This window comes from Ursus arctos, unplaced genomic scaffold, assembly GCF_023065955.2.
Source record: "Ursus arctos isolate Adak ecotype North America unplaced genomic scaffold, UrsArc2.0 scaffold_20, whole genome shotgun sequence".
In the NCBI taxonomy this organism is placed as follows: domain Eukaryota; kingdom Metazoa; phylum Chordata; class Mammalia; order Carnivora; family Ursidae; genus Ursus; species Ursus arctos.
In genome coordinates, this window is record NW_026622875.1 from 35423490 (window position 1) to 35974032 (window position 550543).

Here is a 550543-nt window from a genome sequence, read left to right on the forward strand (position 1 = left end):
GTTAGATCCCAGACATAGACTTTCAAAGACTTGAATTCATTATATAATTGAATTTGTATCCTAGAACCCTGAAGATGACGTTCTTCTTTCTCTGACTCCTTTGAGCCACACATTTCCTAAACTAGGAGGTAAGTGAAGAATCAAGCAATTGAAGTTTCCACTGGGCTGACAGGCAATGGGTGGAAATGTCTGAGGAAGGGAGAGAAATCCCATGTGTTTCTGATTCACTCCAAAGAAAAGCATTGGAAAACCAAAAGCAGCATGTTGAATTTGGATTAACAGAAAAGGGAGCATGTGGGGAGAGAAAACAAGGAGATGAGGATAGGCAGACAAGTATAACAAAAGAAATAAAGGTTACAGGGTTGACTTCATTTCAGTTTCTAATTCACTAGTGTTTTTCCTTCCCTTGGCACTTAAAAAGTCAATTGTATTTCCAATGTAAAATTGCCTTACAGTTTTAAAACACTGTAATGCTTTAAACTATTGCTGTTAAATTTCTTGGAATTCAAAGACTTCTGGAAAATATGTAAATCACATTATCCAAATTTGACTATATAATATACCAATACACCCAACAGATTAGAGAATCTCTATACCTTTCCTTAAATTGGCCTCAGTTAAGGACTTAACAAAATGCTCAGGGAAGTTCCTCTCTGCCTCTGATGAACGACTAATGAATGTTCTCCCCTCCTCCAGAAACAGCAAGGGCAATGGCCCATTTTCTCTCCAGTCCCAAGATGCTCTAAGGGCATCCCCTTGAATCCAGCCTCATAGACTTCTTCAGTTTTTATTCAGGTCTTTACATCTTAAAACACATTTGGGATTGCTGACAATAAAAACAGAGGCAGAATAAGATCAAAGATGATTAAAATAGGACCAAAGACAGAAGCTGTAGAATTATTAATCAAAAATTTTGCTCTGAGTTTCTAACAGAGAAATAGGGGAATAGGTTATATTACCTTTCATTATTTTTTAATGTTTCCTTATTATTAGAAGAAAATACAGGGGTCCCTGGGTGGCTCAGTTGGTTAAATGTCTGCCTTTGACTCAGGTCATGATTCGAGTCCTGGGATCCAGCCCCACCGCAGGCTCTCTGCTCAGCAGGGAGCCTGCTTCTCCCCTCCCTCTGCCCCCGCCCCCTGGTGCTCACCCAGCTTGCTCTCTGTCTCTCTCTCTCTCAAATGAATAAATAAAATCTTTTTAAAAGAGAAAGAAAACACAGCAATTTATTTCAAAGTTTCAACCCTTTGTTCACCCTAAGTTTTGAAATGAATTTTATTAGTAACAACATGGATTTATTTATCAAGATCTACATCTGTACCTCCCTGTTAGGCAATAGGGAAACAAAGGTAAATAGGAAGTATTTCCTGCCCTCCAGGTCTTCATAGTATAGTGAGGGAAACGGATATCTAAATAAACTACTAATATTGATTAAGATTCCTAATGGAACTATACACAAGATGCTACAGTATACAAAGATGAAGGCAACTAACTTTGTCTGTGGTTGGCTAGCAAAACTTCCTGGAGAAAGGGAAATTTGAAAGATGAGCATAAGTTCATCAAATGGATAAAAAGAAACAAGTATTTCAAACAGAAGCAAGAGCAAACATGCAGGTGTAGGAATTAATGGCTTCTTCAAAGAAATGCAAAGAGAAATGCAAGAAAAATACAAGCCTTCTATAGGGCAGGGTATAGGGGTGGGAGGTGGTGAAGCCAAATAAGGAACAAGAGTCAATTTATAGATTTATAAATTATGTACACAATAGGAGATTTTCAAGAAATGCCTAAGGTTTTTAATAAAAGTATATTGTTTTCAAATCATCTAGAAAGTTTCAAAGGGCACTTCTATTAGGAATCCTACATGATATATAACTTGAGCATTTAGCTCTCCAGACAGGTAACTGATCCATATGCACCTATTATACTTCTTACAGAAAGTTTTGGCTTCACCCTCACTATTAAAATGGAACTCAGCACTCAGTAAGAAAATCATAAGAAATTAGATTATACTGAAAAGTTGTAAATAGAGGAGGAGAGATTTATATTATTTACATACTACCATAATTCTCATGGAAACTTGGAATTCAAAAAAACAATGGACTAAAATAACCTTTAAATTTTTCCCAGCCAACGAAAGCCTAGAAATGCTACATAAAATATAACCACCTCTGATTTGGGTTTTATTTTGTTTTCTTAAGCTCACAGGAAATAAAGGGAAATCCCCAGGTACTACAAAGGAAAAAGAAGCTAAATATTATGGTAGTAAGGATTTGCGCTGATATTAGATTTTCCTGGAGGACTGATGTGGATTTTGGTAATTAAATGCCTTAAGTTTGCTCTGTTTTGTTTTGGTTTGGTTTAATCAACATTACTGATTAATAATTTACATACAATAAAATGCACCTATTTTAAGTGTACAGTTCAATGAGTTTTGAAAAATTATACACATGTATAAGCTTATAACTACAATGATTGAAACATAGAATATTTCCATCACTCCAGAAGTTTCCTTGTGTCCATTTGCAGTCAAGCTTTCTGAACCCCCAGCCCCAGATAAGCATTTTTCTGCTTTCTGCCACTGCCAGATGAGATTTTCCCTTTTTTAACAATTTCTTGTAAATGGAATCATACACCATGTGACTGTTGGGGATAAAACTTCTTTCCTTTTAAAGCTTTTGTGACTCATCCATGTTGTTGCATATATCAGTAGTCCATTCCTTTTTATTGTGTAGTAATATTCCATTGTATGGATATATCACAGTTCCTTTGTGCATTCACCTGTTGATGGACATTTGGGTTTCCTCCAGTTTGGGGCTAACATGCATAAAACCACTATGAACATTTGTGTGCATTTGTTTGGACATGTATTTTCTTTTCCCCCTGTAAATACCTAGAAGTGGAATTGCTGTGTCATATGTTTAACATTATAAGAAACTACCAAACTGTCTTCCAAAGAAGACTGTGCCATCTTACACTCCCAATAGCAGTGTATGTGTGTTCCACATCCTCTCCATCATTTAGTATTGGTAGTACTTTCCTTTTAATCTTAGCCATTCTAGTAGGCATGCAAAGCAATCTTACTGTGTCTTTAATTTGTATATTTTTGTGCTAACAAATGATGTTTAGCATCTTTCATGCACTTATTTGCATTTAAATATCTTCTTTGTAAGGTGTCTATACAAATATTTTACCCATTTTTATTGGATTATTTAGCTTCTTATTATCAAGTTATAGAATTTACTGTATATTCTGGACAGAAGTCCTGTGTGAGATATCTGTATTGTTAGTGGTTTGCATCTCCATTTTTGTCAGCTCAGACTGTTAGATCAGGTTAAACTAAAAGGAGCTACTGCAATTATCTGATGACCTATGGATTCCATGTTTCTAAAGTCTCAAGGAGACTAGAGTCAACTGAGACATTATATGTATGGAACAATAAATATGAGGTTACTTTCTTAAAGTCCTATTAAGAGCTAGACAACTACGCTTCTTTGGGTTTTCTTGTACACTGCTTCCCAAGCTTAACTGTATATAGAATCATCTAGAGATGTGCACAGCATACAGATTCTGATTCAACAGTTCTGAAGTAGAGGTTCAACTTCTACATTTCTAACAAGCTCCCAGATGATGCTGATGTTTATCCAGAGGCCACACTTTAAGTAACAAGGCTCGAGTAGGGACAGAACAGTTTAAAAAAAAAAAAATGAGGATTCATTCCCCAATTTATACCTAAATGTTCCAGGACCAACCATAAAACTGTTGAGTCTGTCCTATCAGCATCATTACCAGCATGCATTCTAAACACCTCAACCCACATCATGCCACAAACTGGAATTCATTAGAGAACAAAGTTGCCTCTGAAGTTGGTATGAAAGGAGAGGCAGGGGAGAGCAGAAAGAAATGACTAGGGCCCATAAAATGTTCCATTCAAGTTGAATTGCCATGTTAAATAAACAGTCAACTTTTCATATTTTTCCATCTACAAATGAATATTTTTAATGATGATAAATTGGCCAACTTAGGACATAATATAAGCACCACTTTAGAAGCACCAGGGAGCCCAAAAAGGCTCTATTCCATCAACTCACATTTAAGAAGACTGAACACCTTAAATGTTTTCTAAAACAGGGCCATTTACTTTAGATATTTTAGTTTTTACTTTTGCAGTTATTCAGCAACTTATTAGACACAAAGATTCTGAGAACATTTTAAGGGAAGACTGGAAATGCTTTATTTTGTGAACTAATACTTTAAGTCCTAAAAGAGTTTGGTTGTCTCACATGTTTCAGTTAATGTTCTGCTAAAGAAATTTCTCATGTCAAGAAAGAAAAAAAAAAACACAATGATTAAAGAGCATAAAATGACTGGGCAAGAATGTTTGACAACAGCTGGTATCAAAGGTTCATCTTCAATGAGTAGCACTGATAAATTCCTATTTATATATTTTTAAGATTTATTTTTTTTATTTTAGAAAGACAGAGAGAGTGCATGAGAGAGAGAGAGCAAGTGGGGGGAGGGGCAGAGGGAGAGAATCTTCAAGGAGACTCCCTGCTGAGCATGGAGTCTGAGGTGGCTCTATCCCACAACCCATGAGATCATGACTTGACCCAAAACCAAGAGTCAGATACTTAGCCAACTGAGCAACCCAGGTGCCCCTGATAAATTCCTACTAAATAAACTCAAATGGGGGTGCCTGGGTGGCGCTGTTGTTAAGCGTCTGCCTTTGGCTCAGGGCGTGATCCCTGCGTTATGGGATCGAGCCCCACATCGGGCTCCTCCGCTATGAGCCTGCTTCTTCCTCTCCCACTCCCCCTGCTTGTGTTCCCTCTCTTGCTGGCTGTCTCTATCTCTGCCAAATAAATAAATAAAATCTTTTAAAAATAAATAATAAATAAACTCAAATGGCTCAGAAAGTCATTCATGTCTGCTATTGTTTTAACACTTAGCAAAGCAAAACTCCTTGCATCTGTGCTTTGGAATCCACAACTAACTGAAGAGACACATGGGCAACTGTCAAGTAATGTATTTCTGAGATTCATAAAAAAAGAGATGGGCATTATGTTGTGTCAGCTACCTCTAACTGGAATACAGATTTTTCAGGACTAAAGAAACTCTTCTCAGTATTAAAATGTGTAAAACCTCAGATTTGTGAAAGCAGCTTAGCCACATTAAGTCATTGATGAACAATAGATACCAAAGATTTTCTGGACCCTGCCCCCCAAAACTTATTTTCTGTCCTGTCAATTCCAGTATTGCCATTACCAGTAGAGACTGCCAGTTGTCTCACAAAATCCATTCTCCTGCTCCTCCACAGTAATAGAGTTTAAGCAATAGTTGCCCAGTTAATGCTGTATTGCCTAATCACCCTTAAAGCTCAGTATAGCCATATAACTCTTATCATCAATTTAACATAAGCAGAAGTAAGGTGTGCAACTTATGTTTCACTTACTTATGAGAAAAGATTATTTGCCCTAAATATCCACTCCTCCCCATCTGGTGTGCCTAAGATTTAGCTTGACCATATAGATGAAGACAAAACCCCAGAATATAGAGGAACCCATGAGATGAAAGAAACCTGTGTCCTTAAGTGACTGTGTAGCGCTGAGCTGTCCTCACCTGGACGACTCACCTCAAAACTCCTTTGTGAGACTTGAATAAACCACATTCTTCTGTAAATCACCGTGACGATCCACAGTTCCCCATGTTATAACAGCTTTACCTATATGTATCTTCTGCCACAGCCTTCTAAAGAAGCTGTCAAAAACTGAATTTCACTAAATTAATCTAATAAAGCAATTTCAAACCTTCCTAGGAAAACCATACCAACCATCCATTAGAAATGTTTGTGTGTTCAATAATAAAATTGATGTATTTATGGGCAACAATATTTTTAAAAGATTGGAGAAGTTAGCTGTTTATGTCACTGTTAAACCACTGTGCTTTAAATAATAAGAGAAATATATTTAAAGAAATTGAACATAGCCATTTATATGACTATCAGTCATTTTTATTTCCTGTTATTCAGCAAAAGATGATATGTGGTATAAAAAGGGGGAAATGATTTGTATAAATTATCAACACCAACCCTCGTTCCAAAATCAAAGTGAAAACGGATTCATCCTACCCCTCCTGATATATAGCTCATGCACTGAAGAGTATATTAATGGCATATTTCATTAGGCAGGGTTTCCTAATATATTCTCCTCTTTCTATGGCCCTATGGATTAAGGGGAACAACTTTCATTATAAAATCAACCTCCATTTGAACATTGGATTTATCTGTTCATTCATTTAGCACTAGGGATACAAAGATAGATATAGTTCTGTCACTACACTCAAGGAACTCACAGCCCAGAGTGGGAGAGAGACATCTAAAAAGATTATTACATATAGAAAGATATACAATGGCGTATCTGCTTCAAGAGAAGCCAAAAGGGAAGCTCATCCATTTACAGAGGTCAGAGACTTTGTCTTCTTCTACCATTGTACCCCAGTTTCCTCTCAATATATTCTGATCAAACTGAAGTGAATTTAATTTAGACATAAGCTACATCTACAGGAATCCTGTAACCTTAAATGAGATGCTTCTTTAAGTTACTCTTTCCTTGCCAGTAAAATGAAGAAACTAATATTTACCTCATAAGATTGTTTTGAGAAGTAAATGAAATAAAATATATAAAGTGCCTACACATAGTAAGGACTGAATATATTAAGGTTCCCTTCCCTTCTCTCTCCCTTCCAACAATGACACCACTACTATATTTTAGCCTTGAAGCTAGAAATATTAATGTTTTATTAACATTATATAATATAACATAATATATTAGTTTTATTAACAATTTTCCCACTTTCACTGATTTGAATAAATACTCTACCATGTATTTCTAGTTCCAGTCTATAAAACTCTAGTGGATAATATGTTCTAGTAGTTTATTACCTTCTATAAGTAATAGTATTTCCATATAATGGGTCTAAATTTGCTTTATCAAGTGTCTTTTTTTAACATATGGTGATTTATTGTACAATGCTGTTCACATGATCCAGACTATAATTTTATCAACTAAGCCCAGACACAAGGAAAACAGCCTATCTTCACTGACATCAGAAAATCTCAACCCACTAGCCCAAAACTGCAGCATATTTTAGTCACCCACCTCGAGCCATGAGTGGAGACAATAACCTGAAAGAAATCAGATCTTGTACTATGCATAGGTGAGAATCAAATGTGGAGCAGGAATCATGTAATCACAGAAACCAATATGAAAACTGATACAAAAATGGACTTCCAACCAAAACAAAAGTGAAATTGCCCTGCAGAGAGGCCTCCACTAATAAAAACATACACAGGACACACATATACACACAAAACACATATAAATACATATGGAAGATAACTTCCTTTAAAGAACTCATAGAAATTATAAAATATAGGACATATTCATGTTGTTATAAAATTCTGATGCCAAAAAATACATAACAGATAATGCATTCATGATATATAATTGATACAATGTGATTTGATAGAATAGCATGTGGAAAAACAACTTCTCTTCCAAGAATAACTAGAAAAATTGAATACAATACCAAAACAAAACCTATTTAAAGGCTAAGAGAGCCACCAAGGCAATTCAGACTTGAGAAGCCAGGATGTCAGAAAGGTAACTCAGGTAAGCCACTTTTACCTTCAAAGCATTTGCAAATACTTTGCATGGTATCAGAATTTGGAAAAAGAACTATAAAGTAGAACTTCTGACAAACTCATCAGTGTAAAGAGACAAAAATTAGAACTTGGGCCTCTAAGGTACCCAATAATTGAGCACCCAAGCCCCTAAAGAGAAAGAGAAGGGAGAGAAGTTGAGCACATCATGGTATTCCACCCAAGCATTTGTTGGATGCTTACTTACCCTGCATAGGGCAAAAATCAAGAAGCTAAATATAAAGATGGTGAAAAGAAAATAAGAATTTTTGGCAGGCTCAAGTGCTAAGGAAGCAAAAATAAGAATTTAAGAACTGAAAAGTCTAGGGCCTTAGTAAACACTGCATCTGGACTCTCAACTGGACTCTTAAAATGGCTATATCCCAGGGATAGGGACAAACCAATGTTTGTCCTCCTTAAAGGAGCATATCCTGAATTTGTGAGCACAGTTCCTAAGTTGATGAAATCTGCACCCATCCTATCCACCTACCAGACAATGGTGTGAAGCCTCTTCAGATAAAGATAGCATCATCAAGAGCCTCTATAATTTCTCAGATGTAATACTCATCATTAAATTGCAAATGACCAGGAATGCCTAGAAATAAAAATAGAGGGGCACCTGGGTGGCTTGGTCAGTTAAGCATCCAACTCTTGGTTTCTGCTCAGGTCATGTTCTTGAGGTTGTAAGATCCAGCCCCACCTCGGACTTCCTGCTCAAGGAGTCTTCTTGGGATTCTTCCCCTCTTCCTCTCTCTTCCACTCTGCCCCTCCCTGAACACACACACACACACTCTCTCTCTCACTCGCTCTCTCTAAAATAAGTAAATAAATCTTAAAGAAAAATAGACCCACAGAGGAGCCACTTACAGGAGCTATCTAACACAGATTAAAATAAATGTGATTAATGTGTTTAAGAAAATAGATGACAAAATGGAGAATACTGAAGAACTGGAATTTATGAAAAACAATTAAATGGAACTTTTAAAACTGAAAAATGCAGTAATTCAAATTAAGAATTTGGCATCTATATTTAAAAGCAGAACAGGGGTGTCTGGGTAGCTAACTTGGTTAAGCATTCAACTCTTAGTTTCAGCTCAGGTCATGATCTCACGGGTCATGAGACTGAGCCCCAGGTAGAGCCCCTTGGGTGGCTCCATGCTCAGCAGGGAGTCTGCTTGAAGATTCTCTCCCCCTGCCCCTCTCCCCACTTGTGTACGCATGCTCTTTCTCTTTCTCTCTAAAATAAATTTTAAAATCTTTAAAATATAAATTAATAAAAGCAAAAGAAATTGTGAATTATAAGGTGGGTCAGGGTAAAGCACAAAGGAAAAAAAAATAATAATAGGGAAATGACTGCAAAATATATCTGAAACATAATAAAATATTTAATTTATATGTCACTAGAGTCCCAAGGAGGGAGAAGAATGAGATCACGACAGTAGAAATATTTGAAAAGCCAATGACTGAGAATTTTATAAAACAGATGAACGACATCAAGCCATAGACTGAAGACATATTACAAACATCAAAAAAGATAAATATATAGAAACCCATATATAGACCCATCATAGTTAAAACTGCTGAAAACCAAAGATAAAGAAAAATATTAAGTCAGACAAAATCCAAATGCTCTACAACATACTCGGTTGATGAGGCTGTGGGAAAACAGCACTCTCATACACTTCTAGTTAGAATTTAAAATGGTACAATGCCAATGGAGGGGAATCAGACAATATCTAGGAAAAGTACATGTGCCCCTAAGAATCTAACCCAAAGATATAGTGGACAAAACATGAAAAGACATATACCCTGTGTTATTCATTGCAAAAATACTTGAAACAGCAAAAAACTAGATACAAATGTGCATCAATAATAGAGTGGTTGAATCAACTGTGGTACATTCATACAATGGAGTACCCTGAAGCTATAAAAGTGAATGGGGAATATCTCTCATAGAGTAATCACAAGAATATATTGACTGGAAAAAGAAGGATTTGTACAGTGTGTTACTGATTATCTAAGAAATGAGAGATGTGAAAAATATTATTTTAATTAATTTTTAAATGAAAAAGAAAACCATAAAAATACAAATAATCATCTACAGGGGAAGAAACGAAATGGGTGGAGGGCAGAGGGATATAAGCTAGATTTTGTCAAATATAGCATATTGTGTAGCTTTGATTTTGGAGCCATGTAATTATTTTACAAGGTAATGACACAAGGGTTGTGTGAAAATGGCTCAGGGAGTAACTTTAAAAACCTGCCCATGGGCAAATATGGCATACTTTGAGGGTCAGTACAAATTATAGGTACATTTGTGTGAAATTATAACTAAAAAAAGTGACTACCATACAGGGAAATGAGTAAAGCACTAAATTATTTTGAAAACTGGTAAGTAAAGGGAAAGAATCAAGCATTTATTTGCATTTACTATATAAACTGTATCACTGAGTTACCATATAGTAGATAGAATTCCAACTAAAAAAAAAAGAAAAATAATAGAATTTCACATTTTGGCAACCTCTAATTAATTATATGCTCTCTATCCATTGAGCACCAATGGATGCTAACATCACAAAGAGACCACCATATATTATGTAACTCCTAATGAAAGAACTTAACTCCACCAATGGAGTATTCTTGCACAAAAACATAAAGCCTGAATCTGCATCCAATCACCATATTACAGGAAACACAGATAACTGTGGAACTGTTACAGAAACCACAGGGAAAGGAATGCCTAGATGGCTCAGTCGGTTAAGCATCTGCCTTTGGCTTCGGTCACGATCCCAGGGTCCTGGGATTGAGTCCTGCATCGGCCTCCCTGCTCAGCGGAGAGACTGCTTCTCTCTCTGCCTGCCACTCCCCCTGCTTGTGCGCGCTCTCTCTGACAAATAAATAAATAAAATCTTTAAAAAAAAGAAAGAAAGAAAAGAGAAGAAACAACAAGGATGCACTCAGCAAAGTACAGACTGTATAAAACTACACACACACACCCCCCAACGATCCCATTTCTTAAACAAACTGCACAAGATGAAAGAAATAAATAAGGAAGGAGAGAGAGAGAGAGAGAGAAAGGCAGGAAAATATCTATTTAAAAACCTTAAAAATATCTCGAGCAATCCCAACAATAAATCTTCCTGATTCAAACCAAAAGAATGTTAAACATACACACATATTCACGTATGTTAAATATATGTTAAGAATGTATGTGTAGATTTCATATACATATGTATAAGTAGGTATGTATTTCCTATATTTTCAAGTAATGTGAAGTAGTTATTTGGTCATACTAAGGTACTATTATTTTCAGGCATGATAATGGTATTGGGGTTATGTGTTTTTAAATAAACCCTTAGCTTTAGAGATACATACCAAACTATATACAAATTAAATAAGTTGATAAGTTGATATTTTGACATTGATTCAAAATAATAAGAAAAAAATTGGTGGAACTAGAGATTAAAGAAGATTAGCCACAAGGTGTTAATTATCAAACCTGAATGATGGAGAAATGGGGTTCATTATAACATTCTGTAAAATTCTGTAGTTGCTTGAAATTTCCCACAATAAAAAAGCTTTGGATAAAAGCAACCAGAAAAAGGTGGGGTAAGATATTATCTTCAGAAGAGCTAGTAAAACTATAAGCTAGAGGGGCACCTGGGTGGCTCAGTCATTAAGCCTCTGCCTTCGGCTCAGGGCGTGATCCTGGCATTCTGGGATCGAGCCCCGTGTCAGGCTCCTCCGCTGAGAGCCTGCTTCTCCCTCTCCCACTCCCTCTGCTTGTGTTCCCTCTCTCACTGGCTGTCTCTCTCTCTGTCAAATAAATAAATAAAATCTTAAAAAAAAAAAAAAAGGACTGGAAGCTAGAAAACAATCACAAGATCCTTTTTTTTTAAGTTTTTATTTAAATCCCAGTTGGTTAACATACAGTGTAATATTAGTTTTAGGTGTACAATATAATGGTTCAACACTTCCGTACATTACCAGGTACTCATCACAAGTGCACTCCTTAATGAGTGAAATCATATAGTATTTGTCTTTCTCTGACTGACTTGTTTTGTACAGCATTATACTCTCTAGCTCCATCCATGTCATTGAAAATGGCAAGATTTCATTCTTTTTGATCACTAAGCAATATTCCATTGTGTATATATACCACTTCTTTATCCATTCATCAATCTATGGACACTTGGGCTCTTTCTATAATTTGGCTATTGTAAATAATGCTGCTATAAACATTGGGGTGCATGTATCCCTTTGAATTAGTATTTTTGTATTCTTTGGGTAAATACCTAGTAGTGTAGACAATCACAAAATCTTTAATGTGATAAATAAATTAAAAAAAAAAAATAACTGCCAACACAGAATTCTAAGCCCAGTGAAATATTCTTCAAATGTGAAGATATTTCTAGGCACCAAAATTAGAAAATCTGTGGTTAGAAAAAAACATCTGTTGTTAACATATTAATACTAAAATGTTTTTTAGACAGAAAGAAAATGACCTCAGATAAAAATATGAAAATAGAAGAATAAAGAATAAACTAAGAAATAAAATGTTAGTAAAAATGAATACTGATTGAACAAAATAATAATGATAACCTGTTTGTGGGAATTAAAACACATGTAAATTTAAAATCTATGACAAGAGTAACACAAAGGGCAAGTGAAGTTATAGTATTTTTAAGTATTAACATTGCCATTTTAGTGATAAAAGTACCAATATATATTAAATATCAATAAGTTAAGGAGGTATGTTGTAATTTCTAGGATATTTGATAAAATAGTAAAATAAGGTTTGACTAACAAGCCAGTAGAAAAAATGAAATATAAAAATAAATGCTAGATTAAGTCAAAAGAAAAAACAAAGGAACAAAAGTAACATAACACAGGAGCAAAAATTAAAAATAAATTGTAAAAAGATAGGTATATATAGATATAGATATACAGATAGTAGTTACATCAAATAAAAACAGACCAAATACTCCAATTATAAGGCAAAGATTATCAAAATGGAAAAATCAAAGATCTTACTACATGTTGTTTCAAGAGAGTCATTTTAAATATAAAGACACAGAAAAGTAGATTTCAGAACAAGCAATATGATCAGAGGTGAAGATGAGCATTATATAATGATAAAGGGATCAATACACCAAAAAGACATTAAAAGGTTAGAAGTATATGTACTTAACAACAAAATTTCAAATACAAAAAGCAAAATTCGTATAACTGAAGGAAGAAATAAATCCACAATTATATTGGAGACTTTGGCACTACTGTCTCAGTAATTATAGAATAAATGGATCAAAAAAATAGCAAATTTATAGAAAATCCTGAACAGCATTACCAACCAACTTGACATAATTGACATTTATGGAACATTCCACCCAGCAAAACAGAATTCATTTTCTTTTCAAGAGCACATATAGCATTCTGCCAGACAGACCATATTCTGGGCCATAAGACAAATAAAATTATACAATATATCAGACCACAATAGAATTGAACTAGAAATCAATTACTAAAAGATATCTGAAAAATTCCCAAATATTTGGAAATTGAACACATGCCTAACAAACTCATGTGTCAAAGAAGTCTCAGTGGAAATTAGAATACAAAACAAGCCAATCAGAGAAAGACAATACCATATGATTTCACTCAAATATGAAAGTTAAAAACAAAACAAAAGAGCAAAGGGAAAAAGAAAAAAAGGAGAGAAAGAAGCAAACCAAGAAACAACTCTTAACTATAGAGAACAAACTGATGGTTACCAGAGGGGAGGTGGGTGAGGGGATGGGTGAAACAGGTGATGGGGATTAAGGAGTGCACAGGGTGATGTATGGAAGTGTTGAGTGACTATTTTGTACCTGAAATTAACACTGTATGTTAACTAACTGGAATTACAATAAAAACTTAAAAAAAAAAAGAAAAACAAAGAAAAAAAGAAAATTAGAATATGTTTTTAATTGAAAAAAATGGACACAGCTAAAGCAAAGCTTAGAAAGACATTTATAGCATTAAATACTTATACTAAAAAGGAAGAAAGGTCTCAAACCAAATGATCTAACTTGAGATATAAAAAAAGAGAGAAAATTACCTCTAAATCAAATCAAGTAGAAGGAAAGAAATGATAAAGATAAAAGCCAAAAATCAATAAAGTTGAAAACATAAAGCAAATAGAGAAAATCAATGAAACCAAAATCTGGCTCTTTGAAAAACCCCAAAATATTGATAAAGCTTTAGCCAGTTTGATCAAGAAAGAAAGAGAGAAGACATAAAATCAATACTGGGAATTAAATGGAAGTCTATCAAAACAGATACACTAATATCAAAAGTTTAATAAAGAAAATGTATGGGAGTGCCTGGGTGGCTCAGTCAGTTAAGCATCTGCCTTTGGCTCAGGTCATGATCCCAGGGTCCTGGGATCAAGCCCCGCATCAGGCTCTCTGCTCAGCGGGGAGCCTGCTTCTCCCTCTCCCTCTGCCTGTCACTCTGCCTAATTGTGATCTCTCTCTCTCTCTTTCTCTGTCAAATAAATAAATAAAATTTTCTTTCTCTCCCTCTGCTTGCTGCTCTGCCTACTTGTGATCTCTCCCTCTGTCAAATAAATAAATTCTTTTAAAAAATATTTTTAAAGAAAATGTATAGATATATTATTTGCCAATAAATTCAACCTCTTAGATACAATGAACAAATTCCTTGAATAACATAAATTAGCCTCTAGCTTTTAAGCCATCCCAGCTGATACCACATGAACCAAGACAAACTGTCCTCACTGAGATCTGCCCAAATTGCAGATTTCAGTGCAAAACAAATGATAGTTTTAAGTCACTAATGTTTGGGATGGCTTGCAATACAGCAACAAGAAAACAGAACAAATGCTGTACTCAAACATGAGAGAAATATTTGAGTGAAATAAAATATTTACTCAAATGAACAAAAAGCTAGTTCATAAAGCAAGTCAACAAATTTCAAAGAATTAACATCATTCAGAGTATATCTATAAAATTAATCTGTAAATCAATAAAACATAATTAGAAAATCTCAAAATATTTGTAAATGTAGCATTACTTTTCTAAATAACACCTGCACAAGAGAAAAATTATAATGAAAATTATAAAATATATTTAACAGAATGATAATGAGAATATGACATATTAAAACATGAAATGCAGCTAATGCTGTGCTGGGTAAAATCTATAATTTCAAATGCATCCCTTAGAAAAAAAGAAAGGCTAAAAATCAATTAAAGTATCTTCATGAAATTTTTTTAAAAAGGCAGAAAATTAGGCTGAGAATAGAAGAATGATGAGTATAGGAGCATAATCAAGGACACAGAAGATATCCATATAACAGAAAAAATAAACAAATCCAAAACGTTGGTTCTTTGAAAAGATTAGTGAAATTGATTAATCTCTAAGAAGATTAATCAAGAAAAAAATGGAAAAGTTACAAATTACTACTGTCAGGAATGAAAGACACAGACTTCAAAATTGAACAGAGTATTATGAACAAATTGAAGCAAATAATTTTAAAATTTAAATAAAACAATCAAATTTCTAGAAAACACAACTTACCAAAATTGACATAAGAAGAAAGAGAATATCTTAATAGTCTACATCTATGCTGATTTGAATGACTTTTACTTCTTTCTGTAGTCTGATTGTTGAGGCTAGGACTTCCAGTACTATGTTGAACAACAGCGGTGAGAGTGGACATCCCTGCGTGTTCCTAACGTTAGGAGAAAAGCTCTCAGTTTTTCCCCATTGAGGATAATATTCACTCTGGGTTTTTTTGTATATGGCTTTTATGATATTGAGGTATGTTCCTTCTATCCCTACACTGCAGAGAGTTTTTATCAAGAAAGGATGCTGCATTTTGTCAAATGCTTTTTCTGCATCTATTGAGAGGATCATATGGTTCTTGTCCTTTATTTTATTAATGTGGTATATCACATTGATTGATTTGTAGATGTTGAACCATACTCTCACTCTTCACAGATGGCATGATACTCTATGTAGAAAACCCAAAAGCCTCCAACCAAAAATTGCTATAACTGATACAGGAATTCAGCAAAGTTGTAGGATATAAAATCAATGCACAGAAATCAGTTTCATTTCTATATACCAACAATGAAGCAGAGGAAAGAGAAATCAAGGAATCAATCCCATGTACAATTGCACCAAAAACCATAAGATACCTAGGAATAAACCTAACCAAAGATGTAAAGGATCTTTACTCTGAAAACTATAGAATACTCATGAAAGAAATTGAGGATGACACAAAGAAAAGGAGTAACATTCCGTGCTTATGGACTGGAAGAACAAACAATGTTAAAATGTCTATGCTACCCAAAGCAATTTACACATTCAATGTAATCCCTATCAAAATACCATGAATATTTTTCACAGAGCTGGAACAAACAATCCTAAAATTTGTATGGAAACACAAAAGATTCTGACTAGCCAGAAGAATGTTGAAAAAGGAAACCAAAGCTGGAGGCATCACAATTCCAAACTTCAAGCTGTATTATAAAACTGTAATCATCAAGACAGTATGGTACCGGCAAAAAAAAAAAAAAAAAAAAAAAACCAGACATAGATCAATGGAACTGAATAGTGAACCCAGAAATGGACCCACAACTCTATTGTCAACTAATCTTTGACAAAGCAGGAAAGAATATTCAAATCAAAACCACATTGAGATACCACCTTATGCCAGTTAGAATGGCAGAAACTGACAAGGCAGGAAACAACAAATGTTGGAGAGGATGGGGAAAAAGGGGATCCCTCTTACATTGTTGGTGGGAATGCAAGTTGGTACAGCCACCCTGGAAAACAGTGTGGAGGTCCCTTAAAAAGTTAAAAATTGAGCTACCCTATGATCCAACAATTGCACTACTGGGTATTTACCCCAAAGATACAGATATAGTGAAGAGAAAGGCCATATGCACCCCATGTTCATAGCAGCATTGTCCACAATAACTAAATCGTGGAAGGAGCTGAGATGCCCTTCAACAGATGACTGGATTAAGAAGATGTGGTCCATATAGACAATGGAATATTACTGAGCCACCAAAAAGAGCGATATCTCAACATTTGCTGCAACATGGATGGGACTGGAGGAGATAATGCTAAGTGAAATAAGTCAAGCAGAGAAAGACAATTATCATATGGTTTCACTCATTTATGGAACATAAGAAATAGGAAGATCGGTAGGAGAAGAAAGGAAAGAAGAAAGGGGGGGTAAACAGAAGGGGGAATGAACTATGAGAGACTATGGACTCTGGGAAACAAACTGAGGGCTTCAGAGGGGAGGGGTGGGGGAATGGGATAGGCTGATGATGGGTATTAAGGAGGGTACATATTGCATGGTGCACTGGGTGTTATATGCAAGTAATGAATCATGGAACTTTACATCAAAAACTAGGGATGTACTGTATGGTGACTAACATAATATAATAAAAAAATATTATTAAAAAAAAGAATATCCAATGGGAAAAAAGACACCATTTGTTGAAATATCCATTTCAACAAATGGTGTTAGGAAAATTGGACAGCCACATGCAGAAGAATGAAACTGGACCACCTTCTTGCACCATATACAAAAATAAACTCAAAATGAGTGAAAGACCTAAATGTGAGACAGGAATCCATCAAAATCCTAGAGGAGAATGCAGGCAGAAATTGCTATGACCTCAGCTGCAGCAACCTCTTGCTAGACACATTTTCAAAGGCAAAAGAAATAAAAACAAAAATGAACTATTGGGACCTCATCAAAATAAAAAGCTTTTGCACAGCAAAGAAAACAGTTAACAAAACTAAAAGGCAGCCTACAGAATGGGAGAAGATATTTGCAAATGACATATCAGATAAAGGGCTAGTGTCCAAGATCTATAAAGAACTTATCAAACTCAACACCTAAAAAACAAAAAATCCATTAGGAAATGGGCAGAAGACATGAACAGACATTTCTCTAAGGAAGACATACACATGACTAATAGACACATTTAAAAATGTTCCACATCACTGGGCATCAGGGAAATACAAATCAAAACCACAATGAGATACCACCTTACACCAATCAGAATGACTAAAATTAATAAGTCAGGAAACAACAGATGTTGGCAAGGATGCGGAGAGAGAGGAACCCTCTCATACTGTTGGTATGGGAATGCTATACTGGAGCAGCCACTCCCGCAAACATATGGAGGTTCCTCAAAAAAGTTAAAAATAGAGCTACTATGACCCAGCAACTACAGTTGCTGACCCAATCTCCAGCAACTGCACTACTAGGTATTTACTCCAAAGATACAAATATAGTGATTCAAAGGGGCATCTGCACCCCAATGTTTATAGTAGCAATGTCCACAATAGCCAAACTATGGAAAGAGCCCAGATGTCCATCTACAGATGAACGGATAAAGAAATGGTATATATCTACAATGGAACATTACTCAGCCACCAACAAGAATGAAGTCTTGTGATTTGCAATGACATGGGTGGAACTAGAGTCTATTATGCTAGGCGAAGTAAGTCAGAGAAAGACAAATACCATATGATTTTACTCATATGTGGAATTTAAGAAACAAAACAAATGAACACAGGGGAAGGGAAGAAAAAATAAAAAGGATGAAAATTGAGAGGGAGGCAAACCATAAGTGACACTGAATTTTAGGAAATGAACTGAGGATTGCTTGAGGGGGGGTAGGTGGGGGATAGCTGGGTGATGGGCATTAAGGAGGGCACTTGATGTAATGGGCACTGGGTGTTATAGGCAACTGATGAATCACTAAATTCTACCTCTGAAACTAATTCTAAAAAGCATTAAAAATATAGTCTATATCTATAAAAGAAATTAAATCTATTAATAAATACATTCCCACAATGAAATCTCCAGGCCCAGATATCTTCACTGGTGAATTCTGCCAAATATTTAAGAAAGAAATAGTAAAAATTTTACAAAAACATACCTATACCCTAAGAAAAGAGAGGTCCATTTCTTTCAGGTCAGCATAACCTTAATACCAAACCTGGCAGAATTCTAACTTAAAAAATTGTAAAATAATAAATTTATGGCGTGTAAAGCCACTAAATTTGGGGCACCTGGGTGGCTCAGTCAGTTAAACATCCAACTCTTGATCTCAGCTCAGGTCTTGATCTCAGGGTCATGAGTTCAGGCCCCCACACTGGGAGAGGAGCCTACAGAAAGAAAAGAAAAGAAAAAAGAAAAAAGAAAAGAAAAGAAAAGAAAAGAAAAGAGAAAAACCCTAAATGAAACAAGAAGGATAATAAATTTTAAAAATGAACAAAATCCATGGAGACTACATTTAGATGCTCCATATTACATCTAATCAGAATTCCAGAGGGAGAGATTAGAGAGAATAGGGAAGAAGTAATGGCTGTTTCCATTATTCTGAGATTTTTGAAGAGCAGAAGAAAGATTTGATTCCTTAGATGAAAAGGCGTACTGGGTCCCACGCAGTACAAATACAGGTAAATTCATGACAAAATATTTAAGGAGGGGCACCTGAGTGGCTCAGTCAGTTAAGGACTCTTGATCTTAGCTCTGTTCATGCTCTCAGGGTCATGAGATCAAGCCCCCGTTGGGCTCCAAGCTGGGCATGGAGTCTGCTTGAGATTCTCTGTCCCTTTTCCTCTACCCTTCCCTCACTCTCAAATAAATAAATAAATTATATATATATATATATATATATATATATATATATATATATATATAATTTAAAACTGCAGAACATCAATAGTAAAAGAAAGCCTTAAAAGCTCCCAGAGAGAAAGATTACCTAGAATAGAAAGATAATCATACTGACATAAATTCTATTCAACAACATTAGAAGTTACGGCATGCTGGAGCTGTCCTGCACCAGCTCAAAATTCTGGTTGCCAAAATTTCAGGAATCTTATGAGCCACTCATTAAAATGTCAGTAGCTTGAAATAACCATGTTGGGAATATTTATACCACAGAAACTGACAAATGCTACAAATCAGGATCCTTTCTTCAACCTCCAGAAATCATTTACCAAAACATTACTGAATAACTGTCAGAGATAATAAAAATCTCCCAAATACTGATGGAACATGGATCTTAATATCCTATACTACTTCAAACCATCATTTGAGACAGAGGGGGAAAAGAAAGCATTTCCAACCTAACTCAGACTAAAAAACTCTTTTACCCACAGATCTGTGCCAAAAGAAATACTAAAAGCTATACTCGGGTAGGAAATAAATAAAGGCAGAGGTAAGGAATAAAGAAATTAGCAAACTATATTCTTAAATGCAAACAAGTATTAATGATAAAAGAGTATAAATAATTAAATTTATATTTAAAAACAATGTGGAATCAAAATTGTATGCAATAACATGGAAGAAAACGGTAACAGTAATCGAGGGGATATTTAATCGAGGGATGTTTAATAGGTTAAAACTTTGTTGTTGTTGTTGTTAAGGAAGAGGATAAAGCAATTGATTAATTTTTAGACTTTGTTATAAAAACAGTTTAGTATGTTTAAGAATGCACTGGAGATGCTTAACACATAGTACATGATTAATACATATTTGCCGCATCTACCACCAAAGAAATGAAATCTTTCTTATTTTTCTTGAGTTTAGAAAACAGCAGACAATAAGGATTGAACACACCATATTCTGTACAAGTACAAAATGACATTAAGACTTGCTCTTCGTTATAGCCAAAAGAGATATGGACCTAACATTTAACATCGTAACCATCTGGACACGAAATATGATAACATGCAATCTTGGTCATTTGTATTCAGTTTCAACTTGTCCTAATGCTCTGCCATGTCTACATCTCTGAGATGGACTACAAAGAGCCTGCTATGCTCTCAAAACAAAATAGCTCTCGGGACATCATGGATCCAAGTATTTTCTTTACCAACCATATTTTAAGTAGTTCTCTACAGAATGAGAATTTTTGGCATTGCTGATCTATTCCCATTCAAGATGTACAGAAATATAATCGTCTCTGTACCAGACTCTGATAGCATGAATTCTCCTAGTCAATTATTCTTTCCTGGAATTATACATTTAGTAATGCTGAGATTAAAATGGGATCTAGAGAAAAAACTAGTTGGGGAGTAGGATACAGAGGCAGAAAGTGCTTTTGAGTGGATTTGATTAATTCCCCTCTAACTTGGGGTTTTTTTAACCTTCATACAAAAGATAAATTTGCTACGGGATATACCATACCAACAAAGAAATGCAGGGTAATAGAAAATATTGCCCTGCAGTTATTCTGAATTCTGATTTCCTCTTATTAGCTTTCTCATCTGCTTTATAATGCCTTTAATTTAAAGCATATTTAATAACATTTAATATGAATAGACTCTGCAAAGTTCTCATTGAAAGCATCAGCTATTGCCCTGTCCTTGCCCCATCCAGCAGTTCCTTACAACCAGGGCGACCCACTTTCCTGGGATATTCCCAGCATATGACTCTTAACTGGCATACGTATTAATAATGCCTCATTGCACACTCAGAAGTGTCCTCGTTTAGACAATAAATTTTATGGTCACCCTCCTTATGAGCACACAGTTATGCCTCTCCCAGATCAAGTGTAGAGAGAAGCAGATTAATATTACTGAGTGCTTGCTTTGATGAAGTAAAGTAGTCACTGGATTAGACACTGTGTAAGTTATTTCAGTTACATCTCAGCACTACCATAGGAGGTGAGTAACATTTATTACTAACTTAGAGATGAGGAAAGTAATGTTCACAGAGACTGAAGTGGCCACAAAGCTATGTATCTTACGAATGGCTAAGTAAAGATCAGAATCCAGGTCTGAAGTCAAACCAGTGCTCTCCCTCCTGTACCACCTTCCCAATGAAAGGAAAATGGATCAGAATGTCAAAATTTACCCCTGTGAAATTTGGAAACTCTGTTAGTGCTCCCTACCAGAAGGCAGAGGCACCAGGCATTCATTGGAATTCAATTTTGGGTGGCTATCTGTGGAAGATAATGTGCAAAGATTTCCACAAACAATTTCTCTGGTCCCATGCCATACCTCTTATCCAGAAGTGGAATCTGTTGCCCCTCCCTTAAATCTGGGCTGGTGCCGTGACTGGCTTTGACCAATAGGATGTAGGAAACTTGATACTGCCAGTTCCAAGCCTAAGTCTTAAGACTGGAAATTTCCCTTTTGCTTTCTTGCTACCTTAAGCCAACATGTAAAGAACTCCAGGCTATCCTGATGGAAGAAGAGACCACATGAAGAGAAAGGCCAGTGAAGGGAAACCAAAACAATCCAGCTGACAGGCATCACCAAGGCTCCCAACATGTGAGTGGGCCATGTTGGACTTATAGCTTCTCCCAGCCCCAGGTGAACACTGCTGCATGAGTGAACTTGACCATCTCTGCCAAGTCCTGCCAGGATTTCCTGACCCATAGAATTGTCAGCAATAAATGGGTATTGCTTTAAGATACTGAGATTTGGGGAGGTTTGTAATGCAGCAATAGATACCTGATAAACCATGTCTTTCCCCACTTCCTTATCTCTATTACTCAACTGCACACCAGATCTCACCTTTCTGTGTCTTTTAGGAAGCCAGGAAATGATGCCCAGGTAGGAAAGGCTGGCCTGGAACCAAAATGGACCAGTAGGCTTATCTCCTGTCAACATTTCCCAAGCCAGCCTTGTTCCACTTCTTTTTTCTTTTGCCTCAGATAAAATTCTAAGAATTTCCCCTTTTCTGCTTTATTTTGCTATGCCTTTACCTCATAATCTAAGCCATTATTATATCTCGTTTGGTTCTTCCCTCAAGGACCCTAAAACTACAATTTTCATATGGCTATTTTTTAGCCTAAGGAAGATCTGTAAATGTGTGTGTATATATATCTGTGTGCATGTAGTTTTCATTTATATTCCCAACTGAGTCAAAATTACATTTAATTCTATATATCGTTGACTCATACAACATAAATGTCTAATCTTTTTATATGTCTCCCAGTGCCAACTAATAACGTGTCAATTTCCAATAAGAAGCCCCTTTTATTTCTCTGTAAAAAATTCTTTAATCCAATTTGATTCATTCAGTAGTCACAATATGAATATGGTACATTGACCTGAAGAGCTTATTCAGTAATTTTAAGAGATCTCAACTGTTACCAATGGCAACCAGAGAATCAGCTTGACATCTCAGACTATTAACACCTTACAGTCCATCTATATGATGAGCCCAGCAGAGAACTGGGAGGTTTATGACATTATAATCATTGATAATTTTGGTTGTTGCTGATGAGAAGACTTTTTAAATGCGAGGAACTTGGAAAGGGATCCAAGGAGAGTTGCCAAGATAATTAAGACAGCCTTGTAAATGGGTTTGGAGAATATGCCAGGCTATCAAAATGACTATCAGTCTATCTGACCCTCCCCTCCCTGGCCACCCCATCTATTCATCAGATGTCCTCAGCCTTAATTGAAATTGACAACACAATGATGACAAAAATGCTCTATGGTTCATGCAGCATATACTACTTCATAATCCCATAGAGAATGTGACAATAAATCATGAGATAGATCATTTATACCCTGCCAACTTCTAAAAGTTTAAGGTAGCTTATGTTAAAAATGCAGTGAGAATAATGCACAAAATTAATACAAGGCAATAGCCAGGCTTGGACATTTTTAAATGCAAAAGAGAGGAAGTAAAAGAGTAGAAATTAAAACCCCCCAAAAATGTTAGATAAAGAAACACAGGCTATACAGATATAAATATAGCGTGACTATATAGCATGGAGGAGAGGTGGTGGGAAGAGAAAGGAAAAATACCCTCAAGTGAAATGTCATGGAGACATGGGAGGAAGGGAAAGTGAAGGCAGAGTACCAAAATACACTGGGTCTCAGTCTCCATAAAGTGCATTGTTCTAAAACTTTCAAGAGTCTCATTTAATCTTCACAGGAATTGATTTAAAAAAAAAAAAGTTGATTCCCAGAGCCCTAGTGACTTACCCAGAGTCTTAAAACCAGAAAGTATCCAACCTATATGCCCAACCTAAAGCCATATGACTCCAAAGCCAATATTCCTTCTTCCCAAACATTCTCAATCAACAAGGCATTCATTCTAGGGCACTAAGCAGTAGGATAAATAGTTTTATGCAAAGCAATTCTTTCACCCATGCAAAGGTGTTCCTTATGGGTCTGTTTTCAGAGGACAAGTATGCTCCAGTGGTAAGACATTTGTATACAGTGATTAGGGGAACAGGATACAGAGTAGGCAAAGAAAATTTGAATCCCAGTGGCATCACTTTCTAGCTATGTGACCTTTAGCAATTTACTACACCTCTTGGAGCTTTTCTGTCAGAAAAGTGAGAACGATTATGCCTAGTTGATTGAATGGTGAAAGGATGACATAAAATAACATGATGAAAATTGCCTGGCATAGAGTTCTGAACACAGTAGAACATAATAAATGTACACTATAATAATCTATTTTATTTTCACCACAATATCTATGATTATTAAGTTAAGATGGCCAATGATTTTATTGAAGTATATACAGGTAAAATGACATGCTCTCTGGGATTTGCTTCAAAATACTTTAGCTTAAATAGGGAAGTGAGGGTAGCATTGTGTGAGAATAAAGAAAACAAAACCAACATATGTTGATGACTGTTGAAATTAGATGAAACTTGTACGGTGAGTTCATTATACTATTCTCTTTACTTTTGTGTGTATTTACATTTTTCCACAATAAAAAGTTTTGAAAAGTGTTCATGGTTAGTATCTAAAGGACACATATCTTGGTTGAAATTGCCAGGACTAAAGACTAAGAAAAAGATAAGACTGAATTCAATGGAAGCCTGGCCTCTTCTCAGAAGGCCTCGTGGATCTTCATCAGGCCTGGAATGAGTACACTCTTAAATCCAAGCTGTGCAGCATGATATTGGAAAGGAATGACATTATCCTTCAGAAGTCTGAAGATAGAAGTTACCAGAAAATCTCCAGAGCTGAAGTTAATTATTTTTCCAAAACCATCATCTTGGTTTACCTTCTCCCCATTTGCAACCATTGGTATCATCCAGCATTTTTATCCTTTCTGTGCCTAACTATGGACCCCTCCACCCAACAGACACAGCTTCCCTGTCCCTATAAACATCCTTCTACCTGCCCAGGATCACAGCCAAAGCTTCTAATGCTGGTCTTCCCTAAAACTCCTGCAAATGATCTTTTCTCAATGGCTTTGAATATTTGCAATGCATTTCCTGAGTTAAACAAAATAGCATTTTTTAAAGGCATATGTGCTTTTAAGAAGGAAAACACATTGTTACCCATTTGTATAAATTAATTGATCATAAATTCAGCAACATGAGAGCCCAGAGTGTGGAGACTGTCGAAAGGAGAATGTGTTCAGAAAGAGGAGGTCATACTGAGAGGCAAATTTCACAGTTTAGTTCAACTATGCTTCCCAAAAACCTGTCTTATATCTATAACCTGCACTCCTGCTCCTTAGCAAGACTTACCTGTGCGTTGTCACATAATAGTCCACTTTCTGTTTTCTAAGCTAGATCATAATGACCAACTTATAGTTGGTAAGGTAAAAATGGCTAACACAAGTATACATGCCAAGACAGGAACCTCCTAGGGAGACATTGGGTCCGTGGATTAAAAACATAGACCTTAGGGGGCGCCTGGGTGGCACAGCGGTTAGGCGCCTGCCTTCGGCTCGGGGCGTGATCCCGGCATTGTGGGATTGAGGCCCACATCAGGCTCTTCCGCTATGAGCCTGCTTCTTCCTCTCCCACTCCCCCTGCTTGTGTTCCCTCTCTCGCTGGCTGTCTCTATCTCTGTCGAATACATAAAATCTTTAAAAAAACAAAAAAACAAAAAACATAGACCTTAGAATCATAGTACCTAAGAAAAGATAGAAAACAACCAGTCCTCTATTTCATTCATCAGCGGCATAAGATAAGATGCTAGACTTTTATTTATGCTATTAAAAATTATCTGTGCATTTGTTTTCTGAAATTAGATTGGACTATGAAGGTGCAGCCCTTCACCAGCTAAATTTTACCTCTTCGTTTCACCATGTCGATGTGTCACTATACAGCCACATGGGAACTCATCTTAACAAAGTAGAATTTAATGTATCCAGTTCCCTTTAGCATTTTCTCACAAGCATGAGTAGTGACAGGACTAGTATGTCTAGAACCTCTGTAATGAGTTGCAGCCAATAGAACAGTATCATTATTTCGGTTTCATCCAAATTTTGCAATTTATTCAATTGTTGTCTCTGGCTCTTTGCATAAGTAGATTGAAGATATTTGTCTCCAGTTAAATTCTTTTATGAAACTTGAAATTACTTTCAGCATTAGTGATATCTTACTTTGGGAAATCAACAGCTAAATAACAAAGAAATAATTTAGCTAAACTTCATCTTACTTAGAGATTTCAGCCACAAAAAAAGTTTATTTATTACCAAATCAACCCACCCAATCTCTATTCGTTTTTTCTTTTTTTAATTTAAATTCAATTAGCCAACACACAGTACAGCATTAGTTTCAGATGTAGTGTTCAACAATTTAGCAGTTGTGTATAACACCCAGTGCATATCACATCTCTATCCCCTTTTTAGATAGAAGACATAAAAGGTCAAATCAAAGCATTGTATTAAGAAACAAGGGAGCTTGGACTTAGAGCACACATGGCCAGAGACACTGCCAACCAAGGTCTTGGAGCAGATTGGAGGGAGTGAATAATAGATCTTCAAGTCGGCAATAAGAAATGGCATCCAACAAACCAAAAAGCAGACTCTTAACTATAGAGAACAAACTGATGGCTAAAGAGTATACTTAAACTTGATGAGCACTGAGTAATATATGGAATTGTGGAGTCACTATATTGTACACCTGAAACAAATATAACACTGTATATTAACTATACTGGAATTAAATTTTTTTTTTAATGTCATCCAATGGGGACACCAGGTGGGCTCATCGGTTAAGCATCTGCCTTTGGCTTAGATCATCATCTCAGAGTCCTGGGGTCAATTACCGCATCTGACTCCTTGCTCAGCAGGGACCCTGCTTCTCCCTCTGCCTGCTGCTCCCCCTGCTTGTGCTTGCACTCTCTAGTGTGCTCTCTCTCTCTCTCTGACAAATAAATAAATAAGATCTTTTAAAAATAAAAAAAAAATTAAATGGCATCCAATTAAACTACATTGCAAAAAATGGGAGAGAAACAGAATAGAAAGAGTAAAAAATGGAAGAGGCAGAATCTGAAGAATCTTGGTGGAAAAAGTACTGGACAGACAGCTAGTGAATGGGAAAGTGGAGTATTTCCTGAAGTGGAAGGGACTTACTGACAATGCCGACAATACCTGTGAACCTGAAGAAAATTTAGATTGTCCAGAGTTAATTGAAGCATTTATTAATTCTCTAAAAGCTGATACAAAAAGAAAACCTTTATCTGACAGTGAATGTAATAATAGCAAATCAAAAAAAAGAGATGCTGCTGATAAACCAAAAGGCTTTGCTGGAGGTCTTGATCCTGAACAATTAGTGCCACAGACAGCAGTGGTGAATTAATGTTTGTCATGACATGGAAAGATTCAGATAAGGCAGAGCTGGTCCTGGCAAAAGAGGCAGATATGAAGTGTACTCAAATTGTAATTGCTTTTTATGAAGAGAGACTAACTTGGCATTCTTATGTGGAAGACAAAGTTCAATAATTATTTCTATGGCTATATATTCATAGCACTATATATAATCTGGGTCTTGGCTTTTTATATTTATTAGTGTGAAGATACAACAACATTGTAATGAAAATCAAGTTTTATATGTTTGTTTTGAAGTATTTTGGGGGAGTCATGGGGGGCTTTTTTGCATCTATAGCACTGATTGTGGATTTTGGGGGGTTTTCTGTAACCTGCTTTTTTTTCAAGTTTTTATTTAAATTCCAATTAGTTAATATACACTATAATGTTAGTTTCAGGTGTAGAATTTAGTGATTCATCAATACCCAGTGCTCATCACAAGTGCCCCCTTTAAGCCCCATCCTCTACTTCACCCACCCCCCACCCCTCCGATAACCCTCAGTTTGTTCTCTGTAGTTAAGAGTCTGTTTCTTAGTTTGCTTCTTTCTTTTTTCTTTTTCCCTTTGCTCTTTTGTTTTGTTTCTTAAATTCCACATTGAGTGAAATCATACAGTACTTGTCTGTCTCAGACTGACCTACTTCACTTAGCACAACACCCTCTAGTTCCATCCACATTGCTGCAATGGCAAGACTTCATTCTTTTTGGTAGCTGAGTAATATTCCACTGTGCCTATGTACCACTTCTTCATCCATTCATCAGTCAATGGACATTTGGCCTCTTTCCATGATTTGGCTATTGTTGATAATGATGCTATAAACATCAGGGTGCATGTGCCCCTTCCAATCTGTATTCTAGTATCCTTTGGGTAAATACCTAGCAGTACAATTGCTGGATCATAGGGAAGTTCTATTTTTAACATTTTGAGGAAACTCCATAATGTTTTCCAGAGTGGCTGTACCAGTTTGCATTCCCACCAACAGTGTAAGAGGGTTCCCCTTTCTCCACATCCTCCCCAACATCTGTTGTTTCTTGTATTGTTAATTTTAGCCATTCTGACTGCTGTGAGGTGATATCTCTTTGTAGTTTTGATTCATGTTTCCCTGATGGTGAGTGATATTGAGCATCTTTTCACGTGTCTGTTAGCCATCTGGATGTCTTCTTTGGAAAAATGTCTCCATGTCTTCTACCCATTTCTTAACTGGATTATTTGTTTTGGGGGGTGTCGCATTTGATAAGTTCTTTATGATTTTAAATACTAACCCTTTATCAGATATGTCATTTGCAAATATCTTCTCCCATTCTGTAGGCTGCCTTTCAGTTTTGTTGATTGTTTCCTTTACTGTGCAGAAGCTTTTTATCTTGATGAAGTCCCAATAGTTCATTTTTGTTTTTGTTTCCTTTGCCTCAGGAGATGTATCTAGTAAGAAGTTGCTATGGCCAATGTCAAAGAGGTTATTGACTGTGTTCTTCTCTAGGATTTTGACAGATTCCTGTCTCACATTTACGTCTTTCATCCATTTTGAATCTGTTTTTGTGTATGGTGTAAGAAAGTGGTCCAGTTTCATTCTTCCGCATGTTGCTCTCCAGTTTTCTCAGCACCATTTGTTCATTTCTGGGTTTTCTGCTCTGTTCCACTGATCTACGTGTCTGTTTTTATGCCAGTACCATACCATCTTGATCACTAATATAACTTGAAGTCCAGAATTATGATGCTTCCAGCTTAGCATTCCTTTCTCAAGATTGCTTTGGCTATTTGGGGTCTTTTATGGTTCCATACAAATTTTAGGATGGCTTTTTCTAACTTTGTGGAAAATGCTGATGGTATTTTGATAGGGATTGCATGAAATGTGTAGATTGGTTTGGGTAGTATAGACATTTTAACAATATTTATTCTTCCAATCCATGAGCATAGAATATTTTTCCATTTCTTTGTGTCATCTTCAATTTCTTTCATCAGTGTTTTATAGTTTTCAGAGTACAGGTCTTTTACCTCTTTGGTTAGGTTTATTCCTAGGTATCTCATGGTTTTGGTGCAATTGTAAATGGGATCAATTCCTTGATTTCTCTTTCCACTGCTTCATTATTGGTCAATAGAAATGCAACAGATTTCTCTATGTTGATTTTGTATCCTGTGACTTAACTGAATTTGTGTATCAGTTCTAGCAATCTTTTTGGTGGAGTTTTTTGGGTTTTCTATACAGAGTATCATGCCATCTGCAAATAGCGAAAGTTTGACTTCTTCCTTGCTGATTTGGATGACTTTCTTTTTCATTGTCTGATTGCTGAGGCAAGGACTTCCAGTAGTATGCTAAGTAACAGTGGTAAGAGTGGACATCCTGTCTTGTTCCTGACCATAGAGGAAAAGCTCTCAGTTTTTCTTCATTGAGGATGATGTTAGCTGTGGGTTTTTCATATATGGCCTTCATTATGTTGAGGTATGTTCCCTCTATCTCTACTTTGTTAAGGATTTTTATCATGAATGGATGTTGTACTTTGTCAAATGCTTTTTCTGTATCTGTTAAAAGGATCATATGGTTCTTATTCTTTCTTTTATTAATGTGATGTATCACATTGATTGATTCATGAATATTGAACCACCCTTATAGCCCAGGAATAAATCCCACTTGATTTCGGTGAATGATTCTTTTAATGAGCTGTTGGATTCGATTTGCTAGCATTTGTTAAGAAATTTTGCATTCATGTTCATCACGGATATTTGACTATAGTTCTCTTTCTTAGTGGAGTCTTTGTCCAGTTTTGGAATCAGGGTAATGCTGGCCTCATAGAATGAGTTTGGAAGTTTTCCTTCTATTTCTATTTTTTGGAATAGTTCGTGAAGAATAAGTGTTAACTCTTCTTTAAATGTTTGGTAGAATTCCCCTGGGAAGCCCTCTGGCCCTGGACTTTTGTTTGTTGGGAGATTTTTGATTACTGATTCAATTTTTTTGCTGGTTATATTGTAGTTGACTTCATATTTTCTAGCATTGTGGTCAGAAAATGTGCATGGTATGGTCTCAATCTTTTTGTGTTTGTTGTGGTCTGATTTGTGACCTAGTATGTGCACATGAAAAGAACATGTATTCTGCTGCTTGAGGATGAAATAGTCTGAGTGTGTCTGTTAAGTCTATCTGGTCCAGTATGTCATTCAAACCATTGTTTCCTTGTTGATTTTATGCTTAGATGATCTGTCCATTGGTGTGAGTGGAGTGTTAAATTCCCCTCTGATTATTATATTATTATCAATGAATTCCTTTATGTTTATTAATATTTGTTTCATGTAGTTGGGTGCTCCCATGTTGGAGGCATAAATATTTATAGTTCTCGTCATTCATAGTTCTTCTTTCTCTCTTTTTTCAGCTTCATTATTTTCCATTATTCTATCTTCTATATCACTTATTCACCCCTCTATTTATATTCTTCTACTTCTTACATCCGTGTGATCATTACATCCAGTCAGTTTCAAATCTCGCCTATCACAGTTTTCATGTCTGCCTGATTGTTTTTTAGTTCTTTTACCTCTGTAGTAAGAGTCTCCCTGATATCTTCCATGCTTTTCTCAAGCCCAGCAAGTAGCTTTATGATTCTTCCTTTATATTCTCCATCAGGCATATTACTTAAATCTGTTTCAATTAGATCTCTGGCAATGAGCTTCTCTTATCCTTTTTGGAGGATAAATTCCTCCATTTTGGCATTTTGTCTAGGTCTCTGTCTTCTTCAGTGTGTTAGAAAAGCCTGTTATATTTTCTGCTCCTTAGAGTAATGGCTTTATGAAGAAGAGGTCATACATTGTCCGGGGCCTGTTGCTTCAGGGAGTATCTCTGCTGTATGCTGTGTGCACTCTGCTGCTGTGTTTTGGCTGCTTTATCCCTCAGGTCAGTCATCTTCAGAGGCTCTCCTTCCCTACGATGGGTAGTGTTTGGACCTTGGCCAGAGTGTGGGGAGTTTTAACTAGGCATGCTCTGATCTGCTTGTTAAATGAGACCTGATGTTACTACCACTAGAACTGAAGCCTTGCTGAACTTTATAGTCAATAGACATGGTGCATGTAGATGTTCTGCTGGTCTTCTGGGGAGGATGCCTGCTGCACTGGTCCTCAGGCACACGTACCCACAAAGCAGTACCAGTAGAGCACAGGGGTATGGGACTAGGTGTAAGCAGGTCAGGCAGCCATTGTTGGCATTGTGCTGTTTACTGAAGTTGTTTTATGCTGAGGGGCAGGGGAGTGAAATGGTGCCAGCCAGCTACTTTGTCCCCAGAGAGGGGCCTCCATGCTTGCTGCTCTCAGGGAAGCACTCCCAGAAGAGCAAATACATTCCCCTCTTGCATCCCAGGCATTTTTCAGATTGCTATTTTCACACTGTCTGCCTCCAGGTTGCTTGCCTGTCTAGAGTAGTGCAGTGCATTTTGAGCTCTAACCCGCTGAGCCTGCTGACTTTAAAAACTCCAAACTTTAGAGATGTGCTATAGCGAGGGTTTGCGCTGGTCTTCTGGGGGAGGGTCTCACTGTGAGGGGACTGATACACGTTTGACCAAGAAGGGTAGTCAAACCAAAGTGCAGGGGCATGGAATTTGGAGCAAGACAAGCTAAACAGTCAGTGTCTGGGTTAGCCGCCCTCCGCAGGTGTCTCTGGGCTTACGCTGAGGGGTTGGGGAGGGAATTGGAACCCTCCAGCTCTTTTGTCACTGAGGGAGTGCCACCTCTTACAGATGTGTTCCAAGAAGAATGAATAGTCTCTCCGCTGTGCCTTAGGTGATCATCAGATCACACCATCTACCCTGGGGATTGCTTAGTGCCTTCTCTCCAGGAGTAGAACAGTGCCCTCAGGGTTCTATCCCAGCCAAGCCCTCCTACCTCCACCTCTAAAACTCGTCTTTGAGCCCCGCTGACTGTAAAAGCTCATGAAAATCAGCCCCTCTCTTTCTCCCAGCCCATGGCTTTGGGGAATTCTCCTTGTGCAGATCCTGTGTGCTCCACTCTTTCTTGCCTTTCTCTGCAATGAGGGCTCCCTATCCTCTGCAGCACCTGTATACATTTCTCCCCAAAATCATGTCCCCACACTTCCTACCTTCCTCTGTGTGCACCCTTCTCTCCCTCTATTTGTGCAATCTGTTCTGTCAGTCCTCAGATTGATGTCTTGGCTGTTCAGAATGATTTGATATTTGGCTAGCTGTGTTCCAGGGATGAGGCAAGCTTAGGGTCCACTTAGCTCTCTGTCTAGCACTGGTTACTTTGAATAAATAAAAACTTTCTTAGTTGCTTTCTTTATCAGAAAAGAATTTTTGAGGGGCGCCTGGGTGGCTCAGTCGTTAAGCATCTGCCTTCAGCTCAGGGCGTGATCCCAGGACTCCCGCATGGGGCTCCCTGCTCCACTGGGAGCCTGCTTCTTCCTCTCCCACTCCCCCTGCTTGTGTTCCCTCTCTCACTGTGTCTCTCTCTGTCAAATAAATAAATTTTTTTAAAAAATCTTTAAAAAAAGAAAAAAAAAGAATATTTGAGACCATATATTATTTTGACCAATATATTATTATTTGAAACCATATATTATTAACTTTGCACTAGAGAACACCTTTTCTAAATATCAGGGAAAATCTCCATAGTAATTACTCAGTCAGAATCTATATTTAACTCCTATATGCCTATGGACCATTCTGGGTTTTTTGTTATTTGGGGGTTTTTTGTCTGTGTATATATAAAACACACACATAAGTGGCTTCCTTTTCTTTCTTTCCTTCTTTCTCTCTTTCTTTCGTTCATTCGTTTGTTCATTCTTTTTAACATTCACCAACACAAAACAGCATTTCATAACCATGGATAGCCCATGTTTCTGGGATGTCATCATTTTGAGGAACCCAAGAAATAAATCACTTCAAGTTAAGTTGAAATTTTTCCTAAAGCTCTAACCTTTCAAATCAAATAGATGATTTTTTAATAAATTGAACAATTTAAATATAAGTGATTTAAATTAGACAACTTAAAAGCAGTCATAACAGAATCCATATCCATATCTACAGTTATATAAATGCAAGTTTATTTGCAAAACCCCTTAAAGGAAAATTTTATCACTACCAATAACTTCTCCACCCAAATGAGAAAACTAGAGAAGTTCTGGTGTGTTTAATTAGGTAAGAAAACTAGTTACATGGACATTTACAAGTTTCTTCTAGTGAACCATTCCTTTACAAGTTGAAATCCCTAAAAGAGACTGACTAAATGGGACGAAATGGGACTAAAAGGTCATGATTCATGGAATGCCTCAGACTTCATTCATGGAAACCTAATCATAATCAGATGGCTGGAGATATTGGCAATTGAGGACCTGCTGGAATAAATGGGTGAAAAGACTTTTGTAGTCCAAATTCTTGACCTACTTGTGTTTTCTTTATCCCAACTCATGTTTACATGTAGGCTCAATCATCTCAGTATTTGGGTTACTGGTTCAGCAGAAGCCAGAAAAAAACAATAACTTGGTAGTAATCAGAATGTTATCTAACTCTATATTGCTTACTTTATTGTAAACAGTAGTCAATAAACAATTCTATATTCAAAAGGAAAAAGAAAAAAGAAACAATGTATTCTTTCCTAAAAATTCTAGATAAATTCTTTGGTCTTTCTCTTTTTTTCCTCACAGATATAACTGAATCCCAGAGATATTTAGATCTATTCCCTTAGTCTGCAATTACCTTCATGGCTTGCTTGTGATTGAAAGCTTTCCCAAAACCATTTGTGTCTCCAGTGACCACATGTTAACCTAAGTAACTAGACTGCAGGTAATGTACCTCACACGTGTGTTTCTGGCTGCCACTCTTTCATTCCCACACGGTATTACTAAGGCAATTCAAAGAACTGTATTCTGGAAAAAAATAATAAACAAAGTTCATGTTTTTTTTCCCCCTCTAGATTTCTCACTTCAGTTGAATGGGACACTCGTACAGCCCCAACCAGACTGATTACCCCCTTGTGCTACTCCATCTGTATATGTGTAGACTCTATTGTTCCATTGAGCAGGCTTTGAACTCAGTTGTTCACTAACCTGTCTATTGTCCCTTCCAGACAAGGAGTTTCTTTAAAGCAAGAATCATCTCTCTTTGTCTCTATATCCCTGGCACAATACCTGGCACACAGGAAACACTCAAAAGTTAGTGTTGACGAGAGACTATGGACTCTGGGAAACAAACTGAGGGCTTCAGAGGGGAGGGGGGTGGAAGATTGGGTTAGCCCAGTGATGAGTATTAAGGAGGATACGTATTGCATGGAGCACTGGGTGTTATATGCAAACAATGGATCATGGAACACTACATCAAAAACTAATGATGTACTACTGTATGGTGACTAACATAACATAATTTTTTTAAAAAAGTTAGTGTTGAATGAACATATGACCCATACAACATACTGTCCTGTGAGGTAAAACCATGTCTGACACAGAGGAATTTTCATATCAATTTTGGTAGTCTTTTCTTTATCTTTATCTTTTTCTTTTTTTTTTTTTTTAGGTAGGCTCCATGCCCAACATGGGGCTTGAACTCATGACTCTGAGATTAAGAGTCACATGCTCTGCTGACTGAGCCAGACTGGCACCCAATATTCTTAACTTTGACTGCTATGTGTCTAAATATGTGTATAGTTCTGTTGGCCCTTTCCATCGGTCTTCCATTCTAGGAAATTTCCTTCATTTCTCAGAATATATCCTTCACTCCATTTCTCATTCCAAAAAACTAGATTTTCTCCTAAAACTCCTACTAATCAAATGTTACAATTTCTGTATCTGTTCTCTCTTAACTCCATATTCATACATTTTTCCATTTTTCCATTTATTTATTTCTTTATCTCTTTGTGCTGTGTCTTAAGAGAAATTTCTTTAGCTTGAGTCCTCAGCTGTATCCATTGGTTCATCCATTAAATTTTTTCCCAATACTATATTTCTACTGAAGTAATTTACGTACTGTGACATGTACAGGTTTTAAGTATAAAGTTCAATGAGTTTTAGCAAATACATAAAGCCATCTTTCATGAAAAAACTCAATTTATTGTTACCCACAAATCCATGCTGAAAAAATGAGTAATTGAACTTCAGGAAAAAGAAAATGAAGCTCAGAGGAATAAGTAGGTGTATGAAATATTACAAAAATTTATTCTTCAACCTAAATAATTGTTTGTTAAAATACTCAAAATAATCTGAAACTAAATTCCAGTTGAAATCAACACAGAAAATGAGGAAATGAGAGAAGCAGAAGACAGAAAAGCATACTACATTTTTCATATTGTTTTAATGGAAGGCTATATAGATACTAATTAGCTCAACACATTAGAACAATACAGCTAATGGTTTGTGTTAAAACTTAAGAATAATCACAGAAGAGTAACAAAAAAGTGGATGATCCAGTAAAGTATTTTGGTAAGACCATTGTGAGAAGGTAGTATTTGAAGTGAGACCCAAAGGGTGAGAGGACCTTACTATGCAAAGTGGGGAAAGTATTTCAGACAGAGGAAATAGCATGTGCAAAGGTTCAGAGGCAGCAAAGGGACTGGCGTGTTTGAGGAACAGGGAAGAGGCCAGTACAGCTGGAGCTCTGAGAAGAGTGAGAAAGAAGCAGTTAGCTCTGACAAGTTGCAAAGAGCCACCATGCAAGGCCTTTAGACAATGTCAAAGGTATGGATTTTATTCTAAGTTCTGAGGGAAGCCTTTGAATGTTTTAAGCAACGATTGGGGTTGTCTGATTTATGTTTTTATGAAATCACTACTATGGAGAACAAGTTACAGAGGAAGAAAAATGGAATTCAAGAAACTAGGTCAGAGATGATGGGGACTGGGTTAGGAGATGGCATTGAAGACAGAGAGAAGTAGAGGGACTGGGGAAATATTTTAGAGGGAACACTGGCAGTCCCCACCAATGAACTGGATATGAGGGGAGACAGAGGGAAGAAAACTAAAGATGTCTCCCGGGTTTCTGGTTTTCACAATTGGTGAATGTGTTCTGTTAGCAGGTGAATGGTTTGCATAACTGGGTGGCCCTCACTGAGCTGGGAAAGGACTGCACCTGAGAAGAGAACAGGTAGTGGGATGGAAAACCACAGGCCTATGTCAAACTGTGAATATGCAGACGCCCTGGTAGATGTCTAAGTGCAGGTGTCTGTGCACAAAGGATACACAAACCTGGCATTCCTAGCAGTTCAGTGGTCCTCAAAAACAAGGGACTGGTGAGATGATCTAGGGAATAGCGTGGATGGACAAGGCCCAGGGTGGAGAGCCCACACTCTCCAACTGTTAGTTAAGTGAAAGAGAAAAGGAGAGGCACAAAGGAGGCTGAGAAGCAGCTGCCAGAAAAAGAAGGTAAACCTCTATGGATCAAATGATCATTTAACAAGTAAGGTATTTCTTTCAGCTCCAATTAATATTTAAGAATTATGTTCCATCCAAAGGATTAAAAAAGCCTAATATGTACTGGGATTTTAGTTACGTGACTCAGTTCCTTCCACAACCCTGGCTCCCAACTAAAAATTGCCCTTTGGGAACTTTGACTCAATGATTGCTACCCTCCTTTTCCAAAATCTACCTCTTAGAGAATGTTCCCATCCAACTTCCAGGTTTGTTAAAAGTTCTAGAAATAAAACACATAAATACTTGGCACAAAGCAGCATCAATGGATAATAGCCATGTAATAACATTTTTAAGGCCTCTCTGAAAAGACCTAAAAATCTTACCTTCATTGTAATTTAAGAACCTCTCTGCAGATTCACTAAAATATTCTGGCAATATAGGACCAGGGACTGGCATCAGAGATTTGAAGAATAGAAAGAGGAATAAAATATGCTCTATGGCTTCACAGGGCTTTACCATCTGATACAATGATTCTGAAATTTAGAGACACATTACATCTGGGGGACCTTGGGGGAAAAATACAGATACTAGGCACAACACTGTTAAACTTTGAATCAGTAAATGTGAAGTAAATTCCAATAATCCAATTCTACCATTCCTGCCTATGTACAATGACTCTGATGGACATCAAAATTTAAAAGCCACTAATTGCATAAATGAGAACTCTTAGCAGGATTTCATTGTCCATGGTCCAGCATCACAGCATGGTAGGGAAGGGAAATAAAATGTTAGGATGCTGACCATGAAGGTACTTTTCAACACTCATTCCCTCCACATGGATTATAATTCAAGAATTATATTCCATACAGCAACATAGCTCAGGGGGAAACGAGGCATGTTACCAGGAAGATGTGATAGGAAATAACCCACCATAACTTTTAAGAAAGTGCAGAATCTTCACTATGGCTCTAAAGTCATAAACTAAAAGAGATCATAGAAATTGTTCTGGAATGATGTCACCAAAAGTAAAGTAGCCCCAGCCTAGGTGCCTGACAAAGATCAACATTAGACAGCTATCCACAAACAAAAGAAGCCCCAACAGAGGTCAGGAGTCCAGTCAAAAAGCTTCAGCAACACAACAGAACAAAAAACCTAAGAATAACCACACAAAAAGGGAAGGAAAAACAGCTTCATTTTGTCCGCATCATTCCATCCCGCAGGCTGGTACTACTCAGCACAAGAGGGAACTCCCCAGCTAGAAAAAGTTCTCCCCAGAAAAGAGACATCAGAGTGCTGCCTTTCAAGACCGCTTTGGTTTTACTGCACCCAGAGACTGACAAAGCAGAGGAAGATAGAATTTGCTAGGAACAAGGATGAAGAGCAAGAGCTACCAGCATTGGCCATGGGCAGAAGTGAGATGGTTCCTGGTACCCTGCTTTGCAGAGCACCCAGCTACTCTCACCACTGAAGAAACCAATGATCACTATAGCTATGGACCCCTCTACAGGTGCACGAATGCAAGGTATAGCCTAGACACTCACAGATGACCCACACCACCATGTGCGCACTTGGGGCTAGCCCATCCAGCTGAGTACTTGCATGCCACAAGTCTGACTCTCGTGACCAGCCTCTACTACTGTGTGCATGCCCATGGTGAGATCTTGCAGCCATAGAAGTACATACAGACAGACAAGGCCCCACAGCTGCTTGTGGATCTGGATTCAGCCCTACCTCCAGTTGGTATCCTGCACCACAGCATGCACTTACAGCAAGCCCCCCAGCAGTGCACCTGCATGCCTCCTGCCCAACCCTTAACACCAGCCTCCACTGCTTTGTGCATGCTGTTGGGAGACCCTGTAGCTGCAGGAATGCACACCAACAGCCAGGGCCACCACAGCTACCACTGCAGCTGATCCAAGCCTTTGCTACAGGCCCTACCCCCACCACTATATGTATGCCTGCAACTAGTCTTTCCCATTATACAAGCAGCTGTAACTGGCCACCACAGTTGAGTGTGTGTACACAACCAGCTCTGGCCACCACCATCAGTCATCGCTGAGGACCCCAAAGCCCTTGCAAGCCACTGTGGAGCCCCACAACACTTGACAAGGACCATGAGCTTGTCAATGTTGTGGACCCAAGCAGCCTAACATTATACCACCCTGGACCAAAAGTCCCCACATATCCCTGTACTTAGTATTCTGCATGACTAGACCCAGGGTCACAGCACATTCCAGTAAGCCCCCACCTGGAGATGAAGGCCTTTCTTTATGGAAGCCAGTCCATAAAATCTTGAAGAGGTGACTGCTTCTCCAAATAAAATGAAAAACAAAAATCATATGATCATCTCAATAAATGCAGAAAAAGCATTTTATAAAATACAATATCCTTTCATTAAAAATGTTCAACAAATTGGGTATAGAGGGAATACACAGCAAATAACAAAGCCATTTATGACAAGCCCACAGCTAGCCTCATACTAATGGTGAAATGTTGAAAGCTTTTCCTCTAAAATCAGTAACAAGACAAGGGTGGCCACACTCACCACTTCTTTTAAACAAAGTGCTGGAACAATTAGACAAGAAAAAGAAATAAAAGACATCCAAATCAGAAAGGAAAGAATCAAATTGTCTTTTATTGCAAATGATATGATCTTATATAGAGAAAATCCTAAAGACTCCACCCAAAAACTGTTAAAACTACTCAGCAACTTCAGTAAAATTTCAGAACACAAAATCAACATATAGAAATCAGTTATATTTGTATACACTAACAAATAATATCTGAAAAAAAATTTAAAAACCAATATCATTTACAATAACATCATAAGCAGTAAAACACTTAGGAATAAGTGCAACCAAGGAGATAAGAGATATATACACCAAAAACTAGAAGATTTAGTGAAAGAAATGCAGGATGACACAAAAAAAATAGAAAGAAATCTCATATTTATGGATTAGAAGAATTAATAATGTTAAAATGTCCATAGATCGCTATCCAAAGCTATCTGGATTCAATGCAATCCCCATCAAATTTCCAATGGTATTTTTCAAAGTAATAGAAAAAACAATCTTAAAATTTGTATGGAACCACAAAATACCCTGAACAGCCAAAATAATCCTGAGATAGAACAAAGTTGGAAGTATCACACTTCCTGATTTCAAACTGTATTATAAAGCTATAGTAGCCGAAACAGTACAGTACTGGAATACAGATATATAGACCAATGGAACAGAATTGAGAGCCCAGAAATAAACCCTCGATTATAGTCAACTAATATCTGACAAAGGAATCAAGAATACTCAATGAGGTAAGGACTGTCTTTTCAACAAATAGTGTTGGGAAGAATGGATAACCACAGGCAGAACAATGAAATTAGACCTCTATTTTACATCACTCAAAAATGAATTTGAAATGATTAAAGACTTAAATTTAAGGTCTAAAATCATAAAATTCCTTGGAAAAAAAACTTTGGGATATAGCTCCTTGACATCAGTCTTGGCCGTTATTTTTTGGATGTGGCAACAAAACCAAACACCAAGTGAGATGACATCAAATTATGAAGCTTCTGCACAGTAAAGAGAACCACCAACAAAATGAAAAGGCAACCTACAGAATGGAGGAAATATCTGCAAACCATATATATGATAAGGGACTGGGATCTAAAATATAAAGCAACTTCTACAACTCAATAGCAAGAAAACAATCTAATTAAAATTGGGCAGAGGAGTTGAATAGACATTTCTCTAAAAAAAAAAAAATGCATACAAACGGCCAACATGTACATGAAAAGATGTTCAACATCACTAATCATTAGGGAAATGCAAACCAAAACTACAATGAGATATCACTTTACACCTGTTAAAATGGCCATTATCAAAAGCAGAAAAATAACAAATGAGTATGTAGAGAAAAAGGAATCCTGATGCACTGTTGCTGGGAATGTAAATTGGTGTAGCCGCTATGGAAAACAGTATGAAGATTCCTCAAAAAATCAAAAGCAGAATTACCATATGATCCAGCAATCTCATTTCTAGATATATATCCAAAGGAAATGAAATTGCTATCTTCAGATATCTGCAATCCCACATTGATGGCAGCATTATTCACAATAGCGAAGATATAGAAACAACCTGAGTGTCCATCTAGGGATGAACAAAGAAAATGTGGCATATATAATATATGTAGCATATATGTAGCATATATTATATGTATATATAATATTCAGCTATGAGAAAGAGCAAAATCCTGCCATTTGTAACAATGTGGATGGTCCCTTGAGGGCATAATGTGTAGTGCAATAAGTCAGACAGAGAAAAATAAATACCGTATGATCTCACTTACATGGAATTTAAAAATATCAAACTCATAGAAACAGAGAGAAGAACGATGATTGCCAAGGCCTGAGGGGAGGGAGAAATGGGGAGATGTTGGTCAAAGTGTACAAATTTTCAGCTATGAGATGTCCTGGAGTATGTTCTAAAGATCTAAGGTACAGCATGGTAACTATGGCTAGCAATACCATATTGTATACCCGAAAGTTGCTGTGATATTGGAGCTTTAATACTCTCACCTTATCAACAACAATAAAATGGTAATTATGTAAAGTGAAGGATGCGTTAACATTATTGTGGTAAACATTTCTTAATATATACATGTACTGAATCATCACATTGTACACCTTAAACTTACACAATGTTACATGTCAATTATATATCAATAAAGCTGGAGAAAAAAGGAGAGGAATCAATCTGTCCAGTGTAACTCTAATCATAGTCTATGGCCCACTACTGGGTCCTCCTAGAGACAAACACTGATGCTATGTTCCCAGGAGAAAGTAATGTGGAATTATACATACTTTTTTATATGGTTTAATAACATAGTAATTCATAGTTATTATGAATTTATAAAAACTTGGCATTCATAAATTAAAATTATGACACTACTAGGATGTACTGAGGTCTCCAAATTCAGTGAGAATTCCTCAAACAAGTCTGCCATGCACCATTTGGCAGACGTGCAAAGCTCTTCTCTGGCATGTGGGCATGCAGACAGACAGCACTCCCATGATTTTCAGAAAGATGTTGTTTCAGTGCCTCAACAATGTTGCCCTGAGCCAACTGTGGTATGCTGCCTTTGCTATCTTAGTTAATATATATTTAGAATTAATTTAATGTTTTACTTTTATGAATTATTTTGTTTTCATGTTCTTAGCATTCTGATTATAACTTTGTTCCTTTTTTCAGATTTTGATACATTCTTCTTTTTTTTTTTAATACCCGTATTAGTTTCCTATTGCCTTAGTAACAAATCACCAGAAATTTAGTGGCTTAAAACAGCACAAGGTTATCTCTTACAGTTCTGGAGACCAGAAGTCCAAGATTAGGGCCACAGTCACTATGTCATAAGGCTGGCTCCTTCTATAGGCTCTGAGAGAAAGATCTATTTCATTGATTTTTTTTTTCCAGCTTCTAGTGGCCACCTGTATTCCTTGGCTTGTGCCCCGTCCTCCACTTTCAAACCACATCACTCCATCTTCTGTCCCATCATCACATCACCTTCTTCTCTCCTGTGGTCAAATTTCTCTGTACTTCCCCTTTATAAGAATGCTTGTGATTACATTTAGGGCCCACCCAGTCATCTCCCATTTCAAAGTACTTAATCATATCTGCAAAGTGCCTTTGGCATATAAAATAACATCCATGGGTTCCAGAGATCAAGGGCAGGGGAAGAAGAATAATTCAGCCTCCCATAATAGCTATTGCTTTTTATTTTTGCTTTCTTGCCCTTTTACAAGCTTGTCTGATTCCATATCACATTTCTATCCATGTAACACCTATATTTGAGTGCCTATTAGGTAATAGGCATGGTGCTAAAAGCCAGATATCAAAGTAAACCAGACACAGTGTTTACAATGTAGCAAGACAGCTGTCTTTGAACAAGTTGTTACATGTATAATAATAAGTGTTGCAGAAGGGTGCTGTGAGTATGACTGATCAGGCAGCTACTCTAAGCTGTGGTGTCACAGAAGACTTCCCTAAGACTGATATTTGAGCTGGGACATGAAAGATGAATAGGACTAGATAGGTGGAGGGGTTGAGGTGGGTTGGGAAAGTTCCTTTTTAATTTCTCACTGGCAAAGAGAATGACTAAGATAAAAGGGCTTTGAAATTTTTGTGCTATCTACCTAAATAGGTGAATAAACCAAGGTCCACAAAATTCAAGTTACTTCCTAAAGGTCCATTATTTCGACTAAACCTTAAAAGTCCTTTGGGAATTGGAAAGAGTGATAAGAAGATAGTGTTAAACCAAGAAACTTGGGAACATTCAAATCCTGCCCAGACCAGCTACTTCTCCCCATCATAGTATCTTAGGAAAATACATGCACCGAGGGAAACCCATGGTTATTATTAGGCTTTGGCCCCAATACCCAGTGCAGAACTCTTTTGGCTTATGCTGGAAGGGAGCCATAAACCTAACACCAAAGTTGAACAAGCCCATAGTCTCCAAATGTCTCCCACAAGATACTAATTACAAAAAACTTTTCAGTACAGAAACCTGCAAGATACTACTTTAACCAAGTGATCAAAGTTAATACCACCAATGATAAAACATATCAATATCCTATACTTCCCAGCATGACACACTAAGAAAGACACATCATTTCTATGGTCTTGTCAGAAATGTATAATCTCAATCAAATCATGAGAAAATATCAGACAAACACCAAGAGATATTCTATGACATAATTGGCCAGGAATCCTAAAAAGTGTCGTCAAGGTTACAAAAGACAATCACACACGCACACACACATGTTGTCACAGACTGGAGACAAGGGAAACAAAACAACTAAATGCAATGTGGGGTCCTGGATGACATCCTAGACCAGAAAAAGGTCTGTACTATATAAATTATGCCTATGTTAATTTCCTGGTTTAGATAATGGCATTATTATTATTATTATTATTATTATTATTATTACATAATCTGTTATCATTAGGAAAACCTCCGTGAAGGGTAGAGGGGGCTCTTTGAACTATTACTATAACTTTTTTTTTTTTAAGATTTTATTTATTTATTTGACAGAGAAAGACAGCCAGCAAGATAGGGAACACAAGCAGGGAGAGTGGGAGAGGAAGAAGCAGGCTCCTAACGGAGAAGCCTGATGTGGGGCTGGATCCCAGATCACCGGGATCACGCCCTGAGCCAAAGGCAGATGCTTAATGACTGCGCCACCCAGGCGCCCCTATTACTATAACTTTTTTGATGTCTCAAATTACTTGAAAATAAAAAGTTATAAAAAGAAACACTCTAAGCAAATTAGAGCCTCAAATTTGGACTTTATAAATGTTTACAAATAATAAAAGCAGGTTAAGTCTCCATGACAAAGTAAAAGCAGGAGAGTCAGGTCTTTCATTAGACTTCCCAAGGTTGGAGACTGCCTCATCTAACAATCTATACAAACTGACTGAAAAGTACACTGATCCCTGTTACCTAGACCTTTGTTACCTAAATATCTCCAACCAGAACACAAGGGTCCAAAATATGTCCTGAACCTTGTAGCCTTAAGGTGAAAATGTCAGATGGGAATGGGCAGGCATGGGTGCGATGGCAAGAAGTGATCAAATGCTTCACTCAGCATTACGCAATTTCATGTTTCCCCCACTGCTAGATTCTTTTTCAAAACTTAAAATATCATCCATTAACTTTTAACCCTACGTTGATTTTCCAACATGAAACAGGTAGACCTTAGTTGCTTTGGAAACTGGTAAAGCTATGCATGAATGTCAGCATCAAGTAGGGGGAAATGAGCTTTAGGATAAAGACAACTAGGATTCAGACCATGACTCAGCTCAAATTATATTCTAGTTCTGTGACAATGAGCAAAAATTATTTCTATAAAATCCTTCTTCTGCAAATTGGCAATGATAAAAAAGAGTTGTTATGCAGATCAGATATGATGTGTATGAGAAGCTAACAGAGTTGATGAGTTCACAGAGAGCATTCAATAAAGGACTGCCCAGTTACATGAAAGAGGTTTTATTTTGTTGTTGATATATGTTTGGGTTTTTTTAGCATATAATGTATTGTTTCAGGAGGACAGGTCTGTGATTCATCAGTCTTACATAACACCCAGCGCTCATCATAACACATTACATGAAAAAGTTTTTAAGAAGAGTTGGTGTTCTAAAGTTTAGAAAAGGGTTATTTTTCTTTTTTACCATTCACTTCCATCCTCAGCTACCACTTAATTCTACCTAAGGTAGAAATGTTTAACCTCCAGGAACTCTAGACTCTGCTGAGTTCCATGCTGGGCATATTCTCTCTGTAGGGGCCTACAGTGGAGGTGTGGAGAGCTCAAAGTCTGACAAAAAATTTCCAGATAATTGCCTATCTATTCAACGACCTTTTTTAGAACAAATAGAAGAATCAGTATAGATGGAAAAAGCCAACACATTTGAAGTTTAAGAATGACTTTAGCAGATTTTCAAATGTTGGCTTATATTCACTGATAAAGTATCTTTACATACATATTTCAATTAAGCTGATAAACTTAGATTACCAAAATAAACATGACTAAGGGCAGCTATATAGAGATGCTTGTATATACTGGGAATATTTGTGGGAGGCTGCAAAAGAAACCAGTCACCAAAAAAAAATAAAAATAAAAATAATAAATAAATAAATAAAAATTAAAAAAGAAACTAGTCATCATGATTGTCCAAAAGAAAAAAGATAGGTACAAAGGTCAAGAGCTGGAAGGAGAGTAATTTTTCATTGGACACACTCATACTGTGTGATTTCTTTTAAACCATATTCATATATTACTTGTTAAACACATTATTAAATATACAATTTGAAAGTAAGAAAAATGTTTCCATAAACACTAATGACTTCATTAAGCAGCTAGGCAGGTAGAAAATAGGAAGGGGGGTCATTGCTAAATTCCCATGACATGTAAGGGAAGAATTCCAGTTTCTACATAAATAAATGCAGCTACTGTCTTGTCTCCTCCAGATAACAGACTTGGCGAACAAAACATCTGGACCAATACTCAGGATACGTTTCTGCAACATCCTTTCTGTCTTGTGCCCATGAGATGATGCTGCCTTCCAAACCAGCCAGTTCAAACTTCTGTGAAGGGTCTGCTGTGCAGAGACAGGTGCATTTCATCCGAATGCCCATTTGTAAGTAGAAATAAGTGAAAACCCCCACAATAATGTCACTAAAGGTGAAAACAGCAGAATAAAAATAGAAGGTTGAGCGCTGAACCTGGCTTCCAGGGTGGTAAAAAAGTGTTTGCCTTTGGGAGGCCATTAAGCAGGCAATGACTGTCTGCTATTCTGCCTGCAGCCCCTGCAGGTGTGGCTCTTACGAAGGTGGCTATGAAAGTCTAGATGAGATGTCACAGAGGGGCACCATGAAAGATTTAGCAAATGAACAGAAATGGCAGGACTTCCAATGGAGAACTAGTTCTGTTACATCAATGTGTTCTTCCCACCTGAGCCACAACCTGTAAATCCCATTTCCCTGACGTACTGAGGGGAAACTGTTGCAACGGTCCCAGGGATTCTCCTCACTCGTTGATACTCATTGAGTACTTACTATAAATCACTTTGCATGGCTCTTAGTCCTATTTCAAGCATTAACTCTACTCTTCCATTTTGATGTTCTAATCCAATGATCACTACTTTCTATGAATGACTATTTCAGATGAGATACATTCATAAAGAAGATTCAGGATATAAACTGACTAGTTGCTCTGGGGAGCTTAAAGCGTAAGGCTTTATCCTCAGAAGCTGACTATAACATTAATTGTCAGCCACAACCCTGACAAAAAAACCTCTAAAAAAAAAAACCCTTAAATTCCAAGATACATAAAGTATACAGTTTTAAGTTTACAACTGATGCTTTTTTACATATTATCCACCTCTATAACCACATCCCAGATAAAGTTCTGACTTCTGTGATCAAAGAATACACCCTGCATGAATGCAAATTGGTGCAGCCACTCTGGAAAACAGTATCCTCAGAAAGTTGAAAATAGAGCTACCCTATGGCCCAGCAATTGCACTACTAGGGATTTACCCCAAAGATACAAATGTAGTGATGAAGGGGCACCTGCACCCTAATATTTATAGCAGCAATGTCCACTATAGCCAAACTATGGAAAGAGCCCAGAGATCCATCAACAGATGAATGGGTAAAGAAAATGCGGTATATATATATATACAATGGAATACCACCCAGCCATCAAAAAATGAAATCTTACCATTTGCAATTAGAGGGTATTATGCTAAGTGAAATAAGTCGATCAGAGAAAGACAATTATCATATGATCTCAATGATACGTAGAATTTAAGAAACAAAACAGAGGACCATAGGGGAAGAGAGAAAAAAATAAAGCAAGACGAGACCAGAGAGGGAGACAAACCGTAAGAAACTCTTAATCATAGGAAACAAACTGAGGGTTGCTGGACAGGAGGGGGATGGGGGATGGGGTAACTGAGTGATGGACATTAAGGAGGGCATGTGATATAACGAACACTGGGTATTATATAAGACTGATGAATCACGGAACTCTACCTCTGAAACCAATAGTACAATATATGTTAATTAACTGAATTTAAATTTTTAAAAAACTTAAAAAAAAGAAAAGAAAACAGTATGGAAGTTCCTCAAAAAGATAAAAACAGAAATACCCTACGATCCAGCAATTGCAGTATGAGGAGAGCTAGGTCTTGTCTCAGGAGTCCAAGAGTGAAACTCGTGGACAAAGGAGAATGAGTAAAATGAGAGAGTTTTATTAAGTGAGGATACAGAAAAAGCCCTCAGGAGTGAGAGGGGTCGGGACAGGGTTGTCACTGCAGGCTTTAAGGGTTGGTCTTTTATAGAAAGCTAACCAGGGAATTTAAATCTTTTTAACATCTCTATTGATAGCACCATTGAGTTAGGACTAGTGATAACACCTTCAATGGCTTACTTCCTTTTTAGGGTCTGGTAATTCTTTGTTGGCTGCAAATAGCTGTTGTAACAAGACCCCACCTTTGACCCCTGGGACAGGATGGTCTGAGCTGTTTCCTTATCTCTGGTTTCCTTACACCTCCACATTTTTGGGAATTTTGTGAGCCTGATCCCATAGCTCCCTCTCTATCTCTCCCTACCTAGCCCTGCCTGTCTCTTACTCAGAAGTATTTACCCAACGGATACAAACATACTGATTCAAAGGGGCACATGCACCTGGATGTTTATAGCAGCATTATCAACAATAGCCAAATTATGGAAAGAGCCCAAATGTCCATCAACTGATGAGTGGGTAAAGAAGAGGTGGTGTATATATACAATGGAATATGACTCAACTGTCAAAAAAGAATGAAATCTTACCATTTGCAACAACATGGATGGAGCTACAGTAATAATGGTAAGTGAAATAAGTCAGTCAGCGAGAGACAAATGCCATACGATTAAACTCGTGTGGAATTTAAGAAGCAAAACAAATGAACTTAGGGGAAGGGGGAACAAAGAGAGGGAGGCAAACCATAAGAGACTCTTAACAATAGAGAACAAACTAAGAGCTGCTGGTGGGGAGGATAGGCTAAATGAGTGATAGGGATTAAGGATGGCACTTGTTGAGATGAGCAGTGGGTGTTATATGTAAGTGATGAATCACTAAATTCTACCCCTGAAATCAATATTACTCTATATGCTAACTACTACAATGTAAATAAAAAATTGATATCAAAAATAAGAAATATTGGGGGGGGAATACAACCTACAAGATTCCATTTAAATTATGTGAAAGAACAGGCTACATTAATATACTTGTATGTCTACCACCCAGATCAAAATAGAGAACATTTCAACACCTGAAATGATTCCCTCTTGCCTGTTCTCAGGCAATACCATCTCTACTAGAATGAACTGCAATTCTTACACCATGGATTACTTTTGCGTATTATTGAAATTTATCTAAATGGAATCCCACAGCATGGACTCTTTGTGTTAGTGACTCACCCAGATTGCTGCATGCCTCAGTATTTCTTCTTATGCAGAAAAGAATTCCACTGCTTGAATATACTATATTTTGTTTATCCATTTTCCTATTGATAGACATTTAGGCTGATACAAGTACTTACAGTGTCGAATAAAACTTCTGTGATCATCCTTGTATATCTTTGTGTAGACATGTATACTAATTTCTCTGCTGGATAGGATTGGAATTACTGGATCATCGCGTGGGCATTTGTTTAATTTTAGCAGATGTGACCAAATAGTGTAAACTCTTTTATGAAAGTTCACAGAATTTAGAGAACTATTTCAAAGAAGTCAAAGTGAATGTGAATTAAGAAAAAAAGTCATGAGAGTAGGAAGGATGAAGAAACCAAGAATGGCAATATGGTGATGACTGTTGCAGCTGGCTGATGAATATACGGAAGTTCATTATACTAATTTCATTACTTTTGTATATTTTTGAAATTTTCCGTAATGAAAAGTTTTGAGGCATAAACTTTAGTCACTTTAAAATTTTGATAACTTTTGAAAGAATAGTTTCATTCTTCAGAGTAGTTGTCTAAGAAGCATTTTCACAAGGGCATAGACCATGAGAAAGGAGCAATGCAGATTCTCTTTTAAAGGTTTGCCAAGGGGGCACCTGGATGGCTCAGTTGGTTAGCCTATGACTCTTGATTTTAGCTCAGGTCATGATCTCAGGATCGTGGGATTGAAACCCAAGTCAAGCCCCAAGTTGAGCCCCAACTTGAGCCATGTGCCTAGCACAGAATCTGCTTTTCCTTCTCTTTCTGCCCCTCCCCACTGAAAATATCAGCTCATTCCACATGGTAAAGGTCAGTGTTGTTTCATGAAGTCTGCAACATTTATGAGAGTTTATGTGTACTAGCTCTCAATATAAAACCCAATATTTATTGGGTACCATAATCACAAAAGTTTGAAAGCCATTGCTTAAAGCAGAGTTGTCGGGCTTCTCCAGTGACCAAGCAAAAGGATCTATGACTAAAACATCAAGTGGGTGATTTGAGGCCAAGTCTTCTTACAATACAGTCAAAGGATGTGAAGGGCTCACTCACTCCCTCAGATGGAAATGAAATTGAGTTGCCCTACCCAGAAGATATCATCACTCTGTTCACCACTATCATCAACTTTTTGACTGACAGAACAAACATGCCTCTTTCATCAAGGATGGAATCTGAGCCTCCCAGAGTGGCATTTTTTTTTTTTTTTAGCCTTTTGTACAATTTTATTTTCTCCCTTTAACCATAATAATATGATATCCAAATTTTATCTTAACCGGAGGGTCTGTAAACACAGGTTTAGCCAGCCCACTCACAAGCAAGGCAAACGCTTCTTCTTGAAATGGTCCCGCCATGGAATCTCTGGTCATCCAACCCAAGTGTCCCCTTGGCTGGCTTTATCTTCACAACACTGTGCTGCCACTTCATTGAATCTCATTCCAGACTTTAACTTTTCCATGGCTTCCATAATTTTCCCATGTTTTTCTCACTGAATGTGTCTGACCTTTACTCCATTGCCACCCTGTGGGACCGTGAGTCTTCTTGTCAGAACTGTCACTCCTGGAGGCTGCTCCCCCTCTCTTCCCTTCCCTGGAATTGCTTTTTCCCTTGGCCAGCATCTGTGAAACTTGCAGTTGAACTCTCAACTCCAGTGTGGCATTTTTTTTTTTTAATGTGTGATATAAAGGCACTGACATCTTCAGATTTTTTCAAAGTATATGGAAAACATTTACAGTCAATGAGAATTCAGTATGTCTGTCTCTCTTTTGTACTTGAAATTAATTTTACCAATATTTTTTCAGGACTTTTTTTCTTCCTTTACTTCATTTTTTTTTCAAATCTATTCTTTTTTTTTTTTTTTAAGTAAACTCTACCCCCAACATGGGGCTCAAACTCATGACCCCAAGATCAAGAGTCACATACTCTACCATCTGAGCCAGCCAGGTGCCCTGTATTTCATATTATTTTAAACCAATCTTGCAGCCCAGAGTCAAGTTAACATGATGTGGAGGTCCCACTATGTCCCATTATAGGATGTTCTTTGTGGTAGCATATAAGCTCCCTATACCCTTTGCAATTCCTATTTGTTCCTGTACCAGTATGGTAAACATAAACCTTGATTTCCCTGAATACTGAACTATATTCTAATGAGCTTTGAACATACAGAACACAAGATACTTTGTTCATTTAGCAGAAATGGAATTCCTCAACCAAAAGGTGTTATCTTAACCTGGGGGTTGGTGCACAAACCTGATACAAAAAAATTACACTTTCTTTTCACATCAAACTAAAATTTAGCACTTCCTTCAATTACAAATGTAGGCAACAAACCTCAATATTATTTGCAGTACCTATGGTTGTGTTACAGATATTTTCATGTCACATCAGAGATGTTACAAATATCTTAAAATATCATTCATACTCATCATTACTTCGAAATATGACAGTTAATTGACCTAACACTACATCTATTTAATGTGTTAAGTATTGTACGTATTGATATTTTTAAGATTTGATAACTTTAGGGGCGCCTGGGTGGCACAGCAGTTAAGCGTCTGCCTTCGGCTCAGGGCGTGATCCCGGCGTTATGGGATCGAGCCCCACATCAGGCTCCTCCGCTATGAGCTTGCTTCTTCCTCTCCCACTCCCCTGCTTGTGTTCCCTCTCTCGCTGGCTGTCTCTATCTCTGTCAAATAAATAAATAAAATCTTTAAAAAAAAAAAAGATTTGATAACTTTATTTTAATATAATCAATTTATTTTATAATCCTATATATTTTATGTTATGCATTTTAAAAATTATTGTGAGAAAAAGCCATGGGGTTCACCAGATTCCTAAAGTGTGTCAAGTGCTTAGAATATGCCCAGCTCATATCAGCACAACATAAGTTTTATTTAAACAACAAAAATAAATTTAATAGGTTACTAGTGGGGAGTGGCACAGAGTCACGGTCTGGCAAGGCTAGGTGATGGAGGGAAGAAAGTTAAAAAGAAAATGGGAAAAAAATAATTTCTAAATAAAACCCCACTATGTACCACATGATCCGTTAATGCATGTTTATATAATTTTATGCTTATTTATAAAGCAAATCTTAAAAACAGAAGAGCAAATTTAAATCTCTTATAGGTGTTTGAAGTCACTTTTTTCTGACACTATATTTAGAGCTTAAAGATAAAATACTCTTCACAAAAAGCCGGAGACAGGGCATCTGCAAAAAGACCAACTACAGCAAAATCAACTACTGAGACCACACCCTGTGTTTCTTGGTGTAGAACAAGCTCCAGTTATTGAACTACAGCAGAGTTTTATTAAAAAATAAGACAGATGAGATTTAAGAAAAGCATTATCATCTGCACTGTGAAAATCCTTTAACTGTATGGCTTTGGGGCAGCTCACTTAGGGACCAAAAAAAAAAAAAAAAAAAATGGCAAGTAATGTGTTATAAGATATATTATGAGAAAGCCAAACCACCACCTTTAGACTCTACCAGGTCCTTCCCCAGGACACCACCCATCAGCTACAGACCTCCTGGTATGGTGACACTCTCTAAACTTGCCATGTCTGAGGATTATTCTCTTCCAGACAATAAAGTCCAAAGTGGGCCTCAGTCAGTTATCTTTTCTGCAAAGTAAAAAGTCCCATCTCAAGGTTAGAGTATGAGCACCACCACTAGGCTTCTATTCACCCTCAATATATTTTCCTTACTGTAGCTAAAACCATTGTTTCTAAACTCATATGTGATCCTCTCAATCTCTCCTTTCAAAAAACCTTTTAGGTTCCCCATTTCTCTTAAGATCTGGACAAAAGTCCTTCATGTGGCTTCCACAGGCCTGCACGGCCTCACCTGAGCCTTGCCCTCCAGCCTTGCCCACCACCACATTCCCCTCTTCACTGCTCCAGCATCCCAGGCCTCTCCAGTTCCGTGTATTCTCTGTACCTCCCCCCTTCTGCAGGCCCTTTGCATGTGCTCATGCCTCCAACTAGAATGTTCTTCCCACCCTCTTCCCCAAGGTAAAGCTTTTGCATCCTTCAGATCTCAATGTCAGTCCAAGCATCAGTGTATCAGAAAAGCCATCCACACCTCCCTGATTACCATGTTTCATCAAGTCAGTGATGCATGTTTCTTTCCCCTTAAGCATGAGAGTGTGTCCTATAAGTAAATGGAGTCTCCCAATCACTGCTGGCCCAGATTAAAGTCAAATTCTTCCAGCAAGATTTGTACTTGCTTCTACCAGTCATCTCAGGGAACTACCAACCTGAAATCCCTTTAAATTCTCTGCTTGAGTTTTTTGGACACAGTATCGACGTGAATTCACATTGAAAAACCTTTAGTACTGACTTGGCATTGGAATTCTTAGGGGAGTTTTATTTTCCTCCTACCACCCCGTGCTAAGGTTGAGACCAGCAAGTTTCCTTGCTGTGCCTTACTGTGAGATCATTTTTTCCTCATTTACCCTTTTATTGAGTAGCACAGCCCTTGGTACCCAAGCTAAAGGTGGCATTCCCTTTTAGGGTTCCATTGTGTGATTTTTTTTTATTAGTGGTATACAGAATAATCATGCATTATATAAAGATTGTCTCTAAATTTTAAAGAAATACTGAGGTTTAAATTCCAGCTTTCTTACTTGCCACAGCTGTAGTTTCAGCTTTGTTCCTATTATGTGACTAAATCTACCTCCCTTACTACGCTATAAGCTCCATGGGGACTGGGACATGAGACCTCATTTTTTTCATCATTGCAACCCTAGTGACCTACACAGAGCTTGATTTCAATATTAGGTGCTCATTTAATGTTAACTGAATAAATGAATGAGTTGACAGAGGAAAGGATGAATTAAGGAGATAATTAATACACATACTGTCAAGCCCATTTGACTTACCACCTTTCCAAATCAACCAGACCTGTGATCCTTTAGATTTAGTGCCATGAGAACTAGAAATCCATACCTGAGGAGCAACACACACCTGCCAGCCCATCCAGATCCTTTAGACCTCTACTCCATTCCTCTTTTACCTCTCAGACCACTCCCTGCCTTTCCCCTCTGCCTGATTCTCCACCCTTGACGCTTTGACGCATGGTAGAGCCCTGCCATGAACAAGAGATGTGCCTCAGTGCTGATCTGACTGGACTTGACTCACCAGCCACATCCTCTGGTTTTTCCTATCAAGATACCATTATTTATTCGGGGGGGGTGGGGAGGAAGCCAAGAGTCCTGTGCTGGATACCCAAGTGAGCAGTAGCCCTTGACTCTTCAGAGCCAAGTGAGATTCAGGTTTCTTAGTCTCCATTTCTATCATCCCTCGGCAAACCAATCCCACTATAGTTTTCTTAACTGTGAGCATATTTTTCTCCAGATTCTAAACTCTTTGTGCCAGGGACCATAATACAAGGAATTATGGTTAAGAACCCTGATTTGGAGTCAGACAAACTGTATTTGAATCCTTGCTCTGCCACTCTGTGGTTGAGCAAATTCCTTAACCTCTCTATGGCTTTTTCCACATTAATAAAATGAGGATAATGGCTGCCTCATGGTGTGTAAAGTGTAGGAAAGCAGATTCCCAATAATACTGCCTTTGAGGCCATCATCCTCTAGCTCTGAGCCCCTGGGTTTTTTACTGTGTTTCTGATGTATTCTGTTCTGAGTTCCAGTGTCCACCCTAAACTCTGAGATTGGGGACCTGTCTGGAGACTATGCTACCTGCTGCCAGATGCTCTTGATACCTGTTGTTTTTCTGCCTTCCTGGTGTCCAGGTATCACCAGTTCTCAGACTCCCCCATTATCTTCTCTACCCACACACACCAGCATCCTCACAGCTCATGAAATCTTCGTGCCTAAACACCGTTCTCACTTGAAGAGGTTCTCACCTCTGATAGCCTACCTACCTGGCTGGCAGGGTAATCTACCCATGAACATCACCCTCTCCCTGTTTTACTAGTTAGTTCCCAGGATTCAATCCTATCCTGTCTGGCCAGTACTACAACCTTCAGAACTCAAGTTCTATCACCAGGAAAGTCACTTCTGATTTAAAAGGCATAGATAGAATACAGTAAATGGTCTCTACCAAGGCTGACTTCAGACCAAGTTTCCAAAGTCAGTAAAGACTGTCATGCCCCCACATTTTAGCCTCTATCCTACATGAGTCCTCATGCTGCCATGAGTGCATGATTCTTGGTTTAAAAAACAAAAACAGCCATAAAGTACATATTGCAATAATTATAGAAATTTGAATATAGAATGTATATTAAGTAATGATATCTAATTAATTTACCTAAATTACTTTTCTTGAGTGTGATAACTGTATTGTGTTTATACAAGGATGTTATGCTAAAATATTTAGAGGTAAAGTGTTATGCTGTGTGAAACTTATTCCTATATATAGAGAGACAGACAGACAGACACACACACACATATATACTCAGAGACAGACAGAAGAGAGTCGAAAATATGGCAAAAGATTAACTGGTGACCTAGATAAAAGGTATAAGGTGTTCACTACAATTTTTTTCAACTTTTCGCTAAGTTTGACATTTTTCAATATAAAATGCCAAGGGAAAAAGTATAAAAGAATGAAGCTGTTTCTTTTGATATTTAGGGAAGAAGGAGGTTGAGAAAGAATTTGTAACAGTAAAAAACATAGCAAGAAGCATGGTATTTCAGATGGAAACACCCTACCTTCCAAGAGCTTCTCGAAGAAAAGTGATGCTGGTCCCTTATTTGTACTGAAAGTCCCTCCTTTTCTTGGAGCAAGCACGTGCTGAATGGTGAGATGTATACAGTGCTTCATAGCACCTCACATACATTATGCATTCGACGCTGATGACCAATCTGAGAAGGAGGCAGGACAGGCACTGTTACATTCATCTCACAAATAAGGAATCAGAACCCCAGAGAGGTTGTATTTGGCTCCAGTAACTACAGCTTAATACATGGCAGAAGTAGGTCTTAATCCCCAAATCCCCTTCCATCCTCAGTCAGTATTTTTTCTCCACAAAAACTGCTGTTCACAATACCATGACTATTCATTCATTTAATTGACTAGGGGGCGCCTGGCTGGCTGGATCAGTAGAACATGTGACTCTTAATCTCAGGGTCATGAGTTCAAGCCCCACCTTGGGCATAGAGATTACTTTTAAAATGAATGAATGAATGAATGAATGAATGAATAAAACCACATTATTAAAAAAAGAGATGACTATCATTTCATTGACTAATATTTATTATGTGCTAACCATATGTTCAGGACAATGGATATAAAAAGCTGAATAAAATATTTGTTCAACAATATTCATAGAGCATATATTCATTCAAAAAATTCTTATTAGGCTCTAAATGCCAGGTTGGGTGTGGGGATACCACGCTAAATGAGACCTTCTAGGGGAGCAAAACCAAGAAGGGAGACTGAAGCTTCAGACACAATGTGAAGAATGCCATCGGAGTAAAAAACACAAATGTTCTGGCCAAATGAAAAACACTACGACCCCCTCCCTTACCATGATGATAATCCCACTTTATTGGAATTACTTGTCTTAATATTCACCTTCCCCTACTAGAGCATCTTCCCGCTACAACAGTCCCCGTTTATCCACTGAGGGACACCTTCCAAGATCCCAAGTGGATACCTGAAACCGCAAATAGTGCCGGAACCCTGTATTTACTGTTTTTTTCCTGTACACACGTTTTTCCCCTACATACATACGTATGATGTTTAATTTAAAATGAGGCATAGTAAGAGATTGACCGCAAAAACTAATAATAAAATAGAACACTTAAAAAAATACACTGTAAGAAAAGTTATGTGAATATGGTCTCTCACTCTCTCTCAAAATATCTTACTGCACTGCACTTACCCTTCATGGGACTCTGTGAGATGATAAAAAGCCTACGTGATGAGATGACGTGAGGGGAATGTCGCAGGCGTTGTGACGTCAGAAGGAGGCTGACCCGCTTTCCCTGCGGGATTAGCGGCGGGAACGGAAACCGCGGAGAGCCAAGCCGCTAATAAAGGAGAACTACTTTATACCCCAAGCCCCAAGCAACAGTGTCAGAAACAGAGGAGGTGCTGAGTAAATATGTGGAAAATAAAGAAGGAAGGAGGGAGGGAAGGGAGGAGGGAGGAAGGAAAGAAAGGAGGGAGGGAGGGGGGATGGAAGCAATATCTTACTCCGAAATCCAATCTAACCAGTTAGGTTAGGGTATTTATAGCACCTCCTTTTCTTACAACCCACTTGCCAACCAGCAGTGGCCCATGTCTCATTGTCTTTGATGCAACATCTCCGGAGAAGTGAGGAAGAAGGCACTGTGGGTGAGGCACGCCCACAAAATCAGCAAATCTCATCCTTGAGCCCACAAATGCTCCTGAGGGCAAAGCTTCATGAATCGCTTTAGGTATATCCAGGGATGTTTTAGGAAGTTCACAGAAGAGCCCTCTCAGTCACTCCCCCGGGCTTTATGCTCTGCTAAGAGCTACACTTTTTGTCAGTGCTGTGCTGTTATGAATGGAATTGAAGAGTTGTAAGGAAAGAATTAAGGCATCAGAGCCATAATGTGTGTGTGTGTGTGTGTGTGTGTGTGTGTGTGTGTGTGTTCATCAATCACCTGTATCTTCAAGTAGAGACCCTGAAGAAAACCCAGCATGAGGTCCCAAATTCAAAGCTCCACAGGCCTGCCACAGATATCTGACCTGTGCCAAATTTTCAATATTTCAGCAGACGAGGAAGAATATGATGCTGAAGAGTCTCTCAAATATTCTTCCAGCTTATACCTACTTTGAACTACTTGATGCAGTTCTGTGATTAGAATTATCATTGTCATTCTAAAGAGTAAGGGTATAATTCAAATGCACAGGGTGTCACAGGACAATACATACCATATCCTCAAGTGCTCAAACTTGAGGATATGAATTGACAAGATCAGGAAGTTAAAGCAAAGCAGAGCTGTGGCAAAATCCAAACCCAAACTGGGGCCACGATTTCCATGTTCTTGGTACATAGAGGCTTTCTATTTTCTGCAAATTAGAACTTCCCAAAGTTTCCCAAAGTGGCAAGGATTTACTCTTCACTCCTCAAACCTGAATCCCTCGAAAGCAGAGCTCTCTGCTTTGTCAATTACACCCTCATGTGTTATTCCAAAAAGGAAAAGTTGAGCCCAGTTCTTCCTCCCTGCTTCCCCTTCCCCTGATAAAACTAAGCATATTCAGATATTTCACAGACTCCTTCAGATATCATATAATAAGGTAATGCTTGTGGGTATAAAAATTATTTAATACAATAATACATTTTCTCAAGGTCAACATTTTACTAAAATCTTTAATTTCCCAAAGCATGGAGTGAAAAGGAAGGATGAAGTTAGTTAATACTAAGAAGGAATACTGGTTTTTGCCTCTTAGGAAGCCAAGATGACCACTATTTTCTTTCAAATAAAGAAAAGCAAATGGGTTTTCTAAGACAGAGTTGATGATCCAGAAATCGTCTAGGATTATAAAAAGAATATTTTGTTTAAGGCTTACTATATAAGATATATGCTATTATGCCTGTTAATAAATGGAGAAATCATAATTTGGAATGGTTAATATTGCCCCCAAGGTCATAAACCTACCAAGTGATGGAACTAAAGGTAAAATCCAGATAGTCAGATGCTCTCAGTGAAGGAATAAATTTCAAGGCAGAAAATAATGACTAGTTTCTCACTGCAATGAGGTATGTTTCCATTAAACCTTGAAATAATTCATCTGTCCATAAATATAGGTAATTAGAATATACCTTGGGAGGATGTGGCCTTAAAACATAGCCCCTAGCTCCGTTTCTATGCTGGAAAATTTGGTTGTCAGTATTGAATATTCAGAAGTTATTTCCCTCACAGGCCAAAACCATTTTAAATCTTCTGAAAAAGATAAACAGCAAATTCTAAAGTAAGATCCTTTATTTACTAGTGATTGTGCACATTTTCTTGCCATTTGTAGTCTTTTTCCTGGGCTCTTTACTTTTCTTATTGATCAGCACATAGCAGACATTAAATGCTGCATTGAATGAATGAATGAATGAATGAATGAATGAATGAATGAATATCACTGCCACTCTATCTTGGGCAACTGTTTAAGACCTAGTGACTGGTGGTTCTGATCCTTGGCTATTTCAGTTACCTTTTGCTGCCTAACAGGTTACCCAAAACTTAGTTGGTTAAAACAATAACAATTCATTATTTCTCATGTTTCTACAGGTTGATGTATTCAGCTGGGCAGTTTTTCTGCTCTGCATGGTATTGCCTGTATCACTTATGTGGCTACATTCAGTAAGGAGCTGGACTGGGGTACCTCAGTGTTCTTCCACATGGGCTATCTCTATCTAATCTTCTAGGAATTCTACACATGGCCTCTCCATGCAGCAGAGTATCCTCGACTTCCATGCAGCAGCTGGGTTCTAGAAGAAAGTATTCCAAGAAGACCAGCCTCAAAATGCAAACATTTACCAGGTACTCATATGGTTGAACCCAGACTCAATGTGGGAGGGGACAATAGCATGAATCTAGGAGGTGTGATTCATTTAAGCCACCGGTATAATAGTCTAGTCCATAGGCCAACTTGTTTCCACTTCCCATCTCTTTGGTATGAATTGGTCTGGAATAGTAGAATTCTAACTGTCAGGATCCTTTTAGTTAGAAGTAACAAAAATTCAACTCAGACAAACTAAAGCCAAAACCAAAATATACGGACTCATGTAATTATAAACGCAGGCATAGTTGGACCCAGGTGCTCCAATATTGTGTTTGGGACTCCCTTTCCCTCCATGTCTTGGCTCTGCTTGAGTCCATGTTAGCTTTATTTTCTGAAAAACAATTGCCACGTGATGAAAAAAAAATCAACAATCCATGTTTGAATGGTTTTCATAGCCCACAATCTCAGGAGCGAGCCCTTATGACTTTTGATTTCTTCAAAGAAACTATTTCCAGTGAGCCAGTGGAAAGGGTGTTTTAGTCCATTTTTTACTGAAAGAATGGTGGCACCAGTTGCTATTGCTGTATAACAAATTGTTATAAAACTTAAGTGGCTTAAACTCATATAAATAAACATAAAATAAATTCATTTTATTATCTCATGGTCCATGTGGGTCAGAAATTGGATACTGGTTCTATTGGGCAGTTCTGGCTCAAGATCTCGAGTGGTGATAGTCATACAGTGATTGGAGCTAGAAGTGAGGTAGGGGTGTGGGGTCAGCAGGAGCAGATGGGAGCGGGCCAGGTATCTCCCTCTATGTATAGTTTCAGGGCTTCTCCACGTGGTCTCTCCATATGGGATAATTTGAGCTTCCTCACAGCATGATGGCCTGAGGGTAGGTGGACAGCTTACGTGGCTGCGCAGACCTCCAGCATGAGTGTTCTAACAATTGAAGTGAAAGATGCATCATCTTTTGTGTCCTAGACCCAGAAGTCATGCAGCATCACTTCTGCATTCTGTTGGTTATAAGTGAGACATAAGAGATTCAAGAGAAGAGGAATTAGACTCCACCTTTTGTCAGTGGGGCAAGTATCTGTAAGAACACGTGGACTGAGAAATATTCTTTCGGCCATCTTTGGAAAATATAATCTGCCACAGCAGCCTTGCTAGGGCTCTGGCTTGATGCAGGAGCTTCAGTTCCAATGTATACCTTACGTGGGCCCAGCTTATCATGATGTCATGCTACAAACAGGTTTCTCCGATTTCAAATTACCTCTTTGTTTCAAGTATCCAAGGATTTCCATTTCTTTTTTTAGAGATATGATTTAGTTGTGTTTCTGTTCTCATATTTTATCCATCAGGCCCATGTGTTAGTAGTGGGAGGAGAAACAGTGTTAGCCCAGTTCATATGCCCAAAACTGGATTTCAACTCTGTTCCTTGTCTCCGGAAACTTCAGTACCATTTGGCAAAGATTGCCACCAAATTTAAATTAAGTTTATTCTCAAGTTTTAAATTGAGAGAATAAAGCACATGAACCTTTTTAGTTCTCTTGTCATGAACCTCTTTAGTTCTCTCTTAAACCCAAATATAAGAAGTACAATGAGTCTTGAGCAAAATAGAGTCATACATATATGGCAGTGAACTACAGAACATAAAAAATTTGAAAAAGTCTTGAAAACAAGAAGAGAGAAAAGATATATGACTTACAGAAAAACAATTAGTCAGAAATCAGTTATTTCAAAAGTAACAAGGTGAACTAAAATACAGCGAATATTGCCAACATGTTGACCAACAATAATTATCGATTAAAATTCTATACTGAGCTAAAACATCACATGACTGAAAATGAAAACAAAACAGACAGATTGAATTAATAATCGTTAAGCCATGGCAGAAAGAACTACTGAAAAGGAAAGGAAGGAAATTAAATCCAAGTGAGCAAGTGAGTTGTAAGAAGCAATGATAAGCATAGAAATCATAAACATATGGAGCATAAATCAGTTCATTCAGAAGTTCTTTCAAGTCATTAAGGTACAAACTAAAAGGTAGAATGGCCCTGATACATTTCTGATACATTCCTGATACATTCCTTTCAGCATTTATCTGATCTACTGGGTGGTGGTTCATACAAGTGCCAACCCTTGCAGAAGTGACCATGAGATCCTGTTACTATACATTAGACATCTCTATTAATTATGACAGTAAAGACGTACAGATAGTTACATGCAAACTAAACTCTCAAACAGGTAATATAAAATATCTGTGATTGAGGGGCGTGCGGGTGGCTCAGTTAGTTAAGTGTCCAACACTTTATTTTAAAACAAACTAAAAGGCAAAGAGGAAAGGAAAAAAAAACAAAACATCCAAGAACTGAGGGACAGTTTTATTTTCAAAAGGTCTAATATGTGTGTAATTTGAATACCAGGAAAGAAAAGAGAGAGAGAGAAAAGGAGGAAGGAAGGACATCAATATAAGTTCATTTTTAGTTTCATGTAGATATAAATGTTCACACATAGAAATATTGTAAAAATGTATATGTACACAGGCTAAGATACACCTGTATATTTGCTTGCTCTATTAGCTAAAAGGGCATGGAAGCAAGATAGGCCCATGGCAACTAGCACGCTTAGTGCTCAAAACTTGGTTTCCAATACCATTTACCACTCAAAGGGCTGGTTAGGATTCTTCGGAGAAATGGCTAATTCAATGACTAGAGCAGAAAATACACAAAAAGAGCCTAGAGCATTTCTGTAATGCCAGAAAATTAAAAAATACTAAAACATAAACAAAACCACTGGAAAATTTTGAGCAAGAAAATAAAGCAACGTTGAGTTATAACTCAACATATAAAGATCTACGATATAAATAAACAAATGGGGAGGGGTGGACAAATCTACACAGAAATATTGAAAATAATTTACATAGATACTCTGCTCTCGAAGAGATGGAACATAACTTCCCACTTCTTAAGTCTGGGCTCTGCACAGTGACTTCCTTCCAAAAAGTACAGTACTGAAAAGGGGGGAAAGAGTAATTTGATAGCAGAGAAACTTGACAAGTATTACCTCAGACAGGTAATCAAGGTTAACATCAACAATGACAAGTGATGGTGATAGTATGTTCCTTAGATATGATGTGATGAGAAGGGTACTTTACCTGTATGGTCTCCCCCCAAAACACAAAACCACGGTCTGATCATGAGAAAAAAATCAGACAAATCTCAACTGAAGGGCATTCTACAAAATACCTGACTAGCGCTTCTCAAAACTTCCAAGTTCATCGGAAACAAGTGCTGTCTGAGGGATCTGTCAGAGCCAAGAGGAACCTAAGGAGACATGTCAACTAAATGCAATGTGGTATCCTGGATGAGATCCTGGGACAGAAAAACGACATCAGGTAAAGGCTAAGGAAATCTGAACATGGACTTCAGTTAATAATTTATCAGTATTGGTTCATTAATTGTAACCAGTGCACCACACTGATGTAAGAAGTTAATAATAGGGGAAACGGGGGGGGGGGGGCAATATTTATCTTCATAAATTTTCTGTAAACCTAAAACTGTTTTAAAATTGAAAGTTTAGGGGCGCCTGGGTGGCTCAGTTGGCTCAGGTCATGATCCCAGAGCCCTGGGATCGAGTCCCGCATCCAGCTCCCTGCTCAGCGGGGAGCCTGCTTTCTCCCAGTCCCTCTGCTGCTCCCCCTGCTTATGTGTGTGTGCTCTCTCTCTGTCAAATAAATAAATAAATAAAATCTTTTAAAAAAATGATGGACATCTCTTTAAAAAATAAAATAATAAAAAAAATTAAAAGCTTATTTTTAAAATTAAAGTGGGGGCGCCTGGGTGGCACAGCGGTTAAGCGTCTGCCTTTGGCTCAGGGCGTGATCCCGGCGTTATGGGATCGAGCCCCACATCAGGCTCCTCAGCTATGAGCCTGCTTCTTCCTCTCCCACTCCCCCTGCTTGTGTTCCCTCTCTCGCTGGCTGTCTCTGTCTCTGTCGAATAAATAAATAAAATCTTTAAAAAAAAAAAAATAAATAAAATAAAATTAAATTAAATTAAATTAAAGTGAATGCTACCAAAAGAGAGAATATGTGCACACATGAGCACAGAATAGAAGGAATGTAAATAGTGAAAAGTCCAAGGTGAGTATGAACCTGGAGGGTGAATAGTTGAGAGCTGATCTGCGTAAAACATAGTCACAGAATCGCCAGAAGACTTAAAGCTTTGTCACTCCAGGGGAAACTTTAGAAATGCAGAGTCCCAGGCAGCAACCCAGGGACCTACCAAATAAGAACCTGCATTTTAACAAGATCTACAGATGATTTATATGCACATTAAACTTTAAAAGGCACTAGCTTAGTGGCTATCAATTATAAATTGCCTATCCTTACCTCCCCCGCAAAACCCTTCTACTAGTAAATCTCAAGAATTCAGCTTTTCTGATAGACACATTTGCTTACAAAAGTTGATGGACGTGCCTCGGAGTCTAATTATAAAAACATTTCTAACAGGACAGACTATAGCCTGGATCTCTGGACAAATACATTTTTTTTTTTTTTAGATTTTATTTATTTGAGAGAGAGAGTACAAGCAGGGGGAGCAGCAGAGGGAGAAGCAGGCTCCCCACTGAGCAGAGACCCCGATTGGGGCTCAATCCCAGGACTGTGGGGATCATTACCTGAGCCAAAGACAGACGCTTAACCGACTGAGCCACCCAGGCGCCCCTAGACAAAGAAATTCTTAATCTAAGTTCTGTCCTAGTTAACCATCCCTCTAACAACTTAGAGAGTTGGGATGGGGAGTGTCTTTTTAAAAAGCGAAGTGTGTACTGACCAGTTCCAGGTATTGATATACATGAGCTCACTCCAAAAGAGAAAGGAAAAGGCTTTTTCCTCTACCCAGGTGAAGGTGTGTTCACCTGAATCTAGAGTGGAGTATCAGGCAGAGTAATTACACGTGGAATAAGGACTATAAGCTCCAGATTACTCTCAGGAAGCATTTCTGAGTCTAAATGCACTTTTTAATTAGCTCTTCCAATAGCATCATGCTAATTGGCTAATTTGGAAATGATATGAGACCCTGTGTGCTTTAAAGAAAATCTGTTTGTTGATATATTTATTTGCACCTGAGACTGTCTTATTGCTGGCAGGACAGATATTATTAAAACAGAATCACCTGCTTATTTTAACCAGATTTTTTTAACGAACACACATGAATTGGATTATCCCTAGGGTTTCAGGAGGAAGTATTAGCATTTTGAGTGATGGGAAATTGCCACTTAGCTGGGAAATAAATGAGCTTTAAATAGATCCCATTATTTTTTACAAGGTTATTATTGTAAATGTTTCATAATAGAAGAAATGCCCTTCAAGTCTATCCTCATTGTTGGTTTATGATTGGGGTGTTAACCTCTAACTAGCCCGGCTCTTCACATCAAGCCATAGTGAGTTTTCATATTTTTACTCTATAAAATAAAATTATCTTTTATTGGTCCACATAATATTTCCAACAAGTTTCTGTATTTGTTAGCTATATTGTGAAGAAAAATGTATTAAGTTTGGATTTTTAAAGTTGTTATGGGTTTAATATATTTTACCATTAACAAAACTGTCCTGAACACTATAGAAACATGGATTCAGGTGAGAACATGGTGATATATTTGTATATTTATTTTTATCTCACTTGAATATTTCACACTGCTTTCCTTGTGTCACTAAGAGATGACACTTTATAATCCAAAGGAGCCTCCACTCTAGCTTACTATTTAAAATGTTCCTTTCCAGTCTAATTACTGCCACAAAATAACAAAAGAAGAAACTGTATGGATCACCCTGGATTTTGGAAAGTGCAGTGGTGAACAGTCTTCTGTCTCCCTTTTTAACATTCTCCTTTTTATTCAGAGTATTACTGAGCCTCCGCCGCTATTCCGCACTGTGGGCTAAAGCTCCTCACGAAGTTTGGAAATGCTAGGGTGCCCCCTACCGTTGCAAGTGGGGAAGCACATTCCTGTGCAGTTCCATTCAGAGAACAGAACTCTTCTGAAAAGGGTGTTTAACCAAAGTTCAGATTAGGCATGTTTAGTCACATGGTGGGTGGATGGAAGAAAGGAAGGGAGGAAGGGAGGCAGGGAGAAAGGGAGGAAGGGAAAGAAGGAAAACAGGAAACCTACCTGAGGATAATTTTTTTTCAGTATTTGTCAATTAAAAATTTTTTTTGTTTTATTTAAATTAAAGTTAGTTAACATACATTGTATTATTAATTTCAGGGTAGAATGTAGTGATTCATCAGTTGTATGTAATACCAAGTGCTCATTACATCAAGCGCCCTCCTTAATACACATCACCTAATTAGCCCATCCTCATGCCCACCTTCCCTCCAGCAACCCTGTATGTCTCTATAGTTAAGAGTCTCCCTCTCTGTTTTTATCCTATTTTATTTTTCCTTCCTATCCTTTTTAATTATTTTTTTCTGTTTTTTTAATTTTTGAGGAAGCTCCATACTGTTTTCTATAGTGGCTACACCAGTTCGCATTCCCACCAACAGTGCACCCAGAGGTTCCTTTTTCTCCACATCCTCGCCAACACTTGTTTGTGTGTGTTTGTGTGTTTATTTTAACCATTCTCACATATGTAAAGTGATATCTCATTGTGATTTTATTTACATTTCCCTGATGGTTAGTGATGTTGACCATCTTTTCATGTGTCTGTGGACCATCCTAATGTCTTCTTTAGAAAAGTGTCTATTCAGGTCCTCTGCTCATTTTTTAATTGGATTACTTTTAATTACATTTTAAATTTTATTTTATTATTAATTTTTTTGGTGTTAAGTTGTATAATATCTTTAAATATTTTGAATGTTAACCCATCATCTGATAAATCATTTGCAGATATCTTCTTTCATTCAGTAGGTTGCCTTTTCTGTTTTATTAATGGTTTCATTTCTGTGCAAAAGCTTTTTATTTTGGTGTGGTCTTAATAATTTAATTTTCCTTTGTCTCCCTTGCCAGAGTAGACGTATCTAGAAAAATGTATCTATAGCTGATGACAAAGAAATTACTGCCTTTGTTTTCTTCTAGGAATTTTGTGACTTTAGATCTGATCCATTTTGAGTTTGTTTTTGTGTATGGTGTAAGAAAGTGGTCCAGTTTCATTCTTTTCCATGTAGCTTTCCAGTTTTTTCAATACCATTTGTCTTCTTCCCACTGCCTATTCTTGGCTACTTTGTCATAGATTAATTGACCATAAAAGCATGGGTTTATTTCTGGACTCGTTATTCTGTTCTATTATCTATGTGTCTATATTTTTCCAGTACCATACTGTTTTGATTACTACAGTTTGGTAGTGTATCTTGAAATCTGGGATTGTGATACCTCCAGCTTTTTTTTTTTCCCCCAGATTACTTTGGCTGTCCAAAGGGTCTTTTGTGGTTCCATATGCATTTTAAGATTATTTGTTCTAGTTCTGTGAAAAATTTTGGTATTTTGTTAGGGACTGCATTAAATATGTAGATTAGTTTGGATAGTACAGACATTTTAACAATATTTGTTCTTCCAATCCATGAGCACAGAATATCTTTCCATTTGTGATTTCTTAAATTTCTTTCTTTATAGTTTCTTTCTTTATAGTTTACAAAATACAAATCTTTCACTTCCTTGGTTAAGTTTATCCCTGGGGGAATGAAACATGAGAGACTATGGACTATGAGAAACAAACTGAGGACTTCAGAGGGGAGGGGGGTGGGGGAATGGGATAGACCGGTGATGGGTAGTAAGGAGGGCACGTATTGCATGGTGCACTGGGTGTTATACACAACTAATGAATCATCGAGCCTTACATCGGAAACCGGGGATGTACTGTATGGTGACTAACATAATATAATAAAAAATCATTAAAAAAAAAAAAAAAGTTTATCCCTGGGTATTTTATTATTTTTTGGTGCAATTATAAGTGAGATTGTTTTCTTAATTTCTCTTTCTGCTAATTCATTATTACTGTATACAAATGCAACAGATTTCTGTACATTAATTTTATGTCCAGTGACTTCACTGAACTCATTTATCAGTTCTAGTAGTTTTTTGGTGGAGTCTTTAGGGTTTTCTATATATAGTATCATGTCATCTGCAAAGAGTCAAAAGTTTTACTTCTTCCTTACCAATTTAGATATCGTTTATTTCCTTTTCTTATCTGATTGCTGTGACTAGGACTTCCAGTACTACGTTGAATAAAAATGGTGAGAGTGGACAACCTTGTCTTCTTCCTGATCTTAGAGGAAAAGCTCTCAGTTTTTCACTATTTAGTATGATATTAGCTCTGGGTTTTTCATCTGTGACCTTTATTACATTGAGGTATGTAAACCTAACCTATTCTGTTGAGAGTTTTTATCATGAATAGATGTTATACTTTGTCAAATGCTTTTTCTGCATCTACTGAGATGATATCATTTTTATCCTTTCTCTTGTTAATGTGATGTGTCATATTGCTTGATTTGCAAATATTGAATCACCCTTGCATTTCTGGAATAAACCCTACTTGATTGTGGTGAATGATCTTTTTAATGTATTGTTGGATTTGGTTTGCTAATATTTTGTTGAGGATTTTTGCATCTGTGTTCATCAGAGATATTGACCTGTAATTCTCTTTTTTTCTGTGTTGTCTTTATCTGGTTTTAGTATCAGGGTGATGCTGGCCTCCTAGAAAGAATTTGGAAACTTTCCTTCCTCTTCTATTTTTTGGAATAGCTTAAAAATAGTAATCAACTCTCTTTTCTCCTCTGATGTCCTTATAATGTGAATGTTATTACCCTTGATGGTGTTGCTGAGTTACCTTAACCTAGTCTCATTTTTTTATTATTTTTCTTTTTCTTTTTGCTATTCAGCTTGGTTACTTTGCATTATCCTGTCTTCCAGCTCACTGGTGCATTCTTCCACCTTCTCTAATCTGCTATTGATTCCCTCTAGTGTATTTTTAATTTCAGTTATTGAGTTCTTGATCTCTGATTGGTTCTTTTTTTATATTTTCTCTTTGTTGAAGGTCTCACTGAGGTCCTCCACTCTTTTCTTAAGTCCAGTATCTTTATGACCGTTGCTTTAAATCCTTTATGAGGCATATTTTGTATCTTCATCTCACTTAGCTTTTTTATTATGGTTCTTTCATTTGGGACATATTCCTGTGTGTCATTTTGTCTAACTTCCTGTGTTTTCATGTATTAGTAAAGTCAGTTATGTCCTCTGATCTTGAAAGTAGTGCCCTTAAGAGGAAGATGTCCCATGGTATTCTATAATACAACAATGTTCCCTGTTCACCAGAACCAGGTGCTTCAGGGGTGTATCCTATGTGGGTTGTATGTGCCCTACTATTGTGTCTGAAACGCATTTGCCTTCAGTCCAGTCAGCTGGACTGGCCCACTTTGCCTGTTGGGGGCAAGGCTCAGTCCCCGTGCTGTTAAGAGGCCAGTCTGGGGCTGTCATGGGCTTATATTTGGATGGTGTCAGCAGTCAAACCAGATGGGCTGCCTTAAGCCCATTTGCTGGGGCCATAGTCACAATGAACTGCAGGGCACTCTCCCTGTGTTGTTCCTGGAGCAGCTTTCATTGGTGGGCAGGAGATGCAGACAAACCAGATGCCTGCCCCCAGTCCATCTGTGGGGGCTGCAGTAGCACCAACCTGCAGGATGCTATCCCTGCCTGTCCCCTGAGAAGACTTTGTTGGTAGGCGGTGTCAGCAGTCAGACTATATGCCTGCCCCCAGTCCATCTGCCTGGACTCCTGTGACCCCAAACTGCAGAGCATCTCACTGCGCTGCCCCCTGAGATGTTTTTATTGGTGGGTGAGCCCTGCAGTCAGATCATGTGCCTGCCCCTAGGCCATCTACTGGGGCTGCAGACATACTGATCGACAGGGCATTCTCTGCACTGCTAGTTAATAAGGTTCAGCTGCTGTGGCTGCAGTTGAACTAGTGTGTGGTTATCTTCTCCTCTCCCCAGGGCAGGAATCACTTTGCAGTGGTAATGGTCGCTGGGGCTGCTTGCAGGATGAGATGTGGCAGGAGCCACTTTAGAGACACCCGTGATGAGTAGGGCAGGTTGGAGGGGCTGGATCCACAGGAGAACAGGGCGCACAGTGTTCCCAAGGTAGGTAGTGCTTGCGCTGATTCCCACAGGTATCCAACTATCTAGGCTGGGGGGTGGGGTGGGAAATGGCACCCACCAGCTCTTTTGTTCTTGGAGAAGTCTCCTAAAGATCCCTGCCCCTCCAGCACATGTCTGAGATTAGTATATAAATCCTCTTAACAAACAAACACCTCTACCCATACTCCAGGTGCTTTTTAAACGGCTGCTTCTGTTCTTACCTCGCTGTGTGTGTAGGAGGGGAAGGAGGGGGTGGTTGTTTTGCCTTCTCTTAAGGATGGGGACTGTTTTCTTATTGCCCTTTGGCTCTCCCAGAGACAAGCCTGATGATTTTTAAAGTACCTGGAGTTAAGCGCCACTGGTTTTCCAAATGTTATGGGGATTAGTCTTCCCAGTGAAGGTCTCTCATGTTGGGGGTGCCTGTTTTGCCTGGTACTGGGTTGGCTTCTCTTCCTTCTCTATGCTTGTGGTGCCCCTCCCATGTGTGGTTAGTCTCCCTGGGAGTTTGGTTCCCAGCTGTCTCTGCCCCTCCTACCCTGTTCCATATGGCCTCCTCCCTATGATTAACTGTGGAAAGTTTGTTCTGCCACTCTTCAGGTCATTTTCTGAGTTGGTTGTACTGCTGTGCTTGTTACTAGGTGTGTCTGTGGAACTGAGACAAGGCGAGCCTAGCCTCCTACTCTGCCATCCTCCCAGAAGTCCTTAAAGGCTTTTTCCTGGGGCCCCTGGGTGGCTTAGTCCGTTAAGCATCTGACTCTTGATTTCAGCGCAGGTCATAGTCATGATCGCGGGGTGGTGAGATCAAACCCCACGTTGGGCTCCATGCTGGACATGGAGCCTGCTTAAGATTCTCTCTCTCCCTCTCTCTCTGCCCCTCCTCATGAGCTATAAATAAATAAACAAACAAATAAGGGCTGCTTCTTTAGTGACGGTACTGTGTATACAGTAAACAGAGGAAATGTTGGCTTTCACAAAAGATAAACTGGAAAGTTTTTAACTGCTCAGATGTTAGGAAAAACAACTTTTATAAAGCTACAAGGGGATCTTGGTGATACCACAAGCCATGGAGGTGTTGTCTCAGCCAGACATCTGGCAAGTCAACCCCAGCCAGCAGGCCTGTAATAGGCAGAGGCAGCCCCAGAGTACAGCCTGCTGCGATCTGACTGTACATTGCAGTTACAACACTAAATGTACTTGTGAGTGGCAGTGGCCTCAGCTGATAACGGATTGCCAAGGCCCAGTAAGAATAAAGTAAGGCAAGGATTCAATTCTAGAAAAGAGAGTCTTTCCATGTACATAAACCCTTTGGACTTTAGGTAGTGAAACTTTTAATCCATAAGTCAATTCAGATGCTTAAATCATGAGGCTCTAGTTTGGGTTTTTTTTGTTGTTGTTTTGTTGTTGTTGTTGTTGTTTGGTTGGTTTTTTTAGTAGGCTCCACATCCAGCACGAAGCCCAACCCAGGGCTTGAATTCACGACCCTGAGATCAAGACCTGAACTGAGGTCAAGAGAGATGCTTTACCAGCTGAGCCACCCAGGCACCCTTTGAGGCTGTAGATTTTAATTAACATTTACCCATATAGGCATCATTGGTCCATCACCCCAAAGCTATCTTGCATTCAAGGCAGGGAGAAAATTATCAATCAGCTTAACTTGGATTAATGTGGCTCAAGGATCACTCCAATCACATGTCCCACTCTGACTCTGATGATTTAATTCATGGGTAAAAGAACCTTCATAAACCGTAGGTTTCTGAATCCTGAGCAACTCCAACCCAAGAAACAATGGAAAGAGTCTTGGGCACAAGATTGCAGGAGCCCTCTCACAAGAGAATATTGACAATAGGCTGTGATGTAGCACCTACATCAGCTCTAGTCCCTAGAGGCTTCCATTACGTCAAGCTTGGGTCATGAGGCTTAAAGATAGAAGAACTATTTCAGATTAGTGGAAACTAAAGAGACATGACACCTAATGCAGCATGTGATTAGTGACTGGATCTAAGCTAGACCAAGAAAAAAATTTCACCATAAGAAACATTAGCATCATAAAGAATTTTGGGAGAAATTTGAATAAGGTCTATAGATTAGATAATGCTATTGAAATGACAATTTCCTGATTTTGAAAATTGCATTATAGTTGGGTGGTAGAATACCTTTGTTTTCAGGAAAGATGCACCGAAGTATTTGAAAGTATAGTGTGCATGTGCGGATGGGTGAGTAGGTGGGTGGATGAATGGATGGATGGACAGAGTTGAAGAAAACAGAGCTAGACAGTAGTTAAAGCAGTAAAAGACAGGTTTTCTTCAGGAACTATTGCAACAGGGGAAGAGAGACCTCAGTAAAGAACTGGGCTTAATTTTGAACATAAGAAGGAAAAGTAGGTAGGTATTTATAGCCAAGGAGCAGGTTGGGAGAGGTTGGTGCATGGAAAATTATTAAGAGAAGACATCGAGGGTAGGGGTATAATTCATGTTAAACAGACTTAACAAGAATTTTTGCTAAAGGCAGGCCAAGGTTTTATACATCAAAGTTGGGGGATGAGGAATTTGATCAGATATCAAGGTAGGGAGGGTAGTCAGATATCAAGGGTAGGAGGATTCACTCTAGACTTAGCAGGATTCTTACTAAAACTGAGCAATTCAGGCTCAGTTAGGACAGACACAGAAGGATAGATAGGTAGGTAGGTAGATAGATAGATAGATAGATAGATAGATAGATAGATAGATGATAGATAGAGATGTGTTTGTAAATGTTTAATAACTGGCTCTTCATAGGGGAAGAATCCATGATCCATAGCATTTGTTTGTTTCCTTAGTGTAAAAACTCCCACTGTAGCTGGTTTCAAACTGTCATTGTGGAGTCACTGGATGCAGCAGTGGAAAGAAATGCTCGCAATTGACTAGCGTGAACCATTAACAGTGGTTCTAACACACCACTGCATAATGCTTTGTACTACTTTTGCAAATCTGTAAGTCTGAAATTATTTCAAAGTAAAAAGTTAAAATTTTTAACAAATATAAATTACCTATATAATAAATGAATTATAAAATTATTTTTTCTAGAGCTTGGGTAGAGCATTTTTTAAAACTTAGGTCTTTCTTTTATAAGTAATGGTAGACTACATTATAACCATAGTATCTAAGTTAAACAGTAATTTTTCATATAAGTAGACAACAAAAACAAAATTCAAGGTCTATCACAGGGAAACATTGATAGAATACATGTTAATAAAGTTGTATTACTGATCAAGCTTCAATGGTGGCTTCAACCCACACCTGGTACTTCTGATGTAATAGAAAGAACACACTATGCTGAGGTCACACCCTCCCATCATTCCCACACCTCATCCAGGCCAGGGCATCAGAGGGCCAAGGCACAAGGGAGGAAATGATTCAATACAATTTGCCACTAATAATCTCTAAAGCTACATATTAATGGTGGGTCAGCTACATCCTCTTTTAGGACAATATGCTTTTTTGGCCATAGGAAGATAGATTTTTTTGAAGTTTTTATTTAAGTTCCAGTTAGTGTAATCTTGATTTCAGGTGTACAATTTAGTGATTCAACACTTACATACAACACCCCGTGCCCATCACCGCAAGTGCACGCCTTAATCCCCACCACCTGTTTAACCCATCCCACCACCCACCTCCCCTCTAGTAACCCTCAGTTTGTTCTCTATAGTTGAGTCTGTTTCTTGGTTTGCTTCTCTCTTTTTCTCCCTGTGCTTGTTTGTATTGTTTCCTAAACTCCACATATGAGTGAAATCATATGGTATTTGTCTTTCTCTGACTGGCTTATTTCACTTAGCATAATACTCTGTAGTTCCATCCACATCATTGCAAATGGGAAGAATTCACTCTTTTTTTTTCATTGTGTATATATATATACTACATCTTCTTTATCCATTCATCAGTTGATGGACACTTGTGCTGTTCCCATGGTTTAGCTATTGTTGATAATGCTGCTATAAATAGCCATAGGAAGATATCAAAACTAATGGCTATTATGTCATTGATGGAACTCCAGCTTTTGTTCCCTAAATCCTGCTTCCTGTGTTTGTTTTCCTCAGATGCTAACAGAGACAGAAAGCTTGCTAAGCTTATTATGTTTTCTTATAGTGACACCTGAAGAGAAGGATAACAAAAAGTTGAAAGCAAAATTTTGTCAACCTGGTATCACAAACTAGACTTTGAATTTCAGTCAGCCAACTAAAATGCACAGACTTCTAGAGTATTCTAAACATTACAAACGTCTCCTATCATTCTGAAGTAGGTCTTTGGTAAGGTAAAAGGTTAACAGTAAGTGCTTGTCAAGTTCTCTGGTGTTTTACAGAAAACAATAAAATAAATCGTAAAATCCCAAATCAAATTTATTAGCAACACACACAGGCATAGGAGTCCTACTACATACAGTGATTGCTGAATTCTAACGTAATATCTAAAACCAGAATGGACTGAACATTTTTTATGAATGCAAACTTAACAATTCTTTTGTTTAAATGAATGAACTCCAAAAACATCACGTGGTTGTTTTACACTTGACCCGGTCTGCATGTTGTAGCTCATCCAGAACGTTCCTGATGGTCTCAACACAAACCTCTCCTCTGTGATGTTTTTTTGATGCAAGATTCCATACATTTTCAAATTCTTCATCAGAAAGCTTGACACCAATATTACATAATATCTCTGCAATCTAGGGGAAAAAAAACAGTGAGAGTCAGACTAAGATTTGTGTTTTTAAATTTATATTTTAAAAATATCTTTATAACATCTAAGACTACGGATATTTATCCCAAAAAAAGTGTGCACCCACGCATGTGTGTATGGGTGTGCCTGTTACATATAATAATAAGCAGATATCAAAATCCCAGTATTTTCGATTCAGAAATCATTTTGTTAATATGAGGATATTCACCTATACTAGCCCATATATAAAATTACTTCCAACTCTTTAAGTGTTTCTGGTCGAAAGAAGACTTGCTGAATTTGAGTTCTATCTCACTCACTTCTTGTCACTAGGATCTTGTATATGTCATGTCGACCCCTTGAAAATTAGTTTCTCTTCTCTAAAATAGGATCATTTATAAAATGCTTCTTACTGGCCTGTTATAAACTTTATTGTTGTAGGTGTGCAAATGCCAGAAAGATAGAGCATGCATGAACAACTAAGCAAATTAAAATCTGAGCATATTGAAAACCAGCAAATTTTGGTTATAAGTCATCTTTCTGCAATGATAATTATTATGGGAAAACATGTTTCTTATGTCCCAGGGAAAATTTAAGAAAGGAAAGATGAGAACTAGCAGTGGGAAGAAATGTTAGAATGAGTAGAGAAAATAAAAGATTTGAAAAAAAAAAGAAACTAAATTTATGTCTTTAAGATTTTTTAAATTTATTTATTTGAACAAGAGAGAGAGAGAGAACATGAGTGGGGGGAGGGGCAAAGGGAGAAGCAGACTCCCCGATGAGCAGGGAGCCTCTATCCCAGGACCCCAGGATCACTACCTGAGCCCCAGGCAGACACGTAACTGACTAAGCCATGCAGGTGCCCCAAAACTAAATGTAAAAGAGGAAAAACATTTACTATGAGGCACACAGAAAAAAAGCCAAGAGGGAAATGAAAAGAAAGGTTAGACAGTGAATAGGAAAGCCAAAGAAATAGAAGAGTTGCAGAATACATCTATTAAACAGAATCTTAGCAATAATTAAAAGATCCCCTCGAAATGATGTGCCCTCGTGGGAAATTAACAGTATAATCAAATACACTTGGAATTCAGAAGAGAAGAGCTGCCAGCATCTGCCCAATTGTTCTACAGCAAAAATACCTCAGTGTCCCTGTGCAGAGCTGTGATGTACCCCCATCTGGTGGCAGGTAAAGACTGTCCCCACAGAGTGAACTCCGGAAGTGGCCCGAGTCAGTCTTGAGCATCCCAGACCTCCGCCTCTACTTCCTTTCCCACTCCTCAGGAGGCATCCCTCCCCTAGTTCCCTATTCCATCACAATACACTGATTCACTAATATTTTCCAGAAGCCCATCCATTCTCAAGTTAGCATTACTACTCCAACCATTCATTTGGGCTCTTTCTTTTTTTCTAGATGTGTGAGTTAAGGGATGACGTCCTAGTTAAAAGAATTTTAGGCATCATGCAACAAGCAGGAGATTTTTGTTTCTTTGGGCAACCCTATATTTCTATTTCATAGGGCTTTTAGAGTAATCAAGGGAAGTGAAACAATCTGGGAGTGTCCCTTCTCTGACCCCTGGGGTGGACCCTGAGTTCCTTCTTTGGGAGAGCCAGCAGGCGTCTCCTCTGAGTTTCTTCTCCCTTTTTCTTTTTGTCCCCTACCTTAGTAGTGATGAAATGTTGGAATGAATATGTGATAATTAAGGTAGTAGCTAGTAAGTTTTCAAGCCATCAACCCTTCATCTGAAGTACCAGAGGCATCATATGTCTATTTATATATCCTCAATCATTCCTAGTTAAGGATATGAAAATTCTGAAGCAGCTGCACACCCTAGATTACACCCTGCTTTCTACAAGTGCAGATCAAGACAGGCTGGCCGAGCGTTGCTATTAATCTTTGGCCCGTAGAACCCCAGTGGCTATTCTGACCTACCTGGTTGCTCCTGTTTTATAACCCGTCTAGGAAGAAAATCACCTAGAATATGAGGACCGTGTTTTCTAACAAAAACAAAAACGAGATACATGGGCTGACAAATGGTGTGGCAACAGGACAGAATATTTTATCTTTTATTTTTTTATTTTTTTAAAGATTTTATTTATTTATTTGACAGAGAGAGACAGCCAGAGAGAAAGAACACAAGCAGGGGGAGTGGGAGAGGAAGAAGCAGGCTTCCAGCAGAGGAGCCTGATGCGGGGCTCGATCCCGTAACGCCGGGATCACGCCCTGAGCCCAAGGCAGACGCTTAACAACTGAGCCACCCAGGTGCCCCTGGACAGAATATTTTAAATCAGTGCTTTCACAGATAATCTAAGATATAAGATAGCAGCAGTACATGAGGAGGGAGCAGAGTGGCCTTTCTCATACCTACCTTTGGTTTTAGAGATACAAAACCATGAGATACTTATACAAGGAAGGGATAGATCCCTTCTGCTTCTTCTCAACTAAGAATAGTGTTGAGTTCCTTAGGAAAACAATTTTCTTCTTATACATAGCTCATAGTGGATATATGTGACTGTAATGTCTCCTATTATAGAAGAAAAACTGCTCCAAGAATTGTACCAAAACATCACAACCAAACTAAACATTATCCTCAAGAATCCTGTATTTGGGGATCCTGATGACTCTTGTAATATCAAAGTTCACATTTTAAACACTCTAAAATTAGTCATTGATAAACATTTTCATCTTTATGTGTTTATGTGAAGTTGACATTTCTTTCAACTCTTTTAAAATAATATGCTGTACCTCTTTTTTTGATCTGGTCTTGAAGAAATCTCTTTCAAACACTCCTTTCTGACCAAAGATGGTAGGATGTAGTAATGAATAGGCATTGCCCTCTTCACCATAATTAGTTCTATCACTGATTCGACGAATTCGCGGGGCAGGAATATCAGACCGAATGGTTGGAACGCCATAGATGGGATAACCTAGGACACCAATGAGAAAGGAAAACAACCATTCTAAAACTGTGCTGTACAATACAGTAGCCACCAGCGCCATATGGCCCCCTTGAAATGGGGCTAGTCCAAACTGAGATGTAATGTAAGTATAAAATACATACTGAATTTCAAAGATTTAGTGCCCCCCCCAAAAAAAGTGGAATATTTAATCATTTTATCAATTGTTGAAAAAATATTTGGAAGATCTATATATTATATATAAAGTATATATACTGTTAAAATTTATTTCACCTGTTTCTTTTTCTTAAAATTTTTAAATACATGTAACTCCGATTATATTTTTATTGGACAGCACTATTCTAAAGGGAGTAGCAAAATCTCATTATACCAGAATATATATAGCATGTCTATAAAATCCAGTGAAGAAAAATCCATAAATCCTTAATCATGTCCTCAGTCTAAGGAAGTGATCTTAACCAACATAAAGTAGTCTCTAACTAACCAATAGTCATTATGCTCAATATGAGATAGGAAGTGTTATGAGTTGAACTATATTCTCCCCAGATTTATATGTTAAAATCCTAACCACCAGAACCTCAGAATGTGACTTTATTTAAAAATAGAGCCATTGCAGGGTGCCTGGCTAGCTCAGTCGGTAGATCTCGGGGTTGTAAGCTAGAGCCCCATGTTTGGTGTAGAGATTACTTAAAAATAAAAAAATCTTAAAAGAAAAAGAGTCATTGCATTTGTAATTAATTAAGATGAAGTCACACGAGAGTAGCGTAGGCCGCTAATCCAATGTGACTGGGAGCCCCTATAAAAGGGGGCATTTGGACCCAGGCGCTCACACAGGACGACACCATGTGAAGGTGAAGGCAGAAATCAGGCTGATGCAGCAAAAGCAAAGGAAGCCAGCAACACAGCAGAATCTAGGAGGGGAGCCCGGAACAGATCCTCCCTCACAGCCCCAGAAGTAACCAACCCTGCCACCCTGGCCTCAGACTTTCAGCCTCCGGAACCGTAAGATGATAAATATCTGTTGTTTAAGCCATCCAGTTTGCGGTACTTGTTATGCCAGCCCTAGAAAACTAACGGATGGAGAATGAAGATACAGAGAATAGTTTTGCAAAAGCTCTTCAAATATTTGAAGGTAATCTGCTTGGAGCTAAGAACCACATGGCTTATGAATCTCCTAACACTTGGTGTAGTCTGTGTAACATTCAATGTTCTGATCATCATAGATCAATTTCATTAATATTGACAGAATCATTTTACTTGGGTCATCATTAACAATAGTTCAGTTCCACCTACATTTATTGAGACCTCCTGGATGGTTCAAATACAGAACTGAATGAAAGGTCCTACACTTTGAGAAACCGCTTAATGAAGATAGAGACTGGGAACAATACAAGGACAGACAAAGGACACTTCTATGTTTGCTGATCCTTTTAAAACTCAGCAAATAATAGACATACTCACAAGTAGAAGGAAGAGCACCTACAACTGCACTGATCTCAGAAGAAGTTGTCTTATAGTGATGAGAAACTTTATCACGTGGCCTCAGTAGTGTCCGGAGAGTCTTTTCTGAGCTCCCTGGTTCTTTTAAGACAATGTCTTCTGGCTTTATCAGGAGAGTTGGTTCAGATTCTTCAACATTAGCCTCGGCAGGGTTTGCACAATCTGGTTTTCTGCCTTTAAGCAAAGAATTGGGGGTGGGTAAAGTACAGGGGGAAATCACTACTTGGTGCTCGCTGCTCTGCAACAACATCAGTTTTCCGGGGAGTCTCTCCTTGCTGGCAGAGACTGAGACGGGGTGGGGGAAGCCCTCCACCGACGCCAGTGCCCCACCGTGGAAGAGCAAGGGCAGGCCAATGTCATGTACCAGGAAATCCGAATGTGGCCTATTTCTTCTTGCCACTCCACCCACTTTACTCTAGAATAAAGCTTTTTATATCTGAGAGACCAAATGAAAATGTGGAACCCATTTTTCCTTTAAAAAAAAAAATTAGAGTTTATTTTTATATTTAACTTGAACTATGGGATTACCAGAGTTGTTTCCAGAGTAGTGTCCCAAGGAGAGGCAGAAGACACATTTGGAGTTGTAAATTCCACACATACCTGATGATGGCGGGGAGCCCCGTGTATTGCAACATTTGGACAGGCAATGAGACCACAGTGTGAGCTCAGGAATCGATTTTATAAATCACCCTCTTCACATTGGTGTATAAAAGAAAACCGTGAGGTGAAACTCAAATTGTAAGACTCTGTCCTTTTGAAGATCTGCTTTGTTGACTCATTCTGAAATTTAGGAGTAAATTCCTGGCACATCTTTTTCACAGAGCTGGTAGTAATACAGCTAGCACTAGAGGGCGCTGTGGTCTTTTGCTCTCTCGAAGAGCTCTGAGGGTTGCAAAGGCAAATGGTGCCCCAGTATCAGGTTGGGGTGGGAACCGTGGCAAACCAGAAAAGACATGCCTATGTAAAGTCTGCAGCCTCCATTCAGCTTCTGCCAATCATTGCCATGAACACATTCAGGCCCTGTGTTCCAAAATCTCTAATCCCCTCCCCGTGCCCCCCAAAAAGCAGAAATCTGGACCAGTATGAGAAACAGTGTCTCAGAAAACTGTTTGAAAGCCACTGCCTTAGAACACTTACCCCTTTCCTCTACAAATCAACAGTAAGTATAATTGGATATAAGGAAAACTCCTGCCAAAACATTCCTGAGCCCCTTCTGACTGAACCACTGGTCACTGTCTCAGAAGATGGAAAACCTCAAGGACTCCATTGAAAGTAGCTGGTGGAAGTCAGAACCCCAAAACCAGGAACAATTTGAAAAATGATCTGGTTTGAAAACAGTCTTCTCTGCTTTCCCTCACTACTTCATGAGTTGTGCCAAGAAGAAAAAAACTCTACCACCCCTTTGTATTTCTGAAAGGACTAGGGTAGAATTGTTTTCTATAAAATCTTCATTTGGTAAAGAAGATTCTCCACTTTCCTAGTGGCTTGAATAGAAAGACCATCTCAGAAACTCATAAGGGATCACACTGTTAATAAGGCCCCAAATTTGGTTTTGGCCTTGCAGAAAGGCATGACCCAGGAATAAAAGTAAAAACAGTAACAACTTCATTTTTTAGAGAAAAATATTCCAGAGGAGATAGAAATGTAAACAATCTTTTTAAAAAGTTAATCCTCTCTAATAATCAAGATTTGAACATTAAAGTGAACATAATAACAACTAAATTACAAGAACGTTTAAAATAATCCTCGGTGGTAGCAAAATTAAGAGTAAAACCTCACAGATTTGGCTGATAAAATTGCAAAGTGGTACAATCATTTACAAAAGCAAAATGAAAATATAGTTACTTCTGGGACAATAATAACATTCATAAGAAATGAGATATAATTAGAAACAAAGATTTTTGAGAGATGATAATCATTATAGCGTTACCGATATTACTTCTAAAATATCTGGAAATAACCTAAATTTCAAAGAGTGAGGAAATGGTTTAGTAATTCATCATACATCAGCATGAAGGAACTGAAAATGAAGTTCATAAAAAAGTTTACCATAAAACTATTTCTTAATTCCATAGAAATTTGAAAGCTAAATTTTAAAAAGCCAAATAAATATGGTATATTCACTGTGATTTTATACATATATATATATACATGCATAGTTAGTTAGTTAGTTAGTTAGTTAGTTAGTTAGTTAGTGATGCAGGAAGTCAATGTGGAAACATGAAAATATTTGAATAAAGGTAAAGATTGTTCTTTCTCTCACAAAATTTAAAAGAATAAATTTTCTTACGTCAAATTCTATCTTACTATTGAGTTTTCCTGGGGGAGGGGAGCTAATTACTGAAAGAAAATGGTTTTCAAACAGCTTTCTGAGGAACTGTCTTTCATATTTTGGACTTCAGTATAAACTAGCTTTTAATTTTTTTTCTTTTGAACGAGCAATACATGGTTCCAAATTCAAAAAACATAAACACATAGATTAAAATGTGAGTTTTGCTGCCAACCTGTCCCTTAGCTACTTGGTTCCCCTTAAACATCATCAAATTCTTTCCTGTCCTTCCACAAATATTCTATGCATAAACAAGCAAATGATATGTATATGTGTACATATTTTTAAATATAAAATATTAAAGTTGACAAGAGTCAAGCTCCTAGAAAACTGAAAATATTAAAATTCCATTTAATAATTCAACAAACTTTCAAAAATTAAATACCTTTAATAATGACCCTCTCTTCATACTCTTTAAGAGGCATTTTATCTTTCCAGTTAAGAAAATTTGCAAATTCTAGGTAGTTAATCAGCCCATCATTATCCACATCACAGTAGTCAAATAGCTGGTCCAGGAGTTTCTCATCTAAGAGCAAGCTGACCTGTTCACAGGCCTCCCGAAGCTCGGCTTTATCTATCACCCCATCTCCATTCTGTTAGACACAAAGCAGAAAAAGATGAAGCAAGCACCGTCTTTAAAAGCAGAGTATGCAACATCTATTATTTCATTTAAGAAAAAAGAGATCACATAAATTCAAAGAATTTGTCTTATTTTTTACATAACAGCAGTCAAATATTAAGCAAGATCCTCATTGTGTCAACTTGATATGTGCACAGTAATTCCAACCCTGTTTGGAGCGGGGTGTGGCTCAGAATCTTTGTTCATTCTACTTTAACACTTTTTTCTTTAAATCATGCTGTTTACACTGTGGCAGGGCAGGTGTAACCATGATTTGTGCTTGACATTTCATTTAACCAACACTGTGAACTTTTGACAGCTTTCTACATTTTCCCATGCTTTCAAAGTTTTTAACACCTCTGGTGTTCCAACTGAGCACTAAATGGTCCTCCACTCTGTTGCCTGGTAATGAGGAGAAATTGGGAAGTAGTTGTAGGCCAAATAGAAGGTGGCAGATTCAAAGACCGTTGCCTGCTTGTTGTTAACACTCCTATGGGCAAGAGGGACATGCTACCAATCTGGCCCCACTGTAACAATTAGCACTAAAATTCATCCTGGTAGGGGGAACAGGGGAAGTTCCGCCTTCTTCCAGAAAACAGTTAAAGACAGGAGCACCTACACTGAGTGAGAAAGGAGGGAAGTTTACGAAGGCTTTGGGCTGGAACTAGTTGGTTCACTTCAGAGATAAAGAGGTAGTCTATGGCCATACCACCCTGAACACTCCCAGTCTCATCTGATCTTGGAAGCTTAGCAGGGTCGGGCCTGGTTAGTGCTTGGGTGGGAGATAAACGGGCTGAACACACAATGCTTGTTGTTTTGTTTTTTTAAGATTGTATTTATTTATTTGAGAAAGAGAGAAAGTGAGACAGAGCAGAGCAGAAGAGAGGGGCAAAGAGAGAAACAGGCTCCCCGATGAGCAGGGAGCGCCATGTGGGCCTCCATCCCAGGACCCTAGGATCGTGACCTGAGCTGGAGGCAGATGCTAACCAACTGAGCCACCCAGGTGCCCACATAACGCTTGTTAAGGAAGAATGGCAAGAGCTGAGATGTCTTACCCCCTCAGCCCCTCCTGGAGCCTATCAAACCTTAAACCCATTTGGAGATGATAGTAAAAGATCTAAGTATTTTTGCAGTGGGTCCTGGCTGCCATTAAGGAAGCTTTGGCCCTCTCAGAGAAAGCTCCCAAGAGAAAAGATAAATGACTCATTGACTAGCATTCAGCTCTTCTGCTCAGGATTAGTTTTAAAATGCTGATGAAGGTGATCCCTGGAGAATGAGGAACTGAACCAACGATCTCTAGATAAATTCCTGCAGTCAGATCTGTAGGCCTGGAAAACATCCCTGATGCTAACGTTGAAACAGAATGAGTATTTAAAACATTATCTTCACAAGGGAGATGCAAATGTGCTGGACTAAAGTAGATTCCTTTATAAAAACCTCTGCTGCAAGCCCGAGTCAACCAAAAATGCAAACCCCATAGCCCTAGCTGAAAAGCTATGTGGGATATGGCAGTTGAATCAAGGGGTCCTCAAAACTGAAATAGGTGGTGCCAACAATGACTTCACTGCCCAATATAGCGACTTGGGTGGTTTGAAAACACTGGTGGTTTGTTTCATTGTGCTGCATACCACTCAAAACTCAAATGTTTCTTTTTTTTTTTTTTTTTAAGATTTTATTTATTTATTCAACAGAGACAGAGACAGCCAGCGAGAGAGGGAACACAAGCAGGGGGAGTGGGAGAGGAAGAAGCAGGCTCATAGCGGAGGAGCCTGATGTGGGGCTCGATCCCATAACGCCAGGATCACGCCCTGAGCCGAAGGCAGACGCTTAACTGTTGTGCCACCCAGGCGCCCCAAAACTCAAATGTTTCTTACTCTCTGTACTGAGTCATGCCCTCTGCACCCTTGATCCCCCCCTCCTCCATGCTCCAACCTTAGCTGCTCTAAGGAGAAAGATGACTAGATGTGGGACCAAGGTCTCCCTGTCCCCAAGGGAGATCAAATGCTACATTCATCTGTTCGGATATACTATTGAATTTCAGAGGGGCAAAGTCTCAAACTTTTATGGCCTCTTTGGATATGGGTGCCAAAGTCATCATCCTACCCAGTCTCTAGGGGAAGGAGATGTCTGCATTCAGCTAGTAGGGTTAGGGCAGGGTTTGTTCAAAGTGGAGAAAGGAAGCTAGCAATATATTATTTCTGTAGCTTCCACTGCTGAATGTATAACTGGTACTGATGCTTTGCATGCTTGTATTACTAATGAGCCACATGTAGAGGATGCTAGTACCTTTGGAGCCCCACAACCCTAATGACCTCTTTGAGCCTCAGGTCTCTATGACTAACAATTTTGACACTTAGAACTTCTGGGTCTGGTTTACTAACTTGAAACCCAGTCGTCTTCACTGGAATGCTGTGGCTTTTAATGAGAGCTATGAATGATCAAAAATGGGCATAGTCAGTCTACTCAAGGTTAGTCTCATGGTTCTGGCCAATACTCCCCTCGATGAACCCATCATATTTTTACTGACTCTTTGACTGTTACCAATGGCCTGTCTATTTGGTTTGCCATTTGGAAAACTACAGACTGGAAGATTAAAGACGCTGCTTTCTGGGGCGCCTGGGTGGCTCAGTCGTTAGGCGTCTGCCTTCGGCTCAGGGCGTGATCCCAGCGTTCTGGGATCGAGCCCCACATCGGGCTCCTCCGCTGGGAGCCTGCTTCTTCCTCTCCCACTCCCCCTGCTTGTGTTCCCTGTCTCGCTGGCTGTGTCTCTCTGTCAAATAAATAAATAAAATCTTTAAAAAAAAAAAAAAGACGCTGCTTTCTGAGTCTGAAAACTATGGAAACAAATCATAGCTGTTGATTGAACCACGTGGGTAAGTCATATAGATGCCCATGATAAGGGCCCATTCTCTGCTCATTCTCAGACTGAAATAAAGCTTCTGACTGATCCTAAACCATCCATATTGCCACCTTTGCTACCTGGATCCATTGTTGTACCAGACATGGTGACACACAAATCATTACAAAGGAAAGCACTCCATTTTTCTGAGGCAGAGGCTATCACACCACATGCCATACTTGTGACTCCTGACAAAAGTTGGCCAATCTGTCTCACGGTGAGGGAGGACACATCACACATAAGACATTGCCTCCGTGCTCCTGGCATATTGACTACATTGAACCTCTGTTACCTCTAAAGCTATTGGTGGTGCATCATATTGTTGACACATTTTCAAGCTATGGAATTGCTATTTCAGTTCAATCAGCCAGCTGCAAGCATGAGAGTATGGCCCATGAAATTAATCTGAGTCATGTGTTTTGCTTTCTGGACCATTTTCTGCCTGACAATGGTGTGTCTCACAGCAAAGTGTTAACAATGAGCTGTTAGTCAAGGTATTCAAAGAACCTTTCCTACACCCAGCCATCCACAGCCATCTGGTAGGAGTGAGCTTTGGAATAACCTTCTCAAAAATTGTCTGTCTTCCTCCCCAGCTTCTGGCTCACACAACCAGTTTTATCACTGAATGCAGCTGTCTCCAAAAAGGAATAATCTCATCTCAGCTACTTCCTGGATAACAATTCGAATAAAAGGAATTGACCCTCAACTCTATGGTCAACTAATCTTTGACAAAGGAGGAAAGAATATCCAATGGAGAAAAGACAGTCTCTTCAACAAATGGTGGTTGGATAGCCACATGAAGCATAAAACTGGACCATTTCTTTACACCATACACAAAAATAGACTCAAAATGGATGAAAGACCTAAATGTGAGACAGGAAACCATCAAAATCCTGGAGGAGAACACAGGTGGCAACCTCTGTGACCTTGGCCACAGCAACTTCTTACTAGACACGTCTCCAAGGCAAGGGAAACAAAGGCAAAAATGACCTATTGAGACTTCATCAAGATAAAAGTTTTTTGCACAGCAAAGGAAACAGTCAACAAAACTAAAAGACAAAACAGAATGGGACTTATCTTATCAGATAAAGGGCTAGCATCCAAAATCAATAAAGAACTTATCAAACTCAATACCCAAAGAACAAATAATCCAATTAAGAAATGGATAGGAGACATGAACAGACATTTCTCCAAAGAAGGCACACAAATGGCCAACAGACACATGAAAAAATGCTCCGCATCACTCAGCATCAGGGAAATACAAATCAAAACCACAATGAGATACGACCTCACACCAGTCAGAACGGCTAAAATTAACAAGTCGGGAAACAACAGATGTTGGCGAGGACATGGAGAAAAGGGAACCCTCTTACAGTGTTGGTGGGAATGCAAGCTGGTGCAGTCACTCTGGAAAACGGTATGGAGGTTCCTCAAAAAGTTGAAAATAGAGCTATACTACAACCCAGCAATTACACTACTGGGTTTTAACCCCAAAGATACAGACGTAGTGAAGAGAAGGGGCACCTGCACCCCAATGTTTATAGCAGCAATGTCCACAATAGCCAAACTATGGAAAAAGCCCAGATGTCCATTGACAGATGAATGGATAAAGAAGAATGGAATATTACTCAACCATCAAAAAATGACATCTTGCCATTTGCAACAAAGTGGATGGAAATAGAAGGTATTATGCTCTGTGAAATAAGTCAGAGAAAAACAATTTTCAATCAGAGAAAGACAATTATCATATGATCTCACTCATATGTGGAATTTAAGAAACGAAACAGAGGATCATAGGGTCAGAGAGGAAAAAATGAAACAAGATGAAAGCAGAGAGGGAGACAAACCATAAGAGACTCTAAATCATAGGAAACAAACTGAGGGTTGCTGGAGGGGAGGGGACGGGGAATGGGGTAACTGGGGGATGGAAAAAAAGAAAAAGAAATAAAACATTTTTTAAAAAAGAGTAAGAAGAATTGGAATAACATAAGTCTATTTTGAAAATCTGGGACTCTACTGTGACCACTTCTGGACATGATGAGTCTTTTTATTTCCCCTCTAGATTTTGAATTTCCTAAGTAGAAAGCCTACACATTATCTGGAATAATATTTGATGCACAGTGAGTGTTCAATAAATAACAGAATTAATCCTCTAAGCCAAGAAGATTCACTTAGGAAATCATGGCTTATTTGTTCTGTTTTGTTTTGTATTTTTCATTAAAGTAAATCTGGGCATTCAATAATAGAAAATTCAAATAATCAAAAATTATCCTACAGCTGTACTAGAAGACCCACATCTTATTACCCTCTCAGGAAAAAAAAAGCTCCTCGAGGACACTGAGCACTGCGTTGTGCATATTAAAAGTTAACTATTTAAAAGGTATATCAACATTAAATAATTCTCAGTAATTTCCTCCCTGCTTAATTTAATTTTATCATAAGGAATATGCCTGGTGGTTCACTAAGATAATCAACAGCTATTAAGATGATCATCTTGCCTATAATTACATTTAAAATGAATTTTTAAAAAGCAGAGCACTATGTATTGTGGTCGGTTCTCTTATTCATATCACTGCTATCTAAATTTACCCCTCTATCATCTTTGTAAGATGCTTGTATTTGAGTAAAGCGTAAAATGTACTTATTTTAGCTTACATATTTTAATTCTGAAGATTAATTTTTAAATTACCTGTAAATAGCAATTGGTCTCTATTAAAAACCGGAGAAACAGTTGAATACTTACATTTTTTTTAAACACAACTTTGTGAGAAATGTAGTGGGTGACTGATTGGTGTTTGTCCCTACATAATTGGTACAAAACCTAAATGAGATATTTAACCCACTTTTTATTCATCAGTACAATACAGGCACACAGGCCTCTAATCTAAAAACAAATAAAGTGAATGGATTAAACTGAATAAGCCAATGAGTAATCAAGATTTTTTTTTAAGATAAAAAATGTGAAGTGTAACTTTTCTAAAATTGTGCTCAACGTTGGAAGAGAGATACAAATATTATCTTTTCTTTTTGAGATAAAATTATTCTGCTTTTTTTTCCTTCTCATATCAAGATTATGATACACTGCATCATCACAGGTTTATTTATGAGCTTTTATTTGTTTAAATTAGACTCATTCTAAAATAGTTTCAGTCTGCCTAGAAAAATAAGTACAATTAAACAGAGCCCAAAAAATTAAAGAAATCAGGGCAAAGAGAAAATAGAGATGAAATAAAAGAAGAAGAAATGTGGAATAAAAAGAGCACACAAAACGTATGCTATAGGATCACATTCGCAAACTAGATGTGTTTTGTTGAATTGGCTCTGAGCTTCCTGGTGGCCAAGTCAAAAAGTATTCACAATTAGTACAAAATTCATGCTTCTTAGGAGGTAAAAACAAACCAGATACATAAATGAAGCACAATTATTTCCTTTAGAAAGACTGGGTTTCTTTACAAAAAGGATACATGTGAAAAAAATAAATAACAGTAATGTTTCACAAGAGGTTTGTACAATAGTGCACCTTAGTATAAAAAGGCAGTGCAGCTTGGTGAAAGCAACCCTGTAATGGCCTAAAATGGTGTGAGGTAATTATGCAGGCCTAGACTGAGCTAACTTTATGAAAGGACACAATTTTCAGTAGGTTGAAAATGGAATAACCTTACACTCCCAAAACTGAAACCATACCCTGCTCACCCAGGGGAGCAGCAGTCCAAGCTTGACTTGGACCCAGATCGACAGCATTGTGTGTACATACTCAGCTTTAGGTATAGATGGCCTAGACCGAGGAGTCTTTCCTGGGGATCTACGATGCCCAACCCCCACCCCTTGCTCCCAGCACACTACAGTTTAATCTGCCACAGTGGTTCTCAAATTATATCAGAATCACCTGCAGAACTTGTTAAAACACAATTGCTAGGCCCCAAGCTGGAGTTCCTAATTCAGTAAGTGGGACTTAGATTGCACATTTCTAACAGGTTCCCAAGTAACCCTGGTGGTGATAAAAGGACCACACTTTGGCAACTACTGAATTATTCCAGGGGTCAGCAAACTTTTATCATCAAGGGCCAAAAAAGTAAATATTTTTGGTTTTGCAGGCCATTCAGTCTCTGCATTTGTAGTGCAAAAGCAGCCATAGAAAATACTTAATTTGTCATGTAAAATTATTTACAAAGACAGGTGGTGGGCTGGATTTGACCCACAGACCATACTCTGCTGACCCCTGATCTATACCACCCTGCCAGGATCTGTAAGCCACACATAGTCCAAAAAACTCCATTCAAATACTGGCCTTATCATAGTGCCTGAAAGCTGCCAGCAAAGTGTCAAAGTTCTGGTAGTTAGCTTTCTTCAAGTGATGTCGCACTGCTGCAATCAGGGCTCTCTGTCTGTCCTTGCCCCGAAGATATTCACCCGGAAGTCTGTTATGGATGAGATCACCAGCTCCTATTAAAGAGAGTGGGAGGAGTCTTTTAGCTGAATTTAAAGTCTGTTTATATTATTCCCATCCTAAAAAAGAGAAATCTAGCAAAGGCTGTGAATGAAAAAAAAAAAAAAAAAAAAAAAAACCCACGCCTAACTCTGACACTATTATGCAGCATGACAGAAAACCCTTGGGCATAAAAAAGTACATAAAGTAATTGATAAAACTGAATACTTCTGTTTTATGTGACTCCTCTGCTCAATGAAAAAGTTCTGACAAAATGAATTTGGGCGGCGGGGGGTGGGGGGGTAGCGGGAATCATCAGCCCCTACATGGCTGTCTTTCCTACTACTTGAAGCCCTTGCCTCTCTGCCTCTTTGCAGACATTTGTCTACAATGCTGAGGATCTGCAAGCTAGGGCAGAGTCCACGTGGGGGCCATTCTATATGCCTTGAAGTTGACTAAAGCTCTGCGATCCCTTGTAAAAATTGAACTCAAATACCCTACTCCCTTCTAATATGAATTTACAGTCTGCCTCCAGTATGCATATCAAGTTCCCATTTCTCAGCCCTGCGTCCCAATACAACCACCTGCATGCCAACCCTCATCCACAATTCTATTAACTGAGTCCTGACCCACAATCGCCTCAGTTATCTGGAAGTAATAAACTCTTCAATCCACCTGCTACACGCCCCCCCATGTGCCCCTTGCTTCCATTTATCATTCATGACTTAAAGGAACTTCCCCAGATTATGACACAAAGAAAGTACAAACATACACACTGCCTATAAGCATTCCTTGCCACTCCCTTTTGGGAAACATTCCTTGGATGTTACTGGTGACAGAGATCAGACTAGAGTTGACCATGTTGCTTTAAATGCGATGGCGTGGGGGTTGTCACAAGAAGGAACCTTTTTTTTTTATGTTTTTTTTATTATATTATATTAGTCACCATACAGTACATCCCTGGTTTCTGATGTAAAGTTTGATGATTCATTAGTTGTGTATAACACCCAGTGCACCATGCAATACGTGCCCTCCTTACTACCCATCACCAGTCGATCCCATTCCCCCACCCCCCTCCCCTCTGAAGCCCCCTTTTGCCTCCGTTCATTTTCCCCTAGCCTACACCCCTCCTCTTTCCTGCTTTCTTGGGGCAGGATCATGTTGGCAGTTGGCTATGATATCCTAGATGGAATAATTTCAATCACTACATTTGTTGCAGTTCACAGCAACTAATATTTATACCTACTCTGTATAACACCCTATATTAGGCTCTGTCAAGAGAGTCTTTTAATAGATACTCATTGCGCCTCTAAGATTTTTATTTATTATAAAATCAGGAGTTAATCCCACATATCCTGATAAAAGTCACATTTTTAGGGGTAGATAGGGGTGAGAAGCCCACAACTAATCCTGGTTCCAGGAACTGGGTAAATCATCTGAAACGGAATCAGCTACCATCAGATCATCCTAAAGTGGGCAAAACACAAGTAAGGCTCTGTGAGAGGAAATCAAGACAGTGAGAGTGATTTTTGGCAAGTAAGCATGGCTTCCTCCCGTCCTCCACATTCCTGCCTCTGATATAAACACTGTGGGTGGCTACTGTGTATAATGGAGATCTTCCTACTTTCACAGGATGGCTCTTGCTTGAGTTTTTATCTTCAGAAGCCTTCCCTCTCTATTAAAATGCAAAAATAACTACTTGAATGATTGTTTTTTCAACTCCACATGGTTTTCCCACCATAATCCCACTAGATGTAACTCCTGTCGAGTAAAATGTATGCTGATATCTTCTTCTGGCTTGGCCCTGAAAGAATATGTATGAAGCTCATGTCAAATCCCTTGCAATTACTCGAGTCATCTCTATAGAGCTAAAATCAGGAGCCCCGGGAGACCGATGACCTAGCTATCATACCATGGCTGTCAGAAAAGCCAAGCAAGCAACCAGTTCCCATTAGGCAGCACTGTCCACCAGTCTTGGATTTTCCTTTACCTTGCCTCTGCTCTGGTGCATTCTTGGAACTGGCCACAGCCCTTACGCTCTTCTTGGAGGTGTCTTAACATAACCAATAACTCCAGGCCTTAGGGAGGAGACATTCTTTGTACTGCTGCCTTTATTTCCATAAGTGAGTGTAAAAGAGAAATCCAGGCCCAGCAGAGAAATCAATATGTTTCTAGAAGCAGGAGCTTTCTGCAGAATAAATGCTATTAGTTGACCCCAATAATCACCACAAAAGGTGAGAACCTAGAGTTAATCTGCATCTATCCATAAACTCCAGGAAAGGTCCAAAGAGGACTTAGAGTCCCTTTTCACAGTTAAACTACGCAGGACCAATGCTGGTACTGATACTTACATATTTTAAAAATTATTAATGTCAGTGTCTTTCCTTTCCATTTTGTAATACTATCTCATTCAATTTGTAGTGATAACTTCGATCAACTATTAGGAAATTTGTCAATGTTGTCAAATTGTCAAAATGATAAACTATGTGTTAGATTCACCAATTCATGCTATAAATATTTGTGAAAAATGTACTGTGTGCTAGACCCTGAGGATCCAACAGACAGCAAGACAGAGCACCCGCCAGCATGAAGCCTGCCCTCAAGTAAGCAGAATTTACCACGATTACCTATTTATTTTTCAGGCCAATTGATGGATTTCCTAAATCATCTCTTAACCACTCTTACAGGTAGGAAGAGCCTCTAAAATGTACAGGCATACATTAAACATGTTAACAGTTCATCTAAAAACAGAACTGAAATATAATTTCCTAATTAATGCAATTAATGATATTCTAAAACACTATTTCATAAGTCCAATAAATATATATATTGTCAATGAGGGGGCTTTAGCTAAAATATTTTCAGTAGCAGTTTTTAAACCTTCGTGTACCTAAGAGCCCACTGGATCAGAATGTCTGGGCACAGGTCCCAGGAACCTGCATATTTAATAAATTCCCTGGGTGATTTTAAGGCAGGTAAACTACAGACTATACTTTGAAAACCACTGATATACAGCTCAATCCTGATATGCTCTATCATAGTCTTCCCTTTGGATGTCTACCGTATAGATTGCTTAGAAATAAACACAAAATCCTGGCAAGTTTCTTCTGCCACTTTATGGAAGTGGGAAGACTGTGGTTCCTAATTATGTGATTGAAGAGTACAGTGGTTTCTCAAACTTGAATGTGCTTACAATTACTCTGGGAATATCGTAAAATGCAGTTTCAGTTTCGGTAGGTCTGGGGCGGAGCCTGAGATTCTGCATTGCTAAGAAACTTGCAGGGGACATCAACACTGCCGGTCTGCAGACCACGTTCTGAGTAACAAGGGCCTACTACAATGCTGGAATTCATTAGCAAGCTGCCTCAAATCACCTTGGCTTATTTAATACAGGCCATATTTATTTTCGAAATAAACTTCTGAGCCTTGTCTACACTTAAGGTATTCATTCACAAAGGCTCTTCAACTGTACCTATTTCAAACATAATATGAACATTTTTTTCTTTTTTGTGCTACAAATTGTTCATTAATGTTAATGTAATATTTTAGACCTTTGAAATTAGAAGTTTGAAAGAAGGAGATGGTGAATTTAACCACATCACTTCGTAAGGATGTTGTTGTTTTTTAAGGAGAAAGTTTGTATATTTACCATACTCCTCAGCACGGAGACAAGCACCAAATGTGTGGTCTGGGGGAACATTCATTGTTTCTGCAATGCTATCAAAGAAAAGATATCCTTTAGTTAAAATACTCACCACGTGGCATCTCTGGAATTTAAAATATGCTTGCCATATGTTTTTAATAGCCTGTATTTCTCCTATAACCAAACGATGAAGATCAAACAGAAGTTCTCCAGCCGATCTTCTGTCTAATCTTCCACTTACACAGGCAACGATTAAACACTTTCCCCGGCTTTCGGTAGCCCACATTTAAAAAGAAAATTAAGAACATACTCAAAGCAGAATATGGAAGTAGAGACAGACAGGCAGACAGACAGAGACAGGGAAGAAAGAGGAAAAAAAAAAATGTAACATGATAAATTAAATTTCTAATGTCCCAGAAATAAAGCTTCACATAAAATTCTCCCTCGTCTCTGAATGCCCTCTTCATCTCAGAGGACTCAGCACTTTCCTAGAACCCCAGGCCCTACAGAAGCTAAGAGAGTTCCCTGATTAACACAAAAGGAAGACTTTCTTACTTAATGGATAGAATCTAATAGAAAACAAACCAACATTTACCACAAGAGTACTTTTTAAATTCCATCCAAAGACACTATCAATTCAAAGTTAATTATTAACTTACGGATCTAAAACTTTTCCAAGTTTATGTTGAAACTTTTCTTTGAAATCATCGACTCTCTTGGATACGATCTTAGCTCCTCTATTCCTGTAAAGTTAGAAAACTGTCAAGCATCTCTATTACCTAAGTATTCTTGGCTGCCAAATACACATACAATGAGGAATACCACAGTGTCATTTGTTCTGTTTTTTCTTTTTTTTTTTTTTTTTTTTTAAGAGAGAGCGTACCAGTGGGGAGGGGAGGGGCAGAAAGAGAGAATATCTTAAGCAGGCTCCATATCCAGCGTGGAGCCCTACACGGGGCTTGATCTCAAGACCCTGGATCATGACCTGAGCTGAAATCAAAAGTCAGAAACTGAGCCACCCAGGTACCCCTTGGAATACCATAGTATCATTTGGGCCATCAAAACACTACACAGAGTTTCAAGAAGTTATATGCTAAAAAAAAGCTGTATATGTTCATTCTTCTATCATTTAGATTCTATTATAAAGATAAGTTTGTAATAGAATATAAAATTTTGTCTAAAGAATAAGACAAGCAGATTTAAACTTTTTTCAGGAAACAAAACCAAGGTGTTAATATCATTATCATAAATGCGACTACAAAAATTTCTAAAAGAAAATTAGGCACCAAATAAATAAATAACCAAAGGATATAAACAGATAATTCACATCTAGTAAGCAAACATATGGAGAAATTATGATCCCCTCCAGTAATAAATCCATAATAAAAGAACAACAAAGTGGCACTTTGAACACAGTGCATAAGCAAATAGAGAGACCGACAGAAAGAGAGAATACCTAACACGGGCACAACGTACGGTAAAACAATTGATAGACTGCTGCTGCAAATTTCTATAGTCCTTTTGGAACTAATTTAGTAATAAGATTCAAAAAGCATAAAAATGGTCATTCCCGGGGCGCCTGGGTGGCACAGCAGTTAAGCGTCTGCCTTCGGCTCAGGGCCTGCTCCCGGCGTTATGGGATCGAGCCCCACATCAGGCTCCTCTGCTGAGAGCCTGCTTCTTCCTCTCCCACTCCCCCTGCTTGTGTTCCCTCTCTCGCTGGCTGTCTCTATCTCTGTCGAATAAATAAATAAAATCTTTTAAAAAAAAAATGGTCATTCCCTTTCATCTATGTCTGGGAACCAATCCTAGGAAGATAATCCACACAATAATTTAAAATGTGGGAAAGTTATAGATATAAAAATGTAGCCTCAATGACTACAAAGGAAAAAAAAAAGAAGATAAATGCTTGATCATGGAGGGCAATTAAATTATGTCACATTAACAAGAATACACTTGGCATGCATTTTAAATGTTGGTTATTAAGAATACACAATATATAATTATTTTATGTTAAGTAAAAAAGCAGTATATAAAATAGGATTGCACTCTGAATAAAAATATGCAAACATTTACACAGGAAGCTACACTAGAAAGAAATACATTAAAAAGATAATAATGGTTGAATTTTGGTGACAGGATTATGGGTGATTTTATTTTGCCAATTTTCTGTACCATAATTTCATTACTTCTATCACTGTGATTAAATGAACAAGGTTTCTTTTGAGAACTGGAAAATTACAACACTGCTATTTAATAACATTAAAGTTAATAAATTCTCTATTGTTTTGTTAAGACTAAAAACAATGAACATTTAATTCTTAAACTCCATTTGCTTTTAAAACTATTTCCTGTACTATAGAAATGCTGAGCTGAATAAATTTCTGGAGAAGAGTGACACTCTGTGGAGAAACAAAAGATGAAATATAAAGTAATTCATCTCTTCTGTCTTCATTTACTTCCCATTAGTTCAAAAACGGGAAAAAAAGAACAATATGGGTATAGTCAGAATAAATCAATGGCAGTTTAAGGGCCATAATTTGAACGAATAAAGTTGACATTCTAAAAACCAGCTCCAAAGGGCATAATTAGGAACATGCAGGGATGAAATGGGTAAGGATTGTTACTACTCCTTTTGCCGTAAAAGTGCCTGGATTATGTTTCTCGGAGAACTAGGAAGTATCTGTAAGCAGTCATGGATGTCGAAACATCCATAACTGCAACATCATTGCACACTCTTACAGTGTTCACTAAACAACTTGAAATAGAGGCTTTCGTGTGAATTTCTTCATTTAAACACACACACTCACCTATCACAGGAAGATTCTAACTGATTCTTCAAACCAAAGGTCATAAACAGAATATAGATAGAGGTAGCTTGACAGAAATAGACCCCTTAAAAGTTGAGTGTAAACCAAGTTTACATTAAAATATAAAATTGAGATACCTTAAAATGTAAACATATTTAATTCCAAAATTATAATAGAAATCACACTGAAGAATGAAACAGTGAGTTGTTGGGGTTTTTTTTTAAGATTTTATTTATTTGAGGGGGGGAGGGGAAGGGCAGAGGGAGAGGGAAAGAGAGAGAGAATCTCAAATGGTTTCACACTGAGTGCAGAGGCCAGAGCCTAGAGCCCATCGTGGGGCTCAATCCCATGACCCTGAAGTCATGACCTGATCTCACAACCCTGAGATTATGACCTGAGCCAAAACAAAGAGTCAGACCCTCAACTCACTGAGCCACCCAGGTGCCCCAGTGAGTTCTTTTTAAAATCCAGCAAACGAAAGCAATGAAGAATTATTGCTTTAGCAATAATTAAGTTTTGAAATATGCGAAGTATGATCAAATAAAGCATTGTACCATAAACAGTGTTTCCTTGGGGGTAGAAACAAGTTAGATGAAAATGAACCCTGCATATTACCTCCTTTGACAAATTCAGTGTATTTTTTAAATTTAGATATAATTGGCATATAACATTGTATTAGTTTTGGGTGTACTCAGTGAATTTTTCCATGACTATCCCACCAAATCATTCATAAATATGTCCTTGTTAATAACCTAAAGGTTCTACTCTTAGGATGTTCTTAAGGACCACATTGTCAGGCTGCCTGGGTGGCTCAGTCAGTTAAGTGTCTGCCTTCAGCTCAGGTCATGATCCCAGGGTCCTGGGATGGAGTCCCGCATCCAGCTCCCTGCTCAGCGGGGGGCCTGTTTCTCCTTCTCCCTCTGCCTACTGTTCCCCCGGCTTGTGTGCTCTCTCTCTGTCAAATAAATAAAATTTATTTGAAAAAAGGACCGCATTGTTGTTATTAATGTGTTTATTTCAGATCTTTTATAGATTTATAGCAGGTTTATATTTCTAAGCTTTCAAAAATGGATAAACCATATTTTGTCATCACCTCTAAGCATTTGTTTCTGTATTATATTTAAATATATATATCTATAATCCTTAAATATTTAAATAATATTTAAATCATTTTTTCATGTTTTCCTTTATATATAGTTTAACTGCTTTAATATTAATCAGTTAACAAATATTTGTTATATGGGCTCTTCTTTGGTAGTCCAAAGAAAACTCTTATGGGTTTAATAGAATATTACAAAAACTTATTTGGTGTTTGTGTTTTACCATTATTGTTTTTGAATAATTCAAGTATCGGAAACTCATATAATAAAAAAGTAGAAGAGGAATGGAAATTGCTATTTCAGGCCTGTGATCACAGAATCCAGTGCCAATAAACCTGGTATAGTGGTTAGGGGCAGCCACACTGCGTGGGTTTTATTCCTACCCCTAGTACTTCTAGTTGCATAGTATTGGGTAAATGATTTAACTTCTGTGTACCTCAGTTTCTCCACCTGTAAAATGGACAGGATAAAAATTATAATGCACCTATCTCGTGGAGTTATTGGTAGGATTAATTTAATACTATGTAAAGCAGTTAGCACTTTGCCTCTGTTACAGGGAGCTCCTATCACAGGGACCAGACAGACGGATGAGCCAGGCAGTTTGGGTATCTGTGGGAATGCAAACTTAATGTGCTCACTGAGACCCATGGAGACTTGGATAGCCAGCATCTCCTTTAAAGAGGGCAGAGGGCAAAACAAATCCACTCCCAGTATTGATGTGTAGAAATGCAAGCACAATGTATTAGTTTCCTGTGGTTGCTGCAAGAAATTCCCACAAACTGGTGACTTTAAACAACAAAAACATTCTCCCACAATTCTGAAGGCCAAGAGTCAGAAGTCGAAGCTTCAGCAAGTCTGTATTCTTTCCAAAGGCTCTAGGGAGAATCTATTCATTGCCTCTTCCAACATTTGGAGGCTATTGGCATTCTTTTTGGCCTTTCTTGGCTTGAGGCTGTATCACTCCAATCTCCATGTTCATATCACCTCTTCTTTATTTGTCATCTTTTCTCTTCTGTCTCAAATCTCCCTCTGCCTTCCTTTATAAGGACACTTATCATTGGATTTAGGGCCCACACAGATAATCCAAAATGACCTCTACATCTCAAGATTGCTAATTACACTTACACAGACCCTCTTCTCACATAAGGTTAACATTCATAGGTTCTAGGAATTAGAACAAAGACATGTCTTGGGAGGGGGTACCATTCAAGCCACTACTTCAATATTTCCAATCTTCTGATTTTTTAAGCGTAGTAGGAAATATGAATTTTTATTAGTAATCTCCCAATGCTTAAGTGTTGGCTTATATATAAAATATAACACAGAAAATGAAAAATTAAAGAACTTTAATTTTCTAGGCAAGTAGTCATATATAGAATTAAGGCATAAAGAGGTCACAGTTTACAAAAGTTAAGTCAGATACTCAGGTGCCCAAATAACTAAAAAACTGAATGATAAATGACAGTACAATTATATGTGATAAGATTGTCTTATAGAGATCTGAAAGCCCATACCTTTAAGAAACATGTATAGGGTTGGGGTGCCTGGGTGGCACAGTGGGTTAAGCATCTGACTCTTGGTTTCAGCTCAGGTTGTGATCTTGGGGACCATGATCTCGGGGTCATGAGATCAAGCCCCATGTCGAGCCTCACATCGGACTCTGTGCTCAGCAGAGTCTGCTTGGGTTTCTCTCCCCCTCTCCCTCTGCCCAGCCCCTCTAAAATAAATAAATTAATCTTTTTTTAAAAAAAAAAAGGAAAAGTCAAAAACATGAATAGGGTTGATTACATAGATTAAAAACATGCACATATATCTTCAGATCTGCTATTTGTAAAGGCATGAAGTAAGTTAGAATGACACACACACACAGTATCATGGTTATCTCTGGAGGAACTGGACAGTTTGGAAGACATATCACTGCATATCTTTTCCTATTAATTTTATGTTTAATCAACAGCTCTTCTTTAAATCCATGTGCCATATATCTAATACCTGTTTCAGGACCCAATATAATTAAACTTACATTTGTAGCTCATGGAGCCAATATAAAGTTTTTGCCATGGCTCTTCCATCATTAAAATGTGGTGTTGGGACCCCATACAAGTTAAACCTATGGAAACTTGATGGGTTATACTTTCGGTTCTTTGCTTCTCCTGTGAAAAAAAGAGGAAGCAACACAAATAACCTTATCTCGCCAGAAGCACATTATGCTCTCACTGACAATGAAAATGAGAGTGGGAACTAAATGGAATTGTAACAGTGCCAGGATTGCACAGATTTGGCTACAGAGGACAAGCATTCTCCCATGTGAGCTGCGAGACTGGTCGGACAAGAGATCCTGTGTTAATACTTGATAAGTAAGTAGGGAAATGATGTAGGAGAGACACGTAAATGATGAAAAATGCAGGCCCCATTAATGTTACAGAAATCCTGAAGATCGGGGGAGGTACTGCAATGCTTTGGGACCCCAGCTGTCCCTTCCACGGTGCTAAGATCTGAGAGGCTGGTGTTTTGTACTTGCTCTCACCAAGATTTGGGGAGATCATCAGAACACTGCAACCCTCCCATTTCATTATAATCACTTAATCTCATATTAGAAACTGAAGCCTGAGAACCCAAAGGGAGGGCTTTATATTTAAGATCTAATACTGTACTTTTTTCAAGTCATGATATGGTGTTAATTTTTTATATCTGGATAAGAAAAGTAAGACTAAAACTAGAGATCAACTAAAAGGTTAAGAAACGATGGAGATTCAGCCTCACTAGTAACCCTAACAATGTAAATAAAAACAATAATGTGAAATCATAATTTGTCTCTCAGTTAAGTAAAAATAAAGAAGACTGGCAAAGCTCACTATTAAGGAGGACGTGGGAAAATGGAAATTCTAATATACTCTGGGTCTAAGGGCAAATTGGGGCAGCTATTCAGGTGGGTGGTTTGGCTCTAAGAGTAAATATTTCGAATGCTCATAAATCTAGGAATGTATCCTAAAAAAAATCACATTAACAAAGATATATAGGCAATGTATTTTGTAATACTGAAAAATACAATATAGATACTGACATGAAAAGGCAACTAAGGTATTTCATTAAATGGGGGGGAAGCAAATAGAACAATGTATATATAGTGGGGAAAAACACGTGTATATACTCATATATGAACACACAAAGAAAGGCATCTATGAAAGTATCACCTATGAAGACTGGGAATTATGACAGATTTTCTTTGTATTTTATAAAAGAAATATGTATTACTTATAATGACTAAAATTAAGTGTATTTAAAAGATGTTACATATTTATTGTTATTGAATGGTGCCCTTCACATAGTATTTTAAATAAAAAACCTTTAATGTATATAGCAGGTTCTCCAAAAGCATGGAGAATATTATCCCATTTAACTAAAGATAGATGGCTTAGTGCATGCAGGTTAGCAAGATATTCAATATATCAACTATAGTTATCTCTGGCTAATGGGATTTCCATGTTACATTTACTTTCTCTTTATTTTTTTTTAAATTAGTATGTATGTATGTATGTATGTGTGCATGTGTATTTGCTTTAATATTTATTTAAGTAAACTCTACCCCCAATGTAGGGCTCGAACTCACGACCTCGAGATCAAGAGTCACATGCTCTTCCAACTGAGCCAGCCAGACGCCCCCCCAATGTGGGGCTTGAACTTACATCCCCGATAGCAAGAGTTGCATGCTCTAACAACTGAGCCAGCCAGATGCCCAGCCCATTTTATCAAGATATTTAAATTCTCTACAAGTATTATGTATTTTTCTAATAAAAAATGAAGCTACTTTCATTATGAGAAAAAATAAGGACAACGTTAAAAAGATTGGATTCTGTCCCTTTTCAAGAGGCCAATGAGGATTCCATAAAAATCAGCAAATGAAGGTAACGTCAGTCATTTTATAGTCCATTAGAGTTCTTCTAAAAATAAAAAAAAATCTACACTGATTTTCCTCCAACTGCTAAATGCATATAAGATATCTAATTACAGGTTGTCTCTATATGTATATATATATATATGTATATATGTTTGAAAACAATTAAAAGACATTGGATTTGATTGTGCAATACATGCTAAACTTTTTCAGAAAATGAATAAAATATTTTCACAAGAGAGGGAGAGAGATAAGGAAGAATAAGGGAAGGGAGGACTAGAGGGAGGAGAGGAAGAAAAGGAGGGAGAGAATCAGGGAGGTAGATGGGGTATTAGTGACTGGTGACAGAGAAAAGGGAAGCAGCAGCAGTGTGAATGGGAGGGCAGAGATAATCTCAGGACTGGATGTGTTCAAGTGTAGGGGAAGCAGCAGAAATGGCCATGAAAGAAGAAAACGACAGGTTCCAGACAGTAGAGCAATCAGCATAGGAAACAGGCCCAGCTATGAGCAGAATGAGGAGGAAGAGCACAGAGAGGAGCTATGGTGTGAGAAGATGGAAAGGGAGGAGAAAAAGTAAAGAAGTAAGAGAAAGCAAGGATGAGAGGGGCCTTGCACTGCAGTGAAGGGCAAGTCTTGCTTCTAGCTAATAAGGATTGAGTTCACAAATCAATAACACACAACCCATTGGCTTTCTCAGGACATATATCAGAGTCTAATTCCCAGTCTTCTATTACATCAAGATTCCACTTAGCATCAACATGTCAACAATTAAGTTGTATTTCACAGCACTGTAAACATCTAATGCCTTTTAGTTGTGCTATAGAATAGTTCTAGTAATATGCTACATTAGACAAGATCATATAGTATAATAATAATTAACAATAAGAATAATAGTAATCGAGCCCCTACTATGTTCCAGGCACTATGGAAGCATTTTGCAGGCACTCACCTAATCCTCACAGTATATTATCCCCATTTAAGAGATTAGAATAGATAATGGTGGGGCACCTGGGTGGCTCAGTCCTTAAGTGTCTGCCTTCGGCCCAGAGCATGATCCCAGGGTCCTGGGATCAAGCCCTGCATGGGGATCCCTGCTCCACTGGGAGCCTGTTTGTTCCTCTTCCACTCCCCCTGCTTGTGTTTCCTCTCTCGCTGGCTGTCTCTCTCTCTCTCTCTCTCTGTGTCAAATAAATAAATAAATAAAATCTTTAAAAAAAAAAAAAGAATAGATAATGGTAAGATAAATAAAATATCCAAAGTCTAAAGAGAGTAAATCCTCAAGCAAGGATTTGAACCTATCCTATCTGATTCAAAAATTTGTGTACCGACCATTACCCAATCTAAGTACTTAGAATAATCCTGACATTTGAATAAGAACAGTATTTTTTAAGCCTGAAACTAACATGTAACATTTCTTAGATGTTTTTCCTTTTAATAATACATATATTTCTACATTTTATACAAAATGCCAAATATATGTGTTCTTAGCTATCAGGGTTTATGATGTTATAAATAAGTTATTATTTACTGATCACTTATTATATGCAAGGCATTGAACTTTACGCACATAATCTCCTTTATTCCTCTTCACAAACCTGAGAGTCCTATATCCTCAGGCCTATTTTACACAGGAAGACACTTACCCACATGATAATCATTGTGAGAAATAATATACAGATCATGTCCTTCCTTTCCTTCCTTAAATACTTCTTCATAGGGTTTTGGTGGATTCACTACATCTCTAGCAGATGATTCTAAAGGAAGAATTGATGAAATCAGTTTTAAGGCAACTTTCATCTATTTATAACATATTTAAATTGACTAGAACAAATGACAAATGAGGTATGCCAATGACATAAACTACATGCGCACTCTGAGAGAACACAAATGAAGATTTAGCAAGAAAGACAGGACACCGCTTACATGTTACTGTCCTAGGGATCCCCACTTGACCTGGCTCACTCCCTAGAATTCTAATAATATCAGAACTCTGTATTGGTTAACTATTTAGGTTTCCCTGAGCTGTATTCCAAGCCTGGTTAAATTCTGATTCTGAGACGCTCAGGACAATTTTGATTTTAGTCTTGCTTCCCAAGACATTCTAAGCAAATTTGAATCACAAGTGTTTCGGAAACCCTGATGCCCTGTGGTGACAGTTGTAGACTGAAGCATATACCCTAAGTCTGTTTTGATTTGAATATACCACCTTCAAAGTAGCCAAAAGTGCCAGGAAAATCACTGGAATCAGGAAGAAATTCTCCCTACTGATCCCAAACCTAGAGCAATTAAGATGTTTGTTTAATAGCTGCTTTCCCATGACTGGAGAGCCCCAGTTTTATATACAGTGAATTATTTTGTTTTTATTGTTTATATAATGATTTTTAAATATAATTCCATTCATAATTTCATTCTTCTCTTTCAACCTAACAACAGAGATTCAGATGTTTTCTTTCTGTTGTCTTCTGCCAAGAATTTGGGACTGTAAACAAATAGTTAAGAATACCAGAAAGTGGGTCAACTCAAATAATCCTATAAAGCAGTATTTTTTGTCTGATATATGAACTATTACACCTATGAATAGACAAATACACGTTCTGGAACATTCTTTCTATTATATATTTAAATGAGGTATACCTTGACAGAACTTTCATATTAAATGGTCTAATCCTAGATAGCAGTTACGATATAATTATTTTAACACTGTAATGCCATGTCTCCATAAATACAATTTTAAAATCCTATTATAAAGTAAAAAGATACACCATCTGCTCTAAAATACATTTTTTTCAAGTTTCAAACTTTAACTAATTTTAACTTTAGATCTGATGTGATCAAGTTGTAGACTTTGGAGATTTTGCATTCCAAGAGAGAGGCATAATTTATCTCCAGAGTGGGTGTTACTATGTTAAGGCATATAATCCAGTGGCCCTTTTGGTGAAAAAAAAAAAAAAAAGATAAGATTCCTGAGGTAGAGCCTTAATGGGTGCAGAAAAACAAAGAGAACCAAATTTCTTTGCAAGATAAAGAAAAATGGAAGTTGAGGTCTCCTGTGGTAAGACCCCTGGAGAGAGAGGCTAAGAAACATGAAAAAGAGAGGAGGAGATAAATAGGAAACAGGTGGAAGGAAAAGTACCCAACAACATGGCAGAAGGCTGGGGCTTCAGAAGAAACAATGGCCTGTGACCAATCCCATTATAAGTTGTTGTTTGTGAAAGATGCACTCTACTCCCTCTCATAATGAGAGTGAAGTTCTGCTCTGCACGCTGCCTGCATTTGGCATATGTGGTTAGACATTGTGGATCTGCATGGATGGAGTGCAGTACACAGCATTTGCCAAACTTATTTGTTCCGTGGTCTGCTTCATAAAGAGTTAAGAGTTATGAACACATCAGAAGCATTGGTGGAAATAAAACACACAAATGCATGTCCAGGGAGAAGGGATTGAGGACTTCATAGCTGGCTCAAATATCAACTTTCTTGACTCTTTCTCCTGTCCTTATACCATCTCTACTATATTCACTGAATCTGCTTCCCAAAAGCTAAATTTTTAGTGCCTTGGTACACATAAACTCTAAGGATTCTGGATCTGAGGATAATTTTTTTGCTATGATCCCTTCTTTCATTCTGAATCATTATTTAACTACCACCAAATGCCGTGTCAACAAGATATTTAATCCCATTTTCTAAGAAAACATTTCTTTTCCTTTTTTTTTTTTTTAAGTAGACATTTCACCATTCAACTCCCCATCACTTTTTTACTACCTCTGATGACTGTTGTCCCAAATGTCGTATTGAGTACATCCAGGCCTTTAGGTAATCCTGGCGTTTGATCATGAGATTTTCCTAGCGGTGCCGATTGATTGCTAAGATATACTGATTCCTTTTTATCTTTAATTATCTGTTGAAATGTTGTTAGAGGCTGTGGGTTGATCAATACCTTTGCCTAAAGAAATCATATAAAGCACAGATGTAACAACAAAAAAAACTGAAAACTGAAACTAATCAATAGCTGGAGAGAAGAAAATATGATTGTGGAAAACCATTTCGTTATCCTTGCCTTTGCTCATCTCTTCAAACTGAACTGTCAGCGCTGGAGCTATGAAGCTGAAACATTCCTACATGAACCTTCTCTGAGGCTCTAAGGTTTATAAGTAGAGCGCCTTGGTTACCTGACACAGATTCTAGAAAAGTGGGAATGACAAGTGTAAGAACCACACGATTGCCACAAGCTCTCTCCTGAGGTATAGATCAGGTCTTTGGAATCTAGATTGCCCAGTCAACACAGGTAACATTCAGCCCACTTCCCCCAAATTCTATACAAGCACTCTGCTGTGCCTCCAGGTGATATCACCCAGCGTTCATTCTCTCCATTCTCTAACAAAGCCTGACAGCGTTTCTCTTTACTCTGAGAAAATGGAAAGCAACTTGGCTTTTATTATCCAAGGTGAAAACATGTAGATTGTGGCTCAGACCATTAATTTCCCTAGTCTCTTGGTTGTTGCTGCTTGGATTTTGTCACTACTCAAGAGTGGGAAGGAAATTGGAACTGATGATTTCATTAATACCTCATTCATGCATTTTCACCTTAGTAAGTTAATAACGTACAGGGAAAAAAGGAAAAGAACTTACCGGGATCGAAATTTTAGATCTTATTCCATGTGTCAAGTTAGGAGCGATTTGGAGATCATTTGCTCTGCCATAAAATACTCTTTCAGCTCCAGCAGGTGGGTATCTATAGTTGAAAAATTTTTTTGCCTCAGGTGGAGTAATTAGCTACAGTGAGACAAGAAAATAGAAGTATTAAGTACAGTTTTTAAAGTATTAGCAGAATTAATCTATCCCAATCATTGAACACCATTGCATGAGTGTAGTAAGTACATGGGGAACTTCAGACCCAAATAATGAAACTTCCTAAAATGGGTTTTACAGAAATAAACGTCCTATTTTAAAAGTTATATTTAGAAAACAACCAGGAAGTACCCAGGTTAGAAAGCATACCATAAATGACTATTTTCTATAGAAATAAAAGGTATCTCCAATAGTTTTTGTAAAGCTAGAAATCGTAAGCCTAGAGTTTTCACTTCTTGAACAAAATCAATAGAAGACCTCAAAATGCAGTAAAGAATCAAAATTGACCACATTAAGTTTATACAACTTTCTTAAGGAATGTTGAGAGTTGTCTATGTTAGGTTTACAAAAATGTGTATTAAAAATGCTCACCCTGGGAAGTTTTTCAGTCAAACAGGTTGCAACTCTGTGTCCAACAGGAATAACTTTTCCAGCCTAAGGGGGGACAAAAAACAAATAGTTGGTCATTGTCAGGATAGAGGGGGAGCATTTTGAAGAATGGCATTTATTTCTCATTTGGTCTATGCTTCTAATGCTACAAAGTTACTTTCAACTACTTAACACAATTAAGAAAGAAACGCAATACAGCAAATCTAAAATAATCCTGATTTATAATATAAATATTAAATGCTAAATATATATAAGTATACCTTTTTTTCAGTGCTAGCATTGTCAGTGATTCCATCCAGTTATGGCATCTCTGACATGCTGAGGGAGTCAACTCTCAGAAACAATGTTTAATTATCAGTTGTACTGATACAACTGATAATGGCTGCATTGGATGACAGGCTCATGGAGGGTGAATCAGATTAAAACAGGCCACCAACAAGCCCATTAAAAATCCCTAGACTTTTAGAAACTCCCTCTTCAGAGCTTTGTACTATCTTTTGATAATCCGCTTTGCTGGCCACCACTCTTCATCTGGTCTACCTCTTCATTCTTTGAAGCAGCGTGACCATGAACCTCGGGCACTGAAGCAGAAGACAATCCTGAAACACCAGTAATTGCACTACTAGGTATTTATCCAAAGGATATAAACATAGTGATTCAAAAGGGCACATGCACCCCCATGTTTATAGCAGCAATGTCTACAATAGCCAAGATATGGAAAGAGCCCAGATGCCCATTGACAGATGAATGGATAAAGAAGATGTTACATATATAATGGAATATTACTCAGCCATCAAAAAGAATGAAATCTTGCCTTTTGCAACAACGTGGATAGAACTAGAGGGTATTATGCTAAGCAAAATAAGTCAGAGAAGGACAAATACCATATGATTTCACTCATGTGGAATTTAAGAAACAAAACAAACAGGGGAAGGGAAGGAAAAATAAAATAAGATTAAAATTGAGAGGGAGGCAAACCATAAGTGATGCTGAACTCTAGGATACAAAGGGGAGGTGGATGGGGGGAAGGGATAATTGGGTGATGGGCATTAAGGAGGGCACTTGATGTAATGAGCACTGGGTGTTACATGCAACTGATGAATCACTAAATTCTACCCCTGAAACTAATAAAACAGTATATGTTAACTAAATCGAATTTAAATAAATTTTTTTTTAAAACCCTGAGAGCCAAACAAAAAAATAAAATAGGGCTCCTGGGTGGCTCAGTTGGTTGAGCGTGTGCCTTCGGCTTGGGTCATGATCCCAGGGTCCTGGGATCAAGTCCCATGTCAGGGACCCTAATCTGCAGGGAGTCTGCTTCTCCCTCTAACCCTCCCCCCACTCATTCTCTCAATTTCTCTCTCAAATAAAAAAAATAATAATAATAAAATATTTTAATTAATTAATTAACATAATTAAAAAAATTAAAAACTGAGAGAGCAAAAAAAACTTCCCATAATGAGTGTTTTGGGTCTTTGGAGGAGCATGGAGGAATCAGGAGGATGAAGAAAAGCACAGAGACTGACCATTGGGGGGCAATGGATGAATGTGTAGATGTTGGCAGGGGGATGGATAGACTAAATAAATGGATGGCTGGATAAAAATATAGACACATGAGGTGCCTGGGTGGCACAGTCAGTTAAGTGTCCAACTCTTGGTTTGTGCTCAGATGGTGATCGCAGGGTTGTGAGATTCAGCCCCACATTGGGCTCTGCACTCAGCCTGGAGTCAGCTTAAGATTCTCTCTCCCTCTCCCTTTGGTCCTCCCCCACCCTGTGCTCACTCTCTCACTCTCTAAAATAAATAAACCTCTTAAAAATATATAAATAGACACATGGATATAGGTACGGTTGTGAAATCTTTTTATTATGTTGAGTGTTGAATGCAGAATTACTCTTAGGGGGAGAACTATCAAGGTTTAAGAAAGTATCTTGATAAACATCTCCAGATATAAAAGAGGAAGCCCACAGACATGACCAGACAGAGAATTTAATTGCTTTGCTAAAAAATAGGAAAAAATATGAACTGTTGATGGGCTAGACTAAGGAAGGAAGCCTTAAAGGAAACAACAGATAACACTGAGGAGAAGGTGGGAGGAGGAAAAGATCTTGCAGAAAGCGAGACACCAGGAGGCACAAGACAAGAAATCAGCCAGTGAGAAGCAGTCCAGTTTTAATGCCAAATCTTAAGTAAATTTTATTCATACAACTACATTATGTGAAAAAACCTTGGGTAAAAAAGGAAAGGGACTGTGTTGTAAATTGGGCTAAAGCAGAGTACAGAAAAAGGAGAAGAGATACAAGTGATTTTTAACTCAGCTAAAAATTGTAAGAAATCTCAGAGATATAAAGGACCATAAAGTCTCTCCTGCTATACCTGTTATGGGAGCTCCTGCCACTTTTAAATATTCAACGAAAAGATGGCCTCATTAGGCTGAAGAACATGGGGATACTCAGGCAGCTGCTTATGTGGGTGATAGGGAGATAGAGGGAAGAATGGATTTACTGATGGATCAGTCAGTCTGTAGACTGATAAATAATTCTACTTGGACCTCATCAGCTTTCCTTCCAAGTATTTGACAGTAGATATTCTAGGTTTTCATCATTGTAAACATTTTTTGGACAGAAGTGCCCTGGGTATTCCTCATAGAGTTGCTCACATGAAAAACAATTTGACTACAAATCGGTGGCTGTGAGTAGGTTGATGTCCTCATGCCATTTGACTGGGGACACAAAAATGAAAGCCATTACGTCTGATTTCTATCTACAGTGTTACAATATGTCTGACAACTCTCCTCCACCCCACCTCAGTCATGTCTTTTTACTTTAGTTGTTCTCAAGGATACCTGTTCACCAATTTGAGGTATGAAGGGTAGCAGAATAAGGATTATTGTGAGCTGATTATTCTAAGAAACAGAAGATGAGAAAGAAGCACTGAAAAAAAGAGAATTTACCCTTTCATAAGGGATATTTACATTTTACAAAGGAAATCATTTGTAAAGGTGTCTCCCTCTCTGTACCAGGAAGAAAAGGATGACTCTAAGTCTCCAGTCTTATCAATGGAGAAGCACTGACTTAAATCTGCATAACAAATTTTACCCTTGTTTACCATGTTTTTCCTGGCAACCTCCCATAATTGGACTTCCCTTTGCCCCAACATCTTTTGTCTTTAACTTAAGAGGTATTTAAGGAGGTGGCTTGGGCCATCTTGGGGAGTATATCCCAAGTATGCATGAGGTACACATATTTAAAAAGTTCTGTTTGTTTTTCACTTGCTAACCTGTCTTTTATGACAGAGGGTCTCAACCAAGACCTCAGAAGGGTAGGGAGAAAATTATTTTTCCTCCCCTATAGTTTCTCCACCAAGACCCACAACACAAATATGGTTTTTTTCTTCATAGCCTACACTTTGAACCTGGCTATCCCAAACATACTCTCCAAGCTTGGTGAAAATTTGTCATGTCATTTTTCATGTGGTCCACTAAGAGGCAAACAATGCAATTGTGTTTTATTTATATAGACATAAATTAAACACACTATTATAATAGTGAAACAGTTAAATAAATTATGGTATCTTAAAATTATATACTATTATAAAATCATTTAAAATGATGTATATAAATCATTTTGAATAGTCTAAAAATGTTCATGACATAACGGGAATTAAAACAAAGATGTAAATTTGCATCATACAAATACACAGAATCACATCTCTATATGCAGCAGTACGCACAGAACACACAGACAAAAAGTTGCTAGTTGTGATTCTACTTGAGAGGTCAGATTACAAGTGACTTATTTTCTTCTTTGTACTGTTCTCAATATTTTATTACCATGTATTGCTCTTTTATAAAGCAAAAGAAAGCAATAAAAGGTTACCAAAAAGTCTATAACTAACATCAACTAGAAGAAAAACAGCGGCAAGAGCACTAGAAACTAAAAATCCTGAGTACATCCAGATCCAAGACAGAATTTAGGAGCAGCTTTAATGGACACCTTGAGTTCTACTTCTGAACTCTGAAAAGTAGCCTAGGATTATCCTAATGACCTCCCTAACCTGAGAAGAACAATGATCTTCCTGGAGACTTTCTGTTGCCGCAGGGGTGTGTGTGTGTGTGTGTGTGTGTGTGTGTGTGTGTGTGTGTGTGTATCCAGCCAAGAAAAATAAATAAACATTAAGTGTAACCCTATCCCCTAACAAGCCATAAAACACACTCTCTAGTACTGTGAACTCCTAACAGGGACCTCTTCTTGCACCACCACGGATGGGTAGAGCTCCTTAGCACCGTTTCCCAAACTTTAGTCCCATGAACATTTACAGTTAATGGATATATTTCTTTAAATTCTGCTGGCAAAAACTTGGGAAATGCTGGATTACTAAAGTACATTTTAAATCTCAAAAGGAAGAATCATTTAGTGATTTCCCGTTATTTTGACCTTGGAGGTTTTATTTATCTGTGACGCTAAACTAACCCTGCATGAAAAGCCATATAGAAACCCCAGCTGGAGTTTCGTTTTTCTCAGTGTTTCTACTACTGACTTCATTTATAAAAATAAAAATCATATTTTCCAAGGTTGGCAATCAAAGAAAAATCTCCAAATAGGTAAGACAATGGGTTTTTGATAACACAAATCTTGTCCTCTTTTTCTTAAAGATTTCTTTCCAATTATTATTTCTCAACCACAGATTGATTTTAGAAGAAGAGGTGCTGTACCCTTAATTCTTGGGTTCCAACCTTACGTTAATGCCCCACAATATAACTAAAGCCAGCCTGGAATAAACACTTTAATAATTACTAGTAGATTTTTCTAAGGAGAGAGAGAGGAAGATAAAGTCTCAAACCCAGGGAAGAAAAATGAAAACAGTTTTACAAGATATATTCATCTACAACTTTGGGGTTCCTGCAGCAAGGACTCCCTACCTGATTTATCACTCACCTCCATATAGTATTGTTTTGGCACCTATCACCCAGAAGGATGAGCCCATGCACCCTCAAGTTCAAGTCAAACATTTATACATGATACAGATGCATCTTGTCGGGTTCAGAAGTGTTAGAAGAATGAATGGCTGTTGTTATTTTCTTTCTTTTTTTCCAAATTAACTTTTGTCTAAGTAATACATGTTCTTTGTTCAAAAATCAAAGAGTTGTAATAAAAAACAGCATTTCCCTGCCCCATTTGTACCTAGTCCTACTTTCTAGAGCCAACTGTCTTCTATACTTTCAGCCATTTCTTCTGATATTTATCTTCACATTTCTAAACCCTTATACTGCTATATATTGATTACTTTTAGACAATACTGCTACCTTTTATGGTGGAGAAGGTTGTAGCTCTCTTACACCATCACTACTCCCCCTCTCTCATCTTCAATACGTATACATCACACTTTTTGATAAAGCCAATGGTGTTTATATTATCATAACTGTTCCCTGTTGAACTAAGAAGGTATATCATATATTTATTATGTTATGTTATATTATTTTTTCCTAATCATTAGTTTTGCATTTGCATTTTTTGTTTTTTAATGTGTTTATTTCTAAATTTTTCCAAATGCTCCAAATGATCTCAAGTTTCTACAGTGTTTTGTTTGTTTGTTTGTTTGTTTGTTTTTTAATAAACTCTCCTATAACCCTTCCTCCTCTTGCTTTAATCTTAGCTGGCTGCTTTTAGGTCTGGTGCAGAGCTCTTGTCCTGGGAATTTTTCTTTTGCCGTTCTTCAGAGCTAGATTGCCCGTTCCCTAAATCCCAACTATTCCTCCTTTGGGTTTATACCCCCATTTCACTGAAGTAAATTCTTTAGTCATTTCCCAAGAAAGAATGCATAAAAAGCCAACTTCTGATTCCTCGCATCTTTGGGGAAAAAAAAAAATCCAGGCTCAAAATGGAGCCACTTCTGCTTAGCCCCCTGTCTGCAAACTAGGACTTGATACCTAACCTAATTGCAGTCTCAGCCGTTCCCAGGAATGGAATTTTAAATCAATCAGTCTGGAATTTCCTGATCAACACTACTGAGGTCATCTGCTTGATAGACCCCACCCTTTCCCAAAGAAAGGTGACCTTGCCTGTAATAATCCTTTCTCTTTATTAATGACTTCCTCGTCCCACCCCCCCTTCTGCTTATAAAAACCTTCCATTTTGCACAGCTCCTCGGGAGCTCTTTTCCACTTACGAAAGGGGATGCTGATTAGTTCATGGATTATTGAAAAAAGCCCATTAGATCTCCAAATTTACTCAGCCGATTTTTTTTTAACAGATTCCTGAAAATATCTTTATTCTATCCTTATTTTTGGTTAATAGTCTAGCTAGGTATAAAATACAAAGTAGCAAATACTTTTCTCAATTTTGAAGGCATTATCCACCGTCCCTTAAGAGGTGGTCTGCGGGGTGCCTGGATGGCTCAGTCAAATAAGTATCTGCCTTCAGCTCAGGATCAGATCATGACCCCAGGGTCCTGGGATCAAGCCCCTTGTCAGGCTCTCTGCTCAGTGGGGAGCCTGCTTCTCTCTTTCCCTCTACCTACTGCTCCACCTGCTTGCTCTGTCAAATAAATAAATAAAATCTAAAAAAAAAAAAAAGTGGTCTGGGGCACCAAGCTGGCTCAGTTACTGGAGCATGCAACTCTTGATCTTAGGGTTGTGAGTTCAAGGCCCACAGTGGGCAAAGAGATTATTAAAAAAAAAAAAAAATTGGTCTTGCTCTTTAGAAGTCTAATGCAGTTCTGAATGTTGCTCCATTGTATGTGACTTTTTTCCCCTGTGTAAGTATTTAGAATCATCTCTATATCCCCGGTTTTCAGAAATTTCACAACAATGATCCATGGTATGGGTCATCTTCCCTTCATTTGGAATTAACTCCTTGCAATCTTGATTTGTATCCTAAATCCAAATAAATTTTGCTGTTTCTTTGAGAATTTTCTCTACTTCATTTTATGTATTCTCTCTTTTCAGACCTGCTTTTAATCAAATGTATCTGAATATTTCTAATCTTTGTTTTAATGTCTGGGAAATGTCTTTGATTTCATCCTCCCGATTTAGTTAGACTATATTTAGTTCTGAAAAGTTCTGTCCTTTTAAAAGTTGCCATCTTGTTTTATGGATGCCACATCTTATATCTCTCATCTTTTTTGTTTACATTTTCCTCTGCTCCCTCTATGTTTGTATGTTTCCTGTTAGCTTGTTTTGGCCCCTTGCTTTCAAGCTGGAGTCTGATCATTATGTTAAAAAGTTAGGCACTACAAAGATGATTAGTAGCTCTGTGTGTGTTTTGCAGGACTTGAGTCTTGGGTTTTCTTATAAGGTGATCAGATGATGAGGCAGCCTTTATTTTGGTGGAATCCCCAGCGTCATTTTTTCCCCCTCTTGACTATTCAGAATTTCCAGAGAATAGTAATAATGGTAATAGTAGTTGACAATTATAGAGCACATAGCAATGTAAGTATTTTATATGTATTAATTCATTTAGTACTCAATGATTTCCACAAAGTAGGTGTTTTTACCACCATCTCCATTGTAAGCAAAATGAGGCACAGAGAGGTTGAGTGGCAGAATTACATGGCTTAATATACTGGCACATATCTGAACCCAAGCAGGCTGGCTTTCAAATCTCTACCCTTACGCATGATCCTCCGTTGCTTCTATGCACTGCGTACTGGTGAGAGGGCTGGCTTTCCTCTTGGCTGCTGGCCCTCCAGGGGCCCATTAGGAGAGGAAGCTAGAGAAACCACATTACAGAAAGTACACTTTTACTTATTAATGTCCCATTTCAGCATGGACCCATACCCCTGACTTATCTTGGCCTTGGCATCTTTGACTATAAAAACTGCCTTGGGAAAATAAATCCACAGATTTGGTGGAAAGGAGTATCTGCTGGTGCAGAGAGGTAGGGAGTCTGGGTAGCATAGGATGGAAAAGTAGAACTAGAAACCAAACTGTGCTGAATATGAACTTTCAACTGATCTTTTGACTTTCAGATCCAAGCTTTATTACAATTTGTTCCAAGGGCTAAGCTTCTCAGGGATTATTCCAGGCAAACTAGATCATATATGGTGGAAATTACCACCCGATTCCCCTCAAATTTCATTTTCTTCTGTGCTGCAAAATCAGTTGCCATATCTCCATTTCCTCTTTTCTAAAGTTCATTGAAATTTCTTAACTGTTGTCTCTCTTCTCTATTATACTTTTCCTTATGGTTTATTATCTTTAAAAAAAACTATTCCAGGCATCAAAAATCAGAAAATTAGCATTGATATATTATTAGTGTCTAATTTACGGACACCATTCAAATTTTACCAGTTGCTCCAATATTGTCCTTTATAACAAAAGGAACAAACCCAAGATCACAGTGTGATTGTTTGGTTCCTCTGAGCAGCAGATATCATGTTTAGACATATAAAAGATTTATTAGGGAAAACACCTGTGAAAGATAATGGGGGAGGAGTGAGTAGGGAGAACTTTCAGACTATGATGCCTCTGAAAGGAGAGAGAGAGGAAGTATTAAGAAGGAAGAGCTTAAAGGGCACCTGGGTGGCTTGGTTGGCTGAGTGACTGACTCTTGATTTCCGCTCAGATCATGGTCTCGGGATCAACGCCTGTGTCTGGCTCAGCAGAGTCTGCTTATGATTCTCTCTCTCTTTCCCTCTTCCTCTGCTCCTCTTCCAGCTCACACACTCATGCGCTAGCAACGCTCACTCTTTCTCTTTCTCTCGCTCAAATAAATAAATAAATAAATAAAATCTTTAAAAAGAAGGAGGAAGAGGAGGTGGAAGAGCTTCAGACTACCTCACAGTTGTGAGAAAATTTTGGCCAGGCCAATGAGTGGTCTCTAAGTTTCCCATTAAAGAAATCCTGTTGGGTAAAAAGAGTCCAGTCCTGGGATCCCTGCCATGCTCCATCACTGGGAGCATCAATGCTGCAATAGCTTCGTGGGGGCAGCAGGAGGAGGCTATCAGTCGGCCATGCTCCCCACAGCAGGTCCCTTTGAAGGGACATATGAGCCAGGCACCTCCATAGCCACCACATCTGCATACACTTAGTTGTCACGTCTCTCTTGTCTTGGTCAGTTAGGAACAGTGCCTAATATTTCCTTGTCTTTCGTGACCCTGACATTTTTTGAGGACAGGCCAGTTATTTTATAAAATGTCCCTCAGTTTAGGTTACTAGTGTTTTCTTATGATTAAAGTTATACATTTTTGTCAGGGATATCACAGAAACAATTCTGTGTTCTTCTGTTGGGAAGGACTCACTGTTAATCTGTCCTATTACTGATAATGTTAAATTTAGTCACTAAATGAAGGTGATGTCTTCTAGGTTTCTCTTCCGTAAAGTTATTTTTCCTTTGAATTAATAATTATTCTATGTAAATATCTAGCTCCTCACCAAACTTTCACCTACTGTTTCATATCCATTGATTACTCTTGCTTAAATCATCACTACTGTGATGATTGCCAAATGGTGACTTTCTGATTCCATCATTCCATCGACATTTATTAATTAGCATTATACTACAAGGAAGCTTTCTTTTCTTGTTATTTATTCAACTGTTCATGTATTTACCTCAGTCTGGGCTTGTGAATATCTATTTTACTCAATGGCAATTTTATTCAATGCCCCAAATATAACAGTTTGGTCCACTAACAGCTCTTTCAAGCTTATTTCTGTGACCCTTTGACACATCTGCATTATTCTTTGAGAATTTTCTTGTTTTTGGTTCTTAAAGGTGTTCCAAGTTCATATTGTAGTGCACCAACCCTAGAGTCAGCCATTCCTCTGGAGTCCTGATTCCTTTTAATACAGAATGGTATTCAAAAATCAAGATCTGGTTTTGGTGTGCTCATTGCTACCAGATAAACATGGCTTCTAGGTCCTCTTAGAGGATAGAGGTAAGAAATGTGTGTATATATACACACCCCCACATACTAGCATCTATATCAATTTTATAATATTCTGTTTTGTTAAATACATGTAGATATAGATATGGATTTACATATGAATATATATATGGTATATATATATGTATATATATGTATATATATAGTATATATATATGTGTGTATATATATATAGTATATATATACGTATATATATATATACCATGAGTTCCCACCAATACCTCCAATTACAATCCAATACAACAAGATTCCTTCTATCCTTCTCCTTTTCTTTTTGGTAACTTTTTTCTCTATCAGTGAGAAACCTGGCTCCTATTTTTCTCAATATATCCACTTATCTTCTCAGGACCTCTGTATGCAACCAAATGCCAACTGCACTGACCACCTCCTCACTCAGCCTCCCCCTTTCTCAGTTCCTAATTATACCAGTTCAGCCTCATTTGGCCACCTCCTCAGTCACTCTCCACTGTTTTAGCTTTCAGTGACCATCTCATCATGTGACTGGTTCCAAAGATTCAAGTCAACTCAGGAAGTTGATACGAGACATTTTTAACTACTGAAGACCCTCTGACCCATAATCATCATGCCACCTTCCTCTTGCCAAATTCAGTGTGGGCTAGCATAATGGTCCCATCTCTCCCACTGGGCCTTGGTCAAGATCACTCTGTTTTACCCACAGATATCCTTAATTCTGAATATCTTGGAGAAAAGTTAGGAGTGATAACATCAATTTCTTTCTGCTCAGAAGGCCCTGAACCCAATATGCAAATGATACCACCCACTTCTTAGAATTCTGCAGACATTGGTTCTTTGCGAATTCTGACAAAAATGAGTATTTTCCCCAAATAGCTATGAAGTACTCTTAGTGAATGAGAAAAAATAAGGCACCCCCATTACATGACATTTATCAATTATAAAATCATTTGTCTATTGGTCTCAGGTTCCTTGAAAGCAAGCATCTTTGTGGTTGCAATGCCTAACATACTGTCCAGTCACTGTAGACACTATAATTTTTTTAATCTTTATTTGAACCTCTCCTTTCTTTTTCCCTTTTGTACCTCAGGGCTCAATACTGTTTACCAATGCACTTTGTAAGGTTCAGTTGTCCTAATAACTCAGTATTTCTGCCATAGTCAGTGCATTAATGGTTATCAAGGGACAGTCTCAGGATGTCTTGGAGAAATAACCATTATAGAGATTTTGATCTCTACCAGAGTGCTTTCTAAGAGACAAGAGTCCTTCCATGGGCTACACGGAGATGATCTCTATTTACCAGTACCTTTTTAATTCTTGAAGGACACTCTAAAAATCTCTCTGCAGGCGACCATTTCTTGGAAACTTTTCCTGAATACAGGTCCTTGTGCTACACCAATGACTGTTTTACTGGATGGACTAGAAGGTTTAATGGGGGTCTCATAAATCCATCAGAGCAGACCTTCACATACAGCTCAACACCAACTTTGGGCAGGAACTTCAAGCAACAACAGGATAAGTGTCCTTCTCATGAGATGGGTCTGCTCCCCTTCCCTCAACACCAGAAAGGCCTCTGATTGAGATGAGTCCCCCAATTCCCTGAATACACCCTGATACAAAGCAGTTGTCCACAAGTATTGATTTTAGTAGGCTCTTCACAATAGGAATTTCCATCTGAACACTCGTCACAGTCATGTGCTTGAAACTGGGTTTTGAAATCACCCAAATGCACTTCCTTCCTTCTCTGAGACTGTATGATCTTAGGGGCATCAAATAGGTTACCATCTTATCCCTTGGTGAGGATGTTGAGGGATCTCCTGTCCTTCCCCTTTCAGCTGTGTGAATTCTACCAGGCTTACCAAGAAATAGGTAATATGCATAATGGATAAAAAATTACAAGCATAAAGACAATTGGAAATAGGGAAGGCTTCCCAATGCCTTTTATACCAGCTTTACTCTCATACCAAACTCAAAGAAATATGGTAGAAAAAGGAAAACTACTGTTCAATCTTACATGGGATCATAGATACAAAAGTGCTAGTAAAATAGTAGCAAATCAAATCCCAGAATATGTTATAATAATATATCAAAACCAGGTAGGGCTTAGCTCAAAAATATGAGGATGGTTTGCTATTAGAAAATTAACAATTTTAATTTGGAAAATAAATATTTCAGCAAATGTGGGGAAAAGCTCTCCATGGTTCAAGCTCTATTCCTAATTTTTAAACATTTTTAGCAAACTGGGAATGAATATAGGTATCCTTAATTTGATATATCAGAAATCTCCAGCAAAAATACTTGATAGTGAAACATAAAAATCACTCACATTAAAATTTGAAGAGACCCCACTTTCAATATTGCATTATTGATCATAAGCAATGTAATGAGATGGGAAATAGAGATAGGAGGTATATATACTGAAGAAGGAAAGACATAGTATCAATATGATTGCCTACCTAGAAAATCCAAAAGAAATAATTGTTAGGTAGGATGCAATGGGAAGTTACTCAAATAAGAGGTTTGAAAACTATCAGAAGGGAGGAGGGAAAGGGACAAAAGCAGGGAAGGAATGTGTTTTGTTTTGCAGAACCAACAGTTCCAGCCACGGAGATGCCCAACTAGGTGTTTCACCCAATATCCCCTTACTAGGTGTGTCTCACCTGGTAACCCCCTACTTGAGCCAGTTTGAGCTGAAATGGAGCTGAGGACCCACGCAGAAAGCCCTCCAAGTTGTCCTGAGGATATGTTTAGTTCACTGTAATACTAAGTTCTCCTCCTATGAGCAGAGTTTCTGTCATTTTTTTGAACATACAATGTATGTACTATCATGTTAACATGCTAGGCATGCACAATTAAACCACAAGTGCACCTGCAAGCTCCCTGCCCCCAAAACACTGAATAAAATCTCCCTATACTAACCCCATAGGGAGACGGTGCCTTGAGAGCTATCTCCCTGTCTTCTTCCATCGTAACAATAAAAAGTTCTTTGCTTTCAACCTTTCCTTGGGTTGTGCTCAATTTGATGGACTCCAGGCAGCAAACCCTTTGTGTTCACTTATATAAAGAGAAGCAATTAAAACTAATAGGAGTTGCCCAAGATGACCAGATATAAGAATAAGAAAAACTGAAAACAAACATATGGAACAATTTTCAATCTCATCACAAATCCAATAAATGTGAATTAAAACAATGCTTTACAAATCATTAATTTTAAAAATTTAGTGGTACAATCTTTTAGGAGGGGATTTGGCAACAGTAACTAGAAAAAGATATATCCTTTGGCTTCTGCTGAAACTCTATCCTAAGGAAATATTCTAAGACATATAAAAAGATATATACATAAAGATGTTCACAAGCTATTTTTATAGAAAAAATCTGGAAAAAATCTAATGTCCAAAAAGAGAGGGAGTGAATTAGCTAAAAAATCATATATTGGCTTAAAGAAATATTGTTTTTTATCATTAAAAGATCTTTTAAGGTCTCTGTAATAACACTGAAATTGTATTAAATGATAATTAGTGAAAAATCAAGAAAAACAATTTGTATATTTGGCATAACAACTACACAAAAACACATTTGGAGAAAAGTGTCACAAGAAATGTAGTATAGTCAAGAATTCAGACTTGAGTCTGAAGTTGTGACTTCAAATCCTGGGGCTACCACTTCCTAGCTACATGACCTTGGCCAAATTATCTAATTTGCCTCAGTTTCCTCACCTGTAGAATAAAATTTAATAATAGCAGCTGTCTCACAGTATCGTTATGACAGCAAATGAGTTTATACCTGCAAAGCTCTGTGAGTACTGATGTTGATATGGTAAGCTGCTAATAAACATTTTTCTTTTATAGTAAAAAATGGATATTTTAATATTAAAAATATTATTTCTAGTCCTCACTAATCTCTTCTCTTGACTATACCCTAATTTCGCTTCCTCCTGTTTATCTAGTATCTGGTTCCACCCATTATTTCCTTCGTGTTATCTCAAACTCCTCTACTGATTCACTAAATAAATAGAGTCCTACGTGGAATCTTTACTCCCTTCTCTTCACTGTCACACTTAAGGAAAAACAAAGTTCACAATACCTTTCTTCAATTTGAATTTCCCATTCACTCTTCAGTACATTAGAATCTGAATTCTCTTTCCGTTACGCCATTGTAACAACATTACTAATTTCCTTTACGTCCAAAACGAATCTGCATCACAGGTGTTTTAACACTGCTAGTCACTTTCTCCTTGAAACTGTCTTCCCTGTCCTATCACACTTAGAAAGGAGGATGTGAGAGGAGGAGGAAGCACAGGTCTTAGAATTGCCTCTGTTGGAAACCAGAAGCTGGTATCTATCTGCCCATGTGTGAGATCAGGTCTGAAGCCATAGACTACAGAACCAATCCAGAAAGAAGAAGCAGGTGTGGTCAAGTGAAAGAGTGTGGCTGGGGAAATCCAATAAGGGAAACAGAAAGCAAAGTGGGTCAAAGACAAAAGAACACCCTGAATCCAAAGGGGAACAAAAAGTCTGCAGACATAGAAAAAATTCTGCAGAATCCCTCTCACCACTTTCAGCAGTAACGTATTGTCAAATCTCAGTGTGTGGAGTCTTTTATTCTCAGAATACCTCAAGGGTGGATCTTTTATGTTCCTCAATACCACCCTCTTGGACTCACCTCTTTCTTCTCTGACTCTTCGTTCTCCAGTTTAATCATCCAGCCTTCCTTCATCATATATTTACTAAATGACCACTAGGCATTGTGATATGCCATGGAGCTGCACAATAAATAAGGTAAAGTCCCTCTCCTCAAAAGCTCAAATAATTGACATTTCTTTCTCTGTCCACCGCATGAATGTGTTTCCCAAGGTTCTTGCCTAGATACTTCTATCTTACCCATGGCTCCAACTGTCTCACATTACCAACCATATCCCTGGCTTCTTCATCTGATATCTTATAGATATTTCAAACTCAGGATGGCCAACACCAAATACTCATTTGCCACCAAACCAGAAGAGACCATTATCAACCAGAAACTCCTAAGTCATCCATCAGCTTTTCTTTCTTTCACCACATATATGAACAACTGGATGGCAATTCTTTTCTTTTTTTAACAACTTTATTTATCTATTTATTTTTAAAGATTTTCTTTTTTTCTTCTTCTTCTTCTGCTTCTTTTTTTTAATGTAGGCTCCACGCCTGGCATGGAGCCCCACATTGGGCTTGAACTCACAACCCTGAGATGGAGACTTGAGCTGAGATCAAGAATCAGAGGCTTAACCAACTGAGCCACCCAGGTGCCCCTGGATGGCAATTTTTAACAATATCATCTCCTACAAAGCTTTCAAAATTGCACTCTCCTCTCTATTCTTTCTAACTCTACATTATTTTCTCTCCATAATTACTTTGATAAGGCCTTCTAACTTTTTCTGTCACCCAAAATCGCCCCCTTCCAGTCCATCATTACTGCTGATATTAAAATTATCTTTCCAAAAGGCAAATTTTATCCACCATTGCTTCTGTTTCCATATGTTTTACCCCTGTATTCTGGATGTTTAGATTTCTTCCACGTATTTCTTTTCATCTGTATCTCTTAACACCATGCTGGATAAAAAAAATTGCTTATATTTTTCAAATACAAGAAACTTTGGTCATGTTCTCTGCCTTTCTTTTTTTTTTTTTTTTTTTTAAAGATTTTATTTATTTATTTGACAGAGAGAGACAGCCAGCGAGAGAGGGAACACAGCAGGGGGAGTGGGAGAGGAAGAAGCAGGCTCATAGCAGAGGAGCCTGATGTGGGACTCGATCCCGGTACACCAGGATCACGCCCTGAGCCGAAGGCAGACGCTTTAACGACTGCGCTACCCAGGCGCCCCATGTTCTCTGCCTTTCTTTGCCAAAAGTACTCCAAATCTTTTTTCCCATCTGACAAATCAGTTCAAATCAGCTCAAATATTTTTAAATTAGCTCAAATATTACTTGCTCTGCGAAGCCTTTCCTATCTCCTTCAAACAAAGCTGCCCAATCTTCCCACTGAGCTCTGTGCTTAGAGTATATCTCTATTAAGGAAGAATCACATTTGTTTTCTATTCGTTTGAGAATCTATATAACATTTGTTTAGTTATCAGTCTCTAACATTAGAATGAATGTCTAAACCTAGACTGTACGGATAATGTATTTTTGTTATATATTGCCCTGTATCCAGCAAAATGGCCACCACCACCACAAGTCTTTGCTGAAAGAATGAGTAACTCGCAGAATAAATAATCAATGGGGGAATTTTTTTTTCTTGTTTCCTTCATTACATGGTTATTAGGATACTACATGTATCTTGGTGAAAAGGTCGAGGAAATGCAGATTGATAAATAAAAGGAAGGTCAAAGGAGAAAGGCAGGAGAAATCAAGAAGAACCACCCGTGTGCACAGAAAACAAAACTGACATCCAGGAAGAGAGGTAAAGAATGAGAAGAGATCAGACAAAGTGAAAGCTGGAAAGAATTCAATGGGACAAGGAATATCAGAAGCTCAGTGAAATCTTTGCAATTTGACTCCATGAATATAAACAAGTTTCATCAGTTTATCATCTTGATAAAGACATGGATATACATAGTTCTTAGGGAAAGTACTAGAAAAAAACACTTACACTTGGCCAGCAAGGCATCCGATCAAAAAATTTCCCAGAGTATATGGGTCTGATGAGATCTGGAGGTTCTACTCCTGGTTCAGTGTTTTCAGCCTCCTTTCTCTCTTCCAGTTGTTGGGCAAACTGGCTCTCAGAAGGTTCTATCACCAAGCCTATTTGGGGTCCTGTGTTATCTAGCTCTTCTAGTTTGGGTAGACCAGTGTCCACCTCCACAGGAGGCTTCATCTCTTCACTGGGCTTCATCACCACACAGGTCTCTTTTCCCAGGTCCTGTCTAGGTTCTATCTCCAAAGTAGGTTGCCCTAACCCTTCAGAGGAACCAGCCACAGAACCTCTCCTGCTCCCTAGAGCCTGTGGACTTTCACATACCATGCCCAAGTGAGGCTGTATTATCCTTCCAGAACACCCTGCCAAAAGACACTCGTTTTCTAAGCCCATTCTTCCTGGCAACATACCTAGAGAAGATTTTGTTTCCTGGGAGGCTGAGACCCCATAGACTCCTAAATTACTCCTCTCCGGGACGGTCTTATAAAGATTCTGTCTTTTTAATTTCATTTCAAGCTCCTTGCTCAATGGAGATTTTGTTTCTGGTGATGCTATCCTCTCTTCAAGTTTATTACTACCCAGGAGGCTCTCCCTACAAGAGGAATCTTTTTTTCCTAATCCTACTCTGAACCCTAACTCCGTGGGAGATTTTGTTTCCATAAGGACCCCTCTCTCTCCTAAGTCATCCTTTCCTTCGAGGGAGAGATCAACCGCCATGCTCTGGGGAGATTTCCTCTCAGACACCCTCATTCCTCCAGCGGCACTCATCTCTAAGGGGAAAGCTGTACCTGCCTCAAGGGAAGTTCCTAATCCCTTGGGGTGTCCCAACCCTTTAGGGGACCCCACTCTCACGAAAGAACACATCTCCACTCGGACTCCCTGCCCACAGCTTCCTGTCTACCAATTTACACCTAGCGGAGTTCACGGACAAAAAGCCGCCGAAGGTCTGTTTACCGGGTTACCTAGGAAACAGGGGCGTGGCTTGGCGCGCAATTGTTTCATCAGGCTGGTCCCGGCCCTTTTTCTCCCACTTCGTCTCTGTCCGTTTCTCTCCCTTCTTTCTCTCCTTCTCTCCCTCTCTTCTCTTTTCTTCCTCCTTCCTTACTAGATCTGGAGGGGAAGAAAACTTGAAGGATGTGGTCGTGGGCACTAGAGAAAATGCTCACCAACTTTGGTTTCGCAAGCAACTCAGTCCCCCTGGGATGGATTTAGCCATGGGCTTCTTCCTGGCCATTGGCCTATTAATTTTACTGGCGATCAGGGAATAAGTAACCATTTTTCTGGTGGTGACCATTAATTTTAGGTCCTTCCTTGTGCAAGTACATGCATACTGCATGTAGTTCTTTTAGCCTAAAGAACCACCTTCAATTCTGTAAAGTTATTATATTTGGTTCCTATGGTACAGAAACAAAGTCTTTGAGAACATTTACACTTTAATAACTAGGCTTTAAATAGCATTTAAATATATTAAAGTTTGAGATGTGTTACACAATAATGCATACGACTTTTTAAAATACTGTGGCAAACTCGTTTTAAGCATGGGATTTTTATAAAAATATTTTATCTATTTGAGAGAGAGTGTGTGAGGGACAGAGGGAGAAACAGACTCCCCACTGAGCAGGGAGCCCTACACAGTGCTCGATCCCAGAACTTCCAGATCATGACCTGAGCCAAAGGCGGAGGCTTAACCGAACCAGCCACCCAGGCACCCTAAGCATGGGATCTTCTTTAAATTAGGCTTATACCTTTGTCAGGTTTTAAGTATTCTCTTCACCCAGGGTGGGGCTTGAACTCACAACCCTGAAGTCAGGAGTTGCATGCTCTTCAGACTGAGCCAGCCAGGCAGCCCCCTTTGTCAGGTTTTAACGAAAGTGTATTTGGTGAATATTTGTCATGTTCTACACATACAGGGAATACAGAACACCTGGCTTAGAATCTGAATGGAATTTATAGGATTCCAGTCTTTTAGAAACTAAGAAAAACTTGTAAAATTAAAAATTTAAAAAAAATGCTTAGGAGATATTATTTCACATTTGAAAAAAATTGTATACTGTAATTTTCAGATAATTAATATAAATATTTTCCCCCTTGAGAAAGTCCTCCTTCCCCTCCCATTTAAAAAGCATTTTAAATGACTTGATAGCATGTAAATGAAGGCATGTCTATGCATAAGCATTCATTCAACTCTTTCAGTTTACGAATAACTATTGAGTACCTACTTTGTGTCAGTGCTAGGAATATTATGGAATATAAGCCAATCCCTATCTCTTGGAACTTATATTCTAGTGGGGATAGATGACTATCAAGTAAACAATGTGAAATTTCACTATGTGAAATGCCAAAACCAAACATAGTGACAAGTGTAGTGAAGAAAGCAATACTTTGATATGAAGGGATGCTACTTTAGAATTGGTGGGCCTAGAAGTTACTTGAACTGAGGCTTGCATTAAGCCCTGCAAAGACTTGAACTTTTTAAACATGACTAGCTCAAGTTCCCATAGTCTTTTTCTCATTGCCTTGCCACCATGCCTACAATTCCTTAAGTTAGAATTACCTTTAGGCTTGTCTCAGTCCCAATTACCAGTCATTACCACCTTTGATTCATTCTTCAGCTACACAATGGTGGAAAGATTTCCTGGAAGAGAAAGTAGAAGATACAGGGTAAGAGTGCTGGGGATGATGGATGCAAAGTGCTGGGAATTTCTGAGTGAGTATTTAGAGATTTTAGAACAAAGGAAGCATTAAGGGCTGTGTTCAAGTCTATAACTTTTTTTAAGGCCCGTCCACTTTGTAGCTGCCTTAACAAATTTTATCAATTAATAGGATTCCACATTTGACACTAAAATATATACAATTATCAGTCCTCCTCAGTTACCTGGGGTAAGGACAAAAACACAGGCCTACTGTTAGTGGCAGCACCAAGAGCAAAGCTTTACTGTGGCATATCAGTCTCTCCAAAATTGCCAGTGGATCTTAGAAGGGCTAGCCACTGGAGCAGCACTGTTCAAGGCAAACATTATGACTAAACTATAAAATACTATGGAATGTATTTATGAAGGGGGTAAATTAAAAGACAAAATCAGGGGGCGCCTGGGTGGCACAGCGGTTAAGCGTCTGCCTTCGGCTCAGGGCGTGATCCCGGCGTTATGGGATCGAGCCCCACATCAGGCTCCTCCACTATGTGCCTGCTTCTTCCTCTCCCACTCTCCCTGCTTGTGTTCCCTCTCTCGCTGGCTGTCTCTATCTCTGTTGAATAAATAAATTAAAAAATCTTTAAAAAAAATAAAAATAAAAGACAAAATCAGTAAAAAAGAAAAAAAAATGAGGAAGCAATATCCCAGAACAATGAAATGTGAAGTTCCTAACAATTTATAAATTTCACCATCCATGTGTTATTTGTGATGTCTTCTTAAGTCAAATGTTCATCATTCTAAATGTAATTAAGTTCACAAATATTTTTGAGGTCCCTCATGTCAAAGATCCTTTGTGAGGAATTGAAACGAATAAATTATTGTTTTGGTTCTTAAGAACTTTAAAATCCTAATGAGATTTTATTTTATTTTATTATTCTTTTTTATTTTATTTTACTTATTGGTGGGGGGAGCAGAGAAAGAGAGAGAGAGAATCTTAAGCAGGCTCCATGCCCAGTGCATCAGGAAGGCAATATGACCCTAAAATCATGACCTGAGCTGAAATCAAGAGTGAGATGCTTAACTGACTGAGCCACCCAGGCACCCCCTCCCCCAATGAGATTTTAGTTCCCTAATGGGAATGAAAGTGTGAGGAGGAAAGTCTAGGCACTATGAAATAAGACAGATAGATATTAGAACCATTATAGAGAGTAAAGCAGAGTAATGTGAAACTACTGGAAAAAGATAATTAAATCCAAAAGTACAGTTGACCCTTGAACAACAACACAGTTTTGAACTGTGTGAGTTCATTTATATGTGGATTTTTTTCAATGTATCAGAAAATTTTTTGGAGATTTGCAAAATTTTGAAAAACCTTGCAAATGATATAGCCTAAAAATACCCCAAAAAATTAAGAGAAAGTTAGGTATTATTATAAGAATAGAATATGTAATACGTATAACATACAAAATATGTTATTGGTAAGACTTCCGGTCAATAGTAGGTTATTAGTACTTAAGTTTGGGGGGAGTCAAACATTACATGTAGATGTTCAAATGTGTGGGGAGTTGGTTCCCCTAACGTCTGCATTGTTCAAGGGTTAACTATATCCTCAGATGTGGTCGAGAGCATTTGGCATCTTGGCCAAAGTGAAACCTGAAGTTATGGACAGTAATGGTGTTCTGGGAGGGAGAGAACAAAGTGATCAAATATGCCAAGATGAGAACACACAGGCAACATTCTGGGAACACAGCATAGACTGGTATGATTAGGGTACAAAGCAAGACTTTGGGGAGAGAGAGACTATAGAAATAGAATGAAAGACACATGGGCTGGGAAATAGAGAACTTTGGACTCTATTTTGCAAGCGAGCTATCATTGAACATTTTTTGAGGAGAGTTACAGGCTGAAAAATGAAAAGACAGGGGTGTGCATTAATTTTTTTAAAAAGATTTTATTTGACAGAGAGAGCGAGAGAGCATAAGAAGGGGGAGCAGAAGGAGAGGGAGAAGCAGGCTCCTCGCCAAGCAGGGAGCCCCATGCAGAGCTCAATCCCAGTGCCAAAGGCAGACGCTTAACCGTCTGAGTCACCCAGGCGCCCCATTAATTTCTGTTTATATGAATATTACCATGGTGCTGGGATTAGATCACAGATTTGGGGATTAAAGAATTTGGGGTATTAGACTGGACAATGGTTTATGAAGGAAAGTGGGAAGAATGAAGATGATTTTGCCCTTTCAAGTCCAGGTGACTGGAAGCCTGTTAATACCAGTCAACTAAGCAGAAGCAGGTTGGGGCTGCAGTAAGTTTGGTTTGGGACATACTGTTGAAATGCCAAAACTGATGTGACATATCCTATTTCCTGATTCTTCCTTGGATTGTCCAAGAAGTACTAAGATGACTAACATATTGTATTAGAACAAGCTCTTGGGGATGAAGTGCCACAGATATCATTTAGGTATGACGCATTATGCTCTTCTGGTTAGTAACTGGTGAGTTGATCTAGAAGACTGGCTATTCAAGGGTTCAAATCATCTTCATTGCATAATGTTGACAGAGAATCCCCAGGATACCTTACCTCAAGTACACATCCTAGACAATCACTGTTGATGTTCTCAAAACAGGGCTATACATGCTAAAAGGCAAACTGAAAAGTAGCCCTTATCCTGAAGGAAAGTCAATTTAACATTCCACCAATTACAAAATGAATTTTGCTTTGTTCAGATACCTGGCCAGAAACTATTGTATGAAATGTAACCAAAGAAGAACGTGTTATGTAGATCTGCCGTGGAGGGTAATGAATGTTTTGAGTTGTCTTCTACTGGAATCCTGCTTAAGAACTCAGATTTTGGAGCGAGCCTGCAGGTTAGAATACAATTTCACTACCAGCTCAGTGGTGATTTGGGGCAAGTTACACAATCTCTGCTTCAAATTCTTTACCTTTAAAACGGGCACGCCTCATTCATTAATTCCACAACCATGACTGAAGACTCCCAGCTGCCAGGCATTGTGCTAGACAGACTTGAGGACCACTTTGGGGAGTTAATACTCTAATATAGCAAGGCAATTAGTTTCAGATATTCATTTGAGCGAAACCTTGTAGTGTTAAGAGTAAAATGCAGTAACTCCTGCAAAGCATTTAGTACAATGACTCGCAAAGGGAAATCCTGAATAAAATCGAGCTATTATTCTAAGATTTGCTCCCCCCCACCATCAAAAATAGGTAAACTGTGAATAAGAGCAGGTTATTATTTTAAGATTTCCTCGCCTAGAGACAACTTTTGTATGGGGAGGTTCTAACCCTCTTCCCTGGATTAAATACCACAGTAAATACCTTTTCGACCCATGCTTCCCCTCAGGACATGTTGTGGGGGGGCTCTCTCGTGCTAGAAAAGTCCTCCCCCAAAAGCCCCTTAGCCAAGTTGCCACGGCTAGGGCGTTGCAGGGTAGGGTAATTGGGACTCCGAGTTAATATTCACGAAAGGAACTTCGCCGCCCTACGTGGGCAGGGAGCAACAGACCCTAGTTCTCTCGCGCTTCCCCAAAAGCAAGGCAGTAAAAGAGCTCCCCCACCCGCAGCCGCCGCGAGCCCGAGACCGACACCCAGATGACAATGGCGCCTGCAAGGGCGGGGCCGCGCTCGCTTAGGATGTGGGAGGGAGGAAGGAGGAGGCTGACTTGCACCCGGCCGCTCGCAGTGGTCACGTGACACGCCCCACCCGGCCCCACAGAGCCGACCCAGCTGAGAGGGCTCTGAGAAGGGGCGGGGGAGCGGATGGAGAGCTGGGACTCGCGCCCGCGGAAGTGACGAAGGGGCGTATTTCGCTACGTGCAGCGACGTGGCGGAGAGGCCGGCGCCGGGCGGCGGAAGTGGCTCCCGCGCTGGGACTTGAGTGTTTGTGTTTTGGTTCGCGGCGGAGCCGGCGGCTGGCCTGAGGGGAGGAGGCAGAGGAGGGAGGAGGAGGAAGAATTAGTCGGAACTCGAGCGCCGGCGGCGGCGAAGGAGGAGAAAGGAAAGAGGAAGGCGGAGCGGAGAGAGGCGGAGACGGAGCCGGACGGGGGCGGCACCACGGCACGATCCCCGCACGGTCCAGTCTGAGGGGAGCGGCCTGAGGAAGAGACGCGCCGCCGCCGTCTAAGCCACCGCCACAGCCTCGGCCTCTTTTCGGGCTGCGCCTGGGACCTGCTGCCGGGAGGCTTCAGCCCCGCGGCTCCGCGTGCTGCGGCCTCAGGTAACCAAACCGTCCCTCCCCTGCCCAGAGCCAGCCGGGACCCTAGGTTATAGGCTGTCCGCGGCCCTGCCGGCACCGAGTCCCCCGCCCATTCTTTCTCACCCGGCGCCTGTGTCCTGGACCAGAGCTATCGAGCCGGGCGTCTCGTCCTGCCGGCTCTGGTGATTCACTCCTCAGAGAACTCTGGGGACCGGGATTTGCGGACTGGCTGAGGGAGCGACGGGTGTCACCCTCTTCCCTTCTCAAGATGGCGCCGTGAAAGAGTGCTGGAGGCCGCGGTTCCGTCTGGCCCCTGTCCTGGCAGTCCTGGAGGGGGTGGTCCCAGCCGAAACCAGACTAGGTTCAGGGAAGCAGGATGGGAAGAATGGCCAGGGGGTCTGGCGGGTCCTCCTTGTTCAGGTCATCCGGAGTTTGGTACCAGTTACTCAGGTGCTCTCCAAGGAGGAACTGGGGCCTACAGCAGGTGTGAATTTGGGGAGCTCCGCCTATCCTCGACTTCCAAAGACCGGTAATAGAGGGAGGAGGAGGCTCGTCAACATAGTCTGCCTAGGGACTGTCTCATCTATGAAAGGTGATGGACCTCAGCTTTAAAGAACTCAAGACAACTAGGCCGCTGAACACGCACAGTGGGTAGAGACAGACCTTATTAAACCTGTCCTGCTGTTCTCTTCCCTTGGACCTGGTTACCCTCCTGAGACTTTCACACTGTAAGCTCTGAACGTCATAATTCACAGATTTTGGTTTTTGTCGGTGTCAAATCAGTTGCCTTTCATGTAACTGGTTAGGAAAAAAACACGTGTATAACACTATGATAATTCAGGAGAGCTCAGGAACTATTTGTAATGTAAAATTGGGATAATGAGTTCATAGGGTTGCTGTAAGCAAAATTCATGGAGTAGTGGTTGGCACATAATAAGTGTGTGGTAAATGTTAGCTGCGCTCATTAATACTATTTTCATTAAAAAGCACCTAGAGACCTTCATAGACTACCACTTATTCTCAGAAGATTTAAAAAGCATTTTATGCAAAATTTTTGTTTTGCAAAATAAAAGTTTCAGTAGTGAATACAAATGAATGCACAGGATTTTTAACCTGAATGATATGCTAATTGTGTCTTTATAATTATTTTCCGCTAGAGAGTGTTGGAGGGAGTTACAGTCTAACAACTTTAACCCTTAAAAGGCAGAGCTAAAATCATATATTTTTTTATGGGAATCTCATATTTTCCCTGAAATTTTGGACCGTGGAAATTCGGAACATGTTGTCCTTGACAAGTATTTCAATTTGCTGTTTTGGAGGTAGTGAGACAATTGGGAAGTGTTTCAGTTGGTATTGAAATATCTGAAGGTGTGTTGGTACATGTTCATCTGCATGATGTTCTGTTGATATTTGGTCATTATTTCATCAAAGAGCCACTTTAATTTGCCAGTTTTCAATCCCTCTTATGTGTTGGCCCCTGTATTAGAGTTTTTGTTTTTTGCTCTTTTTTTTTTTTTTTAAAAACGTATATTGTCTCATCTAATCCTCCAGCAGCTATGTAAGCTAGGTATTTTGGAAATGGAGACTTTGGTATAGCCAGCCAGGATTAGATCCCAAATCTGGTATGTTTTTTAGTGGGGGTGGGGGTGGGGTGGGGGGTGTCAATGTGAGGATTGGAGCATTTTTTTTATTACGGAAAAAATTTTAAATATACATAAGTAGGGAGAATAGTAAAATGAACCCATCACCTGCTTTAAATTATATTATGGCGAGTCGAGTTTTATTTACATCCCCACTGTTTGAAAGCAACTCAGACATATCATTTCATGTGTAAATAGTTCAGTATGCATTACTAACAGGACTCTGCAAAGCTGCTGTTTAGATAAGTCAGCGGTGATTTTATTGTCTCCAGTGTAAGGTCTCATGGATATTTATTAATGAATTCATTGTCCAAAGGGATTCTTACATAAACTCATTTCATGGGAAGGCAAATTTCTTGTATGAGGTACCTAAATGAAATATAACAGTGGTTTTAAAGAGGCAGTCATCAGGTTTAATGAGCACATGATCAAATTTTAGATAAAAATGGAGAAAACCATTGTGATTTGTGAGTAGATTAGAAGAGTCCTTTAAATGTTCCCTTATTCCTTTGAGATTGAAAATTAGCATTAGATGATAAGAGAAGTTGCCATTTAGGCTAGGTTTTTCTAGATGTGTTAAATTGAAAATAGTGACATATTTAATTATTAGCCCAAAACTACAGAAACGTGTAAGTAAATAAGACAGTAATAAGCTTACCACATAGAGAACCACTGTTAACACTTCCATGTATAATGTACTTGAGTACATGAGGAAACAATTTTAAGTCTTTTAGCCACTAGACAAACCTGAGAGCCTTAAAATACTTGTTGCTCCAAAATTACCATTAGTTAAACAAAAAAATGTAAAATTTAACAGGGGCCTTCACAAAATAATAGCCAACATTTATTGAGCTCTTACTGTGTTCTAGGATCTTTTGTAAGAACTTTCCATTTATGAACTTTTAATCCAACTAGTCTGACTCCAGAATCTAAACTCTTGAGTCACCTCTCAGGTTGACTAGGTTTGAAATGCAGCTCTGTTGTGGCTCTGTCACGGTTCTGTCACAGTAACTGTGTGACCTCAATCGAGTTACTTAACCTCTCTGTGCCTGTTTCCTCATTTTTAAGGATTGTGGTATCTATAGGATTATTGAGTGACTATGTTAAGTACTTAACTACTTGGCACAAAGTTAAGTCTTTAATAAAGATTAGCTTTAAATTTTTTTTAAAACTCTGAAAATTACAACAGGATTTTAGGCTTAAGTCTCATACCTTTATATTATTACAAAGGTAGTGAATTTAACTAAATGGCATTCAATGTCATGTAGATGTTACAATTAACATATGGATAATGTTGCAAGCAAAATTTACTGAAGTGATTAGCATTAGATTAATTTACTGATTTGTGTATTTAATTACTTTTCTTTACAGGTGTCTCTACATCCAGAAAGAAAAAAATTAACACCTTGCATCCTGGAAGTTCATTTAAGAGACTGAAATTAGGGACTACTTTCAAATTTGGACATGGCTAATCGAGGAGCAACAAGACCCAACGGGCCCAATACTGGAAATAAAATATGCCAGTTCAAACTAGTACTTCTGGGAGAGTCTGCTGTTGGCAAATCAAGCCTAGTGCTTCGTTTTGTGAAGGGCCAATTTCATGAATTTCAAGAGAGTACCATAGGGGGTGAGATTTTCTTTTTTTCCCTTCATTTAATTGAATTATACGTTGGCAAAAATTTTGCAGTTCCAGTTGTTTGATGATGAATACCTAAATAGGTCTCACAGTGAAGAAAACTGTTCAGCAGACTTCAAGCTTTAAAACTTAACTTGATTTTTGTTTAGATAGTTTCTTCCTACATTTTGATTTCCTGGTTATCCCCAAGACGGTTGTGTAAAAGCTGGAATACAGATGCAAGCATGAACAGAGTCAATGTCCCAAGTATTTAGATTTGATCTGATATCTGTTCCTTGATAATGATTGGAGGCTTCTCCAAATTAATACATGTTTGTGCTAAATTATATTGGCTTTAGAATGAGTAATGGAAATAGTAAAATAATAAAAGTTAACCTATTTGTAAATTGCACTGATTAGTAAAATTAATTTAATTTTATTAAACTTGTTTAAGAATGTTCCTAGGGTGAGGGAAGAGAAAAAGTCAGTGATCAACAAAGAGGGACAAAAAAGGGAAATGGGACCTGGAGAGAAAGATCAAAGAGGGGTTAAGAGGTAGAGTAAGGACTGAATACAATGGTTGTGGTAGAACTGAAATGAGGGGAAGGTAAGAGGCAGGACACAGGTGACAACTAATAGTGCAGTGTTGTGGATAGAAGACAGGAAATTTTATAATTGAATTATTTTTTTTAAATATTAGTACTGACATTTCTTTCTTTTTTTTTTTTTTTTTAAGATTTTATTTATTTATTTGACAGAGATAGAGACAGCCCGCGAGAGAGGGAACACAAGCAGGGGGAGTGGGAGAGGAAGAAGCAGGCTCCCAGCAGAGGAGCCTGATGTGGGGCTCGATCCCATAATGCCAGGATCACGCCCTGAGCCTAAGGCAGACGCTTAACCGCTGTGCCACCCAGGCGCCCCTATAATTGAATTTAATCAAAGAAGTTAACAGCTGTATAGCGGTGGGGCAAAACAGCCTTTTCTTCAGGGCCTCAGTTTCATCTGTCAAACGAAGCTTTCGAATTGGGTAATACCAGAGGAAACACAGCTTTAAGATCACAATATTTTGCAAGGGGTGTGTAATTAAACAGTACTATATTTTTAAAGGTATATATAGGTATATTTTAACCTCATACATATAAAAGGTCAAACTTTTGAAATGCATAAGACATGCTCACTGACATGTAGCAACTTCACATCTGTCTTTTAAAAGTGTAACTTTACATCCAGCATTTAATGTATGTTCTCAAGTACACTTGAGAATCTTATTCATAGTTCAGACCCTTCCAGTAAAATAGTTTGTAGAACTATACTACCTCCTGGGTTTTCCTGGCATACGGGAAATACACTACATAGGTGGTATTTCCACTTTAATAGACTCAGAAGTATAGTGGTGATTGTCAACCACTTTTGTTTGTATATCTATCAAGTTACACAGTGTTATACTGTTTAGTGTTTTTTGTTTTGTTTTGTTTTGTTTTTTTGTGGTTTTTTTAGTATTTATTTATTGAGAGTGTGCACATGGTGGTAGGTTGGATAGGGGCAGAGGGAGGAGAGAATCCTCAAGCAGACTCCCCTCTGAGTATGGAGACCGTCACAGGGCTTAGTCCCAGGACCCAGAGATCATGACCTGAGCTGAAATTGAGTTGGCTGCTAACTGACTGAGCCACCCAGGCACCCCTAGTGTTCTATGTTTTTATAATGAGCATCAAAAATGTAGTCAACGGTATGGAGCTTTTGAGTTAGAAATCTAATGAACAATATATTATACATTCTTTATGGTTTCTTCGTTAATACATTTTTATGTATATATATATATACATACACATATATATCTGGTTTAGTAATGAAATATTACCTCAAGGTAATATCACTTCTCAAGTGGTTGTCACTGGCAGCACTTCCCAAAGTACATATGCATTTGGGGCTCTAAACATGTGGGCCAGATAGACTTGATATATGCCACCCTCCCCCTTTTCACAGTACATACTAAAATAACAAAAACACTGAAGTACTATAGTAAAGAACTTAATTCCTGGAAACTGCAGGAGCCTCAGAGGCCTAAGACTAGAATCTTCAAAGGTTTTTTGTTGTTGTTGTTGTTGTTGTTGTTTGATACTATGATCATCAAAATGTGTTTTTTCCTAATGACATTTCAAGCAGGACATTTACAAGAAAAATTTAACCCTGTATCAATAAGTCATAAATAGACATATTTTCTGATATGTGTGTATGCATATATATAAAATCTCCATTTCTATTTAATACAATGTAATGAATTTTTCAAGTTTTTTGTTCCTACATCTAAAGCTTCCTTAATATTTTCTACTTGTACAGATCAAATGTTGCTTTTAAAACCAATTTTAAAAGGAATTTATATCCAATTTTTGTGTCAGTGGTTGTTGGACACTTTCTAACTACCTTGACTGCATAGTAATATCTTTAGGAGGTATGTTAGTGCCATTATAATTACATCTGTGAGCACTGGTTTTTGGTTTTGTTTTGAGACATTATTGACATAAAACAAGGTGCAAGGTTAAGGTATAAGACAGTGATTTAATATTTTTATAGTGAGTGCTCTTCTTTTATGCTCTTTGCTAACAGCTCTTCACCCTTAGAAACTATAGTAGTATTCTATTTAAGCATTTAAGGATTTCAAGGTTTGAGCTATTTAATGATGAACACCATAGGTCCATAACTTGTAAGTAACAGGTAATTTTGTTTTGGCTGATGTGTGGTAAGACTTATCTAACAAATGAACCTGGCCAAATGTTTTGCATTTTATCTGCTTTTTTATTGTTTATATCTAGTAACATTCATTATGGTCTGAAGAGCTCAACTAAAATTTTCATCTGATTGTGTTTTAATGTGGGAATCATATGCTGTACTTTTGAATTTGTGTATTCTAGAACCTTACATTCATCGAGATATCAGGGTAGTTTGTGTGTTTCTTCCTAAACATGATAGCTTGATTTAAGAATCCATGTTGTCTCACAATATCCTATACAATTGCCCCTTGACCCTATAACACTCAAAATGAGGTTAGGTAGTTAGGTGGTGTGTTTAGCACTTTGGGGAGTTGTGTATTTGTAGGGGTTTAGAGTGTGCATGACTTTTATGTTCTTAAAGTCTGCGTGACATTTATGTTCTTATTAAGACAAGCCCAGAAGGTTAGCAAGGAATATTAAGGCTCAGACGGTTGTCTTCCTTCCTGCTCTCTCATCTGGAGGCTTAGTATTGCCTCAGTAAATATTTGTTGGATAGGGCTGGCCATCTTTCACTTAACACCTTGAGTAGTTAGAGACTTTAAAGATTTCAAGTGAGTTACTTTTGTCAAAGAAAAAAAAACAACAATATTTGTTTTTAAACACATTTGAGTGCTATTTATAAACAAGTAGATCCTCAGTGTAAGTCAGCAACATTAGAGTATGCAATGAAATAAGATGCAGTCATTCAACTCTTTTTTTCTTTTGAGAGATAAATGTTTTTTACCACAGTTTAATTTTGTATGCACTGATCACTAGAGGAATGTCAGACATATGGTTTAGGTTATAGAACTATACATGAGAACATTAATAGCGTTCTTCTTGCAGGTACTGTAACTTTTCAGCTTTGGTTTAGAGCAGTGGTTCTCAGAGTGTTCCCTATTCCAGGAGCATCTGCATTACCTGGGAATTTGTTAAAAATGGAAATTTCTATGTCCTATATTGAATCAAAACACTGAAGTAGAAGCATTAATCTTAAATTTTAACAAGTCTTCCAGGTGATTCTGGTGCATGCTGAAGTTTGAGAACCATTGCTTTTTGTTTTCTGAGCAGTCAATATTACTTTTACACTGAGGTTCTTGGAATTATTGCTTTGCTTTTTTTATAACTGTAGTTTGGGTAAGATTTCTAAAAATATGTTGTTTATCCAACTGCTCCAGTTTGAAGAGTACAAGTATTTTCTCCTGGTTACTTCAGTTATTATTTGTATCTGTATGGAAACCCCTTCCCACAAATCTGTTAACCTGTTAGGCCCTTTAAGTGAATATGGCCCCTTCTCTGTCCCATCTAGGTTGCTCTGCCTTGTCTCTGCTAAGGGACTTAGAGTATCTGTAGTTTTTAGTTTTTTGTACCAATGCTGTTCCCCCTTAGTGTCACAAGTAATCAAGTACTGATTATACCCTAAGTTAATTAGGAAAACAAGTGCTTTTTTAAATTGTAGTTCCAGCACATAGCACATACCAGCTGCATGATCTTAGGCAACTCATACTCAGCTTTATTTTCCTCTTATGGAAATGGAAATAATGGTACCTAACTTGAAAAGTTTTTGGTGAGGATTAAATGAAAGTACATAATGAATTTCTTGGCTACAGTGCCTAGCACAGAGTAAAACGCTTATTAAATATTAGCTACTACCGCTACCATTACCACCATTACTTTTTGCTGAGTCATTTTTGTCACTGTTGTATTGTCACAACATAGCATTTATTTTGGAATCATTGCTGTTCCATCTAGTGCATGGCGTTTGATTTAGGATTTGACAGTGTTAAACTTTGTTTAGATTTTCTTTAATGGAAGATAAACCTCATTAAAAATTATAGGAACAAATAATATTTTTTAAAGGTTTTATTTATTTATTTGTCAGAGAGAGAGCACGCAAGCAGAAGCAGGGAGAACAGCAGGCAGAGGGAGAAGCAGGCTCCCTGCTGAGCAAGGAGCCCAGTGTGGGACTCATCCCAGGACCCTGGAATCATGACCTGAGCCGAAGGCAGATGCTTAACCCAAGATTTTAAAAACCTTATAAGCAAATGCTTACACTAAATTTAAGCCTTCCAGAAATGAAGTTTTTGCAGATTCATTCAAGTAGATAGTATGAGCATTTGCAACTAAGTTTCTTAAAATTCTACATGATAAATTCTTACTAATTTTCCCCCTCCATTTATTGGTTTTCACAAAAATGGTTAGTCATGTATATTACATTAAATGCATGCCACCCACATGAACTAAGTTATTTGTGGAAATTTTTTCAGAGGGAGAAATTACACTGTTAAATAGAATACTACATGTATTCGGATATTAAACTTGCTTCCTAAACTGAGAAAGAAAAGCCAGCCAGAAAATTTGAATCTGAGTAAGTCATATTCTTCCCGTAGTAGTAAGCTTTCTACTGTTGCCCTTCACTTGTTTGCCTTCAGAAAGACCAGTCTGTATATAGATGATCTCCAGTTTACAGTGTGTGTAAACTGTACTGAAAGCAATTCAGACAGTAGAAACTATACTTCGAATTTTGATTTTCTCCCAGGCTGGCAATATTCAATACAATACTCTTGTGATGCTTCACAGTAGCACTGAGTCCTAGCTCCCAGTCAGCCACGTGATCACAAGGTAAATAACTGAAACACATCCTTTCTGTACCGATAACAACCATTTCATTTTTCATATTTAGTACAATACTCAAAAAATTACATAAGATATTCAACACTTTATTATAAAATAGTCTTTGTGTTAGATAATTTTGCCCAACTGTAGATTAACATAAGTGTTCTAAGCACATTTAAACTAAGATAGGTTAGGTGTATTTCTGACTTTTACCATGTTTTCAACTTGACGATGGGTTTATTGGGAATAACCCCATCATAAATCAAGGAAGATCTGTAATGGTAATCTGTGCATTTATTGCCTTTATGTTTTTTCATCTGCACATTGCTCTCAATTAAAAGTGTTTTTTTTTTTGTTTTTTTTTTTAAGAGAGCACGTGCAAGCAACGGGGTGGTGCAGAGGGAGAGGGAGAGAATCTTAATCTTAAGCGTGGACCACCAAATGAGACTTTATCTCACAACCCTGAAATCATGACCTGAGCGGAAATCAAGAGTTGGACATTTTAACTGACTAAGCCACACAGTCTCCCCTCAATTAAAAATACTTTTCAGAAAGAACAGAAGACGTAGAGACAGGCCATTAGCATATGGTTTTTGATTGATGAGGAAAATGGTGCTTGAAATGTTCATTGTTCTTTCTAATACAAGTGAGAATTAAAATTTGTGGAAGTTAATCATTGGTTTCAAGTGGAAGAATATTATTATGCATAATATTGTTTCCTTCTAGAAAGTGTGTTTTCAGTCAGTATTTGAGATAGGTTGTATAACTCCAAGAAGTTGGTAGAGATTTGCAACTTTATATCAGTTTGTACCAGTTATGCCCTAAAAAAATGAATTTTTAATAGTCTAAACATCAGTTATTCTCCAGTATCCTAGTTTAAATCAGTTTGTACCAGTAATGCCCTAAAAAAATGAATCTTTAATAGTCTAAACATCAGTTATTCTCCAGTATCCTAGTTTAAAATGTTACATGTGACTACTTAAATATTGCTGTCAATTAGGAGTCTGTAAGCTTGTTTCTAATCCTGGCACCCTTTGAACACTTATGTGAGCCCTGTTTGTAAAAAGAGAGAATTGAATTAAATAAGGATTCTTCTAGAGCTAACTTTCCTTTAAACTGTGTACTCTCCTTCACATTAAACAATGCAATCAATACAATTTAATCCTTATCTCTTAAAATTTATTTCATAATTTGGGATTTTTGGACATCAGTTTTTGTCCTGTCTTAGTTCATTGATTGCCCTCTAGTGCTGCTGAAGTGTTCAGAGCTGTTTGGTAGAATGATTTTTGCCAGTTAGCTCTAACTGTAGTGAACAGCCTCTATTGATTGACTAATTTGCTGCTTTTATTCTGTCACATTCTGGGAAGTAAGATTATGAAACTTCTTTAAAATTCATTTACTCAACAAATTTACCAAGCTCCTAACACTGTGCTAAGTACTTGAAGTCAAAGATGACCTTATGGTTTAGGATGGGAAATAGGTTGAGTACACATAAGGTATGAAAAATGGTATTATGTACCACTATTTAAATTAAGCCTAAATTTCCAGTTGATCTTCCTGTTCTATTTATTATATATAAATCCCAAAAGAGGACATACACGTTTATATAAAGCAAGTATATTCTCAGTTACATACTGAAAAAAATCTAAGTTTTCATAAGCTTTGATGCTTGGACTTTATGACATCTATTTTGGCTGCATTCAGTCTATTTTTGCTACCTTTCTTTTGTTGACTATTTTCTGAACATTCAAGGTTTGTGGATAATTGACCTTTTGTAGACACCAGAGACCCATAAACGATATTTGTTTTGGATGATGATTGGGTGTGGTGGAATGGGAAGCTTTTTAAAAATTTGCTTTTAATAGTATAAGAATTCTGACTTGATAAAAATACAGGAAGTTTTGTTGTTGAAAAATGTTTCTTTTCTCCTTTTGTGTCTTACACCATAATAAATCTGATGTTACTTGTATGCAATTTTGTGGTGTATGCTGAATTTATCATAGAATAACATAATTTGGAGTCATCATAAAGAGCTTTTTGTTACAAGCCTCTTGGTGGAAAAGAAAAAGAATGTATAAGAGTGAGAAAAGCAATAGGAGTAATTCCAGAGGTTTTGGGACTTTGATCATTGGCTATGTTGATATAAATATGAACTCTAACAAACAAATTATTAAATTCCTCAAGATAAGAGTTAGTGCTGCTGAAGCCGCATATTGGATTTTGGAAATAAGGAATTATGCTTCGTGTTTTACTACTTTTATAGAACAGAATATTTTAAGTAAGTGTTAGTGAACAGCATTCACCCTCTTTTCAAGGTAATATAGATGTAGAAGAGGAGAAGCAGGATGAGGAACCAGTTATTCCTGGTTCCCATCGTTGAAGATAACAGGTGCTTTTGTACTCAGAAGGGGATAATCTGTTGATATGGGACTCAAGTCACTATATAATGATTGGGCACTTTTAGCATTCCTTAGCATTTTTACAAGTGTCATATGGACCTTACCATGGCTATATGATGCTACACTGAAAACTCTCCCTGCTATATTCTCATTCCCCAGTCAGTTCTTTTCTCCAGAGGCAGTGTAACTTTGTTATCTATCCTTGGGAGGTTACTGTTAATTTAAATCTATATATTCTCTCCCCTGTGGAATTTGAAACATCTGGGCCACTATAATATATTTTTTACTTTAATACTGTTCCGGTTATTTATTGCCCAGAAACAAATGACCACAAAACTTCCTGATTTAGAGCAATACCATTTTATCCTCTCATGGTTCTGGGAGTTGAGTGAGCTTTGTAGGTGGTTTTCTGATGTCTCATGGATTGCTGTCAGTGCTGGGGTTAGAACCATCTCAACTGCTGCTGGCTATTGGTTGGGGCCTCAGCCAGAACACCTACATGTGGTCCTTGCCACCTGGCTTGGGTTTCCTCACAGCATGATGGCTGGGTTCAAGAATGAGTGTCCCAAAAAGTACCAGGTGAAGCTGGGTGACCTTTCATGACCTAGCCCAAGAAGTCATGTAGTTAGCATCAATTATGTTCTACTCACAGGCTCACAGACTAAAAGGAGTGTCAGTGTCATGTAAGAAGAATGTGGTATAGGAAATCTTGTTGAAGCCATCTTGGAAAACAGTCTGCCAAAGATCTATCCATATCATTTTAGGAAGGGCATCTTCATTTTTCTTGGCTGTAGCAGTATTTCACTGCATGGATCATATCAATGTATATTTAAATCTGTTCTTTAGTTTTGAATTTGCACATTATTTTATATTTTTGGCTGCTAACAGTAGTGCAGTAAGTCATTCATAGTCACTTCTCATATATCCCAAGTATTTCTATTGTGTAAATTTCTAGAAGTTGATTGCCTTTGTCAAAGGTTACATACATTTGTAATTCTGGTAAAATTTTCCAGACAGCCCTTCAACAACAGTGTACAGAATGCCTGTTACTCTACTTTCCTATCTCAAGGGACTTGTAGATTTTGCCATTCTGAATTTTTTATTGTACTTTTTCCCATATTTTGAGCGAGATCAAGAATCTTATATTTTTAGAGTCCATTGTGTTTCCTTTCTCTGTTAGCTATAACTTCATGATATATTGTGAATTCATTTGTAATAGTCATGCTATTATATTCTGTTTCATTTATGAATGGTAATTTCTTAATATCTCTGTTGTATTCTTATTTATTTTAGTAACTGGTAATCTCACATTCTTGAACTGTACTGTTATTGTTGGACATATAATGTTTGCATTTTTGTTTGCTGTTTTAGGTAATCATCTAATAGTGGATATTTTTTTGGAATTTTCTTCCAATCTGGACTTAATTCTGTAAGATCAATTTCTAGATGTGGTTACTGAACCAAAAGTAATTTTATCAAATGATGGTGGGACCAAAAGGATTCCAGTGTTTTCATCACTTTTTTCCTTCCTTGGAAATACTTCCAGTTTCTTCAGGCATTGCTTGGCTTAAGTAATTATATTCTAGGATTACAGGTTTCCTGTAACTGTTACTCTGGGTTCCTTGTCTCTTCTCCCTTATCTCTCTCTCTCTCTCTCTCTTTTTTTTAAGATTTTATTTATTTGATAGAGGGAGAGGGAGCACAAGCAGGGGGAGCAGCAGGCAGAGGGAGGGGGAGAAGCAGGCCTCCAGCTGAGCGGGGAGCCTGACTTGGGGCTTGATCCGAGGACCCTGAGATCATGACCTGAGTGAAAGGCAGACACTTAATCTACTGAGCCACCCAGACACCCTCTTCTCCCGTCCTTAACTTGTCATTTTCCATTTCTATGTTGTAAAATTCTCAGATATTAGCACTTTTAAGCTGACTTAGTGGATAGGTTCATTGCCAAGCATTAAAGAGTCATTTTCAAGGCCAGTAATGCTTTAAAGATCTGGGAGGTTCTGTCTAAGAAGCAGTAAGTGCTAGGTTCTTGAACCCAGTTGAGAAGGTATATCACTAAGTGGGGAGGGGCTTTCCGCTTTCCCCTTTTTGAATAAGCATTTTCATTTTCTTTAGGTAAATACCCAGAGGTGGGATTACTGGATCGTGTATTACTATTTTTAATATTAAAAATTTTTTTGATGTTTTGTGTTTTCCATAGTGTCTGTACTAGTTTACGTTCCCACCAACAGTGCACTAGGGTTGCCCTTTCCCCACATCCTTGTCACACTTGTTATTTCTTATTTCTTAACTAGCCATTCTGACTGGTGTGAAGTGATACCTCATTGTGGTTTTGAATTGCATTTCCTTGATGATTAGTGATGTCGAGCATCTTTTCATGTGTCCATTAGCCATCTGTATGTCATCTTTGAAAAAACATATTTAGGTCCTCTGTCCATTTTTTAATCAGATTGTTTGGATGTTGAGTTGTAGTTCTTCATGTATTATGGATATTAACTCCTCATTGGATATATCATTTGTAAATATTTTCTTCCATTCAGTAGGTTGCCTTTTGATTTTGTTGATGATTTCCTTTGCAGTACAAAAGCTTTTTAGTTTGATATAGTCTGAATTTTTATTTTTGCTTTCTCTAGAGTTTTTGGGGTTTTTTGGGGTTTGTTTTAAGATTTTATTTACTTGACAGAGAGAGAGACATCCAGCGAGAGAGGGAACACAGGCAGGGGGAGTGGGAGAGGAAGAAGCAGGCTCCCAGCAGAGGAGCCTGATGTGGGGCTCGATCCCAGGGTTCTGGGATCAGGCCCTGAGCCGAAGGCAGATGCTTAACGACTGAGCCACCTAGGCACCACTCCTCTAGAGTTTTTAACTGACTTGTCTATACCTAATTTCCAGAAATTTGTCAATTACAGCTCAGGTTTTTCTGCCTGAGCTGGTTTCCTCAGCCTTCTGCTCTGAGATACGTCCTTACTGTGTCTGCCTTTCTGTCCAATTTTGGAAGCAGTAGATTGCCCTGTGACTTCACTTTTCTTACAGATCTAAGAGTTGTCGATTTTTCAGTTTGTTCATCTTTTTGTGTGTTAGGGTAGGGTGGTGACTTCTAAGCTCCATACATGCAGAATCAGAAACCAGAAGTCGTCTTTTCCTTGCATGTTATGGGAATTTAATAAAGTACTATTTAAACTATTTAATATAATATCTATTGTCCACAGATAAAATGTCTTTCATAGACACCTATCCCTTAAAGCTAAGTTAATTTCATTAACTTTTTCTCTGTTTCTGTTCTTTCTGTCTCTGTTTCTCTGTTCTGTTCTGTTTAGTATCAGAGCATTTGTCTGATACTAGTTAATAACTTCTAACAGCCTCTCCCCTTTCTCCCTTCTCTTCACCTTTCCTCTTTTTAATGTGTTCATTCTGCTTCCAGTTTATTATTTGATGCCTCGTTGTTATATAAATCCAGTCTATTGAGTAAAGATTTTTAAAAGTTTGGGCCCTTGGTGGGACAGGCACAGGTTCTTAGCCTTAAGTTTCAAATCCTGGTTTTATCAGTTCATTCTAGGGTGTTCAGGTTTGGGGCACAAACTTAATTCTAACTAAACTCAAACTCTTAAGACTAATTTTAAAAGAATGTGGATTAGTTTAGTATTAGAAATACTAGTATAATTTCAGCAGGTGACCTGTGACTGGTGTATGTCCTGGTTAGTGGATTCCCTTAGGATAGTCAGGTGTCCTTTAATATTTTCCAAGATTGCAGTTCACTTCACAACAGTTACCTTTAGATGTTGCTAAGTGATTTCTGTTGTAAAATATGCATAATATAAAATTTACAGTTTAAACATCTTTTAAGTGTACAGTTCTGTGGCATTAAGTACGTTAACCTTGTTCAGCCATCAGCACTTTCTGTCTTCAGAACTTTTTCATCTTCCCCAACTGAAACTCTACTTATTATACAATAACTTAACCATTCTTCCCCACCTCTGCCCATAGCAAATAGCATTCTACTTTCCATCTATGAATTTCACTGCTCTAGGAATCTCCTCTAAGGGAAATTATACAGAATTTATCTTTTTTGTGATTGGCTTATTTCACTTAGCCATGTCATCAAGGTTCAACCATATTCTAATGTGCCAGAATTTCCTTTTTAAGGCAGAATAATGTTCTATCACATGTATAATACCACATTTTGCTTATCTTTCATTGATACACTTCATTGTGGATCCTTAGGTTTCTTCCACCTCCTGGCTATTGTAGTGCTGCTCTGAACATTCTTTTGGGTGCATACTCAGAAGTGGAATTGCTGCGTCATCTGGTGATTCTGTTTAGTATTTTTCAAGAATCTCTGTACCATTTTCCATAGCAGTATACCATTTTATATTTCCATCAGTGCACAAAGTTTCTAATTTCTCCATATCCTTACCAACTCTTGATTTCTGTTGTTTTGTTAATAGCTGTCCTAATGGGTGTGAAGTGGTATTTCATTGTGGTATTTTCATTTTCCTACCTATTAGTGATACTAAGCATCTTTGTTTCTTGCTCATTTGTGTATCTTCTTTGGACAAATGTCCATTAAATTTCTTTGCCCATTTTTTAATTGGGTTGTTTGGGTTTTTCATGTTCCTGAGTTGTAGGATTTATATATTCTGGATATCAGTCTCTTATCAGATGCTCATTGATAATTTTAAGAATGAATCCTATGCAATTAGTATTTATAGATCATCTCGTAAGATGAATTTGCTTTTGGAGTATTTTCTTTTGGGGCTTAGTCACTGTGTATGCTTTCCTCTTTGCCTAATCTCTTTCACATTAATTGAAATGTAACTCTGTCCTGAATTCATGGCTTTTGCTGCCGTATGATTTTAATGGGAAATAAAAATCTGTCAGCTCTAGACTATCCATATTTTCTTTTCTGTGTACAGTTTTATCTGAAGTCAGTGCTCATATGAGAAAATCCATTATATTAGATTACTGCTGTTGATTCATTTCCCAAAGCCAGTTTCTATCCTGATAATTTTGGTACCTGGTTCTTGATGCTACTTGGTCAGTTCCTGCTTATTGGATATTCACCTTGAAGTATGATCCAGATCTGTTGAGCTCAGTTATTAAATTCCTTACCTCTTAAAAGCTTTGCTTCTCCTGTAAATCACTTCCAAACAATCTAACTTGGATTTAATGATCTTCTTCTGAGAATCTGAGCCAAGACCCTTCTCTTCTCTGGCAATTATATTCTTACCTTTCAGTTTTAAAAGGCCACAAATCCACTGCTTCTTGAAGTTTTATATAAGGGAGAACATTCAATCATGATCCTACTATGAGAACACTACTGCTTTTTAGTTTCTTCTATGCTTTTCTGGTCATGGTTTTACATAGATGTACCGTATCTCTACCAGGAATTTGTGTATTTTTTTTTTTACTTTTTGGCAATTAAACAGGTCATTTTACAACCATATTTTTATTTAATTGCTACTTAATACCTACCGAGCCACCAGTACCTTTTCCTTTATACATTTAGGTTGTTTGTTTCTTTTTTTTTTTTATCTTAAAGATTTTATTTATTTATTTGACAGAGACAGCCAGCGAGAGAGGGAACACAAGCAGGGGGAGTGGGAGAGGAAGAAGCAGGCTCCCAATGGAGGAGCCTGATGTGGGGCTCGATCCCAGAACGCTGGGATCACGCCCTGAGCCGAAGGCAGATGCTTAACGACTGTGCCACCTAGGCGCCCCTACATTTAGGTTGTTTCTAATTGTTAAATACAAAAATTCTCTGAGCATGAAGGTTTCTTGCTTCTTTCCTGCTCCCCATACCATCTTTTGGAGATTGCATGAGATACTAGATGTAGCAGTTTTGCTACGTGTTGGCAGAATTATTTTCAAACAGTTATACAGTGTCATCACCAATATGTGAGTTTGTGCCACACTTTTTAAGTTTTTTTTCCTTTTTTTTTTTTTTTTTTTTTTTTTTTGCTAGGTTAGGAGGTAAAACAGCCTTCATTCTTTTCAACTTTTTGCTATAAGGATGATTTTCTTTATTACTAATGATGTTGACTTTTTATGTTCTATTCCTTCTGCAAATTTTCTTTACACATTTATCCTTGATGCTTTTGGAGTTTTTCTTAAGATTTATGTGAGCTATCTACATATTAAAATTTAATCTCTTAGTATCCACTGTAGAAATTTTTCTAAAATATCTTCACCCCTGTGTTTGGGATGATAATCCATGTTTGCAAACAAAGTCTCAAATTTTTATGTAATCGGACTGATAGTCTCATAGGATTTTTGGTTGATTCTAATAAGGTAATTCTTTTTTATCAAATTTGAAAAGAAGTTGAGGGTTGGGGTGTGTGGTATTGGTTCCTTGGTTTTTCTCTTTTATGCCCTTCTATTTAATTCTTGTAGAATCATTTTAGTTGTTAACATTAAACTTTTTTTTTCTTAGGTATTAACCTTTGGTTAATGCTATTGATTTGGATATTTTTTCCCTGGTCCAGTATATTGCAGTGTCTCTTCCTTACTTATTTATGAAGGTCTTACCTGTTATAGGCTTTTGGTATTTGCAGATGTAGCATTTACAGTTTCAGCTATTCTCAGCTGACTGCAAGGTCTATGATTCACTAATTTGTAGTTTTGCTGAGACTGAAATGTTGCTTGCTTGCCAGCCTTACCAATAGGAACTGATCATGTAGGTCAAAGAGGGAGCCTATTAGACAGGCCAGCACCCGCATCTCAACGCAGCTTTGTTTTTCTCTACTTGTCGTCGCGTACGCAGTAACTCTCGAAGTGATAAAAGCTGTTTCTTTGTGAAATATGGGCCCGAAAAGAAAACCAACCGCTAGTGCTGGTGCTGAAGTGAAGAGAAAATGAAGAGGTCTAAGAAAGTGATGGTTCTTAGCCAGAAAATAGACGTTATGGATAAATTAAAGTGGTTGTGCAGATTCAGGTAAGTTTGTGGTGGTTAATGTTGCTACAGTATTGATGTAGTAGTTTACATTTTGAGTGTCAGAATTTATTTTTATAACCTTATGAACGACTAGCAATGTAATTTTAGAAGCATTAAGGATTTGAAGATGTCAGCTGTACTTCACTGGGTTTTATGGGGGAAGTATTTGAAAATTTGAGAACTTTAAGGAATCATGGTGATCTTGCAGTATATAATGTCTATAATAATACTGGATTATCCCGTAACAGACAATACTTCTGTTCTTGTGGCCATACAACACTGTTAATTGTTTTAATGTGGTTTTGATGTACCCTGAGACCCATTCCCCGGGCCTCTAAATACTGGTCCTTTTTCTCTTCCTCCAACATTATGCTCTTTTTATCATACCATGTGAACAAAAGTATGGTATTACCAAGTTTAAAAAGATCTTGATGGTATGTTGTTTGAGATTGTGTTAGTTATATAATGACTTGAGTAGAGGCCTTTCGAAATGTCAATTTTTTTTTCCCATTTGGGAACTGTTTGTCTATTCAAATGTTATCTAAGATACCCCCCAAAATAGTGCCACATATCTTTTATGAACTTCATTTAGTGGATGTTTTAAATATTTTATATGACCTGGGATTTTTATTAGATGTTGCGTATGAAGAAGAATAGCCAACAGTAATTTCTCAAGAAACTCCCAGTCTAGAAGAAAAAGATTATATAAATCAGTGATTATAAAAAGTGTGAAAATGTTCATTGCACAGAGGTGGGAGCTATAAAATAGGGTATGATGAAGGATGGTTTCTAAGAGTTGAGTGAATTGATTGTTCTTGTTCTTTGTTAACATGATTGGGATTCATTCTCTTCCCCAGAGTAACACTGAAAGCCTGGTTATTGCCAGTGTGTTGTAAGGCTGTTGTTGACTTTAATCCGTTCTAGTCAGTTTAAAGAACTCATTTGCACTTTTTTAGCTGATATCTTTGGATTTTCTTGTCAGTCTTTTACAAATAATATCTCTTTCCAAAAATCTATCTTATTATAAGGATATTTGAAATAATAAAAGATAATGGTGGTGGTGGACAATCTTACTTGGTTTCTAGATTTAGAGAGCCTGCTTAAGAACTTTACTATTAAGCAAAATGCTGATTTCAGGCCTACAGATAGAATGGACACTTGATAAACTTTAAGGAAGAATCCTACATGTATATTAGGAATGGATAATGCCTCAGATGCCCTTTTGTAATTTATTTAAATACATGATTTTTCTTTTTTAGCCTGCTGGTGTGATAGCTTTGTGTTTCTGAATCTACTTGGTCATGGCTGTTGTTCTTTTAATGTATTTGTTGAAATTTCTTTGCCTGTATTTTATTTGTCATTTTTGTACATTTGTAAAGACTGGTAGCCTTTTGTGATATCTTTCTTGTTTGAGAATCAGATTATATTTCCTTCAAGGCAGCATAACTAGTAGTTACGTTTGTGAACCTAGGGTTGATTTATGTACGTGTAAATGAATGTTTTTACTACCATAGAAAACAAAGTCTGAATGCAAATTGTAGTCCAGTTTTTTTCTTTTTTTAAGTTACATCAAACTGTACTTGAGAAATGGCTTATATTTTGTGATCCATTTTTTTCCTTCTTTCCATTTTATGAAAAAACACTGTTTTAGAGGCTTAATTTCAAATGCTTAAGAATATTTTTTTTATTCTGCCAGAGAACCTTTCATGACTGAAAAAGTGACATAGTCCTTTTTTGGTATTCTTTACCATAAATACAGGATTTAAGAAAATGGATATTTCTGCTAACTTTGTATGTTAAAAAGGTTGATGAATCAGAATATAATTATGACTAGCCTCTTCTGAGAATGCACAAAACTATTAATTAGAATCTGCTTAAAATAAAGACATTTCCAATTGAGATGTTTGCAAAACTGAAGTTATAGTTGCTAATGTAAAGCCAGCAACCGTGGTAATAAAAATACCTTGAAAAATAAATGTTATATTTAATGTAAAAGAATACCTCATTACTTATTCAGCAAATTTGATATTAACTAGTGAATCACTTGTGAAAAATTGTCATCACTAGATAACTACAATTTAAAGAAATGGATCATAATTCTCTTACATGATAGGATGGGGTTTTAGAAAATTTTTATAACTAATTCCTTGTCAGTTTGGGAGAAGGAGTTGAATATCACACCTTGAGGTAAAAGTGAAAGGGAGGAGCATACTAACATGACGAATGATAGAGCAGCACTTAACTACCAAAGTTAATGAAGGAAAAGAACTAAGGTGTCAGCATGCTGCTAAAAATGTAGGTCTTGTTCCCAAATACCTTTATTTTAGTGCGGGTAGCAACACTTAGAAACTTATTCTAACAGTTGATATTTTAAAGTTCAAGTCACTTGATTATAACCAATTTTTTGTAAATTGATGGCTTTTCATTTTTTGTAAATACCCATTGCAGTGTTGTGATGTTTGTTCTTAGAACTAAGAGGATCATAGTGGACATTTTACTTCATACTGTTCTCAATAAGCAGTTCAGAAAATAATTGATACCATAATTTGCAAGAATGAACAGCAGGTTCTTAACCCTAAAAGCAAAAATATCACTATAAAATATACTATCTTGGGGTGCCCGGCTGGCTCAGTCGGTAGAGCTTGTGACCCTTAATCTTGGGTTTGTGAGTTCAAGCCCCATGTTTGGTGTAGAGATTACTTTAAAAAAAAAAAAAATGATACTTGTTAAAATCCGAGAAAAGAACTGATGAAAAAGCACAAATGCAAAAAATCTATACAAGGATTGAAACAGCTAGGAGTTAATATTGAATGTGTATTTAACACACAAAGTCTAGATTAAGATCATAACAATTATAAGAAGGGAAAATATCAAAAAATATTTAGTGTTGTAGGCCTGGGACTAAGTCCCCAGAGTATGCTAATGAAATACCAGGAGAATGGAGCAGGGGGCATTGTGTTGACAATGTAGATGATAACTATAGGTATGCCAGCCAGTCCTTTCTCTGTGTGTCCCCCACCCCCCTTGCAGTTTTTCAAGAATATCCATATATATATTTCTTAAATTGTTCTTAATTATTTTTAATTTACAGTGTGTAAAACAATTTAAGAAATGTTTATTAAAATTACTATTACAATAAACTTTTTACAAATGTGGAAAAATCTTTGAATTTGTGATTTTACTGTGAAGGTCTTACATTAAACATCTGTGTGTATCAAGATCTTGCAAGTATCTAAAGCCACTATTAAATGTGCATATGTAATATGTCATGTTTCTAGGTGTCTTCTATATAATGAAAATACTAGGGTAGAAATGATAAACTTATTGCAGACATTTTCTTCTTTCAGCTGCTTTTCTAACCCAAACTGTGTGTCTTGATGACACAACAGTAAAGTTTGAAATATGGGATACAGCTGGTCAAGAACGATACCATAGCCTAGCACCAATGTACTACAGAGGAGCACAAGCAGCCATAGTTGTATATGATATCACAAATGAGGTAAGTAGAAATGTATTCTACAATGAAAATAATTTGAACATACATTTTTGGTATTCAGAATTTTGATTCAAGATTTTTTAAAACCATTTTTTTTGATAGCCAGTCATGAAATTTCTGCCAAAGCTTTTATGAGTTAGAAGAGCTGATTAAAAAAAAAAAAAGATTAAAGTGTCTCAAATAATACAGTAGTCCTAAGAATTTCTTTCCAAGAGTCACATTGAAGAGTCTTTACGGCCTTGTCTTACAAAGACGCTCCCTAACCATTTTTTGAACATGTGCCAAATAGCTGTTTCTTTGTTTCCCAGGAGTCCTTTGCCAGAGCCAAAAACTGGGTTAAAGAACTTCAGAGGCAAGCCAGTCCTAACATTGTAATAGCTTTATCAGGAAACAAGGCTGACCTTGCAAATAAAAGAGCTGTCGATTTCCAGGTATGTTTGAAGGCACATATATGTATTATAAATTTTTCTTCTGTATCCACACTTCAATTACAGTTAATAATTTTAAAACCATGCAAGTAATAGAAAACAATTTTTAAGCAAATGTAGATATAACGCTTCTCACGATAAATCTGAATTTTTAAATGTCTTTACATATTGGAGTATAAATTGATCCAAAGATTTTGTTGACCGGGGTTCCTGAGTGGCTCAGTTGGTTAAGCATCCAACTCGATTTTGGCTCAGGTCATGATCTCAGGGTCATGAGATCAAGCCCTTCATGGGGCTCTGAACTGGGCATGGAGCCTGCTTGAGATTCTATCCATCTGCTCCTCCCCACCTCTCTTAAATAAAAAAATTTTGTTGACCTAAACAATTACAAAAGAATTAATTGTTGACAAATAGTGCAGACGTATATAAAGCAAAAGGCGATTGCCTCTTACCCTAATCCCTCCACCCCCACACATACTTTAGCATCCTTCCTAACCTTTTTTATTTACCTGCCAATATTCATATCAGTACACATAAACATACCCATATGTACACGTACAACTTACACCTATGTGGTTGTTAAAAGGACCTTCAAAGAGGCGCCTGGGTAGCTCAGTCACTTGAGTGTCTGCCTCTGGCTCAGGTCATGATCTCAGGGTCCTAGGATAGGTAGCATTGGGCTACCTGCTCTGCGGGGATCCTGCCTCTCTCTCTCCCTCTGCCCCTCTCCCCTGCTTGTGCTCTTGCTGTCTCTCTCAAAATGAATAAATAAAAAATCTTAAACCAACAAAAAAGCCTTCAAAAATAAAGGCTCAAAAAATCCACTTTATATGTTATTTAATATAGCTAATTAAGAATGTACCCTGCTGCAAGATAAAGTACAATCACTTAAAAACAAATGTCTCTAGGTAGACATTTTTAAACTTTCCTTTTTCTCTTCCTCTTCAGCTTCTCTCTCAGAATTTTGTTGTGGTCATTCTATATATATAATATAAGTGATGGGATAATTGTCTTTGATGATGGCTGTTGATGGAATACATGGACTGAGAAAGGGAACTAATATTTCTTGGCACCAGTAGGTAGTAAACTGAGCATGTTGCACCTTTGATTTTATTTAATTCTGGTTGCAGTCATGTAAGGTATAATATCTATTCTTTTTCTAAGATGGTTACCTCCCCCGCATAGAGGGGGAGATAGAGTGGTTAAGTTATAGTCAAATGTGGCCTTCTCACATGACAAAGGAACCTCATTTTTTTTTCATTAAATGGGAAAGATAATTGGTTGCTCTTCACAATAACTGCAAGAATCAAGGCACTAATACATGTAAACTGTAAAGCATGACAAAAATGTAGAGTAGTAATATAATTTTTAAAGGAATGATTTATGACATATTCAAAATTAAAATATAGCTAGCCATTTAATGGTTGAAGCCAGTATTAGATACTTGGATTCCCTTTAATTTCATTGCAAATGATAAGCATAAATTAAATTAAATTTGCCATAGAGATCGAAGAGAATTTTATATTTAGAATAGGATAATTTTCCACCCTCTGAAACTTACCATTTGAAATCAAATTTAATGTGAGACCAGAAGAATCAGAATGGCCTAGTGCAAGAAGTTAAGGCAAAAAGAAATTTGAAAAGGTATCCTATAGGAGTTCTCTTACCTCTCTTACCTTTAATTAGTAACAGTTGCTTTATTACATAGTTGCTGATTATAGGTAATCAAATTGGAGTAGTAATAAGGAAGCCTCTTATTCTATAACAAAAATAAGTCAGGTATAGTATGTGCAAAGAATATATATCTTTTTTTTTCTTTAAACAGGAAGCACAGTCCTATGCAGATGACAACAGTTTATTATTCATGGAGACATCAGCTAAAACATCAATGAATGTAAATGAAATATTCATGGCAATAGGTAAGGTTTTTTTCAAGCAGTAGATATAGGCAAAACAAGTTAGACTGCGGCATACTTGATTTGACTGTCTTCTTTTTAAAAGATCTCAACTGGGACACCTGGGTGGCTCTGTCAGTCCAGTGTCTGCCTTCAGCTCAGGTCATGATCCCAGGGTCTGGGATCGAGTCCCTCATCGGGCTCCTTGCTCAGCGGGGAGCCTGCTTCTCCCTCTGCCTGCCACTCTCCCTGCTTGTACTCTCCCTCTCTCTTTTCTCTCTCTGGCAAATAAATAAATAAAATCTTTAAAAACTCTTGATTTTTTTTTTTTTAAATAATCTTGAGAAGTATTTTTAAAAGTAGCCATTCTTTTTTTCTTTTTTTTTTTAAGTCTACTACTATTCTAGATCCTTTCCACCAAGAATTAACTTTGTTAGTAATAATGTTAAATTTGAAAGACTATTACCTATAAAGTTGTAATACTTTTCAGTTTAGTTAAGTTTATTCTAGGTGAGTTGAAAGCCTGGACTTACAGTGCAAGCAGATAGATTTTTCTAAAGATGTCAATGAGAAATATGGATAAATACGTTTTTCTATTAGATTATACTTCTTATAAAAAAGAAAGATAAGCTCAGAGCAGAATCATCAATACAACATATGGGCATAAAGGGATATCTTTCTCACTGATCAGTAACTATCTTCATCTCTACTTGCAGCAATATTTTTGTTTCTCACATTCTTTTGAAATTATTGATTATTGACAATTATAACACAAACGTACATGTTACATAAGTATACTAATTATTTTAACGCAAATATTATAATGGAGAAAGTTTCAAATCATTGAGGCACAGAGAGAACGAGGGAAAGCAAAACAAACATGGTTTATGTTACCTCTGGTCATTTGACCTGCGTAGTGCTCTTACCTTTTCTTCAAGATAATTTTAACTAATAATGATTGCAATTCCATGTTGATTATAAGTAATGAAGTTGGGAGTACTAATAAGGAAGCTTCCTGTTTCCTATAACAAAAATAAAAGTATTCCCATTGACCCTAACCTCCTTCCAGTAATTTTAAGGTGCAGATTCTGTGAGAATTGTCTACTTTGGTGGCTCTTGTGTTTTACTGTCTGTGCACTATTCGTGCACCAAGCACTCTCCTCATTCCAAAACATTTTTATTATATGGCAGTGATTATTAACTGGGATGCACACAAACTTATCCCCAAATAAAAAATATTCCTTTTATTGAAATCATACAAATTAACCATTTAACAGCTGTTCAGAGGCTAAAGAAAATTGCTACAAATACTGTCAGAATATATTTCACTAGGTGAGAGAGCTTAATGGTAGCTCATGTAGGCTTGTTAGGAAAAAACTTGCCTGTTACACAGTAAAATATTTTACTGAAAAGTTCAGGCTTTAAGTTCATTAGGGAAATACTAGTGAAGGATTGTATGACAATATGCTCTTTTTATAAATAGAACACAAGATTACACCTAGAATCACATCTGAAAAGCTAGTAACAGAAATCAAGGAAATAGGTCCATCAAATTAGGCTGAACTTTAAAATTTTCTGATGGTATTAAGACACCACCAGATGGGCCTGCTTGCTTGTTTTATTATTTTTTTGTTTTTTAAGTAATCTGCACCCAATGTGGGGCTTGAACTCACGACCCCAAGTTCGAGAGTCACATGCTGTATTGTTTGAGCCAGCCAGGCACCCCCGGTTGGACTTTATTTAATTTGTACCTTCTATTCCGATGTGCTAATAGTATATTTTTTCAGTCAGAAAGTAGCCTGCATATCAGAACTTTCGGTTATTTTTCTGAAATTACAATGTTTCTTTCCTTGAAAGAAATACCAACCATTAAATTGAATTGTGGCCTTTCTATTTCGTTTACCAGATTAGTAACTTAGATCACACAGTGCACTCATTATTTCCACTCTTGATGACTTCCTGTAGGGAGTACAGTTATTTAGTCGGAGAAAGTCTACAATAAATTTATCATCTGCTTTCAATTTGATAAAGTTCTGCTTGCGTGGCTTTCATTGTACATCTTCATTAACTTGATCTGGGATTTTTAGCCTCTTAAAATCCTAATTCAGGGGCAAATTTGTAAGCTCCAATTATCCATATACCAAACAAATAGTATCAGCTTTACTTTGGTTATATTTAATAAAATATGAGACAGAAGACTACTTCTGAGACCTCTTAAGTGGTATTTTAGTTTATCTTCTCACAGTAAAAGTTTACCAATAGAAGCTTAAAAGTTTCTCATTCTACTCTATTTCCTTCAGCCTCCTAATTTCACTCCGATCTGATTACAGAAAGCTCATTGAAAAGTATGGTAAAGGGAGGAATGATCTCTCAGTTCAAAATCTAACTTAATATTAGTTAAATAAAATTTATAAATGGTAGCCTACTCTTTGTCCCTACAAGCCTTTGTTTGAAAATACATTTCACTGGGAATTTGCCATTTTATTACCATTTACCCTACCATCCCTAGTGCCATTTCTAGAGAAATAGCCCAAGGTGAAGGCTTTTCTTCCCAAATTTCCATGGATTCTTGAGATGATTAATGTTCATGTGGAATATTACAACAAATAAAGGATAAAAGATCCAGAATGCGACTAGGCATTTAGATATTGAAGTAGAGCATGTTCAGCCTTTGTGTAACCTGAGCCAAGGCTAAGGTAAGGCTAGAATTCAGTCATAGTAGTCTCTCCCCAAGAGATGTTGATAGAAGCTAAGATTCTTCATAAACATTGGCTGACCATCATCTTTATTAACTTAGATTTTCTTTAAACAATAGAGGTATTAATGATTATGAAATAAAGTACTATTCTAGTATTACCAACTGAATGTATATAAAGAATTAAATATTGCTGTAGTCAACTTAAGTTTTAATTGTGTGTCTGTAATTGTTCCTCATCTTACCCTTCCCTCAACCCACTAACCTCACTAAGGACTGACCAATGAATAGTATTTGGTATTATCTAGTAGCTACTCAATAAACATTTCAAAAGAATGAGCATGTAGCTATGTGATACTTCGGGTTAACCCAGATGGAAAAAAAAAAAAAGATTGTAAGCAGATGAAAATAATTCTAATATGAATATTCTGATTGTGTTTATTTTGATAATTTATCTCTCAGCTAAAAAGTTGCCAAAGAATGAACCACAGAATCCAGGAGCAAATTCTGCCAGAGGAAGAGGAGTAGACCTTACTGAACCCACGCAGCCAACCAGGAGTCAGTGTTGTAGTAACTAAACCTCCAGTCTGAACTTGCTGGAATATTCTTCTGCTTCCTAAATGTTAATGACAGTGAAATTGGAGCATTTAACCGGCCCAGTATGACTTCCAAAAAGAAGAGACTTATGATAGAGTCAAGTTTCTAATACAGAATTATTTTAAGTGTTTTGAACTTAATTTTTAATAACATGCATGTGACCCTCTGACTAATGTTTCAGAAGTAGAAGGGGGGAAATGAGAGCTGTGTGTGTACGCTTGTTTCCTTGGACGGTTAGGGAATTGTTTCTCATCATCAGGGATAGAGACAAAGGATGATGTAAACCCACAGTTAACTGGCCACTGCTAAGTAAAAGATTTGGAACTTATTAATTTGGGCTTTTCAAAAACATTCTTTTTTTAGAAGGAGGTTCTAAAGATACTTACGCTTAGCTACAGTATTCAGGCAACAGGTAATTTCTCTTAGTATGCATATTTAAAATGTACATTCCACATTTTAACAAATTAACCACAAGAAAACAGTCCCACATCTTCAGGGGGAAAACACGAACATTAGTGGCATCTAAATTATAGCCAGTTCTGGTATTTTTAGTGGGGTAAAACAAGTCAAATGTAACCTTATCTTGTTTTAGGAATATGAAAACTGATAAATGCATCTTAATGGATTGTGTTCCCTTCAAACATGTGAGCTCTTCAACAGAAATGAAACAAACCAGGTGTCTGTGATTTCTGTTTAATCACTGCTGGCCATTACATAGGTTTTGTTGTTTGGGGGAAGGGAGGGAGCTTTTGTTCCCTTCGGACGTAATATAGTCAATGCACTAACAATTATGTACATTCAAACTTGATTATTTTAAATTCAGTCTTCAGCTGTACTGTAAATAGGGTACTGCACTGTAGTCTCCATATATGTTTATTACTTTCCTGTAATATTTAAGAGTTGCTTAAAGGTATACAAAATGTACAGTTACTAAAACAGCTAATTTTTCCTTTTCTCTCCCTTTGAAAGGAAGGGGCTTCAATTGTTCCTACATGCTAGAACCATAATAAACAATGTACCAGTAATTTGTAACATAAGTATTGCAGTATGTTAGTAATAATCTTGCAGCATTGTTTTCCAAAGTTCATTTTATTTTGATCAGTATATTGCACTAATTGTTTTAGGTATTTTCATTATATGAAATCTACCATGTGTCAGAGATGATTTAATCTATTTAAGTGTTGAACTGCTAGCAGAACTTGTACATTTACAGTAATTCAGAATTAGTAAGGAAAACAGTTCACCAGTGTTTAGTTTTATATTGAGGTGCTCAGGTTGGAATAAAGTGGTATAAAAAGCAAGTACTGGTTTTTCTCTTTTTTGGCATGGAACAGTGAACATACATAAATGGTATTATGTCACCTAAAATACACTTTTATAGTTTCGTTAGTACATTCTTAAAAATTATTTGCCTGGTATTGATGTATTATCCTACTATCTGGTTCTTTGAAGAATTGTCTTTACATTTTTATACTCTGGATAATCAGAACGTAATCTTTTGTCCATCAGAAACTGATACTCACTTCCCTTGAAAAGTATTACCATGACTGTAATGTTGTCTCTGGAGCCAGCCACTAAAGCAGCACTTACAAGTTCATGGCTAATATACTTGGCTGCACCTTCATAGAAATTTTTAGTGTGTGATTCTTCTTCTCTTGAATTTTTTGACACATCATCTACGCTGGTTGGTCCATTAGTTTCCTTCTCACCGTAAAGATCATGATTAGTCTTTTTTGGTGGAAATGTTTGTGCATTTTTAGGGTTAGAACATTTTGAATCCAACAGATTTTCTTTTGAATTTATAGTTGACACACATTCTGTAGATTCAGGATTATACTGAAACAATATACGGATGTTACTTTCTGATATAGAATTGATTGGTTCATAGATTAGGAAAGGCTCCTTGGGTGGTAAGGATTCATTTTGTGTGTTTGAATAATGGGTTTCTTTATACACTTGAAACATTGTCATTGCCAGTGCAGTGACTTCCTTTGTATCCAAAACTTCCCAGAGTCCATTAGTAGCTAAGATAAGGAATTGGCATAAGTCATCTATAGGGACAGAGATAGTTTGAGGTGCTGGGATAATAGATTTTTTTAGTTTGAGATTTCCATGAAATCCAAGTCCTCGTGTGGTTTTTATTTGGCCTTCTAGGAGCCCATATGGTTCATTTGAACTAATTATTGCTCCATTCTGAAGTAGTCGTCGTCTTTCGGTTATGTTTCGCGTAGTGTGTTCTTTGGTTATGCAAAAGCCTTTTCCATTTCTGCATAAGACTGCTTGTACATTACCTAGAAGATTATTAGAAAAAAATGATCTTAGAGATTTAACAACCGATTGTATCAAAGTATGCTGTTAACTTTATTCTGTGTTTCAGTGCATAAATACAAAGCCATTTTAAAACATTTTTAACTTGTAAAATATTGATATTACTGAGTGATTTATGGTAGCTGAGATTTGTAACTGGGAGGCCAGTTTATCCCTCATTTTTAAGTAACTTACTGTTTAAAATACTGCAGTTAATATTAAAATAACTAAAAGTACAGATAGAATCAATTTTTTTTATGAAACAGCTTCCGAATATTTATTTTATAGAGCCAAGAGTTGAACGTTTTTACAACCAACATATATTCCATAGAGCAGACATTTTTTAAATATTTAAATAAATGCCTTTTTAATTAAAAACACAAGCATTGATTTTTTTAAAAAGTGGAGTTCATAGTTTTGTACTTGGTAAAACTTAAAACCTAAACACATTATAGGTGTGGGCGTTGAAAAAAATTAGAATGCCACTGTTAATGTCAGTATTACTAGTTTCATGTTGTGTGATTAAAAAATTAAGTCAATTAGCCCTGTAAAGAAACAAAACATGTATTATTAATGTATTACATGGATAATAGCTAGCCAACGTTAAATTAAACCCTTTGATTAAAAACTGAAGTCTTAAAAGTTGATTGTAGTTTATTCATGGTTCAGATGGACCTATGATGTGTGCTTCATTGAAATCTCAAGAAAATCTAAACATAATGTTCTGAACAGATTGAGGGATGGTTGTACTACCAAAACTTTCTTTGGTTTATTAAGAAAAGATTCACAGAGTTTAGTTTATTAAGGAAACAATTTTCCCTAAGTTTTTAGGAACATGATTGTACATTCAACCATAAACATTAAGTTTTTCTTGAAAAGGACTCATCATTTATAAGAGGGCATATAAATTATTCTGAGACGGTGTTAATTATGTTTGAATATTACAGTACCTTTGAGAATAAAATTCCTGGGATCATGCAAAATTGCCATTAGAATATCTGGTTTCAAGCATGGTGCTATACCTGGAATCTGAATTTTGTTGCTATCGGGGTTCAATTCTAATCCTGTTTTTGAGGCAAAGAAATTGAGATTTCAGAAGGCTAAAGTCTACACAACTAGTGTGGTTGGACCAAAAGAGCTTAAGTTGGTGAAGCATTAGTGTCAGGCATAGGCTAAGCCTATTAGCTCATTTACATAATGGGAATTATAAAGATGATGTATGTGGAAAATGTTTATAAAACCAGAGAACTGTGTAAGTGATAGTCCTAAAAACTACATGACCTCTTTTACTGCTCTGTGACCCCTTTTACTGCTCTGTGGTTTGGTTATTAACATCTTGTATTAACTTGTCTTTTCTGCTGGTCATTTAGACTCTGCAGAAGTTAAATCGGTAAAATAATTCTTGACTCTTGCTGAGTCCTAAATTATTACTGTCCCAGCAAACCAGCATGGATTGGTAATGGACATGCCACCTGGGTAAATCAAATGTTATATTAGGAGGACATATGATTCAATACCTCTTAAATTAGAAAATTTCTATTACGCGTGTACATACACATAGAAATAGTGCAACCATAGCTCTGAAAACACAGGGGACATTATTTGGCTCAGAATAGTCAAATCCACTGACTTACTAAATGTTTCATTTGCATGTGGCAAGTCGAAGCCCACTCAGCAAAAAAAAGTATTGTTCCTCTTGTGTGGTTTGAAAATAATTCAGTACAATTATGTTGTTACAATGGAAAGGTGGTAAACATATTTTTTATTTATCTCTGCAGAAATTGCTAAGCATAGCCTTATGCACTGTTTTCCTCCTCCCCCCCCCCCCCAATTGCTGTACCAGACAGTGGGAAATACCATTTTGGCTTATTTTACTGTTGTGAATATCCCTTGGGCTCAACACAATAGAACTTTCTAGAAGAAGGGACATTAAATCTTGGTTGTACTTTTTATTCTACCATTTACTTGCTGTCTGACTTTTAGTTGACAGTTTGCTTACCCTGATGAAAAAGAAACTGCCTTCTGAATAATTCACATCTTTCCTACGTGAATGGTATGTGAAGAAAAAAGTGAAGGAGAGGTACCTACTGTATTTCAACCATTCATGCATAGCCCAGGAAGTAGAGGCAAAGTAAGATTCAGGCCTTCGAAGAGTACTATTGGAACAAACAAGAAGAAAAACTGTATGTGCAGAGTTAGTAATTTTTTTTGCTGGAGCCTAGGTTGCATATGCTGTCAGCTGCAAGTGGGATTGTTGAAAGCAGTTGACTACAGTAAGCTGAAAGCTAGGATAGAATAATGAACAAAAGCCACAAGGAAGATGGGAAATTGGAGGAAGATTTAAATAACCCTGTATGTCCAAGTGTCTGGGGAACTGAAAGGGGAGAGGAACAGTTCATGACAATTTAAAGATTGGCTTTAAAGAAAGGTTCCTTGAACATCTCTCTGGTGGGAATGAGAATAGGCAGTGAGCTATCTGAAGACAGTTACACAAAAGTTTGTGAATCTGGGCATAAATATTTCAAATTGCCAGACAAATTTACCAGCTTCAGCAGTGTGGAGAGATTGTGCTCTTCAGAAAATGTTATCAGAACATAAGTGGAACAGGGTTATTGCAAGAGGGACATTAATTATATGGGAATTAGAAAAACTGCTTTGAGATGATACTCCAGCCATTTCACAGTCAGGCAAAGTGTTCCTTATACAGAGAGCAATGATGCAACTGCCTCCTACAATTAATAGCTGGGTTATCTTCAACTTGTGAAAATGAAGAGTACTCCTGTAAACTGTGGAGCACCTTAAAATCACAAGGGAATTCTAGATCTGAATGGGCGAGATAAAGATTCTTTTTTTTTTTCAGATAAAGTCACTCACTATTGAAGATAACAGGAAAAGTTTAAAAAAGAACTGGAGGGATAAGAAAGATAAAGTGTATGTGGTGGAAGAAAAACATACCTAGGATGCAGGAGTGCCCAGAAATACAAATTTAGCTTGGTTTGGAAGAAATGGCATGGGGAAGTGGAAACACTTGGAGTCTGACACACTTGGTTGGGCTTTAATTCCAGCTTTATGTGACCTTCATTTAGTCACTTTATTTCCCTGAGTTACAGTTTTCCACCTGCAATGTTATTTTTTTTGTCAAGGTTATTGTGAAGATTTAAGAAGGTAATTTAGTAAGTTGAAACTTGATAAAGGTGTTTTTTTTTTCCCTTGGGTCCCATAAAGGGGAAATCAGGGGAAGAGAGGCAATCCAAAAAAAGATGGAGATGAAGCTATAAATGTTTGATTTTAGACACATTTATTTTTAAAAAAAATGCCTTTTAATTCTTTTGAAGATTTATAGGCTTAAAGAAGTAAGGAACAATAACTTGGAGCCTGGGAAATGAAATAGTTATTGGGGGGAAAAAAAGCAGTTGGAGCATGAAAAAACAGGAAATTCGAACATCAGTGAGGTATACCTAAACTGGAAGCTTAACAAAATGTATGTAAATGAGGTCAGGGAAACAACCTATATTCAGTTTTTCTGCAAGACACTGATTTTGGTAGAAAAGGCTGAATTTGTATGCATGGGCACCAGGTTTATGACTCTTCCTACTGATGATCAGTGTGAGCCTTGCTGATGGGGAGCTAGTTTTCATCGATTATTCAAAAGATCTCTTTGTTCATTTTATAGGCTGTATGGGCATGAAACTCAAATTCGCCATTGTACATCTGGAGCCTAACAATACTTTACACATCAGTGTCAACTATCTGTCAAATACTTGTTGAATGTGTTTTCAGAATCAGGTTTGTATATACGAGTTCACCACCAACATACCCCAAAAAGGGGAGAGAGGGAAGGTAAAGCATATAAAAGGTCAGTGTTATTTAAGAATATGGTTTTTTTCCTGCATAAAATAAGATGATTCTGAAATTGAATTAGGTTTTAAAGATTTTATTTATTTGTCAGAAAGCACAATCGGGGAGCAGCAGGCAGAGGGAGAAGCAGGCTCCCTGCTGAGCAAGGAGCCCAATGCGGGACTACATCCCAGGACCTGAATTAGGTTTTAAAGAAAAAGGATGGGGCTGGAAATAATTACCAGAAGCTACTTTTGTTTCCTAGTGACCTAGTTTTCTGTCTGATGAGCTCATTCTAGATCCAGAGACCAGTCATAGCTTTACCCAATACTTTTCTACTATTCACAGTTCTTAATTGTTGACCACCTCAAGCCCTTGTCCTCAAGGTTACCAAGTGATTTCTTTTTTTTTTTTTTAAGATTTTATTTATTTATTTATTTGACAGGCAGAGAGAGAGGGAACACAAGCAGGGGGAGTGGGAGAGGGAGAAGCAGGCTTCCTGCAGAGCAGGGAGCCCAATGCCAGGCTCGATCCCAGAACGCTGGGATCATGACCTGAGCCGAAGGCAGATGCTTAACAACTGAGCCACCCAGGCGCCCCTTTAATCGTCACAACCTCAAGGGAAGCATACCCATGTTTTAATGCATAAGAAGAGTGAAGCTCACCAATTATATAAGGTTGCATCACTAGTACAATAGTAGTTTCTGGGGCCTCATTAAAAGGAATTATTAAGAACAACTATGCACTGGGGCACCTGGGTGGCTCAGACTCTTGGTTTCGGCTCAGGTCATGACCTCGGACAGACTCAACACGGAGTCTGCTAGAGATTCTCCATCTCCCTCACCCTCCCGCTCTCCTCCCTCCTACTCTCACTTGTGAGTGCCCTCTCTCTCAAATAAAATCTTAAAAAAAAAAATATGTACAATCTAGACATAAAGATACTGGAATAGATACACTAAACCACTCATTTACCAATGCCCATTTCCAATTCCAGATATCCTAGGACCCTTAAGAATTGTCTTAAGGAATCTACTCTGCCTGTGCTGTATAAATGGAACAACAAAGCCTGGATCACAGTGCATGTATTCAGTTTACTGAATAGTTTAAGCCCACTATTGAGACCTGCTCAGGATAAAAAAATTTTTAAAAGATTCAAAATATCACTGCTCAATGATAATGCAAGTGCCCGCCCAAGAGCTCTGATGATGAACAAGATTGATATTTTCACGCCTGCGAACCCAACATCCATTCTGCAGCCCGTGGATGAAGGAGTCATTTTGACTTTTAAGTCATTACTTAAATACTTTTATGAGGTTATAGCTACCATAAATAATCACTCCTCTGATGGATCTGGGCAGAGTAAGTTCAAACATTCTAGAAGGTATTCACCATTCTAGATGCCATTAAGAACATTAATGATTCATGGGCAGAGGTCAAAATATCAACATGAACAGGTGTTTGGAAGTTGATTCCAATCTTCATGGATGACTTGGAGGGGTTCAAAACCAGTACAGTTAAGTAACTGCAGATGTGGTAGAAATAGCGAGAGAACTAGAATTAGAAGTGGAGCCTGTAGCTGTGACTGGATTGCTGCAATCTCATGGTCAAACTAAATGGATGAGAAGTTGCTTCTTACGGATGAGCAAAGAAAGTGGTTTCTTGAGATGGAATCTAGTCCTGGTGAGGATGCTGTGAGGATCATGGAAATGATGACAGAGGATTTAGATTATCACATAAACTCAGTTGATAAAGCAATGGTGGGGTTTGAGAGGATTGACTCTGATTTTGAAAGAAGTCCTGCTGTGGGCCAGATATGAACAAACAGCGTCGCATGCCACAGAGAAATCATTCATGAAAGAAAGAACAACCGATGTGGCAAGCTTTATTGTCTTATTTTAAGAAATTGCTGTAGCTACCCAAAACCTCAGTAACCATCACCCTGACTGGCCAGCAGTCATCAATGTCAAGGCAAGACCGTCCACCAGCAAAAAGGTAACAACTCACTAGTGACACCTCAGATGATAATTAGCATTTTTAAGCAATAAAATAGTTTTCATTAAGGTAGGCACATTGGCTTTTTAGACATAATGTATTGCACACTTAACAGACTACAACACAGTGTGATCATAACTTGCAGGCCCTGGGAAACAAAAAATTCATTTGACTCGCTTTATTGCAATATTTGCTCTATTGTGAAGGTCTGGAACCAAACTCACAACACCTCCTAGATATGCCTGTATAAAAAGAGACAAGTTCATATATATGCATATGAACAAAATAGTATAAAGTCTGAGAGGGAAGAAAAAATTATGCTGTCATAAAGATTTTTTTTTTTAAAGATTTTACTTATTTGAGAGAGATAGAGCACAAGCAGGGGGAGCAGCAGAGGGAGAGGGAGAAGCAGACACCCCACTGAGCAGGGAGCCCGATGTGGGGCTCGATCTCAGGACCCTGGGATCATGACCTGAGCCGAAGGCAGACGCTTAACCAACTGAGCCACCCAGGCGCCCCCCTAAGGATTTTATTCTATATGTAAAATGGTATAATATCATTTGAAGGTAGACTGTCAGAAGTTAAAGATGTATACTATAAGCATAAAATAACAAAGAGTTATAGCTAACCACCTAACAAAGGAGGTAGATAGGAATAAAGATATTAATTCAAAAGAAGGTAGTAAAGAGATAATAATATACAACTATGTATCCTCATAGAAAAGAATGAAGTTGGACCCCTACCCCATGACACATACAGAATTAATTCAAAATGGATAATGGACCTGAATGTAAGAGATAAAACTATAAATCTCTTAGAACAAAACACTGGTGTAAGTTTTTGTGGCCTTGGATTAGGCAATGGTCTCATGGATTTGACACTAGAAGTACAAGCATCAAAATTTAAGTATTTTTGCTTCAGAAGATAACAAGGAAGAGGAAAAAAAAAAACCCATGGAATTAAAATATTTACTAATCATACATCTGATAAGGGGCTTGTATCCAGAATATAAAAAAAGAATCTTGCGGGGCGCCTGGGTGGCACAGCGGTTAAGCGTCTGCCTTTGGCACAGGGCGTGATCCAGGCATTATGGGATTGAGCCCCACGTCAGGCTCCTCCGCTATGAGCCTGCTTCTTCCTCTCCCACTCCCCCTGCTTGTGTTCCCTCTCTCACTGGCTGTCTCTATCTCTGTCAAATAAATAAATTAAAATCTTAAAAAAAAAAAAAAAAGAATCTTGCAACTCAATAGACAAGGAAACCCAATTAAAAAATAGACAAAAGATTTGAGTAGACATTTCTTAAAGGAAGATATTCAAATGACTAATAAGCACATAAAGAGGTATTCAACATCATGAGTCAACAGAGAAGTGCAAATCCATTGCCCTTCATACCCACTAAGGTGACTAGAATCAGAAAGACAGCGTTGGGAGAATGTGTAAAAGTTAAAATCCTCATACGTTACTGGCAGGATAGTGATATGGTAGAGCCACTTTGGAAAATAGTTTGGCAGTTCCTCAAATGGTTAAGTGTAGAATTACCTGATGACCCAGCAATTCCACTCCTGGGTATATATCCAAGGGAGTGAAAACATGTCCACACAAAAACTTATGCACAATGTCCATGTCCGCATTATTCACAATAGCCACAAATTAGAAACAAATGTTTTTCAACTGAATAAATGGATAAGCAACATGCAGCATAACTCTACAGTGAAATATTATTCAGCAACAAAAAGGAAAGAAGTACTAATGCGTATTACAACATGGATAAACCTTCAAAACATGAGAAGTGAAAGAAGACAGTCACAAAAGAACACAAGTTGTGTGATTACATTTATTGGAAGTGCCCAGAATAGGGAAATGTATAGAGATGGAATGTAGATTAGTGGTTGCTTGGACTTGGAGAAATGGCAGGTGAGAGAGCTGATTGCCAAAGGGTACTGGGTTTCTTTTAAGAAGATGAAAATGTCCTAGAATTGACTGTGGGGATGGTCGTACACATCTGTGACTGTACACTTTACGTGGGTGCACTGTGTGCTTTGTGAATTATATCTCAATAAAGCTATTAAAAATAAAAGCACTGGGGAAAACAAAGGGATCAAATAAGGATCCCTTGTTTATAAGGAACTAGTATGGTTAATTAGAAATGTAAATTTTGTGGTTTATTTAGGGGAAAAGTGTAATTATGTATTCTGTATAAATGCATCTGTTAGTGTTTTAATTCTATGAGGATTAATTGAAGTAAAATAGGAGAACACCAAGAGAAATTATAAAATGTAATATAAATGGGAAGCGCTAAGAATAAAAAAATCAAGAATGTCAGTTTCAAAATATTTTTTCCCACATGTACGAATTCAACATTTATTCAATGGTTTCATTACTGCACTCATGTTTCATTATATAGTGAGGTTTTTGTTTTGTTTTCTTTAATTCCCGAGTTGTGATGACACTGGTATTTTACGAATTTAAATAAATTTGCACAGGAAATACAGGAAAATACAGGAAAAATAAAATCCCTTGCTATAGTTATAGGTCTTGTTTTATAAAATACAACACATGCTCTTGATAATTTTCTGTGAAAATTTACTTTTTGAAACCCATTTAACTCACTTTCTTTCAGGAGCACTCTTGTATCATCAATCACGACCTCCTTTTCACAAGTTGCAATTTTTCCCTACATATTTGTTTCTATTAGAATGAAGGATGCCTAAATGAAAACAGTTTAACACAATTATGTAAGCCTGAAAATTAGATCCAACAAATGTTTGACCTGGAGATTAGAACCAGCCAAACAGCAGTGATCCTGGAAGTAGTGAATCGTAGGAAATTAGACGTTTAATGATAGTGTCCAGTTATTCACTGTCTCATAATTCTTCCTTTAATTTTACAAGAACCCTGATGTGTAATGACATTTTCTAATGGAGGTCCCACGTCCAAGAATACGGGTCAGTTCCCAGAGTGCCGTGAAATCTGAAAACTGTGCATGAAATAGACCTGCTCTGAAGCCATCTGGAACCTCAGTGTAAAGTCTGAGAAATGACAAAAGTCCTGAGGAAACTGGCATTGGACTTGGCTTCCTTTTCTTGCTTAATCTGGAGTACTCCTCTTGGGCTCAGAACCAGAGCCAGATCAGAAACAGGCTAACATCCAGGGACCTTGATGCTGTGGTGGTCTTTGTGATTATCTGGTTTTTGTTCGGAGCTGTCTCAGACACATTGTCCCACTCGCTGAGGGCCAGCCCCCTCAGGTTGTGGAAGCAATTCCCTTCAGTTGCAGTGTGACATAGAGGGCCTGATTGCCAGCTCCAATTCCTATTACCTCCAAGACCCTGAACAAGGTCTTTCTCTCACCTCTCTGAGCTTCCATTTTCTCATGTGGAAAAATGGGCTAACACCACTTAGATACGAGGGGGGTGGTGGGAGATAGAACAGAACTTGCAGCAAGTAGTAAATAAGTCCTAGAGATCGAATCCACAGTATAGGGAATGTAGAGAACAATACTATATTATAACCATCAAACTTGCTGCATCTAGAATTTAATTGTTTCAACCACCTTATGTAACATGATAGAACTGCTAATTATCACCTGAACGGCAATCATATTACAATATATACATGTATCATATTAACATACTTTAAACTTGCACAATGTTAAATGTCAAGTACATTTAAAAAAATACTTAGAGGATATCTTTAGATATCAGGGTTCTTATATGACTAAATGAGAAATTAGGCTATATTCAATATTCAATAAGTGGACACTATTATTAATAATAACTCTAGGGATGCCCGGGGGCTCATTCAGTTAAGCATCTGCCTTCAGCTCAGGTCATGATCCCAGGGTCCTGGGATCGAATGTTGCATCAGGCTCCTTGCTCAGCAGGGAGCTTGCTTCTCCCTCTGCCTGCTACCCCCCCTGTTTGTGCTCTCTCTCACAAATAAATAAATACAATCTTTAAAAGTAAAAAAATAAATAAACTGTCCTTGCTTATCAGGTGCCTGGGTGGCTGAGTCGGTTAAGCATCTGCCTTTGGCTCAGGTCGTGATCCTGGAGTCCTGGGATCGAGTCCCACATCAGGCACCCTGCTCAGCTGGGAGTCTGCTTCCTCCTCTCTCCTTCACCTTGTGCATGCTCTCTCTGCTCTCTCTCTCAAATAAATGAAATCTCAGAAAAAAAAAATAATAACAGCTCTATACAGGGATACCTTACTGGCTCAGTTGGTAGACCATGAGATTCTTGATCTCAGGGTCGTGAGTTTGAGCCCCACACTGGGGGTAGGGTTTACTTGAAAATAATAATAATGATGATATGGGACGCCTGGGTGGCTCAGTCGTTAAGTGTCAGCCTTTGGCTCGGGTCGTGATCCTGGGGTCCTGGGATCAAGCCCCGCATCAGGCTCCCTGCTCAGAGGGAAGCCTGCTTCTCCCTCCCCCACTCCCCCTGCTTATGTTCTCTCTCGCTGTGTCTCTGTCAAATAAATAAAATCTTTAAAAAACAAATAAAAGTAATAATAATAATAGCAACAACAACAACTCTATTGATGAAAGGGGTAGTAGAAACCTAATTAAACCTAATTAACTCAGCTTAACTTTGCTAAAAATGTTTTATGTATGGGCTTTCCATTTTGGCAAGCTCCCAAGGCAGAACTTTAACACTGAAAGGATTGCTTCTTGAAATACAATTTAAAAAATATAGCCAAATGTTTGGAGAAGAGAATATATGCTTATAAACTTGAGGCACAAACTATTGTTTTCTCTAAAATTAAATTGATGTTACTTGGCCTGTGAGCACAAGTGACCTATTGCAAATGTGTTATCAGAATAACTGACCAGTATAGACAACCAGACTTGTGACAATCCTCAAAGAACTTTCCATTCTCCTGAAAAAGGGAAGTACGGGAAATGTTTTTTGTTTCATTCGGATCTAAGTAAATGTAATATGTTTGCTTTGCCTTTATCGACAGCTGTATTGCTACCCCATTTAGAAAATTTAATGCTTCGTTTGAATTATTGCCTGTATGTTCCTTCTTGGGAAAAAAATTACAATTATTTTTGTGCCTGCAGTCTGCATCTAAACTGTGGTTGCTGATGATTTCTTAAATTAGTCAATGGAATTTCAAGGCATTAGTAAGTCACTAAATCATAGGTCACTAAATAGCTCCGGAAGCAAGACAAGTTTTGTGGCCAGGAATAAAAAATAAATGTAAGGTGTAATGTGCACGCCTCCATGTACATACCAGTGTTTGCAATATGGAGTACTCCAGAAATTATTTGTGGCATCATCTGGGAAGGGACACTCTTTGCCAAGCCATCACCCTTATTGATTTTCCAATTCTTAGCATAGGGTTTTTTAATGTTGCCTTCCAATATACAAGTAACTGCAGAACAGCCACTCCATCGAACCCTGGATACTTCATTCCTTCCAAGACGTAAAAGCCTATCCATTCTCCAAAATGCTTTTGCAAAGGCTTTGTGTATGTTCTCATACTCATGTTTCACTGTTTTTCTCTTTTTCTTTATGGAGGAAAAAAGTTCTTCTACAGCTATGTATTCTTCCCTAAATACTGTGTGAAAGGATTTGATGACATTTTGCTCTTCAGGGGTCATTTGGTAGGAAGGATCAAATCTGGAAAGTTGGTGGAGGAGTAAAACTGGGAGTTCCATTGATGTCAAGTCTGCCGCTGAGGAACCATGATGTCCATCGAACAAACCAAAAAAACACACATCAGGTTTGTTGCCAAAGTTATTCACCACAGTGAATTTATCATTCATGTCAGCTTTCCATGTAGAATTTCTATCTTCACAAACAGCTACACCTTTAATCAATACATGACAGACTGTTTGAGAATATATGGAACTCCTGTGAACGTTATCAGTAATCTTATAGTATGCTGGTATTTGTTTCTTCCAAAGTAGCTCAAAAGCATTATTAATGCTCTGTAGGATTTTTTCAGTGAATATAGAAAATGACAATAGTTTAGCGATTATAAACTGTCTCTGAATGGAAATCACTGGGAGTGCTGGCTTCTTTCCACCCATCCACTGAAACCCCAAGGTAGCCAGAGCCACATGCTGCTTTTTATGGAGGAAGATTTCAGGTAGATCAATTTCGTGCTTGCACATGGAACAGGGAAATGTGATCATTTGATCATGCTGCTCTTCACGGTCTTCAGAGCCTCTTGATGGTCTGTTCTTTCTCCTCCTAAAATACGTTCTTCTCAAGGAAAACGGGATTTCCTTTTCTGAATCAAATGTTGATGTTCTCGCATTCCATTCCCTTGATTTCCAAAACACTCTGCAAAGAGGACAAAAGATATTTACATGCCAGGAATGACACATTGAAAGTCTTTTTTTTTTTTTTTAAGATTTATTTATTATCCTAGAAAGTGAGAGAGTGAGCACCTGGCAGGCACAGAGGAAGAGAATCTTCAAGCAGACTCCCTGCTGAGCACAGAGCCGGAACCCAGGCTTGATCTCTCCATCCGTGAGATCATGACCTGAGCCCTGAGCTGAAGTGGAGAGTCAGGTGCTTAACCCACTGAGCCACCCATGTGCCCCAATACACTGAAAATCCTTTCAAGCAGACCATTGTCTTTGCAATTTGCTTTAGTTCCTCGTGATTCGATATGGGCCTACCACTGAATATTCTGATGCATCTTTCTACCATTCCCAAAAAAATACACAGGAAGTACTCAAAAAATTGGTGATTGAACTGAGTATGCCCAAATAAAATTAGGCAAAGTCTCTACAAAGTCAGCTAGAAATCTAAGAATAAATACTCAGAGAAATCGGCACAAGATTGTATCCCAGGCATGTGAAGGTATATGCTTGAGACCTAGGTATTTGATTTAAAATTTGAGCATAATTATTTTTGTACGCCATTTTATCTTGCTGAAAATACTTTTTTTTTTTTTTTTCTACTTAAAGGGTTCACAGGAAAATGAATAGGAGGGGTGCCTGGGTGGTTCAGTCAGCTAAGCATTCAACTCTTGGTTCTGACTTTGGTCATGATCTCAGAGTGATGGGATTGAGCCCTGCATGAGGCTCTGCACTCAGCACCATATCTGCTTGAGATTCTCTCCCTCTCCCTCCCTCTCTGCCCCTTCCCCTGCTTGTGTGCTTTCTCTTTCTAAAACAAATAAAATCCTTTTTAAAGCAAAAAAAGATGTTATTTTATAATTTATTTCAGAGAGAGCGCGCACGGGCAGGGGAAGAAGCAGAGGGAGACGCAGACTCCCCGCTGAGCAGGGAGCCCCATGAGGGGCTCAATCCCAGGACCCTGGGATCACAACCTGAGTGGAAGGCAAACGCTTGACTGACTGAGCCACCCAGGTACCCCTAAAGCAGATAAAATCTTTAAAAAAAAACTTAAAATCTAAAAAATCAAAGTTGGTAACTTTAAATGTTTATTTAAACGTGACATGTTGTTAACTTCAACTCAACTTCATGTAAGTTACATTTAACTTTGACTCAACTCATAGAAGTTGTATTTGATCTGTGTACATTTAATGTGTTAGATGGGCCTACAACAATAAAAATGTCTGAGGCCCATAGGGACTTGAAACATTTCAAGCATAGTAACAGGTATTCAAGAATGTTGATGGTTGTTAAAATAAGAAATGAGTCCATTTAGTACTAAGGGCAAAATCATAATAATCTCTGAGCATAAAAGTAATGCATAATCATTTTTAAGTTCAAGACAGAAAGACACAAACTAGAAATGAAAGAGTGTTCTCCTTGTTTTCCCAGCCTCACCCCCACCTCCCAAATCCCAGTCTTGGTTAATGGCCTGTTATCTAGCTTTCCAAATATGTATGTATAAGATATATTGTAATATATTAATAATATATTACTTATTATATATAAATGTATTATAATTATAATATACATTATGGATTAATAGTATAACTGTATCATTAATATTATATTACATATAATAATTAAGTATACAATAATATATTAATAGTATTAACATTACTTACATAAATATATTTACATATAAAATATATATAGGTGTCATCTTTCCTGAAATGTAAATAAGAGTCACATTTCGCATACCATCCTAGAATCTGCCATTATTACTCAATACTAAGTCATGGCCTCGTATTGAAAGCTTGAATATGGAGAGACAAAACAATATACTATGAAAATGTAGACTTTGGATTTAAAGAAAAAAACTGTCTTCAAAAAAAAAAAATCTGTCTTCACTTACAGATTATATGGCCTTAGCTAAGTTATTAAGCTTCTCTGAATATCTGCTTTCTTATCTGTAAATGAACAGGATTATTTATAGCATCAAATGAGATAAATTGTGAAGCAATTGGCAACAGGGGACATTCAAAAAGGGCCTGCTCCTTCTAGCCTAAGCAAAAAGGACACTTAGGACTGTACCAAATGAAAACATATCACATGAAGACAGGAAATTGTAATGGTTAGGGGAAAATATATTCTATATAAAACTAATTTAAGGAAAAAAATCAGTAAATCAATGGAAAAGGATTTTTTTTAAAGTAATTTTTATACCCAATTTGGGACTTGAATTTACAATCCTGAGATCAAGAGTTGCCTGCTCTACCGACTAAGCCAGCCAGGTGCCCTGGGAGAGGATTTTTTAAATAGCAGTACCTGAATCTGAGTGTTTCAGAATTGTGTTATGTGTATTTATTACTATGTTGCAGCAAATTGTATATATCATTGCTTTGCTACAATTGTTACTCAGTTTAACAAATAATAATAAACTGGACATATAAAATAGAACACAATTTAGGGGAGCATGGGACTCTTGATCTTGGAGTTGTGAGTTCAAGCCCCACATTGGGTGTAGAGATTACTTAAATAAATAAAGACTTAAAAAAAGTGGAACGCAATTTTGAGAAACATATGTAAATTAAAAATGAATGCATAAATAAAGTAATACAATGGCTACAGAAATTAGGCAAATATCGTTAAGATTGTTCCCAGTAGAATTTTCATTCTATATGCTATGCAAAAGTCTTATTTCTAGGGAGGAAAATTTTCTATGGTAAATGATAAATAAGATGGTATGCCATATAATTGACAAAGGGCTTTAGCAACCTTCATATATGGCTTACATATGGTAGTATGATTAAAAATTAAACAGGCAAAGCTCTGAAAAATTTAAAATGTTTTGCTGCTTTCCTTATTTATATTTAATTCCCTGAAGGGCACAACTGTATTGAATATAGCTACTCATTCCTATTGTAAAATTTTATTTATAAATTTCCACCTCATAAATGCTTCTGAAACTATTAGCATATTAGTAGGCCTTGCTGGCTTTGCCTCAACAACAAATGTTTGTGTTTTTTTAACAGAAAAATTTAAAAGTACACAAAAATAGAAGAGTATAATGAGCCCCTATATACCCATCATCAGCTTCAACCATTATCAACATTTTTTCATTCTTGTTTCATCTTTTTCTTCAGCCATTTTTTATTTCATTCTATTATTTTTATTGAAATATGTAAAAGCAAATACCAAAATTATATCAATTTCACTGATACACACTTCAGACCCATCAACAAATTTGATCAGCATCCATTCACCTCTTCAATACCTACAACAGGCCAACCGATGTGCATGCATGAGGCTGAGGATGCAGATAGATAAGGCTTGAAGCTTCGAGGCGAGGAGTTTGCAGAGCCATTCATGGGCTCATATAAAGAATTAAACAGGTCAGATGAGGTCCAGGACAGTGCCCACCCCGGGACCTCGCCCCTTATCTAGCTAGCAGTGCCATTGTGACACCGGAGAAGCCGACCTAGAAAAACTCACAGTTGAGAGATATCAACAAGGCAGTCCAAGGCAAATCCAAGGGCATGACCAGTTAGCAGGAGGAAGGAGGAAGAGAACCCACCTAAGGAAATGGACAGGCAAGCAGGGAAGTAGGGGGGAAAAATGAGTACTGGCAAAGCTATTAAGCTCTTCTGGCCAAAATGTATAACAAATATTTTTATTTGCTACTATTTGGTAATGTTCATGTAAAGGACGCAGTTTTTCTGAGGCTTGATGAATTGCTGGGACAATACATAAGGCACCCTACTACTGTGATTCGACTTAGAACCAATCCTTTTTATCAGAAGTTTATTTTTCTGTATATGGGGAATAGCCATACTACAGTTCTCTCTCACATGGAGCTATTCTTAGAATGTAATGTGTCATTCATTCAACAAATACTTGAGTGTCTGCAATATGGTAGGTACTGTTTTATTTGCTGGGGATACAGCAGTGAACAAAACAGGCATGGTCTGTGGTAAAGCTTATATTCAGATATGAAGGCAATACATTAAGGAAACATGTAAACATGTAATACCAGATGGGGTAAGTACTAATGTGAAAAATATAGCAGAATAAAAATATAGAGAGGGATGGGAGCCCTCCTTTGTATAAGGTAGTCCGGAGAATATAACATTTCGCCGTGTATGTAGTCTAACAGGAAGCCAAGATTTCATTTGATAACCAAGAAAGTGGAGGAAAAAGAACCCAGCAGATAAAATTGTTCATTGACTTACAGATGGCAACAGACACATGAAAAGATGCTCATCATCAGGGAAATGCAAATCGAAACCACAACGAGATAGATACCACCTCACACCTGTCAGAACAGCGAGAATCAAAAACACAAGAAACAACAGGTGTTGGCGAGAACGTGGAGAAACAGGAACCCTTGTGCACTGTTGGTGGGAATGCAAACTGGTGCAGCCATTGTGGAAAACAGCATGGAGGTTCCTTAAAAATTAAAAATAGAACCATTCTATGATCCAGTAATCAAACTACTAGTATTTACCCAAAAAAATTTTTTTAAGAGTAATTCAAAGGGAATCCATGCACACCTAGGTTTATTGCAGCATTATTTATGGTAGCCAGATTATGAAAGCAGCCCAAATGTCCACGGATAGAGGAAGTGGGATGGATATCGTGGGATATTACCCAGCCATAGAAAAGCATGAAATCTTGCCATTTGTATCAACATAGATGGATCTAGAGAGTATAATGCTAGGTGAAGTCAGTCAGAGAAAGACAACTACCATATGATTTCACTCACGTGGAATTTAAGAAACAAAACAAATGAGCAAAGTAAAAAAAAAAAAGAGAAGACAAACCAAAAAATAGACTCTTAACTATAGAGTAAATTGACAGTTACCAGACGGGCAGTGGGTGGAAGGATGGGGGAAACAGGTGGGACCTTTCACAGGGTCCCATCTGCTAGACTTACTGTGGGATCCTACTTGTCTGTGGCCTTGATCATTTCCATCAGAATTTGATTTTCTGATTTAGGGACTCTGCCAAGTAGTTTTCAGCCCTCTTCTGGTGAGGGTTATCAAGTGCATTCAGCCTGAGGCACCCCGAGTGTTCCAGTTTCTCACAATTGTGTTTGCTTTCTCATAAAACTTGGATAGAAATAAACCAAAAAATGGGGGGATTAAGTGAGCTCTGAGTAATGTATAGAGTTGTTGAATCACTGGGGTGCCTGAGTGGCTCAGTTGGTTAAGCATCCGACTCTTGATTTCAGCTCAGGTCATGATCTCAGGGTCATGAGGTCAAGCCCCATGTCAGGCTCCGTGCTCGTTGTGGAGTCTGCTGGAGATTCTCTCTCCCTCTTCCTCTGCCCCTCCCCCCGTCATGTTCTCTGTCTCTCAAATAAACAAATAAGTCTTTACAAAGAAAAAAATGTTGAATCACTATATTGTACACCTGAAATGAATATAGCACTGTATGTTTATTACACTGGAATTTTAAAAAAATGTCCATTGACTACATTTGTCATCCAATAGAAATGAAGAAGATTTACCTGAAAGCACTATTAATTTCCTTGCTCATTTGGAATTGTTACCTCCCTTTACCTTCTCTTTAGCGCCTTTCCCCAGCCTCTGTTCCTCCAACTTGGATAGTGACGGTGATGGCTGTAGTGGAGGTGGTTCTGGTGGTGGTGGCGGCAGGGGTGGTGGGGGTCCCACCGATGTGCTGGGAGACCTCTCTGTGTGGAATGTTTACTACATCACCCGGAACCTCCGTCAGAACTCTCTTCATGATTCTGAAGGACTATGAAGTAGGAAGGGCACAAACTATATGGAGTAACAAACTTGTGCTTGAAACTTCAGAAAGAAGAATCATTCATTAAATATACTGCCTTGTGCCTGCATAATAGGATTAAAAAAATAAGAGGATTGACTATCAAGTAAGTTTTTTTTCTTTTAAGTCGTGGCACTTTGAAAATACTGATTCCAGAAGGCGACCCTGAATGTACAGACCAGTTCTCTTCTCACTCAGAGGTAAGGTATCTCAGGCCATCTCTCCAGGACGCCTCCTCCTACTTGCCCTGTACAGTCTGCCCACTCTCTCACTGCCCCAAGTCACTACCTGAGTTCTAGACATTGTTTGAATTGCCTTTTTATTTCTTGAGACTGTCTTCACTCCTGGCCAACACCTTTAGTTCCTAGCCTCATAATCCAAAGCTGCATTCCACCCTCTCACCCCAGGATGGATTAAAACTAGAACCAGAGCTCTAGAGAAATTTGTTTGCATATTGAAGAAATTTAGACAACTGCTTACTGGACATTTCCATGGGGATATATTATAGTCAAGTCAAAGTTAACATGTCCAAAACGGAACTCCCTACATTTCCTCCAGAATCTCCCACCATTACCTTGGTGAAAAACTATTTCACAGAATCCTTTTCCCTGTGTGGTTCCCGGTTAGAGTTGGCCAAGAAAGGAATTTGGAGGCCCCGTATCTGAATGCCATCATGGTTCAACGAGATGACCTGTAGATGCAGAAGTTCCTGGCAGGTTCCAGCCTGTCCTTGCTCCCTCTACTTTGCCTCCAGCTCTTCCTCTGGACGGTAGGCCCTGTTGGCCAACAGCAGCCCCAGATCCATCAGCAGATGCCTGCTCTTAGACCCGCAAAGCCAAATGCTTCTTCTAGACTTCTCCATCAGTCTCCCCTTTGAGGTCCTACTTCAGGGGCTGGACATCCCCGGCTTCTCAGCTTGACTGGTTGGGGATTTAACTCCCCTTCCCAGATGTTCAATTGCTTCAACAAACTGTGTAAGGTCTAATTTCAACAACAAATTCCTTACTCCATGAGTCCTAGGGTTCAGCTTTTACTGATTGAACCCTAGATAATATAGACGCCACACCACCACCCCCCTGTTCTCCTTTTCTGGATGTATGCACTCAATCACCAAGACCTATCAGAACTCTCTCTTCAGTATCCCTCTGCTCATGCACTTTTCTCCTTTTCCCCTGCTTTCACATTGTTCCAGGGTACAAAAATGTTTTGCCTGGATTCCTGCATGGGCCTCCTAGCTGCTCTCCCCATGTCCAGTCTGGTTGCTTCTCAATGCATTCTCCTTGGAGTGGCCAGAGGTGAACCAACGGCCTAAGGCTTGTTACTGGCTTACCCTGGTTCCTGGGATAAGCTCCTTAATGTGTTTGAAGAAGCTCTGCCTCCTTTGGCTTCTGCTAATTTGTTTAGCTTCACCTCTCATCATTGCCCCTCACCCCATGCCAATACTGTGCAGAGCCTAAACAAATCCTCGCCACTTTGGTAGGACATGGCGTTTTATTGCTTTCCTTTGAATTTCTTCTTATTCAATTACTTTGTAATTCATACCACATATGCCAGTATTATATATTCGTTCCCATCCGCTGCACCATCCCGCTGCCACCACAAATGCGGGAAGGAGTGAGACATGTTCTTTAAGCAAGTACTGAGTCTCCTTTAGGCTCTCACTTCCTGGGGTGGGGTTGGGCACCTTGCAGGGTGGCTGGGGTGTTCGTATCTCACCTCCACATGCGAGCATCAGGCCGGGCAGGGATTAGAATAGTAGGAACCCCCCCCTTACTGGCGACTTAATGGTTTCTTTCCAGAGAGGCAAAAATGGAGAAAACATAGTCCTCAAATCCTTCCCAAGGGAGAAGATGGGTATGTCTTCAACATAGGTTCTCAGCAGCTTGTTTTCTTCCAAAGTCTCTTTGTGGTCTGTTAATTTTGTCTATTCGTTGATTATTTTATTTATGTTATTTAGTTTATTGACTTAAATAAAAACATGTTGTACTTATATTTATTGATTGACTAGATGCCCAATTAATGCCTTCTCCTTTTTAATATATTCAAACAATACAGAAGTATGTAGAGGACAAGCTGCGGTCTCCCTTTCCAGAGGTAACCACCGCCAAAAAATCAGGTGTATATTATTCCAGACTCTTTCTTTGTATTTACATTATACACGTGAATATAGACACAACTTGTTTTTTAAAGTAAACTCTACCCCAACGTGGGGTAGGTACAACCTATTTTTTTTTTTTAAATAGTTTCTTTTCTTTTTTTTCTAGGATTTATTTATTTATTTATTTATTTATTTATTTATTTATTTATCAGAGTGAGAGAACGCACACAAGCAGCGGGAGCTGCCCACAGAGGGACAAGCAGACTCCCCGCTGAGCCAGGAGCCCAATGTGGGACTCAATCTCAGGACCCTGGGATCGTGACCTGAGCCGAAGGCAGACACTTAACCAACTGAGCCACCCAGGCATCCTGACACAACCTATTTTTAAATTTAGGTTTAATTTGCATACTGTCAGTGGCACAAATTCTAAATGTATAGTATGATGACTTTTCAGATGGGACTATACTTGTAGACGCCATTAAATCACTTTCCTGTATGTTTAAACACAACTTGGTAACATAACCGCAATATCATTGGGTAAATGCTTTCTGCCACTTACTAGTACGCGGTGGGGATTTTTTAAGTTGGTACTTATCAACTTACCCTATTCTTTTTAACTGCTGTATTATATATTATAAAAAATGTAAAGATAGAACAGATTATAACATAGATTACCTATAATGATGGTATTTTTTTTTTGCTATAATAATCAAAGTTACAACGAATATGAACACATATGTGCAGGCCTGGTACACAAGCTGGTGCTTGCTGGACGTCCCAACCACAGAAAGTCTGGCTCGGTCATAAATACATTACTCTTCTTAGTATTGCTGTTATAGTTTACGTATAGATTCGAAATGTTACTTTGTGCCTATTCATTATTTTAAAAATGAATGAGGCAGCATTGTTATAATGCTTAAAAATCAGTAATTAGTTTACTAAATGAGTTGTAAATACACTGGCATACTATAAGGCCTATAAAAGCAAACTGACTTATTTAGAAAAAATCCACTGAATATCATTTGATAAAATGCAGACTACAGAGCAGCATAAATAGGATGAACTCATTTTTGTAAAATTGTACAGCTGCATGAGGAAATAGCTAGAAAGATGTTTACTAAACTAATATTAGTTTTATTATTGTAAGAGATCTTTACTTTTTAATTTTTGTTTTATTTAGATTTTTACATGAAAAATGTATCATTTCCCCTAAATAATTATGGTATTTTCAAATAAAAAAAATCTATGCCCTTTTTATATTTTTACATAAAAACTTCCATACATTTTTATTTCTAAAAAATAAATCAGGGACGCCTAGGTGCTGAGTTGGTTGTGTCTCTGACTCTTGGTTTTGGCTCTTGTGGTCGAGCCCCACGTTGGGTTCTGAGCTTAGCAGGGAGTCTGCTTGAGATTCTCTCCCTCCCTCGCCCTCTGCCCCCCACCCCGCTTGTGCTCTCTCTCTCCCTCTCAAACAAATAAAAACATCTCAAAAAAAATAAATTATACTTAAACACTAAATAAACAAATAAATAAATTTGGGGCTCTTGACTCACTCAGTCTGTGGAACATGTGACTCTTGATCTCGAGGTTGTGAGCTTGAGCCCCACACTGGGTGTAGAGATTACTTAAAAATAAAATCTTAAAAAAAAATAAATTTAAAAGAAAAAGTCATAAAACTTGTACTAGCTTCTAATTACAGTGGAAAATGTACGCAAGTGAAAGAGTTCTTTCCTTCCGGCCTCAATGCATCATCCAAGGAGAGACTCCCTGGACAACATGGGTCAGAAAACAAGTTGACTGTATGTTATATGTTCTCATGTTATAGATATGCTGTCCTATAATTTCCTTTTTTCACTTAGCAGTAAATTGTTGACACTGTTCCATATCAGTTCATATAGATCTACCTCATTCTTTTTTAACAGCTACATTATATTCTCTTGTATGATTGTACAAAAAGTTATTTAATGTTTCCTCTATTGATGGACATTTAGTCTGGTAATAGCATTTGCCTTTGCAAACAATGCTGCAACAGGGGGTGCCTGGGTGGCTCAGACGGTTAAGCATCTGTCTTCAGCTTGGGTCATGATCCCAAGGTTCTGGGATCAAGCCCTGCATTGGGCTCCCTGCTCAGCAGGGAGTCTGTTTATTCCCCACTCCCCCAACCCTCCTCCCTGCTCCTGTGCTCTCTCTCTCTTAAATAAACAAATAACATCTTTAAAAAACAAAACAAAACAAAAAATAATGCTACAACAAAAAGTCCTATACATATACCCATTTGATAAATTCCTGGTACCAAAATTCCTCTATCAATGACTAAGCGCATTCCGCATTTTTCAGATTTATTTAACAGCCCTTTATTGAAGATACACTATGTGTCAGTCACTGTTTTTAGCCTGGGGATATCATCTGAAGAAAAGAAATTTCTTCCTACAAGGAACACACATTTCAAATTTTGCCAAATAGCCACCTATACATTTTATACCAATTTACACCATTTTTGAGAGTTTTATTTCCTCTATCCTAATTAATAATGGGCATAAAAGAGAAAAATAGGAGTTTACTGATACCTCTTTTCATTAAATTAAGACAAGGGTTGACATTTTTATAAATATTTATAGGGCACTAAACTTTCTTTTTCTCTGAAACTGATGATTCAGATACTTTTTCCCCCTATTGTGTTGTTAACATTTTTCTCATTGATTAGAAACCTATCTTCCATAATGGTAAACTTTTCACATATGTATTACTTTTCTATATTGTTTATTTTTTTCTTAATAAACAGGCATAATTTTTCTGAAAACAATAAACCTACTTTTAAAATATAAGTAGCCAAGACAATATTGAAAAAGAACAAAGTTGGAGGACTGACACTATTCAACATCAAGACTTACACTAAAGCTACAGTTATCAAGACAATGTGGTATTGGTGAAAGAACAGACAAAGAGATCAATGGAACAGAACAGAGAGCCCAGACATAAACCTACATAGATATAATCAACTGATCTTTAACAATGGAGCAAAGACAATTCGATGGAGAAAGGATAATCTTGTCAACAAATGGTTCTGGAACAACTGGACATCCTCATGCAAAAAAAAAAAAGAGAGAGAGAGAGAGAGACTCTAAACACAGATCTAACGCTTTTCACAAAATTAACTCAAAATGGTTCAAACACCTAAATTTAAAACAGAAAACTATTCTTTCAAATAAATAAATAAAACCTTTTAAAACAGAAAACTATAAAACTCCTAAAAGATAACATAGGAGAAAATCTAGTAACCTTGGGTTTGGCAATGACTTTTTAGATATGAAAAGCTCAGCCCATGGGAGAAAAATTGATAAGTTGAACTTCACTGAAATTAAATATTGCTCTGCAAAATATCCTAACAGAATGGAAAGACAAACCACAATTTGGGAGAAAATATTTGTAAAACACATATTTGACAAATGACCGGTATTCAAAAGTTACAAAGAACTCTTAAAACCCCACAATAAAAGAACAAACAACTGGATTTAAAAATGGGCATAAGATCTGAACAGACACTTCACCAAAGAAAATATACAGATGGCAAATAAGCATAGGAAATGATGTTTAAAATTGTCTGTCATTAGAGAATTGCAAATGAAAACAATGAACTATCACTACACACCTATTAGAATGGCTGAAGTCCAAAACACTGATGACACCAAATGAGAGAGAAGACGATGAACAGCAGGAACTCTCGATTCTTGCCGGTGGGAATTTAAAATGGTGCAGTCACTTTGGAAGACAGTTTGGCAGTTTCTTGCAAAATTAAACATATGTTTACTATACGATAGAGTAATTACACTCCTAGGTATTTACCCAAATGAGCTGAAAACTTACATCCACACAAAACCTGCACGTGAATGTTTACAGCAACTTTATCCATAATTGCCAGAACTTGGAAGCCACCAAGATGTCCTTTAGTGGGTGAACGGATAAATAAACTGGGGTACCTCCATATGATGGAATAGTACTCAGTGATGGAAAGAAATGAACTATCAGGCTAGGAAAAGACATGGATGGATCTTTAATGCACATCACTAAGGGAAAGAAGCCAATCTAAAAAGGCTACATAGCCTGTGACTCTAGCCTCATGACACTCTAGAAAAGGCAAAACTATGGAGATGATAAAAGGATCATGGTGGCCAGGAGCTGGGAGGAGAGAGGGTGGATGGGTGGAACACGGGATTTTTAGAGCAGTAGAACTATTCTGACTGGTAATGTAATGGTGGCTACAAGTTATTATCTGTTTGTCAAAACTTATAGAATGGATAATACAAAGAACGAATTTAAATATAAACTATGGGTTTAGTTCATAATAATGTATCAATATTGGCTCAAATTGTAACAAATGTATCACACGAATGCAAGATGTTAACACGTGGAGGGAAGAAGGGAGTTAGGGTACATATGGGAAATCTGTACTTGCTGCTCAATTTTTCTGTAATGCTAAAGTTGCTCAAAAATAAGTTTACTAATTAAATAATATGTGTGTGTAAGTAGAAACATTCTAGGAAAATATCTTTCTGGAAATGTATCCAATAATTTTGTTTTCCTAATTCATGTTGAAAGCAAATAAAAAGGCTGTAGGAAATTAGAAGACAGACTATCTTGGGAAGGCTGACCACATGAGAGGGGAATCCTTTTCCTATAAGATGGCTATATCAGTTATTCATTTTATGTACTGAACACCTACGGGAGTAGACACCAGACAAAAAGGCCAAGGGTGGCCTCTTTTCTTAAGGAGGTCAGTGTCATGAGGAAGATAGACACATAGGTGCAGCACTGGATAGCAACAACGTCAGTGCAGGGACTTTTTTTTTTTTTAATTTTATTTATGTATTTGAGAGAGAGATGAGAGCATGCACACAGAGGGAGAAGCAGGCTACCCGCCAAGCAGGGAGCCCGATATGGGGCCCGATCCCAGGACCCCGAGATCGTGACCTGAGCTGAAGGCAGACACTCAACCAACGGAGCCAGCCAGGCAGCCCAGTGCCGGGACTATTTCTAATTCTTTCATCCACGTTGTCTTACATCCTTACGATGCTGCCAACAGACACTATTAACCCGTTTTACAGGCAAAGACACTAAGCTCTGGAAGGTGAGTTAACTTGCCTGGGCTAAGTGGCAGAGTTGACAGTCAAGCTCAAGTGTGTTGACCAGCAACATGGGTGACTTTTCCATCACGCCAGGGACAGAGGTAAAGTCAATTCCGTTTGGAAGAAGCAGACAATCGTGATTCCTGTTGCTTAAGGAAGTTGGATTCTGTTTTGAAACTTCTGAAGCTCACATACATTCACAAGCCTTTTGCCTCAGACTCACTCTTCTTGCCTTTTCCCCACTGGAATCAATTCTTTGGTTTGTCATCCTCCCACCTGAAGGCCCATCAGCTGCATGCAGCTCAACAGAAAGAACAGCCTCGAAAATACCGAGAGCCAAGCTCTCTAGCGGGCTGCCCTTGTTCAGCTTAAACCTGTCTGTCAAACTCAAGTTTCCTAGATGTTCCACAGCGAGGCTTGTAAAAGTCGGGGCGGCAGGCCGCAGCCCGTGTGGAAGAGAGTTCTATTCAGTCGTCTTTCAGGAGCTGTCTCTTTGGAGAGCAGAGAGTTTCTGGTACAGCCTGTTACTGTCTGAGGGCTTCTGGGCCTGCAGCAGAGAAAACGGAGTGGGCGGTTTGCTGAAGTTTTTATAAATACCCCAGTATTTATTTAATGGTAGAAACACACAGAACACACAGAGCATTAGAGGAAAGAACACAGCTCAGCTCCATTCATCCTTTGGGCCCAGGACCAAGCACTTGGAGCCTGTTGTGAAGCTCTTGCCCCTGGAACCAGCTGCAGCCCTGTGTCTGGGGAAGTCACCTGCCTGGCTGCCCGAGGAGGAAGGAAGGAAGGAACAGGGAACAATGAAGCCCTTGTTAAAAGCCAAGTTTTTGTTGTTGTTTGGTTTTGTTTTTTAAGTTTATTTTCTAATCATGTCACTCCTCGGCTTAAAAGCTTTCAGGAGCTTGTCGCTGCTTCTAGGATAAAGGTCAAAAGCCCTGGTAGGGCAGGCCAGGCTTTCTAGAGTTTGCTCTTCAGGCCCCTCTCTCCCCACTTTCCTTTTCTTTAGAGTTCTTCAGACGTGTCCACGCTCTGCCCACCTCGGGCCTTTATGTGCTTTTCCCTCCACTGTCACGAATTCTAGCTCATTCTTCATTTCTCAGCTAAAACATTACTTCTACAAGCTGGACTTCAGCATCATCAGAAGGGTGTTTCCTCAAGTCAGTTCTCCATCCGGGGTGACTGGGTGACTCAGATGGTTAAGCGTCTGCCTTCAGCTCAGGTCATGATCTCAGGGTCCTGGGATCGAGCCCCGAGTGGAGTCGGGCTCCTCGCTCAGCAGGAAGTCTGCTTGAGATCTCTGCCTCCACACTCCCCCTTCGCTCATTTGCTCTCAAATAAATAAAAAAGTCTTAGAAAAAAAAAAAAAATTCCAGGTGTGTTTCTGATGTGCTGATGTGGCCAGTGTATGTGGCCAAAAGTGCTAACTCCCTGAAACTGTCATTTCGTTTTGCCAAGGGCTGGCAGCCCAACCCGTAAATCAAACTGCTGGTAAGAGTCAATTAAATTCCCTGTTGCCACGCCCACGTTTCTGAGATGCCCCTGACTTCTCACTGGGCTAAGAAGTGCCTGACATAGGCTATATGTCAGAATTCTACTAAAAAGTATTGGTCGTCTTAAATGATTGAACTTTTATCTCATTTTTCTATTTGGCCACAACTAGATTCCTCTAATGTCTCCTGTCAATTCTGCTGACTATTTTCTCTTCAATTCTAGACTTGTTTCCAGAAGGCAACCAAATTCCTAACAGGATGTGTATGTTTGTATTTGGAGGATAGAGGGGGAGAAAGGAGAGAGGGAAATGATTTTTAATCTGTTAAGTTAAAAACAAGAGAAGGAAGATGGGGTGGCAGAAAGGGGTCCCTAATATTTATTGAATACCCACCATTTGCCAAAGTATTTTTTTATGGACTTCCTTTTTTCTTCTTTTTAATTTAATTTAAATTTTTAAAGATTTATTTATTTACTTGAGAGAGAGCTTGTGGGAGGAGGGGGAGGGGAAAAGGAAGAGGGAGAGGAATCCTCCGCTGAGCATGGGGTTGATGTGCGGCTTGATCTCAGGACCCTGAGATCATGACCCGAGCCAAAGTCAAGAGTTGGCTGCTTAACCAACTGAGTCACCCAGGCACCCCTCTTCTTTTTTATTTTTTAATTCAAAGTAATACATGTACATAGTCAAAATGTAATTGTTTGTAAAGTGTACACATTTTGAATGTATTTTCTTCCAAAACTGTGAATGATGGTAAATGTAAAAAAAGAAATTAAAATTATTTTTCACGTTTTAAAAAATGCTAACATTCTTCTAAAATATTCAAAATGACCTATCAAAACTAAAAGGCAAAACGAAGTTACAGTCAATTATTATCAAATTTGTGGTCAAAGGTATTAAAACAGGCTGCATGTTTTATTAGCTTTTTAGAAAGTTCAATTAAGCCTTAAATAATTTTATAAAACTGTTCACAGCGTTCGCATTTAATGTTCGCCTATTTGCAAATGAAAAAATCTGTTATGCTTCCCATATATAATGTTTAGATCTATATACATACACATTTAAGGGTAAAAAATGGTCTAATATTACAAAATGTTCCTTAGACACTGCAATGTTAGTGAATACTTGTGCTAATTTATGAAGATCTTCAGAAGCATGAATTAGAGCACAAAGAGAAGCGAGAAAACGGCTGCTTTGCACTCTGGGAAACAATACTTTGTATGCAAGAGTCTTTTGCATTCATGCTAAGAAGGAGGATTTGACAAGTTAATTTGTTTTTTCTCTTACCTAAGCATTCCTGCCACTCAGATCTTCCTGCACTTCCAAACTGTGCTCTCTCATACTCAAAACTTCTCAATATTCTGATCCAGGCACCTTCTGTTTTGAGGATCTAGGACCAGAAAGGCAAGGAAGTGTGTCTCCTTAGCGCATAATACAGTTAGGTAAGAAGATGAGTGTCTAGGTTTACAGGGTTGTCCTGTCTAGAGCTCATACCAAGAGACAGGTGACAGAGATTCCCCTCCCCCACTCTGTTTTTGAGTGTTTATGACACAAGAGATGCTATAAACTATGGGTCTCAGAGTAGAAACTCCTCTTGCCTGAGGCTAAGGGCAATGCTGCTTTAAAAACTAATTAGAGAACATGCGCTCTTTAATGGGGTACCAGACTGTTCTTCAAAAGCACTACAGTGAACTTGCTGTGAGGACGGACCTATGAGATCATGCTGTAAGGCCCTGCTGCTCCAAACATTTAACAATGAATGTTGCCCACGGCCTCACACTATACTCAGCAATTGATTGAGACGCAACAGGACTTCAATGTGAAAGGTAAGAACAATAAAACCGGGGGGCTCAGTTAGTGAAGCGGGTGCCTTCTGCTCAGGTCATGGTCCCAGGGTCCTGGGATCCAGGCCCGCCTTGGGCTCCTTGCTCATCGGGAAGCCAGCCTCTCCCTCTGCCTGCCACTCCCGCTGCTTGTGCTCCCTCTCTCTCTGATAAACAAATAAATAAAATCTTAAAATAAAATAAAAATCTACTAAATAACAAAAAAGGACAAGCTAACTTTAAAGTGGGTAAAAGACTTGAACAGGCATTTATTTCACAAAAGTGAAAACCCAAGATGCCAATAAGCAAATGAAAATGTGCTCGACATTATTATGCATGTTGAAAATGCTAATGAAAACCACAAGGAGATACCGTTGGACACCCAACAGAACGGTGAACAGGAAAGAGGTTGATGATACCCAGTTCGATGAGCATGTGCAACACTGTCATTTTCATGCACGGCACGTTGAAGCATAAATGGGTACAGCCACTTTGAACTGGCAGCATCTATTCGAGCTCAGTGTACCTATGATGCAGCAACCACACTCCTAGGTATAGAGAAACAAGCACATATGAGTGCAAAAAGGCATTATAAGAATACTCAAGGGCACCTGGGTGGCTGAGTTGGTTGAATGTCCGACTCTTCGTTTCAGCTCAGGTCATGGTCTCACGGTTGTGGGATCAAGCCCCGTGTTGGGCTCTGTGCTCAGTGCAGAGTCTGCTTTGGATTCTTTCTCCCTCTCCCTCTGCCCCTCCCCTGCTCTCATGCTCTCAAATGAATAAATAAAATCTTTTTTAAAAAACCTCAACCAACCAAAGAATATTCATAGCAACCTTAGTCATAAAAAAATAAAATTGGACATGCTCCACAATAGGAGAATGGATAAGCTATGGGAGAGTCATGTTAACAGGGTACTATCCAACAGTAAAAAGGAGTGACATATGGCTACATGGAACAACACGATGGGGTCATAAAGATAACTGCATTCAAAAAGGAGCCTTCCAACAAGAATCCATGCTATCTGATTATAGTTATATGAAGTTCAAGAATAGGCAAGACTAATCTATGATGATAAAGCCAGAATAATGATTGCTTGAGGGTACTGACTAGAGAGGGGCAAAAGCGAGGCTTCTTGAGTGTTGGGATATCTCAATCTGGATGATGCGTGGCCAAGTATATGCACATATAAAAATTGAGTGGGACCATTACAATTAGTACACTTAATAGATGTTATATCTTAATAAAAAAGTCTACTAAAAAATTGAATAAATATCCCAGCACCTGTTTTCACCAACTGAAAGAAATCTGAAGAGGATTTTTGCTTTTACAAAAAAAAAAAAAAAAAAAAAAAAAAAAATCCCATTACCATACTAACTTAGGTCTTTCATAAAGAACAAAGGGGTAGAATATGAATTTCCTGAAAGTGGGGGGGATACCTCTATTCAGATACAGGAAATTGTTACAGAAAATTTAGGTCATACTAAAGTTTGATTCTTCAAAAATTGGATTTTTTTTAAGTAGCCTCAGTGCCCAACGTAGAGCTCAAACTCACAACCCTGAGATCAAGAGTTGCGTGCTCCACTGACCGAGCTAGTCAGGTACCCCGAAAATTTGATTGTTTAAGATGATTTTCAAGTTATTCAAAAAGATATTGCTCTAGAAAAGCAGTCAGCCACTTGCCTGAATTCAGAAGAAAAAAGTCTCCATTTCTTTTACTTGCTTGGTACCTTTATTGTAAATGGTAGGTAGGCTGATAAACATATGTGTTAGAATTTAAGACAGAAAACAATGATAATGGGAGAAAACCTTCTCTTTTTACAAGGTCAGTCCTCAGCCAAACGCATTTAGGCCTATTCATATTAAATATGGAAAGTTGTTATTAAGAACGATTAAAAATTTAAAAAAATTTTTAAAGAACTATTAAAAATAAAAACGAAAAGATGGCACTAATGGTATTTGGGGCATGGCTGAGACTCATTGTAGAAGTGAGGATTTAACTGCATAAATGCTTGAAAACTAGGGAAAAATAATTTAAGTCTCCCAATCCTAGGGATCATTTTATAATTGTTTTTCAGGAAGGAAAATTTTCATTTTAGACATTATTAAAATAAATGTCCAGTAATTACAGCCACTTTTCCCAGGGGACGTTGGCCCAAGGAGCTTCACACTAAGGCGTGGACCTCACGTGTCTTTATTTTACAGTCATCATCAAGCTGCTATCTCTAAAAACAGGTGGCTGTGCCGGAAAGGATGCCAGCCACTGGCCACTCGGCCAAACCTGCTCGGATACCACCTGATCCAGACTCAGCCCTTGGAGTCTGGGCCCTCTGTGGGGACAGTTTCAGTCTACCCATGGCTTCAGGCTTGTTGGTGCTTTACAGAAGCTGTGGGCTTGATAGGAAAGAATATGGCAAAAAGGTGCTGGGGGTTGCAGTAACAATAGATGGTCATGAAACTTGCCTTTCTTAGATGAGAAGGCATGTCTGAGCAAGGGATCCTAGATGAACGGGGGCCAGCCATGCTGTCTAGGGGAGGACGTCAGGCAGTATAGCCGACGGGAAGGTCCTGAGGCAGGAAAGAGCTCCTGAGCTTGGCTGTCGTATACCACTCAAGCCGGGGAGAGGGGGGCCTAGGAGAGGTTGGACTTGGCCAATCAGATGGTGGAGTTGAGCCTATAAGTTATTTTTTAAAAGATTTTATTTATTTGTCAGAGAGAGAGAGATAACAAGCAGGGAGAGTGGCAGGCAGAGGGAGAAGGAGAAGCAGGCTTCCCACTGAGCAGGGAGTATGATGCAGGATTTGATCCCAGGACCCTGGTATCATGACCTGAGCCTAAGGCAGATGCTTAACCAGCTGAGCCACCCAGGTATCCCTGAGACGGTATTTTAAATGTTATGAGAAGCCATTAAAGGGTTTCAAGCAGGGAATTTGGGATCAGGTTTGTACTTAAAGTTTTAAAACTGTCCTTTGAAAAGGGGATTGTGATAGAGCCAGGATAAAAGCAGAGAGACCAGTTAGGAACTTGGTATTAGTAGTCTGGGCAAGAGATGATAGCCATGGAGAGAAATATGAACAGAGGGAACATAGAGTTTATAGGTAGAAATGACTACGAGTACTTACTAAGAACTTTGAGTGAGGGGGCACCTGGGTAGCACAGTCGTTAAAGCGTCTGCCTTCGGCTCAGGGCGTGATCCCGGTGTTCCGGGATCGAGTCCCACATCGGGCTCCTCCGCTGGGAGCCTGCTTCTTCCTCTCCCACTCCCCCTGCTTGTGTTCCCTCTCTCGCTGGCTGTCTCTCTGTCACATAAATAAATAAAATCTTTAAAAAAAAAAAAAGAACTTTGAGGAACTAGGGTTATAAAAACGAGAAACATCAGTTTTATTTTTATTTATTTGATTTTAAGATTGTATATATTTATATATACAAGATTGCATATAGATTGTATATATATTTGATTGTATATATATTTGAGAGAGAGACACCGAGAGAGAGAGCACAAGCAGGGGAAGTGGCAGGCAGAGGGAGAGGGAGAAGCAGGCTCTCCACTGAGCAGAGAGCCCGATGTGGGGCTCGATCCCAGGACCCTGGGATCATGACCTGAGCCGAAGGCAGATGCTCAGCGGACTGGGCCACCCAGGTGTCCCAAGAAAAATCAGTTTCATTCTCAAGGATGCCCAGTGAAAGATAAATACGTTTTAGAGTTTGCTATGTATCTTTCTGAATGTTGCTCTTGCTTTTGCATTTTTGTATGTGCTTATTGAACATACACAAAACTGGGCTTACCTGTCAGTGTGCCTGTTTTTAATATAAATGGTATTATACTGTACAGGGTTCATTCAACAGCACTTCTTGGAGATCTATTTATGTTATTACATTTGTATAAAGGTCACTATTTGTAACAGTAACATAACATTCTACAGTATGAATATGCCAGAAGTAAACTCCGGTGATCAAACTGCCCCTACAATTCCTACTCTCCAAGCCCTTAACTTTCTAATTGTGGCTTCCTTACCTAATTGTGTTAACATCAATAAAGGGGTAAACTGAGGCACACTCAAATTACCAGAAATTGAATTTACTTGGGAATAGCAGAGGAATTGCCATTCAGGAAACACAGGCGCTAGCAAGCTACAGGTGAATCCATTGAGGGCTTGGGGGGGGGGGGGGGCTGTGTTTATGGGCAAGGAGGAAGTCCAGCCAGAGTCCGAGCAGTTAAGTTCATTGGCTTGAGGATGGGAAGAGATTCTTAGTGCATGTTCATTGGCCAAGAGGTAAGTCTTTGTCTTCCAAAAATCAGGCATTTACAGGAAATCATCCTCAGTTCTTAAGTTCTGTTCTTTTGAGGATGCATGTGTGAGAGTCTCCATTTCATATCCTCCAGTTCCATTTTATTTTATTTATTATTTTATTAAGTAAACTATCCCTAACGTCGGCCTCAAACTCACAACCTGGAGATCAAGAGTCGCATACTCTATCAATTGAGCCAGCCAGGCGCCCCCCTCTGGTTCCATTTTAGATTGAATGCCTTTCACAGTTGTAAATACTTTATAAACCAAAATTACCTTTTATTTTCCTGGTACTCACTCTGTAAAAGGGCTCTGCACACAGGAACTTACTAAATGCTCACAACAGCTTGATTATGAAGAGGCAGCAAGCCTCCTGAGCCTTTGCCCTTGAAATGTCCCTGCCTGGTGTTCATAACACACTTCGAATAGGCCTTGAAACTGTGGGCCTGCAGCCTAAGGCAGTATGTCATCTGGGTGCGCTGAGCAGGGAAATAATGAAAAATAATGTTCAGTTGATGTCACAAGCCATTCACCGTTCAGACAGTGATGGTTTTCAGGGTGGACTGAAATGAACTTGTTTTCTTCTGCTTCAAAACATCCTGGAAATAGCCTGCCTCCTGAATTCTGAGGCTGGCTGGGGAGGGGAGAGGTCATGGGTGAGTTCATATTAAAGCTGGGGTTTTCCCCCATTTTATTATGGAAATTTTTAAACATACAGAAAAGTTGAAAGAATTGCACAGTGAACACTCCTACACTCTACCTAGATTCAATTATTAACATTTTACTGATTGCTTTATCACCTAATCTGTTCATCTGCCTATTTGCCCATTCACGGATATCCCAATTCATCTTTTTTTTAATTTTTAAAAATTTTTCATTTTTTATAAGATTTTTATTTATTTATTTGAGAGAGAGAGAGAGAGAGAAAGTGAGTGTGTAGGAACAGAGGTGGGGCGGGAGGGCGGGGATGGGCAGAAGGAGAGGAAAAAGCAGTCTCTCTGCTGAGTAGGGAGCCTGATACGGGGCGTGATCCCAGGACCCCCAGGATCATGACCTGAGCCCAAGGCAGACACTTAACAGACTGAGCCACCCAGGTGCCCCTAATTTTTTTTTAGAGAGGGAAGGAGATGAGGGAGGGGCAGAGGGAGAGGGAGAGAGAGAATTTTTATTTTTTGAAGACTTACTTATTTTAGAGAGAGAGGGCATACAGGGGTGGGGCAGGGTGAGAGGGAGAGAATCCTCAAGCTGATTCCCCGCTGAGTACACAGCCTGTTGCAGGGCTGGATCCCACTACTCTGAGATCATGACCTGCGCCCAAATCAAGAGTCGGCCACTTAACTGACTGAACCACCCAGGTGCCCCAATTTATGTTATTTTTTGATGCATCTCAAAGCAAGCTGCAGATACCATGACACTGCACCCCTAAACTTTCAGCAGGAGCACCATGAACTGGAGTTTAATATTATAACTTTTAAAAAATATTTCAGGGAAATTTATATCCAGTAAAATGCACAGATCTCAAGAGGACCATCCCATCAGTTTCAAACAGCTACATGTGGGGAACCCAAACCCCTATCAGTCTCTGCTACCATCATGATGTTAGACTTTGATCAGGGGATCACAGCCTTTAAGATTCCCATCTGGTGTGGTGAGAATGGTGAATAACCTGCAAAACCTCAGTAGAAGCAGGAGAGAGGAGTAGTGCTAAAAGGAAGCAGACCAATCACGCAGGAGACTGTCCTGATGGAACCTGACCAGAGTCTGCCATTTCCCCCCCTTCAGACTGGACTCCAGTTGGGAGAGGTTATTTCCTTTTATGCTGTCTAAGGTCGCTGTTTAGATATGCTGTTTAGATTTACAAACTTTTTATTTTTCATTTTAACACAGCACTCTGCATTAAAAGTCAAACGAACACAGAGAATCTGGAAAAAAAAAGAGAAAATTCACTGGAAAAGCGGGATGGCAAGGGGAATGTTTCCAGAGAAAAGCACATTCCTTAAGGCATCTCTGGCTGAGAGCTACATGGCACGCAAAGAATTTGATAATATGCACATTATGACCCATATTACACAAAAATTGTGACTCATATTATGAAAGCATGGAGCTTGTGAAGGGTCCTGAGAAATAGCGGTGGGCTTTTAAAACTGTCCGAGAAAGGCCGCCAAAGAGTGCACAACTTTCAAATGAAAAACGAATGTGCACTCCACCTTACTAAACGCCACCCTCCTCATTGTCATCAACAATGAAAACGACAGTTTTCAACAATAGTTGAAAACGCTGAGTCGAGGTTTTGTGTTGTCGTTGTTGGGTTTTTTTTAAGTGTGAAGCCCAAATCAACCCTCATCCTTTTGGATGCTGCTTAAATTTTTTCATGGTTAATATGAATGCTAGCGATATCAATTTTGAAAACTGTGGAACATTAAATAAACGAAAATAGCAAGGTTATAATCCCACCATGCAGAGATAAGCCCTATTAACAAACTTTTTGTATTCAAACTTTTCCCACTGAGAAGAGTTTTCACTTTGATAGTGCTTTGAGACAACCGCTCTTTTTAACAACCAGTGCTTTTAAAACAAAAATTACAGGAAATATTGATTAACAGTCTTTTTTTCCTCCAGCAGATGGGATCCAGAAATTGCTGTAGCAAGAAAGCGTTCTTAATTTAAAAAAAAAGTTGCACAGAAAAGTATTTAAAAAGAGAAATAGAAAACATTACGCCTCTATTTTGGTGAATTAGCAACAAAGAAAAGGATTAGCTTGGACGGGTTCTTTTCAAAAATATTTTTTTCCTCTGGCTCCCGCTAGGGTGGAGGAAGTTGTCTCTGTTCGGAGAGGGTGGAATAGAGTGGAAGAACAAATAACTGGGAGGCTCTGCCTCGTTCGGGAGAGCGGGGGTCGGCTGGGGGGGTTGAGGAGATGGAGGCGGCCAGCAGGTGCCTGGGCTCCAGCCCCCTACCCCCACCCTCACCCCCTCCCTCATCCTCACCCAGAGCTTGGCCTCGCCCCCTGGCGGGCGAGCGCTAGGTGCCGGGGCGCGGGGGTGGGGGGCACAAACCCCGCGGGCAGCGGGAAGGAGGCCGAGGGGGGCTGCCCGCGCCCGACACACACCGAGAGGTTGGCACCCACCGGCCCGCACCCCCAGTCCGCAGCCCCCAGGAACATGTCCGCGGCCGGGGCGCAGAGTAGAGCCCCGGAGAGGAGAACCGGGGGAGGGCGTGTGCAGTGGCGGCGGCGGCGGCAGCGGAGCCGCTAGTCCCCTCCCTCCTGGGGGAGCAGCTGCCGCCGCCGCCGCCACCATCAGCGCGCGGGCCGCGGCCGGAGCGAGCCCGGCGAGCGGCGCGCGCGGGGGAGGGCGGGGGCGGGGAGGGGGGTGGGCGAAGGGGGCGGGAGGGCGTGGGGGGAGGGTCTCGCTCTCCCGGCGACCAGAGCCCGAGAGGGAGACCCTGGCGGCGGCGGCGGCGGCAGCGCCTGACACTCGGCGCCTCCTGCCGTGCTCCGGGGCGGCATGTCCGAGGCTGGCGGGGCCGGGCCGGGCGGCGGCGGGGCAGGAGCCGGGGCAGGGGCCGGGCTCGGGGCGCTGCCCCCGCAGCCTTCCGCCCCGCCGCCCGCGCCGCCGCAGGGCTCCCCGTGCGCCGCCGCCGCCGGGGGTTCGGGCGCCTGCGGACCGGCGACGGCAGTGGCGGCGGCGGGCACGGCCGAAGGACCAGGAGGCGGCGGCTCGGCCCGGATCGCCGTGAAGAAGGCGCAACTGCGCTCGGCTCCGCGGGCCAAGAAACTGGAGAAACTCGGAGTGTACTCCGCCTGCAAGGTACTCGCTCGCCGCTTCCCGGCCGCCCAGGGGGGCTAGGGCCCTGCCCGCGTGACCCCCGCCCCCTCCCCCGCAGCCCCCTCCCCCCGCCTCTCGCCTCCCGCCTGCGGCCGCTGCACCGCGGAAGTGCTGCTGTCGCCCGCGCCCAATTAGCTTCTTCTCGGTCAAGAGTCCTGTTGGGTTGGACGGAGGGGATCGCCGGGATGGGAGCCTTTCATTCTTCCCCTTGGAAGGAGTTCCCTCTGCGTCTGCGCTCCTGGGCTGTGCCCTAGGGCTTTGTTGCTCTGTAGGAGCTCGCCAGGGGCACCTTTCAGAGAGTGGAGCAGCGCTTAGTGGCGAGCGCCCCCGGGCCATGGAAACCTCTTTCGGGGGGAATCTGAGCGCCCTCTCTTCTCCCGTGCTCTCCCCGTGTCCCATTGGGAAGAGCTGAATGGAAGGAGTGAGAGTGAAATAGGCTTCAGGACTCCCGGTGCTTTGGGAGATCGAAGGGGCGGACCGCGCGGGGTGGGAACGTGGGCACAGCCCGAGGCGAGGGTCCGGGAGCTCCCGGCGCCCTAGGCTGAGGGCGGAGGCGCTGCTGTGCGCGGTGACAGCCCCGTCATTATTGTATTATTACTTGTTTAGTTAAAGCGCCGTCCCAGCTGTTCGAGGTGTAAACAGGATTTGGCAAGGTGACAACCCAGCGCGGCGGGCACTACTGCTCAATTGAAGGACACGCTTTTCTTGCCATCCGCTTTCCATCCCAGCTCTCGGTCCCCCGTAGCCCCTCAGCTGCAGATCCAGATGTGGGCGCCGTGCTCCCAGGGTGGGAGGATTGCCCGAGGCCGCGGGGCAGGCTGGCCCTGCGCTGTCAGCAGCGGCTTTGTTTTGACAGGGTGACAGCTGAGGGGGGCGGGGACTTGGCCTTGTCAGCTCCTGCGGCCTGTGGCTGAGGCGGGGAAGAGACACTCACACACCTCCCATGTATATCTCCGGCCTGCTGCAAACAGGGTCAAGTTCCCAGATTCCAGATTCCCATAACCAAGCTGCAGGGGCCACTTCTGAATTTTGATGTAAAGATTATTAATCCTGCTGGAGCCTCTCTCCCCAGTGATGCTGTTTTTAGTATTTACTGGAGCTTCTAAACCGCAGTGGAATGTCTGTGCTTACCCTTTTCCCACACCATTCACATCCTCACGTATGTGTTGAATGCCTACCAAGTACCCTACATGGGTTTAATAAATACTTGCTGAACGAATGTGGGCTCTAGCTCTAGGGCTTTTCAAACTTTAAGGTGCATAGGAATCACCTGGGGAGCTGTTAAAATGCTAATTCTGAATCTGTAGGTCTGGGGTGGGGCTCAGATTCTGCATTTCTAACAAACTCTCAGATGGTGTGATGCTGGTCCAGTGACCACGCTCCAAGGAGCAAGTCCCTAATTCAGGCCTGGGCAATGTATTTCGAATTCAGCCAAGAAAGCAAACTGCTCTCCTCTGAGGGCAATATGTGGTTGGTATTTATGAAGGACTGCAAAAAAAAAGGGGGCGGTGGGAGTATACTTCTAAGAAAGGTGAAGGGCCAGGAGGTGGTTATAAAGGACATAAGTCTAATGGTAACAAGACCTGGAGTGTAGCAGACAGAAGGGAGAACTGTGCCCCGAATTGAAAACAAGCTCAGTTACTTGATGGACCTGACGTTCTGGAGCCAGAATGGATTCACGTAGGAGCTGTCAGCGTCTCTGTTCTGGCTTTTTACTGGGTTCCCATCATGAACACCTTCTCTCCCAGCTGCCTGCTGTTGCCTTAATACCTGAAAACTTCCCTGAAGCTTTGGTCCCCAAACCATGAGCCTATGTTATGTGCCCTGCATTGATATTTTTGATCCTTTCAGATTTCTGAGTGAGATGTAGCCCGTTTTCTAATGCTTGTGACTTTGTGTGTTTCATGTTCACATTCACCATCAAACTTTTAGGAAGGGAAAACTTCTCATTAAAGGCCTCTCCTCCTCCTCCTGGGATACTCTGGAAGTGTCTATTTTCATTTACTCATTCATTCACTAAATATTATAGGGGTCCCAACTAGGTGCCAGGCATTGTGCTAGATGCTGGGGCCGTGACACCCAGAATGTATTCTCCTAGAGCTCCTAGTGTATGTGTATGTGTGCACGCATGTGTATGTGTGTGTGGGGGGGCCTGGGGAGGTAGGCAGTGAACCATTTACAATGACGTGAAATAACACCTGCTTTCTTAGGGTAGTGTTGGAATTCAGAGGAGGGCAGTTCTGGGCTGGAGCATGGGTGGGGTAGGAATGGCTTCCTGGAGGAAGTGTCAGTGGGTGCTAAGGACTCTTGGCAGCGCAGGGTGGGGTGACGTGAAGCTTCTTGAAGTGGAGAAACTGAAAGCACTTGTGAAAGCTTGGAGCTGGGCCAACAGGAGCTAACGCTGCATTGGCTGAGGCCACCAGGTTGGGGGGCAATGTGTGTGGCCAAGAAGGCATTGCGGAATCCAGGAATTTTAACCTGGGGAGTGACATTCTCTCAGATTTGCCTTTTTTTTTTTTTTTTAAACTGTGCTTGTTTGGGTGTGAGAGAGCATATCTGTAGTTCTTTCTCAGCTTGTCTTTATCCTTCACCTAAGAAAGCCCCAAAAGGACAGATTCCTCTATCTTTTGTCACTCATGGGCCCCTTGGCAAATTGGAGGGAGTAGAGAGGTGAGAGAATGAGGAGGGACCTGGAAAGACATGAGTAGTTTACGGGGGGGGGGGGGGGGGGGCTATTGAAAGAAAAACAGGTCCCAGACCTGATAAAAGATCTGGCCTTTAAACTTCACAAACGAAACAGGAGGAGGAGGGAGCTAGTTCACAGCCCGGGTGGTATGCCACACCCTGGAGAGAAGAAAAAAGAAACAAACAAACTTGTTTTGCAGGATCCAGGGTAGAGTTCTTTGAACTATGCTCTGGCAAAGGTTGCTTCAGGGAGTCACTTTGCTTCTGGGTGACACAGAGTAATCATTAAATAAAAATGTAGATCTGATCATCTTATACTTCTACTTGGGACCCTTAATTTCTCTTTGCTAGGGTCCACAAAGCCCTGCAGGGCCTGACCACTGCTGTGTCTGGCCCCTTTTCAGGGCTTTGTGTGCATGGGTCCCTTCTACCTCAGGGCCTTTGCACATACTGCTTACTGGGGTTGAAAGCTCTTCTTGACTAACTTTCAAATTAACTCCCAGGTCTTCCTGCACATCTCACATTCCTTGCATTTCCTTTACCTGCTTGGCCAGCCTTCCCAATTATAAATTGTTTGGAAACCCTTGTGCTTATTTTTCTTTCCTCGTGCTTTTATCACAACTTTTAATTGTGTGATTATTTGGTATGTGTCTCTGAATAGATTCTAAGTGATGTGGTTATTGACTGGGTGAGTGAACTGGAGAAGAGGAAACTGAGGAAATGATTAGCCGTTAAGGATAGCAGTAGTGAAATTTTAGCCCGACTGCTTCTTGACAGTTGGGTAGAGGAATCACATAGTACATTTCTAGGTTTCTCACAGGTGTCCGCAGGACTGGGTTTTTAGTGCTGTAAAAGAAACCTAAGTAAATGTATGAGTAGGCCAAATCTCCATCGCCTTGAATTTAAGTATAAGTTATCTACTAAAAAACCCCACTGACGCTTCCTAATGAAATAGGCCATTTATACATGAAAGGAAGCTGTAGGGCGTAGTGGCCAAGACATGTGCTTCTCTGTTCAGATTTCAGGATATCCAGCAGTGTGACCTTGGACAATGACTTTACCTCCATTTCCTTGTCTGTAAAGTAGAAATAATATTACTGTCTCGTTGCATAACAGGGAGGACTTAAACTGGGCTAGTATGTACAATGCATCCAGCTGGGTGTCTGGCCCATGATAAATCCCTCCAGCAGCCCAGAGTGGGGAATACACTGTTAACGTGGAAGTCAGGAAAGAACATGGGATTTAGAGAATCTCCAATCTCAGCTCTGCCACTTGTGTGATCCTGGGCACAAGTCATTCAGTTTTTCTCTGAGCCTTGATTTCTTCCTCTGTAAAATGGAGACTATAACTTCAACCTTGAAGTTAAAAGAGAAAGGGTCCTCCAGAGTTTCTGGAACCTAAACGTGGTGGATTAATGCTGGGGAAGTGGAACTGCTGCATTGTCTGTCAGAATCAGTGGCCGCAGAGCATTTATGGAGAACCCAGTTGCTTTGATTCTGGGCTCACTGCCATACTTGGAGAGTGACATGGGCTATAAAATTAGGCTTCATTTAAAAATAATGGTTTATAATCTAAAAGTAACACTGATTATAGAATATGCAAAGGACAGAGGCAGAGAAAAATTACCCTACCTGCCAGCCAGGAGCTGGTGAATGGGGCACTAGAGCACGTCTTAACATTGGGAGAGCCCCCAACACCTTTGCTTGTATTTGTCAGTCACTCCTCCCGGAGAGCAACTGTCAAAAGTCTAGAGCAGTGGCTCTTACCCAGGAACTGTTTTGGCCATGTCTGGAGGCGTTTTTGGTCCTTGTCAATGTGAGGGAGGAAGTGCTACCGGCAACTAGTGAGTGGAGGCCCAGGGTGTTACTAAGTATCCCAGTCTGCACAGGACAGACTGCACAACAATTGTCTGGCCCCAAATGACAGTAGTGCTAGAGCTGAGAAACCCTGTTTTAAAGGAAAACGGTATTGACCCGTAATACCATGAATACATTTGCAGCATAGGAAAAATTAATGCTTTTATGGTTAATTTGCATAACACTTGAAACCTGAAAACTGTCACTTTGTGAATCATGGGGCATATTTCTAAACAGCTTTATTATGGTATAATTTATAGATGATAAAAGTCACCAGCTGTACGTGTGCAGTCAGATGCTTTTGAGTAAAGGTATACAGTTACGCGTCCATCACTACAGTTCAGTCTTACAACTCTTCCCTCTCCCTAGAAACTTTCCTCCTGCCCTGGGCACCTTTTTAAGGTGATACTTTGTATTAATTCACAGTTTGCAAACAGAAACCAAATTAAAAATATCTTTTTTGGAGACTCATCAGGTATGTGGTAGTATTACAGCAAAGCACAAAACATGGAGGGGTATAGATACGATGTTTTTAAAAGAGTGGTCTTCAGCCACCTAAATGTACAGTATACAGTTATTTCATGTGTGGTGACTTCTCTAAGAGGCGGTATCATGGAGCCAGGCACACACGCAGAGGAAAAATATTTCATTTGGCAGGCCCAATACAAAAAGCCCGAGAGAAAGATGACCAAATTTAATTGTTTCCTCATAAACTCTCAGGGAAGATGGAAATCCAAGCCTGCAAAGCCTTCCCATTGCAATTTGCAGTTTTATGTAACTGAGAAAGTAGTTTATAGGGCAAAAGAGAACAAAAATCTGCTGAGGAGTGTTTTGCTTTAGGAAACATGTGCTTGCAAATAGCATTTGGTGATGCAGCACTGGTGTGTTAGTTTTTGATTTTTTTTTTTTTTTGGTTTATTTTGGTGTTTTGTTTTTTTTTTTTAAAGCACTGAGCACATTTAGACACGGTTACCTGTCCACACAGGCAGGATTGAGTTCTGTTTCTGTCAGGTACATCCACAGGTCTAACCTGCTGTAGGGAATATTGAGGGTAAGATACACCATTTCATGTGAGGTGCCTTGGAACGATCAGAACATCTGCTTCTCAGATGAAAGATTTGGCTACTCTGTGCAGTGCCAATGAAACTTGGATTTCCAAGGCTCAGCGGCTTCTGATTTAGTTCGTTCGTCTCTCCCGGAGAGGAAGGTAGTTATTTAGGAATGGTTGTCAACGGTTTCTTGCTCTTAATGGTTTCCTATTCCTAATCGGACTCAAACACAGAGCACCTGTGGCGGAACAGGAGGCGCGCTGACCGGGGGCTACTGAGCAAACCTGGAGAATCCGCCTCCCTCTCCCTCCAAGCTGGGTGCCTCTGGGCAGCCACTGAACAGCCGTGGGGGTCAGTTTCCTTACTGGTGAGGTGGGAGTCAAGGCACCACCTCATCGACTTACTGTGAAGATGGAGTAGGTTGGCATATGTGAAAGTTCTAGGAAGACAGGTATCCCACCGACGTCTGTTTTAGTTCATTTCTGGAAACTGTCCGTGGGTCTCAGCAGGTTTGTTGATAGTGTTTTGCCACCGTGTTATGCCTCGTGTCATTTGATTCTTCCACCTGGGGCAAGAGGAAGGTAAGAAGGTCATTTTACTAGCAGGGAACTGAGACCCGGAGAGGTTAAGCAACTTCCCGAACAGCGGTGGTTGCACAGGGAAGAGCTGGCCCCCGTAGTAGATTTTCTTTCCAGTGCATGACTTTGCATCCCCTTTCCACACTTTCACATGGGGTGGAGGGGGTGGTCTTCCCAGTGATACAGAGAGGGTTTCGTTTCAGGCGTTAGATGGCTCTCATTTGACGTTTATTGTTACTCCTCTTGTAGGGTATGTTCAAAGGCTTTTCTAGTTCCTTGAAACTGTGCAGGCCGTAAAGCAAACAAAATAAGCATTTTTTATTACTGGCCCAGGACAGACAGATGCATGCCCTTGGATTGTTTTAAAGCCGACAGTCAAGCATGGTCACTGTGCTGGCCCGTTCGAATTCCTTGTTGAAGGGAGATGAAAGTGATACGCACTCAGGCTGTGGAAGGTGCCAGATGTGTCAGAGAGGTAAGGAATTGACTGTCTTGGACGTTTAGAAGTCCCAGCACAGCTCCGCGGAAGACTGCACACACAGCAGTGTTTCAGCACAATTCAGAGGAAAGTCATTTTTTTCGTAATGTTATTATGCAGACAGTAAAGTGCTCGTATCATAAGCATAGAGCTTGGTGAATTATTACATGGGCACGCAGCCATGCAGCTGCCACTCAGATAAAGCTGTCGAGCATTTCCAGCACCCCTGAAGGCCCCCTTGTGCCTCCTCCCCACCTCTGGTAACCCTTATTCTTTTCTTACTAGAGATTACTTTTGCTTTTCTTTAACTTGACATAAATGGAATCATGTGGCCTGAGTTCTTTTGCATCTGGCTTTTGTCATTCACGTGATGTCTTTGACGTGCATCCATTTTGCTGCATACAGTAGTTTGTAAAGATACGTGCTCTTAAACTAAAAGCGAGTTTAAAAATTGTCAGCCATTTTCAGGATGGGAGCCGTTGGATGTGGACAACTTCATAAAATGAATTTTAATTAAATCTTTGAAAGGAAAGATGGGAATTGGATATTTCAGAATTTAGCATATGTGAAAGTTCTTGCAATAGGGAAGAACCCATGAGGGCAGGAATGGGGACAAGAAACCAAGGAGGGCTGTAGATAAGTATTGGGATGGAGAGGGGGGCAGAACGCTAGGGAGGTGGGTGCTGGGGGCCTGTGATGTCACAGCTGGCGGAATGCCCAGCCTGCACAGTTGCTTCACTTCTGGAATCTCTTGGTGAGTCCTTACTGGTAACTATCCATGTGAAGCCCTGCTGTCCCACACCCGTGGTTCTGGAAGATGTCTAGAATTATATGTTGTATCCTGTCAGCCATGCCGAACCATACATGTTGGGAGCTGTGGCAGGGTTTCAAGAAGGCTGGCTACAGCCCAGCATCTGAAGCTCCGGTAGGTCCTGACACCTCTTTGTTGTGTTGTTGGCCTAGGGGATGGAGATGCAGGAAAGATATCGTAGTCTCCTCATCACCCTCCCACCCACCCCCAGTCCCCAAAGGTGTGAGGCCACCTCTTCCCAGGAGTGGCAGTGAGGAACACAGATTTACCCTATTACTCGAAACACAGTTTTGGTAGAACAACTCATCCTTGAAAACTCCTGTGAAATATGTAAGCTTATTATTTAATGGAGTCGTATGGACTGTGCACTTATGAAGTCATCTGTTCTGTAATTGATGTATTTAACACAACAGGATTTTTGTCTTTTTTGCTTGTGTGCACATGTACACAGGGGTGTTACCTTAAACCTATTACCATTTATCTCTTCTACATTTATTTCCATGGGCTGCTTTGAATTTCTGCTTAGGTAGCTCCTGTCTAAATTCCTTATGACAATTCATTACCTTTCATCACAATTGAAATAGAATTAATTCTATATTTTTGAAGATTTATTATTTTAGAGATAGAGTGAGAGAGAGTGCACACACAAGGGAGAGGGGCAGAGGGAGAGGGGGAATCTCAGACTCCCCGCTGAGCAGGAAGCCTGACACTCAGATGTGGGGCTCAGTCCCAGGACCCTGAGATCATGACCTGAGCCGAAACCAAGAGTCCAGACGCTTAACTGACTGAGCCACTCAGGTGCCCCTTGAATCTGTATAATATTGAATTGCTTTCATCTCTGGCATTTAATTATACATGCTGATACCCTGCATTGCACACTCTTCTTCTCCAAGTTTTGGTGTGGCTTATTGTCAAGCCTCATTCTGGTCTGTTCTGAAATGCCAGCTTTTAGAGAAGCCTTCCTGACCACCCCCTATCAAAAATATAATCACTCTATAAGGTTACCTGTTTTGTTTTCTCTTACTGCATTTTTCAACACTTGTCATATTGTTTCCTTTGGGACAGAAGCTCCTCGAAGCAGGGACTTCGGTTCACCTTGTATCCCAGGTCTGCTGACTGTGCCTTGCACATAGTAGGTGCTTGATACATATTTGTTGAATAAATGCGTAATTTCATATTCACAGGCTTTGTGAGATTGGAAGAAAGGAACTGTGTTGTAAAGACAAGGTAACTGAGGCTCGGGTTTAGTAACGCGCCCAAAGCCACATGGTCCCAGGAGCAGGGCAGCCCCCAGCTGTAGCGGGAATAGCGTCTTCTGACTCTAGCTAAGCGTGGTTCCCAGTGAGCGTACAGCAGACCTGCTGACCTTTAGGACGGGTGGGTTGGCCTGGATTTCTACAAAAGAGAGCAAGGAGAGTCACACCCACTTTTAATCCTTCTCTGAGTGAATGACGTGAACGTCTCTGATCATCGTTTCCTCTTGTGCAAATTGGAAGTAAATTCTCACACGGGAGTTGTGTTGTGAGACCAGCAGAGTAAAAACGAATGAAGTGAGGGGCTCCTGGGTGGCTCAGTCAGTTAAACGTCTGCTTTCGGCTCAGGTCATGATCCTGTCCTCCTGCATTGGGCTCCCTGCTCAGCAGGGGGTCTGCTTCTCCCTCTCCTCCTCCCCTGTTCATGCTTACACTCTCTCTCTCTCTCACTCTTGCTCTCTCTTTCAAATAAACAAATCTTTAAAAAAACAAACAAACAAACCAACCTATGAAGTGAGAAAAAGGCCCTATCATATATTCTAAAAGTCTATATGGTGTTAGTGAACTAGAAAAAATATCACCTACAAAGACATATTTTCTAACTACCATTTATATTTTTTTGTTGCTTTGCTGCCCACTGAAACTCAAGGTTACCATGGGCTTTCTTTAATATGTTCTTCTGTTTGTACCCAGAAGCCCAGACACAGGGCTTATTATTTTTTTTAATCAGGAGATGAATGCATGTATTTTGCAAAAAAGTGTGAATAATGTCTCGAAGGATCCATTTTGGAATGATACACCACCTAACCTTAGGAGGAGGCTTTGAGCAATCTCTTCAGTGACCTCAGGGCAGGACATGTGGGGATGCTTCCCTTAGTTCTGCCCCCTCCTAGAAAGCCCCCATCATTGCATGCTCTTGGCCTGTGCAACCTTCTACAAGGCTTCTGTGGTATGCAGGAGATTCCAGAAGTACAGGATGAGACCCGAGTAGTATCAGAGTGACTGATGGTGGCAGCTCTAATTTGCATTAGCTCTAACAAGCTGGTGTTGAAACTGGATGGCAGAATGCCAAGGAAGCCAAGGTCAGCATTACTTTGAAATAGCAGAGTGAGTCATGTAACCCAGGATTTGCACATACCCACAGGACTACCTGACTCACCCCACCTCCAGGGGAACACATCCATGAGTATTGGTTAGGTGCCCGTGCCCAGGCTCTGTCCTGGTGGGTGGTGAGTGACAAAAGGAAGTAAAAGCCACAAGGAGCCCCTCATCTTACTGGGGAGACAGGTATAGAGGGAAGGAAAAATTCAAGTGAATAATCAAGCCTGAAGTCAGCGCAGGGAGAAACCATTATCAGCTGGGGTCAGGTAGAAGTGTAGGAGAGAAGCTCAGCCTAGGTGGAGCAAACAGTATGGAACAGCAGAGAAGCAAAAGTGAAGGGGGCAAGACAGCAGAGTGGTTTGGAATGTGGGCCGAAGGAACAGACTGCCTGGGTTTGAATACTGATGTGCTGCTTTCTCGCTGTGTGACCACGGGGAGATTACTTACCCTCTACAGGCCTCAGATTTCATAGCTGTAAAATAGAGAGTGTGATATTGTCAACTTTACCCATTCATTCAACAAACTGTTATAGCATGTGCCAGGCATTGATTTAGATGCTGGGGACACAGTGACAGATGGGTTTTTACTCTCGCAGAGCTTGCTTCTGGTAGCAGAAGCAGACAGTAAACAAGAAAATAACAGAAAGTGGTAAGTGCCACATGCCACGCAGAGAATGAAAACAGAGAAGTAAATGAGAGTGCCTGGGGAGTCCTTTCCATACGTGCCCAGAAAGGTCTCTCTGTCGATGGGACACGGTCTGGGGCCTGAATGAAAGCAAGAAGCCAGCCACTGGGGGGTAGGGAGGGAGGGAGGGAGGGTGTGTGTGTGTGTGTGTGTGTGTGTATGTGTGTGTGTGTGTGTGTGTGTAAGACTCTGGGGGCAGAAATGGCTTGGCATGCTCAAGGGTGGCCAGGTAACCCTTGTGGCTAGATGAGGGGGCAAGGGGACAAGTGTAGGAGATGAAGTGAGAGGTAGTTGGGGCCTGATGGCTGAGTATGTGTAATTTTCACACAATGAAATGATTTGATTTCCAGTTCTGATCATTTTCAACAAATGCATATCAAGACCCAGAACATTTTAACCCCCCTAGAAAGTTCCCTTCTGCTTCTAGCCATTCAGATGCCTCACCCTCAGAAGTAACGGCTGATCTACTTTGTATCACAATATATTAATTTTGATACGCTAGAATTTCATATCAGTTTTGCCACCCAGTACATACTGTCCTGCTTTCACTCAGTATGGTTTGTTTGAGATTCATCCATGTTGCATGCATCAGTGGTTAATTTCTTTTTATTGCTGAGAGGTATTCCACTGTACGGATGTACCAGTTTGTTCATCCGTTCACCTGCCGTTGGGCATCTGGGCTGTTTCAGATGGATTCAGAAAAGATTTGTGTTTTAAAGCATCCCCTTTGGCTGCTTTGAGAAGAGTAAAGTGTGCAAGAGAAAGAGAAGAGAGAGTCAGTTGAAGTTACTGCAGTGTGGGTAGAGAGCGAGCGGGTGGTGGCTTGCACGAGGGTGATGGCTGTGGAGGGCGTGAGAATAGCCAGTTTGGGGCAATAGTAGGAGTGTGGAGGCAACAGGACTAGATTTGTTGTGGGGGTGGCAGTGAGCAAAAGACAGAAATGAACGAAATGTCTAGGATTTTGGCTTGAGCAATGGAAGGGGTGGTAGCTCCATTTCCAAAGTTGGGCAGGAGCACGAGAGAGGCAGCTTTGGAGAGGATGAGAATCCAGAGTCCTTTTTCCGGATGTGTTAAATTAGGGGTGTCTTTTAGTAGCCAAGTATTGTTTTGATAATAAAATGAGATAATCCATTAGCAGTTTGGGTTGGTATCTGGAATATTCTAAGTGCTCAAAAAATGGTAGCTACTATTACAGTTAAAAGCAGAGCTAAATAATAGCTACTAATCTTAATAAAGAGACCAACCAAATTGAAGAAAAAGGAAAAACAAGTACACAGAAATCATGGGGAAAAAGGAACCTCTCTCTGGGTAAAGAAGAAACCAGTTGATAGAAAGTCTTGAATTTCAGGTAGAAAATTCTGGACTGAATTCATTTAATAATAGCGAGTCTTTGCACTTTAAGAAGGAGGAGACCTGAGATATTTTAGAGTGCCAGCAAAAAGTTCTAGGTTTTGGTTTTGGCTCCCTGCTCCTTTGCCAGCTGGGGTAACTCAGGCAAGCCACGCCCCTTCTCTAGGCATTGAATTACTTGTCCTGTGGGGTTACTGGGAGGGGAAAATAAGATGATGTCGGCTAAAATAGCTTTGGAAAGTATCAGACAGGAATGCTGGTCGTTGTTAGATGGCATTTTAGAGTAGATTGATGGGTCCGGTGCGTGTTAGATGGAGCGCGAGTGGGAATGTATTGAAAGTGAGAAGAAAGCTGTTTCTTCAAATCAGCTATTAAAGAGCTGACCCAGGGTCTGGCCAGTTGAGAATAGAGAAGGTGTAAATCTGGGAGAGGCTTGGAAAGAGGAATCGGGTGGTCGTGGGTGAGGGCATTGAATGCAGTTGTACACTGAGCCTCAGGATCTGGGAGAAAGGCAGATTCCACTGAAGGGAATCGGCTAGTTGGAAAGGGGTGTTGGGGTTGAGGGCGAGCCTATGGTAAAGCATCCTGCGCAAAGATGCTAGGTGTGGGCAGTTGGGAATGCAGGCTGGAAGTTCTGCTTTGCAGGTTGGGCTGGTTATGTGGATTTGAGCGAGGCATCCGCCCGGATGATGGTGGATACCATGAGAATGTGAGCTGTCCAAGGAAGCAACATGTCTGGTGCGGTGTATTTTGCTCATCCCAGCCGACTTGGTGTCAGAACAACAGGCTAAAGAGTGAAAAACTCTGTCTGTCTGCTGGTTGTCTGGCCTGCTCAATGTCAGCCAAACAATTTGACAAGTCTTTCCACTGTTGAAGACTGAGCTGTCTGTGTTGGCAAGTTCACTGATAAAGTCTGAGATTAGTTCTGTGTGTTATCAGAGGAGATTCGGGGATTGTCTGGGATTTAGGGTTCTGGGCCACCAGTTTCTTGGCCTTGGTGTCATTCAGGTTACCTCTTGAGGCCCTTCCAGGGGTGATGCGTGTTTGGGTTGGTCCTGGAGACGTGACTCAGATGTGATGGCAGGGTCTGGCCCATGCCTAGGCCATTTGGTAGCACTGGAGTCGTTCAGCACCTTTTTAGATAATGCCTAAGGGTTGGGCCTTTGATTCAGTCAGACCTGACTATTTAGCATAAAGAGGGCAGTTCCTGATGGAGCTCCAGCCTAGGATTTCTTCCAGACGGCGAGGTCAGGAGGTTTTCTGTTGATTTGATGTTGGAGTCATCTCGGAGAGCTTGGAAGAGGAGCGTTTGAATAGGGTGTTTATACCTGGGTCATTTCCTCATGGCATATTTTCCATTCTCCTTCTGTATCCTTGACCACTCTGCAGTGTTTGCTTTGGGTCCTTGTGACTTTCCAGACTAAAATGGCACTGTTCATTAAGGTCTTCAGAGATGTTTCTGCCTGAATTAGCACACTGGTTATCTTTTCTCCCCTTCCACTTCTGTTTTTACTTTCAATTCCAGGCAAATTTGTCTCCTGAGGGAAGCCTCCCACTCCCACTCCCACCTTCTCCTTTTCACTTGTGCCAAAAGTACCCAGATTTTGGGGGTACCTGGCTGGCTCTGTTGGTAGAGCATGCAACTCTTGATCTTGGGGTGGTGAGTTCGAGCCCCATTTTGGGTATAGAGATTACTTAAAAATAAAATCTTAAAAAAAAAGTACCTAGATTTTTAAAAATCCCAGTTTCAAGTCCTAGCTTCGTGGTGTCTGCTGGCTTTCCGTGTACAACTGTGTGAACTGGAAGGATTGTCACAGTGGAGAAAGAGTTTACGTCCCAGAAAGGATTAGCTAGCCATTTATATTTAAACCGAATATGGAAGACTGAAGTTCATCCTGGGAAAAGAGGAAGGTGTTAACACATCCATCAGACCACTTTCTCCTTTCAGGTCTTTGCTACTCCAAGTTTGGTCTTCACCTGGGAACTGTTTAGAAAAGCAGCATCTTGGGCTCCACCCTAGACTTACTGAATCTTAATCTGCATTTTAAGAAGATTTCCTAGGTGATTCAGGAGCAGATTAAAGTTTGAGAAGCACTGCTCCGAATCGCAAGAGCTCACAAGAGCATTATTCAAATTGCTTCCAAAGCAGTTCACTTCCAAATTTATTGGGATCACAACTCCTTACAGGGACTGTTGTTGTTTTCAAATAGGATTAAAAGAGTTTTTTGTGTTTGTTTTGTTTTTCAGAGTAACACATGCACACCATTAGGAGGAAAATTCAGGCAACTGACTCCCTGATTTCAGGCAAATGAAAGATTAGCCCTCTCCCCTGTCCTCCTGCATACCAGCTTTCACTCCCTTTCTCGCATCTCCGGGACAGTGACTGTTACCCCTCCCCCACCCTCCAGACCTGCACGCTACAGTTTATACTACAATCCAAGGAGGGGAATTAGATTCACTGCACAGAAATCCATTTAGATTCCAGTTAGGTTCGAATGAAGCTGTTGAATATGTCAGAAAGTTGGATGTCAGCAAGTCCGGAGTGTTGAATGAGGGAGCCCAAGTGAATGCGGCTTTATTATTAGCAAGTTTTAATTGTTTCAAAGGCTCCATTCATTTTAAAAACAGGGCAGCCTACTTAATGACTTATTCCCATCATTTCTCTTTTGCCAAGACAAATTCGACAGTGCAGGTGTGGCCACCTAGACACTAACAGAGGGGAACTGAGATGGAGACCTCCCCATTTTTCTGGCCTCCCCCCGCCCAAATGTAGCTTATTAAGCTTCTTTGTGAGGAGAAAATATACCTCACTTTTGGGACGCATTTGCAGAAGACCTGTATTTGAAGGGATAATTAATTATTAGCTGTTCTTGCATTTAAATTTTTTAATTTTTATATTTTTAAAGACTTATTTATTTTAGGAGGGAAGGGCTGAGGAAGAGGGAGAACCAGGTTGACTCCATGCTGAACTTGGAGCCCGACTTGGGGCTCGATCCCATGACCCAGGGCTCGATCCTATGACCCTGAGATCATGACCCAAGCCGGACTTGACCCAAAACCAGGAGTCACTTAACTGACTGTGCCACCCAGGTGCCCCAGTTCTTGCCTTTTTAAAAAAACTTCAGTGAGATATAATTGGATGTCTGTGGTTTTAAGTTTACAGTTCAGTGACTTTTAGGAAATTCAGTTTTAGATGTCCATCTCCCCCAAAAGATCCTTGTGTCCATTTGCTGTCAAACCTGTTTGCATGCCAGCCTCAGACTAATCAATCTAGTTTCTGTGTCTATAAATTTGCCTTCTCTGGAATTGCTATAAATGGAATTACACAGTATGGGACCGGCTTCTCAGCACAATGTTTTTGAGGCTCATTCATACAGCGTATATATCAGCATCTCATTCTTTTTTATTTTTTATTTTTTTTAAAGATTTTATTTATTTATTTGACAGAGATAGAGACAGCCAGCGAGAGAGGGAACACAAGCAGGGGGAGTGGGAGAGGAAGAAGCAGGCTCATAGCGGAAGAGCCTGATGTGGGGCTCGATCCCATAACGCCGGGATCACGCCCTGAGCCGAAGGCAGCGCTTAACCGCTGTGCCACCCAGGCGCCCCCTCATTCTTTTTTAATGCCAAATAATATTCCCCTGTGTGAATATGCCATATTTTGTTTTATGTATTCACCAGCTGATGGACGTTTGAATGCTTTCCACCTTTTGGCCAACTGGTATGAATAATGAGGAGTGGACATCTGTGTTCAAATCTTTGTGTGGACGTGTTTCATTTTTCTGGGGCAGATACTTTGGAATGGGTTTGCGGGGTCATGTAAATTTATGTTTAACTTTTACAAACATTTATTTTTTTAAGTTGTGGTAAAATATACATCACATAAAATTTACCATCTTAACCATTTTGAAGTGTATCATTCGTTAGCATTAAGAAACTCACACTGTTGGGGCTCCTGGGTGGCTCAGTCAGTTGAGCTTCCGACTTTGGCTCAGGTCATGATCTCAGAGTCCTGGGATAGTAGGACTCTGCACTCAGTGGGGAGTCTGCTTGTCCTTCTGCCCCTCTCCCCACTTGTGCTCGCTCTCTCTCTCAAATAAATAAAATCTTAAAAAAAAAAGAAAAAAGAAAAGAAGCTCATATTGTTGTGCAATCATCACTAACTACCAGTATCTGTGAACTCATATCATCTTCCCAAACTGAAACTTTATACCCATTAAACAGTAATTCTCATTCCTCCTTCCCCTCAGTTCCTGGCAGCTAGCATAATCCTGCTGACTTTCGGTGATCTGTCTACTCTAGGTATCTCATACATGTGGAGCCATACAGTATTTGTCCTTTTGTGACTGGCTTATTTTACCTCACATGCTGCCCTCAAGGTTCATCCATGTTGAAACATGTGTCAGAATTTCTGTTCTTTTTTAAAGCTGAATACTATTCCCTTGCATTCATATACTTCAGTTTGTTGATCCATTCTCTTGTCAGTGGACACTTGGGTTACTTCTGCCTTTTGGTTATTATAAATAATGTGTTTGTGAATTTGGGTGTGAAGTTAAATTTTTAAGTTCCTACTTTCAATTCTTTGGGGTATATACTCAGAAGTGGAATTGCTAGATCATACAGTAATTCTATTTTTAATATTTTGAGGAACCGTCATACCATTTTTTATAGTGCCTGGCCAATTTTCCTTTCCACCAATAATGCATGTAAGTTCCTGTTTCTCTACATCCTCACCAACACTTGTTCTTTTCAGTGTTTTTGTTGATAGCCATCCTAATGAGTATGAGGGGGTCTCTCCTTGTGGTTCTGATTTGCATTTCCCTGGGGATTAGTGATATTGATTATCTTCGTGTATTTATTGACCATTTGTATGTCTTTGGAGAAGTGTCTATTCAAGTCTTTTGCCCATTTTTTAAATTGGGTTTTTTATTCTCTCATTGCTGAGTTGTAAGAGTTCTTTATATAATCTAGATACTAACCCCTTATCAGGTATTTGATTGGCAATTTTTTTTTTATTTTGTGGATTGCATTTTCACTCTGTTGATTGTGTTCTTTGATGCACTGGAGTTTTTCATTCCGATTCAATCCAGTTTATTTTTTTCTTTTGTTGCATGTGTTTTTGGCGTCCTATCAAGACAGGACAGGACACTGAAGATTCAGTGTCCTGAAGCTTTTCAAAACTCTGTTTTCTTTTAAGAGTTTTGTAGTTCATTGGGGCGCCTGGGTGGCACAGCGGTTAAGCGTCTGCCTTCGGCTCAGGGCGTGATCCCGGTGTTATGGGATCGAGCCCCACATCAGGCTCCTCTGCTATGAGCCTGCTTCTTCCTCTGCTATGAGCCTGCTTCTTCCTCTCCCACTCCCGCTGCTTGTGTTCTCTATCTCTATCAAATAAATAAATAAAATCTTTAAAAAAAAAAAAGTTTTGTAGTTCAGGTTTTATGTTTAAGTCTTTGATCCATTTGGAGGTAATTTTTGTATGTGGTGTGAGGCAAGGGTCAAACAACTTCTTTCTTTTGCAAGTGAATATCCAGTTTTTCTAGCGTCATTTATTGAAAAAACTCTCCCTTCCCCATTGAATGCTCTTGGCAAAAATCATTTGATTTTTATGTGAGGGTTTATTTTTGGGCTCTCTGTTCTATTCCATTGGTCTATGCTTAACTTTTTAAGAAGCCACCAAACTCTTTTCTACAGTCGCTACCATTTTATATCCCCTCCAACAGTGTTTGAAGATTCCCATTTCTCTACATCCTTGTCAACATTTTTTATTGTCTGCTCTTTTGATTATAGCTATCCTCAAGGGTATGAAGTTGTATCTCACAATGGTTTTGGTGTTGACTTTTAAACATTCTACTTTCGTCTAACCCGGAACAGAAACGTAGTAAAATAGAGTGAGAACCTCCACACACAGCGACAGGACCACAGTTATCTGCATGAACATACCCAGTGCAGCTGCAGGGTAGACTAAAAAAGTTCAGGCAAATCTCTTAACATCTTAGAGCCTCAGCTTTTTCTTCTGAATAATGGGAATAATTAATACCTTTCTCATACAGGATGAGATAAGAACAAGTGTACAAGTGCATTTCTCATTTTAGGTGCTTAATAAATGTTGGATTCACAGTTTTACTCCATAAATTACCCTTCAGTGTGTTCTTGGCTGTGGGATAATCCCTGTCACTGATTTCAGTTTTCCAGCAAATAGGACTTCCCAGTATTTCAAGCATGACTGAATGCTGCTAGTCAGCTTGGCTGTCTTTCTCGTGTTCCTCTGGATGTCACCCAAATACCTTCACACCCGTCTCATTGACACCAAGTGAACTGTAAGCACCCTGCTCCCTTCTCTGTCAGTCATCTGAGTCATGATCGCTTGTTTATCCAGTTTAGCTTCCTTCTCATGCTCTGTCCTGGCTTCTGCAGACGACAACGAAGGCTGCTGCGTTCTCTTGCCGTACAACCCTGGATGCTACTGGGGCAGAACCGCTTTTATCCTGGGCCAGAACCGCTTTTATCCTGGGCCTGTTGAAGCAGTCCAGTGGCCATTTCTTCTTGGTTCTGCCGTGTCTGTAGAGACTTGCTCTTGGGGGAGACAAAGTCATCTGGGCAGCTTTCCCCTCCTTGTGCCCGGGTTGCTAGCTGCTGCAGTCATTGGCTTGGCCGCACACTCCCTGAAAGGTTGTCCTTCCGCTGATCCTTTGTGAAAGCCGCAAGGCCTGTCCCCTTGGGAGTTCCCGTAGATAGCAGCTGTCTTGCCTAATTAAGGAGAGGCATGGGAAAGGTGTTTTGAAGGAAAACCTCTTATCTGGAAGAACAGTGGCTGGGCCTGCACATCTGGAAAGGAGATATAAAGGCCAGGGCAGAGGGCATGGTGGCGGCAGCTTGGACCATGTGGCAGAAAGTGCTTTGCTGGCAGCCAAAAATAATGACATTGAATGTTTTCTAAAGGACTTGGTATGTCCTCTTCAGTAAATTGGGGAAGAAGTCCCACACATCTTAAAATTTTTGTGCACTGAGGTTTCTGAGAGTCCCATGGTGCTTGTACGCGTGTAGGAAGTACTTGGCATATCCTACAAAAAAAGAAAAAAGTCCTGAAGCAGGTGAGCCAAGCTCAAGGAATTTCCAGGTATCTCAGAGGGGTATAACGTGAACCACTTAGAACTGCTTAGGAAATGTTGGGACTATTCTAGGCATAAGCTGTTAGGGTCCATAGCAAAGACTTGGGGGGGGGGGTTGGGAGAGTAGATTCCTTTTAAATTCTAGTGCAGTGATGTCCAATAGAAATATAGTGTGAGCCACACATGTAACTTAACATTTTCTGGTAGCCACATAAGTATTAGTTTACTAGAATTGCTGTAACCAATTATCAACGACAAGGTGGGTGAAGCAACAGAAACTTTCCTCATTCACAGTTTTGGATGCCAGTGATCTGAAATTGAGGTGTTGGCAGGGCCATACGCCCGCCAAAGGCTCTGGGAAAAATCCTCTCTTGGCCCCTGGCTGTCCTTGGCATTCCTTGGTGTGTAGATGCATCACTCCAAGGAATGAGTCTTTGCCTCTGGCTTCAGTTGGCCTGTGCATCTATGACTCAGGGTCCAAATCTCCCTCTCCCTTTTTAAATAAAAGCACCACTTACAGCTTTTAGGGCAGTCGAAATCCAGGATCATTTCATCTCAACATCCTTAAGTAATCATATCTCCAAAAATCATACCAATTTTCAAATAAGATCCCTTCTGGGGTTCCAAGTGGACATGCACTTAGGGGGACACTGTTCAGCCCACTCCAACACATGAAAAAAGGAGAGAGAAAAGTCAACCATTAAATTTTATCAATTGTAATCTATTCTTTAACCTGATATTCCACAATATCGTTATAACATGTAATCAATAGAAAATAATTCTAAATGAGATATTTTAACATTCTTCTTTTGTTTTTGACACTAAGTCTTTGATCTCTAGTGGTTATTTTACGCTTACAAGGCATCCCAGCTTGGACCTGCTACCTTTCGAAGACTGGGTACCCACTTATGGCTGGCTGCCACATCCTGGCCCGCACAGTTACAGTGCTGTGGGGCTGACAAAACGTTTCTATTTCTCAGTGTTTTGCCTGTGTTTTCTTCTTCTCTCCTTTGCTCTCTCTGTCCTTTTATCTTCCTATTAGTTTTCAGGGAATTTTCTATTTATTTGGAAAAAGTCTCATTTGTCCTGAACAAAAGACGTAAAAGTCTACTTTGTGAAAGCTGCTGGGAACCCAAGACTCAGTGGGGGAAGCAAAGTGAACCAGTTTTGAAAGAAAAGTCCTTTATTCAGTTACATTTGTAAGTGTTTATTGTTGGTTGAATTCATTAAGCACTTCTATCACAAGTAGCTTAAATAAGTGTGGTTAATATTTAGGATGTAACATTTTTTGTTAGGGCAGTATAAGACTTTATTATTCCAAAATCTCTCTGCCATGACATCTGAGACCCATTTTCAGCCCCCCATGAACATGGCCATTCTTCTCTGTCATGTTAAGACAAGAAGGGGAATAAACTTTTCTTTCTGGGCTGACTACTTTTAAGTTTGTTGCAATAGTGAAGTTAAGATTTATATCTCTAAAAATCTGTATTGTCTTCTTTAAGAATTGCAGGCTTGTTACTTTTTGGCTTGAACCTCAGTAAAGGCTTTTTATAAGCAACCCCACGGGGAGAAAAGTTTTGGATCCTTGAATTCTTAAATGTGGTTTGTGATAAGAATATGGTTTCTACCCTTCCTCCCCCACGACTGATTTATACTGAGTCTCTGTTGTTGTCATTGGAATTTTTCTGGAATTATGATTCCCCTCAGATAAATTAATGTTAAAGAAAATTAGCAAGCAACCCATAAATATGAACCGTAGAGAAGAATATAAAGTACAATGTGGATGTCCTTTTCCCTCCCCCATTTTTGCCCCCTCCCCCATAAGTATGTATCTGTCTAGTTTCTCTGTGTATCCAAATACATACATGTTTAAATTGCCTATTCACTAATTTAAAAAAAAAAAGAGATATTGGATTATGCTTTGTATTATTCTATAGTTTGCTTTTCCAGCCTTTTACTCGGACCTAGAGAGGTTCCAAGTCTACACAGTTAGCTGTGTAGATAAAGGTGGTATAGTAGTCTGTGGTACCAATCTACATAACTTTTTTTTTTTTTTTTAATCAGAGAGCGAGAGAGCGCGCCAACGTGTATGCACAAGTGGGGGGGGGGGGGGAGGAATGGTAGGCAGAGGGAGAAGCAGGCTCCCTGCTGAGCAGGGAGCCCGATGTGGGACTTGATCCCAGGACCCTGGGATCATGACCTGAGCCAAAGGCAGCTGCTTAACCAGCTGAGCCACCCAGGTGTCCCCCAATCTACATAACTTAATAAATTCTTTACCTATTGCTTAGATTTTACCCAACATATATTTTCCTTTAGTCCAATAAATGGTATACGAATATCATTGAGCACATGGGAGTATTTCTGTAGGAATGCTTCCAAGCAGTGCACTTGGGCCAAAGGGCATGAACATTGCAGTTTGGTCTCTGAAAGGCTCTACCAGTCAGTGTCTCCTCCCACACATGGGCTATGAGGGTGTGTGTTTCCCCACATCTTGGTCCGCTTTAGATATCAGTGTCAACCTTTTATTTATTTATTTTTGCCAATTTAATTAGTCTGAGGAAATATGTCGCAGGGCTTTTAATTTTTCATTTCTCCATTACTAGTTACTTTGACCATTTTGTAGGTTTATTTGCCATTAGCATTCATTTTTCTTGGAATCACCTGGATTTGCGATTTTTTTCTATTAGACTGTGCTTTTTCTTATTGTTTTATAGATGATCTTTATATATTCTGAATATTAATACTGTTACATATGTTGTAAGTACTGATTATGGAACTTACAGAGGGAATTTGAGGAGAATTGATATCTTTATAATACAGTGTCTTTCTATCATGAACAATGCATATTTCCTTGTTTCAGTGAAGAAATTCATCCAATCTTTAGTAGAAGGTTGTGGTTTCCTGTATATATATATCTTACTCATCTCCTTGAAGGCTTGTTCCTAAGTATTTGATGGTTTTTGCCATTAGGGTTTTTTTTCCTATTACATTTTCCATGTGGTTATTGCTGATACAGAGAAAAGTTTCTGAGTTTTGTATGTTGATCTTATTATCCCGCCAATTTATTGATTTCTTTGTAAGTTATGACAATCTCTAAGGATTGTATGCCAATTTTTATAGCTTTTGTGTATTTCCAGGACAGTGTTGAACAGTGGATGTATTGAGGGCTTCCTTGTTTTAGTAACTTTAATCAGAATGATGTGTCTATTTAGTATAATGTTTATTTTCAAGTTAGGGTAATTTTCTTCTATGACAAATTTGATATTTTTAAAAATCAGAAATCGATACTGAATTTTATGAAAAGCTTTTTTGGCATAAATTGTAATTCTTTTTTCTTAATTTGTTAATGTAATTAATTTGCTTGAAAGGATTATCTTTGCATTCTTGTCATAAACTTTACTTAGTTATTATGTGCCAAAATGCATGATTTTAATTGTGTACTGTTGTATTTAACTTACAAATATTTTATTTCAGTTTTTTGGGTTTTTTTTTTTTGTGAGATTGGGCTAATGACTTTCTCGGTGTTTTCTGCAATCTTTTTTTGTGTCAGGGTTATACTGGATTCATAGAATGACATGTGAGTTTTTCATCTTTTTCTAATGCTCTGAAACAATTTACAGTAAAAGGAATAATGTGGTCCCCTGCTGTCCAGTGTGGTAGCCACTAGCCACAGATAACCATTAAGCACCTGAAACATGGCTCATCTGAATAGAAATGTGCTGTCATATTTGCCTTGGATTTTGAAGACTTAGCATAAAAAAATATGTAAAATGTCTCAATAATTTTTTAGAAAAATTATTAAAAATAAAATTTTATTAAAAACTATTAGATATAGATTAAATAAAATTATTAAATAAAAATATTAAATAAAATTATTAAAAATAAAAGTGTTTTTATTCTGATTACTTGTTGAAATGCTAATATTTTAGATGTATTATATTAGATTTATTGTTTTACTTTTTAAAATATGTCTACTAGAATATTAAAATGTTTTTATATGGTTCACATTATATTTATTTTGGATAGTTCTTGAGAGTTAACTGGAACTTACCTATAAAACCATCTGATCCTGGGCCTTTTTTTAGATCTTTGACTACCTTTTCATTATCTTCTAGGGTTGTTAGAAAACTTTACTACCTATTAAGTGAGGTCTTATAATTTGTATTTTCTTAGGAAGTTCCTTGTTTCATCCGGTTTTTCATATTTATTGATACAAAGTTCTAAGAGTACTTATTTTACTTATAAAATAAATCTTTAGTTTTACCTCCTTTCTCACTGTTCTTTTTTCCCTGCCTTCTTTAGAGTCGTCAAGAGTTTGTTTATTTTAATGGTCTTTTCAAAAAATTAACAATTTATTATACTGGTTAGGTATATGATTTTGTTTGTTATTGATTTCCCTGATTTTTTTTTACATTAGTTCCTTTTGTCAATTTTTCTTGAGTTTATTTTGTTACTCTTTTTCTAGATTATTGAGTTGAATGAGTAGTTTGTTTATTTTTAATCTTTGTGTTTTCCCCATAAATGCGTTTAAGGGCATATGTTCTCCTTTAAGTGTTGCCTTGATCGTACCCCATAGATTTTGATATATCGTGTTCTTACTAGGTGGTTGTGTATATGTAACCTGGCCATCTCTTTCTCTTCACTTCCGTTTTGTTACAAAATGTCCAGCAAGATCACTCAATATGCCTTGAATGACTTCCCACTGCTCTTAACCTCTTGTGGAAATGGAGCTAATTTATTTTTTAAGGAGAATCACTTTTTACGTAACTTGTAAGCAGTCCAGTCTTTTGTTCAGTAAGAGCTGTAGCCTCTATCATAATGATTGGGGCCAGTATCCTCAAACTATTTCCATTGGTTGCATCCTCTTCAAGTCCTTGCTTTAAAGTATTAACTGTCATAGTTCCTCATGACCTCACCGTTCACCCAAGGAGTACTCCTACCATATTGTCATTATCGGTGCCACCATAATCTTTATTACTACTTCCATTTATTCAGTATCTACCCACATTAAGTGCTTAATGCCCCCAACAGTCTTGTGAGATAGGTATTTTAAAATCCACTTTATAGATTGGGAAGCTCGGAGAGGGTATGTGATTCACTCTAGATTCACATAGTAAGTGTTGGAGCTAAGATTTGAAACGGTATTTCTGTAACTGCAAGTCCTTTCCTCTTGACCATGACATTGATGCTGTATACCGTCACCTGTGGCTTTTCTACCAACTTCAACCTAAGCTGAAGCATTTTGCTGACCCAGATTTTGCCTGCATTCCTTCTCCTGCTGCTGCTGTGAGTTGGTTGAGAGCAGGGTGTTGAGGGGCAGTGGAGAAAGAGAAAGAGCCCTTGCAAGAGCGCTTTCCCAGAGTTTCCTGCCAGTCTCTTTTGTGATGGCGGATAGCCTCAAACTTCATGTCTTTCCTCTGGCCCCTTTTCTCTATCCCTGGCCTCTTTGCTCCTCTAGAGTCTGAGGAAGGCAGTATAGCCTGAAAGAATGTTCTAGTTCACAGACTTTGCTGCAGGAAGATCTTGTCTCTTACCACACTGTCTGGGAAGATTTCCAGGAATCTGTTTGCTGAGCAGAGCTTCAGGAGGAATACGTATGCATCACCTGTTTGATTCAGTCCCAAAGTCTTATCTCTTCTGGGCCAGTGGTTTGCACCCTTTGGTTTTTAATTTAGGCTGAATTTTTAAGATAAATATCACGACTAAAAAAAGCAAGGGGCAGGCAGAGATCTCTAAATGATCTCTATTTTTAAAAAGTAATTTTATAATATATTTGTTTATAGTGATAATTTTAGAATTTTGAACTATACATGTTCTTTTATCCCCTTCATAAAAATCCTAGAAAATTCTGACACAAAGAAGGTGAACCTCCCTCTTTTCTCCTCTGCTACCCAGCCTCAGGAGAGTACCACGGGTCTCAAATTCCATAAAAATGTTTTGGAGAAAGTAGGTGCCTACATATTTGACTTTACATGAGGTCAGGGGTAAGAAGTATGTTCCAGAGCACACACATGCTATTCTCCTTCGGAAATGAACTGTTCTTCCCCTCCTGTCATCCCACTTGAAGGGTCCCTTGTCTGTATAGATCTTCCTGACATGCTCCTATTAGTGTGTCAGTGTGTGTGCGTGTGTAAGATTTTATTTTTAAGTAATCTCCACATCCAACATGGGGCTTGAAATCACAACCCCGAGATCAAAGGTTGCATGCTTCACTACCTGAGCCAGCCATGCGCTCCAAGTGTGTGTGTGTGTGTGTGTGTGTGTGTGTGTGTGTGTTTCATGGATCCATTACTAGTAACCCTTCCTTTTAAATCAGAGATGCTCAACTTTGTCTACACATTGGAATCACTAGCTTAAGAATAATATTGATGCCTGGGACCTATCCACAGGAATCCTGATATAATTAGTCTGGGGTCAGGTATAGGTATCAGGCTTAACAGAGCTCCCCAGTAATTCCAATATGCCTCTAAGGTTGAGAACCATGGGGATACAGTTTTATTTTTTTCTCTTATTTATTTATTTATTTGAGAGAGAGAGAGCTTGTGCAAGGGACACAGGGAGAGAGAGAATCCTAAGCAGGTTTCACACTCAGCACAGAGCCCAACATGGGGCTCAATTCCACGACCCTGAGATCATGACCTGAGCCAAAATCAAGTCGGCTGCTTAAGATTTTTATTTCTTTATTTCTTTATTCTTTATTTCTTATTTATTCCTTATTTATTCTTTATTTCTTTATACCTCTAGATTTTTATTTCCGCAGAAATTCATCGTGTCTGCAGTATCTGGTCCTATGATTGACATGTAATAGGTGCTCAGTTAGTGTTTGAAGAGTGAATAAATAGTGCATAAGGGAGTAGGAAAGGTTCGCATTCTGCCTGCGCTTTTCCCTCTGCGCTCTTCCCACCCGACCTCCAAATACAGAGAAGACACTCCCTGTTACATTGTCTTCTGAGGTAATTCATTCCTAAACTGTCTTAGGTGAAAAGCTATGGTATGATCCCATGGATTTCAGCCCCAAGTACGATATGGACAGATCTCTTACCTGTAGACTCGTACCTTTGAACCAAAAAGTGGTGTTTTGTCAAGGTTGATAGCTCTTGATAGAAGTGGGAGTGTGTAGGCCCCAGTGCTTTTGAATCGATTCAGAGCAAGTTGGCTTCTCAAGCTTCCTTGTAATGAGGAATTTCATGTCTCACTGGGTCACTGTCTCTCCAAGAATCTGGAGTTACAAATGCTGGCTGTGGGTGGTTTTATTCTGGTCCATACGGAATTCCTACCAGTTTTCCTGCCTGCCCGTAGAAAATCTGACAAAGAAAGAGACTTGGGCTGTGGTTGCTACTGTGCCCAGATGCAGAAGCCATCACGTTTGTCAGATGCTAATGTGGTTACCTAGGTGAGTGAGGACAGATTCCCAGATTACATAATTCCCTGGGGTTTTGAACTGAATTTATTACCCACCTGACCTCCAGCCCTAAAGTTAATCTTGGGCTTTAGTAAATGATGAAACTCTTAACTAGCCTACTTGGCATCTTTATGGTACTTCCAGGTGTATCCTGTGTTCTGTTGGTGGGCCTTAGTTAAGGTACTAGAGTTCTTTCCATCTAGATATCAAAGAGATTTATAAATTCTGGAATGTACGAGTAATTATTGTGCTTCCCTGTGTAAAAGAATGCATATCTGATCCTGGATTGGAAGTTAAAAATGAAAGGAAATAGGATAATTTGCTCCTGTAAGTTAGTGATAGAAAAATGGATGCCTTAGTGGGTAATGCTAAAGGAAAAGAGAAAGTGGGGAGGCTTTATACAAATGAGGAAAGGAAAAAAATCAAAGAAAGAAATGAGTTTGAAAACATCTGGCTTCTTGTCTTTGTGTTCTCTTCAAGCCCAGAGGACCCTCTTGGGGAAGGAGAGACAAGTAACCAAGCTGAAGTCCTTCTAATTACCTGTGAGGCCTTGGAAGATTCCTTCTACTTTCAGCTCAGCTCTTTCCTTGCCTCACAGCGCTCTAGCCATGCTGGTCCTTGCCCTGTGTTGAGCAAGCCAGCCACTCTTGACTTTGCACTGGCCGTTCCCTCTGTCTGGGATGTTCTTCTACCATATATCTAGTGGTCAGCTCCTTCTGCTCCTTCAAGTCTTTGTTTTATTGCCACTTTCTCAAAAAGGCCTACTTAAAATTGCAGATTCTATCCTACCCTCCCCCAACCCACCTTTACCCATCTCTTCATCTTTCTTTCCATAGCACTGTCGCTTTCTAATATACTGTATAATTTGTTATTTGGTGTTGCCTGTTTGCCCCAGCCCTCACCACCCCAAGGACAGGATCTTTATTTGTTCACTTCCATACCTAGCAAAAGTACCCAGCACAGAGTAGGCCCTCAAGACATACTGTCGAAGGAATGACGCAATATGCATTGTAGTTCTTTGGCTTGGAAATCAGTTCTACAAACTCAAAGGTTTTGGGCCATTGCTGTTTCTCCTTCTAGGTTCAGCCTGCTGTATTTAATTAATTTGTTGGGACTATTACCATCATTTCTCTTTCTCTAATCAAAGGCTTTTTTGGAAGGGGCAGCTGGATCAGACCAGCTGCTCAGAAAGCCAGAGGCTGTGGGAGTCCCTTGAAGTAGATATTGCACTGCTAGGAGAGGAGTGGTCCCCAGTGGGGATGGTTTCCTCCATCCCTACAAAGATTATAGGGATGCTTTCTGGAATGCAAGTTCTCATGAGAGTCCTTCTCAAAAACACAGCCCTTGAGAACTTTCCAATCTCTGAAGAAGAGGATGGCTCGTTGTAGGGAATTTCAAGGCCCAGTTCAGCCTAGTAACTGAGCGGTGTGGTTAACCATCTGATGCCTGGCCAAACAGAAGATGGTCACTTGAGCTACTCGCTGGGGGTTGTGCTACTAAGTTGCTGTTTCTGGTCTTGCCTTCTCCATCCTCATTGCGATAAAATGTGAGAAGCAGTCAGGTTGGGCTTGCCAGGCAGTCACAGGGTCCAGTGAAAAGGACTTATCTTCAAAAGCATAGGGACTTATCTTCAGAAACACATTTTCCTTCCACCTTGGCCTTCTTGCCTTGCCAGTTTTTTATTCTTTCTTTTCTTACTGTCCTAGATGTACACCCACTTCGGGAACTGTCCCTGTCTTGGAGAATTTTCTGTATGCAGTTAATTTAAGGTAGCAGCCATTCTATCATTTTCTACAAATCAGACTTCTGTTAACTTGAGCCATTTGCTACAGGGTTTGGGGGTTTAGGGACTGGGTTGGGGGGTGGGAAGCAGGGAGAAAATAACTGTGATGAAAGATGTAACACAAAGCCCAGGCACAAATATCTGTGTAATTTGTTTTGTTAGTGCTGTTCAGGAGAAGTAGAATGTGAACCGCATAAGTAATTTTAAATGTTCCAGTAGCCACATTTAAAAAGTGAAAAAGAAACAGGTCAAATGACTTTTAATATCTTTTAACTCCGTGCATCTAAAATATTAATGTTTCAGCATGTAACCAATGTGAAGATTATTAGTGAGATATTTTGTTTTCACATTAGTCTTCTAAATCTGGTACGTATTTCATATCTGCAGCACATTTCAGTTGGGGCTAGCTAATATTTCAAGCGCTCAGCGGCCACGTGTGGCTAGTGGTTACCATACTGGACAGCGTACACAGAAGGCTCTCACCCACAGTCAGTCAGCTATGTTACATGTTATTTTTATGACTGAAAATAGTTGAGATCTTTCTATCCTCGTCCTCCACTTCATAACCCAAGTCACCACAAAAAGGCTAAGTCATAAATCATATTCACTGTTCTCAGAGAAGGTAGGGAAATGCGAAGAGTATGGAAGATTTCTAGTTAAGGGTTGCTAAAATAATAAATACTGGTGTTCTGGTACAAGGAACCTGAGAAGTATCATCAATGGAAACCCCAGACTACACGGTGAGGCTCTCTCCATTTCTAAAGCTGGGAGCCTACGAAGGAGTTGGAGGAGCCTGCGAATGTGGTATCAGCTGGGTGTGTCCCTCCTTGTGTCCATGAGATTGCTAACTTCCTTAGTTTCGCGGGTTTCCTTTCTGGTCCATGGGGCAGAGTTGCAGCTGGAGCCTTCGAGCGTGCAAGGCATAGTCATGGCCAAGGCCCCAGCTGTGTTCCAGGGACCTCAGAACAGTCTGGCTTGTCGCCTTGGCCAGCTTTATGGATGCGCCCCCTCGGAACTGACCACTCCGTGGACATTTGCTTGGGGCCACGGTACCAAAGGGCACCGGTCTGCTGTCTGAGCTGTGGTTGTCAGATTCCAGCCAGCAGAAAGGAGACCAACAAAAAGACCTCAAAACCCAAAACATCTAGATCAAACAGCCGCTTTGCCTTTTTCTGTCTTTGTTTCTTGTGCATATGTAGGAAATTCTTAAGTCAGGAGTGGGGAGGGTAGCTGTCCTGTAACTCGTGGGTAGTGATCTCACGTAAAGCATCGAGTCCATTGCTGCCTGTTACATAATTTTATCTCTCTTTCCTTTTTTAGGCCGAGGAGTCTTGTAAATGTAATGGCTGGAAAAATCCCAACCCTTCTCCCACGCCCCCCAGAGCTGACCTGCAGCAGATCATTGTCAGCCTAACAGAATCCTGCCGGAGCTGTAGCCATGCCCTAGGTGAGTTCTTCCGTCTTCAAGGGATCTTGAACGATGCCATTGTTGCCTGAATTCCGTGGGTTAGCCATGCTTGCGTGCTGTTTACCTCCGAGTGAGGCAGTAACAAAAGAGTCCATTTAGTCTCATGAATTTGCTTAATGTGAGACAAGCCCCGCACTGTTCACACAGACTCCTTACCCATCTCTTCCCCTTTCCCCTAAGAGCTGGATTCAACTGGGGGATTGCCAGAGACGAAGGCGACAACTGAGCTGGTTGGAATAAAGCGTAACGTGTCCTGATTCATTCTGATCGGGGCCTGAGGGTCTTTGATCTCCACGGTAGAAAGCTCAACCAACTGGTTGGTTGTCTAATTGTTACTACTACTACTACTACTACTAGTACTATTATTATTATTATTATTTTCTGATTGCCTGAACTTTCTGGAAGTGCTTCATTTTGTCCTGTATTCTTTAGTTTCCTGCTTCTGGAAGCTCTTTCTTCATTGGCTTGTGTTTGGTGAATGTTTACTTGTGTTTTCCCTTTCAACCTTCTTATCTCTCCCTGCAAGATAATCATTGTCAGTTTGGCAAGATGGACTCTGCCAGAGTTACTCAATAGGACTGTGCGAATATGTTCTTGTCCTGATATGAGTTTTAAGTTAAAAATTTTTAAATTGTGTTTGGTTTGGGTAGATAAAAGTTAACGGTAGTGGTTTCCTCTGTATTAAAATTCTAGTTCATAGAGGATCATCTTGGAATATTATACTTTCCGCCTTCAGTTATCCAGTCTCCCAAAGAACGTCTCTATGTCCAGTTGACTGTCCAGTGCGGCTTCGGCAGAACATTCTCACTGCAGTGGCTTTTCCCCCTGACCGTTTCTAAGTGGGTGCCTTCTTTGGGACGTCATCTCTCTTTCAAGCTTCTTGGTGATATCAAATCGGGCAGCATCAGCCTTCAAGGTAGCATGATGTCAGGCCAGTCTGAAGCTTTATTTTGTACTCAGCTGGAGAGTATTTCAATACTTTCAGAGCAAAAAAGCAGATAATGTGATCTTCCCAGAAAGTTACTGCAGAGGACTAACCTTCCGAGAAAGGAAATGGAGACCACTGATCTCACAAAAGAAATAAACACACTAATAATTACATCACTGTATAACTGGCATTTAAAATAATGTAAGTTCTGATTTTTGAGACAGCCAGCACAACACCTTTGCTCGTAACTTACCTTTTCACAATTGATCCCTGAGCGAGTGCCCTTTAGAATTTGCCTCAGGAAATATGATGCAATATAAAGCTGGCTCAGAAACTTCTTAAGCACTGGGCTTGAACTGTATTTGGTATTGATTGGGAAATCCGATTATCTTACATCAATTAACATTTAAAAACAGAGTCTTCTTTCTTAGCTGAGCAGATTGTCTCCATTCGGAGCATGTAAACAGACATGAATGCCCAAAGGCAGAAATGGCCTTTTACAAAGAAAAGCCAACTTTGTTCCCTTTTATATTTCTTAACAAGCTTTGAAAACAAATACCTTTATTGGATGATACATAACCAAGAATGGAGGGGAAAAAAAGTACATGTCCTTTGACCTGGCAAATCCCTGCCAGAAATTTAACCTACCTATAAATTAAGACGTACCCTCAAATTAAACTCAAAGAACAGTTAATTACAGCCACATTAATGATATTCAAAGAAACTAGAAACAACCTAAATACCCCCATGTAGGAGATAATTGCTTGAATTATGAAAATCTGTATTATAAAATTCAATATGGCTATTAAAAATGATATATTTTCCAATATGGAAAGACATTCTTAACGTATTATTAATGAAAAAAGCAAGTCATTAAGCTGCTTAATTGGAAGTTTTATAATTTAGGACTACATTAAGGATGCACCAGCCCAAGTTCAAATCGTGGCTCCACAACCAGTCACTGAGTCAGGGCATGTTATTTCATCTACCTGGAGCTCCATTTTCTCAGCTCTGAATCAAAGTTAATAGTATTTATCTCATCGAATTGTTGTGAGGCTTCAGTGAGATAAAACAGAAAAACTTAAGAACAGTACCTGGCAAATTATTGTGCATTACTAACTATCAGCTCTTCTGGTTAGTTGTAGAATTCCCATGACCACCAGAGTTCTTTCACTTCAACCAACAGATAGGAATTCTGCCCAGCTTAAATAAGAAACCAGTGTTTATAAAAGGGTACCAGTAGCTCCCAGAAGCTGAAAACAGAGGGAAACCCAGTTCCAGTGTGGTCCGGGGATTCTCAGCTGCAGAAATCTGTGGGCCTTCTGTCCAGGGCACCCCCACGGGGTGATTCAGCTCCATCTGCCCTGTCCCTGTGAGTACGGGCTTAGGAGGATTTACATCCCTAGAGGCTGGGATGCGATTGGTGTGGCGTCTACCGTGTGCCCCAACCCTCAGTTGCAGCCTTAGGGAACTGCATGGAAGGTGGTTATTCCCACGCAGGCAAGCTGACTTAAGAACAGCATCACGAGCACAATCTCATTTTATCAGTTTAGAAAATATGACCTGTATTTTCATATGTACTAATCCAACAGATCTGGAAGGATTATGTTGAGTTGCTGACAGGGCTTTTCTCAGGGCACTGAGGTTTATAGGTGTCTTAAAAATATATTTCCTTGTCTCCTCCTTTTCTCCCCCCCCCACCATATTCCCCTCTATCTCTCTTCTGTCTGCTTTCTTAAAATTGAAATGTCTGTACATTTTCAAGGGCTCTTGGAATTGTTGGTGAAATGCCATAGTTTGTTTATTTGTCTTATCGGGGCTCTAGAAAACTTTTTTCAGAGGTTACGCTTCCTCTCCCTCACACCCCTCCCCTTTAAAAAAACTTTATTATGGAAAAGCTCCCACATATGTAAAGGTAGAAAGAATAGTTTAATAGGCACCTTGTACTTATCACCGGCTTTAATAATTATTAAAATTTGCCAATATCCCAAGTGCCTGGGTGGCTCAGTCAGTAAAGTATCCAACTCTTGATTTCGGCTCGGGTCATGATCTCACGGTCCTGGGATCAAGCCCTGAGTCAGGCTCTGTGCTCAGCCGAGAGTCTGCTTTAGATTCTCTCTTTCCCTCTACCTCCCCTCCTGCTGGCTTGCTTGCTCATGCTCTCTCTCTCTCAAATAAATAAATAAATCTTTAAATAAAAATTGGCCAGTTTCCCTCCCCCTCACCTTTTTTTTTCCTTTGGCCAGAGTATTTAAATCAGGTTCCACACATATTTTCTTATTCATGCAGATTATTTCTTAGATATTACCAACAAAGTAGAGATTAGGGTATAGGGAATTCCGTTAGACATTATGCAGGCCTGAATTCTAAAATGCATTTAAATTTGTGCGCACTGATTTCCATGGTCACAATGCTGAGTATGGTGGATTTAGTCCAGTGATCATGCACGTGTGTCAATCTGGAACATTCCTGTACTTACCAATACATAAGCTTCAGGCTTCTCAATTGAGACCATGACTGTTCTGTTGTTTGGCTGTTGGGTACCCTTTGGTTCAGCCATACATTTTCTCCTGACAGTGAGCCCTGGTTTCATGTGGTCTCCTGACAGTTAACTTCCATCCCAGATGTCCTTGGCCTGCCATCATTGGATACTCCTCTGTGTCTCCTGGGTATAAAACGTTCTGGTGGGAATTGGGAAATGAGAATTCCAGGCTGGGCTCAGCAGTTTACCAGTCCCTTAACCTCTCTGCAGTTTGGTGTCTTCACCTACAGAGTGAAATGGTTAGTCTGGACCCATGCCGTCCAGAGTTATAGCCACTTGGAACGTGAGCTAATGAGCACTTGAAATATAGCTACTCGGAATTAAGATGAGCTATAAGTAATAAATACATGCCAGATTCTGAAAGGTTAGTATGAAAAAAAGGGAGCTATCGCATTAATACTGATTATATGTTGAAATGATATTTTAGGTATATTGGGTTAATAAAATGTATTATTAAAATTAATTTCACCTGTTTCTTTTTTCAGTGTTGCTAATGGAAGACTTAAAATTACACATATGACTCACATTATATTTCCTTTGGATAGCGCTGGCCTAGAACTTTCTGGTCCATTCTCTGAAATTATTTGTTATTTGGGAATAGGTACTGTCAAGTTCAGTTTACAGAAATTTAACAAAGCGTCCTAACAAAGCGCTTCAGTGGCCCAAACATTTCTCCTTGTTTTAGTATTAATAAAAATTCCTTACCTGGGACTGCTTATTTAAATAGCAATCTGCGGGGGCGCCTGGGTGGCACAGCGGTTAAAGCGTCTGCCTTCGGCTCAGGGCGTGATCCCCGCATTATGAGATCGAGCCCCACATCAGGCTCCTCCTCTATGAGCCTGCTTCTTCCTCTCCCACTTCCCCTGCTTGTGTTCCCTCTCTCGCTGGCTGTCTCTATCTCTGTCAAATAAATAAATAAAATCTTAAAAAAAAAAATAGCAATCTGCTTCTGTGATCAAGAGATAGGAAACACACCATTGTGATCAAACACAATTGGAGTTTTTGTTGTCATTTTGGAGTCCATTGTTCTGAACTGTGCTAGGACATTCTGATTATTAAATTTGACTAGTGATAGATTTTTGCAGTTGTATATGGGAGGCTTTTGGTTATTTTTCAGTGCCATCGCTTTTTTTCTGATAAACATACACACATATACATCACACAGACACACTCATATTTAAACATTACAGTGGTAGAAATTGACAGTTGTTGTTTTTTTTCCTCCTGTGGTTACCTCTGCTTACCTGCTTATTTACAGTAGAAGCTTTCTAAGGAAAGTAAAGACTAGCATGAACCAATTGCACTAGAGCTTACTTTCTTGAATAGTGGGAGGTAGGAAGGGACTAACGGTGTTTTTCTCATGGGCTATTTAAAACATTTAAATCATAAGTAAATCATTTGACCCAACACATTCTCTTTAGCCTTACCACATTTGCGTCGACCTCCACCACTTAATCACCCCCAGTTCCCATTTATATTTGTGCTGTGCAGATGCCAAGTGATATAAATAGGGGGCCCGGCACAGCCATTCGAGTCAGGTCAGCTATTGCTCTTGGCTGGGTGTGCTCTCTTTTTGGTTTTTTTGTTTTTTGTTTTTTTAAGATTTTATTTTTAAGTAACCTGTACACTCAACATGGGCCTTGAATCTACAGCCCCAAGATCAAAAGTTGCATGCTCTACCAATTGAGCCAGCCGGCCGTCCCTGTTTTCACTAATGCCATCTTTTACCTGCGGGGTTCAGAGTTGTCAGGAGCTGCGAGTCTGGTAGGGCAGGAGTTAAGGGGTGAAATCTGGTAGTATTTGTCCTGCTCACTTGATGTCAGTTCCTTTTCCCTACCTTCCTTGGGTCATGAAGGCCTGTTGATTTTCTCTCCGTGTGCCTCCTTCCAGCTCTGCCTGAATTCAGCTTTCTTCTCTGGATTCTTTGATTCAGTCTGCAGCAGCGCCTGGAATCCCCAGCTCCATCCTTGTGCACCTGGCTTCCCAAGAAAGTAGTGATCTAATCTGATCTAAACATTCTCCCGTTTAACCCCTCGGAGCCTCCCACTGTTCTCCTAATGAAGTCCAGCTTTTGCTGAGCATGCACGGTTGTTCTGGCCTCTACCCTCTACCATCTGGCCTTTCCCCCAACCGTTGATGCTGCATTTTGGCCACCAGGCTGCTCCATGTTCTTGGAACGTTCTTTGCACTTTCTCCCACCTCCGTTGTAGATGTGGGGGCTCACACCACTGGCAGCGCTTTTCCTTCTCTTTCCTCCAGGGGAGCCTGCTCACCTCCAAGGTTTGACTTGTCTAGAGCTTGGTAGAGACAATAAAAGCTTTCTTGGGGCTATATTGCAATGTTCCTTGCAAACCTGTAATTATTTATAATTATATATATAAGATATATAAGAAACGATTGTATAATATACAATTATATGATATATAATTTATAATAATATTTATTGTAGGTTTTCTGTAGTAGACTAAGGTTTAAGGACTGACTTTTTCTCTAGTTCCTAATGTATTCCGTTCCTTGGGCATATTTGGGCTTATTCCTTCATTGATAGACACTCAACTGAATTCAGGAATGCTGAAAAGATGACTGGAGGCATTTATTTGCGGGGGAGATTTCATAGTTTATAGTCTGTACCTGTACCATCTAAAACAGTAATCACTAGTCACGTGTGGCTACTGAGCTCTTGAAATGTGGCTAGCTGGAATTGAAATGCAGGGCATGTGTAAAATGTACACTGTTTTTGAAGACTTAGTATGCCAAAAGAATGTAAAATACTAGTAATTGTTCACATTGAGTACATGTGGAAATGAAAAGGCTGGTATATATTAGGTTAAAGAAAATGTATTAATAAAATTAACTGCACCTATGTTACCTTTTTAAAATTGGCTCCTAGAACATTTATATGTACATATGTGGTTTATATTATATTTCTACTGGACTGAGGGCATCTAAAGGGCCCTTAATCTTAAACTTCTCTTTTTTCTCCATCCAGATCTGAGATTACAAAAGAGGAAACCACTTTTAAATTATAAACTTTTGCACAGTCAATTCAAAAGGTTTCATCGAAGGAATTTGTTTTACCTCTTCTAGCTTCGACCTCAAATTCCCATGAGCAAAAACTGTATTTGAACAGCTTACAAATGCTACAATGCCGTGCTGTTTGCTTTCTTTCCAGTCCAAGGGAGCAGAGACATGTTAGCTGCCTGCCCAGCTGCTGCCCGTTCACACTGCAGGGCATGTGAGGACTGGCAGGCTGTCCTCAAGAGAAGTGCAGGCCAGTGATACAGGGAGCCAGAGCTGAGCGAGGGTCACAGCATATGGTGACAGTGTGCTTCCTGTTCCCAGCAACGCAACAGCTGCACCGTGATCCTTGGCAGCGTGCTTTTGGCGGGTCTCCCTGTGGCACCCTGGGTATTTGCAAGTCTGGCACAGCACTGAGAGGTGCCATGGTACACCCTCCCGAGAGGTATCAAGAGAGCAAAACCTCCCCCAGCCTTCTGCCTCACACCTTCCCTCTGCTTCCCTCTGCTTCCCTCTGCCCTCTACGCACGCTAGCCACTGGGGGAGCCATGGCAGATGAGAAAGAGTGAGCTTTTCCCCCAAGTAAAGGGTTGGCCAGTTTTGGGTAGTTCTATCAATGCTTTGTACCATACTCTTGGAGGCCTATTTGAAATGAAAGCAGGGTCCTTTATATTTGTTTATTCAATTCCAGGTAGATGAAAGATTTTTTAAAAACCTTTTTCTGGAAAACAAGTTCAAACTTACAGAAAAGTCGTGAGATTACTAACAAAGGACATCCCAAAGCAAAATTCCATTTTGCTCAGATTTACCTTTTGGTAGCGTTATGCCCTCTCTGCTTTGCTTTTTATATGTGTGTGTGTGTGTGTGTAGTTTACTATATTTTTTTTCCTGGACCATATGAATATATGTTGCATATATATCATGGCCTTTTCTCCTCTATACAATGTATCTTTTCTAAAATTAAGGATATTCTTTTACGTAACCTTAGTTCAGTTACCAGCTTAAGTAAATTTTAGCGTTTATGTAATATTTGAATGTACTGTTTGTAGTCTTTTATCAGTTGACCCAAAAGTGTTCTTTATAGCACATTTTCCTTCATAGTTAAGCATCCAGTCTAGAATCGCATGTGTAGTTAGTTGTCATGTGAAAGGAAAACAGTTTGTCTACTTAACTCATACTCAGAACACTTCCAGAATACTTCTGGCGCCAGATGTGTGGGGTTTTACACACAAGCAATTCTCCAGCTTTCCGGTGGACAGCTAGTGGGTGTTTTGCAAATTTTAACTCAATTCTCACACTAACTGCCTAAAGTTAGTGCAGACCCCACAGGTTAAGGGCTCCTTCCTTCCTCCTTTCTTCCATTTCTGGTGCCAATTGCAAGTCCTAGTTTTACCTGTGCTTCTGACCGACTGGCTATAAATTGGGAGATGCCCATGACCCCCTCCTGGGGTTGGATAATTTTCTAGAGCAGCTCACAGAACTCAGGAAGACCGTGTATACTTATTTGCTTACTGGCTTATCGTCAGAGGATACAGTTCAGAAACAGCCAGTCGGAAGAGATGCACAGAGCAAGGCAGGGGGAGAGGAAGTTCTAAGCACGCCACTCTCCCGGCACCTTTCTGCCTCCACCAGCCTGGAAACTCTCCAAACCCCTTCAGTTAGGGTTTGACGGAGACCACATATTATGTAGGCATGATTGACTGCACCTTTGGCTCTCAGTGATTAATTCAGCCTCCAGACCACTTCCTACCTCCACCATGGGTAGAAGAGGTGGGGCTGAAAAATCCAACCCTTAGTCACTTCTTTGGTTCCCCTGGCAAACGGCCCCCATCCTTAAGGGACTTTAAAAGGTCATTAACATAAACTCAGGTGTGGTTGCACGGGACTTGTTATGAATAACAAAAGATGCTTCTTTCACATTATTACTCTCATTACTTAGGAAATTCCAAGGGTTTTAGAAGCCCAGTGCCAAGGAAAAAAAAAAAAAAAAAAGGCAGCGGCACCAGGCCAGGAACAAAGACCAAATATATATTTCTTTATAAGTTACAGTATCACAGCAGGTCCTTTAATCTGGAACAGATTCCTCAGCTTTTTTTCTGGTGTTTTTTTTTGTTTGTTTGTTTTGTTTTGTTTTGTTTTGATCTTTTATGACATTGACATTTCCATGGAGGAATGTTTTAAATTTTAAAAACAAACCTGTTGAAGAGCTGGGAGAAAATAATATTTTTTGTCATCTTCTGGTTATGAAGGGAAGACCTTTGCCAGCGAGACCTTAAAGAAATGCCAAACATAGATTTGACTTCATAAAAAATTTAAAATTCCTTTACAGCCCACCCAAAGCCCCAACAAAAACCAGAAGCATTTACAATGAATATGACAGACGTAAAAGCTCTTTCAAGGCACTAAGAAAAAAACTAACACCCTAAAACAGGCAGAGGATCTGAGGAAGTAGAGCACAAAAGAACCAATACGGAAGGCCAGTAGCCTGAAGAACACACGCCTCTAAGGGTGCTCCAGGGGCTGCGGCTCAAAACAGCGGGGGCCCATTCATTTTCAAGATTGATTTAATGACTGAGAATGATTCTTCGGCGTAGGCAGGAGTGGGGGAGGCGCGTTCTCTCCCACGCTTGGCACAGTGTACAGTGATGCAAGCGTCACTGGTGGAGGAAGGTAAACCAGGCAGCACGTACAAACGCTTTATTTATTTATTTAAAATATCTTATTTTTAAGTAATCTCCACAGCCAACCTGGGGCTCAGACTCCCAAGCCCCGAGAGCAAGAATCGCGTGCTCCACCGCCCCGGCTGGCCAGGCGCCGTACAAAAGCTTTAAATAGCAGTGATGCCGTGTTACGAGTCCTGTGGCAGATGAACTGCTGTAGATTGGGGCATTGTAGGTTACAGATCTTGAGTGTCATTTTTTAGTTTTTAGTAACGGGCTTTCCAGCTGCACCATAGAGGCATATCTCTTTAAGAAAATAAGTTTTAGATCATTGAAGGTAACTTATTTGCATCAAAAAGGCTTCTTTAGAAAAGATTAAAAGAAGGGTTTTTTTCCATCCTGAGTGACCCTTTTTAGTTAAAAATGAGTTGTTATCGGTACAATAACTAGTTGAGCTGTGTGGTTAGAGTGAAGTGCTGCTGGGTGTTTGGGTTGGGGGTGGTTGGGGGTGGCTGTGGGCTCCTGAGTAAGTCCTGTCCTGTTCTGGTCAGCAGCTCCAGAGTCAGTGTTTGGATTTGGTGGGGATGGGCTTGTTGGAAGAAAGTGATGTTTTAGGAAGAGTACCCTGGGCTCAGAGAACACAGCCTGGGACTATTCAGGTACTCTGGGCTTGAGATCCCAGTGACCACCAAGGTAGGAATAGAGAAAAGCGGTGACTCTGGGAGACAGGAAGCTCACCTGAATGTGGGCACCGGGAATGTGCAGAAGGCAAAGGACGACGAAGGAATGAATGAATGACAGGCTTCTTGTCACAAGCAGGGCTGGCAGGAGGGAATTGCCATCTTGAGGAGGGCCCTGAGGATTGTGACCCTAGGGTCAAGTTTGCCTTGACGGTGGTACACCGATGTTGTTGGGATGGGCTTAGTTGGTGACGTAGACCTGATGAGAGGGAGAAAGCTGACAGCTAGATAGAGTGGAAAAGGAGTCTTGGTCAGAAAGGGCCCATAGTTGGAGAGTCTGAGAACATGGCCGGTCCAGATGACTAAGTATTTATACAGTGCAGACATGACTGTCCTTGTCTAGCTTTCTCATTCCAGGGAAGCTTCTCTTTCCTAGCAGCTTGTCCAGACCACCTATTTTCCCTTCTTAAGGAGATGGCCCACCCCTTTACTTTGATCTGTCTTCCCCCATCCCATAATTTATTCTAGGAAGCTTAACCCTTTTCATATAGTAGTATCCTTCTGCCTCAGTGTACCCCCTTTCACCCCAGATCCATCTGTCCTTTATTCTCAGAGGAAGAGATACCTACGCTCTTGTGGTGCAAAGATGAGCCCCATTTGTCCAGTACAGCCTTTGCCTCCCTCCTTCCGGGAAACTTACTGTTCCATTTACCCCTGCCCAAGTCTCCAGCTCCTTAGTCCTCTGTGATTTGGCTTACACACACAGAGCTTTGAGGAGGGATCACAGATTTCATTATGCACAGAATCAGAAGGAAATAAACTTCCTCAGGTCTCACTTCTTAAGCATGTTAGTATTTATCTAGTCTACTTTTCAGAATATGCTGGAAGGTGTTTCCAAACAGTGGTTTCCAAACTGTGGAGCCCCCCACAAGAGGAGGGGTTGCCCCCCCAACCCCGCCTTCTGAAAAATAGGCACTCCCCCCTCTGTTTCAACCAGAATAGCTCTTTCTTTTTCCGATTAAGAATTCATTGGTGTTAAGTGTTTTGTGACTTAAACTACTGGTTTAAAAAATAAATCATGGCTTGTACTTCCATGAATTAAACTCTTATGTTAGCACCTTAGACTGTTTCATATTGTGGTGAATCTGAAGGAATTTATGTTATATGTATATTTTAAAGATTTCATTTATTTATTTGACAGGGAGAGAGAGAGAGAGAGAGAGAGCACAAGCAGGGGGAGTGGGAGAGGGAGAAGCAAGCTCCCCTCTAAGCAGGGAGCAGAATGCGGGACCCTGGCATCATGACCTAAGTCGAAAGCGGACACTTAAGCTTAACGGACTGAGCACCCAGGTGCCCGGAATTGATGTTATATTGTGAACTGATTGCTTTCACAGCGTATCACTGAAAAGCAATTAAACCTCACAAGGCAAAAATAGTCTTCGATAAAATTATTTCTGTAAATAACTGACATAAAAATTTTGACCTAGTTGTCTCCAGAATGAGGCCTGTGTCCCCAAGGCTTCAGACTGACCTCAAGGAAGATTTTGTAGACTTAAAAAAAAAAAAAAAAAAAAAAAAGACAACCTGGCAAACATTCCACCTAAAAGGAAGTCTAATTTTGGGCATCTTTTATAAAATGATGAAGTCACATATTGGATAGCCAAGTAGAAAATAATAGATTTGCATATTAATTTTTTGTTTACATACACATATATATTTGTAATTTTTCCATGATATGTTACTTAGGTTCTGAGGAACATTTTAGTCACTCTTTTTCTGTTTGGTAATGTAATAATACAATGTTGGTGTTTTCAAGTTCAGACGTATGCACTAGACGTATTACACAATACCTAAGGCAGACAGATCACCAAATTTCCTTCCTCTCCTCTTACTTCAAAATGCTCTGTGGGGTGGGCACGCTCACACACACACACACACACACACGGAGGTACAGGTGTGTGCACATTATGCTCATCATCAATGGCCCATGACCTTGGGCCCATCACTCTGCCTTTCCATTTCACTGCCTGAAAAAGGAATGAAAAGTAGGTGGCCTCTGCCCTCCAATTCTGAGTTCTTTAATCTGGCTTCCTGGTGGACATGTGCTAGTCCCAACCTCTTGGTATTTAATCCTCTTGACTCTCTGGAAATGCTTTTGATCAGATATTTTAGTTCGAGCTCCCTCAGAAGTGGATTCCAAGACAAGGATTTGAATGCAAGTAGTTTATGTGGCATGAAGCTAAGGGAGTAGGAAAGTGAGATGAGGCGGAAAAAGTGGCCAGTAAAGGCTGAATTACTGAGCCAGCTCCCACCTTGGGCAACTGCTCCTGAATTTTGTGGGGGAAAGTTTGGGAGCCAGTTAATCTGAGGGATGAGGGACCTGGGGTTTTTATTTATAGGCTAATATCTTAGTTTGGGGTTGAAGGCTGCTCTTGAGGGGCAGGTGGTGGGTGGCAGAGCAGGTGACAGTGGTAGGAAGAACCTTCAGGGAGAGAAATGGAGCAGCTGTGGGTGGATGCCTGGAGGTGTGCCCTGCAGTGGTCAGGGAAGGGGATATGGGCAGGGTCCCAGCAGCGTTCTCTGTCCCAGTCTCCCGATGGAGCTTCGTGGCTTAGTTATTTATTTATTATTTCAAGATTGTTTATTTATTTGAGAGAGAGACAGTGTGTGTGCATGAGCTGGGGAGAGGGGCTGAGGGAGAGAGTGAGGATGAGCAGACTCCCCGCTGAGTGTGGAGCCTGATGCGGGGCTCAGCCTCAGGCCCCTGAGATCGTGCCCTGAGCCAACATCAAGAGTCTGACACTTAAGTGACTGAGACACCCACGAGCCCCGAGCTTCGTGGTTTAATGACAAGAGCACCGCGGTGTCTGGAGTAGACTGACCCAGGCCCTGACACTTGGCAAGTATTCCTCAATATTCTTTAGTTCCATCTCCTTTTGAGAAGGCAAGGGAGAGCCCTCTGCTCTTCTCTGTAGTTGAGTCTTTAAAAGTGATCGCAAACCCTTCTGTGTTTAAGCATTTTGAAGCCAGCACAAGAGCTACACCAGAGAGGTTTCCCCTCGAGGTGCTAGTCCCTGCTTCGTGGCAGCATAGTAACGAATGTGGGGGACGCAGAGGTGAGGGGCGTGATCCTGACCCAGAGGAGTTCCTGGGCTAGGGGCTGGTCATTGAGTGGCTGACCTAAAGAACCTCTTCAAGTGAGAAAGCACTTGAAGTGAGTCAGCTAATCCACAAAAAGTGGTGTGGGTGCTTTGAAATGTGGGTCAGGCATTCCTCCCTTTCAGACCCTGGCTCTGTCTTGTTGGCTAAGTGACATTGGATGAAACAGCATCCATTCACTCTGAGCCTCAGTTTCCTCAGTTGTCAAATGGGGTTATTAATACCTACTTGTGAGATTGTTTGAGGATTAAATGTAATAACCTTAATAAATGGACTGGATTTGGGTAGAAGAGAGGACAGGGGCATGGGAGAGAGGTTGATGGCTGGGTCACTTACTATGGATCTTATAGAACCGAGATAGGAGAAATGGGCTGGGGGCCTTGATCATGGAAGTCACTGAATCTCGAGCTGAAACAGGCCTTGGGACTTTGCTGTAAGGACAGTGAGGTTTCAACACATCTCAGAAAGGCAGAGGGGAAGGGCCATCATTCAGTCCTCACACTAATACAATACTCTTGGTTCACTGAGCATTCACGGGCGTGATGGAGACCAACCACATTCTTATGTGGAAACATAGGAACTTAACACTGTCAAAAAGCAGAAACAGACCCATAAATACAGAGAAAAAAACTGATGGTTGCCAGAGGGGAGGGGATGGGTGGGTGGGCAAAATGGGTGAAGGGGTAAGGGGAAGTATAGGCTTCTAGTTACAGAAGGCATAAGTCACGGGAATAAGAGGTATAGCACAGGGAATAGAGCCAATGATGGTGCGATAGCGTTTTGCTATGGTAGTGGCAGCCACACTGGTGGTGAGCATGGCAGAACGTGTAGACTTGCCGAATCACCATGTTGTGCACTGGAAGTTAACGTATTGTGTGCCGACTATACTTCGATTAAAAAAAAGAATTGAACGCTATGAGGACCACCAAGTGGTGCTGACCAGTTGTGGGTCTTAAATTATACAGGATTAGAACACGTTAGCTGCTGGCCCATGTTTGGTCTTGAAGGCGGAGGCTGAGGCTCAGCAAGGTGACAATCTTTTAATCATGAGTTGACTTTGTGAGAAGACGTAGATCTTACAGGAGTTCAGAAATTTCCTCTGTTTACAAGGTAGCCTCATGGATTGGTGTCCCAGAAGGTTTTGAGAGAGACCCTTTTCTATTTTATTTTATTATTTTTTAAAGATTTTATTTATTTGACAGCGAGACACACAGCGAGAGAGGGGACACAAGCAGGGGGAGTGGGAGAGGAAGAAGCAGGCTTCCCACTGAGCAGGGAGCCCGATGCAGGGCTCGATCCCAGGACCCTGGGATCATGACCTGAGCTGAAGGCAGACGCTTAACGACTGAGCCACCCAGCCTTTTCTATTTTAAAATTGAGAACGTTTGCAGTTTCCAACTAACGTGTCACATATGTTCCTTTGATCTTTGTCTTCAGCTGCTCATGTTTCCCACCTGGAAAATGTGTCCGAGGAAGAAATGAACAGACTCCTGGGAATAGTGTTGGATGTGGAATATCTCTTTACCTGCGTCCACAAGGAAGAAGATGCAGATACCAAGCAAGTTTATTTCTATCTATTTAAGGTGAGGTTTTACCATTTAAAAAAGGCATTTCTTCTTTCTCTCATTGTTCAGATGTGGTCAGTTTCTGCACACCAGGTCGTGGGTGGGAAGGCTCTCAGCTCATGATTCGTTTGCCCTCACGGTTTGTGGAAGCATGCGTTTCTTCATGAGGGTTTCTCTAAAATGACCTGCCATGTGTTGGACACATCACTCTCCTTGAGAGCCTTCATATCTGTATGCAGATTTGAATATCTTTATTTGCTTATGCTTATAGATTCCTTTCCATCCACCCATCCATTCATCCATCCAAGTATGTATTGCACACCTGCTCTGTGCTCTGTGCATGGCACTCATGTAGGCATGAGGGATAGATCAGTGGGCAGGACAAAGTCCTTGCCCTCATGGAGTTGACATTTCAGTAGAAGAGGCAGCCAATCAACCAGTAAATAATATATTTGCAGGTGGTGATAAGTGCTGTGAAGAGAAACAAAGTAGGGTAAGTGGAATCAGAATGGCAGGGATGGCGGTGGGTGGGAGGGCATAATCATGAGGAAGGGCAGTTAAGAAAGGCCTCTTTGAGGAGACCACAGTTGAGCAGAAATCCAAGCTGGGGGACAGGAGCCATTGCTGGAAAGGGCTGAGGGAAGAGCTTTCCAGGCAGCAGAGGGAACGCCATCTAGGCCTCGCACCGAGTGAGTGAGCGTGGTGTGATGTGGGAGCAGCAAGGAGAGGCCAGTGTGGTGGAGTCCAGTGAGCAAGGGGAGGGTGGGAGGAGGTGTGCTTGGGGGGGTGGCGCCAGGGCCGTGACTCTAACGCTTCACGAGGTGGAATCAAGAATTTCCAAATTTGGGCATCTCCCCAGGATCCTCTGTGTCTGGTTGACACCAGTCACCGATCACTGCTCCCACCCCCATAGCTGCTGCTTCATGGCGCTGCCTCAGCTCCTCTTAGGTCACATCCACGCCCTTTCTGCAGATGTACACCTCCCCAGCTTCTGATTGCTGTCAGGATGGACAGGGGTGGGAGAGGAACTAACTGGTGGTGGGAACAGACAGACAAACTTCAGGTGGCCAAAAATACATTCTTAAGGGCCGGGGGGAACAGAAGAAATAATTAAAAAACAGAAACTTCGCTGTTGAGGGCACTGTTGATTATGTTGTATTGTGTAATACTCATAACGTTCTTTTAAAAAAAAAAAAGAAGAAAGAAAGAAAGCAAAACGCTCCACTCAGAGATTATAGCCAGGAAAGGCTCACCTCTTTAATGAGCTCCGTGCTTCATTTTATCTGACAAGGATAGAAAAATTTTCCATTCAGTTCCCTCTTTTGCTTTGGCTGCTAGGAATCTCAGTGCACATTTTGTGCCCAATTCCTGTAGCTTTTTTTTTTTTTAATCTGAATTTACTTGATACATAATTTTCCCTTCTCCCCATTTATTAACTTTTGTCTTTTGTTTGTTTGTTTTGGGGGGGTTATTAATGGGGGTTTAGGGATAGATAGGAGACAGGTGTGGGAGAATTGCATTTTTAAACTTTGGGGTCTTGTGTGGCGATGTGAGTTCTAAAAAGGTGGATGGGAGGTGGGGGGAGGAGAAGGGGAGAGAGAGGGGAGGGGTGGGCAGAAAGAGAATGCACCACTGAATTCCCCACCGCCATTAGCAGGCGCTGGGCTACTCCAGGTGACAACTTGTTGACATGGCTCTGGGGCCTGAGTCATCCACATTGAACCCTGGCAGGTTCCTGCTGTTTAGAGCTTCTTTGGAAAAAGATCTTAGTTGAAGAAAAACAACGTCTGCATGCCTGCAGCGATTATTTGTCTTGGAACTGAGCGCCCTGGCAGCCCCACCGCCCCGCGGGAAGTGAAGGTGGTGTCAAGGTTTCCATCCTGCCGGCCTCCTCTTGATGCCGTTTATAACTAACCAAATAGGCCAGACAGCATTGCTCTGCTTCAAAGTACATTTTCTCTCTCTCTCCCTCCTCCCTCATCTTTAACAGCACAAATATATTGACTCATGGGAACAAAATCTAAAATATTCAGCATTCTCCCCCCATCTCCCCGCTCAGAGTCATTCTTTGGGCAAATAAGTAATAAATTATCCATTCCTTAGCTTTTGAAAGGCAGTTCCTGTGTCTCATATGTCTCAAAAATTAAATTAAAATTAAATGTATTACACATTTAAGTAACATTTAAAAAACTTCAGGCTTAGATGTTGAAAATAAACCCAATGAAAAGCTGTTTCCTAAAACTCAGTGTATCTGAGAGCCTGTAAATGTGGCTCTGGAGCTCGACGTTCTGGGCTTCATTCAGTCCTGGCTCCACCACGTATGAAATGTGACTTAGGGCGGGTCATTCTCCCTCAGTTTCCTTATCTGTAAATACAGCTGGTGATAGCAGCTACCCCTAAAGGTTGTTAGGGGTATTCAATGAGATATGACGTAAAGAACTATAAAGAGTGTCTGGCGAAAGTAAGGATGCAAATGCTTGCTGCTGGTATTAAATATCTTTGATAGGCCCGCTTATCCCAGCTCCATCCTTTTGGAGAAGCAACTGAGATTCGGCGTCTCCCCAACCCATTGGTTTCTCTCCAGATTGAAACCCCCAGTGGACCAAGTTCTCAAATGGTCTTATTTTAACTGGGCAAACAAAAGAGGCAGCCAGAATTATCTGTATCTAAATCTTATGATCTACCTTTCCATATCCTTAGACACATAGAGTGACTTATTATTGCGTGTTTATTTTTATAAAAATGGGCATAATACATTGAAAGAATCAACAGATGCCCCATCTAATTATGTATATGGCACCCCTGGAAGGAATTGAGGCCCTTGTAGGACATGGCTCAGGGGGACACATGGTGATCTTCAGCCTTGGGTGTTTGTGCATTTCTGTTAACTCCTGGGAGCATAGTTGCCATGTCTTGTTTCTGTTGAAAAGCCAGTAAGTAGAGAAAGGAGAGAAAGATGTAACTTAAATAAATGCATGGTCATATCATACCTGGTCCGCATGTAAAGGTTACATTTTCAAGCAAAGGTTGAAGGTAAAGGATTTCAATATCAAATTTATTTTCAAATTAGGTCTTGAGTGGTGACTCTGTGTTCCCTTTTTCTCTCAGATATGTGCTCTTTGAGGGCTTTAAATTCCAGTGGCAAGGATTAAGAGCAGTGTTTTGTTTTGTGGGCATTGAGATGCCAGAACACTTGGCTTGTATTCTGTGCAGGGAGAGGAAATGAAAAGAGACCGCAACAGTGAAAGTTGCCAGTTGAGAGCCCTGCAGAATTCCTTCCCGAAGGGCCTGGGCCCTAGTTTATGCAGAGGACATACAGCTGGTACAAACAGCCCTCTCCCCCTGGCCTCACTTGTGAAGAATGGAGCTTTGCCTTTCAGGGGTTTAAATAGGAACCTTCTTCAGGGTGCCTTGGTGGCTCAGTCGGTTGTGTCCAATTCTTGGTTTCAGCTCCGGCCATGATCTCAGGATCATGAGATCGAGCCTCGAGTGGCTGTGGAGCCTGCTTAAGATTCTCTCTGTCTCTGTCCCTCCTCCCTGCATGCTCTCTCTCTAAAATAAATAAATAAATCTTAAAAAAAAAACAAAAACAAAAAAAAAACAACCCAACCCTGCAGAGCATCAGCACACCTGCAGTGGCCTAGAGGGCACATGCAAAGTGTGGGTGTTGTATACCAGGCCTCTGGCTCAGTGGGAATCTGGAAATGGTGGGGAGAAGGGAAAGTGAGTAGGATACAGGAGCCTGATGGCTACTGCTGGTGCTGTAGGCTGCGCAGAACGTGAAAGGGGACTAGTTTCTCATAGCTCTGGTCATGGGTATGAAGGCAAATTTGGGTTACCTGGTAGTCACCCATTTTATTGACTTAAGGATTTATTTACATGTAGATAAGATAATTAGAATATGGTGACTTCCCTTCAGAGGCTCTGTTGTATGTGTGTGTGTGTGTGTGAGAGAGAGAGAGGGACATTGATTTTTTTTTCTTAATGATTTTTTTTGCAGCTCTTGAGAAAGTCTATTTTACAAAGAGGAAAACCTGTGGTTGAAGGCTCTTTGGAGAAGAAACCCCCATTTGAAAAACCTAGTATTGAACAGGTAAAAATTTAGAAAAAAAGAGAGAAGCCCTTTGTTTATTGCTCTAAGGCTGAACAAACCCAATCTTCCTTCCATCTCTACACTTGTCTTCCTTCCATCCTCTGTCCCCGGCTTAGAGATGCTTACTGAGTCTGTAGAAATTGTCTTGGACCCTTTGCATCAGAAGTGAATACTTAATTTAATAAATGACCTAGCTATTGTCTCTTACGGTTGCTGTATACTCAGAATTCGGTGTGTTTGGGGAAGAAAAAACTTAAGCAGAACATGTAGGTCATAAGAACACATGGAATGTGCCTTTTCTTGCTGTTGGTTTTAAAATTAAGTCTTTGTCCTTTTGCTTGGCACTGTCTGAAAAAGCCTATCGAGGTGAGAGAATTCAGGAGCATTGTCAAAAACATTGTAAGTTGAGCAAAAAACACAAAAAAGAAATGAGATTTTTGCATCCAGAAATTGACTTCCTGTCACATTAATGATTCCTGAAAAGAAACTGGTTTACTTGGGGAATCTGTTGATGTGTGTAGACCTTTTCTGTGAAGTGTTGTATCCCTCCTCAGGGTCACTTTTAGCCTACCATTATTCGGCTAAAGAAATCTCAGATACTCTTGACTGAATTTCTTGATGAGAATGATTACAGAAGATAGGACATCAGGGTCTCTACAAATACAAATACATGTATTTTTATCAGGTAGTTTTCAGTAGGAGAAATTTGTCTCCAAAATCTATTCAATAAGAATTCATTGTTCTTTTATTTGAAATTATATTACATGGGAGTGTTCTGCAGAAACATAAATTAAGCCACAGATTCTTTTAAAAGCTCATAATTTTGAATAGGAATTTTTTTTTCTTGGTAAACCTGCTGAAACCAAACTCTTTATTATCACTAGGACAGTAAAGAGTTTAAATTCTCGTGGTTTAGTTCAGTGGAAGACGTGCTGGCAGCCTTCTCATTAAAATTTTGGTAATGTGAAAACATAATGTTTATCCAAGAACCTCATTATATGTGATCTATATTGATCATGCAGCAAGAATTATTTTGCAGAATAGTCGTATTTTATTGTTTAAGCGGTTTTGACCTTTTCAGTCTGTGATTTTGCTTTTCTCTTTAACGCTCGAGGATTGCAGCAGGCATAGAAAAGCAGCCCACAGCTTCTCTGTCTTGTCACTTTTCATCCACTATGATCTGTGGCACAATTCCCTCTGGGCATTCCTGTTTTCTAATAGGGAAAAGGAAGAGATTTTTGTGAATAGAGAAATGTCTGTTCTCTAGCTAATAACCACCAATGGTGCTGACTGTGGGGGTGTTCAGAATTAGTATGATTGCATGGCTGTATGAATAAATTGCCTTCCCTCCTTTTAAGGGTGTGAATAACTTTGTACAGTACAAATTTAGTCACCTGCCGTCCAAAGAAAGGCAAACAATAGTTGAGTTGGCAAAAATGTTCCTAAACCGCATCAACTATTGGCATCTGGAGGCACCATCTCAACGAAGACTGCGATCTCCCAATGATGATATTTCTGGATACAAAGAGAACTACACAAGGTAATCAGATGACCAGTTCTTTTCCTTTGGCCTCTTAGAGCCCGTTGCAGATATAAAATCACTACTTGTCTCTGCAAGCAGAGTGTTGCCCAGTTATCATGGTATCTCCATCAATTCAGAGAGAATGTTTCTATAATTTACCTTTTTACTAGTATCCTGATATTTTGGGGGTGAGGGATCCAAGCCACCGAGCCCTGTACTATACCGTACGATAGTTGATAGCTGCGTGTGGCTACTGAGCACTTGAAATGTGTCGAAGCTTATACAAAAAAAAGAATGTAAAATATTTCATTAGTACTTTTTTATATGGATCACATGTTGAAATGATAATATTTTGGATATATTCAATTAAATAGGATATTTGAAAGTTAATTTCATCTGTTTCTTTTTACCTTGTCAATATGACTGTTGGAAAATTTAAAATTACTTATGTGGCTTGCATTGTATTTCTATTGAACATCACCGATCTAGGTAACCATACCATGACTCTGTTATTATTATATAGAAACTTCACTCATTTAAAAAAACAAAAACAAACAAACAAAAAACAATGGCCACAAATATAATAGGTTAAAGAACTTTTATAAAGAAGGAAAGATCACCCTAGCCCCAGCACCATATGATGGAACTGATATCTTTAGACATGTTGTCTTGTAGTCTTTGCCCTTTAACTATTTTATATTATTTAGAATGGAAAAAATATATATAGAATTTGCATCCTTTTTGTTACCCTACTTAACATCGTATCAAACATTTTACTGGTTACATGATGGTCAGTTGAGTTGATGTACTGTAATTTACCCAGCCAATTCCCTGTTAGTGCCAGTATTCTTGGATTGCACACCCCCCCCCAACATGGGAATTTGTTTTTATTGTTTATGAATTGCAGAATAATAAAATTGACTTTAAAAATCTTAAACATGGGCCACACAAAATAGGATGACCTACATTTATTTGCATTTAAGTGAGAGAGTGACTTAAATTATCCATTCTGTTTCCCTTTTTATAACTTTCCCCCTTTTATATTTTATTTATTTAAGTAATCTCTACCCCCAGTGTGGGGCTTGAATTCACGACCTAGAGATCAAGAGTTGCATGCTCTTCTGAGCCAGCCAGGCACCCCACCCCCTTTTATATTTTATAGGCACATCAAGCTTGCTTCAGGAGGTATTCCTGACCTAAAGTAGGCAGTTTTTTTTTTTTATAGCATGAAGTGCACTTATACCCAGGTTATTTATTTTTTTTTAAGATTTTTAAATTTATTTTAGAGAGTGTGTGTGTAAGGAGGGGGAGGAGCAGAGGAAGAGAATCTTCAAGTAGACTCCCTGCTGAGTGCAGAGCCTGGTGGGGTTTTGATCTCAGGACCCTGAGATCATGACCTGAGCTGAAACCAAGGATGGGACATTTAACCAACTGAGCTGCCCAGGCATCCCTCCAGGTTATTTTCTATAACAGCAGATGACATGTAGGAATGAGTATAGTTTAAGATAAGTTGACCCGATATTCATGAGTAATATCCCCTTTCCTCTCCTCCCTTCTTTTACAATAGATATAATTTGGGTTATAAAGTATTTCGGTACTAATGAACTTTAACAGGAATTACAGATTTCTTCAACATCACTTTTTAAATTATATATTTCTATACTTTCATTTTAGAATTTTCATGAAATAATATAGTTCCTATATTATTTTAACTGTCGTTTATAATAAGGGTTAAGGTAATAAATCCATCAAAAATATAGGAACGCCTGGCTGGCTCAGTCAGTGGAACATGCAACTCTTGATCTTGGGTTCATGAGTTCGAGCCCCACATTGGGTGTAGGGATTACTTAAAAAAAACTCTATCTTTTAAACCCATCTGTGAACAATTGGCTAAGCTGAATATTTGCTAAAGCCAGACCTCTGAAAGCGTTTACCACTCTTAACAGAGGAAAAATTGTTGCACTGAGACGCAGAATTAAATGTAAAGCAGCATGGAAGATATTACTGTATTTTAGAAAACAATGAAAATATACTATGTAGCATTTCTTGGTAAAGAAATGGGTGGCATGTACAAATACTTAAGGAGTGGTAAAATTAGAAATGGAACTTTGAAATGAACCGTGGTTTGAATCATAGCTCCATCCCTCCCTAGTTCTGTATGCTTTAGACCAGTCACTTCACCTCCTTGACCTTCAGTTTCTTCGTCTGTCCGAGTCTCATGAGTACTGGGAGTGTTGTGTGTCGTGTCTGGCACACGGCACAGGCGCTGGGAAGACGCTACTCATCGTTTTCCTCCCACACACGCTGTTCTCCAAAGCTCAGTCACTGCCAGCGTGGGACTCGAGCTGGAGCGTGTACAACTGAAGGAGAGCGTCATTATCTGGATGTCACTTTAGAAACAGAAAGCAGCAGATTCCTTTCTAGCCCAACCTCTTGAGCCACTGGTCGAGGGCAGCGGAAGAGTGGAGCCCGACGATGGTGAGGAGAGACCTGCCGCGGGACTGGAACGAGTACCCTGTGATGAGTTCTGAAAGCTGCTGATTTCTAGGTGGCGTGGAGACCGAGAGCCTCTGTTAATAATAAATAAGGAAATGAAGGTAGACGGCGCGCACCTCCCCCGCTTGCCCACCGTCACGCCACGCTGAGGAAGAAAGGGAAGTACAGAGAAGCAACCTGTGAAACTTATGAGAAGCAGTAATTGTTTCAGAGTAAAACCTCACTGTCACGACCACTTAGGATTTTACTAAACCACACAGCACTACGGCAGAGTGTCTCACTGATACGCATCTTCTCAAAAATGGGTAATATTACAGGCTGCAGGCACCACCAGGTTTTATCTTGATGTGTAAGTGAACCTCAGGACCTGTAATGCTGGTTCAGCATGTAATTTACAGCAGTTGTAGCAATTAGAACAAAGGGGCTGAATACTTCTGGGGCTTGTACGTCAGCATGAAAATGGGGTGGAAATAGGATTCTCTGCGGAAGAGACCGGACTCAGAGAGTGATTATTGCGGAGCTAACCTGTGAAGATCTTCCAATAAAAAATTAAGTGCAGATTGAACAGAACTGCTTAAATGACTTAATCCTCTCTGTTCTGAATAAAAGGAAAAATATAAGTATTTTGCATCTTGAAAATATCTGACACTGTAATGTTAACATATACTTAATATTTTTTTTTAAAGATTTTATTTATTTATTTGACAGAGAGAGAGACAGCCAGCGAGAGAGGGAACACAAGCAGGGGGAGTGGGAGAGGAAGAAGCAGGCTCATAGCGGAGGAGCCTGATGCGGGGCTCGATCCCGTAACGCTGGGATCACGCCCTGAGCCGAAGGCAGACGCTTAACCGCTGTGCCACCCAGGCGCCCCAACATATACTTAATATTAATAATTAATAGAAGTATATGTCCCCCGGAGATCACTGTGGATTTAGAAAAAGATCTGGGCAAATGTTTTGAAGTTCCCTGAATGTCGTGATGGTGCACTAATATAATTCCATGAAGAAATAACCTGAAAATAAAGTGCCAGACGAATGTGACTTTTTAAAATACATCTGACCAACAGAATCTGCTGCTGGAAGCGGCAAGTGATTCGCCTTAGATTCTGAATTGTGCAGACTTTCGGAAAGGTGTAATGGTCACCCCTATATGGGGGAGATGTTTTGTAAGAATACAGCGCAAGTTGGATATAACCAAGTTGATTTCGGTGAAACAGTTGTATGTAACCGTTGTTCCGTGTTACTGAGCGTTCATCATGAGGCATGTAAGTCTAGGACAGTACATAGCAGGAAGCATGGAAAGAACAGTGGGCCAGGGGGTAGGAGACCCTAGCCTTGAGTTCAGGTGAACTAGGACAGATCACTTAATTCCTACAAACCTTAGGATTTTCATTCCAGCAAGTCGGATGGCATGGTCTGTGCTCAAGGTCTCCAGTTCTGTTCACATTTTAAAGCAAGGTGGTTGCAAGTCATCATGCTGCTGTCAAAACTCTGAGAGAGTTGTTTGCCCACACGTGCCATTTTTAGTAGGCGTACAAAAATGAAGGAACTATACTTTCACTGCTTTTTAGAAGACCTGAATCTGGTCATTTAGGTAAATCGTTTCCTGTGGTCAAGTGTTTGGAGAGGTGTGTGTGCAGACGAGGCACACAAACTCCCATTTCTTCTTTCCATCCCACCATGCCCGGTGACCATGTCATTTATTAAAATAGCACCCAGACACCGTGCATTCACTCCGTCTCTGTCTTACCATCCCATGCACCTTACGGATTTGTAAAATGGACTTGATCTTGGAAGTAAAAACAAAACAAAGCTAAAAAGTATCAACTGTGGTCTATAAAATGGTTTTCAGAGGAAATGAATGGAAGCCTATTATTTGAAACCTTTTACTAGACAGTAACAGTCTGTGCTGCCTTCCCTCACCCTGGGAAGATTGGGTGGCCTGTTAAGCACTTACAACACTTCATGATTTTATGGTAATATTTATAACCTACCATTGCTGTAGCAGAAATAACATCGGTTTAAGTCGAGTATTGGACATCTGTGACCCCTCCACAGATGGAAACGCTCTTTAGCCTCAAAATCACCTCCCATAGATACATGATGTGAGCCACAAATGTAATTTAAAATTTTCTAGTAGTTACATTTTGAAAAGTAAATAGGTGACACGAGATTAATTTCAATAATGTTTTATTTTACCCAATATATAAATACTATTTCACTGATCACAATGTGAAAAACTATTAATGATGCTTTTTTACCTTCTTTTGTGCTGTCTTTGAAATCTAGTGTGTATTTTATCCTTATGGCACATCTCACTTCTCTCCCTCAATTTTAAATGGTTTTTGTTTTTTTTTTTTAAGATTTTATTTATTTATTTGACAGAGAGACAGCCAGCGAGAGAGGGCACACAAGTAGGGGGAGTGGGAGAGGAAGAAGCAGGCTTCCTGTGGAGGAGCCCAATGTGGGGCTCGATCCCAGAACCCTGGGCTCATGCCCTGAGCCAAAGGCAGATGCTTAACGACTGAGCCACCCAGGCGCCCCCAATTTTAAATGATTAAAGCTAAATGGAGTCCTAACAAAGCAGTGAAGTGATCTTTCATGGAAAAATATTTCACACTGTTTCCGTTTAAAAGTCAATTTTAAATTGATTAAATGCACTAAAAATTAAGCTCCTCAGTCGCAGTAGCCACATGTCAGGTGCTCAGTGGTTTACACGTGGCTGGTGGCTGTTGTATCTGCACAGATACAGAACATTTCCGCGCATCAACAGCTGTCTCTGACAGTGCTGGTCAAAGTCCTGAGAATCTTTCATCTTCTAGTGCGGAAAATTGGACCTATTTTAACAGTATAGTCTTGTGATGCCCTAAGTCTGATTATTAAGGTTTGTAACTTTAACTCTTAATGTTTCTCATTTCATAATTAGTCACGTGGGAGCTGGCCTCCCTTCAGCCCCAAATATCTTATAACCTCATTGAGTGGCCACAGACTACGGTGCAGCAAAGACTGGGCTTGAACGTGAGGCAGGTCTATATGAAGTGCCTTACGAAGTACAAAATAAATGCCTTGCTAGCTTGTCTGCTACCAAGATCACTGTTTCCAATTTGACAAGATACAGAGACAACACTTCAGATGCCCATTTGGTAATCATAAGATGACATTTGGGTGTAAGTTATTAAGACAGACAAGCTGGGAGAAGCGTAGAAATAGTAGCAGGGTTTTAAGGTTAATTTTGAATTTAGGTAGATGAAGTAACATTAATGAAAATTTTCTTTCCAGAGATGGACCACCACCACCCCTACCACCATCACACACACAGGGAAAATATGAAGAGATACAGAGTGAGATAAAGAAAGCAATAAGCACGAGTTAATTACTGTTATTCCACTCTTTATTAAGGGTCTGAAAGTTCATCAGGAGCTTCCCATTAGCAGTTTGGGCACATTAGAGCCCTCCCACGTTCAAGGAGATCAGGAAGGCACACAGAGAGCAGAGGTGTTAATTTTTGGAAAGCAGTCCTGTCCTGAAAAGGGATGTTTGGCTCTCCATCTCCAAGGAATAAGGACCTTCTGAGCTTCTGAACCCTGGTCTGCTGCCACCCTCTGACCCCCACTCCACAGTGATACGACTGGGTCCTGGGAATTTGAGACCTCACATCCTGAGAGACCGTAGAGAAAGAGGGTGGACTTTGAATATACTCTCATTCTCTAGCTTCTCTTGGCTGAGTGAACTTCCTACATTGTGTGCCCTGCATTGCCAGTGTACCCCAGAACTGTGGTCAGATCTCAAGAAAGCCTCTGGTTTCCCTCTGGGCCTGGGCGCTCGTCCAGCTTTTGTAATGCTGGAGTGCATTTTTAAGTTGGAGACTGAGTCATTGAAAACGCACCTAAGCGACAGATGGTGAAGCTTATTATTACTTCCTGCGTTTTGACTGAGTTTTGAATAGTCTCGAAGATCTTTATCTTCCCACCAAAGCTTCACGGGTATGTGAGTGCTGTGTAGGCATTTTAAATTTTACTCAGAGACCGAGATGGTGGAATTCGGAGTCTTTCACAAATGGGACTTCCTCAGCTTCCCCTTTAATTTCTTCTTTTATTTAAACTTCTGTTTATGTACCACGAACTCGAATTGCAGTATGCCCTCTCCATACAGTACCTCCTATCAGGTGTGTACCAACCCAACGAAGTAGGTATTATTGCTGTCCCCCTTTTACAGGTAAGGACCTGGAGACTTAAGAACATCATTACATTTCCCAAGTCATGCAGCCAGTTAAGTGGCAAAGCAGGGGTTGGACCCCAGGACTGTCTGCCCGCAGGACTCCCTGTGTGATGCTGCAGAATGGAATGATTTTCACAGCACTGAGCCCAGTGCTGGTACACGGGCAAGCTACTCTCATTTCCGAGTTCATTAGCTGGCAGTGATAACTGCTGCTCGTCATTGCAGACCCAGTTTCTTCTGCTGTGGTTAATGATAGAGTCACCGTCATCGGGCATTTCAGATGACCTCTGGGGGTTTAAGGAATATTGATGGTGTTTGTCTCCTCTTACCACAGGTGGCTGTGTTACTGCAACGTGCCCCAGTTCTGTGACAGTCTACCTCGGTATGAAACCACCCAGGTGTTTGGGAGAACGCTGCTGCGCTCAGTCTTCACAGTCATGAGACGACAACTCCTGGAACAAGCAAGACAGGAGAAAGACAAACTGCCACTTGAAAAACGAACTCTAATCCTCACGCATTTCCCAAAGTAAGAGAGCGCCCTTGCCGTCTTTGATCCTGGAGCGTGAGGTTGATAAACACAGGCCAAAGCCTGTATCAGTGACGAGATCAGGAATGCCAGGAAAAGCATCCCAGGGCAGAAGGAGAAGGGACCCTCTCTTTCTCAGCTCCCTTTGTGGGTCTCCTTCAGTATTGCACAGTGCATCTGTTGTTAGCATGAATTTGTGTTGTCTGAGGGCATGGCTTCCTTGGCCCGACCTCATCCCACCTGGGTCCTTGTCTCTGGGTCTTGAAGTGGGGTAGTGCTTTGTTTGGTGTGTTCAGCTGTCAGGAAGCTAGAGGAGGATGGGGTAGAGTGGTAGAAGCAGTTTCCATCTACTCGACAGGACAACTCAAGTGGCTGGTTTTTTCCATCCCACATCGCCAACCCTTTCTAAGCCTGGTGAGTCACTCCTGCCTCAGCTACAGTCAGCCTGCCCCCTCACTCTTTGTAAACTAGACCCCAAGAGTGGGGCTGGACAGGAATAGAGAGGATTCCTTCAGAATGATCTTTGTACCCCTCAGTTTTTTGCAGAATGTGCGTAACTCTTGCGCACCTTGCTTCTTGTACCTGCTAGAGCTCTAATATAGAAATAATCACTTAAATATTTTTAAGTGAAGGAAATGTGTTAAAGGAATAGGAAGTTGTTGTGCTGTACTATTGGCCTTGGAAATGCATTTTCAGTGCTAAAAACCACAAATTTAAACTGAAAGTCTGGCTGTTCATGAGAAGGGCTGAGGGTGCAGTTGTCACTTGTCATGGACCAGTGACGGCAAGACATGAGTGAGACAGTTGATTCTGTGGGCGTCATTCTGCCTAGACCAGTACTTGGCTGTGGAGGTGGCCAAAGGTATAATTTGAAAGGGCTTTCTAGGTACGATAGAGGCTTCCTTCCCCGCACCATTGAGAACTCCTGGAGTAGAGAAGACAGCTTAAAAGAGGACGTATTATATTCTTTAACTGAAGACCGATGGTACTGTTTTAATAGGGAAACTAGGTTTTTATTATTAAGTTACTGTTATTGGATCACCCACTTTGTTTCTCAGGAAAGATAGCTTTAATTTTTAAGAATACATTAGGTCCAAAACAACAACAGAATTTTTTTTGATAGAAATTAACTGAAAATTCCTTTGCAGTTTAACACAAATCCTAAGCTGTGGGTAGAAGATGTCACGGGTAATTCTGAGGAGCTTTAGCTGAACGCCCAGTATTTGCACATAACTCCTAGCATCCTGAGTTTCAGTGTTTTCTTAAGGCAGCCGGTTCCTGAGACTGAGGCATGACATGAACATTTTGGTATTCTCTGGGGAAGAAGATTCAGAAGTTCTGGAGCTGCAGTTAGGGTGTTACCCCCAAATGGGTTATGATCTCTCGGGATGCTTGTGTTTCAGTACCTGTGTTTTAGCTGGTCTGAGCTCCTTTCCTTAGAGATTTAGAGCGATTTTCTTATTTCTGTATTGCATTTGCCACATAAGCAGCATTTTATATTTTTAGATTATGGTTGTCATTCTCTGTCTCTAAGCCAAGGAACAAAGAGGACCCTCCCCCTACCCCACCTTTTATGGTACTTACAGAGAAATTTTAATTACCTTACAGAGTAACAGTTTTTTTCCCATAGCAAGTTCATTTTGCTTCTTGCAGATATTTGCTAATTATAGTGTGTTATGTTCCTTCATCCCATAATTCTGGCATGCTTAGGCTGTTGAGTTAAAAAACCAATGCTGTTTTTTTCTCTTCTCTATTACTAATGGTAGGGTAAAGCTACCACCCACTTCTCCTTTTAAATCCCTTGTCATCGAATATGACAACATCGAGGAAAATAGGGATTTATACCTCTAGCCCTGGCAGCAGAATCACGTATGTGGAAGCTTGAGGTGCTGTTTGCGTCTTGGGCGCCGTCTCAGAGCGAGAGCTGTACCGGCTGCATACTGCTCCGTGAGGCGCTGTGATTCTCACATGCATTTGCAGGGCTCACCTTCTCCTCTTCCTCCTCCTCAAATGTGCCCTTTCCTTCCACTTGGCTTTAACTGTAGTGCCTTTCCTGGGGCACTTGGGTGGCTCTGTCAGTTAAGCATCTGCCTCTTGATTTTGGCTTAGGTCATGATCTCAGGGTCATGGGATCAAGTCCCCCCCAACCCCTCCAGTGGGGAGTCTGCTTCTCTCCCTCTCTCTCTGCTCCTCCCCCACCTTGCACTTGCACATGCTCTCTCTTTCTCTCAAATAAATAAATCTTAAAAAATATATATATTATATATGTTAAAAAACAAAAACGAAAGCAAAACTTGTGCCTTTCCTCCCATCCACCAACTTACAAGGTTTTGTTGTTTTTAGAAAGGTTTAGCATCTGTATTTTATCCTAAAAGTGATAAATGTACTTGCTGATGAAAAATTTGGTTAAGAGAGAACGAAGAAACAAAAGACCTCCCCAAAGCCCTACCACTCTGAACTACTTTTAGTGTTTTTAAATATTTGTTTTGCTCCATGGATTGTGTTCTTTTATTCTACATACAGTTTTTTTTTAAGATTTCATTTATTTATTTGACAGAGAGACAGCCTGTTCTACATACAGTTTTGAATTGTATCTATACCCAAAGCAAGCACTCATGTCACTGCATGAGACTATTCTTTATTGTAATGAAATAACTAAATTTACACATATACAGATCACACACACACACACACACACATACATGTATATAGAATTATTTTTCCTAAATTAGTAATGGCGTTCTTCCTTGGTAAGTCTCTGCAGGGCTTTGTGAAAGAGTGTTCCGACCATATAATTACTGATAGAGGAGGAGCCTAGAAAAGGAAAGGAAATTCACTTCCATGATGAAGGCATTTGGGGAAATCTTGAGGGCTGTGTAAGGTAGGAAAAGGAGAAAAGGCCTCAAGCACTTTCTTTCTCCTCAGCAAGATCAGAATGTGATCTCAGTAAGGATCTTACCTCCTACTGCTGTCAGTCTTTCTGTGATTGGTAAGAAACATACCAAAATGTTTTAAAACGTAAGGTAACGGTGGCTTGCTTGGAAGTAGAAGTGACTCATGCAGTTTTTATAAACCGTGAATTAAACTATCGTGTGCGGGTAGGTACTCATTCAAATGGTACCTTGTTCTTAAATCTGAGATTTAATCTGAGCGGCAAGTAAGAAGACCCCTAGGACCCCCCCCCCCCCCACCTATTTTCATTTCCACAAACAAACCTCTCCTACCCCTGAAACCACTTCAAATCTTGCAGGCATTAATAGGCGAGAATTGTGATAGCGATAATGGGGATGATGATGATACTGATCCTTGATCAGTTATCCGAAACCTTGATACTGATGTTTCAAAATTCAAGATTTAAAATATTTTGTAGCAGTAATATAATACATATATATATCACAGCTGTAGGGATGGGGCAATCGCCCTAAATCATATCCACTTGTAATTGTAAAAAATATAAATTGGTTTAATGTATATTCAGATGAGATTGTTGCCAAATGGGTCATGGAAGATTTTTTTTTTTTTAAAGATTTTATTTATTTATTCGACAGAGATAGAGACAGCCAGCGAGAGAGGGAACACAAGCAGGGGGAGTGGGAGAGGAAGAAGCAGGCTCATAGCGGAGGAGCCCGATGTGGGGCTCGATCCCATAACGCCGGAATCACGCCCTGAGCCGAAGGCAGATGCTTAACCGCTATGCCACCCAGGCGCCCCGAAGATTTTTTTTTAAGAGCTTTCAGACTTCAGAATTTGAGATACAGGATAGTAGACTCATCACATTCAACCTTTATTACATCATTGCAGCGTGAACTTCATGAGGGCAAGGTGGTTGGTTTGTTCACTCTGCCCTCACAGCACCTGACACACTGCCTGGCACAGGGTAGACGTCCAACCAGTATTTGTTGAGTGGATGAATGGAGCGCTTACGTGGGGTCAGGCACCATTTTATGGATGAACAATAGCTTATTTCTCACTACGACCCTATGCAGGAATTACTGTTGATATTTCATTCTTATGGAAGAGGAATCTGAGAAAGAGGAAAGCTAAGAATTTCTTCCAAGAATCACAGAAATTAGTGGTGACCTTGGCCAATGGATTTTAGAGCCCAAGCTCTTAGCCATTTTTTTATATTCCTCCACTAGAATTCATGTGCCTTAAAAAGAGGCTTGTAGGAAGGTATTCCAGTACCAGATGTGTAGATTTGTGTTGGTATTGTAATCATAGTTCTTCAGTTTGGGTGTACATAAGTCTAAGTCTCATCAAAATTGAGTCGCTCAGGCCTCTACTCGTGGACTCCGATCGGGTAAGCCCAGGTAGGGCTTGGCTATCTATATTTCTAACAAGATCTCCAGGTGATTTCTGAGGGCCCCCAAACTTTGAGATCCTTTTGATTTATAACATGACAAGAAGTATAACATAGTAATCAATCACATTCTAATCCTAGCCCTGAAATTTACTAATTGTGGAACTTCGTGCCAGTTATTTACTATCTGTGCTTTAAGTTTTTTCTTCTGTAAAGTGGGTATAATAATGGATTCCATTACATGGGCTTGTTAGGAAGATGACCTGAGTGAATAATACATCAGACACTTAGAACAGTGTTTGTTTGTAAGAGTTATATATGTGTGTGATAATAAAAACAAATTATGTGACTCACTGGGTTGATGTGAGGATTCGATGAGTTCATAGAACAGTGCAGGCACATGGCAAGCACTTGATAACTGTTAGCTTTTGTGATGGATAATGACAGTGGTAATGACAGTTACATAGATGGTGGAAATCTTGCTCTGAGGCTGAGGAGTGCTCAGTGGAATGCATTCCTACTGATAGAACATTCCGTGTAGTCTCTGTTGTGTCAATCCGTGCAGAATCAAAAGAGAATACATTTGTAGAAATGCATTTCTTTATTTGAATATACTGGGGCCGCCCACAAATCATCATTTGAGTCATAATTCACGAGCATATTTCTGAGTTGAAAGTGAGATGCTGATGTTGGGGTGCTTGCCATAGATGGTTAGGACTTCCGTCCCTCTGGTAATATATTAGTTTTTTATCTTAACTGTTGCTTTTGCTCTTGTGCCTAGGTTTCTCTCCATGTTAGAAGAAGAAGTGTATAGTCAAAACTCTCCTATCTGGGATCAGGATTTTCTCTCAGCCTCTTCCAGAACCAGCCAGCTAGGAATCCAAACAGGTAAATTTCTTTTTGCGTAAATCCGAGAACAATCAGGAAGTGTTAGTCACAGCTCACTCTGCATTTATTTGTGTTTTTCATCCAAAAATTGAAGAACAGAGCCAGCAAAAAAGTAACACTTTGGCAGATCTTGCCTCTGCATCTCTGTTATTGAGGAGAGCAGGTGCAAGTCAGTTTAAACCACTCCTCCTTGTACTGTTGGGTTTGCTTAGCTTGCACAGTAGTTTTGTAAGAGGTCAGAGCTCAGCTCTGTAGTCAAATGCTGGCTGTTTTTAAAGGCACTTAAGGTTTCGGGCCATGGCCAGATATGCCCAGGAATCAAGTCTTGGTCTGGTTTCTGAGTCTGTGATGTCTGTTTGTGCTTCAAGTTACTCTCATGGATAAAGGTAGGGTGGTGAGTAGAAAAGAGCAGTCTTGAGTCTCAGGTCATGAGGTACTTCCCGGGGGGGCCAGAGCACCCTTGGCATTGCCTTGGGTGGCATTAGCTGGTATTTTACGATGAAGGAAGAGACGTGACTTCTGGAGTCACACTGATACCAGAGAGAGGATCTGAATTGCTGTCTTTGACGCTAGGAAGACTCTGGAGAAGTTTAGCAAGAGCGGCCAAAGCTATTATTTATATGTGGCCATGGGGAAAGAGAATGCAGACTTCCAGTGTCAGAGTTTTTAGTGTATTTAGCTCAGTGTGTAGTATTTTTGCCTCCAGCAAAAAAAAAAAAAAAAAATTACAAGCAGTAAAAGTCAGCTTCTGGAGTATATGGTTCTTTGAATTTTGACAAACACGTGCAGTTGCATAACTACCAGTACCATCAAAATACAGAGCAGCGGCTTCACCCCAGAAATTCCTTCGTAACTCTCTGTAGTCCATTCATTGCCCTACCTCCAGCCTTGGCAACCACTGATTGATTTTTTGTTCCTGGAGGTGCCTTTTCTAGAATGTCGTATGAACGGAATCATATGGTACACTATTTTCTGAGTCTGATTTCTTTCATTCAGTGTAATGCATTTGAGAAGGTGATTAAAAATTGTTTTTCTCATCTAGAGCCCAATTTTGGATGCAAATACAATTAAATCCCTACAAAGCAGAGTACTCAGGGAGTGAGGTAGTTTGGTTTGGATCAGATCCTTTTTGTTTGAATTCTTGTTTTCAGAGACGTGAGTTTTTAGCGTTTACAGGACATATGCTCTGTGGGGGCTGGGCATATCGACTGCGTTGCTCTCTCTGCCCCTGTGCTGTTCACTTTATCTTTGTCTTTATCTCATCTGGTGTTCAAACAGCATCTCTCCCACAGACCCTTTCCTTATTCTTCCCATGCCTTCCAGTAAGGACTGGATCTCTTTTCTTACAAACCTCCACAGGACCTTGACTATATCTTATCTTTGGTTCTCTAACTTGGCTGCCCAGTCGCATCACTTGTGGTGATTTAGAATAGTATTGATTTCTGAGGCTTTTCCCGAGAGAGTGAGAGAATTGGTCTTGCCTGGACATTGAGACTTTTAAAAGCTCCCCAGGTGGTTGTGATGTGCAGCCGTATTTGAGAATGGCCATGTAACTCATGCTAGCCTAACCCCGTTTTGCTGTAAGTCCTCTGTCCTCTGAGTGTGACTCCTGGGTGGGCGGAGACCGTTTTGCCACAATAATAATAATAACATACTTCCCTTAAGTGCTTGCTTATGAAGTTGGCGTCACATAAAAGCCTTAGCGCAACCCCTGAGAAGTTGGTATTATTATCCCCTCTATGTAGATGAGAAGTAGGAGCTCGGAGAGGAGCACCAGGTTGGCCCACAGTCAGAGCTGTGGAATTCCTTAACTGCCTCCCTGCGCGAGGAGCCAGACCCCAGCCGCTTGCACACGGCGCTGCGTCGGCGTGTGCTGCACACATGCGGGCGAGTGCCCGTGGGAGGAATGAGTGAAGAGCACGGCCTCCTCCTCCGGGCGGGGGGACGCCGAAGCTGACAACCGAAGTTGACAACAGGGTCAACTTCCTTCTTTTCTGGAGGGTCTTCTGGAGAGGATTGCTCTCCTTGTGAAAACTCCCCTTGACCCGTGCCCGCTGAGAGCGCCCCCCAGTCTGCAGCTTCCGGGGCATCCTGTGCCCTAGCGCAGGACGGAGAAGGCGGACGTTGTCTCTGACTCTCGGGATTCCACAGTTATTTCTGTGACTAAGGTGGTAACCCAGTTGAGCTGTATTGTCCTCTTGAGCATTACCCAAAGCTGTCAGAAGCAGGCTGCCTGCTCCTGTTCTCCTGTAATTGCAGTGTGTTCTCTGGGGGGAAGGAAGAGTGTAATCATCTGCTTAATTGGCATGTCTGCACGTCTCTGCAGCTGTGATAAATGACATTTGTAATGATGGCTCTGAAGTTTTGCAAGATACTCAGATGTCTTCAGAGTCAGCGGAGCTTCCTCTGTGTGTGGAATCAGTCCAGTGTGCTTGGATTCAGAAGGCCTGTCTCCTGGAAGGAAAGCATATAGCCTGGCACTTCAGTGTGTTCTGAGCACTGGGGATTGGTGTCTCTCTGTTGCTCCATGAACTCGCTCCATCACTTTGTTGGCCGTTCAGAACGTCCTCTGGGGACTGAACTGTGGCTGCATTGGAACTTAGTTGCACGTTCTCTCTGGTGTCTGGCTGCACTGCCATACTCTCTCCTGTACGTGACCAGTGCCACTGAGAATGTCTGTATCCTCCATCAGCTCTCACCCTACTAGCTACAGATCAGCACACTAGCAAAGCAACAGCCTGCTTCCTACAATGGCTTTATCAAACAAAACGAAACAGAGAAAGTTTTTATTTGTAAATACTCTCAAACTTACAGAGAAGTTACAAGAATAGGACAAAGAAATCTTGCACACTGCATATCCTTTGCCCAGATTCACTACTTGTTAACACATGGCCATATTTGCTTTATCTTCTCCTCTCTTTTTTTTCCCTAAACTTTTGGAAAGTTGCAAACATCATGCCCCTTTACTGAGCTCAGTGGGTATCTCCCAAAAACAAGGACATTCTCTTACTGCACAACAGTACAGTTATCAAAGTAAGGAATTTAAGCTTGATGCAATATTATTATCTAATCTGTAGACTGTTTTCCATTGTGCCTCTTATCTCAGTCATGTGGTTTATAGCAATTTTTGTGCCCCATCAGGAGGCACATGATGTTGGCCTCTCTCCTTGTTGTCGGATAAGCTTGATCACTTGGTGACGGTAGTGTTTACGTGGTTTCTCCATTATAGTGTTACCATTTTTCCTTTTGCAATAAAAAAGTGTTTTTGTGGAGAGATACTTTGAAATTATCCTGTCTTCATCAAAATTATACTCCCAAGGTTTAGCCTGCACAGATTCTTCCCTGAATCAGTTATTATATGCTGGCTGCCAAATGTTTTTTTTTTATTGTTGTTCCCCCCGCCCCCGCCACCACCAACATCCATCATTCCTTCCTTTTTATTTATTGGTGTTCTCCTGTAAGGAAGACTTTTACCTTCTGCCCACTTATTTATTTATTTATTTATTTATTTATTTGTTTGTTCGTTCGTTCATTCATTCATTCATTCATTCATTCAGTGTTTTATCAATGTGGACTCAGATATCCTTACTTTATTCAGTGGGCTATAATCTGTTACTTACTTTATTATCATGCTCACATTGGCCCCATGGCTTTTAGTTTATTATTTTAATCAATGAATTAATTTTTAGAAGATTTTATTTTTAAGTAATCTCTACACCCAGTGTGGGGCTTGAACTTACAACCCCAAGATCAAGAGTCGCATGCTCCATCCCCTGAGCCAGCCAGGTGCCCCTCCATGGCTTTTATTTTGAAGACGACTTTGTTGTGGTGTTGGGCAGGAATGGGATGGTTGCATGTGCACGTGGTTCCTTATTGCCTAAGGAAGGAGTCACCTAATACCTTTTTTTCTTTTTGGGGCCAGTTATCAGTCCACCTCCTGTAGCTGGGACCATTTCATATAACTCAAACTCATCTTCTCTTGAGCAACCTAATGGAGGGAGCGCCAGTCCTTCCTGCAAAGGCTCTTCTGGGCTTGAGGCAAACCCAGGTAAGCTCTTAAGGGGGCATAAGAGGAGGCTATGATTTGCCGTAGAAGTTCTGTTATCTGAAGAGTACCAGAGGTAGATTTAGACCAACTACAAATTGTGCATGTCCAGGATTTTAATGGCTGGAAGTCACTTTGAGCTGTATTGGTTAGTTATTGCTATGTAACAAAGCAACCCAAAATGCAGAGTCTTAAAACCGTAATCATTTATTATCATAGCTCACTCATTCCGTGTGTTTCCTGGAAGGGTCCTCAGCCAACCTCATTCAGTCTTTGCCAGGCTTGCTCATGAGTCTACCTGTTGACCAGGGGCTCTGTTTTGGGCTTGACTAGAACACTTAAGCTGGAGCATCTCTGTTCCATATATTTCTCTTCCTCCTCCTGGGATCACTGGGCTTCTTTTCTTTTTCTTGGGGCAGAATATGTCCTTCTGACGATGGCAGAAGCGCAGGAGAACAAGTAGAAATACATACAGTTTCTTGAAGCCTAGACTCAGAACTGATATAACATCACTCCTGTCTTATTTTGTCATCTAAGGCCAATTACATGGTCAAACTCAGAGTCAAGGGGTGGAGAAATGTACTTTGCTTCTTTTGTAGGAAGAACTGCGAAGTCACATGGCAGAGTGTGGATACCAGGAGGGTAAAGAATTTGGCCACTAATGTAATCAGTCATGTGGGCAAAAAACATCTCTTAATCCTGCAGGCATTTCACAGTTATAGAATGTTTTGAAGGTTGCATTTCTGTCCACAGACTTGACATCAAACAAATCTTGGATATGACCAAAGTTTGACATTAAAGAAGTGGCATAAAAGAGGGAAAGGAGAAAATTTTAAATGCAGGACCACATATTTAACATCTGTGTCGCCATTTACTTTCTCTCACTTCCAAGGGAGACATCACTAATCAGTCCCAAACTCTTTGCCGGTGAGCTTGGATGTAGCCTCAGATACTCTCTTATCATGACACTATTAGCAATTTATCAAGCTTGGGGCATATTAGTTATAAACCTCAGCTACAAAATAAGTATTTCATAGCATTACTCTTGGAGAATCATGGAACTTGAAGGCTTCTTGGTCAAATGACTGAAAATATTCTCATTTAACTTTAATAACTAAAAAAGTCACAAAAACAAGAACTCAACAAAAGCCATTCAGTAAGTGACATGTAATGTTTATGGAAGCATCTCATATAGACAAGATACTTCGCCTTGTTCTGTTCCTTTAACTAAAGATGGTGAAAATGCTCTATGGAAATGTGCTTAGTGCAATTCAGACATGAGGAATAATTAGATTCAAACATCTAAAAAATTTTTAAAAAATTTTGATTATAAAAATAAATACATATTATGACAGGGAAAAAAAAAAGAAAAGAAAAGGAAAAACCAAGCATGGTAGTAGAAAGGACAAAAGGCCACCATGTAACCTAAGGAAGAAAGTGGGAGAAAGTTTAGTCTTTGTATCAGGCCTTTCCCAGCATGTGACATGTTGAGAATGGCCCAGCTCACTTTGTGAAGTATCATTTTATGGCAAAAAAGCATTGTGAGAGATAAAGACGGTTATATTATAATGAAAAAATTAAATTCACCAGCAAAATAAAACATTTCATTTGTAAATTTCAAATATATATAGCAATATACATAATATACACACAGCTTTGCATACACACACGTATACATACATGAGAGAGAATTAACAGAACCACAAAGAGAAATATTCTTTTTTTATAATAATTTTTTATTATGTTATGTTAGTCACCATACAGTATATCCTTAGTTTTTGATGTAAAGAGAAATATTCTAATCAACCGATAGTTGAAGGCTTGAAGCCACATCTGAGTAATTCATAGTTTAAGTGGACAAAGCTATCATTAAGGATGTAGAAGCCCTGAAAACATTATCAGTAAGCTTAATCTAATGAATGTACAGAGATCTGTACTCCTAAAAGTCAGAAAATACACACTATTTTCAAGAAGACACTACACATTTACAAATAAGTGGTAGTATTTTACGTTCTAAAGTAAGATTCAAAAATTTTTGATGCTTTGTTGTCATATGGACCATGTTCTTTGACCACAAAGGGACTAAATTTAGAGATTAATAACCAGTGATAACTAAAGTCACCCCTTGCATTTGTAAATGAACAAGCACATGCCTTCATAACCCATATAGCAAGTTAAAAAATTATCATAAAAATATTCAGAATGGATCTGTGGTTGGCGGTTATTGTGACCTCTTCCCTTCTCTTTCCCATCTTCCACTGCCACCCCTTCCCTGGGTAAATGGAGAGTTGATCTCCATGCCCATCAGCGCTCACAGATAATTAGTTGGATTAGTTGGCATGTATTTACCTGCTTTGTGTTTAAGATCATCCATTGTTTGCCCTTTTATTTTGATCATCACAGGAGAAAAGAGGAAAATGAATGACTCTCATGCCTTGGAGGAGGCCAAGAAACCCCGAGTTATGGGGGATATTCCAATGGAATTAATTGACGAGGTCATGTCTACCATCACAGACCCTGCAGCAATGCTCGGACCAGAGGTCAGTGGGGTAAACCAGAGCAACCCAGCCAGCTGGTAGACCCCTTCCGTTTTCCTGGCCACTCCAGCTGTTGGATATGTGGGTGGTATCATTGAGCGATAGCGTGTTATGCTATCCTGGTTTGCATTTAACCAGGTGGTCAAGGTGTGGAGGGCAAGACAAGCTGGTGGAGAGGTGATTCCCCTTGAGGAATATCACATTACCGGGAAACATGCTAATAATCTCACACAGTTGAGGGCATTCCCACCTCCCTCATCTCTTTATCTTGAAATATTTAAATCCTCATAAATGTTAGAAACATTTCATGATAGAGATCCGTAGTTTCTTTTTTTTTCCTTTTAAGATTTTATTTATTTATTTGAGAGAGAGAGAGAGATAGGGACAGAGAGCATAAGTGGGGATGAGAGGGAAAGGGAGAGGCAGGCTCCCCACTGAGCAGGGAGCCCAATGCGGGGCTCAATCCCAGGACCCTGGGATCATGATATGAGCTGAAGGCAGACACTTAACTGACTGGGCCACCCAAGTGCCCCTGAGATCCATAGTTTCTTTATTTAGATTCACCACTTGTTAACATGTCACATTTGTATTACCTCTGTCTCTTTCTCCTATGAACCATTTGGAACCATTTCGGAATTCAATATAGGTGTCACAACATTTCACTTCTTTATTTACCTGTATTTCTTAAGATCAAGACTACTCTTTTACATTACAGAAGTGTAGTTACCACTGTCAGAAAATTGAGCTAGGTCATGTTTTCTAATACATGGATTGGCAGACTACAGCCAAATCTGGCCCACTGGCTGTTTTTGTAAATAAAGTATTATTGAAACATATTGTCTATGTCTGCCTTGCACTACAGGAGCAGATCTGAATAATTAAGACAGGTGATGTATGACCTGCAAAGCCTAAAATACTTGTATCTGGCCTCTTTATAAGAAAGTTTGCTGACCCTTGGGCGAATGTGTAGTGAGCCCATATCTGAATTCCCCATATAACCATATTATGTCCTTAGAACATTTGTTCCTGTTGTTGAAGGATCAGCCAGGGATCATGAATTGCATTTAGGCTCTTTCTCTTCATCTCTTTAGTCTCCTTTAATCTAGAACAGTTTCCCAGTCCTTTTTTATTTTATTTATTTATTTTAACAGCAGTGCCATTGTTTAAGAATCCTGCTCACTAGTGTTGTATAACGACCCCCTTTTGGTTCTACTTACTCATGATTGGATTTAAGTAAAGCAGTTGTGGTAAAAGTTCTATTTGCATTGCGGCCAGGGGCAACGCAGTTGAAGATGTTTCTGAGGCACTCAGGCGGCTCAGTCGGTTAAGTGTCCAACTCTTAATTCAGGTCATGGGTTCAAGCCCTGTGTTGGGCTCCATGTTGGGCTTGGAGCCTACTTTTTTTTTTTCTTTTTCTTTTTTCTTTTTTTTAAAGATATTTCTGACAGCTTCTAGAAATGAAGAAATGGCTTAGAGATTATTTTGTAAAGTATCTTCAAAAATTTGTTTAGTGTGGCTCTGCTGCATCAGTTTTAATTTGTCATGTTTCCTGAGATATTTATTTTATGGTATTGAGGGTTATTGCGAGAACTGGAATGTTTTAAGAGAACATCTCACTGTAAGATTATTCTTCCCCTTTCCTGGTAGATATCCAGTCTAAAAGACTGTATACCTTTTGTGTACTTGTCTTTCAAGGATTTAGTAACTTCACAGATTAGTTTAGCTCAGTTTTTCAGCTGTGAAGTGTGGATGTTATCACACATTTCAAAATCTGTTGGGTGGATTTGGTAGGGTACTGGAGTTGACTTGTACAGGCGAGCACAAGGCAGTTGTTAAATTTTCAAGAATTTTGTGAGCTGGGTGTTAATTGGTAGCTTGAAATTGACCGCGGTGGCACCTGGTCACCTGGGCAGCCAGCGGTAGACCAATGGGATGAGCAAGTGCTACCATTTGGGGCTTTTCTTCCTGGGGAACTGTTGGTTGAACATTTACCCGCACACCCCTGGGTGGATCAAATAGGGTGGGGAGTGTGGAGTGCAGGCACCAGGTTGTGCTGCCAGCTGCGGTTGAGAGTGGGTCAACAGATACCCTCAGAAAGAAAACTATCCTCCAAAAGGAGGTGCTGACACAATAAACGTGACTGCCACTATTGGGGCTGTGATGAGAATTTTGGGCATCGGTCACCCTGAGGGTCCTGTAATGCAATCAGGAGTTTGACACCTAACCGACTGAGCCACTCAGCACCACGCCCGCCCCCCGCCATTCATTTCTGTATGTCTGTGTCTGCTTTTGCACTGTAGCAGTGTTGACTAGTTGCACAGAGACCTTATATTTACTATATGGCACTTTACAGGAGGGTTTGATGGTTCCTAATCTACGCCAAATATGCATGTACACATATTATACTCTAATCTCTCAAAATGCTTTACCTCCCTTTTCCATTTTGTTTTTGTAACTTGTATGTGTTGTTTGGGTCCCCGAAAATCCACAAATGTGTATCTTATTAGAGCAAATAAGAGAAGCGTGGAGATGTCCCATCCCTATTGTCTTAAGAGAGGAGCTCTGTGTCACTTTCTCCTGTCTCCTGCAGACCAGTTTACTATCAGCACATTCAGCCCGGGATGAGGCAGCAAGGCTGGAAGAGCGCAGGGGTGTGATTGAATTTCACGTGGTCGGCAATTCCCTGAGCCAGAAACCCAACAAGAAGATTCTAATGTGGCTAGTCGGACTACAGAACGTGTTCTCACACCAGCTGCCCCGGATGCCAAAAGAGTACATCACACGGCTTGTCTTTGACCCGTAAGTGGTACTTGGCTCTTCTTTCTTTCTTATTTCCTTTTTAAATGAAGGAGGAACCACTCAGATAGTGGAAGTAAGCCAGAGTCAGGTACGGAATCCTGCTGCCACTTGTCACACTGGGGAATACAGAGCTACATCAAGATAATTGCCATGACGAAAAGCAGTAAGATGAATTTTTCAACAATTCATACATTTTTTGTTGTTGTTGTTAATAATAATGGAGCTCTATATTTTAAGTTGCTGGTGACTGTCCTTTGGGTCATTCACTATAGCAATGTAAAAATATAAGCACCAAGAAGATGTCCTACTTTTTCATAGTCAGAACATTCTTGAATTTGGTATCTTAACTAGGTACCACTGTTGCTGGGTCTTAGCTTAGGGAAAATTACTGGGATATCAGACAGGTACATGTGAAAATCCATTGCTTTAAATAAAACCCAAACAACAGAAAACCTAAAGTTCTCTAAATGGATGTATTTTAGCACATACAGCCTAACAGCCTATGTGGAATATTCTTCCCGCATATGACAATTCAGAGTGACACTTGAGACAGAAGTTCTGAAAGGATTCTCTAATGCAGGTTTTGGCAAATTGTACGTGTGGATTTTGTATTCTCTTCCATAATGTTTCTGTAATATTTTTGAGTCAGAGTAAACCCTTCAGAAACATATCCCACATTTCTCCATGACTTAGTGCTTTCCCTCCAGACCCCCACTGTGGGTCCCTGGGCATTAAGTGTACCACCATTCCAGTACCAGTCAGCATCTCCACACTTAGTTTGTTCTTTATTTGTAAACCTCAGACCCTTCTTAGGTGGCCGGCATTTTGTTGTGATCGAAGCCCTGATGAATGAAGTCTTGTGCAGTCAAGCTTGCTCTAAAAAGTCTACATTAAGAATGTTCTACCGAGATAGGATCTAGATAAAGGAGGCTTCTGTAGAAACTCAAGAAAAACCCTCCCCTCCTTTCCTGTTTGGTTAATAAGGAACCCCCCAAAAGTATTTTTATATAACCAAAATAGGTAAAACTTTGCCATAATCTTATTCTTTCAGGAAACACAAAACCCTTGCCCTAATTAAAGATGGCCGTGTTATTGGTGGTATCTGTTTCCGTATGTTCCCATCCCAAGGATTCACAGAGATTGTTTTCTGTGCTGTAACCTCAAATGAGCAAGTCAAGGTAAGGGTAACCCAGGGTGTTAGAAGAAAAGCAGAATGTGGTGCTTCTAGTAAAGCCGCCGAGCCTGGGCAGGTCTGTCTCTCTGTGCCACGTCTGCAGAAGGTTTGAAGTGGAGTTCAGGACTTTCTGAGAAGAGTCCTCTTGCTGCCGATGTCTGTGTTATGTGTGTGAAGAGAGCACACGGTTCCACGTCCCAAGAGGTCAGGTTCTCCCAGGGCTTTGTTGGGGCCTGGGGTAAGGTACAAGGACACCACACAGCCCCAGGTGCCACCGAAGTATAGCCTGTGACAAGTGAAGGGAGGTTGGAAGACAAATCTCACGGTTCATTGTTAATTTACACATGCACACACATGCACACACGCAGCCGGTGACCCTGAGCCGCCGGGAAGGATGTGGTATGTGGTGTGGGTTACATGGTTTAGGTGGCTTACGCCCAAGAAAGATGTCTTAGGGCTTTGTCCCAAAGGCGGTCAAGGGCTAAAGATGTTGTATAAAGGAAGTCATGAAAAATGTGAATAAATTTATGACTAAGTTTTAGAAGTATCTATGCAGGGTTTGGAATGTGGGATTTTTGGGGGTGTGTGGGTGTGTGCGCGCATGCGTGTGTGTCTAATTGACCTTCCCAGTTATCCTTGTCACTGGTCCCTTTGTCCCCAGGAGCTAGGCTGTTTATTGAAACTGCAGCTGGTGTCGCAGTAGGGCTGGAATAAAGTGTAGCCTCTCTGTCAGCAGAAAGACTTCTGGTCTAGTGTCTGGTGTGTTCTGTTCTGCTGCCGCTTTTAGGAAAACGGAACCAGGAAAAGTCTTTAAACTATTATTCTTGGTATTTTGGGAACCCTAAAGAGTGTCATGCAAAACTAGGGCAAATGGTGGAAGGGCAAGCAGCTCAGGATTAGGTAGCTGCTGAGAAAAAGGACGGGAAAGTCTCAGGCAGCGCTACCTAAGGAAATATAACGCGACGTGCAAATGTGAGCCACGCGTGTAATTTTAAGTTTTCTAGGAGCTATGTTAAAAAAAAAAGGAAACGGGCAAAATTAATTTTGAAAGCATGTTTTATTTTACCTGCCGTATCCAAAGAGGGGTCACTGCACCAGCAGGTCCTCATGGCACAGAGAATTACTAATGAGACATTTTATATGGTTTGTATTCAGTCTCTGGAATGTAGGGTGTGTTTGCACGACAGCGCATCTCAGCTGGGTCTAGGCACATTTCGGGGCTCACTGGGCACACGTGGCCAGCATGGTGCTGGCCTAGGGACAAGGTGGCCTTCTCCAGCTGCAAACAAGTAGTGCCATTTATAAAAACCAACAGGAAGTTGCTGGAAGGAATCATTCTCTGCTTGAGGGATACAGCCAGTGCTGTGGGTACTTTTGTTTTCATTCACAGCTTTACTCGACCCGCCGTGCCTGTTAGAGCTGCTGTGATTTCCTCTCACAAAGCACAAATGGGGCTTTTTTGTCTTTGACTCACAGGACTAAGTATCAAAGGATAAACAAAACCCATCAGTCATGCATCTGTCATCCTGACTGGGGAAGGCGAGGGCCCGGGTTTACGTGCAACGGATGTCTGGCACTTTTGCAAGAAACTCTGACAGTGTGTCTTTAGATGGTGCTGTTGCTGTACTTACCACTTTTTAATTTTTCCCCAGCCAAAGTGAGAAACAATTCAAGTGTCCAGAGTTCAGAAACGTACTTAGAAGGAAAATGTGTTTGGCTTTGCATAGGGAGGGGGGACTGGCAAATATGGCCTTCATTTATAATTTCAGAAAAAGGTGGCAAAATTTTTGCTTTCAGAGAAAGCTACACCACGCACCTTGTTTGGAGAGGTTGGTTAAGGTTGACTTGGACACTTTTAGGGATACCAGAGGAAAACTAAAGGTATTTAATATGAATTGGATGCTTTGTCTTATTACTTCCCAGAAAGGCAATTTATTTTTTCCCCCAAACCGTGTAATTTTCTAAAGACTTGCAGGAAGGTGGCCAAACATTACACACTCAGTAGGAAGACCTAGAAAGAAGCCATGTTTTGTAAACGACTTGAAACTATTGTTCTAGAAAATGAAGATTAGTCTTTTCTAGAAAATGAAGACTTAGTCTTTCATAACTGAGTAGAATGGAAGTTTGATGAAAGCCAGTGCTGGTGGCACCTCTTTGAATAAAACCTCAAGTTCGTAAGAGGAGCTTTCAGATTTTTATTTAATAATGTTAAAAATCTTGGCGAAATGATACTTTAAAGCTTTGCATCCTCTTAGTTCAGAGAAACAGGCTTACATATAAATTCCTGTGAATGCTTTAAAGATCTGTGTATGAATTTACCCTGCTCACAGCACACACAAGATGACACTTCAGAATTGACTTGAAAAGCTCATCATCTGGTTTTAGAATTACCTTATCATCTAAGGACTATTTGGATTTGAAATCATGCATATTTAAAGGTACATAGCTAATACTTATACATCATAATAAGTATTTTTTTATTTTTTAAAGATTTTATTTATTTGAGAGAGAGCATGAGTAGGGGGAAGGGCAGAGGGAGTGAGACAAGCAGACCTCCCCACTGAATGGGGAGCCCAATGTGAGCTGAAGTCAGATGCTTAACCAACTAAGCCATCCAGGCACCCCAATATCATAATAAATATCTAAATAAACACTGAAGTTGCTTAGATGGATTTAGGAAAAAAAAAAAAAACCTTTGGTGATAATTAAAAATAAAGGTATACATATAAGGGGTGCCTGGGTGGCTCAGTCGTTTGAAGGTCTGACTCTTCATTTCAGTTCAGGTCTTGATCTCAAGATTGGGAGTTCAAGTCCCACACTGGGCTCACACTGGGTGTGGAGCCTCCTTTAAAAAAAAGAAAAAAAAGAGGAGCATCTGAGTGGCTCAGTCGGTTAAGCATCTGCCTTCAGCTCAGGTCATGATCTCAAGGTCCTGAGATCATGCCCCATATCCGGCTCCCTGCTCAGCATGGAGTCTGCTTCTTCCTCTACCCCTCCCTCTCACTGTGCTGCCCCCCCCCCACCTGCTCGTGCTCCCCCCTCTCAAACAAATAAAATCTTAAAAAGAAAAGAAGGAAAAAAAATGAAGGCATATAAACAAAGGGAAATGGTTCTAGGTGAAAATCTAAACATTTGCATATAATAGCTTAACATTGCTAATACCTCGCTGATCAAGGAAATATTTAAGCTACCACTACTACCAGTCATACTAGACAGAAGATTCAAATGAAAGGATACAGCCCCTACTCACAAGCAGTCGGAATCTGGAAAATTTCTTTGGAGAGGTGACAAATTAGCGACCACTAATGCAGAATATCTTATGCAGGTTTTGAGAAGCTATTTACAAAAGAACCATTATTGTTCTTCTTGAGAAAAATCATTGGATTGTGGGCAAAGGGTAGAAAATTTATAATCTATAAACTCCGTATAAGATGGTACATACAACAAAAGCCTGGCTCCCTTCTGTGAACCACGTCTGTGTTACAGTGAGTTTTATCAGAAGGCACATTTTTCTTTTTTTTTCTTTCTTTCTTTCTTTCTTTCTTTCTTTCTTTCTTTCTTTCTTTCTTTCTTTCTTTCTTTCAAGAGACAGGGGAGGGGCAGAGGGAGAGAGAATCTAAGCAGGTTCCATGCCCAGCACAAACCTGATGCAGGGCTCAATTCCACGACCCTGAATCATGACCTGAGCCGATTCAGTTGGTTAAGCGTCTGACTCTTGAATTTGGCTCAGGTCATGGTCCCAGAGTTGTGAGATCGAGCTCCCGTTGGGCTCTGAGCTCAGCATAGAATCTACTTGAGATTCTCTCCCTCCCCCTGCCCTTCCACCTTCTAAATAAATAAATAAAATCTTAAAAAAAAAAAAGATACTTAATCGACTGAGTCACCCAGGCCCCCCAGAAGGCACATTTCTTACTAATTCCTAGACACTCAGTTCCCTCCAACTAGCCAACCTTTTATCAATTTTTTTCATTTTTCTTTAAAAATAATTTTTAATTACATAGGTCATACATAAATACATTTTCAGGTAAAGCAAAAACCTCACTATCCCTTCCCCCTCTACCATCCTGCTGTTGTCAACTGGGTGTACAAACTTCCAGGTGCTTCTCTACTGATTTATGTGGGGAATGTGCCTGTTTGTAAGAGTGGCTGTGTATTTTGTTGTTATTGACATAAAGACTTTCCATTATATCTTCGGCTCTTTCAACTTTAGTGCATATACGTGATTATTTAAATTTATATTTAGATCAGTTAAAGTTAAATAAAATTCAAAAATCAGTTCCTCATTTACACAAGTACTCCTTAGCCACACGTGACTAATGGCTACCATATTGGATAGCATAGATAAAGAACATTTCCATCATTGCAGAAATTTCTACTAGGCAATGCTGATATAGAGCTATTTTATTCTTTTTCTATAGTATTTCATGATATGGAAGTACCATAATTTATATAATCATTCCTTATTGAAGGCATTTATGTTTATTTACAGTTATTTTCTGTCACCAACAGTGTACTCTTTGGAAATGTTTTTCTAGACAGTGAGAAGGGAAATTGCTGCAGGATTGAATATGGCTGTTCTAAATTTAAAAAAATTATTTCCAGATTGCCCTTCTCAATGGGTTTACCAGTTTACACTTTCACCCATGATTTTGGAGGGTACTGTTTCTCCTGTCTTTACTGTAACTGGCTGAGTACCATCAACCTTAAAGATGGTTGCATACTGTTGAGTGAAATGTTGCGTCTCCTGATGGAATGCTCTAATTACTATTGAGATCGAACATCTTATGTATTTTTATCAGCTAAATTTACTGCTTGTTTCTGGCCTTTGACATTTTTTTCTTTTAGGCTGTCTTTCCTTTTTTGTACTGATCCCATAGAAGCTATTAAATCTTTGTAATATGTGTTAGAACTGTGCCCTCTCAATTTGTCGTTTATCTTTTGTTTATGGTATCTTAAATTGCTTATAATATCTTTAAGGAATTTTAAAATTTGAAATAATCTACTTAATAATCAGTTCTTTCCTTATGCTTTTGCATTTTATATATATTTTTAGGAAGTGTTTTTGTACCTTAGGTTATAAACCCACTTTCCTGTATCTTTTTATAGTGTTTTTGTATAGGTTTATTTTCATTTACATTTAGATTTCCAATCCATCTTCTTACCTTGTTTTCCGTTTGACAGACTCTTTTAAGGCCTAGCTTAAACATGTTCCTTTCCTTCTATAACCTCTTCCTTCCCCCCTCGTAGTTATCTTAAAGCCTTTTTCTGTTTGTTTTGTTCTGTTTTAAAGAGAGAGGGAGAAGGGCAGGGGGAGAGAGAGAATCTTTTTTTTTATTTTTTTTAAAGATTTTATTTATTTATTCGCCAGAGATAGAGACAGCCAGCGAGAGAGGGAACACAAGCAGGGGGAGTGGGAGAGGAAGAAGCAGGCTCATAGTGGAAGAGCCTGATGTGGGGCTCGATCCCATAACGCTGGGATCACGCCCTGAGCCGAAGGCAGACGCTTAACCGCTGTGCCACCCAGGTGCCCCGGAGAGAGAATCTTAAGCAGGGTCCACGCCCAGTGTGTAGCCCATCATGGGGCTGGAACTCACAACCCTTGGATCATGACCTGAGCTGAAATCAAGAGTCGGACCTTATCTGACTGACCCACCGAGGCGCCCTGCCTTTTTCTGTATTATAGATACAGATACATCACTCTGTACTAATGCTGCATGATAGAAATATACTTTGAGTCTCAAATACAAGCTACATATATAATTTTAAATTTTCTAGTAGCCATATTTTAGAAAGTAAGAAGAAACAGGTGAAATTAATTTTGATCTTTTTTATTTAACCTAGTATATCCAAAATATTGTCGTTTTAACATGTAATAAAGATAAAATGTTACTGAGTTTTGGTTGTTTTTTTTTTTTTCCCCTGATGTGTATTTTACACACTCTTGTACATCTCAGTTTAGGCTAGTCCAATTTCAGTTGCTCAAAAACCACATGTGGCTACTGGCTACCATATTGAACAGCACAGCTCTGTACTGTTATTATGTATTTATCTTCCCCATTTTACCATCTTCTCAAGGAGAGAGACATTTCGTTCCTCTTTTTATCCAAGTTTTATTGAAACTTACAATATATTAGTATTGTAAAATGTTTGGGAAAAGCTAAAATGCCCTTGGGTAACATCAATGGAAGAATAACTTCCAGAAGAATGAGGTGGTTATACTGTTCTCCCATTTACCAGGCAGACCATCCTCTACTTGTTATTATGCTTGGTCCTTCCATGCTTTAGAAGGGCGTTGTTATACAGGAGAAAGCCCAGAAGAAAGTGATTAGATTAATAAGGGGTCTTCCAATCATGCCTTTTAAGGAACAACAGAAACCTCAATGGTATTTCACATGGGTTTTGGGAGGTAGGGATGAGCACGAGAGAGTATGGTCTTTAAGGGCTTGAAGAGTTGTTAAGAGGAGGAATGAGTCTTTGTTACTCTAAGAGTAGAACTAAGGTCAAGAAGTAGAAATAACAAGGGATCAGATCTCAGATAGACTTTAGGAAGCACTTCCCAGCCATAACAATACCTGAAAATGAACTGGCCTATCTAAGGACCATGGGATCACCTTATACTGGGGGAGTTTTCTAACAGCTCACCTTTTCAGGATGGATGGCAGAAGACTTCTAGCATCGTGTGGGACAGAGAGTTAGACCAAATGATTTCCAAAGACCCTTCTCCCCTGTGCTACTGCAGTTGCATGAGACCATACCTGTAAGCACATTGGAGTCCTTTAGAAAAGTGTGTCACCAAGTTCTAAAATATTTATGTGAAGGTATTTGTGTCTGGATGCTTGGATTTACCTTCACTGCTTTTAGTGAGGTTCTAAAACAATCACTTTAAATTTATAGCTTTTCTCTAAACGTTGTACATAACTGAAAAACCTGGTACTTGCATTTTTTTTTCATATTTCAGTCATTAATTTATTCAACATTGTTCAGTCTTTAGTTTGCTTCCTTATGTCCTCTGGCTCACTCAGAGATTCTCGGTTTCTTAGACCTTGCTTGGAAAGGCCTGATAAGACAAAGAGGAAAACCCTGTGTGTGTGATACGATACATTTCTTTGGAAGGACTGCCGATCTGTATACATCCAGGAAACACTTGGGTTAGTTAATATTCTGATAAAGATTAGCACTTTCCGTTCACATTGCTCTTTGCATCTCAGGTTCTCAAATACTTCAAAGATAAGCAGAAATCATAATCAATGTTACCTCCCAAACTTCTTTTATTAATATTCAGCAAATAATCTTTAGAATTGAACCAGCAGTTTGTAGCCTTGGTGTTACTTCCAAAGAACCAGAAACTTGTATTTTAAAATGATGATTATATCTCGGTTCAAGGATTTTGAATTTCTTGGTTTTGTAGGTCATTTTCAAAGTTCAGAAATGCAAAAAGGGTGTTAGTATTATATTGGTAAAATATATCAAAGTACCAGCTCCTAAATTTGCCAACATTTCCCAGTGAATTTGTAGGAATGTCTTTTCTCCAGAACCTAATATATTTATCTGTATACTAACTTCCACATAGGGCTATGGAACACACCTGATGAATCACTTGAAAGAATATCATATAAAACATGATATCCTGAACTTCCTCACATATGCAGATGAATATGCAATTGGTTATTTCAAGAAACAGGTAAGTTTTTCACTGTGCAACTCTGTTCTGTCATTTCTTTTCTTAATATATAGTCAGGTAGGCTTCATCCAAGGAAGTTTTTCCCCTGGCATTTTCTGCTTGTAAGAAGGACATATCTTTATTTTGTAATCCTTAAGCCAGGAGTAAGCTTCAGACTGTAGTAGAGGGTATGACCAGCACATAGTAAATACTAAAGAAATATTTGTTGAGTGAATGAATGAATGCTATCTATAAATGTAGTATCATATTGCATCCTGGAATTCTAGAATATGGTATCCCCAGGCTAAGGAGAAATTCCCAGGGCTGGGTGAGTACAGTTCTCTATGAGTAAGAGAAATAGATTTAGTCTCTGGAAAGCCTCCATTTATGACAGCAGAAAGAAAATGATGAAGTTTATGAAGGGCCCCTGACAATCCTTTGGAAGCATACAGCAGGCTGGGAGCTTGGCTGCCGTCTCGGGCCTTTCTTACCAGAAGTTTTCAGCTCAGCTTTTTAAGGATTATTCTTTGGCTGCATATTTTTTTTAAATAGTGCTTTATAATTCCTAAACGTTTTCGTTTAGTCTTCTAACTACAAAAGTAATGTAAAGTTATTGTAGAAATTTTGGGAAACATAGTAAAGCAGAATGAAGAAAAATTGGTTGTAATTCTACCATCCAAAGAGATTTACTGTTAATGTTTTGATATGTACCCTTCTAATAATTGTTCTGTGTATGTGTTCATGTGTACATGTGTATATAAATATAAAACTTGGCTCGTATTATATTAATTGAATTACTTGCCCTTTTCACTTAATACATTCTGATTATTATTTATATAATTTTTGGTAGTTCTCTGAAATCGTATGGTATAATTAGAAAATAATTCATTAAACCAGTACCACATTTTTAGGACATTCGGGTGTTTCTTTTAAGTGTGCATTTATAAGTATGTGTTTGTATGTATGTTGAATAAATGTCTAGATGTAGAGTTGTTTCCAGATATATCTAAGGCTTTTGTTATGCATTGCCAGATACTGCAATAATTTCTATTCTTGTCAGCAATATATAAGGGGCTTCAAGAAAAGGTTTGGTAACTGAGAAGTATATTTTTTATTCCTTCCCTAGATAATAAATTGTGTATGTTTGCATTTATTTAATCATTGTGAAGTGTGGTGGTTTTTTCTTATTCGTTGCCCCTTTCTTTGTATTTCTTCTTCTGTTTTTGAATTGCCAATTCATTGTATTTTGCCTCCTTTTCTACTAAAATATTTATTTTCACATTGATTAATGAGGACTCTTTGTGTATGGCATATTAACGTTTTATTTTATGATTTTTCTCCCATTTGTCAGTTGTTTCAACATTCCTTATGAGTTCTGATGTACAGATTCTTAAAGATTTCATTGCATAAAATCTATTAACTTCTCGGGCGCCTGGGTAGCGCAGTCGTTAAAGCGTCTGCCTTCGGCTCAGGGCGTGATCCCGGCGTTCCGGGATCGAGTCCCACATCAGGCTCCTCTGCTGGGAGCCTGCTTCTTCCTCTCCCACTCCCCCTGCTTGTGTTCCCTCTCTCTCTGGCTGTCTCTGTCAAATAAATAAATAAAATCTTTAAAAAAAAAAAAAATCTATTAACTTCTCTTTTTTGCATAAGTCTCATGTGATTAGAGAGCTTTTCCTCCTCTGATGTCAGATAGTTAATCTCCTATTTGTCTTCTTCTCATTCTTTGGGATGTGTCTGTGACTTTTGTAATAAAACTCTTTTGGAAGAACTAAGTGGGGTTGTTAACTGAAGGCTTGAGGCACAGCTTTCTTAGGCTGCAGCTGCACTGCAAAGCCTGAAATATAAGTCATGGTTCTTAAATGACTTGTCTGTAGTCCTCTGTGAGGCCTATGGCAATGATTGCTTGGAAAGTAAGTTTTTGCTGAAAGGCAGGCAGGATAGTGCTGGTGATAGTTCTGAATTCCAGGTAGTTTACGGCAAAGAACTGAAATAGGCATGGTATGGAAAATTCTGTTTATAATACGAATATATGACTATCCTATAGTACTAGGTTATTGCAGATTAAAGTATGTAAATGAATATATTGCCGATAAATGCCACGGACACAATTACACATTGTGATGGTCTGGAAGTTTCTGCCTATGCAGTAGGGGTTTCATTTCCTCAACATCTAAATATATATGTATATAAATAAAAGATTTTATTTTGGGGCACCTGGGTGGCTTAGTTAAGTGTCTGGTCAGGTCATGATCTTAGGGTCCTGGAATCAAACTCCTCATCAGGCTCCCTGCTCAGTGCAGAGCCTGCTTCTCCATTTCCCTCTGCCCCTTCTCACTCCCCAGTGCTCTCTTTCTCTCTCTCAAGTAAATAAATAAAATCTAAAAAAAGAGGGGGGGGTAATAAGTAATTAAGTAATCTCTATACCCAACGTGGGGCTCGAACTCACAACCCCAAGATTAAGAGTCTCATGCTCTGGGGACCCTGCGTGGCACAGCTGGTTAAACGTCCGACTCTTGGTTTCGGCTCAGGATGTGATCTCAGGGTTGTGCACTCAGCGTGGAGTCTGCTTGGGTTTCTCTCTCCCTTTGCCTCTGCCCTCCCCCACCCCAATCTCTCTCTCTCTCAAATAAATAAAATCTTAAGAAAAAAAGGGTCGCATCCTCTACTGACTGAACCAGGCAGTCATCCCTAGTTACTATATTTCTTGATAAGCTTTTCTTTCAGAACTTAGAGCGGTTTTTGATTTGTTGAGAATCCTGGGGTCCCCTCCCCAGTTTGGGAGAAATTGTTCAATTTAATATAAAATTCAACTTTATATTAGTTCTGTTAAAAACCATTTAGTATAATTTGTGTTTTACTAGGATTATTTTTTTATGTTGTCTTGCTTCCTGTTTGCAGTTTGATTTTTGATGTTTTTGATGTTTTTTTTTTTTAAAGATTTTATTTATTTATTCGGGAGAGACGGAGAGGCAGAGGGAGCAGCAGACTCCCTGCGGAGCAGGGAGCCCGATGTGGGGTTCGATCCCACAGTCCCGGGATCATGACCTGAGCTGAAGGCAGACGCTTCACCAACTGAGCCACCCAGGCACCTTCTCCAGATGTTTTTCATGTTTTTGAACTCCACAGAGGGGTTTCATGCTAATCCTTTCCAGAATAATGTGATGGGAACCGGAAAAAGTGTATCTTGCTGCCTACCACACAGTTTGCGCTCAGTGGATATTTGTTGCACAGTGGCCATATGAATGAATTTATTTGCTTTGCAGGGTTTCTCCAAAGAAATTAAAATACCTAAAACCAAATATGTTGGCTACATCAAGGATTATGAAGGGGCCACTTTAATGGGATGTGAGCTAAATCCACGGATCCCATACACAGAATTTTCTGTCATCATTAAGAAGCAAAAGGAGGTAAGCACGTGACTGACTCCTGATCCTTCCGTACAGGCTGGTCTTCGTTGGGTGAGTTGTGTATCTCTGGGCTCTGTGTGGATGGCTCTCCCACGTATCGTCATGAGTTCGGTTTGCTGGGATTTGTGTAGATTTCTTCTCTGATGGTATGCTGGATCCCTTTCCTCTCTAGGCACCATTCCTAAGAGGGTCAGCACTTGTTAAATTGGTGTAAAATACAAAACTTGTAAAATGTGATGATATCTTCACCTTCACCTTCAAGGCTTTGGACATTCTAGCCTCATGTACCCTTCCCAGACTTACCTCTTTGCTTATCTAAACTCTTGTCTGAAAGCCATTACTGAGGCGTTAAGCTTCTAGCGTGTGTCTCTGTCCGTTTCCCACCTCACTGTCCCAGCACACGTTCACCTAGGACCACTTCAGCCTGAGTTCAGTTTCTCCTTTGAGCTTCCCTGGCACTAGTTTGATCCACTTCTTTGAATTTTGGTTATTCGTCATCTTACGTGGGCATTTACCTTCGTGTGTATCCCTCTCTGCTTTTAACATTGCAACTTCCGAAGGCCTGTGTTTCTAGGAATTCAGTGATTTGTCACCTCATTTTGGGGTGAAGTCTTTTATGCATATGAACTGAAAGGGAAACAGTGAGAGGAAAGGCTGATAGATTTGACTACATAGTAGTTTTACAATTGTCCGAGATAGAAAACAATACCGTAAAAAGAGCATAATTGGGGGCGCCTGGGTGGCGCAGTCGTTAAGCGTCTGCCTTCGGGCGTGATCCCAGCGATCTGGGATCGAGCCCCACATCAGGCTCCTCTGCTAGGAGCCTGTTTCTTCCTCTCCCACTCCCTGTGCTTGTGTTCCCTCTCTCTCGCTGGCTGTCTCTCTCTGTCAAATAAAGAAATAAAATCTAAAAAAAAAAAGCATAATTGGAGAGTGGCCATTTATTAAATGAATGAATTTCATGTTAAGCCCAGGATCATCTCCTCACTCCCCCTAGTTCATTGGAGTTCAGAAATGGGCTTTGTGGCTGTGTCATCCCTCATCATTTCCACTTTACATTTCTGTTATTCATTCTCATGCATTTTCTTTCTAGCAAGTAACTAAAAACGGCATCTGTCTTAAAGCCCATCTTTGTTTTCTGGTTTCTACTGATGTTCCTTAATCCCAGTTCTTCGTTGTTTGTCAGACATCATTGACCTAACAGACGTAAAACTCCTTATACAGTCTCTGATGCATAGTAGGTGCTCAATAAATATTTTCCTTTTTACCTTAAAGTGGGTCAGGCTTGTTCTTATGAATGTGGGTGAAAGGTGCTTTTTTCCTATTAGAAAATAAAAACAACCTTTGTTGTTTCTTGCTCAGCCATGCCAGCCCTAGAGAGAATTCCAAATAGGGTACTTGGAGAGTTAATAAAAGCACAGCAGGCCCCTCTCTCTGTCTCTTTCTAAAGAGCTAGCTTTCTTCATTGTTCTCTGTGGGGTTTAATGAGCAGGTCCGTATTCAGCAGCTCCTGTTCGGCATGAGGGGCTGCTGGCCAGCGAGAGCCATCACCAGGCAGTCAGCTGGCCGTCCCTTCTTCCTCCTCCGAGGAGCATCCGTGCATCTGGTGGAAGCAGAGAGCAGGATTGCCCTGCAGATCGCCTAGTCCGGATCCGTGGGCTCTCACTGTGTACAGGGGAAAGCTGTAAACACAGAGCTAGCAAAAGCAAGTCCATTGTTTAGAAGACAATGCTCCCTCCCCATCCTTTTTCTCCTCCCCTCTTGGATCTCATCTCCCTCTCACCTCACCTTCCCTGTTGGCCTCCAGCCTTCTCCAGCACCGGCCACTGAGTGGATGATACAGGCTGGGAGCTGTTAACCTTGTTTCTTCCAAAGAGACCTGAAGTCACCATAAAAAATCCTGGATTCATGTAGTATCTTCTTCCAGTGATTTTCACAGGTATCTTTATTCCAACTTTTGAAAACCCCCTTGTGGAAGACAGGGACTCACGGTAATAGCAAGCAAGTTATAAGTAGATGGAGGGCTTTCCTGGCCCCTGAAAGAGTGCAAGAGCAGAGTAAGTTGTGGTTGTGTCTAGTGGAGACAGAGAGAGAAAGCTAGTGCAGTTGGACAGGGGAGCAGAGTGGGAGTTGCGGGCTACTTTGTGAGTATTGACTTTGGGAGTGGGAAGCTGGGATCCGTAGGGGCCTAGCATCATTGGAGATGTCTTCGTGGGAAATATATTTTGAACTCTTTTGAGCCTGCTGAATCCCATTAGCATGAGCGAAGATGCAGAGTCCAACATAAGTAGATTCATAGGCACGTGAACAGCTAGGACCATAGGTGTGCCGGTGATAAAAGCCGCTGTTTGAGAAAGTGTGACTAGGTCGTGAGCCGGCAGAGTTGAGTGTATACATGTGTGTGTGTGGTTGGGGGGCGGGGGTGGAGCTGGGAGGAAAGGATGCATCTCAAACTTTCACCGGACTGTGAGATAACAAGGGACTGGGTTTGGACGATCCAAAGTAAGGGCAACCAACCAATGCGATTTCTTTGTAAAGAACACGTGCTAAGACTTGGTGGCATATTAGAGATGGGGGAGTTCCCCCAAATCTCCTGTTGGGGGTACTAAAACCGAAGGGATGGAATGGAAGAAGGATCTGAGGAGAGAATGATGATGACATGGTGGAGAAGTGGAGACATTTTCAAGGGAGGTGAAGGTAAAAGACTGAAACAGAGGTAAAGTGTATCCATTCTCCAAAGCAACCCTTGGAAGCACAGAGGGGTTAAGAAGCCCTCCACTGTCGTTACGAGTCACTCACCGGGGCCCCACCACCTTCAAGGTGCTACGCAAGGGGTATGGAAACCACCTGGGTGGGTTATCACATCTGAGGGTATCCTTGATAAAGAGAAAAAGTTTTAATATTATATTTGAAATTAGGTTTTCTGAAGGAGTTTATTTAAGAGATTACCATTGGGATTCTGTTTTAAAAAGACACAGACTGGGGTGGGCACCTGGCTGGCTCAGTCAGAAGAGCATCCGACTCTTGATCTGGGGGTTGTGAGTTTGAGCCCCATATCGGGTATAGAGATTACTTACATAAATTAAAAAACTTAAAAAAAAAAAAAAAAAAGGTCTTACACTCAGAGCTCCTGACCGGCCTCATCAGAAGAGCATGTGACCCTTGATCTTGGGGTTGTAAATTCGAGCCCCGCATTGGGTGTAGAGGTTACTTAAAATCTTTTTCTTTTTCTTTTTCTTTTTTTTTTTAATTAATGTATTTTAGAGAGAGAGCGTGAGTGAGGGGAGAGGCGGAGTTAGAGAAACTCAAGCACACTCCCCACTGAGCCGGATGCCTTGCAGGGCTGGATCCCACAACACTGAGTTCACCACCTGAGCTGAAATCATTAGTGGGACGCTTACCTGACCGAGTCACCGGGTGCCCCCAAAAATAAAATCTTTAAAAAAAATAAAAATAAAAAGACTTCGACTCATAAGTAAACAAAGGGAGAGCATCCATCTAGGTCTGTCCTGTCCGAAGTGGCAGCCACTGGCTACATATGGCTTCTAAGTGCTAGATACTGGCTCATTGAAATTGAGGCGCACTCGAAGTATACAGTACACTCCGATTTTGAAGACCTGTTAGGGATAAAAGAATGTAAAATATCTCATACGTATTTTTTCTACTGATTATATGCTGCAGTGATAATATTTTGGATATATTTGATTAGATCAAAATATATCGTTTAAGTCCAGTTTTACCTGTTACTTTTTACTTTAAGAAATGTGGCCACTGGAACATGGCAGGGCGGCGGCTGGGTGGCTCAGTTAAGCATCTGCCTTCCGCGCAGGTCATGATCTCAGGGTCCTGGGATCCAGCCCCGCCCCCCCATTCTGGGTTTCCCGTTCAGTGGACAGTCTGCTTCTCCCTCTGCCCCTTCTCACCGCTCCTGTGCACTCTTTCTCTCTGCTCTCTCAAATAAATAAATAAAATCTTTTAAAAAAAATTTACATGAGCTGATTGCATTATATTTCTGTTGCACAGCAGTGAACTAGATTTATCAGACATATACTTTTACTAGTCCCATTCACCTTATGAAGTTCTTTGTTTAATTGTCAGGATTCAAATACATTCATGCTGGAGCGTTTACCGATGATGTGTTTGAGATCAAGCTGATAGGAACTGGAGTGTTTTGTTTTCCTTTGTGAATTCAGTTAGTGACTGCTACTGTGTTTTTCTTTTTCAAATTTTTATTTAAGTTCTAGTTAGTTAATATAGTGTAACGTAGAATTTAGTGATCGTCACTTACGTATGACACCCAGCGCTCATCACCAGTGCCTCCTTCATGCCTGTCACCCACCTGGTCCATCCCCCACCCATCGCCCTCCATCAGCCCTGTTTGTTTTCTACTGTTAAGAGTCTCTTATGATTTGCTTCCCTCTCTCTCTCTATTTCCCCTGTTTCGTTTTTTCTTTTCCAAAATCAGTTATGACATAGTTAATTTCTGGATGACTATTTTTAATTAATTTTTTTCTTTTCTTTAAATGGGAAACCGCACTGTTTTGGAAATAGTTGACGTCAGTACATTAGGAACTATTTTACAAAACAAACATCTCTCAAAATTCCCTAATCCATCCTGGCTGCTCACACCAAGGGGTGTGTGGCCTCAAATATTTGGAGCTGCTTTTTTGATGCAAACAGTATAGGTTAGGGCCCCTGCCTTGAAAATTTTGAATATTAATGTCATCCTTCCCGGCAAGGGGGCGTTGGGGCTTTGTGAGGCCTGTTTCGGGTGCCCTCCAGTCTGAAGGGAGCCCTTAGTTCCTAGTCAGGAAACGTGAAGAGTCCGGGCTGGGCTGGGCTGGGTTGGGTAGAGAAGCAGGGCAGGATAACTGGCTTCACTGCTGAGGACGACAGGGGCCCTAAGAGCAGTGTGTTGTCTCAATATTGGCTTTTTTGATGGCAGGGGACGAGTATTCAGAGCCGGTTGTGTGAGCGCCCCTGGACGGGTAGAGTGTAATAGAACGTTTTCAGGTTCCCGGTTCAATAGCAGTCACCCTGTCTCCTTTTTCGCATCCCGAAGACTTTATTTAGGCGACCGACTTCTTAGGTGGACTGACTTAATCTGTAGCCACAGACTTCTGTCACTAAACAAATTTCTTCCTGTGCTTTACAGATCATTAAAAAGCTGATAGAAAGAAAACAAGCCCAGATTCGAAAAGTATACCCTGGACTTTCATGTTTTAAAGATGGAGTTCGGCAGATTCCCATAGAAAGCATTCCTGGAATTAGTATGTATAGATCTTCATTTCAAAGCAAAATCTTTTGGTATTGTCATGAGATGCATTTGAAACGGTTGCCAGAGTGCAGTGATTTGGAAAGCTCTTTGCCTTGCCTGTCTCCATTCGTGGTGTTTGTAGTCTTAAGAAGGGAGATGCTTTCCCTTTGTCTTTTCTCTACTTGTCAGTGCAGACAAATCAAGGAGAACTTAGATGACCCCTTCTTATAGCTGTTAATACCCATCGTTTATTGAGAGAGTGCTATTAGTAGCATGGGGAAGTTCTGCTTTTACCAATGGGGAAATTGAGTCTCAGAATGGTTAAGTCCTTTGACCTCAAGTAGCACATGGCTAGTAACTGTCAGAATTCATCTGCAGACTTGTTGCTGTTTGCTCCCTTGCTCATGCTGTCATGATTGCAGTCTGCACAGCTGTGTGCTTGGCCAAATTTCTCTCTCCAAATTTCTAAAAAAGATGATTGGGAAACACATAATTTGGTTCAAGTTCCCTATTTGAGAGTAGTTTTCCCAAGGGTTCTTATCTGTGAGTGTTAGGGATGCATCATCTTGGGTGAAAACATACAAAATAGCTGTTTTTGTAGAACTGTCGAGTAGCCACACTTTCATTCAGTTCAAATCCAGGATCTTCTAGTATATTGAAGATTTAATACACAGCACAGAATCAAACAAACTGCAGTTCTCCAGAAAAAAATAAGACCTTATTTGGGCAAGACACATTCCTTCAATACAATAGCTACCCTGTAGCAGATCTTACTATTACTTCTAGACCTAAAAATTTCACCCCTGGTAATGGCATAATAGCCATCATATTGCTGAATGCCTACTTGTGCCAGGTGTTCTTCTGTTTTCTTATTTATTTTTATTTTTTTACATACATTGACTCATCTCAGAAGTGATAATATCACCTAATTTTTAGAGTTCTGTTTTATAGATTGAGAAGTTATAGAGGCAAAAGGTTAAGTAGCTTATCTGAGATAAGTAGCTTTTAAGGAGAGAGCAAGAAATCAGATCCAGGTCTATTGGACTTGAGGCTGTGTTTTCTTTCTGCTGCACTAAACCATCTTGTATTACCAGCAGAGTCTTTGCCAAATAAAATAGAGACCAGGACAAAGTTTGTTCTTACCGAAAATAACAGCTTAACTCTTTCACATGGTGATTAGCAACATATGTGATTTAGAGTTTAAAATATGCACATGTCCCCAGTACTGGACGTATTTATTTTTTATGCTTTCCCCTGAAAAGTTGGGAGTTCCTGCTTTAAAAAAACACTAACATAAAGAGGTGTTGGCTGTCTTGGAAATGTTTCGTGCTATTAGCTGTAGAAGGAAGTAACTAATCGCAGTTGATTTCTGTCTCTTCCCGGAAATAGACATTTATTGGGGCGTGCTTGTAATTTATTTCATTTTTGATAAGTATTAATTTTGTTACTCTCTTGACCAAAAGCAGTTCTCATTCAGTGTTTAATTTCGTTGACATATAGGAGAGACAGGCTGGAAGCCGAGTGGAAAAGAGAAAAGGTAAGTAGGATGGGTGAGAAGATATTAATGGAACTGACTTTTCTTTCCTCCCAGCAACTTAGAGGAAGCAGGCAAACTGCTTGTAGTCACCCATTACAGCACTTCCTGCTTTTCAGTTTTCATAAAAATTTCTGGGATGGCTCCCATTTTAGGTTTTTGTAAAAATAAGCGGAATAGGAATCCCCTGGCAAGAGGGCAAAAAACTAATCATTGCTCCCTGTTGTTTCCTCTTCTCCTTTCAAGTAAGGAGCCCAAAGACCCTGACCAGCTTTACAGCACCCTCAAGAGCGTCCTCCAGCAGGTAAAGGTGGGTGTTTTCTTTTCATTCACCTCATGCAGATATTTTGAAATGATTTCCCACATGGAATTTCCATATTAGATACCTTACTTTTTTCTTTACTCAAGAGCCATCAAAGCGCTTGGCCCTTCATGGAACCTGTGAAGAGAACAGAAGCTCCGGGATATTATGAAGTTATAAGGTTCCCCATGGGTAATGCCATTAACCTTTTCTAAGTATAGATTTAACACTCTCTGGATGGCGGTGTGGGGGACACATGGTTGCTGAGGTTGATCTGTCCTCTTCTGTTGTAGGGTAGGGGGTGTGTGATGGGTGGTGGGATTCCCTGCACCACAGAGGGCCAGCGATAGAGAGCAGAGTGATAAAGGACAGGTGGGTGGCCGAGTCCTGTTAGACACGCCTGCAGCTTTTAGAGCCACATGTCGCCAGCTCTGGATGCAGAGAGCCCGGGTGGGGAACTGCACCCAGCGCGAGATGCGAAAGCTGGCCATTCGGACTTCACCGTGTTTATACTCTGCCTGTTCGGTTGCACGTGGAAAGCTTCAGGTTGTCCTCTTGATACATTTTGAGCCTTTGGAGAATTGTTGAAAGTGATACAAAAGAAGTTGGATTAAGGCTGCTTGCCTGCTATACTAGCAGAGGAGAAATTCTAGTAATGCCCTTCTCGGTTTTCCATGCTCTTGATGGATGCTATTAGCGTCACTAGTTGTACTCCCTGTAAAAGCTTTGTTCCGCACCCAGTACTGTACAAACAAAAAATGCCGTTAGAAATGAGGAATTGTGGAATTTGCTCGTGCGCCTGCACCATGCTAAAATGATTAATTGGACCGATTGAGAATCCAATTAAACTAATTTGGCATTGTGTAGATGACAGACAACTAGCCGAAGTGTTTGCAGTTGGTTGTGTGGCCATTGTTTTGGAGACAGCCTGTGTCTTCTGTCCCTTTTCTACCTGCAATCTGTTCCTGGTACCAAGAAGGTATTAAAATATGAAAGGAAGAATGACAGGGACCCATTAGCTTCCTGACAAAGGAGTTATTTGTAGGCGTTTCCTACAGCATTAATTTTCACGAGAATGTTCTGTAGAGTCACCGTAATGGTTTTGGTAGTCTGTCCTCCCTAACGTGGACCTACATCCGTATGCTTTTCTTTCTCTTTTCTCTCTGCCTTGCTTCTCTGTATCGTAGTTATGAAAGCAGAAGCGTGAGGGTTGAGTGAGTCTAGAATTCTGAATGGAAGAGTGTAAAGGGAATCAGTATTTTCTTTCCTTTTTAAATTTTTTTAAAGGTCTTATTTTTAAGTAATCTCTCTGCACCCAACATGTGGCTCGAACTCAGCCCTGAGATCAAGGGTCACATGCCCTTCTGACTGAGCTAGTCGCATGCCCCTCAGTAGTTTCCATCATGTAAAAAGTATGTTAAAACCCTTTATGCCCATTTCCAAACTTAACTGACCTTTGCATCCTCATTGCCTGGACCATCTCAGCTCCCTTTATGAAGCCCTCTTGGGAGGTTGTATGAGTTTGGGGAGAAGAATTATCTCTCAGCCCTGCTCACATACGCTCTGAAGACCTGCAGTGGTAGGTCTAGAAGGTCCCGTCTGTCATAGCCTACTCTTCAGCCTGCTTTCTGGCAGCGTTTTGCTTGGTCCAGCCTGAGAAGGGTACGAGCCTCTCCAGTTGGTTACCACCTGTGCGCACAGCTGAATGGTCATGAGGGGATATTGGCCCTGTTGAGCAAGACCAGTGGTAGACCGAGGTATGTTCTACACAAAGTTATTAAGACAGCGAATGGTGCCCTTTAGGGGAGCAATTATATTTTTCTTAGGGTGCCTTTAGGTGCTGAGTGAAAGGTGTAGTCTTGTCCCTAAGGTGGTTATGTTTTTGAGGACAAGGGTGACAAATCACTAATCTTACTTTCCCCCATTATTGCCTTCTCGGCTTTTTCTAAAAACGTTTCTTCTCTTTCCCTTGTGCTTGCAAAAACTCTTTTTCTCCCATATGAATGAGGTCTAACCTGTGTCATTTAGGGAATCTCCTTCAGAAAATCATCTGAGTAGTCTGGCCCAGGCATGTCTTCGTACCATGTGTGGATTGCTAGGCAGTGTTTTCCTATTTACTCAGAACTCCCCAGTTGGTGGGAGGGATGGAAATGGAATAATTTAATGATTTCTCCATATGTGGTATCACTGATATTTAATTACCTTCTTTTTTAACCCATGCCATTTGGTCACGTAAGCCTCTAATGAGGCTAGAGGAAGAAAGATGTTATTTATTTATTTAGTTTAAAGATTTTATTTATTTATTTATTTATTTATTTATTTATTTGACAGAGAGAGAGAGAGAGTGTACAAGGAGGGGGAGTGGCAGGCAGAGGGAGAGAGAGAAGCAGACTCCCCACTGAGCGGGGAGCCTGATGCTGGGCTCTTGTCCCAGGACCCTGGGATCATGACCTGAGCCAAAGGCAGATGCTTAACTGACTGAGCCACCCAGGCACCGGAACGATGTTATTTGTAACTTAAGAATAGAGTAGATATAACAGAAAGGAAATATGCAGAATTGGTTGTAATTATTCTGAAAGATCCAAACACTAAGATGACTCTCGTTTTATTTCTGCTGTATTTTAGGCTCTCCCCGTCTCTTCCTGCCCCCTTTCTTCCAAATAATAGTTTGAAAGCTTTTGGATAAACTTCTTTGTACAATGTTTCATTCTCCCCCCCCCCCTTTTCGGTTATACAACTGTTCCTTCTAAAGCATAAACACTATATTGGGCAGCATATCATAAGTGGTAGGCATTTAGGTGGTAAGGTAAACATCTAACTTTACCTGGAGAGGCACAATTAATTTCATTGCTCTTTTTTCATTTAATGAGAGGACATCTTCACCTGCTCAGTCACACTCGGGTGAGACCTCTGGTTGGGGTATTTGCTGAGCCTTTATAAAGATTCTTAACACTTGCCAATTTTTCTCTCCTTCCAAACTGTTTTAGTTAGAGAAGAAAGAAAATTGAAAGTTGAGCTCACAGATATGACATGCCACTAACCAAGAGAAGCTCTAGTCAAGGGAAATAGGCAAAAGTACATATTTCCGATTTTTTCTTTGGTGTTTTATGGTAGATTTAAGATTTTGATGCAAATGAATTCTCCCCATTTTTGGGTGTTGCATGTAAATTTATGTATCTCACTAGCTGATGGTCCCATCCTGATATATTTGGTTGTAAGCTTCTTTCCTTCTGGAAAATTTGGTAATATAGTGGGAATTTGGGTTATTGGTAGAGGTATTTTTTTAAAGCAATTTTGACTTATTTTTCCCTGCACAGTTAATATAATTTTTAATGACAGAACCAGACTTAGAGACGACTAGGGACCTATAAGTAGACAAATGTTAGCATCTTCTTTTTTTTTTTTAAGGTTTTATGTATCTATGTTTTTGTTTTTTTTTTTTAAGATTTATTGATTTATTTGAGAGAGAGAGAGAGCACGTGCCAGCCAGCGGAGGAGCAGAGGGAGAGGGAGAAGGAAAGAAATAGACTCCCCACTGAGCGGGAAGCCTGCTGTGGGGCTCAGTCCCAGGACCCTGAGATCATGACCTGAGCCAAAACCAAGAGGCAGCTGCTTAACCAACTGAGCCACCCAGGCACCCCTATTTATTTGAGAGGGAGAGAGGGAGAGTGCACACGCATGGGGAAAGGGGCAGAGGGAGAGGGAGAGAGAATCTCAAGCAGGCTCCATGCTCAGTGCAGAGCCTGACACAGGGCTCAGTCCCACGACCCTGAGATCATAATCTGAGCCAAATTCAAGAGTTGGGCATTTAACCAACTGAGCCACCCAGGCACACCCAAATGTTAACATCTTCTAATCTGCCTGGAATTCTTTAAATCAGTTCTAAGAGTGAGGAGTAAACAAGCCGCATGGTATTATTACAAGTTTAAATAAAGTGCTGTTTTCATTTGTAAAATAATAAAATTTAAAGCAAGTAAATATGTTAGGAAAATATTATTTTTATAATAATCTCTCAAGGTTTACTTGCTTTAGAAAAGAAATTATTGTTTGTGATTTTTTTTTTTATTGCCTGTGATTCTTATTTCATGGATGGAGCATGAAACTAAATTCATTTGAACCGTTTTATATGTAAGGATACTGGTATATCTGTAGATTTATTTACGATCAGTTTTTCTACTTTAGTTCTGTCTCTGCAGCACCGAAACAACTGTGAATTTAATGAAACAAACTCAGTCTTATTGTTTGGATTTAAGGAATGAAATGATTCAGACAAATGTTCCACCTGCTGTACTCCGTGTAGATAGAGCCTCTTCTGTATAATTCTGAATGAATAGCTAACAGTGCTTAGTTTATCATACTTATCGCTGCTAATCTGCTTAGCTTCCTTGGGCTGAATAGGGGATTGGGCCAGATGACTAATAATGGTCCCTTCAATGCGAAAGTGCCGTGATTTTACACAAGCAGCCCTCACAACAGAAACAGCATAAAATTTAGGAACTGTTTTCCTCGATCCTATGAATGTCTCTTACGCAAGGGCATTGGGATGGTAAACATGTAGCCAAACCGATGACATAGATTTCTCTCCCTGTCTCCCTTTTGTCAGCTAGTGTTTACAAGGAGTCAAAGATGGCTAATATTTTTTTTTCCTGTGCAGATCTGAAAACCATGAGCGAACGCCTCAAGAATAGGTACTACGTGTCTAAGAAATTATTCATGGCAGACTTGCAGCGAGTCTTTACCAATTGCAAAGAGTACAACCCCCCTGAGAGCGAATACTACAAATGTGCCAATATCCTGGAGAAATTCTTCTTCAGTAAAATTAAGGAAGCTGGATTAATTGACAAGTGATTTTTCCCCCTCTGCTTCTTAGAAACTCATCAAGCAGTGTGCCTAAAGCAAGGTGGTTTAGTTTTATAAAGAATTGGACATAATGTATTGAAGATACTTGTAAATGTAATAATTAGCACTTTTGAAAAACAAACAAAAACCTCCTCTTAGCTTTTCAGATATGTATTTAAATTGAAGTCATAGAACATTTTTATTTTATGGAATAGGTTTTAATCTATTTACTACTATTAATGTAAATTTTCTATGGCATGTCCATTAGCTGAATATTCAGTAATAGATGATCAGGGGTTTCCTCAAAACCTGTGTATGAGGAAATTGCACATAGTACCAAGATTTGGGGGAATGCAGAAACTTTTCAGACCATGAATGTTTCCATTTTTTCCTAATGGAATGTGAGAGTTTATTTTTATTTTATTCTGAAGGACTTTAAGGAAGAGATACATGATAAAAAGCCCGTAAAAGGTGAAATATGTGGTGTTTGAAGTCTCATTGTAGACTTTGTATATGTATTTTTTACAAACACTCATCTAGATGTGCTTTGAGCAGCTCGGAAAAATGCAGTTCCAGAAAAGCAACTGCTTTGATTCCTAAGGAAGAAATTCTAAATAATGCACACTTTTTTTATAAGCATCTGGATTTTTGATAATTCTATCTACCTACAGTAAACTTGTGAGCACATAACCACTATTTTAATAATTATTTTCTCTACACAAATGTGTAATATTATATTTGACTTTGCTTATGCAGGCCATAAGTTCCAAAAGGCAATCTCCTGATGCACAAAGGCATACATTTAAAAACACCTGAGATTGAATCAACGTGCTTTAATAAGAACAGACGCATAATCTACATATGTATCAAATTTGGTGAATCCTTGTTCTAACAAATAAGGGTTTTTCCCCTTTTCTATGATCTACACAACCCCACTGATGATGTATTATATGAACATTTTCCTTTTGCATCTCCAGATTATATGCATTGTCTGAGGTGAATTAAATCACCAAGATTTGCTGTCAGTATTCTAACACCTACATTGGAAGGCAGACCCAGGGTAATATCCCACTAAAATCCATCATACAACCTTATTAACCTGTCTTGGGATTCCAGCTTAGTGCTTGGATTTATTTCCTGATTAACACTACATAGAAAAGTGGGACATCTGTCATCCGGACTCTGGGAGAACCAACTCATGTCAAACAAACGAAGGCCATGTTGGTGGTCTTTGACACTAATTTTTATGATACAAATTTATAAACTGATTTTTGTAAAGGACTAGGTTTTAAAAGTGTATTTAACTTGATATTTTCTATCAGCATAAATGAAATAAAATGATCATTTAATAGTTGTTAAAAACAGTTGCCAGAGATAATCTGCATGAAGGAAAAAAACCTGCGAATGGCTGTTAGTGGGAAGTATTGTTTTTAGTATGTAAGAGATATTCAGAATGCTCACACTGAAAAATGCCTCAACTTTTATAAGTATAAGAAACCACCTTGAGTGGCGTCTAGATTTCTAATGAAGAATGATGATACAGTTTGGGTTAAGTATCTTGGACTGGTTTTAAACAGTGCTTTGTCCTGAATCTGCCGAAGCATCTGTCCAGCTTGGTATCCTGTGAAAGTTTGTTATTTTCTGGGTAGACATTCTTATAGAGTATTGTCTTTAAAATCAGATTGTCTCTTCTATATTGAAAGCATTTTTATGTTTTCTAATTTAAAAATTAATATTTTCTTATAGATATTGTGCAATAAAGCTGAAGTAGGATGTGTGGTTTTTGCAAATGCTTTAACAGCAGATAAAATTTTACATTTGTAAAATTAATATATTGTACTGGTACAACATAGTTTTAAATTATATTTTAAAAAGCTCTCGGTTTGGTGTTGTGTTTTCTTCTTCTGTCCTATTAAATTTAACAGGGCAAGTGTATGATCCAGTTGGTTACCATCGACTACATCCATAGTTCTTAGATTTTAGGCATTTTGTTGAACATGTTTAGAATTGATGCATCTGTTGGAAGTTTCTTAAAAATTCACAGCCCACCGGTGAGAGAATTTCATGAGGAGAGACACTTGAGTGTGTCTGTGTCTTTTGAGTGGTTCAGTGCATCTTGCCTGCTGTCAGTCATTAAAGGGGAAAAAAATCCTAGTGAGAGAAGAGTATTATTGGTTTAGAAATTAGATGGTTTTTTCCCCCAGTTTTTCTACTTTGCATCTGTGAAATAGAAGAATGAAGAAACAGATAAAAATACAGCTGATTCTTACATACCTCCTCATGAACTTCTAATGTTACTCAAAATGCTGACTACAGGAAGGAATACTATATCCTCTTGGGGGTATGAGAGAACCCACCAAGAATACCTTTTCTTTCTGAATCCTGAACCAACTGAGAAGTCAAAAGAGTAAGGCATATGATGGCCAAAATATCTTTATTAATAATGAAATGGATATTGGAGAATGTGGCTTATGTATCTGTAGAAAATGGGTTAGTAGTGAACCCCAGAATGTGACTGGCTCGCCAGCAGCTTGGCAGCACTCTCAACTTCCCCTCCAAGGGCAGGGCCTTTACCATTGAGCTCAGTGCATGGCCAGCAGCAGTGGTGCTCTCTAAAGGCAGGCCAGCTCTGAGGAGGCACGGGTGAGGGAGCAGCCACACAGGGCAGGCTGGGGCCTTTCGGTAACTCATCAGTTAGGGGGAGGAGTGAATAAGGACAGAGGGAGGCCAGGGGGTGATGTCCCTCCTACTGAAATATAAACGTCTGGATTGGACAATAAGTGTCCTTCCCACTCCATCCCATATATCCGTATCAAAAATCACTATAAAGCTGTATTATTCAACACGTGAAAACTGGTTGTATTCATTAGAATAGTGAAAAGAAGACTTTGAGTTTTTCATACTACCTGGAAGTAAAATTTAAAATTATGAAACCTCAGAAGTAGAAACAAGATCGGACTGATGCACTATGGACAGGTTAATGTGTCATCCCTTTTAGCTGATAGTCTTCCGACCAACCCTCACTGTTCAAGAGATTCTAAGAGCTGTACAAGGCAGGGTTGTTGGAGGCAGCCCGTGCCTTTTTCCATAATGTTCTGTGCTGGTCTGTTCCAGCCCTCATTAACTAGCATTCTCCTCTTAGCAAAATAGAAAAGATACTTTGAAGGGAGAGCTTCAACAAAGTAAGCAGAAGGTGCGGAGAGGAGGTGAGGGAACACCGTAAGTATCATGAAAAGTTTTCTAATATATATTTCTTATGTCTATTTATGCCTTGGTTTCTTTATGGGAGCACCTTTCTTTTTTTGTGGAAAAAAGTTAAAGACAAAGCTGGAGATTTTTTCTGATTTATTAAAAGCAGTATATTTCAACAAGGCAGAGAAAAGAAAGGAAAACAAAAGTCAAGTGTTCCTACTCCCTCTTGTTATTGGTAAGTCCAACACAACCTTGGCAGAATTCATTTAAAAAGATGAAAAACTACACAACTAATTTATATGTGTATATATATATGTGTGTGTGTGTGTAATTTTCTGAGCTGAAGAGAAGGTTGTCAGTTTTGATTTATGTAGGTTTGAAGCTCTTTAAGAGAAAGCCCTTGGAGAATTTGCTGGAAGGTAGGAACCTTCTTAGAATCACGTACGTGTTCATGCATATGCACTTTCTGCATACTTGGTTCTTGGGCCCTTTCTAAAATTCACTGGCCTTGATTCTTTGCTGTTAATCACCCATTTTCTACAGTTAAGAGATGGCTATCCTATTTATGCTTGGAAATATCTAAGAACAGAAAATCTGCCTTTTTGCCCAATAGGGCAGTCCAGCAACAAAACAGGCAAAAGGTTGTAAGAAAGTGCTTAAGTTTGGTTAACGGTTTTAAAGAGTTGAATAGAATACACACATGGTTTATACCAATCTTGTGACCAAGTTCTAATTCAAATCTTTTTTCCCCATGCAGTGTTACTAATCCAGTGTACCAGCACTGCTTCTACTCCTCAGCACACTCACACTTGTACAGTTGTAGCTTGTTTTGTGGAAAACAACATCCCCTCCTGTATTTTTTAACATTAAAAAAAAATTGAAGTATAATTAATAAACATGCAAAAAAAATATCATACAAAGCACATATGATAAAATACACAGGTCTTAGGTATTGGGAAAAAGAAATATCAATCCTACACAAACTCAGAAAACAGATGTAGGAAGACTTCTGAAATCATGTTATGAGGGCCAGTATTGTTACCCTGATACTGAAGCCAAGAAAAAAATTTTAAGAAAACTGCACCAGCACAACCCTCACAAACACAGATGCAAAGATCTTTAACAAAATACCAGCAAATGCAATTCAGCAATATATAAAAATTACAAGAGATCATGACCAAGTGGGGTGCAACTGATTAAGTCAAGGTTGATTTAACTGAAAATTCATTAATGTAATTAACTATATGAACAGCATAAAGGAAAAAAAAATGTTCGTCTCAATAGATGCAGATAAAGCATTTGACAAAGTTCAACACCCATTCCTAATTTAATATAAAAACTAGCAAAGAATAAAGGAAACTTCCTCAATATGATAAAGGTTTTATTAATAAAAACTTACACCCAACATCATAGTAATGCTGGAAAATCAAATGCTTCCGAGGCTGAGATCAAGGCAAAGATGTCTGCTCTCATTACTTTTATTCAATATTATAGCAGAGGTTCTAGTGAGTGCAGTAAGGCAAGAAAGGGCATACAAGTTAGAAGTGAACTGTCTTTGTAGACAATAAGGTTGTGCATTAAAAAATTCTAAGGAATCTACAAAAAAAGATACTAGAACTAGTGAGTGAATTTAGCAAGGTCTATACATGAAAATAAGTTGCATTTCCATAAACTAGTAGCCAACAAGTGAAAATGACTTTTAAAAATACAATAAGTCAACAATATGAAATACCTAGGATAAATTAACAAAATATGAGCAAAAATTAGACTGACGACTTCTCAACAGCAAAATTAAGACCATAAGAAACTGAAATGTTGGGGGAAGTAACTGTCAACCTACATGAACAAGAGTGAGGGAAAATTATCTAGAAAAAAGAATTTGACCCTCATTAAAATGACTTACTTCAGAAACTTGGACTTTAGAAAGTCAAGTGTACAAATTAAGCCATCTCAGGATAGCCATTTAATACAAATAGAAATAAAAACAACTCCACCAATCCAATGGTAAAGAGTAAAGAAGAAAAAGAGTAGATCGCATAAAAATATTTAATAGAAGTAAATCAAATTATAGGAATTATCACAATAAATGTAAGTGGACTGAATTTGCTAATTAAGGGATGACAATTCAATTTAGACCAAAACCAAAATCTAGTAATATGATTTAATGAGATACATCTAAAACATTAACATAGGAAGGCTTAAAGAAATGGAAAGAAAAATGATAGTAAAAATACTAATACCATATACAGGCAAATATTAACCATATATAATTTGCCTTAGCTATATAAGACATTAAAACAGCATTATGAGGGAAAAAGAGTGACTACAACAGTGATAAAAGGAAATAAAAATGAAATAGCAAATGATGAAGCAATCAGACAAAAATTGGTAAGGCTATAAAAAATTTGAAAACATATTATGTTCAGCAATTAGAGAATTTATTTTTTTTCTAGCACACACTTAAACCTTTGTAAAATTTGACAACTTACTAGTCACAAAAGATCTAATACCAAAGAATCAACACCATAGAAATAATTTTTTGATGTATTGCAGAAAGAACAGAACCCAATAACAATAGAAATACCCACTTTTGTATGAAAAAAAAATTTTTACATAAATAACTGGTAGGACAAAAAAGAAATGAAGCTAGAAAATACATACATACAAAAATGTATGCCTTTAATGTTAATAAGGAAGGCTAGGGGTATCTGGCTGGCTCAGTAAGTGGAGCATGCAATTCTTGATCTCAGGGTCAGGACCCCGAGTTTGAGTCCCATACTGGGTGTAGAGATTACTTAAAAATACAATCTTTAAAAAAGGTAAGGAAGGCTAGAACATCGAGGAGCTAGAGAGCAGTTAGAAAATGACAACATAAACCCAAAGAATGTGAACAAATAATGATGGCAGATTTTAATAAAGTAGAAAATGAAAAAAATGAGGATCAACAAAAGCTGGTCCTTTGAAAGGATTAACAAAATGGAAAAGATTAACAACTAGCAAAATAGATTTAGTACAAAAGAAGACAGGCGCAAATAGGCAATAAAGTGACAACTAGATAGTACAGAGATTTGAAAAATTTAAGAAATACTATAACGTCATTAAATAAATATGCAATCACTAAGAAAAACGTGATTTAGCTAAATAGAATCAAGAAGAATTAGAGAATTTATAATAATTTAAAAAACCAAGACAATTTGCCCACAAAACACAGGATAAAATAGTTTCAAAACACAGGATAAAATAGTTTTAATGGCAAGTTTTACCAAACCTGAATTGGTAACACTTTGTTCCATAGAGCAAAAAGAGAAGGTTCTCAACTAATTTTATGACTAGCCTCGCTATCAAAAAATGTATATGGGAAAGGATACAGGCAAATTTTATTTGTGATCGTAGGTATAAAAAATCCTAAGCAAAATATTAGCAAACCAATTCCATCTATGTCTTTAAAAATAAATGTGACTTACAAGAAAAAATAGAGGAAAAACTTCATGACAATGGATTTGGCAATGATTTCTTGGGTATAAAAATCAAAAGGAAAGACAAAAAAGGAAATACTGATAAACTGGACTTAATCAAAATTGACAACTTTTATGCATCAAAGGACACTCCAACAGTAAAAAGCCAACCCACATAGTGGGGGAAAACATTTGCAAATCACTTACCTGATAAGGGATTAATATCTAGAACAGGAACTCCTAAGATTCAGCAACAAAAACAACCCAACTCAAAAACAGGAATAGGACTTGAATAGACATTTTTCTGAAGGTATACAAATGGACAATAAGCGTATGAAAAGACGCTTAATATCACTAATCATTAACGTAATGCAAGTCAGTATACCACAATGAGATGCCACTTAACACCATTAGGATAGTATTATGGAAAAAACCCACAAAACAAGTATTAGTAAGGATATGGAAAAATTAGAACTCCTATGCATTGCTGGTGGGAATATAAAATGGTGCAGCCACTCTAGAACACAGTATGTTGGTTCATCAAAATATAGAATTACCATATGATCAACAATTCCACTTCTGGGTATATATTTAAAAATTAAAAGCAGGAACTCAAATAGATCTTTGTATTAGCATACAGACGAAGTGTAAACAACCCAGATGTCCACTGATAGATAAACAAAATGTGGTACATATACTCAATGGAATAGTACTCAGTATTCTACCACTTGAATACTTGAAAAGGAATGAAATTCTGTTAGGTGCGGACATGGATAAGTGAAATAAGCCAGACACAAAAGGACAAGTACTGTATGATTCCATTTATATGAGGTATCTGGAATAGTCAAATTCATAGAGACAGGAAGTAGAATAATAGTTACTAGGAGATGGGGGTGTGGGGTAAATGGGTAGTTATTGTTTAATGGGTACAGGATTTCAGTTTGGGATGATGAAAAAGTTCTGGAGATGGATAACAGTGATGATTGCACAACAATGTGAATATATGTAATGCTACTGAACTATACACTTAAAAATGATAAAAATGATAACTATTTTACCACTGCACTACAAACAAAAAAATATGACTATACAGTACCCAGCCCATTGCTAAACAAACCAAGAGAAAGAAACCTCGGTGTGTGTCAAAGACAGCAGATAGATTAGTCAATGAATAGTGCTGGGACAATGAGCTATTCTCATGGAAAATGAAATAAAATTAAAAACCCCCATTTGACAAAATACCTAACGGTTTAAAGACCCAAATGAAAAAGAAAAATGACAAATTTTAGAGAAAAACCTTAAGGGAAAAGGTGATAGAGGACATCAATATTTAAAATTCTTGAACATCAAAAAAAAAAAAACCAAACAAGGCAAAAATAGAAACAGTTATAACCCATGTAACTAAACACAAGGAATACTATCTAGAATATATAAAGAGCCCATTCTATTAAGAAAAAGACATTCTAGTTGAAAAGTGGGCAAAGTACACAATAAGTAATTCATACAAGGCATAAGTGACCAAGAAACATTTGAATTCTCACAACTCAATGAGACAAAAATCTCATAAATAAAACAAAGAGAAACCATTTCACATTCATTGCGTTAGGTAATTTCAATGTCCAGTAATACCAAGTGATAGTGTGTGAGGAACCTGGAACTTAGACAGCAGAGTGATACACTTCTTGTGTCAGGATTGGTACAACCACTTCAGAGAGCAACTCCCCTTCTAGGTATCAACTCCATGGAAACTTATTCACATGTGTGCAAGGATGTAGACTATTCACCGCAGCACTAACTTGTAATAATGAAAAAAGTGGAAGCAAATTATCTCTCAAAAGAATAAGTCTTGTTTATTTATATAACAAAATACTGTACAACGATGAAAATAATCTACATCTGCCAACATGGATAAATCTCAAAAACAATGGTGTGTTAAAAGTCAGTTGCAAAAAAATATATACAATATAACATTCATGTAAAATGTTAAAATATAAGACAATGCTTAACAGTCAATGGATAAACGCTACAGTGAGCATACAGAAATATTAAAAGTACCGAAACACCAAATTTGCAATCACCCAATAGAGAGCTTACTGTGGCGATGGAAATGTTCTATATCTGCATTGACTCCAACGTGGTAACCACTAATTAGGGAGCTATCCTGAAAGTCCAAGACATAACAATTTGTGATTTTGCTGAGTTATCACTGAACAATGTACACATGGAGCTTGGTATTCAGAGATAGTCACTTATCTAGTCCCTGAGCCTAAGCAACCATTAATTCTTTAATAATGATCTCACATTTTATTTGAAATTTTAAATATAACAGTGGTATAAGGGATCCACAAACAACTTAGGGTATACCCTACTGTGCATGCCAAGGATTTATTTTATTCAAATATTATATAAAGAGTTTCAAAAGATCCTTGGCCTGTCTTCAAAAATCATTCATTCTAGTATTTTCCACTTAAGGGAAAAATAAAGACACCAGAAGCTTATAATTAAAACATCTTAATTTGATTGTTCCTTTCTAAATTTTTTGCAGAAGATACATTCTGAGTAAAATTAAGAGTTTTAGGCAGTTTAAGAAAGAGGGCTTAAGTCCAGTTATTTGCATTTAAAAGAAAAACCAAATTTATTAATGGTATAAAAAGCATCACATATGAAGTATAGTTTTGAAGAAATTTTCATGATCTACAGTTCAGTCAGAATATTCCTTGGCAACAGTTCAACTCTATTGTGTACTATCTTAGAGATTCTCTCTCGAGAGATAGAAGGAGGTGTAATAAGATGAATTTAAACAGCATCCAATAAACACTTCACTGTATTTGCTTCATACTTTTTTTTTTAGAACTTCGTCTGGAATCCTTTTTCTGTTTGAAAATCGGAGAATTCAAGAAACACAAATCTGTAAAAGGGTCTCCTCTTCTCAGTTTCCTATAAGGATAAAAAGAACTCTTAGGCATATTTATAAGCATCCCAAAACTCACTCACTCTTCTATATAAAGCTATTGTAAAATATGCCAGTGCTAATATTCCCACTTCAGTTTTTAATCAAAATTTTATATTACAACAAGACTCATTCTTGAACAAAGCTCCAAACCGTACTCCCCCCACATGTATCATTAAAGGTGGGTTCCCACAAATCAAATACTTACGAAGCGAGTGTAGGTTCCTTATAGTTCATACTGACTGCGCACCTGCGCTTAGGCAGAGACACTGCGGGGCTTGCTTGCTTGTTTGGAGAAAGAGAAAGTTTTCTGATTTTCACTGCAGGATACAAGGGGACATTGGTGATATCCTTCAGGCTAAAATGAGGTGAGCGGTGAGTTTTAGGTAGTGCACCTACAAAAACAACTTTTACTGAATATGGTTCCAAATAAAAGAAAAAAGAACAGGAACTAAAATTATGTGCAATTACATATCCTAAACATATACAAATGCAGCATTTTATAATACAGATTTTTATAACCCAGTCACCATTTTTTCATCCCAGATAACACTGAAATATTATTGTAGATGTGAAGAACTGATATAACAGGTTATAAAACTTAAAATTCTTTTTAAAAAAATGACAGTTCTTCAGAGATAATGTGGGCATAATCAATTGCTTTAAATTATGGAATTTCATTTTAGTTCCACATTGCTCTGTAGAATCATCAAGGCCTCCATCTTTTTCAATACCAACATTTATCAAGTGGCTTCCTATAGTCTTAAAAAGCCACTTAAACTCACTTTATTAAACGAATGAGAATTCTCCATCGTAGCCTCTGTGGAGACCAGCTGGAAAGGGATTCCCTCTGGTAAAGCTAGTATGTTAAAAAGTTACCCAATGTTTTTCCTATCATAAACATCCAAGTTATTCTACTTTGGAGCTAGATCTATACTGGGTACAGGTACCCAGCACACAGAAGGACACTGCAAGACAATCTCTTCACACAGCTTTAAAGGGCAAATTGGTTTTCGTAGTCAAACTATAACTGTAAAATGCCTATATTTAGCAACCATATTCTCCAGGGTTATCTAGGTTTCAAATACTGTCTTTTTTGTCCCCACATAAGTGTACTGTACTATACTAATTATTCCAACTTTAAGTTTGGAAAATATGGCTAAGCAACATCCAATCAGTTGCTATATTCTGGAACAAAGCTTCTCAAAATTCATGTATATATAAACCCCCAGGGAACTTGTTAAAAAGATGCAAATTCTGATTCAAGGGTATGGCTTGAGATTCTGCATTTTTAAGAAGTTTCACGTAATGGTGACCCTGATGATCTGGGGATTAAACTGAGTGACACAATACTAGAGTGTAATATATTATTTTACTGCGTAAAATTTCAAGGCTACACAAATACAGAGACAACGATATAATGAAACCCCAGTTACCCAGCTTCAATAATTATCAACCAGTCTTTTTTGATTTTGTAACATTATTATAGCATATTAAAAAGACACAGAGTTGCATACTACCACTGCCTAACTAGTAGACCTTAGAAAGTCATTTAAATTTTTTAGGTTTTAAGTTTTCTTATAAACAATACAAACATGGTGATAACTACACTTCATAGAGTTTTTCTTTTTAAAGATTTATTTGTTTATTTATTTATTTATTTGACAGAGAGAAACAGAGCACAAGCAGGGAGAGAGGGAGAAGCAGGCTCCCGGCGAATGCTGGCTCGATCCCAGGACTCTGGGATCATGACCTGCGCTGAAGGCAGACGCTTAACCCACTGAGCCACCCAGATGCCCCTTCATAGAGTTTTTCTGAGTATCAAATGAAACAGTATCACAATGTTTTGGGAATGCTACAACCTGACCACATACATTAGTTTTACCACACTAACTAAATTTCCCGGGTGAGAATCTTTGTGGGTAGATGCAGGCGCTATCAACTCTTGAACCATGTTTACTTTAGATCTGACTAATAAAAGGAAGATTTTCTAAGCCATCATTTTTAGATGTCTTACAAATGTCTTAGAGAAGAATACTAAGCCCATCAACTGAGGAAAAATTTGGTCTAGTGTTTGGCCACCTTTCATTAACGAGAATGAATCAATTTAAAACCATGGTTCCTGTCAAATTGAATACGAAGCAAAGTCATTAAAATGACAGGTCATTGGATTCAAATTTGATTTCATTTTCAAAGGCCTGTTTCAGGTGAGTGTATAAAAGATATTTTAATTCAACCTTACTCCACCAAAAAGTTTTTCCCTATGTTGGAAGGCTTCATTTACTAAAAGTAAAAATGCTTTCTCTGTAACAAGTAGTATTTGTTCTTAAAGAAGATTTAAATTAGCTTAAAGTAGGTCATAGCCATACACTTGTGATCTCCACCCCAGGCCCCCATTGTTTAATCAGACTGTAACTTCCCCCAGAGACAGATGGCAAGTCTCTAACCTCCCCCAGAGAAACAGATGGTAAGTATAGCATATAAGCATCCGGAGTGTTGATTTATTATAAACATTAAAAATGCAGGCAAATGAGTAGATCACTTACTGATAGGAGTTTTTGTAAGCTTAGAATCCTCCATCTCTCTTTCATCCCTGTATTTTAGTGCTCTTTTAGGTCGAGACCTGGCGATTGGGCTCCTATCTAATTCACTGGAGAGATCTTGACTGTACTTGCAAGTGGGCAAATAGAGGTCACCAGAATCATCTCCTGAACTACTTGATTCACAGACGCTCACTTCAAATTCATCGTTGTTTTCTTCTGTGTTAGAATAATTGCTCATTTTTGGTCGGAAAGGAGTGAGATGAATATCCTCTTCCAAATTAAAATTGTAAGCATCACTGGAAGTGATAGATTCATCCAACTTTTTTTTGGAAACAGTTTTTTTATTTTCACTTTTGCTCCCTTTATACTTTGATACAGATTTTGATTTTCTCCTTCTGTTAGCTTTTCTTTTCTCTTGTCCTTTTCTTCCTTGTGCACCTCTACGCTTACTTTCAGTTTGTTCCAGTTTATATTCTAAAATGTTTTCTTTTGTTTCAGCAGGTCTTCCTGGGTCAGTCAGCGTTGGTGATAAGTTAATTTGATCCTTATTCCATTGACAAACACTTTGTTCTATGTTTTCAGGCATGTGCATGTTTACTAGTGGGTCTACACATCTAATTCTTTCAGATTCAAAGGGCTGCACTGAGAAATGACTGATTTCACAATCATCCAAGGTACTGAACTGACATAGATTGTTAAAATGTTTCTTTAAACTTCGACGGACAGATACAGTTCTAGGTAAGACATTATCAGCAGATTTATCTTCATCTGAATCCAAATCAAATCCCAGTCTATCTTGAGAAATAGGTACTTGCTCTGAGAATTTAAAAAATAAATGAGAAAAATAAGTTTTACTCTATGGAAATTTTAATTTCAGCAATCTTAGAACTCAAAATTAAAAATGGAATAAATGAAAACTCATTCTGTGGTTTCTCCACACTTACTCTAAGTAAATACAAATCTGGGGAACTTACTACTACCATCTATTTATTTGACAATGATCAACTGATAGCTTCTATCTGACTTGTGAAAGAATCTTACATAACAACCTTTGAAAATATTCTAACTGGGGGTTTTCCGTTTCCCTGATTAAAGGTTTAAAGAAAAACTAGTAGGCCATATGTATCTATGCCTATAGGATTCAGTGCAAAGAAACTCATATTCTACAGTAGGACAAGTACACCTGAGAAAGTGGGAGCTAAGGTGTTCTTTGAAAAATGAGTAAGATTGAGATAATTGTAAAGCTCTTCAGGTAAGAAATACAATCTGTACTTTTAGGAAAAGTGAGGATATTTGGTTCTGCTTATTCAAAATGCTATCCCTTCTTCAAAGCTTAGTTCAAGTAGAAAGGATTGATATTTGAGAACAGGGACATGTCAATTGAGAAATGGAAAGAATGGCATGGCTTTGAAGGTCAGCTTTGAGTTTAAACACTAGCTTTTACCAGTCAGGCCACTTCTTGTGAGATACTTTACTTCTTTGAGTCTATATAAAATGGGACGAACTGCACCTACCTTCCAATGTTGTTGTGAGGGTCAAGTAACATAATGTATGTAAAATGGCTAACATGGAGCTTGGCACATAGTAGGGTTCAGTAAATTGCAGCCGTTTATAACTGATTATAGATTTGGCAAAATAAATGGATGTATTTCAAAACTGTTATTCTTCTGTGTAAAATAAATAGATTTGCTCTGAGCAGAAGAATGCCAGATAAGCAAATTTAAAAAGTTAAAAAAAAATTAGAGAAATTTACTTGTTAATTGTTTGCAAAGATCTCACCTTGCCCTTAACAGTATTTTTAGATTTTTACTTGAATTACCTTCTATTTGGAATGATTCTTCTTGTCCTGGAAGGGGAGCTTCCTGAAGAGGAACTTGTCTAGCCAATGAAAAATAGAAATTTATTTAAAAATTATACAATAAAAACAAATTTAAGATTTTCTTAAAATTAAGTTTTTCTCTTTCTTTAGTATCATTTCATAAATCTATTCTAAATCAGTATATCTGTTCAGTATCAAATAAAACAAAAAAATATTTATGCTGATTATATGGAGGCTGGTTTGTTATGACTGACATTCAACTCCCACTGGAAGAACTACCTTATCAATGAAGACATGCCATAACTCATTCAAATTTCATTTACCTGGAGAAACAGCCAATTGGTATTGATTTATAAAATATATTACAGAAATGCAATTTGATTACTCAAGTCTTTAGCAGCCTGCTTCATCATTAGCTGAGCTGTGATCTTTTTTCTTTTTCTTTTTTGGTAGTATATGTTTTTATGGTGCCTAACTACTGACCCCTCTGAGGTTAATCCTATTTATTTTAAAAGTCTGGTCCCCCTTTGGCTCATGAAACAATTTTCTTTATGCTTTAATACTATTACTGGCTGTTTCATCCTAATTTTATTCTTTATTTCCTGTAGAGAATTTTTCCCTCTAGACATTGAAAATTAAATATAGGTTTAGATAACAGAGTTATGGTAATTAGTTAACAATTTCAGGAATCTTTTTAAAAGTCAATTGCCCCATCTTACTTCTTGACCATTACATAAATATTTTGTCAGATTTTACAGTTCAACAGTTTTCAAACTATTTATGATTAAAATAAATATGGGGATAGAAATCATCTTAGTGATTACTTTTGTGAAGAGAAGGGCATAGACTTGAGAAGGATAGGAGGAGATGGCTTATGGCGGTGGTTTTAATTGGGGATAATCATATGGCTATGTGGCACTGTCTGGAGACATTTTTGGTTCTCATAACTGGGGGAGGGAAGTGCCACTGACATTTCGTGGTAGAGGCCAAGGATACTGCTAACTGTCCCACAGTGCTTAGGCTAGCCCTCCACAACGAAGGATGATCTGGCCTAAAATGTCCATAATGCTGAAACTGAGAAAGCCCAGCTAGAGTGACAGCAGTGCTCTATATCATAATTGAGATTTTGGTTCCACAGGTGTATACATTAGTCAAACTCATCAAACTGTGTAATTAAGATCTGTGCATTTCACTGTATGTAATTAATATCTCAATAATTCATAAGCAAAGTATACTTGATCTAAGAGAAGGGGAGGAGGATATAAGGGGGTCTGACTGTATTTAGGAATGAATTGGATTAGCAAGACAGGGTGATAGCTGTGTTAAACATGATGCTTTATTATATTTCATTTCTAAACCAGACTATTTGTAGTACTGGCAAAATACCATCATTTGAATAACCAATCCTTCTTAGAATAAAAACACGAAGTAAGAAAAATATAACTGAAGAAGTTCAGTTATATCTAAATAACTAGCTTATTCCTAGACATCAAAAAAGTAAATATAAGAACGTTTTGGCTTGGCTATATATGACAGAATATCAATGTATCATATTTTTGAAAATGCATTTTTAGTACAGAAAACATCAGGCTCCAAACACAAGAATCTATACGATGCAAATTTTCTTCTGTAAATGCATCACAGAATTTAATCTTTCTTGATATTAGTAATCATAAGAATGAAATTTGATACTCACGATATATCCTTCGCAAATAAATCCCCAGAGTTGTTGTCACTATTGGAGTCCATTCCAGAGAGACATATTTCCTGGTTCTGTTAATATATCAAAACAAAGAAAAGAGTGGTACAATTAAAATATTCACAACAAAGCATTCATTTATTTAACAATAAAATCGTATGAGCACTCTACTACCGTGCCAGGCTCTGTTCTAGGAACAAGATTGATAGCAGTTTAAAAACAGCTTTATGTCCAACCCTCATAAAGCTTACTTTCTAGTGTAGGGAGAGAAAAATTTTAAAAAGGAAAGAGATATATAAATAATTGCAGAAATTGATAAAGTGCAATGAAGGAAATACTCAGAGTTGAAGTGACAGAGTACTTGAGGTTGGAGGGTTCTCTTAGATAGGGGTGACTTTCATCTGAAATCTAAAGAACGCAAAGGAGCCAGCCATTGAAAGAGCAGGGAAAGAAAAAGTTGTAGAAACAGCAAATACAAAAGCCTTGGTGTAGGAAAAACCTTGCTGTGTTTAGAAAAGAAAAGCCATTGTGGCTGGAGTCATCTATGACCTTTCTCACAGTGAGAACAGTAGGGGATATGTGCACAGAGATCACATCATGTGGGGCCTTGGGAGTCATGAGTTTGGATTTTAGTCTAAGTGTGATGGAAAGTCACGTAAATATTAAACAGGAAAGTAAAATTATCTAAGTTTTAAAAAGATCAGCCTGGCCACTGTATAAAGGAGGAAGAGTTAGGAAGTCATTGTAGTAAATCTGGCAAGACATGCATATTAGCTAGGACTCGAATCCCATGGCTACAGAGGTGAAGCCCAGTGGAAGGTGTTAAGAGAACAAAGTGTGCTGAGCTTGAACAGGGGTGGAGTGGGGACAGTGAGGGAGAGGGAAGCCTCTTTGGTTTTGGCTTGAGCAAATGGAAAGGTTGTTTTATGAGATGAATAAGACTCACAGACAGAGGCAGAAGTATACAATATCTTTGGGAGAGGGAAAATAAAGAGTTGTACTTTGTACAAAATATGTTTGAGATCCTTTGTAAGTATTTAAGTAGATCTATCAAATAGTAGTTGTGTGTGTGTGTTGAGCTATAAATTTGGAAGTCATCAGCAGACAGATCGTATTTAAAGCCATGGGAGGGGGATAAGATAAGATACGTCTAGGACAACTGACACTTGAAAGCAAAGAAGAAGTGAGAAAAAGAGGCTGACATGAAACAGTCAGAAAGGCAGGAGAACCAGGAGAGTATGATGGTAAGAAAGCTAAGAGATCAAAGTATGTTGTTTATTACTTGAAGGTCAAGAAGAAAGAGAAGTGGCCACTAAAAATGGGGGTTGTGGGCACCTGACACAATGACCATAGAATGATGGGGATAAAAGCCAGGTAAAAGTAAGTTCAAATGTAATGGAAGCGGAGGAAGTGAAGACAGTTAAGTGCACTGTTCTCTCTGCTAAAGTTCTGCTGCGAAGGGAAGCAGAGACATGAATAGAGAGAAACCAGGAGAGGTTTCATTTATTTTCTTTTCCTTTTTAGGTAAGAGATACTAAAGCATATTTGTATGATACCTAGAATGATTCAGCCAAGAGGGAAATATGTGTTGAAAGAGCTCAAACTTTCAGGAGCAAAGTCCTGGAGATGAGAAAAAGGGAATCTCATGCACAGGGGAGGGCTCAACCTTCCACAGGAGCAGAGGCACTTCTGCCACTGTGACAGGAGGGAAGATGAAGAACACAGCAGACACAGGCAGATGTGTAGATTTGTATTAGGAAGGTGAAAGCTCCAGACGGATTTCTTGGAGATCACCCTAATTCAGTTCAGCTGTTTTTTGGATGAGATGCACATGTAAGATGCTGACATTATGATAGGTTAAAACTATTCAAGAGAAACAAAACAACTAGGATTTTAATTCTGTTAAAAGTCTTCTATTTATTTTCAGTATAGCTAATGTTCTAAATTTAAGTAGTAGTATTACTGAAGGTAAATAAAGGAGAATATTTAACTATAGAATAATATAATTTATTTTTATTTTTTTAAAAGATTTTATTTATTTATTTGAGAGAGAGAGAGAGAGAGTGAGCACAGAGGGAGAAGCAGACTCCCCACTGAGCAGGGAGCCGGATGTGGGTCTTGATCCCAGGACACTGAGATCATGACCTGAGCTGAAGGCAGCCACTTAACTGACTGAGCCACCCAGGCACCCCCAGAATAATATAATTCCATAACAAATTACTAAAAAGTTACATTATAAAATTTACTGAACAAAAGGCTATTAGAAATTACTTTGTGATTAATCCTTATAAACTAAGTTAATGACTGATAGGCAAGAAAAACATTCTTCTTACTAAAACATTTTAAGCTTTTCCATCACTGATAAATTGACTTGATAAGCATGGAAGCACGAGTATAGAATGATGGTTGAGAGACTGACACATGTAGCAAGTATGTGGCAGAAAACAAACTTTGTTGTTTTAAATGCTAAGAACACTTTTGCCCAGCAACTAATAATATGTTTTAATAAATACTCAAAAATCATTGATAAATGTCAAAAGGCCTGCAATAATAGAATTTTTCCCCACCGTTTTTGTGATTATCTTATCAGGTACTCATTTTTCACTATTCTATATGTGATCTCACCAAAAATTTAGGAAAGGGAAAAGGAAGATTCAAATATTTTTGGAGGGATTTTTTTTTTCCTCACTAGTTGACTGAACAAGGAAAATAAAAAAAAAAATTAGGAAAGATTTTATTCTGAAGGAAAAAAAATCCTTTTAAAATAATCTAATCTTCACATGAAGGAAATTATATCGACTCTTTATAGACCATTCTCTGCTACACTGTATATGCATGTATTGCATATATACGTACGCACATTCTCTGTACCATACACAGAAAAAATATGGAATCACCTTAGTTGCAGGGAAACAAGAACTCTTTCACTGACTCCCCCTGTCAGCGGAGAGGTGACTTTCATTCCCTTCCCTCTATAACCTTCCCCTCATCACTATGCTCTGGCTTTCTTCTCTGGTTTCCTGGCCTAAGTGCCAACACAACTGTCTTCACTAGCATAGCAAACAGATGGCAAACCAGGTTTCTGTTAATACCCAGTTAATGTATGGTTTTCCTTATTTAACCAACTAGTAGGTAAAAATTACTCTTCAAAAAGCACTTAAATACTCCCCTCCCAAATTAAGGTGGTTCTTATAAAACCTCACTAGATGTAACAAAACTACATAGAAAAGCTAAGATTTATACCACTGATTAAAACTTCTGGACTAGTCTGTATCAAGTACCACTTTTAGACCTTTAGCTATCTTTGACTCACTTAGCTGAACAGTCAGAGGGCCCAGCAGTTCAACAGGCTAGACTAGTTCTTCTGTACCTTGTCTTGCTACCTGCTTTCAGAACCAAGTTATTCGAGTTCAAGCCTCAATCACATATGTGCTTGAAGTTTTCTTCACTGGTGAGAGATGTTTTGATCAAGTCACTAATAATAGAGCTATTAGTAATTAATTTAAATAACATAATTGATCTAAAGTAGCAATTCATGGCTGTCACATTTTTTCCTAAGAAATTCACCATTTGTAATAAACATACCTGAGGAGTTTCTTCTGTTTGTTGTGAAGTCAGTTTTTCTTTCAATGCATATAGCTGACACGTGAGGTAGTAGCATTCTTTTCTCAGTTGGAGGATGATATCTTGGGCTTCTCTCACTTTGGATTTTTCATTTTCCAAAGCTAAAACTAACATTCTGTTGTTGTCTTGGTAGTTTTTTAGCAGTGTAGAAGTGTTGGCTAAAAGAGGATAAAAATTTTTTTATTATGTATTTAATCTAACCTTAAAAAGTGATGCAAAAGGACATGAAAATCTCTTACAGATTATCTGACATGGCGCAGTTATAAAAGACTTTCGTTTGCCAATCTCTGCCAAATTTTTATTCCTTTTCTCTTTCATCCGTTTCTTTATGTCTTCAAGACTGTCTTGAAAGGACTTTTTAAGGCATCTTTCCTTGGCCATCTTCTGCCTAGGAATTTAAAACAATAAAAAGTATTTAAGTTTTCTAAGAGATAATATCACCAAATATAAAACAAGATTGAAAACACAGGTTGCTCATAAAGAATGGATTAAATAGATGTAATAACTGTAGAATTAGCTTTAAAAAGATGGCTAACCTGGTAATAACTTAGATTTTGCAGCTTTTAAATCTTATTAATATTCAGGCATAATATTAGCCTCCACAGTACTTTATAGGTAAGGTTAACAAGTATGTATTTTCAACCCAAAGACTCTATAATATGCCACTTATTTATTCTTTAACAAATACTCACTGGGGGCTTACCATATACTAGGCATTATGGGAAATACTTAATATTATATTTTGATGTTATTATTATTTATATTTTCCTACAGACAATGTTTACGACCAACATTTAGTGTTTTAGTGTTTACTAGACTTCCAGCATTAATTCAGAGGTAATCATATATGTGGGCTTTGTTTTCCAGTTCTGCTCTATATTATTAACTTATCAGATTAGGTCACTTGATTAACTCTTTCTTCCACACTCTTTTAACCCAATACTTAAGATATAGCACACATTCTAAAGAAAGTCAAGGTGATCTTCAGAGGTTAAACTATGTAGCACTATATACAATTTTAATAGGCTACTATAACAATTATACAGCTAGAAAGAATAGGAACTGAGGCAGAGGAACATGCCACTTTTCTCAAAGTTATTTTAAAAACTCAGGTCTGCTAGCTCCTAGTAAGTCATGAATATAGCAAACAAGACATTAAATAATGATTGTTCTACATACAGTTAGAAGTAGCAAAACAAGTGCTGATAGTGGCATCTGCTACTGGGTATAGTAATACATAAATATACTTAAATCTTTCAATGCTGCAAATCAGATTTGCTTCAATATTCTGCTACTAAGCCTATCAAACTACTTTTCGTGAACATCTTTTACCCTAGATTGCACTTTGCAGATCTTAAAATTGCAAAAATAATTCTTGTTTCCGAACAACTATATATACAATTTTCACTACAAAAGATACCTCCATCTCCTCTAAGTTAGTCAAATATTTTACTGAATCTTACATTTTCTTGAGTATTTTCTCCAGGCCTTATTTTCCTCTATACAGTGTCTGGGGGTGTTATAGATATTGTAGATCGCCTTATTTTCTCTCCGACAGTGTAGATACAATGTACTGGGATGTTTCTAGTAGAACAAGCACAACTATCTTCTAAAAGCACTAATGTTAAGTGGGTTGTATAAAACAATGTATCACAATGGAGTTTTTGAAGTTGGAACTGGAGATGTTTGAGAGCCATACAAATTAAGTAACTGATCAAGTTCGTTTAGCAAAGCCTTACCTAAAAAACTTTTATTACCTTTAACCAACTTAAAATCACAAAAGAAATTTGCCGTATCAAAATTTCCCTGCCTAGGCGGATGGTATTAACAGGGGGTGTGGTGGGGAGAAGGATGAAAACAGGTCGCAGTGCAGGATGAGAGTCCGTCTGTATTCAGGTAAAGGGTCTGGATTCAGATGAACCTGGAATATTTGATCTCCGTCATAATTCTTTCATCATTCCTGCTGCTGAAGCGGCCAGGTAGGTCCCTGATCAGTGCTACCTTCTCCAGCATAACCGAAGAAGCAAAACAAGGTCAACGGCATCGCGCTGCACAAAGAACAGCTGACAGTTTGTGTGCCCTTACATTTAAGCCTGGCTTTTAACTACTGTAAATGCTTTTACACATTACTTAATCCACAAAATTCTGCAAGGCAGGAGGTTAGGGTATCCATATATTTAACAGAAGAGGAAACTGGAGCGTCGGAAAGCGCCAAGTCGGGTGGATGAACACAGAAAGGCACCGGGTCAATCCGACTCCACGGCCTGAGCTTTTGGACACCGCATTTGGAACGACAGAGAGTACCCTGAAGGAAGAGGAACAGGGGCCACCACACCCCTGTTCCACACTTGAAAAACCTGTGGCCGCCTCTTTCTCGGAGGGGCTCGGATAAAGTCGGGGGGGGGGGCGTGTTGCCAGAACAGGGTCCGGGAACCCTCCTCCCACAGGTACGTCCAAAACAGTACCTTGGCCACGACTTCTGCCGCAGCTGTCGCCCTCCTCCTACATTCCAAGGTTCCGCGAGGCTGTCTGCCCGGTGTATCCCGCGCTTCGGACCCTCCGGGTCTAGGTTCTGCCTACGGTCGCCCGCCGGCTAACGCGGTCACATTCGAAATTCGCCGCGCTCACCCATTGGCTGGCTGGCAGGCGGTCACGTGAGGCGACGGCGCTGCGAAGGACGCAGCAGAGTCCCGCCCCACAGGGCTATTTCACGTGACTCGCGCCGAGAATCCACATCCGGGCGTCTACTGCTCCCCGGTCCCGGGGGGGCGGAGTCATTAGTCTGCTAGTAGACCTGCCGGCGCTTGTTTGCTCAGAGTCGTTGGCTTTTAGAGGTGGAGCCGCTGCGGGATCTTTCAGGGTGGGTATTTTAGGCCATCCAAAGCTTCCTGTTACTTTAGTCTTGCAGCTTCCCGTCTTTGAGATTGTACTCGTGCGCTCCCTCTTGTGAGAAGAATCTCCTTGATTGTCCGCTCAAGCAGTCGACCTGCTGCACGGAGGCATTTGGTAGGGCCATTAAAGCCAAAATAGGAAGCAAATTTTGGATTAACGGGATATTAGGGTATCTGAAATATTCAGCTCCAGGTTCTTTGTCTGGCTCCCTCTGGTTCTTTAACCCTCCGGAAATGGCACTGGCATCCATACAGCTACTGACCTAGAAGTCTGGGAAATTTTCCTTATTGATTTTTTTATTCTCCCTCAGCCTTTCCATGCCCTGTCAGTCACCCAGTCCTGTCAGTTCTACATTTTAAGTATTTTTTTCACGTCCAAACCCCACTATTTTCCAATACAGCCAAATACCTAATCTCTTTCTATGAACTCTGTACCAGTACCTGTTCTGACGGCAGACCCCACTCCCTTATGGTCTTCATAGTGATATTTTGACAAAGCAAATATGATTGAGTATGAAACTCTTATATGACTCCCCACTGCGTTTAAGATGGAGTTCAAACTCCTAAAGATGTTTGGTCTTTAAAGAGACCTATGGTTTCTAGTTTCACCTCTTCTGAATTTTCTTTCATTTCCTTGTAATTCATCTTGCTATTTTTGCCTGTGCCGTTTTGTCAAGAACAATATTTCCTCCCGCTGGGCCTGCTTAGTCTTCTTCATGCTGCAGGTCTCATTGGAGAGGTGAATTCTTCCAGAAAGCCTTATCTGTTCCCAAAGCCCCCTTAATACCCTGCTTTGTACATCCTAGTGCCATGCATGCACTTTTCCTTTGGTACCCCGTATGGCATTGACTTGTCATTCATTGCCTATTTATTCAACTTGCATAAGGGCAGAAACTATATATGCCTGTTTATAGTTAAATATTCAACATCTATTTAGCAATTTTCTATTAGTAGATATTCACTGGGACAATAAAAGAATAAGTAAATGAAACCTAAGCAACTTCATCAACCTAAGCATCCTTATCGTTGTCTAGGCTTCACCTCACAGGTTCTTGGCTAGAGTGGAAGAGATTAGAACATCTATTTTTAGCCAACAACTTGTTCTCCCAGTGTTATGAGCCAGGTCATTTCCATTAGTCCTTAGTTTACTACTCTGGGCAGTGTGGCTTATATGTGCAGAAGCATCAAGAAGAAAGGATCAGGGCAGGCATGCTGTGCTGGCATGGCTGTAGGTGGCCTGTGGCTACTGCCTCCACTGCAGCTCAGGGTCTGGGGCCCGTGGTTTCAACAACCTCAACCGGCGGCAATAATCAACTCCGCTGTGCTGGTGTGGGTGGTGGCATCAGTCTCCACAGTTGGCTTGGGCGGCCCAGGCAGCAGTTAGGGGCCTTGGCCACGTTGGCACAGGTGCAGGGTGCGTTGGAGTTACTACTTGGTGCGCACGCCACCACAGGTCTGCCCTGGTGAGCCTGCATTGGCCTTACGACCGTGGCCCTGTGCGCATAGTCACACAGTCACGTGCCTACCACCATGACACCCTGGCCAGAAATAAAAAAACATTGCAAGGCATCTTAACCACGAAGTTGCAGTTCGTGCAAATCCGTTGAGGTGGTCCAAAAGACTTGCTAGGCTCACTTATCTAAGAATATGCAGAGGCTTGGGGTGCCTGGGTGGCTTAGTTGGTTAAGCCGAGGACTCTTGATTTTGACTCTGGTCACAATCTCAGGGTCCTGAGATAGAGCGCCAGCCTCGGGCTCCATGCTGAGCGGGATGAACCTGCTTGGGATTCTTTCTCTCCTTCTGTCTCTGCCCACTCCCCACCCCACCCCCATTGCACTCTCCCTCTCTTAAAAAAAAAACAACAACTATGCAGAGGCTTGTTTCAGAGCTGTATGTTTGGGATAACTGCCACCCTTTGAAAGCCACTGTGTTGTTCTGGATTCAGTTCCCATTGTGGATCTTCGTGTCTGTTGCTCTCCAGAATTTTAGCACAGGGGCAACACACTCAGAAGCAGGTTTTTCCGTTCAGGAACCACTTAGCTACTCATGGGGTCCTGTAGTTTCCTTACCTCACTGCACCACTTGGATTCTGCCTATCTCCTCTGGTATTCTCAGTTTATTAAAGTGGAGATTTTTGCTCTGCAAAAAATTGGAATGTCTCATTTTTAGAGGTATGCTGCATACTTTATTCGTGAGGCATCAGAGTTCATGATTCCAGCTGCTGTGACAGTACCTTCATTGACTGTCTTCTCCAGGTTATGCTCCAGCTTCATGGGCCTTTCACAGAACTTGCTGCTGTGTTCTCCTAGGTTTTGCCAACTTTGAATACTGGTGACCAAGTCACCAAACTCAGATATTCCTTATAAGGACATCTTTGCTGCCTTTTACACTAAGTTCATTTCAAGAAAATGACATGCTTTTCAGTAATTTCTAAACAATTGCAAGTGTCATTATTACAATATATTTAGGCTTAGAAATTCAGATGTGATTTAGTTTGTTTTTATTTAAAATCATGAAATGTGTGAAGTACTGTGGTTTAAGATATAATCCAAATATTTGTGACAACACTTAAAATCTTTTAAGTGCTAGAAATGTATGTTTAATTGTATCCTAAAGGGGCGCCTGGGTGGTTCAGTCAGTTAAGTGTCTGCCTTTGGCTCAGGTCATGATCGCAGGGTCCTGGGACTGAGTCTCACATCAGGCTCCTTGCTCAGCGGGGAGCCTGCTTCTCCCTCTGCCTGCGATTCCCCTGGCTTGTGCATGTGCTCTCTCTCTGAATAAATAAATAAAATCTTCTAAAAAATTGTATCCTAAAAATACAAAAGTAGAATCAAAGTGTCTGGTTCTGCTTATAAAATTACTAGAGGTGCTAGAACCTTGAAAAACAGGATTAGATACTGGCTGATGTCAAATTATACTGACCAATCTCATACATTAAAGTTTTATGAAGTAAGGGAATCCAGTGAGGTGATTCCAAAAATTTTGGAAGTATGGAGGATCAAAGACCCACTTGCACATCTGCTAAAGCTATGGTTTTCTTTTCAGAAAAATCCTGGGACTCACAACATGGGGGCCTTCATTGATGTCCCCCCTTATCCCTCCTCAAGGCTTTCTGGTAATTCCTGTTAAGAAATCTTATTTAAATGGAACACACAATGATGATGAGTTAATATGTGACTTTTATAAAATGGACTTGAGATACATGCAATAGAGTAGTCCTTACAAGAAAGTACCTAAACGGTAGGTGATACTGCTTTCAACACTGTTGTGAAAGAATACAAAAAGGGTACATTCCTTTGTTTATGACTAAGGAAGTCTGGAGTGTAGCACAAAGTACTGCTAGAGCCCAAAGTGGAAAATCTTAAGCATTAAGTTTGTTTCGTTAAAGGAAAAAAATCAAAAGGGCAGCTACCTATTATGGAGGTGATTTTATAAACTTTATTTGGAAGGATTAAGTGCTCTAATGGGTTTCAACTGTGGTAGACGTTTAATATAGGAAAAATTAACAGGTAATATAAATTGTGGATCCAGTTGTTTGCTTGTTTGATTTGAAAAGATGATGAAACTAATTGCAGTTTGGTAAATTTATGGTTAAATTTGACAGTCATTTGAGAAGATTAAAAAAATAGTAGGAGAAAGGATGACAAATTAAATTTTTTAAAAATCTTTTTATTGCTTGAGGCCAGAAGGTATGAATTAGAAAGTGAAAACAGGGCTGGCTTAATGAGCATGCGACCTACTCTCAGAAAGGCCTTGCACTTGGCTTAATGTTCTGCTCTTGCCATTTTGAAGTGCTTAATAATTTATATTTGAGCTTGTGATTTGTGAGTGAAGTCTGATAAGACAATGGAACATGCACGTGAACAAATGAGATAACGTGCAATATGTGTGTCCGTCTGTGTCTCTTGTTGCCTCATTGCCATATCGTGTTCAGGATGCTCACTAAATGGCTTCCATGATACACATACTTGGAACTCTGTGCCCAGAAGGGCTTCATACTTTGTTTAGTGCTCTGCTGCCATCTTGAAATTCCTTTAAAAAAAAAAAAAAGATTTATTTATTTACTTGAGAGAAAGAGAGAGACGGGGAGAGGGGCAGAGGAAGAGGGAGAGAGAATCCCAAGCAGACACTGTGCTTAGGGCAGACCCTGACATGGGGTTTGATCTCATGACCCTGAGATCATGACCTGAGCCAAAACTAAAAGTTGATGCTTAACAGATTGCACCACCCAGGAACCCCTGCCATCATGAAATTCTTAAAAAATTTTTAAAAATTTTAATTCCATTGTAGTTAACATATAGTGTTATATTAGTTTCAGGTGTACAGTATAGTGATTCAACAATTCTATACATTACTCAGTGTTCATCATGATAAGTGTACTCTTAATCCCCTTCACCTATTTCACCCATCCCCCCAGCCCCTACCTCCCCTCTGGTAACTGTTAATTTGTTCTCTATAGTTAAGAGTCTGTTTCTTTGTTTATTTCTTTTTGTCTTTTTTCATTTGTTTCTTAAATTCCACATATGATTGAAATCATATGGCATTTGTCTTTCTCTGACTAGCTTATTTCACTTAGCATCACACTCTGTAGATTCACCCATGTTGATGCAAATGGCAAAATTTCATTCTTTTTTTTATGGCTAAGTCATATTCTGTTCTGTGTGTGTGTGTGTGTGTGTGTGTGTGTGTACTTATCTCTTTATCCCATCATCTATAGATGGACACTTGGATTGCTTCCATAATTTGACTATTGTAAATAATGCTGCAATAAACATAGGGATGCATATCAAATTAGTGTTTTTGTATTCCTGGGGAATTACTAGATCATATGGTAGTTCTATTTTTGATTTTTTGAGGAATTGCCATACTGTTTTCTTTTTTCTTTCTTTCTTTCTTCCTTTTTTTTTTTTTAGAGATTTTATTTATATATTTGACAGAGAGTGAGAGAGAGCAAGTGAGCACAAGCAGGGGGAGCAGCAGAGGGAGAGGGAGATGTGGGGCTTGATCCCAGACCCCCTGGACCACGACCTGAACCAAAGGCAGACGATTAACCAACTGAGCCACCCATGCATACCTCTCCATACTGTTTTCCATAGTGGCTGTACCAGTATGCATTCCCACCAACAGTGCACAGGGGTTCCTTTTTCTCCACATCCTTGCCAAGACTTGTTTCTTGAGTTTTTGATTTTAGCTGTCTGACTGGTATGAGGTGATATCTCATTGTGGTTTTGATTTGCATTTCCCTGATGATGAGTGATGTTGAGCATCTTTTCATGTGTCTATTGACCATGTGTATGTCTCCTTGGAGAAATGTCTGTTCGTGTCTTCTGCCCATTTTTTAATTGGGTTATTTGTGTTTTTTGGTATTGAGTTGTATACTTTCTTTATGTATTTTGGATACTAACCGTTTATCAGATATGTCATTTGCAAATATCGTCTCCCATTCAGTAGGTTGTCTTTTAGTTTTGTTGATTGTTTCCTTTGCTGTAAAGGAGATTTTATTTTGATGTAGTCCCAGTAGTTTATTTTTGCTTTTGTTTCCCTTGCGTCAGGAGACATGTCCAGAAATATATTGCTACAGCTCATGTCAGAGAAATTACCGCCTGTGTTCTCTCCTAGGATTTTTATGATCTCAGGTTTCACATGTAGGTCTTTAAGAATTTTAAGTTTATTTTTGTGTATGGTGTAAGAAAGTAGTCATTCTTTTGCATGTAGCTGTCCAGTTTTCCCAACACCATTTGTTGAAGAGACTTTTTCCTATTGCATATTCTTGCCTCCTTTGTCAAAGATTAATTAACCATATTATCATGGGTTTATTTCTGGGCTCTCTATTCTGTTCAAAATTCGTAATGATTTTATCTTTGAACTTGTATATTCACTTTGGGTCTCACTGTATGAAAATACTTCTTAGCCTCAAGAGACTTTAAAAAACCTAATCTGAGATTGATTATTACCAGACAGTTTTAAGAAACTAAAGTTGACTTTATGGAGCCAGTGAAGCCCCTTGGATATCAGCAAAACTATAACTGAAATTTAATATTTTTAAATGTGCATAAAATCACTATTCTTGCTGCACTTGTATAAATAACCAGGCCAGATTTAATGAGACTAGACTTATTTCACAAACAAATTAGTGTTACTGTAATTGTTTTTGGTAAAAATGGGAGTGACTACAGGGAGAAAAATTATATTTCAATAGAAACTATAGTGTGCCCATTACAGATTCTATTTCTGTTCATTGTCTTTGAGGTTTTGTTATTAACCTGTAAACTGTATTGGACCGTGAGTTCTTCTGGTTTTTCTAGTTTGAAGTCCTCTTATATCTGGCTACAACTCTTTAAACTCACATTTCCAATTTTGTCCTACACTTGTGACTTAGAATCACTGAAAACCAAACTGCCCTTTTCTCCATGCCCTAACCAGCTAAAGGGGGACAACTACATGTGGGTTGGAATAGCAGATTTTAGCTACTTATATGAATAAATCTGTATGTATGTATGTATGCATGTATGTATGCTTGTGAAAGTGTGAACTTATTCTTTCACCTGTATGGACAGCGAGGTTTTTCTGAATATTTAAGAGTTAAATCACTTTTGCTTATGTTTATTACTGTTTGAGGTTGAGCCTTTTTGAGGATTTTAAAAATATATACCAACAAAACTACTCTGAAAAGGAAAATTTGTAGACCATGTAACCTTCAAGTGTGTGCTATTTTTATCCCTGTATCTAACTCAAGTCAGAACCTTAAAAACAATTTGCTTTTGAAACTTGAAGTTCTTAAAATAGTGTGATACGATTGCTGCTGTTGTAGTCCCCAAGAGTTTTCTGTGTGAAATCTTGAATACACATGGAAAGGAGAACTTGTAATGTTAAGCAAAACAAAATAAAAAACAAAGGAAAACATGCAAAACTTCAGAGGTATCATCACAACAGATCATATATGCACAGTCTTTATACCTATCTCTATGTAGGCCACTTAGACAGTTCACCAGAATACTCTGATTGTCATCAGACATTAGAGCTGCAAACCAGAAAAATCCATCAGATGGAAACTGCCATCTTCATTCCACCATCTAAAGGTGCTTCCAGCTCAAATCTAGAAATGTTCTTCACTGACTGCTCTTTAGACTTAGAAACTCATTTATATACTAGTTTATAATTTACTCCAACTATAACCTGTTTCTCTTTTGTTTCCAGAGAAATACCTCTTATTAAATACCTGAGTGCTCACACTATATAGAGCCCTACTTAGACGGAAACTCCTACCTGCAATACTGCCTCTTGAAATGAGACATCATCTTATTTATTCTGTCCTAAATAATCTTGACATTGTTCATTATTGTAAGATACAAATGCAATATTCAAATACTTATTTCCACCAATTCAAAAAGTTTTCTGAGATCTACTTCCAAAAGAAGACAATGAGTCCCCTATATTAAAACCTAGAGATTTGGTTTATTGGAAAAGACATCAATCAAAGATTGCAGTCAAACCTTATTAGAAGAGACCTTATCTACTACGAAATTTCTACAGCCACAAAAAAACAATCTATAGAATTTTTAGCCAGAGTTATATTAGAGAACCACATAGCCTTAGTTTATTTAGAACCACATAGCCTTAGATTATGAACAAGAAAGAATATGTGTTTTTATTAATACATCATATTATGCCTATTTGGGGGAAATTGAAACCCAAATTAGATTCCCCCCACCCAAAATGCACATTGGCTTAGAAAAGTAAAATTTGAATCTGATTATAACCCATTTGATATTTTTAGTTGGTTAAGTTTGGGTGAATGGGCACCTTTAGCATTACTCTTGGTCACAATGTTGTTTGTTTTCATGGTCCTTTGAAGATCACAAACCGGGATTTCAATAGATTTTTCTGACCATTCAAGTTCATGTAATTTTTGTTCTCAAAAAGATCACCTGATGAGTCAGTAGCTGCTGACAAGCATTTAAGCCTTTGGCGATATTTTTTCAAGCACTTGGTATTATCCTGCTGTTAGTCATATTGTTAATATCCCTCATGCATTGTATTCTCTCAAGAGCCTTTAATGCTTGTTACGATTTCCCCAAAATGCCTAAATAAAACTTAAGCTTTCTTCATGTTAGTGTTACCTTTCAGCTTCCTAGACAATCAGCTACAAACAAGTAAGCTTAGCGGTTCTACTCTAAAAAAAAATGTAAGTTTTTAGTAACCAATCACACACACACACAAAGTACCCCCCTCATTCATGCTTAATGAATTGAGTTGTAACTTCTGAAAGTTGAGCTTAAAAACACTTTTAGTTTGAAGTCTGCTGATGCACAGTTTGTCTCTTGCTCGGTAAAATATTCATATCAAGTAAAGCACACTGCATTTTCTTGTAACAATGCATTGTGAGTCGTCTGAAATGCTGTGCTCAGATTCCCTATCAGTACACCTTTAACTAGGTATGCAGGGGGTTGATAGCCCTCGGAAGCCATGCTTTTCATTCCAACCACAACTTGCTTCAAACACAGAATGGCAATGGTGTTCTATGAAACATGAATGAAGAACGTAATAATTTTCTAACAACTTACACTAAAAATGATGACATAGAAGGAAAAAGACAGGACAACCCATAATTCCTTTTCTTTTCAGTCCATCCCATTAGTAAGCTGAAGGTGGAAAGCGTTGGTAGAATACGTACATATAAAGAACTAAAAACAGTTTAGTCTTGTGCAGCTTTTCTACTGTTCTGGTAAGAATGAAATACATATGCATGCTAGAGCTATGAGATATGAATTATGTGATTTTGGTGATTGTGCACATTCAAGTTAAATGCTGTTATGTTTGCATTTAAAACTAGCATTGTACAATATAAAGATGAATGGTACAATTCATGCTAATGTTTGAAATTTAAAATTCGCTTTTACTTAGAATGACATTAAATGTCAAATGAATAAAACACAATGATGAATTGAGAGAGATCTATAGAAGAAAGGAAAAGCTTTATATTCCAGTACTTTTAATGGCACATTTGTCTTGCACTTTGAACAAGGAGCCTCACATTTTCATTTTGCATTGGTCCATACAAATTATGTAGCTGGTCTTGAGCAAAGTCTTGAAGGTTCTGACTTTGGGAGGTGCCTTGCCCCTTCTTATTTTGAGAATGGTCAAACTTTAGATTAAGTCTTTTTTTTATAGGGCCTTGAAAAATAGAAATGGCTGAGTTTGGGGGCCTCTGATCGACCAAAGAGGGAAAATATCACCAGAGTAGAAGCATGGGTAACTTTTGTTAATTTCAGAGTGACTTTGGGCTTAGTTCTTCTTTTTCTATGTGTAAAGTTAATTATTTGAGATCGAGATCTTTCTTTCTTTCTTTTTTAATGTAGGCATTTATTGCCATAAACTTTCCTCTTAGCACTGCTTTTGTTGAATCCCATAAGTTTTGGTATGTTGTATTTCCATTATTGTGTGTTTCAAGATATTTTTTGATGTTCCTTTTTTTAAAAGATTTTTAATTTTTTAATTTTTTGTTTTTAAGTAATCTCTACACCCAACATGGGACTCGAACTTCCAACCCCGATATCAAGGGTCACATGTTCTACCAACTGAGCCAGACTGGTGCCCTGATTTCCCTTTTGGGTTCATTTTTGACCCATTGGTTGTTCAGGTATTCATTAATTTTTACATACTTGTGAATTTTCCAGTTTTCCTCCTATTATTGATTTCTAGTTTCATACCATTGTGGTTGGATGAGATATTTGGTATGATTTCAGTCTTTGTAAATTTGCTAAGACTTGATTTATGACCTAAGAAATGGTCTATTCTAGAGAATTTTCCATATGTTCTTGAGAAAAATGTATGTTCTGCTGCTGTTGGATGTTCTGTGTATGTCTGTTAGGTCCATTTGATCAAAGTATAGTTTAAGTTCTGTGTTTCCTTATTGATTTTCTATCTGGATTTTCATCCATTGTTGAAAGTGTGGTATTAATTTCCCCTCCTATTATTTTATTGTTGCCTATTACTCCCTTCAAAGTATTAGTATTGGCTGAATATATTTAGGTTTTCCAATGTTGGATACATGTATATTTGCAATTGTTATGTCCTCTTAATGAATTGATACCTTTTTCATTATATAATGACCTTTTGGTCTCTTGTTTTTGCCTAAAGTCTATTTTGTCTGAATTAAGCATAGATACCATCACTTTCTTTTGGTTTTCATTTGTGTGGAATATATTTTTTCTATCCCTTCGCTTTGTCATGTATGCAAATTCCACCTTCTTAAAATATGTTTAATGGGATTATGATTGGCTAGAATTATCTAGAGCTTCCTGATTTTTATTTTCACTAATGTTGATATATTTTTAAAAATCCATAGTAGAAGCACACTTGAAACAATTTGAGACATGTAGTAATTGTCACAATAGAAAGTGGTTATTTCCCTTATCTCTTTTCTGAAATATGTTATTCCTTCACATATTGGCAATAGCTTACAGTTTGAGTGTTTGTGTTCTTTCCAAATTCTTATGTTTGAAATCCTAATGCCCAATGGGATCGTGATAGGAGGTGGGGCCTTTGGGAGGTATTTAGGTCATGAAGGCAGAATCCTCATGAATGGGATTAATGCTCTTATAAAAGAGATCCCACAGAGCTCCCTAGCCCCTTCCATCATGTGAGGACACAGGGAAAAGTTACTGCCTGTGAACCAGGGAGCCCTCACTAAAAACCGAATCTGCAAGCACCATGATCCTGGACTTCGTAGCCTCTAGAACTGGGAGAAGTAAAATTCTGTTGTTTATAAGCCACCAGGACAGTGATATTTTGTTATAGCAGCCAAAACAGACCAGCACATTTATTAAGTGAGATAATTTATAGCACATTGATAGTATTCTATAAATAAAGAGAAAAAGGTATACATAGGACTTAATTTGGGAAAACAAGGTACACACCTGTGTAAATTTATGTAAAAATTATGTAATTAAAATGCTAATGACTGAGATAATAAAGAAATGAGTATTGATAAATGGAACTTAGAAAATGGATGTTGGGGGGCGCCTGGCTGGCACAGTGGTTAAGCGTCTGCCTTCGGCTCACGGCGTGATCCCGGAGTTCTGGGATCGAGCCCCACATCAGGCTCCTCCGCTATGAGCCTGCTTCTTCCTCTCCCACTCCCCCTGCTTGTGTTCCCTCTCTCGCTGGCTGTCTTTATCTCTGTCAAATAAATAAATAAATAAAATCTTGAAAAGAAAAGAAAGAAAAGAAAAGAAAAGAAAAAAAAAAAAAAAGAAAAGAAAAGAAAAGAAAGGAAAATGGATGTTGGGGCACCTGGATGACTCATTTGGTTGAACATCAACTCTTGGTTTTGGCTAGGGTCATGATCTCCAGGTCCTGGGATCAAGCCCTGCTTTGGGCTCTGCACTAAGCTGGGGCTCTGCTTGAGATTCTTTTTTCCCTCCCTCTCTCTCTGCTTTTCCCCCTGCTTGTGTTCGCTCTCTAAAATAAATAAAATCTTTTAAAAAAGAAAATGAATGTTATTAGTTGAAGAAATTGGAAGAATGGAGTGACTTTAATAAAAATTTCATTCATTCACAGAACACTTTTTTTTTTTTTTCAAGAGTGAGAGAGTGGCAGGGTGGCGGTGAGGGGCAGAGAGAGAATTTTAAGAGGCTTCATGCTGGGCATGGAGCCCGAGGCAGGGCTTGATCTCAGGACCCTGAGATCATGACCCAAGCCAAAATCAAGAGTTGGATGCTTAACTGACTGTGCCACCCAGGTGCCTTATAGAACAAATGTATTTTTAAACACTAAGGTAGAGACTCTGTTGGCTACCTGATATCCCTTCTTCTCTGTTAATAATAGAACCACTATATTATTGGAATAGCAATGTGTACAGTTATAATGAACATTTCAAATCTCCCTTTTACAATATCTAATATGAGTAGAAGTCCTTGTATAAGGAACTATGTAAGTTTCATGACATATTTTCTTAAGCTTCTAGCTTAAGAAGAGTCTAAATCCTAAACCAGATATAGCAGAAATGGTTTCATCTTTCATATCACATTATATCATGCCTTAATTACTTATTTCAATGTCTCTCTTTCCTCAAATGTGTAAGCTCTATGATGACAGGGGCTGTGTCTGTCTTGTTTTATATTGGATCCCAGAAGAGGCACAGAAAAAAATCTTTGCTGCGTGAATGAATGAATGAAGCAATGACTGAACTTTGCGTTGAGAAGGATTCTGAGTTAGTGTTGTACTCAGGGGAAATAATGTCATTGTCAATTTGTTATGAATGTCATAGGCATACCATAGGGGAGGAAGTACACACCTGCCAGACATGTGTCATTTTCTTTTTTTGTTTTGTTTTTGTTTTTTGTTTTAAATTAATAAACTTTAACTTTTAGAGCAATTTTAGGGTCATGGCAAAATTGAACAGAAAGTACGGAGTTCCCATATCCCTCTTGTCCCCACACATGCACAGCCCCTACCATTATCAACATCCTGCCCCAGAGTGGTACATTTGTTACAACAGATGAATTCTACATTGATATGTTATTATTACTCAAAGTTCATAGTTTAAATTAGGGTTCACCTTTGGTGTTATATGTTTTATGGGTTTTTAAAAATTAAAATTCAATTAATCAACATATAATATATTATCAGTTTCAGAGGTAGAGTTCAGTGTTTCATCAGTCATATAATACCCACTGCTCATTACGTCCCATGCCCTTCTTAATGTCCATCACCCAGTTACCCCATCCCCCATCCCCCTCCTGTCCAGCAACCCTCAGTTTGTTTCCTATGATTAAGAGTCTCTTATGGTTTGTCTCCCTCTCTGATTTCATCTTGTTTTATTTTTCCTCCCTTCCCCTATTATCCTCTGCTTTGTTTCTTAAATTCCACATATGAGTGAGATCATATGATAATTATTTTTCTCTGATTGACATTTTGTTTAGCATAATACCTGCTAGTTCCATCCATGGTGTTGCAAATGGCAAGATTTCATTTTTTTGATGGCTGAGTAGTATTCCATTGTGGGTATATCCATTCATCTGTCCATAGACATTTGGGCATCTGGGCTCTTTTCATAGTTTGGCTATTGCGGACATTGCTGCTATAGCAGGTGCCCCTTCCGATCACTATATTTATATCTTTGGGGTAAATACCTAGTAGTGCAATTGCTGGGTCATAGGGTAGCTCTATTTTCAACTTTTTGGGGAACCTCCATAATGTTTTCCAGAATAGCTGCACCAGCTTGCATTCCCACCAACAGTGTAAGAGGATTCCCCTTTCTCCAAATCCTCGCAACATCTGTCCTTTTCTGACTTGTTAATTTTAGCCATTCTGACAGGTGTGAGGTGATATCTCATTTTTTTTTAATTTGTATTTTCCTGATGCCAAGTTATGTTGAGCATTTTATCATGTGTATGTTGGCCATTTGTATGTCTTCTTTGGAGAATGTCTGTTCAAGATGTGTCATTTTCATTAAAGCTTTATGTTATAAACACAAATCACTAATGTTATGCTATTTTATGGATAAGTTTGCTTTTGTGTTATGTGTTGACGTAATGAACTAGGAAGCACTTACAGATCAGTAAACCAGTTATAAATATTAAAGGAATAATAAGAATGTTGAAGTTGAATTAAACTTAATTTGTTTTGTTCAGTATCCTTTAAGTTATAGATTTTGGAAGTTATGTGATTTATTGAAAGTCTCACAGTTTCTTGAAGTGATTTCTTCTATTCCCATATTGTTGGGGAACAATATGTTCCTGCCTCAACTTATTAACCACCTCACCTACTTTAACCCCCATTACAGAGCTATATGGCTAATTGTTCTAGTGCAAAGGAGGGATAAAAACAACAGAATCAGAAAGAGTATTTTAAAATTGCATGAAAAGTCCTGAAACTCTGAAACTTCAGTTGCTACCTTCTTCCCCTACCCTCTAATCCAATTTTTAAGTGAAATTAAACAGAGATCAAAACTCTGATACAGTTTTTCCTGTCATTAAAAAAAATTTTTTCTGAATCATACACACTCAACTCTATTCATTTTGACTAGAAGCATGTTTATTCAACATTCATTTCTATTATATAAATATTCTCAAGTGTCTACATTTGACACTCTATTTTGACACACTTGTGTTTATCCTTGGAAATCTTAATTATATTTGATGTTATTTTATAATTGCTTTCACAACAATTTTCTTCAAATAAATAGGTTCTTTCTTAGGTCTACAAGGTCTGAAAGTCTAGACTGGCAATGTGCGCTGAGAGAAGGTAAGTTTTGCTTTAAGATGGCACTAGGTATTAGAGCAAAAATGGGCTGATAACTAAGAAAGAGGCCAATGGTGAAGGAGGTACAACAATTAGAATGTGGTTCCTACAATAGTCAAGAGATGTCCACATACTTGTAAAACTCCAAACTAATTATTTCTTAGATATCTATGGCAGTGCTATAATATTAGCATGTCTAGTTACATAGGAAATATATCAGCTTCTTGTGCAATCTGAAACAATAGGAGACCATTCTAATTCACTATTTTTTCTAGCCAGCATTCTTATCTTTTAAATATTATTTTGCTCAAATAGAAATGCAGTGTTTATTAATAGCATCAATTTTTGATCATGATTTAATATGGAGTTATAATAAAAATAAAATATGGTTAAGTCTAGGCACTTGTAGATTTTACTAGTAAATTGCCTCAGTTGCAGAACATTAAATAGTGAATTATTCCATCTGACAGTGGTTGGCTAACGTTGCCAGATTGGGAGAATGGAAATGTGCACTGAGGGAAGATAAATTTACTTTACCTAAGAGACAGATTAGGATAGTCAGATATTCAAACTCCTTCAGTGAGGAACTTGGTAAAAACAGCGGTGCAGGTCTTATCCTCCCTCAACAAGCCCAGGCCTTTCTCATCTGTATTTGTTCTCGAAGTGATTCTGATGCTCATCAGACTTTCATGTGCACATAAATCACCTGGCCATCTTGTGAAAATGCAGATTCTGATTCACTAGATGTAGGGCTGGGCCTGAGATTCTGTATTTCTAACGAGCTCCCAGGTATTGCCGATGCTGCTGGTCAATGGAGCACATTTTGAGTAGCAAAACCCTAAGACAGTGATTCTCAAACTTGGTGTACCTGTAATCATGTGGGGACTTTTAAAATTACTATCTAGTACCCATCCCCAGATATCTTGATTTGGTAAGTACATAGATGGAGTGAAGCTTAGGCACTAGGGATTTTTAAAAGCTTCTAAGTGGTTCTAACATACAGCCAAGTCTGAGAACCACTGCTATAAATGACCAGTTCTACAACTGGTCTCCTTTGGCCACCTGTCCCCTCTTGATCACTTAGGTCCTAATCTCCTTTCTGGAGAGTGATCTACCTTTTCTATCTCTGTCTGGGAACAGATCTATTCCATTTGAAAGTAAGTATAAGAAGACACAGCGCTCCTACTGCTAAAAACCTTACATAACTTTCCTTGGAATAAAGGATATTCTCTTCCATAGTCTAAGTACAATGATCAAAATCAGAAAATTTTGCATTGATACAACACTATTTTCCAGCCTACAATCTATTCAAATTTCATCAATTGTTGCAATAATGTTTTTTATAACTATATATTTTTTCCTCGGGTCCATGATCTATGCTAGAATTACTTTGTTAGTTTGTTCCTCAAAATCCAGTTTGATTCTAACTCCTTTGCTATGCCATATGCTAGGACAGGTTGGCTGGGTGCAATTCCCTTTAGTTAATCGTCTTTTGCCTTTTAAAATATAGCTTTATCTGTGTTAGTATGCCTTCTTGCCATCAAGGCCTTCACATATAAAAAGGCCCCAAATAAACTTGCTTTAACTTCCATTTCAGCCTACATTTTCTCCTGTAATAACTGTCTTGGATTGCAGACATGACACTTCAGCCAGCGCTGTGAAATAGATGGGTCTCACCTATCGGCTTTCCAGGTAGGCCATCTTAAAAAAGGTAAACCACTGGACACCAAAAACATGATCCATAAAAGAAAAAATTGATAAACTGTACCTCATGAAAATGAAAAAAATTTTGCTCTGTGCAAGGTCCTGTTAAGAGGATAAAAAGACACGTTACTGACTGGGAGAGAATGTTTGCAAACCACCTATAGGGGGCGGAATAACGGGTACTTAAAAATATCAAGTCCAATCCCTGGAACTTGTAAATGTTATTTGGAAAAAAGGTCTTTTTTTTTTCCTTTAAAACATTTATTAGGGGTGCCTGGGTGGCTCAGTCGGTTTAGCACCTGCCTTTGGCTCAGGTCATGATCCTGGGGTCCTGGGATTGAATCCTGAACCTGGCACCCTGCCCAGCGGGGAGTCTGCTTCTCCCTCTCCCCCAACTCTCACCCCTGCTCATGCCCTCACTCACACACACTCTCTCTCTCAAATGAATAAATAAAAAACCTTTAAAAAACTTTCATTAATTAATGTTTTCAAATACATAGAATATGACAAGAAAAGGGGTAATTTCCTTGCCTAATTACATCTAATTAATTAGATGTAATTAAGCTAAAGATTTTGAGATAAGGAGATTATTTTTGGTTACCCAGTGGGCCCTTAATGCCATCACAAGAATCCTTGTAAACGAAAGGCAGACTGCGATTTGACAAGTACACAGAGAAAGGAAGATGATGTAAAGACGGAAGTAGAGAGTGGAGTGGTGCAGACACAGGCAAACACACAGAGGAGGAGGAGATGTGAAGATTGAGCAGAGAGAGAGAGAGAACGGTGACCGTAAGTTTAGGAGTGCTGGCAGCCACTAGAAGCTGGAAGAGGCAAAGAAAGGCTTTTCTTCTAGAGGTAATGCCCTGCCGATACCCTGCCGATACCCTGATTTTGGACTTCTAGCTTCTAGAACTGGGGGAAAATACATTTCTCTTGTTTTAAAACAACCCCTTTGTGGTGATGTGTTATAGCAGATGTAGGAGAACAATACAACACCTATCCAACAAAGGGCTACATCTCGCATGTATAAAGAATTTCGAAACTCAGCAGTAAAAAAACCCACCTAATCAGAAAATAAGCAAAAGACACGCACAATTTATTTCACTGAAGATGATAAACAAATGGTAGGAAAGCACATGAAAAGATGTTTAACAGGATTAGCCATCAAGGAAATGCAAGTTAAGACCACAATGAGATTTCAACTTATACACCTATCAGAATGACTAAAATTAAAAAAAAAAAAATGACAACACTAAATTCTGGTGAGGATGTGGAGAAACTGGATCATTTATACATTGCTGGTGGGAATGTAAAACAATATAGTCACTCTGGAAAAAAGTTAGGTAGGTTCTTAAAAAACGAAATATGTGATTATCATATAATCCTGCAATTGTGCTCTTGGGCGTTTTCCCCCAGAGAAATGAAAACTTATGTTTACACAAAAACTTGTACATAAATACTCATAGAAGCTTTATTTGTAGTAGCCCAAATCTGGAATTATTGCAGATGGTTCTTCAAAAGGTGAATGGTTAAACAAATTGTGGTACATCCATACCAAGGGTAACAAATAAAAAGGAATGTTGATACATGCAACAATTCCGATGAATCTCCAAAGAATTATGTTGAGTGGAAAAAGTAATCCCAAAAGGTTACATACTGTATGATTCCATCTATGTAACAGTTTTGAAATAACAAAATTTTAAAAATGAAAGGCAGGTTAGTGATTGTCACTGAACAGAAGTAGGGGTAGGGAGGGCTGGGAAGAAGGTGAGTATGCTTATGAAAGTGCAACATGAAGGACACTTGAGGTTTTTTTTTTTTCTAACCGTTAAAAAGTAAATAAGAGCTGTATTGAGTTATGATTTACACCCACTTAAAGTGTACAAATCAATCGTTTTTAGTATATTCACAGATACTTGCAACCATTGTCACAATCAAATTGAGGGTATTTTCATCACTCCAAAAAGAAACCCTGATAACTACTAGAAGTCATTCCCCATTTCTCCCCAGTCCCCTCCCTCAGCCCCAGGCAATCCCTAATCTATTTTCTGTTTCTATATGTTTGCCTATTTTGCGTATTTCATGTAAATGGAATCATATCACATAGGGTCTTTTGTGACTAGCTTCTTCCACTTAGCAGCACAATTTCAAGATTCACCTATGATGTAGCACATATGCATTCTTCATTCCTTTTTATTGCTGAATAATATGCTGTTGTATAGATATGCCACATTTATTTATCCATTCATATGTTGGATTTAGGTCTTTACTGCTTTTTGGCTATTATGAATAATTCTGTTATGAACACTTGTGTAAAATTTTTTGTGTGGGCATATTGTTTCTATTCTCTTGGAAATACACCCAAGAGTATAATTGCTGGGTCATATGGTAACTTCACATTTACACATTTGAGGAACTGCCAGCCTGTTTTCTGAAGCAGCTTCACCATTTGACATTCCTGCTAGCAGAATGTGAGGGTTCAGATTTATCTACATCCTCATGAAACTTGTTATTATCTTTCTCTTTGATTCCAGCCATCCTAGTGGGTGTGACGTGGTATCTCATTTATTTTAATTTGGATTTCTCTGATGTGCTAATGATATTGAGCATTTTTCCATGTGTTTATTGGCCACTTGTATGTCTTCTTTAGAGAAATGTCTATTGAGATCATTTGTCCATTGTAAAAATTGGGTTATTTGTCTCTATTATTGAGTCGTAAGAGTTTTTTAAGTTCTCTATATATTTTAGAAAAAAAATCTTTTTATCAGATACATGATTTATAAAATGTCCTCTCACTATGTAGGTTGTCTTCTCACTTTCTTGATGGTATACATTGAAGTATAAACATTTTTAATTTTGATAAAGTCCAATTTATCTCTCTTTTTTTTGCTGTTGTTTGTGTTTTTGTTGTCATATCTAAGAAATCATTACCCCATTCAGAGTCACAAAGATTTATACCAATGTTTTCTTCTAAGAGTTTTATAGTTTTAGTTCTTATGTTTAGGGCCCTGTAGTTTATCTTGACTGTGGTGGATACATAAACCTACACAGGTAATAATACAGAATTTAACACACATACACACACAGCAGATGAGTACAAGTAAAACCGCAGGAATCCTAATAAGGTTGGTGGATTGTATCAATGTCAATATCTTGGGTGTGATATTATACTACAGTATTATAAAATGTTACCATTAGGGTAAATTAAGCAAAGTATACAAGGGATCTTTGTATCATTTCTTAGAACTACAAGTGAATCTAAAACTATCTCAATAAGGTGCCTGGGTGGCTCAGTCAGTTATGCAACTGCCTTCATCTCAGGTCATGATCTCAGGGTCCTGGGATCGAGCCCCGCATTTGATTCCCAGGGAGCCTGCTTCTCCCTCTCCTGCTTGTGTGCTCTCTCTGTCAAATAAATAAATAAAATCATTAAAAATATAAAATTATCTCAATAAAACTTTCAATTAAAAATAATAATAATCTTTAGAAATTGGCATTTTCCCTTTTTTGATTTTTTTTTGTCTCGATAAAAGGGCAACATAATAACAAGGATTGCCAAGCGAATTAAGAGCATTATGTGGGTATGGGTAATTCTTGTCTTTAAAAATATGCAATAGGCATGTGATAGTTCTAGTGTTAATTTTACATACATTCCTGTTTCAACATGTAGTACTGATTTTGATTTTCACCAAATACCTAATGATAATGGCATAGATAAGTGAAATTTGCTGAGCAGAAATAATTTTAAGTGGCAACACTTTTTTAAAAGTATCTATATGTCGGAATATATCATACTTAACACAAGTAAATAAAAGCACAGGTTATATAATTACCTCTTAAAATTTTTAAATCAGATATTCTCTGAAAATTTTATTTTTGCTAAGCTTTAATCTTTTTTTTTTTTTTAAGGAACAACTGTTAATGGGCAATTAGCTGCTTTACTGAATATGAGAAAAATCATTATGTGCCATATTAATGCAAATTACTCTAAGTACAAGGCAAATGGACATAGTAATCCTTTGTGGTTTTATTCTTCTTTGGAAGAGGTTGGGAGAATATTGGCTTGAATTCTATCATTCTGTCTACTTACCTTTGTGTTCTTAAAAATACTGTTCATAAAACTTCTTGCTGACAAGTTAAGCTGAGCATTAAATGGAATGTTAATGGTAAATTATTTGTAAACGTCTTTCTTAAGGTTTTTTCTTTTTTCTTTTTTAAAAAGATTTTATCCATTTATTTGACAGAGAGCAAGAGCGGGAAGGAAACACGAGTCAGAGGGAGAGGCAGAAGGAGAAGCAGACTCCTAGCTGATCAGGGAGCCTGCCACGGGGCTTGATCCAAGAATGATATTATAAAAATGTGTTATTGTTTTTTTGCCCTCTGAGAATCTCTAAATACAAATTAAGTTAAAGGATTGTTCCAAAATCTATTGTGCCATCAAAATGCATTGAGACATTTCTTATGGCAGGAAAGGATCTTGTTAGTCCTTCGGTTGCTATTGTCTGGGATTAACAAATAAGAAGAAACCAGGTAGGAAATGGCTAACATACTGGGAATATTTGTTCATACCAAAATACCACTGCTTCCTTGTCTGTATCTGAACGGTCCTGGAAAGATTCTTTCCAACAGGTGTGTGGTGTGCACAAGAGACTGACTCTGGTGATCTGGCCGCTGTACCCTGTCATCTCCATCATGAGGATGTAGGGAATTACGCTACCAAAACATTGACAATGTGACCAGTAAAAACATAAATAAATAAATTGAAAAAAATAAAAAAATCCAGTTCTGTTATGTTGGAGCTCATCGGCCTAAGTGCCAGCGGACACATGGCAGACAGAATCTGGGCCACTCAGAAGGTGTCTTCTGAGTAGGGTTTCTGATCATAGTCTTTAAGTCCCTCTCTGCTTTTTTTTTTTTTTTTTTTTAATTTTTTGATCCGGTTTGTGCTGGTCAAACCTGGATGATCAGGACTAAAGAGAACTATAGCTTTAAGTTATGCATACGCCTAGCTGTCTATATCCAGCTCCACCATACTGTTAACAGAAGTCCTGATGCTTCCAGATGTGCTCCATGACTTGCTTTATCCAGTAACCAGCAAGTTTATCTTCCTGGATGCTGTTCTGCAGGTGGTTGATGGTAGCTGCCAGGATACTGGAGAGACTCACCACCTGGGCACACTGGGTCAGGCTGAGGGTGAAGAGCTTATTCTAGCAGGGCCGCACAAGGCTGGTGTTGCATTCCTGACACAGTGTCTGAACAGCTGAGACTGAGCTGGGCTCATGCATGGGGAGGAAAAGCAAGTGGGATGTGGGCTTGCAGATGTAGCTCATGTTGAAGTATTCTGGAATGGGGCTGGGCATCGTGAACCTGGATGTGATGTGTCTAAAAGGAGAGTGCCTTTGACCTCAGGGATGGCTGGGGACTGGTCTCCAGTGATGACGTGGATGCTGCCTCCTCCACTAGTGTCTGTCCTGTCTGCCAGGCTTGGAGACACAAAGCTGTCCATGGTATTAAGTGCTTTTGCTAAGGTATCAAATGCTCTAGGCATCTCTCTTGCAGACTGGTTCTCCCACGGTACTTCCAAAGCATCACCCTCGTTAAGGGATTCATTTAGGTCTGCAAGGGAGGCTACTACATTTGCCAGTAAGCCCCCTGGCTTGTCTCAGGTTTAGAATACATGGTTGGGAGAACCATACCATCTCCGTATATCAAAGGCTCCTGGATGTTCACAGGTGTCCTGGATCAAGAAGATCTGTTTCTTAGTTGAAGCGGCACAATTGCTTGGTTTCTCCCATCCCACCATCAAAAAGTTTCTTCTCCCCCGCACAGCACCCCCCCCCCAATGGCTTCTGTTCACACTGTGTAGATTACATTTCCATACCCATCTCTAAGCATTTTTTTCAGTCAACAACACCGACAGCTGTTCTGATGGTGCTTACTGATGATGCAGTCTTAATTGCTCTGACAGCTGTAGGTCAAATTTTTCCTTATGCCCCTTTTGAAGACATTTTGCATCCTTCACAACTGACAGCCCCATAGTGACAGCCTGGGGCTTTGTGGCCACAGACCATATAGGACTCCACCACCTGAGGCCACTGGTTGTGGGCCTTCCACAGGAAACGCTCCGCAGAAGCCGAGTCCCTGGATGATTGGATCCCGCCAAGCATGAAGTTATCCCAGGTGGTGTGAATGAGCTGCCTGGCATTGGATGTCTCCCGGGAAGCCAGGATGACCTTCTCAATTCCAGCTGATGAGGAAGAACTGCCGCTTGTGGAACCCAGAGGTGCTCACTGCCGTGACTATCTGGATCTTCTGTCGTGTCTGCTGGTCTGTAGCAGCCTGACGGCTCTGAGGCCAGGCTACCGCGGGGTGGGCGGAGGTTGCCTGGATGCACCGGGAGGGGCTGGTCTCCCCGGGGAGATTCCTGCAGGAGATCTGTGTGTGTCGTGCTGAAGCCACCCTCTGCTGAACCAGCCCCTCCAAATTTGCAGCCACCGGGAAGCAAAAGCATCAGAGAAACTCGGAATTTGGCACCAAAGTGGCCAGAAGCAGGTATGGCGGCTGTGGTGGGCGGCAGGGCGCCAGAGGCTGGGCTCCCAGCTGGTGGCGGGTCCCTGGGGCTGGGGGTCTTGCAAGGCTATGGGCCAGAGGGGAGACGCCGAGGTTGGGTGGGAGGAGGGGCATGGGGACCAGCTGGGGGCGCCCTGCGGTTCTGAGGAAAGAGAACTGTTATTGTTTTTGTCAGTGCAAGGTCAGAGTTCATGACCCCCGTGCTTCTGCAATCGGCTTGCTTTTTTCTATAAAGGTTGGAAAAAATTACTTTATGAAGCCTTAGGAAATACTGAGGATAATTAATATATAGTCCAGAGTTAGATACAATTTAATATTGTTCAATTCCAAAATAAAAGTTGTGAGACCATGAAGTTTCCCAACACTTGATTTTAATACATCGTGTTGATTTTCTAAAACAACTCAGTCAATATTTATAGTAGCTGGAGTATTTATGAAAAATCTGGCATCAGATATTTATATATGTGTGTATATATATATATATATGTGTGTGTGTGTGTGTGTGTGTGTGTGTGTGTATGTATAAAACCCAAGATTGTATGAACTAGGAAACAATTGTTATGTCTCAACAGCAGTTCTAGAGTGCAGAGTTTGAGACTGAGATTTAAAAATGCTTTTCAAAATGTGGGATTTGGAAAAGGAGCAGACATCTTGTTTCTAAAACCTGAAGTTTTTCTCAGGACTGAAATCAAAGTTGTAGCTACCACAGAAGAGGAAAGAAGGGAGTGTGAATGTCATCCACCTCAAGTGCATGGTGTAGGCACTGAAGGATATCCCTGCACTATAGCTAGAAAAATCCACACCGGAATTGATTCCAGCTGCGATGACCTGCCTCTTGGGCAGACAGCTGGGCCTGCAATCAGATGTGGACAGTCACTTGGTGGTTTGCCGCCTGCCTCATGGCCCAGATCTGTAAGCATTTTGGCACAATCACTAACAACATCCAGCCCCGGATCACCAGGACCTTCACCAAGAGCTAGGTGCACTGAGAAGACTCGGGGGCAACTCACCGTGCCTCCATCTCAGGCCTGGCAGAGCTGGGACACAATGTGGTCAAGACTCTGATTCTACCATGGCTCCAGCAGGGAGGGAAGTGGATCCGCAGTGTCCTGGATGGCCCTGTGCTGAGCAACGTCACCACATCTGAGCTGACCACATGCAGAGCCTCCTCCAGAAACACTATGCCCCAGTACACTGTGCCTACCATCTGATAATCAGGATTCTCGTGGGGCAGAATTTGGGTCCCTTGGACTCCTCCTTTCCACCCATGTGGTCAAGGCTCTGGCCCAGGCTGCTCTGCAGGCTCAGCAGGTCAACAGGACCACTCTGACCACCACTCAACACTGGTCCACACTGACCTCTTGCAGTTCCCTCAGCTTGGCCCTAGGACCTCTGGTTTGCTGAAGGTCCCTGGTGCTACCACACTGCCCATCCAGACTCTGGAATGTGTGTGAACTGCTGCCCCATCTCCCCCTTCCCCTCCTCTAACCAAGTTTATTATAATGTCATTGTCCTCCAGTGGCGCATCCACCCCATAGGTCCTGTCTCTCAGCATTTCATCTTCTGTCTCAGGTTCTAGCACTACTTCTCCTGTCACCACCATTGTCCCCAGTGTGCAGCCCATTGTCACACTGATCTTCACTGCCACAAGTGCACCCCCACCTTCCTTTGGTCCCTGGCATTGTTCAGAACTACATCATGGTCTCTTCCCCCAACAGAGGAGGGGCAAAGGAGGACCTACCACCTATCCTTCGCCAGCCTCTCCCCAGTCCTCAGCCCCCTCCCAACCTGAAGGCAGTGCACTCTGGGGGGGAAATAGGAAGCTGGGGACAGCCCTCCTCCAGCAGCAGGGACTCCACAAAAGCTCATGGCTTCTAGCCCTCTGAATCTGGCTTCCGTCGGCCTGCTCCTTGATGTTGTTACACCTCAGCTGACTTTCTTCTTTCCCCTAGATTCTCACACACATGCTGGGTGGTAGTCTGTTTCCCCCACATTGCTCTCTTTTTAGATATTTTGCAGCCAAGTCCATATTATAAAAGTTTGATTTGTTAAAAAAACAACAAGACTTGAATGCAAGACCTGAAATCATGAAACTCCTGGAATAAAACAGGCAGTGAGGCTCCTTGACATTGGTCTTGGTGATAGTTTTTTGGATCTGACACCAAGAGCATAAGCAACAAAAACAAAATAAACAAGAGGGACTACATCAAAATAAAAAAGCTTTTGCACAGTGAAGGAAACCACCAACAAAAATAAAAAGCGACCTACCAAATGGGAGAAGATATTTCAAATGATACATCTGATAAGAGACTAATATCCAAAACATATAAAGAACACATACAACTGAACACTAAAAAAACAAATAGTCTGATTTAAAAATGGGCCGAGGACCTGAATAGACATGTTTCCACTTTTGTTTTAAGTAGGCTCCATGCCCAGTATGGAGTCCAACATGGGGCTTGAACTCACAACCTTGAGGGCTTGAACTCACAACCCTGAGACCAAGACCTGAGCTGAGATCAAGAGTTGGATGCTTAACTGACTGAACAACCCAGGCATTCCTGAATAGATGTTTTTCCAAAGAAGACATACATACCAATGGCCGCCAGACACATGAAAAGGTGCTCAACATCACTAATCATTGGGGAAATGCAAATCAAACCCACAATGACATGCCATCTTACGCCTGGCAGAATGGCACTACTATCACAAAGACAAGAAAGAAGAAGTGTTAGCGAGAATATGGAGATAAGGGGACCCTTGTGCACTGTTGGTGGGACTGTAAATTGGTGTAGCCGCTGTGAAAACAATATAGAGTTATCTCAAAAAATTAAAAATAGAAATACCATATGATCCAGTAATTCCACTGCTGGGTATTTACCCAAAGAAAATGAAAACACCAATTTGAAAAGATGGTGTTAATGCACTATGTTAATTGCAACATTATTTACAATAGCCAAATTATGAAAGCAACCTAAATATCCATAGATAGATGAGTAGATAAAGAAGTTATGGTGTGTGTGTGTGTGTGTGTGTGTATAGATATATACGTATATGCATATATATACACACATGGATATATATCTATACACACATCCACACATATCTATATATAGTGGGATGTTAGCTATAAAAATGAATGCGATCTTGCCATTTGCAATAATATGGCAGTACCTAGAAAGTATTATGCTAAGTGAAATAGTCAATTGGAGAAAGATAAAAAGCCACATGATTCATTCATATGTAGTATCTGACAAACAAAACAATCAAACAAACCAGAAATAGAATCATACACAGAATGATCTGGTAGTTGCCAGAGGGGAGGTGGGTAGGGGAATGGTTGAAACAGGTGAAGGGGATTAAGAGGTACAAACTTCTAGTTATAAGATAAATAAGTCACAGGGAAGAAAAGTACAGCATAGGGAATATAGTCAATATTAGAGTAATAATGTTGTGTGGTGACAGATGGTAACTATACTTACTGTGCTGACCGTAGTACAATTGTATGGAATTGTTGAATCACTATGTTGTATACCCTGAAGCTAATATAACATTGTATGTCAACTAAAACAAAAAATAAAACAACAAGAAAACACAATGAGGTATCACCACGTGTCTGTTAGAATGGCCATCATCAAAAAGGCAGTAATAAAAAATGCTGGTAAGGATGTGGAGAAAAGGGAACTCTTGTGCACTGTTAGTAGGAATGTAAATTGGTGCAGCCACTATAGAAAACAGTATGGAAGATCCTCAAAAATTTAAAAATAGAACTACAACATGATCCAGTAAATCCTCTTCTGGGTATATATCCAAAGGGAATGAAAACACCAACTTGAAAAGATATATGTGCTTCCATGTTCATTGCAGCATTATTTACAATAGCTAAGACATGGAAACAACCTAAGTGTCCTTTGATGGATGAATGGATAGAGAAATGGTGCATATGTATATATGATGGAATACTGTTCAGCTCTAAGAAAGAAGAAAATCCTGTCATTTGCAACAACATGGATGGACCTTGAGGGCATTATGCTAAGTGAAATAAGTCAGACAAAGACAAATACCATATAATCTCTTTCTTATAAGTGAAATCTAAAAAAAAACCGAACTCGGGGTGCCTAGGTGGCTCAGTCGGTTAAGAGTCTGCCTTCGGCTCAGGTCATGATCCTAGGGTCCTGGGATTGAGCCCTGAGGCAGGCTGCCTGCTCAGCGGGGAGCCTGCTTCTCTTTTCCTTCTGCTGTTCTCCCTGCTTGTGCTCTCTCTCTCTCTCAAATAAATAAAATCTTTTTTAAAAAATAAAAAAATTTAAAAAACGAACTCATAGATACAGAGAACAGATTGGTGGTTGCCAGAGGTGGAGGGTTGGGGCTGGGCAAAATGAGCGAAGGTAGTCAAAAGGTACAAACTTCTGGTTATAAAACAAGGAAGTTCTGGGGATGTAATGTACAGCATGGTGACTATAGTTACCAGTACTCTATTGTATATTTCAAAGTTGTAAGAGAATAGATTTTAAAAGTTCTTATAAGGAAAACAATTGCAACTATTTGTGGTGATGGATGTTAAGTAGACATATTGAGGTGATCATTAAACAAATGTCAAGTTATGTTGTGCACCTGAAACTAATATAATATTATTTGTCAGTTATATCTCAAAACATTTAAAATAAAACTTACCGCTTTTTTCGTATACAAAAACATAGAAAATTAGGGCATAATTCCTCATCTAGATAATATTTATTAACATTAAAAGCTAGTAATTCATATATATATTAATGTATAATATTCATATATTGATGTAACAGGAAAAATTATGAAAAACTTTGAAATAGGTAAAAAATATTAAGTGTCCTGTTTGGTGTACTATTCCAGCTTATGTGGTTTTGGAGCTATTTTACAACTTTGTATATTGCAGAAAATTGGTAACAATGAAATAATTCTTGTTTATAGAAATGCAAATGAATTGTGTGAAGTGGAATTCAATTGATTTCTACCCTGAGGATAGGTCTATTTTGCAGCTATTTATAAATCATTTTAGCAATTCTTATTGCCCACATGCATGTGGTTCTCTGAATTCTCCTTTGAACTAATTATAACATCTTACTGGTTCCCTCATTAATTAATGAGTTAAATCAAATTTCAGATATTTACTCATTTTAGTTTGTATGAGAGTCATGATTTTACCTTTAAAATATCTTTTAATAGATGGCTACAACATTCAAACAGTGCAAAATGGAATAAAATGAAAAGTGAAAGTCTCTCTCAGGTGCCTGGGTGGCTCAGTCGTTTAAGCCTGTGCCTTGGGCTCAGGTCATGATCCCAGGGTCCCAGGATGGAACCCTGCTTTACGTTCCCTGCTCAGCAGGAAGTCTGCTTCTCCTCTGCCTCTCCCTGCCACTCCCCCTGCCTGTGTGCACTCTCTTTCTCGGACAAATAAACAAATTCTTAAAAAAAAAAAAAGTCTCTCTCCTAGCCAGTTTCACTTTCGTGGACCTTACGGTCTAATGGGGAAGACAGATATTTATCAGATAATGTAAGATAAATGTAAAATTACAGTTCTGAAAAGCATGTTGAAAAAGTGGAACATATTTCTGTGAGAGCAGTTATAGGGTGACCACACCTAGCCAGGACAATCTGGAAAGGCTCTTCTGTTGTAGCAGCAAATGGGCTGAGATCTGAAATGAGTCAGGAAAACTATTGTTTATGCATGTAAAATGGGACCCAATGCAGTGGTGATTCATGGAATCTAAGATGGATAAGTAAGGAAGTTAAAAAAAAAAAAACCTCAGGTTGTTAGGACAGATAGAGAAAATAGAGAAATTTATAAAAGATTTTATTTATTTATTTATTTGAGAGAGAGAGAGGGGAAGCATGAGCAAGGGGAGAGGCAGAGGGAAAAATAGGCTCTCCACTGAGCAGGGAGCCCCAGTCTGGGGCTCTATATCCCAGGACCTTTGGATCATGATCTGAGCCGAAGGCAGATGCTTAACCAACTGAACCACCAACCAGGCGCCCCCAAACTTGAAGTTCTGATGAAGTTAATAATGCAAATTGGAAGGAGAGGCTGTAGAAAGAGCCTGGGTTGTTTGAAATGAAGCGGTTGAAAGAAATGAAAAAGTTGAAGTTATCTTGGGAGTGGGTGGCTAGGGTAAAATAAGGACCTTGGAGATGAAGAAGTTAGGGACCTCTGAGGTCAGTTATTTGTTTGTTTGCCTATGTGGACAATGAGGTCCCCTAGCATTTATTTATGGCAGGGCGTGAAGGTGAGTCATGTGCCCAGTCACAGGTGAATGAGAAGGAATGACCTGAAAGAGGAAAAGCAGGAAGAAACTAGCAGAGGATAATGGTCTGGAGTGTTGAGGATGAGCTCCTATCACTAGAGAGGGCTACAGGGCCAGCAGTGCCCTTGGGGGGTGCCCAATTTCAATTAATTCAAGGTGGTAGAGGAAGGGTTCTGGGCCAGAATGAGGTCATAGGGACTTTGTTGTTTATGGATCAGGAGTTCAATGGGTGTGGGAGAGGTTTTGTGGAAGTGAAGTGTGAAGACAAAGGGTGTGAGACCAGGTTATGGGCAAGGCCGTAGAAGTTTGAAGGGATGGTACCCTGAAAAGTTGTTGAGGTGATGGCCGTAGAAGTTTGAAGGGATGGTACCCTGAAAAGTTGTTGAGGTGATGGTTTTCATTTTGGATGTTGATATTTCAAAGCTAGGACTAGAGCCAAAGTGGATTTAACTCTCAAACATGTTTTGGGGGATGGGTAGGACCTAATGAGTAGCAGCTAATGACTTTTTTTTTTTTTTTCCTGAGCCCAACTAGCAGCCAACAGAATCAGAATCCTTTTGTTTCCTGCTGGGTGAAAAATGATATCTCCTTGCTGATTTAAATTGCATTTCTTTAATTTCAAGTGAGGTTGGGCATATTTCCATGTACTTTTAAAACAATTGTTTTAAATTAGATTGTCTTTTTAGAATTTGTACCAGCTCTTAGTAAATTCAGGAAATTAGCTCTTTGACATATGCATTGCAAATATTTTTTTTCCATTTTTTATTTGTCTTTGACTTTGTTTATGGTGTTTTGTCATGTAGCAGTTTTTTAAATTTCTGTTGTAGATTCACCAATCTTTCTTTTTTTGTAATTCTGGGTTTTGTGGTTCTGGGTTTCTGCTTCTTTCCCCCTCTAATATTATGAATAATTTTACTTGTGATTTGTTTTGGAAGTTTTTGGGATTCTTTTAATAGTAAAATCTTTGTTCTACCTGGAATTAAATTTGGTATAAGAGGTGAGGAAGGGATCCAGCTTAATTTTCTTTCCAGACAGATGTTCAGTTGTCCCAATACCACTTAGCTACTGACATGAAATCTCACCTTTGTCACAAATAAAATTCCAATATAGTTGGGCCTATTTTAGAACAAAGGTTTATGTAAGACTGCATGGTATACTTGAGAAGCATGGCTTGGAGCAAAATAGACTAAATTCTGACTGTAGCAGTTGATGTTGACCTTGGCCAAGGAACTTCTCTGGGTTCCAGTTTTGTTTTTTGTTTTTTGTTTTTTTTTCGTCTTCGAAATGGACATGATCATAGCCTTTGAGGATTACAACCATGTGTGAAATACACGCAGTAGAGCAGTGTAAGCAAGAAAGATCACAGAGGAGAGGAGGTCAGAGGAGTAGGGAGGCAGGTTATCTGGGACCCTGTAGGCCATTGTCAAGGTTTTGTTTTTTCCCGTGAGGGAGATTGGAAACCGCTAAGGATTTTGACCAGACAAGTGATATGATCTAATGTATTTTACAAGGCTTTTGTATTGAAATTATACTGTAGAAGGACGCAGGGCAGAAGTGAATTGCAGTTTTGAGGAGAGAGGTGATGAGGAATTAGACCAGGATGGGCGCAGAGATTTGAGTGGGAAATGATGGGATTCTGGATGGAGTTGCCATCAACTGAGATGAAAAGACTTGTGAGTAGAGCAGGTTTGGAGGCATAAACTGGGAGTTGGGAATTGATCATTAAATGTGTTAAATGTGAGAGATTTACCGCATATCTAAGTATAGATGTCAGGTAGGCACTGTACCCACTGGTGGTTCAGGAGAGAGAGCTGAATTGGAGATGAAATCTGGGAGTCATCAGTATATGGACTGTATTTAATATATATAAAGTCATGTGGCTGAGATGAGATCACCAAGGGAGAAGGAAGGAGTTTGCAAGACTGAGCCCAAGGACTCACTGACATGAAGACATTGAGGAGAAAAGGCAAATCAGCAAAGAAAGCAGGGTAATATGCAGTAAGGCAGGCAGACACCGACAAACAGTGGTGTTTTAGAAGCCAGGATTGGAGTGGTAGGGGTGAAAGCCTGATTGGAGTGGGTTTAAGAGAAGGTGAAGGAAGAGATATTGGAGAGTGAGTACATACCATTCGTTTAAGAAGGTTGGATGAGAAGGAGGGTGGAGGAGATGTTGTTGGGGAGGGAGAGAAAGGAGAATGTATAACACTGTTGCCTGGGAGACTCATGCATTTGTTGATCAACTACAGGCATTGGAGTTGGTGCCTTCCCAAGCATGTCTAACATACCACTGTTGGTATGTGAGATGCTTTTAAGTAGTACTTCAGGGCATACTTTTACAAGCTTCCGTCATCATACTTTGAGTCCACGGTGTATTTTGAAAAATACAACTAGCATTTATGGTGTTATAGAAGTAATGGTATAAAGTTCTTTTTGAAATAAATTTATTTCAATAGAAAAAGTGAATCAGTTTAAAGAAAAAATATTAAAAGCAATACAGGGGCACCTGACTGGCTCAGTCAGAAGAGCATGTGACTCTTGAGCTTGGGGTCATGAGTTCGAGCCCCACGTTGGGGGTAGAGATTACTTAAAAATAAATAAATAAACTTAAAAGCAGTACAAGTAGTTTATAGATGTGGTAAGTTTACACAAATACTTTAAGCTTAGGCAACACATGCTTAGGGCACTTAAGGTCCTTTATAATCTAGCTCCTTATTTGACTGAAGTCACACTTTCTTTCTCAGTCTTCCTAGAGAATCTCTCTCATCACTATTTCCATCCTGATGCTGCATAATATGTCTTCTCTGAATCCTGTGTTTTGACACTGGACTATATTGTTGTTTATATATTCTATCATCTGTGTGTTTTACTTTCTCAATGAGAATTTCATTTTTTTTAAAGATTTTATTTATTTATTTGACAGAGATAGAGACAGCCAGCGAGAGAGGGAACACAAGCAGGGGGAGTGGGAGAGGAAGAAGCAGGCTCCTAGCGGAGGAGCCTGATGTGGGGCTCGATCCCATAACGCCGGGATCACGCCCTGAGCCGAAGGCAGACGCTTAACTGCTGTGCCACCCAGGCGCCCCTCTCAATGAGAATTTCAATCAGCTTCTACCTTCCCCCACTCAAACATACACACCTACACATAAACAATTCTCTTCGCAAGTGCATTTGCTGTGCGGCCTGCTGAACCTTTGTGATGTTGGGGTCTATGGGAAGGGTGGAAAGCCAGAGCTAGGCCAGTGTCTAGGAAGATGGGACCTAAGCTGCTGTAACAGCTGATGCAGGCTACGAGAGCCAGGAGTTCCAGGCACAATGTCCAAAAGTCACAATGATCGCAGACCCAGCTCAGTAGTTGGCAGGATAAGGTGATCTGGCCTGGTGATGAGAACATGCAGCAAGCACTTCCCCGTGGTAGTCTGTGGGCAGTCAGGAAGGGGCAATTGTTAAAGCAAGGGCATCTGCACACAGTCGATTAGATCAACACTTACCTCTGCTCGGTTATGGATGGCCCGGGAAGGAAACCTGCCAGACTCAGGTGAGCGCCAGGATTTCCCATCACTACTGAAGAAGACTCCTGGTTTGTAGAGGCTTATTTTAATGAAACATATCTGGATTTGAATCCTAGCTTCATCTACCTATGTGGCCTCAGTTTCTCTATAAAATAGGGATAATAATTCCTAATAATTATTAATTAACTAAACTGATTGCATGTGAAGAGAACCTAATGCAATAATCAATAATGATAGTAATACTTTATTATTTAGTTAAAAGAAAGTGGAGAATTCTAACAGAGAGATTAGTGAGTAACTAGGTCATGGCTTTACCAGAACTAAGAACGTGGGCACAGTAACTTGACTTATGGTCAGTAAAAGGATAAACTACTTTATTATCTTAAATCATTGGTGGAATGAGCTGGTCAGTATGCCAACCATCCAATAGCATGAAGGGGCTGTATTATTTCTAATGCGAATTGGACCTATGGGGTCCTGGATGCAATTCCATTGCTGTTTTCAGAATGTTAGATCACTTTTGAGTGCTTTTTCTAGTTTTAAAAATAATGTATAGAAATGAAAGAGGACCCAGCCCATAAGTTACTGTGTTCATTTTTTGTTTTGTTTTGTTTTGTTTAACAAATATTTATTGAATGCCTAGCCAATAAAGGCAGTATGCCAACAGACCCCGAAGAAATGGTGGTGAATAAGACAGGGATTGTCTCTGCCCTTACGGAGCCAAATAGGCAACTCATGTCTGGTTAGTGAATTATGATTGTGATACCTGTTAGAAGAAGTGCAGGGTGGAAAGAATGCAGTGAATAGGGGGAATCTGGTCTCACCTGGGGGTGGTTGTTAGGGTGTTTACAATGGGATCTGGAAGATAAACAGAAGTTAGTTGGGTAAAGCAGGGGGAGAAAAAGAGCATTTCAGGAAGAGCGCGTGTTAAGGCCTTGGGGTTGGAGGACCCTGGATTTCCCAGGACTGAAAGATGTTTAGTGTGGCTGGAGGGCAGAGAAGAGTCAGTGTTGCAGAATGTGATTGTGATGCGGATGAAGGCCAGTAGGCAAGGTCTTCTGGATGATATCAAGGAGTTTGGATTTTGCCTTTAAAAAAATGAAGAGGCCAAATGTACTTTAGTGAAATGAACCCAGAGCAGCAGTGTGGAAGGAGGTGGGGAGCAGTGCCAGAATGACGGAGAGAGACCCATTAGGAAGCTACCGTAGTGTTCCAGTTGAGCCGGATCCAGTGGTTCGCTGAGCCGGTGGCCGCCTGGGAGGAGTCGCAGACCAATCTGAGAGAGTCATAGCAGCTCCCTTGGGAATAGGGGCTACTTCGGCCAGAGAAGGAAAGGCAAAGGTTTTATTTTTAGAGCGAAGAGGATATTGGCTGCTTGTCTTCTATCTCCACAGAGAAGGAAAGAAGAAATCATCTTACAACTTAGGGAGAATTTGGGTTTACTTCGTATAGTAATAGACCTGCCAAATAGAAACTGTGTAATTTTTAAATGAGGAGTTTTAAAAGTGAGATAGAGAAATCCATCCAGGAGGCAAGAAGATGAATCCAATGACCTCTTGAACTATTTCCTGTTTCATAATTTCTTATTCCACATTTGCCTAGTACGTCTCTCATGAGTACAAGGATATATTTTTATTTAAAAGTCGTCCCAAACTGGAGCACTGAGGATTCCCAGAAGTTTTTTTGGGAGCATTTACACGCTTTATCAGTGTGAGAAAGAGAGAAGCAGATCTGGATAGCCAGGAACAGCCCTGGAACACAGAGCGAGGCCCTGGCGCTCTGGGGAACACCAACAACCCTCAACACGCCTCCTGTGTGACCATGGCAGGTCAAGGCAAAGACAAGACCCCTTAGTAACCGTGTTTGAGCACAGAGGAAAGCATGAACAACATCCAAACCACAAAAACAACCAAATATCTGCCCTATCCTGGCAGATGGGAATGGTTGCTGCTTCTTTACAGACAACGGCCTTAGTCTCATTCCATTCTTCTTAGCTTCTAGATAAGAATCATGAAGATACCCAAATCCTACAATAAAGCCTTTCTAATAATACCTTTCAGTGAGATGACCTATGGTTCTCCATTACTGCAACAGGTCAAGAGACCCAGCTTTTTCAACTACAGGTGTTTCCACCGGTTTTGGCTTGATCAAGAGCATCAGTAAGCATAAGGAACAGTCTGTGGGTTTTGTACCTTTTCCCACCCGTTTGCTATTGGAATAAAAAGTTCAAATTTTCAGGGCACCTGAGTGACTCAGTCAGTTAAGCCTCCAACTCTTGGTTTTGGCCCAGGTCATGATCTCAGGGTCCCGGGGTCAAGCCCCACGTCAGTTTCCATGCTCATCAGGGAGTCTGCTTGATATTCTCTTTCTCCCTCCCCCTCTGCCCCTCGCCCCACTCGTGCACACATTTCCTCTCTCTCTAATAAATAAATAAATATTTAAAGAAATTCAAATTTTTCTATGTTTTGCTATATCACATAGCTAGTGTCTTCTAATTTCGTACATGATGTCTTGACACCTATAAGATCACGGCGTTCTGGCCAGTTTCTTTGTTAAACATTGTAGCCCACTTCTTTGTCTTTTTATATCACCAAGTTCTTATGTCAGGGGAAGCATAATCATTGACAAAATCTTTGACTTTCTCGTTACCATCTTGCATATGGAAAATTATGCAAATTGACGATATGAAAAGTGTAACAATCTATAACTCAGCCAAATCATACTGCTTGTTCATAATAGTGAGGCTTTTCTATTTGCAGCAAAAGTGGCTCTTTTGTGTTCAAGATTTTTAGTTTGTCCACATCTGTGAGAGAATTCCCAAAGGAACTTTGATCTTGGATGTCTGTGGTTGAGTATTCACGGATGATGCTGATGGTTCATTACTCATGCATGGGCACACTGACTTCTTGCACGTTGCTTTTTCTTTCAGCTAATTCTGGATATAGAACACAGTACTCAGCAACATTGTATATGCAGTACATTTGGGACAGACTTTCGTGGGGAGCGGGGCTGTTTGTAAGTACCTACATTAAATGGCTCTCTGTGCTTGAGAGCTGTGCTGTGGGGAGACATGCAACAATGTTATTCGAGAAACTTACTTCAAAATTACAGAACCCTCACTGCAACTTGTATTACATGCTGGTGAAATATAAATACTTGAGTGAAAACATCATCTTTCTTTACATGCATTTTGGGTGTTTGTATAATTAAAGTGATGGCATATCCATTCTTCATATACTTTTTGTTAGTCCATGCACCATCCCCTCACCCCTCTATTATTTCTGGATGGAAGGCTCCCCTTTGTGAGTCAGCAGTGGGCTGAATGAAGGAGGTGACAGGGGATTATTACGTGACAGTGGCAGCTAAATAATCATTTTATTGTTCTTTGGGAATTAGAATGAGGATGGGGATCAGAATGAGGAAAAGGTCTAAAGAAGAACAGTTTTTGCAGCTAAAAGTATTATCACTTACTTCTATGTAATGTTCCAAATCTTGGATATTCTGAAGATGTCACCCCATTTTGATACTAACAGGGGAGAGAGAGAACCAGGAATGTGGAAAATGCTTAAAACATGGTCAAGATTTTGAGTGTCTTCTAGGGCATAATTTCTATTTTGTTTTGTAACATTATCTTAAGTGAAATAAGTTAAACCTTTTGAATAGTTATGAATAGATATTAAATGTATTTGTTAAATTGCCTATGATTCATTAATTCTCAAACATTAAATGTTAACCTGTAAAAAGTTACTTTTAAATTACTAAATCGAATCCTTTAAGAAGGATTGGTTTTACAATCTGGAAATTTTATTTTTTTTACTAATAAAAAGATCACTGAAGGTTTTCTTCTGGAGCAATTTCATAAAGAAGAGGACAGGACAAGTACTCAGAATTTTAAATATTCTCATATTAAAAAGTGCTTATTTTAAGAAAACAAGTATTTCATTTTATACTATTAATAGATGGAATACTTTAAACCCAGTTTCTATTTTTGTCTCATCTTTTTAAAGGATTGTTTCTTTTGTTTATTGTATTAAATTTTTAACTTGTTTTGAAACAATTTTAAATTTACAGAAAAGTTGTACAAGTAGTAGAAAGATCCATAGACTTCTGTATGGCTTTTATCAAGATTTTCTAATTGTTAGCATTTTTGCATTCTCTGTCCCTCTCCACACGCAACCCCCCCCCAACAAACACACAGATATGTACACATACATATTGCTGTGGATTTTGTTTTTTCCTAAACTACTTGAAAATATGTTGCATACATGATGTACTAGAATTCCTTAATATTTAGAGTGTATTTACCATGCAAAAATCAAAATTATGAAATTGTCATTTATCTAACATTACCATCTAATCCATAAATCCCACTCAAAGTTTTCCTGTTTCCTCCAAAATTGCCCTTACGGGGCTCAAGATCCAGCAGGATCATGTATTGCATTTAGTTGTTACTCCAGCTTGGAAAAGTTTCTAAATCTTTGTCTTTAATGAACTTGACCTTTCTGAAGAGTACATGACACTTACATTGCAGAGTCTCTCTTCATTTGAGGTCTCCTGATATTTCCTCATAATTTATGCATTCTGGGCAAGAATAATCTTTTTTAATCTATTTTTTTGTGTTCCATAATATAGATAATTTGTCAAAAGAGTAGCACATATATATAATTTATAAATAAGTGGAGGTCCATGTGCAAAAATGTTTCTACTAATGGTGTTACATGAAGATAAAGAGTTGGCGGCCACTGTGCTAAGTGATAGTGAGGGTAACAGTCTAGGGGCTGGGCACCAGAAAGAAGAGAATGAACATTTTTTAACTTGGGCATTGTGGGAGCCCAGAAGCCTTGAGCCAATGAATTACCCTGGTTCTGGGTTAAGACCATAATTCTAAGCCTCACATCTTTGTGTGATCATATGCTTTACTCTAATTCAAAACTTGTGGTGTAGAAATTTAAAAACCTATGTTTTCCACTTATTTAGATACTTGATTTTAATGGATATCATAGTTGAAAAAGGTCTTCCAACAATATGGAAACCCAAATACAAAGAGTATGTCTTTGAGTATGCTTTCCAAACTGTAATACTCGTCTTTCAAAACTAATAAAATATTTTTGTTAAAAAAACTAAAATTTTACCTATTGAAGTTTTATGATTAAAAAAATTAACATGTAGGTTTAACATGCACTGAAACTATTGAAAAGTTTTAACAAGTTAAAATAGTTTTCCAAGTTTCTTAAGTGTGCATGTATTAGAGTTTTTATGGGCTATGTAAGTTTTGGCAACAATAGCATGTAATAATGGAAACACTTCCAAAATTCTGCTTTCATAAAGCTCTCTCCATAGCATAAACGTCTTTCAAGTAGTAGTTTATTTTCTCACTTATTGTTAGATTGACTATTTTGTGGTACATGGAGTTCTCATGCCCGCTAACTGCAAAAGTCAGCACATTTGAATCGCTTGATTTTTTTTTGTTGCTAGAGAAAAATGAAGAACTTATCTTCAAGTGAGACAACGCTTGTAAGGATTTTGCCAGTCTCTCCTGCAATTCTCTGTGGGATTACTTTACTGGATGCTGTGGTGCACTGCTGTGTTTCCACTGTGTTGGTGGCTGAGAGGTCATTCTCTAGGCATTGCACTCAGTGGAAAGATGTCTCACCCCTTCCCACAGGGCAGCTCTCATCCAAAGCCCGGCCAGTGCTGGATATAAATGTTCAGACAGCCTGCTGCAGGTGGAGCAAAACTGAAGCACCAGCCCAACTCCAGAGCTCCCCATGGGATTGGTTGAGGACCAATTAAATTTAATTTCTCCCTCTGCTCAATCTTGCCTTCTGCACTTCCCTATAACTGATCTTGAGGGCACTCTCTAGTAACATTTCTGTATGTGATTCTTCTCAGAATCTTCTTCCCAGGGAATCTGATCTAAGAAAGTTACCTTCCATAAAGGTGTGCAGAGTCCCTTAGATTTTTTAATGTTGTTTTTATAAAGCTAACCTCACTTATGATATTCTGTAGCACTGTATTTTTGGGGGAGGGAGGAAAGAGAGAGAAAGAGCGCATGTGTGTGAACGGGTGGGTGGGAGTGGGTTGGGGAGGGGCAGAGGGAGAAAGAAAATCCCAAGCAGCCCCACATGGGGTTTTGATCTCGCAACCCTCAGATCATGACCTGAGCTGAAATTAAGAGTTGGATGCTTAACCTGCTGAGCCACCCAGGTGTCCCTGTCCTGTAGCAGTTTGATTTCTTATAGCTTCACCATCTTTGCTGCAATAGCTTGCCTGTGAATGATAGAGGGAATGCATTTCATGTGGAGTACTTTATACCTTTTTTATGGAATTTAAAAAACTCCAAATAGTTGCTTGAAATATTCTAAACGTCATAATTTTTCTTTAAAAGAAATTATTTATTATTGAGGGAGAATGTTATTTGGCCCTTTTTTTAAGTAGCTCACCAAAAAAAAAAAAAAAAAGCCCTTCATGTGTTTTATTATTGGAAACAGAATCCAGAAAATACCATAGCTGAAATGTGTTAGAAGCATCAGTGTTTCATCCAAATATATAGCAAACCTTCAACACTACGCAATTTGTTCCAACATTTGTTTCTTCGCTCTTCTACAATGCTTTCCATATATCATTTAACAATATTTGCTGACAAAGATATACATTTTAGGTTTCACCACATGCTTTTTGTTTTGTTTTGTTTTGTTTTGTTATGTTTCAGCCATTTTAACTGTGACAGAAAGAACATGTGTTTCCCCAAAAGAGGTGGCTGTGCTTTTTACCTTTGCTTTAAAATGAGCAATCTCAAAGAAGCTTCTAAATATTTATTACCACATTTCATGACACTTTGTAAAATTCTATATTTAGTGTTGCATGACTTTATCAATCTCTGAAAAAGAATGGCTTTTCTTCAGGTTTGAGATGCTTAGTTTTAACATATCCCACTAATCTTTATGGCATGATGCTACCATTTGCTACTTCTATTTCTGGCAATATGACAAACTAGATTATCCAGAAAGCTTCCTGCTATAAAACACTCACACATGCTAGATAAAATATAAAACAATATCATTTTTAAATATGTAGCCAAATGAGAAAGCATGTAAGGAAATTCCCAATGGGCAAAACGTGAGGTACGAACTGAAAACCAGAGCCAAACCACACTGGTTGGTCCTTTGACCGCCTGGGGAGTGGGATCAGGAGAGAGCAATGGAATCCTTGTCTCTGTCACATAGAAGTTTAGATCTTAGTGCCTATACAAGAATAGAATATAATGTCTTGGAATTTCATGAGTTTAAAGATTGTATTTGAGATACCATAGAAAACTGGAGCCTTCGAAGATTCACACTAGAAAAACTATCTACCCACCGGTGCAGAATAGTGTCTGGGGGGCATTCGTATGTCTTTATTTAGATTTTAGATAGAGAAAGTCTTTAATGAAAATTCATAACTGTATCCCTATCCTCACCCACAGTTGGGATTAAAATATTCCTAGTTGTCAGGTTCTACAAACTCTGAGCCAGTAAATTAACATAAACATGGCCCAAGCATGTGCAAACCCTGAGCATTTGACAAAGTAAATATGAAACTTCTCTGGAGGAACACCCTCAATCCAGACTGTACAAGATTTCTACCCATAGCATCCTGAAGCATCCCGAAGAATTCAAAATTACAAAGCGCCTAAGAAAACAATAAACCATCATTGAAAGTCAACATGCATGATAACCAGCAGTAATATAATGCCAAGAACTTCAGATAAGAGAACTACTGAACAGTAAAGATAAAATAAGTGTGCTTAAAAAAATTAAGGATGTAACCAGAATCAAAACCATGAGAAAAAAGCAGACTCTGTGAAAAAGTCCAAGAAGATTGTAGAAAAAGAAACAAACACAACCAAACAGAACTTTTAGAAATGAAAAATAACCGTCGCTGACATTAAAAACGCAGTGGACAGATTGAACAGTAGATTGGTCCCAGCTGAAGACAGGATTCCTACACGGGAAGACAGATCTCGTGGGAAATGGTGATGCAGTTACCTCCATTTTGCCTTTGGACGTTGCACCTTGCCCATCTGGCTGCTTCTCTGAAGAGAAAGCCTGTTTTGAGTTGGTTTCCCATCTATCGTTCTGCTTTTGTGTGCAAGTCTTATGCATTTCTGGCTCCTTTCCCTCTCAGTCTGTGTTTCTATGAGTGGACCATTTTATCAGAGATATTCCTGCATGTAGCGTACTTTGATATTTGAAACGAATGTGCTTCCTTATTGATAAAGGATAAGTTTTCCTAATATTGAAAGAAGCTGCATTTTAGATCACTGAGCCGCTACTGGTCAGCCTGGAGGAAAAAAAACGACAGATGGGCAAATAGTCCTGATGGAAAAAGATAAATAGATAAAACTATTCCACAAAACAGATAATCTGAATTTGCTCATGATCCTGAAAAGATTATAATCCTGGTAATTAAAATAATTTTAAAAAATTATATTAAGAATTGTATTAACAATTAAGAAGTTCTTAGGAATTAAACTTGTTTCAAAAAAGCAAGTTATTGGGGTGCCTGGGTGGCGCAGTCGTTAAGCGTCTGCCTTTGGCTCAGGGCGTGATCCCAGCGTTCTAGGATGGAGCCCCACATCAGGCTCCTCTGCTGGGAGCTTGCTTCTTCCTCTCCCACTCCCCTTGCTTGTGTTCCCTCTCTCGCTGGCTGTCTGTCAACTAAATAAATAAAATCTTAAAAACAAGAACAAAAACAAAAAAAACCCCAAAAAAGCAAGTTATCTCTCTATCCTACTTAATTTACTGATAGATCAGGAGAATGCTAGAGATAGAATATGAGAAAATTCATCTAAGCAGGTTAGATAAATGTGCATTATGTTAGTCAAGGTGCAGGAAATAGTCACTATTCTAGATATTTCAAGCGTAAAAGAATTTACTATATTGCATCAAAACTTAACAACTGTCAGATACACCGCTTTTTTTTTTTTTTTTTTAAGACTTATTTACTTATTTGAGAGAGAGAGACACAGGGATTGAGGGAGAGTGAGAGGAGGGGCAGAGGGAGAGAATATTTAAGCCGACTCCCCGCTGAGCACGGAGACCTGCGCAGGGCTGCAGGGCTGCAGGGCTGGATCCCACGGCCCATGAGATTATGATGTAAGCATCTAAGCTGAAACCAAGAGCAGATGCTTCACTAACTGAGTCACCCAGGGGCCCCTTGCACCACTGTTTATAAGAAATACAAAGTGCTATTAAATTAAGCCAAAATGCCTTGATAAATCTTTTTTTAAAATTTAAATTCAAGTTAGTTAACATATAGTGTAGTATTGGTTTTAGGAGTAGAGTTTAGTGATTTATCACTTATATGTAACCCCCAGTGCTTCATTCCAACGATTGCCCTCCTTAATGCCCATCACCCCCTTAGCCCACAGCCCCCACCTCCTCTCCAGCAACCCTCAGTTTGTTCTCTTATGGTTTGCCTCCCTTATTTCCTTCTCTTCCCCTATGTTCATCTGTTTTGTTTCTTAAATGCCACATATGAGTGAAATCATATGATATTTGTCTTTCTCTGACTTATTTTGCTTAGCATAATATCCTCTAGTTCCATCCACAGGCCTTAATAAATCTTGAGTCTATTGGTTACATCTGTCCTTTATTGTTTTGAAGTTATTTCATCTATTTTGAGGGATTTGGTTATTTCTTCTGCTTTTGATTGCTTGACATGAGATAGGCAATCCTTTTATATCTACCCCAGTAACAAAACTGGGAAGTTCTGCTATAAGGCTGGGACTGCCACATTATAACCCGTGGGCCAAATCTGTAAATAAAGTTTTACTGGAACACAACCATGCCCGTTAGCTTATCTGTAGTGTATGGCTCCTTTTGTGCTACAATGGCAGATTTGAATAGTTGTAACAGAGATTGTATGACTCCTGTGGAAAGGCTGGCCCTTTAGATAAAAAGGTTTGCCAACGCCCGGTATAGGGAAATATGTGTTATAAGAAAAGCTACCACTTACCAATATTGTGGCACACTGTAGCAAGTACTTTATATGGAGAACGAAAAAGTAAGAAACCTTATGTTTAGAAGGGAGAAATAAATCGGAAATAAGATCAAAGAGGTAGGAAGAAATGGGAGCAGGGATGGAGCAAATTATGGTCCATTGTGGAGTCTTCGGTTTTTCCTGAGAGTGAGCTGGGAAGCTGCTGGAGAGTTTTGAGCAGTGGAGCAATGTGCACTTCCCTAGCTGGGTCCCTCTGCTGCTTTGTTGAGAACAGATGGAAACATGGCAAAGGCCATTAGAGAGGGGTGTGGAGGCAGTCAAGGAACATTTTCAATAATCCGTGTGAGAACAGGTGGTAGCTTAGCCCATTGAGGTAGTGATGAAGGATGTATGGATGTAAATATGGATATAAACTTTTCACGGTGGAAAGCTTTGGATATATAAATATTAAGAGAACGATTTAGTAAGTCCTTCCACCTGCAAAAAGATTATTAACTCAGGCCCAGTTTTCAGTCATCTATAAACCACTCAATTCTCTGCCTACCATATTATTTTGAAGAAATCCCAGACAATTCTGATCTATTTTGAGAGTAAAATCAACAGGATTTGCTGCCAGTTTGGATGTGAGGTGTGGGATTCAAGGACGGCCCCTAGATCACCTGTTGGGGGTGATGGAGGAGCTGAGACTTGCTGACATGGGAAAGACTAATGGAGAAACACAGCTTGTTTTGGTCGGGTGGGGTGGGAATCAGGAGTCTGGATTTTTACATAGTAGTTTTGAGATGTCTATTAGCTATTCAAGAAGTGAGATCTTAGCAGGCAGCAAGATCGATCTATGTATCTATCTATTCACTTACATCTCCTTTACATCTACTCTGTATGTATCCAGACTTCTTAGTGGGGAAATTCCAGTATGTGTGTGTGTGTGTGTGGGGGGGTCTTCATGATTGGCATCTCCTGATTTCATGTTACATTTCCCTCCAATTCCCTACTGGCATTGGGCCTTCTTTTGGCCCTTTGAATGCCAAATGGTGTTGCATCTCAGGACCACTAGGGGGAGACTTAAAAAAATCCTGATGCCCAGGTTGTAAATCTGGGCATCCTATACCCATATCAGCATGTCTGGGGGTGGAGCCAGGCATCAGTACTTTTAAAAAGTCTCCAGGTGATTTCAGTATTCAGTTAAGCTGGGAAATGGACTGCTGTAGCCCCTGGATACTCAAAATGTGGTTCTCCGTCCAGCAAATGTGGTCTTTCTATCAGCAGTGTTGGCATACCTTAGTTTATTAGAAATGCAGAATTTCAGGCCCTACCCCACTGTCCTAAGTCAAAACTTGCGATTTAACGAGCTCTTCCAGTGATTTATGTTCACACTGATGTCTGGGAAGCACTGTGTATATGTCTTATGATTTTGCAGAAACTGTCTTCGACCCGCCCTGCTGGCTCAGTCCCATTTATCTTTTAAGATTGACCTCAGGCATCCCCCTCCTGGAAGACTTCCTCATCCTTCCTTCCACATATGCTGGCTATTCTGGGGAAAGCCTCTATTTACCTTTACTATATCCCTTCTTATAGCCTACTGTAATTGTAGGTTTAGCCAATAGATTTTAGAGATTTTTGCCAACATCTCCTAGAGTTTGAACCCACAGTGGCAGTGATTGAATTTCTGGCACTCAGTCGGTGTTTGTAGATAGGAGTCGTAAGGCCGAAATTGTTCAGGTGGGACTCACGGGTCAAGATGGCAAGGCCCTGGATCTGTCAGATCAAACCCCTGGAGGGACTGACCATCACAAGCCGCAGGCCCTGGTGTGTGTGAGTTCTGATCATTGGGCTGCTTGAGGCTGTTGATTGTCGTTTATCTTTCTTGCCTCCCTTGGCTTTTAAGATTTTATTTATTTATTTGTCAGAGAGAGGGTGCGCATTAGAGAGAGCACAAGCAGGGGGAGTGGCAGGCAGAGGGAGAAGCAGGCTCCCTGCCAAGCAAGGAGCCCAATGTGGAACTTGATCCCTGAGCCAAAGGCAGATACTTAACCGACTGAGCCACCCAGGAGTCCCTCTTTTTCTTTTTCTTTATATGAGAGGATGGAAGCTAACTAAACTTATTGTGATAATCATTTCATAGTAAGTGTAAGACAAGCCATTATGCTGCATACCTTAAATTTATATAGTAATGCATATCAATTGTATCTCAATAAAAGTGAAAACAAAAGAAAAACTGAAAACAAAAGAAAACATAAATTATTTGTAATCCTGTCCCTCAAAAAAAATTAGCCTTGTTGGCTTATACTTTTCTGGTATTTATATGGAGAAAATAATACAGCTGACCCTTGAACAGTTCAGGGGTAGGGGCCTTGACACCCCTTACCCCCATCCCCACAGTCAAGCATTCATGTATAACTTTTGAATTCCCAAAAACTTTATTAATAACCTACTCTGAACTGGAAGGAAGCCATTCCGATAACATAGTCAATTCAGACGTATTTTTTATGTTCTGTGTATTATATACTATATTCTGACAATAAAGTAAGCTAGAGACAGGAAAATGTCATTAAGAAAATCATAAGGAAAATACAGTTACAGTACTATATTTATTGAAAAAAAAAATCAGTGTATAAGTGGACCCTACAGTTCAAACCCGTGTTGCTCAAGGGTGAGCTAAACTGCACAACCTGTCTTATGAGGACTCACATCATCTCCCCCGCCCCTCTTACCTCTCTGACTTCCTTTTCTTCTAGCTGTTCCCTCTACTTGAGCCACACTCACCTCATTGCTGTTGTTCACGTATACCAGGCATTCTCTGCCTTCGGACCCTTGTTCCAGCTCCTTTCCAAGTGGGACCATCTCCCTAAATACCCTTCTCCTTCCAGTCTTTGCTCAGATTTCACGTTCTCAAAATAGCCTTGCCTGCCAGCCCTATTTAAAACAGCAGCCCACCCCCACATTTCCTTAAACCCACCCCTTCTAGTTCCCCTTAGCCTGCTCCAGTCTGCATTTCTTCAAGAACTTAGGATTTTTTAAAAACATATTGCAGAACATATTATTTTATTACATCTGGTCTTTATGCCAGGCTGGCTTCCCCTCTCCTCCACTTCCCTTGCTTCCCCCACCTTCTAGAATGTAAACTCTTCCAGGCCAAGGGATCTTTTTGAGTATAACAGTGATTAGTATATGGTAGATAGTCAATAAATATTTGATGAAGGAAGGAATGAATATATAATTGTAACTGAAATAGTAACATACTGTTTTGTAGACAGTGATAGATGGTTAGTGTTATTAACTTGGCACTATACTGTGTCCATCTTGTCACATATATAAATATTCTTTGACGGGGTTATTCTTTATAACCCTGAAAGTTTTTGATTTCAGACAGTTTCTGTAAGCATTACTAAGCTCAAACACCAGTAAAGATTTGAAGTGAGACTAGGGAAGAGCTGACTACACCCCATTCATTACATTCATTCTTAAGTATTTGTTGAGTAAATGGATAGGCATCTTATGATATAAAAATAAACATTACATATTTATATACATTTCATATACGAGGATATATTTTCATTGTTATATATTCATATGTAACACTGTTACATGAAAAAAAACAGTGGTAGAGAAGCTGAGGGAATAAAAGATCTGAATTAGATATTGAAATAATAACCTTGCAGACAGAAACCTTACATAACTAAAACTTTTTTTCTCCCTGGTCATTGGTATATAGTAGAACCCCTCTACAGCTCTGTTTGGCGTCACCCATTCTCATTCAGTGGCTGCTCCTTGTCTTGGAAGTGTCTGTGACAGCAGCTGGCCCTCTCCCTATAGGAGAGCAAAACCAGCTGCTTCTCTTCCTCCTGGCCCCTGCCCCTGTTTCCATGGGTGACTAGTTCTCCGGTTGATGATGAAATGACTCCAGACTAAAATGCAGTTTTTATTCTTAGATATCATTTTCAGATTTTGGGGGGGAAATTGTGTGTCACAGGGAAGAAAGAAGCAAAGGCTTTTGTGATTAATGGAAAGAAAGAAGTCTATTTTGTCTTTAGTCCCTCCCTTTGTTTCTTGCTCTGGCTCGTTCTCCCTTCTCCATTGTCCTATTGCTGACCATTGTGATTGTGAGACCACCTAGGGCTTTTTCATCTACTTACCAGCATGGTTCACACATTCCAAATGACAGCAGAGACATTAGAAACTGTATCTTAAACAGGGAAAATGGCCAGTCTTTCTTATTGTTCTTCTTTAGCATTCGTGTTGTTTTTAATTTTTCTTTCTCTCTGATTATCCGGGGAGACAGTGAGTGTTAAGGGCCTTAACGTTTGACTTCCAAAGAGGTCAGAAATGGCATCTTCTGTTTTCAGAAATGAATTTTTTTAAAAATGAACTTTCTGAAGTGCACGTTACTCTTTTCATTAGCAGAAGGAAAAGTTCCAAGAAGGCTGGCACGCGGAATGCCTTAAAGAAGAACTTCAACTGAGATGCCAGATGAAAGTGTAACAAGAATTTCTCATGGCTTCAATAACTGCAGAGTAAGAGGTAGCTACTGTTACTATTCTGTCCGTTTTTTCTCTGTATTTTTTCTGCGTCATGCATCTATCATTTTTTCCTTTTAAGCCGTAGTTCAAAACCCATTACATCTTTCAGCCCAAAGAGATTTCTGAGAAGTCCTGTTTGTGATGGAAAGGAGGATTTGCATAATAAAATGTAATTCATAATGATAATTTGAACATAAAGTAGACTACAAGAGTATCTTTTCTAGAGTTGGAAGATGAATTTGGTAAGTCTGACATGTATGCATAAAAATTATATAACTGCATTTATGAGAAATGAGAGTAGATATCAATATTCTTTCTGAGTAGTCCAGATAATTAGAAAAGAAGTAGAGGGGAGAAAAACCCACTAGAAATAAGAAGATTTAATTTCAAGTGTAATCAGAAGAAATGTGCCAAGTAATTCATCACTAATTCAAATAGTCAAGAAAAATCTAGGAAAAGCCCTAGGAAGCATAATTAGCTATGCAGAAGGTTGAAACATTTGCAAAATGTCACAATTATAAATTGCTATTTTTTTTTCCCCCATGAGACCTGAGAAGTGCTTCATCAACAAATCCCAGGAGACTTTTCAGCAAGTCTCGACAGGAAATACTTGTATTTGATGCAGGACTTTTTACCTAGAGAAAGAAGTGGCCAACTTTGGAAGATCTGCTTCTTAGTTTTTGAAAAGCTTTCTGGAAATCTGCCACTTACACTTTCTGGGCTTCATTTCCTCTTCATGAAAAATGGGAGGAACTGTGCCTGTCACCCGGTTGTCTCCCGAGGGTGTTGTAGAGATCTACAGGAAGTCCATTTACCCACAATCCTGTGCTGTGAATGACAGGCCAATGGGCCTCTCTGGCCCAATAATGTGCTCCTGGTTTCTTCTGCCTCAAGGAAGGGAGTGCCTTATTATCCCCTAACCTCCTATTGATAATATTTATTTGCTACAGTTTCAGACAGCTCTTGATTGAATACAGAACTCAAAAACTTATGTTAGGCAGGAATCTTGACCAAAGGACCCATTTCTAGGCCTGGCTGCCATAAGTCCTCTTCCCAAAGCATGCTGCGGGTGGATCCAAAGTTCTGCTCTCTGTGTCTTCTGGGTCCGTTCAGGGCTCTTCCTTGCTGACACTGGTTATGTCTGAGACCGTCTATGTGGAGGTTTTGCTGGTATAGGGAGTTGGGGAGATCTAGGACTGTAGGATGTTTTTTATTTCCTAAATTTTCTTTCTGGTGCTTATAGGCCAATTGGAATCTCACCCCTGTGGCTTTGGATAGCAGGCAGGGGAAAATTTACCTTCCCATTTCTAGAGCTACATTAAGAGGAAACAAGCGCTATGGTGTTCGGGGTGGAAGTTGGCTTCAGTTTTCCCTGAGAGACAATACTGTCAATGATGATTAGATTCTGTGGTCCTATTAATAACAATATCATTCACCTATAGTACATGTTAAGTGGACTTCTGTGGGCTGTAATACAGTGTCTCTAACATTGTTTCTATGAGAATAATGTATCCTGAGTTACAAAAACTGGACTTAAAAATCTTTGGAAGACAAACCATTTCTCAGTAGGGGCCTGGGGGACTGATGTGGGGCGGCCATAATGGAGAGATCAGAAAATGTGGTCCCTGTTGGCATTCACTAGTGCTTGCAGATTTCAGTCTCCTGGCTTTAAACGTCTTGATACCTCCTCATTTCTCTACTTGGTTTAGGAGGTTGAATGTATTCAATTCTCTAGTCAGGTGAAGAAGTTTACTTTCTTTTCCTTTCCTCCCCCCATCCGTGATTGCCCTATGGCTTTCTTTTTTTAATGTAATGACATTTTATTTTTGTACTTTGGTAAAAGGGTTATTTTCCTTTTTTTAAAAAAAGTAAAGTATTTTATCATAAATGAATGCTGACTCTTCTTAGTTGTGCTGATCAAGCTTTTGGAATCCTCCTTTGGATCCCCCTTTTCTCAGACCCCATACCCAATCTGTCAGCAAAGAAGGTTGTCTCTACATTCAAAATGCATTCAGAACTCAGTGGCTTCTCATTTCCTCAGTATTCTTACCCTGGTCCAAGCTGCTGTCATTGCTTGCCTGGAATTTTTGCTGTAGCACCTTAACTAATCACCCTGCATTCGTCCTTTCTTCCTACAATCTATTCTGGTACAGTTGTCAGAGTGATCGTGTTAAAATATAATCACATCTTGTCCCCCATTTTGTTTTTTTTGTTGTGGTGGTGGTGGTAGTAGTGGGTTTTGCTGTGTGTGTGTGTGTGTGTGTGTGTGTGTGTGTGTGTTTGGTTTCTTTGCTTTACCTCTTTTAATGGCATCCCCTTTCCCTGTTAGTGAGAGCCAAAGTCCTGACAACGCCCTATGCAATTCGATCTCATTTCCTACCCTCTGATGTATGTTCTATCACCTGATACCAACTCCTTCAAATGTCCCTCCTTCACTCTGCTCAGACGTGTAGTTCTTCAAATACTTCGAGTACCCTCTTGGCCAGAGCCATTGTACTGGCTGTGCCTTCTGTCAGAATTTTTCTGCCTCCATATGTCTCTCACCTCCTTCAGGTCTTCTTAGATGTCGCCTTTTCAGTGGGGCCTTTCCCAACAATCTTACATAAAATTTCAACCTCCTACATCTTCTGGGCTTCCCACAATGCCCTCCCTTGCCTTGCTTAATTTTTCTCCATCGCATATAACACCATCTGCTGTACTATGTATCTCATTCGTTTGTTCATTGTGTGTTCAGGGAAGTACAAACGTCACGGAGACAGGGATTTTTCCCAGCATCTGGAACATAGTAAGCACTAATAGATCCTTGTTGAGTGAATGAAAGAGTTCATAAAATGCTTTTTCTGATTCTATTGAGATAATCATATGATCTTTCCTCCTTAAGTGCTGATATAGTGATTTGTATTAATAGGTTTTTTCATCTGAAACCAACCTTACATTTTTGGGAGGAAGCACAACTTGGTCATGTGGTATTATCTTTTAAATTAACTACTAGATTCACGTTGCCAATGTTTACTTTAGGATATTTTAATCTAAGTTCACTAGTGATATTGCCCTTTCTTCTGCACTGACTTTGGCCTAAAAGTTGTACTAGCCTCATAAAGCGAATAGACAGTATTCCCTGTTTTTCCAGTCTCTGTAAGAATTTGTATGAGATTGGACCAAAAAAAATTTAGATTTTTGTTCATAACTCACCTGTTACAATATATAGGCCTGTGTGTGTGTGTGTGTGTGTGTGTGTGTGTGTGTGTGTAAATACTGTGGATTATTGACTCCCTTTTTTTAATTAAGGAATTTATTAGTTTTTAAAAGTTTTTCTTTGATTTAGTTTGGAAAGAGTTTTATATATATATATGTGATTGTGTGTGTATATATATGTATGTACATGTATGTACGTGTGTATATGTATACATAAATGTATATGTATATATGGAATTTGTGCACTTCATTTAAATGTTTGCATTTATTGGGATAAAGTTATTCATAATAGTCTCTTTTTAATCTCGGTGCTGATGCGTCTGTAATGATGTCTACTTTTTCATTCTTAACATTTTTGGGGAAGACTTCTCTCTTTTATTCTTCATCAATCTTGTTAGAAGTTTGTCAATTTTGTTAGTATTTTCCAAGAGCCAAGAGCCAACTTTTAGTTCACTGATCCTTTTTCTCTGATTTTTTTACCCTATTAAATTAATTTTTATTCTTTATTATTTTATTTCTATCTTTTTTACTTTTACTGTTTTGTTCCTTTTCTGACATCTTAAGTTGAAAGCTCAATGAATTAATTTTAAACTTTTCTTCTTTTCTAACAAACTAAATGATTTTCATAGGCATTATTTTCCTTATAATTCAGTTCTGCGTTTTCTCTAATTGTCATTTGAATGTTTTCTTTTAGTCTGAATTGTCTAGAAGGTTTCTTAATTTCCACAGACATTTAAAAAATTATCTTTGTAATTGTCAATTTAAAATTACATTATGGTTCATATGAAAACAATTATTAAAAAATTGAATTTACTTTATGGGTAGTAAGTGGTCAATTTTTTAAAGATTTATTTACTTGGAGAGAGAGAGCAAGCAGGGGGAGGGGCAAAGGGAGAGCGGGAGAGAGAATCTCAAGCTGACTCCCTGCTGAGCAGAGAGCCTGATGTGGGGCTGGATCTCACAACCCTGAGATTATGACCCTGAGATCATGACCTGAGCTGAAACCAAGAGTCAGACGCTTAACTGACTGAGCCACCCAGGAGCCCCTGTTGACTTCTGCTTTTAAATTTAAAGCTGTGCTTTAGATGTGTACATGTTTAACCTTTATATCATGTTGGTGAGATGACCCTTTTAATTATGAAGTTGTAATTCTTTTTTTCTAATAATGCTTTTTGCTTTAAAGACTCTCTGATATTAATATAGCTGTACCTTGGAAAATTGTATATTTATAGTTTTCTGTTATAGAGGAAAAACTGGCAGCAACAAGAATGTTTAACTATTGGACATTGGATATACAAAAGATAATATATTCATATTTTGGAACACTATGCATCTATATCAAACAGTCTTATACATTATAACCTCCATTCAGAAAAAAGAAAACTTGAAAATACCTTGTATTATATTGATACTATTTTTGTACCTTCTAGAAATGTATGTGAATGTATGTACAGCAAATAATCTGATATCAACTAGAATGTAATTTTGGTTACATTTGGTGGAAGAATAATTAATCGTTTATAAATTTTTTTAGTTTTCTTTAAAAAATATATTTTCATACCAGGAGTGAATTATTTATTTTGAAGAATGATCATGCATTACTTTTATTAATAGAAATACAACATATCCTATTATTTGATAGAAAGCGGCTCCCCCATTATTCTGTAGTTTACAAATAGGAATTTTAGCTAGCGAAACCCTTACTCTTCAAAGATTATATTTTCAAAATGTTCATAATGCTTTCTTGTATGCTGTGTAAATTTTTATTTTTAAGAAATTTTTATTGGGATAAAGTACACATAACCTTTGCCAATTTAACCATTTTATTTTATTTTATTATCTTAAGTAATCTCCACCCCCAACATGACTACTCTGAGTTATATAAATTTTAATTTGTAAAACAAATATTTGGGGAGAATAAGAATAAGAAAAAGTTGCGTTCAACTTTTCCTCAACAACTGTAATCATAAACTCAGGATGGAATGTAAAATAATGACTTTCAAAAAATCCTATTTTTATGTGATTTTCTATTTCAAACTGGTATATTTTAGGAAGGCAGAGAGGAAGATAGAATTTTAGAAGTTCAAATGCAACTTCCTTTTGGAACCATGAATGAATAGAGAAAAATCCCTTCAAGTGTGACCAGCTGGACGAGCAGGTTGTATGTAGAATGAATTCTTTCCTTAGTTCCCCCTCAGAGATTAGCAGACAAGCAGCAGCAACGCAGCAGTAGTACAAAACTGTCACTTGGTGGAGCTAGAATCCTATGCAATTCCAATATGCTCGGGCAGCAGATTTCTTGGGAAAAATGGTTTTATGACAAAATTTAAGACTATTACCCCCAGTTGGCAAGTACTGGGATACATAACCTTTCCAGAAAACTGTTTTGTTTTTTTTTTATTTTTATTGTAATAGAGTTTAAGTAAACACCAAACTTGTTGGTCTTAAGGGTCTTTTGCTTGTTGCAGTCAATAAATTGCAGTCTTTTCATCAAGCTGAATTCCACACTATGAATAACCCCCCAACCCCAGGAGTCAGTGACAGGTATATCAGCTACTGATTCAGTGACGTCTTAGCACGTTTCATATGGCACCTAAAAGCCCACAATCATTTTCCTTGCTCTGTCAATTGCAGCAAAATCACGATGGGCTTTTAGGTAGCTTCGTGATGCCTAGAACGAAATGGTCAGTAGATGTTACACAAGTGTCTGTTGATAGCCTTTGGGATTCACTGGGCAGGCTGGAGAGTTTAGGGCTACTCCAAATATTGACCAAACCCTTAAGATGAAATTTTAGAGTGGTCATTAAGTAAAGGCTACTATAGACTTGGTAAATCCTTTACAGGAATGAATTGAACTCTTTTGAAAGATTCTGGATCAGAGCCTTTCTTACTTTGATCTTTCCAGAATTGAAAAGTCAAAGACAAATTTTTATATTTATATTAAAGTGTGGGTAAGTATAGTTTTGTGCCTTTATCAAGATTACATTTTACCAACTTTTCCTCTCTGGTAGTAGGTATATTCCAAAAGGATTGAAATCTAAATCTAAAATAAGATTAATAACTTTCATACTTAAGAGATCTTACCTGAGATAAGATCAAAGCATGCTTTGACTGAATGAAATGAAATGGTGAAAAGTAATAATTGAGGATTTTTTTAATTAAAATTCAATTATCCAATTTATAATACATCATTAGTTTCAGATGTAGTTTTCAATCATTTATCAGTTGCATATAACACCCAGTGCTCATCACATCACGTCCCCTCCTTAATGCCCATCACCCAATTACCCATCCCCCCACCCAAATCCCCTCCAGCAACCCTCAGTTTGTTTCCTGTAGTTAAGAGTCTCTCATGGTTTCTCTCCCTCTACAATGACTTCACATTCTGTTTTCCCTCTCTTCCACTGCAGTCCTCTGCCCTGTTTCTTATATTCCACATACAAGTGAAACCATATGATAATTGTTTTTCTCTGATTGACTTATTTTGCTCAGCATAACATCTTTCAGTTTCATCCACATCAATGTAAATGGTTAAGTATTCATCCTTTCTGGTGGCCAAGTAATATTCCATTGTATATACATACCACATCTTCTTTATCCATTCATCTGTTGATGGGCATCTCAACTCTTTCCACAGTTTGTCAATTGTGGACATTGCTGCTATGAACATTGGGGTGCAGATGCCTCTTCATATCACTACATTTGTATCTCTGGGGTAAATACCTAGTAGTGCAATTGCTGGGTTGTAGTATAGCTCTATTTTCAACTTTTTGAGGAACCTCCATACCGTTTTCTGGAGTGGCTGTACTAGCTTGCATTCCCACCAACAGTGTAAGAGGGCTCCCCTTTCTCCACATCCATGCCAACATTTGTTGTTTCCTGTCTTATTAATTTTAGCCATTCTGACTGGTGTGAGGTGGTATCTCATTGTGGTTTTGATTTGTATTTCCCTGATACTGAGTGATGTGGAGAATTTTTTCATGTGTCTGTTGGCCATTTGGATGTCTTCTTTGGAGAAACATCTGTTTATGTCTTCTGCCTATTTCTTGAATGGATTATTTGTTTTTTGGGTGTTGAGTTTGATGATAAGCTCTTTATAGATCTTGGATACTAGCCCTTTATCTGATATGTCGTTTGCAAATATCTTCTCCTATTCCGTAGGTTGCCTTTCAGTTTTGTTGACTGTTGCCTTTGCTGTGCAGAAGCTTTTTATCTTGATGAAGTCCAGTAGTTCTTTTTTGCTTTTGTTTCCCTTGTCTTCTGAGACGCGTCTAGCAAGAAGTTGCTGGCACTGAGGTCGAAGATGTTGCTGCCTGTGTTCTCTAGGATTTTGATGGATTCCTGTCTCACATTTAGGTTTTTCATCCATTTTGAGTTTATCTTTGTGTATGCTGTAAGAAAATGGTGCCATTGCATTCTTCTACATGTGGCTGTCCAATTTTCCCAGCACCATTTATTGAAGAGACTTTCCTTTTTCCATTGGGTATTCTTTCCTGCTTTGTCAAAGATTAGTTGCCCATAGAGTTGAGGGTCCATTTCTGGGTTTTCTATTCTGTTCCATTGATCTATGTGTCTGTACCATACTGTCTTGATGATTACAGCTTTGTAATAAAGCTTAAAGTCTGACATTGTTTGCCACCAGCTTTGGTTTTCTTTTTCAACATTACTCTGGCTCTTCAGGGTCTATTCTGGTTCCATACAAATTTTAGGATTATTTGTTCCAACTCTGTGAAAAATGTTGATGGTATTTTGATAGGGATTGAATTGAATATGTAGATTGCTCTGGGTAACATAGACATTTTCACAATATTTATTCTCAAAATATTTCACAATATTTATTCTTCCAGTCCCTGAGCATGGAATGTTTTTGTATTTCTTTGTGTCTTCCTCAGTTCATAAGTATTCTATAAATTCATAAGTGTTCTTTCATAAGTGTTCTGTAAATTTTAGAGTATAGATCCTTTACTTCTTTTGTTAGGTTTATTCCTAGGTATCTTATGGTTTTTGGTACAATTTAAATTTGACTCCTTAATTTCTCCTTCTTCTGTCTCCTTGTTAGTGTATAGAAATGCAACCGATTTCTTTGCATTGATTTCATATCCTGGCATGTTGCTGAATTCCTATATGAGTTCTAGCAATTTTGGGGTGGAGTCTTTTGTGTTTTCCACATAAAATATTGTGTCATCTGTGAAGAGTGAGAGTTTGACTCCTTCTTTGCCAGTAATTGAGGATTTTTAAAGATTTCTTAATTTTGCTTGGTTCTGCTACTCTCATACCTGTAGCTTTCCTTTTTTCATAGAACGTTTGTTTTTTTGTAGTGCGAAATATTTCATTTGACACTGTAGGTGACTCTACTGGGGAGAAGAGTGGAATAGGCTAATAAGTTTTATGTTACACATTATGAGAGTAGGTCCAGGCATTGCAGGACTTGACCTTCTTGAAGCCCTATTGTAGTTTAGGGCTCCTTTATATAAAAGGACATAAAATTGAAATGCAAAATTAGATGCCAGAGTCCACATTTATTTAAAAGTAGAAAAAAGGAGCTAGTTGAAAATTTAGAAAAGTTGGGAAAAACCCCAAAACATCACCCAGATCCATAGAAATGATATTTCTGTTAATGAACTGCCAACACATCTGTAAAATAATTTTCCAGACTAGTTTTTGGTTCCAAATATTTGCAATCTTCTTTCTTCTCTACAATGCATATAATTCCAGTGCTAGATACCAAATTTATATCATTGTATGACTTTTGTCTCTTACCTTAACAAACAATGCTGTATAATTCACTGTAGTGGGCAGTAGGAGTCTTTTGGAATCCATTTGTGTATCAGGAAAGCCAGTAATACTATACAGAGAAGTTACTGCAAGCCACATAAATAACGCCCAGTAAGTTCAAACTAAATGTGTCCCCAACTCAACATCCCAGGGATCTAGAAGGGTCCCATGCAAATGAGGAGCCCTGAAACGTAAACTTCAGTAGCTCCACAGGAATTCTATCCTTTAAAAATCATTCTATCATAATGCACCTCACTTGGTTAAAATTGTCATTATCTTTAGGATAATTAAAAATTTGGACACCACTAGTACTAAGAACATTCACAAGTGAAGTGTTGATAAGTTTGGAGAAAAATATCCTTAAACATATTTCTCATGCAAACAAGAAAGATACACATAAGGATATTATTTCAAGATACTGTTGTTTAAGAACTGTTGACTTTAACAAAGAGTGCTGAAGGAAATAAAAGCACTAGGACTTAATTCTTACGTATTTTTTCTGATTCACTGTCATTTATTTTACATAACATAAAAATTTCATTTAAGAAATTTAGCTTAAAAGTCATAGACACTTTCCTATTATTTAATCTGTATTCTTAATCTATCAGCAATGTCTGCAAGTCCACCAATAAGATCATTCATTGTTTCACGGAGCATATTCACATTATCAAAAATAATAATTAAAAAAACCCCAACCAAAACCAACATAACTTTGTATCAAATATGAAATTGTGTTTGGTTTGATGATGTGGGGAAATGTCTTGACTCCTTAATAGAGCGTCCTATGCATGTCCTCCCTTTGTTGAACATTAAAATTATAGTAATAGGAACAGTCAACATTTATCAATTGGTTTCTCTGATCCAGGCACCACTCAGCTAAGTGCTTTTACATGCATTCCCTGTTTAATTCAAAATAGTTCTATGAGGTAGGTACCATTTTGCAGATGAAGAAACTGAGGCTTAGAGAGTTTCTATGAGAAGCCTAGATCCATGCAGTTTGTTAAGTGGCCTGGTGTCTGACATAGACTTTTATTTATTTTTAACTTCTTAATTTTTTAAAAGATTTATCTTTTTTATTTTAGAGAGAGATAGAGAACTCAAACACACAAGCAGGGGGAGGGACAGAGGGAGAGGGAGAGAGAGAATCTCAGGCAGGCTCCACACTGAGCATGGAGCCTGATGTGGGGCTCAATCTCACAACCCTGATATCATGACCTGAGCAGAAACCAAGAGTCGAACGCTCAACCGACTGAACCACCCAGGGGCCCCTGACATAGACTTTCAAAGAAAAGTCTACTTTGCAGTATTGTCACAGAAGCATTAAAGAGATAGCAGGAGGGTTTGAAACTCGTAGATGGCACTTGAATGACTACCACTTTGAAAAGAAGGAGCCCTACATATAAGGGACAGTATAGCACAGGAAAAGACAGTAGAAGTCCAGCACTGGAGTCAAACCATGTGGGTTTGTATCCTGGCTCCATCATTTACTGGCTGGCTGACTTGTGGCAAGTTGCTTAACCTTCTGCGCCTCAGTTTCCCCTTCTGTTTAAAGAGGATAGAATGAATGAGGTATGAGGATCTAATGAAGTGATACAAAGCATTTAAACCAGTGCCTGACAAAGTACACCCTGCAAAAAAGTCTAAGTCTTTATTGCCAATTAATATTAAACTTATTTGTCTTTTGAAATAGAGTATGTGGCAAATGCAATGCTAAGTAAACAGTACAAAACAATTTCTTTATCTTGTCTTTTCTAATGCATATATTATTTGGTTAAGGACCCCCTAGGTGTATTGGAGAATGTGTTCATAGCAATATTATAATACCAATATAAAAATGCATTTTTGTTTTAAAAAATGAAAACACTTCCCAGGAAGATAAAATTTTAAAGTTTGTACCATATTTATATTTTACTTTGATTTAAAGGATATTGCCACTACGTGGAGGAATTTTCAGTCCAGGTATGTTCCTGTAGATGTTATGACTTTTCAAAACTTAATCTACTATTTATGTTATGAAATTATTAATATCTTGTAGCTCAGCAGAAACAGTAACATAACATAATGAGAAAAGTTGCATCTCTGCTCCTGATACTCTTAATAAACACATTATTCATTTTTTATTCAATTTAACTGCAAATAGCTATATTGAAAACATTGCCACAGGGTACGTTTCTATTTTAGGGTGACAGGAAATAACTCCTGAAGACTCTCAGAAGTGAGAAACAAAATATAAATTGTAGAGTAGATGGAAAAACGTAAAAGATTCTGATCTCTATGAATAACTGTATTTCCCAAAGGAGTAAACATTAATGACTTTAATTAGATTGTAATTGCTCATGAGAGCAAGTTCTTGCATGAGGTAAAAATACCTGACAATGCATTATGACTGAGCGTTTCTGTCAGTGCCATAGAACAGATTAATGGCCATGCCATTTGAAGGCGGGGCATTCCCTAAATGTAAACTAAGCCCTTAATCAGTGCCAACATGATGAAAAGCCACTCTTCTAATTAGGTCAAATTCTATTCGATCTTGACAGTTTTGCATCATGTTGGGATTTAAGACAGGAGCGTATCTATGAAAGGCTCCAAGAAGTTCTTATGAATATTTCTTATTTCACGAATGGTATAAAATAAGCAAATGAGATTTTTTGGGGGGGGTGTTTTCTTTTTGTTCTCATTTACTTGGAGGAACTGTCTTGACATAATATGGTTTGGGCTTAGATTTAGGAATTTCCTTCTATTTCTTGGGCACAGTGTTGGAGTCTGTATTTTCTCCATCAGTCGCCCTTGGCCCAGGGAACTGTTAAGAATAGATGCGTTTCACAGTTACGTTACGTATTCACATGACTCAATCACAGGCTAACAATTTTAGTCAAGGATTTTCAGGTCTTATTGCAAAAACAGGTAATATTTAGTGACTTGCCAAATTACTAAGTTTTTAATGATTTCTTAATTTATCTTGTTTTTGATACTTTTGAAGGGGAAAAAACTTCTGGTGTTGGACAAATCTAGTCCTCACAGGACTTTCATGGATCATATTCTTAGATCCATAGTAGTCCAGGCCTGGGCATTTTGCATAACAGATTTCACTGAGATTTTGTAATGAGTATGTCACCGGCCTCACCATATTTCACTATGCTGAGTCACATTTCCTGTGATACCTTTCAGAGCTTATTAAGTTCTTCCAAAGCCACAAATTTCATGTTCAACTCAAATTAGTCAGGCAAATATAAATCAGTGAAGCAGGTGAGGGAAGACAGTGGTGCACGGGAGGTCCAGCCTCTGTCTGGTAGCGACAACTGATGCTCAGCTGTGTGGTTTGTGGTGCCTACTGTGACTGGACCTTACGAGTCAAAAGATCTGGAAATCTGTTCTTACATAAAGTCTTTGATAGTTAAATGTTAGCAACTAATTAAAAGAAAAACTTAGTAAGCCCAACTATACCAATGCCCGCTATCCTTTTATGACATCTATGTAAAAGTTTGAAAAACAAACACCCTGTCAATCTCTATTAGATTCCTTTTTCCCACTATAGACCAAAGCCGAAATGCATTTGAAGAGAGGCTATCCAAACCAACCTATCATTCTAGCATCATATTCTACTATATGTTTCACTTCCAGGTAGTTTCTAAAATTAATGCTGTTGTAATTTAGTTGCATATGTTTTTATATGACTAACAGTACAGTACAGCAGTGATAATTACCCATATTCAAAGAGGAAAGATAAGTGAGAAATTTACTCCATTGATGAATATCTGGTTCTCCTGTTTATTTAAACCTTTGGGCGTCCATGCTGCTGGGTGGATTAAGGACCAGATGGGGAAGTTGTGATTTAATAGCATAGAGTTTCAGTGCCAATTCTGCCTCTAACACCAGGTGCCCCTTGGCAAAAAAGTCATTCTGTGCTGTAGTGTCTTGTTTTGAAAAGCCACTCAAAACAATTAAGATACTCTGCAAATATAAAATGGTATCTAAAAGCTTTTAGATTGTAGAGGATGTAATTCTGGATAAACCAATTTTTAGTATCATGAAAAGAATTTTATGTACAGCCTACGTGGATGTGTGTACATAGAAGAAGGCAGACACACAGTCATAATATATGTGAAAATCCATCTCTATTTGGAATGAAATTCTGTGTTACTGCACCATGAATGTCTGACATAGACTTAAGAGGGCAAAAAGGAAGGAATGTAAAGGTCACAGTGAGGTTCAAAACTGAAAATGAATCAGCAAGCAATGGAACTAAATGAAGAATAACCTAACTTAGATAATAGTAGGCAATACTGGCTAGTTGTTGGTAGTATGTATTTTCGGTTTTTTTCCAGAATTAGGGGATAAATTGTTTATTAAAAGCAGTTACCTCCTTTTAAATCAATAATGTCTACCTTACTTTACTGATTGATTCATATGAATTTTGTAACATGTGACCTTGGAATAAAGTATTTTTTCCTCACTTACTGTGAGACCAAATATAAGTCAAACATAGGATCCCCTTTAATTAGTGTGGACTGTGAATAACCGTGGCATTTAAGGGTTTGGCCTGACAGCTCTGGGCTTGAATCCCAGTTCTGCTTCAAATGAGGTATGTACCGTTGGGAAAATATGCCACTTTCCAATCCCCAGTTTCCTTATCCACAACTGGAGACAACAATATGATTCATATCAGGGGACATTGCAGTGTTGATAGAAACTAGCCTATGTTTCTGTGTTTGCAGCAACACCAGCCACATAGCAGGTGCTCAGGAAGTGGTGGCTGCGCTTACTGTCACACAGTGAGTGATCCCACCATTCCAGATGCATTCTGGTGCATACAATGGGAAGAATTTCATCGTGATTAATTTCCTCAATAAGCAGTCATAGAAACAAGGTAGAGAACCAACAAAGTATTGGAAAACACTGTCAAAAGGGCATGCAGGATATGCATTATTTAACAAGGAAAAGAAAGTCTGATATGTGTCCTCATATTTTAAATAAAATTAAAGAGGATTTGAAAAATTATCGAAAGGACTCTTCTATAGACTTGCGGCGTAATTGAAAAGAAAAGACTCACACACATGTAGCTTGTATTAGGAGACATTTGGAATAAAATTGAAACCTGATGTGACATACTGAAATGAAATAATATGGTAATTTTAAGAACTTCTTTCTCTGGAGAGTTTGTGGTTTATATATCTTTGGTGGATTATAGACCTTGAGGGTTGACATTGTTAACTTTGAGGTTAAAAATTCTGCCAATATTGTATTTTTGTCCAATGGCAAAAATAATATATTTAATATAAAATTTGAATAAGAACAGAGACGCTATTGAAAATAATAGCTTGTGGATTAGAATCAACAATTACTATGGCATTTCCCCAGTGCCATTAAAAAAAAAAATTAGCAGTGGCACTTTGCACTTAGAATAACCTGAACAATTCTTGGACTCCTACAAAATTTTAAACTTTAGTCTTTATGGGGACATAAAAAGAAAACAAAGGGCACTTGGCAGTAGTGTGGGTATAAGTTCACAGTGCTTGATTTGTATAACTAAGTGTTTTCAAGCTGGGATTGGAAAAAGTAGTCTCTGGGACAAAGATCAGAAGTTTCTGTAAGTAGATTTGGCTAATAATTTAATATGGGAATATGTGGTAACAGAATATAAAATCTGGAATATAACTTGGAAACAAATTCCAGGACCAAAACAATTTGAAGTTCACAATGGGCGTTTTGATATCACTAAAGCGTGTCCTTTATGAAAGAATCAAGGAAAGTAACTGCTTAGGCATGTATTTTTATTTTTCTGTCGGTGACCTTCTTTTTTAAAAAATTATTTATTTATTTATTAATATAACAGAACACAAGCAGGGGGAGCAGGAGAGGGAGAAGCAGTCTCCCCACTGAGCAGGGAGCCCAATGTGGGGTTCGATCCTAGGACCCTGCGATCATGACCTGAACCGAAGGTAGACGCTTCACCAACTGAGCTACCCAGGCGACACTGTAGGTGAACTTCATATCTAGAACTTCAGTGGGTCCACAGGACAAGCCCACATTTAAAATGCTTTGTGGAATCATGTATTATTATTCAAAATAGCTATGCGAGAAAGGGAAAGTATTGGATCCTAAGGGTACCTTAAACATACAAAAGATGTATTAGATATGGCAATATAGTTGAACTCGAACATTGTAGCAAACTGAAAGTGGTAGACAAATTATAGGACCAGCAACGTCTGTAAAAATCTATGAAACATGTCTATAGATAGAATTCGATCATGCAATCAGTTGTAGAAAACTTGAAACATGTTGGGTAGCCAACATTTATGGAGTGCCTTCTACTGGGTCTTGAGGGGAAGGAAATAAAAGAGTTGGTGGGAGGTAGACCAAGGGGTCAGTATAATCTGTGGGTGGGAGTGAGATCACCATGCAGAAGCATCTGAAGGCCTGTCATTGTGAATACGGCTGAAGCTGCCAAGCCAGCTGTAAAGAGTGACTGTCAGCCAGTCGGTACTTATCCAGAGTAGAGGGCCTTGTTCTTACCATCATGAAAATATTTAAAAATATTAAGCTATAGAAGTGAATCTGGATGCATTTTAAGATGATTATTTACCACTCCACCCCCCTTTGCCTTTGTTTGGTCTCTGTTAGAAATGTCCAAGGACCACCTTCGTGTACCACCTTAATATGTATATGATAAAATATTTTAAAAACTGACTTTTTCACTAAAGAAAGTTCATATAATTTTCATAAATGGAAAACTAGTATCACTAGTCATAAATACTTGGTAACTTTACTTAAAAGTAGAAACAATGAAAATAAAAGAAGTGTCATTAAAATCTGGCTAGCTACTTAGGCTTGTGGAAGGCTCTCATTCTGAGGCATGCTCGCTCTTTGTTAAAATAACCATGAAAAATGCCCATATCCTTTTACCCAGCAAATGTAACTTGTATGAATATGTAAGGGAGATTTGTTTATGATGGCATCAAATGGCCTATGTCCATTATTTATTATTATATTGAAGTTATCTATTGAAGTACTGCTTGACATAGCAAAAGATTGGGATAAAATAAGTGCTCATTGATAGTGATTAGTAAAATGTTACAGTGTAGCCACACAATAGAATATAATGGAGCTGTTAAAACTGTGGAAGATTTTATGTCGAGTAGATTGTTTCATTTGTAAGGGTGCCTGGTGGCTTAGTCGGTCAAGCATCTGACTGTCAATTTTAGCTCAGGTCATGATCGCAGGGTGTGAAATTGAGCCCAGGATCGGGCTCAGTGCTGAATGTGGAGCCTGCTTGGGATTCTCTCTCTTCCTCTCCCGCTGCCCCTCTCTCTCACCGACGCCATGCTCTTTCTTTCCTTCTAAAAAGAAAAAAAAAATTCATTTGTAATATATACCTACACACACAGATTTTTATATATCTTATAAAATATTTATATTTTATTTTATACACTATATATATATTATGTATTATTGTTTGTTGTATCTATTGTTGATATACTATTGTTTATTATGTGTATAGAATATCTCTGGAAGGCTTGATAAGAAACTAGTGACAGTGGTTGTACCCCGTGGGGAGAAATTGTGGGTAGATGGCTCAGAGCGGAGCAGAAGGGGTCCTTACTTTGTGTTTGTCCTTTTGGACACTGTAAATCACAGAACGGCAGTTAAAGAGCATAGGCTCACTTGCCTTGGTTCAAATCCTTGTACTGCCGCTTACCAGCACTGTGACCTTGAACAAGCTACTTAATTTCTCTCCGTCTCAGTTTTTTAATCAATAGAATGGGGATATTGAATGTATTTACCTCACAGAATTATAATGAGGATGAAATAAAATATGTGAAAGGTGTTTAGAGCAGTGCCTGGCATGTGGCAAGACCATATAAACATCGGCAGTTATTTTTATTCTTGTGCCATGTGCTTATTTGATCAATTAAAAAAAATACTTTTGGAACCTAGGTGGTTCAATTGGTTAGATGTCCTCCTTCAGCTCAGGTCATGATCCCAGGGCCCTGGGATCGAGCCCCAGGTAAAGCTCTCTGCTCAGCTCTCTGCTTCTCCTTCTCCACCTCCTGCATGAGCACTCTCTCTTTCTCTCTCTCTCAAATAATTACAAATAAAATCTTGAGAAAAAAATTTAAAAACCCAAATACTTTTTACAAAGTGTTTCTCTAGCAAGAATTGACAACTGTGGCTTTCTGTACTGACAATCAGAAGGAATTAAATGAACAAAAGGAAAATAGCTGCCTCACTCTAATATCAATGTTAGGTCTGCATAGCTCCTAAAACCATTTTTGCTTTTTTTTTTTTTTAAATCCCTACTTCTAACAACTCTGTATAAAGGAACCAATATGGTGAATATCTATTCTTCATAAATCTGTCTTGTGCTGCATTTCTAAACACCTGACTGCGAGCATTTTTGTTATTTGCATTTTTTGTTTTTTGGTTTTTTTTTGGTCAGCTAGCATTCTCCGTATTTTCTGTTCTAGTGTTTTTACCCTTATGATCAGGGCTCACTGGAAGTTCATGAAATCAATTTGGTGGGTTAAAAAAAAATAGAAAAAAATAGAATAGAACATATCAGAGTATTTACTTCACAGTGAAGCTAAGTAGTGTTCGGTGAAACTTGTACGCCCACTCCCCCAACAAAAAAGTCTGAAAATTGTCAACTATTTCTGAAAACCCAGTGGCAATTTCCCCATGTCCACGGGGATGATTGTGCAAGTTTCTAGTGTTGTGTGTTTGAGGACGAAAGTCGTATTGAACTGGGAACTCCCTGGAGCAAGTTGGAATCTCCAGTAATATGGGACATGACACAGCCATCCCTAGCCCTAAACAGTCTCAGCACCCGAGCACACCAGCAACCTCAGCAATTAATGGAGGGAGTGGGGGGAGGATCAGAAGTTATCAACCAGAGGTTTGGGTCAATTGGAATAGGAGACCAAAGACCCAGAAACTATGCAATTGATTGGTTCACTCCTAAAATGGGAATATGCCAAATAGCTCAGCATGTTTTCTGTTTTCAGATGTCCTCAGAATATGGCAATCTATTTTATCATCTTCTGTGGAATATCAAAATATCAGGCAACATTTAAATTTCTTGTCATGATTTATTTATTTAAGTTTTTATTTAAATTCCAATTAGTTAACATACAGTGTAATATTAGTTTTAGGTGTAAATTTAGTGATTTATCACTTAGATACAACATCTGGTCCTTATCGCAAGTGTCCTCCTTAATCCCCATCACCTATATAACCCACTCCCCCACCATCGATCTCCCCTCTGGCAACTCTCAGTTTGTTCTCTATAGTTAAGAGTCTGCTCTTTGGTTTGTCTCTCTCTCTCTCTCTCTCTCTCTCTCTCTCTCTCACTTTTCCCCCTATGTTCATCTGTTTTGCTTCTTTTAAATTTTAAATACTTAAAAATCTTAATGCATTTAAACATTTCTTATATTCCTTTGTGTATTACATTCACTGTTTTCTCAGTGTAAAAATTTGTGTCCCTGTCCTAATTATAAGAAAAATTAGAGAAATTTTAGAGAACAGAGAAAAATATAAAGAAAATAAAATTATATAATAGATGCTACTAGAGAGATTAGGAATTTAGAGAAGTAAAAGGAAGAAAGCAAAATTTACTCATAATGTCACCACTCAGCAATAAATACTGTTTTTTTGTGTGTGTATTTCCTTTTAATCTATGTATGTCTGTGCTTGTCCATGTGTGTAGATCATTTCCATTTTTTTGCTAGTAGTAATGGCAAATTGCCTAGTAGCCAACTACATAAATCTTCACCTGCATATTAGGCAAAAGGAAATGACCATTCTAAAGGCTCTTTTTGTACATTGCCAGAACTCTTTCCAGGAAGCTCGTATACTTTCCATGCTCATCAGTGGTGCCAACAGTATAGTGTATTTGAACAGATTCTCATCAGCTCTGGATATTATTAATTGTTTGAATACCGGCTAATATGGCAAAAAACTTATTAGTCTTTTACTTTTTGGCCACTAAAAAGGTTGAATTTAAAATGTATTTGTTAAACAATCATAAAATTTGTATGGAACCACAGAAGACCCCAAAGAGCCTAAGCAATCTTGAAAAAGAAAAGCAAAGCTGAAGGCATCACAATTCTGGATTTCAAGTTATATGACAGAGTTGTAGTGATCCAAACACTATGGTACTGGCACAAAAAGGGACGCATAGATCCATAGAACAGAAGAGAAAACCCAGAAGTGAACCCACAACTAAATTGTCAATCCATCTTTGACAAAGCAGGAAAGAATATCCAATGGGAAAAAGACTGTCTCTTCAACAAATGGTGTTGGAAAGCTGGACAGCAACATGCAAAAGAATGAAACTGGACCACTTTCTTTCACCATACATAAAAATAAACTCAAAATGGATTAAAGACCTAAATATGAGACCTGAAACCATAAAAATCCTAGAAGAGAACACAGGCTGTAAGTTCTTTGACATCAGCCATAGCAACTTCTTTCTAGATATGTCTCTTGCCCAAGAAGACATACAAATGGCCAATAGACACATGAAAAAATGTTCAACGTCACTCATCATCAGGGAAATGTAGATCAAAACTACAGTGAGATATCACCTCACACCTGTTAGAATGGCTGAAATCAACAACACAAGAAACAACCGGTGTTGGCAAGGATGTGGAGAAAGGGGAACCCTCCTGCACTGCTGGTGGAAATGCAAAGTGGTGCAGCCACTCTGGAAAACAGTATGGGGTTTCCTCAAAAAGTTAAAAATAGAACTGCCTTATGATCCAAGATTGCACTACTAGGTGTTTACCCAAAGAACACAAAAATACTAATTCAAGGGATATATGCGCCTTACGTCAATAGCAGCATTATGTACAATAGCCAAATGATAGAAACTGCCCAAGTATCCATCCATCAATGAATGGATAAAGAAGAGGTGGAACACACACACATACACACACACACACACACACACAATGGAATATTAGTCATTAAAAAAGTGAAATCTTGCCTTTTGCAACAACAATGACATGTATGGAGCTAGAGTGCATTATGTTAAGCAAAATAAGTCAGAGACAGACAAATATCATGTGATTTCACTTATATGTGGAATTTAAGAAACAAAACAAATTAACAAAGGGGTGAAAAAAGGGAGGAAGCAAACCAAGAAACAGACTGTTAACTATAGAGAACAAACTGATGGTTACCAGTGGGGACGTGATTGGGGGGATGGGTGAAATAGATGGTGGGGATTAGGAGTGCTCTTGTGATGAGCACTGGGTGATGTATGGAAGGGTTGCATCCCTATATTGTACACCTGAAACTAATATCACACTGTATGTTAGGTAAAAACTTAAAAAATAATTAAAAAAAACACTTTTATTTCTCTTATGATTGTTCATGTCCATTGTATGATTAACATTGGTACAACATTGTTGATTAAATTTCAGACTATATTCAGATTTCCCCAGTTTTCCCACTGTTTCCACAGTTTTTCTCTTGTCTTGATTGTCATAGCTTCTTGGTAAACTTGAGAACCACTTTAACACTTTGCATGGGGTGCCTGGGTGGCTCAGTCGTTAAGCGTCTGCCTTCAGCTCAGGGCGTGATCCTGGAGTCCTGGGATCGAGCCCCACGTTTGGCTCCTCCGCTGGGAGCCTGCTTCTTCCTCTCCCACTCCCCCTGCTTGTGTTCCCTCTCTTGCTGGCTGTCTCTTTCTCTGTCAAATAAATAAATAAAATCTTTAAAAAAAAAAAAAGGAAAAAAAACACTTTGCAGAAAACATCTTCTTGAGATTTTTATTTGATTTTATTAAACATGTAGATTAATCTGTTAAGATTGACTTCTCTATGATACCTAGGATTCTAATTCAGGGCCATTGTATCTATTTCAGTAACTAAGGGCTTCAGAAGCAGTCTCCAGGCTTGCTATAAACTATTCACTTCCCATTTTAAGTTTCTGCAATTTTGTCTTTGTCTTTTGTCAAGACATCTTTCATGTCTCTCACTAACATTTTATAGTTCTCTTCATTTAGAAACTGCACATTTTGTGTTAAAGTTATTTCTGGGTAACTAACATTTTAGTAGATAATTTCTCTGTACGTTATAATAATTTTGCTTTCTCCAGTTAGATATCTGTACTTCTTATTTCTTTGTTATGTTTTATTGACTTGCCTAGAATTTTCAAGATAATAGAAAATAACAGGAGTAACAAATAATAGAAAATGGTGATCTTGTAATGCTCTTATAATGATGAAAATGGTGACTTTATAATGCCCTGGGATATAGGAGGAGAACCAGAGAATGTGATATTTTTGTAGGTCAAATGAAGAAAGAGTTTTGGGAAGAAAGGAAGGAGAGACAGGGTGCAACACTGTTTATAGTTCAAACAGAAGATGAAAGAAAATTATTCTTTGGACTTATCAAAGTAGAGGTCAAAGATAAATTTTGGTGGAGTGTACAGGGCAATGGCCTCGCTGGAGTGCTATAAGAGAAAAGGAGAAGAGAGAACTTGGAGACACCAAGTATAGACAAGAATTTCTAGGAGTTTTGCTCAAAGGGACAAAAGAAATAGAGTTGTAGCTAGTGAGTGATGTGAGAACAAACAGATTATATTTTTTAGGCTGGGAGAAATATATTTTTTAGGGTGGGAGATATAGCAAGTTTGTATGGTGAAAGAAATAACCAAGTAGGGAGACAAAATAGTTGCAGGAAAGAGAGGGAAGAATTGCTGGAGAAATATCATCTTGGGGGGATACATAATGTTCAAGTGTAGGGGTTGGCCATTGATAGGAGTTGGACACTTCATCTGGGAAGGCATAGTTTATGGGCATAGGTGTTGGTAGGTAGGTAAATGTGGTAGGAGCAGTTTGTGCAAGTTCTTTTCCGATTCTTTCTATTTTTTCATTCCGCTGAGTATAAGACAGGCAGGAGGTGATATAATTTGAAGAGAGAACAGAAGACGTAGGGTAGTTGGTTAGGAAAGTAATAGAGGCATTATTAGGGGATTCCATGGAGGGCTGTCTAGAATTAGTGGGAAAGAACTTAAATTGAGCTTGGTCAGTCTGGTTGAGTGATTTTCTCCATCACCTTTCAGGTACACAAGACAATTGTAGCATCAGTGCATTTAGTCAAGGTTGGAGATTTTCCAGGCAATAAAATTTTAAAAAAGACAAAGTAGTGATTACAGAGATTGACAATGTAATTTAAGGTAGGTAAGGGGAGAAATGAGAACACGAGATGGTTGAGAGTGAAAAGGATTAGTAGATTCTTGGTTTATCAACAAATCAAATGATCATCAATGTCTTTGACTTTTGTTCTGTTTGGAATATATGTTGAAATATGAGAGCAATCAGAGTTCTCAGGCCACTGCTTTGAGAGCATATCAGTCACACAGTAAAGGACTTCTGTCCAGTTCTCTGTTTGATGAGAACTTGGATCTATGAACTGGACTCAGGCAATGTAGTCCCAATTTTAACATTCTACCTGGTAGAACTATTTAGTCACAAGGGAAATGAATTTGGAAATTCATCTCTGAATGATAAACTGTCTTACAAAGGTCTCAGGGGTGCCTGGGTGCCGTGGTGCCTTCAGTCGGTTAAGCAGCTGACTCTTCGTTTCAGCTTAGGACGTGATCTCAGGGTTGTGGGCTCCACGCTCAGCGGGGAGTCTGCTTCTCTCCCTCTCTCTGTCTCTCTTTCTCAAATAAGTAAGTAAGTAAATAAATAAATAAATAAATAAATAGGTTTCAGAATAACTTGTGAAGAAATAAGTCTTAGACATGATCAACAAATGGTATATACGTTTCAGTTGTCCTAGATAAAAGAGAGGCTTTGAATGCAGAAAGTCAGAAATAGAAATAAATGTAGAAAATTAGAACAGAAAAATCAAATTGTGGACAATAAGAAACAGAGGTAAGTATTCTATATATATTTGGTTTTGGACCTGTATGTCCTTGTATTAAGTAGGTAAGAAGAGGATGACCAAAAGTATATGTAGGGGTGGTGAAGGGATCAGCCAGGGCAAACAGAGTGGGCAGAAATCCATCCTATAGGGACACTTCTAAGAACTTAGTCTACCTTTTTACCCAGTTAGATTTACCCCTGGGAGGAATAGACTTAAAAAAATGAAAAAAGGGGACAAGTTTCAACAGGATGTTACCCAGTACATCTTGTATATATCTCATAATCTCACAAGAAGAGAGTGGGCACTTGGGAGATAGCCAAAAGATAGAATTGTATCTTTTTTCTTTAGCTTCCTAGAGAAAGAAAGCTCCCTAGCTTTGCTAGGTTTTGTGGAATTTTAATTAAGATACCAGACATCCCAGCCATAATTTTCAGACAGCTTCTGTTAACAATATCAATCTAGATGTTTAGCTCAGTATAATCAAGGCCATTTCTTTGGAAAATAATACCTGTTTATTTTCAGCGCTTATGTTCTGCAAAACAAAGGCATGATCAATAATTATGGTAAAATACTTTAGTTTTGATTGTCATTGGCTCCGCTGAATAATAAAAAAGTTATCTAATTACTGAAATTACTTCCAAGGAGGCCACCCCACCTCACCTTCCCTAGTACTTTTATTCTGGTGAACTTTCTAGAATACACATACAATATGCTGCTAGTTATTTCTTCTTTAAGCTTTGATCTGGTAATTTTTTGGTATTGTATATGGAATTTAACTAGCAAGCTACATATTATTTTATGGCTTTAACATTGAATTTTTATTGCTTAGCATAGTTTTTTTTGGGGGTAATTTTAAGTAGAAAGTCATTAAAAAGCCCCTCAATTATCTATCCATGTTTAAACATTTTAAGGCGAAAATTCATATAAAACAAAACAGATGGAATATTTTTCCAGGGAAGTTGTTCATCTTCTATGTTTTAGATTCTGAAATGTACATTAAGCTAAAATAATGGAAAATTACACTTAAAATATAGATGCATTTTTCCAGGTGTGATTGATTGCAATTTTAGGTAAAGGCCAAATTCTACTTAGGAAAAAAATTCCTTCCCTAAGTGTTTTATAATATGCTTACTTGAAGTCTTATTCAACTGTCTTAAACACAAGAAGAAAAATATACATCAAGCTATATTCAAGTATATAAAACTGCAGTAGTGACAAATACAATTCTAGAAAAGTGACAATATACAAACTGTTGTCACACAGTTTCAGGAGAACTATGTGGGCAAGCAAGTTATGGGCAGAATTTAAAAAATGCAATGGATTTTTCTGGGCAATCACATTGCAAAATACTGCTGAGTCAAATACATTTCCTAGTATACTTTTACTTTCTGTTTATTACCCTTTCTTCAATTTATGAGATCATTAGAATGAAGTGTAAATGCTGTAAAAATGCCTTTAAACTAAATATTGTTGTAATAATGTCTAAAAGTGAATGGAATTTGAATTTCCTCATTCTTTTTCTGTGTTCAGTGATACCAAGTTTGACCAGGACCAGACCTGGGAATCTTGGGCTTCCTCAGTCTGGCCTTAGTCCTGAATCCATTTGATGGCTTATGATTGCTCAAATGTTGGCACAACTTATATGTGTCTCATTTCTTTTTAAAATTTAAAAAAAATTTTTTATTATGAACATATAATGTATTATTTATTTCAAGGGTACAGATCTGTGATTCATCAGTCTTACACAACATACAATGCTCACCACAACACATACCCTCCCCAGTGTCCATCACCCAGCCACCCCATCTCCCACCTCCCTCCCCTCCAGCAACTCTCAGTTTGTTTCTTGAGATTAAGAGTCTCTTATGGTTTGTCTCCCTTTCTGGTTTAGTCTTGTTTCATTTTTTTCCTCTCTTCCCCTATGATTCTCTGCCTTGTGTCTTAAATTCCACATATCAGTGAGATCATATAATAATTGTCTTTCTCTGACTGACTTATTTCACTTTGCATAATACCCTCTAGTTCCATCCATGTCTTTGAGAATGGCAAGATTTCATTTTTTTGATGGCTGTTTAATATTCCCTTGTATATATATGCCACATCTTCTTTATCCATTCATCTGTCAATGGAAGTCTGGGCTCTTTCCATGGTTTGGCTATTGTGGACATTGCTGCTATAAACATTGGGGTAGAGGTGCCCCTTCATCACTACATTTGTGTCTTTGGGGTAAATACTTAGTAGTGTAATTGCTGGGTCATAGGGTAGCTCTATTTTCAAATTTTTGAGGAACCTCCATACTGTTTTACAGAGTGGCTGCACTAGCTTGCATTCCCACCAACAGTGTAAGAGGGTTCCCCTCTCTCCACATCCTCACCAACATTTGCTGTTTCCTGTCTTGTTAATTTTAGCCATTCTGACTGGTGTGAGGTGGTATCTCATTGTGATTTTGATTTGCATTTCCCTGATGCTGAGTGATGTGGAACACTTTTTCATGTGTTTGTTTATGCCTCATTTCAATGAAAGTTTTCCAAAATCTTTGATGTAGGCTGATTTTTACTTAAATAACCACCCAAATATGTATTAAATCAGTCATTACTATCCATCCTAGAGAGATCCCAAAGTCCTATACTAAAGAGTCATTTTCAGAATAATCAAGTTGGAAGATTCTATGTTCATGTTAGTGTTGCTCAAATCATTCTTAGAATTGTGTAGATGTGTTTATATGTGTAATTATTTTTTGAGTAGATTCATTGTGGCAAATATTTATTCTGAGGATGGAGCTTCCCCCCCCTTTTTTTTAAAGATTTATTTATTTATTTGAGAGAGAGGTGGGGGGAGGGGTAGTGGGAGAGGGAGAGAGAATCCCAAGCAGATTCCATGTTAAGTGAGGACCTGTCATGGGGGCTCAATCTCAGGAACCTGAGCCAAAACCAAGAGTCCGATGCTTAACCACCTGCACCACTCAGATGCCCCTGTTTTTTTTCTTTTTAAATATAACTTTTCCTTCCTCTGATTGTAAAAGTTAATCACAGAAATAATGGAAAGTGATAATCTTTTATATTGCTTGAAAAAACATTTGAAATGAGAAGAGACCCACACCAGAGACATTCTAATTAAAATGTCAAAAGTTAAAAACAAGGAGAGAATATTAAAAACAGTAAGAGGAAAACAACTTTTATGTATGAGGGAATCCTCAGAAGACTACCAGATTTTTTTAGCAGAAACTTTGTAGGCTAGAAGAGGATGGCATGATATATTCAAAGTACTGAAGAAAAAAAACTGCCAAGCAAGAATACTCCAGCAAAATTATCATTCAGATGTGAGAAGAGATAAAGAATTTTCCAGACAAGCCAGAGCTAAAGGAGTTTATCACCACTAAACTGGCCTTACAAGAAATGATAAAGGGGCTTTGTTAAGCTAAAAAGGAAGGATACTAACTAGTGAAAAGAACACATGTAAAAGAACAAATATCACTGGAAAGGTAAATATATAGTAAAGGTATTGTACTAATCCCTTATAAAGCTAGTATAAAGGTTAAAAGATAAAAGTAGTAACAATAATTATTATAATAATAAGGGTTACACAAAATAAGAAAATGCAAAATGTGACATCACAAACACAAAACACGGCAAGGGTGAAAAAGTAATAATGATGAGCTTTATGATGAGATCAAACTTAATTTTGTTATCAGCTTAAAATGGACTGTTATAAATTGCTATATGAAAACCTCAAGTAAACCATATAGTGGTTACAGTGAATATGCAAAAGAAAAAGAGAAAAGAATATGAGCATACCACTAAAGAAAGCCATCAAACCACAAAGGAAGAGAACAAGAGAAGAAGAAAGGAATAGAGAGGAACTACAAAAACAGTCAGAAAACAATTAATAATGCCAATAAATACATACCTATCAATAATTAATTTAAATGTAGATGGGCTAAATTCTCCAATCAAAAGACATAGCATGGCTAAATGGATTAAAAAAAAAAAAGACCCATCTATGTGCTACCTACAAGAGCCCCACTTTCGATGTAAGGACTCACACTCTTAAAGTGAAGGGATGGGAAAAGATATTCCATGCAAATGGAAACCAAAAGAAAGCTGGAGTAGCTATCCTTAGACAAAAAGGACTTGAAAATAAAGACTGTACTAAGAGACAATGAAGGGAATTACATCATGATAAGGGGATCAATCCAAAAAGGTGACATAACATTTGTAAATATTTACACATCAAACATAGGAGCCCCTGAAGAGATGAAGCAAATATGAACAGATCTAAAGAGAGAGATGGACAACAATACAACAATAGTAGGGAACCTCAAATACCTTACTTACATCAATTCAGACAGAAAATAAATAAGGAAACATCAGCCTTAAATGGCACATTAGACCAGATGGACTTAGATATATACAGAACATTCCATCCAAAAGCGACAAAATACACATTCTTCTTAAGTGCACAAGGAACATTTCCAAAATGGATAATAATAAATTTAAGAGGATTGAAATAATATGAAACATTTTTTCCAACCACAATGTTACGAAACTAAACTAGAGATTAAACTGGAAAGTTCACAAATATGTGGAGGTTAAACAACATGCTATTGGACAACTGATGGGTCAAAGACGAAGTCAAAAAAGAAAGAAAAGTATACCTTGAGACAAATAAAAATGTAAATACAATATATCAAAATTTATGGGATGCACCAAAAGCAGTTTTAAGAGGGATGTTCATAGCAATAAATATCTACCTCAAGGAACAAGAGAATTCTCAAACAACCTAACTTGAGGTATTCTCAAGGAACTAGAAAAAGAATAAACGAGACCCAAAGTTAGTAGAAGGAAGGAAATAACAAAGATTAGAGCAGAAATGAACAAAATAGAGAAGATCAATGAAGCTAAGAGCTGGTTCTTTGAAAAGATAAGCAAAATTGACAAACCTTTAGCGAGACTCACCAAAAAAAAAAAGAGTTGACTCAAGTAAAATCAGAAATGAAAGAGATTTACAACGGATACCACAGGAAGCAGAAAGGATCATAAGAGTCTACTATGAACAATTACATGCTAACATTGGACATCTAAAATAAATGGATACATTCCTAGAGACATACAAACCTATCAAGACTAAAATCTGAACAGACCAATTGCTAGTATAGAGATTTAATCAAATTAAAAAACCTTCAAGCAAACAAAAGTCCAGACCAGACAGCATCTTTGAGGAATTCTACCAAACATTCAAAGATGGATTATTACCAATTCTTTACAAACTCTTCAAAAAAATAATAAAGGCAGTAACTCTTCCAAACTCATTTTATGAGGCCAGCATTACTCTGATACCAAAATCAAACAAGGAAGCCACAAGACAAGGAAATTACAGACCAGTACCCCTGGTGAACATGGATTCAGAAATCCTCAGCAAAATATTAGGAAGCCAAACTCAACAATACATTAAAAGGATCATACACCATGATCAAATGGAATTTATTCCAGGGATGCAAGGGTGGTTCAACATCTGCAAATCAGTGTGATGCACTACATTACCAAAATGAAAAAAAAATCATACGATCATCTCAATAGATGCAGAAAAAGAATTTGACAAAGTTCAACATCCATTTATGATAAAACTCTTAACAAAGTGGGTATGGAGGGACCATACCTCAACATAACAAAGGCCGTGTATGACAAAGTCCACAGTTAACATCATATTCAATGGTGAAAAGATGTAAGCCTTTCCTCTGAGATCAGGAACAAGGCAATATAGTCCTAGAAGTCCTAGGCAGAGCAATTAGGCAAAAAAAAGAAATAAAAGTCATCCAGATCAGAAAGGAAAAAGTTAAACTGTCTTTACTTGCAAATGACATGATATTCATAGAAAACCCTCCATGAGAAAACTGTTAGAATGAATAAATGAGTCAGTAAAGTTTCAGGATGCAAAATCAATACACAAGTCTGTTGCATTTCTACACACTAATAATGAATGAGAAAGAGAAGTTAAGAAAGCAATCTCATTTACAACTGTATCCAAAAGAATAAAAGACCCAGTAATAAATTTAAACAAGGAGGTGAAAGACCTGTGTATTGAAAACTACAGGACATTAATGAAAGAAATTGAAGAAGATACAAATAAATGGAAAGATATTTCATGTTTATAGGTTGGAAGAATTACATTGTTAAAATGTGCGCACTACTACCCAAAGCAATCTATATACTCAAAGCAATTCCTAGCAACATTTCAATGGCATTTTTTACAGAAATATAACGAACAATCCTAAAATTTGTATGGAGCCATAAAAGACCCCATAGAGCCAAAGCAATCTTGAGAAAGAAGAACAAAGCTGGAGATATTTAACATTCTGATTTCAAACTGTATTACAAAGCTATAGTAATTAAAACAGTATGGTATTTGGAAAAACCAGACATATAGATGAATGAAACAGAATAGAGAACACAGAAATAAACCCATGTGTAATAGTCAATTAATTTATGAAAAAGGAGCCAAACTATACAGTGGGGGAAGGACAGTCTTTTCAATAAGTGGTATTGGGAAAATTGGACAGCCACCTGGAAAAGAATGAAATTGGACCGGTATCTTAAACCATATACAAAAATTAATTCAAAATAGATTTAAGACTTGAAGGTAGCCCCTGAAGCCATAAAATTCCTAGAAGAAAACATAGGCAGTAAGCCCCTTGACATAACTCATGTCGATGATTTTTTTTATAGAATTCCAAAAGTGAGTTTATTGGTCAAAAGTCTATAAAATGTAGATTCTTGACACTGCTTTAGAGTTTTAATAAGGGCAGTATTTAATTTGCATCAGGTAGGCTATCTGATTCCATAAGATAGGGGCAAGAATTGAGAGAATAAAATTTCTTGAGGATGAGGTAATGCTTTAGCTGTTAATTATTTACTTACCTTTAAAAAATTATTTACTTACCTTTAAACAGTCATTGCTTGTACTCCCTTGATATTATGGAATACTTTTATTTTTCTCCTAGTTGATATGTATGATGTACCCAATTTGGTCATTTTATCATAGAAGATCAAAAATATACCTTTGCGATATTATCAGTATATAGGTAGTATTTGAATTGAAAACTATACCTTCCAAATCTACCAGAGAACCTGGCACATACTAGGTGTGCCTCTATAAATATTTTGTAATTTTCTCTGAAGATACTCAACAGCTTGATATAGGAGATGAGACAGCCAAATATTGGCATGATCTAGAGAATTCCCCCCATCCCCCAAATCTAAATGTTTTATATTACTAGATGCACTAGAATGTATTGCTAAAGGTGGTTGTAGAAACCAATATATTTGAAATCTCTGTCTAATTCTTCTGTAAACAGAGAAAAAAACCACCTGTTTGAATCAGACATTTGACAATGACAGTGTATATTGGGGAGGGGGCAGGCAGAGACTAAGAGACCTGGTAGAAAGAGGAGAATCTAAAGGTTTGAACATTAAATTATGGCTCAGGGTCAGTCATTCTAGGGAATGGTCTCTGAAAAATGTACCCAAAGTTATGTTCCAGATAGTGAGATTGAACATTGGAGGAGCGCTCTTGAAAGACATGAAAAGTATTCTCTAAAGTGTGAATAGAATTCCAGGATAAGTGGTTTTAATTCAGGACAGGACAGAAATACTCTGAGGGGCACCTGGGTGGCTCAGTTGTTAAGTGTCTGCCTTTGGCTCAGGGCGTGATCCTGGCGTTCTGGGATCAAGCCCCACATCAGACTCCTCCGCCGGGAGCCTGCTTCTTCCTCTCCCACTCCCCGTGCTTGTGTTCCCTCTCTCGCTGGCCGTCTCTCTCTCTGTCAAATAAATAAATAAAAATCTTAAAAAAAAATAAAAATAAAAAATCATTAAAAAAAAAAAGGACAGAAATACTCTGAGCTTTAAGTAATAGGGACGGTCTGAATGGTGCCTGAGGACAAACATCAGGGATCAGAAACTCAGACATGGGTGATAATCTAGTTTCTGAGAGATTGGGGGGCATAAAGCAGGGACACTGGAGGAATATGGGGCACCTAGGAGATTGGGGCTCTTTTATTCATTTATGTGACAAATATTTACTGAAAAATGTGTAAAGCGCTGTGTAAGACAAGGGAAAGTGGTCGGTATAGGGGACTAAGATTACAACACAGTGATGGAAGAATTGTAGTGTTAAGTTTTGAAATGGTTTAGCAGTAAGAATGATCTAGAATTTAGCCACCATCAGGGTGCACTGACACCTCGGGTAGAGTTTGCGTGCAGCAGCCCAGTGCCTGAGGTGATAGAGTGCTGAACAAGGCAGCACAGAGCCATTTATTTTCAGTTGCTTAAGAGGATGGTGGTTTAAGGTGGTCAAGGGTAGACCAAGGAAACAAGCTTTTTCAAAGCGCCTTGGTTCTGTGGACCCAAAAGACAAAGTTTTTTCTGGTTAAATCTCACAGATAAAGTTCTAACCTGCTAGGAAATTATTTTTAAAAAGACTTAAATCACTCTAAGGGGCCAGAGCAGCTTTCCACATAGATGACTGCCAAAACCTGTCATTTCATGGGAGAAGATCTTCCCCCACCTAGCCTGCCAACTATTATTTAGAAATCTCCTTATGCTGTGTAGATGCGTGAAATTCCACCATGATTCCTCATTAGTCTAGCTGAAAACATATGGGACTTGAGTGTGAATTGCTTCATTACGATCTATATTATTTTAATAAATGAGGAAAGGGTACGGGTGTGCTTTAAAAGAATGACTGTAAGAGAGGGGAAATGTTACTAATGTTACTAATGGGTGACTAAGGTAAGGAAGGATATAAAATGCCTGCAAACTATCTTTGATTATTTTAAAACTCTATCTTCAAGGAGGCAGAATCAAAATTCTTGACTGGAGTCCCTGTCATCCCATGCTCTTTGAAACGATTACTGTATTTTTGCATTATGCCAATGGTGTTCTGTTCATAGATTCCAAATTCCCTGGTTAACCTGCTGAAAGGTTATTTTGTTGCATGTAGAACCCAATAAAATTATTGATTTCTAAAGTGTTTGTAGGGTGAAGCTCAATTCAGTGAATAAATTAATAAAATGAATAAATGATAAAGGAATTGAAACATAATAAATAAAAGCCTCAATGTAAAATGCCTTTTAATATGTTCAGGAGGGAGTGTTTCAGCTACCAAATGGATTGCAGTTAAATGAATTAAAAAACAAAATAAATTTTAAAATGCTCCATTATTCATTAAAGTACTTTAGTGCCTCATTAATCTATTTTAGATCACTTAGGCCCATAAGTGCCTATTGTCAAAAGCTGATAAAGTGTGAGGAATTGCCTTTCATACCCTCCAGTCAACTGAAAGCAATAACACTTCTTAAGGTGTTAAGGTCAGGTCTACGGGGCATAAAGTATCTTTGCAGCTTGCAAACTTTTAAAAAGGGATAGTTGGAGGAGTTATTTTCATGTTTAGACAGAGTCACACTTTAAAATTTGTTCTTTAAAAAAATTTTTTTTAATGAAGTGGAAGAAACTTCTCAGTTTTAAACAACTCCATTTCCTTTCTTACCCAAAGAAAGCATTTTAAAGTGAGACCCCTTGGGGGACCAGCCTGAAATATTTCCTGAGTTACAGCTCATGTGCAACTTCCAATTTGTTTCAAGCAATGTTGTGGTCTCTGAGAGACAAGTTACATGTCCCTGAAACTCTAAGGCTTCTAAGATAAGATAAATGTGTTTAAATGATTTTACATTTAACTTTACACTTTACTTTTACAAACGTAAATTTACATTTAAATTTACACTTTAAGTTTACAAACGTGTATGATGGAGAGGGCACTGGATGCTGCTTCTCTGTTTTGTGACCTTGGTTAAGTCTCAGTCCTTCTGAGTTGGGAGGTGACAGATTGAATGGGCATGGCAGATTGAATGGCAAGGCTGCTCCTTCTAGACCTCATGATCTCTGCTTCTTTCAAAGGAAATGTAGAATAAGCAAAATCATAAGAGGATAAAATTTTAACACCCGGGGCACTGAAACTGTCATGAAAAAACAAAGCAAAACTAAGAGGTGTATTAAAATGTCTTTGGATGAATGGATAGAAGATGTTTAAAGGTGGCAACTTTTCTTTTGTTATCCGTAATCAATTAGGAACATCTGGTTTTACTGTGGGATGTTAACTCTGTTCTGAACATTCCTTAGAACAAGCCATTTTAATGAGGCCCAACTTTGATTTGACAGAAGTTGGAAATCTAAACAGTGGGAAAATCCATGCCATCTGGGGTTCTGTTTGTGCTATGTCACCTAAAACAGTGCAGTGGAAATCCTGGTCCTTTTCTGCTTATTCCTCTCTTCCCCCACAGTTCATTACAATTTTGGGCTTTTGTCAGATCCATCAGGAAAGAAACCTTCTCATCCGTGGGTTAAAAACTAGTAGGATCAAGTCATCTTTGGATGGTCATTTTTCCTGGATATAGCCTACCAGAAAAATGAAGACAAACAAACAAAAAAAACAAACCAGAGTAGAGATAGTGAGAGAGGCAGAGCTTTTAAGACACCAGCCACTTGCCTCGGTCAAGCCATGCCTGAACTCTTGGATTTTCAGTTATGTGAGCAAGTAAATTCCTTTATCAGCATTAGCTAGATGGAATTGTTTTCTATCATTTGTTCCCAAAAGAGCAATTGTTAGGAAAAATAGTAATATAAAATGCCAGTCATGTATCAAAATTAATTAGTATGTTTCTTCTACTCTAAGATGTCAATGATTGCAGTATGTATCACTTATTTAATAATATTTAAAGAGGAGAAAAAAATGCTGCCATATTAACTATATGGATCAATTTTTAGATAAATTTTTATTTTGGACATATTAAATGCAAAAAATACCTTAGAATGATGAAATAAGGAAATTTAAACACTTTATTTTTTCTTAATTATAATAGTTGAAATTATTCTTTTGATTAAATGACAACTTTGAAGGGAGTTTAGCAGAGTAGGGAGAAAAACCACAGAATTTTGGAACAGGAACTCTGTGGGTGAAATGAGATCCCACAGAGAGATACTGGAGTGAAGGACTTTGGACTTTACAAAGCATAATGACACTGGGTAATAGTAGTACTTTGATGCAAGAGGCAAGCTAAGAGTAAGATAATGGTAGTGCTGTGTACTGTGCTCGACACAGAAGATATGATGGTCACCATGGCATTTGTGGTTTCTGCCCTCACCAGGCTCACAGTTCAGTGCGTCAGGCCAGTGGATTTATCGATATTCCTGATAGCCATTTCCATCTTCTTCCTCAGGTCCTGGCTTCTAGTCTTTTTCTGCTGAGTCTTCTCTTCACCTAGGGAGCCCTATTGACAAGACCCAAGTCATTCCATGCTGGCTCTCTCCAGAGAAATCTCTTCATCACGCTTTCCAAAACCTACCATCTAGCCTTTTTTTTTTTGAGAGAGAGAGAGGGAGGACATGCACAGTTTGAGGGAAGGGCAGAGGAAGAGGGAGATAGGCAACTTAGGCAAGTTCCATGCCCAGCACCGGAGCCCCATGCAGGACTTGATCTCACAATCCTGAGATCGTGACCTGAGCTGAAATCAAAGAGTCAGATGCTTAAGGGATTGAACCACCCAGGTACCTTCATCTAACCTTTTTTTATAGCCTTGATCTTTTCCAGGCATTTATGAGTTACAAAACAGGCTTTCTTTATCTCTTATAACGTCTGTATATGAGGATGGGTTAATCTCATTCACCTTGGTATCCTACTGACAAAACTGACACAGAAAGAGTCCATTCTAGCTTTATTTACTGAAAGTGTTACACTTACAATTTATAAGCTATTTATTAAAAATCTCCCTATCACCAGTGGTGATGGATATTAACTGGACCTGAGATCATTTCACAATATAAACAAATATGAAATCATTATGTTGTACACCTGAAGCTAATATAATGTTATAAATCAAAAAAGAATCTCCCAAAACATGCTTAACAAATCTATAATTACATACATTTAAAATGACATTGCTTAGTGATATCTTTAAGACTATTATTGACTCTTAAATATTATGTTTCTATATGATAAACCCTTCTTATAATTCAGAATGAGCAACTTTTTTTTCTCTATAACCTTGTATAACAGTCAACTTTCTTTTATTAGGGAGGACTCATTTTAAAACCACTTATGCATTTTCTTTCTTTTTTCTTTTTCTTATCTTGGATGTAAACATTTCAGAGCTGAGTTTTGTGGTCCATTGCACTATCTTCTCTTTCAATGATTTTGTTTTTCTTGGTTTAACCTTTTTTCTCTCTTACTGTACTTGATTCTTTTACTTCAGAGATCCACTTTAATTTGTGTCTCTTTAAACTGCTTTAAAATTCTTTCTTCATATAGGCTGGTCCTAATGGGATACAGGTTTCTACGTATCAGACTGGGCTTTAGAATACAACTTGGAAATTAAAGTTATATTTTGTGCAATTTTGGAGAAAATTTTTAATTCTAATTTTTAAATTAATTTATTTGTTCATTTATTCATTCATACCTCTCCTTATACCCCCAAAGATATTAAGTGGCTTTCAGGAAATACATATAATGAAGAAGTATAGTGTTTCTTTCCCAAGATATATTCTGGAATATTAATAGATATCATGACAAAACTACTCAATGTTCAAATTTGTTTAGAATTTTGGTTAGGGGCACCTGGGTGGCACAGTGGTTAAGCATCTGCCTTTGGCTCAGGGCGTGATCCCGGCGTTATGGGATCGAGCCCCACATCAGGCTCCTCCGCTATGAGCCTGCTTCTTCCTCTCCCACTCCCCCTGCTTGTGTTCCCTCTCTCGCTGGCTGTCTCTATCTCTGTCAAATAAATAAATAAAATCTTAAAAAAAAAAAAGAATTTTGGTTAAATGAACTTGAATGGGTTTTTTAAAAATTCAGTACTAAGTGACTCTTGGGGATGGTATGGGACTATAGTTATTATGCAGCATTTCACAAATACATTTTAAAAGGAGTCTTTTTTTCTTGATAAAGTGTCTATTAACATATATAAGAACTAATGTTCTAGGAAATCCAGTTGGAGAGATGCTTAATTAAATAAAAATAAAATCAACAGCAGGAAAAGCTAAAATATATTATACCAGAAGGCAAAAACCAAACAAACAAACAACTCCCAATAAAGTCTCACATGATTTAGTGTAAATTTGTTTTTGACCTTCCTGGAGGTGAAAGCAAAAGAGAAACACGGTTCACTACATAATTCTTGCTGTACGGGAAGAGGAAAGAACACATTTCCTTGGGGGCAGACACACAGCCACTGGATTACGACGAATGTGTTTCAGTTGGATCACATGAGGTTTTTGGGTCTTTTTTTTGTAGCCTTCCTAATGTCAACCTTTATGTAGGTGACAGGAGAATAAGCTGGGTAGGTTTTACTAGAACCAGGGGTCCGGTAGTCAGGCTGTTTTATCAGTTATCAGAGGTGAGTTCTTGTGAAGTCAGTGCAAGTGTGGAGCAGCAGACAAGAAAGAGGCAGAGTCTGAAAGTCAGAAAGATACAGAGAAGTCGCTGGACGATTTCATATAACCACACAGCACCTCACCCCCTGGGGTTCCATTTGTGAATCAAAACCAAGTATTATCCATCCATTCATCCATCCATCTTCTATTTATTTAAGGTGATGTTGTATAGGTCTTTTTTTTTTTTTTAAAGATTTTATTTATTTTATTTATTTGACAGAGAGAGACAGCCAGCAAGAGAGGGAACACAAGCAGGGGGAGTGGGAGAGGAAGAAGCAGGCTCTTAGTGGAGGAGCCTGATGTGGGGCTCGAACCCAGAACGCTGTGATCACGCCCTGAGCCAAAGGCAGTTGCTTAACCACTGCGCTACCCAGGCGCCCCGTTGTATAGGTCTTTTAAGGCATCATTTTAATTTTTGGAAATGAAGGTGGAATATTTTTTCATATGTAGTTTTATGTTTTTATGTTCCATTTATAAAGTAACCATGAAATAAAACTGTTGACCCAATCACTGAGTTGACGGAATTCTTCATTTGTCTAGGATGTAAGAGTTGGACCACATTCTTGTGGAAAAGATAGCCTTTAGGGAGTCACTTTATGAAAACTGTCAACTTTCTAAATACTGGGTTGACCAACCCTAATTTTTTCCAACAGACATAGAACTTGATCACTTGTTCAGTAGTTTATTGATGATATTTGGAAGGATAATTATGTGCTATATTTCTTTATGCCATGAAAATAAATAATTCCTCATCTATCATTCTTTATGAATTATAGCACAAAAGCTCAAATGAAAACTTCAGAAGTTAAATTGTCAACATTAAGAAATATTAGATTATGATGGGTCTGAGCCCAGCTCCATCATCTACTTAAAATAGTTGCATGGATTTAGGCAATTGCCTGAATCTCTCAGAACCTCAGTGTCTTTATCTCTTAAACAGGAAAAATATTAGTTACACACCCCACAAGGATGTGATGAGGAATGCATAAGACAATACACGCAAATTCTTGGGGGCCTGGCACAAAAAATCACTCAATAATTTTCGGATATGATGATGATGATTGGATATTTTATGATGAAGCTTAGATTCATTAGACTTAGACTACTATAGTACTATTTTCAAGATTGTATAAACAGCAGACCATTCATGTGTACCCAAATGAAGAAAGAGAAGATCAACTCTCCCCTTCTTTTTACTGTTATTTTAAAGGAGAGCTGATTGCCATGAAATGACAGAGATAGATCTATATTAAAATAGTTTGTTTTCAAAGGTCTGCCTACACCTGACAGCCCCAGAGGTTACTGGCATTCAGCACTAAATTTTAAAGTTCAAACTATGTTTCCATGATTTAACGAAGATTTGCTGTTTTTCCCCCCAGAAATTATAGTTTCATTGTTTCTGTGTGAACTTCATTAAGAATGTCATGTTCTTCTAATCTTAACAGCTGCTTTTAGAATTCATTATCATTGTAGGATCTGGTAAACTATTAATTGGATTGAAGGAGTGGTGGCAATTTTAGGGTAGTATCTGGGAAATAAAAACAGGGAACAATTAGAAAGGCAGGAAACAATGTCTATTATGGCATCAATGTGTTTTTCTGTAGACGTTTATCAAGAACATAGTTGTTATTTAAAATAACCTTAATATACTTATGCATTTTCTTATAGATACTCAAGTCATTTGTGGTAGAATAAGCCACTCAAGAAGAGATCAAGTTAAATAATTTATTAGAGCAATTGTTTTCATTGCTGATGGCTTGTTAATGGAAAGAAGAAAAAAAAAAAAACAAGGAAATCGTTTTATGTTGAGAAAAGATTCCAAAACAAAATGTCATGGTCATATAACACTTGAAGATTGGATATATCCAGACCACGAAGACCCTGACCTGCTCTGGTTAATATTGTTTCTAGAGTTCAGAGACCACGCATTCGATAGAACACAATAATTGACAAAAGACACTTTGGCATATTGTGTATGTGATTGTGTTTGCACTAACATCATCCCTGCCTATGCCAAATGGCCCATCAACATTCCAGAAAGAGATACTGTACTACGGTTTCTAGTTACTTCAAAGTTTTTAGATATGCCCCACAAAATGATTAGTAACTCTCATTAATTGATATAGCAACTTACTGATAATTTCTGAATTAAAAATCTAGTAAAAATGAAAAATTCTAGCAATGTGAAAAAAAGAAAAAACGATTCTAATATAAAACCGTGGCAGCGATTATGAGTAAGCATTGTGAATATGTGTTCACAATAGGGCATTTCACAGCTACTTATTTGTTCTGAAGAATTTTATTAAAAGTAATAATTAATCAACTCTTATTTAGTGTTAGCATTTCATTAAGAGCAGGGATGGTTAGTGCTATTGTTTTATATAGACCAAGACACATCATTTGGTGAAAGCCTAATTTACCTGACTTCATTGATCTTTTCCTTTCTTTTAAAATTTTCAAATGGAATCTCAAGTGAATAAATTAGTAAATTTATCATTTTCTCTATAATACTGTCATAAGGACAGTTTGATAAAATAGCTCATTATAGTCAATGATGTGAAATATGAGTTTCATCAGCATATTTTCATCAAATGCAGCCACAGAAATTAGTTTGCTATTATCAAGGACTGTGGAATGCAAAAATAAAATTAAGCCTGCTATTATACTGGTTAAATTTTGGGATTGACCCAAGTGAATTAAAATAAAAAAAAAAAACTTCAAGTAACAAAAGAAAATCAAAGAAATCAACCAAATTAATTGACAAGTGATAATGCTAGTCATGTAATGACTATGTTTGAAATAAGTTGTCATCCTCTTCAAAGATAGCTTTCAGATCTACTTTTTTTATTCAGTCATAGTGCTAACATGTGATTTTTAAGCTTTCTTTTGGTAAAGCAAATCAAATCCTATATATAATAAGGACTGCTTGTTATCTATAACTATTGTTGTTGAGAATTCAGCAGTTGGCACTTTCTATTGTATCTGTATTTTAAATCCCCATTTTGCTTAAAATGGGACATTTAAGAAGTAACAGGTAAGTCTTCTTGATTTTGATTGGTTAATGGTGAATGTACATATATCCATTAAATACTGATATTAGAACATTTCATTCCTGTAAATATCTATATTAGTTAACTATTGTTACAAAAATGCACATAGCCAATCACTGCAAAAAGTAGTGACATACAGGGGTGCCTGGGTGGCGCAGTCGTTAAGTGTCTGCCTTCAGCTCAGGGCGTGATCCCAGCGTTCTAGGATTGAGCCCCACATCAGGCTCCTCCACTAGGAGCCTGCTTCTTCCTCTCTCACTCCCCCTGCTTGTGTTCCCTCTCTCTCTGGCTGCCTCTGTCAAATTAAAAAAAAAAAAATCTTAAAAAAAAAAAGTAGTGACATACAAAAATAAGCATTTATTTAGCTCATGTGCCTGTGGGTAGATGGGGTTGGTTGTTCTTGGCTGGGGTAGCTGGCTGGGTGAGTCAGCTCCAGTCACTTCTCATCCTCCTCTTGGAATCAGCAGGTTTTCCAGGCGTATTCCTCTTATAGCAGTGGTAGAAACACTAGAGAACAAGTGAGAACATCTGAGGCCTTTTAAGGTCTAAGTTCAGAAATGGCACATGATCTTTTCCAAAATATTGATCAAAGTCATATGGCCAAACCCAAAGTCAAGGGACGGGGCAATATGCTTTACTATTTGAATGGGATAAACTGCAGAATCATATGGCCAAGAGCATGGATTCAGGGAGGGGTAAAGAATCTGGGCTGGGGATGAGATTTACCATAACATCAGTTTCATTAACGTAATTGCTAAACACATTAAGTCAAATCATGAAGAGGTTAAAGAAGATAAAATGAGATTTTAAGAAGTTGGGATGACTGTCTAGCTTTTTTCACAAACTCATTGCAGGTGTGGGGATGTCCAACCAAACCATTATAGTTTAAATTCCTAGTGTTTCATAACTATACATGAATTAATGGTAGGTGAAAAAAAAATAAAATGCTTTCTATACTATTTTGTGGAAAGTTAGAATATTTAGGTAGATTCACAAATAAAAATATGTGTATGTTCTTTTGATTATACCAGAAGGAAACTCAGATACTATTTTTTGATTTAATTTTTCAATTTAAAGGTTTCAACAAAAATGTTTTATTTCCGTTGACTATTTTTTCTTGGGTTTGTAACTGAACTATAAGTCACAGTACCTAAAGTATCATAGCCCCTCTAACCCAGCTCAAATGTACGTTATGACAGATGAGCTGGAGCAAATTTTGTTTTGAAGTAGGTAGAGAATAAATCATAAGTTACAGTGAAATGAAAACTGTTATAGAAACATTTTGTAATTTAGTGAGCAGGAAATCTGAAGTCTCAAACATCTGGAATCGTGTCATATTTGGAAATTTAAAAAAAAAAGATCGTTCTGTTCATTCTTTGTAAAAGCTACAGAAGTGGTGAAAAGAGAGCAGAAGAATAAGTCAGAAGAGGGAAAGATAGAGGAAAAGAGAGGACAGAGCACGGGAAGTACAGAGTCAATATCAGAAGAATCTTGAGAGTTACAGAGATTCAGGGATTATGTGATGGTTTCTTTTCTTTTTTTTTTTTTTTTTAAGATTTTATTTATTTATGTGACAGAGAGACAGCCAGCCAGAGAGGAAACACAGCAGGGGAGTGGGAGAGGAAGAAGCAGGCTCCCAGCGGAGGAGCCCGATGTGAGACTCGATCACGGAACACCGGGATCACGCCCTGAGCCGAAGGCAGACGCCCAACACCTGCGCCACCCAGGCGCCCCTATGTGATGGTTTCTGATAGCAGAGAAAGGGAAGTTAGTATTAAAATGTCAGAAAGTAGACAAGCCAAAGTGTAATGTACACTTTAGTATATGGTAATGGTAACGTGTCATTTTAAAACCACTCCAGCCATGGGACTGCTCAGCAGCCAGGAATAGGGAATGTTTTATGGAAAGGAAAGCCAAGTGTCATTGGACACCGTGGTTTTGCGGTGGGGTTCCACTGAAGCTGCACCAGCTTGCATCATTGGACTCTGATTGGAAGTAGTGTGACAAAGTCAGTCACAACAAAATAGAAGAATGGAACCTCTATAATAGTGCAAAATTGAACACATACAAGTAACAGTGATTGTAATATTTCAGTTTATATCACAGGATATCATCTTTCTTCCCGGAAACACAAAAGGTGTAAATGGAAGAATGTTGTGCTAACCTTAGCAGAGAAAGTATACATCTGAATGTGACTGAAAACTAAAAATGAAGGGAAACATTGGCAGATCTATAAAATATTGACTGACCTGTATGAATGATTAAAAGCCTCAGAAAGAGCAGCCTTATAGATTCTTTATGAAATCCAAGGCAACTACGATAGTATGGTATGTAGTGATTAATGAGAGTGTGGACTTTGGAACTAAATAGAACTAAATTTGAGGACTGTTATTTTCTACCCAGCATGAGTGACATTGGATCAGTTATTCAAACACCCTTTGTCTCAGTTCCTTCATCTCTAAAATAAGGATAATAATATCGACTTTATAATCTTGTGAAAATAAAATGAGTATCTAATGAAAGCACTATTGCTTGGTTATGGAGTAAGAACTCAACAAATGTTAGCTCTCATTATTACTATTACCAAGCATTCAGCTAATACAAAGGACCTAGGTTTAAAATGTGCATTTCTCATTCTTAGGGAAAAGATCAAAGTGAAAAGAGCTCTCCATCTGCCTGATTGTTAATTACAGTGGTAAATGACTTTCTTAGGTAAAAAAAGAACGCTCATCAATCTGCCATATGCTTTCTCAAAAGACTAGCTTTAAGTTCTAAAGTCAGAAGTCACTTGAGAAGGCTACGAACAGCTAGTGTCAAGAATTAGTCCATAAGGAAACCATGAAAAAGTTCTATGGCTTTTTCTCAACCTGAAAACAACTTAGTCCTTGAATGGCAATCCAGAACAAACAAATGGAGGCTAATTTAACAATTTTTTTCCATCTTCACCAAGGCTTGTGGGTCTACGTAGCATTGACTATTTTTAATATGGTCTTATTTTTGTAAGAGGAAACCTTTTGAAGACTGGAAAATTTATTGCACCTGGAGCATTTGAGGTCAGAGTGTATTTAATTGCTTGTTATTCAGAAGCTAATACCTGGATGGAGTAATACATTTAAAAAATTCTTACTGTTTCTATCCCTGCTAGAGGGTATTCTTTTTATTGCTAGATGTTGTAGTATTTAACTTGAGGAGACACCTAATGAGAGCAGTGATATTTTGAACATTGTCCTGATTGTACTTTATTGTTTCAATTCATCGGATGATCCTGTTGTTATTCAGGATGACATATAATTACAAAATAAATAGCATGAGGAATGTTATCCCTCGCTACAGTATTATAGAGATCTCAGACTCTCCGTGGGCAAATTTAAATGTTACCTGTGTCTAGATCCTCTTAAAAAGTAATAAGGCTTTTGGGGTGCCTGGGTGGCACAGCGGTTAAGCGTCTGCCTTCGGCTCAGGGCGTGATCCCAGCGTTATGGGATCGAGCCCCGCATCAGGCTCCTCCGCTATGAGCCTGCTTCTTCCTCTCCCACTCCCCCTGCTTGTGTTCCCTCTCTCGCTGGCTGTCTCTATCTCTGTCGAATAAATAAATAAAATCTTTAAAAAAAAAAAAAGTAATAAGGCTTTTTGACAGTTACGACTTCATGTTGTTCTAATGACACCTTCGCAAGTTTGTAGACCTTGAAATAAGATATTATCATATTCTTCAAAACCAATTTCTTGACATACTGACATATCCTTCTGATTGAAGCTAGTAAACACAATTCCAGAGGGATTACAAAGATAAAGAATGAGGTACTCTATTGAATGTACACCCTCTTGTTATCATCTCTTATTCTAGCCATTGTTATGGTTCTCAGTTTCCAGAACTTGAACTTCAGGCAGATGCAATCAGAAAGCATCTCATCCCAAGCCAGAGTCCCCACACCTCTCACTTTCTGCTCCAGGATGACATGGGACACCTGTGAAAATCACGTCAGCATTCACACATATGAAGTGGGGCTGAGGCGACACCATGGGGCCATCCTTGACCAATGAGGGATGGGAGTTAATGAATCAGTGTTTCTCCCTTTTGTTGCTTATGAACCGGGTACTGTTTTTAATCCCCATTTTTTCAGATGAAGAAACTGAGGCACAAAAAGGTTACGTGATTTGATTAAGGTCACTTAGCTAGTAAGCGACTAGGCAGTCTGGTTGCAGTCTGTGACCCTAACCACTCCACTCCACTCTCTCTTGTTCAATTGGCAGAACTATTCTTGATTCTCTTAATTATTTCACAAATGCATGAAATTAGAAAATTTTGGGAGATCTCCCCTTTGCCCGGTGACTTCTCTCTGCAAATGCCTGAAAAAGAATGCTGCTCTCCTGAGCCACATATAACTGGGAAAGAAATCTCAGAATTCGCTCCTGAAAAACAAACAAGACTAGCTTTTAAACGGAGGGTTGCCCAGAACAGTCATTTCCATTGTCAAGAATTCTCTTCACATAAGGATTGTTTCTTGCCTTTCCCTCAATCACATCTTCCAAAAGCATGAGTGTGTGCACACTTGCTTGTGCTCATGTGTAAGTGAGCATAAGCACACATATGCATACCCACACACTCATAGAGTTAATATTATTCCATTGTATACCAACACACTCATAGAGTTAATATTATTCCGTTATCTTTCAGCACTGAAAGCTGTGGAGAAGTCTGCAGTCAGCTTGTTTCTCTTTCCTTGTAGAAAGGTTCTATCTACAAAGAAGTTTGTGGAATTCTTTCTCAACTTATTTTATGTATGTATGTACGTATGTATTTTTTTAGAGAGAGTGCATGCGTGTGAATGCAAGTGGTGGGGGGAGGGGCAGAGAGAAAGGGAGAGGGAGAATCTCAAGCAGGCTCCATTCCCACCCTGAGATCATGACCTGAGCTGAAATCAAGAGTCAGACGCTTAACTGACCGAGTCACCCAGGTGCCCCTTTTTTCAATTTTGAAATGTAAAAAGTTTACCAGGATATATCTTGAAGTTTTTCAAACTTTATTAACTTCTTTTTTCCTGGAATATTTTAGGTTTTTTCAATATATTTATGTCCTACATCTTACAGCAATTTTCTTATATTTTCCCCCTTTTCTTTAGGCATAACACTAATTTGTATATTTGATCTCTAATGTCTATCTTCTGCCTATCATCTTGGGTCTGTGTGTGGTTGTGTTTCTCTAAAATCTGTTCTCCTTGTTATTAATCTGATTAAGCTTTCTGAAGTACAAAGTCTATTCTCTACTGCATGTAGTTTAAAGTTTGGCAACACAATTATTTTATTTTCTCCTTAATTTCTTATTTTATTTTATCTAATTCTGTTGTTCTTTTTTTTCCAATTTTCCTATTTTATAAAGCACATGTTTTCTTTAATATATTTGTAAATTTGAAGTTTACTCTAAAAAATCCTTTTGTATCCTGAAATTAATCTTCCCAAGTGCTAAAATAGGTAAAGATCTATTTTTTAATTTCTGTGTTTCTTTTCTTCTGTTCCAAAATTTTGTGCAAGGCCCAAGCTTTTTCTTTTATTGGTTCATCTTTGAATGAAGTTGTAATTGATGCTATTTGTTGTTTGTTTTTTAGGTCCTCTACTTAGAACATGAGCTGGATGTCTAGGAGATAGCCTAGCATATATTCTCTGCTTATGTTTTCTTGATCTGAGAGAGTCAGACTGGTGTGCAAAGCCACAACCTGAGAATTTTATTTCCTTAGTTTGTTGTAACTCCTGCACAACGGGTCAGATATTTGGTGTGTCCTGTCGTGATGGTATCTTAGGAGGATTGTTGTTTTGAATACAGATGATCTCCCTTTGCTTGGTAAGCCATGCTCTGTGGTAACTTTGGAACTAAAACGATGATTGGCAAAGGATTGACTTATTTTCTTGGTTGGAACGCCTCCTCCTCGGTGCAGGCAACCTGATTCCTAGTTGAATATTGGGCTGTCTTCGAGGCCATGTTTTTCAGTGTAGGAAGCAGATTTGGAGAGTATGGATGTGTATATATATATATATATAGAGAGAGAGAGAGAGAGATGTCTAATTTCCTTCACTGCTGATCTGTGCAGAGAAAATTGCTCATTGTTTGGATTGTATATTTTTGGAGCCGAAAGTTTCAGTGGAAACCTAGAGGGCATTCTCCACTTTCTTCTTGCATTGCTGTATGGTAGTCTTAACTGGGAGATGATGGGTTTGTTCTGTTCTCTGTACTCAATTTAGTCTACATGATATCTAACTAATAACTATTCCCTGTGGTTTATGTATAAGCTTGGTCACTTCTGGTGTCTGTAGAGATCATTTGACTTAACGTTTTGTTTTTTGTTTTTTTTTACCATGGATCATTTTATTGGACATTAGGAAAGGCTTTAAATAAATGTGTTTGCTCCAACATACTTCTTGTAAAGCATCTATGATACACTTAAAAAAGATTTATTTGTTTTATTTTATTTTTTAAATTTAAATTCAATTAATTAGCATCTAGTGTATCATTAGTTTCAGAGGTAGAGTTCAGTGATTCATCAGTCTTATATAATACTCAGTGCTCATTACATCACGTGCCTTCCTTAATGTCCATCAACCAGTTACCTCACCCCTCCTCCCCTCCAGCAACCCTGTTTGTTTCCTATGATTAAGAGTCTCTTACGATTTGTCTCCCTCTCTGATTTTGTCTTGTTTTATTTTTCCCTTCTTTCCTCCATGATCCTCTGTTTTGTTTCTTAAATTCCACATATGAGTGAGATCATATGATAATTATCTTTCTCTGATTGACTTATTTTCCTTAGCATAATACTCTCCAGTTCCATCCTCGTCATTGCAAATGGCAAGATTTCATTTTTTTGTTGGCTGAGTAACATTTCATTGTATATATATGCCACATCTTCTACAGTTAAAAGGACTTAAATTAAGACTTGCTAAAATAATTTTTTTAAAAAGGTTAAATTATGCTTTATTTAGCAGGATGAAAAAAAAAATCACCTTGTTTAGTGCATTTTCCCAATACCATAATTTCCTCATTAACCAAAGCATTGCTATTTTGTATTCTCATTCCTAGACAAATTTTTGTCATTCTTATAAATATCATTCGCAGTCCCTATCACACTCAAAAGTTTCACAAATTCTTAAAAGTTACTATAGTTATTCTTCTGCTTGTATGGGTCCAATGATGAGCTCTTTTGTCCTTATTTCTCCTCTTCTTATTTGATACTACATATTTTTTTTACCAACTATTTTTTTAACTAAATATGCATTGTGGGAATTAGATCATAATAATCCCTACCTAACTGTTTAAATTTTTCTATTATTTTGCGCTTATTACTTTTCTCTTTTTATTCTATTCTATTCTAGTTTTTTGAGCTCCTATTTTTACAATTAGGTTTTTTTGTTTGTTTGTTTTTAAAGATTTTATTTATTTATTTGAGAGAGAGACACAGCAAGAGAGGGAACACAAGGAGGGGGAGTGGGAAAGGGAGAAGCAGCCTTCCCGCTGAGCAGGGAGCCTGATGTGGGGCTCGATCCCAGGACCCTAGGATCATGACCTGAGCCGAAGGCAGACACTTAATGACTGAGCCACCCACGTGCCCCTACAATTAGTTTTAAGTTACTACCAGTCTAGTGGTGATGCAAAATACTCAAATAATAGTCATTATAAATACCGCCTTAACATGACCTTTTTCAAGGCACTCATACAAAATGTTCTTGTTTGTGAAAAACTGGGGAGGCCTGCATTTTAATCTATAGGAATTAGAGTTAAAATAGAACGTCTGATAGAAAATGAACTTTCAGTCAGTAAACTGACAGAACAAACTGATAAGGACACTTTGTAATTGTTTGGGTGATTTGATTAAGGTAGATAGCCAAAGTGGATAGATGAGGTAAAAAAAATCTATATTGGGATGAATAATATCACAGATGAAATATCAGTTTGGAAGAACTAAATATATCTTTCACTTGGAGTAAGACTGCTATTCATGGATTCCTTTTTCAGATGCTTTTCTCAGATGAAGGGAGAGGGATGAAATCATTTGGAAAAGGCTTCATGGTGCTCTCAGCTGAGCGAGGGTAAGCTTTATCCTTGTGTATTGTTTACCCTACTTAGCTATTCTTTCCCTAGAGTTTACGACCTGAAGATTTCATGAGACAGTAGTGATCACCTACCAGTGGACTAAAATATCCTGCCCAGAAAATTCAGTTTTTGTTTATGTAATCAGATATGTTCTAGAACTTTCATTGCTTTAGGAAATGAGTTATCTCTCTTTTTTTTTTTTTATTTTAAAGATTTTATTTTCAGAGGGTATGATGCTTAGGTCCATAAGTTTTACTTTTTTTCTTATTTTCCCTCTCAGTGAGTGTCACCCTAGTCTGTACTGTTGTCTAGGTGACAAACACAGGTGTCCTCCTACATGTCTCCCACCTCTTCACTCTATTTAACCAATCATCAGATTCTGTTTATTTTACCTTTCAAATGTCTTTCACTATATCTATTTATTACTTTTTAAACCTTTTACTGCCAACCCTCTGGTCCAAGTTTTCATCACCCTTCACCTTGCACCTATTGCAATAGCCTATAGGCCTCCCTATATCTCTTATGGTCTATATCCAGTCTGTTTCCTCCAATCTCCATTCAGCAATAAATCACATCAATGGCTTCCCCCTGGCTTTAGATCGGGCATGGATTGGCATGGTCATCTCTCATAACTCTCACTCTGTGCCTCCAGCCACACCAAACTTCTTGAGTATTGCAAAATGCCTGCCTCCTTCCAGATATAAGGGGCTTCTGAAATGCTGGTGCATTTACCTGGAATGTCACATCTTTTTGCTTATAAATAACTGAATGATTACAGAGGTCTTAGAAAGGAGATGATGTCTGAGCAGGGATATTAGGGATGCGTAACAGAAGATCACTAGGATGTGGGAGTAGTGGAGGCACCACATAACCAGGCAGGGCTTGGTCATGAATGACCTTCAATGTTATGTTAAATATCTTGGATTTTTTATCCTGAATGTGATGAAGAACCCATTCCAGTCATTGGTTACAGTATATACAGAAGTTTAGAAGATTAAATAAGCGTGTGTTAAAAATATTTTTTTAAAAGGTAATATCATACATTGAAAGGATTATACACCATGATCAAATGGAAATTATTCCAGGGATGCAAGGATGGTTCAATATCTGCAAATTAATCAATGTGATACAACACATTAACCAAATGGATGAAAATTATATGATCACCTTAATAGATACAGAAAAGACATTTGACAAAATTCAGCATCCATTCATGTTAAAAACTCTCAAAAAACTGGGTATAGGGGGAGTGTATCTCAACATAATAAAGGTCATATATAACAAGCCCACAGCTGACATCATACTTAACAGTCAAAAGATGAAAGCTGCTCCTTTGAGATAAGGAACAAGACAGGGTGCCCACTATCCCTACTTTTATTCAACATAGTACTAGAAGCCCTAGCCAGGGCAATTAGGCAAGAAAAGAAATAAAAGGCATTAAAATCAGAAAAGAAAAAGTAAACCTCTCTCTACTTGCAAATAACATGATATTATATATAGAAAACCTTAAAGGCTCTACCAAGAAAATTGCTCGAACTAATCAACAAATTCAGTAAAGTATAAGATACAAAATCAATATGTAAAAATTAGTTGCATTTCTTTTTTTTAATAATATTTTTTTATTATGTTATGTTAGTCACCATACAGTACATCCCTAGTTTTTGATGTAAAGTTCCATGATTCATTACTTGTGTATAACACGCAGTGCACCATGCCATACGTGTCCTCCTTAATACCCATCACCACCCTATCCCATTTCCCCCACCCCCTGAAGCCCTCAGTTTGTTTCCCAGGGTCCATAGTCTCCCGTAGTTTATTCCCCCTTCTGTTTACCCCCCCTTTCTTCTTCCCTTTCTTCTCCTACCCATCTTCCTACTTCTTATGTTCCATAAATGAGTGAAACCATGTGATAATTGTCTGTCTCTGCTTGACTTATTTGGCTTAGCATTATCTCCTCCAGTCCCATCCATGTTGCAGTAGTTGCATTTCTATACACTAGCAGGAAGAGGAATCCCATTTACAATTGCATCAAAAAGAATAAAAAAACTAGGAATAAATTTAACCAAGGAAAGACTTTAAGTACACTGAAAATTTTAAGACCTTGATGAAAGAAATTGAAAAAGACACAAATAAATGGAAAGATATTCAGTGCTCATGGATTGGAGGAATTAGTATTATTAAAATGTCCATATTACCCAAAGCAATCTATAGATTCAATGCAATGCCTATCAAAATTCCAGTGGCATTTTTCACAGAACTAGAATAATCCTAAAATTTGTATGGAAACACAGAAGACGTCGAATAGCTGAGGCAATCGTGAGAAAGAAGAACAAAGCTGGAGGTATCATGCTCCTCAATTTCAAACTATATTGCAAAGCTATACTAATGAAAACAGTATGGTATTGGCATAAAAACAGATGAATAGAACAGAATAGAGAACCCAGAAAGAAACCATCACATATATGGCCAATGAATTTATGACAAGAAAGCCAATGGAGAAAGGATACTCTCTTCAATAAATGATGCTGGGAAAAGCCACGCACAAAAGAATGAAACTGGACCCTTCTACCATAAACAAAAATCAACACCAAATGGATTAAAGACTTGAACATAAGACTTGAAGCCTTAAAATCCTTAGAAGAAAACATAAGCATGTCTTGGCAACGATGTATTTGGATTTGATGCTAGAAGTAATAAGTGAGTGGGACTACAATTGAACTAAAAAGCTTTTGCACAGCAAAGGAAATCATGGACAAAGTGAAAAGGCAACCTACTGAATGGGAGAAAATATTTGTGAATCGTGTATCTGACAAGGGGTATCTAAAATATATAAAAAACTCATACAATTCAATAGAAAAACAAACAATCTAATTTAAAAATGGGCCTAAGCACTGGGTAAAGTGCTTTCAGTCAGCAGCCATGTAGTACGGAAGCTGGTGCCAAAGAAGGAAACCCTGGTAGTACCTTTTTAAAGAACTCTCCAGAGTCAGAGCTTACTGGCTCAGAACCCAGAAGCAGAGACGGAGAATGACTCCAGGCTGGGCTTGCCCTCTGGTGGAGTGGCTTGGCCCACCTGAGCCAGTTGTAGAGCGGGTAGGGGCTAAACTCAGAGGGAAAGTAGAGATGTGACGTAGAAAGGGGGCCTCTGGAGCAAGAGAAGGGGCAGAGGGCCAGGTCTGGTGCTTGCCCAGCTTGGTGATGGACCCCACAGAAAGCCTCCCCTTTGCAGTCTTTTTGCCACTGCTCTCCATCCTGTAGTTATTTCACTTTGGTGTTTCCTAGGGTGCGTGTGTGTGTGTGTGTGTGTGTGTGTGTGTGTGTAGTAAGTAAGCCAGCCTCTTCAGACCCCTCCCCCCACCCCAGGTCGGCCTGTGCAGGGCCTGGCCTCTGCTCAGCATTAGGAATCTCACACTCGCTTATGAAGAAGGAAGGTGGGCCCTGGCCACATAAGCAGCGCTCAGTTTATATGACAGGAGGAATTCAGGCTCAGAAGAAAATGTTTTAGACCTGAGGAAGAGACGGAGGATAATCAACAGAGACATGAAGATAAGGAGCCTTGGGCAGCAGGACCGGTGAATCCACTGACATCTCCGTGGAGGAAGGTGGCAGCCGCTCAGCGGCCAAGGGCAAAGTCTTCAAATTGTGAGTATGCTTCCTGGTTTTCATCATATTTGTGGAAAGCAGTATATGTGTGTGTGCATGTGTAGATAATGCTTGTGATTAAAGGGAGAGAAAACTGGAATACGCTACATATAGCCCCATGCTCTAACGTGGAATGATCTTTTTATTTAACAGAAGTGTCCTGGTAAATATGGTTTTTATAGCTTTTTTTTTGGTAAATTATTTAAAGTGCTGTAAAAAATATATTTTTTAAATATTTTTTTATTATATTATGTTAATCACCATACAGTACATCCCTGGTTTTTGATGTAAAGTTCGATGATTCATTAGTTGCGTATAACACCCAGTGCACCATGCACTACGTGCCCTCCTTACTACCCATCACCAACCTATCCCATTCCCCCACCCCCCTCCCCTCTGTAGCCCACAGTTTGTAAAAAAATATTTTTGGAAAATATAATTGTTTGATTTTGTAGGGCATTCCTCACTGCAGTTTTCTGTAGTCTCTGTACAAGTCTTAGATTGGCAAACACTGGGTTCTTAACATTATGGGCAGGTTTTAAGAGACTGAGAATTGTTAAGTATACTAGAATTAAAATTAAAAAGAGAAAGCGACTGAGAATTTGATTGATTGCTGGTGGAAATGTCCAGTTGTGCCTGAAGTTCAAGCTTGAAGAAGATAGCAATTGTTGCCTTCCCTGAGAATCGCTAAAAAGCCCCAAAGGTGTCTGTTGGGAAAGACAGCGGTATTTATATAAAGGACCCCTGGGTAGGCCCAGCTTTGACTGGAAAAATGTTTCAAAGCACAGTGGCCAGTGAAGAAAGTGACCAGTAGAAATCATGCAACGGGGAACTTTTGTGGTAGGTCACTCTACAGTTCACACCTGAAGCCTGTATTGTTTAATGTCCAATCCTGTTCAATTACTACATGATTCTAACATCTCCAAAATCCCTTTTTATAAAAAAAAAAGTGGACAGAAACACGAATACGCATTTTTCCAGAGAAGATATACACGTGGCCAGTAGGTACATAAAAAGGTGCTCAACATCACTAATTATCAGGGAAATGCAAATCAAAACCACAAAGAGATATTATTTTACACCTGTTAAAATGGTTATCATAAAAAAGCCAAGAGATAAGTGTTGGCGAGAATATGGAGAAAAGGGAACGCATGCGCACTATTGGTGGGAATGTAAATTGGCGCAGCCGCTGTGGAAAACAGTGTGGATGTTTTTCAAAAAACTAAAAATAGAGCTTCCTTAGGATCCAGCAAGTCCACCTCTGGATATTTAACTGAAGAAAGATGTCTGCATTCCCATAGTTAGTGCAGCATTATTTATAATAGCCAAAACATGGAAACAACCTAAGTGTCCATCAAGAGATGAATGGATAAAGAAAATACGGTAGATAGAGACAATGGGATATTATTCAGCCATAAAAAAATAAGGAAATCCTGCAACCTTGACAATAACATGGATGGACCTTGAGGGCATTATGCTAAGTGAAATAAGTCAGAGTAAGACAAATACTGTATGATCTCACTTTATATGTAGAATAAAAAAAATGCACCCAAAAATGAATTCATAGGTAAGAGAACAGATTGGTGGTTGCCAGAGGTAGGCGTGGAGAGTAGGTGAAGTAGTCAAATGTTACAGACTTCCACTTATAAGATAAATAAGCTCTGGGGATCTAATGTACGACATGGTGATTATAGTTAACAATACTGTATTGTGTACTTGAAAGTTGCCAAGAGAGTAGATCTTAAAAGTTCTCATCACAAGAAAAAAAATTGTAACTATGTGAGGTGATGAATGTTAACTGAACTTATTGTGGCAGTCATTTCACAATACATACATATGTCAAATCATATTGTATACCTTAAATTTATGCAATGTTATACTGCAGTTATATCTCAATAAAAGAAAGTTAAATCATGAGTCTCATATAAATATAAACACATATCAAAGATTTTATTTGATTATTTAATGAGGGAATCAGTAAGATAGCATAACTCTTTCAAAATAAAATTTTAAAAAATGCATGCAGATATAAACATTGAGGAGAAGTGAGAAGGATTTACAGATAGATGCAAAATTGGTCTGTATCCAAAGGACAATAATCAGCTGCATCTCCACTGGACACAGTTCATTTGTATTTGTATAGACCAAAACATTTGCATTACAATCCATTTTCTTTTACTCAAAAAGAGTTGGAAAATAACTCAAACGCAATGAAAGGTGAAGATAACCTCCAAGAGCATGTTAGTCGGGTCATCTAGTAATTTTTTTTTTAAATCATTGTAAAGTTTTTCACAACTGTTGCTGACCAATATTATGTGCCAAGAAGTATGAATAATTTATTTACGTGAAGTATAACATATAAGGGGAGGAGTGGTAGGAAATAAAGCTTGAGATTTTCGGTAGGGCTAGGTCATGAGGGACCTTTTATATCATGTTTAATCTTAATTTTCATCCTGAAGGTGACGGAGGGACCATTGAAGTTATGTAGAGGGCTTTCCCACACTGTACTTGCCTTTTATTATTAAAACAGCGATTTTTGCTATAAAAGATATATTTCAGTGGAGTATTTTAGGTTGGTTGTGAAGTTCTCTTGGGTTCAGCATTTTCATCGGCAAGGGTGCTTGGCGTAGGAAGCACATCAACACACCCGATGTTTAACCCATTTTTGATCTTAAAAAAAAAAACACCAAAATGCTTTATATGAGTTATCTGTTACCATATAACAAATCACCACAAAACTTAATGGCTTTAAACAACAATCAGTATTTGTTACCTTACTCTTTCTGTGGGTCAGGAATTCAGGAGTGATTCAGCTTGGCTGCTTTGGCGTGGGGTCTCTCATGAGATCGTCATGACGTTCGCCTGTTCTGTAGTTAGGGGCAGCTTGCCTAGAGCTGGCATATATACTTCCAGAATGGCTTACTCAGAAGGCTGGCAAGTTGATTGTTTCGGTAAGGCCTCAGTTTCCCCCCACATGGGCTTTTCCTCAGCGCTGCTTGGATGTCCTCCTGATGCGCCTCTGACTTCTCCCCAAGAGAGTAATCCAAGATAGAAAGAGAGCCAGATAGAAGCCATCCTTGTGATGATTCAGGATTAGAACTAACATGGCATCACTTCTAGCACATGCTATTTATTAGAAGAAAATCACTAAGTTCAGCCCACATGCAACTGGTAGAGAATTAGGCTCTGATTTTTGAAGGGAGGAATTTCAGTGAAATTACTAACACATTTTAACCCCACCGCATGTATAATTAGTCTTAACTCATCCATTACCAGTTGTTCATGTTAACATAGTTGTATCAAAACTGTGCTCATCTGCACTTCTGGTTAATTCCTATTTGAGCAAGAATACAGGTTGCTCTTTTAAATTGCTCTCCGCTGCATGACCACTATGGGTTTACGAAGTTACATTACCCATATTGTGTTACTGTACTGATATCTCTGTGCTGTGTGTGTATATATCAATGCACAGGAACAGACCACCCCCTTTATGGAAATGACAGGCTATTTACATCAAGCTTAAGTTTAAAGTGTACTGGAGGTTTTCAACTGCATTCACCCATCTTTGCACACTAAACTCCCAGAAAATCTACCAAATCTACAGACTTGTCTTTTTTTTCATTTCATATTAAAACGATTGCTGCCATATAATGTGTAGTATATATCCCTGTAAGTTAGTAAAATGAACAAACTTGGATTTACATGTTCATTTCTGGATGCCCAAGTAGCTTCTATTTTGGTTAATTGTTGATTTTGCATTTTAAGCAGCTCTCTGCTGACCTTTTATATGCACCTTGTGCGGTTTTGTTTTTGATGTCTTCCCATTAACTTTACAGGCAAAATACTCTTTTGGAGAGAAGTTGCATTTATTTAATAGTCAGGGTTGTTACAGAAGGGAGGAGAAAAGTAACCCTGTACTTGTGCTTGGGGGAGTGTAGCCAGCCGATATTACCCATTGTTTCACCTCCTGTGTGGGGCCCTGATGACAGGTCCCTATGAGCTTGTTGACGGCAGTTCCTGCTAAGAAACAGCCCCATATACCATATGTTTATTGTTGTCCAAGAACATTTCACAAGCAGTAAGTTTTAACACTCTAATTATCTGCATGTAGATGGCAAAATTTTCAGTCTAGTCTGTAAAACAAAAATCCATCTTAATTCATCTTATTAAAACATGGAGAACCAATAATTAATTTCAGAGAAGGAAGATGTAGAGGGAGCAGTTGTTTAGAAATTTAAGAAAGAATATCCGGCCAACTTCTAAACTCGGGAATTAGGGTCTAAGAGGGAGAGGGACATATTTGGATCCCAGGTTGTGGTTGATTTGGTTTCTGACCTGCCTTTGCATTTTCTAGATAGTGTTAACCTAACCTAGCCTGACCATGTCCAGGAAACCGAGAATGGTTGTGTATGTCCACTGTTAAAATTTTAGCAAAAAACTTTGCTAAATAATTTTGTTGAATGCTGGTATAGTGATTAGGTGTAATATTGATTGATAAAATTCTACAAAGCAATGGAAATGACACTGAAATGTCCTTGAGCTTCCCTATCTGGAAAATAGGCAATGGTATGATGATAATCAAGTTGTACTCCTTGCCTTTGTACTCACGAGCAAGCATGCTCATTGAGATATATTATTAAATGTGCCTTGTAGTTTTGTAAATAAGTTCTGATATAGGGATTTGATTTTTAAAAATTTATTTATTACTGTGTATTTCAAAAACTTAAAGCTTACCCTCCACCTTTATTTATGACCTCATTTAGACATGAATCTAAGCAGATATGGCCCTGCCAATGATTTTGTATCTTTCTCTTGTCCTTGTTGTTGGTATTTGGAGAGAAGACGATTCCTACGAATATGCTGAATGGAAGCATGTGTTTATTAGCTATATTATTTTTTGTGAGCCTCGTCCATTAACGTGTCTGATGCTACCTTCTGTTTCTTGAGAGGTCCTGAGAAACCCTAACCTCATAATAAAACATATCTCCCTACATGCTCCCTGAAATCCCACTTAATTACTTATTCTTTAAATGTCTTTTATTTTATCACTGATTGAGGCATTGAGATATCCAGGTAATTCACAGCAGTTTTTCAGTTTATCTGATTAATCCAGGATTAAGCAGATATTTAAGGAAACAGGATTTGAAACACCAATGTTCAGTGTAAAAGAAGGGGTTATAAATCAATATCATAGGATTTACTTTTAAATGTAGGATGTTGGAGGACCTAAGACCCTTCGTATTTCAGAATTCCAGCACTTGCTCTTTCCACCATTTGGGGAGAGAATTGCTGGTGGATATTATGTTCCATAGATTGGGGATTGCTTTTTGAGCAGGCCACTCTGCCTAGAACCCTCACATTTCAGTCTTTGCCTGGAAGCTCACAGATGGCGCTATTCCAGGTCATCAAACCATGTAGATGAGCCATTGTAGGCCCCGAGAAAGGCTAAAGCACATTTTGTTTATCCATTCACCAGTTGATGCGTTTCCCCCCACGTTTTAGTCTCTTACCAATAATGCTATTACGGACATTTTAAATCAAATATTTCTTGCCTTTTATTTTCATTGTGGCAAATTTCAGCCACATACGAAAGTAGACAAAACAGTATAGTGAACCCTTATGTGCCCATTATCCAGGTTTAAGAATTGTTAACTTATGGCCAATCTTGGTTCTCCTCTACCCCACTCACTTTTCCCACAATTGTATTATTTTAAAGCAAGTATCTGATGTCATATCAATCTGTCTATAAATACTTCAGTAAGTATCTCTAAAAGATAAGCCCCTCTTTTAAAAAACGTAACTAAAATACCATTAGCATACTGGAAAATAGCATCGACTCCTTCAGTTCCTACATGTAAATCTAAGTTGAATAGCCTCAGTATTCACATTGGTGATCTTCATGCAAGTATCATAGATTTTAAAGTTTGGAATAACAAATATGGTCCACACATTGTACTTGATGAGGATAATATGCTATGTCTCTTTTAAACTGTAGCCTCCCCCTCATCTCCGTCTGACTTTCTCTCTTCTAGCATTCATTTGTTGAAGGGACTGGGTCATTTCTCCTGTGGTTTCCTATAGTCTGGCTTTTGCTGACTGTATTCTCGTGGTACAATTTAACCTGTTTTTATGGCCCCTGTATTTCCTGTCCACTGGTAGTTGGATCCGGAGGCTTGATCAGAGTCAAGTTTCATTTCTTTATCTTTTTTTTTTGCAAAAACACTTCAGGGGGGTGTTGTTCTTCCTTCTGGAGGGGTACATAATGCATGGTTTCTCTCTTTTGGGGGATATCAGCTACCTTCGACCCCCACTCCCTTCTCCTCAGCTCATTAGGACTCGCAGCCTGAGGCTATCCTGGCGCTTCAGAGATGCTTCTACTTCAATTGAGGGAAACACCCCTCATCTACTATTTCCGGTGACCCCGTGGTACAGTTGGTCCAAGAAAGCAAAAACGAATGCTTCCTCTTTTCCCCTTTACTTACCAGTTTTCAAAATAGTGGGCTGGTTCCCTAGCATCCTCCAACGGTGACCATCTTTTTATTAACATCTTTTTAAAAATAGCATTATGGATTAAAATTTAGTCACATTTGATACAATTCCATTTTAATATTAGTTACATATATACTAACTTATATTACTCCACATCTCCTGCGTCCTCAGCATAGCTGAGCTTCCCTTGCTAAGACTGAGAATCATACAACAAACTGGAGATGAGGCGGGGGAGGCGGTGAGGCAGAATATCCTGATTTATTGGCAAATCAAAACTGCTTTGGGGCACAGGAGAACATTTCAGTGGGATGGAACGGTTTTATACCTTGATTGTGGCTGCGTTTACAAAAGTCATAGAACTGTCCATTTAGAAAGTGACTGCTTTGTATATGAATTATACCGAAAAGAAAATCATAATTCTAACTTGCTTTTATAAATATATTCATACTAATATATATTTTTCTTCTCTATTTTTAAATTATTTGTAGTGGCTTAATAAAAAATTATTAAAATGCTTGAATTTGGGAGGCACCTCGGTGGCTCAGTCGGTTAAGCGTCTGCCTTCGGTTCAGGTCATGATCCTGGGGTCCTGGGATCACTGCATTGGGCTTCCTGCTCAGCGGGGAGTCTGCTTCTCCCTCTCCCTCTGCACCCCCCCCCATTTGTGCTCTCTCTCTCTCATGTGCTCTCTCTCAAATAAATAAATAAAATCTTTAAAAAAAATTCTTGAATTTGGGGAAAACTACATCCATAACTCTAACTTCATTATGGTGACTTTATGACTTATGTTCAATATTTTTTGAAAGATTTTATTTATTTATTTATTTATTTATTTATTTATTTGAGAGAGAGAGAGAGAGAGCACAAGCAGGGTGGAGGGGCAGAAGGAGAAGCAGACTGCCTGCTGAGCAGGGAGCCCAAGGTGAGACTCAATCCCAGTGTCCTGGGATCATGATCTGAGCTGAAGGCAGATGCTTAACTGACTGAGCCACCCAGGTGCCCCCCCACCACCCCTTTTTATAAATAACGTAAAAATGTGAATTAGGTAAGGTTCAGTACTTCCCAAGCTTTGTTATACATTAGAATCACCTGGGAACTTTTGAAATCCTGATGTCTGGAATATCTGAGAGTGGGAGCCAGGCATCAGTATTTAAAATTTTCTCCCTGGTGATTCCAATGGGCAGCCGACTTTGAGAACCAACAATATGGGTTGGGTCTTCACTGGTTTTTAACGTGGGTGCATAAATGGAAGCACTTGGGGACCTTTGAAAGAGAGCACTGTCTGGGCTGCCTCTCCCCTAGTTTTAAGTGGTCTGGGTTGTGGCCTGAGCATTAGGATTTTTAAAAGTTCCCCAGGTGATTCTGTTATGCATTCAAAGTGGAAAACCTCTATTTTATATAGTGTGACCTCTAAAGCTGTGTAGGGCTAGCTGTTCCCCTGCCACTTCTTTGAGACTGTTGTTCTCCTCAGACCAACAGCATCAGTATTACCTGGAAAAGTGTTCTCAAAACTCATCCCAGATTTACTGAACATGAAACTCAGAGGATATGACCCAGAAATCTGTACGTTTCAAGTCCTCCAAATGATTGTGGTACACAGTACAGTGTGTGAAGCATTGCCCAGGGAATTTTGGTGGCCATTCTTTAGTTATTGACTGTGGAGATGGACTCTCTCACTGCTAAAACCTGCGGGAAGCTCCTCGTGGATTTGGCCATTCTAGTATCTGAACCCCAGGTCAGAGAGACATTATTTTGATAAATTTGATTGCTCTTATGCCCAAGTGGCACTATGAATGGTATGGGGCTCTAAGAATGGCCACTGTACTCACACAGAGTTATTTTAGCAAACTATGGAAAGTATGAACAATAGCATCTTTTAGATGCACCCAATTACACTGCATTGCTATTAACATGGCCTAGTTTTCTGTGACTCTGTTTTAGAATTTGCAGGTCTTTCTTTGTTGGTTCTGCTTTGATTTAAAAAAAAAAAAAAAAGAGGCAAAGCTCATCCTGAAAGAGAATCACATTTATAATAGAAAGTCCAGGGACTTCAGTGATTCCTCATCACAATGTCTTCTATTTTAACGTAGCTCCAATTTTTGATTTTATTGTAACAAGACTTCATAGAAAGTTTAAAAAGACAATTCGCCCCAACTGCATTTTATCCTGATTTAGAAAGATCTAAACGCATATACCTTAAAAAAGACCAGTAATAGACGGAAGAGTTTTATTCTGTGTATGGGCAGGATGGGGCTCGGTTCCAATCATTTTAAATCTATGATTTGGAGTGGTGGTGTAAACTGGTAACCTTGAAGTGGACCTCTCTTACGGTTTGTCAGTGATAGGCATAAAAAGTAAAACTGACAACATTCTTCATAAATGAAACGCTAATTGAAGATATGACACTTCACCTGTTCCTCCAACACAGAAAGATTTGCAGGCTCTAAAATAGATTCACACCTTACCTCTTTGTCCCCACCCAAATATTTTAATATTTAAAATATGTAATTAACAGGATGGAGCAGTAAAACAATTCTTGAATGTAGCCCCAGCCACTTTGCTAAGTATGTATACTACCTATATGTTTGGACTTGATGTTTGAATTGCCCTAACACAATTTCATTTCTTCTTCTTTTTTAAATTTTTTAAGATCTTATATTTTTAAAAGATTTTATTTATTTGTCAGAGAGAGAGAGAGAACACAAACAGGGGGAGTGGCAAAGGCAGAAGCAGGCTCCCCACTGAGCAAGGAGCCAGATGTGGGACTTGATCCCAGGACCCTGGGATCATGACCTGAGCCAAAGGAAGATACTTAACCTACTGAGGCACCCAGGCATCCCTGTAAGACCTTATATTTTTTAGAGTAGTTTTGGATTCAAAGCAAAATTAAGAAGAAGGTACAGAGATTTCTCATGTACCCTCTGCCCCCACACATGCGCACAGTCTCCCTCATCATCAGTATCCTTCACAGAGTGGTACACTTGTCACAATCGATGAATCTACATTGACACATTATGATCACTCAAAGTCCATACTTTACAATATGGTTAACTCTTGGTGGTGTACATCCTATGGGTTAGACAAATGTATAATGGTATGTACCCATCATTACGGTATCATACCCACTACTTGCATTGCTAAAAATTCTCTGTACTTTGCCTATTCATCCCTCCCCATGCCATCCTTGGCTTCCTGCACTCTCATCCACCAGCAACCACTGATCTTTTTATTGTCTCCATAGTGTTGCCTTTTCCAGAATATCATACATTTGGGGTCATATAGCATGTAACCTTTCATATTAGTTTCTTAGTAATATGCATTTAAAGTTCCTTCATGTCTTTTCTGGCTTGATCTTTTTAGCACTGAATAATATTCCATCGTCTGGGTGAACCACAGTTTACCCATTCATCTACTGAAGGATATCTTGATTGCTTTTACATTTCAGCAATTATGAATAAGCTGCTATAAACATCTGTGTGTATGTTTTACTGTAGACATACATTTTTAGCTCCTTTGGGTAAGTACCAAGGATTGAGGTGGATCAGATGTTCAGTTTTGTAAGAAACTGCCGAGTTATCTTCCAAAGTATTAGTATCGTTTTGCATTCCTACCAGCAATGAATAAGAGTGTGTTGCTTCACATCTTCGCAAACATTAGGTGTTGTCAGTGTTCCACATTTTGGCCATTGTAATAGGTTTGTAGTGGTATCCAATTGTTGCTTTCTATTTTTAATTTTGTTCATTTGTTTTGTGTTTTAGATTCCACATGTAAGTGAGATCATATGGTATTTGTCTTTCTCTGACTTATCTTACTTAGCATAATACTCTCTATGTCCATCCATGTTGCTGCAAATGGCAAGATTGAATCCTTTTTAATGGCTTGATAATATTCCATTGCATATGTATACCACATCTTCTTTATCAATTCTTATATCGATGGACACTGGATTGCTTCCATGCTTTGGCTATTGTAAATAATGCTGCAATAAACATAGGGGTGCATATATTTTTTTGAATTGTGTTTTCATTTTTTTAAGGTAAATACCCAGAAGTGGAATTACTGGATGATAGAGGTTTCTATCTTTAATTTTTTGAGGATCCTCCATAGTGTTTTCCACAGTGGCTGCCTTAATTTACATTCCCACCAAGAGTGCATAAGGGTTCTTTTCTCTCCACGTCCTCACCAACACTTGTTATTTCTTGTTTTTTGATACTAGCCATTCTGACTGGTATGAAATGGTATCTCATTGTGGTTTTGATTTGCATTTCCCTGATGATTAATGATGTTGAGAATATTTTGATGTGTCTGCTGGCCATCTGTATGTCCTCTTTGGAAAACTGTCTATTCAGGTCCTCTGCCCATTTTGGTGTTTTTTTTTTTTTTTTTTTTTTTTTTTTGGTGTTGAGTTGTGTAAATTCTTTATATATTTTGGATATTAATCCCTTATCACATATAATTTGCATTCAGTAGATTGCCTTTTTTTGTTGATGGTTTCTTTCATCGTGCAAACACTTTTTATTTTGGTGTGATCTCAATAGTTTATTTTTTCTTTTGTCTCCCTTGCCTGAGGAGACCTATCTAGAAAAATGTTGCTAAGGCTGATGTCACTAGGTTACTGCCCATGTTTTCTTTTAGGAGTTTTATTGTTTCAGCTCTCACATTTAGGTCTTTACTCCATTTCAAATTTTTGTGTATGATGCAAGGATGTGATAGTTCACTCTTTTGCATGTAGCTGTCTGTCCAGCTTTTCCAACACCATTTATTGAAGAGACTTTTCCCCCCATTGTATATTTTTGCCTCCTTTGTCGGAGATTAATTGACCATATATGGATGGGTTTATTTCTGGGCTTCTTACCTAGTTCTATTGATCTATGTGTTTGTTTTCATGCCAGTACCATTCTGTTTTGATCACTGTAGCTTTGCAGTGTATCTTGAAATGTGGGATTGCAATACTCCGATTTTGTTTTTCTTTCTCAATGTTGTTTTGGCTCTTTTGTGGTTCCATATGAATTTTAAGATTATTTGTTTTAGTTCTGTGAAAAATACTATTGGTATTTTGATAGGGATTGCATTGATTCTGTAGATTGCTTTAGGTAGCATGGACATTTTAACAATATTAATTTTTTCAATCATGAGCATGGTATATCTTTCCATTTGTTTCCGTTGTCTTCAATTTCTTTCATCAGTTTTTATAGTTTTTCAGAGTATGGCTGTTTCACTTCCTTGGTTAAATTAATTCTTAGGTAGTTAGTCTTTTTGATGCAATTACAAATGGGATTGTTTTCTTAATTTCTCTATCCACTATTTTGTTATTAGTATATAGAAAGCAACAGATTCCTGTATATTAATTTTGTATCCTGAAATTTTACTAAATTCATTTATTATTCTAATAGGGTATTTTTTTTTTTTGCTGGATTCTTTAGGATTTTCTATAAATTGTATCATTTCATTTGCAAATAGTGACAGTTTTACTTCTTTCCTACCAATCTGGATGCCTTTTATTTCTTGGAAGCTTATATGTTTCTAGGGATTTAACCATTTCTTCTCGGTAGTCCAATTTGTTGGCACATAATTTTTTGTAGTAGTCTCTTATAATTCCTTGTATTTCTGTGGTATTAGTTGTAACATCTACTCTTCCATTTCCGATTTTATTCATTTTATTTCTCTCCCTCTCCCTCTTTTCTTGTTTAGTTAAGCTAAAGGTTTATCAACTTTGTTTATCTTTTCAAAGAACCAACTCTTATTTCACTGATCTTTTTTTTGTCTTTTTTCTTTTTCTTAGTTTCTCTTCCATTTATTTCCATCCTGTTCCTTATTTTTTCCTTCCTTCTGTTAACTTTGGACTTTCTTTTTCTTTTTCTGTTTCCTTTAGGTAGACAGATTGTTTATTTGAGATTTTTCTTGTTTCTTGAGGTAGGCCTGTATTGCTATAAACTTCCCTGTTAGAACTGCTTTTGCTGCCTCCTAAAGATTTTTTTTTTGTTTGTTTGCTTCCTAAAGATTTTGAACTGTTGTGTTTCTACCTACATATAGAGTGTTTATATTAAGTTTATAGTCACTTAAATTTGAACACATTCTAAAAGGACCACATATTTACTCCCCTCTCCATGTTTTACATATATGGTGTAGTATTTTACATCTTTTTACTTTGTGTATCCCTTAACTAATTTTTGAAGATACAATTGATTTTTTTTTACTTTTATCTTTTAACCTTTGAACTAACATTATAAGTGATTGATCTCCTACTTTTACTGTATGTTTGCTTTTACTCATGAAATTTTTTTCCTTTCATAATTTTTTTACTTCTAGTTATGGTCTTCTCTTTCCACTTGAAGATGTCCTTTTTAATGTTTCTTGTAAGGCTGCTTCAGTGGCATTGAATTCCTTTAACTTTCATATATCTGGGAAACTATCTGTCTTTCAATTCTGCATGATAATCTTGCCAAGTAGAGTATTCTTGGTTATAGGTTTCTTCCTTTCACCACTTCTAATGTATCATAGCACTGCTTTCTGGTCTGCAAAGTTTGTGTTGAAGAATCAGCTAATAGCCTTATGGACTTTCCCTGTTTGCTTTGCTCTTGCTGCTTTTAAGATTCTTTATCTTTGAACTTTGCCAATTGTTATATTTCCTGTGCACCTCCTCGGGTTCATCTTGTGTTGGGCTTTTTGTGCTTCCTGGATCTGGACATCTGTTTCCTTCTCCAAGTTAGGGAGATTTTAGCTATTATTTCTTCATATAAGTTTTCTGCTTCTCTTTCTCTCCTTCTGGGACTTCCGTCGTGCAGCTGTTAGAATGCTCGATATTGCTCTAGAAGTCACTGAACTTATCCTCGTTTTTTGGCATTCTTTTTTCTCTGCTGTTCAGTTTGGTCTTCCACTGTGGTGTCCACTGTTTCCACGGTTCTGCCCACTGTTCTGTCTTCAGATCCCTGATCTGTTGCTCTGCATCCTCTAATTGCTGTTGATTCTCTTTAGTGGACTTTTCATTTCAGTTAGTATGTTCTTCAGCTTTGACTGGTTCCTTTTTGTTATTTTCTATCTCTTTGTGGAATTTCTCGGTAAGTTTACCCACTCTTCTCTCAAGCCTGGTTTGTATCTTTATGAACATTACTTTGAGCTCTTTTTCAGGTAGATTGTTTATCTCTGTTTTGTTGAGCTCTTTTTCTGGGGTTTGTCTTGTTCTTCCATTTGGAATACATTCCTCTGTCTTTGCATTTTGTCTTGCACTCTGTGTTTGTTTCTACGTATTAGGTAGGTCAGCTACGTCTCCTACTCTTAAAAGTAGTGGCCTTATATAGAAGGTGCCCTGGGGCACCCTATTGCTATCCCCCCTGGTCACCAGAACCAGGCACTCCAGGTGTGCCCCTATGTGGACTGTATGTGCCCTTTTGTCCTGACTGGGCTACAGCTGCTGCTGGTGTTTTGGTTGTTGGGGCTGCCCCTCAGCCTGTTTCTCAGCAATCACTAGCCACAACTTGCCCACCAGTGGCTGCCCAGTTGTACCTCTGCAGGCATGCTGGTGGGTGGGGTTGGTTCTCAGTTCAGCTGGCTGCAATGAGTTGCTATGACTGTTGTGGGTACATTGGTGGACAGGGCTTTTCTCCAGTGTGGCTCTCTGAGAGGTTGGACTATAACTACTGAGGCTCCATTGTTGGATGGGGCTAGCTCCCTCCTTCCCCAAGGCAGGGGTTGCTCTGTAGGGGCATTGGTCCTGGCAGGGGCTGCCCACTAGGTAGGGTGGGGTGGGAGCCACTTGGGAGGGGTGCCTGTCGAACAGGTGGATCCACAGGAGAATGCTGGGGTGGGGCAAGTGGTGCTAGCAAGGTTGATAGAGAGTTTCAGAATTGACTCCCACAAGCATCTACCTGGCTAGGTTGAAGGAGGGCAAGAAACATGGTATCCACCAGCACTTCTGTTCCCAGAGAAAGTTCCTGCAGACCTTTGACCCTCTGGCATATGTCCCAAAATTAGTCCATAAATCTTTTTAAATATTAGCTAGGTACTTCTCAAACCTCCTTCTGGGCTGGGTCTCAGACTGAATGATGTAGAGCTGGCTCTTGGAGAGCACAGATTCAGTTTCCTATAGATCTTTGGCTCTCCCTGAATTAAACCCTGCTGATTTTTAAACCTCCAGAAGTTTAGCCCTGCTGATTTTCAAAGCCAGTCATTATGGGTTTCCAGGGCCAGGGGTGCCTGGTGTGAGACTTGTTACATTCACTGCTCCATGTTTGTGATATCCTTCCTGCATGTGGGTAGCCCTGCTGGGGATTTGGTTCCCAACCTTGTCTTTACCTCTTCTACCCCTTTGATATGGCCTACTCTTTGTGACTTGAGCTATCGATGATCTGTTCTGCTTGTATTCAGGTTTTCAGAGTGAGTTGCAATACACGCAGTTGTGACCTTGGTTTGTCCATGGGAGGTGGTAAACTCAGGATCATCCTACCCTACCATCTTCTGAGTGATGCCCTCGTTTTGATTTTTTTTGCATTTCATCTCACTCCTATCCACTTGTTTGTATATTAGTAACAATAATATGGGAATAAAGGCTTTGAATAAGAGACTTGAGTGAATGAGCTGATGATTAAAAGGAGATTAAGATTTTGAATTATTACAGTGAAATTTTTTTTTAAAAAAGATTCTGAAATGTTAGAGAATGACATTTAAATCCCCATGTTCCAAATAGTTTAGCCTAAATTTTACTTTAAGGTAAATAAGAGAAACTAAGTGGCAATTAGAGTACTTTGTTAAAATAATTCTTGGTTTTGGGGGCAGCTGAGATTAAGAGATGGAATTGAATATTTAAAAAATCCTTGATTAGTGGAATGGAATTTAGGGATGGTGTCTGTGAGTCAGAATGAAAACCTTTCATGGTGAAAGTTTTTATTCTATTTATTTCTTATATTGAAAGGAAGTTTTCCAAACTAAGTTCTGGGCTGTAATTTTTATTGAAGTAAGTACTTTGTAGCAACTTCAGAATACCTTCTCTGTGAGCAAGGCTCTAAGATTCTGTGCCAGCTGCAAGTTTTGAAGGGCTTGTAGGAAAATCTCTTGGGCAGCTCAGGACTCTGGCACAGAGATGGGAATGGACTGTGTAAATAGCAGGTACAGGATTAGCTAACCCTCCTGGGATGTGCAGAGCTAAGCAGCCTCCCTCTGTAAACATGGGAACCCGTTTAAAAAGAACCAAAGGGATATGGATTCTTTTATTGGAGCTAAAATAAGGTCTACTTAAAGTCTCCGCTCTTGGGGATGCATGTTTTTGCTTAAATTTAGCTTTAGGCTTACTTTTCCTTCAGCATGCTGACTGTGACCAAATTATTTAGATTTTTCACCCTTCCTTTGTTGACCTATGGAAATTTACAGTTATTAGAAAGAAGAAAGAGTTGTGTTTGTGGGGAAGCATGTGACTGTGAATATGGATGTGGGTATGTGGAATATGCAGTGTAGAGGATTTAAAAGAAAGTGTGAAAAAGAAGAGAATAATAGAGGAATTTGAGAATTATGACTTTAATCTCTTAGAACTTAATATAAATTAAATTTAGCTAAGGAGATACATTTTAATGGAAAATTGTGTTCATTTATTTCACAATATTCTGTCCCAGTCCTCAGGTTTCTTAATTTCAACTTTTAATCTTCATTTTTCATAAAGATAAACTCTGTGCCTTGTTTAATTTTTGTGCGCATAAGTTAGATAATATTATGGCGTACGAACGACTCTACTGCCAAATGCATAGAGCTATGCCTGTAGGAAGGAAGCAGGGCTTGTTGGTGGGCTGTTTCATATCCATATTTCAAGAGGAGTCCACAATGTATTCTTCTGAACTCTCTAAAATAAGAACTGCATTTCTGCCTTGTTTGCTGGTGAGATAATAAATTACATTTACAAGATTAGGGCTAGTTCCTTTGAAACACTTCTAACATTTTTAGGCCCTAGTTTTTCATTATCAAAGTACCCACCTTTTATTATACCAGTACTTTTGTGCCAGTAACACATAAACCACAGCCAAAAAGCAAAAAATAACAGCAACAACACAACCATCTGAAAATAAACTGTTGATGTGTATTGGAAAACAAAAGAGACATGTCTTTCATCATGTTTGAGCCTCTGAAACACTTGGTCATGTTTTTGGCTATTCGAGTGGCGTACTACACATGTATTAGTTATCTACTGCTGCATTACAGACTACCGTGAGACCATCCTTTGATATAGCCCTCAGAAGCTTAAAACAATAAACACTTCTTATATTACACAAAGAGTGGCTTAGTGGATGGTTCTGACTTAGGGTCTCTCATGAAGTTGCAGTCAAGATGTTGGGTGGACTGAATGCTATTCTGGGGCTGTAGGAGTTGTTCCCACAGGGTGTCAAGTTAGTGCTGGCTCTTGGTAGGAATTCTTGCCATGAGGACTTCTTCATAGGACTTCTTCATAGGACTTCTTCATAGGACTTCTTCATAGGGCTAACCCCAACAACATGGCAGCTGGCTGCCCTCAGAGTGAGTGATCCGAGAAAGAGCAGGGTAGAATTCATAATACTTATGACCCAACTTTGGAAGTCACACACTGTCACTTTCACAGTTGTCTCTAATTACACAGATCAGGCCTATTATAGATGGAAAGGTATGAAAACCAGGAGATGGAGGTCATTGGAGGTCATCACAGAGACTGGCTACGACAATGTGTGTTTCCAAAAGTCATGAAGAGAAATGATACTGGGACTGTGGGTTTGGAATCTTTAATTGACTATAACAGCTGATATTCTTTATCTTAGGAAGCCCATGATCCCATTACTTAAAATGTTGTATTTAGAATTTTACACTCTACCTTGGCTTTAAAAAAGAGAAAGGTATTAGGAACAGCCTTTAGGTCAGATCACTTAATGATTAGAAGGGAGCTAACATTCTGCTTCAGGTCAGGCACTTTATATGAATTCTTTCTCTCGTTTATGCTTCACAACAACTCTTGGAGGTGAATGGTGTTAGTCTTTGGCAGAGTCAAAAATTATGGTCCAGAAAAATTCAGTAATTTGCTCATAGCTATAGAGCTACTAAGTAGTTGAATCCTTATTCAAATCTATGTTTGTTTGGTGATAAAATTTGTGAATTTCTTATTGTATTATATAGTAGTGGGCAGTCCACTCCAACTGGGTGGGTACCATTGCTTGCTATCTTCATTGGTGAATACAGGGCACCTTGCAGTCAGATAGTAAGCAACTGATAAATATTTGGTTAATGAATGAAATTAATTAATGCCTTTATATACTTAAATTACTTCCTGAAAGATAGATTTTGTTCTTCAGAGTTGACCCTTCAGATGTATTCAAGACCTCAGACCTGGATGAATTATATCCCAGAACATTAAAAAAAAAAAAAATCTCTGCTTTAACTAGTTGAAATAATCTTAATAAACATAGGTAGCAGTGTCTGACATATATTAGGTATCAAAAATTGTTTCATTACTCACTTTGCAATTATAGAAATTTTATCCCAATCACTGCATGGTCAGAAAAACATGTACACTTTCCAAAAAAAAGTTATAAAGCGAAACACCTTATTTTTTCAAAAAACACCAGAGATTCTGAAGATAGGTAGCTACTTTTGCCTTCAATTTCTGATAAAATTTTAAAATAGTTTGACAAACGAGTGCTTTAGGTGCTTTTAGAATACAGTGATCATTGGGAGCTAGCCTTGGTGTAGGCAAGCCAACCTGGTCCTAGGCTGCCTGTTTTTTTGCCCCAAATTTTTAATATTTGTCTTCCCCATCCTTGCCTCTTCCCATAGTCTAACAATTTGATTTATGGTGGGGCTTTAGGACCATGTGTTATCCACTCAACCTTCAGAGTGGCATGAGACCCACATGGGCAGCCAATCATGTCTATGTGACAAAGCCCCAATAAAAACTCGGGACATCAAGGTTCAGGTGAGTTTCTCTCATTGGCAGTACCCCATCGTGTATTGGGTACTCATGATTGCCAAGAGACTTTAGTGCAGCCATTTGTAATAAACTATAATAAACTGTAATAAACCATAATGTGAGTATAACAGCTTTCAATGAGTTGATGGGTCCATCTAGTGATGGTGGTCTCAGGGACCCCTGAACTTTTAATTGGTTTTAGAAGGGAGGGCAGCCTTGGGGACTTCTCTAACTCCAGCACCTGGTCATCCAGTTGCATGTGGAACAAAACTTGAACACCTTATAATGGTTTGGGCGTCTTAAATGGTAACCTCTGCCTGCCTGTCTTATTTTGTACAACTCTCTGCCTCTCACATTACCTACAGCCACATTGTTGTCCGTTTATTTGTTTCTCAAGTATGGCTGTAGCATCTTTGCATGCACTATTTTTTTCTGCTGTATCATTATACTCCCAGGGCTGATTATTTTATTAAGGTTTCGCTTAAGCATGTTATCCCTTTCAAGAGGCATTCCTGGATTACTTATACTAACGTAACTTCATTTACCCACTGCCCCAGGCATTTATCACTTTTTACCATGATCTTATTCATTTATTTGAGTACATGCTTATCTGCTTTCTTCTTTAGAAAGCAAAAACCTTGTCTATTTTGTCATTGCTGTGTGCAAGTACCTAAGACAGCAATGAGTGCATTTGGGCACTTATTAAATATTTGTTAAATAGAGTCATAAAATTTATTTCTTTTAAAAAATAGAATAAGCAAGCTGGAGGATCAGAATACTATTATAAACCATAGTATATTTTATATTGAAAGATATTTAGCAAACCATCTTTCAATATGCTTGCATCCAAGCATAGCTAGTTGAAAGTTGATGAATAAATTTGTTTTCACTTGGTGGTGTACATTGAAGTTTTAGCATTTTAATTAATGAACTGACAAGATATATATATCTCTGTGTGTGTATATAAAATTATGTATATATAGTTGTATGTTACATATATAGAATTTTCAGATAAGACAAGCTTGAGATTCAGACAATTAAAATTTGAAAAGATCAGAACAGGTAGGAAAATTGAACAGAGACTTTTAAACATGAAATTGCATGGTGCACTGGGTGTTATACGCAACTAATGAATCATCGAACTTTACATCAGAAACCAGGGATGTACTGTATGGCGACTAACATAATATAATAAAAAAAAACATTAAAAAAAAGAAATTGAATTAAGATAAATTCAAATCATTGTCCTCAGTTTAAAAATAAGGTTGAGGAAAAATCTTATAAGCCTCCATTCTATAAGAAATAGCTAAGGAAACTGGAGATGTTATCCTTAAAAAGAGAAGATTGAAGGATATGTGATAATTTGTCTTCCAGTATCTAAAGACTATCACATGCAATAGGGATTATATTTATTTTGTATAACCCTATAGCTACAAATGAAACCAGGACTTGGAACTTTCAAGCAAAGGTAGATTTTGGTAAGGAAAAATATTCTAGGGGACGCCTGGGTGGCTCAGTCGGTGAAATGTCTGCCTTGGCTCAGGTCATGATCTCAGGGTCCTGGGATCGAGCTCCGCATCAGGCTCCCTGCTCAGCAGCAGGCATTAATTAATTTCATTCATTAACCAAATATTTATCAGTTGCTTACTATCTGACTGCAAGGTGCCCTGTATTCACCAATGAAGATAGCAAGCAATGGTACCCACCCAGTTGGAGTGGACTGCCCACTACTATATAAAACAATAAGAAACTCACAAATTTTATCACCAAACAAACATAGATTTGAATAAGGATTCAACTACTTAGTAGCTCTATAGCTATGAGCAAATTACTGAATTTTTCTGGACCATAATTTTTGACTCTGCCAAAGACTAACACCTGCTCTCCCCCACCCTCTCTGTGTGAGCCTACTCTTTCTCACATAAATAAATAAAATCTTTTTTAAAAAAAGGAAAAATATTCTAGCAGAGCTGTTCAGAGTGAAAATGGGCAGCTTGAGAAGTGTTGACCTACCTTGTCGGCCATTTAAAGCATTGAAACCTGATCTGGGTGACCATTTGCCAGATAGATTGATGGGACACGGAACTGCATACTTTGTAAAGACCTTCACAGGTCTTAGAGCTCTCATGGTTTAGAAAATCCAGGGACAAGTTTCTAGGAGCTTAGAGAATCCAAGGACCAGATTTTTAACACAAGATGATATGGCAGAGTCAATGGTAGGTTCAGCAAGGGATAGACATTCTGTTCACAAATTCTTTGATACTTCTCTCATCAAAATAGAGGCCAGCCTTCATGACTCAATTTAATCGGTACAATGCAGTAGAAATGATGTTGAATGATTTGTGAGGTTAGGTTAGAAAAGATGATACAGCTTTCACTTGATATACCCTCGGGATGCTCGCCCTTGGAACCCAGTCTATGCTCAAGTCCAGAATTATAACTACTGAGTGACTTACCTAAGGTATTTAACTCTCCCACATTTAGTAGTCACATGGCAAGTCCACATGTAAACATTCTAAGGCACATCTCCAGCTGAGGTCCTAGCTGAAAGCCAGCATCAACTGAAAGACATGTGAGTGAGTAAGCAAGTCTTCAGATTCTTCTGTCACCCAGGCTTTGAGCCCCCCAGGTGCTGCTGCATGGAACAGAGATGAGATGTCCCCATTGAACCCTGCCCAAATTGCAGGATTGTTTGTTTTAGCCACTTTACCTTTGGCGAGGCATTGTGGGGTGAAGCCAGAGGCAGATCAAGAGAGAAACTAGAGTTTTAAATTTTTGTTAAATTCACGGTTCCCTGGGAGAGAGCATGGCATGCTATGCAGAGTTACTCAGGAAAGCACCAGGGTTCATCACAAGTCAGAGGGAGGGGAGAACTATGGGAAGGCAAGGGCAAGGCAGGACAAGCAGGCTGAGATTGGAATAATAGCAGCAGGTTATGGGGCATAGGGCTATTCCTGCTTGTCTGATACTTGGCCCTGGGGTGATTATGGCAGGCTGAGAATGGTCAAGAGCGTGAGAGCCAGATGAGGACAGGTTTGGAGTGTGGATTTAATCAGCTGTTCAGGAAAGGGAACTGACCAGCCTCTAGCTAGGGTCTTAAAACTGGGTCAAGACAAAATTTATAAACCTGCATCACTGTGAGCAAAATAAATGTTGACACTATTTTAAGTCACTAAGTTTTGGGTAGTTTATTATATAACAATAGATAATTGGACTACTTTGACTATTGGTAATTACAAAAGCCCACAATATGGAGAGTTGGTTGAGTTCTTCTGGATCCAGGTAGAGTGTAATATCTGCCACTGGCTTCTAGGGTCCTTTATAGAACCCAGAAGGATTTCTCTATCTAGAGTTCAGATTTACTGACTTAGAGGGTCAGAACATGGGCCACAAAACCTGGTCCCAGGCTTATTTCTGTGGCTCTTGTGAAGCCTGGAGGATATGTTTTCTACAGGTATTTCCAGAGCAGCAGTGGGAGAGGTATTTCTGGGTTTCAGGAAGAAAGGTCTATCTTGATTTACTTTGTGGATGAAGGTACGTGTCACAGTTTGGATTCCCCTCAAAGTAAAGACTGAGACAAGAATCGGGTGCTTTATTTGGGAAGTGATCCCAGAAAGCAGGCGTGAGGGAATGTGAGAGTTAGAAAGAGAAAAAGGGGGTGATATCAAGGTTGTTGTAGGAAACGATGACTTGATTTTTCTGGGACCTCCTGAAACACATACCTCTCAAAGATATCCTCCCATAGGATAGAAGTCAGAGATATTTACCTAGCCTTTCTCATTTCCCCTTGGGTTGAGGGCTGTACCTGAGACAGCCCGGACTTTACTTGCACATGGGCCAAACAAGCTTCTGTGGCATCAGAAAAGGCCTTTTGGCAGAACACAGAAAGATGAATGACATGTCTTGACTTGGGGCACGGTCACCCTGAGGGTAGTCTAAGTTCACATGGATTTCAGCTGAAATTCAGCATGTCCAGGGCAATATGCTACGGAACACCAGAGGTATCTGCCACAAAATCAGAAGTGGAAACTACACTGAAATTGGAGTCAAAGGCCTGAGTTCCAGTCCACAATTGTACTAACTTCCAGCATTTAACTGCAAGCTTTAGTTTTCTCATACAGAAGATGGAGATAATATCAGGGCATACTGTGTGGAAGATATGGAACCAAGCGCAGTGTGCCAGTGAGAGAAGTGAACTGGCTGGCAGCCAAGGGGTCTCAGAAGGAATTCTCCATAATCCATGGAGACTAGGGTTTTCCCTGTCCTGACAGTGGTATCTTCTTCCAAGGCAAAGTTTGTTAACCAAATTAATGAAAACAGCATGGAAATTTATTAATTTAAGTGAGTATGGTGAAGATTGTTAGGAATGGACAGTGGTATTCTTTGGTTAGGGCGTATCATCTTTGTAGGCAAACTATTTTGGAAGTTCAGTCAAAGTCAGAATGTTAAGTGGGAATAGGATTCAGATAAAAGTAGGGGGTCTCGGGGCGCCTGGGTGGCACAACGGTTGAGCGTCTGCCTTCGGCTCAGGGCGTGATCCCAGCGTTGTGGGATCGAGCCCCACATCAGGCTCCTCCGCTATGAGCCTGCTTCTTCCTCTCCCACTCCCCCTGCTTGTGTTCCCTCTCTCGCTGGCTGTCTCTATCTCTGTCGAATAAATAAACGAAATCTTAAAAAAAAAAAAAGTAGGGGGTCTCATGTTTTGAATTTTGAAGCACCAGGGAGAGGGTAGCTTTATGTATCCTTTTCTATAATAAGGATACTAGCTTCTCTGACTTGTCATTATAAATGACCCAGTCATTGGCAACTATCTTCAAACTTGCCTTATGCATGTCTAGGATTCAGTTGACTTTTATAAATCAGCTTTGCCTTTCTCCATCACTATGCATTTTATTGATTTTGCAGGGCAAGTGTCAGAGGGCAACTTTTCTGTTTTCCTTTTTCTTTTTTTTCTTCAAACCAAACCCTTCAGGGGGCAATTCATCCTCTACACTGCCTGACAGGGTTGTTGTACAGTTTAAATGACATTGTTAAACTGATAAACATTGTGTGTATTACTCTTCACATTATTAAATCATAGAACCCAGTGGGCAGTAATGGGCTCTGGCAAGCGGAAGAAAGAGTTCAGTAATCAATGAAATAGAAAAGTACTTTTTAACATTCCTACTTTGTTGGGGGGCTTAAAGGACTTTTGTAATCACGAATAGAAGAGCTGATGTTATTTCGGCTTTTCATTAGCCAAATGCTGTGCTTAATCCCGGACTACTGTTGATCAAATTATAAATTGATCTTAAAAGCATTGTGAAAGATTTTATAAGGAATTGTCAAATCTAGCAAAAGGGGAAAGAAAACACTTGTAAGTTTGGGCTTTTTGAACATAAAATATAATTTTTAAAAGCTACATTTGAAAGAAATAGTGCTAATCTGGACATTGGAAGCCTGGAGAACTTGCCTTGTTCTGCCAAGCAAAAAGCTCAGATTTTGGCCAATTACCTCTCTGGGATTCAGGTTTCTGCCACTGGAGAGAGAGGACCAGATTAGTTAATTCTATTTATATTTTGGCTCTAAAATGTTTTGATACAGGTAATTAGGGAGTCTTGGGAGGTGGGGCAGTAGGAGTCAGATAACTTTTAAAAGAGTGAATATTTTGGAGGGAAGGGAGAGATGAAAAGAGCTTCAATTTTTTTGTAGATGGGAAATCACTAACAGGTAGTCCAGAAAGTTACAATCTAACATTTAAAAATTTCTGGCACTAAATTGTAGGGAAAATACTTGAGGAAATGTCCAAAGGAAGTCCCTCATAATGGTGAGCAGCCACCCTGGTTTTCTTGGAAATGAGTTTATCGGAAAGCAGGAGTTTCATTGTTAAAAAGGGGAAAGACATGGGCAACGTGGAATGAACTGGTCTCCTTACTCCTAACATGCAATCTCTACTTGTCCTAGTCTGTCTGGGCTGCTGTAACAAAAATACCATAGACTGAGTGGTTAAACAACAAACATTTATTTCTCCTGGTTCCAGAAGCTGGGAAGTTCAAGGTCCAAGGTCAAGGCGCCTGCAGATGAAGTGTCTGGTGAGCGTCTGCTCCTTAGTTAATAGACAGAGATCTTCTGGCTGTGTCTTCACATGATGGAAGGGTGAGGGAGCTCTTTGGGGTCTCTTTTATAAGGATATTCATCCCATTCATATGAGGGCTTTCCCCCATGACCTCATCATCTCCCAAAGACCGCACTTCCTAATACCATCACATTGGGACATAGGTTTTAATTATGAATTTTTGGTGGGGTGGGGGTGGGGGGACACAAACATTCAGTCTACAGCAGTATTATTTCCATGCAGTATTATTTCAGTATAGGCTTCAGCTGTGCCAGTGGCAATAGTTGACTCTAATAAAATTCAGACACCATTGAAGTGATGAATACAGTTTGAAAGTCACAGGCTGGGGCATGTGCAGAAAGGGAGACAGATTAAGAGATAAGGGGACAGAAACACGTTTTTCCCCTCTAGTAGGATATATCCAATTATTTGTTCATTCATATTTGGTATTACTGAGTACCTCCTTTGTGTGAAGCATGGTGCCAGTTTTTGGGAACTAAAACAAATGAATGTAAAAACAGATAAGAGAGCAGGAACACCTCTCACATGAAATTTATTTTAATCTACCTTTTTGTTATTAAACTTGTCTTCCCATTCCTCTCCAGAGTGCCGTCCTATAAGTGCCTCACTCATCTTGGTACTGAGCCCAGGGCCTACTGCTTGGTAGACACTCAACAAATATTTGTTGAATTGAATTTCTATTATCCCCTTTGCTCTTTCTGACTTAAAAAAAAAAAAAACCCTCTTTTCCCATTTTTGTCTCAAAGGATTCCACTAATATTTTTTCTCTAGGACTTAAAACACTTGGCAAACATCTTCCAAGATCTTTACAGCCTGTCTCTGAAATAGATAAGAAGTACCCTGATAGCAATTGTACCCATCACTGGCTATGGTCTCTCTTGGTTCTCTTATATCCTATTACTGATGGTTCATTTGAGCTTCCACAGCAGGTCAAGACACAGTTTAATAGTTCTCATGGCTCATTTTGGGCATCTGCAGGACAGGAGTCGCAGGAAATATGTGGACTTCAAAGGTACTTATTGGAGGCAAATTCAGATCAAAGCAAACAGCACAGTAAATTTGCCAAGTGTAGGCCTCGTGTTCCACAGCACAGGGGCCTATAAAGGTCTCCCGAGGACATAAGCTAGCAAGAGCCACCTGGAGTTGTAATTTTCCAGTCCTTCTGGAGATTTAGGTGAGGTCACTGCTGTTGATTCCATTTTGGAGTTTGGCAGCAGGAAGGGATCTTGGGATTTAACTTTGTCTGAGTGTCACTATATTGAAAATAGGACAAAATAGGAAGACATTTATGACAAGGCTATTTGCTTTTTGCATAATGTCAGGAATTGAAGAACTAAAAATATTACTAAGTTAAAGCTATCCTCAATTAATTCCTATCATATTCCAATGAAATGGTTGAGGAATATGTTAATTTTTTTTCTTTATAGAAAGGAAAACTGAATCTCTTAGTAATTATGGAGGGTCACACATCAAATTAACAATAGCAATATTCACACATAGACATCAGGTATAACAGCACAAAACACTTCTTGTTCTCAACAACTAGTGCACTTTTGAAACTATCTAAACTGTTGGACTTTGCTCAGATTTTAAGGTCACAAAACATAGAGTAGGTGCACTGTTTTATCTAACTTACTTAGCAATCCATCAGTGTGACCTAATATTTGCATTGCCAAATGATTCTTAAGTTTAGATTTGTCTAAATGAGTCCTTCTTTTTAAGCAGGAAATGTCCTTAAACTTGGAAGAGCAGTTAGAAAATTAATTGATAACAAAGCAATTAAGCCAGCTGGTCCTTCTTCATGTATGTGTGTCTGTGTGTGTGTGTGTGTGCACGCACACACATCACTGGAGTGTATGTGGGTCTGTGTGTTAGCTACTGGATTTTATTATGAGTCATCAGCAACTCTTAAGAACTGTTTACAATTCTGCAGGGTCTTGAGGGAATGATGTAGTAGGAAGCAATTAGCCAAGGTAGCAATCCTTTCTAGCCGCTACTTTAGAGATGTGCATGCTTAAGAAAAGTCTCTATTGTCTATCTATCTTAGAGTTAATATGTGCACATCATTAAAAAAAATCACAAAATGTAAAAAAGTTCATAGGTATAAATTTCCCTCCTGTTCCTTGTCCTCCATCTGCCAAAGCCCCTCAGCCATAGGTAATCACTCTTCTTAATTTCTGACATATCCAAATTTTCAGAGTTTCAAAAAATCTATATAAAAGCCAATTAAAATTTGATTTCTTTCCTCCTCCCATTTACACAAAAGGTAACATATTACAGATAACCCTTCATAGCTTGTTTTCATCATCCAACAAAGGATACTGGTTATCTTCCTTTACAGGATCTAGAGAGCTCCCTTCCAGCGGCATGGTTCTTCATTGTTTAGTATTTTTCAAATTTTGACGTGCATCAGAATCACCTGCAGGACTTGTTAAAATACAGATTACTGAGTTCTATCCCCAAGTCTGATTCAAGAAGTCTGGTGTGGGATCTGATAGTTTGCATTTCTGGTAAATTCCCAGGAGATGCTGATGTTGTTGTCTGGGTACCATACTTTGAAAATCAGTGTTCTAGATGTACCATAATATATGTAGTCTGTGGGCAGAAAAGGATTTTTCCAAACTTTCACTGTTACAAACTATGCAGCAATGAATATTCTTGTTCATACGTCATTCTATAAAATGGGAATATTAGTAATTCTTAGGAATTATGCAGCCCAAACTGCTGACCCCAAAAACTTTATCTTTGATCCTAAGTAATCAATTAAATTCCATGTTATTCCATCATAAAGTTTTGTTCATTGGTCCATTTATTTATTCATGAAATAATTATTTAGCATCTACAATATGCTAAGTATGGGGCATGAAGAGGTGAAAACCTTATCTTCGAGGAATTTACTGTATACTGGGGAAGATCAGCATGAAAAGGATTAGGTTACAATAAAATAATGGCTGTACTGAAGGTCCTTACAAGACCGAAGAGGCACATCATGGCAAGAAACCTTAATAGTCCTTGGGGGAATCAGGGAAAGCTTTGTGTATAAGGTGCATTGAACTGACACTTGATGAAGAGGAGTTTGCCAGATGGATGAGTGGGGGAGGGTGTCCCAACAGAAGAACAGTCTATGCAAAACCAAAACGTATGAGAAAATATAGGTATTAGTGAACTTTAATGCTTAAAGAGTAGGAATGGAAGAGGGACCACTCTGATTTTCTAGTTCACCTTTATGTTGGGAGAAGGACCTCAAACCCTTTAAATTGGCTCATTTTTGAACCCCAGACTCTCATATGAAGGTTTTCCTCATATTTCTAGTAGTCCGTTTTCTCTGTATTAGTTCTCTCATCTGGCCCTCTTTTGACCATGGCATTTATGGTTTGGATTCTTCTTTGTTTCTTATGAAGATTTATCTGAGGCCTTGCTGCATGAGCTTGCCAATTTAGTGTTCCATCCGTTTCCACATAATTCTTAATGAGAGAGTCAGAGGTTAATAGAAAAATAACATAGAGGGAATATGTCTTAGGTTATAACTTTAAGACTATATGTTCTCAAGGACTATTTGTGGAAATGGGGAGATGCTCAAACATATTACTGAGTAAACAGAGAGGATGTGGAATGTCTTAAAGATATAGCAAGTGTTATTTCTGTTCTTTTTCATACATAAACTCATCCATCCACACATCGATCCATCCATCCATTCATCCACCCATCCAGTTTATTTGGCTATGCAACTTTGTCTTTTTAAAGGTATTCTGATATATTTCTACATCACTAAAACTCTCCATAGACATGTTTTAGGCTACCATCCATGGCATCATTGGATGGATGGACCACAATTTGGCTGTTTATTTGATTAGACATTTGAGTTTGTTCATTTTTCTGCTTTTAAGCAGTGATAAAAGAAATAAACTAAATTATTAATAGAGTCTATCTTGTATAGCAGGATAATGGGCAAAGAAAATCTTTGTATAAAAAATGTTTTAAAAAAATCAAACCAGGTGTAAGAAAGATATTTTGGCTGCCATAGCAACAATGGTAATGGCAACAGCAAGCGTTCACATTGGTTTAGTGTTATTGGACCTGGCGTTGTGCGAAGATTGAGCATGTTTTGTATTTTGGACTGCTTAGTTCTCCAAAGACCACACAATTATGCCCGTGTTGTTATCAGCCTTCTTGGACACATACAAAGAAGATTTATGTTTTAGTAGAAAACTATAGCATACCTTTTTGGGTTATCAGATTCTGATGGTTCCTTATCTTTGAGCTATTTTGTATCTCTGTGAGTTTCAGATAGATGCAAACTCTGTCTTCTCCAGTAGAAATTTAATTAGCTTCTCTTACTGTTACCTACCTGTAAAGTAGACTAATATCTTATCATTTTTCATAAATTGTCAACACTTACCAAATTTTTAGTTCTTCTAGTTTCCTTCAATATTTGACTACAATCCTCTAAACTGATGTTTCTCATTTTCCCCTCTCCCTTCTGACGTGACACCACCAAGACCTAACACCTGACTGCCCAGATTCTTATCAGCTGAGATAGCTGGCCTTTCCCCCAGGATCTGAAGAAGCCTGATGATTTGATATACACCTTAAAGGACTTATCCCTTCAGACTATGCATGGGCTGGACTTCTCCCTGGATGAGCCACAAAGGATGGCTACTAAGGAAGGGGCACTAAGGAAGTCTGGCTAAACACTTAGGTCATGAACACCCTTATATTTGAGTAGCCAAGACTGTGGACACCACTGTCAAGAGCATTGAAATATTAACTTCAAGAAATTCAATGAGTAGTGCTACAAAACTGAAATAATTCCACGTATCAATCTCTTGGAATCCACTGGGAATGATACCCTCAGGGGTCAGCTCTTTACTCCAATAGAACATTTTATACTAATATTGCTCTTTTCCTTCCTAGGCATCCCTCTTTTAAAATGCCTGTAAGAGGATCCTAAAACAACTGGCCTTTGCCACCAGCTCACAATAGATGGCTCAACCATTTTTGCAGGAACAATGCAAATAACAGCCTTTAGGCAGTGGTTGCTTAGACCCTGCTTCACTCCACTCAGAAGGTTTATGATTGTCTTTGTGTGTTCACCTATGAATGATATTCATTCACCTTGAACAAAAGGGCAGACTGGCAATGTTGAACTTTACCTGAGCCCTGTGCTCCTGGAAAATAGTGAGGCTAAGAAATCTCCCTACCATTTTGTATTCTGGGGAATGGCTTACTGCAAAGAACCAGCCTTCCCCATATGACTCGGATGAGACTCAAGGATGAATCCTTTATTTACCCAGGCCAGACATAGACCCTTCAAATCCTCATTCTTTATCTCATGAATGATTAACTAGAATATTTGTCCCCATTGACCAAACTGAAGAAAATGCCCAGTCACTTGACTGGACCAAACTTTAGTGAGGGTTCACTCCTTCCAGGCTCCTGAATTCTGGTCCATCCTTGAGCATTGGAATGTGGAAAAACCTCTCCTTCCTTAGTAGACCCTCCCCCAAATCAGCTGACTTCAGGGTTATTCTGTGGTTAACTGTCCAATCAAGCTACCCACTCACGCTACTTTCCCACGACCTTTTTTTTTTAAGCATTATTTACTCCTCCCTCTAAAAGGAAAGCCCGTTCTGCCAGACGTTTGAGATGCTTGCAGATATGACAGTCATAACACAAAAGTTTTCAGCTCCTTTGGGGGAAATACCAAGGAGCAGGATTGCTAGATCATATGTTAAGAGTATGTTTAGTTTTGTAAGAAAGTGCCAAACTGTTTTCCAAAGTGACCGTACCATTTTAACTCCCACCAGCAGTGAATGAGAATTCCTGCTGCTTCACATCCTCATCAGTATTTGGTGTTGTCAGTGTTTTGGAATTTGGCCAGTTTAGTATGTGTGTACTGGTATCTCGTTGTTTTATTTGGCATTGCCCTGAAAAATGTATGATGTGGAACATCTTTTCATACACTTGCTTGCCATCTGTATATCCTCTTTGGTGAGGTGTCTGTTGAGGTGTTTGGCCCATTTTTTAAATAGAGTTGTTTGTTTTTTGTTGCTGAGTTTTAAGGGTTCTTTGTGTATTTTGGATAGCAGTTCTTTATCAGATATGTCTCTTGAAAACATCTTTTTCCCAGTCTGTCGCTTGTCTTTTCATTCTCGTGGTGGAGTTTTTACTTGGCAGACATTTTCAGAAAAAAATTGTGAAAGATTTTAAAATCGTTTAACCCCCCATCTCTCCTAAAAAAAATTTACCACAATGTTCTGTTATCTATGTCTTTTACCGGCTTTGCATTAATTGACATTTTTGTAAACTTCAGAAAACTGATAATAGTCATGATTCTTCTTCTTAGAAATGCAAATAAATTGTGACCAAAATGTAACTGGTTATTGCCCCTATCTCTTAGCCTCTTTTTGTAAATTTAGTTCAGCATTTCTTCCTGTCTAAATGTAATTCTTTGAATTATCCTTGGAACCGGTTGTAACATCTTACTGGTTTCCTCGTTAATTAATGCATTACACAAAATCTTTGACACATGTTCATTTTTAATTCATTTGTATAAGAGGCATGATTATACCTTTAAAAAAAACCAATGTTATCCTTTAACAAATAGAGAAGTTGGTATAATGTAGGTTACATAGCTAGTGGACACATGTCACACAAGACTTGAACTACAGAGCACATGCTCTTACTCCCTATGTTATGCTTAGAAGCTAAAAGATAAAACGGAGAAGCAAAAGCATGTTGCCTATTGAAACCAATATGCGATTGGTTAAAGCCATGTTGCCTATGGGGAGCTCTAATTGAACAGATAAGTTCATTTAGGAAGACTTGGAAAACCTACATTTTGCCTAGAATAGGTTCCACCAAAAGGCATCTCCTAGCATTTGGGAAATCAGAGCAATTAGCAGAGAAATCAGGCTGCTCTGCTGGGCTTAAGGACATTTCCTTACAAAGCCTACTCTGAGTATGGAATTTTTAATTAACATTTCGAGAGAGTGGTCACATGGGGTAGTGTGCCCAGGGTGCTGTGGCAGTTGCTTTGTTTGAGTTAAGTCCCTTAGTGCTAACAGTTGGATATCTGCAGATTAAGTGCAGACAATACTTGGACAGACAATTGAAAAAGTCATTTTTTGATGCTTTCCCCAGCTGCTGCTGAGAGATTAGCTGGGATGTTATCCAGGTTCTTTCACTGTAGCTGATAAAACTTTATGAGAGCAGCATGTGAGTTTCTACATTATTGTTGATTTAGCTGGGAAAAGAATCTGGAGACACTGTTGCACTCCTTTTATGGGTTGTGAGTCAACTAGTCTAGCCTTTGCTTGCTGGACAGCGCTCCTGTTGGGAGGAAATATATTACTAAAGATAGACAAAGAAACCTATACAAAACAGTTATTTTAGTCTCTCTGGCATCCATTCCTATTTCCCATTTCATCCCACTTTGTGTCCATCACAATCCACGTCTCCTGTATTGGGCTGTGGGTTAGGTAATGCCATTCACAGTTATTTGTGTTTCCTTGCTACAAAGATTGGTCAAGGTGGGAATTACCGACCTGGGCAGAAGGTGGTCTGTAGATGATATTCCCTTGGCTAAAGTGATTGTTCAGGAATGTCCAATTAGAGTAAAGTTTAGAGTTTTTGTTCAGTTATTGTGGAAAACTATCATCTCATACCCTGGATGTGTTTGAGAAAGAAACTGTAGTTCCACTTTCTGCTAGCAGTACTCTTATGTTCATAAGAAAAGCCATCTCGAAGATCAAATGGATACAGAGAGGAATGCCTAAAGAATCACAGAGAAGCAAAACTAAAGCCTTAATGAAACTGCATATAAAGCCACTCGACCTCTGGACCTTCCAGTGACTTGAACCTGTAAATTCCCCTAATTGTTTGAATAAATCTATTTTGGATTTTCTGTCACTCACAATGAAGGACTCCTACCACCAAATATGGGATCTTTGTGTGGTCCCTGCTGCTTCCTGCTCTTCCCACAGCACTGTATTAAGTGTGCAGAGAGGATTCTGCATCATGATTTTGGCTGAAGTCTCATCTTTGCTGGAAGACCTGGGATTATGCTCACTAATACCCTCTGGGAGCTCTAAGAATCTTCTTCTTTCCTTGCCCTAGCAGTTAGAGGTACAATTCTGGACTACCTTCCTGTGACCTTCCAAGGAAGTGAAAATTCTAAGGAGAGAATGGAATTGACCCCAATTAGGAAAAGCTGGAGAACTCTGGACAGATAGTGTGTCAGAGGATTTTCTCTGGGAAACACAATTTTTATATTTTTATATTTGTGTATCTTTAAGACTAGGGGAGTCTTAATGCTGACTCCCCTACCACCTCTACAATCTTCCTAAAGAGCAAGAACCATCTTTGTTTTAGATTTATCTATCTATCTATCTATCTATCTATCTATCTATCTATCTATCTATTTGACAGAGAGAGAGAGAGCACGCAAGAAGTTGGAGTGACAGAGGGAGAAGGAGAAGCAAGTTCCCCATGGAGCAGGGAGCCTGACACAGGGCTCAATCCCAGGATCCTGGGATCATGACCTGAGCCGAAGGCAGTCACTTAACCAACTGAGCCACCCAGGTGCCCATCATGTTTGTTTTATACACTATCCTCAGTGCCTAGCATGGTGGTTGGCCCCTGGGAAACATTTAATAATTATTGGTTAAATTAGAAGGACAAGCAGATGAATAGGAGTCAAGTTGTACAGAGGTTTTGGTGGGGTTCTTTTCATACTCTACCAGTAAGGGATTTTCATTTCAGAACTTGTGAACATAATTACAGTTTTCAGGGTTTATCTAAAATAAGCTTCCCGGAAATTTTACCCCCTCACCCAATTCTTTTTTTAGCCTTTTCTTCTAAATTCAAAAGAAACCCATAATCTGAATTTCTCTAAGAAGAACGTTGTTTCATTTGTAATTTTGGAACAGGAGTTAGGTTGATGAAATATCTATAGGCCCTATGTAAATAAATGCATAACATGTATATACGTGAAGAACTCTGTCACTTGATTGCTTTAAATCATGAAAGAACTTGCTGAGTCAAGGTCCATGTATTCGAACTGCCTACGTGCTTTTGGTATTACTCCTTCAGTTACAAATAGCTAAACATGGTAAAGATAGAAAAAAAGAAGAAGGCCACTCTTAGCTCCTTTTCTTCGCTAGAAGACATTAGTTGAAATATTAACTTTTTCTTTACCTAAAAGGACAGAAACCACGAATCCAATTCTGCTAACTTCCAAGTAAGACTAGATAAGAACCGTTCAATTACAGGTTGCTTATTTATCTAATTCTCTTGGCAGGATTTGCTTTTGGTGAAACAAATCACCTGTTGAAGGGGGGGAAGCCATTTAAGTGATTAAAATCTGCGTCAGCTAATTTCCTCTTTAACCTATTTGTAAGCCAGCAAGAGCTGATAATTGTAATGAATAGTTCTAATGGGAAGCTTTAGTTGACATTTGGATCTCATTAGACTTTGAAAAACTTCTGCCATCTTGTTCTTTTTGAGCTCTTTTGCTGGCAGTACAGTTTTCAAGGTAGGCTTCAGTGCATGGAGTTTCGTGCATAAGCTTTGAAGTTTCAGAATTTTGGATCCAGCTTTGCCATTGCCAGCTGTGTGAATCCGGACAATTCTTGATTTTTTGAAACTCAGTGTTTACAGTTATGAAATGAATTTTATGATGGATTGTGATGATAATTAAATGAGCTAATATAAAGTGCAGAGATTACAAGTGCAAAGGGCTTAACAATGTCTGGCATATGGTAAGCAGATATTAACAGGTTGTGCTCGTTATTAATAAGAAGCTCTGAAACGAAAAAGCTAACTGGATGAAGATGGGGTGCTAGAAGAATAAAGATCAGTTCCCTTTCTATAATTAACTTATCAGTTGCTAGGAAATTTAATACACAAGTAATAGACATTTGCTCTATTATCAAGAAAATACTAGAAACAGACATCTTTTCAAGTTCTGGTACCCAACAACTTCTGTATTACATGTACCATCCATTTGGATTTCTTCTTTAAAGAATATCTTACTTTAGGGGTCAGAGTGTATCATATTTCTTGAATAGGAACATCTTAGTCCCAGTGGAGAATTAAAATCAGTTAATGTGAATGTCAACCTTTCCTCTTGGTGTTTCTTCTTGGTATATATCATTTAAAGGTGAAGAAAGTGTAAAATGGAGAAAAGTGACTGCAGGACCTGGTGAATGTAGATGGTGTAAGAAAATGTATGAGAATGAAAAAGGAGAGAAAGATTAGTAGCTTCTTGATACAGACCATCTATATGTACATATAAGGGGGGGCGTCGTATATCATTGCTATTTTGTTGGCATGTCATTACCGCAGTTTTTACCCTTTTTTGAGGCTGTAGAATATGAATAATAGTCTTAGACAAATAAGTCAACTCTTGACTCTCTGTGCAGGGGAGATAGCAGGGTTTGTAAGCTGACTTAGGTATGTATTAGAAATTTTTATTGTGTGTGAGGGGAACAGTTCGGTTTATGGTCTCAAGATATTTTGTTCAGGCTAGCCTTAAAAATAATTTGCCTTTTGAACACACATCAATTGTTTCTGCCTCTAGGAAGACCATTTAAGGCCAATTTAGGTGGATTTAAAAGTATGCAAGTAATTCGTAGTGTAAGTAGTCTATATCCAAAGAGAAATAATAGGGAGTACCTGTTTTTATTTCTTCAGTACTATGCTTTGAGTTTAGATTTAATCTCTTGTTTATAGTGGGAAGCTGAGGAATTTTTCCCTAGTCCAGAAGTGGTTTAGCTTGGAGATAAAAATAACCACATGTCACTGAAAGAACAGAGTTTGGTATCTCTGCTCTCACTTTAAAAATGTTTCTTAATTTCCTAGCAGTGTGCTGATGAGACATAACAGAATCCTGTTGTAGAAAGTGGGGAAGTATCCTGATCAGAAATAAAACTCTGAGCAGTCGAGGCAAGAGGTGGGGCCTCAGAACTTGACACTTTTGTATTTCTCCTACTTTGTAATTTCCCTTGATATCACCTGCATTGTACTTTAAGCTATCATTTCTGTCTTAGTTGGTGAACCTTGTCTTTATCAACCTTTTTTTATCCAGGCTGTCTCAGGACCAGTTTCTCAAATAGCCTCCTGAATACCATCATCTTATTTCTCTGGGTGGGAGGGGATGGAGCAAGAACAGGAGAAAGCACAAAGCCTCTTATTGTTTTCATTGTTAAACTAGAGTTAAAACTTAGAAGCCGTTTGCTCTCATAATCCAAATTTCTGGGTTTTCAGTCTACTCAAACAGGTGTGTTTCCATTTGGGAGAGTCCCCTCTTACCATCTTCCTCCTGGGAAATGAAATCATTTCGTTCCTGCTGAATCTATATTGTCAAAGAGTTTGCAAAAGGTAGGTATATACTGGAGGTTGTTTTTGCTTTTTGTGTTTGTGTTCAATGTATTCTGTTGGAAGGTATTGTGAGGGCTGGGGGGGGGATTAGGTGGTGTCTGTAGTTTTCATAAACAGCTGGGGCTCTGAGCAGAAACTCTTTAAATTACACATTCAAAAATAGCATCTGGCATAGTGGGAACAACAGAGCTCCAGGGACCCTGGAGGAGGTAAAGTAGGAGAGCTTGTCAGGTTTCTTGTAGTTTTACCACCAGACCTTAAGAATAGAATTAACCAATAGAGAGTAATGAGATTTGCTTTAGTGTCTCAGAAACACAGCTAATAGGATTTCAGCCTGGTGAAAAGCATGTGGACGGTGATTGAAGAAGCAGGATTTGGAGATGACATAAATGAGCTTAAGAGTAGTGGTTTTCAGGGGCGCCTGGGTGGCATAGTGGTTGAGCGTCTGCCTTCAGCTCAGGGCGTGATCCTGGCATTATGGGATCGAGCCCCACATCAGGCTCCTCCGCTATGAACCTGCTTCTTCCTCTCCCACTCCCCCTGCTTGTGTTCCCTCTCTCGCTGGCTGTCTCTATCTCTGTCGAATAAATAAATAAAATCTTAGAAAAAAAAAAAGAGTAGTGGTTTTCAAAGTGTGGTCTTCAGACCATCGGTATCAGCATTACCTGGGAATTTGTCAGAAATGCAAATACTTGGTCCCCAACCCAAACCTACTGGATCAGAAACTGGGGGTGGGGCCCAGAAATCCATGGTTCAAGGAGTCTTCCAGGTGATTCTGATGCATGTTAAAATTTGGAAAGCATTATTTTAGGGCACCGGGGTCACTTTTCCTTGCTGCATTACCTTAATGAGGAGGTGGCTTTCATCTGCCTCTCCCCGCAACTGATTACTCCAGGCCTATGAACGAATACTTGTGTGGATAGCAGATCCAAAAAGCGATGATAGAACTTGGACGGGTTTGCGTTCCATTTTTCTAAGACCTGAAGTGACCCCTTTTTAGGTGCTCCTATTTCTTCCCAAACCTTAGCTGCCTCAGTCTCTGTGACTCTGGGCAGATGTCCTCACTTGTTATTTCACTGTGGAACTGAGCTGTCCAAAATGATAGCCGCTAGTCACATATGGCTATTTAAATTAAGAGGACATAAAATTAAAAATTTAATTCCTCAGTCACAATAGCCATATTTCAACTGTTCAGTAGCCACATGTGGCTAGGAGCTGCGGTATTAGACAATACAGATATCGAACACCTTCATTTCTCTAATACTAAACTTTAAACCTATGAGTACTTTGCCAGTTTCTGTGGTGTAAATACTCCTACTGTGACTAATTTCAAGCTACTGACATGTCACGGAACACAGAGTTAGTTGCAAAGAGATACACACAATTAAAGTGCGAGACAAAGTGAATTGGTTCCATGTCACCAGTTTTAAGGGAGAAATTCTTCCCTGATGGCAAAAAATGCTGATTCTCTTCTTTACATTCTAATTTCGTTTTACGATGAGACTGGCTTTCCAAGAACACAGTATTAATAGCATACTAAATGTGGCCAATAACTCGGACACCTTAACTTTGTTTTGGGTAGAAGGTGGAAATACACAATATACAATTTAACTTAAAACATCTTTTCCATGTCAATAGGGGAAAACTGCTCAAAGTGGATTGGGACCAGTGTCTTAGAGTGCCCGCGCACTCAAAACTAAACCATACCAAAAAAAGAAAACCGCAAAACCAAACAAAAAAAGCCCTAAACCATACAAGATGTTAAGGTGCATATGTCCTAGTCTAAATTTTATAACGAGTCAACAGTGGAGCTTCATTGATTATTCTATTAACTGGAGGTGTTTATAGTCCTATCCGGTTGTGGATAGTAAGCCTAACAGTAACAACTTGTTTATTAATAGAAACATGAAAGGATTGTCTTTGATCTTTGAGGTCATGAATGACTTGCAAATATGCTGTTAAAGGTGAGCAATGTACTTACCTTAAAAATATTTGTCATTTTTAAAGTGCTTAGAAATTCTTTTTGAAAGATGGAAAATTATTCTTTTAATTACAAGTTAAATAAAACCCAATTGATTTGGTGAAGACCTTTTTTCTTTTTTTGACCAGGGCATTATCTAATCTGTGTGTGTGGTGACGTGGAGGTTTACGGTCTTGAATGATGCTCTTGCATCACTAAGCTAGCAGTTCATCTTTTAGATAGAAGTAGATTTTAGTCCATGGATTTCGTTAGCCCATTGGAAATGAGAAAACAGAATCATTCTTTTTTTTTTTAAAGATTTTATTTATTTATGTGACAGCCAGCCAGCGTGAGAGAGAACACAGCAGGGGAGTGGGAGGGGAAGAAGCAGGCTCCCAGCGGAGGAGCCTGATGTGGGGCTCGATCCCGGACCGCAGGATCACACCCTGAGCCGAAGGCAGACGTTTAACGACTGCGCTACCCAGGCACCCCAGCAAAATCATTCTTATCCTACTTCCTTTATTGAAAAGGAAAATCCCTTAAGTCTGAATGCCTTTGTCACTAAAACTGTTTGTTAATTGTGATCATCATAACTGGATGAGAATTTAAATTAAACTGAGAACCTGACTGAATCCATTTATTTCTGCAGAAAGGTTATACACATTTGTGTCAGACTGGGTCATTTTGAGGCCCTTGGGAGTCTGCTATTCTAATGCTGGCCCAGCTAAAGCTGGGTGTCCTTGAATGACAGCTGCTAAAAATTCAATCAATAAGCGGTGTCCAAATGTCAGAGAGAGTGGTGTGAAGCAGGCACAGGTTGAGACAGTGTGCAGGATTTGATTCTGGGCAGTCAGAGTTTAAGTTTGACTCAGAAAAGAAATAAGTCAGCATCTTTAATCCCCAAACATTATACACCATCTAGTCAGTAGACTTAGCAAAGGTCAAGCAATCAATATGGTTGGCATTAGCAGAGATAGGTTATGGGAGACGCTTTTACTCCTTGAAATTGTTTTTTACGTTCCAATATCCAAAAAGGTAGGCAGACTGTCAGGTGGAGTAAAAAAGAACTTGTATGACAGTGAAATGAGCAGATCATTGGTCAAAGGGCTAAATTAAGAGATTCAGTGAAAATGGGAAGTAATGGAGGGATCCCAAATGGCTTCCTCATTGATCTCTGTTAAGGCTTTACTATTTTGAATGTGCACCTATCTTTTGGGAAAAATTGGGCTGTCTGATATAATATCAATCCAGCAAGATGGAAATACCAGCAGAAACATACTATGGTTCATCATGTTGTTACTCTAATCTTGACTTAAACTAGAAAAAAACAAAACAAAAAAAACCCCCAAAAAACAAGAGTAAGCTTTTGCCTTTGTTATTTGCAAGATCGCTTGGAGCATAGTAAAGGAAAGATAATTAGTGAAAATATTGGATTCTCCCGTTAAATTACATTTATAGATTTGCAAACTGAGGGGAGAGGGGTCATATATTTTCCATTTGCATATTCTTTCTAGACAGGTAGCAGAACAGTTATGGAATGGAAAAAGATGAATAAGAAACTGAGAAGGAAGGAAAAATGATTTGGTTAAAAAACCTAGTCATTTGAGAACTGAATGGTCATTATATGAACAGATTCAAATAGAATTCATCGAGGCCATTCAAAAGTCAAAAGCCAAGAGACAAAAAAATAAGAGTTCTTAGGTCCTTCTTATAAGTAAAAAACGTTTCAGATAGTATGTGTATTTTGATTTTCATCCAGAAAGACTCCTATTGGAATTGATCAAGAAGTTAACCTGTGACACCCTAATTTTATAATATTATTTCATTACACATGTCTAAAAAAAAAATTAGATGTATATTTTTTTTACCAGAGTTTGTGAGATTGTAGGAAACAAAATCAGAGACATTTCCCTGCTTTTTCTTAAGTTCTAGACTGCTCTAGAATGAAGTTGAGACCAGGTCTCAATGAGAAATTGATGGCCTTAAGTGGTAATTTATGTCAGATCCATAGGCTCTGATATAATATCTTCAGTTAGCTGAGGTATTCCAGATCTCACAGGTAGAAAAGTTATCCCCAAGATTTAGGAATTTACTTTTTATTCAATCTTACCAGGACAATCTAGAGAGCACTGTTTGTAGTTCATCCATTGAGAAGAATATATGTGAAGAAAGAATATGCTGGGAATGTGGAGAGTTACCCAGTGGATTTTATTGATTTTTCTGGGCCTGTAGTAGATTCCAGTCATGGCTCCAAGCCTTTAACCATTCCCTGTATCTACACCTTTTGCCCTGAGACTGCATTTCTTCCAATGCAAAGAGTCTACTTTCCTTGAATCTGGACGGGTCCTGTGAATTGCTTTGGTCAATGGAATGCGGCAGAACTGACAGCCTGCTGTATCTGAGCCTGGGTCTAAAAAGGCACCGTGTTTCTGCCATGAGAAAAATACTCGCCTAGCTGACTGAAAGGAGTTCTGATTAATTCTTCATGGAACCCTGGATGCTTTATTAAAATAAACAAGAAGACCTGGAAGTAACAAGCTTGCTTCACCTAATCACCTCCCAGGAGCCATTTATCTGAGTTGATTTGACCTGGGACCCAAGGTTTCAGCCATCTATATGGCAAGATCAGTATGCAGATGTATTCGTGTCCCTCCAAACCTGACAGGTGTCTAGAAGTTACGAAGTTAACGCTCACACGGGACCTCCTTGCATCAGCATTCTCAGAATTCTATCAAGGAGCTTAGAAGTGGTTTAATAATGGCCTCTGACTTCTCTGTACTTGCCATCAAAGCAGAATGAGCCAATTTTCCAGTAGAATATAGTTTGGGAATTTAAATACATGTTCTTTTTCTTCTTTTTCTTTTTTTTGTCCTGGCTTTTATGGAATCAATCAGTGTGCCATCCTTTAGAGACTGCCATTCCATTGTCTTCCGGCTTTTCCTTCCATTTCTTCCCCTTACTGGAGAAAACAATGGAATTTTGTGAAAGCCCCAGGGGTTTTTGAAGCTCAGAGGGACAGGCTCTTACCTCTGAAGAGAAGGGGAATTTGATTGAAAATAGAGGCTACTTATGATTCATTCAGAGGAATTTTTCCTCTCCATCATCTTATTTGCCTGGTGATTTGATCCTCTGTGGCTCTTCAGAGCCCACTGTGAGATGATTTGCTTCAGCTGCACTGGATCTTTTTCAAATATTTTCCAAGGACAAACACCCTCCCTACAGGTTTCCTCAGCTGCAATGATTGTCTTGTCTGGGGATTGTATTCTGATTAATTTAACTTTAGCTTCCTTACTGCTTCAGTGGATTCCAAATTTGTCATGGTTAAAAAAAAAAATTCTCTGGGGAAGTTTCATAAAAGAAGCTGGTGAGAACAGGGCTTAGGATTTATTCTGCTGAGCAACCTTTAGAATGTGGCGAGGGGCTGAGAGGCACAGAGAAGAAGAATGGAGGGAATGCCAAATTCTTCCTGATGCATGTTCAGAGGTCAGGCACAATTCTGCGCTGCAGAAATTTCAGCGATCATTGTTCTGCCATGAGGCGCTCCATCCAATTGAGGAGAAAGCAGTACAAAGCATGCGCTACGTGACTGCAGCCAGCAGGGGGCGGAAGCGCCACAGCCGTAAGCCACAACGTCTAAGGAAGTTGCTTGGACCAAGTGTTGCACGCTGTTCTGGAGTCCAGCTTGTTCTGAACTCCATGCAAGCCTTTCTTTCTGTAAGATTTTTGCTCTCACTAAGTCTTTCCTGCTGACAGTACAGGCAGTAGGGTCAGTATGCCTGGATTTGAAACCTGGCTGCTCTACTTGTTAGCCTTGTCATCTCTGTATACCTCAGTCTTTCTTGTCTGAAAAATGGGAAAAGATCAGTTGTTGTGGAGGTGTGAGGGATGATCGAGCTACCTTACATAATGCATTTGGAACAGTGCCTGGCCCTTATGAAGTGCAAGATCAATAGTAGCTAATAATAGTAGAGCCTTCCCTTTGCTCTCCACCTCCCTTCCTCCCAAGTCTGATGTAAAAATAAATAAATGTAGCAATAGGTTATGCAGGCTGATTTCCCTTCATTCTTCAACACTCATCTCAAAAACACAAAATCAACTGCCAAAAAATGCTTATGCTAAATCTAATAATGAGAAAATATCAGACAAAACCAAATTGAGGGACATTCTACTCAATAACTAGATTGTGTGCTTCAAAAATGACAAGGTCAGGAAAGACAAAGAAACTCTTCCAGACTATACAATACGAAACAGACGCGACGCCTGAATGCTGCACGTGAGCTAGGAATTTATTTTGCTATAAAGTATATGTTGGGACAGTCGGTGAAATTTGAATAAGGTCTGTAGATAAGACAGTAATATTAAATCAGTATTAATTTCCTGATTTTGCTAATTGTAAGCTATGGAAGAGAATGTCCTTGCTTTTAAGAAGCACACACTGGAGTATTTAAGTGTAAAGGGGGCATAATTTCTGTAAATTACTCTCAAATGGCTTTAAAATGTGTATTTGTCTATACATGTGTTATATACATGAGAGAGAGTGTATCTGGTATAACATTCAGCATATCGAGATGAAGCATATATGAGAATCCTTTGTGCCGTTCCTGCAAATTTTTGAATGCCTGAAACCACAAGGAAATAGAAAAATAAGAAAAAATAAAAACCAAAATTAAAAATAAAAGCCCTCATCTTAGATGCTTATTTCTCCAAGAAACTTTTCTGATATTCCCCTCGCCTGATATGCTTAGGTGACACAGATGCTCCGTGCCCTGTGCGCCCCTGCCCTGTGGCCTTTCTCACTGTCACAACACCCATTACACTGTAACTGCCCGTTTATGTCATCGAACTGTGAGCCCAGCCCAGGAAGGCAGGGACCCCGTTTTATCATTCACCTTTGTATCACCTGAGCCTAGCGGATACCTGGCACAGAGAGGAAACTCATTATGGACTTGCTGACTGATAAGGTGGTGGAACTTGGCCTTAGACCCAAGGTTTGATTTTCTGGGGGCTTGCTGTGAATTTCAGGCTTGCTTCTTAGGTTTTGTAGTAGGGATGTAGCACTGGTTTGGGAGTTGGCACAACCAGGCAGGAAGCCGAGTTCTGTCATAGTGTGCATGAGGGAGAGTGTCTTCGGTTTCTTTATACCTTAGCCGTGATTCCCTAGCTTGGAGACACAGTGAAGATAGAATTGGAACTCTTTGAAAGAAAGCCAATAATTAGCGGACTCTCTTTGTTTAGGCGTTTAATTTGAGGGAATGCCACTATATATGGTCAAAGCCAAATGTGTTTAGTATTTTTTAAAAAGATTTTATTTATTTGGCAGAGAGAGAGAGAAAGTGAGAGAGCGAGCACAAGCAGGGGGAGCAGCAGGCAGAGGCAGAGGGAGAATCAGGCTCTTCAGTGAGCAGGGATCCCAACGTTGGGCTCGAGCCCAGCACCCTGGGATCATGACCTGAGCGAAAGGCAGATATGTAACTGACTGAGCCATCCAGGCACCCCTAAGTGTGTTTAGTATTAAAAAACATATTTTTTTTTCTTAAAATGTAGCCCCTAAATGCAAACCACAGTTTCATGTGATGTGCAATGAGGAAACAGAATCTGAGTTGGATGTAGAACTGACTGTAAGGCATTAGTGAGAAACGTGTGTGTGCGTGTGTGTGTGCATGTGTGTGTGTGTATGTGTGTGTGTGTGTGTTGCCTACTTGTTCCCCTTTTATGGTAATGTCTGGGAGTTTTAAAGGGCAATTTTGTCTATATATAATGAGCTGATGTTAAAATGTAATGTCATAAAGATGCACTTCACTCCTTTATTTAATTTCCGTATTAATTTACTCTTTTAAGAGTGTCCTTGTGGTCACTGTTGTCACCGCTATTCTAATCTAATATTGATTTCAAGCTAGGTATTTTGCTATTTGACAAAGATAACAGTGCAATAGATAATCAGGATTTTTATCTATACTAGAAGCCATGGAAGCCTATCTAGAAAAAGTTCAAAAGTGTGCACACGATTCTAGAAAAGAAACTCAACTAGAGAGTAGAAATATCAAGCCAAGCCAGGTTTCATGCTGTGGTTTTTTATTTATAACCTGGTGAACTGAGGCTGTAGCATGCATCATCTTTAGAAATCCCTATGAGGAAGGAAAATTGAACGTAGGGGCTCTGGTCAGTATGAATCAGTGAGGAAAAACTCTTAACTCCCCACACCTCAAAAATAATTCCCTCTTGCAACCTACCAATTAGAGATTCATTTGGAATAATGGGTTCTTCTAAACACTGTTCTGCAAGTTGAGGCCCCTACCACCTATACTTCGGTGTGAATTGGTTTAATCGGGCATTATGATTGCATTTCCTCTAACACCTAGCTGAGAAGATGAGATAGTGGTCTCTGTTGGAGGGAACTGGAGGAGGAAGAAAGAGCTACTTTAGAGGAGGAGGTATTTTGGAAAAAGTGCAGATCAGGGGGAAAGTGGGGAAGTGGGTTGCTTAGGAGAGATGTAAACAGTATCTTAACTCTTGGAGTTTGGGGAACAGAGGCAGGAAGAAGAGCAGAAATGGTCAAGGTTCCCAAAAGAGAGGATAAAGTAGCCAAAACAGATGTTGACCACGCAGCAGTGGTGGCAGGAATCCTGCTTAGCATGTCACCAAATAACATGTAAGTCATGGTTCTGTAATTGTCTGCTTTGAAGAATTACCTGGCTTGTTTCCCTTGAAGAAGGAACTATCATACACATCAATGTTTGTCTTAGAATAAAGTATACCCATGTTACTGATCAATGAATACTTAATTAAACATATAATGTTCCTGACACCTTTGCCATGCCTATTGATACTTATCTGGGATCTTACCACCTGGAACTTAATTTCTCAACAAAGTTTGCAAAGTACTTGGACAAAACTAACTTCCACTGAACTTTAAAAATAAAATGAACAAATTCCAGAGCAACCAACTGAATAATTCTGTTATATGAGCCATCACTATAAATGGCTCATTTATCTAAATGGCATTCAATTTCACATGGGCATTCAGGATTTTTAAGAAAGACAATGGCTATTTCTCCAAGCCCTAAAAATCCCATCAGATAGGGGCAGCAGGTAGAAAGCTTTCATTCTTGTCAAAATCAGTCTTGACTTCAGAGTATGGCAATGACAGTGTGTCGTTGTCACATTCTTGTCCACTCAGGCAGATGCCTTTGGTCCACTTAGTCATCGTTCTAGAACTAGGAGCCTTTGCAGTATAAATCCCACAGCTGAAGAGTAGTAAAGATCAGAACTCAAAATTAGAAAGAGGGACACCCGGCTGGCTCAGTTGGTAGAGCATGTGACTCTTGATCTCGGGGTTGTGAGTTTGAGTCTCATATTGCGTATAGAGATGACTCAAAAATAAAATCTAAAAAAAAAAAAAAAAAGGGGGGGGCACCTGGGTGGCACAGCGGTTAAGCGTCTGCCTTCGGCTCAGGGCGTGATCCCGGCGTTGTGGGATCGAGCCCCACATCAGGCTCCTCTGCTATGAGCCTGCTTCTTCCTCTCCCACTCCCCCTGCTTGTGTTCCCTCTGTCGCTGGCTGTCTCTATCTCTGTCAAATAAATAAATAAAATCTTTAAAAAAAAAAAAAAAGCAAATTAGGAAGAAAGAAGCCAAGAAATGTCTGGGAGAAACTTGAACTTGCTTAGGGCTTTGTGGGGAGGGAGAGAAAGGGAGAAAGTCTGTTGGGAATGAATACTAGGGCACGGAGCAGGGCACATATTCTTGCAGATTTCCTAGCTATTTCTCATCTGTTCTCAGATTTTCCCTGATAGTCTCCCAGGATAACTTGGCAGAGGAAATATAGTCTTTTGGGGAGAGAAATAAAGGTTTAAATAAGGCTGGTAAAAAAAATATGGCTGATACATTTATGGGCCAGTCCAGTGCGCCTGCCCTGCCACAGCCTTTATTCAGGGGCACGCCTTCTCTCCTCTGGACAGCTACAATCAGCCTGCAACTGCTCCTGTTGCCTCGCCCCAAGCCTGCAGAGTCACCCCGTACTCTACTACAGGGGAATTTTTCTAAAATGCAAGTATTATTGTTTGACAGCCCTGCTTAAAAGCTTTCAGTGACTTTGTATTTTCTGTGGAATATATCTCCAGGTTTATAGCATTAAGAACCTTCGTATTCTATTCCTCCAACCTTATCTCTTATGACTTCCCTTTATTAATTCTAGTTTCACAGAGTTTTTATAATTTATATCCAAGCTTTCTTATACATGCCTGACAAACTGCTACTCTACCTTTCAGAGGCAAAGTTGGGAATTTTTTTTCACCTTTGGAAACACCCTCCTTAGAGCCCCACCTCCTAACTCCAAGAAGTCAAAGTGAGTATATTGGTTAATGTTGCCACTCTACCTAGCATACGTGTCTAATTACTTTTTTTTTTTTACAACCTATTGCAATTGTTTTTCCACTTATCTCCCATGCTAGATTTTGACCATCTTCAAGGTTGATATCTAATTTATTCGTTTTTATAGTTGTAACATATGGCACACAATAGGTGCTTAACAATTGTCCATTGGATCAGTGAATGACGTGTTCATGCTTAAATCCCGGTATTTAGTTAGTAGCTCAATAAGTGAAACCAAGCACTGTTTGCCCAGAGTCAACCCTGCGCTGGGCGGGATCCCCTATGGGGTTAGGAAGTGAGAGAACACTGGTTGGAGAGAGGGGTTTGGAACAATGCAGATGTGGGTTCATTTTTTAGGAGAAAATAAATAACAGCTGGTGGGAATGTCATTATTACTGAATAGGGAGATATTCATGACATTATGGAAAAGTAATTATTGTTTGGTTAAATAATACGAATGAGAAATATACCATAGTAGAGTGGCCATGGACAAGTGTTTGGATAGGGATGAAATACATGGAAATAGAATTAGATAAACACGAATTGGTCCACAAGAAAGTGCCTGTTGTGGTCGGTAGGGTACTTGGAGCTGCAGATGTGGTGAAGAGCAGGGGTTCCGTGGTTCTGATGTTGTGTCAGCTGTATTGACAGGGAGACGGGTGGCATCTGGGATACATTCGTGCAGAGAACCAAGACTGTGATTCTATTTTTTTTTTATGTCTGATCTTATTTATTTGTAACTCTTTAGAAAATCTCATTCTTGACTGGCCTCAGACTTAGAGGTAGAAGCTCCCAGGGAAGACAGCCTCTGTCTCTCGGCGATCTGTTCCTGGCATTTTTCTTCGGTCTCCTTCGTTCTCTTGGCCAGAAGTTTAGCCAATTCTGCAGCCTCTCCCTTATTTTTCTCAGGACGCTGTTTCTTCAGAGCAGTACGCTGACGTTTCTGTTGGAGGAAATGTGATGATGCTGGATCTTGGGCGCTTTGGTTCTAGGTTTCTTACCTTCTTTATTTAGGGGCTTTCTCACAGCATAGGGGCGGACATCATCTTCTTTAGAGAGACTGGAAAGTTTGTGGGTTCTGCTAGCTCTTTTGGACCCCAGGCGACGAGGCGCAGGGGTATCAATAAGTCCAGGAATGTCTTTCTCCCCCTGTTTTTACAATGACCAAGTTGAGAACACTGAGAGGGGCATCCACAATGCAGCCCCGAGCTGACTGGCGCTTTCTCTCCAGTCCTCCTTGGTCCGGAGCAGGAATGCCCCTCACTCAGCAGCGGCAGGCACGGCCACGGGTCAGGACAGCCTGCTTCATGGGGAAGCCTTGTCGGTTGTCGCCACCACGGATTCAGACCATGTAACCCTTCCGTTCTTCACCCACAGCAGCGGCAGCAGCTTCTGTGGCCATAGGCTTCTCATAAAAGGTATGAAGTTAGCATTCATCGTCCACTTCAGTGAGTTCCTGGCAGCCAGGAGCTGGGAAAGAGATGTTCAGCTTCAGCCCGAAGCAGCCTAACGCCTCCTCGGAGCCACAAAAAAGAGCGACTGTGATCCTATTTTTTACTGCATCAGAACTCTCCTCCCCCAAAACGAGGAACCTTCCCCCTCTCTGCAGCAATGCCTCAGTGACGATGAGCAATAAAAGTTCATGAATTTTCTATTTATTGGTGCCGTAGCAGCTGCTGCAGTTAGAAGCTCACAGCTTGGTGCCTCAGCTGTATACAAGTTTCTGACCCAGTGTGTAGCTCTTTAAAACATATTTTACAATGAAAATTTTCAAACACGCAAAATAGATTCTACCCATGTACCCCTGACCTAGTTTTAACAAATATTAACATTTTGTGGTCCTTTAATGACATATTTTAAAGCAAATTCTTGACTCATATTGCTTCAGACCTCAGTATATCATTATGCATCTCTAACTGATAAGGATATTAAAAATAATATAGCCACCAAGCCATCATCACATCCAGGGTTGCTTGTAATATGTGCAAGGGACTGGCTCCCTTCTTTCCCCTCATCCCACTCCTCTGTCAGCTGTGCGTACAGCTCCCCCTTATGCCTGAGCCACTCTTTCTGAAAGAAGAACCCGCCATTGTAGTCCTCTCCTTGTGCAGAGTCTCCATTTGCAAAATACCATCTGTGAAGGATGAAGTTTCCTGGCCTTTGCCTTTGTCCAACTCATACCTGCTACTTTAATTAGCAAAAAGATGTATTCAGTCTGTAAACTAATCTAGCACTATTTCAAATCTCACCTCTACCTGACATGTCAAAAGGGTTCATTTAAAAAAAATCAGATAGTGTATTTAAAGATCTTAGGAGAGGAAAGAACCCTGATAGATGGTATGGAATTTTAATTTATCAGAACTTGTTTTGATTTTTAGTTTAGAAGCCAGAGTCTTGAGATTCATATCTGAAGCCATGCAAGGACGCTTCTAGAAGTTTTATAAGTGATATTTAGGATAATACTAATAATCACTTCTGCAATTTATTTTTTCTTAGGAAAGCTGATGGGAATAAATCCCTTGGTACTTTTAACTGATTGAAAGTGTAGTATGGAGTTTCTAGACTAGACCACAAGCTCCGTCAGACCAGATATCTAATTGTCTTGTACACTGCAATGTTGATTGCACCTGGTGTATAGTGAGTTCTAAGCATAGGAAGTTCCCGGGGCGTGTATGTTGAATGGACAAAGAAAGATAATGGGCAGCGTTTCCTCCATTTAAGATGTCCTATTAGCGCGGCTGAGATCTAGCAAGATCTAGGAACTATTCCTCTCCCTCCAGCAGAAGCCACAGATGTTGACTTCATCCTGTACTCCTGACTCACCTCTTCCCCGGTCTTTGGTTTGGATTGTATCTCTCTTTCACAGCCTCGCTGGGATGCTGCCACCATCGGTTATTAGCACGTGACTGCCCCAGCATCTGTTCTTTCTTACTGAATACAGAGCTGGGAGAGAAAGGCAGGAACTTGACTATTTCCACTACACCACAGACTTACCTTTAGGGAGCCATGATGTGGGTATCAAGAGGGAGAAAGAGAATGAAGTGGGTGGAGATTTTTGAGTTGTTTGTATTAAGATTAAGATTGAGATTAACCAGCGATTGCAAATAGGAGTAGTGGTTATGTGCCGCAGTATCCTCCTGAGTTTTAAAATTAGAGGACACCATTTACCATAATATCAAACGTGAAGTGTTCCTCACACGGGGACTTTTCTCCTTCTTAGAGAAAAATTGCTCTCATTTGTGGGTAACACACAGGGTAGAAAGGAAGAAGTCTGTTAGTTTCAATGATTGCGTCTAGTTTAGTTTCGCTTGCACTCCTAGGATTGTAGCCTTGGCTAGTAAAGCCTGCACAAAGATGTTTACGCAGACAAGCGCCTGCCACGGCAGATCACTTGGCTTTTTTTCTGGAGGTGTGAGAAGAGGGGTTGAAGGGTGACTGGGTGGGAATGGCTCTTAAAGAAGACCTGTCAACTGTAAATTTTGGGGAAATGAATCATGACTCTTTTGTTTTACTTCATTTACACAAATTTATAAACAAGATACAGTTTCAGGCAAGCGGGCACAAAAAAAAAAAAAAAAAAAAAAAAGGAGGAACATGTGACTCCCAGCCTTTGCATCACACCTTTTCTAGAATCTTGATCTTTACTAATTACAGTTACTGGTTTAATAACTTTAATAGTTACTGGTTTAAGTCTGTTAACTAGGGTATGCTTATCGCAATGACCAATAGACCTCAAATATAGAGTGGTTCAAACATAAGAGAAGCTTGTTTTTTTTGTTCATGTAATAGTTAGGGGGAATATGAACAGGCCCCTATCATTTAGGGACTCAGGCTAACAGAGGCTCTGCCCTGTAGAGGCTTCCAAATGTCCAAATGTCCCCAGTTTATCTTTTTCTTTTTCCTTTCTGGTTAGTTTGTATAGGAAAAGAGCAGATTTGTATGTGTCAAGTTTGGAAGTGGGATACATAATTTCTCCTTGTAGTCCATTGTTTAGAATTCAGTTACATGGTCCCATCTAACTTCAAAGGAGTCTACGTAATATAGTTGTTTAACCTAAATTCTCTAGTAAATAGAATCTGACCAAGGACTAAGTGCTGATGCTTTATTTGAGAGACTAGTCCAGGGCAGCAGGAGTGGGAGAAAGGGAAGTCAGGCAGAGAAGGATGGTAAACAGTGCAAGGGAACATGCAAGCTATTGCTTTATAAGAAGCTGAAGGAGAGAGCAGGTCACTTCGCAGGTTAACTGGCTTGGCCAGGCTGCGTGGTGAAATCATGATTCAGAACATTCCTTGGAGGGAGAAGAGGAAAGAGAATTTATCTGCCTGGTTCTTTTCCATCTCTTGCCTCTTACTGGTCAAAATTTGCCCCACAGTTTGTTCCTCAGCACTACCGGATTGCACCATCCAACATTTCAGCAGCTTCTCAGATGCCAAAACAAATGCTCTTTGGTGTGGCGTTTCATCTGACTCTGAATCTGAGTTAGAAAGAGGCAGGAGGAGACAGGGACGCGAGTGTGGCTCGTTTGCCTCAAGTAGCAAAAATTCTGAGTATGTTGGTTGTGGTGGCAGCTGTCTGGAGGATAAGTGAAGCCAATACAATCTATAAATTGCAGAAAGATGTCTTACAGTCTGCCCCTTGCACCATTGCGATCCGTGTATGCCCTCCAATTATATCTGGTTCATAAACTAAAATATGGGAACAACATTTTTGTTGTTGTTGTTTGTTGTAGTTTGTTGTTGTTGTTGTTGTTAGAACAAGCGGTCATCTTCCTGGAAAGTAGAGGTACAAGTTCAACCAGTCAGAGTCATGTTTAAGGTGCATTTTCCTAGAAGAGATAAGGTGGGAAGGTCAGTGAAATCTACTCCAGCCCCTGCTTCTGCAGTTGGTCCTGAGGCTGTAATTGAGATCTATCATTTCTCTCCTCCACCATCCATTGTAGATTTCCTCGCCCTCTGTAAGTACTTCCACTGGCATGCTTGCCTAGTGGGGTGACCCAGACCTTCATTCTGAGCCTTTGTTGCTCTGTGTTACTAGATAATGGTTGTTACAACTGGTCAATGATGGTTAGTACCGGGTATGGAAATACTCAGATGTCTTAGTGAGTATCTGTGGTCTTAGACATTGCGTAGAAGCAACCCTAAGTTCTTATGGTAATCAAGGTTCATTGCCTCAGCCAGTCTCGTTACTCCTTTCTGTGATTGCCAAGTCATGGAGAGTTCAAACTCTACCAGTGGCAGGTGCAGCTTCTAGTTCGGTGGAACCACCACTGTACCCCGTGGCAAGTGTTCCCCTTCTGGGAATTAGAAGCTGTAACCCTCCAGAGCCCTGGATTGCAGGACTGAACGCACAAATGCCACAAGTGGGCTATTGAGTGTGATGATAAGAGGAGGCCCTGGCATGCCTCTTTGCTCTTGGATTTCTGTATTCAAGTTATTGGAGACATAGTACCACATGTCAAGTTTCACCTACACTGCATCTTGGAGGTCACAGTGTCAAATCTTCAGTGTAGGGCAACCCTCTTGGGTCCTCTCCCTCTTCGGGAGCCCTGTACTATCACTTTACTATCGCTCAATAAATCTTGCTTTGCTGCCCACCAAAACAAAAAACAAAAACAAAAACAAACTTCAGTGTATAGTTTCTGAGCGGGCACCTTAGCCGAGCTTTTAACAGATCATTCCACTGTTCGTTTGCTTGGCTGCTTCTGAGTGATAACTCATTTGTTAGAAAGGCATGGATGATCTTAAAAATACACTCCTTCAGTCAACAACAAAATGAAAACACAAAACAGGGTGTGTCAATAATTTCATAAGCCTAAGCTTTATGTGAAGAATCTGAATACTGTATTCTTAGCAGGGAAAAATATAATTTTATTATTGGATAGAAACTTAAGAGGTCAACGAACTCACCTGTCCCATTTTACAAAAGAAAAATGGAGGCTCAATGGAAAGAATGACTTAAGAGGGACAACAGCTAATTAATGGATGAATTTGTGCTGCATTCAGGTTTTCTGATTTCTGGGTCCCTGAAAATTCCATTCTATAAAATCTTTTTTTTTAAAGATTTTATTTTTTTTAAAGATTTTATTTATTTGACAGAGAGAGAGAGAGAGAGAGAGAGACAGCCAGCGAGACAGGGACCACAAGCAGGGCGAGTGGGAGAAGAAGAAGCAGGATCCCAGCAGAGCAGGGAGCCTGATGCGGGTCTCGATCCCAGGACCCTGGGATCACTCCCTGAGCTGAAGGCAGACGCTTAATGACTGAGCCACCCAGGCGCCCCTAAAAGATTTTATTTATTTAAGAGAGAGAGAGAGAGAGAGCACGTGTGCATGAGCAGGGGAGGGGGGCAGGGGGAAGAGGGCAGAGGAAGAGGGAGAAGCAGACTCCCTGCTGAGCAGGGAGCCTGTCACGGGGCTGGATCCCAGGAGCCTGAGATCATGACCTGAGCAGAACAAAGACAGACACTTAACTGACTAAGCCACCCAGGAGCCCCTAAAATCATCTTTTAAACAAACAAACAAACAAAAAAATGGGTTCATCTTTTGAAAATTCGGAGTGGATTTTTAGATGCAAATTAGATTCTTTCAACGTTGTAATCGTCTTTGTTTATCCTTTTCCACAGTATATAGAATTGTATTTTTGTTCCTGGAAGTAATGCAATTTTCCATGGAGACGCAAGAAAAACATTCATCTTCAGGCAATAATTACTTTCCACTCCTTCAGGTCCTTGTTCAAGCGTCACCTCCTCCAGCAAGCCTTCCCTAAATTCTTTAGTTTGTGGCAAGCTTGTCTTCTCTTAAGTCGCACAGACACTATTTGCCATCTTTTTGTTATTTTTACTGCAAAACAAGTTTTACAAGATCACAATAAAATAAATGAAAGGGGAAAAAACTCCTAAAATCTTGTCATTTCAACAAATTAAGCCGTTTTCATTTTTCAAAATTACATTCAGCATTTGTGTGCCTATATAATTTGTAGGACATGGGGTATTTTTGTAATCATGGCATAGACAGATATTTGTGCTCATTTCCTCATTTGGCAGTGCATGACCACTTTTTCAAGTTGCTACATGATTTTCATAATTTTATTTTGAATAGCATTATTCATTACCTTTTGGATATTTCATAGGAATAATGAATAATGAATTAACATGTCTGAGTAGACTCAGCTTTTCCATTCAACATCATGCAATTTTAGGCAGAAAAAGTCCTTAACTTCTTCTCATTGCTACCCACTACTTTCATCCAGTTGAAAAGTCTAATTTTTCCACTGCCTAAATATTTCATAATGATGAACTCTTTTTTCCTACCTCATCACCGGCTTAGGCTTCTTGAGGCTTACCGGTCCAACCACAGTAGGCTAAGACTGGTTACTGCTAGTGTGGCTAGTAGGTTTTTATAGTCAGTTCTCCTTATGGATGCACAAGTAATCTTTCTAAAATAAAAATGTGATACTATTACTTCTCTGTTTAAAAACATTCAGTGATTTTCCTTTGTCAGTACTTAAAACGGGTTATTTTGCACAAAAATGTAGATTTCTGGTTCCTCTGGGGGGGTTGGACAATGGGCCACAGCGGGTCTGCATTCCAGCATGGCACCAGAAGCCTGAAACTGCGTGGAGGCTGTCTCTACAGACAGGGCAAGTGCTCACCAATCTGACATGGAGGTCCTTTCTCAATCTGGCCTGGCCCTTAGGGGCTTTTGAGTGTGAGACCCTTTACTGTCCAGGCTAAGGCCTAAATTCTTTTGAATGACACGTAAGATTCTTAATCATGGGCCCCGTTCAGTTCTTTCACCTTATCGTTGCATTTATCAAGAAATAGAGAGCGGCTCCCAAAATGTGCCTCGGAATGTCTTCCTTCTTCCCTCACCATTCTCATGTCTAGGGGAAGCTCTTTTTCTCCCTTCCAGACTTGGCTGCCTTGTCACCTCCTCTACAAAGACCGTCCTGATTTCTAAAACCTACCAGCTGGCAGAATGATCTGGAAAGGAATTTTACTTTTCATCCTATTCTACAACTAGATTTTCCCTGCTCAGGCCAGGAGTCAGCGGCAAGAAGCCTCCTCTTGCCGCTGCCTCCTCGTTCCTTCTCCTTCCCCTTTTCGTCTGGCTCTCTCCCCTGCTTTCTAATTCAGCAGAAGTTTATAGGAGAGCTGTTGAAGGCACTGGCTGCTCAAGAGGGTGGGTGAGGGTTCCTGCAAATGGTAGGGCTTCCATCCCTGGGAGACGAGTGAACGTGTCACGGTGGCACCATGAGCAAGTGCTTTAAGTCAGGTACAAGCGACGTGCTGTGAACGGGTGGAGGACGGAGTGTTTGCCAGCCGTGTTTGGCATAGGCCGGGAAAGGTGATTGCTTACATTTTAAAAGATTTCTTAACAGGATGATGGAACCATGTGTTCCTCAAAACTCTGTCTTTTTTTTTTTTTTTTAAAGATTTTATTCATTTATTTGACAGAGAGAGAGACAGCCAGCGAGAGAGGGAACACAGGCAGGGGGAGTGGGAGAGGAAGAAGCAGGCTCCTAGCGGAGGAGCCTGATGTGGGGCTTGATCCCAGAGCACTGGGATCACGCCCTGAGCCGAAGGCAGATGCTTAACAACTGAGCCACCCAGGCGCCCCCCTCATAACTCTGTCTTATACCTTCCTCTCATCTTTACATTCCCTTCTTTGCCTCTCTAATATTTCATTTTAGAAATGACAGTGACAGTCAGTTTGTCTGGCTTTGAATCTGACCCCATTACTTATCTCTGTGACGTTGGTCAGGACCACTTACGTTCTCCATGTCTGTTTCTTCATCTTCATGATGAGAGAAATAATAGTACCTACATCACAGGACTGTGGAGAAAATTCAACTGTTGAGATATCTGGGTAAAATACTTAGCTTATTGCCTTACAAAGAATAAATGCTTGATAAAAGTTAGCTATTATTAATATCATTATTTAGTTACTCACATGCTCCCACATCATTTTCTGGGGACTTCCAGGGCTATAATTATAATAATTTTTGCTAACATTAAGAGAAAGTCCAGTACAGTGGTTAAATATGCATGCTCTGAAGCCAGACTGCTTGCGTTCAGATCCATCAAATCCTGCTTTGTAAGTATTACAAGCTACTTACCTTTCCTGCATTTGTTTCCTCATCTTTAAAGTGGAGAAAATAATATTGCCTATGATATGGGATTGTTGTGAGGATTAAATGGGGAAATACATATAAGATGCTTAGAGTAGTGTCTGGTACATAGGAATTGCTGAATAAATATCTTTTGAGTTACTTATTTTTATTGAGCTGTGCTGAGTTTCATATACGGTATCTGTGGTATCCTGAGGTATCTTCTCAACATAAAAGGATAATCGTAAGTCTTATTGCACAGATGAAGAGAGAGAAGCTTGGAGAATTTCAGTAGTTTGCTCAAGGCACACACCAGTTAAATAAGAGAGCTAGAACTTGGAGCCAGTTATTTCTGAATCCAAAGTCTTGTGCCCTTACCATCATTGTCCTGAGGGCCAAACTCACACATTTACCTGTCTAGGAGGCATCTCCTAGAGGTTGTCTCATGGACACTTCATATCCAACATCTCCACAACCAACCTCATTGTATTCCCTTCTGAGCCTGCTCCCTCCTCGGGCCCACTGTCTTTATAAATGGGACCCCCTACTCTCTAGCTGCACAAGCCAGAGAACTAGAGAGGACAATTATACTTGATTGTTCCTTCTCATCCTCACCTCTTTAGTCAACCGCCAATACCTGTGGCTTCTTACTCTGAAAGATCTCCTGTATTTGTCCATTTCTTTCTGTTTTCACTGCCACCATCCTAGTCCAGGTTGCCATCATTTTCTTCTGAGTAAGTGCGGTTACCTTCCTATTAAGCTATATAATTGCTTAATAAGATGCAGAATATTATTTTTTACCTGGTTTCCTTTTAAAGCATGGGCTATCTTCATTGGAAGAAATGATTGGGACAGAGGACCCCCCAACATACTGCCTGCTTCGACTCCTATCACAGATAAGGATACTAAGTGACACCAGAGTATGGTAAGGCAAAGGGAAAGTAATTCTTTTTTGTGAACATAAGGGAAAGAATTTATGGTCAAATACCCAGTAGAGAAGAGGAGAGAGGATAGAAAGAGGAAAGAGAAGGGAGGAGGAGTAAGTGAATAACCAGAAGATGATACAAAGATGAGGGCCAGTGAAAATTCATAGCATGGAAAGCCAACAAATATTTTTTAGATGCTATAGCTTATGTCTCCAGAGCTTAAAAAAAATAAAATGCTATAGCTTAATTGTGACTCTCATTTGCTTTCCTGTGAAGTAAATCCTTTCTTTTTCCTCTTATAAAAATTTTTTAAATGTTTTAAGAATTTGTGAGGGTATATCTGTTTTGGGGTAAGGGAACCTAGTTTTATGACTAGGTTACCGTAGTATGTCACAGGGAAACCGTGAGCCCGGAAGGCAGAGCTGGCCATGAGCAATAGGCCTATGGGAAGTTCTAGAAGCTGGAGCAGAGCTTTGGCCTTCTGTTAGGTCATGAAATTGTTGAGAGCTCATGGCAGTTATTCCTAGATCTCCAAAAAGACAGGTGGTCTCCAGCTGACATCTGATTTGCATTCGTACCTACATAAAATCGGCGCTTCCCCCATGACAGCTAATATTCTGAGAGAAACACGTAAATCTCGCATTTCTTTTCTTCTTTGTGAAAATACAGCCAAATAACTAACTGTTTAAATTTCAGGATTGAACAAATCAGAAACTGATTTGGAAATGTCATTCTAACAAGATGGATTTTATTCACAGCTCTGCCTCTTAACTGAGTTCCAAGGGACTTGCCAATGGGAAGTAATTGAACTTCTCTGTGACTTCATGTTTCTTATCAGTATAATAAGGGACTTAGGTCAATTGTTGTATTCTAAGCTTTGATCCATATGTCCATGTAACAGTGGTTGTGGGTATTTCCACGTTTCTGTCCATGGGTTGAATGACTATATGTCCGATTTATTTAGTGTAGACCCAGTTTATTCCTGTTTCCTGGTATAATTATTAATAGTGCCCCATTTCACTCTCAAAGTTGTCCAGATGTGGGTAATAACACTACAGTTACCCTATCAATAGGAGTTCCTTGAATAGATTTTAGGGCAAATAATTTTAAACAGGTGTCTTAACTGCAAAACTTTGCAGATTCTTTAATGTGCTAACATGTCTTATGATTCTTGAGAAGAGAGGGGGTATAGTTTCCAGGATTTTGGTTTTGGAATCCTTATTTTGCTTCTTCTGGGAATAAGTTAATGCAACTTATTTTGGGAAAGAGTATTAAGTCATCTTAATTCAATAAATACTTATCAACTATTATGTGCCAAGTCCTGGAAGGGCAATGGAGAAATAGTGATGGATGGAACCTAACTTGGCCCCAGAGTAGTTTATAGTCTGAGCCATAAATGAGGTGAATGGCAGTGGGAATTAAGACAGCACACAAAGAATTGCAATTCAAGGTCACATTCTAGTTCTAATATTTCACCATGATGCCATGTAATTAGAGACCAAGAAAAAACAGAAAAAAGAGTCCAAATCCTAAATGAGTGGTATAATCTGTTAGCTTTATGTCAAGTGAAGGTTTCTTTCTTTCTTTTTTAAAATCATTAATATTATTTTCTTGCTCTGGGGTCCACATTTATCAGAACTGGGAAGCCCACCCAGCAGCCCTCCTCCTGCTCCTAGAGGTGTGGCCCCAGGGGCCTAGTAACCTTTTTAGAGCAAACGGCCCAGAGGTTTTACTTGGACCGAAGCAAAAGAAACAGTCAGAAATGGCAGGTAGATGGCTCCTCCCAAGCCTACAGTTGTCAGCTCTGCTCTGAGTGCATGTTCTTCCCAGGGCTTCCAGCTCACCGGCTCCATTCTGACACTGCCTACTGCCCTCCCCCCCTCCTCCTTCCTCGCTTCACCCCTCAAGCCCAAGGGCTTTCTTATGCTAGGCCAGCAGCTTGGCAGGGTCCTGGGGCCAGCAGAGGCTGTGAGGTCAGAGGAGGAGACTGGGTCTGAATCCCTTTCCCACTGTGTCCTCCCAGGAGCCTAGCTGCTGAAGTACTTCTGATGGAACTTCTGAAAGTCTTCCTCTGTAAACAGCGTGCTCTCAGCTGCCGTCTACTTCTTCATCTTGGCCATAGGCTGGTCACAGGCCTTGTGGCCCCAGTTCTGGCACACAATCTGCTAGGTGACCAACTCAGCCACTGTGCTTCTCACACTGGTCATAAGCTTCAGGTTGACTCTGAGGTAGACTTGACGCTCTCATTTCAGGAACTCAGCAAGTACCGACTTGGGCACCTTTCCCTTGGCTGAGTTCTGTCGTTTCTGGGCTTGGGTTGCATTCGTTTTCCCAGAGCCCTGCTGGGCTTGGCCTTGAGTGGTTCCGGGGCCTCGACTGCCCCCTGCAGCTCCTAGTCCTGCTGCAGCAAGGCCAGTGCCATGGCTGCACTGGGCTCTGGCCACACGCCCACAGATTCTTCTTCTTCTTCATTCCAGTTGGTTACCATCTAGTTATTTTAGTTTCAGGTATACAATTTAGTGATTCAATACTTCCAAACATCACCTGGTGCTCCTCACAAGTGCCCTCCTTTATCCCCATCATCTATTTAATCCATATCCCACCCTCAGTTTGTTCTCTGTAGTTAAGAGCCGGTTTCTTGGTTTGTCTCTCTGTCTTCTTTTTCCTTTGCTCGTTTGTTTCTTAAATTCCACATATGAGTGAAATCACGTGGTGTTTCTTTCTCTAACTGACTTATTTTACTTAGCATGTTGCAAAGACTTATTTTTTATGGCCAAATAATATTCCATTACATATATATATTTTTATCCATTCATCTACTGATGGACACTTGGCTGCTTCCAAATTTGGCTATTGTAAATAATGCTGCAATAAATACAGGGGTGCATGTATCCCTGTGAATTGGTGTTTTTGTATTTTTTGGCTAAATACCCAGTAGTGGGCTTATTGGATCATAGGGTAGTTCTATTTTTAACTTTTTAAGGAACCTGCATGCTGTTTTCCACAGCGGCTGCACCAGTTTGCATTCCCACTGACAATGCAAGACAGTTCCTTTTTCTCCACATCCTTGCCAAAACTTGTTCAAGTGAAGGTTTCTTAGACTCAATACTGAATGAATATGTTTGCTGAATCTTTCAGAATATTCATATAGTGGTCCAGAGAACGAGTATTTTTATGACTATGCAGACCATCTTACTTTAAGATTCAGAGTCTTAACAGTGTCCAGGAGGAGATGACTGGTAGGTTTACTTGTAAAAAGATATTGCAAAAACTTTGTGGAAAGACCTTGTGAGTAAAGACTGTCATTAGAGACTTGCCCAGAGATTAATTTTCAATAGAATTGTTACCGCTAACAACAGTCATCACTGAGTGGTAAACATTCACATGTTAATTTTTTCACATATTTATTTATTCTTTACAACAGTCAGATCTTATTATTATTCCCTCTTTAGAAAAGAAAAAGTGAAGTCCAGACAGGTTGAGTAACTTACCAAAGTTTGCACAGCAGAACCAGAATTTACACCCAGCCTGCATCCTTCTTCACTACTAAATGGCAGCAGGTATGTGTGTGGCTGACTGTGTGTGGGTTTCAGTGAACTCACCATAGTAGCCTAGAATCAGTTATGGTGAGCGTATTTACAGCACAGAAATCAGTAAATGCTACAAATTGTAGCCATGCCCCCCTCCCCCCAGCACACTAGTGGTTGCGGACATGTATGGAAAGCTGGAACTCAGTACTGCAGGTATTCATTTGGGGAAATGTTAGTACTGTTGGAACTTTGTCTTGGTCTTTTCATCAAATGGGGATCCATTTTAGTCTGAATTGGAAGAGATATACAAAATGAGAGTTCTCATGATCATTAAATAATGGGATCTGGGAGTCTTTTCAGAAAATCAAGTGCTCACTGCAGGTATTTCATTTCAAGAAACTCTGAGAAGCAGTTTTTGTCCAACCACAATTCTGCTTATGCTTCTTCTGAATTTCTGAAACCCATTATTTGCATATTTATCATGGCAATTACACTTTGAATTCATATTGTAGTTATTTGTGTATGTGTATTTTCTCCCTATTAGCCTGCAAGATTCCCGCTAGAATGCACGTGGGATCAGCATTGCAATCCCAGAGAGCACCTAGCACTGTTTTCCAAGTGAGTTCAATGTTGATTGAATTAATGACTTTTTTTCTGTTTCAAATACTTCTTGATGATTTAGGTAGAGTGGTAAAGGAAACAATTTAAGAAAACACTTTATATAATTCTGAATCATAAGGATTTTCTCACAACAGACAATCCAATCTATTAGTCTATTGAAATCATGGATGCATTCATGACGTTTACTATTCTACCCTCGAAGATGTAACTTATTTATAATTTAATTTTTCTTGTTACAAGTAAGATTAAAAGACTGACTTTTTTTTGTTATAAGACCTGTACAAAAGTAACTACTGGTTTGTGTTTGTACATCTAGCTTTAAACCAAGTTTTTTCTTTTCTTCTGCTCTTTCCTCCTGCTAATTCTGATCTCACTAGTAGTTTGCAAGCCATTTTCCCCCATAGGTAAATAGTCCTTTTAAATTATTTATTTATTTATTTTAAAATATTTTATTTATTTATTTGTCAGAGAATGACAGAGAGAGAGAGGATGCAGGGGGAGCAGCAGGCAGAGGGAGAAGCAGGCTCTCCACTGAGCAAGAAGCCCAATGTGGGACTCGATCCCAGCACTTGAGCCAAAGGCAGAGGCTTAACCGACTAAGCCACCCAGGCATCCCAGCCCTTTTAAATTTAGATTATAGATTCTGTTTTAAAAGTTTCTTTTTTGATATCTTGATGGTTTATTATTTAAAAATATTTAGACTCAATAAAATGGTTTTATTTTTTAAAAAATTCCTTTGATGGGGTGCCTGGATGGCTTAGTCGGTTAAGCGTCCCACTCTTGATTTCGGCTCAGGTCATGATCTCAGGGTCTTGAGTATGAGCCCCGCTTTGGCTCCACAATGGGCTTGGAGCCCGCTTAAGATTCTCTCTCTCCCTCTTCATCTGCCCATTACCAACCCCCCATCTCTCTAAAAAAAAAAATTCCTTTGATAATTAAATGTATTTGGACTACTATTTAAAATAGATACTCTTTAGAGTGGATGAAGGGGCAGATTTGGTCTTTTCCCTTGCCAGTGATCAGTCTGCTTGCTACTCAGCTGTGTATCAGCAACTTTAGTGTAACCTGGGTATTTCATAGAAATGCAATGTCTTGGGCCCCACCCCAGACCTATTGAATCATAATCTGCATTTTAACAACATCCCCAGGGATATTGGTTGCACATTAACATTTGAGAAAAGCCAATCAATTGGATCTTTTCCTGAAATTCACCCTGCTGCAAAAGCAGCTGACTATAATGTATTCTTCGATGCAGACCGCATTTTGGAATTCTGATTTATTTGATGGCTTAATGTTTATTGACTGCACCCGGTGTGCTAGATGCTGCAAAGAAAATTCGAACCACCCAGCCATTGTTCTACAGTTACTTTACTATAAAATAAGAAGATACAGGCAATTTACTGTTTTTTTCTTTCATTTGTGCTTTCAAAAAATACATTACATGTTTGAAAGAAGAAAAGAAGTTGGGTCAGGGAAACAGAGTAGAGCCCCTCTGAAGGGGGTGTGGTCCATTGTTAAAATAAGAGCAGATGAGGGATGTTCATATCCACACATAGAAAGGAATTCTGTCAATCATCTCTGGTTGGTTGGGGGAAAACAAACATCTGGATAGCTGAATTCTGTGTAGCCGAGGTATCTGGATACTTGCTTGTATCTTCCACTTCTTCTCCAGATGTTTTGTTTGTTTGTTTGTTTTTTAAAGATTTTATTTATTTATTTGACAGGATAGAGACAGCCAGCGAGAGAGGGAACACAAGCAGGGGGAGTGGGAGAGGAAGAAGTAGGCTCATAGCGGAGGAGCCTGATGTGGGGCTTGATCCCATAACGCCGGGATCACGCCCTGAGCCGAAGGCAGACGCTTAACCGCTGTGCCACCCAGGCGCCCCTCTTCTCCAGATGTTTTAGCGTTGTGTTCACGCAGCTCAAGCCCATTGCTTTCAGACATTTCGTGCATTTTTAGTAGAAAAAATTCTGAAGCATTGATTTTATGTCTGTATTCCATTCTTTATGAAAATTATAGTATTTTAAATCTCATATTTGGTCAGGTTTTGCCCCCTTGTGTAAAATTACCACTTTATATGGTGAATGTAGGAGACACTCTTAGTCACTATCCTTAAGATACGTTGAAATAAAAGTAAGAATTTTGAAGGGGTCCAGAATATGTCACCCCCAAAGATGCCACTTTGGCCTAAGGATTATTTTGAATTGAAGGCAGTTGAGAATCAAGAGATCAGGAAGAGGGTTTTTTTTGCCTTCTGCTGATGGGCCTAAAAGCAGGGCATAAATTACTCTGTGAAGATGTCTCCCTCCCCTGTACCAGGAAAAAGAGAACAGCTCGTTCACAGCAGTCACACTGAGATGAGTCCTCACAAACCTTACTGCGATGACACTTCTATTCCATTCATTTTCCTCAGACGTTTCTTAGTCACTTTCCTACAATTTATTGTTCCTCAAAGCCTAACCCCCTTTCCTTTGTTAAAATGGTGAACAAATCCCATCATCTAACTGCTTGAGTTTTACTTTTTTTTCTGAAAACTTCTAGGCATGCAAAATACGAATACATCTGTATTCCTGTTCTCCGGTTGATTGTCTTTTGTCAGTTAAATTTGCATGCCCCCAGTCACCCAATCTAAGAGGGTACAGGAAGAGTTTTCCTGACTAACAATTTTAACTCTAGTAAAACGTCCTTTTCAAAACTTCCATAGATCATTTTAGAAGAGGAGAGGAGGAAATAAAGAAGGATAGAAAAGTAGGATATGAAGCCTGTGGAAAAGCTGAGGCGTCAATAGAAATGGAATGAGAGTTTTTAGGAATTAGCTATTTAATCATGTGTTTCATCTAATCATTACTCAAGCTGTCAATGACTGCAGGCCCGCTGTACGGAGAGATTATTATTGTCACACCCTAAGCCTGCAGTGAGGTCAACTGTTAGATCAATAACAACTCTGGTCCATCAGATAACGAATCTAAATGAGAATTGCCGCTGTTAATCAGGTATCTTGAAATCCTTGAAACCGGGCACTGTGATAAATGATTGCTGACTATTCTTCTCCCTTTAACCGCAGTGGACTTTGCTCACCCATATTTTTAATTAACTAATTTAGTTCAGGACGTTTAAAATGCGCAAATCTTTTCAAAATTTTCCTCAGGAGGTTATTCCTGGAGTAGACATCAGTAAGAATGTCCTTCTTTCTTTGTAGAGATATATTTGGCACATTTTAATTTTTTCTCAGAGAAATACATTTCCTAGGAAGACTACGGTTTCGCATTTCACTTAGCACTCAGTTCTTTACCTCCCAGAATGGTAGCATTTTATTTTTATTTTATTTTATTTTTTTTAAGATTTTATTTATTTATTTGACACAGAGAGACAGCCAGCGAGAGAGCGAACACAAGCAGGGGGAGTGGGAGAGGAAGAAGCAGGCTCCCAGAGGAAGAGCCTGACGTGGGGCTTGATCCCAGAACTCCAGGATCACGCCCTGAGCCGAAGGCAGACGCTCAACCGCTGTGCCACCCAGGCGCCCCAGAATGGTAGCATTTTAAAATTCAGCAAAAACATGTTCTTTACGGTGTATTAAACGAAAGTCAAAGCTATGGAAAATTACAACCTTTGGTGCAAAAGGAATACCTTCTGTTTTTGTGAAGGTTAATTAGTAATGAAACTCCATCTTTTAGAAAAAAACACTGAGTTAAATTGGGGAAGTTAAATATGAGGAAGTCTTAACAATTAAAAGATATTTTATACATTAAAAAAGATGAAGATTTTGGCAGTTATAAATATTATTTAGTTTTATATTTTTGCAGTCTTGATCTTTTAACATGGATTAAGATCTGAAATTTCAAAACTTAGAGTTTGCATCTTCTCTATGACATTGAGAAAAGCCCATGCTATTATTTCTGTTAAGTCATTTTGTAACATTAGGGTTGCTGTAGTTAACAGAAACAAGCCCATTCACCCGCAGTTTTGCTTTCCCATTTATTTCTCCCATCGCTAGAGAACGGGACTGATGAGACAGGACAATAAAAACAATCTCTCTGACTTGACTGGTAAGTTAGCAAATACAGTTAAAATACTATCAGTTGTGCAGTGCCTCACCCGCCTGTAATTCCCCGGCCCAGGCCGGTTGGCCTGGGCTGGGGCCCCTCTGGACGATGGCAGTGGCTGGACAAGAAGTGAGGAGGGCACCGTGGGCAGCGAGGGGTTGGGGGAGATGGTGGCTCAGATGCAGCAGCTGTGCGGAGTCTGGACATCAAGCTGAGCTTCCAGGGGGCCCTGGCCGTGTACCCACCACGTAGCTGGCAGAAAATCATCCTTTCTGATGAAGGCAAGATGTATGGTTGGAACGAACTGATCGCCTGCTACATCAAGCTGAGAACAGGGAGGACCCAAACTCGCAAACACGTCTCTAGTCACATCCAGGTTCTGGCCCAAAGGAAATCAAGGGAAATGGAGTCCAAGCTCAAGGCCCTGAATGTAGACCAGGTTTCCAAGGACAAGGCATTCCAAGGACGAGGCAGCACCACATTTACTGTCTGGTCAGGGATTGAAAGGGGACCCCAAAAGTGGCTCACCTTGAAATACCCTCCTCCCAGAAAGGACCCCCCAGCTTTCTTCACGCTCATTTGGGGACGGGGCTGCTCCCTGTTAGAGGGGACCTTAAAAGCGGGGTAGTGAGCTGAAAAGATGGATCCTGATATTGGGACCTCACAGTGGTGTCTGAAAGGACAGATCACCCCAGAGCATCAGGGACTGGGGACAGGAGTGAGACAATCTTGGGGTACAGCACTGATTTCTCAGTCTAACAGGTACCCTCCCCCAACTTGCTTCTGGATATTCTGGAGGGCCTTAGATATGGTGGTTTGTCCCTCTGTTTTTTAGCACCGCCCCACCTCCCTTTCCCGATCTGCCTTTCCTTACCACCCCACTCTGTGACCCTGAGATCAAATATTGAAGTTTAACCCTTTCTGTGCAGGAGCAGAGCTAGATGGGCCCTGGAAATACTTTTGTTTTAATATTACAAGAGATATTTCTAAGTGGGTATTAGGATTTTTTTCTCAGCTGGGTAAACAGTGGGGTGAGGCTTTTAAATCTCATCCTCTCTTCTATAAAAGACAGGCTATACTGTGTGGCCTCCCCTCACCCCCTGCACTGTGTTGGTTTGCGTTTTGACAGAGGATAAAACTATTTTACCAAAAAACGAAAAAACAAAACAAAACCCCACTATGAATTGTCCCAGCATCTCACTGAAAATTTTTCTAGGTACTGAGTCCAGCTTTCCACATCCAGAAACCTTTTTATCTGTTCAGATGAGCTCTGTGTAGTTTCCAGTATGGAAAAAACACATTCATCTCTTTTGGTCATCTTAATTGCTAGATATTTTAATTGTTCTCATTGATGGCATTTATGAACCACCATTTCCAGTTATTTAGGGTAGCAAAACAAAGTATCCCAAAATGTAGTAGCGTAAAATAACAACTGTGAATCAAAAATTCAGAATACATAATGGAGATGCTTTGTCCGTGCTCCACAAAGTCTGCGGCCTCAGCTGGGAAGATTCACAGGGCTGAGCAATGGCTCAAATGAATGGGGGCTGGAATTATTTGGAAACTTCTCACTCACATGTCTGATGCATGGGCCAGGATGATGTAAGGGCTGGGCTCAGCTGGAGCTGTTGACAGGAACACGGACACGTGGCCTCTCCATGTGGATTGCACTTCTCATAGTGAGGTGGCTGGGTCCCGAGTGGGAGCATCCCGGAAGGGAGCATCAGGAGAGTGAGAGTTCTGCGACCCCGATAGAGCTGCATGGCCTTTTGTGAGGTGACCTCGGAAATCACAAAATGTCACTTCTACTCTCCTTGGCCAAAGCTGTCACAGGTCTGCCCATATTCAAGGGAAGGTAATAGAGATCTCCCCTCCTGATGGAGCAGTATCAAAGAATTTGTGACTGTTTTTAAAACCACCACAACACCCAATTCAGAGGGCTTTTTTTCCCTAAGACATTTTCCCCTACTAATTATCTTAAAAAGCAATAGAAGATATCTGGCACTTTATGGGGGGAAACCAGAGGTCAGTGCTGTGTTTGATGATAAAGCACAGAAATCTTATCAATGAGTTCCTTTCCCTCTCCCAATATTACCCAGTTTATCAGTCTACACACTGGGTTCCAGATACATGTTAGGGGGAAAATTAATTGCTAAGAGGATTTTATGTGAATTATGTTACTTCCAAGTTCCCTTATAGTCTGTCAGGCTGGTGCATTAGCGTTCTCTCTGATGTAGCCGTCAGTAACTATAGCTCTATTAGCTGTTCATTTGTGGCATAAAATAGACCCAAAACCAGAGGGTTGCTTTTGAGCCGAGCCTTTGTTTCATGAATATTAGAACACAAATCAATGCATATTGACTAGGGTTGTGTAGATGAACGTGATAGCATTGCCCTCAACAAAATATCAAAAAGATGCATAAGGCTAGAACAAAAATAAGAAGCACTTAAGTTTTTCAAGATATTGAATTTTAGATACTGAGCTAATAAGTTCGTTTCTTCAGATGCTTGAAGCTGTCTGAACGGATACTGCACTTTCTAAAGTACTTGCTTCTGTGTGGATGGTGGTGAGCAAGAGGCCAGAGAAGGATAATATAACTAATATAACCAGAGGTAACACTCCCACGACACTTTAACAAGCATATATCATTTTTATTGACATTCAAAACAAACCTGTGAGGTAAGTTTTAACGTCCCAGATTTACCGATGGGCAAATTGATGTCAGGGATTTTCTGCAGCATGTCTAAGGTCACTCGTTTCAATGGTGAAAAGACTTCAACTCCTCTGACATAATCGCTTTTGCAAAGTCATAGCTGATCCTCCTTAGCCAAATTAAAGTACTCCTCTGTATTCTTATAATACCTTGAAATCTCTCCATATCCACCACTTCGTGTTGTAATTATCTTCTGCGTTTGTTTCTCCCCACTTGACTCAAAGGGAAGCACCTCGTCTCATCTATCTGTACCCACTAAGGATTTGAGCTAAAGTGACTAGCAAACGTTTGTAGAATGAATGCGTGATTGAAGGTCTTTTAACAGTAAAATTCTCTACTAACCCATGGTACATTTCAAGGAAGAAGTTTTCTGTTGGAGTATGGTGAGGAAAAGCTGGTGTTTGTGGATAGGACAGACATAAAGACCTGTGAATCATTGGTGGTCTTAGTTTAGCTCATTCTCCAGAATACACCAGGAAAAGCAAAGGGCCTGTGTGCCTGAACAGAGTGACTTAGGGGGAAATATTAGGAATATTAGGAATTGAGGTCGAAGAGTTGACATAGTGGGGATCAGATCTTGTTGAGTCTTATAGGATAGAGAAGAATTCTGTTCTGACCAGACGAAGCTGTTGAGTGATCCTTTTAAAACCTATGATGAGAGTAGTAGAGCAGGACTGGATGAGTGGAAGCGGGGAGACATTTCATGACTGACTCCCTGATTGAGAGGCTATGGCTGCTTGGACAAAAGTGAGAAATAGTTGGATTTTGGGTATATTCTGAAAGTAGAACCAACAGGACTGGATTAGATATAGAGTGAAAGAAAAAGGAGTAAACGTGAAGCCAAGCTTATGGGTTGGAACAACTAAAAGAATGGAATCACTGGCAGTTAAGATGCGAAAATGTGTAGATGACACAGGTGTAGGAGTGCTGACAGCACTGACTCCATCTTTGGCCCTTCCTCTTGTTTATGCCAGTGCAATGACTTCCCTCAGGGCTACATGCCCTAGGCCCTGTGGAGGTTAGGGTGTGCCCTGACCAGAATGTGAGACAACTTGTTCTGATCTTCCCTAAGTGATGTAGAGAAGCCCCCACTTTAGGTAACTAGTAGAGGTGGCTGGTACACAGAGGGCCCCATCTTAGATAACTACCCTGTGACCTCACCACCGTACCCCTCACTCTATAAAAGGTGGGGTTAAAGTCTGGGTGTGGCAGAGAATAGTTGCACTGTGTCAGGATTGTTTGTCTGCCCAATCCCCTCCCCCTCAGGAAGTTACCCTGAATAAAACTGCATGTAAACGATGTGGAGCTGCTTGCTTCATCTTTCAGTCTTAAAGTGCCTTCTCAGGCTGGAGGATACATTATTGACCCTCCTCCACCTTCTAACATAAGTTTTGAGAAGGAAGATTATGAGTTCAGTTGTGGGGGCGCCTGGGTGGCACAGCAGTTAAGCGTCTGCCTTCGGCTCAGGGCGTGATCCCGGCGTTATGGGATCGAGCCCCACATCAGGCTCCTCCGCTATGAGCCTGCTTCTTCCTCTCCCACTCCCCCTGCTTGTGTTCCCTCTCTCGCTGGCTGTCTCTATCTCTGTCAAATAAATAAATAAAATCTTAAAAAAAAAAAAAAGAGTTCAGTTGTGGACCGTGTAAGGCCTGAGGTGAATAGTAGACACATAAAGGGATAATTTAAGTAGGCCGTGTGATTGGAGTTTATGATGAAGTTGAGAGAGATGATTCTAGAGTTTAGGAGAGAGAGGTCATGTGGAGCACACAGTGTAGAGATGGTAGTAAAAGCCAGGAGACAGAATGATATCACCAAGGAAGTGTGTGCATACAATAAGAAGAGATCAAAGATTGAAGCTTGAAGTATTCCAGAAACCAGGTCCAGGAAAGATAAGGAGTCTGGAAAAGAGACTGATAATGAACTACCAGTGAGAGAGGAATATGACGTTTGAGCCCAAGAGAAGAAAGGACATCAAGAAGAAGGTGTGGCCAGACCTCAGTGCTATATCAAGTGTGCTGTGGACTGAGAATTGATCATTGGTTTTAGCAATGGGGAAGACATGGGTGACTGACTATATTAAGGCTAGTTTGGGTGGCATGTTGGGGTGTGAAAGTCTGATTGTAAGTAGTTTAAGGGAGGATTAGAAGGGAGGAATTGACACCAGCAATTATATATGATGTTTCAAGTCTTGCAACAAAAAAGATCAGTGAACAAAAGGGGAGGTGGGGTTCAGAAAAAGTAGTGGGGTGGGTTTTTTTTGTTGTTTGTTTTTTTGTTTTTGTTTTTGTTTTAATTCTAATACATATATGTAGGGTGCCTGGGTGGCTCAGTCAGTTAAGCATCTGCCTTCGGATCAGGTCATGACCCCAGGGTCTTGGGATCGAGGCCTGCATTGGGCTCCCTGCTCAGTGGAGAGTCTGCTTCTCCCTCTCCCTCTCCCCCCACTCCCTGATCCCTTGCTCATGCTCATTGTTGCTCTCTCTCAAAAAAATCAATAACATCTTTAATATATATATATATATATATATATATATATATATGTATGTATACATGTGTATCTATCTCTACCTTTTAATGAAATGCAGTATAGGGTACACATCACCCATGAAGTATATAAAATATCCTGCTTACAAGTTTAAAGTCTTGATTAGATTAGGTTAAATACTTTTGTCAGTAATATTTCATGGGTGACGTTGTGCACTTCATTTTGCATTTCATTAGGAGACATTAATATGGGGTTGTCTAGTGATACTAAATTTCTATTTTTCTGTATTATTTGGTTAGGGTTGTAGCCCAACAGATATTTCTATTTATAAAGGCACAGTTTCCCCATTGCAATTAGCAAACAATCTGTGCAGTGATATTTTGGCACCATGTGGAAATTCTGTTTCTATATTTCATCTAATACCTAAATCAATTATTTAATTGGAGAACTTTAGATGATGATTTTCAAATTTATTGTTTTCCTCTACGTTTTTAGTTGGCTTTTTTTTTTTTTTTGGTAAAGAGAGCTTTTTTCATCAACTGAGAATGGATCATACTTTTTCCTAAAAGCTTAATTCTTTCCCTTTAATTACCAATTAACAGAATAAGAAGTTACCTCAATTATGGAAAATGGCTTTTTTTTTTTAATGAGAAGGTGTGGCGGGGGTGAGTTGTTGTTATTGTTTGTTTATTCAAGTAGATGTAATAACAGCATGTTTACAAATTGAAGGGAATGGTCTAGTAGAGAGGGAACCATCAATGGTACAGAAAAGAGAGGGGAGAACAACTAGAGTAAGTCCTTAAGAGAGAGATGGACTTAGATACACAAGGAAGGGACTATATGAATGGCTCACTTCTTTTAGTGAATGAAGAGTAGATGGTTCTGATGCTGGTAGGTAGTTAGATGTATTTGGGGGGAAATCTGTGGAAAATCTATTCTTGGTGAAATACGAAGCAAGGCCAGGAATAGGTGCATAAAGGGAAGGGGTGATTTATTGTAATGATGAGTTCTAGGCAGGACCACTGAAGCAGTGGAGGACATAATTTATAATACAGAGGTGGTCAAGGAACTGAGCAAAGTGTTAGATCATTTATTCATATATTGACATTGCTAAGAAATGGTACAATAGAAATCTTGGGGAGAGGGACAGTGAACCAAGAGCTAAAAATATTAAGGACAGAGAGTAACCCATGGGCAGTAGATGACAAATAATGAAGGGTAGAGGGTAATTTACTGTGATAACATAAAATTCAAAGTCAAGAATATTTTAAGAGAAATATGAGAAAGAATGGTCCAGAAGTGATGAAGAGGAATAAGGACATCTTTCTACCTCCAGGTGCATTAAAAGGGACTATAAGAAAGCAATTTCCTTAGGGGAGAGGCAAATTTCTAAAACAATTTTCCAGCCATTTGATTACAGTGTGCTTTGGTGTAGGTTTCTTCATATTGTGCTTGGAGATTTTTGAGCTTGAATTTGTGGGTTTATCATTTTCATTGAATTTGGAAAATTTTGGGCCAAATATTTTTTCTGTCTCCACCCCTTCCACTACTTCTGGAACTCCAGTTACATATATCAGGCCTTTTGAAAGTTTCCCACAGCTCATTGATGCTCTGTTCTTTCTCTTTTTTCATTCATTCATTCATTATTATTATTATTATTATTATTATTATTATTATTATTATGGATAGTTTCTGTGACTATGTAAGTTTACTAATTTTTTCTTCTGTAATGTGCAATCTTCTCTTGATCCCATCCAGCTTATCTTTCATCACTCACAGTTTCATCTCTAGAATTTTGATTCAAATCATTTTTTGTTATCTTTGGAATCTCGTCTACCACATAGTCTAGCTCCCTGAATATGTGGCATACCGTTATAATAACTGTTTTAGTGTTCTTGCCTACTAATTCTATCATCTGTGTCATTTCTGAGTCACTTTGGCTTGACTGACCTTCCTTTTCACTAGGTGTCATATTTATCTGATTTTTGCACATCTGGTAAGTTTTGTTCGTATATTAGACACTGAATTTTACCTTGTCGAGTGCCAGATATTTTTCTATGCCTATAAATATTCTTGAATTTTGTTCTGGAACATGGTTAAGTTACTTTTAAACAGTTTGATCTTATTGGGTCTTGCTTTTAAGGTTTCTTAGGTGGGAATAGGCTGTATTTAGAGTGGAATTAATTTTCCCCACGAGTAAGGCAAAATCCTCTGAATACTCTACAAAATGCCCAGTTATGAAGAGTTCTAGTTTGGCTGAAGGAGCTGGATGAAGGGATGGGGCACTGTTCCTGGCACTGAGTACTAGGCACATTTACTTTTCTTCCCTTAGGTAATTCTTTCCCTATCTTTGGATAGTTCCCTCACATGAATGTGCTGATTTAGTACGCAGCTAAGGAGGCACCATTTGCAGAGCTCCCCAGTTCTCTCTGGGTGTCATTTTTCCTTCTCTGATGTCTGTCCTGTAACTCTAGCTATTCGGTTTCCCTGGACCCACAGCTTAATTTCTCCAGCTCAGGGAGGCTGGTGTGTTCTACTTGGAGCCTCCCTCCTTGTACCATGGCCTAGAAAATTACTGCAGGGAGCAAGCTGCCGCTGTTATAGGACACACTTCTCTTGTTTTCCATCTTTCAGGGGTAATTGTATTTTGTTGCCTGATGACCACTGTCTTGAAAACTAGTTTCACGTATTTTATCTGGATTTTTTTTTTTAATTGTTTCAGGCGGGAGAATAAATCCAGTCCCTGTTACTCCATCTCAGCCAGAGTAGAAACCCAGGTAAGGCTGTTGTTACAAGTCACCTATTTTTGTTGTTGTTGTTGGAGTAGTATATTAACATGACATGGATTAGCTAATCATCTTATCTGAGGGCAAGCAGGACTGTGAGGGAATAGGACTTGGAAAGAGTAATTCTGGGGAAGAGCCTGAGGCCAAAAGTGAGGGAGTAGGTAGCTTAGTTCAGTGCGAGAGCATCAGCAGTTAAGAAAGGGTGAATATTACCAATCTCTACACTGATAGGGCAGCTTGAAGAAGAGCATCTACTTCTAAATCTTTAATCATTTGAAAAGGTGAAATTATTATTGTAGTAAAAGAAGTTGTTTGTTTTAAGATGTTCATGTGTCTTTTATTTGCCCACCTCAAATCTAGACAAAGATGAATAGCCTATGTTTTGTTCGTTTTAGTAGTAGCCTCTCTGCACTAAGAGAGAAAGCTTTGCAATTACAATTACAATCAATATAATACTTTCATGGTCTGTATCCATCTGCAAGACGCAGTTGTTATGAAATGAAGTAAATGAAGGCTTTAAAAGAGTAAGTAAGGGGCGCCTGGGTGGCTCAGTCGTTACGTATCTGCCTTCGGCTCAGGGTGTGATCCCGGAGTCCTGGGATCGAGCCCCCGCATCGGGCTCCTCTGCTGGGAGCCTGCTTCTTCCTCTCCCACTCCCCCCTGCTTGTGTTCCCTCTCTTGCTGGCTGTCTCTCTCTCTGTCGAATAAATAAATAAAATCTTTAAAAATAAATAAATAAAAATAAAAGAGTAAGTAAAAGAAGGTTAGATTTGCAGCGGTAAAATCTTAATATCTTAATAGAAAAATAATTACTGGTAGAAGTTCTTATGAAGGAAAACTCAATTACAAATGTTCATGAAGTGTTTCTAATGAACTGTTTCTGTTGGGATAAAGGACCCTGCCCCCCAAGCCCCATCCTTACACCTCTATCATTACCATCAAGCAATGATCTTAGGAAGATTAAATCAATCATAAAAACACATAAAGTAGCTAGATTTTCTTTGCAAACCTGAGTGTTGCACAAAAGGACTTGGGATCCTGTTATATTTACATAAGCAGAAGGCTACCTACTCAGGGACTATAAGATGTGCATTCTCTTGATTCTCCCCTGCCCACATTCCCTCAAAAACAGGGCATCCGACTCACATGTTACGGTTCACAAGTGAGAGCTGGGAACTGGTATCTTCCTTCTGTGACATAATGGACTATTCAATTTACTTTTTTAGTAGAGAAATGGGAGAAGGAAACAGAAACTAGGAGACAGAATTGAGTATAACACAATTTTATCCATGCATCGGTAAGTTAAAAATAAAAGTAAAAAAGTGAAGTTACAAATTTAAGCAGGTGGGTTTGGTTTTCTAGCTCATGGTCCCAACCTTGGTGGGTCCAAAGTACTTGGGCCATGCAGGTTGCCTGACTGCAAGTTGGCTGAACTGGTGGGTGTCACAGAATAGCCCCCCACTCCTACTCAGCAATGTGGGTCTCATTTAAGTGTGCAAAACTCCTGATGAAGCTGGATGCCACCTTTAAATCTGGGGATGTAGTAGCCAGGTGTGCTAGTGGGGAAAAAAAAAAAAAAAGCAACAAAAGTAACCTGCTAGGGAGATTTTCCAATGCAGAGGTGGCCAGATCTATACAGCTAGCATCCTCCACTACATAGACAACGGGCTTTTCAGATGGGCCCAGTGAGGGCTACATCTCTATCCACATACAGCCTACAAGGCAGCATTCCATGAAACAGAGGCTGGGTTTGAGCATTATAAAAGTTGTATACTATGGCCTTTCTGGCCTGGCATTGACATTATTCATTCCATCTTCGTAAGAGTATTAAAGTTTCAAGCGTGAAGTCCTTATACTTGTTAGGGACCTGAGTTCTAAGCTGACCTGCTGGATAGTTGGTGGTATTATAATACCCCACAGACAGTGGCTGTAGTGGTATTAGCTCCTCTCCCAAGGTCTGTATATTTTGACACTGTTTGCAGGGAGTGAAACTCAGGCCTGAAAAGCTGAAGCATGCTAGAGTAAGCAATGAGACTAATGTTTCCTTCTCTATAAGTGCCTTGAATGTACCTAATGAAAATTCTTGATTCTGATAAGATATTTCTTATATTTGTATTAAATGCTCACACAAGTTCTATGAGAAATGAAGGTTCAGTCTTGGATAGACTTCAAATGTCTAATTATTCTGAAAAATTGCTCAGGATATACATTTTACCAAATGCATTTCATACTCACATGCACACACGCACACACACACACACGCATGTGTGTGTGTGTGTGTGTGTATGTATGTGTGTGTATATATATATATATATATATATATATATATATATATGGATTTTCATTTAGTCCCTCATTCAGCAGTTATTTATTGAGCTTCTGTTTTTGTACGGTGCTAAATACTGGGGATGAGAAGATGAATAAGATACTCTCTGACTTTAAGGTTCTTGTATATGGTAAGGTATGATTGGAGTGTAATTTTTATTTGCTGTATGGATTTAGAAATTACGTTAGCTGCATTGATCAGAGTCATATAAAAGAAAAGTAGAGAGGATGAATTATGAAGTGAGTTTCAGACTGTCTTTGGAGAACCAATACTAACATAGATGTGAGAAAAGGGTTAGAAGTCATCTGTTTTATTAAGAAATTGAATTCTGACTTACTTTTTGCCTTCAGGGGCACAAGTAATTTGCTTTCCAGCAGTGGAAACAAATCCATGTTCTACTCTCCTGATTTTTTTTTTCCAGGCAGTTCCAATCATTTTAAAGTCATAACTGATGCATCGGCTGTGCCTTCATATCCCTGATGCCGCCAGAGATCACATCTTCCCTACGAGGGAGGCTAGGCCAGTAGTGGTTTTATTTCCAAGTTACAGATTGACATCCAAACAGAGTAAGCCCCTCAGTCCAAGGTCACACGGCGACCAAGTGTCAGAGCTAGGGCTAGTTGGCTTCTGTGAGCAAAGCCCACTAAACATCTTCAACAAGCTGAAGTTTGCTCAGGTAGACAGTTTCCCAGAGTTGCCTTTGCCAATTTTAAGAGAAACAAACAAGTGTTCCTCCTATAAAAACTGGCCACCTTCTTTCCCCACTATGGAAGGCTGAGGATAAGCAGGGTGTGCACCAGAAAGTGGGTATGACATACCCAGTATTCTTGGCTCTTCCTTCAGAATGTGGTTTTGAGAGGGGAAAACATTCCCTGAGCCATAGATACCATAGAAGTATCCCGCTCCCTGTCCCCATCATCTGACAACAGAGAGGTAGGGATCATGTTTTCTACCTACAACTGAGGAAACTGAGTCTCAGGGGGTTAAAATCACCAGCTCATAGCTACACAGCTTGGAATGGCTTGTGTTTATTCAGGCCTTCAAGTGTTCTTTATCCTCTGATACTCTAGGCTTTAAAGTAGGAGTGTAGAAGGAACAAAAAATAGGGGTACTAGGTTGTAAAAGGAAGTGAGAAGAGCTGGGTAGATGAGCACTGATACAGAATGGCAGGAGGGCGGCAGGAGGTGGAGAGGAGGGGGAGAAGTTGGCTTGTGCATAGTATCATTGGTGTGTGTGACTATTTAACACGCTGGCTTCTTCATGCAGAGCAATTTTCTCTTTATGCTCTTCTTTCACCTTAGAGGGTATATAATTCTGTCTGTGTTCTTTTTGTGGCTATAATTACAGGAAACCTCTTAAAAATACAATTTACTTGAAGAGAAATTATTTTAAATTGTATATTTATAAAACATATTATCTTAGTGTTTAAGTCCTAAAATTAAAATTCCACTGAAGGCTTTTTATCCACAATTATAGCAAGGCTTTTCACATGGCTGATAATGTTTTGGACCCATATAGTATCTTTTTAATAAGGAGCTCAAATTATTCTAGTGGGTGGCTGCTTGGCACAGGGGTGAGGAGCAGACAGATTGCTTTTGAATCCTGGCTCTAGCGCAGCTGTGTGACCTTGGGCAAGGTTCTTAACCTCTTTTAACTCATGTACTTATCTACAAAATGGGGGTAATTTCTGCCACACCAGGATGTCGTGAGGATTCAATGACACATGTAATATGGGGTCTAACGTGGGGCCATGTGTAAAAGAAGAGGTCAGAAACTGTTAGTTTTCTTCCTCTTTCCTCCCCACAGGATGGAGGATTGACTTCTATCTTGTTTGCCTCATGGTACGGAGGGAGAAATAGAGACAGAAGTGAAGGATTCACCGAATTTCCCAGCAGAATCCAGTCCTATTAAATTTCAATTTGCGGTTCTAGCTACTGACTGTTAAACTTGGATTTCTAGTCAGGGAGGAAACCCTGTAGGAGGGAATAATCCTATTTAGGGCTTGTTGAAAGATGCTGATTCTGTGTCAGTTTGACATTTTCTGAGGTTCTGTGGGAAAAATAGTGGCTGGACATCTAGCTATTTCCCTGAGAAGCTGTGTGACCTTGGTCAGGTCATTTGACCACTGTGGGCCTGGATACTTTTATAACAGTTGAACACCATCTCTCTTCTAGGATTTACATTTTTTTCTTCTACTTTCATTATATATGTACTTGCCTGTTTCCACCATTAGACCCTAAGTGTGTGGCAGACAGAGATATATCCTGCTTCCCTGGCATTCCACACTGTGTCTCTTCTAGTGCCTGATACATTGCTAATCAGAAAAGCTGGCGTAGGTTTTGTATGACATGGGGTGATGGTGTCGCAACTCATAGCAAAGTAATGAATCTGTTATGATAGCTGAATACACACACACGCATGGACTCACACTCACATACACGAACCCACTCAGGATACAGCCATCAAAGAGCATAGTGTGACCACTATGGTTGACTATGTCCTTTACAAACAAGCTTTAAGGTGAAATCTTCCAAAGTTCTACTTCTGAGAATTATGAAAATAGCCCTTGTCAGATTTGTTTGTTTGCTTGTTCATTGTTTCTCTTTCCTGCTAACACATGAGCGCCATGAGAACAAGAACCTGTTTGTCTTGTTCTTCACTGTATCTAGTGTACGAGAATAGTGCCTAGACGTGGTGAGACTTCAACGTATATTTGTCGAATGAATTATAATGAATAAGGAAAAAACCATCACTTCTTCAGACTGTGTGCCTGCAGGGCAAGAGTGCCAGGAAGATGACCAGATCCTAGCCATGGTTACAACCAGATCACTTGTGCAGACAAGTTACTAGATGCCTGTGAGGAGAGGGGCCTGTTGGGACTGTTACGGGTATTGGGGTTCACAACACCTGTAAGTGGCCCCCTCTATGAACCTAGCAGTTGGTAGAAATAGAAACTTGATGTAATAACTCTAAATGAGGATGACAGAAGTTACATTTAATAGCTCTAAACCAAGTTTATAGAAGCAGGTAATGAAGTTGTTTTTCTTTTAATTTTGTCTTCAATTTACCTCCCACCCTGATTGAACCTAGACGTTGCCTTCCTCCTGCCCTAAGCTTTTCTAACCTCAGACTGTCCTCACTCATGTCATCTCTCATATCTTTTCATTTACTTTTTACTCATTTGTCCAATTTTTTTTCTCTTTTCGCCCCAGGCCACATTCCTTACTCTTCTATTCATCCTGTGAATAGGAGGGGCCGCACATCTAGGATGCTGCCCTCTTTCTACCCCCAACTACATAAGCTCCGCTGGCCCACACTAAGTCTGCAGGATAAACTCCTTCTCTATTTCTGCTGCCTAAGGCACCTGGGAATTTTGTGTAAGTTTCTCCAGCTCGGCATTTAATTTCATGTTACTGACATAATCAGTTATTTCAATGAATACAAGTTCCAGATGAATGCAAGTCCACAGAGGAACCAAGATTTGTCTAAACTGCTGTCCTGGAAGATTTCACCCACTGTACAAAAGAAAGTGTTTGCGGTTCTCCTGACTTTCTCCCATTTTTCTTTTTTCTTCCTTATTTGCAAAGGAGCTCCCACATTCCTTAGAGCTTCTAGAAATGAATCAATTTAACCACATCTGTATTTGTCAAAGGGGTGACTGCAGCCATCATGTACTTTGACTGGCTCTGGTGAGAGATGTTTTCAAATAATTCATTCTTACCTCACAGGACAGTCGATTTTGCACCTTTGGGGATTCATGATTTTGAAATCTTGAAGAAGTTCCAATTTAATTAAAACTTTGGGAGAGGAGAAGTAATAATTAAGATATTAAGCAATGGGGCATAAAAATAATATTTGTGCTTTCATGCTTCTATAAAGAAGCCTTACCCATAATTTCTACTCACATTGTTTTGCTTAACATTGTAATATAAACATCTTCCATGCTGTTACATAGAAATTCATAATGATCATTTTTGGGGCCCCTGGGTGGCTCCATAAGTTAAGAGGCTGCTCTTGGCTCAGGTCATGATCCCAGGGTCCTGGGATTGAGTCCTGCATCAGGTTCCCTGTTCAGTGGGGAGTCTGCTTTTCCTTCTTCCTCGGCCCCTCCACCCTGCTCATGCTCTCTCTCTCAAATAAATACATTAAAAATCTTTAAAAAAAGAAATAAAAAGGGGCGCCTGGGTAGCACAGTCGTTAAGCGTCTGCCTTCGGCTCAGGGCGTGGTCCCGGCATTCTGGGCTCCTCGGCTGGGAGCCTGCTTCTTCCTCTCCCACTCCCCCTGCTTGTGTTCCCTCTCTCGCTGGCTGTCTCTCTGTCACATAAATAAATTAAAATAAATAAATAAATAAATAAATAAATAAATAATCATTTTTAATGGCTGCGTAATACTCCATTGGTTGGATATACCATTGTTGATTTAACTATTTATTCCCTCGTTATTGATTGCCTTCAGCCTTTCCTTAATCAGTGTTTTGATTATCTTTATGAATGTGCTCTTCTTCATATTTTGTATTTTTATTTTCTAAATGATAAATATTAATTAGGAAAAGAACAAGCAATGTTGAAAAGTAAGACAAGAGCAAAAATATCCATTCCAAATTTCACCAGCCTTAAAGAGCAGTAATTAGTATTAGGTGTGAATGTAATTCCAGGTATCTTTCTATGCTAATATGGAGATTAATGGAGATTCTGTTGTATAAATATTAGATGTCTAATTATCCTCTTAAAATGTGTTTCCTTGTAGCTCCCTACCTCTAGATCCAGGAGGCTTCTGTTTCAGGGAAGGAGGGCCTGTGCTTAATGAGTGTCGGCCCTGGCCCTGTGTTGGAATCACCTCATGAACTTAAAAAAGAAATAAATAATACAGATTCTGAGGCACCTTTCTCAGAAATTTTTAAAGGTTTCAAGGTAAATCCTTCAGTGTTGAGTTTCAATGCTAATATTTCTTTTAAAACCACCATAGCAAAACAATAGTTTTGAAAGCTAGATGGTGTTGAGAAAGGAATTTTATAACACATCAAAATCCAGGCCTAATGGACTTGATTATTTGGGTGGATTATGGGGAGAGAAACAGTAGGTAAGTGAGAATAAAAAGTAAGTGTATTTGTATTCTTTGACGAAACCCTTTGAGACTGGATCTCAACATGTCAGGGTAGCTTTAGAAATATCCAGAGAAGCAGTGAACCTCTGAGGACATAAGGTCTACTGTGCCAGTTTCCTGGGAAAAAGTCAGAGGAAGCTCTCTTTTCCTGTGAGAACTTTAGCCTTCAACTCACTGTTACTTGCCATGAGGCTGGGGAGCAATGGTACAGAGGCAAAAGGCAGAAAAATGGATGAGCCTGGACAGAGCTCCCAGTTCCCCACGTTGTATGCTCAAAGGCAGAGGTAATATTCCCGAATACCCTGGGGAGGGGTTGCAACAGAACCAAGAGAGCTAAGGGTCTTTCAGGGGTAAGAGGCAACAGGACCTCAGATAAATGGTTAGAACTGTGGACTTCATCCATGGTGTATGCATGAGTGTTAGCTCTTCCCCCCTCCAAAGGCCAGTCTCACACTGGCTTGGTGTCAGTGCAGGGAAAGGCAGAGATCAACGCTTTATAGCATAGAGTCTTCAGAGACACCGGAAATTTGAGAACTTCATTTTCCTTCCCTTACACTGCCACAAGGCCATATAAGCCATACTTGCTATATACCCAGGTACCATCTTGGAGAACAACAAGGGAGAATACAACCTTAAATATTTGAGCATTTAGCTGGATCATTCAAGCTGGGACTAGATAGAGACTAGCACTGTTTTCATTACTGAATCTCACTGAGTAGGCCGGGTTTTGGCAGTGGAACTGTAGGAGACACCTGTTCACTACCCCACAGGCTGGTAAACTCCTTGCACATGAAGAACGTTCATTCTGTTACATAGCAATCATTTTAACCATCAGCAAGATGACTTCTGGGGCTAGCTTCAAAACAGTACATGTAAAGGTCGAAGACTTTTATAAGTGATAATATTGTGACTCTTTGCTTGGGCCCATCTGTAGCTGTTTATTCATAATCTTTTTAATGTTTAAAAATGCCTAAAATATTCACTAGAGATGAGAGAAATAGATGTTTTTGGCATTTGGCTTCTGTAAAAGCCACAGTTTTCCTTAATATCTTTCTCTATGCCTCAATCTGTCACTTTGGGGTCCAGTTTCTAATGCGCTAATGTTCCAAGTGGTCATACTTCTTAACACCAACCACAGAACTGCCAAAGTGTCTTAGCTTTATGTCTAAACGACATTTTGTCATTACAGTTATTACTATTATAACTATTGAGAACGAGGGTTATTGTCTTAGCTACCCTGGGAAATTTCAAAGATTTAAAGAGGTTGGACTTCAGAGAAATTCTTCTCCTTCTTAATCCTTCACTGGTTACAAACATCTGTGGGCCATATAGTTGTTTCTTGACATCGTCTGGTAGATCAATATGATGCTTTCGTGCCCTTTAGATTAGAAACTTCTAGCTTTAAATCCCCTAACCCACACTTTAGGATTAGCGCTAAAGTTTAACACGCAGTCCGTGACCATTCAGTGCTGGGTCACACTTCACAGGTCACATCAGTGATTACTCAGGTGCAATAGGATCTTGGCAACCTTAAAGGGTAAGCCGTGGGACCTCCCCGTTCTTCAGTGGTGTCTGTCTGCCCTCCCTCACCGAATCAGGTATGAAGTGTGTGTCCGTGTAACAGCGGCATAGCAGACAAAAGGCTGGCAGGCAGGCATTCAGTTTAAACTTTCGGGGTGAATGGAGGGGAACAGTGCACTGACAGCCAAAGCTGTGATGGTCTTTTCTTGTAAGTTTCTGTTTGGGTGTAAAAGAGTACAGGCCGGCTACGTGCAAATCATCCTGTTCGGTGCAGAGCACAATGTGAACTGTGGCTACTTGTGTGATTATGGCTTTTGGTCTCCTATTGTAAAATGAGCCAAGTACCTTTTGTGATAAAGTTCAGATCAGTTCAATTAGTGAGTCTGTGGATTGTGGACGGGGCAACTTGTCAACACGGTCATCAGAGAAGAGACCGGAAGGCCGAGCATCTAGACCTTGAGATGACAATATTTTCCTCGCCGGAGACCTATAAAATTGGACCCTGGGTTATCATTGCTTTGTTTTACTGCAACACATTTTAGAACATGCTGGGCACATGATTCTTTAGAGTTTTTACAAATTCAACTCTCTGAAAGATATTATTTGATGGGGTCACGAAAGATAGCATTTGTATATACAGATACAGCATGTGCATTTCAAGGCACAGAGACAAGACAGTTGACTTAGCATGGGTTTCGTACATAATGTACTTTGCCACATAGATATGTTTGCTAATATTTTCCGTTTTATTATTTTTATGTGTTGAATGGCACATTGATCTGGATATTGCAAAATTCTCTTTATATTAGTAATCTAGATATGACATATTTTTCAAAGATGGCTGTACAAGTATATATGTGTATAGATATAGATATAGATATCTCATGCCACATATTATTTTTATAATATGACTAACATTCCTTATGCCAAAAAGGGAAAATGTGTTTCCCTTGAATCTGGGCAGGGAGCTTATGACTTCTCTGACAAATCGTGTATACCAGAAGTGATGCTCTGTGACTGCCAAAGCTAGGTGATAAAAAGAATATAGCATCTGCCTGGCTCTCTCCTGGTGGGATGCTTGCCTTTGGAACCCAGCTGCCATGCTGTGAGGAAGCCCAAACCATCCCATGCAGAGTGATCACATAGGGAGGTCTGCATGGAGTGGAGGCAGCGTCCCCAGCTGACACGGAACAGCAACGGCTACATGTGAATGCATGACCCTTCCAATGAGTCCAGCCACAGCCTCGAAGTCTTCCAACTGAGACCCCAGATAGACATCCGGGAGCAAAGACAAGTCTTTCTTGACCCACCAAAACCATGAAAGAATAAAATCGTTATTATTTTTTTTTAATTTTTATTTTTTAAAGATTTTTATTTATTTATTTGACAGAGAGAGAGAGACAGCCAGCGAGAGAGGGAACACAGGCAGGGGGAGTGGGAGAGGAAGAAGCAGGCTCCCAGCAGAGGAACCTGATGTGGGGCTTGATCCCAGGACTCTGGGATCACGCCCTGGGCCGAAGGCAGACGCTTAACAACTGAGCCACCCAGGCGCCCCCGTTATCATTATTTTAAGCCAGTATGTTTTGGAGTGATCTGTTATACAGTAATTGGAACATGAGGTTTTTTGAGGGTTTGTTTTTGTTTTTGTTTTTGTTTTTGTTTTGTTTTTGTATGCTACCTGGAGAACTGTGGGTTACCCCTGACCTCTGATTTGCATAAATTTCCCTGTTAATATGGGGTGAATATGTCGACAAGTCCTCCGGCCATCTACCCTCCTACATGCCTAAGAGGTAAATTCTTTTTCATGCTTCTACATTCACATGGGCCTTTTCCAAGAAACTTTCCTTAAAATTCCTGGGTTGCTTTGGATACCATTTTTTCTGGGATCCCTTAACAATCTGTCAACAGTGATCACACTGTGCTATAATGACCAGTTTACTTGCCTTTTCTTCCTGTTAGACCCTATGTCCCAGACAGCGAGGGTTCTTTGTCTCCATTTTTGTCTTGATAGCACTTAATACCATTTTTGGCACATGGTAGGTGCTTAATAAATTCTCACTATAGAATTATGCAATTAGGACATAGTTTGTCCAGGCCTTGACTCAGAGAGCAATGGAAAAGAGGTGAAAGAGTTTCCAGACGTGGGATATCATGAAATAATATTTCTAAGTGAAATTCTAGATGGGAGATTTTAAATAATGTCCCGAAGAGAGGTTTTCCTTCTCAGAAAATGTGTAAAACTCTAGCTGCCTCCAGAGAACGTAAGAGTCATTGTTATGAGTGGCATCTAGAGGGAAAGTGATCTGTTTAACTCTTGGTGGGCTGTTCCAGAAACACTGGGTATCTTATAAGACAGCATCACTGGGAGCTAGAGACAGCAGATAGGCTAGGGAGATTAGAGTCCCTTCTCTTGCTTTCTTGACTTTGGGGTCAAATGTAGGGGAAGCCTCCAGTCTTCACTTCTTCATCTCAATAGTTCATGAACTCCGTGTCCCTCAGATGTCCCTGGAGATCTTGTTATGAATGCATTTCCCAGGCTTCAGGTGCAGAACTATGAGGCATTAGATCTTGGTTGAGCTTGGAAGGTTCATTTTTAATAAGCTCCCAAGTTGACTTCAGATACTGAAGTAAGAGGACTGTACTTTGAAAAAAAAAAATACACACACACCATGGTAAACTGAAGAATAAAATTTTCTTTCAGATACTCATGGAAACTGGGACTCAGAAACTTTGGAAGGTACTGGCACCAATTTTGGAAGCCATATACAGAAACTTGATCCTTGAATTTCTAACTGGGAGTATGTAAAAGATTATCCTAGAAATTACTATAAATAAGTGACATTTCTGGGTTGAGTTTAGGATTTAGTTTAGTGTCTTGGCGATGTGTAGCATATTAAGGTTCGCAGTGAGAACAGAGGTGGATCCTGAGTACATTTCCTCTCTTGAGTGCTAAGTATTGATCTCCCAGCTCTCCTTTTGCATTGCCTCTAGCCCTGTGTAACTATTTCTCTATTATCTCATGACCTCCCACCCCTGCCAGCTGCACCTTCTGTTTCCTCCCAACCTTATGTTCCCTTTATGTATTAAGCCCAACCTGACAATTTCCAAGGCAGATTTATCACCAGAAAGATGTGACTGTGGTTTCCAGGATTTCGACCCCATTCCAGGGGACATAAATAGCTTTCTGAGGTAAAGGACTATGACATTTACCACAGCTGCTTTTATAACATTTGGCTTTTAACCTCAAACATTGAAAGCATAATAAAAAAAACCCCAAAACTCTTCCAAGTCAACTGTAATTAAACGATACTTCAGCTCTGTCTTTAACGTCCATGGAACTGGCCTTCTGCTTTGATGGTCAATGTACTCAGCAAGTGTCACAGTTTCAAATGGCTTGATTCCTAAGTGGCTGCGTTCCCCTCAATATGGTTTCTTGTTTTTATTTAATGTAATGAGAGATTTTTTTTTCCCCAGGCTCATCTGAGAAATGTTTTGGAAGCAGCACCTGACCCATCTGTCTGTCCTGGCTCCACTATACTACCTGCCTTGACCAGAGTCTGTCCACCAGCAGGAGATCATATTATTACATCGAAGAGGTCTGGAATCCACTTTCAACCCTTTGCATTTACCTAAGGTTCGCGTATATGAAGGATATAGGGATTTTTTTCCCCTGGGGGGGAAAAAAACCAAATAGAAAGATGAAGAGGAAAACGAGAAATTGAATTTGTTTTTAAATGCAGAACAGTCTGAGGGCATGTGGGTGTATTGAGACAATGCAGAAAGACTGGTTCTTTCCTGGAGCCTGGGAAAAGCTAGTGTGCAGTCACCCGATGGATTGGGGAGAACTGGGGAAGTGATAACAGGCCGGGCAATGAGACCATAGAAGATTGGCCAATAGATAAGAGTTTGTCTTTGCATTTGTATCGAGGTATTTTGGAATGGATACAATATCATAAAAATGCAACTTTATTTTTGTCCCCCACTCTCTTAGTTAAGGGTCTCTAAAAGCAGAGCCTGCATTGTAGGCTCCTGTGCAAGTGATTCATTGAGATGGTCTTGCTAGAAGGGGAGTGAAGGAAGCCAGGTAGGACAGGGGAACAAAACTCAGTAAGGATGTGGTCTTGACTGAAGTTTGCCTGTAGCCTTGTCCGTGGGGATCTGTGGTGCACAGACTGTACCGCGGAATTAAGCCCCCTTTGACATCCCACCTTTGCACTCCCGAATCTGTCATTGGCCACCGTCTATTTGAGGGTGGTGGTGCAGTGATGTAATCTGGGTGAGGTGGCTTCTGTTCAGCCGAAGGCGGTTCTCCAGAGCAGGAGATTGTTGTGAGCCACGACGAGCCGACCGTCACAGCAGAGTGTGTGCAGTGCCCTGCTGAAGGGGATCTGGGTGGGACATGGAGGGCATCCAGTACACTTCTTGTCCATTTAAAATTTGTTTAGCGTGGTACTACTTCCCCCACCAGCAGGATCCAGAGTTTTCCTGGTCACTCCTGGTCAATTGATAATTCCACAGCCTCTTTAAGTTGAAAGACAGCATTTTGATTAAGAAGTTAAAATGTCCAGCCCAACATATACCATAATTCTTCTGACTTTATTCTGAGATAGGTCTTTTCTCGACTCCCTCCCTTCCACCCATGCCAGCCTCCTTTGGTATTGTCAGGCAAGGCTGGGCATGTGCCAGAAAAACGTGGATGGCTTATTGCTCGCTCAGCACCTTCCCTGAGTGAGCTAGTGTTACCGACGGTTAGACCAGAAATCAGTGGCTCAGAAATCAGTGAAAAAGTGGCAGATGTTCTACTCGCCCAGTACTAGTACAAGATGACTGTGTTCTCTGCGCTGAGTGGGTGCGCACTCTCCGTCAGGAACACTTGTCTTTGTTTCTCAGAGGCTCTCTTGTTGCGCCCCTGGGACCCTAAACCTCCCCCAGTGGATGATGCCTTCTGCTCCTCTAGCTTCTGCCATGCACGTGATCCTTTTGCGCAGGAGTCACAGTGCCTCCAAACTGATTTCTTTCCTGTAGAACCCACATCTGGTCCATAGGAAACACTCACTTATATATCCTTTGTCCTTGCAACTTGGACGGGTGGAGAGAAGGGCAAACTAAACAGGACAGCAACCCTTTATCTACCGCCGAAGCATCTGGCCAGCCTGTCTCTCTAGCCCTTTGATTTTGTAGACCAGAGACAGGCACTGATCTATCGTGCTTGTCTAATGCCAGGAGGCTGACATCAAGTCCGACAAGGAGTCGTGTTGAAGCCACTATTTTATTTTTCTCACTAGTTTATCATGACAATTTTCCAATATTCAGTGAAGTTGAAAAGATGTCCAGTGAACATCTATATACTTACCACCTCTGATTACATTTTACTTTGCTCATTTCATTATGTATATATCCACTTACTCTTCTCTTTATCAATCCATCGATTCATCTTACTTTTGATACATTTCAAAATAAACTGCACACACACATCTGTATACTTCTGTGTGATCTCCTCAACATGCATATCATCAACTAGAGTTCAATATATGTTTGTTTTTACATGTAAAATTTACATACAATGAAATGTAAGCATCAAGTAAACTTTTTGTTGAGTTTTGAGAAAGGTATATACTTATGTAATCCAAAGTCCTATCAAGATATAGACATTATCCCAGGAAGTCCTTTATGCCTTTTCATCATTAATCTCCACACCCCTCACCCACCAGAAGCAACCCTTGTTTTGTTTCCCCACCATATCAGATTTAGTGTTCAAAAACCTGTGAGAAATGAAATCACCCCGTTTGCATTCACCTGTGTATGGATTCTCTCACTTGGCGTGTTCCTGAGACCCATTTACGTTGTTGTGTGTATCAGTATTTCCTTTTTATTGATGAGTATTATTATTTTTTATGACTGTGGCAGAGTTTGTTTATTCATTCTTCTATTTATGGGTACCTAGACTGTTTCCAGTTTTTGCCTAATATGAATAAAGTGAGGCCTCTTTCTTGGTTTGAGATGAAGAGGGGAGCTAGTTTGCCTGCTCTCCGCTATTGGAAGGATAAATTGGGCATGAGCACTGCAGTAAGTTCTCTCCAAGGAAATTTCTTTACCAATCCTCTATCTATAACTTCTAATACTCTTCTTGATCCTTTTAAGTTTTCATTGAAGCTCTCTCATTAGATTAATTTATGTTGTCTGCTTTGAACATCGGCATTTTGTTCTGTTTGACAGCATATTTTGGTACCTGATACCCATGGTATCTTGGTACCTGAGTTGAAACTTCCAGTGTAGCAAACTGCAGGGCACTCATTATTCTTTGAGTTTCAGCAGAGAGAAGGAGCTGTTTTGGTGGAGAGGGACTAATGAGGCTCTATAAGCCGAACAGTTCAGAGAAGTTGAAGGGGAGGAATTTGCTCACCAATGGCTGTGGCTGTCAAGTAGTGCTTCAGGCATGAGTTTCTTACACAGCATCAAACAGTGAAACCAACTGCAAGGCTGCTCTTATTCCTAGTGTCTTGCTGAAGGAGGCTCTTGAATTTCTGGCGTTATGAGAGGGTTGATGAGAATGACCTCCATCAGTCACTACTAGAGAAGATTAACCATGAGCACAATGTAATGGATTTCATGACCAGCTTTGGCCCCGTGACAGACATGGCACCGGTGTCCTTGTGGCACCTTTGTTATTACTAGCTGCCCTGCTGTTATGGAGTTGAAAAGCTACAGAGGTTCAAGAGGAGAGAGACATCCCTCAGTGGTGAGCCACCCTGCTATGACCACGCTATGAGGAAGGGTAGGTCTCCAAGTTATTGTCTCATTTTAAGTAAGAACAAGTAATAAATTAATGAGAATCTTGAAGTAAAACTGATTCTGCTTCCTTTTAGCATATAAATTTGCAAAGAATCTCCGTTAACCTTATAAATTTGGTTCATTAATACTAAAATATTAGGATTGTTAGTGAAAGTATATTGGATCTAGAGAAATGCAGGGGAACATTCGTATTTATATATGCAACAAAAAGTAGAGATGAAGAAAGCTGAAAGACAGCTAAGAAAATTATACCTCTTCTGAGAGAGGATGTAGGAAATGGAATGAGAATCCAGGCCTCTTGAGGATGTGAAAGGAGATTTCAGTGTTGTAAATATTCAATACGTGTTTGTTATTGATGAAGAAGAGCATGGTTCTCTTTAAAGCCCAGTTAGTACCAAGGAAATAACTCAGTAATTTCTCCTTATCTTATTCCCAAATTTAATCTTGAGAACAGTTTATCAAAGCTTGACTTTAAGTCCCCCAGTCACTGTGGAATAAGATTTGAAACAATTTATTTTTATAAATATATCATTAAATCAAAATTTACTTAATTTATTGGGAGAGTAATGGCTTTTACCAACTTTTTAAAAAATATTTAATTTATTTATTTGAGAAAGAGAGAGAGGGGGAGAGAGAGAGCATAAGCGGGGGGAGGAGGGCAGAGGGAGAAGGAGACGTCCCATGGAGCAGGGAGCCCAACATGCAGCTTGATGCCAGGACCCCAGGATCATGACCTGAGCTGAAGGCAGATGCTTAGCCGACAGAGCCACCCAGATACCCCCCAACTTTGTTTCTTTTAGGGACAGACAATAATAAGGTTCTAAACATTCCCAGAGTAATCTCTTTTATGACCTTGAAAATCCTTGGAGAATTTCCCATCCATTCTTGCTATTGATGGTTGTTTGCCTGGGCTTAAATTAAATGTTCAGATCTCAGTCATGTATTTGGGTTACAGGATGTCATAGAAAAGGTATCATGATACCTAAGGAAATGCTATATGAATAGTAGATGCTCAGTTAACTGAATCGAATTATTTTTTAATAGTATCACTCTTCCCCCCAAAAAGGATCGACATAATGCTATACAATATTTGAAAGTAGCTAATCAAGGAAAACAGAACACCAAAAATAAACATATAAACAAAGGTAAAGATAAAAGTAAAAATAGGTGAAAGTAAAGGTGAAAATAGAAGTGTAAAAAAGGTAAAGCTAGGGGTAAAATTAAAATGCAGAATGTGTACTGTAAGACCCTGGGAGGATGGCCTCAATATTTGCCTCTGAACTTTCTGGCAATCAATAAAGGAGGAAAGCAATCAAGACACACAGTTCACACATCTGTAAGATTAAACAAACCAATTGTTCAAAGGAAGCAATCTTTTAATTGTTGAGAGAAATTTTCACCTATAGTGCATTCTTATGATGACATAGGGTATGTATAATGTTCTCAACAATATCCCTTTAGTAACATTCCTCAGTGTGTGGGGATGATATAATACCAGTGTGATTTAGTACAAGTAGTTTTAAATTTTTCCTTAGGGAAAGAGAGTGCAGAGAAGGTGCTGTATTTATATATAGCTCTGTAGTGGTATGGTTCAGTCTGAGGGTAAATGGTCTTGAATGTTAGAGGAGTGGATGGACTGCTTGTTCTTTAAGGCAATTTTCCTGAAATATTATTTCCCTTGACCAAAATTTTGATGAGTGTTGAGTGTCAGTGAATTTCAGGGTATATTTTCTGACAATCACTTGGACTGGAAAGATTCTCTCACACTTGTTATGCCTTTAGTGTTTTGCTGTTTTTTGGATAATGTTGACATTCTCTCACAAAATTCAAGAAGCTTGAGAAAACCTTACCTTATCAGGAAGATGAGTTGAAAAGAAACCCAAGGGTCATGACATGATTTTCCTTGGAAAGGAAAATGGAATTTGTTCCAAATCATGAATGAGTGGTTACCAGAGACCTTTTAATTTGACATCACAGAGCATAGCCCTTGTAATTTTAATCTGGATAATATTTCCAAATGCCTACTTCAGCCCTAGAGGAATCTCCAAAAGTTCCCATAAAATATTTAAATTTTAACAGCAAATTTCTCATTTGAATCCTTCAAGATAAAGCAGTCTGCTAAATTCAGTAACAGAATGGGTTGATTGCTGTATGGAATTACTAGCTTTCAGTGTTAGAGGTGATTACCTTGTTTTTTAGCTCTGGAGAAGTTGACAACATGACCTTCTTCCTAACAACTACTACAAACCAGGCATAAGGTCTGTAAAAGTCATGCCTACTACTAGATATTTAGCCAAAGGATACAAAAATACTGATTTGAAGGATACATGTACCCCAATGTTTATAGAAGCATTATCAACAATAGCCAAAATATGGTAAGAACCCAAATGCCCATCGACTAATGAATGAATAAAAAAGAAGTGTTATATGGACACAATGGAATATTACTCAGCCACAAAGAAGAATGAAATCTTGCCATTTGGAATGATGTGAATGGAGCTAGAGAGTATTATGCTAAGTGAAATAAGTCCATCAGAGAAAGACAATTACCATATGATTTCACTCATGTGGAATTTATGAAACAAAACAAATGAACATGGGATTGGGGAGAGGAAAACCAAGAAAGAGACTCAACTATAGAGAACAAACTGATGGTTACCAGAAGGGAGGCGGGTGGAGTGGATGGATTAAATAGATGATGGGGATTCAGGAGTGCACTTGCTGTGATCAGTACCGAGTGTTGTATATAAGTGTTGAATCACTAAATTGTACATCTGAAACTAATATTACACTGTATGTTAACTAACTGGAATTTAAATAAAAACTTAAAAAAAAGAAAAAAAAAAGCCTTAAGCATAATAATAGGAAATGTTATATTTAGATTGGGACTTGACTAGTATATACTCAAAAATTTTCCATTAGAGAAAACATTTATATTTTCTTTGCTATAACAAGAGTAACAGGTAAGTTATGTTTATTTTACAGATGGATCTGTTGAGGGCCAAATTTTAAAATGTGCCTTTCTCTGAGACAGATGTGGTGATATTCACATTCATAGCAAGTTTTTCTGATCAGCCTCAATCTTGCTACAGGACTGAGAAACACTCAGAGTAATTAGCCAGTTAAATAATCAATCAGCTAACTAGTTCTGCGTATCTTGGTTTCACTCTTCAGTGGTTTCCATATATATGATATATGGGCAATCCTGCTACTATTCTTTTTAAATGAAGTTAAATGCAGAAAAATGATACTGGACTCCTATTTTACAGTACTCACAAAAATTACTTTGAAATGGACGAAAGATTTAAACACAAGACCTGAAACCATAAAACTCCTAGAAGAAAACATAGAGAAAAAGTTCATTGATGTTGGTCCTGGCAATGATTTTTTTGGCTATGACACCAAAAATACAAGAAACAAAAATAAAAATCAACTAGTAGGATTAAATCAAACTGAAAAGCTTTTGCACAGTAGAAGAAATCATGAACAAAATGAAAAGCCAACCAACTGAAAGGGAGAAGGTGTTTGCAAATGATATGTCTGACAAGGGGTTAATATCCAAAATGTGCAAAGAACTCCTATAACTCAATAACAGAAAAACCCAAACAGATTAAAAATGGGCAAAGGAACTGAACAGACATTTTCCAAAGAAGACAGACAGATGGCCAACAGATACATGAAAAGATGCTCAATGTCACTAATCATCAGGGAAACACAAAACAAAGCCACAATGAGATACCACCTCACGCTTGTCAGAATGGCTAGTGTAAAAAAAAAAAAAAAAAAACAACAACAACAAGAAATAACAAATGTTGCTGAGAATGTGGAGAAAAGGCAACTCTCATGCACTGTTGGTGGGAATTTGAATTAGTTCAGCCAACAGAAAAGAGTATGGAAGTTCCTCAAAAAACTAAAAATAGAACTACCACATGATCTAGTAATTCCACTTCTGGGATTATACACAAAGGAAATGAAAACAGGATATTGCTAAACAAAAAAAAAAAAAAAGAAGAAAGAAAGAAAGAAAGAAAGAAAGAAAGAAAGAAAGAAAGAGAAAGAAAGAAAGAAAAAGAAAGAAAGAAAGAAAGAAAGAAAGAAAGAAAGAAAGAAAATAGGATATTGAAAAGATACCTGTACTCCCATGATTACTGTAGCATTAGTCATAAACAACCTGAGTGTCTGTCAGCAGATGAATAGAGAAAGCGTGTGTGTGTGTGCGTGTGTGCGTGTGTGTGTGTGTGTGCGCGCAAAGTTATTCGGCTATGAGAAGGAAGGAAATCCTGCCATTTTTGATAAAATGCACGGACTTGAGGGCATTGTGCTAAATGAGGAAGTCAGAGAAAGACAAATACTGCATAATATCACTTATATGTGGAATCTAAAAAAGCTAAACTCACAGGAACAAATTGTAGAGTGGTGGTTATCAGGGGCTTAGGAGTGGGGGAATTGGGGAGATGTTGGTCAAATTGTACAAACTTGTAATTGGACGATGAGTAGGTTCTGGGGATCTAATGCACAGTATTGTGATTATAGTTAACAATCCTGTATTACGTACTTGAAAGTTGCTAGGAGGCTAGAACTTAAATGTTCTTACCACACCAAAGAAATGATAATTATGTGATATGATGGAGCTGTTAGCTAATATGTGGTAGTAATCGTATTGCAATATAGAAGTGTATGAAACCACACGTTGTACACCTTAAACTTACAAATGTTAGATGTCAATTATATCTCAATAATGAGAAGAAAGAAATGAAAGATTACTTGTGAAGCATATCTATTTTGTCCTATCTTCACTTGACAAGTCTACCAGCTTATATTTATTAATATTAATTGGTATAACAAGGATTGACATTAGAGAAAACCCAAAATGGTTTCTTCCATTTTCTTACTCTCTTCTCAAGTGAGTCAAACATTAGTCCAGCCTCTTAGCCACACCTGGGCTGTAGCCAAGGAAATTTTAGCCTGGAAAGAATTTAGGAACATCTCGCTGGAAGTGTTGGTTGGAAATAGTTATTTTTCCCTTGCCCTGTACCCAAGCAAAGCTGCTACATAAAAAGAATGATTTGGCTGAAAGATCAGCTGAGATTTGCTGTGATGAGGATATCAACCTCTTGTCATAAGCCAACTGACCTGGGCTGACTGTGTCTACCTCCCCTGTGGGTCCTTTCATCCTTCTCGTCCTGTATTCAGTCTTCAGTCTTCTTTGCCTCAGGTGAAAGGCCAGGCTAATAGTGGTGCTCTGCACCTGCCCATCTAACAGCCTGCCTCTATCCTTGTTTGATGGTATACCCCTTAGGATTGGACTTCCCTCAAATGGGGAGACCCAGTGTCAAGGAGTTATTGCAGTGTGCTTTGAACATGGGAAGCACATACATACACATGTATATGTGTGTTTACCAAAATAAGGTCCACAAAGAAGTGGTAGCTGGGGAAACAGGAATCTCATATGTAGACATCAGTAGTTATTGGTAGACGATTAACCTTCAAAAAATTAGTCGTCTAATGTTCTTAGATAACAGAAGCTAAAGATAAATCAGCCAAAAAGTAAACTTCACCCATGGGACACCTGGGTGGCTCAGTTGGTTAGGTGTCTGACTCTTGATCTTGGCTCAGGTCTTGATCTCAAGGTTTTGATTTTGGGCCCTGAGTTGGGCTCCATGGTGGGCGTGAGCCTACTTTAAAAAAAAAAAAAAAAGCAAATTGCACTCTGAAGTTGAATATCACATCTATCTTCTGTTGCTGCATGTTGGCATGAAACCCATCCCATTGTTTTCTATCCAGGAGCAGAACTTAATATTGGAAAAATAATCTGGGACATAAAGTCCTCACTGCAAGCCTGAAAATTTCCATGACGCAGAGGAGACTGGACCTTGTTAACTTCTTGGGGAAGAGTTAGCAGGTGGGAAGGGTGGGAGACATAGGGATTTCAGAGCGGAAGGCAGGAAGATAGAAGGTACCCATTAAAGAACTGCAGACATCTGTGTAGAAGTGCTTCTGTGGCTTAAGGAATGTTCAGCTTGACAAAGAATTCTCTGCAGTGAGACATCAAGCCTTTCTCCAGGACATAAGTACCAGTGAGCAACACCAGGGCACACACTGCCTGGTTTTTCACTTCCCCCAACTTTCTCTGCTTGAAATTTTGCCCCATGGATCCACCTAGGGAGAACACCCAGCAAGAGAAACAAATAGGTTTTTTTTGGTGGGGCTATCCCCCTACCTCCAAAATAGAAGAAACTCAGTAACACTCCTTTGAGATAAAGGGCCCAGTCCCAGGCTATCTGAACACTGGGACATGGCAAGGATCATCCCCACCCTGCTGTCCACATTTCCCGTCTATAGCTGTTATTGAAAGAGTTTTTTCCACTAATGCTGATTTATGAAATTGGCTTAACTTTTCCAGACAGTCTCCAAATGAACAGTCAGTCTGCAATAATAGGACTTGTAGTAGTCAGGCATCCCTGGGCATTTCATCTCTTTACCTGGCTCTGCCATCTGTCACTGTAATACCTGTGTCACCGAGTTTTGAACCATAATACTTATACCTCATCAGCTTCCAAATGGTTCCATGATCTGTCAGCAGTGATCAAGGCAGTGCAATGAGACATGACAGGGCATTTCCAAGTAATTTTTAAGGAGGCCCAAGAAGGAAAAATTTGATGCCTGGGGACATTTGAGTCACTCCACCTTGAGTTGCTTTTGCAAGGTCTCCAAAGTTCTCGATGTGTTTTGTGTGTGTGTGTGTTTTGTTTTTTATTTTTAAATATCCTGATGCAAAAGGTTGTATATCTGACTTTAACTTGGCCTGATAGGCAGATAAGCATACTGCTATACCTCCATACACCTAGGGGGTTGTCTATGCTGTGAGACAAAGCAAAAGAGGGTAGAGGCATGTTGGGTGGGGCAGGGGGGTGGGGCGTCTGTGTGTGTGTAAGTGAGGGGGAGGGGCCAGGGAGATAGTTCACCTTGAATGGTGGGAAAACTTCACAGGTGTGGGTAGAGGAAGGTCACTAATATCGATTTACTTAGAATCTGCTTTCTTCTAGGCATTGGGCTAATGCTCACAGACACAGTGTCTTATTTAACCCTTAAAAGAACTCTATGGAATTAAGCAGCAGAATCTTCACTAGCAGAATTTGTATTGGTTTTTAAAACAGATGAAGACATAAACATTTTTTACAGACAAAGAGATTGGACCTTGATCGAGGTCATGCATTCAATCAGTGGTATGAACTTGGGCAACTTAAGACATGTCAGATTCCAGACTATCTGCTATTTCCATAATGAATGAGGGGTGTGGGTATCAAGATTTTTTGGCTGTCTCTTTGAACCCCCTTATTCACCAGAACAATTTTGGGATGGCTCCAATTCTCAGAAACTATTATCTAAATCTCTCCGGCAAGATCTTTTCCAGCCTTATTTCCTATCATTTGAAAAACATTTATTCTCTCTTTACCACTGTGGCAGTCTGCCTGGAAATAGGTGCAATGTATCATTTTCCACAGTAATGGAAGGTGGGCTAGGAATTACCTATAATTTGTTTCTCCATCCAGGCACGTCAAACTAAGTTATGATGAAAGTGGAGCAGCAACCTTGATCACCTACCGTTTTATAGCTGATGTGATTGTTTTTATGAAGCCTGTAACGTTTTTAACGTTATGGTTGTGATGATCCTGATTCTTGTCTCAGTAGAACAATATTACAAGAGTTGAGTCAATTCTGATTGCAGAGGATGAGAGTATGGTTTCCTAGTGATAGGGTTGGAGAGAAAATTGCACAAAGCCTGCTCTGGTTGCCCCCCACAGACAGACTATGTAGGAACCTTTGGCCAACATTCTGCTGCATCCATGAATTATTCAGTTTTCTGTTTGGCAGGGGGGAAATGAGTTGCAACCAAGTCATTCTCAGATATCTAGGAATTTAAGACGAAATTTTCTTTAGACCATTCTATTTGAAGAGAAGACATGGGTCAAGGATATTAGTGAACCAGCCTCATGTTTGGGGGAGATTTGGGAGCAAGATACTATAGCTGTTTTCTCTTCACTGGCTATCTGTAGTAGAAGGAAGAGGCATATGGGGAAGTATGGAATAGCATTCGCATCCCAGTCATGGTCCTTGGGATCCAATTTTATTGAACAAATTTTTATAGAACATCCACTATCAGCCATACTTATGCCAGATTCCATGGAGAAAATAAAGATGACATCATCCCCATTGAAGTTGAGGGATCTTGACCCTTAACATTTTTAATCCATCTTGATAAGTGCTATAATAATGTTATGAAAACACTAATGGTGAGACTTCCAGGAGAAATAATCAAGGAAGATGAACAAGAGGTGGTATCATTTGAGCTGATCCATACTGACTAATGGATTTTATAAGGCAAGTCAAGAATAGAGGTTACTCTGAGCATAAAAGCCAGCCTGATAATAGGCATAGAAACATGGCATGTAGTGGGGGAGGATGTGTGGTCGGCAGGTGTTTATGGGAGGGGCATTGCTAGAAATTAGGCCTGGCATGTTTAATCTGAAGAGTATTGTGAAGGACTTGGAAAGCCACGATAAAAAAAAAAATCTAGGTTCGATATTGTAGGTGGTAGGTCACAGATTTAATTGTCTACAGAGGCCAGGAAGGTAATATAAATGAGTGATACTGACCAAGTAGTGACTCTGGTAAGTCAGGCAGTAAGGCCCCTTCTAAGGAAGGCAGCTGAGATTCCATTCTTATTGATAGTGGTTTTTCTAGTGTACGAACCGGGTATTGCTGATCCCCAATTTTCTAAGAGAAGCCCGAAATCACATTTTTTAACGTGAGATCTCATGGTACTTAAACGCTGAGAGCTAATAATTTTTGTTTTGGGAAATTTGAGGGTCAAGTGAAGCCAGTCTTAAAGGTTTGTGTCTGTCTTATGCCTGTGACTTGTGAGCTGGAGACAAATGAAAACCCGTGAATATCTTTACTCAAAGAGCTGACTCAGTCATATGGAAGGTGGCACTTGAGGCAAGAGAGAGTTGGGCAGCTGGAGTCTGAGAGATGATAAAGGCCTGACCTCGGGCAGTTGTGGGGGGGTCGGGAGGGGAGGGAGGAGTGGAGACAAGAGCCTTGAAACACCTGGTGGCCACCGGATGTGGGGATGAGGATGTGGAGCCATCACAGATGACACCTGAGAGGTTGTGAGGCTGTTAATGAAATTGAGGAGACAGTAACAAGAGCTACTGTCATGTGCCTGCTGGGTAATGACCCTGTTTTGCTTTTTACAATATATTTTGTGCCTGCACTCGCCCACCTACTCTACATTTCTGGAATACATTATTTGGAGTAAAGAGAATAGATTTTTTTTTTTCTTAAACCGAATACATTGTCCTTTTCCCTTTTTCCCATTAGTACTCCAAGATGAACCATTGGCATTAGCTGCTAGAGTTCAGACTCTTTTCCCTGTATAGCATCAAACACACGGATGTGGTTGAAGCAATGAGCTGCAAGTATTATAATCCTGGATGGATAGCAGAAGAAGAGGAATTTATGAGTCCAATTCTTTTCAAGTTTGAAGATAATGATTTCTGCCTTTTCTGTCTCTGCTTTTTTCTTCTGCATTTTACGTTTTGTGACAGTGAGTCAGGCACACTATTATTCTATTCAGCAGCCTTGACGTCCACAGCAAATCTGCATGAACGAAGAAAGGGTTGCTTCTTTATCACTTTCTTTCATTCTAAGTGGTATTTTATTGCAGTGGAGATTTTAGGTGGCCTCTCCATTAGAACTTCTCATTTATAGGAACCTTCTATATTGTCTGTTGATTTGCTTATAGGACTATTGGAATAGAAGAGCCTGGTTTCTTGGATGGTGAGTGTGACACAGAGAGGTGAAGGCATTAATTTAGCACTGTTCAGTTATGGAGAAGCTGATCTACTGTAGAATCCCACCCCATGCTGAATTTACCCGAGGACCTTCTCAAACGTCTCCGGTGCAGAATGCTTTTTTGTTATCTACCAAAGCTAGGACCCCTGCCTATGCCTGACATTGTCAAAGGTCATGCCTATTTTTCTTTTCCTATTGCTCCACTCTCAGGCTTTTATTACTGCCCCAAGCAAATGGGGGTAAATTCTCATTAGATTGGACACAATCTTTCTATGCTAAGAAGTGGTGAACTCAGTAGCGTTTTTAGTTAACTTGCAACACCAGGTGCAAGTAGAGACTTAGTCATCTTCACATTCTCTTAGATGGTCTCCAAGAGGCAAGGGTACTGTTCCATCTCGATTTCTCTGAAATAGTCTAGCAGGGAACCATGGGATATGAAGGAATCTCCATAGTCTGTCCCGGCATTCTCTTCCGTGTACCTTAGCAGTTATTCGGGAACTGTGTGCTCAGAATTTAATAGAATCTGCACACACCTGAAAAGGTTGTTGGATAGTAGGTGCCTTTGGGGCTTTCATGTCTGGGTAGCTGACACGGTGGCAAAGAACGAGTAGCAGAGTCCATTTCTTCTCTCTAATGAGACTGCATGTTCCCTTAACAACCTTTCATTATTTTTTAAATTTAAAAATATGTCAAAATTAAGATTTTTTTGATCAGGTAATATATGCACATGGTAAAAAATTCAAATAGCATAAATTATTCTTTAATATTTCTTAAATAGAAAAGAACAAAAGGGAGATTTTACTTCCAGCTCTGCCACTGACTTCTTTGGTAGCCCTGGGTCAATGATACCTTTATGTGTCTCCGTTTTTTTCACTGAAACCTAGGAGTGGGAATCTTTGCCTAATAATTCTTTAGGGTTGTCGTGAGAGCTTTCTAAATCTGCTGTGTGCAGTGGTTTCAGTGCATAGGCACTAAAGGATTTTTGTTATGGTTTCCTCTTGTCTCAGTTGAGCATCCAGCCAATATCTGCTGTATGCTTGGTATAGGCTGGGTGATGAGGTAGAGCTTTAAATTATTAAGTCAGTCCCCAGAATAGTTCTATCAGTTAAGTCCTATTATTATCTCAATTTTACAGCAGGAAAATGGAAGCGCGGAGAAGCTAAATAACTTGTCAAAGTTCACACAGCCAGTAATTAGTAGCAAAGTTGGATTTAAAGCTAGTCTCTTTTTCCCTTTCCCTCTCTCCCTCACTTGCCTTTCCTTTACACATATATACACATATACATATGTTTATATTAGTATAAATTTATCTAATCTATTCAAGATGTAGTCACTGGCTCTTAATATATACATATATTTTTTGCTGAACACTATGCGTCGTTAAACATTCCTTTAAAATATATTTTCTGATGATTTCAAACACATCGTATGTCTGCAGAATAGTTACAAATAGTTACCAATTTGTACCTGCTAGGCACCTCCCTCCCTCCCACCCTCCTTTCATTCTCTCTTTCTTTTCCTTCCTTCCTTTCTTCCTTCCTTCTTTTTCTTTTTTCTTTTCTTTTCTTTTCTTTCTTTTCTCTTTCTTTCTTTCTTTTCTTTCTTTCTTTCTTTTCTTTTCTTTTCTTTTCTTTTCTTTTCTTTCTTGTCATTATGCATAAGGTAAATTTCCTGGTTCACAAATCTTTGTGGGCATCCTTGATTATTTCCTTGGGGGAAAAAAAACAGATGGAATTGCTATGTCAAAGAGTATGGGCATTTTTAAGGCTCTTGATATATATTGCCAAGTTGCCCTCGGGAAAGGTTGTGTCAATTTATTCTTCCTCCAGAAGTCTATATTCCATTTTCATGAGGATGACAGAGCAATTATAGGAGGCTAGATTAGGACAAGACCTTACAGATCAGCACCTGCTTCTGTGCATGTACTTGTTCGCATGCACTGTAGACAAGGAAACAGAAGGTGGATACCTTGTCCAAGGGCACAAGGCAAATTAATGGTTGCATCCAGGTGATACTGGTTCATGATAAGCAGTAGATAAGGTAGAAAATGCCTCCGTGGGAGTGGGAATGTTATCTTTCAGTCATTTTACAGTCTCATTCCAAATGTCACCCTTCCATTTTTCTGGTTGCTTTATTCGGATGACCTCAGAAGCTACCCATGTTTTTAGAATGAAATCAATCTTGTGCCAAGCAGCAATTTCAAATGGTGATGGGAAACCTGGGAGGAGGGAAATGAAGAGAGTTCAGCCGCATCTGCAAAGCTCCCTGCAACTATTTTGGGGCTGCATTTTGACAGGTGAACACCAGTTATTTACAAATGAAAATTTGTTGTGCAAACAAACCTAATGACAGCATGAAAGAAAATGAAAATTTAAAAATTTTTTAAATATTTAACTTATTTTATTTTGGAGAGACAGAGACAGAGACAGAGTGTGAGAGCTGGTGGGGAAGGGGCAGAGGGAGAGAATCTCAAGTAGACTTTAGGACGTGTGCGGAGCTGGATGCGGGCTCGATCTCATGATCCTGATATCATGACCTGAGCCAAAACCAGGAATTGGACCCTCAACCAACTGAGCCACCCAGGTACCCACCCAGGTACCCCCCGCCCCATTTTTTTCAACTTGAAAAAAGCAAAGTTTATTATTCACAGGTCTTGGAGGGCACATGGCCTGTCCAATGGCTATCCTGGGAGGTCTCAGAGAGAGAGAGAGAGAGACAGAGAGATTGAGATTGAGAGGGAGAGAGACTTCTGCTGAGGGTTCTGCCTTTATCAGAGCCCATGGGCAGAGTGGCTAAGGGTTTGGCAGGTTCACTTTTTATTGGCAATTTAAAACATAGAGTAGAGTTGGGGGAGGGGCAAAATGGGCACGGGGGTGGGAGAGCTGAGCTTCCAATTATGGAATGAATAAGTCATGGGAATGAAAGGCACAACATAGGGAATATAGTCAATGATATTGTAATAGTGTTGTGGCGGGTGGTAGCTACACTTGTGGTGAGCAGAACATAATGCATAGAGAAGCTGAATCACCACGTGGCACAACTGAAACCAATGCAACCCTGTGTGTCAACTATACTCAAAAGAATTAGAACAAAATAATAAAGTATTTTCCAGCAGTACTTAAAAATAGCAGCAACAAAAACCACACAGAAAGCATAGTAATGGGATTGGGACTTAGAAAGGGAAAAGCAGGGTCACTCATGGTCAATTATCTAGATTACCCAGGGCTTTTAAAGGAATATTTCTTGGTTGGGACTGACCTGGGTGCTTATATAGTAATTGTGTCATACAACTAGCATTATGTTTATTTGAATGGTGGTCTTTTTTTTTTAAATCTTATTACAAATTCTTATTTTGTTTTATTCTATTTTAATCCCTGTATAGTTAACATACAGTGTCACATTAGTTTCAGGTGTACAAAACAGTGACTCAACAACTCCACACATCACTCATACTCGCCATAACAGGTGCACTCTTTAATCCCCATTGCCCACTTCACCTATCTTCCCACCCGCCTCCCCTCTGGTAACCGTTAGTTTGTTCTCTATAGTTAAGAGTCTGTTTCTTGGTTTCTTTCTTTCTCTCTCTCTCTCTTTTCTTCCTTTGTTTATTTATTTGTTTCTTGCATTCCACATATGAGTGAAATCATATGGTATTTGTTTTTCTCATATATATATATATATATTTTTCTTTATCCATTCATCTATTGATGAACAGTTGGGCTGCTTCCATAATTTGGCTATTGTAAATAATGCTGCTAGAAAAATAGGGTGCATGTATACCTTTTAATTAGTGTTTTTGTACTTTTTGGGTAAATACCCAGTAGTGTGATTACTGGATTGTAGTGTAGTTCTATTTTTAACTTTTTAAGGACACTCCTTACTGTTTTCCATGGTAGCTGCACCAGTTTTCATTCCCACCAACAATGCAAGAGGGTTCCTATTTCTCCACATCCTCACCAACATTGTTGTTTCTTGTGTTTTTGATATGATAGCTCATTGTGGTTTTGATTTGCATTTCCTGATGATGTTTGACGTTGAGCATCTTTTCATGAGTCTGTTGGCCACCTGTGTGTCCTCTTTGGAGAAATGTCTGTTCATGTCTTCTGCCCACTTTTAAATTGTCATTTGCAGATATCTTCTCCCATTCAGGAGGTTGCCTTTTAGTTAAAAATTAAATTTTAAAAACACCTACAATTCTGCCACTATAAGATTTTTTCATACTCTTTCACATGAAGTATACTTTTTATGTAGTTTTAATCATGTCATAGATGTAATTTTGTATTTTACTTTTTTCACCTCTCAAATCATATTTTTAAAAAACATTTTGCTAACTCTGCCTGTGAAATGATGATGATTATTTTTTAAAAATAGCTTCCCAGCAAGTATCTTGCCATGTTTAATTAAGTATTTCCCTTTTTTTGGCCATCTAGGTTATTTTCTAATCTTTAGTATCATTAACTGATGTCGCCAAGATGCCTAAATTATATCTATGTATTTTCCCTCTTAGTTACATCATTTGTAACTCTTCAGAAGGAGCTTAACTACCTTAAAAAATCTGAATATTTTTATGGGTTTTCATACTTGCTCCAAAATGCTTTCCAGAATGGTTGAATAACTAGATTATGTCAATACACAGTACAAAGCATTTTTAGATGCAATGCAGTATTCACTGATTTGTTTAAAAATTTTTTAATTCATGTGAGCCAACTCTAGCTTCTGCCTTGGGAGCTATGGCTGCTAGCCTCATAGATGATTTGCTTGCAACATTCTTGATCAGGTGACTTTGTCATTTTGGCCCGACTTGGGAGAGAATGCTACAAGACGAATGGCCATTTAACTGATTCCATTCTAAATCTGGCTGGCTCTTAGCTGACCTCTGTAGGTTTTGGCCTGGACTTGTACTGCCTGGGGCTGCCTGATTTGTAGAGGTTGGGGGCAGAACTGCCCAATTTATATACTTATTCATCCTCCCTCATTCTGGGCGTAGTTTAAAGTCCCCTATTTGAGTTGGAATTAGTTCAGTGTTTTCTAGGGCCATCCTGAATTCAATAAACGGCCAACAACTAGCTCACTGGCTAGAGCACCATTCTGATTATTTTCTTCATAGTAGTTGAGTAGTTTTAATGAGACCCTTTCTTCATGATACAAGAACACAATAGTTTACCAGGCATATTGTACCAAACTGCTTCATTGGGTAAATACTATTAACAGGAATTGGGATATAGGGAGATTGGGTAGAGAAAATGAGCTCAAATTTGTTATTCAATTTGAGGGGTAGGAGGACATCTAATGGAGATGCTGAGCATGTAAAAACCTGGGCAAGCTTGATACCCTGGAAAGCTGTGGTAGGAGAAAATGAGATTTGGAATTCAGAGAAGGGATAGGAAAGGATTTATGATCCTTAAAAGGGTGGGGGGAGGCATTACAAGATAGAGGTTAAGTATATGAGGTGTGATCGACTTGGGTTAAAATCAATCCTGCCTCTTACTTTCTGTCTTTGGGCATGTTATTTAACCTTCAGGGATCAGTTTCCATATGTACATAATGGGGGTAATGACCCCTACCTCATAGAGAGGATGTGAGGACTGAATAAGATAATAGAGTTTTTAAAAGTCAATGAATATTAACTATTGTTATTGCTGTGACTGATGGCAGAACATGTGTAGGTTGCCACAGGAGGAGTCAGGAGAAGACAAAGAATAAGTGCTCAGAGAGAAAAAGAAAACCAGTATTATCAGGGAAGCCAGGAAAAGAGGAAACCTGAGGAAGGAAGAAATGAGCAACTGGATCGAATAGGAGACAGAACCAATAAAAGTCAAGGTCAGAAAAGGTTTTTGAATTTAGGGATCACTAGATCTTCTCTGACTCCCAACAGGATGGTTTTGGTAGAAAAATTGGGCGGAAAGCACATTGTAGGACATTAGCCAGCAGTATGGAATGTTTCCTAGGACCTGCTGAACTCAAAAAGGAGAAGGTGTATTTCCAAAGATAGGTGAGACTATTAGCTGTGAGTGTCATTGGGTTATCTATGGACTTAGATTTTACACGTGCTCCCTTGTCTTAGGTGCATCCAAAGAGACTGACTTCCACGGTCACATGAAAATGAAATATGCTACAGTCGCAGCCTTCCTTGTAGCCTCGCTCATATGTCAACTTCTGATTTAGTAGCAGATACGTTTTCTGCCTTTGGCCACATTTCAGCTGCTTATGGGAAAATATGATGAAATCAGCAGGCATAGGTTTGGGTTCAGCACATTTACCAAAAAACTGATGGCGTTTAGCTGTTAGGTGCTTACCACATACACTTCTCTTCAAGCCAATTCACCTGCGATTAAAAGACAGAATGTTAAGTTAGATCCACCCAATCCCTCCATTCTGTGGGCCTGTTCAAAAAGTTATTTGTTGGGAGTAGCCTTTCGCCTTTCATTTCATTTCTTTTCTGGCACTCACAAAGATGAATGTCTTTCTGCCATTTTGCTGAAAATTCTGGTGGGATGGACTTATTCAACTCTAAATGGAAATGAAAGCTGAAAGGAAATTGCAGGTTTTCCCAGGGACACAGGACTATCGCACGCAGACCATCTTTTATAATTTCAGAGAATTTGAGCTCACCACAAACAAATAAGAAACCAACCAGAATCATTTCCGTTTTGGAAAAACAATTGACATCAATCTCTCTCTCTCTCTCTTTCTCTTTTCTTCCTCTCTTTCTCTTTCTCTCTCTATTTTTATCTCTCTCACCTTTGTCTTCATTATTGCAACCTCATTCTGGGTTCAAAATATTTCAGACTTTGAGCACTTGTTTGTGCTAATATCTGCTAATATCTGGTACGTCCCTACCCTTAGGTTGCTCCTAAGGCTGGTTCATCATTTTGCTGTGATAACTTGGGACATCGCAGAAACTTCCGTGAAGTGGCTTGATACTAATTGAACATATAATTAGACATCTATCCTTGGGAAAGGATGCTATCCGCACGTTCCACATCAGTTGATTGGCATTTGGGATGGAAGTTGTATTTCCCTTAAAACACAAGAAAGGGAACTGAGGTGTCTCGAGCACAGCCCTCTCCCTGTTGCTGACAAAAGGTAGGCAGTTGTAGGCTGAGTTCTACTATTTATAAGTCTAATGAAAAGCTACCCTGCTAATTTTCTAGTCACATAGAGAAGTCTAATCTCAAACCTGCTATCATAGAATGATTTACTGGCGAACCTACAATTCTCTTTCCAGAGGAGACTTAAGTAGTTATGGTAGACATTTATGAGTGACTCTTTCAAGGGTTGATTGGAAAGGTATCATAATAGCTCAAAGAAGGAACTAAACAAATGTTTGTAGAATCTACTGTATGTGCCAGGTACTGTTCGATATTTTGTGGAGGGATCTCTCTTGCTTCTCTTAGAACTAAGAATGTAGGCATTGTTTGAAATTCGTATCAGGAACCCTTTCAACAGTCATGATTTCTGCAGTTTCACATAGTGAAAGAGGCAATTATCCTCGCAGCATATGAGAGATTAATTCCCCTCACAATGCACACAGACATCCCCTCACACTCGGCTCAGGGAAATAATCCTTTACAACAATTGATATCAGAGGTTGGAACCAGCAATGCTAGGCTGAGTCTGGTTTGCTGACATAAGTATTTGGTTTTTCACAGTATTTTAAAAAACCATTTTACATGGCTGTCAGTATTTTAAAAACTTCGAGATTTTGCACATCAATTTTGATTTGTGACTCTTGAAAATATTGGATACTCTGACATCAGGCTTAGATCCCTTAGGTCCCTAATAAGTGGAGTTGAATACAGCTGCCCTGTCAGATGGCCTGAATGCCTTCCACGAGCAGTAGTGCTGCAACTCCTTATTCATGTACAGCAAATCTCTCCTTATATATTCCCTCCGAATTCAGCGTCTTCCAATAGTCATGTTATCTCATATCTCATAACATTGGGAACCACTGGTAAGAGAGGGGAGAGGGTAAATAATCTAATTATTGGTTTTAGGATTTCATTCAAAATCTTATCTTCAGGTCCTTGAGAGAACTGCATATTCGCCTTAGCCAATCGGCACATTCAATAATTCCTCTTTGGATCAAGGTTCTCCTTTTATCCTTGCTCAGGGCTAATACTCAGTGCAGTAGTGTCTTCTCCAACATTGAGCATCAGTATGTCAAAGATAAAGATAATGCTAAAATCACACTGATCCTACAGAACAGATACTTGGACACAAACCATATCCTAAGCGTGAAAGTCTGTGAAACATCCTGCGGTAGAACGGGGTGTAGGACGTCGCACAACATGCAGACCAAACTTGTGGGGCGGGTTTCAGGGAGCCACGGGAGTTTGCTATGGTCAAACTCCAAATGTCTTCATTTTAAGCCCTCTTAATATCATCATTACCATAGTCCCATTGTGCAGATTTGGAAGTTTAGGAAGTGCATGTAATCTGACTTGGAAACTGATAGTTGGGATTTGAACCCTGACAATGTATATCTATGTCTAACTCTATCCTTTATTAGTCCCTGTATACTATATAATGTATTTATTCTCGATATAATATAAACACACATATAGCTTTATCTATCAATTTAAAATCACATTCATTGTTAGTGTTTGACTTAAAAGTAATATTACCACTAGCAACATTTTCACTTACTGAAGTAGCTGCAGTCTCCCACAGGGCATCATGAAAGTAGGCAATTTGATGCCTGAGTGACAGCTCAAAGAAGAAAACTTGAACAAGTTGCCAGAAATGAGCCAGCAAATAGGGCTCTCCCTCCATCCCCTCTACTGCATAAGAATTATTAACAGATATATCACTGGGCCAGCTCATGAGGCCTTGATATGCAGTGGCCTATCAGCGTTTTAAACTCCCATTTGGAGTCAGGGTTTCTTCAGATTCTTCCATGTCTACAGACTAATAGGCAAGATAAAGAATTCCAGCTTTGTTTACTATGCCCTAAAGTTAAAGAGAATCTAAGATGAAAGGGATACAGGGTCCAAGAATAATCAGAGCAGCATCTAGGGTAATTAAGGGAATTAATTGGTGTACACCCTTAGCCCTCAAGCTAGATGTCCAATGGATCTTACTTTAATTGTTGAAATAGCTTTTCTTCACCTAGGACATCAGACTCTGTCTGCAAAGAAGACTATTTTTGTTAAAGGACAGATTCTGAGTATTAATATTGCCTGTGTTAATAATATAACTTTGGGCCATTGCTTTAGCCTCTTTTATACTGAGTTTTCTTATCTACAAGGTGAGGGTAATAATGACACTGTAAGACATATAATTATAGTACCTCCTTGATAGGGTTATTGACAGATTTAAATAAGGCACAAAGCTTGTAAAGCAATTAGTACTGTGCTTTTCACTTGCTAAGAATTCATTAAATCTAGTTGATATAATTTTTATTACCCTAAGGATAGGAGAAAAGAACTGAACCCTGGATATTACACCCCAGGGCTGCTCTTATTGACTTTTACATCTTCCTTTTCTCAGATACAACTCTAGTGTCTCCTTACAATAGCAGCCATGAGGTGGGGGGGGGGGGGCACCTCCATGGCCAGTCTGTGGACCAGGAGGAGCCATCATCACTACTTCTGCCGCTATCCACATCCTTGAAGAATGCTTCACCTTGAAGGATTCACATTAGCTTCTTTGGGTCCAGGGGCAGAATCTGTGTCCTTTCTCATGCCCAGTGCCTGAGGTAAATTTGCTTCTGCTTTAGAAGCTTGGGTGTGAGTAATTAATTTGACTTAGTCTTGTGGGAGAGTAAGAAAGGAGAGTGAATGAGCCAGGTCCACTACTGTGATGGATAGTTCTTCATGAAAGCCTGGTTTCCTGTTCAAGACTTTTAAGTTCCGGAACCCAATACCGTAGTACCTTAAACTTGCTTTAAAACAGGTGACCACAGTAGCTCTTGGGATTATACTATTGGTGTACAGGAGCGTTTATTCTGAAATGAGAATACAGAAAGTTTGACTAGAAGAAAAGTGTCCTGAATGTCCCATGTGTCAGTGCAGTTTCTGAGGAAGTAGCCCCTCCCATCCAGTGCTTGAATGAATTTCTCATTCTGTGAGCCTGGGATTCCTTCTCTCATCTCTCTAGTTGGAATGCTTGAATTTACATAAATAAAAGGAGATAACGTAATGAAATGTATGTTATGACACCAGTGAGGTGGAAGGGAGAAGGGACAGAAAATTGGATCAAATAATAGATTATTGAAATCTGTCTTTAAGCCACTGAATATTAGAGCTTAAATATCCTGTAGGCCAACCCCTCAGTTTAATGATGATGGTACCAAGGCATGGGGAGATTTTGTGCATGGCTCAAGGTTATTTCATGAATTAGTCTTTAACATAGATTTATTGCCTTGTTTCTCCAAAAATGGACTTCCTTTATGATTTCATAGCCTTCTGTTGATAGAGACTCAGTCCATCTCACAATAGTTAGGTAGACGAAAATGAGAAAATGAATGTGAAAATATGTTATGTATCATCTGGTTCATGGTAGGTGATGACAAAATGTCCCTCCATCCTTCTTCCTTCCCTCCTTCCAGCTAGTTAGGAAGGCACTAGATATTAAATCTATCAGGCTATTCATTCCCCTGCAGGTTACTGGAAATTGGAGTTTCTCCTTTCTGCAACCTTCAGTTGGTCTTAGCAATATTAGTAAGATATTTTTATTTTGTTTTTAGGACACTTTGAAAAACTTCCTAGTCCACTCATTTTCTTTGCTCTTTCTCTACTTTAGCCGGGTCAGGAGCTTTATCCACTCGTCTCCCAACACTTCCTGAACATGGGAGAGGAAGGGTAATGTGTTTGGACTTACACAGTGCGAGATGTTCTCTAGGTAATTGAGACTGTTTTGTCTTGAATAGTGAGGAATAAAAATACTTTCTCGTGGACCTACTGCAAATCTCTTAAAAAATGTTTTACGGATGTGTAAGAATTCTTAGTCTTTGAAAGAAAAATGGACCTGACTGCCTCTTGCTTTTAAATGGTTTCTAGAAGGGTTGGTTATCAGTTTATTAAGAGAAATCACTGGTTTACTTCATCAAGATCATTGATGGGCCTGTTTCCCAGCAGGGTTCAGAGACATTTCCTCCTTCTCTATCCCTTTCCTTTTTATTTATATTGAAGCTTTGATCTATTTAGGGAATACAGGAGTAAAAGAAAGACATCTGGTAATGTCATTTTCCAGCAAAGATTGAGAATTTTATCCAAGAAATCTTACTAGCCTCCTTTTGAACTGCTTGTATCTTTTCACTAGGAGTAGACATTCTCTAGGGGGATGGAGCCAGATGTGAACACTTTGGTCCATAGTTTAGTCCTTCATGGGATCTCCTTTTATCTTAAATCCAGGCTCAATTTAAGAATTTCTTGCACTCAGAGTAAGCCAATAAAGTAAATAAACAAGTATACAAATCCTCACTTGTGCCCTGCTCGTGTAAGATTATAATTTTTACATTGAAAAACTAACTCTAAAGCACTATATTATTTGTTGGGAAACTACCATTTCTTATTCAAACCTAATTTCTCAGGAATTGGAGTAATAGGTCAGTTGAGGAAAATACACTTCTTTGTGGGGCTGGAAAGGAGGAACTTAGGAGGGAAATAGAGGAAGAATATGAACTAAGAAGGCAAGATAGACATTTTCATTTTTGGCTTGAAATATGCTCTATGCTTGGTTGCATCAGCCTGTAAGCCCTATTATTGTATGAGGGATATAGGATAGATAATTAAAGTGGATTCATTGGTTGTGTTTATAAAGGAGATAGGAACATGGGTCCGTATCAAATATTATTCAGAAAAATATGTCATGAATGTCAAAAGGTTGGTGTCTGAAAGGGATAAGGCAGGGTCAAAACAGCACATTTTAGCTAGAAAATCTTAGTGGATATAAGGAAATACGTATGCTGGATATGAGCATTTTCTTCTTTTAGATTATAGTACTTTCTGTTATGAGCCACATCAGAGCTATTCTCTGGGGAACCATTTGGTAAATTGTTCATGATCATGCCTGTGATTTTGTGTGCTGCATTCTCAGTCCTACTGCTTATCCCAGGCACTGCCAGGTGACCAGGTCCAAGTAGAATCTGACTGGTTCCATGTAGAAGCAACCCTGATAGTGTCTTGCTTTGCACCCATGCTACATACCTCTTGTTTCCTCCCCTGTAAGATCTTTTGATATTAAGGAGAAGAACATCTGCTCAGCATTCACATATGTGGAATATGGAGTGTGGCTGAGTGAATTCCTATAGGGTTACCCATGAACAGTGGTGGGCAGAAACCCATGGATAAATGCTTCTTCTTTGTACCCCCAATATAGTTCATAAATGTTCTCAGAAGATTCCAGAGAATTGAGCACCAATTACCTATAGTAGCAACTCAATAACACATTCTTACATTTGCTTTCTTTGGATTCTGAGGGTGTTAGTCTGCAACCCCTGGGTGCTATGACAGAAGCCAGTATAGAATATACTGGAGGATGAGAAGCAGAGTAGTCATTAGGGAAAGAGACTGGTGGGGGGGGGGGCAGAAGCCCTGCCCATCTACGCTCTTGTTTATAGACATATTTAATTTTTAGTGCTGCATTGTAAGATCTCTGAATGCAGGAACTGTATTTTATGCCTATTTTAACTTTACATAGCAGGGTCTTGGGCAGGAGGTGGGTTGTCCAAATCAATCCAAATCAGGTCGCTTGTCAGTCTGCATTAGGAAGGAATCTACGCATTTGGTGGACACCAAGAAAAGAGACTAGGAATGTCAATATGAGTCATTTGGTTCAATGTTTAAAATATAGAAAAATGAGACTGATATTGCAAATACTTTCCAGATGGTTATTTTTGATGAACACTTGAAGAAGTTCTCTTTAAAATTCAGCCATAATATAACAATGACAGAATTAGCTAAGAAGAACTGAATCCATGGTAATAAACTTACTATATTTTCACTTATGTGAACTGAATGAAGTAAAATGAAGCATGAGAAAGTCACTTGAAAAAAAATCACTATGCAATTACAAATAGTAGTTTTAATGGCAGTAGTAATCACTGATGTAAGATGGGATTTAGTATATATTTAAAATCACTTCTTGATTTTCAGATGGCCCACTCTCCGGGTAGTATTTTTGGTGTTTACATTCCGAAGTCTCAAATGTTTCAGTGTTAATAGAAAGAGTAAAAATAATGGTTATTGTTATCATCGTGATAGTTGAATGAATACCCACAGGAGGCACAACAGAGTCTTTTACAAATACAAAGGTGGTAATTTGAAGCCAGAAATATGGGTGTTGACAGGTCTGTCCCTTCAACAACACATGGAACTTATACAGCAGTTGTTTATTTGTCCTCTTTTGAACTGTTAGGTTTAGAGATGGTGATATATAAATACCCCTGCTCTTGTCTTACTTTGGAGACTTTAATAGAATATCAAAAACAGCTGACATGAAGAAATCAGGAATCAAAGGGAAGCAGAAGAAGCAACAGAAGTAAAAGCAGCCAGCTTCTTGAACCACATGTGGTTGACTTCCAGGTGATTCCCAGCAAGGCTTCCAGGGCACATAGACCCTGCTTGCCCCAGGTCAGAAAAGTGGAGGCCGATCCTTGTGTTTCTACGTTACTCGTAGAGATGGAGGGTTATAGCAAAAAGAGTATAGATTTTGCAGTCAGATGCCCTGCGTTGAAATCCTGACTCCACCAGCAACTACTGGCTGGCTCTTTAAATCCCTCGTTCTTGAGCCACAGAACTTCTAGCTCTTCTAGTCCCTCTTTCTTCTTCAAGTTTATTATCACTTCCGGAGTTTTGGTGGGTTTTTGTTTTTGTTTTGTGTTCATTTGCAGTGCTCGGGACCTCTTGGTAGGTCACTTCAGCCACTCTTAACCCCCTTCACATCTGTACCTGCTTGACCTTCTTCTGCATTTCTCCTGCAAATGGAGGCCCAACCAGACGTCCACTTTCTCATTCCTGGGACTCTCATTGCAGCTGGGGTTAGTTCAGGCAGCAACTCTTTAGTCTTCTGTGTAAGCTGGAAAATTATATCTGAACCACCTTGTCTGCTTCCATTCTTCCCCAGGGGAAGAAGGAGCCTAAGCCTGCGCTCTTTATTTGATCTCCTTTTCTCTTCCAGAATTGCGCTCCTTATCCCTCTCTCCCACATTTCTACCCTCGCTTTTTCTATAGACACTTCCTTCATAGCCTAAAACATGTTCAGAGAAAGAATTCCTTTACAACTCTATATCCCACTTTAGCTGCTTCTTTCTTTCCCTTCAGTCCTTGATCAGTTTCTTTAAAGCAGAGTTGCTTCCAAGGGTCACAGTCTCAAATGTCTGCTGGAGACCAGAGAGGCAGGAATGACAATGAGCAAAGAGGGCCGAGTGTAAGGTAATCGTGGGCTTACCTTTGTCTGAAACTGACACTATTCTGCCCTTTGCTGTCCTGTGGGAGTGGGGGTCCAGTTTGGCTAAAACATCTGATTTTATTTTCCAAGAAAAGCAGGAAATCTGGATTTCCATTTGAAATATCTCAATGTTTAAAACACTGTACAGTCCTAACAAAGTACATATGTGGGCTGGATTTGGATTATGGACCCTAGTTTTTTAATTCTTGGCCTGCACTATCTTAATATCTCATTTAATCAACCTACTGCAATCAGTTTCCTGCCTCTAACATCCTCAGAAACTGCTTTATACTAGCACTTCTCAAAGGTTTATGTGACCAAGAATCTTCTGGAGATTTTGTTAAAATGTAAAAATGCATTCTGATTCAGGAGATCTGCAGTGAGGCCTGAGTTTTGCACTTCCAGCAAGCTCTGACGTGATGTTGCTGGTCTATAGACCAAATTGAATAGCAAGGTTTGAGAGGACCTGCTCACCTTTAGAGATTAATCTCAAGATAAACCATTTAAGCCTCCTCCCTCCCCCTTCACTGGTAGAATTAATCGACCCTTTCTTTTTCTGTGCACCTGCTGTAACCTGATCCAATATCTATAAAGGTGCCTGTAATTCTTCATTTCATTTACATGTTTATGTGCCTGCCGACTGGTGTATAATATCCTCCATGACAAGGACCATGTCTTACCTTTTTGCCTCCAAGCTGTACTGTAGTGGTAGGAACATAGTTGGTACGAAACAACTTTGTCCATCTGCTCTCACTTCACATCAGGCAGTCTCTAGACGTGTGTGCATGTGTTTCTCCTCTGAGGAGTTAGGCTGAAATGTGGAGGGTTCATTATGTTGAAAGATAGAGGCTTTTTTCACAAAAACTTCTGGCTTATAATGGGTTCCCAAAGAAGAATTCAGTGCCATATTTTGATAGATTTTTCTGTTCCATGTTCAAATTGGTCTCATAATGTCATTTTTTCAATTTGTGTTGCCAATTTGGGAAAAATACTAAATTCCTTTAGTTTTTATCTTTTGAGTGTTTTCAACACTTCCATTTGCCAATACAAGGGACATCTGGAAGTTGTGTGTTATCTCTTATTATGGCTTGGTAAATATCATCCAGGGTTTTTCTGCTTTAGAGGCAGCCTGCCAGATACTTGAAGAAATCTAATCGTGTTTAGAAGAAGGAAAGCGGAGAGTGGAGGATAGCAGTGTAAGTCTGGGGTGTGAATTTGACTGTATTGACAGGCATTTTCTTTCAGAAGCAATAGGCTTCTAAGCATTGTGCTCCTCACTCAAATGGCTTAATACAGTGTGGTGAGGTCCAAGGGACTGGGTTCTTTAACCCTGCCTCACTCTAACTTAGCACACCCATCAACTGATCAATCGTGGGGTATTTGTAAATAGCCTAGCATGTGTCCAACACTGTGACAAATATCGAAAATGGTAAGATACGTCTTTACATGACCTCCTGCCTATTAAGCGTAGATAGACAGTATTTTAAGGAAACCAGCGCTGATCTAAGGAAAGGGGATTGATATTTGTTGAACATTTACCATTTGTTATTCAAGGAGCTAGACTTTATATTATTTAACATAGACTTTATATTATTTAATTCACACTCTAAAACATTGACACATAGGGGTGCCTGGGTGGCTCAGTTGTTAAGCCTCTGCCTTCGGCTCGGGATGTGATCCTGGCATTCTGGGATCGAGCCCCACATCAGGCTCCTCCGCTGGGAGACTGCTTCTTCCTCTCCCGCTCAGTCTGCTTGTATTTCCTCTCTCGCTGGCTCTCTCTCTCTGTCGGATAAATAAATAAATATTTAAAAACAAACAAACAAAAACATTGACACATAGGTATCTCTAGCCCTATTCTGTAGCTGAAGGAATTGAAAGTCAAAGAAGTTAAGTAACTTGTTCAAGATGCCAAATTAGTAAGTACTACAGCCAGAATTTCAACAGTTCTATCTCCAGAATCCAGAAACATTACTGCAGGGTATTATGATTTCTGTTTAGATGTTTGTCTCTTCCTTCTTGATATGTAAGAGTTCTTATCAATCAAGGATGTGGACTTTTTTAAAAGTCTAATTTTTGAAAATTATATCTAACTTGGTACTAAGTAACCTTGAAAAATTTGCTCTGTGCCTTCCTGGGTCACAAAGCAAAGAGAGTCTCGGCAGGACTAATTTGCCTTCTTTGATAAATAAGTTACTAAATGGTTTCTAAAACATGAATTCCTTGAGAATGGACTAACCAATACTAAAGAGCCTTCAATGGGAGTTCTGATAGTGAGGTTGCTTCCTTTGTATCTGCAGTGTTTTGAACAGAAGATGTAAAACACCTTTACACAGGGCAGAATGGAATACCAATTGGATCTCACTGACAAATCTAAACATGAGAAGGGTTCTTTCCTGCTTATATTCAGTAATGCAAGCAAACTGAAAGAGACAGCAAGCAATGACACTAATACATCATTGAGCTGATTTGTATTCATAACTTTTCAGTGATAGCACCTTTCTTTAATGCAGTATTGATTCAGCCAAGAAATGTTACTCTATTACTTTCTTGAGCCATTGAATTAGGTTAAAGGGCACTGTTATGGTTTTTAACTGGAGATTGAGAATTTTTATAAACTAGTATCCTTTCAAATTGTCCAAAGGTCACTGGCAAGAAAGTTGACTATTAGGTTTATGACAAGTTGGGGAGATGGGTTTGTTATAAGGTACGTGGTATTTTAAGCAGCAACATAATTGGGATGGGGGTAGGAGAAATGCTTGGGAAGCAGGGAGCCTGTTGGTAACTCCGAAATTAAAGAAGACCCATGTCAATTCTGTTCATTCAGAAGTTTGGCTCATTTTCTAATAGTCATGACAAGTATTGGACAAAGGTAGACCACAGAGCTCAACACCCAACAGGAGGGAATTATGACTTCTCCTTTTTCCACTAAGCTTATTTTTTCTGGAGGTGTCAGAGATGAAGAAAAGTCTACATTAATATGATAATGGATGTTCAGATGAAAATTGTGCTGGTTTGGGTAAATGCAAATCCACAAAATCATAGCAAATATTTATACAGAGTTTTTAGCAAAATAATCTTTCCTATAATGAGATTTGACTATAATGAGATTTGATCCAATGTAGTTACTTAAATGTAATTTTTTGATGACTAAACCACTCTTTTGGATACTTCCCTTTGCTGACCACCAAAATTATGGATCTGGCACCAAAACTATGGATCTGTCTGTAGACTGAACTTTATCCTTTCTGGGGGAGGCCTCCTCCTCAACCCAAAGATTGTTTCCATTATTTACTCTTGAAAAAACAAGAATTACTGCTTTTTTTTTTTTATGAGAAAACAATATCCAAAGACTCAGGAAGCTTGCTGTACAATGATCCAATGCCATACTTCATTGCTGCAGTAATAACTTGTGAGGTTTGCAAGTTATTTTCACAGCTTGACCCACCAGCATTCCCTGTGAGCTGCAAACCTATTCTCTTTCCTCTCACTCTCTCTAGCATTACTTTGTCTCCTATATTGATAGGACAATAGAGTATAAATATATTTCTGGGGTGATTTTCCACAAATGGGGACAGTCATGAATAGGAGGCCCCCTACGTGCCTGTGTTTTCAGGCTCTTCAGGTAAATGTTTCTTTACCAAAACAAGTCTTGTTGATGTTTCATTTAGAGTATCATTCCTCTGTGTTAAATCTTGAAATCAGGTAACTCGGAATGAAATTATTCATCAAAATGTTATTAGACATTTATACTTTAGCAAAAATCAGTTTTCAGGGCTTTGGAAGGTTGTGAAGAGACTTTAAGACACTGTGATGTGGGGTGAGGAGGAAGGAGCTGGGTGAGGGTGTTAATGCTGGAGGGAATTGGAAGGAAAGAGAAAGTGGTAGGACTTGAGCACAAATTTCACATACTTTAATTCTGACTAAGATAATTCCTGGAGGGAATGGCACAGATTAATAGAAATGTACAATGTGATTGGATAACAGTCTTGATGTTTGCTCCTTGTTTTATTGTCCATGAGGCTCGAGGCATGTCACTGAGTCTCTGTCTCAGTTCACTCAATTGACAAAACGAGTGATTTGTACATGACTAGCCTTTCTTCCCGCCTCAAATGCTTCCTTTTTACTTGCACGCTGTTTCCAAATGGAGTATTCTAGAATTGCTTCTACTACGGCATTTTTCCTCACTAAAACCTTTAGTAGGTTTCACAATGAGATGCCACCGCACACCGGTCAGAATAGCTAAAATTAACAAGTCAGGACATGACAGATATTGACAAGAATGTGGAGAAAGGGGAACCCTTTTACACTGTTGGTGGGAATGCAAGCTGGTGCAGCAACTCTGGAAAACAGTATGGAGGTTCCTCAAAAAGTTGAAAATAGAGCTACCCTATGACCCAGCAATTGCACTACTAGGTATCTACCCAAAAGATACAAATGTAGTGATCTGAAGGAGCACCTGCACCCCAATGTTTAGAGCAGCAATGTCCACAATAGCCAAACTATGGAAAGGGCCCAGATGTCCATCGACAGGTGAATGGATAAAGAAGATGTGTACACACACACACACACATACACACACACACACACACAACGGAAGACTACTTAGCCTTCAAAAAAATGAAATCATGCTATTTGAAATGATGTGGATGGAACTAGAGGGTATTATGCAAAGTGAAATAAGTCAATCAGAGAAAGACAATTATCATATGATCTCAATGATACGTGGAATTTAAGAAACAAAACAGAGGACCATAGGGGAAGAGAGAAAAAAATAAGACAAAACCAGAGAGGGAGACAAACCATAAGAGACTCTTAATCATAGGAAACGAACTGAGGGTTGCTGGAGGAGAGGGGGGTGGGGACGGGGTAACTGGGTGATGGACATTAAGGAGGGCAGGGCACGTGAATACGTAAGCACCGGGTACTATATAGGACTGATGAATCACTGAACTCTACCTCTGAAACTAATAATACACTGTAAATTAAATGAAAAAAAAAAAAAAAACCTTTAGTAGGTTTCTTTTGCTTAGAGATCAGAGTCCAGATATTTAAAGAAACATTTGGAGTCCCTCACTCACAGCTGAGCCTATTGCCAACTTTGCCTCAATTTGCTTTTCCAAATCTCCTACTACTTACACAGAAACCTAAATTCCCAGCCTTCGTTAAATGGATCTGCTCTGTGTCTCATTAATAAACTTATGTTTTCTAACTTTCCCATCATTCTCCCTATAGTACCCTAACTCACAATGCCCTCTCCCTATCTACAGCACTTTTACCCAGCCTTCAGGGTCTCATCACTTCCCCCTTATCTAAATACTACAACTCGAAATGACCTTCTACTGCTCCAACTCTAAATGCATTCCAATATTGCACATTTGATACCCTGACTTACTGCCCTATGTGGAGACTTGTTTTGTTGTGGCTAGGTCTTAATATGTCATCTAGGCTTCAGGTTCCTCAGGACAAGGAAGACATTCTCTATCTCGGTATAATTCCTTTCTTATCTAGCAATTGGTAGATGATAACACTATAGGTCCCTCATGTTAGGAGGATGCTATTTTTGAAAATATTAAACCAACATATATTTTACACTTCCCAATTCATGGTATAAAGGAAGTTTCCTTTCCACATGAATAAGGAACATCTAGATGCTGCTAGGGATGAGGCTAAAGTGGAAAAAGAAAACCCAGAGTGAACTAGACTCCAGTGAGGATGTTAACGGAGGAAAGAGTGAGGTCCCATCTCCTGCTTTTTGAGGTTCCATGTGCTTAGAACAATCTGACCCACCAAGGTAATTTTCTCTGGGTCTGAAAACAGGAAAAGAATGTCAACATGCTAATAATTTCTCTTGAATTACCACTTTAGCTTCATCCAATAGCTATTGATAGGTAGTGCTATCATTAGCATTCTATTGCAAAGGTTTCCTAGCTTCTAAAGGGCTTCTCTTTTTAGTTCACAAGTTATTAAGTAGTGCATTTAAAGTTTCCCAAGTTTAATTTTAACTATCTTTTCATTTTTAATTACTAATTTAACCATGATGAATTATGTAAGTGATACCATTTTTCTAAAAATATTTTAAGAATTCCTTTAGGATCTAGGAAATAGATAATCTTGTAATTGCTCCATGTGTGCTTGAAAAGAGTATATTTTCTTAGTATATATGTGTGTATAAAAAATATACACATACACATAACTCTAAGCTTGACCTTGGTGATTTTGTTGTTCAATCTTCTATATGTGTGCCATTTTTTTAAAAAGCTTGAACTATCAGTTTTTCTTGACCTGTGTTAAAATCTCCCCCAAATGATTTGGATGTGTTATCCGTGCAATTATCACATTTTAAAAAAAAGTATATTTCAACTGTGGTATTAGGTATGTGCTGATTAGTTGTTATAGCTTTTTGCTGGATTATTTTTGTCATTATTATGTAATCTTCCTCTATTTCCCTATCAATGATTTTCCCATAAGTTCTATTTTGTCTGCTAGTACTGTTGTCACTACAGCTTCCTTATGGTTATTTGCAAGATATATTTTTCCATTATTTCCAAATTTTCTGTTTTGTTTTCTTTTTTTTTTTTATTTATGTGTTTTGTTTTCAATGTACTTCTTAAAAGCAGCATAAAACTGGGTTAAAAGTAATCCAACCTAATAATATTTGCATTTTCATAGATGTATTATTAGCTGTATATTTATTTTAGTAATTGATATTTTGGGACTTTTTTGCTTTCTGCTTAAGTTCTTTTTATTTTTTTTAATTTTAATTTTATTTTATTTTATTTTAAAGATTTTATTTATTTATTCGACAGAGATAGCCAGTGAGAGAGGGAACACAAGCAGGGGGAGTGGGAGAGGAAGAAGCAGGCTCATAGCAGAGGAGCCTGATGTGGGGCTCGATCCCAGAACGCCGGGATCACGCCCTGAGCCGAAGGCAGACGCTTAACCGCTGTGCCACCCAGGTGCCCCTAAGTTCTTTTTATTTTATTTTTAAAATTTTGTTTATTTTATTTCTCAGAAACATTTATTGAAGAGATTTTTTCCCACTGCATATTCTTCCTTCTTTTGTTGTAGATTCATTGACCGTATAATTTCTGGGCTCTCTATTCTGTTCCATTGATCAACGTGTCTATTTTTGTGCCGGTACTGTACTGTTTTGATTACTACAGCTTTGTAGTACATCTTGAAATTGGATTGTGATACCTCTAGTTTTTGTTTTTCTTTTTCAAGATTGCTTTGGCTATTTGGGGTCTTTTGTGTTTCCATACACGTTTTAGAATAATTCTAGCTCTGTGAAAAACGCTGTTGGTATTTTGATAGGGATTGCATTAAATGTGTAGATTGCTTTGGGTAGTGTGGACATTTTGAGTATTTGTTCTTCTGATCCATGGGTATGGGATATCTTTCCTTTCGTTTGTGTCATCTTCAATTTTTTCATCGATCTTTTACAGTTTCCAGAGTGTAGGTCTTTCATCTCCTTGGTGAAGTTTATTTCTAGGTATTTTATTATTTCGGTACAATTCTAAATGGGATTGTTTCCTTAACTTCTCCTTTGGCTGTCATTATTAGTGTATAGAAATGCAGTGGATTTCTGTATATTGATTTTGTATCCTGCAACCTTACTGAATTCATTTATCAGTTCTAATAGTTTTTTGGTGGAGTCTTTTGGATACTCTATATTTAGTATCATGTCATCTGCAAAAACTGTTTTACTTCCTTCTTACCAATTTGAATGCATTTTATTTCTTTTTGTTGTTTAATTGCGGTCTATTTGTCTATCTAATTGTCATCTAATTGACTTGCAGCACTATGTTGAATAAAAGTGGTGAGAGTGGACATCCTTGCCTTGTTCCTGATCTTAGAGGAAAAGCTGTCAGCTTTTCACCATTGAATATGATGTTAGCTGTCAGTTTTACATATATGGTCTTTATTATGTTGAGGTATGTTCCCTCAAAACCGACTTTGTTGAGGGTTTAATCATGAACAGATGTTGTACTTTGTCATATGCTTTTTCTGCATCTATTGAAATGATCTTCTGGTTTTTATCCTTTTTCTTGTTGATGTATCATGTCGATTGATTTGTGAATATTGAAACACCCTTGCATCCCAAGAATAAATCCCATTTGCCTGTGGTGAATGGTTTTTTAAATGTATTATTGGATTCAGTTTGCTAGTATTTTGTTGAGGATTTTTGCATCTATGTTCATCAGAGTCATTGGCCTGTAGTTCTTTCTCTCTCTCTCTCTCTCTTTTTTTTTTTTTTTTTTTTTGGTATTGTCTTTATCTGATTTTGGTCTCAGGGTAATGCTGGCCTCACAGAATGAATTTGGAAACTTTCCTTCCTCTTCTTTTTCTGTAATAGTTTAAGAAGAATAGACATTAATTCTTCTTTAAATGTTTGGTAGAATTCACCTGTGAAGCCATCTGGTCCTAAACCTTTATTTGAGTTGTTTGGTTACTGATTGAATTTCATTGCTGGTAATTGGTCTATTCAAATTTTCTATTTCTTCCTGCTTCAGTTTCGGTAGATTATATGCTTCTAGGAATTTATCCATTTCTTCTAGGTTGTCCAGCTTATTGGCTATGTTTTCACAATAATCTCTTATAAGCCTTTGTTTTTCTGTGGTGTCAATTATTATTTATCCTCTTTCATTTCTCATTTTGGTTATTTGAGTCTTCTCTCTCTTTTTTCTTTTTGATCAGTCTGGCTAAAGGTTTATCAATTTTGTTAATCTTTTTAAGATCAGTTCTGGTTTCATTGATCTGTTCTATTGCTGTTTTAGCTTCTATTTCATTTATTTCTGCTCTATCTTTATTATTTCCTTCCTTCTACTGATTTTGGGTTATTTGTTCCTCTTTTTCTAGCTCCTTTAAGTGTAAGTTTAGGTTATTTATTTGAGATTTTTCTTGCTTCTTGAAGTAGGCTTGTATTGCTATAAACTTCCCCCTTAGAATAGCTTTTGCTGTACCCCAAAGATTTTGGACTGTTTGGTTTACATTTTCATTTGTCTCCATGTATTTTTTTATTTCCTCTTTGATGTCTTGGTTGACTCATTCATTGCTTAGTAGCATGTTATTTAATCTCCATACATTTGTGTTCTTTCCAGATTTTTTCTTGTGGTTGATTTATGGTTTCATAGTGTTTTGGTCAGAGAAGATACATGGTATGACTTAAGGGTTTTTTAATTTGTTGAGACTTGTTTTGTGGCCTAAAATGTGTTATATTCTAGAGTATGTTCCATGTTCACTTGGAAAGAATGCATATTCTGCTGTTTTAGGATGGAATGTTCTGAATATACTGTTAAATCCTTCTGGTCCAATGTGTCATTCAAAGCCACAGTTTCCTTATTGATTTTCTGTGTGGATGATCTATCCATTTATGCAAGTGGGGTGTTAATTCCCCTACTATTATTGTATTACTATTGGTCACTTCCTTTATGTTTGCTATTAGTTGCTTTATGTATTTGGGTGTAGGCATGTTGAGTGCATAAATACTTGTAATTGTTGTATCTATTAATTTGGCTGTTCCCTTTATGATTGTATAGTGTCGTTCTTTGTCTCTCTTTACAGTCTTTTATTTAAATTCTATTTGGTCCAACGTAAGTATTGCTATCCCAGCTTTCCTTCCCCTTCCATTTGCATGATAATGCTTTCCCATCTCTTCACTTTCAATCTGCATGTGTCTTTAGATCTGAAATGACACTCTTGTAGGCAGCATATAGATGGGTCTTGCTTTTTTATCCACTCTATCATCCTATGTCTTTTGATTGGAATATTTAGTTCATTTACATTCAAAGTTATTATTGATAGGTGTGTACTTATTGCCATTTTGTTACTTGTTTTTATGATTGTTTTTGTAGCTCTTCTCTGTTCCTTTCTTCTCTTGCTCTCTTCTCTTATGGCTTGTTGGCTTTCTTTAGTGACATACTTAGAGCCTTTTATCTTTATTTTTTTGCATATCTATGGCTGGGTTTTAATTTGTGGTTACCATTAGGTTTATATATAACATCTTGTTGCTACTTGAATTTCTACCACTGGTCATATTGGAATTTTCATAGATCAGTCACCCAGGCTTTTAACTTGTATCTGAACTTGTTGATGGCTTTAAAGATGATCTTTCTAAGATACATTATCTATTAACGCTATGTTCTTGGAGTAAAGTGTTTGCATCAACATGTGAATGTGCTATGTCATCTTGAGCAGAATCCACCACTATCTAATTTGAACATGTTTGCTTGGTAGGGCTTGGAGAACAGTAAAAAGGCCAATTAGCAAATCTAAGACACATTAAAAAGGAGGCCAAATTCATTTCTTTGTTTCCTTCTCAAAGAACTTGGATGTGAGTTGGGGGTCATCCCATTGAAAGGAAAATGTGAATGGCCTGATTTGTTAGTGCTTAAGTGGATCATCTTACTGACAGGTGGAGTTTTTCTTTTCCTCTTTTTCATCTGGACTTTGTTTCTCCCTACTGCTGCTTTTAATATTTAAGGCTGGATTTGACCGTTTTGAATAATCAGTACCACCATATTAATGGGATTTTCTACTGTGGTTACAATGAAAGCAATCAAGGGTAAGTCTTGAAGATCTCACATAATTAATCACTTCTTTATTGTTATCTCTTTTTAAAAGTGTTTTGTAAAATAATCATCTACATTAATGGAACATCTTTCAAAAGAGAGGAAATGAAAGAATATCAATTTATATTCTAATACTAAATATCAAGAAACACTTCACTATCTTATTCAGGGGACCATCTGAAACTATTGAAATTTATCTTTCAAGTCACACTTTTTGGGATATTGTTATCTATGACCACACATAATAACAGAAATGTACACATCCTAACAGCTACTGACTTCCATTTCAGCATCAGCAAATTTGATAGCAATCCCAGTGAAGGATTGTAATAAGAACATGGTTTGACCTTGCTTTATGAATTACATGTGCTCTGTATAATGAGGTGTAAAATGAATATTTGTATATTTAATCATGACGTTAATTTTTATTATAACTTCAGAGATGTGTGCCTAAAAAATTGGCTCCAATGCTGATAAAACTCCACACATAAGAATCTGAATAATCAGGTCAAGGAGCAAGATACATTTGTCAAAGTATTGCCTAAAAGCATTTATTTCTCCTTTCAACACCTATAAGAAGCTAGTCAGATGAATAATTAGGCCATATAAGCTTTGCACGTTTGCTTATTTAAGACGACATCTTATTTAATGTCCTTTTCTGTTGGGAGTTCTTAGAGGCTAATGGGACTTGGAAGTTTAAGCTTTACTGTGGTAAAACCTTTGATTTCAGGCGAACATTTTTGAAGGACTTTTAAACCAACAAAGCAAAGCAAAAGAGGAGCTGCTAATTCTCAAATTGAAATAATCCTGTTATTATTGAGTTTATAACCTCAAAAACTAGAAATCATGTCTAACAAAGACAGCCTCTCCCCATAGTTAATTTCAAAAGCTCAGAGAATTGTTGGGGTTGGTGACTGAGACAGGAAGGACACATTTGCTGATGGACCCGTCTAAAAATAGTTCTGTGCTTCCTCCAAGGTATGCGCTTAACTTCTGGTCAGAGACCTTGAAGAGGAGAGAAAGAGAGCAAAGATATTTGTCCTTCTCTAATTTTTTTTTTAAAAAGTTATGTACTAGATTTAGCTGAAATATGTAAAGAACCAGAAAAACATTACCTTTTATAAGTCACCTTAATTTTCTGTATTTTGTGTGTGTGTTTTATGAGAAGGAATTAGTAGAAGGAGATTCCTGGATAGAGGTTTGAGTTAACTATCTCAAATCCTGCGTTGAAACTTTATCTCAATTCATTATCTTACACTTAATTAATTGCTATAATAGAGAAGGGGCTGTGGTTGGCCTTGGGATGATACCAATTGCACAAGACAAAGTCACTGGTTGCAGACAAAACCAGTCTCTTAAACTGGAGTAAGTATGAGGAGCCTGGGGATGGGTAGCAGGAAGAAGGACCTACCATGATCTTACAACACATAGAAAAAACATTGTTTTCCCTGTCCCCTATATTTAATACCAATTATATATGTGTACTGGGGATTGGATTTCTTCAGTGTTGGTCCCACCTGTAAGACATTATAGGGATAAGAATTGGAACATGAACATTGCTTATAAAATTGTCGCTGGTGAGAAAGATGTCAGTTTGGTGCATTGGTCAATTCATGCTGGTAACTTTCATATTTTGAGTCCATCTCTACTGACTTGATTATTTTCCTAGTTCTCAGTTCTTCTTCCCTATGTTTAGTTATTTAGATCTCTGTTTCTTCTTACATTTTTCTGATACTCATCTTGATCTTGGAGTCAGGTTATTCTTTACTCAGTCTTTCCTGGGGTGTATTCCTCACACTCTTGCCTTCACTTCTTCTTTGTCCCTGCATTTCATATCCATCTTTGACTTTTGAATCAACATTAGCAATACGTAGTGACACCTTATGGAAGAAGAAAAATGATATGATGTCTTAATGAAGTTCTAAGTAATGACTCCATTGACTATTGTCTTGTAAGTTATCTGGCCTGGGTGAGCCCTTACTTTTTAGGATAAAAATTTTGATGCCCAGAATGAGTAATATCATCTAAGTGGTCCCCTTTTCAGAATTGTCCAAGCAAGGCATATACCATTTTTTTTTGCTGTATGTTACAATTGGAATTCTTCTTTCTGGAGATATTTGAACAGAAATTTGGCTTTTCATTGGGGATGCTGTAGAAAAGATGTTAGCATAAATGAATATTTGGGTTAGATCACCTGTCACTGAATCATCTACAAACCATGTTTCCTTTTGTCTTCAGCTTAGACTGCCACCTTTGAAACTATAGAGACTTCTAACTAATTCATATTATGCTTGGTTAACAGAATACAACTGTGGTGTTCTTTGCTGCTATTCCAAACCCTCCTATCCTAGAAATTTTCTTTTTTAAGTCACTAAAATCTCTCACTGAGACTACTGTTCTAGCCTCAAACTATGTTCCCTGTCTCTATTACTTGCATCCAGTCCCCCCATAGAAGGTAGAATGATCTTTGAAACAGATAACTCACCCCTGTTCACCATCTGAAATCTTTAATGCCTTCCTCTTATACTTGGATTAAAATAGAAAACTCCTTACCATGTTCTAGAATAGGAGAAAACAAACTCTTTCTGTAAAGATCCAGAAGATAGTGAATATTTTAGGCTTGAGAGTCATGAGAATATTATATAGAAATGTATGTGACTATTTAAAATGTAATCTTTTAAAAATTTATGAGAAAACTGGGGCACCTGGATGTCTCAGTCGGTTAAGTGTCTGACTCTTGATTTTGGCTCAGGTCTCAGGGTCATGGGAGCCAGCCCCACTCTGTGCTGGATGTGGAGCCTGCTTAAGATTCTCTGTTTCCCTCTCCCAGTACCTCTCCCCACTCCCTCTCTCTAAAATAATAATAAAAAAATTAATAAAAAAGCATTCTTAACCAGTGGATCTACAAAGCATGTAGCATTCCAGATTTGGCCTGCGGGCAATAGTTTTCTGGTCACTGGTTAGAATGTCTTTACCTCCCAGACTTGATCTCCTAATATTTACTATAACACAGTGAAATGTTGATGTTGATGTACATTATTAATGTGGAAAACTATCCACCACATATTATTAAGGGAATAGACAAATTACACATAGCCAATCTACTATGATCCTGTTTTTGTAAAAAAAAAAAAATAATAATAATTATATAACCACAAAGGCATGTATACATATAAAGGGGAAAATGTCTTAAAGATTATATTCTTGGGAGGGAAGATGGTGGAGGAGTAGGGGCCCTAGTTAAGTCTGGTTCCAGGAATTCAGCTAGAGCTATCAAATCATTTTGAACACCTGTGAACTCAACTGGAGCTCAAAGAAAAGAATTGCTGCAAGTCTACAAATAGAAAAGTGACCACTTTTTGCAAGGTAGGAGGTGCAGAGAAGTGAATCTGAAGAGATATGTTGGAAGATAAACCACAGGGGCAGGGAGCCTCCATAAGCCCGCTACCAGAAAGTGGTAAAGCTCTGGAGTGCGAAATTGGAACTTTTCCAAGTCTGTTCCTGTGAAGGACATCCTTGCCTGAAAGGTACTTGGTGGTGAAGCGGGGTAGAATCCTAGGTAGGACAGTGTGGTCCTAGGATCTTGGGGTCACAAAAAGAACAGGGGTGCCTGAGTGTGGCAGAGCTCCCAGGCATTGGAGTGGGGAAGCCAGCTGCAATCAGTGAGCCCAGGAGCGGGCTGCAATCAGTGAGCCGAGGAGTGGACTTTCAGCTTGGTGTTGCCATAAACTGTGAACAATGGCCCGGTCAGGCAACCGCTCTCCAAGCAGGGGTTAGCATCAGAATGGTGGCAAGATCCCTGCTCCCTCCCTGGGAGATGTGGCATGGTTGGCACTGCAGGAGTCTGCAGGGTTTGGAGACTTGAAATGGGGTCATGTGCTTGAGATAAAAATGCTCAGTCACAGGCTGGGTGAACACAGAGTACGGACAGAAAGCAGGGAGACAAAAGTGATTGACTGCTTTTTTGTAAGGGCCCACTGGAGAGTTGGGGGCATGAAATTTCAGCTCCGGGGCTGGAGATCGGGCACCACCATTTTCATCCCCCCCCCCAGCTCTGGAGCCACTTACCTTTGCCTCCCCCCCACCCAACAGGGCTGCAGTTCCACCTGGGCAAAGACACCTGAGAATCAGTACAACAGGCCCCTCCCCCAGAAGACCAGCAGAGATATCTGGCTAATACCAGGTTTATATACAGAACTGGAAAACTCCAGTGCTAGGGGAAAATAGTATATGGAATTCATGTTTTTTTATCATAATTCTTTGGTCTTTCAATTTAAATGTTTTTCCTTTTCAACTAATTTCTTATTTTATCAACCCTTTTTTAAAAGTTTTTTTTTAATTTTCACTTTTAGATTTTCATTATATATATATATATATTTCATTTTTGGCTTCCTTTCATTGAATTCAATTTTTAAAACATTTTTGTATATATATAAGTTTTTCTTTCTTTATAACTTTGGGATCTAGTTTCTTCTAGCAAACAGACCAAAATACACCCAGGATCTAGTCTATTGTTCTGTTTAGTTCACCTGTTTGATTATATTCTCTCTTTTTTTCTTTTTTCTTTTTGGTTTCTTATCTCTTCTGATTTGTTTAGTGTAAATTTTTCTGGGGTTGTAGTTGCTACTTTTGTGTTTTGTTCTCTTGTTCTTCTGTTCTTCTCTGGACAGAATGACAAGATGGAAGAACTCACCCCAAAAGAGAGAACAAGAGGCAATACTCACTGCCAGGGACTTAATATGGATATAAGTAAGATGGCAGAACTAGAATTAAGAATAATGATTATAAAGATACTAGCTGGGCTTGGAAAAAAGGATAGAAGACACTAGAGAATCCCTTTCTGGAGAAATAAAAGAACTAAAATCTAATCAGATTGAAATAAAAATGACTATTAAGGAGATGCATTTAAAAATGGAGGCTCTAACTGCTAGGATAAATGAGGCAGAAGAGAGACTCAGTGATATAGAAGACAAAATGATGGAGACTAAAGAAACTGAGAAAAAGAGAGATAAACAACTATTGGATCACAAGAGGAGAATTTGAGAGAGAAGTGATACCATAAAGTGAAACAATATTAGAATAGTGGAGATCCCAGAAGAAGAGGAAATGGAGGGGCCTGAAGGTATATTTGAGTAAATTATAGCTAAGAACTTTCATAATCTGGGAAAGGTAACAGGCATTCAAGTTCAGGAGGCACAAAGAACCTCCCTCAAAATCAATAAAAATAGGTTACTACCTTCACATATAATAGTGATGCTTGAAAATTTCAGAGACAGAGAAAATCCTGAAAGCAACTCAGGACAAGAGATCCTTAACCTACAAGGGTAGAAACATAAGGGTGGCAGCAGACCTATCCACAGAGACCTGGCAGGCCAGAAGGGACTGGCATGATATATTCAGGGTGCTAAATGAGAAAAATATGCAGCCAAGAATACTTTATCCGGGAAAGACTGTCATTCAGAATAGAAGGAGAGATAAAGAACTTCCAGGACAAACAGAAACTAGAAGAATTTGTGATCACTAAACCAGCTCTTCAAGAAATATTAAAGGGGATCCTTTAGGTGAAGAGAGAGACCAAAAGTACCATAGACCAGAAAGGGACAGAGACAATATACAGAATCGGTGACTTTACAGGTAATACTAAATTCATATTTATCAATAGTTACTCTGAATGTAAAAGGGCTAAATTCTCTAATCAAAAGACACAGGGTATCAGATTGGATAAAAAAGCCAGACCCATTAATATGCTGTATACAAAAGAGTCATTTTAGACACAAAGACACCTCTAGATTGAAAGTGGCAGGGTGGAGAATCATTTATCATGCTAATGGACATCAAAAGAAAGCGGGGGTAGCAATCCTTATATTAGAAAAATTAGATTTTGAACCAAAGACAGTAATGAGAGTTGAAGAAGGACACTATATCTAATTAAAGTGTCTATCCAACAGAAGATCTAACCATTATAAGTATTTATGCCCCCAACATGGGAGCAGCCAATGATATAAACCAATTAATAACAAAATTAAAGAAACACATTGATAATAACACAGTAATAGTGGGGGACTTTAGTACCCCACTCACCGCAATAGACAGATCATCTAAGCAGAAAATCAACAAAGAAACAAGGCTTTCCAATGACACACTGGATCAGATGGACTTCACAGATATATTCAGAGCATTCCATCCTAAAGCAACCGAATACCCTTTCATCTTGAGTGCACATGGAACATTCTCCAGAACAGATCACATACTGGGTCACAAATCAGGTCTCAACCAGTACCAAAAGATTGGGATAATTCCTTGCATATTTTCAGACTGTAATGCTTTAAAACTTGAACTCAATCACAAGAGGAAATTTGGAAGGAACACAGATACATGGAAGTTAAGTAGCATCCTACTAAAGAATGAATGGGTCAACCAGGAAATTAAAGAAGACATAAAAAAAATCACGGAAACAAATGAAAATGAAAGCACAACTGGTCAAAATTTTTGGGATGCAGCAAAATGGTAATAAGAGGGACATAATAGCAATACAAGCCTTTCTCAAGAAACAAAAAAAAACCTCTCAAATACACAAGCTAACCTTACACCTAAAGGAGGTGGACAAAAAAGAGCAAATAAAGCCTAAACCCAGCAGAAGAGAATTAATAAAGATTAGAGCAGAAAACAATGAAATAGAAACCAAAATAATAGAAGAACAGATCAATGAAACTAGGAGCTTGTTCTTTGAAAGAATTAATAAGATCGATAAACCCCTAGCCAGACTTACTAAAAAGAAGAGGGAAAGGACCCAGATAAATCAAATCATGAATGAAAGAGAAGAGATCCCAACCAACACCAAAGAAATAGAAATGATTATAAGAAAATTTTATGAGGAACTATATGCCAACAAATTGGAATCTGGAAGAAATGGATGCATTCCTAGAAGCATATAAACTACAAATATTGAAACAGGAAGAAATAGAGAACCTGAACAGACCCATAACCAGCAAGGAAATTGAAGCAGTAATAAAAAAATCTCCCAACAAACAAGAGTCCAGGGCTGGTTGGCTTCCCAGGGGAATTCTACCAAACATTTGAAGAATTAATACCTAGTCTTCTGAAGCTGTTTCAAAAAATAGAAATAGAAGAAAAACTTTCAAACTCTCTTTCTATGAGGACATCATTACCTTAATTCCAAAACCAGACAAAGACCCCACCTAAAAGGAGGATTATAGACCAATATCCCTGATGAACATAGATGCAAAAATTCTCACCAAAATACTAGCCAATAGGATCCAACAGTACATTAAAAGGATTATTCATGACCAAGTGGGATTTATTCCTGGGCTGCAAGGGTGGTTTAACATCCACAAATCAATCAATGTGATACACTACATTAATAAAAGAAAGGACAAGAACCATATGATCCTCTCAATAGATGCAGAAAAAGCATTTTACAAAGTACAGCATCCTCTCTTGATTAAAACTCTCTATAGTGTGGGGATAGAGGGAACATATCTCAATATCATAAAAGCCATATATGAAAAGCCCAACACAGCAAATATCATTCTCAATGGGGAAAAACTGAGAGCTTTTTCCCTAAGGTCAGGAACACGACAGGGATGTCTACTCTTACCACTGTTGTTCAACATACCACTAGAAGTTCAAGCCTCAGCAATCAGACAACAAGAAGAAATAAAAGGCATCTGAATCAGCAAAGAAGAAGTTAAACTCTCACTCTTCGCAGATGACATGATACTGTATGTGGAAAACCCAAAAGACTCCACCCCAAAATTGCTAGAACTCATACAGGAATTCAACAAAGTGGCAGAATATAAAATCAATGCACAGAAATCAGTTGCATTTCTACACACTAACAATGAGACAGAAGAAAGAGAAATTAAGGAATTGATCCCATTTACTCTAACATCAAAAACCATAAGATACCTAGGAATAAACGTAACCAAAGAGGTAAAGGATCTGTACTCTGAAAACAATAGAACACTCATGAAAGAAATTGAGGAAGAGACAAAGAAATGGAAAAACGTTCTATGCTCATGGATTGGAAGAACAAATATTGTTAAAATGTCTATGCTACCTAGAGCAATCCATACATTCAATGCAATCCCTATCAATACACCATCAACATTTTTCACAGAGCTGGAACAAATAATCCTAAATTTGTGTGAAACAGAAAAGACCCCAAATAGCCAAAGGAATGTTGAAAAAGAAAACCAAAGTTGGTGGCGTCACAATGCCAGACTTCAAGCTATATTCCAAAGCTGTAATCAAGACAGTATGGTACTGTCACAAAAACAGACACAAAGAACAATGGAACAGAATAGAGAACCCAGAAATGGACCCTCAACTCTACCTCAACTAATCTTTGACAAAGCTGGAAAGAATGCCCAATGGAAAAAGGAAAGTCTCTTCAATAGATGGTGCTGGGAAAATTGGGCAGCTACATGCAGAAGAAAGCAATGGCACCATTTTCTTACAGCATACACAAAGATAAACTCAAAATGATGAAAGATCTAAATGTGAGACAGGAATCCATCAAAATCCTAAAGAACACAGGCAGGAACATCTTCGACCTTGGCCCTAGCAACTTCTTGCTAGACACATCTCCAAAGGCAAAAATGAACTATTGGGACTTCATCAAGATAAAAAAACTTCTGGACAGCAAAGGAAACAGTTGACAAACCCAAAAGACAGCCTACAGAATGGAAGAAGATATTTGCATGTCCCTTGTCAGGTAAAGGGCTAGTATCCAAGATCTAAAAAGAACTTATCATCAAACTCAACACCCAAAAAAATAAATAATCCATTCAAGAAATGGGCAGAAGACATGAACAGACATTTCTCCAAAGAAGACATCCAAAAGGCCAACAGACACGAAAAATGCTCCACATCACTTGGCATCAGGGAAATGCAAATCAATGAGATACCACCTCACACCAGTCAGAATGGCTAAATTAACAAGTCAGGAAACAACAAATGTTGGCGAGGATGTAGAGAAAGGGGAACCCTCTTTCACTGTTGGAGGAAATGCAAGCTGGTGCAGCCACTCTGGAAAACAGAACGGAGGTTCCTTAAAAAGTTAAAAATAGCGGTATCCTAAGACCCAGCAATTTCACTACCAGGCATATACCCCAAAGATACAAATGTTGTGATCTGAAGGGGCACCTGCACTCCAATGTTCAGAGCAGCAATGTCTATAATAGCCAAATTATGGAAAGAGCCCAGATGTCCATTGACAGATGAATGGATAAAGAGGTGGTATGTGTATAGGAAGATTACTAAGCCAACAAAAAAATGAAATCTTGCCATTTGCAACGACATGGATGGAACTAGAGGGTATTACGCTAAGCGAAATAAGGCAATCAGAGAAAGACAATTATCATACGATCTCACTCATATGTGGAATTTAAGAAACAAAACAGGATAATAGGGGAAGGGAGGGAAAAATAAATCAAGACAAAATCAGAGAGGGAGACAAACCATAAGAGACTCTTAACCATAGGAAACAAGCTGAGGGTTGCTGGAGGGGTGGGGTGTGGGGATGGGGTAGCTGGGTGATGAGCATTAAGGAGGGCACATGATGGAATGAGCACTGGGTGTTATATACAACTGATGAATCACTGACCTCTACCTCTGAAACTAATAATATACTATATGTTAATTAATTGAATGTAAATTAAATTAAATTAAAAAAACATTTAGGACACCGTGAATACTAAGAAAAGTTTATATCCTTACTCTAGGATATTTATAGTTTTATTACTGGGCTTAGTGATATTACTAGTTATCGTTAATATTTTTATAACAACAACTTATTGCTTTTATTTATAGAAATATAAATATATAACATAAATATATAAATATATGAATATAAAAAGGAAATATTCTGTGAGTTAAGTAAAAATTTCTATTACTTGCTAGACCCCCAATTTTATTCTCTTTCCACTTGGAAGCAATAGGATTGCCCTGTGGTTTGAGAAGGGATAAATTGGGGGAGTATATCTAGCCAATTTTATTAAACCCAATACTTAGCGTCAGAAAGGAAATTCATGTATTTTTTAAAAATTATGCTTGGCCCAGGAAAATACTCTAGTGGCTAAATTGAATTTCCTTCCTTATTTCTCCTATACTATGGTCTCTGTGCGCTTAAGAGTTAATCAGACTGTGGTTTTGTTCTACGTATTTATTAGTATCATGTTGATTCACATCCACAAAAGTAGGTTACTGGATGGAGGTGTTCTCTTTGTCACCGTAATTCACTCTTTCTTGAGCCTAACTATAATACCTTTCCAATACAGTATATTGAATCGCGTCTCAGGAGAGGAATCTCTCTCTGATTTATACACACATCCACTTTTGTTGTCACTCAAATACTGAAATATCTATTGCTCCATTTCTGGCTTTATTAATCTTTTTTAAAAACTCCATTTCAGTGGAATTCTCTGCTACATGTGCATATAAATGGTATTGGATGTTTTATACTCCCAGGAAGCATCTTCAACAGGTTAAAAACCCTGAAGGGGATGAGGAGGAAAGCAGTCAAATATGGAAGAAGGAAGAGAGACAAAATTTGTGGTGACATGCCATATTTTTTCCTGACTCATTTATTTTATATTATATTATATTATATTATATTACACTATAAGGTACCATATTATATTATGATATTTTATATTTTCTACTTTCATGGACTTGTAAGACTTTTATTCACCTTTCTTTTCTATTTATTTCTATATAAATGATATTTTGATGTGGCAGTTTCATTTCTATTTTAGTTGAAAATGCCCCTTTTGGTTTCATCACTGTAGCAAAAATTTTTTTATGTTTATTACCCTGTCAGATATTAGAACACTCTTTTCTTTCATTAAAAATATAAATTTGAATTAGTCGATTTCCTTTTATGATCTTAAAGTACAAAGTTAGCGAGCACTGCTTATTTCTACAAGAATAAAGTTTATACCTTTCTAAAAATACCTTGAGCAACTGAAAACAGGTACTTGCTTTTTAAGTTAAAAGACTGGTTTCATTGAAGAAACAGGAAAGCACGAAGGAACAAGGCATAGGGAGAGAATATGAACATATCTAAGGAACAGGAGAGGGGGAGGAAGAAGGAGAAAGTACAACCTAGGTTAAAATGTGTTTTCTGGTAGAGACCAAGGTTGGTCTTAACTTCTTAAGAAGCAGAATTAATCTCTTCTGAGCCATCATTGGGTAGCTGTTAATTAAATGATACCACATCTTCTTATCTTCAGGCTTTCATTGCTCTACAGCTAAGTGCTGAACTTGCTTTTTCCATAGATAAGATTTTCCTTTGGCAGCTACCTGTAACTTTCGATGAAAGCTTCAAGCTTCAACTGCTTTAAAGTTCTCGTTTTATTCACTTGCCAAGCAAATAAAAGTTGCTTAATTTTGCTGACTAAAATTAGTTAAGCAGTAATGGAAAAGATTAGGAGCTATCTTCTAACCCTCTAGTTTTTCCAGATTTAAAGGAGTAAGATATTAAAGGGTGTATATTATTCTGTGGGAATTTCCAAGCCACACTTTCTTGCTGATTAGGCTTTCTTTGTTTCTGTTTCTGTCTTATTAGCTTTTAATTTAATTTTGCCTCCTTTCCTATTTCTTCTCCTGTACCGGAACCAAGCATCATGAATTTGGAGAATGTGGTACTTTTCAATATTTGTATATAATTCACTAATAGGTCATTCGGTCACTTATGGACTTGTATTTTCTCCAAGGCTGAGCCAGTGATGCTCCAGGTAAGCGCCACTGGTTTCCTCCACGTGCCCATAATCCAGTCGGGGCATCCCAGCAGGCATGACAGGCATTTGGTCACTTAGGAGGAGGAGGGAAGGGGAATGCAAAATGAGCGCATTTGCTTCCTTTCTGTTTAGTCGAGAAATTGGAATCCAGACTCAGGAATGAGAAACTTGTAGTTTCAAAATACAATGACCTTGAAGGTTCTACAATATGTCCTTGTACTTGTCTCTGGATCTTCTTGGCTGAGGAGCTGGTAGGACAATGGGTGAGGTTCGAAATCAGCCTGTTTTCTCCGCTGTATTCACATCCTGCTGTAGGGACTTTTATTTTGATTTCGTTTTCTTGTTTTTTTTCACATTCTCTAAAATTGTCTTTGTGGTTTTTCACCTGAATTTTTGTCCATTTCCTCATGCTATTGTCTCTTGCTTCAGTAAATTCCTCCCCCAGGATGCTTTTAGTTGAAGATACTTTGTTTCAAGGGGTTGGTTTAAGTCTAGCAGCTTTATTGGGCCCCACATACTTAATGTAACTCCTTCCTGCTGGTCCTTGTCCTCTTTGAAATAAAGACTTTGGTACGAACACACGCACACATCACTGTAATAAAGGCACAATGAAGTAAATGATAGTCGAGGTATAATCTTGGGGCAGGAGAAATTAATTCAGACTGGGGAGAAGAAAAAAATCCACCAACTAGTATTTTTTAGACTTTTATTCTAGGTAAGGTATTAGTGTTAAACCTGAAGAAACACTACATAGGTTTCCTTCTTTTAGGGAGGTTATGTTAAAGGACACAGACACAGAAAAGCTCAGAAATCATGGCAGGAAATAAGTCAAATTAATGGTGGAGGCAGGAAGCATTGGAAGATTTGGGAGGAGGGTGTAAGTCAAGAAAGCCTTCATACAAGATTTGGGCTTTTAGGGAGGGGGAGGATAGGGGATGGTTTAAACAAAAGTGAAAAGCAAATGCATTACTATGGATTGGTGAGTAAATCAGTGAGAATAGAATATTTCTTTGCTCTGATTTAAAATCCCCTCAGACAAAATGCAGGAGGAGTCTATAAAAGCTTGCTCATGCTTTCCAAAATGAAGGCATATGAGAAATATGTCCTTTATGTCCCTTTGCACGCTCCTTACCGGGGACTCTAAGAGAGTGGAGTTAGCTCAAATTTTGCACAAGAGAACAATCTACCTGTACCTCTGTTCTGCGGCACGAGAGGCTCTTTTGCTGAGAGGCAGAAGGTATTTTCAGCCTGGCTTTGCTTTATAGATGATAGCTTTTTGCCATGTGACTGCTAGTTCTCTTGAGGTTTGCATCCCATATCGTTTGCAATAGTAAACCAATGGCATTCCATCTTACGGCCTGGGTCACACTGAGCAGTAGTGGAAGAATAGAATGGAGGGTGTGTGTTTGTAGGTATCCACCATTTATGGCAGCCCTGTGCGATTTACCAACAGAGACTGTAGGACAAATGGAGCAGCTCAGGCTAGGAAAAAAAGACCAAATATATATTCTAACATGGGAAAGAGTAAAAGAGCAAGAATACAGAAAGGAAATGTATTTGGCAAAACCCTGACCCCCTGGTGCCAGATCAGAGAAAGGAAACTTTTCCTTTGGGGGATACTATCTAACATTGAGCATGACTTAGCCTAATTCATAATCATCGTCACAGGCCACAAATTAACTTCTAAGCTGCCAACCATCCTGTATTACGGTGCACTGTTACATTGTTAAAAATATATTTGTTGAATTCAGTGAGGCGTGGTAAACTGTAAGCAAGGGGAAGTACAAAGCGAGGAGAAACTGATTTGCAGTAAAAGTCAAATATTCAGCCCAGGAAAAAGATGCTGAGTGAAGGTAAGTGCAAGCTCCACCATAGGAAGCAGCTACGGAATATAGTAGGATAACACACGTACGTGTGCGGCTTGACTTTTATGCTGCACCTGTACCAGCTCGAATTTTCAACCACAGCCCATGATGGCAGTAAAGGCTTGAGGTTTATTCAAGAGATTGGATCGTTTCCTATTTTGACCAAAAAGGAAGCTTTGGGAAATATTTAGGTAAAAGGTAACCAATCTACCAGTCTCTAAGTGTTGAATTCCCATGTCATAAGTTAAAAAAGAAAATTTATCGAGCAACCTCTCTGTGCCAGGAGCTGTGAGTGTGAGGGGTCAGATCATACCGTTGGTGGGAGGACAAGGCAAACATCGGAAGGATCCCCAATGCAAGAGCAGTGAAGAGAAAGTACCAACACATGTTAGCGAAAGTACTTGCCACGGAGTTAGTTATAAAGTGAGGAAGTGACCCCTCTGGGACAAACTTAACAAGGAAGCCTTAGAACATGTTTTATATATACAAACAAAAGTATAGAAGGCGGGGAGAATGGCAGAAGATACCCAAGCGAGCTTTGCAAAATGAGAGGGTCTACTGTCTTGATTAAGCAGAGTTTGCCGTGGGATTAAGTGAGAATTGGACTGGAGACGTAGGTGAAATCCACACTGCCAAGGATTTTGCATACCAGGCCAAGGAGTTAGGACTTCTTTTTCTCTGGGTCTGTGGGACACCAACAAATTCCGAAGGGATGTGTTTCCAGAAGGTTTTTCTTACGTAGGATGGAATATAAAGAAGCAACATAGAGCTGCGGCATCTATTCTAAAGTTCTTGCAGGACTTGAGACGTGATATGACAGGGAATGTTGAGAGAAAGAAACAGATGTAAAGTAACAGTGAAGGATGACTTCACGGAACTTTTTGAGTGGAGTACAAAGTAAGTGAAAAAAAGTCCAAGAAGATGCTTGTGAGCTAAGTGAAATTAAGTCAGACACAAAAGGACAAATGTCTTTTCCATTTATATGAGTTTCCTAGAATAGTCGAATTCATAGAGACAAAAGGTAGAATAGTGGTTACCAGACGCTGGGGGAGGAGGAAATGCAGAATTAGTGTTTAATAGGTACAGGATTTGAGTTTGGAGTGATGGAAAATTTCTGGAGATAGATAATGGTGATGGTTATACCACATGTACTTAATGCCACTGGATTACACCCTTAAAAATAGGCAAGATGGTGAATTTTGTGTTGTGTATATTTTACCTCAATAAGAAAAAAAATTCTAAAAAAAGGTTTGGGCATAGTGATTAGGTGATTGATGGGCTGAAGGGAGAAACCATGAGGAGTAGCTACCTTTTGGGGCTTGGATATGGCTCGTTTCAGTCATACTAAGTTTTAGGAAAGAGCGTATCCAAGTAGAAATATTTTTCAGGATCTTGCGAAGTTCTGAATGGTCATAGTGGACTTCGAATAATGGCTGTGTTATGATGGAAACCTGCTAAAGCAGATGCATCTCTAGCCAGCTGTCTCCCACAGTGGAGAGTTGCTAGTCCGGATGCCTGCTCTAAAGTGAGATGTTAATATTCTTCCCTAGACTTCTGTCTAGGAAACAGTTTGAAGGGAACTCCATTATGCTTTTGAACTCTGCTAGGTTCAAATATGGGAAGAAGGAATTCAAGAGGCCATGGCAGGACAAGGAACAGGTATATGCAAAGATTTGTTTTCTTAGAATATTTACTTTAAAATATATTTTTGTGTATACCTTGTGTGTATGCTGATTCTTAGTGCATGCATTTTAAAGCCCTATTGGTAAGTCATTTCTCCTTCATAGGTGAATGGTTAGCTTGTCTTTTGAATGAGCTAGGATTATTCCTCCAAGTGCAGTTAGATGGTTCCTTCTTAGCTCCAACCTTAATGAAAAGGGAAACTCAGATTTACTAAAGAGAGCCTTGGAGTTAACTTCTGGGTTGATTCAGGAGATTCAAAATCTTGGACCTCCCAATAACTGGATTCTGAATGTCTGGTCAGGTGCTTGGGGGTCATAGAAAGAGATCAGGAAAACAGATGATTGACAGTTCATGAATTTTTGTAATTTTGTTGAATGTTTTGAAAGGTATCTCTTCTTTATGGAATATATTATCAGACATTGTGGCAATGAGCCACCTTTGTTAATTGCTTTGTGTAAGTTCTTAAAGCATGTTGGTCTTAAATATATATAATCTGCATCACACACATATTTGAATTTAAGCAATAAATATTTTTAGTCACTAGGAACCCAATGAACAAAGTATTCTATCACTGTGAGACACACTTATTTTCAATTGAACTTTTTTTTCTCATCTATACCTTTATTTTTTTGTTTGTTTTTGAATTTTTAAAATTTAGATTCAATTGGCCAACATATAATACATCATTAGTTTCAGATGTAGTGCTCCATGATTCATCAGTTGAGTATAACTCAATTGAACTTTAAATCTATTTGGTGAGTTTCTTTATCTTGTTTAATATCTTTGTATTTTCACAATTTCAAAATCATTACTTTTATTATACTGGGACTTACAACTTTAAGATTCAAAAAGAATTATCTAGGGGCACCTGGGTAGCACAGCGGTTAAGCGTCTGCCTTCAGCTCAGGGCGTGATCCCGGCGTTATGAGATCGAGCCCCACATCAGGCTCTTCCGCTATGAGCCTGCTTCTTCCTCTCCCACTCCCCCTGCTTGTGTTCCCTCTCTCGCTGGCTGTCTCTATCTCTGTTGAATAAATAAATAAAATCTTAAAAAAAAAAAAAGAATTATCTAAAAAGAATAAGACCTTCTGCTAGTTGCAGCTATAGTCAGTATTTAAAAATCTTATCAGCAATACATTGCAGATGAATACCCTAAGGCTCTCAGTTTAAAAACTTCCCTGATGTTAGACAGTTCTAGGTGCAAATTCAAACACTGGCCCCTTACTTGAACCCAGTGTTTTATCTGCTGTGCTTCTCTTCCTTCGACACAATTAATAATAGATGAACTTGGAGAATCACTTACGGCTTTGTTGATATTAAGGAAAGGTGGTGAACAGATGAGTCATGAGCTGTAACTGACCCTCAAATGTGGTTTGTTTTTTTGTTGTTGTTGGCTCGCACTGTTTTGTTAAAATTAATTATAAATGTTTAAAATCTACACACATACATAGCAATCTAGATTTTGAAATTCTCCAAAGGTCAAAATAGCTGACAATACTTGCACACATTTTTGTATGACAGTATTTGGTCAGAATGAAGGAGTGGCTCCCTCCCCGGTTCAGTGGATTCTCTGGTACTTTACCATCCATCCTACCTCCTGTATTTTTGTTATCTCTTTTTTTCCCATGAAAGTATCTTAATTTATGACCCTTGACGTTAATAGTATAGAAATAAAAAATTAAGGACTACTAACTAAAGCAGGACCTCAGCGTTTAGAAAAGAGGTTAAGAAGTTCTTACCCAGGGGCGCCTGGGTGGCACAGTGGTTAAGCCTCTGCCTTCAGCTCAGGGCGTGATCCCGGCGTTGTGGGATCGAGCCCCACATCAGGCTCCTCCGCTATGAGCCTGCTTCT

The 550543-nt window shown here is 39.0% G+C and overlaps 5 protein-coding genes, 2 long non-coding RNA genes and 5 pseudogenes across 10 annotated transcripts; 7 read left to right on the forward strand and 5 right to left on the reverse strand.

Annotated features, from left to right (window-relative positions):
* Positions 1-26875: 26875 nt before the first annotated feature.
* LOC113253664 (chromobox protein homolog 3-like) lies at positions 26876-27406 on the forward strand (annotated as a pseudogene).
* Positions 27407-49847: 22441 nt separating this feature from the next.
* On the reverse strand, positions 49848-50258 carry LOC123000951 (peptidyl-prolyl cis-trans isomerase NIMA-interacting 4-like; annotated as a pseudogene).
* Positions 50259-73535: 23277 nt separating this feature from the next.
* On the reverse strand, positions 73536-122859 carry EFHB (EF-hand domain family member B). Its single transcript, XM_026496941.4, has 13 exons — positions 121728-122859; positions 105225-105287; positions 104634-104777; positions 103767-103947; positions 101648-101758; positions 98133-98262; positions 92859-92942; positions 92206-92273; positions 88419-88573; positions 80998-81205; positions 78245-78457; positions 76611-76792; positions 73536-73874 (listed from the first exon to the last, which is right to left on the reverse strand). Exons 1-13 carry the CDS (start codon positions 122634-122636, stop codon positions 73701-73703), a joined length of 2622 nt encoding a protein of 873 aa, XP_026352726.2. The 5' UTR covers positions 122637-122859; the 3' UTR covers positions 73536-73700.
* A 5374-nt stretch (positions 122860-128233) lies between these two features.
* Positions 128234-156970, forward strand: RAB5A (RAB5A, member RAS oncogene family). The gene is made up of 6 exons (XM_026496940.4): positions 128234-128634; positions 131625-131880; positions 149906-150057; positions 150363-150485; positions 152308-152401; positions 155535-156970. Exons 2-6 carry the CDS (start codon positions 131718-131720, stop codon positions 155648-155650), a joined length of 648 nt encoding a protein of 215 aa, XP_026352725.1. The 5' UTR covers positions 128234-128634; positions 131625-131717; the 3' UTR covers positions 155651-156970.
* A 133-nt stretch (positions 156971-157103) lies between these two features.
* On the reverse strand, positions 157104-193881 carry PP2D1 (protein phosphatase 2C like domain containing 1). Its single transcript, XM_026496615.3, has 3 exons — positions 193706-193881; positions 169042-170099; positions 157104-157960 (listed from the first exon to the last, which is right to left on the reverse strand). Exons 1-3 carry the CDS (start codon positions 193879-193881, stop codon positions 157104-157106), a joined length of 2091 nt encoding a protein of 696 aa, XP_026352400.2.
* Positions 193882-194204: 323 nt separating this feature from the next.
* Positions 194205-292177, forward strand: KAT2B (lysine acetyltransferase 2B). Of its 3 annotated transcripts, none has more exons than XM_026496937.4 (18): positions 194205-194527; positions 224005-224131; positions 238577-238722; positions 242705-242797; positions 244156-244337; positions 251367-251558; positions 256640-256746; positions 260669-260794; positions 263195-263331; positions 265919-266127; positions 267179-267305; positions 274872-274982; positions 278225-278368; positions 283524-283638; positions 285126-285162; positions 285406-285463; positions 285568-285652; positions 290115-292177. In XM_026496937.4, exons 1-18 carry the CDS (start codon positions 194225-194227, stop codon positions 290306-290308), a joined length of 2493 nt encoding a protein of 830 aa, XP_026352722.1. In that variant the 5' UTR covers positions 194205-194224; the 3' UTR covers positions 290309-292177. The 3 variants fall into 3 exon arrangements, with proteins under 3 accessions (XP_026352722.1, XP_026352721.1, XP_026352723.1); XM_026496936.4 differs by having other exon boundaries at positions 194210-194527; positions 285406-285469; XM_026496938.4 differs by lacking the exon at positions 285568-285652 and having other exon boundaries at positions 194210-194527; positions 285406-285469.
* Positions 292178-298770: 6593 nt separating this feature from the next.
* On the reverse strand, positions 298771-312219 carry SGO1 (shugoshin 1). Its single transcript, XM_026496934.3, has 8 exons — positions 312047-312219; positions 309821-309969; positions 309543-309739; positions 305955-306031; positions 304259-304317; positions 302443-303255; positions 300105-300291; positions 298771-299883 (listed from the first exon to the last, which is right to left on the reverse strand). The coding sequence occupies exons 2-8, from the start codon at positions 309960-309962 to the stop codon at positions 299766-299768; spliced, it is 1593 nt and encodes a 530-aa protein (XP_026352719.1). The 5' UTR covers positions 309963-309969; positions 312047-312219; the 3' UTR covers positions 298771-299765.
* A 155-nt stretch (positions 312220-312374) lies between these two features.
* On the forward strand, positions 312375-330148 carry LOC130544419 (uncharacterized). Its single transcript, XR_008960690.1, has 3 exons — positions 312375-312441; positions 315518-315587; positions 326676-330148. It is a non-coding gene; the product is annotated as an uncharacterized LOC130544419 (long non-coding RNA).
* LOC113253883 (cytochrome c oxidase assembly protein COX18, mitochondrial-like) lies at positions 314340-314884 on the forward strand (annotated as a pseudogene).
* A 2816-nt stretch (positions 330149-332964) lies between the features above and the next one.
* LOC113253730 (nuclear receptor subfamily 2 group C member 2-like) lies at positions 332965-335107 on the reverse strand (annotated as a pseudogene).
* LOC113253729 (transcription initiation factor TFIID subunit 6-like) lies at positions 335106-338586 on the forward strand (annotated as a pseudogene).
* A 107577-nt stretch (positions 338587-446163) lies between these two features.
* On the forward strand, positions 446164-495464 carry LOC113253882 (uncharacterized). 2 transcript variants are annotated; one of them, XR_003315565.3, is made up of 6 exons: positions 446164-446272; positions 456500-456576; positions 470085-470192; positions 470707-470780; positions 482749-482803; positions 495238-495464. It is a non-coding gene; the product is annotated as an uncharacterized LOC113253882 (long non-coding RNA). The 2 variants fall into 2 exon arrangements; XR_008960691.1 differs by lacking the exon at positions 470085-470192.
* The last annotated feature ends 55079 nt before the right edge of the window (positions 495465-550543 follow it).

Coding starts and splice junctions, on each gene's coding strand:
- EFHB (XM_026496941.4), bottom strand. CDS start 122,636: ATGTGTTCTTTCGTGAGAGTGGGGTCCCCTAAAGGGTTGGGACACCCC. Junction 103,948..104,633: donor GATCTAAAATTTCGATCCCG/GTAAGTTCTTTT, acceptor TGATTTCTTTAG/GCAAAGGTATTGATCAACCC. Junction 92,274..92,858: donor CTTGGAAAAGTTTTAGATCC/GTAAGTTAATAA, acceptor TTTCTTTGATAG/CATTGCAGAAACAATGAATG.
- SGO1 (XM_026496934.3), bottom strand. CDS start 309,962: ATGGCCAAGGAAAGATGCCTTAAAAAGTCCTTTCAAGACAGTCTTGAA. Junction 309,740..309,820: donor TGCGCCATGTCAGATAATCT/GTAAGAGATTTT, acceptor ATCCTCTTTTAG/CCAACACTTCTACACTGCTA. Junction 306,032..309,542: donor AAACAGAAGAAACTCCTCAG/GTATGTTTATTA, acceptor ATATATTAACAG/AACCAGGAAATATGTCTCTC.
- RAB5A (XM_026496940.4), top strand. CDS start 131,718: ATGGCTAATCGAGGAGCAACAAGACCCAACGGGCCCAATACTGGAAAT. Junction 131,881..149,905: donor TCAAGAGAGTACCATAGGGG/GTGAGATTTTCT, acceptor TTCTTCTTTCAG/CTGCTTTTCTAACCCAAACT. Junction 150,058..150,362: donor TATATGATATCACAAATGAG/GTAAGTAGAAAT, acceptor TTTGTTTCCCAG/GAGTCCTTTGCCAGAGCCAA.
- PP2D1 (XM_026496615.3), bottom strand. CDS start 193,881: ATGTTCCTGGGGGCTGCGGACTGGGGGTGCGGGCCGGTGGGTGCCAAC. Junction 170,100..193,705: donor GGGGCGAGGCCAAGCTCTGG/GTGAGGATGAGG, acceptor TCCTCTTTGCAG/AGTGTTTTGGAAATCAAGGG. Junction 157,961..169,041: donor ACTCCATATTGCAAACACTG/GTATGTACATGG, acceptor ATAATCTTCTAG/GTAATGTACAAGCAGTCTTA.
- KAT2B (XM_026496936.4), top strand. CDS start 194,225: ATGTCCGAGGCTGGCGGGGCCGGGCCGGGCGGCGGCGGGGCAGGAGCC. Junction 251,559..256,639: donor ATCCTCACGCATTTCCCAAA/GTAAGAGAGCGC, acceptor TCTTGTGCCTAG/GTTTCTCTCCATGTTAGAAG. Junction 263,332..265,918: donor CAGCAATGCTCGGACCAGAG/GTCAGTGGGGTA, acceptor TGTCTCCTGCAG/ACCAGTTTACTATCAGCACA.